The following is a 576,716-nucleotide window of genomic DNA, read 5'->3' on the forward strand; positions in this document are numbered from 1 at the left end:
GGTCTCTAAGCCCTCTCTTGTTGGTAGCTCAAATTCCATTAAAAGGTAGCTGGCAAAATTCCTTACCATTTTTCTCCCTTTTTTTTTGGTAGAGGGAGGGAAAGAATCACTATATTGCTTTTATAAACGTGTGACATGGAGACTTCCAGTTTGGAAAATAAGGCCAACTGGATATGTCCTGCTAATGAAAGAGTTGTTAGTACCTTGCTAGGCCCCCAGAAACACCTTCCTCCCTCCTTTCAAACAGACCAGCCCTTAGAAAATACAAGCAAAACCAGCAGAGTGGGCGGTGGTAGGGTACCCGACTAAGACTGCGAGGGCATCATTTAAGTTGCATTCTATGTAAATGGCACCTCCTGGAGTTATGCAATGGAGTCGCCCTGTGCGCACTCCAGAAAGGCTGTCCCCCACACAAACGACTGCCTCTGAGTTGTCTACCACAGGGGCCGTCTTTGAAGGAAAGCATCCTTGTGTAGGCCCAGAGGTTTTCTACTGACTAAATCAACCAAAATTTAACACATGATCACAGATCATGCAAAGAAACACTGGCTTTTAGTCTTAGCATTCAGCAACATGTTCACACTTCTTTGATGTCCTCTGTACACAGTACCCTATATATGGAAAAGTAGCTCTGAGGATATTACACTAAATAGCCTGAAAACCACATTTCCTAAATGCCCTCACCATCTGGCTTCTGGCTAGGTCCTGTCAAATGGAAAAAAACAGATGAGAAGTGGGGGAGACACCACTTCTCTCCTCAGCATAGGTTCTGGCAATGGCAGGCACCTGCAGATGGCCACAGGCCACCCCAACAGTGGGAGCACGGTGAGTATGTGGGGAACGCTCATCTCCCAGATGGTCCAGCAAACCTGCAGTTTCAAAGGGCCTGTGGACTCCCCGCTCCTGGAGAGTCTGTGGGCGTGCAGGCTGGGCTTCCTGAAGAGTCGTGGCAGTAACTGGGGGCAGGGGGGCTGCAGCATCAGCAGTGTTGTATTCCTGGGGTCTGGGAAACACCGCCTAACCTTTGCTCCTCCAGCCTTAGGAGAAAGTGTGGCTTCCGACAGTCACTAACCACTCGGTAACATCCTTTCCTTTTTCATCTCCCAAGCCATCCACTTGTCTAGCACATTTCTTATATTAAAATCCCTCTGTTTCAAATATCTAGCACTGTTTTTTTTTTCTACCTAGACAACGTTTTTCAATCATGAATAAGAGTAATAAAAAATAGCAAGCAACATATTTAGACCCTCTGAGGTTTTAGATCTTGGAAAGATCAGCTACATAATATAGAAGGGCAAGGTATGAAATGTTTGAAGAAAAAATGTCATCCCCCAAATAGTAAGTTGAAAAAAAGTATTAATATGACCTGATTAGATTTGGAAAACAAACAAAATATAACTTTTAGAAATGAAAAATAAATTGGTGTAGTAAAAAATTCATCAATAAGCTAAATATAAAACTAGAAAAAAGCCAAAGAGAATTGATGAACGGAAAAGTAGCTCTGAGGATATTACACTAAAAGCAACACAGAGGCAAGAAGATGGAAAATAATGCAAGGGAGAAAAGCCATTCGATCATCTCTATACATTAAGGAAACAAAATTCCATACTCATTCATGAAAAAAAGAAAAAGTAGGACTAAAAGAGAACACCCTTAACCTAATTAAGGTAAATGTGAAAAACAGACACAAGGACCAAAAATCCCAACCCTACCCTAATGATTTTAAGGATGGAAATACTGAAGAATTCCCTGTATTATCTCACAAGAATAATAAGCATGCCACTATCACGCTTTTATTCCACATGGAACTGAAGGTTAGAAAGGAGAAAATGAAACTGTCATTATTTCTATGTGATATGACTGTTTACTTAAAGGACAAAATATCTGCCAAAAATTTACTCAAAATAATGACAGTTGCTCATTGTGGCTGAGTATATGATCAACATGCAAAAATTGATTATATTTCTAGAAATATGAATAAACAATTAGAAGAATTAATGTAAATAAACCTACTTACAGTAGCTGCAAAAAGTATAAAGTATCTGGGAATAAATGTAAAAAGAGATATGCAAGGTCAGACCACAGAAGTTTTGAATATTTTCCTGAGAGACATAAAAGAATACCTAAATCAATTAAAAAAATATCCCATGTTCATGGATTGATATACTTAATATTGAAAAGAAGTCAGTTGTCCACAGTTGATTTATAAATACATCACAAACACAGTTAAAATCTTAATACCATTATGTATTTATTTTTTGTGGAAATGGGCAAGCTGATTCTAAAATTCATATGGAAGAGTAAAAAATTAAGAATTGTCAAAACACCTTTGCAGAAGGAAGGAGGACTTTCTCTATCAAGAATGAATATAAAGCTAAAGTAATTGAGATGGTGTAGTATATGAACAGACATGGGAAAATTGACCAATGGAATGGAATAGAAGAGCCAAAAACAATAGCACAAATACAGGGAAGTTTGATACCTTGACAGTGATGCTTTTGTACATTAGTGGGGAATGGAGGAACTATTTAATAAGCAGAACAAATGTTTATTTATAAGGAAAAAAACAAAATTGTTTACCTGTTGCTGATCATACTAAAATAAACTCCAAAAATAAACCAAACAGTAAAAATACCCCCCCAGATCTCTAGAATGATTAGAATGCAAATTTCAAAAGCAAAACTTTAAGACGTATGTGAAACACGCATGAATTTCTTCCTTATCTGAAGCTAGAAAAAAATTTCTTAAACATGGCGTATGAAAAGGTCACTGTTAAAGAACATATTGATTAAGTTGTCTGCATTAAAATAAAGAACTTCTAGCATCAAAGGAGACCATAAAGAGAGAGAAAAGGCAGGGTGCTAGCTGAGAAAAGCTATTCGCTACACATAAAGATAATATTTCCTTGGGGGTTGAAAAATGAACAAACAACTCAATAGGAAAGTAGGCAAAAGACATAAATCAGTATTGTATAGAAATGGAAACATGCATGGTCAACAAACATTCAGAGGCAGACAATATTAATAATCAGGGAATTAGAAATCATGATCACAGGGAAGTCTCATTTTACACCTATTCACTTAGAAAAATGTAAGAAATGTGACGGTACTAAATACAGGAGAGGATCTAAATTCTTACACAATGCCGGTGGGAGAATAAATTGGTATAACCACATAATAATCACCTAATGAAATCCTAAAATATAAAGCAAACATTAACAGAACAACAAACAGGAATAAATCCACAATCATAACAAGAGTTTTTAATCTCTTAGTAATTGAAGAACAAGTGGACAGAATTAAACTACAGATTTGAACAAAATTATTGACAAAGTTGATGTGTGTTTCTATCTAACAACTACAAATTATGCATTCTTTTAAAGCACAGATAAATTATTTTCAAAACATCTGGCCCATAAAACAGTCTCAAATTTTTTTCAATGAATCAAAGTAATATAGAAGGTATTTTCTGGTTACAATGAAACTAAGTGAAAATTCTTAACTAAAAAATATTGGTATTTTTAGAAACTAGGAATTCTAAATACCCATGAGTCAAAGAAAAAAAAAAGAAAATCAGAAATATTTAGTACTGAACATTAATGCAAATCAAAACTAGTAGTCTGTAGGTTAAGCAGACTTAGAATTTATTTATAGCTTTAAATGCTTGTATTGTAAAATAGGAAAACCTACTGATTAATGAGTAATGCATCTATTTTATGAAATTTTAAAGAATAGCAAAATAACCCGCTATATTAGAAAGAACTAATATAGAGGAAAAAATTAATGGCATTAAAAATATATTGAGAGTTTCTAAAAAGCCAAGATTTAGTCCTTTAATAAAATTGATAAAAATATGGCAAGGTTAATCAAAAGAAAACCAGAGAGTAAAAAAGTATGCAAAATCAGGATGGGACTGTAAATAAAACTATGATTGGTACAGACAGAGAAGATATTATGAACAATTCTCTGCCAAAAAATTTGAAAATTTCAGTGAAATGGACAAATTCTTAGAAAACCGCATCTTTTGAATACTGACATTAAAAAGAAAGACTTGATCAATGACTATTAAAAGCATTAGTTAAAAAGCGACCCAGCCCTAGATGATAGTCAGTCTCCCAAACATACAAGGAGAAAGTAATCAGTCTCACACAAGGTGGTCCAAAGGAGAAAAGGACTATTCCCTGGTTCATTTTATTGGTTTCACGTAATCTTGATATAAATTCTGATTAGAACAGATTATTATAATGGTTAAAATAACTTGTTAATATAGATTCTAAATATTAGTAATGTGTAGGAAGGACAATCCATCATGGTCTCATTGATTCATCCCTGGAATGCAAGGTTGATTTGCATTAAACAAATCAATTAAATTTGCCACCTTAGGAAAACAAATGAGAAATAGCACGTGATTATTTTAATTTTTACAGAAACATAAAAATTCAACATCTATCCATGAATTATGACTAAAGATAGGATTATGTGTGTGTATAATTTTAAAAATATATGCATAAATGATTAGAATTAATAGAATTTAGGAAGCTCCTGGTTATAAAATGGATATATAAAAACCAATTATAAAGTTTACTTATGATGAAATCTAAAAAAATTAATGAACAAGCAAATGAAAGAGAAACAGACTCATAGATACAGAGAACAAACCATACGGGAGGCAGGTGGGGGACAGGTGAGCCAGGTGAAGGGGATAAAGAGGTACAAACTTCCGATTACAAACTAAAAAATGTCACAGGGCTGAAAAATACAACATAGGGAGTATACTCAATAATATTATAATTACTTTGTATGGTGACAGATAGTAACTACGCCTATTGTGGTAAGCATTTCATAATTTATGTAATTGTTGAATCACTATGTTGTACACCTGCAACTGATATAATAGTGTATATAAATTATATTCATTAAAAAACCAATTGTATCCTTCTATACTATAAAGGATGCTAAAACAATTGTTCATTAATATGGAAAAATTAACATTGGACTTAGAGCTCATATTATAGATATGAAATGAATCCCTAGATTAAAGACCTCACAAAAAAGAAAGAATGATACATTTTTAGAAGATAAACAGGAAAAAAGAAAACATCTTAGTTTTAGAAAGGGAAGGGATTTCTTAAACAAAAGCATTAACCACAAAGGAAAGGAATGATAATTCTAATTACATAAAAATTAAGAATCCCCATTCATCAAACTATATCATAAAGACAGTGAAAAGAAATGTCTACATTCAGGAAGATAACATCTATACCACGTGTAACTATCAAAATCTAGCATACAGAATATATTTTCCATATTCTGAGAAATCAGTAAGAAAACATTTGTCAGCCCAGTAGAAATGGGCAAAAGACATGCACAGGCTCATCACGTAAGACTCCAAACTGCCAGTTAACACATGGAAAGGTGCTTAACTTCACCAATAATCAGGGAAATGCAAATCGCAGTGAGGTGGTGTCATCACAAACCCACTAGATCAGAAAAATTAATTCTGGAAATGTGAAGTGTAGGAGGGGTTGCAGAGCCAGGGGACCCCCCTCTCCTGCACTAGCTGGGGGAGTACAGGTTGATAGAACCACCTCTGGAGTACAGTTTTGCTGGACCTCATGAACACCTTAAATGTGCACATGTACCTGCAACGGGCAATTTCACTCTTGTCTCTACTTGGGAGAAGCTTACACGGGTGTGCACCAGAATGTACAGGCAAGAATGTTTCTAACAGTGCTTGTGCAGAATATCACCAAACTAGAAACAAACCACGGGTTCATTAATAGCAGACTGAATGAACAAACTGTGGTGTACACACACGGTGGATTATACCATATTTGTTATTTTAAAGTAAAAACTGGTACTATTTGCTTGACTTTAACAGACAGAAAAGAAGGCTAAATAAAAGTTACAGGGTTGATTTTGTATTCGGTCTATTTAACTAACAGATAATGGAGGGAATCTCTTCACTAGATAGCTCGCTAAGCTGGCACCAGTGTAAAGTCCCCTTCAGAGGCTTCGAGAAGTAACCAGACACTGGCCCGCTGGTTGCCTAAGGAAGAAGGAAGGAGTGGCGCTGTCCTCTGAGGCCGTGGGTGCCCGTCAGGTTGAAGGGGAGAGCAAAGCTTAAAGCCACACTGTGGGACCAGGATCCAAGAAACGGAAGCCTATCAGATCTGAGAGGTCCAAAGGCAGACGTCAAAGTTACAGTGTGTGACCCAGAGTTTGGGGCAGGGAGATCAGAGCTGATGTGGGTCACGAACTGTGGAACGAGAAAGGATACAGAGAGGGGCCAGGGGGCCTTGGAGAAGGTCCTCAGTGAGTGATTACTGTTCTCGTACTTAGGATATTCACAGTGAGCCGTTACCTGTGGTTTATTTAAAGGCCAGCAAGGCAGCAGGACGTGGGTGGTTCCACAGAGCATCAACACTCAGGGGAAAACACTAGTGAGCGTGCTGACTGCAGGGTAATGTAAGGAAGCCTCCACTTCTATATACAAACAGCATTTGGTAGTCTGCCAGGAGGGAATCTCCCGAGCAGTCACCCAGAGCCTCAGGACGTCTCTGCAGTCAGCACTTTTCAAGAGCTGGGTGCTGTCCAGGGAGGCTTCTGGATTTACACTGGTGTCTTCGCTTCCCAGTGTTGCCCTCTCCGTGCTTGCTGTCCACTGGGCTCAATGACACCAACTCTGGCTGCTCCCAGGACCACTTTTCACAGCTTAGAGTGGGCATGGGCTCAAACTAAAACTTTCAGAGTAAATGTAGCTCACTTATCCTCCCTCAACAGCCCAGCTATGGAGACCAACCAAGCTTATCCCTCAAAATACACAAACTTCTTTTTTTTAGATGGAAGCCTGAGGATTTGGAGTCCGTTGGATAAAGAATTAAGCGAAGTCTTCATACTCCCCCCACTTCTGGGTAAGATACTCTGCCATCCGGGCGGCTGGCAGTCACTGTGAGCTAAGGGCTTCTTGAGGTCCCCGGCACCCCTCTGCCAGCCCCCTGTCAAGCCAATGTCACGAAGAGGTGTGCAGGACAGACCAGAGTGTCACGATTTCACCTGAGCTGGGAAACTCTGGGGTAACAGTTGCAGATTCCTGGAAGGCTGAGCACAATGCTTTGGGGTCCTTTTCTCTTGTCTCTCGCATCAGAAACAGACCAACTGCTCACTGGCTCCTGTACTTGGCAGTCAGACTAATTCCTAACTGTCGCAGCTCTAAAATCTGCTCATCAGAATTGTGGGGCCCCTCCTGATGGTTTATCTTCTCAAGGCAGCCCCGGTTTCGCAGGCAAGCCCCCAGCCCCCTTCATTGATTCACAGGCTCCGGTTCACACTAGCCCCGAAGTTCGCTGCGCTGCCCTCTGCTGGCCTGACTCAGATTCGGCAGCTCTGCGTCCACTCCGAGCGGGAGGGGCCCCTGCAGTTAAGTACTAGGCTTCGGATGTGAGCTTCACCCTAGATCAACTGCATGACCAGCTCCCATGGCCCTTGGGTCCCTTTGTTATCTGGTGAAATTTCCAGCTCATAGAGAACTCGAAAATGTTTATGCTATAGTACAGTTTCTGCAGATGGTGCGTGAGGCTCCCAGAAAGAGAGATGTCCTTCCTTAATTCTGCTCACCTGAGCATTGCTTAATCGTTCCAGGGACACTGTGTTCTAAGTCCAAATCCTGAAGCTTACTCTACTTTCTAAGCCACTGGCTGTCTCTTGGTCCTTGAGTATGTTGTCCAATACTTCCCCTAGATCGTTAAGGTAGAGTTAGATATCCCTTCCCTGAGGTGCTGCACCCTAGAAGTTCGCAGTGATGCCGTTTGCGTCCCATCCATTCTGAGCAAGACCATGAAAACACATGTGCATACCGACTAAAATGTTGAGCACTCATTCTATGTGCACAACCCAGGACTTCATCTGCCTCTTCTGCTCTAGAAAGAATGTACAAATATTAAAAATATATTATCTACTACGAGGCCTCTCGCATCACAATACAGTACAAACCCAAGATGTGTTATTGGGAATTAGCCTGGAAACATGGCAGACACAGTTCATGTCCTCATGGAGGCCAGGTTCTGGAGGGGGGGACCAGCGCAGCAGGACCTGCAGGACAGGGTGCTGTGGGAGCCAGGTGTCACCTAATGCAATCCCGGAGAGACAGAGAAGGGATCCCCCAGGTAGGAGTCACCCAGCTGCAAGGGGCAGAATGAGTAGGAATCAACCGGCTACAGATGAGGAGCTAGCAGGTGACGTGGGGGGGCAGGTGAAGAAAGGAGCTTGTCAAGGAAATTCTGAGAGCCGGAGGAGAGAGACACCTTCCAGGAGAAGTGGGAGATCAGCGTGGCTGGAGGGCACAGAACAGAGGGGAGTGAGGGGAGACGCAGCAGAAGAGAACTGGCCGAGTCACGCAGGCCTCCTATATGCATTGTTGACAGGGAACGAGGAGAGTTGTGAGCCAGTTTCAGAGTCAACAGTAGTGTGTGGCTCAGATGTGTCATGGATGGGACTGAAAGGCAGTAATAGTCAGGCCTTGCTGCTGCAACAGAGTTCGTAAAATTCAGTGACTTAGGGAACAAGAAGTTCATTCCTTTCTCACTTTACAAGACCTGGTGGCTTCAAGTCAGCAGCTGGGGGTAGAAAAGGGGAAGGTGAGCGCCGGTAGTCGCAGGGACTCAGGCTGGCTGCAGCGATGCCCTGTTAACACGGTGTCACCCCCACAGGCAGCTGGGAAGGGAAAAGGGGCCTGGGAGTGGGTGGTGTCTGTGGGCCAGGCCTGAAAGTTGCACATTGTGCTTCTCCTCACATCCCATCGAGCAGACACATCCCCTGCAAACTGCAGGGATCCCAGAAAACGGAGCCGATCTATTCACCAGGGAGGAGAGGATTTGGGGGAACAGCGGGCCGTCTCTGCACAGTAATGGAGGGAAGAGCTGGCAGACTCTGGAGCAGAATCCTTGCTCGCACTTTCCCCACAGAGCCTTTGTCTATTGTCTCCGATAATCTCTGAGTCCTTGTCTTCCTGCGGTTTCTGACACCCACCTGCAGATGCAATAGACCCCCTTGGATTATTTATCTCAGCTGCAGCCACCGGGTTTTCCTCGAGGACGTTGTATACTTTGATCAGTCTCCCCTGACTCTCAGCACGGGGGGCTGTTTGCTGGTCCAGCTCAGCCTGTGTGAAGGTAAGAGTCCAACCCTGCTGGTCAGTTGGGGCAACCAGAAGGGCCGGGTGGTGAATCAGTAGGTGGCCCCCTGGGTCAGCAAGACGCCAGTCCCAAAGCAGCGCGCACATAACACGCTCAGAACAAACCCTCGGCTCACTTGACCAATTTCCTTAAGACTCAGCTTTCAAAAGGAGTAACCACACCTGGACTGACCAGTGATTGTTAAAAAACAGGGATGTCAACACGCTCTGAACTGAGTGCCAAGAAAAATACGTTGTGTGCGTGGGCTTGTGACGCTGCGCTCAGCAGGGACGACCCAGTTCGGCGTGTCTGGGGCCGAAGGTGCTGGGAGCTGTTCTCCTCGCGGCTTCTCTTGCGGGGTTTTAGGAAGAGGTGTGTGTGTGTGTTGTTTCAGAGGGAGTTGGAGTGACTCCTTTCATAACCGCTGATTAGTCCTGTTTGCCATTAGGACATCCCAGGGCGTCCGTCAGAGGCCTCATTGTTCGCTTATTTCCTTCTTTCGCCTGGAGCCTTCCTTTCACCCAGCAACGTCTTCTGGGTCCTTTTTCATAACACACTGAGGTGTGGGTGGAAGTGGTAAAATAAGGATTTGGAGATAACTTTCCTCATCGAGAGTTTAAAACTGACATTCATCCAAGACGCGGAGGGATGGGAAATGTGTTGATGAAGATCGTGTTTTTATTTATGTTCCAGATATTTCAAAACCAGGTATCTGTGCTTGTGATTCATGCACAGACCTCCCCTGGTGTGATAAACAAACAGGCGCTGCCTAGAAAAAGGAAGCCTGCATGATAGGCTTTTTGGGCCTCTCTTCATTTATTATACAGGCGTCATGGAAATGCAGGTAAAGAATTGGCTTTCCTTAAAGCCGATTTAGGTATTATCATGTATAAGAAGTTAGTATTTTGATATTGTCTGAAAACATGACATAGTCATTATTAAACACTGGAGAGTCACATATGAGATTCAGTGAGCCGTCTGCACATAAGGGTAGTTTTGTTTGCCTTTCATCAGTAATGCTCATCTCTTATTCTGCTCACCTTCTTTTTTAACCTTTCCCTAAAACATATCTTCCAAGAAGCCCTCCTTCAGTGCCCTCCACCTGACTCATAGAGTTTCTTTATACTTTGCAATTGTACGCCTCATGTGGCGAGGCCCTGGGTCCGTCCAAATAGGCCAGGTTATGTTGACGTAACCGATAAGCCCAAATCTCGACGGCATAAATCAACAAAAGTGTGTTTGCCTCTCATGCTTTATGTCCAGGGGGGATGGGTGAGGAGCTCCGCTCATGAGTAGATATTCAGGGACCCAATCCAGACCTACAGAGGCTCCATCCTAACATATGTTGCATGATTATCATGTTAGGGTGAAAAGAATGTAGAGAAACAAACGGCTTTTGAAGCTTCTGTGCAAATGGGAGGTCGCTCCTCATATTCAACTGGCCAAAGAAGTCACATGGCCACACTTATCTGCAAATCAATAAGAAACAAAAGATAGGTTAAACGAACAAACACTGCCTTCTATTTGAAATTCTTACAGTTTTAAAGCACTTTCCCAGAGATCTCAGGGAGGTAGGATGGGTAGGTTAGTAAATATTCTCATTTGACATGCAAGGAGATCAAGGCCTAGAGAGACGAGTCATTTATTTTAAGGTCAAACATCTTTCCTTTAGATTGGGTTATGATGCCAGGTTTCTTTTTTTTTCTTCTTAATTAATTATCTACAGTTTTTCAATGTATTTGTGAATTTTGAGTTAACAAGTGCAGTACCGTGGTGCTGAGTAACAGAAACCAAACATGAGAGCATCTGAGAGAACTACAAGTCCCTTCAGGGCTCCCTGCTCCACTAATTCTAGGAGTTGCAGGGGCTATTTACTGTGTGCTGGTAAATACGGTCAGCCAGGCGCCCCGTGCTCCTCTGTGCTCGCCCTACTCTCCGGGCGATCGTCTGCGTTAAGGGCTTGATGCCTCTGCTAAGGAACTATGCTCTTCCCTAGAGGATGGTGCCTGCGACCTGGGTTGAGGCCTGGGGAGCTGTCTCCTTTCATTCAGGAAGCCAGCGCCCACAGTGTGAAGAGCGCCTTTAGGTTTTACTCCCTCTTTGGTTTCAGCTCTTGCTCTTTCAGACCCAAACATGAGCGCGTGGCCACTCCGCGACATGCCTCAGTGGGTACATGGGCTCCCGCGTGCCCTGGCGGGTCAGCCCAGTGGGCCCGGCTCTCCTCTCCCATGAAGATGACCTCTTTTCCAGAAGGTCCTTCCATCACTCATGTAAAGGACACCTGGCCAGCCCACTCTACCTGTTTTGCAGATACGCCCACACTTGTCTGAATGTCACAGCAGTGGACCAACTTGCTACAATGTTTTTGGAGAGGCATAGACTTCTTTCTCTATAGTGGAAAAAAAAATTACTAGTTAATATAATGGATTGAAGTACATCAATATTTCATGATGTGTGCCAGGAGCACCATGCATTTCAGGTGCTCACCACCTAAACAATGAGAATAACGGGTACAGGAAAAACCCCACCCAACTCCAAGGCCCTAACCTAGTCTGGGTCTGTCCTTTCAGTGCCCTTGGGAAAGTCACTCAGCTCTGCTCTGTTTTTTTACTCATAAAACGAAGGAAGTAATATGGATGGATTTCTAAGAAGTTTTGAACTATGGAAATTTCTGATTTGTGGAGAAGAGATTTATTATTTGCCATTATTGTCAGTAGGTGGCAGCAAACACCCACTCTTCAGCGAGAGAAGCACTGCGCGCTAGCTGCCTTTGATTTAGCTTCAGAATTGCGGAAAACATTTAATTTTATTTTAAACATTATGAGAAAAATGAAAGCTCCACATTTAAAGACTGTGTATGCAGTAAAATGAATAGAAAATACGTACAGTATATGCAGTAAAATGAATAGAAAAGTAGGACTTTTTTAATGAGTATGTTTTGTAAACAAATGCATTTAGTACTTGTTTTCCAGTCATTCTGAATGTGGCCACGGCTGAAGGTCTCAGGACACCAAAACTGCCATATAAAACGATATTCAGAGCCATATTTTTAATCCTTACTTGTGAATTAGACAGGCAAGGATGGACTAATAATGAGAAAAGCAGTTTGCTTTTACATGTTGTATAATTTGACATTTTTGCATTAAGTGAGTTGGAAAAAAGTTAAAATAAAAGTCATTTCTCAGTGAAATGAATCCCAAAGAACTAGTAAAAAATTGTAAAGCCTTATTCATTTATTACATTTTGCTGATTTTAAGGGTTCAAAGTGAATGGGGCTGATTATGGAATTTTGACATTCTTACTATCCACTAGTTTTGCTGCAATCAGCTAAAACACTAATTTAAAAATTACACATGGAAAATTTATTAAAATGTCAATACAAATGTATTTATGCTACATGAATCCCTTTTGTTTAGCATTAATGAAACTGATATATGGAACTGAGTAAAATGCTATGGAAAAGACTTGCAGACAGGAGCTATATTGGGGTTAGTCTTCCAAAGGACTTCACCATTTTAACAATGTGAGCATTTAGGTAGTATGTTACTCTTTGAGTATTAAAGAGAGGGTATGCAAACTATAGTTTTGAGCTCTCCTGGAATAACAGCTTTGTACATTCAACTGCCTCCTTGACATCTCTTCTTCGACTTTGTATGGGCAAAGGAGAACTTTATGTGAACCTTTAACTTCAAGTGACTTAGATAATCAGGTCCCCTGAGTAGAAGGTTTAATTACATTATTTATTGGCAGTGTCTGAATCTTTATAAAATCCTTTGTGCTAAAAAAAACCCCTTAGTTTACATCAGTTATCACCAAATCCAGATTATAAAGCAACCAATAAACGAGGAAGTCAAGAGAATAGAAGGTATAATTCTTATTGGTCGATCCAGAGTACAGGATTCATACAAAATTCTGAAAAATACTCCTAACTTTTGTTGAAGTACATTCTTCTCTGATGAGTCACACATTCCTATTTTACAGCGGAAGAGATTTAATGGTGAAACGATAGGCACAAAGCTCCATAATCTCCGGACTTCACATTGTTATTTTTGTACTTAAATTAGTGCTTACTCTGACCTCCTTCTTCTGGAGAGGATCTAACCGTATGTCCGCAGTGGCACGACCCACTGAGGTCCCCACTAGCTACACGGGCTACTTAAATGTAAATTGAATACAGTTACAATTTAGTTCCTCAGTTACACTAGCCACATTTTAAGGGCTCAATAGCCACATCCGGCTAGTGGCTAGCAGATTGGACAGCACAGATATAGTGCATTTCCATCATTCCAAGAAATTCTACTGGATGGCACTGGTCTAGCATTGGAACACCGTGGGCCTCTACATGCTCAGGCGTTTTGTCTCCTGTGTAGAATGCCCACATTTTAACTGGGAGAATATAAAATGCACATTGGAAGGAAATGACACATTTGCTTTGAAATCGCTCTCCTCAACCAATGATTCCTCTTTGTGCAGTGAAGTTGATGTTAATTATTGCTTGGGGTGTGTCACAAGAAATAGAATATCATGATGTCTTGAAAGAAATGCCTCTTTATGGGGCCTTTTTCTAAGGTGACTTTGCAGTACGTGACACAGGAGAGTTTTTTCTCTTCTGTTTAGAAGAAGGGGCCCATTATGATCTGCTCTAGCCATACTGGACAGTCGTGCCCCCAAAAGGAAAGTCAGGCAACAGTAAAATAGGCCACCCTTTTACCCATTTCATCCTGGACTGTCTTGGCTGCCTCTTCTAAAGAAATGCAGGCACAGGACATTTAGTCATAGTGGACTGTGATATCTGGTTCCTGATTGATGAGTAGATCTTGTCAATGTGATCATTTATTCTATTTTAGAATAGTTGTGCTGAATCAGCCAACCTGAAAGAGCTCTTTATTCTGCTTTAGGGCCAGGGATGAGGAAATATGTTAAATTGAAGTGCTTTTCCCACTGAAAATAGCTACTACATCATTTTGTGTTGGCATGATATTCTAGAACAGGTGAAAGTAACCCAGAGGGAAGCTCTCGGGGGGGGGATGAGCACATTTCTGCTGGATGGATGGCCAAACAGTTCTAATATTTCTGACGTAGGGCATGGCAGCACATCCACACGGCATCTTTGGAACCAACACTTGATACTGTGAATTTTTCATGATGCCTAACAGCGATAGGCTTCATTTAAAATTTGTTTGAAATGTTACAGAATAAACAATGATCCCAACAATTTGAAGTTATCACCTCTCCTCTTAGTATCCAGAATACTGGGTTGGGAGCCAAGGAGCCTGACTTATCTTTGCTCTTGAGCTGAAGTATTAGAAAATCTAGTATTTAAAAAAATATCATTAAATCTAGTAACCTTGCCTACGGACCAGGATGTCCGTCCTCTTTTGTTTGGGAAAGAAGCAGAGGTTTAGAAACCTTGCTTGACATGCAGAATTATGAAGAGATATCAGAACATACGTCCTGTGTGTATTTTTTATAATAATAAACTTATCAAACCATCACTATCTAACAGAGTGTTATCTACATGTTGAAAAAGATAGATAGCACAGAGCTTTCGCTATCCTAAAAGTAAAGGAAATATAAACACCTAGACTTGTTCTTACTTTAAATGCCAACTCTGATGCATGCCTGGCTTAGTGTTTATCCTAAACTGGACAGTCATGTGGGACCATACTAGCTGTACAATGGACAATCTGCACGACCATAAATGATTAGAACCACAGAAGGCTTCAACTAAGGCATGTTAGTTACATCATCAGAGATCTCCACTCACTCAGAAAAGTGCCAGAGAGTAAAGAAGAAAGTTCTTTCACTGAAGCTAGTGTCTACATCCCTTTGGGGTCACTGAGGTAGGGCATATGTGAAAAGTATGGTACGTACTTTCTCTCTCTGGGATGTTCCTGGATGTAAGTTGAAAACTTGCTCAGACTTTGATCCAGTGGAAGTCTGGATATATCTGTGCTGATATGCCAGGGATATAGAGCAGCTTGAAAGCAAAGAATCAAGAAATAGCAATGATTTTGTTAAGTATAAAGGAGGGCACCGTACCTGTAGGTTCTCCTTTTGCAGTGTCAGTTACCTGGGGTTGCCTGCGGTCTGGAAGCAGGTGAGCTTTCTTCCCACCCAGTGCCAAGAAATCACTAGTAGCCTGATGCTAAGTCACGATGCCTATGTCATTCACCTCACTTCATCTTATCACATAGACATTTTATTATCTCATATCATCTCCAGAAGGAGGAGGATGGGTCCAGGCAGACCTCACAGATATTGTGTGTTTGGTTCCAAGGAACCCCAATAAAGTGAATATTGCAATAAAGTAAGTCGAATGGAGTTTTTGTTTCCCAGTGCATATAAAGTTATGTCTACACTATTCTGTAGTCTATCAAGTGTGTGATAACATTATGTCCAAAAATGCAATGCACATAGTTTAATTTAAAAATACCTTATTGCTAAAAAAAAAGCTAAACATCACCTGAACTTTCAGGAAGTCATAATGTTTTTGCTGGAGGAGGGTCTTGCCCTGGTGTTAATTGCTGCTGACTGATCGGGGTGGGGGTTGCTGACGGTTGGGGCGGCCGTGGCAGTTTCTTAAAATAAGGCAACAATGAAGTTTGCCACATTGATTGATTCTTCCTGTCACGAATGGTTTCTCGTAGCACAGGATGCTGTTTGATAGCGTTTTACACACGGAACTTCTTTCAAAATTGGACTCAGTCGTCTCAAAATTCTGCCACTGCTTTATCAACTAAGTTTATGTAACATTCTAAATCTGTTATTGTCATTTTAACAATCTTCACAACACCTCCACCAGGAGTAGCTTCCATCTCAAGAAACCACTTTTTTCTTTGCTCATCCACAGGAAGCAACTCCTCATCCAGTCAGGTTTTATCATGAGATGCAGCAATTCGGTCACAGCTTCAGGCTCCATGTCTAATTCTAGCTCTCTTGCTGTTTCCACCACATCTGCAGTAACTGCCTCCACTAAAGTCTTGAGCCCCTCAGTCATCCATGAGGCTTGGAATCAGCTTCTTCCAAACTCCTGTTAATCTTGATATTTTGACCCCTTCCCATGATCCATGACTGTTCTTAATGGCATCGAGAATGGTGAATCCCTTCCAGAAGGTTTTCAATTTATTTCATCCAGAGGCGTCAGAGGAATCACTATCTATGGCAGCTATAGTCTTATGAAACGTGTTTCTTAAATAAAAGTCAAAATCACTCCTTCATCCATGGTCTGCAGGATGGATGCTGTGCTGAAGGCATGAAAACAACATGAATCTCATTGTCCCTCTCCATCAGAGCTCTTGGGTGACCAGGTACATTGTCAATGAGAAGAATATTTTGAAAGGAATCTTTATTTCTAAGCAGTAGATCTGAACAATGGGCTTCAACTATTCGGCAAGCCATGCTGTAAGCAGGTGTGCAGTCATCCAGTCATCCAGCTGTTCCATTTAGAGAGCACAGGCAGAGCAGATTTTGCATAATTCTTAAGGCCCTAGGATTTTTGGAATGGTCAGTGAGCACTGGATTCAGCTTAAGGTCAGCAGCTGCATTAGTCCCTACCTAGGAAGTGAATCAGCTTGTTAGGCTTTGAAGCTTTGAAGTCAGGCATTGACTTCTCCTCTCTAACTATGAAAGCCCTAGACGGCATCTTCTTCCTCACTTTGTCAGCATTGAAAATCTGTTCTTTAGTGTAACTACCTTCACTAATGATCTGAGCTAGACCTTCTGGGTAACTTGCTGCAGCTTCTCCGTCAGTAGTTGTTGTTGCTTCACTGCACTTCTCTATTATGGGGATGGCTTCTTTTCTTAAACCTCATGAACCAACCTCCACTGGTTTCATACTTTTCTTCTGCAGCCTCCTCACCTGCCTCAGCCTACATGGATTTGAAGAGAGTTATGGTCTTGCTCTAGATTAGGCTTTGGATTAAGGGAACGTTAACATGTTATATGACCATGGTACATCTGTCACAACAAATGAGTCAATTACATGAAGTCCATACTTTCATCAGATTTCCTTAATTTTTAACCCAATGTCTTTTTCTGTTCCAGGGAGGAAGTTTGTGTTTGTCTGGTTTCTCCACTGTAAAGTTACTCTTTTTTCCCCTTTCCACTCTGTAGTCTTTGGAAGAAAATCACTTTTTATGTGTGCAGCCCACATGTAAGGGATGGGAAGATTTCATTCATCTTCAAGTCACTATAAATTGAATTTTAGAGAAAAATCTCCTCAGTGTTGAGCCATGGTTCTGAGATTATTTGGTAAGTGTAGCAGCAAACAGAGTTGTAAGTTCACACTTACAAAACTGCTGAGGGTGAAAGGGAAGGGCTATGACTTGTCCTTTGTTAATGGCTTTTCTCCCTTCTCTTGATGGGCGTTGTTCTTACTCTCAAGAAATGCAAACCAATACCATTCCCTGCCTCCTTCCCCCCAAGCTCTAGGGAAAATAATCTCTTATTTTAAAGGTGGAGGAAAACATGCTTCTTTTAAATTGCTTTAGCAAAGGACTGGGGAGATCTGGTTCAATGGCAATTTTCTGAATTCTAGCTATGTGAATCTTAATTATTTACATTAAACAGTGTCTGTGCTTGAGCACTTTTGAAACTTCCTTTTGTTTCTACCTTTTTACAAACAACAAATTGCTTAAGTGTGAATGTTCATATGCAAACATTTTCAGCCTATTGTTTTATCTTGGTTTTTAAATTAAAGAAGTAACATGTGCTTTTTAATAATAAAAAGTTAAAACAATCCAGAAGTATATAGAATATAAAAGTCCTTCTGGACTCTGCATATGGTAGAATTTACTCTATTATTAAATGTTGAATTCTTTTTGGCTTTTAATCAAAGATCTTGGTATTGCTTTATTAAACAAACTCTGCTATAACCCAGTATACAGAAATTAAAAGAGGAAAAAAATCTGTTTCAAATTTTTGGCTTGTTCTGTTTATTTGTTACTATTTAAGCAAATATTATTGAACACCAATTATATGCTGGGTGCTAGCATGTATGTGGGGATATAAATTATGCAAAAGCAAATTATCTGTTCTTAAAAGAACTTACAGTCAAGAGAGAAGGGTAGATGTTTATAAATAACAAAAAGCAAACAAATGTGTCCATGCAAGCACATTTGTCAGACACAGAACTTTGAAAAGCTAAATTCTGCTTTGTTAATAAGATTATGCCCTACTCACAGTATATTTATAAGTTTTATTAGTATTGAATTTGGAACAATATTAAAAGCTCTTGAGCTACTTTGAAAAATTAGTGAGAACTGATTCTGTTTAACAATATAAGACACTTTCACTATTTTTTTGGGGCTGCGTGTGGTAATTCTTTTTTTTTCCTTTTCAAGATGATGAAAAAAGGTTTTTTCCCTCACTAATCATGCACACAGGGAGGATACTGAATCTAACAACCTAATCTTTCCAAGCATATTGGGTATGCCACACTTAAAACCTCTGATGATGAGAGAATGTCTATAGAACAATTTTGATGCTTAAGCTAAGCTCCTAACATTCCCTTGTCTATAATAATACAAGAAAATGTACCCCTGGCAACGATCACTCATTCACTAAACATGAATAAATTTTATTGTAAATTATCTGTGATTAAATCAGTTTTGAAGTATTACATCAGGAAATTCTAAAAGACCAAACCAAAAAAAAAAAAAAAGAACCCATAGAATTCATGTCCACCTACTTATAAATCCTTTCCACATATACAAATCATTTCATGATTATAGTTTTTTATAATCACAGACTCTTACATTACTTTTACTTTATGTTTCATAAATATTTTTCCATGTCCACCTATCACACTTATTATTTTCATGTTTGCCTAATAGTCATAGCATTGATATTTTATTACTTGATTAGCCTCTATTGTTTCAAATTTAGATCCTTTTCAGTTCTGGATAGTATATGTAATGTTTCTTTATTTAGAGATATTTTCCAGTAAAACAATTTTATCCTCTTGATTAATTCCTTAAGACATGTCTCCAAAAACAGGATATGGTATTGTCTGGTGTTTGCAATACATTGTCAGGTTGTTCTCCAAAAGATATGCTACCTAGTCACAAAATAGAATGACAAATGGGAAAAACTCTTTTGCTGAAGTCCTGTTAGGACTATAATGTTGGTATCCCTTTAGTGCTGGGCAGAAACACTCAGATTTATTTCTTATTTTACTCATATATGTTGGACTTCTCTGAAACTCTCTCTTTACTACTGTGAGACACATGATATCCACTCGCTTCATGGCCCAAACATCGGGACTGTGTTCACAGAGGGCAAAAACCGAGTGCAGGCCGCTGAGGAACCATCATGGAGACTAGCCCTGTTACACTCTCCACTGCTCTTCGTCTTTCTTCTTTCTAAGTTAGATTCTCAGGGTACATGTCAAAAGGAAACAAAATTGCTATATTGAAGAAGTATCTCTTGTTCATTGTTCACTGCAGCATTATTTACAATAGCCAAGACATAGAAATAACCTAGGTGTCCATCAGCAGATGAATGGAATACAAAAATGTGGCATATACACAACGGAATACTATTCAGCCCTAAAAAAGAAGGAAATCTTGCCATTTGTGACAACATGGATGGATCTTGAGGGTATTATGCTGAAATGAAATGAGACAGATAAAGACAAATACTATATGATCTCACTTATATGTGAAAACTAAAAGGAGGAGCAGAGAGGGGAAGGAGGAGAAGAAAAAAGAAGTAAAACCAGACTCATAGACAAAGAGGTCAGAGTTTTGGTTACCAAAGGCAGGTTCTGGGGTGGGGGGGGAGAATTGGATGAAGGTGGTCAAAAGGCAGAACGTTCCAGTTATGAGATAAGTAAGTACTGGAAACATAATGTACGACATGATGACTAGAGTTAGCACTGAGGTACAGTATATTTAAAAGCTGCTAAGAGAATAGGTCTTAAAAGGTCTCATCACAAGGAAAGAGAGATTTTCTTAAATTAATGAATCTATATGAGATGACGGGTGTGAACTGAACTTACTGTGGAGATCAAGTTGCAAACTACATAAGCCAAGCCATTCTGCTGGGCACCTTACAGGGCTTATGTCAGTTACAGAGCAATAAAACCAAAAGAAAAATATATAAATGAATTGGACTCTCCACTGTTGAAACTGGAACAGGACCAGCACAGGTGAAAGTCGAAGAGTGAGACCAAAGGGCTCTCAAAGCTGCCCCAAAGGGCCACAGACTCCCTGAAAGTGGCCTGTGGTTTGTTGGTTTTCTACAGGGGAGATGAGACAATGGTGCCATCCTCCAGTCCTTTCATGGGGGAGCCTCTCCCCCATGATCTCCCTCGGTCTTGGGGGGGCACATCTATGGCCATGTGCGTCACTCATAAAGAGACTCAAACTAACACAACGGGAAAGAAGTTCCAGAATACACTGTGAGCAAAACAAATTGATTCGAAAGGATAAGCAACATGAGATCAGATTGCCCTAGGACATTCCATTGCTAATAAATACAAGGAGGCGCCCTTTTTAGATGCAGCTTTTTAAAGAGAGCTCTAGCGTGAGTCCGTGAGGTCCCGCAGTCTGAACTTTAACAATTATATGAAATAAAGGGCAAAGAAGAGGTTATCAATAATAAAAATTTATCAATGGGAATGTGTTCTCTACCTTTCAGGGTGTCTTCAGCCGTTCAAATGGCACCATTGTCCCCTCAGATGGAGCTGGCAGGCAACCCCCCCCGGGGAATCTTTGTTGCCTTCCTTGAAAAACATTTAAAACAAACAAGCCCCTTTCTCTTCCCATAGACAGTACAAGCAATATTAATGGTTATCTACCTGTGATAAGCACAACAGTCTCATTTTACCTGGCTTGAAAGGGTCATCTGTGCTGTCAAGCCCAATTAACTTGTCTTTCTCTTGCATAAAGAAGGAAGGTTACCGAAAGGCCACATTTTGCCCTATATCTTGGCTGCTGTGGTACAATGGCTTGATCAAAGGCCATCAAAGCATCAGGCCAATAAAGGCAGACCCTGCTTTTTTCAGATACTGGCATCGTGCCACACATGGAAAGCCTGTGACTTTTTACTGAAAGGCTCAGGCGCCAAGTCAGGATTTTATACAGACACGGCCTCCCCAGGCCATTTCCCAATTTTGTCGCAGGATTATAAATGATTGTGGCATATTTTAAATGTTTATGGTTAATCAACTAATGCTCTTTATACAAAAGCAATGCAATGTAATTGAGCTTTTCATAAGATAATTACAGATCTATACAAAATATTTAAAGTACACTATAGGTAAGATGCCTGTAAGGGGATAGAAGCCTAAATTTGAATGATGAGCATCTTCTTCCCCAAGGACTTCCTTTTGGGGAAAATAACCAAAAGCCCACATTTGTAGGCCTGGTTGAACGGGAAGCCTGAGTAGTTGCGAGTTAAGTGTCCCATTGGTACCACCCGAGACAGGCCCTCTACGTGCCGAGCAGGTCGCAAAACTCAAATTGCTCGTCTGGTTCACAGAGCCTATGTCAGTGCTAAAAATCCACTGGGCACTCAAATTTCTGTCGGTACATTCGGTTCTGTTTCACAGATTTCTAATGATAGATGGAAATAAATAAAAAAGTCACTTACGTGTTCTCCAGTTTCTAGGAAAGCTTGACTCTAAGTCGCCCTAGATGTTTAGTTGTGTACGCAATGCCCGAGTGATACTTGCTTCCTTGAATGGCTCATTCTGATGTTCACACATTTGAATTTTTGAAGCAAAATTAAATGGGACTGGGATTATTTGATCCGGACAAAAGGGGGAACTTGGCAATGCTCTCAGAGGTCCCGTATGCACGGGGTTCTCCGGTAATGGTGCTTTTGAAAGAACAAACACACATGTGAATGCGCATGCACATGCCCTCCCTCACATGCACTTACACACACATTGTTTGAGTCCAGATTAGATGCCACAGGGCATTACTATTAGTGCAAATCTGGCCAAAATACATGCCATATTCTCCAGATTTAGGCTGGCAAACCTAGCAGGGATGAACATTGATAAGGGTCTTTAAGTATCTAAACATCTTCTGTATAAAGTTGAGAACCAGGTTTTTTACATTTCCACTAAGGATCTAAAAGAATAAGTGGATTTAAACTAGATTAGGAGCAGGAATATATTCTAGACAGGAAAACTGTTAATCTTCGGAATATATTACCTAGAAAATGTATGGCATTACATCCTTCAATGGAATGAAGATTTTCAAAATAAGCAAGATAATTTTCTTTGATGTGAATAGTTTGATTCTTACTCTGGTACAAAAGAGGGACAAATGAAGAAAAACTAAGGTCTCTCAGGACTTTAAAAGTCTCATAATGTATGGCTTAAAAATTAAGTGTAACTTCCCTGAAATATCTGTAATATGCATGTTTTTTGACTAATTCTTTCTGACGTTCCCAACTCAACTGAATAGACTGAGTCATGGCCTGAATTCTAGAAGTTCAACTGAGTGAATCTCTCTCCTTTAGATAAGATCAGAGCTGGAGTTTCTGTTGTCTTGAGGCATTTTGGAAATGAACACGTTCTATACTTAGGAAGGAGGCAAAGCCAACCAGGGATGAACTTGAGGTTATCATGATCCCCTTTAGCTGCAGCAAGGAAATGCTCTACAGGACTTTACCCAGAAGCTCTTGCATTCCTTGGAGCGTGAGCAGATGGTCCTTCTGAGCAGGGGGAGCCCTTAGTGCACAAAATCAAGACAAAGCACAAAATAGCGGGTGCAGAAGCTAAACATAGGACATACTGCCTTCATTCCCTGTCTTCTTCCCTTGCCTCTCTCCAAGTTAGTAGACAGAACTGCTGTTCTAGATAAGTGCTGTCTCTGAGGTATTCCCTGTTTGGTAGCCTTAATAATTTTAGTAGCTATTTTTGGATAAAAGAGGCTGATAACTAATCAACGGAACTTTGAGCAAATGGTTTTGAGAATGTCTTTTGGCACCACTGTCTATTCTGGTGGACAGAACTGTGGTCCCCCAAAGATGCCCGCATCCTAAGCCTCGTAACCTGAGAATATACTACCTTACATGCAGAGGGAAATTCAGATTGCTTGTGAAATTGAAGTTGCTAATCTCTGACCTTAAAATACAGTGATTGCCTGGATTAACCAGCTGGGCCCAGTGTAGTCCCGAGGGTCCTTATAAATAAAGAGGAGGGCAGTGGAGAGGCTGGGGTGGTATGAGAATGAATGGATCCACTTTTGCTGGCTTTGGAGAGAGGCAGAGGACCTGGAGCCGAGGGATGCGGGCAGCGTCGGAAAGCTGGAAAGGGCAAGGGAATGGGCTCTGCTCTAGAGACTTCAGAAGGGAATGCCGCCCGGCCAAACCTTGATTTTAGACCAGTGAGACCCGCGATGGACTTCCAGCCTACAGAACTGTAAACTAATCAAATTGGCATTGTTTCAAGCCACTAAAGTTTGTGATAAATTGTTACTGCAGCCGTAGAGAACTAACACACCTACCCTTTAATTCCCAGTGGCATCCTCTCACCACACTAAGCAGTCTGTTGGAGGGTGAAAATCAGACGCATGATTGTTTTAGTAGCCTGTGCGCACGTACCATGCACCTGCGGCGAGGCGGACTATTTATGCTCCAGTCTTCCTTCCGAACTAGAGACGCCGATCCACCTTTCAGCAAAGCGCACTTGCTGCCCCCACCTCACCCCCAGCAGCCCTCCTCACGGGCCCCTACATTCAGGGTTTCTTTTTCTTGTCATCTGAGCGCACATGCTGGAAGGTTTTCATACGCATGCCATGTGTTGCTGGGAGGACCCTGGGTTAGGCACCTGTCCCTGTATGGGTGCAATGCCTCCAATGATATTCTTTTATTGCTAATTCAGGATTGGGCACACAGTGAGTGGTGAGTTGTATAGAAAGAGCCATTCTAATTCAAACAAACAGCAAGTCCTACATAACAAATACCCCAAATCCGCACCCCAAGACAGAAGGTAAATGACAGGTTAGGTCCGGTAAGCAGCTGGCTTGCTTTCCTATCCTATTAGTTTTTTGTGCATGTCCCATTTAGTTTCATTGAACTCACTAATATTCAACAGTGAGAACTAATAGTTATCTCTGTAGAAAGAATAGTGTTATTCTTTAGTTTTCCTTCCTGTCAATCCTGAGTGACTATGAGAATATCGTGCTTTAAGACAAGGAACTTGTGGCCACAGCATAAGAATGTTTTTCAATCATGGCATGTGCTTGGGAAATAAGATTCTTTGAGATGTGAGTTAGGAATACCCCGACCTGCCCTTTATTCCTACTAAGTGCTGTGTGTTGTAAGTCTCTTCAGCATTTTTGGTGCTATAATAGCTAAGGTTTATTATTATGTGTTTACATGGATTATTATATTTAATCTTCCCATGTTACAGATTCGAAAATAAAGCACAAAGAGACGAAGGAAATTACTCTAGACCATAAAGTTGGTACTTGATGAAGCCAGGATTTAAATGCAGGTTTCTGGGATGTCATAGCCCCAGTTCTTAACCAGAACTTGATCCCCTCACAAAGGATGTCCTTTCGTTGAGAAGAGACAAGCTTGCATGCAATGATCCTGCACAGTGTACCTGCACACAGGCAGGTCCATTTACACCAGGAATGCTCCGAAATTTCTTCCGCGCCTACCCAAACCCTACTCAGAGCCCACCTCATCCCACCTCCTTCCCCAGACCTTTGTCCTTACCTCTCCACACAGGTCGGTGGGAATCAAGGGCTCACTGGACATCCTTTGCAACAGTCAGCACAGGGCTTTGCATGCAGGAGGCGGCTGTAGAGCAGTGGAAGTCCCCCCCCCCCCCCCCCCCCCCTGGTCTGGGTCTCAGAGAGCGGGAGTCAATCTCTGCTTTCCTACCTGCTGGCAGGGTGGTCCGAGATGCAGTGACCTCATCTGTAAAGAAAAAGAAAAAAGAAAAGAAAAATAAGTCATACTCATGTCATAGATTTGTTATCAAGATAAAATGAGCTACTGTTTATAAAAGTGCTTTGTAAATTAAAGCACCATTGAAATATGGGGATAATAGGATTAGGTCAATTAAATTTCATACTGCGTTTCTTGAACTTGTCCTGAGACTGCTGAGCTGCATCCAGTCTCGTACACGAGCACAGAGTGGACGCGTGCATTGAGGAAGGCCGCGCGATCAGGAGTGCACACCCTGGCAAAGAGAAGGCTCAAGGGAGTCTTCAAAACAAACTCCAAGTGATTGTTCAATAGACTTTTGTGAGCAACTCCACAGTCTCTGGCCTCAAATTAGAGCAAAAAGGGATTTGGTCCAGACATAAGGAAATGCTTCGTGAATATAAAGACTGTGAAACCTAGTATTAAGGGCAATTGTGGAGACAAATAACAGCCACAAATAAGTTACTGCATGCTGCCAAATTGACCAAGGAGAAAAGGAAACATGTTTATTTTTCAAAATGTGGATGTTCTGAAGCAATTAAATATCTTCCCTCACTAAACTGACATAGTTTTGGTCTTGAGGGCAGTATAAAATTAAATTCTTTAGCAGAGGTTTAAAATATAAGAGATGGCATCTCTACTGGGGAAGAACAGAAAACAAAATGAAAAACTATTAAAAATAGAACTATTCCAGATTACATATTTGTGGGAGTGCTATAAAAAAATTTCTGCAAAGATAGTAGAATCTCTAAGAAAGCCTCTCGATGAAATTAAAAGCATCGCATATGTATATGATCTCCCTTCTCTTTTCCCCTCGGACTCCTGCACAGTCACTCTCTATATATGACCAGCCACCACTACCATGCTTAAACTGGGGGCACAACAGCTTCCTGGGCATAGCAAGAGGTAGGCATCTTGCAGGCAGAGGGGCCTTACACCTCTGTGGATATGGCACAGAACAGGTGGAGACCCGGATGTCTTTGCAGGCATGGCTTCACAGGTGAGCTCTACCTTGTACGTCTCTTTCAAAAGGATGGGACCATTTCTGTGACGACTGAATACTGACGGCCAGTGTAACCCGAGCCCAGTTAAAGGTCACTGACCGTGCTCCGTGCTCCACAATAAGCTTATCAGGGCCATCTCTTGAAATAATAGCCACTTCCGATCCCCTCCGTCTTCTTCACTCTTTGCCTTGCTCCCCACATCCCCCGCCAGAGCCCACCCTTCCCTCTTGGGCATGTATCCTTCAGCAAGATTCTCTCTTTCCCGCTGCTGTCACAAAGCCCTCAATGTCCTCTGTGGAGTATCTCCATCTAACCTCGAGTCAAAGGCCATTCTTGCTTCAGGAAGAAAGAAAACCCTCTAAATTAAACGCTTCCCTTAAAAAGGGGAAGGCTTCGGTTTTAAACGAAATACTAAATTAATATACATTGGAGAGAATTTTTTGACCTAGCAGTGTCATTTCACAATTTCCTTAGAGAATCAGGGAACTCACAGTGTTATTATGTGGGTCTGTCAGGCAGGCAACAACATTCTTTTGCATTTTCTGGGTAATTGACTCAAGACTCAGTTTTCCTAAAATACAGAAATAGATAATTCAACCAACGCTCGTAGTGACTCTGCCAAAATGATTACCAGAATAGATCCATGCCATCGCTGCTTCGGGTCTCAGGATGTTGCAATCACTTATGACCCGGAGAAGCTGCCTTCCAAGTTCCAAGATCAGTAGTTACGTGGAATTTAAAACGATCAGTCTTTTATTGTAGCAAAACGTAACTAGTTGATTGCCAAAGATAAGCTTATTTGTGCAGAGAATTGTCAAAATCTCAAGGTGAGCATTACATCGGTGTTTTCCATGGCTGGGTGTCCTTAGGTGCCGGTTGAGCGTTTCTCCCACAGTAATTTGTCTGCAGTTTTTTGGCCGGTTTCTTTGCAGAGTCTACAATGTTGATGCACAATAGGGGCTTGGGGTGGATGACACAAACCCTGTGCTCAGCGGGTAGGACCTGCTCTGCGAACACTGAAGCTGGGTGCTAACTGTTGCCTACAAAGCCTGCATCCCCTAGTCCCACCGCCCCTCTCTACCCATGTCTCCACTGACGTCCCTGCTGCCTGGTTATACTCCGGCCACAGCAGCTCCTTCCTGGTTCCTACATTCACCAAGCAAGGCCCGGCTCCCAGCCTTTGTCCTTGATGCAGGACACCCGCCTGCCTCGCACTCCCAGATACAGACCTACAGGGCTCTCTCCGCACTCAATTCACAGCTCCTCAGAGAGCCTGCCCCCCGTCCTATCTGAGTGCATGGCTGTCACCCACCGTCTTCTCTCCTTGCTTTAATTTTCTTTTCTTTTTTTTTTTTTCCCTGGATACTTATTTTTTATTGAAGGGTAGTTGACACACAGTATTACATTAGTTTCAGGTGTACAACACAGTGATTCAACATTTATATACATGATAATTCTAGGTACCAGCTATCACCCTACCAAGCTGTTACAATATTTTGACTATACTCCTTATGCTATACATTACATCCCGGTTACTTATTTATTTTACAATTGGAAGTGTGTACTTTTTTTTTTTTTTTTGTGAGGGCATCTCTCATATTTATTGATCAAATGGTTGTTAACAACAATAAAATTCTGTATAGGGGGGGTCAATGCTCAATGCACAATCATTAATCCACCCCAAGCCTAATTTTCATCAGTCTCCAATCTTCTGAAGCATAACGAACAAGTTTTTACATGGAGAACAAATTCTTACATAGTGAGTAAGTTACATGGTGAACAGTGCAAGGGCAGTCATCACAGAAACTTTCGGTTTTGTTCATGCATTATGAACTATAAACAGTCAGTTCAAATATGAATATTCATTTGATTTTTATACTTGATTTATATGTGGATACCACATTTCTCTATTATTATTATTTTTAATAAAATGCTGAAGTGGTAGGTAGATACAAGATAAAGGTAGAAAACATAGTTTAGTGTTGTAAAGAGAGCAAATGTAGATGATCAGGTGTGTGCCTGTAGACTATGTGTTAATCCAAGCTGGACAAGGGCAATAAAACATCCACGTATGCAGAAGATTTCTCTCAGAACAGGGGGGGTGAGGTTCTAAGCCTCACCTCTGTTGATCCCCAATTTCTCACCTGATGGCCCCCCTGCGACTGTGCCTGTCTTAGGTTGTTCCTCCCTTGAGGAATCTTACCCGTCTCTGGCTAACCAGTCATCTTCCGGGGCCATACAGGGAAATGTGAAGTTGGTAAGTGAGAGAGAAGCCTTATTGTTTGAAAAGGTTACCTTTTTACTTCTTTGCATATTTATGCCCTGTGGCTTCTATGCCCAGCATTTGTCTTGAGGTGTCTTTACCACTTGGAAGAATTATGATACTCGGTAAATTCGACATGTGGCACGAATTCTATTTAAGGGTTGTAATTAGGTAGGAAGAAGAAAAGCTATAGAAGTAGCAGGTGGAAGAAAACATGGGAAGATTGATTATTTCTTTGACATATCTTCTTGTAGAGTAACTTCAGCATGGATAGGTTTTAAACCTCTAATTAAACTGTGCGCACACATTAACATAATAGGAGTACAGTTATGTAACCAAAGCATACCTGTAATTACCAGCCATCTCCAGTGAAACCAAGAAAACCAGTTAGGCACCTTAGGCATTTGTGAAAACTTATCTATGATATAGTGGATATTGTCCAACTGAACTGGAACAGTCTGAGAGAAATCAGACAAATTAAAACAACCCATTCCTGGGAACTGTTCACATTCCATGTGTTCTTTTAACAGTAGATAGTCTGTAGTTGTAAGATTTTGGAGCGCTACAATTTGCACTTCTCCTAATTCTTGGTTGAGTTCCAACAGTATAGATCCAGTCAAATTTGTTGTTTTACTGTATGCACAGGCCAGCTTAGATATCTCCTTCCTCATTCCCATGGCAAGTCCAGGAACTGGTGGGATGAGTGCATCTACAGCTGTAGCAGTGCGTGGATCTTTGTTGGGGTTTTTTTGCTGATCATCTTCTGGCATGAGTCTTCCCGAGAGTGCTGATGTTGGAAGTTCTTTTTCATATCGTATCTTAGTTCATTTTCGGGGTAGCCAAATTAGGCTTTAATTTTCTTTATGCACTTTACAGATGTTGTTTTATTCATAGCCTTGTCCTTAGTGCCTTGCACAGTATCTAGCACGTGGCTGGTACTCAGTAAACACCACTAAACTAATGGATGGACAGATGGCTGTTCGGCCTAAAGGGGAGACTGGGCAGATGCTCAGGCAACTACAGTGCAGTTGCTTCTAGAAGCCCCCTCCTGTCCTCCCATGTCCCCCTTGATTCCCACTCTCCCTACCCCTGAAACTCCCCACTCCCCCACTCATCCAGCCTCATGTGCTTCCTCTGAAGCTGTGGGACCTCCTTCTGCCACTAGCTTTATTTATTCTCTCCCCCGACCCACACCCCCAGCAACCCCATGGATGGAAAACAGTGGTTTTCTTGGCCAGAGCCCATTTAAAGATAGCAGAAAAGTTTCTTTCCCAGAGTGATTCAAATGTAAGCCAGGCACCCATCTTTATAAACTTTCCACCTAAACGGGTTGTATGTTTTGGGAATATATAGGTCAAATTCAAACTTAATTCCCTCCTTTTTGCTACGTTCTTGTCTGAGTAAATTTAAGCTGGAATCCAGCTGTGACGACACTTGGAAGATTTTCTCCATGAGAGTTTTTGAAACATCCCCAAGGCTTGAGTAGGGTCAGTAGCATTCGTTCAGGACACGTGGCCTCTATGATTCCTGAGAAAGAAGGGTCAGAGAGCTAGTGAGCACATATTAAGTGCCTGCCATACCCCACTCACTGGCCTGGAGATTTAGAATGTCCCTTAGGCCTTGCACAGGGTTCCTACTTGTCACACATGATTGAGAAGGCAGTCTGAACCCCAGGAGTCTTTGAGCCTCTATCTCTGGTTCTTCGGGCACCTCAAGAGCACCAGAAACATGCATGCTGTCTCTTGAATGACTAAGCATATCAGGTAGTGTGGCACCTGAGCTGCTGTAATAAGGACTCCATAAACCACATCACCCTAAATAAAAGTTCTTTGTATTTCATGCAACAGCCAAAAGGTGTTCCAATACAGCCCTGCATGGTCACCTAGGAACCACTGTTCCATGAGGCTTCCAGGAACAAGCTTGTGGGTTGGTTCCGATGTTAACCTATGTATCCATATCTAGAGCCAAGGCAGTTGGTCTAATTGTTGCCATTTCCAAGCCAGAAAGAAGAAAAGAGTAAATGTAGGCTAAGAACTTTCACCTTTAAGGAAAAGGTTGAAGAACTACAAATGCACCTTTTTCTTACATCCCATTGATGAGAATTTAGTCCCAGGGTCATACCTGCAAAAGAGGTTGGGAAACATAGTCTCCAGCTGCAGGGGGCAGGGGAGTAGGTGGGCCAAGAGCCCAGATAAACTTGGAGGGAGTTCTATTGTTTCCAGGGGGTGGTCAGCAGTATTTAACCAAACTAAGCTATTAACTGGCTGAATTTTAGGCCTGCGGAATAAGTCCTCTGGGTGATGTGATGAACACTTGCATGGTTTTGCCTGAATAGAACCTTTTGAATAACTTTCCTGAGTTTGGAGAATTCACCACTTTGTGACTGCAGCCTCCCCATGGGTAAGGGTGCCAACCTGTGTCTCCAGCACCTGTAGGCAAGACCCAGGAGTGCACCCCAGCCTCCCATGACCCGGGACACTCTCCGGACCTCAGTGCAGAGGCAGGCAGCCTGAGGAGCTCTGCGGGGTCCATTGGCTGGTGTGGCGGCAGAGCCATTTGACTGGGGGACAGACAGCAGGGGTACTGCGTCTGGCGTCAGTTACTTAAGCGTGGAAAACTCGGAAAAGGAAGTCTGGCTGCTCAGGGCCGATGAAAAGAGTTTCTGTCTTAAGTTTTGACCTGGTTTGGGTCTCTTTGGATTTGGACCTTGTAGTCGGAGCACAAACAGATGCAGCGGGTTTATTATTGCCCTCAGGTTCTTCCTAGAGGTCAGGGTTCTAACTCGGGATAGAGATCTTGGTTGGCGTCTGTCGGCTGTGCCTCGGTAGTGATGGTTTTTGTGAGATACAAGCTCTACTCGTATTGCAGTCATCGTGGACGGTGAGTCAGTTCTGGACTTGAAGTGAGGTTTATTCTTTTCAGAGATTAAGGCAGTAGTTTCTCAACATATGTAAAAAAAAAAAAAAGTCTTGGTTGATTAGAGGGCTGCACTGAATTGTGTTCTTCGTCAGAGAGCCCTGCTTCTGCTGCTATTTCCTGTGTCAGACTTCCTCCCTCCCCTCAGCTCCGCACTCATGCCAGGGCTGCTTCTCAGCCTTTGCCACCTGCACCTCTTGCCCCCCAGTGCCGACTGGAAGAATGTGAAAGATAACTTAAAACATATGACCTGCGGGGGAGAAAACTAAGGTCTCTCATTATGTTCCATCTTGTTCCACTTACACATGCCCCATCGTAGTCTAGGGCTGCTGCTCCCCCTGAGGGTCCTGTAGGGCTTGGTCGTGGGCAGGCACAGAGCTGGACCCAGCTTCTGGGCAAGAGGAACCCAGTGGGCAGCCGACAGACACCAGCTGAACCGAACCGTGTGGGCCTGGCGTGCTCCCCCGCTGAAGCACTGACCGCTCAGGGACTGTTTGTTTGCAGCAGCCAGAAACCTAGGTGACTGGCTAAAGCCAACCAGGGAGATGCACGGGAAGGCACGTGGATTTATGAGGGAAGGCAGGAGAGCGGACACTGGGCAGGGGTGAAGGGGAAGCGCGCCCGAGCGTGCTCAGTCCTCTCATGCCTGAAAATGTGCTCTGTTCCTCTCTCTTTCTCATTCTGTCTGCTTTTTCCATACTGACTTTTAAAATTTCTAGTGCACATGACAGAAAACAGCATTCACAACCCCACATGGACTATCCCTCGCCTGCTGGCAGCCGCTGTCCCCACACAGGCAACGTCCAGGCACTGGCTTCCTGTCAAGCATCAGACAGACATCCTTGTCAAGCAAAGGGCTTTCCCACTGCCCTGGGATGTTGCTTCCCATTCTTTCTAATGCAGAGCTCCGGGCAGCCTTTACCAGCTGCTTAAACACGCCCAGCCTGTTCTAATCCTCTTTCACCGGACACTTCTCCAAGCATTTTCAGGTAGTGACAGGGTCTTCTCTGAGTATGTTGCTCTAAAGCCCAGTATCTCTAGTTTCTTGAGTTACATGACACGTTCGGAATCTGTCTTACTCTCCTGGTAAGGAGGGAGTTGCCTCAAAAGCTTGTTTGACTTACAGAAATCCAATGCTAGCTGTGCTGCACCAAACAACAATGAAAGTCTTGGGGTGGGGGAACCCCTTCATCCTCCTTTCCCAGTCATACTTGTCACCCCCCACTAGGGTCCTTAGCGAACCTGGAAAAGAGAACACAAAGAAAACACACAGGGAAACAGAAAGAGTTTATCTTTTGGTTTTTGAATGTTGCATGACCCAGGTGCTTGGCAATACAGCACTGATTTAAGGAATTTCAAACAATGAAGTTGACCACGCGTGGTTTGTGGTGTGGTGAGTTCCCACTAGAACTTGCACCTCACCGACAAGGAGACTTCACTCCGTTCTCTTCCAAAGGCGATCCTATGGGGCCTTCCTCCACTTTGGGAATGGTCTCTGGAGCTGGAAGCAGGGCTCACCAGGTGGGCTCAGCCGGCCGCAGAAAAAGGCAGCTCCAGAGGTGTGATTTTACTACCGTTTACAAGGGAAATCAAGAAAAAGGAGGGCGCGGTCCCGAGACGACACTCGGGAGATGTTAGACCCTTACAACCTCCGTGGCTGCCGCGGTGGGACCAGCCCTTGGGGCCATCTGTCTTAGACACGTGGTATTAATGATCAGCTCAATTTCGGAGATGGGAAGAAAAATACCTTCAGGTTTTAATACAGGGAAATGGGCACTTGGGAAATCCCTGGAGATCACCCCTGAAATGACTGAGCTCCCTCAACAAACGGCCACGACTTCACTACCTTCTCCCGCACCCATCCCTCCTCCTGACAGCTTTGCTTGTCAGTAGGAAAAAAAAAAAATCAAAATCACAGATCTCTACTAACATTTGTAGAGAAAAAAGAGCAGACAGACACAAAATTTCAATCACTAACAGCGAATGGGCAAGGTCCAGGGAGGCATAACCCTGATGGTTGGGTTTTACCTCCTGAGCTGATATGGGAATTTTGTGTTCTGGGTCCAAAAGACACAGACACTGAATCACTCTCTTCACTTATGAGCCTCTTTAATATGAGACACTATGGTTTGATGTAACCACCCTGCCAATTCAGTGTATCATTTTAAGAATGATAAAAAACCATTTTAAAAAGCAGAGATAAAATAAAAATATTCTTTGTGAATAGGGAGGAGAAACAAAGAAAGAATTATTTAGCTCCATTATAGTACAGAAATTTCCAAACCAGCAACACTGGTGGCCTTTAAAGTGAAGCTAAGAGAACTTCAAGATAATGACCCTGACTTGAGGCTGGAAGGAACCCACAACATCCTTCTACATGGGGACTTAGAGAGCACCAGATGCGTGTAGACTCATGGGATCTGAAGCTGAAAACTGACTCAGATATAAGAAATGGTACAAAATGAAATAGACCGAATCTTAAATGATAACCGAAATTTCTCTACATGTAAGGTACAAATTGCTATGATTTTAGTATCAAGGCCTATGTGCCAGTACAGTTTCCCTACAGGCACCTTCTCCTCCACGGCTTGACTGCAGTCCCAGGCAAATAGTTACTGTTGTTTTGGTTGATAGACTCTATTGGAAGTGCCATCCCCTTGAGGAGATTCAGGTGGGAACAGGCGTGGGCAGGGAGGGAATCAGGTGCGTGTGGAAATGTGCCACCCTGTCCTGGTCTTGCTTCGTCCACTAAGAAGCAAGTGACCGTGACAGGGCCGAGACCTGGGGGGTCCGCCCCACACCCCATCTGTCTGCTGCATGGGTATCTACTCTTCTCAGAGTGGTTTTCTTCTGACAGTTACAGCAGCGGAATCAACACTTATTTTTTTTTTCAAAATGACTCAGAGCTTTATGTTCTGTTGCTTTAGGGTAATACCTATGACACATATTAGGACAAGATGGTGCAGGGCTAGAAAGAGTCGACGTGACAAGCAGCACCCGCTTTGGGGAGTAACATCTGAATGCTGTGACTCTTCAAGTCTGATGACTCAGCCACCCAAATCCTACATGATGTCCCTGTCGTCATGTTCCTGGAATCATCTGACATTGCCCCTGATACTGTATTATTAGATGAGAGAGGTAATAAAAGTTTTATGACAAAAGTCTTGGTGTCTAGAGAGTCCCTGTGCTGGAATCATGAGATAAAGTTGTGATTAATTCTAAGCATGGATAGCACTGTTATGAACGGCACGTATCTATTGAGACTTACAGAATGAAGCCAGACTTGCAGGTTGAGACTTATCTATGGAAGCCAAGTACTTCCCTACTGGCCGATGTGGGACAACTTTCCCATTTTACCACAGAAACTGATGCACGGAGGGGGTAAGTAATTTGTCCAAGGTCACTGAGCGGTGGTATCTTCAGAATTTAAATCCCAGCCTTTGAGATCAGATTCCTTCCAGGAATTTCTGTTAATGTTACTGTTATTAGTCTGGCCACCCAGCCTCAAAATGTTAGATCTGGGAGAGATCTAGAAGTTTCAGAGCAACACATTCATTGTAGGAATGAGGAAACTGAAGACAAGAGAACATTGAATGACTGTCCCGAGGACCCAAACCTGCATCGTGGCAAAACCAGGCTGACACCAGTGTTGTTTGTTCTGTTCCACACATCGGCTCTTCTCTGCCCATCAGTCCTTACTGCTACTGAGTCACTGAGTCTTATCTACTTCCTTCCTGGTTTTTCTGATCTCATGGCATAATTGCTATAGAGAAAAATAAAGCAGGAAATGGTGATAGAGCCCAGACAGGAGGACCACCTTTTTGAATGTGCCCACCTGCCACCTCAGACAGACCTAGTTTTCATCTTACTTAGGCTACAAGCATTTTCCAGAGGACACACCAGCAAGCCATGAGCCCACCTTTTCCCTGACCTGTCCCCTCAAAAACCCACCAAAAAACCTGGCCATACAAAGCCTCTTAACTGGTCACAGATGCCTTCTTTGTTCTGCTCGCCAGAACAGAGAGGTCCCTCTCAGGTGTAGCAATAAACCTGCTTGGACTGTTGAGTTTGCGTCCCTCCTTTTCCTTTTAAATGGGTATTAGGAGATGCTTGGGCAACTTGAGAAGAAATTGCCTGGGAAAAATTCACTGAAAGTGTGTTTTTGGGTATAGAAGGAGATGAAAGAGAGGGCATAAAAATATGAAAGAGAAAAGCATTTCAGGCAGCAGAAAGTGAGAAAGTCTGGATACACCGGCTGGAGACTCTAAGAAATCGAGTGGCTGAAGTGGACTGAGGAAGAGAAATGAAGTGAGAGATGAGGTTAGAGAGGTGGGAGTGGGATGCAGATTTTTCAGGTCCCTGGAAGCAGTGCATGATGTCTAACTCTGAGTGAGACGGGACGCACTGGAGGTTTTGAGCGGCTGAGTGACACGGTCTGACTCACATTGTAAAAGGATCACTTTGGTTGCTGTATTGAGGATAGACTGTAGGGAAGTAGACAGACCAGTTAGGAAGCTACTGCCGCAGTCCAAGCAAGAGATGATGGATGATGGCCTGGACAAGGGTGGCAACGGGGAGGAGTGACAAACGGCCATATTGTGAACATATTTTAAAGGTAAAGCTGACACTATTTCCTGATTGACTGGATGTGTAGTGGGAGAGAAAAAAAAAAAAAGAGTTAAGGGTGACTAAGTCTTTTGGCCTGAGTAACTGGAAGTACAGAGTTGAGTCTATGAAAAGAAGAGAGAAATTTGTTGTGGTAAGAGGGAGAAGGGCAGGAGTTCACTTTAGACATGTCAAAATGGAGATGCCACATAGAGAAGACAAGGAGTGACTCTACAGCATCTTACTACACTGACGGACAGTGACTATAATGGGGTGGGGGTGGGGGCTTGGTGATGGGGGGAATCTAGTCACCACAATGTTGCTCATGTAATTGTATATTAATGATACCAAAAAAAAAAGAAAGCTAAAAAAAAAATGGAGATACCAGTTGTTGAGTAAGAAGATATGAGTTTGGAGGAGAGAGCGGGACTAGAAATGCACATGTGAGGTCAACAGCAGAAAGTGGATGGTTTTTAAAATCACAATACTGAATGATACCAGGTGTGTGGAGAACAGGAGAGGTCTATGGACGAAGCTATGAGACATCATAACATTTAGATATTGTGAAAATGTGGATGAGCCAGTGAAGGGGACTAGAGGAGGGGCTAGGGTAATGGAGGCAGCCCGCGAGGGCGTGTATCCTGGAAATCAAGTAAATGACTCTGAGAGCAGGAAGGATCAGTTACACCAAATGCCACTGACGGTCCCCATGAAGTAAGGACTGGGAATTGGCCTTTGGATTTATTGACAGGCTGGTCATCAGCGATTGCACAAATGATTTAGTGAAGTGATTGGGAGCAAAATCCTTGGCTGGCAGCAAAGCCCTTATTCGAGTCAATTTTTAAAACAATAGGAGAAAAGGAAACCGGACAACCTTTATGGGTTATTTTGTTATGAATGACCAAGTGATTGAAATGTCAAAGTGATTAGATGGAAAAGTAGAATTAGAGGAAGGTAGTTTTTACCATGGGAGAGTCTTTCTTCCTGTCATGGGAATGATCTAGTAGAGAGGGAAAGATGGTCAAAGTGGAGGAGAGAGGTGCTGAAGCCACAGAGAATGGAATCATGCCCAAAAATGGCATTAACAGGGGACACAGGCAGTTTATCCAGAAGGAAAGACAGAGTAGATGGCCCCAGATGTGGGCAGATGGAAGGTGAGGAGCTTGCGGAGATTGTCTCCTAATGGCTTCTATTTTAAGAGTGACAGAAGGGGCGAACGTCGTAAGCTGAGAGTAAGGATGGAGGATGAGATACTGACTTTGAAAGATACAAGGCAAAAATAGGCAAGGCAGAGGTGGTGTAGGCCAGTGAGTGAACGCGCTAGGGGCGTGCAGTACTGTTACTCCGGAGCACTAAGAGCCCACTTGAAATTTGGGGTTTGATTTAAAATGAGACCAGTCAACAGGGTCATGTGTTTATCTCCAGCCTCATTCATATTTGGGAATGTACCTATGCACAAGGGAAGAACTGTATGCAATTGGAATTCAGGTGCTTTTGTTATCTTTGCTGCATAACAGATCCCCAAGCCTAGTAGTCTTTACCACTATTTCATTATTTCTCATCAGACTGGGGCTCCTCTGCCTCCAGGGTTACCAGTCAGGACTGCAGTGACACGGTGGGCTCGACTGGGCTGACATGTCCACAACAGCTTAGTCACATGCCTGTATCTTGGGAGGTTGGCTGAAGGTCTGGGCTTCACTGGGATGCCAGGATGGCTGGGCTTCCGTGCAGTCTCATGGCCTTTTCCATTCCACCAGCATGTCCAGACTTACTATGTGGCAGCTCAAGGCTCCAAAAGTAAAAATAAAAAACAGAGGCTGCCAATGCTCCTCAAGTCTGAGACCTGGAACTGGCACAGCAGCCCCACCGGCTCACTGAGGGAGAAGATTAGAAGAAGGTGTGGCACACTGAGAGCTACCTTTGGGGACCAGCCCCCAGAACCTCTGCTGCGGCTTTCCCTGAGTCACGTCTCTTCCATATGAAGAACACATTCACTCGCTTCCCAGGCCTCAAAACTTTCATCGCATGAGAGCGTCATGCTTAGGATTTGAAGTCTAGGATATTGTCAGTGGGTGTAGAAGAGGCCCCTTGGGCACATCTCCTCTTGATCTGAAGATGAGTGAAGTAAAGAGACAGTATCTGATCCCCTCTGCCACTCCCCCAAATTCTCAACCTGTAATAGCAAGGCCGGAACAGGAGAACGAGAGGCTCCCATTTAAGGTGGGGGTAGGGCAGGAAGCATATAAGAGTGGCTGGTCCAAGTTCAGCACTCCTGAAATCTGCAGGGCACATACCACCCACTTCCCCTACTTCAGGGGCAAAGAACAGACATTTGGTAGGGCAGAAATTTGTTTTTTCTGGGACTATTTCTCCTTGGATCTTGGTTTTCTTCTCTGGGTTCTTGATCTGCATAGAAAACATACTTCTTTTTCCATAAGGCATGGGCCATGTTTGCATCTGAATAGCATTCTTAGCCTTATTCTTGTCTGTTAGAAGTTGGGGCCCATAAGTCTATTTTCCTTTTTGACTATTTCTGTCCTTTTTAGTCCAAGTTAATATAATTCCTTTAAAAACTTTGTGGGTTTCTGTGTATCAAATTATAATCTACTCCATTAAACTAAAGCCTTATTCTGCTTGGAAATCTCCTGAGCCAGACCCACCCTTCATTAAGTACCCTCTCTATCTATTGTGACAACATTTTTCCAGTTAATTGGCTGGTACTTAACCCAGGACTCCTATTTCCAGCCTCTGAACAGTGACTTCTTCACTGCCCTTCCAGTCTTCATTCCTAGTCTTGCTGAGGCTCCTCTGCCTTCTGTCTGGTCCCACAGGCAATCCCACCAATTTCAGGCTTCTATTATATCAACTCAGAGCTTGTAGAAACCAATACCTATTTGTCTATTGATGCACTACAAATAGCTCCAACACTTAATGTTTTAAAGCAATTGCAATGTATCATTTATCAAAAGTATGTGGGTTGACCGTGATGTTCTTTTCTATCATGTGGTGTCGACTGGGGCTACAGTCAGATGGGGCTCAACTGAGCTAGTCATTTGGCAGAGACAGCTCAAAGCCTGGCATCGCTTCCCCGTATGGCCTCTTCATGTAGTATATCGTGGGCTTTCTTTAGCAAGGTAGCTAAATTTCTACATAGTCACTTAGGGCTCCCTAAATTGCAAATATAGACCCACCAAGCCTTCCTAAGTCCTAGCCCTAGACTGGCACAGAGTTACTTCCACTGAATTCTGGTTGGTTCCAGTGAGCAGTAAGGCTCAATAGGGGAGGGGACTACAAAAGGGCAGGATACTGGTTTTTTTAATCCATTCAGTCATTCTCTCTCTTTTAATTGGACAATTTAATCCATTTACATTTAAAGTAATCATTCATAGGAAAGGATATATTATCGACATTTTGTTAGTTGTTTTCTAGTTGTTTTGTAGTCCATTGTTCCTTGCCTCTTATCCTGCTGTCTTTTATGTGTTTTGAGGCCTTTTGAGATCAGGATGCTTTGACTTGTCATGTTCTTTTGTGTAATTACTAAGGAATTTTTCCTTGTGGTTACCATAAAGCTTATATAAAATTTCTTAAACTTATAATACCTTATTTTAAACTGATAATTGAACATCAATTGAATTTATAAACTTTACACTTTTACTTCTCCTTCCCCTTACATTTTAGGTTATTGCTGTTACAATTTACATGTTTTTTGTAATTTGTAAATAACAACAGGTTATTGTAGTTATGGTTATTTTTGCTACATTTTTTTTGAATTTTAAACTAGAGGAGTAAGTGAATTATGTACCACTATCACCATACTGCAGAATCTAACTATGATTATATATTTACCATTACCAGTGAGATTTACACTAGCTTTTTATGCTTTTATGATGTTAATTAGCACTCTTAACTTCTACTCACAGAACTCCCTTTAGCATTTCTCGTAAGGCAGGTCTGGTGGTAATGAACTCTCTCAGCTTTTGTTTGTTCAGCAAAGTCTTTACCCCTCCTTTGTTTCTGAAGCCTAACCAGGTACAGAAGTCTTGTCAGTTACTTTTTTTCACTATTTTAAATATGTCATCCCAGTCTCTTCTGGCCTTAATAGTTTCTGTTGAGAAACTGCCCATAGTCTTATGAGGACTCCCTCGTAGGTAACTTCTCTCTTTTCTCTTCCTGCTCTTAAAATTCTTTAACTTTGTCTTTTGACAATTTAATTATAGTGCGTTTTTGTGTAGCCCTATTTTGGTCCAATCTATTTGGAATCCTCTGTGCTCATGGATCTGATATCCATTTCTTTCCCCAGGTTTGGGAAATTTTCAGCCATTATTGCTTTAAATATACTTCCTGTCCTTTTCTCTTTCTCTTCTCCTTCTGGAATTCCCATAATGCAAATATTGTTTCTGTTCATTGTGTCCCACGATTCTCGTAGGCTTTCTGCACTCTTTTCTTTTTGCTCCTCTGCCTGGGTAATTTCCAGTGTCTTATCCTCCAGGTTGCTTATTCTCTCTTCCATGTGGTTAAATCTAGTTTTGAAACTCTCTATTGAATCTTCTGTCCAGTCATCATATTTTTCAACTCTAGCATTTTTATTATGGTTGCTATTTCATTGTCATACTTCTTGTTTAATTCTGGCATTGTTTTCCTAATTGTGTTGAGTTGTTGTGTTTTCTTGTAGCTCACTCAGCTCCCTCCCAATGACTGTCCTGAATTCTTTGTCTGACATTTCACAGACCTCCCATTTCTTCGGGTCAGTTATTAGTTCCCTTTAGTGGTGTTCTTAGCTGGATTTTCACGATCCTGATCCCTTATACAGGCATCTGCACATCACATTTGAGTAACTGGGCTTCTCTCTCAGACTTTACAGGTCAGAGGTAGTTCTTCACCAGTTAACTCAGTTTGGGTTCCTGTGCATATCTGCTGCTGGGCAGGTGGGGTCTGCTATTATGGTCAGTTTAGGGGAGAGAGGCAACTGTTTGAGCTCTGAAGATGGGGCTGAGGAGGTGCGCCACTGCTTGAGAACAGCTGGGTAGACTGCCGGCTTGGTTCCCCCCCAAGGGAGCCTGTAGGAGGCGCTCCACAGTTTCCTGGTCTCCCTGGTCAGACTTAGGTGATTGGGGTGGGGTGACTACATTCAGCTGTAGACGGGGGATAAATTAGCTTCCACTGGCAAGACAGTGAGACAGGACCCTATGCCTGTATGGCTCATTGTCTGGAGACCCAAGTCAGGCCTGAGTGGGCACTGAATTCCCTGGTCAGATTAGGCCACCAGTTTTGCTCCGCAGACAGGGGAAGCCGTGGGCTGAGCTCTCTGTTCAAGGTTTCCTCTTCACAGAACCGCTGAATAGGCTATGCAGCTTCCCTTGTGCCCTGGTTAGGTTCCCTGGTTGGCAAGCTGAAGGCTGCATCAGCGGTGAGGGGGCTACAGACCTGATTCCCTCCCTGGGCACAGTGAGAAAAGCAGCCCTAAAGCCCATAAAGCTCTTTGTCATCTTAAATAAAACCTGGTTTCCCATTTCCCTAACTGGCCAGGGCCACTGGCTTTGCTCTGCAGACCATCAGCTCTGCCCACCCACCTCTTGGCTCAGGTGCTGCTGGGTACAAGGCTCCCAGTTGTCCTTCTCCTGGTCAGGTGGGGCTGTGATTCAGCTCCTTGTCTGGGCGTGGGCAAACTGGGCTCCAGAGCTGGCAAAACTTGGTTGAGGAGCCGAACCAGGCAGATCTGCTCCCCACCAGGTGCCCTAGAGCATGCCCTCGCCTTGGTTCTGCAGATGAACAAAGACCCTGGCTGGGCTTGCTACTCCGGCACTGCTGGCATGAACCCAGCCTGCCCATCCATGTGCTGGGTGCTGCAAGCCTCTCCCACCTTCTCTGTCAGTCAGATTCCCAGTGGTTGAGCCCCACAGATTCCCTGCAATATCTGTGCTGCAAGATCAGAGTAGAGCAACTACTTAGCAACTTAGTCACCCCATTGCAGGTTTTCTTTTCCCTGTGTAGGAGTGGGAGGCTCTGGGGAGCCCTCTCCATGCGGTGCTGCCCAGGCCTGGGGGCAGGGCAACGCAGCCAGCGTGTGGCAGCTTCTCTCACCCTTTTAATGTGGTGTCTTGGTCTGAGGTGTAGGAGGTGCCTCAGCCTTACCCCCATGTTCTAGGATTCTCTCAGTGGTGTCTTGTTCTTGAATAGTTGTTGCTTTTTGTGATGGCGAGTGACGTCAGGAATGACCTATGTCACCATCTTGATGACATCACTTCTTATGCCAAAAACTTTTGTAGCATTAGTGTACCCCATAATTTGTAGATTTCTCCAACTGAATCACAAACTGGTTGGGGCAAAAGACCCTGTTTTTTTCTTTTTTTAAACTTTCTTGCCTTGACGCTAGGTATAATACTATGCCGATAGTAGATGGTTGACAAATAAGTGCTGAATGAATGACTAATATATTGGAGGCTTGGAACCATTCTTAGCCATGGAAGACAGTGTTAGGAGAGGATGGCTGGATACTTTCACACATGCAATTTCATTTAGTTATCACCATTACTCTATGGCAGAGGTATTATAATATCATTACCTTTAACATAAGCAGAAACTGAAGCTTTGAGAAAATAATGCCTGACTTTGCATGGCTGGAATAGTCATGATTGAAGTTCATAGCTGTTTGTTTCTAAGGTCTTTGCCCTTCCCACCACTCTGAACTGCTGCTGTGTGAGGGCTATTTATCCTGCACAGGTAGTAGAAAACCAACTTTGACTAGCTAGGGCTAAAAGAGATTTTATTGGAAGAATCACAAAATAATAGGAAGGTCTTCAGAAACAAGGGTTTTTCTGGGAACATCAGCCCAGGAACTGGGGAGAGGAGACGGCCAGGCTAGGCTGCCTCTGCTCAGACTCCATTCTGTCCCCCTGAACAGAGCTTCGCTCTGTGTCTGTGAGGAGGGAGGGCTGAGGGGGCAAAGCAAGATGTTCACTAGCAGCCCCAGACTCAGATCCTCCCTCCTGTGTGACTGGGCAGTCCCCGTGTATGTATTAGCTCTTGAAACAGCATTTGTCAGCAGATTTAATGTGCATCCCACTAAATCTCTCTTAGAGAAAGAAAAGCAAACAGTCACATGGTTCTAGAGTGCAGCATGTTGAAGAGGTGCACGGCTGGCCTGGCTGGTAAGTGGTCAGCATTGTACCCTGAAAGAAGACAGAGGGGAAGGCCTCTCACATCCTCTTTACCTTCATCCAACACCACTCACATCTATTGCCAAATCTCTGTGGTCACCCTAATCATTATTCTGCTATTGCTGATTGATAGGTGTCCAGAAGGTATACATTTATTATTTTTAATTATCTGACATGGTATTAATAGACAACAAGGTTCTCAATGCTTTAAGGATAATACTGATGATATTCTTATTTGTTATAGGTGGCCTTTCCCTCTCAAGCTGATTAAATCAGTTATCGGTACTAGAAAACCATGACTGGACCAACATTCCTGCACGCCAGCATTTTCTAGTCCTTTAAGGCAGTGTCTGCATGTAGGGTGATTGCCGTGGTTTTTCCATTTCTTTCCTTTTCTTTTTTTTTGCCATGGGTCTCCTTGTTCAAATAAAAATGTATACAGTTTCAGTACATGTAAAACAGACAAAAGCAAGCCTTTTGCTTTTTTCTGAAGGACTTCAGAATAGGACACAGCACTCCTGGGTTCTTCCCCTGCAAATGCTTCTCCTTGGTGGCCTCAGAGGAAGTCGCTCAGGATAGACTTGAACACTCCTGGGGGGAAGTGGGGGGACCCTGCCCTGGAAGCCAGAAGACCTGTGTGGTAGATCTGGCTCTGCTAGTAATTAGTTATGCAACCCTCAGCAAGATATCTAACCTCTCTTTTTCTACTGATGAGATGGAGATACTACTACATGTCCATCCCAAGTTCTGGGGGGCAGTTGGGACCCAAGGGCATGGTGCATACAAAGTGCTTCACAAATGGTAAAGATCAGTATAAACACGTACAATGCCTCACTGCACTTATACGTCAGTAAATATTTGTTGATGTAGACAGAACTGTGTAAGTCAGGAAACAGAAAGAGATAACCAACAGGGCCCATTTAAAAAACACTGTGTGGCTGTCCATGGTTTTGAGAGAATACACATAGGAGTATTGAAACAGAAAAGCTTTTCAGTGTATATATAAATAGAACAATGTCAATATTTTTAACTGTCTAGTGTTAGCAAGGTGACCGACCATTAGTTAGGTGCTTGGTCCTAGAAACACCCTAAGACAAGTCTATGGAGGAAAAGAGGGAGGGGAGTCCAGAGCATGAAGGTAAATTTGTGAGCAGTGATGATAAATGCCACGAGCTCATGGAAAAAGATCACTTGAATTAATTGGCATCACCATTCCTCACAGGCTGTTGATGGCTCCGGGAACAGGGTGTAAATCCCATGAAATGCAAAGCGGGGCCGCAAAGTGTCCGTCTATTTGAATCTGCTGTTCAGAAAGGAAATGAGCGGCGCTGTTCAAATGTTGTCTTTCCACTTGCCAAGAACAACGATCAGACCCACACTTCCATGAATTAACCTGTGAAATGAATAAATCTTCTCTTCAACAGTTTCATGTCATTGGTTCAAATGGTGTAACATTTCTTACATAAAGAACTTAAGGAGAGTAAACCCATTAGGGAAAGCAGGGAAATTTATTACACTCCAGGGCTGTGCTTTTAAACAGACCTCGACTGTATTAGCGCACAAAATGGCCTTGTGTTGAAGGCTGGTCAATTCCAGATCGGCCACAGGCATGGTAGGAACCACACTGTGCATGTATTTATCCACCTCTCTTGGCAGTAGGAACCGTACTGCTCTGTGACCGAATCTCATCCAAGGCCTAGGAACCTGGTCCCAGGAGATTAGTGGGAAAAGATATGTTCCCCAGGTCAGTCATTACAATTTAATTGTAATTTATTTTTCCAGTAAAATGGGCACTTTCTTAATATCTACAACTGTACAAAAATAAAATCTGTAGCTGACACACCATTTGTGAAATGGTTCCTGAGAACACCATTTACAAGTTATATTTTTCCTTCAAATGTGCCGTTTCTTTCTTCTTCTGCTCTAGGGGCTGAAGAGTCCACTCCACCTTTTCCACAAATATCAGCGACTTGGTGGGAAGCTGTTTATGTTTCTCCTGAAGCACATTAATGCTTCCAGCCAACAAGAGTGGCTTTTCAGACTCGGAATGCAAGGCCAGAAGGAGCCAGCCAGGACTCTCCAGGAAATAACAAATGCTCTTTTACCTCAGGCTGTTTTTGAGAAAGGATTTTCTTTTTTTTCTTTCAGGGCCTGTTTACCTACACAGTGATATTCACCCCTAACCCTACTTCAGGGAGAATAAAAAGGGCTCAGGGATGCTTTAAAGTGGAGCAATTGGAAAGTTAAACACCTTCAAATGTAGAAGTGCTAGATAGGGTGGGTTAAGGCTTTTCACGTCAGAATAGATCAAGACGTATTTTCTCACAGCCCCCTTTATTGGGAGATGATTTTAAAATAAATTTAAACATGTAAATGAAAATAAATTATTTTTATCATCAACATTCTGGAATATTCAGGCCACAGCTTCAAAAATCTGTGCCCAGTGCCAAGAAAGCCCCAGCTTTTAGGCAGGTGTCAACTTTGATCTCCAGGAAACAACGGATCTCTTAAGTTCTTCCGCTACCTTAGCATTGAGGAATGCTGAATTAATACAGGGCGGCCTCATCCTGTGGACTATGGCAGTAGTCAAGCAAAACTGGACACAGACTGGTCATTCTAGAAAATTTAGTCCAGTCCTGGCTGGACAGGCAATGCTTTCCATAGCAGCTCAATCTTTACGAATCCACGCTGCACCCCAGCATCTAGAAAACAATTCCTCTTGCCTTCCTTTATTTTTTTAGAACAGCCTTGAGTTCTTTCCTCTATCTTCTTAAATCCTAGGGTGTGTTTTCCACCGATTTCAATACTGACAACAGTTTTTTCTTAAAATCTAGAAGCTATTCAGAAAACTCACAGACTAACGAAACCAGCAAGTTGCTAAAACTCAGAGCAATCAGAGAAGCAACATGATCTTTCCAAGGAAATGCAACTCATTTTGCTAAATTATTGGAAAAGCCTACACATCTGGACTAAGCCAGGTCACTGCTTTTTCCATTGAATTCATCCAGTCTATAAGGTGATTTGTAGATATGTAAAACTGCAGTGTTTCTCTGTAAGTTCAGACTTTTTCCCCATGTGTATCTATCCACTTTCTGGACTCCTCTTTCCAGTTAGGGACCATAACTCATTCATCTTTTCATATTCTGCATCCTCTGTGTTGCCTGACACAAAGTGGGTCCTCAGGAAGGCTGGGCACGCCTCCCAGTTACCATTTAATCCTTCTCTAACTGGCTGAATGAGCCTGGGCTTCCCAATGGAAAGCTCCTCAAGGGAATAAACTATACCCTAGTATTTTGAAGAGATTACAGTTCTGAACAGTATGAGCACGTGCAGACTTTAAAAAAAAAACAACTGAAAGCACAGAACAATGTCAGAATATCAACCCCATTTTCTGAAGAAGTACTGTGGTAGGCTGAATAATGACTCCCCACATATGCCCACGTCCTAATCCCTGGAACCTGTACATGTTGCTTTATATGGCAACAGGAACTTTGCAGATGAGATTGAGGTAAGGCTCTTGATTTGGGGAGCGAATCCTGGGTTATCGCTAGTCAGAAGAGTCCTCGGGGAGGGATGCAGGAGGTGTTGGTGCCAGGGGAGAAGGTGATGTGCCCATGAAATGGGGCAGGGGGCGGCGTGATTTGAAACTGGAGGGATGGGACAGAAGCCAAGCAGTGCCTGGGCCATGAGAACCTTGAAAGGCTAGGAAACAGCTTCTGCCTTCAGAGCCTCCCGAGGGTACCAGCCCATCCAGCACCTTGACTTGAGCTGAGTAAGATGCTTTGCCCCTCTGGCCTCCAGACCTCTGAGAGGATACATCCGTGCTGTTTTCAGCTACTAACTTTGTGGCACTGTTACTGCAGAGTCCTAGGAGACTGATAAGTACCAGGAAGGCAATTTCTGCAAACTGGAAAAAGGAAAACACACAGCCTCCACAGATACGTTAAATGATAGAATTGGACATCCTTTTTTCCAATTTCCAACTTTGAAATATTATCCTGACTATCTGACCTCAAGGTGCAGGATAGGACGTAGGAGAGACAGTAGATGTTTGTCTGTGACATTTTTAAAGATCTCTAGGAATGACTGCATTTTATTTTATTTGGTTTTTTCAGACTAGCGGAAGATAAAATATTGCTAGGCTTGCATTCATTTGAAAAGCATCTGATTTGTTTTTGGGTTTTGCTCAAAGAAGAAAAGAACTGAGCTACAGAAAAGACAGCTTCACCTGCCATCTTCCTGACATAGGTTTGAATCTGAAGATACAAGTAGTAGCAACCAAGCAAAACAATCCAATAAACAGAGGGGTTTGGAGACAAATACCTAGTTTTCTTTGAGCGAATTCACTTCTGCTGTGGTCTAACCCTGACCTCAATTCTACTTTTTGATCCCAGATTCTGTGTGTGTGTGTGTGTGTGTGTGTGTGTGTGTGTGTGTGTGAGAGTGAGTGTGCACACGCATTGTTCATCTGAACTAAGCTTACCCTTGGCTTATGAAACATGAATTGGAGAGCTGTTCTCAAAATGAGCTCCCTCCTGGAGAATTTCCCAAAGCTTGGCCGGCTTTAATTACTTAACCAAGACGTTTTCAATGAACTGTTTTGAACCTGGCATTCACAATGCACTTGCCTCGTACTGAGCGATGGCTTTATGACAGGAAGCTTTGTAAGCTGGACCACGCGGGGAATGCGGCTTGAATAGAATATGGCTGCCTGTGGACTTAAGAATGCCACATGGCACACCTGTGTTCCCTTAGCTGCCCCCGTCTGCCCCCCAACTCCTGTTCATTGCCCATGTAGTTCAAGGTGTCAAACTTAATTCACAGAGCTCTGCATCAATAGCCTCATTTTGGGATCCTTCTCAGGCTCTGGCTACGCTAGAAACCTCTTCTTGGGTCGTGTAAGGCTCAAAGGTGTGCAGATTGTGCATTCAAACAATATCTAAGGATGGAACTGTGTTCAGGCAACAGCTCCCAAACCGTCTGAGTGAAATCTCTGGATTCCTTAAACAGCCCATTTTGGTTTTAATGGAATCTACCATCTTCACAAGCAGAAGCCAAATCAAAGGACCAAATGGATCTGAACACAATTCCTCTTTCCGGTGGAGACTCCTAAAGTTTCTACCCATTTGCTTAGCGTCTTTAAGCAAATCGGCAGTGTTGGCTTGTCTGCCACACTGCCAACCGTCCTGTAGAGATGAATCACTTTTCGGTTTAGAAGCCACTCCGCCCCCAGTTTTGTGGGAGGGTCTTCAGGGCGGAGCACATTAGCCAGACTCCAGTTTCATTCCTTCAGTTGCAGTGATTCGTTCAGGGGCCACCGTCTGATCTAAGACGCACCAATCAGTCATTTTGGGGCTTTTGCTGGGAATGCTGGGACACAGGTGTTTGCTCGTTCACACAGATTTGAACCTAGGAGAATGCAGTCCTCTAACGGGCTGTTAGTGACCTCGGAATGGAGCCCAGGCTGAACAATGGGGCTGAGAATGGTGAGCGGAATCTGACTCCTGCTGACACTGTCTGAATGGTGAATCAGGCCTTTCTGGGTCAGTTCTGTCACATAAGCCCCTAAACTCCCTTTTTGGCTTTAGTGATTTGAATTGGGTTTCTGTCACTCACAAGTGAGGGAATGATAATTGTTATGCTGAACGCATTCCAATGATACTGGAAGTTGAGGTACTGTTTGATTCTGATGGTTTAACGATGTCTACGGAGGTGTGGTGCTGGTGTTGACTGGCTACGGAGTCCTTGAATTTAAGCATTTCCTAAGAACTCTCAGAAATTAGGGAGGTGGGATCTTTGCTATTGTTACCATACCTAAAAATACAAAAGCCACTTACTTGTCCCTGAAACCCCTTTCTTAATTCACATAAATATACATAGTTGGCCTCTGGGAAAATAATGGTGTTTGATCCTGTTTGTGTAAGCAAACCCCATTTCTTCCATCAGATATAATGGGTATGCAAGTATTGGATACATTCCTGCTACAAACTTCAAGGAGAAAGTAAAAATACATTCATATCTACCCATGGGCACTTCTGGTGAGATTAACATATACTGTTTAGACAAATGGTGAGTTTTTAGAATGGAGTTAGCCAGAATTTTAATCTATTTTCTTAATGACTATTTCCTATTGAATGCTAGATTAACTTTAGTTTTTAGCAACAGAGGTATGACCTGAAAGTTTTTGTATTCTCCTCATAAGGATGTGAAAGTTTGACCATTTAAATTTATCTTTAATCCAGAGGTACATTTTGAATTTGGAAACAGTCTTTATAGAGAGCATCAGATTCAGAGGAGGTCCGTAGGGGGTGCCTAATTCAACATGCTTGGTACCCTTATGAAAAGGGGAAACTGGGACATGAGACAGCACAGAGGGACGACTCTGTGAAACCATGGAAAGAAGATGGCCCTGTGCGTGGAGTGATGCCTCAACAACAGAAAAAGTGTCAAGGGGTGCTGGCAAACACCAGAAGTCAGAAAACTCAGGGAAAGAACCTTGCTCAGATCTCTGCGAGAGCAAGCATGGTACAGAGGACACCTTGATTCCAGCTTCCAGAACTGTATTTCTGCTGTTTGGGGCCACTTAACTTTTGTGTTTTGTTATTCCTAGAAAATGAACACAGAAACTACTGGCACATGGACTTTGCAATTGTTTACTGGCTCTCAAATGAAAAATTGATACTATTTAGTCACAACTTTTTATTTTGCCTCCAGAAATTGGAGGAGGAACCCTTCAATAGAAAATTCCTGCTTGGTTAGTCCCCACAAGATTTCTTTTCAATATGTTTGAAAGGACACGGAATAGAGTTCTAATGACTATTTTTTCTTTTTTAGAAACAATATTCACAGTTATAATATGTGGCCTATAAAAAATAATGGGACTGGTTTCATAAGACCAACTTTAGCCCAATATATATTTAAATGGTTCTCAAAGTATAAGAAAGGTTTTAGTAAGAGAAAACCATTTTAGGCAATCCCTCATATCACAGTAGACATAGAGCCTAGTTTTGAGTTTGCAGAAAAGTATAGAATTTTATGTTTCAGTAGAAATTAAATTAAATTACATTATATTAATGGCTGAAAATTTCCTACTAGACAAATGCCCACAACTACTCAAATTACACGTGCCTAGTCCAAACATCTCAGTAAGAAGAAATTTCAGATGGGTTCAAAATAATAAACACCATGGAATTTAAATGGAGATTTGGCATGTTTTTGAGATAAGTGTGAATGCCTTTTTATATATGTATGTACATGCACACCTTTCTTTTCTCTACTTTTAATGTAACTCTACTTTAATGATGAAATAATACAGACATGAGATGATTTTTCTTCTTTCTTTTCTCTCATTCTTTCCTTTAGAGCATTTATGTTACTTTGTATTGATACCAATGTTAACATTTTGGTATCTGTCTCAAGGGTATTGCAAATACACATCAATACATTTTTAACAAAAAATATGTGGATACTAACGGCATGGTCCTTTGAAAACAGGTATAAGGAATAAAGAACATGTAGCCAAAATTCTAGAATTAGAACCTGCTTCACAAAACATAACCCATATTTCTATCTGTTGTGGGCTGGACAGACTTACCAGACCCCAGATATGTTTATTTATGGAGATGCAATTTGCCTTTTCTGTATTTGTGTTTTTGTTGATGCCTTGCTTAAACCAACTCTATATTTTCTTTGTATGTCTGAGTTGATTTGCTAAAAGTTATCTACTGACAAAAAAAATACAGCTAAAACTCAAATTTCTCAAGTCTTGAGACTTGCTCAGAGTCAGCTTTTATTTTCTTTCAAGAAAGTCAATTTCTTAAAAAATTGTCACCAACTCAACCCTGATCTGTAAGTCGGAAAAGTTATCAGTTACTAAAAAAAGTTGAAATATTCCCAAGGTCTACACTCCTGCCCCAGAAAAATTAAGAATATTTCACTTAGCACATTTAGTCATTGTGAAAAATCAACGAGAAAAACCATAGTGGAATTACTTGGAAATGCATATAAGATTAAACAGTCATTAGAAAGGAATTAATTAGGCTAAAGAAGACAATGAAAAGAAAATATTTGCATGGTCTCATTATCTTACTATCAATCATCTCTTTTGTACATTTCCATGGTTACTTTAAATATGTCAGGCCACTTCTTCAGTCAGTCCCCTTCATTATGATCCAGTCCTCTGATTCTATCAGAACGTGCTAAAATAGGAATATGAGGTTATGCTAAATGCATACCAGGAGGTAGAGTAATTTGAAATGTATTCCAAAATCAATTAGAAATCAGTTTGGGTAGTCAGTGGAGGTGGGAACATAATCACAGGCCAGTGGGAATTCACCGTGTATGTGCTCATGGACTTGTGCTTCCGTACATGTTGGTAGAATTTTGTGAAATGAGGGGAAAGTCCTCCCATTTGCTGGCTGCTTCTGCGTCCTTTTATGGCTGGATATTCAACTGACATCACAGGTCACAGTAGACGGGAGATGATGTCATGTAGTGAGGTCTAGACCTGTAGCTAAAGCAAGCTCTCCTGCGGGGGTATGGCTCGCCTCCAGAACCCCTCTCCTGAGCGGACCTTGTTATTTTCACCTGCATGTCGCAACCTATAATGGGCTTACGAGGAGAATATGAACTTAATGGAAATACAGATTTTTCTTTTTCTTTTCTTCCCTTTCTCCTTCCTTCCTTCCTCCTCCCCCTTTTCTTTTGGTTTGTTTTTTGTATGAACGTGCATATATGTATGTAATTCTCTGGATTGCCCAGGCTCCACACTGCACCTTCACCAGGCTTGAGGAAATCCTAAGGCTTAGAACAGAGGGAATGTAAGTGGCCTCCTTTTATTTCTGGGCTGCTTGCCTTCTTGAGAAAGCCTGCAAAACCTCTTTCTCTGAGGGCTTGCACATAACTCCTTTGCAATGCCTGGCAGGTTTGCTTTTATCCAGGAGGTCTTGTGAGGTGTGTATCTGACTCTGACACCCCTAAGTCAGAGAAATGGCCTCCTTTGCACTAACCCTTACTTTGCTAACACATATTTTTGAAAGCTTCTCCCCTTTTCTTCCTTTTTGGGTGTGACAAACATGCTGCGATGGCTTTAGCCCTGCCAATCTGTCTGGGGAAGGAGTGCTGGAAAATTTACATTTAACAGCCCCTCCAAGAGCTCTTGGTGATGTGGGAAAAGGCAGCTGGCTCAAGTCCAAGTCTAGGGTTTCACTGCACAGGCAGGAAGGTCACTGAGGTCCCAAGGGGAAGGAAAAAAGAATACTATACTCTGTATATCTGGCAAGAGAAACATTACAAATTCAGATGTAATATTTAAAATGCTTCCTTCTTAATTTCCAAGTAACTGCTTTTAGTAGCCAGTGACCTCCCAGTGGTTAATATTATTAGCTTAAGCCATTTTGCTTTAGTTTAGACAAAAACCTCTAAGTGGCCTACTTTCATTTTCGTCTGGTTGAACAGTTTGTGGTTATAATATTTAAAATAAACTTTTAAAATGATCTTGTTAAGGGGGTAAGGGAGTAAAAAAAAAAAAGAACCCCATCACACCTCAATTTTTTGAAACCTTTTTCCTAAAGACCTCTGCCTAATTGTTCCAATAAGAACACAAAAACTTCTAGTAATTATACGTGTCTTATAGTCTCAGAAGCCTCAGAAAGCCAAAAAGAAACGTAGGCAAGTTTTTGTATTACTTCTTAAATTGGCTACTCATTCTGTTTTTCATGAATTTTAAAACACAGTTACGCCTGCCGGAGGTGGAAAGAACAGAGGGTGTGACTTACCAGCTCAGAAGGAAAATCTTAGTGTCATGGGACTACATGCCAACTGACAACGGATTACTTACAGACGATGTGCAGTCCCTAGTTATAGTTATTGCCGAAACCCCCCTGGTCCGATGGGGTCTGGCTGGGAGGTGAAGGCGAGGACAGACAGATTAATAGAAGAACTTTTCTTCACAACTCAGTCATTTGTTAAATAAAATCTATGGGAAAGCTGATGCCATAAAAGAGTTAGATAACATCACCATGGTGTTATCACCCTAGTTATCCTTGAACTCTAGAGTCTTAATGATGTTCAAATAAGTGGTATTTAAACAAACCCCTTCTCAAACTAAAATGAAGGACTGGAGAGTTTATTTAATGACCACCACAAACGTTAAGTAAGTAGTATAAAAATTCTGCTTTCTTGACTTAGCTTTGATAACAAGGAATGTGCTAAGTTAAACATTCCCCCTCCCATCACCCCATTTTCCACAGTTGAATCTATTGAGAAAATGATTGCTACTGCTTTTGAATTTTTGAGCATAAACCATGTTTGGTGCCTACAGAAGAAAGCTGGCTAATGGACATCAGTTGTCTCAGAAACTGCTCAAGGCCGGCATGCATGCTATGGTGAGGTTTGAGGAGGGCACCCCTCTGCCATCTACCAGTGCCAAACGCAAAAGGAAACTTCTTGTGATTTTCTGTCCAGAGCCACCGCATGAGAAACAAGAAGGAATCCAATCTGCTATGTGATACAGTGAAATGTTCTGAACTCTGAGGGGGTATCCGTTAAAATGTGACAGCTTTTGTCTATGTGCAAATTCCTGTGTGGTTATGATCCTTCTTCTTCTTCTGGGTTATGGACCCCTTTGAGAATTGGTAAAGCTAGAAAATTCAGAAAAAGATGCACACACACACACTCACAGAAGCTGCATATCTTGTTCAGGGAGTCCTGTAAGTCCATGGACCCCCCCCCACTGCACACAGACTGCACTCTTGATTGATGAGTTCATCTTGCATTTTTATAACCTCTCCAGGCTGCCTGCGTTTTATTGGTACCTTTTGGTAAGGCCAAAACTCCTTTAAAAACTGCCCCCACACAAAAATAAGATTCCTTGAAATGGAGGAATAAGAAAACTGGAAACAAGCCCCACAGATTCAATGCCTTTAAGAAAATCTGTACCATCGCTCTTCCAGGTGTCAATCTTTCCATTCTTAATTAGTGAGGTTCTAGGCCTTTCCTTCCCTTCTGCTGCGTCCACCTGCTCTTCTGCTGTTCCCCTCCCCTGCCCCAAGGACACAGTCTTGACTGTTCTGTTCCGGGTCTGACACCGTCGTGGGCTGTCTGCTCATTTAATTTGTGAAACCAGGGCTCTTTCCTCCAATTCATGCCATTTTGTGTCAGAGTCTCCCTTTCTTTTGAAGAAAGCCTTCAAGAAGAATAAGTTCTGAACTCAAAAATATTTTCCTTTCCCAAAGTAGCTATAGACACAGCGCACTGACTCATTTCAAATGTAAGAGATTGTACATGTTTTCATCAGCACCAGTTCGCCCTTTCCTCCGTGAAAGACTAAGTAGGAGCCAGTTTCACACACCCCTCCCCTTTGAGCGCCTCCTCCTTATCTCCACACCCCAAAAAGGGCAGCATCTGTAAGATCCTACTGGCCTGTAACCTGTGGGAGGCCATAGATCAAACTGTACGTGTTTGAGGGCTTAAGGGGAGCTTTGTGAAACTGTTTCTGGGACAACTCATTTTATCTGTCAGAAGGATGTTGTTGTACACACTTGATTCCCTTCAGCCTGGTTCTCTGGCCTAGCCGGCTGGGGAGCACTGGTCTCCGGAGTACAGACAGGAGGGAAGCAGGTGTGGCACCTGCTTTCCCGGTCTGGCACCACCATCCACTCAGCACCCCCCCCACCCCATTTCAATGGTTTTTTTTAAAGTGCAGTTTTCCAGTTTTCCGCTAGTTGGCGCTCTATACAAAGGAAAGAGGAGGAAGGGGCTCCTTAGGCGTGACCTACTAACAGAACATTTTATATGTTATCCCTGAACTATTTTCTGAGTCTCTGGGAATAATGGTCTCTCGCTCATTTTAGTTTGGTCCCAATATGCCCATCATGAGGTGGTATTATATTGTCGGATCGGCTGTGTTCGTTTTGCTCACCTGAACTTAGAGACGTCTAAACCCAGTTTCTTACTCTTGGTATGATTTGCACGGATCCGGTTCACCCAATGCATAGTTACTACAAGACGTGACATCAGAAAGCACACGGAACATCGGTACCTAAATAGCAAGGTCTTCTTCTCTGTAAGTTTTTCCCTAACGGTGTAGCATCTTTGAAACCTCATGGCCCCAACTCGGGCACAAATTAGACTTTGATGAGTGTGGTTTGATTACTGCCTCTGCCTAAGGAACAGGGTCTGGACGAGACTAGCCAGGGTCAGTTCGCCCAGAAACCAGGGGGGAAACTGTCTTGGTCCTGAAAGCGTTCAGTCTCCCTCTCTTGGCTTTACTCACTTGGTGTCAGGTTGAAAGATTACCCTGGGGAGTCACGTGTAATCAAGGTCTCCTAGTGCTCTGCTGACACTTGCGTTTTGTTCTAGGTTTGTTTATCCTGTCTCTCCCCACCTCCCCGGAGATCCTCTGGCAAATCTGATAAACAATGCCTTGCTCTTGCTCAAGGCAGAAAGTCCGATGCATACAATGGGAGGCCAGACTTGGCTGAAATGCAGGCTGCAGGTGTTCTCGGCCTGGTGGTCATCTAAACCAGATGCTGAAAGCTGAAGCACCTGCTTGCCTCCTGTCTGTACTCGGGAGACCGGTGCTCCCCAGCCGGCTAGGCCAGAGAACCAGGCTGAAGGGAATCAAGTGTGTACAACAACATCCTTCTGAGAGATCAAATGAGTTGTCCCAGAAACAGTTTCACAAAGTTCCCCTTAAGCCCTCAAACACATACAGTTTGATCTGTTGTCCCACGCCCTTTCCCGGTCTGACACCACCATCCACTCAGCACACACACCCTCGACAGCAGTCTACTAAAAGCAGGCACTCGGCAGCAACTTAATTTTTCTCTGGATTATATTATCTGGAAAGACAAGACCCGTCATGGACAGGAGGGTGATGATTTTTATGATCCTGATAACAATGAGACGGCTGCCGAAAGCCTTTGCCCGGCCTCAGATTTTTATGAATGTTTCTATAGGTGCCATAAATCTCCAAACAATCCAGAAAGAACGTTAAATCTTCTCTCTTGAATGTTGAACATTAAATAAGGGATCAGGGAGAAATTGGTCTCTGTGGGGAGGTGGCTATGCTATAAGCACTGGCTGCCAGACAGTTTGTGCTGCTGGTATTCTTATTAAGCTGGTTCTAAGTTACATTATTTCAGTTCTAAATATTAGTAATAAATTGACAGCAGGTATGTGCATGTGTATTCAAGCCCTAACTAGGAAACCTGTATGACTCAAGTTCTGTTCTGCTTTTAATGTTTTTATTTCCAATTTCAATGTTACTATTTGTCACAAACCTCCTTTCCAGGACAGAGTCAACACCTTGCATTTACATGGAGGGATCTATTTCCTCTGTATTCCCTAAGAGTCAACTGAGAAAGGTTTCGCCTTGGGAATTGAAGTCCTGACCCCGATCCACTCTAGAGGCTGCCATGCAAACACACAGTGAGGGGCGCATCCCAGGCCCGTGTCCTCATGGACATCCAGGCAAAACAGGGCTCTTGTCTATGAGCTTCTGCTCATGTCGCCGCGTCAGGAAGCCCTGCGAATCTGTCCCCTGCAGCTCTGTGAAGCACGGACAGGTTTTCACTGCCAAGTGCTCAGACCAAGGCTATCCTGGAGAGAATAATTTCTGAAATGAAGGATCTGGGGTGGGTTTGTGGGTATGCGAGGGAAAGAGGAGTGGGAGGGTGCCAGAAGAGGGACAAACAAAACAAACTAGTGGGGTTGACTTGAGGTGAGGAATATGTGGTATTTGGTGAAAATTCTTTGAAATAAACCAAAGGGCTCATAGTATATTTCCAAACAGAAAAAAAAAAAAAAGGGGACGACACCTCTTCATCTCATGCCCACATTCTTCTCTGCCAAAGCCTCATTAGAAGAGGCACCGAGACCCTCCCAGGGAGAGAGCGGGTGGCTCGGCGAGGGGGGACGTGATAGATGCTCTGACCTGCGCACGTGCGGTGTGGGGGGGCCTGGAATCCCCTCGGGGGTAATAATGCGGTGGAGGGAGGTGAATATGGGAGCGGAGATTGCAGCCTAAGATAAGCGAACTATCTTTTTTTTAAGATCCCTGGAACTGTTTTCACTTATCTGCACGACTGTTTCTTTTGGTGCCTCTTAATTTGTCCTTGAAGTTCTGTATCTAATCATTAGCTGAGCAACCAATAATTCTCCCTCAGTCCCCACCCCCTTTTACAACCAACTTTAATCTTTCGAGTCAGTGAAAAACATGCTTCCCCTATCATAACTAGTTTAACAAAAATTCTCTTTCAAGTTTAGATTGCTCAGATACAATGGCTTTTCTGCAGCTTCATGCTGGAGAAAGGAATTTACATTAGAAAAGGGAGATTGATGATAGCATTGAATTTCCATTTGAATACGGAGAGTTAATAACATGCATATGTTTTTTTATTATTATTATTTTAAGGTTTAAGCTACGCCATAGGCAAAAGGAAAGCTGGAAACTGCGGGGCTGGCAGGACTCAATGAATCATTTAATCTGCATTTCATTCACAAACAGCAGCTCATTCCGAGGGAAAGGACCGGTGCGTTTCCCCAGATCGGAACTGGAGTAAGTGCCAGGATTTCCTGATTTGTTTACATTTCTCAAAAACCTTTTTTGCCCGGACTGGGACCAAATTAGACTTCCTTTCCCACTTCTGGCTCCGTCCAAGCTATTCTTGCTCAAGGTGATCTCTCCCCTTTCCCTGTATTTTTCCTCGTGGGAGTCTCAGCTGGGCCCTTTTGTCTCACAAAAACGCTACGCGGCAGTGAAAGACGCTGGGGGAGAATAATGGTCATCCTGACAACAATGAGCCCTGGTGGTCAGCTTTTCCTGGACTCAGCATGGCTCCCCCGACCATTAAGTCTAAAATCTCCAGTGCTGTTTCTCACCGAGGCTTGGAGAGGATTCTGAGAGGCCAGGGTGGGGTGTGTCAAGTGACCTTGCCAATCCCTTGTGCCCTGAAAGCAGAGCTCCAGGTCTCCTCCATTCATGTAAACCCTGCTGATGAGACTTGTCATTCAGGTGGCGAAATCTCAAATCCAAGTCTGGGTCACAAATGTTTCCTCAGTGGCTCAACTGCCAGGCCCCTTGCTGGCCTGGGGCCCCTGTGCCACCCCGTCCTCCTCTCTGCCTGCCTGGTTTCGCTTTCAGCATCCTGACCATCTATAATTGTCACAAAGGCTTGTTTTGAAAATTTACTCTAAGTTCATTTGTTTATAAATATTTGGCAATCGGGATAAGCTCCTTCTCCCAACAAGGGAAATGCAGGCTGTGGTCAGGGGCCAACATGCATGTAGAAAAGGCAACCAGATAACCAGATCTTGTTGGGGGCCCACAGACAAAAATAAGTCATCAGAGACACACAAAAGCCATTTGAGGGAGAGGTGACAGGTTCACTAAAAAAAGAGGTGTGACTGGTTTATGGCCCATTTTCTCTCTTGCTCCTGAGGCTGAAGGTCCCTTTTGATTTCACTAGTTAAGTCATCTGTTTCGAAGCATGTCTGCCGTTCTGATCCTGGGGATCATCATGAAAACTGGCTGGAACAACCCCATCCCCCTTTGTTGGACACCTCTCCCCGACTTGGGGTCCCCGGAGCAGCCAGCGTCATCTGTCCTTCCTGCTTTGCTAGAAAGTCAAGCCCAACTCTCAGTAGAGAAGCAGATACCTTTATGTGCACTGGGCTACGGCTCTAAATATTAGTGCCACCCTGGGGCTCCCAGGGTTATTTGTATCGTAACAGAAGAAGAAATTGAAAGAAAAAGAATGAGTCTCTAATGTGTGTGTGGAATTTATGACATCAGTGGAGGTCTTCCAAGTGATCCTGAAATCACTTCATATTGAGGATAGAGTATGTTTAAAATATGAGTCCAGTCAGGCACATGTGGTTATTTACATCCCTAGGTGTTCCTACAGAGACATACACACACGGAGACATGGTTTGTCCCAAAGATGCCAGCCATACTGCTGTTTGGACTGATGAATGAGCAAGACAGAGTCTTTCCTGAACCATATACAAAATAGCTGCGTCACGAATCAAGGCCATATTTAGCTATTCTGAAATGTCCTTCCCCAGCTTTCATTCACTCGCTCAAATGCCAGTCAAGCGCCCACCTTTGGAAAGCCAGGATAGACCTGCTTCCACAATCTCCTGCACAGTAAGGCTGAACCAATGGCCATGTTTTTATTATATTCTGAACCTACATCAAGATTCACCTAGTGGATAATGTACAAAAGGAGAGTTCAAATAAATACCAGCACATGTAGGGACATCAAAAGAATAAATTTTTTCCCCCTGTTGGCTTCAGAGACAGTACTGGAGGCATAAATGTTACAAAAGAAACAGGTTTAATGTTTTGATGACTAGAAGGGTCCTTCAGATCCTGCTTTGGATTATCTCCCACAAAGTGTAAGGGGAGGACAAATTCCAAACTCATAGTGTCTTCACCAGGGTTTAGAGAAAGACATCAAGTAAGTTATGACACAAGGTCCACTATGAAATGTATTTTCTAAGGGAACCCTTGACACACAAACATGTGTGATGAGAAGGAAAAAAACAGACTTAAGACAATGCTAATAGAACACCTAAAATTTGTTGAAATCACATGAACAAAGATGTCAGTTACATGGTGGAATATGATCTATTTTGTATCGTGTACGTAGGTGCTGCAAATACCAGGATTTTCTACTATGTTTCATGCAATGTGTAATGTTATTCATTCCAGGTCTTCATTTCAAGAGAAGACCAGATGCTGGCAGCTTATGTGAAGGGGCTTTCCTGACATAGATGAATCCAGTAAGGATTTTAGTTTGAGTCAAAGGCCACTGGCTAATCTGGAGGGATGCTTTCGACCCCAGCTTGCAGTGCTCCAAAGCCAACCCGTGGTTCTTTTGGGCTTGTCTCCAGTGCTACCCTAGACTCCTGCAAAGAGGAAACACAGATGGGCCCACAGCAGCCCTTGGGTCCCAGGTACGGAAGTGTGTGCACTGGCTGGGCCTTAGGACTGTCAGAAGCCTGAGCGGACCTGTGCCAGGCGCTCCTCGGGAGGAGTGTGAGCCCCCATGGACCCCACCCTCTCCGCGGACCTTTGCTGTCATGCCAAAGCTGCGCCAGCCCCTCTGGGGGCTCTCAGTGCTGAAAGGCTACAAAGGTGCACATTTTGTAGGCCCTGATTTCTGTCTTCTCCACATCATGTTCTTAAGTCAATAGCTACAAAGCTATTGTATGTTGAATAAGAGGTGAAAGTAGAGTAGCTTCCAATCCTAGAAACAAATAGTCTCTTGCAATAATTGCCACGCTTACAGGACTTCCGACATGTACGTGGTGGGTGAGCGGGTGAGAGTAGATTCCGGTTGTACGTCAATGACGTCGTGGTTTTTTAAGAGTTCTGGTGTGTTTGGAACCTGCTTAGTCTCCACGAGGGCTCGGGTGTCTTCACCGAGCCATGAGCTGAGTTCTCCTCGGCTTGCAGGGAGCTGCTGTAGACGGGTCTGCCGCCTTTCAGAGCCACAGAGGAGGCTTAGAGGGGAGTTAATGCCTGAAGCCCCCATTTCTGGGTAGTTTGGGGCAGTAGGAGGCGAGCAGCGTGTCCAGGCATATGTGCAGCCGTCGGGTGGGGGCGTGAGGGCCACACAGAGAGAGCTGGCAGAGCCGCAAAGCGCTTCCTATAGGTCTTGGTGCCATCTGCATTTTCCTCCTTCATTCTGCAGCCAGAAGCTGTGTGGGGCTGCATGCAACGTTGGGGTCAGCGTGGGGGTGTCTGCAACCCTGGGAAGCAGGTAACGGGGCTCTGAGACCCACTGCAGAAAACCGGAAAGCAGTGCTGACGTGAGCAGCGTGGAGGTTCGGCTCTCCTGACCAATGTCCCCACTCACACTTGGCAGATAGTGCAAAAACCTCTGTTTCAGAGGAGGCAAAGCTGGGACACACGGGCAGGGTGTGATCACTCAAGTCCACTTTGTGGTCCACGGGCAAAACAAAGAGGAAATCACCTAATTTCTGACTGTGAGACCCGAAAGGCCGGCACATTTTTTGAGCCGCGGCAGAACTGTCTTTTTCCTTTGCTGCACCTCTTCCCACCACTTAAGCTTGACACCATGAGCCACCCCGGAGAGAAAGGGACCTTGGCTGGGACGAAGTCCGCACCCACCACGCCCGCCGCCTCGGGCCGTCTTGCTATCTCTCTGTGGAGTGTGGCTTAGCACCACATGATGCTGAGATATGATAACCTGAACTCTTACTGCTTTGGGAAAGACTACTGAGCAAACAATGCTTGCTGGAAGAGCTCTGCTGATTACAGAAAGGTGTTATCTTGGAAGAGGATGGAAAATAACCCAGAGCCAAGAGCTGTTTTGGATGGCTGAAGTGAATTCAGAAATAGATGAGGATCTGCCCACGGCTTAAGAAAGTCCTCAAAGACTTGACAACCGTCAAGGTTGCACTTCTTAGCAGTTTATCACCTCCTTTTTGTTTTCTGCTTCATCAGCTATATAACCCTGCAAGTTTCATTATTAGGGTTTCCTGCTACATTCTTAGTTTTTGGTTACAGATTGACTAGGGACTGCCAGGAGGTCTGACTTACTGATGTTTGCTGGCAGATTATCCTTGTAAAAGTTGCAATTGGGAGGGTCCATTTTTAAAGGTAATGGAGAATGGCCATTGAGATAAATCCCACAGTCTCACTGCTTGCGAAGGTTCAACAACTACGAACAAAACAGAAAGATGGCCTCACTTTACACAAACCTTCCTGTTTAAAATAAAATAATTGTAGATTAATGATACCAAAATAAAATTCATAATAAAAAAAAATAACAAAGCAAACAACAAACAAACCAAAAAATTAGACACCCCATGGGTGACTTTACCAAGCTGAAGAGTTGGGACTTTGCCCAAGTCCGGGACTGGTAACTGACTCTAGTACTGGGATTCGTCTTCCCTTTTCTGTATTGAATGGAGCTCCCTTTTTGAAAGCTTATGATTTATTGTCTAAAATTGGAACCGGGACAGATTCAAAGCAGGATGAAAGGAAGCTCCAAAACAATACAGGGCTTTTTCAATGGTGAGAATTCGGTGCACCTGAGTTCGTTACGCTGTGGCGAGGCACAGGGCCTGATAGAGTGGCAGCGTGCTTATGGGGTGTTGTTTTGCATCTCAGTCTAAGGAGGTGGCCTCCTTTAGCAGAATGAACATTGATGGGAACTTTTTTCCTTTCTGTTGAAAATATTCTACCATTTCCCAGGGATTAAGAGATATCGAGGTTGAGCAAGCTCTGTTCACAAATGAAAATAGCAACACAAGTTCGAGTCTTCTGTACAAAACTCGAGGGATCCTTATTGAGTGTTTACTGTGTACCAGGTCCTAAGCAACACGCGTCACAGGCATTAGTTCAGTTGATCTTCTAGGAACTGTTATAATTCCTTTCTCGCAGATAAAGAAACAGAGGTTAAGGGACCTGCTTAAAATCACATGACTAGTGAGTGGTAAAGTCAAGATTTGAACCTGGGCATCTCTGTCCGCTGCCATACTATTAAGCACTTAGTGATAATGCTGCTGGACAAAAGTAAATTGCCAAGATTAAAGGGGGTTAGGTTTTGAGGACCTAGGGGGAATTGGTGTTTGATCCGAAGAAGCCCAGCATGTTTAGCTTTCTAGATGAATCCTGGTATCATTCTGCTAGGTTGGGTTCTGCTGCATTCTTGCTACACAGCTGATATTCCCAAGTCTATGCAGTTTTATTCTCCGCCTGCCTCTTTCTGAAAATGACTGTAGCCTACATGCACATATATCTTCATTCAAGGCTTCCACAGAGCTCCAGTCTCATTTCAGCCATGCCCTAAATATCACCTCTGAATTTCAGTCCTTCATGCACCTTAAACATCTCCACGGAACTTTCCAGCCCCTTGCTAAATGAACTGTCCACTTTGCCTTCCCTGTCTTTGTCATGGTGTCATGCAGTCACTCACACTCTGAAGCTCAGGGTGAGCTTTATTTCCCTCTTCCCTGTCTGTCCCCTGCCTCAACCCCTGCCCCAAGTACACAGTGAGTCATCAAGCCCTGTGATTCACTTTGCCATATCCGTCCCTTTGCATCCCTATTGCAATGAACCACATTTCTAAAACCAGATTTGGGGATGCATTCCAGCTCATCTGCCCACGTTCAGGGTCCCTGCCTTCAGCACAGCCACTAGATTAAAGCTGAGAGTCAATTCCTTCAACAACAGCTTTTCTGTGTTGGCTGATGTGCACTGCTCCAAGCTGGAGACACATGGACTCTCCGCCTTGTTCCTGCTTGGTCCTTCTGTGTGAAATAGCCACCTTACCTCTCCCCCTCGCCAGTATGTCGGCCTTCACTTGCCACCAAGTTCTCCGGCCTCTACTGGTGGGTGAGGTTGCAGGACACACCCCCGCCTCTCCCCGCTTGGCCTGAGGCAGAAGGGATTCAAGGAGCTCCAGCCCAACTGGAGGACCATAGCAGCAAGTCTCTTTGTGGTGATTTAGCCTGTTCATCTTCTTTAGTTTCTGCTTTGACTCTAACATTCACCTTACACTTCAGTCTTAGCCCTTGAATTTATGCCACATTCTTGTTCTCTAAGCCCCTCTTGGGAACCTTCTACTTCCGACATCTCACTCAGTGTGCCCTTGATACAATCCTACCCCTAAATGTCACCCCTGTGAGGCTTGGCAGTTTCTGAAAGCCTGCCTGCCTCTCAGGAAACCAGAATATTGTGGGTCTTTCATTCAGTGATTAATAAATGTGTCTTGAAGCCCTTCCATGTGCCAGAGGCTAGCCACACAACATATGGAAAGAAAGACAATTTCCTATCCTTGTGATGCTCACTTTCTGGGCCAAATGATTAAATACAAGAAGCAAGATAATTTTGGAGAGTGAGAAAGACTATGAAGACGATTATATGGGCAGCTGAGATGAAGGAAGGTGAGGGCAGAGGCTGGTTTAGATGAGATACTCAAGGGAAGAATCTCGGGTGAGACGTGAATGACGCGAAGGAACCAGCGGTACGCAAAACCAGGGACTGTGTTCAAGCAGAGGGAACTGCAGATGGAAGATCTTACTGCGGCCTCAGCCTGGAATGTTCCAGAAACAGAACAGGGTCAACAGATCAGCAAAAAGGAGGCGGGGTGGGAAGAAAGGAAGTTGGCAGGGGCCGGCGCACAGGGGCCACGTTGCCATGTTCCTGACAAGCAGTTTTGTTGGATTTTCTCCAGCTGTTAGCGGACTGGCTCTCTGGATTCTTGCACAGACTGACATTCCCCTTAGCCCCCTCCAGTCTGGTCTGTGCCCCTCCTGGCCCCTAGACGTGCCCCACTTCGATGGCAGGGTCATTCAGTGGGTGATGCCTGGCCGGCACATCCAGAGTGAGATGGGGCCCACCCAACTTCTACCTGTCCTGCAGAGCCCACCTCCCTTACCAGTTTTTTCAGGATGTTTTCCTAAATGATTCTGGCTGGAAAAAAATCCCTTCCCAGTAGCTGGCCTTGGTCTGAGCCATGTGTCAGCTTCCCTCACATGCCAGCCATGCCGCGGTGTCACCTTCCCTTCCAGAATGTACGCCTTTGAAAGGAGGGACTGTGTCTGGGACAGGTTAAATAGCCTGATGTCTTGCTCTCAGTAGCCATGTGATAATAACTGAGTTTTGGGTAATAAACTCTCTGTGACACTCTCTAACTATTGTCATAAGGATTAAGACTATTTGCAAAGCACCTGGAATGGTACTGGCACATAGTAGGTTCTAAATACATCATGGTGCTATGATGATTATCATAGTTGTGTGACTTCTTTATGTTTAAATGATGCTGCTGGATAGAAGGATTCCTGAAACGTTTTCTAGTTTAAAACTTGATCATGACTGGGATGAACACCCTGAAAAATCTCAGGAAGAGGCAGAGACAAGAGTCTCAGACTCCGCCCCCCAGTGGGAAGGCTCGTAGGCATTGCAGATGTTTTTATAACATTGGTGGTAATGCACAATAGACTCTCTTCAATAAGGCAGCAATTGTGCACTTACTCTCAGTACTATTTCAGACATTGTGGGTGTAAAACTAGTGACAATACCTTTTTGAAATATGGCCTGCTGTGGCAAGCGCTGTCAAGGATGTGGACAAACAGAAATTCTCATATACTTCTGGTGGGTCTGTACATCAGTACAGCCTCTTGGAGAATGATTACAAAAATGTAAGAAAGTAAAAGATGAACATATTATATGATCCCGCAGTTCTGTCCCTAGAGAAACTTTAGCACTGTGAGCAAAGAATATTCATGAGAAATTTTCATAACCAAATTTGAAGCAACTTGAGTTTCTGTGACCAGAAGGGAGAGAGAAATTATAGTATATTCATATGCGACCATGAAGATAAGTGAGCTACATATACAAATATTAATATGGATAAATCTCACAACATGATGTTCAGTGAAAAGACAAATTGCGTAATCAAAATACGGTATGATACCTTTGAACTGAAGTTAAAGCTTGCAGTCTGTAGGTATGGATGGGATCATACAATGTAAAAGTATAGCAACATGCATGGGAAACAGCAAATTCAGAACAGGGGTTAACTCTAGGAGGGAAGGAGGAAGGAGAGGTGGGTATGTGAGGGGCTTCAACTGAATGTGGAATGGCTTTTTTTCCTTAAAAATTATTTGACAGAAATAGAGAAAAATGTTAAGATTTGACAAATCTGGGTACATATATCCACGCTGATTAATTAGTCTATTCTTTTTGTATACTTGTAATAATTAACAGAAAAAGAAAATATAACTATTAAAATATACATGTAAGTAGTTGGATTTGAAAGAAAACAGATAATTTAGGCTACTAGTAAAGTGGCTACCTAAAGCCTGAGTCTTATGCTTGTCTTTGCAGTCACATAAAAAAAATACCTGGATTAGGTATGAGACTTATCAATAATTACAGTGAATAATAACAAAGATAATTAAGATGACACATTTTGAAAAGTATTACTCTCACATCCTGAAAGTGTAAAGCATTATTTTCCTTTAGACAGATTTTATCTTAGCAAATGGCCATTTAAGTACTTAATTATTGCCTTTCACTTTTTAAAAAATATTTCACATACTTATTTTATCTTCCCATCTGAACAGAACCAGGACCCTGATCATTCAATTGTTGGGGTTCTGCTTGTCAATAGCATGCTGCTTTCTGCTTTCCTACTAAATAAATGCTTTTTGAGGGGATGAATAAATAATCATAATTTTAATGCATCAATTTCCCTTGTATTTGAAATATCAGCATTCCACTGAGCACAGGAGAATTATTTCCCCACTAAAGAGTTTGGTTTTTCTCTAGGGGGTAGGACATGGCGGTATTCTTTCCCCAACGGGCAGGTATCACCCTTTGCAAAGCACTCCAACAAGCCTAGCAGCCAAAGTGATCGTTTAGTCTCTGGACACGCACAGTGTAGTTCCTTCTGGAGAAGGCAGCTGGCTCGCAGGCCCCTGCCCTGCACAGAGGGAGCAGTTCCTGCCTTGCTGTCTGGCGTCACCCACTCTCATCCAGAAAACACATACCTGGCCCCACCTCTGTTCTGGGTGATTGACACCTGTATTTCTCAAAGGCAAAAGTCAGACTTTAACAGTCAGCACGGAATACTCATTGAACTCTCGATGATGGCAGGGAAAATGAGAGGATACAGGCAAATTCTCATAGCAATGTAGATGAAAGCAATCTTTATTTTTCTCTAATTCTGAGCCTGGCTTTGAGGTTCTCTAGTTCCACCAGATATAAAGCCAAGCCTTTGTAGTGTGCTTTAGTTTTTTGGGTGTTTTTTTTTTTCTTCCTGCTTTTTTGTTTTTTTGATGTGAGCTGGCATCTCTCATGAAAAGATAAAGGCATCAATTAACTACACTACCGAACCCCAAGGATAAAAGCTATTGTGAACAGGAGTTAGGCACGCACATGGTATCAACTAAGGGCCTGGAAACAGACTGCTGCCAAAGAAAACAGATGCCTGTCTCTTTCAAGGAGCCCAAATTATGTGTATATTAGCAATTGCTAATCTCCTGATTGACTGCACAGTGATGGTATTGATGAGCTAATTTGAGTTGAGTGCAACCGTCACATTAGTGTTGTCACAATAAAATATTTAAAGAAAGATGCAGCCAAGCACGAACAAACAGCAGCAGCGCCACGATAGCTAAAGAGCTGTCCTCAAAGCGAGGAGGATTCATGGAATCCAGAAGCGATAAAAGGTCAGGCGGGCTCCGCTCCTGCCCTTCGCTATAACGGCAAAAGTCCAGATGTGGGTAGGAGAGGAATTCCCCCCGCATAACAATGAGTAATAATGACTAACTCACAATCATAGGATGCATGAGACAATGATGAATTGTATATTTCAAGCCTATAGAAGACAATCAAAATGGTTACTTTCTTCCTCGTGGAAACACACTAGTAAAATTGGGACCAAAAGAAAATTCCACTTGAGGTTTTACACACTGTTTTTCCTGTTTTCCGGACATGGTTATAAATAAGAAAAAGGGCAGATGTTCAGATTATCTTCTGTGTCACATGACTGTGTTTCATCCTTGTATTAGGTTGGTCTTATTGTCCCTTTTATGTTTTTAACCTCCACGGCACATGCTGTCCTCGGGAGCTTCAGATTCTTTCTTCATCTTTCTGTCTCTTTTTCTGCCCTCCCTTCTTCCCCGTCCTTCCACATTTCTCCTTTCTTAGGATTATTGGGACAAGAGGGAGAGGAAAGCTATGCACAGACCACGAGCCAGAATCAAGAGTAGCAGGAAGAAGTAAAGAGTGTATCTAGAAAAGAGAATGGATCTGTCTTAGCAAAGCCCCGTGGACTCTGTGCCCTCAGGGCCAGTTCAGTCCTTGTTTCCATTCACACCAAGGGGGTATAGCCAGAGACAGGGCCACTTGAAGGTTAAATAACTCCAGCATGACCAGGCTGGTCACGAGAATGTGGAAAATAGTTCTCAAGTGTGTCTAGGAGTTCAGGTTCACTTTTGGGAAGCAGAGGGCCCCGTTTCGTAATTAATGCCTGATACGAATACAAGCTTATGCTCAAGCTTTGACTTGCTGCAGAGCTGGGCTCCCTGTTGCGCCTTCCCAAGGACTGGAGGTGTGAACACACAAAGTGGTGTGTTGGCTGGGTGAGGGGCTGCAGCGTTGTCTGAACTGTAGCGGGCTTGGCTGTGTTTTTCTTGTCTTCGTTTCAGTTCCTCTGGCAGAGCTCTATTGACCTACATGTTTGACTCCAACTTCTTTTTAGTTTTTAAACGGAATCTCCTTCCTCTCCCGAGGGTCTTATGAGATTTGGTTCTTACTAATGGTCATAGAGGATGATTTCCAAGTCCCTGGTCTTCCCTGCCCAGGGGTTCAAGGCTGTGAATACAAGATACCAAACACCTAGATGTTTCCAGATTTGAATGTTGGTCTGCCTGATGCCAAACATCTGGATAGTTGAAAACATCAGGATGTTTGGCATCAAGCAGATGAAGCATCTGGATGACTGCTTGAGTTTTTCACTTTTTAACTGGATGTTTGGTGTCATGTAGACATAAGCCGAGGCTCTGACTTCATCTTGTAACAGCTCCCAAGCTGCCAGGCTGGCTCCAGATTCCTTTTATTGCAACTGACATTTTTACAAGAAAACTGCATTCTGTGGGATGCCTGTTGCTCTGATGCTCAGAAACAGATTCATTACTCAGAAAAAAACAGCCCAAACCAACTCCCAAAGGCCACATGCTTGAGCAAGGGACTGAAGATGCTGGGGTATCTCAGAATCACCGCTGTCTTTGTGAGCAAAATCACAGCATAACTTGAGTAAGAGGAGGTGGCTGGTGGGAGAAGAAGGTCTCCAGAATGGTAAAGGTGCCTGATCCAGCCCTCCAGCCCTCAGTGTGGTTCACTCCCATCTCAGATAAGAGATAGTTTCCATGCTGGCAAAGAGAGTGTTTCCTTGCCATTAATCCTTAGATTAGTGACAAATGACCAAACATTCAATCACATACACCAGTGGTTCCACAAATGAAATAGTGGAGGTAGTTTAGAAAATGTCATTTTCTCCAGAAGTTTTGAAAATCAGATGCTCAACTGTACTGAGTTTGAAAAAGTTGCACAATCGAAATGAGGGCTTATGCACTTTCCTACTTTGGAACAATTGTGCTAATGATGAGAGCAAACTCCCAGTGGCTATTGGCTGACCACCTCCTCTGGGCCTGCCTGTCAGGAGCTGCCTGACTTCACCCCTTTCTCACTGCTGCTCCTGCCAAGTGTACTTGTTACCTTCTCCGATGAGCTCATACCTGCCTCCTCTCTGTGCAGAGCACTGCCCAAGGGCACAGAAGGACCCCTGGCCTTAGAGAGCTGTTGGAAAAGGTTCAAGCGCCACTCCCTCTATGCCTGATATGAAGACCATTGCCTGGATCTTCCTCCGTGACACCTCAATCTTTGGCCTGGGTTTTAGTCTCCATTTGAGTCCCTCATCACTTATTTTTCAGTCTCGGAGACTAGAATCTTTATCTCTGGGCTCCAATCTCCCTGACTCTCGATGGTGTTATTAGCTATTGGAGTGACAGGGTTCGCTGTTTCTTGCCTGCCTTAACAGCAACCACTTGCTGAGAACAGGATCTAGCATTGAGCTGACATTTTTTGTATACTGCCTTGTTAAATCTTCACATGAGGTTGACAGGATAAACTGCTCCTTCGGAGTAGAAACCGAAGATCAGAGCAACTTAACGACTTGCACAAGCTCACAAGGTAGAAACTAACATTAACAGGGCACATCTCAAACCCAGGACGGGCCCTCAGCCCAGACCCGTGACCACTATTCACTGCTGCGGTCAGCTGTCTTCCAGACTCGACTCCTTGCTTGCCTGGCCCACAGTACATCTCTACCTTGACGTGACTTGGAAAGAAGTAAAGGCCTTAGTGACTTTAAAGGCTTCGCTTGACTTCTCCTTACTTTACCTATGCCTGAATCCACTCATTCCTTTACTGGGCGACCCAGCTTGAGTGCCCGCTCTGTGGCAAGCACTGTGCTCTGTGCTCAGAATGAAATGATGAGCAAGAGAAGCCTTGGGCTCTGTCCCCATGCACAGACCTGCTTAGTGCCTCGTGGGGAAGAGAGACTAGTAAAAGAATAATTTCCATGCGGGGCAGTAAGTACAAGGACACAAGCGCTGTTTCAAGTACCTAGAGGCTAAAGGAGCTGTCCCGAGCCCTCTGGTCTTTCCTGCCCCTTGGTCCCACTCGGCCCCCCTTTTCTCTCCCTGGTTCAGCTGACACTGGGTCCTCGGAGGCCCCTCCCAGCAGACACGTTCCTGCCCTGAACTGAGGCAGATAAAGGACGACAGGTCAGCTGCTGCAAGGCTACCATTTGGGGGAGCTCAGAATTGAGTTCTGCTCCCCAGATGTGGAACTCACTGGGTCGGGCAGGATTCCCAGGTTCCTACAGATCCCTGTGGCCCCCTTTGCAGCCTGGCCAGTGTGGGCTCTGGGGTGGTAAGTATGAGCCATCTTGGTGACAGCGTTTTCATCAGAGGTTCATGGAGTCTACAAGGGTTTAGCTGCAAGTCCCCAATTTTTGGCTAAGTTACCTTCTGCAGTATTGTCTATGTGTTCAATAGGATTGGGGCCACAGTATTCCCTCACCCCAGGACAGGGGGACCTATAACCTATTGGTCACATGACTTCTGGCTTGGACTGTCGCTCGGAGTCTCTTTCTGCCATGTTGCCTCCTGGGTGGGTCCCCCTCGATGCCAAGGGTCACCTAAATCTTGTGAGTTTGCTGCATGTAAATCTACATGGAGCTCGGACCACTGAGCAGCTCCATCCAGAATCACTCACTGTAGCCTGGTCAATTTACCCTTGACTTTGTGCAGTAGTGGTAATTTTCTTGGAAACACAGAGACCAAAAGGAAATGTAATCTCTCTCAGAACAGTGATCATATGAACAAGTAAATGCTTAACAAATATTTGTTGGATAAATTGAAACAAAGTCAACACACCAACTGGTGCCAGCACTCAAGTAGCACAGATCCTCACACGTGTTGGTCACTTAATAACCATTTGCTGATTGGAATTTGTTTGAATTGAACTACAATCTATCAGGAGAGATAAGATTTATATTTAACAATTAAAGAGCAATAAAAAACAGCACACCCTTGTTTCTATCAACTGCCTTGTGGATAAAAGAGATAGTCCTAGGGATCAGAGTTGTCAGCAAAATACTTACACAATTTATGGGAGATGACAGATGACAGACTTGAGATGGACTTTGGGCTGTAGGCGCATTTCACGTTTCTCCAAATGAGTTTTTTAAATGCTTCGATAGTAGATACATCACTCTCATTTCACAAATTAAAGACGGCTGAGAGGTTATTTAAAGTATATTCATATATGAAACGATCATTTTGTTCTGATATGGCAAATATTGATTGCCTACCATGGACTACATTTTATTGCTAAAATCAGGCATATGGAATGGATAAGAATGACCTGGTGTCTCCTTTGGGGCTATAAATGAGAAATTAAAAACGAATGCAGTAAATTCTAACAAAGAGTTGTGTGACAAGTGCTAAAGGAACTCAGAATGAATATTGCCTGCCTTTCTGGCTGTGGCAGGGGCGAGAAGACATCTGTGAGGAAGTACGGGGGGCTCTGGGTCTTGAAAGATGACCTTTAGCTCACTGTACTGGGGAGGGAAAGAATCAGGTGCCGGCTTGTACTGGGAGTGAACACGGCATGCACTGACGCTGGACGAAGAGTTAGAATAGGTGGAGAAGTCCCTCCAGCACCTTGCCAAGGTGTCTAAAGGGGGCCTGTGCACTGGGTGCTGGCTGACCCTTCTAGACTATGGGTTCCCGAGCGTTGTCTCTCCACCTGTCTCCTCTCCATCTCAGCAACAGACTTGCATGGTGCCTGCTTAGCTCTTACTGCCCAGGCGCATTCTCATCCAGGACCAGCTCTAGCAGAGTCCAGAAGTGGGATGGCGGTCCCTGTCAGCTCTCCACAAGGATGCCTGCCACCTCAGGCCATCTCCAGGAATCTCTCCCCGTGGGTGGGTCCTGCCTTTGTTTTCATACAGGAAATCTAAAGAAAGGGTGTCCAGGATCCTCTCATAAAGTCAGAATAATCGGCTTTGCACATTCTTAGTGTGTGGAAAAATTCAGAGCACTTTTCTGCATAGAAGGGACGGAACAGAGGATGGTTCTCCCCATCGTGGTGCTTCTCTCTGTTATCTCTGGCCCCTGGCGGCAGAAGCATTTATTTTTAAAGAAGGATCAAAGCCAAGCATGTCAGCTATACTTCATATTCTACAGACTTGCAAATGTGATTCTTTTCTCCAAAGAGTAGGCAATGCCACTTTCCATTTTGGTTGGGTGACAGTTTTTAGGTACTTTCTTTTAGAAGTCAGAGTGACCCAACAAAATTCACTAAACCTTGGAGAGGACCATCCTTCTGGCCCCCTGACAATGAACTCCAAGAACCCCAGGCGCTTTCTTCTATTCTGGGAGGAGGTTCTAGTTTGGAGATTTGCATGGCCCATTAAATCATCTCTGCATCCTGCTGAGCCTTCCTTCTAATAGCCCAGGCCCTCGGCTTGAGCACGAAGCAGATGGCATCCCTGCGAGGGAGAAGAGAGCCCAGACGAAGCCCAGCGCATCAGGGCCCCACCCCTCCGCAGCGCTTTACAGGCAGTGGTACCGACTATGGACCAAGTCAGGATTTCTGCTTCACTCTCTGCAGACCGGGCCGGGCTGCGTGGTTCACGAGGCCTGACCCGGTGTCAACTGAGTTCACAAGACAGTGCTTTCCCCTAACGCACATTTTTTAAAAGAAAAATACACTTTTTCCTTTTATATTAACTCAAATGTTCTAATCTTCCCTAAAATATTGATTTTTAACTTCACATCTTCTGACTTAGATGGTGCAGCCCGATTTCTAGTCTCCCGTGGTTTCTTACCTGGTGCTTCTCAAACTTTAGTGCATGTGAGTTCTGGGGACTTTGTTAAAGAGCAACTTCTGACTTAGGAGATTGGGGAAGAGCCATGGTTCTGACTTTCTGACAAGTGCTCAGGCGGGTGGCACAACTGCCATCCAGGGATTGTAGTGGGGGTGGCATGATGAAAGAATATCCAGCTCCGTCTACGTACCAGGCACGGGGAGAAGAGGACAGAGACGTACTTTCTATTCTTATAACCAGTGAACTAGCCCAAATAGTTAATTAGTAAAACCTGATTCTGTTCTTGATTGAGAATTGCAAGTGACCTAAAGTTGGACTCTTTCATCCAGTTTTATCTATAGATTGTTGATTGACTTATAATCTAACTTCCATACAATCTGTATGACTTATCAGGAAGGTCTCCTAACTTTCCAGGAAATATCGAGTAGTCATTATTACCTCTGATTTCACAAGACTTGTTCTCCCTTTCTGGCTAATGCAACACAGAATGATTTAAGGTGAGCGCTTCCCAGTCTCTTTCATCTCATGACATGATAGAAAGCAGAGCGTTGGCGTGTGACCCCCGCGGGGGCAGCCTGCCTCTGTGGAGGCTGCTGGCCACTGGAAAGCCACGGGCTCGGGGGCTGCCCTGTGTAGATAGAATCCCTAGCATGACAGTAACCCATACACGCAGCCCCTGACAGGCAAACTGTTCCTTGCTATAGAGCCCCAGCTTCAGGAATTCTCTCTAAAATATAAATGCCCCAGGGAGGGTGACCCCGAATCACCATTAGCTAAGAGTCGGTGGGCATGATTGAAAGCCAGCCGAGTAAAGGAGGAACTGGGTGTGACCGAGACCTGCCAGGGGGACACCGGAGGGAGCGACAGAAGGCAGGCAGGGGAAAGGGTGGGGGAGAGGCCCCAAGGGCGAGCTCACCTTCTTCAGACCTTGCCAAAGACCAGCCTGTTTCAGCCCTGGTCACACTTGCTCCAAGCATTTCCCCTGCTCCCAGCACACGTTGTTAATTTACATGAAGACCAAGTAAATTAAAGTGGTAAGAAACATGGGCAGGTCTTTGCATAGACTTCCCTCAGTGCATGGCAATGACTTTAAATAAAAAATTCTTTTGAAATGTTTCTATGATAAGGATTTAGCACCTGAGCCTACGTGGAAGGATAATCCCCTACTACAACATGTGTTTTCTTCTGTGTAGACCAGTCAACACACATTTTCTCTAAGGGGCCAGAGAGTAAATATTTTAAGCTCTGAGGTCCAGATAATATCTGTAGCAACTTTTTAATTGCTGTAGCATCCGGAGACAGTGCATGACAATGACACATGGATGTGGTCCAGTAAGATCTTACTTATAAAATCAGGTGGTGGGCTGGACTTGGCTCATAGGCTGTAGTCTGTATCCCTTGTTACAGACAAGACCTTTCATGCTCCCTAATCAAAAGCAAAAGTTGAATGTGGAAAAGAAGAGAGTATATCATCTATTTGCAGGGCATGGGGGACAGTCACAGAGGTGTAAGGACAGATTCTTCCCGAGCATCAGGTGCTGAACACAGATACCCACCCAGGGCTTCTGGAAAGTGGTAGTAGGCTTGGCAAACCGCCCAGGACTAGGATGTAAGTGGGAAAATTAAGACAACTCAAGTGTTCTATGAAATGATCCTTCTAGGTCAACTTGGCAGATAGATTTGAAACTCCACTATTTTGCATAAGTTTGGGGTGTTTTTTTTTTTTTAAGAAGTTGTTCACCAGCCCTTTGCCATGGCATGTGTCACACATGAGGAGACACTGAAAGCAGCCGTCTGCGGAAACACTGCACTACTGGTACAGGTTGGGTTTTCATGATGTATTAAAATTTTTCTTTGACCACATACCAATTCATCTCTCTCTTTTGGCTGGTGAGCCTATTCTAATTTGGATGTCTGTGGTTTATGAAGTGGGACCATCTAACAGTTTAAAATGCAGTCTCTGAGTTTCTCGAAAGAGGCCAGATACGGACTCTAAATTATAATGATCTCAAAACAACAGATAGATAAGTGAACTTTTTAGGATTGTAAAATATGCACGAGTGCATTTATTGTACATACTAGTCAAATATGCACATATTTAGAAGTCAACTCTTTCTTCCTGTGTGGCCCTACCTACATTTACTATCAAACTGCATTTTAAATGTAAATTAAAGGTATCTGAATAAAAGCGCTTTCATGTTAACTGAAACAATTTACTCCACTCAATTATGTTTCCATTTTTGTTTTGTTTTCATGGGAAGCGAAATCCCCGTCACCAGATAGAACAGTAGGAAAGACTAGGATTTGTTGTCCATAATAAGTGTGTTGTTCACATTATGCCTTTTAACATTTATCCTAAATCAACCCTTTAATCTAGGAGTCTTTGATCCTAGTTCCCTTCTAGACTCTTCAATACCAGAACTTCCCCCTGAGTTATTCTTGTGTAAATTGATATCATGGATGCTACAAGGTAATAAAGGAACAATGCCACATCTAGTGTTTATAACAATGGGGATTATTAACTTAATTGCCTTATCCTTTTGAAATACCTGAAGAAGAATTACAACCTTTGGGACACCAGCAACAGTCAGCTAATCTGTTTCTTAAATTATAACCGCGAAGTTTCCCGAGGGCAGCCTACATAGTCTGCCTTATTACAACCACTATTGGGGCATTTAGCAGAATGTTCTGTCATGGAATCTCAAGGCAGAGTGCTGATTTTAGAAGGTTCGAGTTTCCTTAAAAGTAAACTTTCAACATTAAATTTGGGGACCAGTGTGGAAGTGTTAACTTTTTCTCTTGCCAAGCGAGGACAATAACAATCTTTTGTGCAGCCTCTCCATTGCTTCAAAAAAGGAAGGGCATTTGAACAGCAAAATAGGAAGCAGGAAACAATTTCAAACTGAAGGACAGATCTCTACGAAAAAACTCACCACACTGTTTTTATTTTTATGAAGATTGGAAAGCCAATACATAAATGATAAAGACATAAAATGGTGTCTTCAGATTCCCTCTGAAGACAAGGACTTAGGGAATCTTAAAGTCTTAAATAGAATCAGAAGGGTTTATTTTTTGTGTTCAGATTAAGTCATTTGGAACAATTCCTTTAAAATAAGTGAAGTGAAAAGAGTGAAGGGTTTAAGAACTTAAAAAAATCTCCTCAAGCACAGTAATTCTGTAGGACATGTTCCTTCAATAGGATAAGAACTTCTGAGAACCTCATTCCTGGAATTGCAGTTAGGGTATATCTATCTCAATGTTTTCTAGACTTTTCAGGTGGTCAAATGAAACCAGTATTCAAGAGAGCTACTAATGTGGTGATTTTAACTGCTAGTGTTAACAACCACCGTATAAAGTACTGAATGCTGGCAGTCCTGTACAAAGCAATCTTCCCTGGTAAATCTATTTTTAAAACATCTTAGATGGAAAATTACCATACCCCACATCACAATAAAATCGCAGAAGATGTTTTCCGCTCCTTTCCTATCCAGTTCTCATTTCCTGTCCATTTGCCTCAGGGGTATAAGCCAAGCAGCATTTCAAAAGCTTTTGGAAAACCAGAAGCTGTGTGTGTGTGTGTGTGTGTGTGTGTGTGCTGGGGAGGCAGATGGGCAGTAAAGTCAAAACAACTGAAAACAGTCCCTTTTTTGGTATTTCGCCTATCTCTTCCAGAGATTCAGACACACACATGCTCTGCCTTTGCCAGTTTCCCTGTGATAGGCGGAGCTGGATTGGTAATGTGCTGTGGTGAGGGAGTCTGGTGGAAGGGTTCACCAGGGGAACATACATGGTTCGGAGGACACCAAAGCTATCTTATCACAGGGTCATCAATAAAGCTGCTATAAATATCAACGCTTATTCTAAGACACAGTAAACATCCTGAAGGATACTAACCGGGACCTGGGCTGGGCATGCTCTAAGGAGTCAAGACCCTTTGGAGTTGGAGGGTCAGGCTGAGACAGCCCCACAGAGCGGAGCTGGGGAGTTGACATGGTGGCGAGCAGCCGTGCGGAGAGTCACGTCTCCACGTGCAGACAGGCTCATGCGGAGGGAGAAGGGATCATTAAAAAGTGAAATTCCTGATTGTGAGATTCTACAGCAATACAGGAAATTGACATTAGGATCTGTGGTTTCCTGCAAATGGGAAATCTAAGAGTATATGAAAAAAAAAGCCACATGTTTCAGCTACCATTGCAGATGTTACTCACAAAGATTTCTCACTCTGTGTCAGGGGCAAACGTATGTAGGATGAAAGAGGAAGTCAGAGAATAGTAACTCCAGAGAACAGGAAGAGGGTGTGTGTAAAATATTCCCTTAGAACATGGATAGTAACCTGGGAGGAGGAATGGGGCTGGTCAACAAATTAAAGAAAGAAGAAAAATGAAAAGCATAGCTCAGGTTTACTGAGGAATGATTCTGTTTCAGGCACTGTGAGAAGAGCTCTATTCAGTTACCAAAATCTGTGCTTCTGCAAGAGGACAGGGTGGACCAACAAAGACATCCATCTGTCGCTGCGTGTTGTTCCCACCTGGGAAATTGACTGTCTTCATGATGCATTCCAGTTGACTAATAGCAATAGATTGTTCTCTGGTTATTAGAAAGAATGAGATCTAAATGCTGAAAAAGGATAAACAACATACTGATAAATATTTTGAAATGATCTAGATTTGGAAAGTCCTAACACATTGCCAAACTTTCAACATTTTCCTCGCCACAGAATGACTCCTCTGAGAACAAATTGCTGACTTCAAAGTGCACCGAGGAAGTTCAGTGGATGGAAAGAATTTGGCCAGCAATGGGGTGAATCAAATCTAGAGTTTTTCTTTCTATCACTGGTCCGTGTATGTGGGCGTATGCACGCGCATGTGTGTGGATGTAAGGCACATGAATAGTTCTACAAAATTTAACTTACTCTCTGAAGGATTTCTCAAAGTCAAACATTCACTGCAGGGTGGTAAGGTACCTCTGGGTTGCTTCCTACCTGGGCTACTCCTAGACATTATTAATGATAGACACCAGTAGTTCCCAAATCTAGCAGGGCCTCAGAATCATATAGGGAACCTTGAAAGTAAATAGTCCTAAGTCCTACTGGTCCCACTAAGTCAGGCTCTCCAGGATATAGACTTTGCATGCAAGTGTGTATGTATACATGTATTCATACAAGTGACATTGACACCAGTTTGGGTATACTCTTATATTTGATGCAAGTTGGCAGTGAATCTTGTGAGTCATTCATCTAAACAGCTCAGCTGACACTCAGGGGAAGTGGCTGTTAACTTGTTCCTATTGAAGCCACTCCCTTAAATAACAGCACATCTGGGCAGACCCCTCACGGGCTTTAACTTTAGTGGAGGAACCTCTCCACACTGCCACACGAGACCCCACTTTGCCTCTCCAAGAGCATCATGAAAGTTCAAAGTTCCATTGTGAAATCCTAAGAGAACCTGGCCAATCTAACTTTGAAGTTGCCTGGCTGACGGGACTAATCCCCCCAAATGGATTTAGGGAACATGCTTTACTATCTGTCCTCAGGAAGATGCCCATGTGGGTTCCAAACAAGCAATGCAGACCTGGAAAATCTCCCAGATGCCCCATGAGATGTTATAAATAAGCTCTTAGCCCCATTGATTCTTCCTCTCTTACTTCTCTGCTTACACAGCATCTTGGTTTCAGGACCGTGCCCACGGTAAGCTCAGCTCCCCAGGCCCTCAGAGCTCTCGCCGGACGGAGCGGCGCACCCGAGACGAGGCACCACACCACCCGCTGGCAGTCCTGAGGCCGGCTGCATGGACCGGTCAGGCCGTTGAGTCTCCCCGGAGGACAGCCAACTTCAACTGCTAATTTTCCTTTCTTGAAAATCATTTGAGTGAATCAGCTCCCACCCGCATCTCAGACGGGGTGCTCGGTAACTTAGCAAACTTGAGAAAGGCATTTTTCAGGGTCTCGGCATTCATTCCTTTCCTGGAAAGACAGAGAAATTTGCTCTTATTCTCATCCCCTCACGAGTCAAAAATGCTTTGCTATTGGCCAGGGCAGTTCCAGAGACACAGCCTTTCCACGTCCTGTTCCAAGCCTCTCTTTCCTTTAGGGTCTCAACAGTTACGGAAGTTGGGGAGAATGAACACATTACTGCGTCTATTCATTGAGTACGTTATCTGATCAGTTCACCCCAACCTTTCTCATTGCTCTGTGGAGGCACTTTGAGGGGTACCAGGTGAGCCACTGAGAGGACGCATTACATGTAATTTCTAATGGGAAGTAGACAGTGATGAGGAGCACAAAGGATCAGATACAAAGATGGCCATGAGAGCATTGTGGTGAGAGCTTATGGAAGAGAAGGCTGTACGTGGGAAGGTCCCTACCCGCTCTCCCCAGCCCTAAGGTATGCAGTGTGACATAACTCCTGAAACACCTTCAGCTCTGGCGTCTCAGAGTCTCTGTTAAAATGTCAGCATTCTTTGGGGGAGGCGGGTTGAGGCTAGCTTTTCAGCAGAACACCTCAGATCACCGGGGGGAGTGTGTGGAATGAAGATTCCCGGTGAACCGCAGAGATCCAGATCCACAGTTGTGCGCTGAGGCCCTCCTGTCATCCCCAGGCACATGTGCAAAATTCTTCCGGGAGTTAGGCCGGTATCTCCCCATTGGGACAGTCAACTCTTTAAGGGTCAGAACCTTCCAGATGGATTTTATGTCCCTCACAACTCCTACATCACAAGAAGACAAAAAGAAAGGGAGAGTTGGGCACCTAACAGCACCCGGTTTTATGGCATTTATCTCACCTCCAGCCAGTTTGCAGATGTGGAGACGCACTGAGGAAAAGATCAAGCGACTGATGGAGGCCGTAGGTGGTGAGTGGTAGGGACCTGGCTGTGGACTCCTCACACGGCACAATGGTTACTCAGTATCTGCTGAGGGGAACTGAGTCCCTGACGACGCAGCACCTCCTGAGCACCAGTCAAGTCCCCAGCTACGTTAGTGGCTTCCTCAGCTCCTCTGCACCTATGTGTTGGTATCATGAGCTCCAGCAAAGAACGTGGCACTTTGGCACCTTTCCCAGGACCAGGAGCCCAGAGCTGCAGTACGTGGGAGCCCCAAAGTCTTGCCACCCCTTGGCTGCCATCTCGATTCTATAATCCTAACAATGGTTGGGGAGAAGGGCAGTGTGTTATTGGCTAACAGCCTTTTTCTGGCCCTACTCTTTGAGACAGAGGAAGGGAAAAGCCACCTTCTGCAGTTCCACTGCGTTCTTCTCGAAGTTGCCTTGCTTTGTGATGGTTGCACGAGCAGAGCTCACCACCAAACTGAGCCCACCAGGGAAGCCACAGTCCTAACGCGAGTAATCGAGGTGACTGAGAAGTCCGCACCGATAGCCACAGTAGAGTTTTCTGCAGTACATATCTATAAAGTAGTTTTCTCTTAAGATATTAAACATTGCTTTTAGCTGGCAGTATAGCACAGAGAAGACAAGTAGTGACTCTACAGCATCTTAGTACGCTGATGGACAGTGACCACAATGGGGTGGACAGGGGTTACTTGATAATATGGGTGAATGTTGTAACCACAGCGTTGCTCATGTGAAACCTTCATCAGATTGTATATCAATGATACCCTAATTAAAACAAATTACTTTTAGCTTTCATTTGATGCCATTTGCGTGAGTTGGAGATTTTAATAAAATCTACAAATCAATTGCAGTAGAGGGAATATGAATTGAATATTAGGAGGCTAAGTGGACTAATGTCTACATGGAAAGGTGTGACTTGAGGTATTTTGATGAGAATTTGTCTATCAATTAAAATCCTTCTTCTCATTAAGTATTTTCTGCACTCTTGAGATAAAAAAATGTTTATAAACTTAATTTCCCGTTCATGGTTCAAAGCCTTTATCTCGATCATTCGGGACTTTGGCTTTTCCTTTTCAACGCAGTGAATCACTGGTTTCCTGTCGTCCCGCTCGCTAGGGTCTGGTTTTCCCATTGACAGCCTGCCACATGGTCTCAGCATCCAGAATGAGCCTGAGAGTGGTCCGGGGCTGAGACGGCGGCTCCCTGAATTGTTTGGGTCTACGGGAGATGGCCACTGGCAAACAAAACAACCTCCCGGAGGAAAAGCCACCAGATCCTTCTGTATTTGGACAGCCCAGATGTTATTTACAGCCTTGTTTATGAGTATTTTCTTGACCCCGCTGGCTAGGAGCCACACACGTTGTCATTTCAGAGCACACACGTCCTGTCACATGGTGACTGTGTGCCCTGAACAAGTAAACAGGCTGGGAGACTATTATAAGGGTAGAAAAATCTTTGAACATAACATTGGGCTCCGCCTGCTCTACTTCTAAAAAAGACTGAGGAAAGCATAGAGGAAGAGAAACGAAAGCTGTTTTATTTTTAGGCTTTCAAATATCCATAATGAACGCAGCCATTTTGAAACTCCTACTATGCGCAAGGTGCCATGAATACAGAAATTGGATAGTTCGTGGGCCTCAAGGTCCTCAAGCTCCCCTTCTAGTGAGAGGGAGTCATTAATAAACACAGTGAGCCACATGCAGCCTGAGGGGGCTGTTGCTGCAGCACTTGGGGGGCTACAAATATTCATTCCCGAGTTATTTATAGTACGAGAATGCAGGGAATATCACAGCCCCCAAATTAAGAGAAGGAATAACAAAATTAAAGCCTGTCCCTACAGTGGAGGGCTGCATTGCCCTGTTTACTCTGGGAACTGTGGGGTGCCTCCCAGCCAAACCTCCTCCCCAAACCCCCATCCCCCGTGGCCGTGTCCATTCAGTCTGACCCGTCTCCCACTGTCCCCATCACAGCCCTGACCTCTCCACCTGCCGTCACCAGCCGGGGTCCTCTGCACACCTTGCTCAGATCGTAGGCTCTGAACATTCGTATTCCACCTGAAACCAGAATATTCCCTGAGGCTGTGCATCCCCCTGGGCCCCCTTTGGCGGGGGGGCTGTTATGTTCTTGTGCCCCAGTTGCACCAGCACCTTCCTTCTCCCTCAAAATTTCCAGTTCTTTTCATGCTTAACAGCCCAGAAGGAACCAGGCAGCACCCGTCCTCACAGAGGTAATTAGATTACAATCTGGTCCTTCTTCCTCCGTCGCTAAGTCTGGCAGCACATGACTTACTCCCTTTCCCCCGGCACCTTCCGCGGGGACCTCACCTCCGCCACAGGTGACCACGCTGACGTGCCTTCCCACAGCTCCCTGGCCTCCTCGGTTCTGATGCTCTTTTCTGTTATCACACCTCCGCCAACCGCTTCCGTGGCTGTGCCCTAGAAGTTAGCAATTACTACACTACCTCTAAAATTTCAAGCTTCTGCTCTCTGTTCCACCTCTCCTGCTTTTCCAGCTCACTCACTGCAGCACCCTTGCTCCATTTCTTCCACCACGTCGGGCCCACCAGTCCACCAACCCTCCCATTTTTCTGTGCATATTACCCACTCCACGTCTCCCGCTGTCCCAATACCTCTTTCCCTCCTTGACTCCAGGGCCGTTGCTATGATCACCTCTTTGCACGTGCCCTCGGCCCCTGGAGGGAGTTGAATATTATCTTCCAAAAATTCATGTCCACTCAGAACCTTAGAATATGACCTTATTTGGAAATGGGGTCTTTGCAGGTTTAATTTGTTAAAATGAGGACATACTAGATGAGGGTGTGTCCCAAACCCAATGGCTGGGTTTCCTTATACAAAGAAGAGAACATGCAGAGACAGACACAGGGAAGAGGCCATGTGGAGACGGGGGTAGAGGATGGAATCCTATTGCCTAGAAAAGCCAAGGATTTGCCAGAAACCACCGGCAGCTGGAGAGAAGCCTGGGGCAGCTGCATCCTCAGCCCCCCCAGAAGGGATCGTCCCTCTGACACCTGATCTCAGACTTCTGGCCTCCTGAACTGGCAGAGGATTTCCTTGCTGTTTTATGCCACCAGGTTTATGGTAACTTTTTAAGGTGGCCCCTGGAAACTATACAAACGTCTCTCCTTCCATTACACTCACAGAGCAAAAATCCCAACACGGATTAATCGTAGTTCTCTATTTTCTCTCAGCGGGATTCAGGTAAGAAAACTCACAATGTACTAACTGCCCTCCCTTCATAAGTTTGATGACAGATCTTACAGTCTGTTGACATTTCCTGGTAATCCAACTACATTTTCTATGTATTCCTTTTTTTATTCTCTGCGGGCAAATATTTCACACTCTTTTCCCTTGCAAGCTGCTGGCTCTGTCTGCTATCACACTGAGAAGGTAGCGGTGATGAGAAATGATTAGTTCTTCCTGCCACCAAAGCCATGAAGCTACCTCTGCACTTGTTCACTTATTTGTCTATTTCTCTTCCTGTTTTACTCATTTAATACACAAGGACTCATGAAATGGATGCCATATACCAGGCAATGCTACACATTTTGAGGATAGCGAATGAAGCCCCTTCCCTTTTGCGGATTCTGTTCTTGGGTAAAAGACAAACAATAAATCAATAAACACATATTCAATATAATATTAGACATGAAGTGTGTGATGAAGGGAAGCAAAGGAGATTGAGAGCCTTACTATGACCCGGAGGTAGGGTATAATTTTAGGGAGGATGTTCAGGGAAGAAAGACATCGCCGATGAGGTCTGAGCAGAGATGTGAATAAAGGGAGGGAGGGTAAACTGTCGGTGCTTCTTTCTAAGCTGAACACCTTGTACTCTGGATTCCATTGGGCTTGGAAACGTTTTTCCTATGGCTTTCACCCACATCCCTCTTGCATTATTACTGTCTCTTGACTGGTTCAAGCCCATCAAAATACAAAGTGTATGTAATATTTGCCATCTTGTAGCAAATGCTCTTGGAATGCACATCTCCAGTTTTCTCCCCTTTATTATAAAACTCCCCCAAAGAGTCTCAGTATGAACTGCCTCACCTCAAATCACTCCAGTCATGTTTTCATTGCCACCAGCAACTTCCACTGGCTGAATGCAAAGGTCAGTGCTTGCACCTCATTTTACTGAACATCTAAGCAACATTCAAAGCAGTGGATCACAAACCCTCTCTGAAAAATCATTTTCTAGGGTGGAGTTCTCAGATACCCCAATCTCCCTATTTTCCTCTACCCTCACAGGATTCTCATGCTCAGTTTCTAAATGCCTAAATTTTGGAGCATCCTAGGGTTTAATCCTCAGAATTCTTTGCCTCTGTATCTACGCTCCTGTGTCAGTGTCTCACTGCTTAAAATTCTGTCCATGTGCTGCTGACCCAGATTTCATCTGCAGGCCCTCAGAGCTCCAGACCCGTGAGTAGTCAATTTCCTAGTCAACATTTCCGCTAATAGACACACGTAATGTGTGCAAAACCAAACCTGATTTCTTCACCTAACAGTTCAGTGGCTCTTCTCCATCCCATTTACTTCAAGTTGCTCAGCCCAAAATGTTAGCTATTTATCCTGAGCTCCTTTATTTCTTTCTGTATCCAAACCTGTGACATTATTTTCAGGCCCCCAGCCCAAACCACCATCGTCTCTCTCTCTGGGGGTGGCAATGAGCTTCCTCAGTGGCTTTCCATCAGTATAAGTGGCCTCCTTCCAGTGTGCCTTCCCCATATATTATCCAGAGTGGTCTTATTAAAATATGAACCCAGCTCTGTCATCCTCCTGTACAAAATGCTGCAGGGACTTTCCATTTATATGTGGAATCAAATCCGAAGTCCATCCATGGCTCATGAGGCCCTACGTGATCTGGCGCCTACTGGGCTCTCCGACTTATTTTTCATTGCTCTGTTCCAACCATCCTCAGCTTCCCGAAGGCTCCCCCCAGGCCAAGCGTGCTTCTAAGACAAGGTCTTGTACTTTCTCTGCTTGGGAGCTTTTTCTTCTCTGTTGCCCACGTGGCTTACTCTGTCATTTCGTTTAGGATTTTGTTAAAATTAGTTCCTCCTCAGAGAGGCCTTATCTGGCCATATTATTTCAAATAGCACTGCATCTATATCTTATCCAATCATTTTTATCGACTAACCTGTTTTATTTTTCTTTGTGGCATTTATTAATATCTGATATTATAAATCGTATTTATTCACTTACTGGTTTGTTATTGGCCTATATTATGAGAATATTTTTCAAAGCTAGGGAGTTTGTGTTTTTCACTATTTTAACTCTAGAATCCAGAACATGGTAGCCACTAGATAAATACTGGTTTGATTAAATGAGTAAAAATTATTTTATGAAAAATTGAAGTGCATAAAGAAAATTAACAAAATTTTATTATTATTAATCATTGAATAGATTACAGGCAGTTGGCTAAGTGCTTTACCTATCTGATCTCTTTAATCTGTATATCAACCTGAGAGCTATGAGTATTACAGTCCCATTTAACAGATGGACAAAGTAGAGTTAAAAAAACCTGCCTAAGATCATATAGTAGTAGGTCAAAGAGCTGGGATTCTATCCTAGATTTGTCAGTTCCAAAGTCCCAAGATATAAAATCTCAATCATGTACATATTTATTCATATTTATAGAATAACATTGTTATTTATAGATTAAAAAAAGGGCTGGTGATACTTCTCATAGATACAGAATGCAGATGCTTCATTGAGCTGGCCCACAATTAAGGACTTCACTGAGCACATGAGAGAAAAGAAACCAAGAACTCTGAGAAATAAACAAATGTTGAAAGTGGGCTCCAACCTGCACATTCTGACTGACCTGGGGGTCTTGCATATCTGCTCTGGCTACTGTGGGGGCTTCAGTGGGTGAAAGATAAAGCTCAGAGCTTCACCAAGGTGGGGAATCCTTGCATGAAGCTGAGAGTATCTCCAATGGCTATATTCCCTCTAAAAGGGTGAATAAGAAATAAATCCCACTGTACGGGAGAGGTACAAAATAACTTGCTGTCTAGCCTTTCATTCTAGGAAGGATGAAAAATATTCTGAGAATATGAATGAATATTATGAATACATAATCAAATATTCTGAGAATATGAAATATTATGAATACATAATCAGTTGTGAAAAGATTGTTAGAATCGACACTTTTACACTGAGAATTTTGTAGCACTTCCAGATAACTGGCAACAGTAGACACAAATCTATAGAACTGGATGTTCAATCCAACCCTCAGAGGACTTTTACAGGACAAATTTTAAGTAGGATGAGCAACTTGCAGTCACAAATCACAAAACACGTTAAGAAATAACAGAGAATTTGAAAGAACAGATATTGGCGACAGGCTCTAAAAGACTTAACCAGCTTGATTTGTCTGATGCTGAATATAAAGTTAATTTAATATATTTGAGGAAATAAAAGAGAAACTGGAAATATGAAAAGAGAACATGCAGAATTAAAAAAAAAAACCCAATACCATGTCTAGAAATCAAAAAGATAATGCTAGAGAATAAATTTTGGTTGATCACTTCATGAGCAGATGGAATACAATTGAGTAGAAAATTACTGAGCTGGAAGATGGAACTGAGTTAATAGAACTGCTGAAGTGAACCGCTGGGTCAGCACGCATTAGAGGGGGTGACAGGGCATTCTAGAAGACTGTATGGGGCTGAGGATGCCAGATCTCAAGTGGCCCCAGCAGCAGGCTAGGCATGGAAGAGGCCATCAAGACAAATGCTTTCCAGATGATAATAGCTATAAAAGCAGCAGATAACCAGCAGCATTCACCAAAGGACCAGCACGAGATGAGGGTGTCCCCTCCCCTAATTCTCCAAGGACACATCAGCCACACATCTTCCTCCATACACTCAGACACCCCCTTAAGGGGCAACGGGTTCTCTGAGGGATCAAATCTGTCTATCAAAATGAGATACTGTTATTGAATTGTTAAAAAAACGGCATATGAATATGAAATTAGATTAACATTGAATTTTTATCTAAAAAAGTAGTTCATATTGTAAAACTATATTAATTTATATAAAATTATAGAGCTATGTTTCCTCAGTACACTTGAATATATGTCATCACTATGTTTGTAAGATCTTTTAACTGGCTAAAATCCTATTTAGTTACGTTCAAGTCTTGTTGGTCTCATTCCTTGTAAATGTATAATATAGACTGAAAGACAGAACTAAAGATGTAGAGGAAATTATTTTATCACAAGTTTCACTGTTTCAGTGCATGTGACTAATGCAAGTTTTATGCAACATTTAGATCATCTGTTAAGTACTAAGTTGTTTGATTCTTTGTGCCTGGTCCAGAGACCTGGCTTCAGTCAACCTTTTAAGTAATTCTGCAAGTTGGGTAAGGGGAGAAGAGTACCAGAACGGAAGAATGCTTCTCATTTCTGCTTATGTGGAAAACTCCTGGCACCTAGACATCAGAGAACAGAGGGCATTTGGGATGGGCATGCGGTTAGGGTTGAGACATCTGGGCAGCCCCAAGAATGCCCTGGTCATTGTATCCTCTGTCTCAGAGAAATGATTTTGTATGGATGAAGGCACAGCTGATTGCGTGGTGAAAAGAGGAGTCTTTGCATCCCAAATCTGCACCCACAGTAGGTGTTAGAAGGCCAGCAAACGTCTAAAGAGATGCAGACCTGGAGATGCCAAGACACTGTCCATTTCGCTGACGCACTGAGGCTGCCAGTCTTGCTGTCATGACAGCTCCAATGGCTAAGGGCTGATTAAAATATGACTTCTTCCAAAAGAAAACCTCTTTATTCCTAGCAGCAGAGGGATAGGAGGCGAGGAGAAGGAGTTTTCCTTCTGGCATGGATTCAATGGCTGTGTGCGGAGTAGGGAGGAGAGAGCAGATGAGAGTGTGTCATTTAGCTCATCTAGTTCATGCAGCTCCCATTCTTGAGTCAGGAGAACTGCTTACAGAGGAACTTCAGGACCAGCAGGTCAGAATCTCCCAGACTCCACCTGAGAGGCATGGTGGGTGTTGCTAAATCCAGCCTCTCTCCTGCAGTAGAAATCTGCTCCTGGTGCCGTGCCCTCTGCCCCGTAGGACTTACCCTCCTCCAGCCTGCTATGACGGGGAGCCCATTCCTCAGCAGGGAATGTGTTCTTTTCTGGACCAAGGGAGCCTCTGGCTTGACTCATGTGATTTGTGTCTAGTTTGGCCTCCTGGGATCTCTCAGAGGAAGTTTCTTCCTCATCCAAAGAGCATTCTGTAGTGTTTTCCCTATGTGCCACTGTTATCTCTGTTCACTTTTACTATAACCTGTCCAAGTTGTGTTGGTTTGGGATTTCATTTGCACTCTATGAAAAGTCTGTCTAAAAAAATGTCACCCCTTTTTAAAACCTCTCTCTAAAAATAATTTCTAAAATAATGTCCAAAGCATTGAAAATGTGCCAAAAATATTTATAATAAAACTTACTCTGCTTCAAGGCAAACTTAATGTTAGATTTGCCATAAGCTCTAAGAAGTGAATGAACAAAATAATTAGAATCCCAAATGACTGAAACTTAGGTGATATAGCTGGAGACAAGAAAGACGAAGTCCTTCTTCCTTTAGGAAGAGGTCTGACGATCATTTCTTACCTCCTTGTAGTTAATGACTAAGTCTATTCAATTTTTAAAAATAGTTCTAAACATCTTTCTCCCTCTGTACTCCTATCATCACTCTTAGTTAAGATTTCACCTGTTGCCTGCATTCTTCTGAAATTAAAAGAAAGCAGAGGGAAAGAGGCCAGTTTTGGGAGGTTAACTGTGTGATACACAGCTTGTCAGATGGGACATAGGAATGAATAAGGGAGAGTCCTTGCCCTAAAAGAGCTCATAGTGAAGGGGAGACAGACAGGCAAGCAAGTAATTATAATACAGTGTCCTTAGGACAATAATAGCAACGATTTGACACATAGCATTAGTGTTGAGGAAGGAGTGCTCAGCTTCCGGGTAAGGGTGCTGGAGAATCCTTCCAGAAGTCACTTCTGAGCTGTCAGGGAAGGGAGCAGAGCGAGGCATTCCAGGAAGAAAAAACAGCAGATGCCAGCCTGCTGTGGCTGACCTGGCCCCTGCCTACCTGCTCCATTCTCCACCTCACATTCAGGGGCTCAGGCGCTGTCAAGATGTTTATGGCTTCCCCATACTTTCCACGCGGTTTTATGCCTTTCTACTTTTCTAGAAAGGGGGGTACTGTTCCCTTCATTTCCTACCTTTATCCTGTAAGTGATGATAGCTAGAGGAGATTTTCGAGCAAAGGAGAAACATGATCAAATTTTTTGTTTTAGAAATATTATTTTTGTGGCTCTGTTGAGGCTGAATCAAAGAAGAATAAGACTGTTGTTGGAGAAACCAGTGATAATGCCACTGCAAGAGTTAAGCCTGTAACTAAGGCGGCTGCAGTAGACAGGAGGACAGGATGGATATGAGGTGTTAAAAAGGTGGGCTCACAAGTACTTGACAACTTACTGGGTGGGATGAGGAGGGAGAAGAAGCAACAAGATGGAGTCAGAGGAAGCTCTGCTGCCCCTGAGGTTTCTGCCCAAGACACTGGCCGTTTGGCATTGCCACCAGCCAAAGCAGGGAATGTGGGAGGAAAAACACCTGTGGGGAAAGATTACTTCCATCTTGGATATAGGTGTCATGTGGGTAGAGATGACAGCAAGTAGCTAGATTTGAAGCTAGGTCTCAGGAAAGCCGTCTGGGTTAGGGACTTACATGGAGATGCACCATCAAATAGAAGATAGTGAAAACAAAGGGCATGCATTTAAAAAGTGGAGAAAGTGTGGGTGAAACTCATGGCTGATTTCTAAGGGGAGTGACTCACTGGGGCCACTGCCATAGTAGAGTCTTTTCTTGGAGTAGTCCGCAGGACAGAAAGCCAAAATAAATTGGACGGCAAGTTCTCCAACCTGAGGTGGCTGAGAATGATCCATCCAGAACAGGGCATAGCCCCTCTCAGACTAGGGCTCTTAAGCACTCACCATTCTGAAAATAGGGTTATCTGCATGCAAGAACCTTCCTGGGTGTGCATCTCAGAATACGATCTGTAGTTTAGTGAATAAGGTACTTTCCTCACTAAGCAGTTACAGTAAGACTTGCAAACTTAAGAAAGATAGCAAGTTAAATTATTTTGAAATGAAGAAAGGTTTCAGTGAAGAGAAGAATAATAATCTTCACAATCTGATAAAAGAAATACACAAGAAGGTCTGTATTTCTCCAGCTACTATCGTAGATTGGACAACACTGACCTGCCAACACAATGCACGTTGATGGAATTGGCAGGTAGAGAATATCTTAGAATAGTGATGAAAGACCATTCAGTGACTACGTGCAATCAATGTCTCTCTTGAACTCACTCAGCAACACTTATTCTGACGAGCACATAGTCAAGATTTAACACATTCTTGTTAATCAATGACTTAATTGCCTACCCAGCAATCTTCTAGCCTTCCTTTGTATTTCCAAGTAAACTCACCTTCTAGAAAATGTTGACCATTGGACTTGGATATATAAATATTGTCAGGGATAGTCCTCCTAAGTATCTGGCACATAGTAAGTGCTCAATAAATATTGAGGGAGGAAAGAAAGGATAGAAAGAAGGGGAGGAAAGAGAAGGATGGATTGAAAGGCTAAATTAAGATCATACACATTTGCTCTCAAGACTAGCCAGTGTAAGTGGTATGTTCAACAACAGCGATTTTTTGAAATTTTGGCTGTATCTGAATCACTTGCAAAGCTTAAAAACAGAGAGACCAACAAGGCTCCACCCCAAGCCCACTGATTCACAATGTCAGAGGTGACATCAGGCTGTATATAAATTTTTATATCTCTGCTCATGATTGATTCTGTTGCACAACCTGAGTTGAGAATTGCTATCTTCAGATGTGATAGATCCTGGATACATTAAGTAGTGAAGTTCCAGGCCTGTAGAATTGAAAGGTCATATTTTGAAACTACAGTATCTTTACCAACATGTAGGTCAGTGGGAAGCTCTCCTAATTAACTTCCTGAGACTGGTCTTGACTGCAGTGAAGTCATGATTGCACCTTACTCACAATACAAAACCTTCCTAGTAAATGGAGGTAGAGATCTGGATTGATTCTTAACTATAATGTGTGAGGAATTACTGATCACATCAAGTTTAACTCTCCTTCTCCCGCAATGCTAGTCTGGAAAAGGTTCTTATGTTCCTGATACTGTTTTTTTTCTTAAGCTTTCAGCTCCTCTGTCACTATGTGGACAAACGAAGTGGCTAAACACATTTCATATAAAACCTTCAACACCCTAATAACTGTCCTTAAAGTTGTAACTACTTGAATGTATTTTAATATCCCTGATGATCAATCCTCATGTTTAGGTTTTATTTTGAGTTTTACAAGGAAAAAAAAATCCTAGCCCCAAAAATCCTAGCCCCTTCACCTGGCTTAGGTATCTAATTCAAATAAACTTTTCCAACTCCAATTCAAAACTCTCATTGCCCATGAGGCAGGGCGATGGTCAGGGACCCCTGAACCAGACATGGCTCTGGCTGAGGAAGAAGACCTTCTATTATCACACTTTCCTTTTGGGGCTATTTGCTCCACTTAAGACATGACTTCACCATTTTGGAGAGTTTGATAAGGGCAGGGGGTGGGGGAGAAGTAGGAACATCCGGATCTATGCCAATGACTGCCTAAAACAGTTTCTTGTACCTTTGAGTACCAAGCTTTCTCCAACAGCTGAGACTAGTTTGAGGCACATATCTTTTCCCCTTCTGAAAATTTTCACTTTTACTTTCTAATGAATTCATATAAATGGATTTGCTCAGTGTTTTTTAAAAAAATAAGGTTTTACTGACACAAATACCAGAAAATGTTTTTCTTTTCCTAGATTTGTTTCCTTTTTATGGCAATAGTCCTGTCTAGATACAAGAATGCAATCAATGGTTTTATGATAGAAAATCAGCCAACTCGAAATCCTTCCTTAATTCCCAATGTACACGATGCTTTCATTTACTGCCATTGTTGATTCTTCCAAATGCAGGCTATCTTTTCGACGGGAAAACATTGGGTTTGGTTTGAACTGACTGTTCACAAGTGTCACGGGAATTGGGGTTGGAAGGGGAGAAGGGGGGAGGCTTCTTAGTTCATCGTGAGAAGCATGAAATTGTGTCCGACAGGCAGGACAGGCTCAGAGATAACCAGCTCTGAGAACAACCTTCCAGAGAACAGTGGTTCATAACCCGCAGGGAAAGCACCCCTGACGCCTCAACAGCCAGCCGGCCTCAGAACCACACACACTGATGCATGGGGAGACCCACAGCGAATGTCGCCCTGCTCTCTGACGGGGTGCTCCACATCTGAAAATACACATCTCATCTAGGCAGGAAGTATTACACATTATTAAGCAACCTGGAAGTTGAAAAGGCAGTTTTCAGGAAATACTTGTAATATAACAAATTAAAACTTCTCAAGTATTTCCTACATATTTGTCTTTTGTGATGAGTTGATGCTTACAAATAATTCAGATTCCTGGGCATAGTTGATAATGATCATAAGACAAATTCATAAGAAGAAAGATAGTTATCGCTATAGAGTCATATTCATGAGCTTATTATACTCTTTACACAGACACATGCACACTCCTTTACTATTAAGAGGGGTGATCAATAGTTATTGAATAGCTCCTCTATTTAATTTAAGACTTTCCTTCAAAGTTTGAGTTAGTGGTGGATCCGTTATTGTTCCAGTACAGAATCAGATGGCATATTAAAAAAATGTTCAACTGAAACCAGTTTAAAGAAAGGATTATTTATAGTTACATGATCAAGATTAAAGAAACCAACAAGGAATGGTGAAGCACCAAGAAATTAGAAACAGCAGGAAGCTAGTAGCACCACTGGGCCTGAATGAACATAGAGGACAAGCAACCAAAATGTGGGTCCCTGGAGACCCGGGAGAAGGCCCCCAGGAGGGGCCGTGGTTCTAGAGAAAGTTGGCGAGGCAGAGAAGGAGCAGGATGGGAACAGGAAGGTCACCCATCTCTCTCTTCCCAACCGACTGACCTGCAGCTGACGCCTTCCACTGGCCCAACCCACTGGGAAGCAAAAGAGCAAAGAACTTGATGACACAGCCCTAATATTTAGCCCTTTACGACCCAGAGCAAAGTGGAGAATAGATTTGAGGAGGTAAATGGAGAATAACCACTTCAAGGGGAAAGCAAACATCTGCAGAAGAGTCAACTAATGATACAATGCAGTGAATTGCAAGAATCAAACCTAGAGAGGACAATAAATGTGGACACAGCCTATTTGGCCTAAGAAGCATGGGCTTTGGAGGTTGGCAGGCATTCCTTCAACCATCCACTGTGTACCCTGACCTTGTCAAGTTACTGAACCTCTCTGTGCTTCAACTTCACTCAGATGCAAATAACAGTGCCGACTCTAGAGAGTAGAGGTAACATACATACATCTTTGGGCTTGGTACCTGGCGCATCGTAAGCATGCAACCAGTACTAATTGCTATCATCATCAGTAGAGGGGTTTAGTAGAAGGGCTTACCAGTGGCTATGGGGTGAGAGAAGGATGGGTAGAACTGGAACGGTCGAAGGAATTCTGGAAAGATTTAGTGGGGAGAGATGGCACGAACAGATTAGGGCGCAGGAATTCGCAGAGCACGTTTGCAGGCTGTGTCAGGAACACTAAGAGTCAGATTGGGAATATGAAGAAGAAGGGGATGGCTCCGGGATCGAGTCCCTAGACTACCAGGTCAAAAGTTTAGCCTTTATCTTGTGCATTGTGGGAAGCAACCTAAAAAATTTAAAGTAAATGACAAGGAGGACATGAAATCATTTTTCCAAAGAAGACATACAAATAGTCAACAGGCACATGGAAAGTTGCTCCCCATCGCTAATCATCAGGGAAATGCAAATCAAAACCACAATGAGATACCACCTCACACCTGTCAGAATGGCCACCATCCAAAAGACAAGAAATAACAAGTGTTGGTAAGGATGTGGAGAAAAGGAAACCCTCCTACACTATTACTGGGAATGTAAGTTGGTGCAGCCACTATGGAAAGCAGTAGGGAGGTTCCTCAAAAAGTTGAAAATATAAATACTGTATGACCCAATAATTCCACTTCTAGGAATTTACCCAAAGAAAACAAAATCTCTGATTTGAAAAGATATACGCACCTCTGTATTTATGTCACATTATTTACAATAGCCAAGATACGGAAGCACCTAAAGTGTCCATCAATCGATGAATGAATGAAGAAGAAGATGTGGTTCATAAACACAGTGGAATATTAGTCAGCCATAAAAAGAAAGGAATCCTGCCATCTGGGACAACATGGATGGATTTAGAGGGGATTATGCTCAGTGAAATAAACCAGGCAGAGAAAGACAAGTATCAAATGATTTCACTTACTGTGGAATCTAAAAACAAAACAAAACAGAACAAAATGAACACAATAGCAGTAGATCACAGACACTGAGAAGAGACTGGTGGTTACCAGGGGGGAGGAGTTGGATGGGTGAATGACATATGTGAAGGGGATAAAGAGACACAAAATCTCAGTCTTAATATTAATTGGTCATGGGGATGAAAGTCCATCACAAAGAATACAGTCAACAGTTCTGCAACATCTTTTGATGTTGACAGACAGTAACTACAGTAGTTGAGGTGAGGATTTAATAATAATGTATATAATTGTTGGATCACTATGTTGTATACTTGAAACCAATATGATATTGTATGCAATAATGCTTCAACTAAAAAAGAACAACAAAAAACAAAGTAATTGACAAGGCAGGAGTAGTGTTTTCAGAATGTGATGTAAAGGTGTGTGTTTATAATAGGTGTTTATAATGTGGCAGGATTTAGGATCAACTTAGGGGAACTAGTCGGGTTTAACAGTGAATTATCAAATTCTTTGAAAAACATGGGGAAAATTAATGTAAGTAAATCACTGATTAATGTCTATAGGTTATTATAAGCAGAACACCCATGTACCCTCCTAACAGTCACCGCTACCTTGGCATTTTCCGAGTCTTGGATCTTGCTTCCATTAAAATTTCCATCTGCTTCTGCATTCAGGATTCTAGTCTTAGAAATATTTGACTATTATTTTCTTACAAATTAAACATTTTAAATAGAATAGTTATTCCTTGGTTCATAGAATAAAAAGAAACAAGGGCTTTTAATGATAAAAGCATAAAATTTTTCAGTACTTAATGATTTTTCCAGTTGCTGTGTTTCACAGGTCTTAATGCATCTAATCTTCATAACAATCTTATGAAGAAATTCCGTTACCACTCCCATTTTACAGATGAGAAAATTAAGGTCCAATGCATTAAAATAACTTCAATAACCCAATCTGTAAGAACAGTAGAATCCAGGTTTACACACAGGTATCTGTGCTGTGTTTCTCAGAGCGCCCAGCTTCAATCATGAAAGTTTAATCTCAAAGACATCGTTTTGTCTTGAGCTACATTGTATTTCATCTCTCTATTGTACTTATCATTCATTACATTTTCAAAGCTCTTTACTGTTTACAAAGTTTCCATCCATGATCATATCTGATCCTCACCAGGTTGAAATTAACTTAATTGGTTAACTAATTTGTTCATGGTCTCCAACTAGCAGGTGGCACAGCTGGGACTCAGATTGCAGGTCTTCAAACTCCGATTTCTGTATTATGTCCACTAGACAAAAGAGCTTAAGAGCAGAAAACTTCCTCCATTGGCCTGGAGGACATTGGGGCCCTTACTAAACTCACCCAGCAAGCCTTAATTGATAGTCAACAAAGACTGTCTTTACTGAACACTGAAATGTCTCTAATAACAAAGGCTGCCCTCCTTAAGAGGATTGCCTCGGACATTATTGCTCCTCACAAGGAGGCTCCTGTGCCATTATCCAAACAGAATGTGTGTGTTCACACCTGATAAGTCTGCTATTAAATCACATAAAAATACAAGTGGATACCCTGAGCCATCTGACCCTCAGCCAGGGGACTTCATAAATCAATGGTTTGGATCACGGAGCTCTTAGTAAAGAAAGCATCATCAATTCTGAGAATCATTGCTTTGTGTTTTCACTTGCACGTGCCTGTAGCACCTGCCTCCAGTGCAGCCAGATAGCCACCAAAGAATCCAATTCTATGCTAGTAGAACCCCTTGCTGACCGCTCAGGACACACTGCTAAGGGGGGGCATGTGAGACCACACAAACTGGTCACGAGAGATGGAGTAGTAGAGGAAGTCACTGAGGGGACATGTCATTGAGGGGACGTTGCTGCCGCTGACCTGAGGGCTGGACCTGCCCCTGTCCCTGTCTTTGGAATACACGTTCCATTTTCCTTCCCTGTGCTGGAAGCTGCCCCAAGGGCATAGCCCTGAGATAGTAAAGTGGTGTTCAGACCATCTGGATGGTCTTTGTGACTGAACCCAGTGAAAGCCTCCATATAAACTTTCAAGATTTGGTGGACAAATATGGAGATCTACTCATCTTGTGCCCAACACAAGCCTCATAAATTCCTTTGCTTCTTAAACCTTCTGCCTGCCAATCTGTAGCTCTCTGCGTCTTTCTTTGGTCTCTCCTTGCCCTCCATATACGGGGACCGGTTTATAAACCGACAGATGGAGGGGACTAAACCTCAAGGCTCAGAGACCACGCAAGTAGCTTCTGGCAATAGTCAAGAGAGAAAGCATTGCATGGAGATGTACAGGATGTGTGGGTGGAGAGAGGGATTCCAGAGTGAGCAGGAGCTGGAGTGATCAGGGCTTTGGGACTGTAGATGCAAGAATAAGGGAAGGAAAAGGATGTCTAGAATGATCTGTAAGTTTCTGCCTTGAGCAATGGTTGAATTCAGTGGAAGCAGGAAATACAGTGATGGGTCAAGGGAAGAGTCAAGTGGGAATGTTGAGCTGCGTTCTGCACATCCTGGGTTTGAGGTGGCTGTTGAAAATCTAAGTGGAGAGGTCATAGGAAGTTAGACTAATGTGTCTGGAGGCAGAAAGTAGTCAGGGTGGTGACAGAGGTTTAGACGTCAGCAACATGTGATTGGTGCTTAACAATGGCAATAGTCCCATATATTAGTTGATGACTTGAGTTAGGCATTAGTTTTTCTGAACATACCAAATGTATTATTGTCTGATGTAATCATCACAAAAATATTTCATGGAGGACATTTTCCCCATTTTATGGGAGAGGAAACTGAGCTTCAAGAGTTTATGGAAGTCATGAGGATGGGAATAGGGAGATTATGTAGAAAAAATGAGAGGATAAGAGAGCAGATGGGTGCCAGAGGTGGAGGAGAGGGATGGGAAAAATGGGGGGAGGTGGTCAAAGGTACAAACTGAATTACTCATATTTCCCATTTGTCTGTAGTGCACAGGCCTGCCATTGTGCAACCACACTTGAAGAAAGTGGGTCGTGACACAAACTGAGGGGAAAAGTGAATTTAGAGGAAATGACAGTGCTTACTTAGCTAGGGAAACGCACTTCTAATTAATATAAAAGATTTCGTGGAAGAGGTGGGATTTCAGGAAGTGTATGATAATTCACATTTCACCCTATGAATCACTGCGCCTGACTTGCACACGATTTGCATGCAAACAGTATACCAGCTTTAAAAAAACAAAACAAAACATGACGCCCATCTGTCATTTCCTCAGGGCATTGAAGTCAGCCACTCCGGTTTCCACAGCGTTCATTCAAACACATTATCTAGATTATAATGTTACAACGATAGAGCGGATGAAACAAAATATTTCTTGTCAAATACAAACATTTAAATTTTAATGTTCGCTAAGTCTCTGTTGAACAGTGTAACAGTTTCCCCTGTCCTTTATTTAGTACAGAAAACACAGTTTAGATGGAATATATTATCACGGGAAATATTATCCGTTAAAATGACCAAGATGGTTAGCTTTTCTTGAACCCACTGCCTTTCCTCTCAACTGCTAACTATTTACAATCTAGAGAAAAATGTACAGTATGCATTTAACTTTACTACTACGAATAAAATAGATTTTTATTGTTCATGTAGAGTCAAAACTAGTTATGTTCACTTTTTACCATAACCAGTTTGACATCTGATTTTTTAATTTTCAATTACTTGTTTTGGGCATTAACTGGACACAGTTTACAGAAGTTTCCTATATTAAATTAGAAGGAAAAAACAGAACTCAAAATATAACCCAAACCAATGAAGCACCTGAATGCTTTTTTTGACTCACACTTAACCATTCTGTGATTATAAAATTCTTACATATATATTATACATATAATATATGTAAATGTAGCTACAGATATGGCTATATATTTTCTTCCTATGGCAATATAAAATTAGTTTGAGCATTATATGATATAAAATATTAAGCATAACAGTAATAGGAGCAATTATAATCATTGTTATAATTATTTTTATCCTCATTATTATATTTTCTTAAATGAAGGCTTCCTTTTAGCAAATGCCTTTTGCAGATGAGAAAACTCAAAATTCACTACTAGGATAATGCTTATGTTTCTTGGTTCATTGTAATAATCTGTTGGTTTTAACTGAAATGTTGACATCATCATCTTCAATAATGTACTTAAGTTTCACAAGAATGAGTGAATTTCATTCTTTGGCATCTTCTGGCAGGAACTGACTCAATATATTCATACTTAATTGCTGTAATCTTGGCAAAGGATCTTTCTTAAAATTAAGAACTTATTATTCTCCATAATGTATCTATACCAGGACATTGATTATTAACAAGTTAGACGTCTTATGACTTTCATCCTTCTTGGTCATTAGACTCAAACAACAGATTCAAATATAATGAACAACAAATCCACTAGGTTAATGCAAAATCACTTAAGTATATAAATCTTACATTTTTTATTTCAGAATCTTTAAGAGGACCATTTTTCTATTTTAATTGACTGTGCTACCTAACTTCTCAGCAAGTTGGTGACAGAATTATTATTATGAGCTGAATTAACTATAAATCTTAGTTTCTTGGGCAAATTTTCTACTTGGATACATTGGCTGAAGCATTGGGTGAGAATGACTCTAGAGTTTTCCAAGGAGTTAAAATTCCAAGAAAAAAAGGCCATGGAAGGGCCCTGCAGATGACATTTGAAGGCAGTAACATTAGCCATGTTCTCTCCAGAGTGACATGTGATTATCAGTTTCAGACTGCAGTAAAGTAGGCTTAAGATCATTCCAATTTCTCAAAAATATTCAACCCCAAAGGGCTGTTCTGAAGAACTGGCAATGGCCAGATCTACTGAGCACGAAGGGTAGGGTGTGGTGCTCTAGACCATCAAAAGCCAGCTCTTCCTGGGAAAGTCACCTAGAGTTAAAACGAAAGGAAGTAAACCATGTCACGACTTGAACGCACTCATCAGGGTGTCCAAGGAGGAAGCATTTGGCTTCCAGACAACTGGGTGAGACTGGCCCTCTGGGCCGACTACCTAAGTGGTTTCTCTGACGGGCTTCCCACCCACACACGTGTCAATCCTTTTTAAAAACAAATATTAGTGCCAACATACTTTTGGAAGAAAAATAATTCTCAACATTTGCTCCCATCAAGTTCTATTTTCTCTTAAGTAATTGTGAAAAGATGGAATATCTCCATATTTGGTAATAATATATGGTGGCAGAAATAACATTACATGATTGTTCATTGATGAGCTGATGTTATTCTGAACTAATTTTAGATGACTGGCGTGGTAATGAAAGAAAAATAATTACACAGTTACACAAAACTGAAGATTCTGAATTCATAAATTGCCACACTTAAACACTCTCCTGCTGATGACTCTGATAAAGTGGTAACACAACACAGAAAAAGATCCTAAAAATCAAGCACGCAAGGGCATGTTTTCCAAAGAAAAATGAGCAAATAAGTTCAGTATCATGCAAACACATGAGAGAGAAGAACATAATAGTTCAAAAATTATGCATTTTTAACCTAAAGAATGGTGGGCTCACTGGAATACTGAAATTTTACTCCTGAACCTGCAAATGAGAACATTTTTTACAATGGACAGAAATGTATTTCAAATAATGCAGATCTTTGTTCATTCATACCATGTGGCATACATATGTTGAATGAATGGTTACCCGAGCTAACCAGCCTCATTCTTTTCCACCTATCCACCTAATTCACAGGTAAGATTATCAGCCCTTGGGCAATTCTTTTCGAATACCCCCGATTTGGTTAACTGCACTGTCTACTGACTTTAATGTATACTCTTCCTCTGTCTGTATTGTGGTTATAAATTTATTTGCCTGCTTCAGCTCTAGACTGCAAGTTAACTCAGGACAGTGATTTATACTCGTGATCACTTTCTAGCCCCCAAGAGCAAGCCTGGCCCATGGAGGGTCCTCAGAACATGTAAGTGCATGAATTCTTAAATGATAAAGTTGGGTGTTACCAGCTGTATTGAACTTTTTTAAGATTAATAATATTTAAATGATTTTAAATACTGAAAAGTCAGAATAAAAAAATGACATGATGCTATTTTTTTTCAAAAGCTTGAAATACTAGCAATGCAAGAAAGGTGTACCCACATACTTTGGAAGGTACTTTATCTGATCCCCAAAATTGTCCTAGTGTGAACTCATGACCTTGGAAGTCATATAGATTTGCCATGGGGTATCCAGAAAGAAGATTTGCTTTGAATGGCTGTTTTAATCTATGAAGGGAGAAGGATTTTGCCATGAAAATAAGAAAGTGCACAATTAGATAATACTAGTCTGGGCAAAATATTCACTGGGGGTGTGTTCAAATCAGAATATTGAAAAGTCTGCTTTTTCATTATTACTAAAGCTTCCAAAATAATTATAAATGGAAAACATGTTATGAAATGATGCAGAATTACACCACTTTGATTTGGGGTGGGGGGCAGTCTCATTCACTGAATATAAGGTCAGACTTAGAGGCAAACAGTTGTGGGTTCAAATCCCAACTGCATGCTTTAGCTGCTTGAATGTATAAAAGGTATTGCATTTTTTAATTTAATTCTTAAATTACTTCATCTGTAAAGAGGGAAACATAATTCCTATCTTGCATAGTAAAAACCCCACAAAAACAAAAAGCAAAAAAAAAAAAGATATGTAGTCTCGACATGTAATATACCTTCAACAAATATTATTTATGATTATTTTACCTCAGCCCACTTGTCCTGTTAATTATCATTAATAAGCACGTATTTTAAATCCTCTCTTTTGGATCTCAGTGTGAGAAGTATAGTTAAATGACACACATTTGATTGGAAGGATTGTCATAAGACAAAGTTAACAGGGTACCCTATCCACAGAAACTCATATTAATAAATAGTAACACGGGAAAATATTTTTCAAACTCAAAGCATAGAAGCTGAAATTTGGCAACAAAAAAATCCAGAAATCCAGGGAAGAGACCAAGTTGTCATTATGGGTTTATTTACTATTCATTCCTTTTCTGGGAACATGGGTAACTTTTCATTACAAATGAAAGGAAAGCCACACTTAACAGGGCTGTTCAAGCTCATTAAAAAGGGCAGACCTGAGCCTGCACACCACGTAACCGAGATAACGTGTATCAGAACCTCCCTAGACATCGAAGTTTCTATCTGGTAACTACTTGTCTTGTCCATCCTGTTGGGAACCCTGCCCACTTGGTTTTAACCAGCGATCCCTGGATTTTTTTTTTTCTTATTTTACCTAACGGATAGACATATTGCTACCTCCTTTTTCTTTGTTTTCTGTTTTTTTTGGGGGTTTTGTTTGGTGATGTTTTGGTTTTTGGTGGTTCTGAATCTTGGCTCACAAATGTGCTATGGTACATATATATATATAAAACCTTTGGCATATCTCAGGCACGTGAAGACACACACAGAGGTCACGTCTAAAGGTCACGCTAAGATCCTCGGGAAGATCAAACTCAGGATTGTAAAGTCTGATGGCAGAGGAGCCCCTCTGCTGGGTGGCAGCTCCAGCCCGGACTTGGGAACCCACGGGGACATGATGAAAGTCACCGAATTCGACAAAACGATAATGAAAGTGCCAACGACTTCACATGCGAGTTTACTGTTGAAGACATTTTCATGCCCACTATTGCATTTCCTCTTCCCCATCACCCACTGAGACAGGGAGAACAGGGTTAGTCCCCCCACATTTTCTAGGTGAGGTTTTATGCTCTGTCCAAGTGACGTCTGTAAAACTCCAGAGACAAGAAATTTAGCCTGAACCCCTCATGAGATAGGTCTGGAGTCCTTTCCCATGATAATCAGTAGTTTCCAGAGTGTGTTTCACCAAATTTTAGCTTCATGTGATGCTATAGGGTAAAGAGTTCCATTGTCAAAGGAAAACCATTGTAATTAATGAAAATTCAACTGTTTACTGTGTTCCCTTAATATGGCAATATCTGTTGTCAATAGAAAAAAAGAAGGAAAACGTACCATATTCCCTACACCTTTTTGACCAGGATAACCTACATCAAGTCAGACAGGTGCATACATTTAGGGAAAACTGCCTTATACCATAATTAGTGAAGAGCACGGATATCTTAGAAGATGTTTAATAGTTCAAAATTCTAACTTAGCTCCTGGCTGTCGCCTCAGCAGCCATCTGCCATATTGCACCCAAACCCCCTGAAAACTGCGAGGGATGAGGTGCTGGTCCAGGTGTCTTGAGAAGTTCAGACTTTCACAGACAGAGGCCCAAGAAAATGGAGAAATTTGTTTCAGTTTTTAAGAGATAATAATTTGGAGAAAATAATCAACAGTTTTGACCATCTGCTTCATTTAAAAAGCTGTCTTGCTTTCGACTTTAGTACAGAAGTTAAAATAAGCCATCCCTTATGTTTTTGTGTTGCATTGAATCTGGGAAGCTTTTGGGGCATTTTGGAAAAGGGGGATGGATGTCACCATGTGGAAATAATAGTGTCTTTGGAAAAAAAAAACTAAAGGGCTATTATTCTGTCATATGCACTCATTCCCAGGGGACCTATACAGGGGAAATAAAAAAGAAAACCTTCCCACCATTGGTGAAACAAATGAAAGATCCTGTTTTCACTGGCTTACAAAATAATCCCCCAGATATTTAGCAACAGTATTTTTATTTCCCTCTTGTCAGATGCTCCACGGGGATAAAGGACTGAATTTACAAGTGGAAAATAGCTGTATATACAATTTCAGCCATCCACATTGAAAACTAGTAGCATCCCATGTTTTTAATTCATAGCATTGCTGACATTCACATGAACTCAAACGGGATTAATGCCCGTAGATGCGCTATCACCTCAGTCCAGTCAGGACTGTCAGATAGAGAAACGGCTGTGCAGACAGAGGCAGGAGATAGATGCTTACCATTTTTACCTAGGATAACTCGAATGCATAGCTGGTGTAAAGGGCCATGAATATAAGGATTTACCCACATCCAGAAAGACGAGGATCCACCTAAATGAGTATGAATCCCCCTAATGGTAGGGCTAGGAGCAATTTCAGGTGTCTCACTGGGTAACACACACACACACACACACACATATGTATATATATGATATTTGTCACCCTCAAAGGTAGTTTGGACTGAAACATAAATTCCTTTCTAAACCATTAGCTAAGTTCGTGGATGACAGATCCATCATGCACTGCTGACACATCGGGATACCTGTGGTCCATCTAGAATCTTCTGAGGTCGAGATGATGGTGGGAAGGCACTTCTCATAAAACATCTCTGGTCCACCATGGAAGTGATTTTGTTATTTCTGAATTTTAATGCTCTTATTTGAAGGAGATTATTTTTTGGTTCATTTTCAATTAGCAGGTTATACAGCCTGAGTTTTGCTAAATTCTGGGTTACCCAGGGCCCTCCTCCTCTCTGTACACACACTGGGTAGGAGACGGTTACTCAAGTTCCTGCAGACAGGTGACCTCAGCCAAGGAGCCGTAACTCAGCTCCTTACTCATCAGACTAGGACTGAAGAGAACAAGGTGGGACAGGTACGTTCTCCCTACCTTCCCACGGACCGGCACGAGAGCTTGCAGGAGCAGTTTGTTTGACATGAACCTGCTTATTTACTGATTTTAGCCTAATTCTCAAGAACACTTCCTAGTGACTAAAGACACCGGAAGCTTGGAACAGAAACCATGAATTCATAGAAGAACAGAGAGGCAGCATGAGTTATTTTTCTCTTGGAAGACATCTGAGTTGCTTTAGATGATCTGTTTTCTCAAAAACGTTGGCATCTGCCTTAGACCAACTTGATCACGATGAGTAAGAGTCATTCTTGTTTTGGTTACAGTGCACTTGGAACGGTAAATCCCAGCTTTTAAGATGGAAACCACCACGGTAATACACGTGAGTGGTACCTCTCATGCGACCGCTTGCTTTGTGTCTCCTGCCCTTGAAGGCCAGTCTGGGAAAGGGGAAGGCGATTGTTCACTCCCCAGGTCTATTTATATCCAGCTATTGAAAGTTAGAGGCTTTCTCCGGGGCTTGGCCTCTTTAATTGAAGCGCAAAACACAATTCCTATGAAGATGCCTCTTGAAGAAAGGAAGCCGCATCACATCCTGTGAGCCAGTGTGCATTTTCCACTCATGCCCGTTTACATGTCTCAGTTCCTGAATGCAAGAATGGGGTGTCAGAAGCGGAGCATTTCCAGGATTTGGGATGGGGTGAATCCTGTGAGCACTGTCTCATGACTTGAGAAAATTGATCTATTCTGAGAAACTCATAGTTATTTATCCCTCTAGTAATTACTCATTTCTAATTCGAGAGAGTCATTCGGGAGGCAAGACTCTTTCTGCAGTGATTCATTCCTTTCATGGGGATAAAGTGCACTACTGGATGGAGCACAATGAGTTGCATCATTTCACACTGCAAATGGGAGCAATATGAGATATTAAGGAATGGGCATTTTCCAAAGACTACTTCTGCTTTCGGTCAATAGCAGGACTAACTTTAAGGCTGTTCTTTTTTTCTGAAGTACCTCCAGTTCTAATGTCACGTGCAAGAGGCTCTCAGAAATGGAACCAGGACAGAAAACATGTGGTAAAACCTCCTGTTTCTAATCCCACAGAGGACCCTTCAGGGGTGGTCCTTTGAGGCTGGCCTTTGTACAGAGTGTGGGAACAGGGCTTGGGGACAGGGAGTGTCCTAAAGTGAGGAAGCTCAGACCGTCGGTGCGCATGTGCACACATGCCACACGGTGACCAGGCAGAACCCAAACCCTCCATGGGCAGAGGTGAAGAGAGCTCAGTGAGAAGGGGACTAAGTCTGAGAGGGGGCATGTCAGCGGGTATGTGAAATCAGACAGCAGAATGATCGGAAACTAGATGACAGATAGATGTAGAACAACCACCAGAGAGCATGAAGGAAAATATGGAGATGTCAAAGTAAACACAAAGGTGTAGAATTAGTAGAAGACAATGCCTTCAGCGGGTACAGTTTATTTTCCTAGAGCTCAATGCACTTTGTACACCCTTGTGGTTATTGGAAGAAACCTCTGGGAGTTAATGCTCAGAATTATTATATTCCTTCTATAACCAATAGCAACTCACTTTGATTTAGGAAGAAGAAATCTTTTGGGGGTGTTAGTGGCTGGATGGATGTTAAGAGATAAAGGTTTTTGTCCTGGTCTTATCATTAGATAAATCATCTGCCTTTCTGGCCCTCAGTTTTCCCATCTATAAAATGCAAGTTCCTTCCATTGCTGAGATAATCAGCATAAAGCCACTATTTTTAAAGAGCACTTTTGATCTTTGCTCATATAAAAATGAATGTCCGCTCATTCTTCTGATTCACTTGAACGTTTCCTTTGGAAGATAACTCCAAAAGATTTCTGTTTTGAAAAAAGCAGGGCTCTGTTTTAAAAGACTTCAAATCGAAGTAAACAGAAGTACAAGGATTTGGGGTCCCAAAATTGGCATTGTTGCTGTCATCTGATGCTTTAGTTATCTGTTCCTAAAATTTTGCACTTACAGCTAATTACTTTGCATTTGTGTATTTCTTGCTGCTCATTAAAGATAATTTGTTATCTCTTGAGTTACAGAAGGAAGCAGTGAAGGAATTACTGAAGATCTTAGGACATCTGCTGTTAGAATTTTATATGCCAGCATCGTTCTATCAGTTGCAGGCTAGAGCATTAAAACAAGCTGACAGTGTTTCTTTCGGGGTGTGTGCATGGGTAGGTGTTGCTTACCCCCAAACATAAATACACAGGTCTGTACACTCACCAACCTTTCTCTCCTTTGCTAAAGGCAGAGCCTCATGCAAGTCAACGCTTCTTGCTTCTTCCTCCTCACCTCTAACTCGTCACCCTGCCTGCAAGCTGACTGCCGATCGCGTCCTGCCCCCGAAGCTCCGCTTGCCAGGGTTACCCAGTGGACACCCATCACTCACGCTGCAGCAGTTAATACTCTCCACCATGTTTTCCCTCCTGAAATTCTCCCTACCTGAAGACCCCATGCCACTAATTGCTGCTACTTTTTATTTTCTCTACTTCTTGGTCACCTGTCAGGGGTGCTCTCTGCCCAGCCCTCACAACGTCTGTGCCTCGCAGGCCTGTGTCCGCGGCTCTTTCTTCCTCACACACTCCTGCTGGGTGACTTCGCTCACACGACTTTTTATCTCAAGTCTACGTCTCTTCTCTGAAGCTCCAGGCCAGTGTTTCTGCTTCTGGAATTCTCCACCCATAGGCATCTTACATGCAAATATTCAAAATCCAACATTTCCCCTCCAACCCTTCCCTTCCCGCAATTTCTGTCTCAATAAGTGCGCCACAATCCACCCCGCCATCCAGCTTAGTGTGGAAGCATTTTCTCAGCCCTCACTTATGACCAGGTACCCAGCCCGCCCTTTTCTGTTCCCATTGTCCAGGTTCAGAATTTGGCCATTTCTCACTTGAATTACTGCAAAGGTCTCTTATTTGTATCTCTGACTCTAGTCTTTTCTTCCTGTGATCAATTCTCTACCACGCAACCAGAAAGATTTTTCTAAGGAAAAAAAAGTCATCTTACACTGTCATTCCACTCCTCCATTCCCGTGACTTGAAAGCTTTCTGCTTGACTTCACGTTACAATCTAAACTCTTTGCACTGATTATCTAATACTTCGCTGCCTCTCTCTTCTCTGTGTCTTCTGCTTGTCTTTCCACATGTACTCTCTGCTCTGCCCATCTGTATTCATGCTCTTCCAACAGCTGTTCTACGAATGTTCTTTACTGACTGTGAAGTGTCTCTCCTCCCTTGCCTGGCAGGGTGTCCTGGGATTGCCACCTCTCTGGGGCCCCTCCTGACAGCGAATGGCTGAAGGGGAGCCTGGGGCTTCTGCTTCTCACCCTAGTGCTCCCAGAAGTTCTGAAAAAAGAGAAAATCAGTATTTGAACTAGAATCTAGTTTTTCAATTTCAACTCGCTTGTACAAATTCTAAATGGCTACGCCATTAAGGCATGCTTTATTTCCTCTTCTGCTCTTCATTTTATTATATACTTCCATCTTTGTTTTTCTGATAGAAACTAAATTTCCATTTATTCCCATGTCAGATTCCTAACAAACATAAATTGCCTCCTTCGATGATCCTCTACAAATTATTTGAGAAGATCCCAACCAGCAATCATGAATCATTCAGACATTTTTCTTTACTAGTCTGATCACAGTATAAAAACTTAACTGCTTACTAACAAACTAAGGAAAAGACAAATTATAAATTGTCTATAAAATGAAAGTCCATATGTAGATTTTTTTCTTCCAAGAAAGTATTTAAAATTCTTCTGCCCTGTTTGGTAACTAACATTGCTCCTCAATTTATTTTATGGGTAATGAATAATAGTTACACACTTGATTGTTTCTGCTCATTTATTTCCCTGTCTCCCCATTTCTCCATGAGCTCCACAAGGGAGAGGCCCTTCCTATCTTTTTGACATTGTATCTCCAGCACCAAAGCTTATCCATACCTGGCTCTTAACAGTTTTAACAAATGTTGAAAGACTTCATTTTTGTTTTATGTCCTGTCTTTTAAAAAAAGCTTGTTTTTTATACACATTAATGCCAAAGTTTATCTGCCAAAGATGAGAGAGAATGTCACACAAGGTCACAAAAAATTTACTGAGCTAACTGTTCATCATGAAATGGCCCAAATGAGCTTTTCTTTTCCTCACCAATTCCTTGGCATTCTAAGCTTGACTCTTATACACAATTGAAAGTTTTGTAGTTCAAAGTAAGTTTTTGGTCAGCGACAGCCAGTCCACTAAATGACTCTGGGATGAGTTTAGTACTGACTAATTTTGGCAAGTATCTCTGTGGGAAATGAGAAACAACCAAGTAGATTTTCATTTCTAAGTCAGGGAAACAAAGAAAACTTTTCAAGAATGACTCCACCTATACCAACACGAACATTGGGTTCAGAAGTATCCATCAACCCAAATAGATTTTCAACAGTAAGCTTTCCCAGGATTATAAAATATGTTTTCTTTCTGCAGTTTCTTCATTAGTGACCACTCAACAGGAAGTCAGTCATGCCACATCAAGGGATGTCCATAATGGACTCAATATTCTCCATTTAATATCATTTAAGCAAGCCATTGTCTTCACATTTATGGTTGATAAAAAAGAAAAGAGTCTTTTTAAACTATGTGCATCTGGGTAGGAGAGAAGAGTATAAACCCAGAATTACAAAAAGTGACATTTTTTTTCCTGATTCAGCAGAAGAAAAGCCAGACTCTTCAAGTCCTGTTTTCCCTGAGTGGGACCCTAGACTCCAAGTCCTGATCCAGACATGGGTATTGCAGAAACAGAACAAGATATCCTGCTAAGGTGGAAATGCCTGGAATGGTCAAAACATATTCCATCTTTCTGGGAAATGTCACTCTGTTTGGCAACAAAGCTGGAATGACTTCCCAACCAAGATGTTGTCCGTCAAGAAAAACATGGACTTTCCAGTTTCCCAAATGCAGGGAGAAAACAAGTGAAATGACTTTATAAAAACAAATCCAGTGAAAAGGGGCTCTGTGAACGATAAACATTTATTTTATTCTGTGTGTTTAATACGGAAGAAGAACACATGGAAAGTTGACCAAACATGGTCAGTATTGGTCTCTTGTAGAGTCCCCAAATCTTGGGCTGAGAATTCTCCGACTAAAAATGTTCTATTCTTTTCCCAAATGGGTTAACAGTACGCAGAGAAAAAAAGTGAAAGCAAACAAATAGTATAAAAACAAGTACGCTCTATGTGCAACTTATGTGAGCAGTCCCTTTTCCCTAATTCTGTTGTCTAAATGCTGCCCAATCTCAAAAGCCACCTTCTCTTCCACTCAACTAGATGTCACCTTGAGACCTTTCACTCTCAGAGGTCCTTACTGTCATGTTTGCATTTTTACTTTGAGCTCTGTGCAGACCCCCTTACTTACCCCAGCAATATCTAGTGTGATTCCTTATCAGTGGAATCCAATGGAACTTAGAGTCACTTTTTAAAATTTGAGCATTTGGTCATACAGTAACTGCTACAAATCATGCTAAACTGCTATAAATAATGAAACCTATTGAACATAGAAACATTCAATGATATGATTAAAGTGATTTACATCGATGAAGATAATGAACATGAAAACAACATTTTTTTGTCTCTTGCCGGCTCCTAGCGTCCGTAACAAGCACTTCTGCCGGTGATCTGCTCGGCTGGTGTGTCCTGTTGAATGGTGAGGGTCACTTTTATACCTTGTGATTCTTGTATAGGTGTTTCCCCCCTACATCTGGGGCTCTCCTTATGCCAGTCCTCTGCTGTCATTCCCCTGTGGACATTTCATTCACACCCTCATTTTTCATTTGGTTTGTTCTCTGATTCCAAGTACCCAAGGATTCCTGTCCCTTAATTCAGTGGTAAATAAGAGCAAAAGACACTGGGGCCCTTACATGATAGGGGGTGGCGGGGGCTGTTTGCTTATTGTTCTGAAATAAGAGACACAGTTCAGTGATGATGTCACAGGGAGAGGGAAACAGAGACGATTCAAGAGAATGAACCCTGGATCCACAGGTTCTGATTTAAGAAGAGCCAGCATTATCAAGAGGCTTGTGGTTGGAAGAAGGGTCCTGTCCTATGCCTTCAGCTATGACACTTGCTGGAGTCCTAGCTGGAGAAGAAGGGACTGAATGAAGCCCAGGCACTGGAGCAGGTACGAGAGGAAGAGCCTGCCAGCAGTGGGACCTTTGCCTACGAAGGGCTGCCAAGAAATCCCGAGTGCAGTGGCTAAGGGGTAAACGTAGTTCTGAGGCAGGCTAGACGCAACGACTGAAAAACCAATTAGCCATTAGGAAGGGTAAAGCTGCAGGACCCTTCGAGTGGGGGCTGTGCCTACCTCCCAGCAGTGACGAGTCAGATTCAAGGCGTCTTTCTGTGCTCCAGGGAGTCCCCCAAACGGCAGGGGACTGAAGGTTCAGAGATCTTTAGTCACAACAGAGGACTGGGGTCAAATTAGGAACCAGAACACAAGTCCAACCACACAAAAGAAGGGACAGGGGCTAGAAGATGAGTGAGGGAATTAGGACCCAGTGCACACGGGACTCGTCGGATGCTGGCCCCAACCCCTCAGGGCAGATGGAGCTTCGAATTTGGTCTTCTTTCCAGCTAACGCTCAAGGCTATGATGACAGGACCTTTCGTACTTTGCATGACTTGACCAGGCAGGCGTCAGCACAGGGAAGGACGATGGGAATTCGGTGTGGGCTCCTCTCGTCCCCAGGAGCCTCCCGTCCCTGGTCAAGGGCAGTATAAGCCCAATCCCACCCCTGGTGTGGCTGCCACAGAGAAGCCCTCCCAGACGCCCCCACCGAGGGCACTGCCGAAGGGCAGCACCGCCACCATCAACACCGTTTTTATGTCCTTCAGGGTCAGTAGTACCCTCATCCCAGGAGTCTGATGAGAACCCCTGGGCTCCCTTAAAATGACATGCTCCTGAGGGATGCACATTGTCTTTAAAGCATTTTCACCCCAAAATTAGACACAGTATTTTTAAACAGCATGTAACTGGAGGCAGGTCAAAATCCCGTGACTGATGTTTAAAGTTGGTTCAAGAGCTTTCTGCTGGAGACGGAACACTGGTCTCAAACGGCCTCAATAAGAAAGAGAACTGATGCCCACCCCCCCCCCGGGGGAGAGCTGCCGGGTCCAGCGGCGCAGAAATACCCCCGAGGCACGGGGGTCCTTCCCTTCCTTCTGCAGCTGCCTTCCCTCGAGGCAGGCCTGCCATACGTGCCGGGCAGCAGGCATCCGTACTTACGCACAGGAGGAAAGAGACCCTCTTCGCCTCAGCATTCCCAGAAAACGTCTGGGGCTTCCCCACGACTGGACCACCTTCTGGGACTTGCCCACCCAGGAAGCGCTCACTCCGTTGACTGGCTGAGCAGAGGTCCTGTGCTCCCCCTGGATCCAGGGGTGAGGTGGGTTTTCTCAGAACCATGTGAATCCTAACATGGAAACTGGAGCTTTTGAGAAGGGGGAAGGGAAAAACAGGTGCTGAAATAGATTAATGAGGGCCGTAAGGTGCAAACAAGAAACTAATTCTAGTTCAGAGAAGGAGCTGATTAGAAGGACATTCCTGCAATGAACGAACCAGAAGGCCTGGGAAACCAGGTTGGATTAAAGAGCGTGTATCAGTTTGCTAGACCCCCAGACCCGGGCGCTTAAGCAAAGGAAGTGTCACAGTCTGTCCCAGCTCTCCCCAGCTTCTGGGGGTCGGCTGGCCATCTTTGGAGCTCCTCGGCTGGCAGACACAGCACCCTGACCTCTGCGTTCATCTCCACACGCATTCTCCCGAGGTGGGCCTCTGTGTCCAAGTTTCCCCTTTTTTGAGTGCAGTTACATTGAATTAGGGCCCAGCAGGATGACCTCATCTGAATCTGATGATTTCCAAAGGTTGTGTTTGAAAATAAGGTCCATTCACAGGTGCTGCGGGTTAGGACTTCAACATTTTGGGGCGTAGACACTCCTTCCTGTGGAGGGCACAATGAAATCCATGGAAGTGTATGAATCAACTCACAGCGAGGCAACCATGTGCCCACGTACCACCTGGGGCATCTTAGCCACCGGGTGCCCGATGCCCTAGTGGCCCACAAAGCTGTCCCTGCGGCACGTTACTGCGTCCTGCCAGCTCCTTGGCATCAGGGTGTGGGAGAGGGGGATCTGGCTCCTCCTGCCCCTCTCCGCCCCCAAGTTCCACTGAACACAGGGAAGTCTGTGCAGGAACACCGGGAAGCCAAGAATGCAGGCTATCCCCTACGGGTGGCGACCCACAGCCCACCCTGCAGCGAAGGGAGGCTCATCCCTCCTCCTGGGTAAGGACAGGGCTGGGGACAGGGGTGGACTGCCTGCTGATTCCTATAAAGACAAAGAAGGAGCAGGTGTGGCAGGCCAGCAAAGCCAGGGACAAACTTCACCTGGTCTGCATTTGTCCTTGAGGTGACCCACTTTACCCGCCTCTGCCTGTGCATGAACAGAAACTGCTTGGTGGCTCTCTTGTCCTGGGCAGGGCACACGAGCAGAGCTAGTCAGAGCTGTCCCCGTCCATGCACAGTGGCAAACACATGGGGCATCTCAGCCCCAACCCAATGCCCACCCATTGCTTTTGAAACAATATGAAGATGCCTGTGCATCTGAGATAAGCTTGCCCAGCGATAGGCTAATGTTTATGTCCTAATATGACTATGATTCACTCCCCTGTGATCACTCTTTATACGTCTGCTTCCCTTATGAGCTTGTAACTTTCTGGAGGTTAGCGGATGTCTCATTTACTGTAGTATTTCCAGTGCCTAGGATGGCACCATACTGTCGATGCCCAGCAAACGTCAGATGAATTAGCCAAAGGATAATGACCAAACATTGTGCAAGTTGATTTTTTGAGTCACTCTCAGGACAGAGGCAAGAGATGTTCTTAAACAATTTAAAAAAGCTCTCAAACTCAGAAGAAAATGCCCTCAGAGCAGTTCCGCTGTGATGCACGAGTGTGCCTTATTTTTGTCACAGCGTGACCCAGTGAAACTCCGGGAAACAGAGAGAGTGGGGCGCCCGCCTCCTCCCCCAGAAGTGCCTGGCCGTGTGTGTGTCTGATGCAGGCTTATCAGGCAACCGCTGTGCCTTCTCCAGTGAGAGACCTGGAGACTAGTGCAGATTTGGCCACAGCAGATTTTGCTAATTTACAACTTCAACGGAGAACTCGCCAATTTACACCTTTCTAAAGTGACCTTAGACTATTTGCATTACATCTGTTTCAGATTGTTTCTTGTTGGTTATGTTTTTTTTACTCATATCCTGGAAATCGAATGCAGACGGTCTCCGACTTCTGATGATTCAACTTCTGATTCTTTGACTTTACGACGGTGTGAGAGTGATACACACTCAGTAGAAACCACACTTCGAATTTTGAGTTCGGATCTTCTCTTGGGCCAGCGATATGCAGTATGACTCTCTCCCTTGATGCTGGGCACCCAGCGGTGCCAGCTCCCAGCCAGCCACACGGTCACGAGGGGAAAGGGCGGACATACTGGCCACCCTTCTGCCCCACACAGCCATCCTGTTTTCACTTTCAGTACAGGATTCAACAAACTACAGGAGACAGTCAACGTCTTACTATAAAATAGGCTTTGTGTGAGATGATGTTGCCCAACCATAGGCTAGTGTGTAGGTGCTCTGAGCACATTTAAGATAGGCTAGGCTAAGCCAAACTGTTCAATAGTTGAGGTGTATTACATTGTTTCCAACTTAACAGTATTTTCAGTGTAAGATGGGTTTACTGGGACGTACCCCATCATAAATAGAGGAAGATCTGTAAATATATATATATATAACATTTTAAATCTGAACTGAGAAGAGAATTTGAAATGTTTTAGCCTGGGTTATATAGTCAACTCTGAAAATGAATTAGCTCAGACTTTTGAATTTGATTTCCCTCATAGTTCTAGAGGCAAACAAGAATCAATGTCAACAAAAATCTGCCTTATTTGTATAATACATGGTTGAACTTAGTGAGAAAAAACATGCTTTTTAAATTAAATTTCCTTTGAAAAACAAAGGCTTACGTTGAGGGGAAAATGTTTTGGAAACTTGATGTTTCAAAAAACAAAACCTGAAGGAAAATGAAAATGGTTTTAGGGCCTTCTGAAAAATCCCTGATATTGCCCAACTCCCCCTTCTCCCATTTTCACTAGGAACTGGTCTAAACGTGACGTGCTTGCCTTCCCAACATGAAAACGTAAATGTTGATTACTCTTTTCATTATTATGTCAATACCTCTCCTCTATCTTTGCTTATAATTTTCAATTAAAATGCACATCAATTGATATTGCAAATAAAATAAATGTCAGACATTTCCTTCTCAGCGTAGAGCACATGCATTTGAACAGCTCATAACAATCAGAAGAATACCAACTGAACACATCCACCATCTCACCCTGTTCATCTCAATTTCTTTCAAACTTGAACACAAAATACCTAACTGAGCTACAATTTCTTATAAACTGTGTTTTAAAATATTTAACAAGCATGTTATTGAATGCTGACCATACATATGGCACTCTGCTAGGTTCATGTCCCAAAAGGAAGACTTTTAGAAGATACGCCTTTACATCTCTGGTGCATAAAGTTTGTCTGTATCTTACTTCAGACCCAGCTCCTAGGCTTCTAGAATAATTTTCTATTTTGTTTTTCTGAAGGTGCTTTGTTTCCCTTATATAGTATCTGTGATTATTTTCCTATTCTAAAAAGCCTCCATTCATATCAGACTCACTGCATGAATGTTCTGCCTATGCTTCTATGGCAGCCTTTCATCTACGAACCGATCAGCAGCCTCACTAGTTTATAGTAAAAACAAGAATCACATTCTTATTGCCTCCTGATGGTCTGGGGAGAGGTAGTCAACTCAAATGCCTTTACTGGCCAGGAGTAACAGACAATATGAAATAAAAAAATAATAGGATGCAGAAGGCCTTTGGCCAACTGGGAAATAGATGTTCTGCCTAAAGACATTCAGATTCATGTAAGAACGTGATGCCAACCAGACAGCATAGCTGTTGAGTATTTTTTTGGTCTGTGGATTTTGATTTTCTTCCTTAGCATTTTGAACAATGTTAAATAAAGACAGTATAGATCTCTCCCCTTTAAATCTCAGGTATAAAGATTTGTGGTTTGTTATCACTCTTGACTGTGGTCAAAATAAGCACCTTAAAATGTTTTCTGATGAGAGTGCTGTTAATTAAAATAATAAAAATACTAATCGCTGAAACCCAGTTTTCATTACCAGACTGACGTATGAGAGCCACACAGCACACTCTGCTCCCAGGCGCTCTCATGGCTGAATTGTTCTTTTCTTTTCCTATTAAGAATTGCTTGAGAGCTCTTGAGGGCATGTGACGTGCTTGCCTTCCCAACAATAAACATATATTAGACGCAGTGTTTGCTTCCTATAGCGTTGACTCTAAATTCAGCCCAACACTCTTCAAACTGGTGTCCCCCAAATTCAGAGGGAATGCTCAACTTACCACCTCAGTGAAGGAGCCGAGCTTGAAAGAATAATGGGGACAACGTATAATAATAAAGGACAACTGCCACTTCAAACAAATCCTACAAATACAATTTAGGACAGATACAGAACAGGAAGAGAAAATAAAGACTGACTAATTGCCAGGGAACAAGGGTGTGCCCTAAAGCCGCGAATCTGGAAATTATTAATTCCTTTTTTCTTCCTCTCACCTCCCCAAAGGTTCAGTGCATACACTGATGTCTGGAGTAAAATCTACACAAGATGCATTTTCCCCCACAGCATCTGGTTCTCTGGGAACTCAACTGCCTGCTTCTTGCTGCCTTTAACCTTTTTGTCTGAAGTATGTTCTGGCAGCCAAAGATGTGTCTGAATTACTTTGTGTTTTCAGGAATCCCACTTTCTCTTCACTCATAAAATCTGCAACCTAGTGCGGGTATGTTTGAAATATGTTCCCTGAGTCCATACGTTTTGGGGCTTTCCACTTTAGATCCACCCACATTTCAGTTCTCATCCCACCCAGAGACTGAGGTTTCCTTTGTCAGTGGTCTGTAGTTAAAACCACAAACCCTCTGGCGATCAGTGAAATCATGTCTTTTTTGTCCTAGCCTGACGAATGAGGTAGCTATTAGATCTCTGTTCTTTTGTGAAAAGAATACAAAATGAAGTGCAGATAAAAAGGAAAATCCATACTGTTTTTAAGAGCAAAAGTACTCAGTTTGAAAAATACTTTAGATTTATTACACTATTGTTGATATCAATCTAGAGGCTTTGTTATATTAAAAACGTCTTTTAAAAAAGCAACCATTTTAAGAAGAATACGAAGAGCCTAAAGTGTGTATCTCTGAAACAAACTCCTTCCTTTGCTAAACTAGATCCAAATATTAAATAATGTGAATAAGGTAAAACCACAATCAGTGGCCTTCCTCCTCTAAACAGAGGTGACTTCTCAAAACGGCATGGCCTAGCTACACATTTCTAGGGCTAAGGATCACGTGGAAGATCGTGAGACACAATGATGGAAGTTTTCCAAAGAATGATTTCTAAACCTTTGTAGCAACAATTTCTATATTTCGGTTCCAGCCTGTGGGAGGTTATGAATGTTTCGGTATATCTTTTTTTCATTCTCAAACGGTCCACGCCGTTTTTTCAAAATATTTATAAAGTGATCTTGTAACAACAGAAGTGCCCGGGTCTACCAATTTCACACTGATCAATATGTAAACTTGGATATTTAATTACCCTTTATGACTCTTCTAATTACAAAATACTTTTTTAAACATTTACGGAAACTGTATATAAAGTCGTATCATATGTTCTTAGAAGGAGAAGATGATCTGCTTATTATACACATTCACTTTCCCAGTAAGACACTGTGAATAGGTAGATATTTGAATGGCGTCTGTTGTATAAATATCAAGCTAAAATTGACCTTTGAAAGGCTGGTATGTAAACACCTACCTGTGCAAGGTAAACAACTACACTGACACAAAAAGAAAGACTTTTCTCTCTCAAAGCATTTGAACAGAACAGGAAATAATGCTCTATTAAAATGTTTAACAATACTTTCCATATTTGATGATCAGACTGAGAATCTTCAAGCATCAGTTTTACTCAGTCATTTGTATGAAATTATTAGAATAAAGCAGCAGTTTAGGCTTAACTTCATTATAACTGCTTATCTAGCCCCTTTACTTATCATATTTGAACCTCATGCATATGAAGAAACTTAGGCTCAAAAAATTTAAGGGATGCCCTTCAAGGTCACTGAGAAGAATAGGCAGCAATGGGACCGAAATCTCTATGGTTCTGATGGGAAAACCCGTAGGCTGGACATCGGAACAGTGGTTTCTGCGACCCCCAGAAAGAGAGAGATGCACAGATATTCATATTGGAATACTGGTTTAACAAAATAGTGCCTATCTTTATTACATATAAATCACTTCTATTTTAATATCGTGTGTGTGTGTGTGTTAAAGCTCGTTATGAGCCATGTCTAAGCCAATTGCACAACCAATGGACCCCAGTTCACAAACGGCTATGAACCACACTTGGAGAAGCTGTAGCCCAGGGCCCCCTGTTGCAGGACTGTCTCATGCACCCTGCACTTTGCATGGGGCTCCATGCCCAGAAGGGCCCTTGTTTTAATGCCCTGATGTCATCTTGAAATTCCTAATAATTTTATCTCTGAACCTGTGTTTTCGAGGCGAAGTCCAATGGGACAACGGAGTCTGAGCTTGAGCAGAGACGTGTCTGCTGTTTCTTTCACCGTTCAGACACAGCATTGGCGAGATCCCCGCGGGCAGAATTCGGGTGGCCTCACAACCTGTGGAATTCAGTGGGACTCAAAGGGAGGGCAAGGTAGGTCCGCTATGTCTGAGACTGAGTGGGGGCGCTGACGGCCTCAGAGGCCGTGCTTTGCATTCAACCTGAGCTTTCTTCAGATGAGAAACAGAGCAAAGACATTCTAAGAGACACAGATTACCAAGCAGCCTTATCCTATCCTTTCTTACTTGTATTACTTCCCTGTATTAGCCAATCACTTACGCTGAAAATGACCCACAGAGAGAAGGAAAGACAGGGCTTCCCAGAGTGGCTTTTCCTTTCAATCCCTCCTTAATCATCAGGGAGGCAAAGATAGGGAGCATTGGGAGAAAGTGTGTGTGTGTGTGTGTGTGTGTGTGTGTGTGTGTGTGTGTGTGTGTGTGAAGAAATGTGATAAAAACAGTTGATTATGTTCTTGCAGCATTTCTGATGTTCTGGCAAGAATGAAATATGTATATGTATATACATGTGTTAGTTATGAAATACAAATTGTGTAATTTTGGTAATTCTGCATGTGAGTCAGAAGCTATTATATTTTTATTTAAAACTGTCATTGCACAGAATAAAGATGAATGATAAAATTCATGCAATTTAAATTTAATTTAAATTGTCTTTTCCTAGAATGACATTAGATGGCAAATTCAAAACCATAACAAGTAGAGAGAGAGACCACCAAACAAAGAGAAAAGCTTTGTCGTCGTTTTAACCGCATGGCTTCTTTTCCTGGCTTTTGAATGTGGGTATGGCATTTTCATTTTGCTCCACGCCCTGCAAACTATGGAGTGGGATGAATCAGGTTGAATGGTGGTCCCCAAAATTGTGTGTCCATGTCCCAATCTCTGAAACCTATGAACATCACCATATGTGGCAAAACAGTAAATATGACCTCACATGGCAAAAGATGTGGTTAAGTCAAAGTCCATCTGGCCTCCCAACAGGACTGGTATTGGCAAGATTGCCATGATGTGGAGGTACACTGGGATGATGTGGCCACAAGGCAAGGAATGCCCGGGGCCCCCAGAAGCTGGAAGACGCACAGAACAGCCCCTCTAGAACCTGAACCTCTGGATGGAACGCAGCCCTGCAGACCACCTTGATTTCAGACAATTTTTGCCTCCCAAACTGTGAGAGAAAAAGTTTCCATTGTTCTGAGCCTCTTAGTTTGTGATCGGTTGTTACAGAGCCTTAGACACTAACCCTATGGCTGTTTCACTGAAGGCCTTTTCTCAAATAAGACACGCAGACCTAGTTCTGGAAAACCTTGTCCATAACACCAGCCCGTGGAAATCTCTCCCTTCTCTAGATGTGGTCGCACTTCACCGTCCCTTGAGGAATGGCAGTTTCTGATCATTTGACATAGTTTTGTCCCCTTCTCTCAGCTCTGGGCTCTAAACTCCCTGGGATAGATGACAGTCTCTCAGTGCCACACCCTCCAGACGGTCCCACACAGTGCTGGTTACAAGGAAAGTTCTCAGGGGATTCCTGTTGATCAGCCACAGGCTTGAAATATGAATGAGGTTTTATGTTAATTTTTTTCTATTTAACATTTAGTGAATGTATGCAAGGGAATTAATTTGACATGAATAGAAAAACCTTTAGCATTGAATCTCAGGCAAATATATTTTAACAAAGATGGTTGCCGTACAGAAGCCTTAAAGTGATTTTAACCCAAAAAGTGTGACGACCTTCCTTTCACAGCTGAACAAGGCAAGTTCCAGGGGCAGGCGCACCAAGGGCTTTCTTCTGCTACATCAGAGATTGGGGCTCCGACTGCACGTGGTGGGGTTTAAGGCTAATAGGGGACACATTTGGGACAAGGGCTCTTCTATGTCCTTTGAATCAAAATTGGAATGGAGCAGCCGACCCCACAGAGGCGGCACGCGAGTCCTGTTGGAGGGCACATGGGCCCCAACTTCAGCCTTCCCTGTGTGGAATTCAGTTGTTTTTTTCTTTAATTTTAGAAGATGGTCTAACTTAGGTTTAGTTCAGCAAATAGGCACTGACTGTCTTCTCCAGGAGGAGCCCTTATTCATCAGCTGGGGGGGTTCACACAAATGAGTAGAACACAGCTCCTGTCCCGAAGGGCTGACTTTCCAGGAGGGCCAAGTAATTACATAAATAACTTCAGTCTGGTAACTAAGGCTTTATGATACATGCACACACACACACACACACACACACACACACACACACACACACACACACACACACACACATACCCCAAAGCCATGCCAAGGAAGAAAGTAATTCTGAGAGGAACGACTGGGGATGGGTTCATTACAGATTGTGATATTTGGACTGCATCTCAAAAAACGGGAATTTTGTCACTAGCCAAACAATTTTCAAAGGAGGATATTGTAGGTAGACACCTTGAACAAGCCAGGAGAATGTAAGCTTCGTGGTCTCGGCTAGGCTCTTGCTAGTATGTTGATAATGTTTCTGGAGGCTGTGCGTGTGGGCAGGGATGTGACTTGAAAACGTGATTGAACTCAGTCATTCAGATTGAGTTTTGTGCACACATACATTTTTATGTCTCTTGGGTAAATGCTTAGGAGTGGGACTGCTGGGTAGCAGGGCAAGGATATATTTAACTTTGTAGAAATTGCCAAACCTTTTTCCAAAGTGACAATCACTTTGCATTCCCATGTTAAACATGGGGCTAGGATAACTTTATCCCATAGGAGGTGAGAAACTTTACAGGTTTTTGAGCAAAGGAAACATGTTGGCCAAGCTTGGTGTCGTGGCAATGAGGTGTGGATTGAAGAGATAAGGGTTTAGCTGTAGCAGGAGCTATTACGAATGTCCAAGGAGGGGAGATTATGACTCCACAGATATGGTGAGCAGTTTGGGAAATATAAGGGAAGATGAAGAGTTGTTTAGGGGATGATTAAAAAGCAGTATCAACAGGACTTAATGACTGATAAGAACTGAGCACAGAAGGGAGCTAAGCTCAGTAAGAGTGGCCTGGGAGCAGCGAGGTTTGAATCATGTGGGAAACACAGGAGAAGGTGCAGCTCTGGGAAGAAATTCTCCAGAAAAGCGTGGGTTGTAGCACATGGTGATTTTGAATTGCCAACAGATATTTTGCCCTGGAGCTCAGGACATACAACCTTTGGAGCTGCCAATGTGGGGACTGTGCTTAAAGCCACAAAAGAAGATGAGAGCCCAGGAAAAACATACAGAATGAGAGGAAAGAGGAGAGCTTTTTGGTGGTAGAAAATTCCCTCACTTCCTTGAGCTACAATGTTCTTGAAATTCAGAGAAAAAAAAAAGTTTCTCTTACATTTATTAAAGTATGTTTCTACAGTAAAATCCACCCTTTTCAAAGTGAACAGTCCTGTGAGTTTTGATAAATACGTGCAGTTGTGTAATCATCACCAGAATCGGGATCTACGGCATTGCCATCTCTCTCCGAAAGCTCCTGCGGGCGCCTTAGCAGTTACTCTCCCCCCACAGCCCAGGCCCTGGGCAGCAACTAGTCCATTTCCAATCCTGTATTTTTGTTTTTCCAGAATGTCCTATAGGTGGAATCATATAGTATGTAGCGTTTTGGGTTCGGCTTCCTTTACCAGCATAATGTACTAGAGATTCACCCAGGTTGTTACGAGAATCACTAGCTTATTCTTTTTACTGCCACGGAGCATCCTGTCGTGTGGCTGTACCGCCGTTTACCTATCGCCTCCCACGTGGGGTGTGCTTGGGGTGTCCGCGGTTCTCGTTGCTTGTGAATAAAGCCGCTATGAACACGTGCATACAGATCTTTGTGGAAACCGTAGTTTTCATTTCTCTTGGGTGGATACTAAGGAGAGGGGGTGCTGGGTATGGCAGGCATATATTTAAGTTGATTAAAAAAACCTGCCAAACTGTTCTCCAGAGGGTCCACATCCTTTTGCACTGCCATCCGCAGTGGACAGGACTTCGATTGCCTTGCATTCCTGCCGGCACTTGGGGCAGTCGCTGTAATTATCCGCTGGGTGTGGGTGGTGTCTCACGGCAGCCAGTTTTTTGTGTGTGTATTGGAAGATATGTACTCCGCTGAGAAAAGGGTCCATAACTCTATCAGGGTCTCAGGGATCCGTGAACCTGAAGGTGAAGAGTCCCCAAACAACAAGTTTGGGGAATGAAGAGGAGTCAGAAAAACACACACTGCGACAGGAGCCGAGGTCTAGAATGCGGGGTCTGCCAGCCCCGGGGGAGAAGCAAGCCCGCAGTGTGAGCTCAGGGAAGATTCCGGGTGATCTTTGAGAAACGATTTCGGTGGAGTGGAAGAGGTGAGAGGTTAAAAGAAATTGGAGCCTGCTGGATGGAGGTGGAACATACAGAGCATTCCTCGCAGTACCTAATAAGGGGAAATCCAAGCTAATCCCTGTCTCTGGAAAAATCACTTACAGGGAGTCCCAGAGGAGGTAATTCTGATGCTTGTGAGCAATGCGACTGGTAATCACATTACCTATTTTTTCTAAATGTGGTTCATTAATGTTCACTCGACTTTACTGGCATTTACTTAAAGGTTTCCTGAGTAGCAAATTCACTTTACCACTAACTTGGCTGAAAGGAGCTTTCGGGAGCCGTAGCCTGATGCTGTGGCCGTAAGAGGACACGTCCCAGGGGCTCACTGCACGCGCGGGCGTGCGGCCAGGAATGTCCCACGGCAGCTGGCACGTGCCAGCTCCACAGCGCTCGCCCCGCCGCGGACTGGGTGCCGTGCACGACCCCGGCCAGTCTCCCTGGGCAGCTCCCCCGACGCAGACAAGATGATGGCATTGAAAGGAGGAGGCGGTCCGCATCCACCCCCCACTTGTCTCTGCTCGGATTTCAAGAAAAGTGGAAGGGGAGCAGACGAATTAGGTAAAACTCAGACACGTGCATGCAGAGAACAGTTTTCTTAGTTGTGAGGTAAAATTCACACATGAGAAGATCCACTCCTGAATCTTCGGCTCTCCGCTGTTTGAACACCGTGAAGAAACGAGGCAGCAGAGAACCCTAAGTCGCCCCCGTCTTACCATTTCCCCTCGGCCTCTCCCGCTCTCACACGCGCACACCCACACCCCGCCTGCACCTTTGACCCGCTCTGGCTCAGCATTCAGTCCTGTGGTGTTTTTGCTGGGATTGGGGCCAGGCAGCTGCATGGCACCAGGGCTGTGTGGCTCCCCTGCCTGGTTCATCTCTAAGGGGCCTAGAATACCGGTATCACGTTCGTGCCATCAGAGGGCCAAAGACCTTGTCTGATGCCGGCTTCCTCCCTTGTCCTAGGTGCTAGATTCGTAGCTCTGCTTGAATTCTTTGCACATTAGTGCAATACCCTAGAACAGAGCAATTACAGATCTATGAAAAAAGCATAGGATGTGGACCTTTGAAGAGATGGCTTTGGGACACAGTCTCTCACACACTAGCTGTGTGACTATAAGCAAGTTATTAATTCTTCGTTTCATGATTTTCATCAATAAGACGGAAACAATGAGCTCGTAATTCATACCTCATCTTGTCTTGGCCATTCAAACAACAGCATGAAAGTTTCTGTGACCTCCAGCAGGTTCCACAGCTACCGAGCATCGCTCTTATCACCCCACAGACCAGAGGCCAGCACGTCCCCGCAGCACGCCAGGGGACCTGTCGGGCCACCTCTGACAGTCTTGGTCTCACTCTGCCCCCTCTTCCCTGGGAGCTGCCATCAGAACGGCTCTTGGCTGGGAAGTCTGTGCCCTACTCCTCCTGGCCATGCCCTCCTTCCATCTGCTGGAATCAGACTTTAACTTGTATTTAAAGCTGTACATACAAACATAGACACCCCTAAAGCAGATGAGTTACCGTATCTGCTGGGCTCTGTAGCTCTCTCTTTTCTTTCCTTCACTATTACTGCAAGTGAGGATAATCTTTTCAAAGGAACCCATTCCCTGCATTGTCCACTACTCCTGTCCCCATAGCATTAAATCCAGTCAATCGGCAGGATACCCTAGAATGGGGAATTTAGAGACGCATCAGTGCTGGTGACCCCTGGGGCTATGAGGAGGTGAACTGTGGACCCAGCTGTCTGATGCAGTTGAGGGAGATGGTGCTTCCTGAGCTGGGTGTTTTGCCCGACACCATTACTCCACCAACATTCTCAGCCCCTGCTCCTTCGTTTCCTGATAATGTTCCACCGAGGTTTACTTGATATTGAATAAGGCTTAAAAAAAAAGCTTATGTGAAGGGAAGCCCTTATCATTCCCAGAGTTTTAAACAAAGCATTGCAGAATCAGAATGAGAGAAACAGAAAACTTGCAAGGTGCATGACAGATAAGATAACTTAGCTTATGAGAAGCAAGGACCTAAGATAATGTCCACGTGAAGCATGGTTTTCCTTGCAGAATTACGGCTACAAACTGCCCTTTGCCTGAAGAATATATCCCACTCATACTAATAATGCAAATGGTATGCTTGGGCCAAGGACACATGTGGACCTTTAGGATTTCAAAACTAGGTGAAGACTTTGAAATAGTAGTGAGCAGCTGGTCAATGTTTTGATCATCACATGACTGAGTTAAAGATGATGACCTCTTCTTCTTTCAAAGTTCCCTTAAAGAAATTGCTATTTTTGCCTTTCACTAGACAAAATAAGGTAAGTTTTCTTTCTTTTAAACCATGATTTAATAAGCCTTATTTCTATGCACAGAGTCCTAGTAGATAAAAGGCATTGGTAAATATTACTTGAGTAAAATAACATATTACATTGGCTTTATAAGTGCCAGGAAGGTCTGTTGCCTGACACTGACTCGTCAACTTGGCCTTCTCCCCAGCTTTTCATTTAGAGGAAGGATTCTTGTGCTAATCACAAATAATTCCTGGGCCAACTTCCCTCCAACCCCAAGTGGAGGGAAAAGAATGAATAGATCCCCAAAAGGAGGCCCAGAGAGGTGCTGGCTTTGACTGCTCTCAAATCTTTAACAATTTTCTTTTTTCCATTTTACCTGCTTGTAAAGTCTCCAAATTGCTCTGGGATTAGATTATTCTGAGGTCAGCCTAGAACCTGGCAGCTGGGGGCTTTAGAGATGTACTGTCCAAGTCCTGCATGCACGGAAGGCACACATGACCCCAGAGAGGTCAGAGAGTCGGCCTTTCTTTGGTTATCTATATCGGGAAGATGTCTGTTTTGGATATTGGGTGACCGTTTGATCAAAATGGTGATTTACTCTATCTGCTCATACTTACTTCCCAGGAAAATGGTGCCCGGGGTTTTCAACTTCACAGCTGAACTGTCCTGGGGCGACTGCATCTGTGAGTCCAGCTTTCTTTAAAGGCTGCTTGCTGCATGGTGGTCATTGCGCAGCTAATTTATGGGCATTCCCCCTGCCCTGAAGGGCGAAGCCCCTCTGGTATTGCCAGGAAACAACAGGCTATACTGATTGATTGATTGGATGAAAAATTAATAAACATCATTGTAGAACCTGCTTTCTTAGAAGCAAAGTATCTTTGGGGAGAGAATTTAGATCAGAAAATACTATGTATCAGCAATGAAGAGAAATATTACAGGTCATCCATTTTCATCTGTGCTTGACTTTATAGGATTAGTTTTACTGAATAAGCCCAAAGCACTGTTCAAAGCTCAGCTGAATTGTCTTTTAAAAATGAGCAGGGAGTATATAATGTGGGGAATTTGTTTCTGAAAAGGGGTGATTCATGAGTACACATAGACATAGAGCTATGACATGGTTAATACCCATGCCAACTACAATTTGGAGCAGTCACTTATGGTATGATTCATGGCTGCTAAATAGAAGCAACAACTTCACTTTTAAAACCATTAGGCCAATGATAAGATCTTTAAGAATCTCATCCAAAGCACCATGCCTTGACTATTGAGTCTCTTAACATTTGGGGAGATAACCTCTTGACTTTTTCTGCAATTCGCCCTGTCTGGTGAACCTGGACCTTGGCAGAAAAAGATAACACCTTCTCTCCTCTGGACTTTGACAAATGACAAGTTCTGAGTCTACCGGAACCACTTTATGCTTATCCAGAGAAATCTAAGATTCAGCATGTTCGTTTTAGTTAAATCATTCACTTTCTAATTTTTGCTTAACCTTTGACATAGCATTTGTTATACAGCCACAGATTCTTGGCAGTTTTAGCAAACATTATGGCATTATTAATAAAGTTAAAATTGATAATGATTTTAACCTCATGTAGGTTTGTGAAATTCGGCGATAATGAATATAAGCTACTTTGCGATCTGGGGGCAGAGGGGGACAGTTTTCACGTGTGAAGTTCATATTAAACACACTAGGTAACTGGGGCGGCATATGTGAGTAAACAGGGTTCCTACAGTCACACTGACCATCATTCAAATCCCCAAACTGCCCTTTTCTGGCTGTGTTTTCTTTTTGACAAATTATTCAGCTTTATTAAATTCCATTTGCTTATTGAAGGGGGGTCAAAATACCTATTTCATAGAGCTGTTGTGATGATCAATGAGATATGCGTAAAAAAGTACGCATTGTGCTTGATACATAGTGAGTGCTCAGTACAAGCTGCTCTTTCAGTCTCTCCGTGTTGAGTTCACCAAAAGGACTTCAGTGATCAGACATTCATGACTATATGGCTTCAACTATACACTGATAGTGGGATATAAAATGCAAGAACAGCGTAAGAATAAAGCCCAGATCTCCACGTTTTACAGTGGGTGAATTATTTATGTTAGCATGATTGCAGAAACTTACAATCATGCCTTGGAAGCAAAAGTTTCATATCACCTTAGAAGGAGACTTTTTCTGGAAGCACATGTTTCTACTGCTGAGCAAGTCTTAGCCAACCTTTCCTGTCTCTTCAAATAGCTGGGGAAGTATGCTTTATAATCTCTTCTACCCCAACAAACCTATAATCAGCAGGAGAAATTTCAGCAATATAGACAAATGTTGAAGCATTACACTGTACAACTGAAACTAACAGAATGTTATATGTCAATTATAGCTCAGCCAGAAAGAAAACAATGAAAGCTCAAATAGATGGATGAGCCTGAATTTTATCTGCTATAAGCTGATGTATTAATGTCTATTTCAAGCTTAAAAAGTATATGAAGCAGAACAGAAATCTGAATTAGAAACTAAATGGAGATAGAAGAAAGAAATAAAAACACAAGTAGGAAAAGGCAGCCAAAGTCACCAACTGAGCACAAAGCAAGTCTCACAGCTGCCCCCTGTCGCCCCTCCAAGTGTCAGGTCGTCCACCCTGGGCTCCTCCCGCCTCTGACGGTTCTTTCTCTGGGTCTCTGAGGCCTGCACGCCCTCTCAGCAATGGGTATTGCCCAGCGCCCACTCTCTTTATTTAGTTTATGTCTTCTTGTTCGTACTCTTAACCTTAAGATTGCCACAGGCAACGCTTGTTAAGTGGGTTGTTGCATAGTCCTTGCACAAGGGACATGTGTTTAGATTCACACAAGTATTTTTGATAGTCATCAGTATCTTGACTATTATGATCTCTGCTGGTCACCTGGAAATTTCCGTGGGAGGTGTAGGTTCTGGTTAAGAGCATGGGCTTTGGAACCAGACTCATTGTGAAAGTCGGTTGTGCTGTTGTGTTTCTTCCGCAAGTGATGCAAACGTTCCTTTTTGGATTTGGGGGGTGACGTCTGCAGACAGGCTACAAGGATCAAACGGTGTGAGGGGTTCTTAACCTTTTGTGCCGTGGACCTATGTGACACTCCAGGGAACCCCTTGGAGGACCTTCTCAGAATAATACATTTTAAATACATAAGAGACCAAATACTATAGGCAAACCAGTTGCAGGCATCCAGTTATACAGATATTAAAAAAAAAAACAAATTTGTGATTAATAATCAATGCATTAAATAAGAACTAAAGGTAGGTCTAATACCAACAGGAACTTTAAAGTTTGTGAAATAGAAATGTTACTTTGAGTAGCTGTCACAACTGTGATAAAATACAAAAACATCTGTGATTTCCATTAATGACAAAGGTAATATTTCCAGTGTTTGCTTGCTTGCATCTATATTTGAAATATTAAGTTCCAATTAAAGGTTAGCAAAAGTAAATATGTAAGCTTTTTTCATCCAGGTTCAAAGATACAAAGGTAACTTGTGAAACTATTTCAGTTCTTCAGTATATGAGTTTGTTCATTTTTTCCTAAGAAGGTATATATTAACTTTGTGGGTTTTTAAAAGCGTAGACTATTTGGAATTACATGTTTGACTGTTTTTTTTAGTTCTTCCCAGCATTTGTTGACAAAGACAAATGAACACATTTGGGGGTTATTCTGAGATTTATGATGCTTCTTAACATACATCTTTATCCTCTTAATTGTAAAAGATCTGTTTTGTCTGTGATTTACTCATTCCTAATGATTCATTTAGACCTGGAAAATCTCTCCTGTGTTGCCAAGAAGTTTTGTCTTATTAATTTGGAGGAATCCCATGACCTCGCTGCAATTAGGCATCACATGTTATTTAGAAACATACTCTATAAAAGGTTTCTCAACCACTTCCGCATGAGTATCTAGTACAGTCACAGAAGTAACACGTCACGCGGCACTACGCAGCTCCTGGACAGAAAGAATGGAGGCGAGGGGGCATTTCAGTTCCTTAATACAAATGCCAAGTTCTTGAGACAAAGTATTTTCATCCAGGGTTCCTTCCCTGCAGCCCCCTCAGATGGTAACATCGGCGCAGAGGGCTTCCCTCTCTCTTGTCCGTCACAGCATCCCTAGCCCCCAGCTCTGTGCCTGGCAGAGAGGAGATACCCCGCAAATGTTCGCTGAAGGAAAGAATGAAGAGATGAAGAAACGAAGTAATAGAAGCCTCCTCAGCTGTGCTCCTCTCCTCTGGCAGGTGAAAGAGGAGAGTCAGTGGGCTGTGACTGTGGTTTTGTTTGCCCCCCTCATTCCAGAGTTAACTTAGCACCCTCAGAAATACTGTCAATTCAACAAAATTGTAATTAAACAAGAGGGAACTGATTTAGTGAGCAACTGAAAAAAAAATATTGCTTTGGAAGATCGTGCATTCTGTGAAAATGGGTTAATCAAATTAAGCGTGGAGATAAGATTGCTGGAAGTTTGAGTTAAGAAAACCCCTGATATTTGCAGCATTATCTAGCTCTTTAGAGGCATCTGATTATATTATTAAAAATTAGCAGTCTGTTACAGAAAATAAACTCACAAGAAAATACTAAAAACATGCAGCACAGACTAGGTACTTGAAAATAATATGTTCATTAGATTCACTAATCTGGTAAGTAAAAAATAATGCCACTTGGTTGTTTGGATTTTTGTTTTTTTAAATTTATGACAAAACTTGGGCATCTTTTCCACATGTTTATTAGCTGTGTATTTCTTTTACTCTGAGATATCTCCCTTATTAAAACTATAGCTGTCCATGTTTTTAATTGATTAGAGCTCAACCTCTCATCCTAAACATTGATAATATTTTCCCCAGTTTAACATTTGTCTTTTGGCATTGTTTGTGTGTATGTTTGCCAAGTCAGTGATGAGTATTATTCCATATTTTGAAGGGTCTTTCCAATGCATTATTATAAAAATATTTAGCTTTGTTATTTTATAGTTTAATTTTTTGATATTCGCATCTTCATTTCATCTAATTTGGGGATAAAGAATATGTAGAGATCTAGCTTCATTATTGCCCAAATGACTATCTAGATGTCCCAAATCTTTTTGTTGTCAACCTGTTTCTTTCCCCCACTGATTGGAAAGCCCAACTTTTTCAAAGTTACTGTCATAAACGTGATTATTTCTGACCTCTTTCCATTGTGCTCTCTCTATTGTTGCAAACCACAATTACAGTTGGTTAATCCACACTGCTCAATTCTTTCCAGAATAATCTTTGCTATTCTTGCATGTTTATTTTTCAGACAAGCTTTATAGTCATTTTGCAAGCCCCCCTGAACTTGTGATTTTGACTGGGTCTCAGGAGCATTTAACCCAATGCCAGACACATAGTAAGCCCTCTGTACGTGTGAAATATAATTGTAATTTTAATAATAGTTATGATTACCACAAACATAATGATAGATATGAAGATGATTAACATCTTTGTAATATTGAGTTTTCTCATCCAGGATAAAATTTGGATAATTTCCATTTTTTTAAACTTTAGAAAAATATTTCAACCTGAGTTTGATTTTTGTTTTTTGGGCGACTCACTGCCTTTTCTTGCAACAACTATTTTACACCTTCCTCATCCTCCTCAAATCTCCTTTTCCATTATGCATACTTTCGTAGAGAAAATCAGTTATCATCTGGCTAGACCTCTTGCTCAGATTTGCATCCTTTCTCCCTTCTTCTTCCCAGCTATGAATAATCCTCATGTAATGACCACAAAGCCCTCTTGACTTTAGATGTCATTTGTATACCAAAGAATTAAAACTTTCATCCCTCGCTCATACGTCTTTATCTGTGTTCCAGGTGGGAACCATTGCTTGACTATGTGAAATTCCCACGTGGAGGTCTCTCTGGCATCTTGTCTTGGATTTAAAAGTGAACCAAATCGTCACCTACCCCACTTCAGATCTGCACTTCCTCTAATCTGCGCCACCTGGGAATGTGGCTTCTCCATCCACTCTATTGCCCACATGGACAATCTCCGTGGCAACATCTCACATTCCAGTCATTACCAAATCAGTCCAGCACTTCAATCCGTTCGTTCACTTATCCCCATTTTCACGGCCCCCACCCCATTCTAGCACCCCATCACCAACCTGGATTCCTACAACAGCTTCCTTTTTTCTTCATATTGATTGATGAGTATCCTTTCCAACCAAGTTGTTCTCCACCTAAAAGTCAGAATAATAGTTTAGAATATAAATTTGAAATGATTACTGCCTTTTAGTGCCTTTTAGCATGTTAGAGGCTTCCCATTCATTTTGTAATAAAGTTACCATAATCCCAAGGTCCAGTATGACCTGTTTTCAAACTATTTCTTCAGCATTATCTTCTTTCAACCTCCCTTATAACCACTTTCCTCTGCTGAGACTCACTTCCTCAAAAGGTGGCAATTCTTTCTCTTCCCTTTTGTATAGAGAGTTCCAGTTCATTCTTAGGCTTCATGTTAAATGTCACATCCTCAGGGAGGCCTTTCTTGACCCATGAGTACAGACTAGCTTCCACTGTTGTATGAGCATAATTATGGCGCCCAATGCTGTCTGTGTGGCTGCACTAGTCACCACACAACTCTTCGCTTATTTCCCTATGAGCAATTTCTATTACTAGATTGTATTCTACATAGAGTCAGGGGCTATGCAACTTTTAAACCCTTTTTACTCTAAGATAACAGTAGAGTCACATGCCATTGTTAAAAAAAATAGGAGCGATCCTGTGTACACTTCATGCAGTTCCTAACAATAGCAGCAACTTGGGTACCACGGGACACATCACAGCCAGGGAACTGGCACCAATAGAACCTGCCAACCTGCTCAAAGTTTCCAGTTTTACATGTGCTCATCTCTGTAGGTGTGCACTTTGTTCTGTGGCATTTAGCCACATGCAGATTTTAATCACATTTAGACCACCACTGCAGTCAAGATACAGAATAATTACAAGGATTTCTCATGCTACCCTTTTATAGCCTCAGTCACCTCCCCTTCTCTGATTTTTTTAAATTGCAGTATCTCTGACTTCAGACAGAACTTGGTATTTAGTGGATATTTAAATGATATTTGTTAATTAAATAAAATTAATACATTTATAATTTATTAAAGCTGGAATTCAGTAAAAGAACAATTTACCAGAACCAAAAAGGATGTAGCCCAGAAATTCATGGGAGGATAATCTATCAAAATAAATGTTCTATTACAATATTTCTTAAAAGTGAATAGACCAAAAAATTTTTAGTTCTGTGTAAATTTCAAAACAAGCTTTTTTTTCTAAAGTATAGAACTATTCTTAATATGATAAAGGAACACTTTAGAATAGAACAAAGTATTAATTTCATGGTAAAACATGTTAGTCCTTTTGAATAGGAATGTTTGCTGTCACCATTATTATTCTGCTATTTTAGAATCTGGTCAATAAGATATAAAACATAAGGAAAAAACTTGATATGAAGAGGTTGCCAATGTCCTCCAGACAAAAATTACCCAGAACACACGTGTTGTTAATTTGTGTTAATCAGTCATTGCAGGGAGAGAGAAGGCTGCCTGGGGAATGAAGCCACTGGGGAACTGTGAGGTGGCTCAGTGATAAGGCGTTAGAGAGAACTTCTTCTGCTTGCGTTAATTCGGCTTGCGTTAAAGGAATTTGGGGGAAGGCTTTAGGAAACGGGGCTCATCGCCGGTCAGGATGCTCCATGAAGTGGGGATAACACTGTGATCGGGTATCACAATAAATACATCTTTTCTAGGAGTATGGCAGACTAGATCAAGGTTAAAGCTGTAACTGGTAAAAATGCAACAAGTCATACATATTAGTCAAGATACAGATACATTTGGTAACTTGTGGCTTGGACATCCTTCATGTTTTGTCTGTGCTCAGACGTGATTACACAGTGGTCTTGTTTTTGTCTGAGTCCGTGATGATCACAGCATAGCCTTGTCCGGTGTTGATGTTTTGTGAAACTGTGTCCATTTAATGGAAGAACACCAAGTCCTGGACGATAGTACCAGGCCATCTCCTGGATGGCAGGGATGGCTTTTCTTTTCCTCAAAACAATTATCATTATTTGCAAGCCACATCAAAATATGGACACAAACCATTGTAATAAGTTGATATGATCAAGAATCTATTAGTAATATTTGCGTAGAAGACAAAGATAAGCTATTTATATATGCATATATATCTCCACAATTGGTTACTTTAAAATAATGAAAAATAGATACCTTTCATAATAAAAAACATATAGACTGGGATTAAATTTAGTGAGCTATGGTAAGGAATTGTAGATAGGGAAAAAAATCAAATTTGTACCCAGACAAGATGAGTCAAACAGTTAGAAATGTTCTTAGTAAATATGGCACATTTCCTTTTGTATATTTTGTAATACCCCAACAAATGCTTTCCTCTTCTCAGTGTGTCAGAATGCCTATTATGAAAAGAAAGCTGTAATTCCAAGAGTTCTTTTACTAGGAAAGAGTTTAAAATATTTTTAGGGTCTAGTCACCAAATTGAAAGGAATAAGAAGCTGGTGAAAAGCTGCAAATCTTTGTGACCATGTATTTTCTAAGAAGCCAATTCTAAGGTTAACTTAGGAATTCACCTTCTGCAAGGAGAAAGTCTGCCATGGGGACTGGCATAGGAAATAAACAAAGCAACTGACTTATTATGTTGTCAAACCACAATATGTTAATATAGGGAAAACGTTTTTAATTTATTAATCAAGATACAAGTAAAAGTAGGTAAAGTGAGGAATGACCCAAAAATACACAACTATTTTGCCAAATAATATTTTTCCCTTGTTCTGAGGGGTGGTGGTTGTGGAGAAATGAGCACAATTATGGAAATCAGAGAGATCTGGCTATAAACTCCTTCTCTTCAATTTGCTAGATATGGGGCATTGGACAAGTTATTTAACTTCTCTGAGTCTCAATTTCTTCATTTGGAACACAGCACACACCCAACACATGGTACTTTTAAAATGATGAAATGAGAAAACATGTTAAAAATAAGAAACTACCTTAGCACCTGACACAGAGCAGGTGTCAGAAAATAAAGTGCTGGTGTCCTACAGATAGCCTTTCCCGTCTTCTCCTGAGAATAACTTAGCAGAGGAATTTAGCTTACCATTCTGGACAACTATGTGATGTGCAACATCACGAACCCGATGCTTAACTGGATGCAGTACAAGTCCCGTGATGGGTGGGGGGCTTACTGTTTGTCTCGCCCGAGGGGTAGGGCCCCTGGGGAAGTTCACTCTGGATTCCGGGAGGCCAAATAACCACAACAGAATGTTGGGAGTAAAACGGTTTATACCAAGCCTTTTTCTCACGGTGGCAGGTCAAGCGTGGGAATCACGTGAGTCTCCAGCAAGTGCAGAAACCGTCTCTGCCTTCAGGCAGAGCTCGGGCGGCGCTCTTTATACAGTAACACTGACAATAGTGGCTCATGGCCCATGGGCGTGGGAGCAGTAGCCTGGCAGCAGGCCAGTGACATCATCAAGTAGATTGGGGTCAGGTGAGGATCCTGGCCACAGGTCCTTCCATTTTCCCTACATGTTGTAATCTCAAAAAATTTAACAAGGCATTCAATCACCTTACAGGGAGTCTGACAACCACTTCCACTGTGTGTTCAGGGGTTTCCCGCAACCGGCAGCCAGTTCTCTGACACCAGCCAGGTGTCTTACAGTTCAACTGGATTCTGCCTCTATCTACCTGGAGAAAGCATCAGGTCCCACAAGTAAAGGGCTTGGTCCCACAAGACTTCTCCCTTTCCCCATCCTTCAGATGCCAGTCACAAGCCCTGTACTTCTGAATGACTGGCTATAAATCAGAGGTTCCCCACGACCTCCTCCTTGGGTTCAGTTAATTTGCTAGAGCAGCTCACAAAACTCAGAAAAACATTTTACTGACTAGATTACAGGTCTCTTATAATCGCTTATAAAAGGCTGTAATTTGGCAACAGGCAGTTGCAGGAAATGCACAGGGCAAGGGTTGGGAAGGGCACGGAGGTTCTGTGCCCTGTTGGGGTGTGCCACTCTCCCAGCACCTCCAAGCGTTCACCACCCCAGAAGCTCCCTGAAACCCCTCCACACTGGGTTTTACGGAGGCTGCCTTACACAGCCATGACTGATTATATCATTGGCCACTGGCGAATGACTCAACCCCTGGGGGCTCCCCTCCCCAGAGGTGGGAGTGAGAGCGAGAGCTCCAGCCCTCTCATCAAATGGTTGGTGCTCCTGGCAACCAGCCTCCATCCTCAGGTGTTTTACCAAAGTCACTTCATTGCATAAACCCAGTTTTGGTGAAAGGGGCTTGTTATGGATAAGACACCCATTTCCCCTTAAGACTCTGAAGAGTTTTCAGGAACTGAGGACGAGAGACCAAATATTATAATAAAAGATGCTCGTATTGCTCTTATTGCCCAGGAAATTCCTGGGGTTTTGGGAGCTGTGAGCAGGAACCATGCATGAAGATCAAATATATATTTCTTATAAATCACAATATCACACACCTTTTCTGAAGTTCTTTAATGTCACTCCATGCTAAGACTTTCTGCTCCTCATGGTGGAAAGATACCTTTCTACTTCCAGCCCACTAGCAGCACCAATGAAATTCCAGTTGAGATCACAGGTGGTGTAAAATTAACCCCCTGGTGTTTCTTCATTGACTTGCTGGAGCAGAAATGTGACTCTAACGCTTTCTACCTGGCTCTCATTGAAGACCTGATCAAACACCACCAGAGAACTGTCTCCCTTGATTTTCTTGTGAAACTAAAAAACCTTCCCTCAAGCCCTGGATTTTCTGAGATGGTTTCAAAGCATATTTCCTTCAGGGGTGGCTGCTACAATGCACCCCTCCTCCACAACAGGTTGGGATTTGCCCGAGGCTGTGAAACATTCTATGCAAGGCAGACAGGTAGCTGTCCCTCAGGCCCCCTGACTCTGGTCCTGTTCTCTCTCTCGGGACTTGCTGCCCGCCCTGGGTAACACTGTCTGGGGCTCAGTTATCTCTCTGGAGACTTTCCTTACCTCTGCGCTTCTCTAAAGCTGAACACCAGAGACATTTACAAACTTGACTAGGCATGAACTTGGAGCGACCAAGCGCAGGTCTCTTGAGAGCCAAATCATTATTTAATCAAGTTGGTGGATGTGGAAGAAAAGGGCAAAACCACTTAAATACAGATGGTAAGAGTCCCTGACTTCACCTCTACTTGTGAGAAATAATCACTCTTCACAGTGACACATACAGTAAGTCAGAAGATTGCCATTTACTGCTCTTGCTTTTAGCATATTCCTCATCATTATATATGGCATCTATCAGCAAAACATTAGATTTCATTGACAGATAGGTTATAAATTCATCCTGGAAAAAAGTAAAACTCCTTTTCTGGCATGGGTACATGATAGATGAGTATACACAACTTAGCTCAGTCTCGATTATAATATGCAGTATCTTACAACTTTTTTGTGTTTTCATATTACTACACTATGTTTTACTGTTAAAAAAAGCCTTTGATGCATATATTTTTTCCTATTCTATATTTCTTAGTTGAGAATGTTTTAAACTGAGGAACTGTTTTTTGTCTATTTCTTTTAAAAATTTTGCTCTTTTTTCTTTGGAAATACTAAATACTTATTGAAAAAAAATATACAGGAGGAAAAGGATTTTTTGTTTCAAAATCTGAATGGGGTAAGATCATAACTAATTGGCCTATATGAATATTAAGGCTCTTCAGTCCTAAAAAAGTCTTTACTATTAATATAGGATTGCTATCTCTGCAGTTCCTCTGCTAAGCACTTTGTAGATATCTCAATTTATCTTCACATCACCCTAACAAGGTGGATATTATTTTACCTATTTTTTAAATATAAGATTCACCTAAGACTCAAAAAAAAAGTGAAATAAATTTCTCTAAATTACACTAGTTAGTGACAAAGGACTGTCATTTTAACATAATGGGACATGAACTTTGTTTCCTTCTAGAATGTGGTAGGTAATAGTTTTGCCAAGTTCACATAACTAACAAGTTAATCAACTAAACATAGGTAGCACATAAAAATCTCACATATTGAGGTGTGCAAGAACAGCATATTCTCTATGGATTACAACACTTTATTTCTGACTCCAAACCCTGTTATGTTCAATCCTTCTAACACCCTCATCCTCCTCATCCCCAGAGCCCCCAAGTAGACATCTCACACTGTCCGGGGACTTAGCATGATACCCTTATTATAGGGGGTTTTGTAGGGTTGTCCCTGGTCAGGCAGCCTAGGTGCATCTTTGTATCCATTCCCTTTTGAGGGTTTGCCCCCTCCTGAGAATTGCTGCCTCGCAGGCAGGACCTCTGTCCACACTACTCCTGGATCCCCAGAAATCTCTCTCTGTTCTCCACATCATCATTTTATTTTTTAATGGGGGCCAAGGAATGGGGGCCTGGCAATCACCTGCTCTCCCCACGTCTACCTGGGAATCCCATTCTTCACTTGCCACACTGCACTTTCTCCACTCACCTAAGGGTTTAGGCCTTGGGAAAACAGAGCCACAGTGGCAGATGCTCTACTCCTGCTTCACATGTGGCCTCAGCCCTTCGCTGGGCAACAAAGATTGGAGGCATCTGCCTTCTTGAATTAGAGAAAATGAGGGGCAGGGGAAATACAAGGGAAAATATAAGTTAATAACTCAAAATATAATCAAAACCCACAAATGATTAGGAAGTATGAGAACTGTCTTAAGTTTGAAGGGCTATGGGAATGGGGTGGACGGTGCCAAGTAAATAAAATGAATTGTCCCTGTCCCTAGGAGCTTGCAATATATTACTAACTGGAATAAAAGAGAATGAAGCAAAACTAATACCTATGAAATGGTCAGAGAACGTCAAATTATGCAATAGGAATTCAGAAAATCACATAGAAAGAACTGAAATAACAGAACCATCAAAGTATTTTAATAATACCTACTGCCAAATTAGATATGTCAGTGGAATCCAAAGAGTTTTACTAAGCATCTACTATATACTAAGCACTCTACCTGGCACCAGGAATACAGAAAGGGAGCATAATTTTATCCACCAAGTCAGAGGTGGGAGGCTAAAGATGAGGAGTAAAGGAGGAAGGACATTGGAAAACACTTTTTTAAAGGATGTGATTTTGAGCTGGGTATTAAACAGTAGAATTTTGCAGTAGAATCATGACTAGAGAGAACAAAGGCAATGATAGACTGATCCTGTTTCAAGCTCTTCCTTTCCCTGCAAGCTTGGGAATGAGTTTTTTTAGCGTAAGCAAGCAGCATGAGTGAAGAGAAGGGAATTTTTCATCAGATACACCTTGAAAATTACATGTATACTCTCTTCACTTGAGATGAACCTGTTTTCCCATTTGTGTTTTTCTTAAATCAAATGTTAAATTCTGGCCTCAATTATAGAATCTGAGGCTCTTGATTACAAAACAAAATAAAAGGAGAGATTTCCCTTCCATTCACCTTCTCTTATTCCATAGCTGCTTCCTTGGCTTCAGACTACAGATGGACAGTCGATGGTTTCCATGGAAACCATGGAAAGTGGATTCTAAGGGAGTAACACTGCAGATTGAGAAAAAAAAAACACTAAGGGATTAAACAAATGGCTAGTTCTGGTTATGTCTGGTTTTTAATATGTAATTGTTAATATTCAGGTGACTTGGAAAAAATTCACAAGGAATGGTGCATATCAGGTGCTAAACTCTATTACACACCTCACACTCAGCTGGGGTCTTTGCTTTGTTCTCTTTCTTCCTGCCCCTCAGAGCCCAAGGCAAGCAATCAAGGCTTCTAGACGCCACGGGATGAGTCAAGATATGGCAGCCCAGACGCTCTAAGCACGGGCTGTGTCGCACACAGACACACAGGCATCCAAGAACCCGCAGCCCTCTGGTTTCGTGGCTCCTGCCTTCTTAACCAACCCCACAGCGTGTACACAGGGTTCATCCGCAATGCAAATAGTCGCCCTGAAACACCTTGGGGCGCATGGCCGGCAGAAATGCCTGTCAAGCTGTGATTCACTGGGCAAGAGGAAGGCCTCGGAGGGCAGCCAGCCCGAGTGTGGCCCAGGGAAAAACCACCGGCTCTTACAGGAAGCCGTCTAATTACGTTACTGTAATCCTCAGGCTTGCATGTTTCAGCCACCTCAACACGAACTCACAGACTTCACCGATTATGTAATTACGGAAAACTTCACAACAAACATGAAGTTCCCTTCTGGAGGCCACATTGAGGACCCGGGATGTGCATGTGAGCATGGGAGGGAAGCACACGGCTCGCAGAGGGAAGAGCAAAGAGATTTATTGAACTTAAAAGGCCTCGGTTTAAAAGGGGCCTCCACCAGACCTCCCTTTTCGGGTGCATATTTTTTGCACCTGCGACTGTTTGTGGGCTGGAAAGCAAGAGCCCTCCCCTCTCCCCCGAGAGACCACGCTTTAATGCCTTGGCCCCAAATGTGTCATTTTCCAGCCAGGCGGGGAGAAATCAAAAGAAACCAAGTTTTTAGAACTTTGCTGTTAAAGAAAATAATAGTTCTGAAAGGATTGGAGCCACATTTTCAGGTTAGATGCAGTTGTTAGAGATACGTCAGAAGGGAAACCATCCCTCTTCACTTTCTTTCCTGACTTGCCGAGCCCTTCATTTTGCTGGGTTCTGTGGGACATCTGCAGCACCCATTTCAGGGGAGGGCTGCGGAGAGTTTTCGACTCTGCAACATGCAACTGTGCTCAGACCACACCGTTCAAAGTCTAGATGCCAAATGGGCCACAGAGAAGACGCCACATAAATTATTTCTATTAAAATGAACCTTTGATACCAGAAGTGAACGGTGGAATCTTCATTACGATGCTCACGAAGGATGTGCTGACAAATGCTCTTGCTTTAGATGGTGTTCTGGATGGGGCCTGGGGGAATGCTGGAACCAAAACTTGATTTTGACTGCTGATCCACTTCCTCCCCCCCCCAACCACCCGCTTCCTATGTTGAGATGAAAGTTAGAGTAGAAAGCCTCTTGTCAACCCTTATGAACTGTTTTATTCAAAGCAGCACCTCTGGATTTTTGTAAGACTGGCCAAGGTTTGCCCGATTATTTCTTCTTCTATCCAGAGAATCAAAAGTTTAAAATCAGGGATCACAACTGGAGCAAAGTGTTATGTTCATTGGAGGTAGAATGCAGCGCTAAAGAGAGGGAAGATACTACAAAGCCCTCACTCGCTATATACACTAGCACAAGGATGCCCTTGACTGACCAGATTAATAGAGTAGCAGGTGAGAATCAGATATGCTTCGTTTACTTTGCTTTAATTTGGAAGTAACCGAGGGCTTCTATGTGGTGTATTCCTTGGTGAACACTGAGAATACAGGGGCTTCTCATATTATCTTATGAAATACTAGTGTGCCATGTGGTCAGATAGCTGGAGATTGTAAAAAGTAACTATATTTAATCTCCTCAATGAGTGGGAACTAATTGTTGTCTCAGAGAGAATGATCTTTTTCCTTCACATTCTATGGGTCGATAAAATATTAACATTTTTGAAGTAGGTAGGCTTGGAATTCCTGGTTCGTGTAAAGCAAAGCCTGTGGTATACTTTGGTTCAGCCGTCTCATGGGGAAAATGAGGGAAGAAGGTATAAGTGGCCTGTTATCACCAGTTACTGAGTTATGCTTAGAGAGATGTACTGACAGTATGGTTCAAGGGGAGAGATGGGAAGTTGGAGTATCAAGATTACAGGCTGAGGGATAGGGGACAATAGAAAGAAGAAAGAAGAGATGAGAGAAACTCAACATGAAATAGTAAATTACACTGAGCTACTCTGTGGGAAAAGTGAGAGGTTTCACTTAAATATATGCTAATCTGACCTCACTGGAGTCAGAATAAACAGTTAGGAAGCCTGCCTAGAAAATGCTGAGAGGAGTCTTAGATCCTAAGAGAGCAAGGGTCAGCATTCTGGGAGGCTTCTTATCTGCACACTGTGTTGCCCAAGAAAGTCTTATTTTAGGCTTCTGCTCTCAAATAAATGAATATCTCCTTGGATGGGCTCATTTCCATGGGAAGGAAAGGATCAGGTGGAAATTCAGTGCCAAGGGTCCACTGAGATGATTAACCTGGAGGGAAATTTTTTGGAGGACCAGATATCCTTAGGAGTTGTCGATTCATGTTCGGAGATCTCCGCATTCCATCACCACATTAGTTTCAGATATTCAGATTTAGGTGCCTGTGGGGAGTTTCATCTGGTAGTGGAATCCGGACACATCTTTTCACTTTGCAAAGCCTCTTCTGTGATTGAATTTTGTCCCCCTTGACTTATACAAATGGTACAGACTGAGAAAAAGGGCAGTGCATGAAAACTGGGTGCCTCCAAAACAGTTTAGTTATGGTTCCATTTGGAGGAACACAAAAGAATTTTTTCTTTTCTATTTTATTTTTCTTGACTCCTTGAAGAAAATAAAACTAAGCACTTCACACTCATTTAGTATTGCCTACTTCAGCATTTCAGTATTTTTAAATACCCCTCTGGTCCACACTGGCAGGCCTTTCTTTGCATGAGAGGGAGGGTTCCTGGTGGGGCTCGCCAGGCACAAGCCCTGGGTCACCCAGCAGCTGCACCAAGGACTCTGGGGGTCCCAGAGCACCAGCAAATTCTCCAAGTACATGAGGCTGAAGAAGAACTTAGAGCTGTTCCACTTCCCCCTGGACAAATGGAGCGCCCCAGAGGCCCGCAGTTTGTTCACTGTCACTCCCGAGCACGGAAAGGAGAGCCGTGCAAAAGAAATGGTGCTAAAGATATGCCAGGAGGAGCAATCTCTTCTTTGCATGATTGCAGACACCATGGACCTGGGTTTGAACTGTGCTCTTCCGTGTTTGGGTCATTTCTTTCTCCCTTTATTCCGGCACTAAAGGGCTGTGTGGTTTTAGGATTCAAGTTTTTATTTTCGAAGGACGGCTGGGCATCCTCCAGCCTTGTGCAGGACAGGGAACCCTTACCACAGCATGTCCCTCTGAAGAAGAGCCTGACTTTGGACACTCTCTGTCATACCCCGGAGGCTACTTGCAGCCCACATACCAGATTATCTGTGTGCCAATGGGAAATTCCACTAGCCACTTCCTGAAAACAGACTTTCTACTCTGCGGCTGTAGAGGAAAGCTGCACAGTGCCCAGACAACTCTCTCTTACTACCCACAGCGGTGGAGAAACACGTAAACCTCTTTGCCCGGCATAATCCCCGACTCCTCATCCTAACCTAGCCCCTGCCTGCATTATGGATTTTTTAGGGTTTCCCCTGATTTACAAAGTCAACTTGAGAATTCCCCCTAATATTACCAGTAAGCCCAGGCAAAACAAAACGTAAGTCATTGTGGATACACAGTTGCGGTTTTGTCAATTTGTCCACAGTATTTACAGGCTGGCCAGTGTGTGTAGGGAGGGCCTGCTGGGAAGGACTTTCTGGAGATTGAAGAACTGCCACCAGCACCAACAGATCCAACACCCGCTTGTGGGACTCAGAACACCCAAGGGGGGGAAACCAGCACAGGTGGCCGAAAGCAGTCATCTGAACTCTAATGCACATCGTCTGATGTTCCGGTCTGATACAACGCCTATAGGACAGGAGGAATCTCCTGTAAGGCAGGCCACAGTAATGTTTTAACTCACCACACATCAGTGTATATTCCAGAATGTAAGACTTCCATGAAACGTCCTTTCGATCCAACTACGCACAGATCAACATAAAAAGAAAAATAAACACCTAAGACTTGGTGTTACGTTTATTTGTCACCAAAGCTAAGTTCTTAAGAACTTTGTATACTAGATATATGTATTTTAAAAAGATGATCGTTCCTGGTCATATTAATAAAAACATACTTGACGGGATACTTAAATTATATTAGCTTGTCATCGTCATGTTTTTGAATCAGAAAGAATGTTAATGAACTAAATCTGAAGAGAAGGTAAGGAAGCAGCCTCAAAAGGCCGGGCCCGGGCAGGCTGGGGGTGGGGCAACGCCAGCAGACAGAGGCAGCGGGAGGACCTGCAGGAGGGAAGCTCAGGCGAGCAAGATAAAGGAGAGAAAGTTCTGGAGCTTGCCAGGGGGAATGGCATATTGAAACCTAAGAACTTTCCTCTGAGGAAAGAGTCTTTTCAAACATAGCTGTCTTGGAGAAAATCCAAATTGCCCTCTCTCAATGATTCACCAGAATTTTATGGTTACGTATTTACCACTTGAGGAAAATAAATAAGAGTTCTGTTGGAATTCCAAGGAAGGGTGCTGTTCGGATGAGTCCGGAGCCCCATCGGCCCACCCGCCTTGACATCGGTCCTAGTCTGAGGAGGGGGCACCTGAAGAGTTTGAGGTGGGCTCATCACTGAGGCTCTGGTAAGGTTCACCCAGCCACGACCTGGACTCCCTGTTCCCGTGCATGGGCTTCTGCCTCCTGAGTCCCGGCCCTCACCCACGGGTCCCTGACCAAGGTGCTGAATCTGAGCCCCGCCTGCACCCTGTGGCTCCCACGGATTCTCCAGGCTTGGAAGGTGCCTTCCCAGAAAGAAGAGAAACGCCCCCATCTGTTTCTAACCATGCACTGGCTTCTGCTTCCCCAAACGTCTATGCACCCTCTAGATGGCCCTTTTGGCATCTACTTATCACAGGTCTCATTTGAACATTCACCTTGTAGCAGGCATCATGTTGAGCAACTCAAATGCATTATCTCACTTAACCTTCTTGGCAAGACCTTGATTCGGGTTATTATTCACGTTTTACAGAAGTAGAGGCCGTGGCTTTGAGAGGTTCACTTGTCAGGAAGTGGTGCAGCTGGGATTCAGACACAGGTCTGTCTTATTTCTAAATGTCCTGCCTGTGTGAAGGACGGTCTACTCAACAGTGGGGTCTGTCTTCCCTCACTGGAGGACAGTTGTATATTCTAGATCTTTCTCCCTGCCTGTGTGTTATGAAATACTATGGGCTCCTTTAGACTTCCCAGTGCATTTTATAAATAAATGTGCTTTTGCTCATCAACTACATTCTCCATTTTTTCTATTAATGCTGCTACAATCATATTCTAAGTGACACTTCAGAATCGAGTCAGGAGTAAGCATGTTAGGAGATGCACAAACGAGATCCCAGAGCATCCCTTTCTCGTGACGTCTAACAGTCCGTGAAAAGGCATCGTAAAAGGAAACAGGTAGCAGACCTCTGAGAGGAAGTTCTCTGAGATTGTTTATGTGATGACAAAGAAGTCAGGGAAACCTGGTGTTGTTGTGATTCTCTTCATCTTTTTAGGATCAGAAGTGGTTTTAGAAAGAAAGACACTCCGAAAGGAAGATGGACTTCCAGGGGGGTGTGACTCATAAGGACGAATATGAAAGAGAGGAGAAAACAACTTATCAGATGGGCAATGGGCTTTTATTGGAAGCATCTGGAGCCATGGAAGAATACAGAGAGGTGGAAGCTAGAAGGGAACCAAGAAGATATAAGAGGTTCCTGGCTTGGGCAGGGTGCGCGGGTGGGGTGGGGCAGCAGAGAGCGGAGGAAGTGAGAGGGCGAGGGCACAAACACAGGAGCGTTTGTGCATAAAGCAGAGAAGCAAACACCCTGCTTTCAGCATCATTAACAAAAATGAAAATAGATTTATCTAATGCGCTCTTCCCAGTTACTTAAAGAGCTTCCAAAGCTTTCCGTGTACGCCATACACTAGCCGGGAGGAAACCTTCTCTCCTCTGATGGGCAAAACAGTAGCAGAAGGGTCTCCTTCTCACACAGGGATGGCTTCCAGAAAGAGACGTGAAAAGTGTGTTTCCTAAAAGAGCGCCCAAAGGTTTATTTTTTGTGAGCTTGGCTATTACCAATAAGCCTCCAAGAGACTAAAGAAAACAAATCCAAGCAGAGGAAGGGAATCGGCTTCCTCGTGCAGCCCCCTCCTCGCCGTCTCCACAGAGAGTGGTCTTGCGTGTGTGGCTTCCTGAGGTTCCACTCATCCGTCCTTGAAGAAAAATCTGCGAAGACTTGTCCTCTGCCTCCGAGGAAATGCCTGTATCAGAAATCTCTGTTTATAATACCAAGTACCTGAGAAAATGCCGTCGGGTGCTCTTCAACTCAGCATTCTTGTACAAGTTTATCCTGGTGAAATCCTTGGCATTTTCCTCAGGCCTTTTTTTTTTTTTTTGCCTTCCTGCCAAATGTTAATTGGTACCTGTTCCTGTAAGTCTTGAGTTCCCTTTTCCCAGCTGTAGAGATCGGCCTTAAGGGCACTTATTTTGCTTCACAGTCTTTTCCCCAAAATTGCATTCTGGTTCCCAGCTCCGCACTACCACCTGCTCCCCGTTAGATTCTTCCTCTCTCTCTCTAGCAACTTCCACTCTCCAGAACTGACCTGTGTATTAGTTACTTAAAGGTTCGCAAAGTACATCAGGCACAATATGTGCCTGACCCTCTACGGTACCGCGGAGGGCCATCTGGCTCATCCCCGGAAAGGAGCTCAGACACACACACTCTTTTCCAAGCATTAGGGTATTTGCATTTTCATTGCTTTTTATGTAGCAACCTAGGCCTGGGCAATAGCATGGTGGGGGAGAAAAAGCATTGACTTGATGCCCGAGACATCAAATTTTCAATCTTCGTGTCCTCCTTTTCTTTTATTCCTCACTGAATTTGGGCAAGTGCCCTAACTTCTTCTTTCTTTCTCTCTGAACTGCGAGTGGTGGTGGAGCTGTAGAGATTAAATGCGATAAAGCATTCGGTTGGTTGGCACGTAGGAGGTGTTTAAATACATTCGTTGGCTAAAAGAATGAACGAATAAATTAATGAGAGGGAGGGCAGAAGAAGGAAAAGGAGGCCTTACGGCTTTAATATATCCACCGTGCGGGCTTTATGGCATGAGTCTCCCAGTTTAGTCCAGGAAACAGATACTTGGGCACAAAGCTACCCAGCAATGCCATCAGTGCTGATGAGGGAGGGCCAGGCAGGGGCCTCTGCAGCGCCTAACCCAGCCTTACAAGGGAGGAGAGTACGGGAAGAGCCCGTGCCTTCCCCTCCTAGAAGAGCTGCGTCTTTGGCATGGCAGCTTTGGTGCCTCTTGGACAAGGATCACTCACCAATGTATTAAAATTTCATGTAAGATGGGATGCAAAGATTCCACGCTGCATATCACACCACAGAAGTTCGGTCACCTTGGGTGGTGACTTGGTGAGGTGCTGGATCCCTGACCACATTAAGTGTGTCTAAGGAAATATCCACACTTTGTTTTCAGAGACCACAGAAGATGCTTTTTGGAGCCCTGATGTGCAATCCACATAGAAGTCTGGGGCACAGGAAAATAGAATATGCTCCTGGTTCTATATCCTACCCTTTGTATCATTAGTGAAGGCAAAGCCCCAGATCCCACGTTCCTTAGTTTTGTAGACACCAAATGGCACCAGAATCATCTCAGTGCTATTGAGAACGGGTTAATGATGAGAGGTACGAATACTTCTGGACACATCTCCAGAGCCAGCCAGTTCCTACAGGTAGATTGGGTCCTAATCCTGACAGAGCTATTGTGACCACAATACAATAAAAAAGCTTGCTTTTCTATGGGTTTTTACATGATACATTTTCCCATTTTAAAATAAAGATTTTTTTCTCCTAAATGAAAGTTCGAAAGTGCTAGCACTGACCCCACAAAACAAATCTTTTGCTTTAATAATCTAGAAGCACTTTCTGCCGGTAGACATTCCCTCTGCATTTAGAGAACAGCCCTGTGATGTAGGTCAGCACTGTTCTCCTTTTACAGATGAGACAACTGAGGCATGGAAATAGCATACAATTTGCTTAAACTTTTGCAGCAGCTTAAGGGAAGATCTGGGAATCTAGTCCACAGAGCCTGCATTTTTAGGTCTGTTGCTTAGTCACGAGACATAATAAATCTCGAGAATGAACAAGATCGTCAAAAATGTTCTCTTAGTGGAATCAGGGGTTCCGGTCCCAGCAGGTGAAATATGATAAACTGCAGGGACGAACATAAGCCAACTTGGACCAAAAAAACCACATTTGAGAGTAGTGGAGTCTCATTCTCGGCTTCGAATATCATTCAAGAGTTGGAAAATTACACGCGATGACTGTACTGCCCTTGGCCACTCGTCAGTAACGTCTACGCTATTCAAACATTCTTATGCAAACTCCATTTCTGGAAGTTATGAAGGGAATTTTTGTTCAGCAGAATGTTCTTATAAAAGTTGTCTGCTATTAAACTCTAGACACAATTCCAAGGAATCTCTTACTAGAAAGCAACGCATTATTCCAACATGAATCACAGGCTCAAATGACTCTTTCCCCAGGACGTTAGAACTGACTGCTGTACTCAACCAAGAACCAGGACATTCTGCTCTGTCTGTGATTGAGATGCCCACTGAACAACAGGATAACCAATCCAGATTTGGCGTGAGTTTGTCTCATGTAAAAAGAAACCCAGTGGAATGCGGTGAGGGCAACTTCCCATTCAAAAGACTACAAATTAGATAGAATGTGCATAGGGGACATTAATGACCACATGCCTACATCACGTGTAGAATCGATCAAACGTTTCTGGAACATTTGGCCTTTTTCCATCTGGATGTCAGGTGCAATAAAAATTCCAATATAGAAGGAGGAAGTCACGCCAGAATCAAGGCTTGAGAGAATGAATCTTTTCGTGTATGAAGGTAGATCATGACCATCATATGTCTAGACTTGTGAAGTGCCCAGATGCCCACGGCGCTGTGACAGGCAGAGGGCACATCAGGGATATACTTTTAGTGCCAGTCTCACTCTAAGCATGATTTTTAACAAGGACTCTTGTGAAAGAAGGAAATCAGAGGGAGACTACTTTTTTCATGATAACACCTAACATTCAAACAGCGCTCCGTTCCTTGAAAGTAGTTTTACACATTCATTCCCTTACAAAAACCGAGGGCAATAGTCTGAAAGGCATTGTCATCATCTCCACTTTTAAAATAAGGAACCCAAAATCCAGATGAAGCTAAGGCATTTGCCTAAGTTCAAATAATAAGTTAGAGGCAGATCTCAGACCAAAATCCCGATTTGTTCTTTGTTTTTTTTCATGTTGGTAGTTTTCACTGAAATTTTTAATCCTACTATACATTTTTCTTTATGTATTTTTAAATATTTTAATGTTTCCTGGTCTCCAACAGGAAATACTTGGCAGACCCTCTGTGTGAAAACCTCTGCCGTGTTTCCGTCATGGATTCACAGAATATTTATTTCATCGATTCACAAGGTAAAGCATTTTTGCTGTTGAAACATCAAGTGTCTATTGATTTGTTTTTGTTCTGTAAGTTAGAAAAAATACAGAAAGCTACAGTAAATAATAGAATAAATATGAGTATACCCTACGTACCACTGACCAATAGTGACATGTTCTGGTTTTACTTCATGGGTAAACGTGAAGTGGACAGATCTCCTCCATTATTCATCTTTTGTACACTTGAATAACAAAAAAACCCAAATTTCTTGACCCAGAAGCTGAAGAGTGTGAGATCTCACAGCCCAGGTGGAGACAGAAAGCCCCTTCTCATTCCTGCGGGAAAAGCCCTGACAGGAAAAGCTTGGGTTACCAGTAAGCCCTTCCCCTAAGGATCCTATAACCAGCCGACCCCAAACAAAATGCTGCTGGTCTTTCCTGAGGCCACTGTTGAGCCATTATTTCCTGTGTGTTTTTAGAACCTTTCTTCTAAAGTTTTAGGCGGCACCTTGGTCCATACTCAGGTGCACAAGGGGTTATTTGAGTAATTATTTCTTTAAATTTATTCGTTTATTTGTTTAGTGGCTCCCAGTGAAAGGGAAAAGGGAAAGGCCTTGGGCAAAAAGAGTGGCTGCAGCTGTTATCTGTGCAGAGGAGAAAACCAATGGGCTGCTTCTCACTGTCTGTTGAGTTCCTCAGATCAGCTGTTCTGAAGGGTGACAGGCTGGGTTAGCATGTTGAGAAACTTAGAGGAAGACTGAGGTAATGCAAGACTTTAGGGGCTTTTTGTTGTTGTTGTGGAAGATGAATGCCACTTTATAGTCAAGTCCTGTAATGTATCTGGCATGTGAACTGATGAATGACTCAGGTGTTGTTGGGAAAGTGAACCAACTTGCCTGATGATACAGTTTTCTGTGTGTGTGTGTGTGTGTGTGTGTGTGTGTTCTTTCTGGCAATGCCTCCCTTTAACTAATCTCATATTTTAAATCATGGCATCTTTTTAAGCTGGCAAATTCAGTTTCAAATTATTTACACCTATCCACTCATTTTTTTTCATTTTACTCATGTGGCGGAAGCAACAGAGACACAAATGGAAACAAAAACTTTGTTAGGGACTTTGGAATCCAAATGACAAATCAGAAAACTGCAGAGGAGCTATTACTGAAAATCTGTACTTTGGGAGAGATTGATGTTTAAAAGCATCAAGTACTGAAAATTAAGAGATATTGATAGAGGTGCTATGCTTTATTAACATAAAATATTATTAATATAAATAACACACATATCTAGCTATAAAATTATATCCAATTTGTGATAATTCTGCTATCAGTGGAATGCACAGTGTTTCTCTGATTTTTGTCTTCTGGAAGGAACGAACTCTGTGGAGAGACCAGAAAGCAAGGCAAAGCAGCAAGGAATGTATTGGGTTAAAGAGAAAAGTACGCTCTCAAGAAAGGTGGGGAGCAGGTATCTGGAAGCCAGAAGGAGCCCCGCTGTTAGGGTTTAGGGTGGCTTTGAGTTTTCCTTAGGGTGTCAGGAGGTTCCGCCCTGCGGCTCAGGTCCTTTGATTGACAGGCTGATTGGCACCTCGAGGATGTAGCCAGGCACATCCTCAGGGCACAGGCACCTTACCTCTAAGTACCTAAGCAAAGCCCAGTGGGGCCCAAACCACAATGTCATCAGGTTTAGATGTTGTTTTAACAAGGTGGGGTTACAGCAGGACAAGGTCTTGGGGTCTTGCGCGTGCCCTGTAATCAGGGGCCTCTGTGGTCCTGCCCCAGGTGTCCCCGACTGTCTGGGCCTCCTGAGAAGCTAGTGTCCTTGGCTGTGGAACCGGGAACCACGGAGGGCTCAGGGGGTGCCAGGGAGGGGTCTTCCTCAGGCTGGGCGGGCCCTGTCTCCTGCTCACCTCTGACTAACTGCCAGTTCTAACAGTTCTTTATGTGAATATTTTTTATTTCCTTATATAATTCTTTTTTTTTGTCCTTCTAATTGGGCTTCATTTTCTTCCCCCCATTTGTGCAATTCACTTCAATGTGTTAATATTAAATCAGAGATGAATTTCTGGGCTCTGGAGTGCAAAATCTTCATTTCAGTGTATATGTCTAAAGCTGGAGCCAGTGCCTCCTGGACGGACAGCTGGGAAAGAGGGACCCACGCCTACCTGGCATCCCTATCAAAGCCCTGGAGTATTTTTTCATTGTGGCTCTTATTGTTGTATACATTTTCTCATTGGTCTTTTCTTACGGTAACGTGCATTTCCATGTCTTCCAAAGTCTTCTGGAATTTCCATTCCGTGTCCCCTGGACCTCAAGGGTCCTCACCCCTCTCTGTGCTTGTCTCCATCCTTTTGAGATGTTATTTACCAACTCATCATTGGGTGAAGCGCCGTGAGGTGCCGACCGTGAAAAGCTCTAAGTGCATCTCACACCGCTGCTCTCAAGCCCCGTAGGTCAAAGGTGGAAAGACTATTGTCAGTAAAAACACTTGGAAAAATTCTGGAGAGGACTGGCTCTTCTAAGAGCGAACAGCGGTTAACATGCCCAGATAGTCTTTTGCTTCTTCACTTGGAAAAGAGAATCTATGACATCCTCCAAAATACCAAGTAGCCTTAAATGGATAATGCTGCTCTTGTTGATATCAACCCTCAACCCCTAGACATTTAACCGTCACATTTTACAGACAGCAACGTACCCTGAAAGTCTGATCTTTTTTCATACAATTTAAAAGGTGTCTCTAATGCCTATGTTCTCAAAACCTCATTAACAGCACAAATGCTATCCTTAGTACTGTTCATACTTTGGTTCCTGATTCTTGTCCCACTGGGCACACTTGATTTTATTCATATGCTTGTTATTTGGCCTGCTACAAGCACTCACATGATACTGTCAGTAACTTGGCGCTGGATAACCGGCTTGTTTTCCGAGTACCAATTACTCTTCCCAGCTTGCATCTTGTGTGGCCTTGGCAGACATCAGCTCCCAGCACCTAGAAGGCACTTCCTTCTCCAGAGTAACTTCATGGAAACAATGACTGTCTTGCAACTGGCTGAGGTTGGGATGAACTCCTCCTCTGTCTGCATTGCAAAATAAGTGAAGACTACGGGCCCAGGCAGGTTTTCTGTATCCTTGGATTGATGTCTTTGCCTCTCTTCAGAGCTCTTTCTGTAAAATAGCCAGACTGCGTCTAAATTTAGCAATGTGATATGGTACAAACAGGCTCTCATGGGTGCTGTGTCATCGAGGGGATTTCAGGATTGTCTAATTGGTCTGCCTTTCTGAATCTGATGCAATGTCCCATTGGTCTGTACTCAGGAATCTGGGTGGGAAGTGAAAGTTCAGACAAGCCTGCCTAGACCATCTTCGCCATGCAAGGGCTTGCTGCTGTGTGCCAGTCCGAGACCCAGATTTAGGCCAATTCAAAGTGAAAACCTTCACATGACTGCTCTGCAAGTCTGAAAGCAAGCTGAAATTCAATCTGCTTGCTGCATCTTGCTGAGTCCCCTAAGATAGCAAAAGTTTCAGGGTCCAAGGCCAAGCTGGAAGGTTCAAGACAGCCCCTCAGACGATATAAATATCCTTTCTCAGTGGTATGGCTGTGCAAAGGTAGCACAGACTAAGGTCCAGTGGCCCACACAGGATCTACATTTCTACTGCTGGACTGCACCTCATCCTGGCCTTTCCCCAGGACACCCCTGTAGAACCAGCTCCAAACCGAACCCCGAAGAGCTGCATGTAATCCTCTCTGATTTAGGGCTTTAAGGGACGAAAGAGAATGGCAGGAATTTGGAAAAACTAGTACTGGGTGAATGTGTATGCTTGATAAATAAATAAATTAATTTCAGTTGGAATAGGTATTCATTCTTCACTCTAATAATCTATAAGTTGTTTTTATCACTTAAACAAAGAAGAATTAGCTGAAGTTTTCTGGCACAGAGCACATCACATTTTTCTTATTTAAAAATATCTTTTTCTTCTGATTATCAACTCCTGTTCACTGAAAAAAGAGTCAAGTCTACAGAAATGTGCAACATAGAAAATGAGGGTACTCCCCCTTCGGCACATCCCCGGGGGGGTAACTCCCCATAGATCTGTGCTTTATAGACTCAATTTTTTCCCGACTGGTATTCACTCATTCTTTCTATTTATAATTAATTCTTACAAGAATGGACTCTTGCCTGATACACTTATAAATTGCTTTGTCATTTAACAATATGCTTCTCTCTGTTTATAAAGAGACACTTTGATGCATTCTTTGGTTTTTAAAACTAGATTTCTTTAGTTATAAGAAACACCCAGAATAAAAGCAAAGAATACAGAAAGATATATATTGAAAACAAAAATGTTTCCCTTTGTCCTGCCTCCCACAATTTGACTCTAGTCCTTGGAATGTTCTTAAAGTAGATATGAGTGTATGCACATGTACTCCGTTCACTCCTATGCAGTTTTTGGGAATTGCACCATATAGTTCTATGTCTCTGGTTTAAGGTTAGTACTAGAATGTCCTTTCAGTTAGAACAAAGGGCTTTGAACTGGAAGGTGCCAGAGCCCCCTCCGGGAATTCTTGAGAGACATCTGTCTGGTTCACTGGTACATGAACTTAGCCTGGCACATTGTTAGTGCTCCATTCACAGAAACCCTGGGGTCTTCTGCTCCAGTCAGAAAACCTCTGGGAGAAAAAGTACCTGGTGGTTCCAAATGCTCAACAGACCCCACTGGGATTTGCTTCAATAGACTCTATTAGGATCTCCATGTGGGATTCCTCTTACAGCATCAGGCTGCATCCTAAACCCGGGTCTGGGTGTAGGGATGCTCTGGTGCTCCAGAAGTAATAGGGAAGTGTGTGCACCTGGCTGGAGACGGGCCCGAAGGAGTCAGCAGAATTTGTGCTGAAATTGTCCCTCATGTCCAGCAATCTGTGAAATATACCCAATCTTCTTGGGAGGAGAAAACAAACTTAACTTTGATAGCAAAAGTGGATCCCTGGTGATCAGTAGGATTATTGAGAATCTTAGTAAGATGCTTAGTGGATTATTTTTAGTAAATTTCAAAATTATTCATGTGTGTGTGTAGGCTGAAGTAGCTAAGTAATAATATTAAATAAAGTGCATATTTGAACTCTTAGGCATCTTATAATTTCTCTAATATAGTCACTCTGTAGTATGTCCTCCACAAATATGTCTGCTTTTTAATTCTTCAGCGCTAGGAAAATAAAGTGATTCTTGTCATAGAATTTGAGCATCATCTCAGGCTTAAAAATGTCAAGTCGTTCTTTTATTTTAGAATAATAAAAATAAAACCAATATATGGTAGCTTCGAATAAGAGAGAAAACCTATCTATTCGAGAGATTTCAAAGGTCAGCACATCCCAGAAAGGCTCTAACATATAACAGACATTTATTATGCATTGACTTTGGGACATTAAAATGTTACCCCTAGGATTTGTAGCTTTTGCAAAATGTGTACAGTTTTGTGGGAAACTTTCCTCATCCCAAAGGATAGGGAGAATAGAAAGGAAAGCACTTATTAGGGCTTACTTTCAAATGTTCTAGAAGTGTTAAAGTCAGGATGACTGCTGTCTAGCTGCTATAGGCAGTTGGTACATAAATCAGAAGGAATTGGCCGTATTGAGCCCCAGTATGGAGAAGCTCACATAAATTGGCAACTGATCATTCCCTCTCCTTTCTTTCTGTATAAACTGTTCACAGAAAATTATGTGAAAGAGTGTCTGAGAATAGTGACACACTGATCCTCAGTAATTAGAAAATGTAATTGTAGGAACAGATTTCATAGAGGGCCTTCAATCTGATTAAAATCTGTAAATCACAGTCCCCTGTAGGTATCATTTGGACGTCAGAGCTCTGGCTGGGACCAAAGTCTCCCACCCCTGTGGAGCAGCCGGAGGGTAATGGCTGGTCCCCCAGGGGAGCCCTTACCTTCTGCTCTGGCCAGGTCTTACTAACTGCGTTCAGTCGTTTCCAGAGAGTTTGGGGCAGTCTCACCCCATCTGCTGTGCTAAGTATTTGCCCCCTGAATTTTAAAGACATCTGCCTTTCATAACGCACAACCAACCCTCTGCTTCTGATCCCTTTGCACAGAGAGTTGCAGAGCCTCAGCCGAAGTGGCGGCTGGCTGCTCCTGGCTGTGAACGGGCTCCCTCTGTTGAAGACTGAAAACCTATGTGGCAGATGGCATGAGTCCTATTTAATGGTGCTAACTTCCCCTCCACCAAAGCACTGCTAGCATGCAGAAGGGCTAACAGAGTAAGCCTGGGAATGATTTGCTCACAGCCCCTTGGCATGAGGGGTGCCCATGTCTTTTTTCGACTTGCATAACATAAAATAAGTGGCAAATATGATTTCAAAGATGCGAAGACAGCAGGTTAAGTGTTCTTGGTCCTGCTGACCATGTACGGAGAATCCAATGGACGAATGTAAGAATGGGCATGATGAAATTTGGTGGTTGCCGGCAGGCACGGATCCGTGTCATTCTGCAAACTATGACTCCAGTCCTGCCCCACTTCTTACTCACCCTATCACTGCCCTGCCCTGGGCCTTCACAATCCCCCACCTGGGTCATGTCTGCAGCCCCCGACTTGATCCTCAGATTCCAGGAGTTTAATTCTCCTCCAGACCTCTGTTGTATCATGATCCACTTCTCACCTACGTCTAGGATGTCATTCCGCTCTGTATGACCTTCCGAAATTTTTCCATCACCTGCAGAATAAAGTGCACCTGAGACTCCCAGAGCCTGCCTGCTGCTCCAGGCTGTGCCTCACGTGTCTACACCTCGTGCTGGATATTCTGTGGACCTGCGGACGTTCCTCACACTCTGTCCTCCTCCATGCCTCTGTGCCTTTGCCGTGCGGCCCTCTCTCCCTGAGATGTTCTCCCGGTTCTCTGAACCAGGCTCACTACTCTTCATTCATTAAGGCTCCGCTCACACAAGGACCTTCTCCAGAGAGCCTACCCTGGCCCACCATCCCTCAGGGAGGACGAGGGATGCAGCACCTGAGGCCTTCCTCCTTCTGCAAGGCCAGCCCTCACTACTGACCCTGTGTAACCCATTCATTTAGTTACATGTCTTGCGGCCTGTGAGATGCTTGCGTACAAAAAGCTGTGACTTAGTCATTGCTGTGTGCTTACCCGAAGTATGGCACATGTCTCTCGTATAACTGGTGTCCTGTAAATGTCTGATGAATGAATGAATGAGGCTGGATAGGCAAAATGAGGAATAAAAAGTGTTTGTATTTTTATAAAAGTTTTGTAAGGATCATAACAGGGCGTATAAGGTTTACAGTGGGTTTTATGTAAGGTTATATAAGGTTTATGAGATGCATATACATTTTTAAATAAGCAGAATAATTTAAAAAAAATAACTTTTAGAGCTGAAAGAGCCTCTAGAGGTCATTTAGTCCAAAACTTTTCTTTTAGAAATGGCAAACAGAAGCTCAGAGAAGAAGACCTGTCCTGTCCAAGGCCCCACAGTAAGGCAGTAACCTGTGAACAGATCCATATAAGAGTATTTGTGGGGTCTACTGTACTCATTGAGGTCTGTATTCAATATGCTCTAATATTTATGTTCAAAAATCAATATCATGCTTCACTAATGGTACATTTAGCTCTATAGATGTCCACATTTAAGAGTAATAGGAAATGTCTAATATTGCAAAATGTTCCTTAGCCACTATCTGCAACTATGGTGCCTGGCGCACTCACCCCTGAGTATGGCTGAGACCCCTACCCGGAGCCTGAAAAGGAGCAAGAAAATGCGAGCTCAGCACTGCTAGGAAGTGATCTTTGCATCTGCAGTCTGAAGGGAAGGACTCACCAAGTTACTTGATCTGTGTTTGTCTTTTTCTACTCCTAAGCATTCCTGCGACCCAGGACTTCCCACCTCCCGAAGGAGTGAGTGCCCATGTCAGATGTCAGCCCTTAGGATCATCTAAGGTATAAAGGTCTCCGGGGAAAGGCCCAGAAACTGGGAATTTGCAGTCCTGGATTGTTTTCTTAAATCTACTAATTACCTACTGGGTAACTTTGAGAAAACACAACCTGTTAATGGTTAGCTGTTACAGTTTCTCTACCCATAAAAAAGGCTGTAAATTATCTACACCCTTGTCGAAGCACTGGGAGAATAAATGCTCCAGTGAAAGGTATTGCATATTTGTAACACGGTTTTACAAAGTTTGATGCTGTTCTGACCTCCACATAAAGAGTGGGTGTGAGGTCAGGCTCACATAGACAGAGTCTCCAAAATGACTAGTCTTAGATACAGTAGTTTTCTTTGAGCTACTCAAAAGAAGAGTGTTTTCTAAGTCCAATCTACTTTTCTGGAGCAAATCAATTAAGTTTTTGTGGAACATGCACCTATCATGTTCAAGGGCTCCACTGCGAGAACAAGACCGTTGCCTGGGAGCCCCATTCGTGTTGTTTATACCCCATGTGCTGTTACCTGGCCCATTCTGGCCTGCTGGCGACTCCTGCTTCTCTTTGGCTGGATATAAGCCAGCCAGCCAGCCAGAATCTTCTGCCTTCTGGTGCCACAGTTAAGCCGGTCTGAGTCCTTGTGTCTCCTCCGACTCTCTGTGATCCAGATTAATGATGTATCAAGTAACTCCAAGACCCTGAGACACATGTGGTTACAAGCAGATATTTCTTGATTAAGGATCAGGGACCAACTTCACAAGCTTGATTAAGGATGTGTGCTGAAGCCAAGACCACCTAATCCTGCCTTGAAAGGCTATGGGATCCCTGCGGCATGGCTGGGGGTCACCTTCCCTCACAGGGAGTTCATGGTTCAGAAGCAGAGAGACCAGCCCCCTCCCACCTACAAACGGTGCTCAGCTGGCCTCTGGGGATTCAAAGAGTCTGGAACCAGAGACAGAGCATAGTTGGGGTGTGCACTCTGAAGTCCTCAGACTTCTTGAGGTTCTACATTGAAAAACTGATGGCAAGCAATGAGAGACTCAGAATGCTGCCTGGGAGGCAGACGGCTTATTTGTATTTCCCTGTTTCCACGGTAAGAAGGTTCTTCACCCTGAGAGAACCACGATTCCAGGAGTGTGCGTTTTCCATTCTGAACGAGCCCATCAAGCCAGAGCCTTCCACCATCGTCACCTCTTAAAACCTGCCTCAGCCCGCGATGGTTACCCAAATAAATATTTGTTAAACAAACAAATAAACAATGACTCTCCCTTTGGTACTTATTCAGTTAAAAACCTGACGCTCCACTTACAAGAACTTCAGAAGGATTTTCCCATCCTAAAGTTCCCAGAAATCCAAACGGACAAAATATTTCCATTAAAAATTTTAAATTTCAGAAGAATGCGGTGACCACAGTTTACATTTTCCCTCCTATTTTCCTCAAGGCCTGCGTTGCTCATTTAAATGCAATTTGCTGTGCGTTGGGGTCACTAACTTGAGTTGGATGCACTTACAGTAACTTAGCTCTGTGGAAACCCCAGATCTGTGGCTGGGGTCTGGCAGAGAGGCCCAGGATTGGTGGCTGTCGGGGGCCACTCCAGTTGAGCGCCAGGCAGAGAGGGTCGGCCTCCCTGAGCCTCTAGCCTCCCCAGTTTGGTTAGCATGGACTCGGTCAGCAGCACATGAGACAAGCCGGGAGGCCGGTCAAGATGACTAGGAAGGTTATAAACCAGAAAACTTCCGCCTTGGTATTTGAAAACCACATGGTATTTTACAACATTCCTGTCTGTTAACTGCTGGGAAGGGCACTCTCTACCTTATTGCCTTTTGCATAATGGAACCAATCTTTCCCCTCAGAGGCCCCCGTGTTGCTTTGATCAAGTTCAAAAGACGAGGGAAATGATGACTAAGGACCCTGGGAACCAGACTGGAGAATCTCACAGACGTACTCAAGGGTTTTTTGGGGATTGTTGTTTGTTTTCTTTTACTGACGCATCATCTTGGTAAACAATTCCTATAGTCTGTGCACTTATCAAATTCCTTACCCAAATATTTGCTATTTATAAAATAATCAAGGAAACAGACTTGTGTTTATTATTCCCAAATCAGCAGCAGTCTGATGAATTAAAAACAGTCTTACTTTTCCCCCTTTCCTCTCCCTTACCAGCCTCTTGTAAAAGTGCCAACATTATACACCCAACTCTCTCTTTAAATAGTAAAAAGGAAAAATAAAAGTGACCTTGGTGAACCGCCCGTCGCCTCTGCCCAGGTTAGACGTCGGGCTAACCGCCACCCCCCTCCGCATCCGAGGTACATGTTTGGAACCGAGCGGGCTGGGAAGGGGACACTGTGCACGTCTGTTTCCGGTTCACAGGGGCCTCCGCGTCACCGCATAGTTTGGACGTCTGACTAGTTTCCTGACTTTGAGAGTCTCCCACTTTTAAACATGAAGGGTCGGCCCTGGAGAGGAAAGGACAGACACGCACATGTCTGCCTCTGTCTGCAGCAGCCGTGCCTCCCGGGCCGGGCCCGCCCCCCTCCCCGGGCCGGATGTAGGGAGCTGGTCTCGGTGCGGTGCCCAGAGGCGGGGTGAGGGCGGCCGTGTCCGCAGGGCCGAGCAGCAGCCGACACTTGCAGCTCTGAAACCCCTTGGACGGCTGCTTCCCATCTATTAGGCGGTTCTATTTCTAATCGACATGTGTGAAGAGAGGCTTTGTGAGTCGCACGCATCTAAACGTTTCTTTCCAAAAGAGACAAACTTGCTAAATCACCACGGGGAGGGAGCCAAGCATTGCAACGAACTCTTTTGTTTTAAAATAACTAGTTATCCGTTAGCAAACTAAAACTCCAGGTTTACAAACACTTCCACCTTGCAAAGAGTTGGCACAAAGCTCAACATAGTACGCTGACACACTGAGGCCCTCTTTAAAGCCACCCTGCTCCTGAGGGGGCCTCAGTATTTCCCTATTTTCCTGAGTGCATTTCGATTACTAAGTGGGATAGCGAGTCTCACCCACGTCTAGAGCTCTTTTACTATCTGCTTCCGTTCCTTTATACATTGCTGGCTGCATGAAGAACAGACTTCTGCTTGGCCAAGGGGAGGCTGGTGGTTGCTAACTCCCGAGGGGGCTGGGTGACAGTCGGTGTGATTTGGTTACAGAAGGCCAAAGCATCTGGCCTCCCGGAGGCCACGGGGGTGGTGAGGTGGGGGGTGGAACGCCAGCAATGAAGGCAGGCTGGCAGTTTGTAGAAAACGGTGCATTACATATTCATAAGTCAGTATTTCATATGCATGAATAAAAACTTCATAATAATTTCATATATGTATATTTAAAATCTCGGTAAATAATTTCATTATACCTAGAGGAATCTTGGAGGCAGTTATCGCATAACATAAGAGAGGCCAGGGTAGATCCCTGGCAGCAATGTGCCTTCAGCTGTCAGTCACAGGAGTCCCACCAATGGGAGTCCAGAGAAGAGTGGGAGGGGAAAAGCTCTTGTTTTTATTTCCGGCATTGTCAAACAAGAGGGGGAGGCTAGCCCCTTAGGATTCGATTTAAGGCTCGCCCAAATTACTTTCTCTCAGGAGATTTTGCTTTGAACCACGTTTAGGCACTGAACTAGTTCCTTCTTGCTGGAAGAACATTATTGTATTGTCTGAAACAGAGTATGCTTCCTTCTAGAATGCCAGCGGAAAACCCCAGTGATGCCTCCTCCCACTAAACTATTAGGATTTCTCCTTCCCGTAAAGGCAAAAGAACATGCAAACATTACTAACTAGCTGCGTAGGAGTGTTTTGTGAATTGAAAAGTTACATTTTTTATGTTAAAATTTCTACTCCTGTAAGCTTTAAGAGGGCAGAGACCATGCTGTCCATCTTTGAGTCCCTACATTATCCAGTATTTTTTATGCACATACTTGGAGATGAATAATAATTTTTTTAAGTGAAGGGATTTGCATTTTTCATACAGAACTTTGGCCAAGCAAAGGCCCATAAGATCTGTAAACATGATAGGGAAGCGATGCGGACTCTTGTCTAGCGGTCTGGTAAGAATATCTAGATTGATGATTGGTTTTACTGTTCACTCTCTGTTTTAAATGAAGGGAAGGAGGAATGTGGATAGTTGATAATAACATAGAATTCAAACAGAACTCATCTGACTTTGGGCTTTGATTTGGGTAAAACATATACCTCAGTAGTGCTCATGATCCTTTTCTACCTGTCCTAACCCCAAACTCTGTCAGTTCATCAGGTCCTAGCTGGGAGAAGCACCCAGGAGAAGGTTCCAGATGTCCAAAGAAGATAATCTGGAAAAAGAGCAGGGGTAAAGAAGTTGCCTGAATGGAAGACGCAGGACTCATAGCTGAGGCTTCTCTCTGCCACTTTATCAGCTTAAATGTATATTTCAGAGCTAGAATAATTTTGAGTAAATTCCCTAGCTGACTTGAATGTGTGCACATTTGATCCCAGGCATTTGAACTTGACACAATTCAGCAATTTTTGAAATTTGTATTCCAGTGATTCAAATAAATTAATAGTGTCATTTACTTATTTGATGTGTTTTTAAATGGGTCCTTTGAGAAACTGCTCCTGTGTATCAATACTAAAATGAAAACACTGGCTAAAATCATAAAAGCAGGAAAATTAATTTCAGGGCATTTTAAGCACCCCCTGCTTCCTGGGCTCACAGGGCTTCAGAAGTTGAGAATTGCTCTCTGATGTCACTGTTCCCTGAAAGCTGATCCATTCAATTCCATATGGTGGACATCTTTGAGTCACATACTGCTTACATTTTTCAGGGCCTCTGAAAAAGAATTTCCCCCTTTTAATCCTCAAAACCAAATTCAAATGAATTGTTTTATCCACCTGCAACTTCCTCTGAGGAATCTAACTCTTTGATTCAGTACATAATATCCTCATATTCCACAAACCCCAAACAATTGTATTTTAGTTTTAAGTCATTATTACTGTCACTGTTTCTGAGCTGGTAAAATGGAAAATTTTTTTGTGTGTGTGATGCATCATGGAGATATCACACAAATACAAGCCAGGAAATTTCTCACTTCTTTAGTGTTTTTACCACATGCTACAGATTTGCTAATTCAATAGAGTTTCAACATGGTTCCATAGACTGAAAGTCCAGAAACTTTTGGCTTCTAAAAGCCTCTTCAAGGAGAAAACTATTTATCTGATGAACAATAAAGACCATACAGAGGAATGGAGTATGGACCCCATGGTGTGTGGTTTGTACCTTAGATAGATGCCCCTGGTAGCAAGAACCTAAAAGAAGAGACTGTGTAATATAGAATTGCTGATGGCTCAAGAAGCACCCTCACAGTGCCTAAGAGTGGGTAACAACAAATGGTTGTTGGGCAGACCTCTCCTGGACTCCGTCTCTTCCGTGTTCAGCTTAAACCCCCATATTCTACTGTTGCATTGCTTCAACCAAACTTTGGGAGAAAACTATTACTAACTATACACCAACATATTAGAAAAACTAGGAGAAATGGATAAATTCCTAGGAAATCTTCCCCGAAATCTTCCAATCTTGCAGGAGTGAATCATAAAGAAACAGAAAATCTGAACAGAATGATTACTAGTAATAAAATTAGATCAGTAATCAAAAAACTCCCAACAAACAAAAGTCGCGAACCAGATGGTTTCACAGGTGAATTCTACCAAACATTTACAGGAGAATAATACTTATATTCCTCAAATTATTCCAAAAAATCTAAGAGGAAGGAATGCTTCCAAACTCATTTTATGGGTCCAGCATTACCATGACACCAAAACCAGACAAAGACACTACAATAAAAGAAAATGGCAGGGTACTATCTCTGATGAACATAAATGCAAAAATCCTCAACAAATTATTATCAAATCAAATTAATACATGTGGGGTAAAGAGAAGTTTTCACCCAGTTTCCAGAATTTCCCCCCTGGCCTTGGTCAATTTATATACCAATGGATGTTTCAGAGGCTCCAGTTGATCTGAGGCAAGGGGTGGAGAGAAAACAGCCATTCTCTCCTCCCCTCCGTTCCTGGTACCTAATTGGTCTGGTGCTTGCCAGTCACTAAGGACCCACCCACAGTGTTCCTGCCAGAAGAGGCAGGCATGGAGGCAGAGCATGAGCCACGGCCAGAGGGGACAGAAGGAGCAGGGCCTGGCTAGCAAACTTAGTCAAGCTGTGATTAATAGAAACTCTTTCTAACCTACCCTTCCCCTGGTCCACCTTCAGTTTCCAGAGAATTTTCTCTGGGAGGAGAACCCCCTTACTCCTGGAGCTACAATACATTAAAAAGGTCACACATCATTAACAAGTGGGATTTATTCCAGATATGCAAGGATGGTTTGATATATGCAAATCAATCAATGTGATACACCATATCAACAAGGATAAAAATTATGTGATCATCTCAATAAATGCAGAATAAACATCTGGCAAAATTCAATATCCATTTTTGATCAAGCTCTCAATAAAATGGACATAGGAGGAATGTATCTCAACATAATAAAGGCCATATATAACAAACTCACAGTTAACATACTCAGTGATAAAAAGGTAAAGATTTTCCTCTAAAATCAGAAACAAGACAGGGATACTCACTCTTACCACATTCATTCAACAGAGTATTGGAAATCCAAACCATAGTAATTAGGCAGGAAAAAAGAAATAAATATACTCCAAAGTGGAAAGAAATAAGTAAAACTGTCACTATTTGCAGATGACATGATATTATATGTAGAAAACCCTAAAGACTCCATCAAAAACTATTAGAATCAATAAATGAATTCAGTAATGTTGCAGGATACGAATGTTATATACAGAAATCTGTTGCATTTCTATAAATTAACTCTCAGAAAGAGAGATTTAAAAAAAAATCCCATTTACAATTGCATCAGAAAGAATAAAATACCCAGGAAAACATTTAACCAAGGAGGTAAAAACACCTGTATGCTGAAAATATAAGACATTGATGAAAGAAATTGAAAATGACACAGATAAATGAAAGGGTGTACTGTGTTCATGGACTGGAAGAACTAACATTGTTAAAATACTCATACTTCCCAAGGGAATTTACATATTGAATGTGATCTTTACCAAAATACCAATTGCATTTTTCACAGACCTAGAACAAATGATCATAAAATTTGTATGGAACTGCAAAAGACCTCAAGTATCCAAAGAAATCTTGAGAAAGAACAAAGCTGGAGGTATGATGCTTCGGATTATACTACATATTTATAGTAATCAAAAACTTATGGTACTGGCAAAAAAACAAACATGGAGATCAATGGAACAGAATAGAGACCCCAGAAATAAACTCATACTTACATGGTAACTTAATCTACAGCAAAGAAGGCAAGAATATACAATGAAGAAAAGATCATTTATTCAAAAAAAAGACAGTGCTGGGAAAACTGGACAGCTACATGCAAAAGAATAAAGCAGGACTATATATGCCTTATACAGAAATAAACTGAACAAGGATTAGACTTGAACATATGACCTGAAACCATAAAACTCCAAGAAGAAACCTAAATAGTAAGCTTGCTGACATCAGTGTTAGTGATATTTTGGGGGTATTTGTCTCCTTGTATGATTTAGGATGAGGCAAAGAAAACAAAAGCAAAAATAACCAAACGGTACTATATCAAACTACAAAGCTTTTGCACAGTGAAGGAAACCATCAAGAAAATGAAAAGGCAACCTACTGAATGGGAGAAGAGAGTCATAAATGATATATCTGATGAGGAGTTAACGCCCAAAGTACATAAAGAACTCATACAGCTCAATAAAAAAAAACCTTACAAAAAAAATGGGCAGAGGGCCTTAATAGATATTCTTCCAAAGACATACAGATGACCACCAGGCACAAGAAAAGATGCCCTACATCACTAACCATAAGGGAAATTCAAATAAAAACCACAATGAGATATCACCTTATACTTGTCAGAATGGTTCTTATCAAAAAAATAAGAAATAACAAGTGTGGTGAGCATGTGAAGGAAAGGGAGGCCTTGTGCGATGTTGGTGGAAATGTAAACTGGTGTTGCCACTATGGAAAACAGTATGGAGGCTCCTCAAAAAGCTAGAAATTAAATTATCATATGATCCAGCAATCCCACTGCTTGGTATTTAGCTGAAGAAAATGGAAACACTAATTCAAAAAAGACTTTTGTACCCATCTGTTCACTACAGCATTATTTACAATAGCTAAGATACGGAAGTAACCTAAGTGTCCATTGAAAGATGAATGGATAAAAATGTGGTTATATACACACAATGGCATATTGCTTAGCCAAAAGAAAGTACTAGGTACCTATTTGTGCCCAGCATTACTCTAATGCCATCTCTGACAGCATGGATGGACCTAGAGGGAATTATGCAAAGTGATGTAAGTCAAACAGAGAAAGACAAATACCATATAATTTCACCTATATGTGGAATCTAAAAAAAACAAACATACAAAATAGAAACAGACTCATCGATGCAAAGAACAAACTTATGTTTGCATAGGGGAAGTTTGTGGGAGGATGGACAAAATCGGTGAAGGAGATTAAGAGGTACAATCTTCCAGGTATAAAACAACTAAGCATGGGGAATATAGTTAATATTGAAACAACTTTGCATAGTGACAGATAGTCACTAGACTTACTGTAATGACCATTTTATAATGCATTTGCACATTGAATCACTGATGTACACCTGAAACCAATACAATATTGTATGTCAATTATTCTTTAATAAAAAATAAAAATAAATAAATATTAATTGTGCACTAGGCATGGTTTAAATGTCTTAAGAGCCAGAAAGGATTAAAATCTTCTAAATGTTTCTGGTTCTCAAAGAGTTTATAGCAAACGTGGGGGCAAAAATTTTAATCATAATCAAGCTGTATAAAAAGAAAATATTTCAATAACAGATCTAAATAAAGAGATGGCAGCTCCCTGAATGTTGTCCATGGTTGACTGCTAAGTATTTTCTACAAGCAGGCCGTGCTCCTTGACCTCAAAGAGGGCAAGCTAGGGAAGGCACCTTTCAGGATAGGCAGATGCAGTGAGGCCTCAGGGAAGGCCACAAACCCACCTGGCTGTCTCCAGACTGTGCGGCCAGGCAGACCCCAGTCAGCTCCACCTGGGATGGCCTGGAACAAGTTCCTTTCTGTTCTGAATCCGTCTTCTCAGAAGCAGACAGAGACAATAAACGTCTCCCTTTAAGGGGTTGTGAAGAGTAGATGAGCTCTGTGTAAGTCAATTCTTGCTATTGTGTCTCACACGTATCATTTATTATTATGCTTGATGTGTCTTTTAGTTTATTGTCTGTTTCCTCCACTCAAATATGAGTTCCTCAAGGGTAGGGACCTGGTGCTGTCCCATCTTTAGACCCATAGTGTCTGTTACTGCCTGGCACATAATAAGGCATCTAGTACGTATTTGGTGAGTGACTAAATCAACAAATAATGAATCTAACATATAAAAGTACACCAGCTAATATTTTTCAACCCTGTCTTTTTTTTGTATTTCTTCTTATCCCTCTCCCTTTTCTTCAAACTTGGGGCAACAGTTGCTGTTCCAAGCAGCCAGCTAAGTTCCAAAGAGGAGGGTCATTTGATGTGTTAAAGTCGACCCTACGAGTTGAGGCTATTAGAACTTGCATTATCTGCCTTGAGAAGAGTAGACAGTACCATGGGGAGAAAGCCCGCCTTCCTATCTCTCCCCTTCCGTCGGCTCCTCCCCACTGGCTCTGGTCACAGCTGTGCCCCTTGTGTGCAGCTCACCCATCAGTGTATGAAAATAAAGAACAGAGACAAATCGGGGGGAGGAAACAAATGTTTTTCCATGCAGATCTTCCAAGTCCCATGGAGAGAGGGCTGCAACGTAACCTGGCCTTTCTCTAACCCATCTTTAAGTCCTGGAAGAGTTAATGAGCCAAGGCATGCCAAGCCAAGCATGACGGTAGAAAATGTTGTATTTGCCATGATACTCGGTCAAGCAGGAACGGGCTTCTGCTGTGAGAGTGCTTGCCTGGTGCAAAAGTCCCTGTCGCCGCCACCAGAGACAAACTTATTTTGACCTAATTTTCTGTTTCATTATGATTCTGTAAACTAAAATTAAATTCGGTTTGTTTTAAGAACACTGACCAGGGTTCGCATCACCAGTGGGAGGGAGAGGATCGACACTCAATGTTTTATCATCTTGTGCTGGTGTGTAACCAGCTAGAGAGTCTCATTAAAATCTTATTTGCAGGAAATGGACTCATTTACAGTTCCCCACTCGGTAGTGTGTTTGCTAATAGCGTCGAGGGAGGTAAAGTGAGTCACGGGAGGCCAACCCTGGATCAAGTAAGTGTCCTCTCTGACTGCGGATTGGCTGACACCTCACTGTGTTCTTCGTGTGTGACACAAACCTCTGGTCCACGTACACTCTAACCTCTTAGATAAAATCCTCTCCCCAGACCTGCAAAACCCACAATTGCCCAAGAAAAGCCAGAATTACCGAATGTTTTCCTTTCTTCTGACTTAAAATGCACGTCATCAACCACGTAAAGGAAAAGGACAAAGTACGAAGTATTCTCTGGGGTTTCTCACCCCTTCTGAGATACTCTCGCAATAAGTTCTCAGCTTAAAAATGGATTCATCCTGGAATTTTAATGTCCCTGTGTGAGCGTTTCCAGAGATTCTAAAAATGAAGTCCAAAAATCTCAGGCATATCTTGTGAAGAGGTTTTCAAAGACTTCAGTATTTTTGCTTTTCATGTGAAAAATATCTTAGACTATGCATATGGACTTTATAAAAAAAACTGTATCATGTATACTTTAGTCAGTAAGAAACAGAATTCACCCCAGAAGTTTGCGGTGAATATGGTTTCATAAATGATCGCTTACAGAGGGGTGGGCAGGTTAAAGGAACAAACAGGAGTGTTGAGGCACATAGAGGCCAGCAGCAGTGGGGACCTGTCACCACCCTATGGTCCCAAGGCAAGACAGGGAGACAGTGCTGCCTGAAGCACATGGAGCTGAGGGGATGCCACAGTGCCCGCCAAAGACCCCTGTCAGAAGGCAGGGAGCCGGGAAGAAATGCTGTGACCGCTCTCTCCTTCCGGCCTCTGACCTCTTGCTGAGGCTGCTCATTGGCCAGACTCACCCGGAAGGCAGTGACAGGGGAGACTGGGTGATGCAGCCCTAGGGGTCAGTCACCCAGGACATGAGGGAAGATGGAGAAGCATGGAGGATTAATCTACGGGGGCAACGGGGCATAGCGCTTCAGAGGCCCTGACTTTGCTCAATCCTGCTGTTTTTACCAGTATTTATGATAAATTTGCAGCTCTGTATCCTGACTTACTGTCAACCCTGATCCCCTTTGAGACTCTGTGACCTGTAGTTATATTCCACACCCCAAAACAGAATTTCCCTCTGTGCGATGCTAACTTTTCTCCACCGGGATTCATCCTGATGTCTGTGTCAACTAAATACATTTGAAATTATGAAAACTGTGAAGACCCTTCTTCACCCTTATGAATCTTTAAACTCAGAATCTTTCGGCTTGGCACAGTTTCATTTCTCCAAGGATATTAAAAGTTTTACTTTTGTTATCTCATAGATCTTTACTATCTCTGATGAGTAGGCATCTTGATATAGGACCTCGTACAGGGGCACAGGAAAGCAGACGCTTAATAAATGCTTGCTGGTGGGATGATCACCGTCAGATGCCTCTTTGCAGATAGGAGAGCTTATACTGGAAAGTTAAGCAATTTAGCTAATATCTCACAGTGCACAGATAGGAACAGAGCCAAGCCAGAGGCTGACCTTGAATACGCTGCCTCCAAACAGAGGTTTTGCTAAGCAGGGCGAGAATTTGAACAAGGGTTTATTTTCTTCCTGTACTTTGACCCAATCTTAAGAATAGTTGAGAAATTCCGGGCATGGTTTTTCAACTGATTTTTTTCCCCAGGTTGTTGAAGAAATGTATGCCCTGTCATTTTGTCTCAATCATTAAACAAGAAATATTCTTGCTACAGGAACAAAAAGCTAAGTTATATACTAGAACTGAACTATTATGGTTTCTTGGTATTACTTCTGAGACAGGGAAAAGGAAATATAAAGGGGAGATAAACCCTGAGAATTGCGTGTGAAATCAGTTCCAGCCAACTCTTCCTTATTAATGAGAATAAAGGAATGTCCTCAAAAAGTAAACGTGCATTTAAGACCTCCACGGTTGTTATAAATCCATCTTCAACCAAACCTTCCACTACGTCCTAAAGTTCTAAACGCTAGCTTTTCTAGGATGGCCCTGTTTTCCTGACCTTCCCACGGAGGAGTCAGATAAAGAATAAAGAAACAGAGGGGCCGAGATTCATTGCAAGCATGATAAGCTCTTTGCTGAATAACATAATATCAGGTAGCTTAAATTGTATACATAAGGCAAGTCATTCGTCAGTATGGAGACCTGTGGGCGTAAGGCTGTACTCTCGGAAGCCTATGTCACACCTTATTGCAGAGGATGTGTTGCCAGCCTGCTTGATTTATAGATGGCTCCTTATCCCCAGCCTCATGGTGGCTTCATGTGACATTACAATGGACACTAACAGAGGGCTTGTATGTTCTCAAAATCACATCTATTTTAAATCAGTGATAACTAGTTTCTAAATAACGTATGTTTTTCATTTAAGCATTGCCCTCGGCTCCTTCTCCTTTATGTCATACCCACAAAGGAATCCTGTTTCCTATATAACTCTTGACTATGACCTTCTTTTCTCACTATCCTCTCCACTTAGTCCAGGCTATGACCTCATTTCTCATTTGACCATTATCAACCAGATTCTTAGTTAGTTTTCCTCCATCCCCTCTTCTCCCCTCTGCCCCCCACACACTGCAAACATCATTACTTAAAAACACAAATATGTTCAAATCAATTGCTGGCTTAAAATACTTCAGAGGTTGCCTGTTGCCCTGAAATACTTCTTAGCATCATCTCTTCATGTCTGTCTCTCGAGCTTTTCCCTTCACTGTTCCCTAACTCATACTCCCCATTTTCAGCAAAACAAACTCCAAACTCAAGGCCCTTTATAATCTGACCACAGACTCTTTTTCAGCTTCATCTCCTACCACTCCCTTCTTTGCTGTCTATATCCAGGCATACACGTGCCTGGCAAATGCTTTCTCCCAAGACTCAGCTCAAATGACAGGTCTCCTGACACCACCAGCCAAGTCATGCTTCCCTACATCATCCTTGCAAGACACACACGCCTGAATTATTGCACGGCCCACGCTGAGTAGAGTGTGTCTCAGCGGAGTATGTGTGCTTGTGTCAGTCTCCTCTTGGACAATAAGGTCAGACTCTGGCCTGTGTAGATGTCTGTCTCCTCATCTAGCATGAGCGCTGCTTTTATACCTGGAGAAAGAAGAAAGGAGGTTCTGTACTTCAGAGACCCAGCCTGTTCTCTTTCCGCAGTCCTGCCTGAGGCGCGAGGTCTGCAGGACCAGCGAGATGTGCCTGCCTGGATTCCACCTCTACCTGATCCCGAGCTCCCTGCTTCTAGACCACGCTCTGCTTACCCAGATGCCAGCAATTCCCTGTCCTGATGGTCTGGGCCTCCCTTGGGGGCATGCCCAGGTCTTTTTTCTTGATCTGTCCTCCAGAGAAGGGATGAAGCAAATGCGTGCTCACTCTTAGATCCAAGGAGTGCCAAGGCGGGCTATTTGCAGAAGCTTATGGACAAAGCTTGTGTACACAGGTGAGACTGTCCACAGGTGTGCATGCAAGGTGCCCAGTGATGCCAGTAACGCAGGCTAGAGCAGGACAAGGAGGAGAAGGCACATAGGCTGAGATCTGGGGCCTGGGACCTCAAGGATTTAGAGTGTTCTAAAGTTGAACGTAATTATGAATGCATATCTATCATGGTGGGAGGATGAATCATGTTCTGCTATTTGCAACCTTGAAATATTTAGACACAGGTCAAAGAAGCTTCCATTTGTGTTCCAGCCTGGACCTCTGCAAATTCTAGGGGGCTGGTCTTGTCTAACACTGAGCAGAGCATGTAAAGATGCTTAGTGAATGACTGCGGATTGGCTCACAGAAAAAAGGTGGGGAATAATCAAGACTCAAGGGATAAACTCTGCAGGGTTTCCTTAAGAGGAAATAATAGGAGATTTTAATTCTAAGTGAATTGCCAAACTGTCTAATATACTTCCTAAAAGCGCTTATATTCAAAGGACCAAACTTAAACATTTTTGCTAGGAAGATGTTATTGACCAAACTAATGGCCAGTGTTTTACACCTCGCTATGGTTTCTGGTATTCTTTGTGTTTCCAAAACACAACGCTAATCTACAAAGAACTCCCTCGATGTGTTAAGAATGAAGTCACAGAAAACATTAGTCAGGTAGCAAACTCAACTGTGAAGGCTTTACTCCATCCAGAGAGGAAGAATTCATAAAGACAAGCAAGAAAATTTCTTGGAACCAGCATTTCAGGTCTCTTTAGTTCAAATGACCCCTTCATCTTTCACAAGCAGAAAAAAATCATTAGGTAGGGAGGAGGAACATTGGTCTTCCAGGTGGCACCTGAGAACTAAGACCCTGCTTGCCACAGATAGGATGATTTCAATGGACCTAGGTGTTTCAAAACTTTTCTCAGGTACGAGAATCAATGGCTCACCATATTGAGTAACTTCTTATCACTTATTTCTCTTCTAAAGATAATACTTTTACTGTCACATAAATGTGTGCTGCTAATAAATGTAAAAACATTTCAGGTTAAAATATGTATTGCATATACTTACGTGTGTCTGCATGTACATATGTATAGAAATAGACATAATCTATTTAATCTGGAAAATCAACTAGAAAACATCTACCGAGTGACTTCTCTATCTCCACATTTGCCACATTATGCTAAGCATAGGTGATAAAAAGACAAGGTCTTAAAACAACAATTAGATACCATTACACAACTGTTAGAACAGACAAAATCTGGAAGGGATGCTGAAAACACCAAATGTTAGAGAAAATACAGAGCCATCTGTACATTTCTCTCTATAGTTCTATCAGTTTTGCTGCATATATTTTTTGAGGTTATTTTAGAATTATTAAATCTTCTCAGTGAGTTGAAAAAAGTAATAAACAGGAAAAAGGAATTTAAACATTTTGCAGTTGATCGAGAATATGGTGTCTGTTAGCTCAGAATGATTTTGTCCCGTGGTTTTTTATATAATTGGTGAAATGTAAGTCGGCACCACTTTTGCTTAGCCCACATATTTTTGGTGCTATATGTATTTAATTGTATCCTATTTGTGTTATATATATTTAAGCACACATATAGTTAATCTTTTACTTGATCATAGGCAAGTAACAGGAAAGAACTGATGTACCTATTTTAATAATTTCCTCCCTACCTCCCTCCCCACCAGACAGGCTGGTACTGGGCCCTGGGTCTTTGGTTGGCTGAGTTCAAAGACATCCTCATTCTCAGTGAAATGATCTTTGACATAATTAAGGATTTATATGGTTCTGTAGGAGGAGGTTGTAAGTTTAGAGAGAGAGGAGCTGAGACTAAATTAAGTTACTCTGCTAAGAGAGGGAAAGAGATTCCAGGCGATCTCAGGCCTGGGCATGGCGTGTTGACCCTTCCCAGAAAGGGGCAGAGGGAACAGATCTGTGGGAGTGGTGGACACGGAGGGCTTTCTCAAGGCACGTGCTGAGCCACAGGCAGTGTGGCACGTTCCCCTCTGCTCCTCCACTGGGTCTTTGATGGCGCCTATGTGGATCATCAATGCTTTCATTGTGGAGGGGCTGGAGCGGCAGGACAGGGGATGGCTGTACGGTTCAAAGCAAAGAACTGTTGGATTTCTTTTTTGCCAGTTTATCTATGCCCTCACTAAATAAAGATGATATTTAAAGATGATCGGTTTGAGGAGCAGCTGGTCGTCGTCCTGCCTGGGGCACTGACTTCTCCGAAAGGTCTGATCTCTGGTGAAGGAACCCAGTCGGGCAGCCGGCCACTGGCAGGGTTGGGGGGACTCACACCAGGCTCGTGACGACGCTCCTGTGTGCTGGGAGCGGCACTGACCCTGGAGAGCAGAGAGTCAGGGCTCAGCTCTGCCGTTTATTAGAGTTCAACTCGGTATAATTGGGTCTAAATTAGCATCTCTGGGTCTATTCCCTCCTCTGTGAAATGTGAATAATCAAACCCTTTCAGACCACTTCATAGGTCAATTTTAAGATAAGAAAATAAATAAGAAAATACGGTGTAGCCCATACAGAGCTTTCAGTATTTGGGACTGCAAACCCCATAGAAATACCTGAATAATCACAAGCATACTTGGCCCAAATGAAAGGTCCTGGGTTCAGGATAAACTGATGATACTAAAGAGTATTAGTCACTTGGTAAATGCCCAAATGACCAGAATGTAAAAAACAAAACAAAATGAAAGGAAACCTCAAATGAATGAATCCAAGCAATTATGCCTCTTGTGTTAATCATCAGTAGCAAAGTTTAGTCATGTGACTTCTTAAATCATTTAATAATTTCGTATTGACTCAGTTGGGTTCCTGGAAATAGGGTGGGAAGAAAAAAGTTGGGACCGAAGAGAGTATTTGGCTGGAAGTTCACTGGGCAGTACAATTTCTCCTCATAATGATGAGAATTCTGGAAGTCAGTTTGAACATTTCAGAGGGCTGGTGCTTCAGTGAAAGCCTTCTTGATTTACGGCATGTTTAAGGTGAGAAGGATCTGAGTTGGGTGTCCTGAGCAGGTGACAGGGGGTCCTCAGTATCCCTCCCATCCTGGTACGTACAGACACAGTACAGCCTCTTTTGACCATAAAGGCCATGGCTTCAATGTTTCCTTTCTATTTTATAAGATTTTCCAGGTACACAAAATAAAAGAGCACTTTCCTCAATCTAGTATTTATTCCCCAAAATAGAAGCGAGTGCCCTCATGCGTGTGGCTTTTTTTCTCAGACAAGAGAGTCTATTGAGTCAGACTAATAATTAGATTAGCAATTGTCTTCCTTCATCAGCCAATGAAATAAAAACAATGAAGCAGCAAGCAGTATGGAGAAACTTCATGCAACCTTGTAAGTTCTGGAAGTTGTGTCTTAGGTACCCTTATCCTTATAGCTCGGGAGATGCTAGTGCCAGGAAAGTCTACATTAATGTCTCCCCTATGCATATGTTCCTATAACAGACAATTTCAGATTTTGGAAAAATTGTGCTTGTCTTAAAACATACGAAAGATAGATGAATCAGCTGTGGTCTCACTCCTGGGGATTGTGTTTGTCGTAAGAAAGAATTCATGTTGCACCATCTTCAGCTTCGGTTACAGTTTACATTGGACACTTCAACTTCCATGCCTAGCAGATTTTGTGACATTTTCACTAACTTCCTAATCGAGCCAAGGCTGAACTATCAGTCATTGATCTGGACGGCCTTTAAGGACTAGAAGATAAATCTCATCAACATGCTTGCAAAGCAGCGCAGCGCGGCCACGGAGGCCACGCCCACGCGCACGTGCCCTGGGAGAGCTGGGGCGTCCTCCGCCTCTCGCAGCCCCTGCGGGGCCCATACAGAGCTGGAGAATGTAAAATGTCAACGAATGCTGAATTGAACTGAAAAAAGATCGCCAAGATTAGATAAAAGTCAAAGCAACCCACGAGAGGCAGGGTGTTAGAGGAATACCCAAGACAGAAACCAAACCACTCTTCAAAAGGTGACACAGGGGACACCAATCAGAAGGCAATCCCACCGAGTCCACTCAGACAAGTCCCTTGTCCCGTTGACTGCCCTACCTATCGGTTCTTCCAAGGCTGCTACCGACCTTGACCGACCACCAAGCTCCAACCTGCCCTTTAAGACCTGCCTGGAAATCACCTCCCCTAGGAAGGCTTTCTTGATCTCCCCAAAATGAATTGTTTCCTTCCCAGGGGAGTTTGTGCTCCCCTCTTTGTCCCCAGCTTTGTCTCAGCAGTTATTGAATGTTTCTGGCTTACATATCTGTCTCTTCCCTCCTCCCCTTCACACCCAGATTATAACCTTCTAGAAGATGTTACATTGTTTTTCATGTCATCTATGATTACCATATGCATCCAGTCCTGAACCCAGACCTTGGCCCACAGGAAGCGCTCAGTAAGTGCTCAGTGAACATGCCCAGTGTGGCTACCATTTGTGGTTCCCACTAGAGGCATCAAAATGCAAAAGGGGCTTCTTGACTGCCTTCCTGAACCCCAGGAGAGTGACAGCTATTTCTCAGAGACAACAAAAGAAGTTCGTTGGATACAGAAGGAGCACCCTACATAAAGATTATTCTTCTATCTTTGAAGCCACAGCCCCGCACACTTAAGGGTTCACATTCCTCTAGGACAAATGAAATCAATAGACATTCATGATAGAAAAGTTATTTCAAAAGATCGGCTTTCCCTGCTTCCCGACGGGACCCCATGAGGGATCACTGTCCATGCTGCTTACTCAAGGGCCTGGTTTAAGCTGGTTTTAAAGTAACTACCACAGGGTCCTTTTGATTCCCTAAGATGGCTATCCCCTGGGTTGGTAGACTTCTAGGGATCTCTTGTATAAATAAATGGTTTGTGACACTGAACCATGCTGGCCCGCTTTGGTAATTCTCTGTGTGCAGCTTAACTGAAACATAGCTGGGCACAGAACATGTTTATACAAACTAACTAGTTTATACAAACTAATCCTACTAGATCATCATGACCTGCAATTACCCTGCTATTCCCAGCATGTACTTGGCTTGTGCCAAATGAGGCAGTAGTTTCATAATGAAAGAAGAACTTTCCATCAAAGAGACAGGTTGGCCCCCTGCACTCCTTTCCTGTGTCCTGAGAGGCCCACATCTCCCCACGCCTCGCATTCCTAATGAAACGCTGGGGCCACCAACCTCTGCAGGACTGCTGCCCTGAACTTGAAAGAAAGCTTCTCTATGTTACCAGTTGGGTCAGACTTGGAGACTGAGGTGGAGGCCTGCCTGGCCTTCCAGTGGAGACCCATTTTACTTAAGTGGGATTTTGCGGTCTAAGGAGTTTAACTTCACGCAAGCTGACTGTAGTCACCAAATAGTTCACTTATCACGAATTAGTGAAATGATACTCCTACAAGCTTGCAGAGTCATACTGTGAGATCAGAGAAAGTGTTAAAACATTCTACAATTGGAATCGGATGGGCCCTCAACTGCATTTTTCCTCAAATACCTCTTCTAAATGTTAAACAGCCTGAAGATTCTGGGGGGATATGAATCCATGTGTTTCTAATTTATTTACACTCATACTATTAAAATCCTGTATTATAAAGCTAGCTGGTGTTCAAGAAACCAGTCAAACTCTTAAGTAATCTTCGTAAAGTCTTTCTTCTTAACAACAGGAAGATGTGTTTTGCCAAAAGAAAATGAGCTAAAACACTAGGAAGTCTGGGTTTGATTCAAAACTAACCCGGGAGGCTTAAAAGTGCTGTAAATTTGATGAGTGAAATGGGTTCAGTTTCCAGACTACATACCCAATGCCAAGCTGATGTTTGGTGCACACATACTCAGCTCACACGTGGTACACAAGGCTAGCATTCGGAAAGTCAGAGCCAGTTGGCAGGTTGGGTTGGAACAGGGTGCTAATGGGGTCAAGATTCTAGGCCCTGTCTTCCTGAGGATGGGGAGCCACTTTCCTTAAGCCAACCACTTGACAGTAATGAGCTCGGTGGCCTTGGGCTACTCTGATTCAGTCTAATTTAACAAGCTTATTGAGGCCTACAAAGGGCCGGCACTGTGCTCAGCACCGGGGCTACTCCCAGGGCTACGATGGGTCCCTGTGCTGAAGGAGATCACAGTCCACCAGGAGTAACAGACAGGTCAGTGTCCCAGGGCAGCAGTGCAACACGAGAAAGAGGTAGGACTTGCCAGTCCTCGGGGGTCACGGAACAGGATTCTCCTCACCCTCCAAGACTCAGCACAGTCATTACACTCCTCTGTGCAGATTTCCCTCGGCAAACATAGCTGTTCCTTTCTCTATAGTCCCAATGTATTTGGAATGGAGCTCCATCAAGGGCACTCAGGAAAACTTAGTGAGCAGATGGTATAGATTAGACAGGATGATAAACAGGGTTGGAGAGAAGAGCTAACAGACAAAGGAACAGGGGCAGAGGGATTTGAAGTGGGGGGCAGTGGATGGAAGCAGGGGTTGGGGCTGGAGAGGTAGAAAAATCGCTTATGGCTCTTGAAGATGTTACATGTCCTACAGAAAAGTTTTAGATTTCATTTCTGAGCTTAGGGGGTTGTTATCAAGGATTTTAAGAGGAACTGAAGTTTTATTTGAGAAACACTGGCTTGGATGGGAGAGACATGAGCCCGGAACATGGGCAGGGAAACCACTGACACTCTAGGCAAGAACCAAGCATGGTTTTAACTTGAGCCATCGTGGGAAAGATGATGCAGTGGGAGCAGCTCCAAGAGATGCTAGAAGGGAAAGTCAGTAAGACCTGAAGGCCATGGGGGCAGGAAAGGGAGAAATCCTACATGATCCCAGGCTTTCCTTTGGGAGATGAGATGGATGGTGGTGCCACCAGTTAGCATGAGCAACGTGGGAGGAGGGCCAGGACCAAGCAGGGCAAAGAGGAAGAAGTTCTATTCCAGAAGTCATGGATTTCAGGTGTGACTGGACATTTGTGGGGCAAATGAGAGATGAGCTGTTTCTTTGAATAACAGATACACTGTTTCTTCATGAGCTTGGGGAACTGAAATATAGGTAAACGATGAGATAAAGCTAGAGATGGAGACAGGTACCCAGGTAGGGAGGTAGAGTGAGAAGACCGCAGAATGAAACAGGAAGACACTCAGGGTCGATGCCGACTTCAGAGAGATGGGCAGGGAGAGGTGATCCAAGAAGAATTCAGAGAGGTGGAAGGTGAACCGTGAGAGGGTGGCGTCCAGGAAGAGGAAGGGGGAGGCCGGGAGGGGCCAGTCCTGTCCAACGCCCTATGACGACCAGGACAGGAATAGACGGAGATGGTTCCTCTGAATTTATCTGGAGATAATGAACAACTTTACCAAAAACAGGGATGAGAAGCAAAGACCAGTGTTCAGAGGAATGAGGGAGTAGATGGGAGGAGGGAACTATGCCTGTCGTTCAAAAGCTGGGGGACAATGGAAAGGGGGCCCAGGAGGCCAGCGCCAGGGCAGCGCTGGGAGGCCTTCCTGTGCGTGGGACGGGCAAGACTGAGAAATGGTGTGAGGCTGAAGATGGGAAGCCCCTCAGGAAGGAAGGAGCAAATGCAATGTCCACTGGACGAAGGAAGAAGACCAAGGCGGGGACTGGCCTGGACAAGAGGCCCGACACATTACCCTCCATGAGTAAGTTCTTTCTCAGCTTTTGGAATAAAGTATTTATGTTTTCATGCTGAAAACTTTCATTCCATTCTTCATCTAAAAAAATCTTCCCCTGTCCCCTTAAACACATCCTTGAATTTTGTCTTTTGATGTGAGACCAACCCTTGGTGAAACGATCCAGAATTGGGAGGCACGGGTGTGGTAGAGCGAGAGGAGATTTGTGGCAAGATACACGTGGGCGTCCCAGCTCTGCTCCTTATGTATTAGTTACCCCTGGGGGCCTTGTTTCTTCATCTTTATTCAACCAACACAACAGGGCTTCTGGAGGGTCACAGGAGAGCAGCTCCGTGAAAGCTCTTGGTAAACTAGTGCAAGACAATGTCAGCCCCTGACCCTCTGCTGCCCTAGTGTGCCTCAGCAAGCCATCCAGATACTGTAGGGCCTCCTTTACATCTATTTTACATCCTTCCTGGAGCTTCTCACCCTTTGGGAATGAAGGCACATTCCTCTGTGGGTCTTGTGTCGAATTTCTTCAGACCCATCCCTCTTTAGCAGCTATTACAATGAAACTCATCTGCTTAGCTAATTCGCACTATAGCGGTGATGACTGATAGTACTACTGTCAATGATTACTCCTCCCAAAGGCATTTGCAGTTCAGTATGGCATGAATCTCTAGCCCAGGAATGGCAGGGTATCAGGTAATATGTTAGGCAGGCCATCACACTGTGAATTAAACAGAGTTCAGTCTTGGTATATTTAAGATGACTAACGTTTTCCATAATAGATGGGAAACTGAAGGTGAATGTTCCTTCGTCACATGCGTATTTACTGTTTGTTTTTACCCCAGCCCTTCCCAAAAAGGACTTGGGTCAGCTTACAGTAGACTACGTATGGATGAAGAGTTTAAAAAAATCAAAACAGAACATCAAGATTTTTGAAAGGAAAAATATATAGAAAATGTCTCGAATGTAATAGCTAATACATATATATATATATATGTATTTTTTTCTTTCCTCTGAAGAAAAGCAGCATTTAATTCGAAGAGTGACAGGCAGCCCTGGCCCTTGACGTAGTCATTCCATAGACATGATCCCTCTGAGTACAGGCGTGTTGAGTTCTGGGGGATCCAGGCAGAAGCTGAGGAACGCTGAGCTATAAAGGGGCCCTCGCGCTGTATCTCAGGAATTTGCCTTCATTCATTCAGTGCTTAGTAAAGACTGCAAAGTTCATGGTCAGTGCTGGCAGGAAGCCACAAAGGTCTCCAGGCATAATTGCAGGGTGGTGAAGAGCAAACTGAGAGAAGCAAATTCTCCTTGTCACATGCGCGTGCACACACACACACACACACACACACACACACACACACACACACACACCCCAATGCTACAAATTTGACTTCGAGCTTCCTGATCACCTGGGCAAAAAGAAAACAAGATAACTCAATTCTGCATTGGGAATCGTAGCTGCTCACCATGTCTATTCCTTTCTAAAAATGATGTTTCCCATTTTCCTTGTCATGAGACTAACTTTAAGCCAATGGGAAATAAGTGGAAGTGATAGGGGCAACTCACAAGTCATACCCGTTAGTGTGTGAGGCAGGATGCAGATGTAATGGCAGAGACAGGGGCAATTACTTGGAACCCAGTGAGGCTGTGTACTCAGGACGGCAAAGCCTCTGTCCGAGCCCTGGTCTGTTGGCCGCTGGGCTAGGACTTTGCTCCGGCAGTTTTGGGTCTTTTCATTCTATCAGCTTAGATTAAACCCTAACAGTACAGAAGGGGGTGTCTGCAAGTGGAATCCTGGAGTGAAAACAGAAACCTTAGGGTGAGGACAATGCCTTCATGGTCAACCAACAGGCGCTGAGGACAAAGAAATCTATAAAGCTGCTGCCCCGTCCTATCACGGTAAACATTGGCTGTAACTACTGTCAGTGACAGATAACTGGTGAGTGGCAATTTTAGCAAAGCCTCAGAAGACAGCTTCACTCAGGTGACAGCTAGTTAGAGTGGAAACAGATCTCTGCTCAAGGAAACTCTCTCTTGCCTGCAGCCTGCAATCAAAATTGAATACAAGTCTGGTAATTCAAAGATTAGAAAAATACAACTGCTTTTGTAGCACCAAATACACTGAGCGATGAGACTGTAACCTCAAGCCTTCCTTAGGGCTGAATGGGGAGTGCTCCCTGTCACACAGTAGGGCCACTGACAAGGTAAAGGCTGAGGCTGTTGCCTTCTCACTCAAACCTACTGCCTCAGAAGGCCCCTAGGGGGTCTCCAGCAATTGAGAGAGGGAGGTTTGCTGAGCATGGAGACCATGGAAAGCAAGAACGGAATCTCCTGGCCAAGAGGTGTGAATAGATGAGCTCTTCGGCAGCAGTTCCTGGTGTCTGGAGCTGACAGGAAGCAAGCAGGCCATAATTCTACTCGGTTTTAAGGGAATTGTATTGCCAAAGAAACCACAAGCCTGGCCTGCAAAAGCCTGTGGCTATCTGAACCTTCAAATAATCCCTAGCCTGCTAAACCTTCACCAGCAGGCAATGCATTATGCCCGGTTCATATGTGGCCATGAAGGATAGAGACAGGAAACCTTCCCAAAGTGCCAGAGAGGACAATACACAGGGGCGTGGCTCCCGGCATCCGGGCCTAACCAAGGGGCCCCTGTACCGTCAGGGCATGGGGCCCACAGCTCCTGTCCAGTGGGGTGAACAGGACAGTCACTATGGCCCAGTGACTGCTGGGTGTTCTTCCTCTGTCACTGTTCTGAATGGGAGCTGTTATTGCGGTTATGCACAAAAAGATGGTCATAAAGCTTTGTTTATTGTGGTATTTGGGGAGGAAGGTGGGGCTGAAGATAACTTGTCTCTGAATTTCAAGGTCACCAGATCACAGGAGTTAGATCTAGACTTGATGGAGAGGATTCTGGACTTGCAGCCTGATGGAGAAGGTGTGGGAAGAAGGGTACACATGGGTATTTGGGGTGGCTAGAGGGGCAAAGTCCGGCAGAGACTCGGCTTGTCCACCAATATCTACGCCTCCTTTCCTCTTTAATGGTCAAGTTCTTCTCAACCTCCCTCACAGCCAGGCAAGGCCATCAGACTGCTTCCTGGCTGGTAGGAAATGAGTTCAAATAAGCCACTTCTGGGTTCCCCTACCCTTTGTCCCTTAGAGCAATGGCTCTGAACTCAGACGGAAGCTGTGTGTTGACGATGGGAGAGCCTCCTGCTAGCTCTGGACACCGGTCTATGGAGTCATATACAAAATGATAATACGCTTCCCTCCCGTTTACGCTCCTGCATTTTGGGACATCTTTATCATGGCAGCTAGGCTAACACACTCTACTTATCAGAAAGGACAAAAGTCCACCGGTTTCATAAGAAGAGGCTTTTTGTTTGCCCTGGCTTTCAACCCCAAAAGAAAATTATAGCCTTACTTTGAGTGTCCCATGGACAATACCCTTGACAATACTTATACAAAATCAGAAACAGTTTGCACAGGGATGTCCTCTGCTCTCTCACCTTCTTAAAGTGTTAAAACCAAAAGCCCTCTTTTGAAGAGCAGCTCAGTGAAGGCAGTTCTTGAAGAGCTCCCACCGGAGGGCTTCAAACAGGGGGTTTCCTGGGAGCGGGTGTGGCGAACAAACTTGAGTCAGAGACAGAGCTGCAAACCTCCGGGAGCAGCAGGACACGAGGGCGTCCCAGCCGGGGTCACCTAAAAGCACCCCAGCGAACTCCAGCAGTAAGGATGCCCGTCTCGAGGGTGTGGATTTTGTTTCTTGGCAGGTTTGCGAAGTAGACAAAGAGGTAGGCATTTGATCGGGAAATCAGAGAAGCAGGACTAGTATTTTCCAGAGCATTAAATCTTGTCCTGTCTTTACCTGAAGGAGACTAAGGAGCCTCTGGCCTGCCAGGAGTTTGGGCAGGATGGGTTCAAGCCCAGGTACCAAGTCTGCCTTCTGCTGCAGACGTCCTGTGTGCAGACACATCACACTACTCCATGGACCCCCGAGCAGCTCAGGAAGTGAGCCCTGTGCCTCTTCCAGCTCTTCAAAATTAACCTCAGTACCAGGGCCGTGACGGGGACAACAAAAAATTCACCTTGAAACCCTGGGCTTTGCCATTTGACTCCCCCAAAGAAACCTTCACGAGCCCTCTCTTTGTTCCACTGTCACGCAAAAGCTATTTTCTACTCTGGAATTCAGAGCCTATTTCATAGCAAAATAACATAAAACACATTTTAATCTAGCTTCTTGATTATTTTATAAAACTGCTGGTTTCTAAGCTGGATTATTTTAACATTAATTGAGAAAAACTGACTAGCATCCTCTGTTCACAGGCACATATAAGCCTCTAGCTCAATGCCATAGAAGGACGCAGCTGATCAGGAACTGGAATATTTTCAAAACAAACGTTACTAGGACAACCACTTTACCCACAAAATCTTCTGCAACATTTCTGTGGATTTTCAACCCCATAGCCAAACAGAGACCTTCTAGGTATCTCAACATGTAGGCAAGTTGTATGGGGCTATTTGGATTTATGCAATTTAAGTATACAGATTACCTGCCAATATTATATGCCAATTTGGAATCAGCATACTATTCAGCCACATTTTTGGCTGTATATTTATCTGACTATTAGCTTCTTTGGGCCACCAAAAGCCTTATGGAAAAAAAATAAAAACGTGATTCAAGGATAGAGCTTAAAATCTGAAGTAGCAGAAAATAGAGGCTGCTTTCCAATGTTCAGTCATCTAGAAGCTCGGTAATAAATTGCCAGCAGTGACAATGAGGGTCTAAAGGGTGTATATTTTGTGATACTTTGGAGGTCTACGGAGTAGATGGAGGGCTGACTTTCTATCAGGAAACCAGAGAAACTCATAAGCATAATATCACTGCCACGGATGTTCTTTGCTTCCTATTTATTGCCTAGGAAACCTAAACACTGTTCTTGGTTCATGTTAACTGAGAAAAGCTGGATACAGAACTATACACATAGCATTTGTGTGTGTGTGTGTGTGTGTGTGTGTGTGTGTGTGTGTGTGTGTGTGTGTGCGCGTGTGTGGATTTGGAGGGGGAGAGTGAGGGTGATTTTTATTGTTTTCTAGTACATGTCTGTACTTGTGAAAGAAACACAGATTGCTTACATATTCAGAGAAACACTTCAAGAACTATCCCCCTCTAATCTGCCAGAATTATATGACTGAGGGATTGGGCTGATAGCACCGGCTGGGCCAGTTTTAACACCTTTAAAAGTGTGACAATCAGACATTACATGCTACTTGATATAGGGCAACAGGACGCACACGCATCTGTCCAGGAGACAGTCTAGCTACCTTCCTCCCCCTCAAAAAAACTAAGAACCAATCAAGCCTCCAGATCTAATTTGCCTGTATGTACACAAAATACAGGGGTTAAGGAAACCAGTTAAAAGACATTACTAGGAAGCCACCCACCAAATGCAGAATGTGGGGTTATTCTACATGATAAGCATCTGATGTCTTCAACAGAAGAAAAAAATGGCATTAAAAAAAGAAAGAATAATGTTAGCGTTGACAGGGACATATGAGAGCTAATAATCAAATACAATTTGTGGATCTTGTTTAGGACCTGATTCAAATCAACCAACCATGAAAAGACATTTTTTTTAAGTAATTGGGAAAATATGAATATCAGGTATAAATTGGATCTCTATTTAGACATTAATATGAAATGTTGATTGAGAAAGAAAAAAATGCTAAAGAAAATAACTGTTGACGTATATAACTGTGTGCCTGATTAAAGTGTCCTTCAAGAGGAAGGGTGAAATAAAGATATTTTCAGCCCGACAACCTCTCTCTCCCAAGTGCTTCATGGCATTAGGTGAAAATTAAGAGCATGAGAGGATTAAATATAGTTTCCTTTTACATCAATTTACATCCTATATCATCATCGGTGATAAAATCTGGCAGTTTCTGTCCTGCTGTAATTCTTGCAGAGGAATTAAAACCCAAGTTCTGTAACAGCTATCAACAACTATTGATGTAAAATGCAGAAAGCCCCTCACAATGATGACTGATATTCCAAACACCAAGGGGAACAGCACAGATAGATATGATAATAAAATGACAAAGCTGAAACCAGATGCATGTTATTTTCTTCAAGATGAAAGAATATAATTTTTGTTAATATATCAATATGCCTGAGTTCCTTAAAAAAGAGTTTGGATGAAGAGATGTAAATGCACCTTTGTGATGAGAATACTACCTTGGATCTCAGAATTCTGTAACCTGTTCCCTGTGGATGGACAGGGATTCCTGGGAAGCAGTTGGAAAGTTAGTCCCACAATGGCAAAGATTTTTATGTTGTCCAATGATGTGTCCTAGGCATCTAGAGCAGAGACTGGCATATAGTAAGAGCTCAGTATTCTGGGGTTGGGTTTTTTTAGTGTGCACCATATATAGGGCACAGAAAAAGAGAGGCCGTGAACTCCAGCCCAAGGCTTCCAGCCATCTCAGCAAAGACGTTATTGGAAGAAGAATCACTGAAGTTTGCTCTGTGCTTGGGTGTGCGACCTGCTCTGTAGCGCCTCTAGGGTAAGAAACATGGGAATGTGGTGGAAGGAAGTGATATAAAAATTAGAGCCTTGTGGATTAATTGACTTGCTGGGTAAAAACTCTAGGCTGCCATACCAGTATCTTATTCTCCCTTTTGGAGATGAGGTCGAGGACTATCGGAGAAGGTTCTCAACTCAGTCCATGTTCAGGATTTCTTTATAGGAGGTTGAGGTTCTTGGTCAGTAACTAGAGTGGTATGATTCCTGTTTGGGTAGAAATATGGAGACGGTGAGCAGCTCAAGTTGAATAATGACTATACACTATTTTGAATCAATAACCCAAATAGGAACACCTATCTCTGTTCTACAAAAATCTGTGTCTTAACTAGCATTGTACCCATGGTCATAAAGGAAGGGAATATTTACATATGTGCTTTGATTAACATCATATGCACATTCAGCCTACATCTGCAGTCCATCCAAGTCTATTCATTTATATTGAGATCTGCAGATTTCACAGGGAAATGCACAGATAGAGTAGATCTCTTCTTAAAGGGTACCATCATACCCAGTAAATTCAACTTGGGAAGCTTGGTATGAGATTCCTAGGGGCTTTGGGGGAGATCTGATTCTGGACATGACTCAGAACCCCAACAGTACCATTACTGGCTTATCCCTGATACTTAACAATTTTAAGGTTCTCCTGATTTGTGAATCATTTCAAGCATGTTGGAAAACAACCAGCACGGACTTGTTCAACATAAACCCTCTCTTTCCTATTAGTGTGAAGGCTTTTGTATAAACATCACAGCCCTAACAATGGCTGTAAATGCCATTAATTTTCACATGTATTTAACAGCTGAGTTGGTACTCATTTATAAGCGAAAAGGCCCTTTCTAGCCTGGTACACCCCAGATAATTCTACCTGGCTTCTCCCTCGCTTGTGCCAAAAGGAGTTTTCATTTTAATGGGTGTGGGATAAAAAGATGAGGGAAGCGCCCTTCTGCAGTTCTTGGAATGTTTTGTCATTAAATTTCCATGAATGTCTTGATTGTACATCATGTTAATAGTCTGCTCTGAATTAGGAAGAAATTTTATTTCATAACACTTGTCACCAAAGACAAGTACATCTCACCACCCATCCATAACATGTATAAACATATGAAAAATCAAATCCAGGTGTACAGTTAAACCCGAGATCCTTAGATGGAACAGGTTAGACTGGTAGAAGGAAATTTTATAGGGCTTTGATACTTGTACTTTGAAAAGTGTAAATAAGAGCCTGTCACTTGCCATTCCAGTAAAAAATGGATTATAGATAAATTTGTAAGAGTAGTCAAGAAACTTTTAACAACTAAGAATAAAGTTGGGTAAGACAAAACATGTCTTATCAGACATCAAAACATATTCTAAGGCTATGGTAATTAAATGCATATAAGTGCTCAGGGACAAAACAATAAACCAATTGAATGGAGAGCTCAGAGGCATATAGAAAAAGAATATATAATTTGAGAAAAATAAAATTAACACATCAATTATATAAATTATGGCCCCCCACAAAGGTGTGGATTTGCAAAAACCCAAAACTCTACATCAGTGTATCTGCCCTCAGTAGTTCCTCACTGTACACTCAAGTGTTATTCAAAGATGAATTTCCTGAAAATGTCTGTTTATTAGAAACAATATTAGGAGCACCAGTAACAATAGCATAGTACTGGGGGCCAATGCAGATTCTTTTGATTAGTGATTTACAATTGAGGGCTTGGAGCCTTCCAAGCAATGAAACCCACATAATATATCATTTAAGCTGTGACACTGGAGAATAAAAAGGGCATTACTAATAATTTTGCTCAGAGAACACACACAATTCTGGACCATAGTGGGAAAATCAGGACATAGAGTCACCCTACCCACAGCTGTATAATTCTAGGGACTTCACGTTAATTCTAAAGTCCTTGAGAGCATTAAAATTTCCAAAGTTGTCCCAAAGCTAGGGGTCCAAACCTAGTTGTGGGTGAATCCATACATCCTATTTTGGCCCAGAGCATACGGAAATATTTATTCCAGAATCACGTTTCCTCCCCTCCATGCCCCACCATCTGAAAATTCTTTCCGTTTTGGGTTCCGATCTACAGGAATCAGAAACTGGAGTGCATTTCTCAGGTAGAAGGATGAACTCTTGACACCCTTGCAGTCTTCCCAAAATGACGGGAAAACCAACATTTTCAGGAACCAATCCATTCCGCCATGACTTGAGCTAACCTGGTCAACAAGATAGTTATAAACTAAATATTCTGTATATGTCAAATGGTATCATTTTCAGGCTGAGAAGTTTCAAAGCTGGTAAGATGCCTGGAAGCATAATGAGGAAGGGGAGGGTGTGGAGAGGGAATCAACATTTCCTGAGCGTACAGAACATGCTAAGCAATTGGTTTGATGCATTATAAAGACTGTCTTAGGTCAGTCATCCCAGAAGCTCTAGGAGATGGGTGCTTTAAGCTCATTTTTAAGATAGAAATACTAAGCCTCAAAGATGGTGTTTAATTTGCCTAATACCGTACAGCCAGTAAGAGCCATCGAATGGAACATTTGTTAACCCACTTGCTTTCTCACGCCACCCGAGTTCCCTCATTTCACTACTGGCTTCGAATCCTACTCAGCATTCCAAGTGATAATGATGGAAACTGTGTGGAAGACACAAGCTTTGGAGGTGCAGCGATGGACAAGAAGGTGCTAAATTTCCCTGCCCTGGGAGAGCAAAAACACCATCAGATGGTTATTTAAAAGAGAGCAACTACTTAAAGAAAGACTTGTAACATTTAGCTTTATTTCCCAGAATACTATTGGGCCAATCTGGGAGTTTTCTACACTACCAACAAACTTTGTTCTACCACGGTTTTGGCATGTGTTCCGAGTTCTCAGAAATCATCAATTTTCTGTTCACTCCTTAGGGTCTCTGTCACCGTGGTGGTGAGTCCTGTGCTTAAAAAGCCCACCCTCCCCCAGTGTCGGATGTGTTTACATGTGACCACATCGGTGGCTTTGATTCTCGGTTTCCTGTACATCTGGCTGAAGAATGGCCGGATGGAAAGTTGGGGGGTGGGGTACAGTTGTGCACCATACCATAACACACAGTGGTTGCAGCGGCTGGGTTACGTACCAGACTATCACACTGCATTTGAAAGATCACTTCACAGTCTGTTATCACGCCACCTATGTTGGATTTGGGGTACCCGCAAGTCAAGGGTCAGGCAGATAAATTCCTGTGCTTTTTATCTGGTCGGTCATCATCTCTGCTTCTGATAGTTCATCTCTGCTTTTGGTCCATTTTTCTCTCTTTCCCTCTTTTTTTTCTCTCTCTAAATTAGGCTAGGTCTCGTAAGAGGTATACTGAACTTCAAATAAATGCTTAGTTAGAAACTCAAGAAAATATGCACACAGTTCATCTGGGTTTTTAGGAAATCACCACCCCACCTGCCCAAATAATGGACAATTAGAAAGCAACTTGAGAAAAACTGCTTTGAAAAGCATATAGGTTTGACTTTCTGCTGTGAGTATGCCTATATTTAAATAACAGGATTATCCATTGTGGTCAAAAATTACAATAAGCAGGATACTTGACAAGCCAGGATCATGGAGTCATAGGATTGCATCATTGTTCATTAGAGAAAACAATGCCCCTTATGCTGCTGTGACTGTATAGAACTACACTGTCATTTATTCCAGGCACAGGCACAAATGTGGAACAAACGAATGAGTTGGGCTGTCAGCTGAATTTCCACGGGCTACATTTACAGCTGAGAATTGCAGCTTTACTGGACGGTGCCAAAACATTCTTACTTTATAAGAGCATTAGTGACAGTTCACTTGGATAATCCTATTTGTTTTCATTGATTTTAATGAGGTAGTTTGGGATGGTGATCTGCAGTGGAAAACTTGGGAACGGGTGACAGCCCGGTTTGAGATGCCTCTTGAATTGCAAAGCAGTTAGGAGCTCAATGCTTAGGAGCACAGTGGTTCTCCAGCACAGTATACTTCACTCTAAAAACAGTGAGGCTGAAGTGCCAATTTTAAGAACCTAGGACTTTATTACCTTTAAAAACTTTCCTGCATAGATGAGTGGATAATAAGGACTAATTTGCTGCATTTTTGTGGCCTGTTTCCACATGTTTGTGTTTCCCAATAATGCTTTCTTTATGGAAAAGAGTATGCTTGGGCACAACACATTTTTTTCCATGCAGTGATCATATGTCTATGATTCACTAAATCCTTCAATGTACACACACAGTCTGTAGTGGTGCAGATGGCTAACGGGCATGGAGATTTGCCAAACCTTAAGGTCTCCCAGCTTATAAAAGGGGTTTCTAACACTGAGAACTTCAATTATGTCACTTAAACCCACCAACAACTTCCCCTTACTTAATGCTATGTATCTTTCAGATCTCTTCTTTCTATAATATCTGATTCCTGGAGTGAAAAGAACCCATCTGAACATTTTAGTTTTTCATGGAGACTTAGAATGAGAAAATGGAGATTCTGTAAGTCTCCTTTACCAAATAAAAATGAAAAGACTTTTCCCATTCCATCTTATTCAAAGGCTAACTCAGCTAGTATGTAGACTCCTCACGTACCTCTCTCTTGAACCTGGGATAAGAACACATACTAAAGCCCGGTCTTTTAGGGCCAGGGAATAAATAAGCAACCAGATATTCCCACCCAAAGAGCACCACTCTCAGCTGGCTCTAGGTACATCTTGCAAGATCCAGTCAACATCCAAGTGAGAGCTGTGAGGTAAAGGAACGACTCTCATTTTATCAGTCTGGGACCAGTCAAGAGACAAATTAAGCCCATGGAGAGAATTTAATGTAAAGAATACAAAGAATTATCTACTAGGTACTGATTTATTGAACATGCACAGGGAAGCCCTGAGTTATCATGGTAATAGAATAGTTACTACCTGTAGGGCTCAGAGAGCAAAAGGAAGTGATGGGAATTATTAAAACAAGAAGCTTAGAGTGTCAGATCTGCTCAGCTTTCAGAGAGGGTGCACTGCTCTCATGATGCTGGGCCTCAGGCCTTGGAGGGGAGGCCCCAGGAGGGCAGACAGCCCTGCCAGGGGGAGCTGGTGAACCTAAGGCCCGGGGACGGGCCTGCGGGTTCGGCCCAGAGCTCTGAGGAGGTGCTGCCTTCTGAGACAGCGTCTTTGAGAGGCTGCCATGAGACGGGTGCTGCATGTTTTGGAAAAACTGCAAACTGGTATCAACTGTTGCCACATGAACGAACCACTACCGCGTGGGGGTAAGAAGTGTTGCTGGGTGATACTGGAAGGCACAGCCTGCAAAGCCAGCCTCAGGGGAAGCAGGAAGGAAAAGAAGCTACCTCGTCCTGCAGGCAGGCAGTTTCACTCTAGCATCCCCTGTAGGCAGCCCTCACAGGGACCTGGGAGCAGCAGAGAGATTAAAGGTGTTTGCAGAGCTCCCGCATCCCCGTGCGAAGTGTAGAAGGATGGGTTTGATGCGGAGAGGCAGCAGCTTGATAATGAGAGACAAGAGATGTATGCGTTCAAAGAACATTGACCAGGAATGAAAGAACACCAGCAACTCCAAGTGACCTTCTCACAAGGGATCTTCCACTTGACTTTGTGTATTTTCCACTCACCCACTGCTGATTCCTCTGGCTATAAGAACATTTTATGGGTAAAACTTGAAGCAGGACTTTTCTTTCTAACTTTGATGTCTTAGTTCATCAGAACCAGAGTGGAACCGACTGGAGAAGGTCTTTTATAGAGGTTATCCAGATGACGTTTACTTCAGAGAATTGTTTACCATTCTGAGAAAGGACTTCTTTGAAAGTCTATTTTTATTTCCAGAGAAAAAGAAATGGTTTACCGTGGAGGGCTGACTTATGAGCAGAGGCAGTGTGCACCATGCCCTCGATGGGGGAATGCCTGGGGAGGGGCTGCTTCCTGCCCTCCCTCCTGAGCGTGGGGCAGGACTCGTAACACACACAGTTGCCCCTTTCAAAATCTCTAGTCTTCCCAACTGGCTTTCCTGTCAATTCTGAGTTGATTCAGATAAACAGGATGAGAAAAGCCATTCGCTTTTCTTATTTTTTAAGTTGCATTTTTTTGAACTGTAGAACTCAACCCATTACCCGTATCGATTATTCGTAAGTGTAGAGAGACCAGCATGTGTCTTCTAATAGAAAAGCAGGACACCAGGGAGATTTTGATGGTCACAGGGACTGTAGCTGCTCAAATGAGTATCTGATTCATGTAAAGAATGATCAGCCAGCTGCCCCTTGGTTTGAGGAGAGTGCCTGGCAAATGCCGGGAAGCTGGCTGATGTTCCCGCCCCTTGCAAGGAGCGCTGTCTCCCAGTCAGTCTGCTGCCTGGCCAGGGGAGAGCCATGCAAGCAGCCCTGGACATAACAGTCTCCCTCAGTACTTGCTGGAGCTTCTGCACCGGAAGGAGGCCCTTGGTGCAGAGCAGGTACGGTTTCTGACCGGCAAGGGTGCTCCCAGGAGCTCCTCACAGGCACTGGGCGAGAATTACTTAGGTCTCAGTCTACACGCTGAATCTGATTTGGAACAAAGTTCTTAAAAGGAAAATGACACCAGGTGTCGTAAACACTGCTTCATTCAGCAAAATAGTTGAAACAGAACCCTGGGCCAGATGTATTTGCATGCAAAAGAAAACTGGGCATGGAAAATTTCAAATTGAGAATATTTGCAGGTTAGATAAGTAACTCCTCGGAGTGTAAGAGTGACAAAAACCAGGAGGCCAGTCCTGTGCTAATGTGACAACATGAGCCCTGTTCTATCGACTTCGGGATGGAGGAGTGTTTGAGATTGTTTATTTCAGCTCCCACAAAACTCTATGCCCTCCCTATTAGAAGTGGTCCAAATTGCATATTTATGCATGCACAGACACTAGGCTCCCCCTAAAGTCTGGAGAGTTCAGATTACCAGTCATCCCCAAGAATAAACGCAGGACAAACTACAGAGTCCGTTATTGAATCAGAGGCCCTCTGTACTCCTGTTGTCTGTATGGCACCTGGAGAGAGCACAAAACACTCAAGTCCTAGGTCACATCTCAGAAATGGGGCGAGGTCCCCCAGGCTTCATATTCAAAGAGCCCCCAGAGGATGCCTCACACCACCCCCTGCCAGACAAGAGAGGGACTTTGTGAGACTCATTCTCGGGGGTATGGAGGCCATTTGAATTCTGTTAACGACCTGGACAGTAGGAGGCAGACCAATAGTCCAACTGAGGGCCCTGAGAGGCTACCTCAGGCCAAATGCATTAATAAACTAAGAGACGTGTGAGCAACCTTCCCACCAACATCAACCACACCAAAGGAAAGCCTAAGCCGGGCTTCTCATAACTGGTTCTTGTTCCGACACAAGAGTGAGAAGAATCATCTGCTGCGGCCAACGGTTACTATCGCTCTCCTCTGTAGAAAGCCACTGTCGTCGAAGGCCTTACTAAGGGTCTCCACTAAAGAACAAAAAAACATGGGTAAGACTGGTTTCCTCTCAAGTTATGACTCAGCTTCGGTCACCACACTTCCACTTGGGCCTATTAGCATTCGGTGGTCAGAATGTCATTCTTCTTAATCGGCTGCTCTGGCAAACAACAGCTTCGCTGCCTTTCAGTCATACAGAAAGCCACAAGAATATTTCCTTTTGACTCTCTTCTCTCCACATCAGACCCACAAGTCAAGCTCACGCTGAGATCTATCTTCTCACAATCTACTAGAAAGTGGTCTGCCTCGACTTGCTTACCCTGCTAAAGTGAGAAGCAAGCAATAAACAGCCGCAAGTGCATTATAAACAGAGGGCGCTGGTCACTGGGCCTGCTCATAGCATAACTGAAATGAAGGAGAACATTCTACTCCAGTTTGTTCAAGTTGGGGGCCATACCCCTGGTGCAACTAATGCCTTTCTTCTCAACACCAGGGGAAGAGATGGGGACCCGCGACAAAACTTGGGCGGATCCTCATGGCAGCTCCCCGACTCCCAGACTTGCGGGGTGGGTCAGAGAAACAAAAAAACTACTGTTTTCTTTTCTCCATTTTTCTTGGAGATCAAAAAACAACAGTAGGTTCTGAAGACCCACTCTTTACAGATTATCTCTGTGCTCATGCACACATTAGGAATTTCATGACGTTACCCGACTCTGAGGTTCTATTAGTGTTGTTAATATTATTTATGATTATATTAATATAAAAGTAACAGTTAAGATTTGTTGTGCCAAGTAGGATGATAAGCATACTAAACATTTTATCTTTTGAAAGCTCACAACGGCCAGATGAATCAGATACTAATATTATCCCCAGTTAAAGTCAGGGGCCCAAGGCATGAAGAGGTGAGCTTGTTGGAGACCAGGCTGCTAAACAACGGCAGAGCCAGGTTCAGCCCTAGGCCCCGTGGCCCCAAAGCCCATTCTGTCATCCACTTCAGGTCACGTTCCTCCCCCTTGAAAACACAGAACTGCTTAATCTCCAAGAGACAAAGAAAAATGATTGTTACCTCTGCCACTGTTTGGTTTCTCAGATGGTGCATCTTGGGGTTATATTTAACCCCTTGTCCCTTTGCTCCAGCAGATTCTTTGCCCCTTGGGAAGGGTCCCTCCTATAAAGATATAGGAATCTCGCCTCCGGATTCCTATAAAACTTAATATTTATACTACTTACGTGGCATTTATGCTTTACTTTATACTATTAGTTTTATTTGAGAATAATCCATCTTCAGGCTGACATTATGTCCCATTTTTTCATTGATTGCTTACAATCCTTGAAGCCAAGATCCACGTATTGAAACATTTTCACATCTCCACACACACCAAGTTCATGCATTCAAGAAATGGCCACTGAGAGCTGAGCTGAGAAAGCTGATTGCAGATTGGAATTTGAAACAGGCCCGGTGGGTAGGGAAAGAAGCTAGTCTGTCTTCTCATAGGCCGTTAGTACTGCACAACACATGTAAGAATGAAAGCTAAGAGCCTCTTCAGGGGCAGAAAACAATCCTTTGAGCCCTCAATTCCTGGCCTCTCATGTCCTAGCCTCTCACATGGCCACCCAGAAAAACGAAATTTATAACTAAAAGTATGTAGAGTGTCAGACTCTGAAAAATGGCAGCAACTTTTACTTGCCAGTTTCACTTACCTTCACACCTGTGGTTTTGAAGGTGTCATATTTCCTCTGAAGTCTTTCTGCAAAGCTTTATCCCCCCATTTTTCCGCCCTGCCAGTCATCCCTGTCAACAGTGACAATCTCCTTGTCAAACAGAAGTCACTTGAGCTATCGGTTTTCATCAGCGTTTAGGTTGGGATAATCCTGGCTTCCTACACAACCATTTTCCTTCTAGGAATTGCTGGTTCCTTTCTCTTTAGGGTTTCTAAAACTTCTCGAACTAAAGCCCCCTGCCCAGATGATTTCTCATGGGTTTCTGAAGATCTTCAGCTAAAAAGATTCGGTAAAACTTCATTTTCTAGTTTGTACTATGAGGAAGTTTGGCATATTGCTTTCACTTTTTCAAACTATGCATGGCACCTTAGAGACCTTATTATTCCCAAGAAAGGGGTACCTTCCCTGAGATAACTGTTTAAATGACTTTTTGCTTGAATAAGATCTGCTTCTTTACCACTTCCATTTCTTACCTAGAGTCCATCCTTTGATGGCCTGAGCTAAGCAAAAAAACCTTCTACCCACTTCAGAATCTTGTAATCTGGTTTTTCATTCATATTGTTAAATTCACTAACCTAGAGGAAAGCTATAGACAGTAAACGTAACTATCTAGCTTGTGTGTTAATTTGGCACACAGCTAAACCAATAAGTAAACTCCCAAGCCTACCTTACTCCTGTCCTTCCACGTCTCACTTTTCAATGCACCAGTTCTTTGTCCTCAACCTCAATGTTTTAGAGAGGCTGAGTTTTAGGAAGGAATAAGTGGCTCTTCATTTTCCCATGAAGCTGAGCTGAGCCTAAGCCTACTGTCTTCTTGTCTCCTAATACCCACTCTTTTACCATCACTGTTCACCCTTCTCTTTCTGTTCCCATTTTCCACCCATTTACTGAGAATGAGCTGTAACCACAGAATTATCTCCACAAAAAAGAGAAAGCACTAGGTAAGAAGTAACAGGATGCAGCCCCACAGGTGACTTAGAACAATACAAAGAAGCTCAAAAGCAGACACCTCTTCCCTTGGGGTTCAGTCTTCACTTGACCAAAATTAATGCAAAAGGACCAGGTGATTGGAGTGGCCAGATGTGTGGCCTCATGTGTTTTCATGGAACAAGTGCCAGGGATGCCCGCATCAAAGTGTTAAGTTCTTAATATTGCCTTTCTTTTTTATCTTCTGATTCCTTGAAATCAGCTAATGGCAAAGCAGTTCAATCTTCCTCTTTAAAGCATAGAACATTCACTCCTAAGAGTTAGAACATACATTTTCAAGTCCTGCATTAGCAAGATACCATCCATGTAACCTTTGGCAAATTATTTAGGCCACCCTCCCAAATATCAATTTTCTCATATATAAAATACATATTTTGCCCCAAACTATCCCACAGGGATGAACTAATATATAAAAATACTGTATAAACTTTAAAGCTCTACATGTACATAAACTCTATGTAATATCACTATTCCATTTGTATTTTCCTATTATTAGCTCTTCATTTCCTGCCATTTCTCAAATCCACTTTTTTTATATGCCAATAATTATTCTCTGGAATATTAAAAAAACTTCCTTTTATAATCAGAACTCCATTTCTAGTCCTCTGAAAAATAAAATTGAACAACCCCTCCCACTCTTTCTTCAACTACTTCTGGATAAATATTCAGGCATTTTTGTCTTTCAGTTTTTTCAATAATGAGCTAGTTTTCTTTTGAGAATTTCTTAAAACATTCTGGGCCCACAAAAAATAGGTTGAAATCTCTTTAGACCTGACTCAGGGAAAACTGAAGTTCTCAATAACAATCATATTACAATGTCAAAATATCAACATCTACAGATCTCAAGAAACATAAATACTGTCATCTCAGCTGTTGCTTCTATATTATTATCCTCATTTTTAGAGCTAAAAACTTTAGACTTAAGTAGTTTGCAAAAGTCATACACAAGGTTAGGGGTTCAAGATGATAGGAAGGCCCTGAACTCACCTCTTTCCATGGACACAATACATTTACAGCTCATATGGGATATTTTACTCTGAAAAGGACCTGAGAATTAGACAAATAGTGCCTCCACAAAAAAAAAAAAAAAAAAAAAAGGAAAGAGCTACATTGAGAAGAGGAGAAAGGGCAGAGACACGGCCTCTCCTGGGACCCCACTCCAGATACAGTGACCCCACAATTGGGAGGCATCCAGAAAAATAGGGAATACTCCCCTGAGGAGTGAGGTGATTGTGCCCCACATCAGGCAGCCCAAACCCCCAAAAGTTTGGGGTCAACACCAAAAAGATCAGCTCCATAAAAGTCTGGTTTGGAAAAGCAATGGGGATTGAGACCAGGAGAATAATAGAACTATAGGGAATGGAGAGTCCACTGCTAAAGGATCAAGTACAAACCACCTTGCCCTGTGATCCAGCACAAAAGCAACAGATTGGAAAATACCTAGACCATTAACAAGGGAAACGCACTTACTAATTTTATAGTGACTGTTGGAGAGGCAGGAATCTGTAGGGACTTTATCTGGGGATAGGAATGATGGCAGATGCCATTTTTGCAATCTCATCCTAACTTGTTGGTGACAGAGCCAGTGGGTGCCATTTTTGGCACCCTCCCTCTAGCCTGCCAGCACCAGAGGTGTGCTCTGCCTGCTCTGTGTCATAACTGGGCTGGGTGAATGCCTCATTCCTCACCTACCTTGCAAAACACCCCAGGCCCAGTCAAGTGTCAAACCACAAGGGAAGACAGAAAGAGAAGAAAAGAACAGAGAGAAACTACAGAACAGCCATGAAACAATTAACAAAATGGCAGTAAGTACATACCTATCAATAATAACTTTAAATGTAAATGGACTATATTCTCCAATCAAAAGATAGGTGACTGAATGGATAATAAAAATCATGACCCTTCTATATGCTGCCTACAAGAGACTCACTTCAGTCCTAAAAGCACTCACAGACTGAAAGTGAAGGATGGAAAAATATGTGTCAGGCAATGGAAACAAAAAGAAAGGCAGGGACGCAATACTTATATGAGACAAAATATACTGTAAAACAGAGAATATAACAAAAGACAAAGAAGAAGCTTACATAATGACAAAAGAGTCACTCCAATAAGAGGACATACCATTTGTAAACACATATATCAAACATAGGGACACCTAAATATATAAAGGAACTATTAATGGATATAAAGGGAAAAATAGACAGCAATACAATAATAGTAGGGGACTTTAATACACCACTTACATTGTGGATAGATCATCCAGATAGAAAACCAATGAGGAAACACTGGCATTAAACAACACTTTAGACCAGCTGGACTTAACAGATAGTTGTAAAATATTCCATTCTGAAACAGCAGAATACATTCTTTTCAAGTGTACATGGAACATTTTCCAGGATAGATCCTATGTTAAGCCACAAAACAAATCTCAATAAAATTTTAAAAAACTGAAATCATGTCAAGCATTTTTTCCATCCACAATGGTATGAAACTAGAAATTAATTACAAGAAGAAAACTGGAAAAAGTACAAACATGTGGCAATTAAACAACATGCTACTAAACAACCAATGGGTTAATGAAGAAATCAAAGAGGAAAGAAAAATTTACCATAAGACAAATGAAACAGAAACACAACATTCCAAAACAGCAGTTGAGATGCAGCAAAAGCTGCTCTAAGAGGGAATTCATAGAGAGACAAACCTACATCAAAATACAAGAAAAATTTGAAATAATCTAACTTTAAACACAAAGGACCTAAAAAAAAGAAAAAAAGAAAAACAAAGCTTAATGTTAGTAGAATGAAGGAAATAATAAATATCAGAATGGAAACAGAAACAAAAAGAAAAAGAAAAGATCAGTGAAACTAAGAGTGGATTCTTTGAAAAGATTGGAAAAATCATTAAACCATAGCTAGACTAATCTAGAAAGAAAGGAAGAGAACCCAAATAAATAATATCGGAAATGAAAGAGGAGAAATTACAACCAATGTCACAGAACTATAATGGATCATAAAGGAAAACTATAAGTAGTTATATGCCAACAATTTAGAAATGGATAAATTCTTAGAAAATACAGTCTTCCAAGACTGAATCAGGAAGAAATAGAAAACCTGAATGGACCAATTACTAGTAATAAAACTGATTCAGCAAGCAAAAACCTCCCAAGAAACAAAAATTCCAGAACCAGATGCTTTCACAGGCAAATTCTACCAAACATTTAAAGTAAAGTTAATACCATCCTCCTCAAATTATTCCAAAAAAATGAAAAGGAAGGAATGCTTCCAAATTCATTCTATGAGTACAACATTACACAGATACCAAAACCAGACAAAGACACCACAAAAAAGGAAAATTACAGGGTAAAATTACAGATGTAAACATCTTCAACAAATTATCACCAAATTGAATTCAACAATACTTTAAAAAGATTGTACACCATGACAAAGTGGGACTTATTCCAGGGATGCAAGGATGACTTAACATCTACAAATCAAATAACATGATATATCACATTAATAAAACAAAGGATAAAAATTTTAAAAATCATCTCAATAGATGCAGAAGCATTTGACAAAACTCAACATTTGTTTATGAAAAAAACTTTCCACAAAATGAGTATGGAGGGAAAATAGCTCAACAAAATAAAGGTCATATGTGACAAACCCACAGCTATCATAGTCAATGGTGAAAAGCTGAAACTTTTCCTCTAAGATCAGCAACCAAACAAGGGTGCCCACTCTCACCATTTTTATTCAACATAGTATAAGAAGTTCAAGCCACAGCAATTAGTCAAGAAAAATAAATAAAAGACATCCAAGTTAAAGGAAGAAGTAACACTGTCACTATTTGCAGGTGACATGATACTAAATATAGTAAATCCTAAAGACTCCACCAAAAAGCTTCTAGATATAGTAAACAAATTCAGTAAGTGGCAGGATACAAAAGGTAATATACAGAAATCTGTGTGTTTCTATACACTAATAACAAAAATATCAGAAAAAGAAATTAAGAAAATAATTGCATTTATAATTGCTTCAAAAAGGATAAAATACCAAGGAAAAAATTAATTGAGGAATTAAAAGGCCTGTACTATGAAAAAATGTAAGACATTGATGAATGAAACTGAAGATGACAAAATAAATATAAAGATATACCATGCTCATGGATTTGAAGAGTTAATATTGTTGAAATGTCCTTACTGCACAAAGCAATTTACAGATTTGACGTAATCCCTATAAAAATACCAATCCTAAAATTTGTAGAGAATAACAAAAGACCCCAAACAGCCAAAGCAATCTTGAGAAAGAACAAAGCTGGTGGTATTTTCTCCTAGATTTCAAATTATAGAACAAAGTTATAGCAATAAAAAACAGACATAGGTCAATGGAATAGAAGATATGGTTAATTAATCTTCAACAAAGGAGACAAGAACATGCAATGGGGAAAAGACAACCTCTTCAATAAATGGTGTTGAGAAAACCGGACAGCTACATATCAAAGAATGAAACTGGACCACTTTCTTATATCATATATAAAAATAAACTCAAAATGTATTAAAGACTTGAACATAAGACCTGAAACCATAAAATTCCCAGAAGAAAACCTTAGAGAGTAAGCTCTTTAACATCAGCCTTGCAAAATATTTTGGATTTGTCTCCCTAGGCAAAGGCAACAAAAGCAAAATAAACAAATGACATCATATCAAACTAAAAGCCTTTTGCACAGCAAGGGAAACCAACAACAAAGTGAAGAGGCAACCTACTGAATGGGAGAACATACTTGAAAATGATACATCTCATAAAGGATTGATATACAAAATATATAAAGAACTCATACAACTCAATACCAGAAAAACCACACAACCCTATTAAAACATGGGGAAAGGACCTGAGGGGACATTTTTGCAAAGAAGTCATACACTTGGCAACAGGCACCTAAAAACATGCTCAACATCACTAATCACCAGGGAAATGCCAATGAAGACCAAAATGAGGTTTCAACTCACATTTGCCAGAATGGCTATTATCAAAAAGGCTAGAAATAACAAATTCTGGCAAAGATGTGGAGAAATGGGAACCTTTGTGCACTGCTGGTAGAAAAATAAATTGGTGCAGCTACTAGGGAAAACAGTATGGAAATTCCTCAGAAAATTGAAAATAGAACTATTGTGTAATCCAGCAAGCCATTCCTCAGCATTTATCCAAAGAAAATGGAAACACTACTTTGAAAAAATATATACACCCTTATGTTTATTGCAGTATTATTTACAGTAGCTAAGACATGGAAACAACCTGTGTCCATCAGTAGATGAATGGATAAGGAAGATCTGGTATATTTATCACACACACACATACTCACTCACACAGTGGAATATTACTTAGCCATGAAAAGGAGGGAAATCTTGCCACTTGCAACAACATGGATGACCTAGAGGGTATTTTTCCAGATGAAGTAAGTCAGACAGAGAAAGACAGATACTATATGATTTCACTTATATGTAGAATCTAAAATAAAACAAACAAAAGAGACATAGACTCATAAATAGAGAGAAGAAAATGGTGGTTGCCGTAGAGAAGGAGATGTGGGGATTGGGCAGAAGGCATGAAGGGGATAAAAAGGTACAAATGTCCACATATAAAATAAGTAAGTCAAGGGGATGAAAGTACATAGGGAATATAATCAATAATGTTGTAATAACTTTGGTGACAGATGGTAACCACACTTACTGTGGTGAGCATTTTATAATGTGTATAATTGTCAAATCATGATGTGACACACCTGAAGCAAATATAATATTGTTTATTAACTGTATTTCAATTTTAAAAGATCTCCCAGAAAATACAACACAAAATAAATGGAAAAATGGTGATGCTTTGGTTAAAAGTGGGAAAGGGACTTGAGTTTGGAAAAGCAAAACTGGAGTGAGCAAGACAGTGTGCCAGAACTCATTACTCTCAGTTAAAATTCTCATGAAGAGCTTAAAACTCACAGTGCATCTTTCTCATCATTTACTGGTATACCAGTTCAGTAGAATACCCATTCTCGAATCAGTAAGAATAGATGTTACTATCTCAAACTTATTGTTATCTTCCACAAATATTTAATAAAATGATTAAGACAAATAAGACTCACCTAATGCTGAAATAGACAATGTGTATAACCCAAACCACTTAACTTTATTAAGAGAAAAGAATCCAGACAACATAATCGAAGGCTTAGCCTCTTCCTGAACTCAATTAATAATTGCAGCATTATGTAGATCCAGTTCCATTCAGGACCGACCCCAAGATAAAACCATAAATCAACTCTAGCATCAACACCTGTTAACAATGAGGACTTGTTTGCTAGTTGATGCCCAGCTTTTTAAAGGGGTGGAGACAGTAGTAACCAACCTTTAAAGAACTCACAAAGAAAGTCTTGGAGTAGGCAAAAGGTTCAGAAAGTGAGATGAATTGTGGTACAATTACAACAGAGGGTAAAAACTGAGGATTTGAAACAGCCAGGCAAAAACTTCTCTTGTAAACTGAGTTGTTCTTTTAAATATAAGAGCATTAGGCTTTAATTGGGGATACAAAGCTCTCCTGAATAGATGAGAATTTTAGCATCAATGTCTTACCTGATGAGCCAACTACTTATGCTAGTCGTACAGAAATATTGATTCATTTTATGATCAGACCACACTGAATATCAACTACAGGAAACTGCCTTGGCATGAGTAAAGAAAAGTGGGGAATTTTCATAAAACACAAATCATAAGGTGAAACCATGTTTCCTTCTGTGAGACAAGGAAGAAACTACTGTGTCAAGTTCAGGAAGAAAAGAACTGGAGGAAGCAGTGATTCAGCCCCTGAATGTACACAGTGATTGTGCAAACAAGATTTCGCCTCTTGGCTTCCATTCATTCGACCGAAGGAAAGAGAGATCCGTGAGCCAAGGTGCTTTTTTAAAAGTAAAAATAAAAGGAGGGAGAAAACATTTTATTGATAAAAATAAAAGGGGGGAGTACAGGGAGGAGTATGCCTTTTATTGAAAGCAATCCTGAAAGCACCTGAATCACAATTTATATGCTTTAATTACTTTGAATTAGAAAACAGATCCTTCATGGCCCATTATTTCTGACAGTTCTTCTCTTACTATGAGAGTGACCTTCGGAGACTTGGTTGAGCTGAGAGTGATGTTCTGAAAAGCTTTTCCTTATAAATGTGTGTTCTTTCTGAGACAACATAATGATACCTAGATAAATAGTTCAACACATGTGAGGGCATTTTGAGTAGTCACATATTGCCTAAATGATCGCTTAACATCTAGGTGACTTGCTTTTCTTCCTGTGAGCATTACTCATAAGGTATTAATTCTCACATCCTCTTTGAGAGGAAGGTAAGTATTATTAGTCACTGGGTCTAAAGTTATCTTCACCGATTCATTCTTCAAAAATAAGATGCTGGGAGAGTGAATAGACCAGAAGTCAACAATAGCAGCAAGAAGTCATTTAAGAATTCTTGGTTCTCCTTTGTTCAGAAATGAGAAGGGAGAAAAAAAGCTGAGTAGGAAGAATCCAGAAAAGATGAAAGTCTAATTAAGAAAAGACAGGATAAGAAAGTGAGGAAAATTGAGAATTAATAGATTTGTTTCAGTGGTAAGTAAAATCTGTTGTAAATTCTGTTGTTGTTCTACATCTTGGATGCTGACTGGCAATTTAGGTTAGTTCCTGAAGGGAAATGCTTTTAGAGGAACTCAGGCTATGATACTGTCTGATGAAAACTTGATGTCCTAAACATAGAGAAAATTTCCTCTTACATTATTTAAGTTTTACACTATTAAATCCAGCTTCAATACCTGGATACCTATACCAAACACAAAACAAAAAAACAAAGAAACCTTGATATGCAGGATTACTTGTTTTAGAGATTATCCTTTTCTAGCAGTCAAAACAGAAGATATGCATCACCCAGTCAGCTGGGACCTGTAGTGACGCCCATCCTTCTCTCCACACAGCCATACCTGAGGGTACAGAGCATCCCCACCAGGAACAGAGGTTCCCGTGGCCCTGGGCCACCAGGGAGTGTGGGCAGAAAGGTGGAGTTTGGCTCAGTGAAGTGGCAGCATTTAGGCCAAACACATTCTGGTGCTGTGCAGGTAAAAGTGAGAATGCAGTACTCACTCAGTGCCCTCCAGGACAGCCAACTGACCCGGCTCGGAGGAGAGCCCATTCTACCCCACAGAAATGTGATCAGCTTCTCACCTCCAGAATAGTGTCTCTCCCTTCAGCTCCCACTATGGGCATGTGCCTGGGACACTGGCACTGAGGGCAGGGGTGTTGATACGTACGTGGCTGACGACACCCCTGAGCAGAGGGGCCCAGGGGGGAGCCTTAGAGCCCCGCTGAGGGAGGGGGGTTGGGAGGTGATCACAACATGGACAGAGCAGAGGCTTTGTCTGCACGGAGATCCCCTGACCACATCAGGGGCCGCTCAACTTGATTGATTAATAACAAGAACCAAGCAACAGCATCATAAGGCCAGTTTCCACTCATGTTTTCTAGGATGAGCTTTGTAAGCCTTCCTCTGTGGCTCTACCAATACAGACAGCACTCTATTTTTAAAAGAGATACAACCACAAACCATAAAATGTACCTTTTTAAAGTGTACAATTGACTGGGGTTTTAGAAGTTTATTCACAAGGTTATGAAGTTGTCATTATCTGATCCCACATCTTCATCAACCCGTAGAGAGGTCTCATGCCATGAGCAGTCATCCCCTGTCCCTCCTGGCCTTCTGTCCCTGGCCACCACAGGCCAACGTCCTGTGCCTATGGCTACGCCGATCCCGGGCATTCCATGTGCATCGAATCTTACAGTACATGTGGCATTTTGTGTCTGGCTTTTTCCACTTGGCATGTTTTCAAGCCTCACCCATGTTGTGACATGTAGCAGCAATCCATTCCATTTTGTTGTGAATAATATTCTATTGTATGGAATCGCCACGTTCTGTTTATACTTTCATCAGTTGACGGGCTTGGGTTGCCCCCACTTCTTGGCTGTTATGTATAATGTTGCAATGAACATTGGTGTACAAACATTTTTGTGAATAGATGTTTTCAATCTTGTTGGGTATATTGTTAGGAGTGGATTTGTAGGGTCCTATGGTAATCCTACGATTTAAAGTTGTGAAGAAATGCCAAATCTTTTCTAAAATGGCTGCAATATTTTACATCTTCATCAGCAATATGTGAAGGTGGTTCCAACACTTGCTGTTTTCTACTTCTTTGATTATAGCTACTCTACTGATGTGAAGCGGTATCTCACTATGGTTTTAATTTGCATTTCCCTAACGATACTGAGAATCATTTCATGTGCTCACTGGGCATTTTTTTACTTTGGAGAAATATCTCTTCAAATGCTTAGCCCATTTTTAAATTGGGTTTATTAAATACAAGAGTTCTGTATATATTCCAGATAATAAATACTTGTCAGATACTTCATTTCATTGCATTTTGCTTTATTGCACTTTGAAGATAGTGTGTTTTTTACAAATTGAAGGTGTGTGACAACCCTGTGCTGACTGAGTCTAATGCATTTTTCCAACAGCAATTACTCACTTCAGTATAGTCATTGTTACTCTGTAGATATACAATTTTTGAATATCGATTTTGTATCCTGCAAACTTGCTAAATAAATGTATTTGCTTTCACAGTTTTTTAGTGAATTCTTAAGACTTCAGTCTTCCTATATTCATGATCATGGCACCTACAAACAAATAGTTTTACATTTTCCCAACCTAGATGCTTTTATTTCATCTTCTTGCCTCATTGCCCTGGCTAGAACCTTCAGTATTCAATACAAGTGGTGAGATTGGACATATTCTCTACGAAAAGTGTATAATTAAATATAAAGTTAGCTGTGGGTTTTTCATAGATGTTACCATGAGCAAGTTCATTTCTATTCCTAGTCACTGAGTGTTTCCATCATGAAGGTTTGTTGAGTTTCTTCAAGTGCTTTTTCCTTGTCTGTTGAGATGATCATACGTTTTTATCCGTATTCAGTTGATGTGGTGTATTACATGAATTGAGGTTTGGATACCAAACAAACCTTGCATTTCTGGAAATGCAAACAAAACTGAATTGGTTATTGTATTAGTTGCTCAGGCTGCCATAAGAACTTACCATGGACTGGGTGGCTTAAACAACACAATTTTTTCATGGTCCTGAGATCAGGGGCAGGCACAGTCAGGTTCTGGTGAGGTTTCTCTCCCTGGCTTGCAGATGGCCACCGTCCTGCTGTGTCCTTCTAGGAAGGAGAGCGAGGGAGAGTGATTCATTTCTCTCCTTTCACATTTTGCCATAAACAGTCAGAGGGAACCAAGCCACTCCTTTAACATTTTGCTTAGAAATCTCCTCAGCCTGTTGTCCGTTCATCACTCTCAAGGTCTCCCTTCCGTAAAACATTAGAGCACAGTTCAGCTAAGTTCTTTGCCACTTTATAACAAGAATCACATTTCTTCCAGTTTCTAATAACATGTTCTTCATTTCCATCTGAGACCTCACCAGAATCACCTGCAACATCCATACGTTCATCATGCACCTTGAAGCTTTCGCTCTCCACCACGACCGAGTTCCAAAGCCATTCCCACACTTTCATGTACTTGTGAGAGCAGTGCTTAACTGGGTCCCACAGTTTGTCCTCGTTAGCCCAGACTGCCATGACAAGATGTCGCAGACTCAGAGCTTAAACAAAAGAAATGTATTTTCTTACAGTTCTGGAGCCTGGAAGTCCAAGAGCCAGGCTCATGCTGAGAGTGGTTAAGACAGGGAAGGCTCTGTGACAGGTCTGGCTGCTGTCCAAGCTGCTCTGCCACTAAGGTCCCATGATTCAGGAGACCCAGTGGTGCCCAGAGAGTCCTCCATAGATAACTGCTGTCCTTTTGATAAGCAGCACTTGGTTGGTTACTAGTTGAGTCCTCATGCTTAACCATGGGCCACAAAGTTACCATGTGACCTGAGCTGCTTGTGATGTACTAGGTGTCACCTGACCCACTGAGCCATAAATGGGAGCACGACCATCGAAGTGGTGCAAATATGCTCGGGCCTCAGTAGCCTTTGAAGGCATAAGTCAGCTGCACATAGAAGTGGCCCAAATGCCCATGGCTCCCACTCCTGCAGCACAACCTTCTCTCTCCCAGCCTACACCCAGGGCCTCACGGGAGTTCCCTATCATCAGCTAGCAAGAGGCAGAGGATTAGGCCTGGTTTACAGGTTGTTCTGTGTAGATGAAGGTCCCACTGAAGAGCAGAGAGCTATAGTGCTGTCGCTATATGGTGGAAGGACAATGGTGGAAGGAAATAGTCTGGGGGGAGGGAGGCAGGGTAGGACCCATGCTCACCTTGCCTGGAAGGAGAAAGGGCCAAACAAGTAATTTTATCCTCACTCATGGGTTGTGGCCAAAACAAACAAGTATAGCTGAAAAACATGAAATAAGATGGCATAGGTAACTCCTAATAAAACTGTGATTATAACAAATGTAAATGGCTTAAACTTGGCTAATCAAAAGACAGTAAGACCTCAAGTTGAAAAAATAAATGATAATCAATACAATCTTGACTCTTACAGAGAGAAAAGAAAATGATGCATAAAAGTGGAAAGTAAAGGGACAGGAAAGATATGCCCATTTCATACCTATTGGACTTGGAAAAATAGAAAAGTCTGACAAAACCAAATGAAGAGAAAAATGTAAAGCAATAAGAATGGTTATGCAAAAGCTTAGGAATATAAGCTAATATAAATATTTTGGAGAGAAATTTGCAATATCTTCTAAAGTTCCTGGGACCTAGCAATCCCGCTTGGTGATATTGTCAAGGTAAATACTGCTAGCTGCTTGTGATGGACTGAATTGTGTCCCGCCTCAGATTTCATAGTTTGAAGTACCTCTGAATGCAATTGTATTTGGAGATGGTCCTTTAAATAAGAACTTTAGGTGAAGTGAGTCTGTATAGATGGCCCTAATCGAATCTGATTGATGTCCTTATAAGGAAAGGAAATATGAACACATATACTCAGAGACACTGGGGATCACATGCAGAGAAAAGGCCGTGTGAAGACGCAGCAAGAAGGTGGGCATCTCCAAGCCAAGGAGAAAGGCCCCAGGAGAAACCAATCTTGTGCCAACACCTTGATCTCAAAAACTAGCAGACTCCAAAACCAAAGGAAAGTTAAATTCTGTGGTTTAAGTGAGCCAGTCTATGGTATGATGTTATAGCAGCCGTAGCAAACTGATACGTAGTATAAAAACAATGTCCGAATATTAGTTGCTGAACAGAAATGTCTTCTGTGTTCACATAAATCTCAATCTAGTATTCAGGGAGGGCTTTCCCTCTAGGAATTCCAGGTCCTAAGGTGTTGCCACCTGGCGGCAGTACCACCACCCAGGCCCAAGTTCTTCCCTGCATCCCCTACATCTGACCAGAAAGCAGAGAAGAGAGACGTACACGGGAGCACCTCCCACGGGAAGTTTTCCTGAACCAGAACTAGAAGCATCATGTATCACTTCTACCCACATTCTCCTGGCCAGAAGCGAGCTGCCAGGCACCCAGCTAACAACTGTAACAGAGACCAGGAGTTTAGTCCAGCCACACAGTGTCCAGGGGAAAAGGAAATAGGAATTGTTTAGCACATGGCAGTCTCCGCCATTAGTTAGGTAACCGAGAGAAGGGCCCACATATATAAACAAAGAGTGGAGGTGTGAAAGGATGTTCAAGGCAGCATTATCTGAAATAGCAAATGTCCAGAAAAACCTACCTGTCCAATAACATAAAACTGATTAAAAAAACAGACTTCTTTAAAAGATCTCAAATGCATAACCATAAGGCAAAAACTTAATGGATTTAACTCCATTAAAACACAAATGGTGTCATCAAGAGAAAGTCATAGACTGAGAGATGTTGTTTGCAACATCTAAACTTAAGGACATACTTGAGATCAAAAGAAGGCCCTATTAATTATTAAACCAGGTAAATGGGCATAAATCTGGTATACAGTTCCCTTACTAAAAACCAACAAGGTATTCCTCACTAGAATACCTACACAGCCCCTACAAATCAATAAGAAAATATTGTCAGGAACCCCAATAGGAAATGTGGGTGGTGGAGATGGAGGAAGCACTGTCAGTTCACAGAAAGGAAAACAGAATGACTAGTGAGTATAGAAAACGTTGCTCAACTGACATAGTAATGAGATAAATGCAAAAGACACAATTTTGTGCACCCATCAGATCTGCAAAAATCACAAAGCTAGAACATCTCAACGTTGATTAGGATGCTGGGAAAGAGAACCTTCATGCACTTCTGGTGCGTGTATAAATTAGGAATGCCATTCTGAAGAGCCACGTGGCAGCACTTTATCAAGTTACCATATGATGCAGTAATTCCACTTCTGGGTATATGCTGTACGTGGACGTATGTGAGGACGGTCACGACAGTAAGGGTTGGAGGCAACCTAGGTGTTCATCACCAAGGGATGGTGTGATCAAGTATGATGGATGCGTACCACGGGAAGACCACAAAATAGAAGCAATGAACCTCACTAGATGATATATCTATCTTAAAAACCTAATGCGGAGTTTTAAAAGTAAATTAAAGGATGAAATTGATAGTACAAAACCATTCGTGCAACTTAGACACACATACTTACACAAAATACTCTTACAGTTTGTATGCATATGTAAAGATGCCTAAGTACTTTAGAGAAGCTGCCTGTGGAGGGGGAAATAAGAAATAAATCATGGTGTGCAGAGGCCCTGATTGGACTAATGAGGATAATGGGTCTTGAACTAGTAAGATAATTGGCTCAGAAACCTATACCCCAGACTCCTCCCCCAAAACCTTAAATAAAGGGGGGGGGGGGCGGTGGGTCCGGCAAGCAGGCAGGAAGACAGATTGGCTAAAAGGTGGGAAAAAAGTGTAAGAGTCCCTCAAATTTTAGTCAACTCTTGCTAATTGGGATGGTTTGAAAACTTAAGAACAAAATAAACAGAACACTGTTCTACAACCCCACTGGGTTTTCAGGGTGTGAGAAGCTTTGTGGGGTTTGGGGTGAGCTTTCCTTTTTATTGAGAAATACATGGAATGGTTTGAAATGTTAAGCTTGGTTTGCGCCAGCGACTCCCTACACTGTAACTGAACCACAGGATCAGAGGTGTGTTTGCCCTGTTCAATGTGCTTTGTGTTCACCTTTTGTTGCTGCTGAATCCTCTGACAAGCAGCTGGGAGAGGGGAAATTTCCATGTATTTTCCTGCACTAACTTAGGCAAGTCTGTTTTCAAACCATCCCAATGGTTGTATGCACTGTTAGTCAAAAAGCATCACCCTGCCCGCCATGCCTATTTGACTGCAGTTACCCATGTTTGCGGGAGATTCTCAAGGAGACGAGAGGTATTTAGGATCTGTGGTCCGCTGAGATACAAAATCACAAAGCAGCCACAGAAATGAGTCAGCCTATTAAATTAGGCCGTAACTCCAGTTAACTAGAGCAGTCAGCTTCCATAGTCGCGAGATGCACATCGCCGTTAACGTGCTCCATCCCTTCTGTAGCCTCGCAACACCCAGGGCCACATTCCCTCCACAAAGTTTCCTAAATGAATGTTCTTTAACTGCTAAACACCCCCCCCCTCACCCCCACACACCTGAATCTCAAGTCTACACAAATAGTATAATGTTCTTGGAGTTCTAAATTGCTGAGAAAATTAGTTATGTATTTTCTTGGGTAGGAAACAGTCTTGTGGAGGTTAACACCTGACCAACACTTTGAGTGGTGCGAACTACTGCACTGCGACCGATGGCAGAACGAACCCAAAGGCAGTCATTTTAAAGGGCAGTCATGATGTTAAAAAGAAAGAAAAAAGCAGACTTGTGAATGGCAAGAGAAAATGCAAAACTATCAGGACCAAATGATTTAACATATCACAAGTAGGAAGGGCCAGTGAGACGCAACCATGAAAGCAGCAACTTGAACCACCAGCTTGTTTTAAGATGCTCTCTGGCTCCGTTTACCGGTCTGTCTCCTATCGTATTTCTGTGCTGCCCCTTATAGTAAGACCCTCCGAAGAATTGCCTCTCCTCATTGTCTTGAGATCCCCATTCCCCATTCTCTCTTGCAAACACTAACATCAAACTTTTGTTCTCACCACTCCATGAAATTGCTCTTAGCAAAGTCGTTAATGAGTTCCACGTTGCCAAATTAAATAGGCAACGCAGAGTCCTCTCCTTAAATGACTTCTCAGCAGCGTTTGTTGGCTTCTCTTCTTGAAACTGCTTTTAACTATTTTTTAAATGTCTATTTCCAGATACTTTTAGACTCACACAGAAGTTGTGAAAATAGTTCAGAGGGTTCCTGTGTATGCTTCAACCCAGCGTTCTCCAATAATAGCACCTTTCAGAACCATAGCGCAGTTACGTTCAAAACTCTTCAAAACTGCTCCCGTCTTTAAACTCTTTCCTCGCTTGCTTTCCGTTATCTCATCCTCCGTGTTTCCCTTCTCAGCCTCTTACGTGGATTCTCCTCCTCTTCCCTATCTCTAAATGTTGGTTTTAGAAACCAGGGCTCTTCTCTTTTTAATCTAAACTCACATCTCCCGTGACCTCGTCCTACAGCTTTAGGGGGTGTGTATATGAAGAAATTTCCAGATCATTATTTCCAGCCGTGAACCCTCCATTGAATTCCTAGCTTTATGTCAAACTGCCTCAGCCTCCCCACCTTGGCATCTTGTGGGTGTCTCACTTTCACGTGCCGTAACTGAGCTCATTCAAGCCCTGTCATGTAACACTGCTCCCACGTCCCCCTTCTCAGTAAATGGTCCCGTCATTCAGCCATGCACGCAATAATGGTCGCAGTATTCAGCCATAGACTGAATCCTGGAATCGTCCTGGACTATTTTACTCTTTCTTTCACATAACTACATTCAATTGAATGTAGCTTTGAAATCCCTATACCTGAACAGTGCTCACCACCTCTTATCTCTACCATCCTAAACCAGACCACCTTCATCTCTCTCCCAGGTTATTGCAATAGACCCCTAAATGGTCTCAAGTCTTCCACATATGTTGCCGAAGGCTTATTCTTCACCTGGCAGTCAAGAGATTCTTTTTCGTTGTTGTTATTCTTGTTTTTTAAAAAACTTATAGTTGATATGCAATCTTATATTGGTATCAAAATACAACACAATCATTCAACAATAACCCATAATATTAACTCTTCACCCCCGCTAGTGCAGTTACTATCCGTCAGCATAGGAAGATGTTACAAAATCACTATGTTCTCCATGCTGCACTTCCATCCCTGTGACCAACTTATATTATGATTGAGAATTTTTGCACCCTTTTATCCCCCTCACCCTCTCCACTCACTCACCCCAGACCAGACCTTCTGCCATGGTAACTACCAGTCACTCCTCAGTGTCTATGGGTCTACTGCTAATTTGTTCATTTTGTTTTGTTTTGTTTTGTTTTGTTTTTAGATTCCATAAATAAGCGAAATCATGTGGTATTTGTCTTTCTCCACTTGGCTTATTGCACTTAGCATAATACCCTCTGAGTCCATCCATGTTGTCCCAAATGGCAGGGTTTCCTTCTTTTTTATGGCTGAATAATATTCTGCTGTGTATATGTACCACCTCTTCTTTATCCATTCATCTATTTATGGACTCTTGGTTGCTTTCATATCTTGGCTATTGTAAATAATATGGCAATAAACATGGGGGTGGATATATCTTTTCAAATCAGGGATTTTGTTTTCTTTGGGTAAACTCCTAGAAGTAGAATAAGTGGGTTGTATGATATTTCTACTTTCAGTTTTTTGAGGAAGCTCCATACTGCTTTCCACAGTGGCTGCACCAGTTTACATTCCCATCAACAGCATAGGAGGGTTCCTTTTTCTCCACATCCTCACTGACACTTGTTATTTTTTGTCTTTTGGATAGTGGCCATTCTAACTGGTGTGAGGTGATATTTCATGTGGTTTTGATTAGGGATGTGGAGCATCTTTTCATGTGCCTGTTGGCCATCTGCATTTCTTCTTTGGAGAAATGTCTGTCCAGGTCCTCCACCCATTTTTCAATTGGGTTATTTGTTTTTTGGTGTTGAAGCATATGAGTTCTTTATATATTTTGAATGTTAACCCCTTATCAGATAAATTATTTATGAATATATTCTCCCATATTGTAGGATACCTTTTTGTTCTGCTGATGGTGTCCTTTGCTGTACAGTAGCCTTTTAGTTTGATGAAGTCCCACTTGTTTATTTTTTATTTTGTTTCCCTTGCCCAAGGAGATGCATCCAGGAAAAACTTGCTCATGCTTATGTTCAAGAGATTTTTGCCTGTTTTCTTCTAAGAGTTTTGTGGTTTCATGTCTTACATTCAGGTCTTTGATCCATTTCAAGTTTACTTTTGTGTATGGAGTTAGAGAGCAATCCAGTTTCATTCCCTTGCATGTAGCTGTCCAGTTTTCCCAGCACCAGTTATTGAAGAGGCTATCTTTTCCCCATTTTATATTCACGGCTCCTTTGTCATTTATTAATTGAGCATACATGCATGGGTTTATACCTGGGTTCTCTACTCTGTTCCATTAATCCATGGGTCTGTTCTTGTGCCAGTACCATACTGTTTTGGTTACTGTAGCTCTGGGGTATAGCTTGAAGTCAGGAAGTGTAATACCCCCAGCTTTGTTGTTCTTTCTCAGGTCAGCTTTGGCTGCTTAGGGTCTTTTGTGGTTTCATACAAACTGTAGGATTATTTGTTTTAGTTCATTGAAAAATGCCATTGGTATTTTGATAGGGATGGCACTGAATCTGTAAATTGCTTTGGGCAGGATGGCCATTTTGACATTATTAATTCTTCCTATCTGTGAGCATGGGATAGCTTTTCACTTATATGTGTCTTCTTTCTTTCATGAGTATCTTATAGTTTTCAGAGTACAGGTTTTTCACCTTCTAGGTTAGGTTTACTTCTAGGTGTTTTATTCTTTTCAATGCAATTGTAAGTAGAATTGTTTTCCTGATTTCTCTTTCTGCTAGTTTATTGTTAGTATATAGGAATGCAACAGATTTCTGTATTCATTATATATATCCTGTAACTTTGCTGTGGAGATTTTAGGGTTTTCCATATATATGTCATCTGCACATAGTCATAGTTTAACTTCTTCCTTACAAAAGTGCATGCCTTTTATCTCTCTATCTTGTCTGACTGCTGTGGCTAAGACGTCCAGTACTATGTTGAATGAAAGTGTTGGGCGTGAACATCCTTGTCTTCTTCCTGATCTTACTGGAAAAGCTTTTGGCTTTTCACCATTGAGTATGACGTTAGCTGTGGGTTTATCTCATACAGCCTTCATTATGTTGAGGTGCGTACCATCCTCTATAACTATTTTTTTCAAAGTTATTATCACAAATCATATTGAATTTTACCAAATGCTTTTTCAGCATCTGTTGAGATGATCATAGGTGGTTTTTATCCTTTTTTTTTTGTTAATGTGGTGTATCATGTTGATTGATTTATGAATATTGCACCATCCTTGCTTCTCTAGTATAAATCCCACTTGGTCATGATGGATGATCCTTTTGATGTATTTTTGGATTTGTTTGCTCATATTTTGTTAAGAATTTTGCATCTATGTTCATCAGGAATATTGGTCTATAATTTCCTTTTTTTTAGTATCTTAGTCTGGTTTTGGTATTAGAGTGATGCTGTCCTCATAAAATGAGTTTGGAAGTATTCCATCCTCTTCTGTGTTTTGGAATATTTTAAGAAGAATGGGTATTAGTTCTCTTTAAATGTTCTGTAGCATTCAGCTGTGAAGCTGTCTAGTCATGGAGTTTGGGTTGTTGGGAGCTTTTTGATTCTTAATTCAATTTTGTTACTGCCAATTGGTCTGTTCAGATTTTCTATTCTTCCTGGGTCAATCTTGGAAGGCTGTATTTTTCTAGGAATTTGTCCATTTCTTCTAGGTTGCCTGATCTACTGGCATATAATTTTTCATAGAATCCTCTAATACTTTTTTGTATTTCTGTGGTATCTATTGTGACTATTTGTTTTTCATTTCTGATTTTGTTTACACTCTTTTTTTTCTTGATAAATTTGGCTAGGGTTTCATCTATTTTATCTTCTCAAAGAAAAATCACTTGGTTTCATTAATTTTTTCTGTTGTTTTGTTCTCTACTTTATTTCTACTCTTATCTTTATTATTCCCTCCATCTGGTAAGTTTGGGTTTCATTTGTTTTTCTTTCTCTAATTTCTTTAATTGTGAGTTTAGACTGTTTATTTGGGATTATTCTTGTTTCTTGAAGTAGGCCCATATTGCTATGCACTTCCTTCTTAGAACCACTTTTGTGGCATTCCACAAATTTTGGACTATTGTATTATTTTTTCATTTGTTTATATGTATTGCTTGATTTCTGTTTTGATTTGTTCATTTATCCATTCATTATTTAGAAGAATGTTGGTTAGCCTCCATCTGTTTGTGGGCTTTTTTGTTTTCCCTCTGTAATTTATTTCTAGTTTCATACCATTGTGATCTAAGAAGCTGCTTGATACAATTTTAATCTTTTTGAATTTATTGAGCCTCTTTATGTGGCTTGTGTGATCTATTAATGTAAGTGGTGTGTTAAAGTCTCCTAATATGAATGAGTTGCAGTGTATTTCCCCCTTTAATTCTGTTAGTTTTGTTTTATATATTTAGGTGCTCCTATGTTAGGTGAATAGATATTTATAATGGTTATATCCTCTTGTTGGACTGATCCCTTTATCATTATGGAATGGCCTTCTTTGTCTCTTGTCACTTTCTTTGTCTTGAAGTGCATTTTGTCTGATATAATTACTGCTACTCTTGTTTGCTTCTTCCTATTACTTGCATGGAATATCTTTATCCATCCCTTCACTTTCAATCTATGTACGTCTTTGGGGCTGAAATGAGTCTCTTGCATGCAGCATATAGATGTGTCTTGTCTTTTTAGCCATTCTGCCATCCTATGTCTTTTGATTGGCGTATTCAGTCCATTTAAAGTAATTATTGATAGGTATATATTTATTGCCATTTTATTAATTGTTTTCTGGTTATTTTTGTAGTTCCTCTCTGTTCTGCTCTTCCTCTCTTATACTCTTCTCTTGTTATTTGATAGTTTTCCTTAGTGTTGTGACTGGATTTCTCTTTCTTAACTCTTTGTGTATCTATTATAGGCTTTAGGTTTGTGGCTACCATAAGGTTCATGGATAGCTTCCTAACTATGCAATAGTCTATATTAAGTTGATGATTGCTCTGTTTCAAACACAATCTAAAAGTACTTCTTTTTTATTCTTCTTCCTCCTCCACACTTTATGCTTTAGATTTCATCACCTGCAGTTTTTGTGTATCCCTTAGCTGATTTTGTGTTTCATAGGTGGTTTTAGTACTTCTGCTTTATTTCATTTTGTTTTAATTTCATACTTACTTGATAAGTGATTGGTCTACTACCTTTACTGTGGGCTTATTTTCACTGGTGAGAACTATTTAGGCTTAAAAACATTTCCATCTACAGAAGTTCCTTTAACATATCCTATAATTCTGGTTTAGTAATTCTGGTTGTAAATTCCTTCAGCCTTTGTTTATCTGGGAAATTTTTAACCACTCTTTCAAATTTGAATGATAGTCTTGCTGGATAGAGGGTTCTTGGTTGAAGGTCCTTCCATTTCAGTACATTAAATATTTCCTGCCACTCCCTTCTGGTCTTTAAAGTTTCTACTGAGAAATCTGCTGATAGTCTGGTGGGGTTTCCCTTATAAGTAATCTTTTTTCTCTCTATGGCTGCTTTAAATAACCTCTCCTTATCCTTAATCTTAGTCATTTTAATTATTACATGTCTTGGTTTTGTTCTCCTGAGATTCCTTTTGTCAGGGGCTCTCTGCACTTCTGGGACCTGGGTGTCTATTTCCTTCCCCACAGATAAATTTTCAGCAATTATCTCTTCAAAAAGACTTTCTACCCCTTTGCATCTCTCTTCTCCTTCTGGTACCCCTGTTATGTGAATATTGTCTCAACTGGAGTTGTCACACAGCTCTCTTAGCACTCAGTCATTTTTAGAGATTCTTTTTTTCCTCGGTTCTTCAGCTTCATTGTTTTCCTGTTCTCTAATTTCCATGTCACTGATTATCTCCTCTACTTGCAGCACCACCTCTCTTTTCCCACCAACTCTCCAAATGCACTTGCTTCCATAGCTTGTACAGCCTCTTGGCTATTATCAGAATATGCTGGCATGTTTGCATTTGCGGGCACTTGCTCTTAGGCATCTCTCTCTGCCAGGAATGTATTCAGCTATTCCCATTCAGGATTCTGCTCATTTCCTCAGAGAAACCTTCTCTGAACACCCTATCTGAGGCAATATCCCTCTCCCATAGCTCTAACCCTATGTAGGCTTGTTGTTTTTCATGAGAATCTGACATCTGGCTAGTTGGTTGGTTGGTTGTCTGTTTTTCTGCCTCCCACACTAGAATATAAAATCCAGGAAAACCAGGATTTTGTCTGATTTGGTTCACTACTGATTCTCTGTGTGACATATGGTAGCCATTCAATAAATAGTTGTTGAATAAATAAATAAGCAAAGGAACAGTAAAGGACTGTATATAGAATGCTCTCAGAGAACATAAAATATACAAATATTGTCAAAGGTGAGGTTTGAAATCCAATATAGAAATGTAAGATTTTTACAAAGACTAATCGAAATTTCTGTCACTTATGATGAAATGACTTTGTCTTTGGCTGTCTCTGCCCTATTGCACAGCAAATGTGATTAATTATAAATAGTTATCCATACCAGTGTCAAATATTACAGATGTAAAACCATCTTAATTGGTTTACCTCAAATGACTTGCAGGCAACTTCAAATGACATATGAGGTCCACCAATTCCTTACTATGTAAACTAAAGAAACATGGCAAATGGTTTAGTTTAGTCCATATAACCTCCCTTTTGGGTCACTGCTTTCACAATAAATACTCAGTCAAGCAATAAAGGTGCGACAGTTTTAAAATATAGGCTTGGTTAGCTTAATGATATTATATTTTCTTCTTTTATTTTAAAGATATGCACGTGTGAATTATATGTATAGACTCCATTCTTACTATCCGTATTTCTCATTCTCCCTGAGGCAGTGTTCTATCCTTAAATATTCCTTAAAGATAAAAGTGAATGACAGGCATATCCGAAACCAAAATATAATCTCCCTGCCCTCTCATTTTCTATTTGCTAAATCAGCATATCATGTCACAACCTCCAAGAAAGTGGGCCTAAATTATAATAGAATAATGGGGCAAAAATGGACTGAGTTCTCTGTGTCAATATTCTATGCAGAAGGTAACAGATCAATAACATTTACAGATACTCAACGACAGCAAATGTAGTCCTACTATCTCACAGGCAGAAAGTATAAAGGATGCAGACAAATAGCTTTTAACAGGCAAGCCCTCAAGGAATAGATTTTCCAAGAACCCTTTTTGAGGATACTGTCAGAGATAAATTACAGCCGACAAAAGGGTAACCAGGGAATCTGTGATGGTTGGACAAGAAGCAAAAATTTAATATATTTAACTAGTATAATATAGAATGTAAATGTTTTGGCAAAAATACAAATGATAAAAAATAATCATGAGAGGAAACATTGCTATATAGGTAATCAGTGGAAAGGAAAATACCTACCTTCCTGAAAAACTATATATACATACATGAAGAAAAAGTAACTATATAGTTAGATTTAATTGCAAAAAAAATAAAAAGCATATCATAGTATGCCAGAACTAAGATAAAATTTATCTGTCATAATGGTAACTATACATGGGCTTAATAAACCTATAGCAAAAGTTAGGGTCTAACTAAGCTGTTACATCAAAGAGAATCCAAAACTGAGTGGTTTAAATAAAGTAAAATCGCTCTTTCTTGTAAAACAGTCAGAAATGGGCATTCCTGTATTGCAGAGAAACTATTCCATCCAGGAACTCAAGTTCTGTGTACCTTGTAGGGTATTTGTAGTCTGTTGTCCTTACCAGCATTATCTGTGCTGGTTCATCAGCCTTATAACCCAAAAAGGAGGACAAGAGTAGGCCAGCAAGTGGCTTCCTCCTTCTAAATGAAGCGACACAATTTCCTTCCAGTCATACTTAGTCACATATCCAAGTTTAACTACAAGATAAATTACAAATAGGGGTGGAATTGCATTCTGGTATTTCTTAGAAAATTCATGTTTTTCTGAATCCTAATCCCAAGAAAACTTGTCAAGAAATCAGGAAAAAGGGAGGAAATGCAAAATTTTCTTATAGAAATCAAAATCTTACAGTAATAGGGACATTACTGATTTGAAATAATCCACTGACATCACATTGAAAGCAGTAGCAGGAAATAGAGTTGAAGGTTTTGGTAGACATTTCCAGGGAACCAGGAAGCACAGGGGAAAAGCAGTCGCAGTCTAACCAGTCAGTCTTGTTTCTAGCTGTTGCTGTGTTGTGGAGAGGAGAGACGTGGAGACAGATAGAGACAGAGAGCGCTCTGGGTATCTACAGAGAGTTCCTCTTAAGTCTTCATCTGGGTAATGATTGACACATGCGTGGAGAAAACTATTTAAGGTGGGAGAGAGAATCACCCAGAAGGACTGGAGGGAACATTCCTTGGAGCTCACACAAGACCAAGATTAGTTTCTTTTCTCACTATCCAGAGTGGGAAACCTCATAATTCAAGGGGCATTGGGCACAGTCTTCACAAGGCTATTGTTTTAGTATTGGAGAAAAGTTAGACCTAAAATAAATGCTGCTCAGGCACTGTCCAGCAAAGCTTAAAAACAAGATGCCCAAAATATTCAAATTCTTTCCAGGTAATTAAACCATGTCCCAGAAGAAAGCTCAAGAATATTTGTACAAATACAAAAAATATGAAGCAAATAACAAAGTAAATTAATAATGTCTAACACCTGATCAATAATGCCAGGCATACAGACAAGCAGAAAAATGTGATGTATAGTGAGGAGAAAAATAAATCAGCTGAAACTGACACAGAAATGATACAGGTAATACAATTAGTAGACAAGAACATTAAATTAGTTATTAGAAATTATTCATTTTGTTGAAGAAGTTAGAGAAAAGATTGAGAATGTTAAGCAGAAACATGGAAGACATGAAAGAGACCAAATCAAAATTCTAGAAATGGAAAACATATTTCTAAGATAAAAAATATTTTGGATGGATGTGATTAACAGCAGATTAGACACCACAGAAAAAAAAAGAATCATGAACTTGAGGATATAACAACTTGAATAAATAATGGTTGAACTTTCCCAAACTTGAAAAACTATAAACCCACTGATCCAAGAACCCCACATACAAGAAACATGAATAAAGCTGCAAAAGACATCATAATCAAATTGCTTAAAACAAGTGATAAAGAGAAAAATCTTAAATGCAGGCAGAAAGAAGAGAAAAACTGTCTTCTTACAAGAAACAATGCAAACCAGAAGATAGTAGAGCAATATCTTTTAAGTACTGAAAGAAAAATGTCAGTCTAGAATTCTAAACCCAGAAAAACATTTTTCCAAAAAAAATGTGAAAGAAAGACTTTTTTCCACAGGTATACAAATGCAGAAAAAATTCTTCACAAGAAGATAATGTACTTCAAGAAATGTTAGAAGAAAGTGATTTAGGCAGAAAGAAAATGATTAAAGATGGGAATTAAACTCTACCTTAAAAAAATGGTACTGGCAACAGCATCCATGTGGTTAAACATAAAATATTTTTGTTCATTACTTAAGTCTCTTGGAAAAATAATTGTTTAAAGCAAGATACCAATATGAAGGTTTATGACAGCATACTCTAAATGTTTCTGCACCTAAGAAGTTTCAAAATACATGAAGCAAAAACTGATAGGGCTTCAATAAGAAAAAGAGAGATCTACAATCACAGCCAAAGATTTCCCCTGGCCCTTCTCTCAATAATCGGTTGAACAAACCAACAGAAAATTTGTATTAATATAGAAGCACTGTTAACCAAACTGACCTGATTGACGTTGTAGAACACTTTAACTACTAACAGCAGAACACACTTTTTAAGTGCAAGCATAGTATTTAGTAAAATAGACCATATTCTGGACCATAAAACAAATCATTTAAAAGGATTTGAATGATACAAATTATGTTTCCTGACTACTATGGGATTGAATTAGAAATCAATAAAAGAAAGATATCTGAAATATTCCCAACTATTTAGAATCTAAATAGAACATTCATACAAGTAGTTCACTAGGGATTCAATGGGACCAAAGAAATGCCAGTGTAATGTTCTTGAGGTGAAAGGGTTATACCCAACTTTATTCCCACAGTGGCAGGTCAGTCACTAGAATCCTGTCTACTCAGAGCAAGTCTGTATGCAGCAAGCCCGTCTCAGCCTCTGCTCTGCTCTCCTGCAGCCTTGCAGCCGTGCCACCGTGTCGCCCAGAGCACTGGGCGGAGCTCTTTATATAGAGTCAGTAACAACGTATTGCCCACACGTGTGCAGTGAGCCAGCCGACCAGGGCCAGGGGAGAGTCCTGGCCACAGGAACCTTCACTTTATTCACAGTGGCACTGACGCTAGCCAGTTTTCAGCTGGTGGCCTGCAGCCACGTGAGACCTATACATGTCATCTAGGCAGCAATGGCAAATTGGCCCTAAATGGATTTGCCTTCTTCTGATGAGAACTTTGGAAATGGCACAGTGACCTTGGACTTAGATGTTTCTTCTCATTTCCACTTTTCTTGAAAAGATGTGTGCAATAAATCTTATTCCCCAAAATTTTATTATAAGTTTGAAGTTCTTAAAAACTGTAAGTCATCAATATAATAGTATAAATATCCTTCTTGGGAAAAGTGAGCCTTTTGCTTTCATCATGATAGAGATCCAGGAGTTTTTACATCATGTGATAAAATGAAAGATTCAAAACATTTCAGAATCACTGGGTGAGGCCCTGGAGTTTCCTGGATGGTTAGGAGATTTCAAGATTAATTATAATTAAAATGTACATTGCTTTTTCCTATCATGAAAACAATGGCAAAAACTTGCCACCAAAGCAAAGACCTTTGCTTTGCCCTCTGGGGAACCGGTGGGTCCAGCCATAGGGGTGAGCTGGCATCCTAAGGAGAAACAGGGAATATGTTGGACCAAAATAGAGGCCGTATCAGTCACCAAGTGCCTTTGTTTACTCTGACCCAGTGCCTAGGTTCCTCATCTCCGTGTTTTGCTTTGACTTAACTCTGAGGCAAGAAAAACATCTCCTAAAGAGGTCAGACTCACAAGGCGAGGGCAGCTTGGAATCTGGGAGTTTCCGGCTCCCCGTGAAAACACTGGGACAACATGCCACAGGTGTGCATCACAGCAGCACAAAGGAAAACGCGGCCTTGCAAGCGTGTGGGAGGGAAGCAACCAAGGGAGGCAGCGTGGTTATGCTCCAGAAAGAACACAGACTTTCTTCTTTCTTGAAAGATACCTGTGACTTCTCTCAGACCTAAACTCTAAGAGCTCTGAAAAGGTCTTACACGCGGATACCTTGTCTCAGTCATTGGTGTGGACCACTGAAAAGCAGAAGGAGCTCACTGCATTCTCCTGCTCTTCATACTGCTTCAAAGTCCTGGGCACCTTACCCTGAATGGGCAAGTGACAAAGACACCATCTGAGTTTAACCACAGGAACCTCTGTCACAGTCACATAAAAAGACAATGAGAAAGGTCATGAAATCAAAGTGTGTTCCTGACTTTGATGTGGGCTGGGCTGCCTGGCGCCTGTGAGCACCAACTTCTTGGTACAATTCACGACCTGTGACCATCAGTGGCCACTGATCCTTCTCTACCCAGGTTGGCTCATTTGCAGGTGCAAGGTATTTAGGTCCAACTTAAAATGTGTACATCTCTACTCATATTCTGTGGGCATGACCACTACCCCAAAACCACCCTAAAATAAATAATTCAGGGAGACGTTTGAATGCTTATATCTCACTCAACCTAATATATTCAACTCAACCTATACATTTGCCTGATGTTTTATTTCCATACAGAACAGGACTCGCCTTTGAGAGCCCCCCTGGCAGGACCATTGGCTGGCTGGTTTCCAGATTTGTATGGCATCAATACAATGCCCAACACAGCTGCCTGGCATCCTCAGCTAAAGCTACTATGGCTTTTGGGAGGGAGAGGGTACAGATTTTTCCTGCTCTACGTCAAATGAAAGTTCAGAGAATATTTACTTCTATTACATAAACTAGAAGACAGAAAAAAAAAAAACCTTACAGTTTGAATGAAAATCTGCAACTGAAATTAACCTTGTTAAAATCAGAGTCTCAGTTAAAGTCAGCATTTATTAAATAATATTTTTCTAAGATTAGAACAGAACTACTTGATTACTATTCTATAACAATTTCTCATGGATACATAGGCATATTGAACCTGTCTCAAAACTTCCTTCTGTACAGTCTCGAGGATAGAAAAGGAGAAAGGAGGCATGGTTAGAACTAAAAGGGGCCAGAGGACTGAGTCTCGGCCAGAACACAAGACCCCGTCACTGCAAGTGGCCAGGCTGAGCCCGGACAGTGACTCAGCTCCCTCAATGACAAATAAGATAGATTTTTTTTAAAATAGGAAAGATACCACACTTTCAGAACCCAATTTCAGAACACAGAGTCTAAAGAAGGATTTTAATCTAAGGATTTTATGAATCGATTTATGTATAAAGTTGCATCAAGCTAAAGAAATTCAGTTACATTTACTATCTATTTAACAATTCTTCCCTCCTGTGAAGGATAAAGTTTTTCAAAAAGAGGCCTTAGAGTTGACCTTGCTAGGAGCAGCAGACCACAGAGAAAGGAGTGTGGGATTTGGAGCGAGACCTATTTAGGTTCAGGTCTTGGCTCTAACAGTCACCAGCTGTGTGACCATGAGTAAGATCGTTAATCGCCTTGGGCCCTGGTGTCTTCATCCGGAGAACGAAGACAGTCAACCGTCTTACTGGGTCACCGTAAATAATAAGGGTGCAATACACATAAGCAAAGCTTCCAGCCCCGTATCTGGTACATAAGGCCTCAAAAATGTCTGTCACTCTCCTGCTTCTCTCTACATTTTTCTCTCTGCCAATTACATAAAGCCCTTAGTCCTTTCACAAGTTTCCACAAAGCTACAGTTGATGAGATGTGCATCAATTATTGCCTGAGGAAAATGCCAGAAGCCACAGGCCTTCTGACCAACAGATGAGAACAGGGGCTCTGATACTCCAGCTGATCATGAAGAAATTCATTTCTGTCTTCCTTGATTACAGGAGCCCTCCTTGGCCTCCTCCTCTGCTGCTGACCCACATCAACTAAACCTTGAACCTCCCTCCGATCCTCTCGGGCATTTGGGTGACCAAAAAACACTGAAACTTCTTAATGTCAAGTACAACTTCTTTGAGTTTCAGTCTTGAGAACAAATCGACATTTATGGAGTAATCTGCCTAAGAAGAATCACTATTAGTCCTGGACTAAACAGTCCTTTCCAGAACCCCAACACTAACAAAAACGATACTGTGGAGTGTTCCCCCACAAACCCTGGAAACGAACAACTTCCACTTATAATTTCAAACAAGTACATTCTTGAATGAAGTACAGTTTAATGAAGTATGATTCAAATTCTTGAAGTCTTGAGTTAAATGCCATCCTTGGAAAGCTTTTCGGAGACTACCTTTGAAAGTCAAGTGGGCGGTGTTAATTGTCAAGTGGTTGATAAAAATTAAATGAATATTTTACATATTTTTACATGAGAAGCAATAAAATGTCACGTTCCTGGGAATTTAATGTCTTTAGGAATGCACTTATATCTGATATATTCGAGGACTGCTTGTAGGGTAAATTTTAAGAACGGTGCAGAATAGTGTGCTCTCTGTTGAACTTTTCTAATGCAAAAGCACCGAGTTTTTTGCCAAAATACCTTCAAAATACAGAGAATTTAGTAAGATTATAATAATTCTTGACTTTCTATAACCCCAAGGTATATATTGTCATAGAGATGGTTGTGTGATTTTTGCATTATGGACCCTTATTTTCCGTGGAACAAGAGGAACAACTTCCCTATGGAAAAGTCACATAAGAACTCAAAAACAGAAGCTTATCTGTGAGGGTTTTGATTGGGGAACTGGTCACTATTCACTTTTTGAGGTTTTTGAAAAGTCCCTTCTGGACTCCTTACTTCCACAAAAGATGAAGAGTAGTCAGCACGTGAACTGGGAGGTACACAACCTTGTATTTTTCCAATTAGCACATATTAATCTCATTTAGACATCACCAACAGCTGGAATGCAGTATATGCATATGTTGTACACACAACACACACAAGGTATATATACATATATATGCAATTCATATACATAGCCACGGCTTAACTGGCATTTTTCTCTTTAACATACTTTAATATGTTGTTTAGTTATTCCTTAATTCCTTAATTGGACGTCATTTACCAAGTTCCTTGTGATACCATTGCTTAACAACATCCAGGAACAGAAGATGCAGCAGGCTTTGCTTCTTGAAGCCATGCAAGTAAAACTGGGTATTTTTAATTGATTCAAATTGTACTGAGAAGTGAGCAGGTTTGGAAATAACCTTATCGTCCATCCCAAGAGCCAGTCCTAAGCAGATGGACAGATAGGCCGCCTTCCTTAGAAATCCTGTGCTCAATTAGAATGCTTCTCAAATTGCTCTCCTGGGGAGGGGCACATAAATCACCCAACTTGTGCGCTTACAGGGGCCACGCACACCCCACGTCACGAGAACATCTCCGTTGGGAGACCCTTGTGGAGTTTCCACCCCACTGCCTGGAAATCAGCAACCCGGAGCTCCCTTCTGCACACTTGTCGGAAAGTCAGAGGAAATCTTATCAACCTCACACAACTATTGAGGGGGCCATGAGTCAACTGGAAAACATACATGGCATTTTCTCAAGTTGTTTCTTTCCATTGCTGCAAAATTGCATGTCTTTTCATTTGAATTTCCTCTTAACAAAAGAAGGGCACCACTTTGACAATCATTTACAAGAGGGCCTCAAGGCAGGGTGGAGTACAGTTCATTAGGAATTAAATTCCTAATCAACACCTTGATGGGCAGATGTGGTCCATAAAATTCAGGGCTAGTTATTTGTTGCTACTTTATACCTAGCTGAACTCTTGAGCCCCCTGAAACCAGGAAAGGGCTGTAGGGAGCATGGGGCCCTGTAGGGGAGTCCTCCTCTAATTACAGGAGGAGGTTTCCTTGGCCATTTCTTTGGGCATATGAGAGTGATTGCTCAATAGAAACTAGGCCTATGTTGCATGTCACACATAACATGTACTTAGTAAGTCAGTGTAGTTGATTCAAAGAATTATGTGTAAACAATAACAATAAAAAAAAGATGCCCGTGGCAGATTCAAAAGGAAATTCTGTTTCCAGTTTATTCTTTTATTGAGCTCTGAGTAAAGTACATGATGGGATTCTGAAACCCTTTTCTCTCTCTTCTCTCTCTCTCCAGCTAATGCTGTTTTCAGACTCTGAGCTGCCAATGTACCATGAGAAATCCACTCACTGACATGACAGAAAAGGCAGTTGTAGAGCAGAAATGGTATGGTCTGTTGCAATAAATTACAGGTTTCCTTTTCACGTCGGGCACAAGAGGCGGCCCTCGTGCAATTAGCTACAGCTGGTTAAAGAAAGAAACTGCACATCTGTGGACAGATCAGACTGAGAACCAACTCTGATTTTCTGGCATGTATCACTATAGAACAGAAGAGAGACCTGATTTTTGTTCCTGAGCAAAGGCCATTTTTAAAACTTGTACTTCCCCCTTCTGAATCACCAAGACGGCGTACCATTTGGGGAAACAAATCTACAGTCACATTTTTTCCATTAAGGTCACTGGTTATGACAAAGAGTTCAGTGTCTTCCACTTGTCATCTTAAGCCTAACAAAATCTTTTTTCATAGTATCTTAGCCTAATGCGACTCTTAAGTACACAATCATCACTGGTATGCTAGAGTCCTTGCCGAATGACGATCTGACATGTTTTATGTCTTTCTGTTATTGTTGAATGATAATTTTCATCATAGAACTTATTTCAGAAAAACTAAATGTGCTGGGACTCTCAAGGACTATTCTAATTGCGTGTGTATATGGCACTAGATCATAAATATATTAATAACATTCATGTCACTCTATTATATAGGGGATGTAAGAATACCTTAGTGTATGTACCAAATGAATAGCTTGTCTCTAAGAGACAATCTAAGAAAACACTGGTTATTCTCAGTTCAAGGGAGGCATTGATATAAGTCTATAGATGCATATGCATTTTAATGATTCACGTCTTCATTGTCCATGTAAGACTGTACATTCTTGAATTTTCTGCATGCTATATTTTTCTGCAAATATGGTATGAAATTTCATACATGCTATATTTTTCTGCAAATATGGTCACCCCAAGGAAGCCTGAGGTTTCTTTCCCAGACCTATGATTTTAAGATAATGCAATTTTTTAATAATTTCAGTATTTGAAAATACCTGTGTTCTTACCAATCCCAGTTGAGGGAAGTTACTTTATAAATGAAAAAGACTAAAAGTCAAGAAATTAAGACAACAGGATTAAAACTGTCCACATTTATCTTCTGGAACTTTTGGGGGCCCCCATGAAGTTATTAATGCCTCATTTAGACACATTCAAATCTTAAGAAAGTAAGAAGCGATTTCGCCCTGGTGTCTGTTCCTTTGTTTAGCACAGAAAAATCGTAATAGAAATCAGATGTAATTGTTGATCCCGCCCCCGCCCCCCAACACACACACACACACACACACACACACACACACACATACACACATTCAAATTGGCTTTTTGTTTTACAGAGAAGCAGTAAAGCTCCTGCTGTTTAAAAAGGGGAAAAAAAGAGAAAAAAATAACTTGATGGTCCAGCTGAAGATCACAGGGCATTTTTTTTTTTGAGATGTCTCCAAAGCATTTGCGTGAAGATTTATTTTGAAAGCTGTGCTTAAAAGGAAAAAGCCATTTGCCAGTTTCCCTCCCTTGTGTCACAACCAACCTTACTGTACTATCAGAACAAAGAAAACAATTTCAGTGTTTTTGTTCATTAGGTTTAAGACAGACATATGTAGGGTGAACACTCCGTAAACAGCAAATTAATATTACATGTTTGGGAAGGAACAACAGAAGAGTATGTGCCCAGACAACAATTATCTGTCATCTCAAAACCTGCAATTTACTTGAAAAGGGGCAGTTTCCTTGTACTGGACTTCCAGGCTTCTTGTGTAAGGAGCACCTTAAGGGTGAATGGAAACAGGTTGTGGGAAGAAAAAATCGCGAGATCTGCAGGCAAACATTTGCAAAATTGTGAGAAGGAGCAATATTTTCTTTGAAACTTTTCAAACTACTTCTTTTCTTTCCCCCTCCAGAGAGACAAATTTCACTCTTGAGAAAGCAGCAGACTGGAGAGATCCCCAAGTGCCAAAAAATTATATTCAACTGGTATTGATCCAGTGAAAACCACCTGCCAATAAAAGCAAAATCACCGTGGAGTGAAAATAAGGAAAATTCAAACATAAATCATTATAGGGACGTACTGGGAATCGTGGCATTTGAACTTTGAGAGGAAATAACCAATTCGTTATGCCTGCTGACATTTCGGGCTGAGGACAAAACATTAGAATCTGCATTAATGCCTACGAAATGCACTGGTAAGATAAAGGTTCCATCCTTCCTTTCGTTTTGGAATCTGAAAATAATGAAAATTCTCTTTTGGCCAATTTTAAGCATCATTTAGTGAAAGAAAGGTAATAAATTATGAAATTGTTGAATAAACACTACCTGACAGTCACACCAATTACAAAGAAAGGAAACTGCCTTAATGCACATCTTTTATTTATACCTGGAGAAAAACAACACAGAGCTTCTTGGTAATATTATTTGAATTACTTTGAAGGTATTTTGATAGTGCTTAAATGACGCAAACTGACAGATTTGAAAAGATGATTATGTCCTTTTAAAGAACCCCTAAGGACAACCTTAGGATGGAAGCGCTCACACCTCTCTCCACAAGTGCCTCATTCACGAGCATTACATTTGTTTATGCAACAAAATGCACGGAGGGCTTACTATTGCCAGCCTCTCTTCCGGACCATGTTAGCAACAAGGCAGGAAGACAAATACCCCTGCTCATGAAGTTTATACTCTACCCTTACACGTAAGTAAATCATGTGTTATGCTAGTGGGTGATGTGATCTGAAAAAGGAAATGCAGAACAGGGCCCAGGAAACGGGGAGTGTGCCGGCAGGATATTTAAATAGGGTGACTGGGGAAAGCCTCATTGAAGAAAATGACACCTGAGCCCAGAGCTGAAGGGGAGGGGGCTGACATGTGCAGAGCCCAGCTTCTCAGCCTCAGGACCGCAGACGGCATGGGCTGCGTGCTTCCTGGTGGTGGGGCTGAGCTGTGCGCCGCGGGGTTAGCAGCCCCCCTGGCCTCCACCCACTAGACGCCAGTAGTGCACACCCCAACCCCAGCGAGAATGCCTAAAAATATCTCCAGCCATTGTCAAAAGTCCTTTGGAAGGAAAAAAAAAAGCAACACTGAAGTCAAGGTGTGGCTATAGGGGAGCAAAGGGGAGGAGGGGAGTTGGGGCTGAGCTCAGAGAGATGAGAGCAGTGACCCTCTGGGGCTCCAAAGGGCAGCAGAGACCCTCTGTCTTTTCCTCTGCATGAAACGGGAAGCCACTGGGAAGCTTTAAAAAGGCCGCTCCGGCTGCTGTGCAGACACACACTAAGGGGAGTGGGTGGGCGTGCACAGAAGCAGGAAGTGTTATTACCAGTGGAGACCAGAAAACTGGAACGGGGCTCCTCTGGGACTTTGCTCCTGCGTCTGTCACAGCAGGGACCACGTTCGATTGCCATCTTTCTGATGTCTTGTGTGTCACCCCAACCGGAACTTGAGCTGTTCAAGGTCATGAACCAGAGTTTATCTACGTCTGTAGTCCCAATGCCCATCACCTAACAGACAGCAAATGCCACCTGTATGAATGAGTAAATAAAAGGCTGATTACAAAGAAGCTGAACTTCGAGGTATGTATTTGCAGGACAGCATTAGACACACAAATCAGTCTCAGGAAGGCAGAAACCATGTCTCGGGTCGCTCTCCTCCCCCACCCCACAGACCTACTGCAGGGGAGGACCGCGTTCTAGGAAACCAGTGGGACCTGAGATGGAATCCCAGCCCTTCCGCTGACTAGCGACATGTATTTGGACAAATTACCACGTGACAGGGCAGATTACTTGAGAGGCAGATTAGTTCCTGGGTAAACCTTCAGCAAAGCAACAGCTACGTGTTCAGAATTTCACAGTCAGAAAATCTGAAAATCCAAAAGCGTTTATGGTTTCAGCTTTGGTGACACGATCTGGGGAGTGGCAGTTCCTGTGTGTCTCAGCCTGGCCTTGAAATGGCACCGATTAGGTCCTTGGGACCCAGCGGAGACAACGGGCTCATCCTTGCCACCGTGGGGCTTCCTGCTCAGTGGGGAAGGCAGACTCTAAGCACATTATTACATAGACAGTTATTTATTTGTGGTGGTGCTAAGTGTTGGGAAGGCAAATGATGATATGTTGTACACGCAGAATCCAGCCAGATTTTACTTGGGGGGCGGTGGCGGGGTCTTTTCTGTGGAAGGCCCATTTAAGCTGAAACAGAATCATGAGCTGGGGTGAGGAGGTGCTGTGCAGAGCTGGAGGGGGGTTAACCGGAGAATGAGGCAGTTTGGGAAGAGAATTAGGGAAGAGGAGCACCCCACGCTTGAAGCACTTCGCGATCTAGTGAGGATCCGGGCTTCCGCACGTCTCCAGCAATAGAATGAGTATAATCCCCATAGCTGGTACTCGGTTTATGTCTGATGGATGAATGAATTCTTGGGGATACACTTCACCCGATTCCTACATTCCCACCTATCCCCTAAAATGACAAAGTGAACCCCCTGGCAAGCCCCAGGTACCCAAGGAACCCAGGCTGCTGGCTGGTCAGCATTCAAGTGGCCACTCTGTCATTCATCTAAGCTTTTCTGAATCGCTCTTCAAAGCACAGGCACAGGACAGCATTGTGTTGTACATAAGATTCATCTTCCATCCGTCAGTTGGCCCTAGATGACTGATCTTTCCTAGTGTATGTTGTATCTAGGTGCCTGGTAGATGGGATGGCTACTGTTGTTCTTACGAAATCACAGCCAGTGTCTGGTTTGGTGCTGCTTTTAATGAAGCCTACAGACTAGAAGTCTTCTTCAAAGCTTTACATTTTTTCTCTTTAGCTCAGAGAAAACTAAATAAGAGGGGTACTTGGCTTCTGTTTAAAGAATCATTAGAGATAAGTGAACTCAACCAAATGAGGAAAGTAAGACAGGAAGACCTATCCCAGAGGTCATGTCTTCATCCCCTGGTACTTTCAGAGAACCCCCCGTGGCTCAGGTACTCATGTTACCTCTGTCATAAAATGGGATCTTTACTGCAACCTGGCATGTAAAGTTCCAGCTCAGCGGCAAGTTTAATTTGCCCCACACCCACACCCACCACCCCAACTGCATTTGCAAAGTGGTCCTTTTTGAAAACCATTCATATATTAGAACAAGCGAGACAAGACCGGCAGAGCCCATCCTAATTCATTGTTCTGTTACAGTCACTTCAGTATGTCAAGAAAAAAAGAGGCTGGCAAAGAATTTGCCCAACTCATCATAAGTTTCTTTCATCACTTCTATAATTTTGAAAATGAAATTGCCAAAATATTAGGAGTTTATTAATTGCTACAATTCTTACAAGTTTCACACATTCTATTTATGTCATCAGAAAGACTTCAGACATCCCTCTTACTCCAGATAACCAACTAAACTGTGCATATTCACAAACTGTCAACTTTTCCATATTTCTCTAAAATTTTTTAAATCTAGTTTAGTCAATGCAGACTCTGGGGGGAAAACGTGGCATTTTATATCACAGAACAAGCTGAAATTAAATGGCAAATCTGAAAAATGCAGCCATAGCATATTGTGCATTCAATCTGTACTGACTGAGTGTGAATGATGTGCCTACCTCTGTAGAGTAGTACAAAAACAATCAACATACTATCCTAGTTTCGGGAGCTCTAACTGCAGAGAGATGACTTACAAACATGGTACACAGCATTATGACTCTTAATTCTCTGCTGAGGATGACTAGTTAGAAGAGACAGGTGTTCCTCTGGGTCCTGCCCATCTTAACCTGTAAGATGCACTACAGTTGACCCCTGATGCCAGCTGGCCAACTGGCCCGGCTGGTATCACACCCCTCAGTGGCGGAAGTCATCCAGATGTGCTCGCCTGGTGTGTTTCAACAGCTCTGGCCACAAGGCACTGCTGATAAAGAGCAGATTCCAGCCCCTTCTCCTCCTTCTCATCAAGCAGTCTTTACAGAATACCACAAGGAGAAGTGATAGAGGCTCTCCAGACCCAAAGGGGTTGAAGGAGCAAATGAAAAGCCCCAGATCAGTTACCTAAAGGTGTTTCATGTCAGTGACTCTGCTCAGGAAGTGGAAGCACAAGTAGGCGTCGGAGATATTTCAAAACTCTCTGGGGAGACAGCAGGGTGCTGTGCCCTGACCATCATCTCTGAAAGAACCCTAAATCTGTGTTTCTGGGGCTGCATTTCAACACGCCCCTAGAAACCTCTGCACAACAAAATTTTTCACCCAGCTTAGAAACTCATTCCTGCCAGTAAGAGTCTCTTATTATATAACAGCACCTACTTCACTTAGAGAGAAAACTATAAAGATTCTGAAAATGAATGAAAAAAGCAAAGATGGCCTTGGGAAACTGGTACAGAATAGCGCTCATTACAGCACATTCTTTAAACTGTAAGTTGGGATCCTTTAGTTGTGGGTGAAATAAATTTGGTGAAACCAAATACTTAAAAAAAAAAAAAGAAAGAAAGAAAACAAATAGGACAGGAGAAAAAAAAGAAGAGAGAAAATATCCTGTCAGAGGATACCTCATAATAGTATTACTTATAAAACTTTAGTTTCTGTTTTGATTATGTACGTGTATAATGTGCCAAATCATGTCTTACTCTGGGCCATGAAGAAAAACATTGGGAAAATACTGTTATCATACCATTGCTTCAAGATCCTCATCACACTAAATTCCTAAAAAAAAACCGACCAAGCTGCCATTGGTCTGACACCTGCCCGTGGTCATATCCCAGCTCTTAGCCACGGCAGTGGCTATAGGATGCCATTTACTCCATGTAATGGAACAAGAGGACACCCTCAGCTAAAGAGGCAGCCAAACCCCAGCCAACGTCCCCAGCCAGATCACCTGGCAATACTGTGGACACTCATTTTTGCTTCTTTTGAAGAGGAGGTATTTATGTACATACTCACGGAAGAGGTTCTGCACTGTACCTTGGCTTCATGATAGTATTATAACAATAACTATCATGGTCTGAGCGCTTACTGTATGCTTTATATATATTATCTCATCTAATTTTTCACATTAATCCTAGAAGGAAGTGTCTAATATTATTCCCATTTTCAGATGGCAAAATTGAGATTCGGAAGGTCAGGTAATTTGCTCAAGGTCATGGTAGCAGAGCCCACACTCAAAATTCAAGTCTGTTTGGGACAATACTGTCGCCATTCATTGTGTTGTTCATAAAGAATAGGCCATTTGCTACGTGGACACTTCTTTTCTTTGGCCAGTTAATTCTGGAATCAAACATTAATCGGTGTCTTCTTTATCTTTTACTACCATTTAAAATTCTTTTGCTAAATTTGCACGCTGAAGGCAACAGAAAATTTTCAGGAAGCTAAGCCTCAATTCATTGATGGGTGGACTTGATTAATATACTTCATACTATCTGTAGGCTATACTCATCTGAATAAAACTCATCTACTATGACTAGAAAAAATAATTTGGCTTATGAAGCAAAACAACAAGTCTTTAAAATCTGTTATTTTATTGCTACTCTGCATTAATTCTTTAAATAGATAAGTCTATAGCACATTTATTAATAATAATCTTTTCTTTAGATCCAAAGTTAACAACCATGACTGTCTCTTTTAAACTTCCCTTTATACCTTGAATCTTATGCCTTATTATTTATTCTTCCTAGTTTTTCCTCATTTTAAAAAGATTCCTTAAAATTCTGCATTTGTTTTGTAGGTATTTGGGGATCTGGTTTACTTTACAACAATGAAGCAGACAGAATCCCCTGCAGGCAACTCATTGAGAACTGGGAGGTCCTAGTGGCACAATTAAACTGGCAACAATCAATAGAAATAGAAAAGAAGAGGAAAATAAACAATAATGAAAACATTCTGTAAACAAAAATAGAATAATAATTAAAAGATGCAAACTATTGTCTTGCCCCATTAACTGTATTTTAATTTTCAATAGATTGTTAAAGACTATAAAAAGACTTTGCCCTTTACAATTTTATGGTATTCCTTGCTAAGTTGATAACACTGAATGGCAGGTATTTTCACCAAGAAGGAATGGGCAAAGAGTAAAATATTGTTATAGGATATGAATAAAAGCCTTTCTATGATCATTCTGGTACGGCCCATCATTAGTCATGGTACACATGCTTACATGTACACATATGACATATGCTGATAAGGCAGAAGAGGAGGAGGATGCAAGCCTACTGAGTGTCATGTAACAGACACTTTGCAAAGCTCTTAGCGTGAATTATCTGATTTAATTCTCATAACAAATCTAGTACTTAGGTAATTGTAGTATGCCCCTATTTTAACTGGGACCTAGAGAGTGAAGAAGAAAATTTTGCCCATGATCACACAGCTAATAATGGGAGGAACCAGAATTTGAATCCACAGAGACTCCCCAGCCTGTTGTCTGAACCACTGGGGTTCAACAAGAGTGTCCCAAACCCAGGACAAGGTGAGCAGAAGCAGCAGCCACTAGCAGGCTCTGCCCTTCACCAACTGTTGCTAGATCTGTGTCAGTGGTTGCCTGTATTCATTTTATGGCTACTCTGATTTCAAAAGTGTTAAAAAGGTGAGGGGGGAAAAATGTGTGCCTTATACTCTTCCCAAGAGTTTTTGCTGCAAAGGGAGGGAGAAACAAGCCCAGTTGGAAGAAAAAGTGTGGCCAAGAGAAAGCTTAAAATTGCAAGAAAGAACAGCGTGCGTGTAATGCTTATGGAATGATTTAGTGGAAGGGAAATACTGAATGATGTAAGAGAGACAATGGAGATTTTCTGGAATGATAATCCTTTGAGTGAGTAAGAGGAAATTTGGGGGAACAAATTTGGGGTACCAAAAGTGGGGGAATAGGTTTGAGGGGAGCACAGTGAATTTCATGGCAGTGATAGGCAAGAGGCTGAGTTTATGATGCAGCTCGCAGGTATATGTATAGACATGTTGACAGGAGTCTGTGGGAACTCTTTTATATCTGAGAAAATTGAAACAATCAATAAATTTCCATGAGTGGGTAATTTTTTTTTAACTTAGAAATGCTTACTTAAAGTATTTTCAGGTGAAACAACATGTCTAGTATTGCTTTAAAATGCTCCAGAAAAAATTAAAAAGTGCTTCTCAGAGTTCATGAAACAGGTCATGATAATACCAGCTGACATTTATTGAGTCAACTCCATGAGCCACTGTATTAAGTGCTTGACAACTGAGAGGATTCCTAGCCCTCCGGACTCTGTTTCTTTAAGGGACAAAGGGTAGATTTCTAGCACAGACACAATTTGAGATGAAGCCTTAACAGGAAAAAAGTCTTCCAGTTGGCATAAAACTAGAAATGAATTGTAAAGGCGAATCAGGTAGTGGGCGAACCAGGGAAAGAGGGGCCCCCCTGAAAGGGTTTGACAAAACAGAAATGTCAGCAAAGCTGTGTATTAGCTGCCATAACAAATTACCACAAATTGGGTGACTGAAACAACATAGATGCACCATCTTACAGATCTGGAGGCAAGAGGCCAGAAATTCAGGGCTGAACATGGGTGGTTCCTTCTAAGGGCTGTGAGAGAGAATCTGTTCTCGGTCTTTCTCCTTGGCTTGTAGATGACTTCTGTCTATGTCCTTGGCTTCTCTCCCTCTCTCATCACAGTGTCTTCCCTCTACATGTGCCTCTGTGTCCAAATTTACCCTTTTATGAGGATACGAGTCCTGTTGGTTTAGAGCCAGCCTAACAACCTCACTTTAATTTGACTGCATCCGTAAAGGTAAAAACCTAATGGTCACATCCTGAGGTACTGAGGTTTAGGACTTCAACATACAGGAGGGTTTTCTTGAAGGGATCCAGGGGATGCCCACCGCAGCAGCACCCAGCTTCCTCGAGAAGCCCTCCGTCACTAGAGCCCTGGAACCGCATGGGTGCAAGGCGGCCTCCGCAGATCGCCTCACCCACCGCCCAAGCTGTGGCATCTTTGACTCCCACCATCATCTGCTGACAGTGTCCCTTTGTCCAGCGGGACAGCTGTGCACCCACAGGAACCACGCCCATCTGTGCGCAAATGCCTGGAGCCGCCTCGTCTAAACAATCTACACAGAGAGTCCTCTGGGACCTCTCCCCACAGATTCGGCCACCGCACCGGGTCGTCAGGCCCTGGTTGTACGGCAGTGTGGCGGCAGCACCAATGGAAACTCCTCCCATTACTAATGTGGTACCTGCAGAGCAGTAGCTAGCAAAGCCATCAGCGGTGGGGACGGGCTGAAATCCATTCTTGGAATATGTCATGTGCAAGAAGGAGAGATTTTTATTACATATGTCCTCATCTATAAGGGTTTTCTTCTTTACATGTTTGTGTCTAGCTTTAATAGAGGTTAAATAAAAAGTCTGAGAGTCTGCCTTCTATTTCTGACTTCATTCTAAATGTTCAATGCACTTATTAAATCCAAGGTATGAAAATGATACCGAACACAAGGATAGAATTACCAAAAATGCAGGCTGCTTTCTGATTTTATAGGGGGAAATGTCAGTAATCATCCCACATCATATAAAATTATAAATGCCCTATAATAACACGTAATAATATATAATGACAAGTAATATTCAGTGTTATGATTTTCTCCATGATTTCTAAGGTCATGGCCGGAAAACTCAAAAAGGAAGTTCAAGTGTAATTTGCTTCCCCTCTTCCAGTAACACTATTAGGTCCACTTTGAACACAAATTGGTGTTCAAACCAAGTTAATACAAGTCTTAAAGGGCAGGAAGTGAGTGGAGTGGAGAAAGTATCTGAAAATCAGTTGTATTTAAGAATCATTTCATCACTGCAGTGATGACTCTGATGTATTGATTTCTACCTAGGAGGGAGGGAGGTTCAGAAGCCCTGCCAACTATTTTCAGAGGCATCAGTGCTGCTGTGGCCAAAAAGATGCACAAAATGTTGGGCATCCATAGATTGTATATTCAAATAAAAGAGAAAATATCATCATTGCTTTGTGCTAGAGTAGCTATGTTACCTACCTTAATACAGATGAAACAGTATGAGAGATCTAAAGAAGTGAAATCTAAGTTATGAAACTGCAGCAGTTTCCAAATTAAGATACAGTAAAAGAATTAGAAATCTTGAATTTGGCAGATAAAGCCAAAGAGGGAATATGATTAAAATCTCTAAAATAATAAATAGAAAATGTAACCATTGTAGAAAATGGAACTTACTGTCTCTCCCACCTGACACAAAAAATTACTGGCCACAACCAAAAGGAATGTTATTTACAGTTTCTAGTATTATGTTCATCATAAGACATCCTCTGAAAGTAACTCTTGGTTCCCTAAATACAGTCATTCCTTATTCTAAGATTTGCATGGAACCACAAAAGACCCCAGATAGCCTAAGCCATCTTGAGAAAGAATAAAGTTGAAGGCATCACATTCCTTGATTTCAAACTGTATTACACAGCTATAGTAATCAAAACAGTATGATTCTGGCACAAAAACTGACACATAGATCAATGGAATAGAACAGAAAACCCAGAAATAAACCCACACTTACATGGTCTACAATGTTAAGAAGCAATTAATATATAACAAAGGAGGCAAGAAAATACAATGGACAAAAGACCATCTCTTCAATAAAGAGAAAACTGGACAACTGGAAAACTGCACAGCCCCATGCAAAAGAAAGGAACTGAACCACTATCTTACCCCATATACAAAAATTAACTCAAAATGGATTTAAGACTTGCACAGAAGACCTGATACCATAAAACTCCTAGAAGAAAACAGAGGAGGTAAATTGGTTAACAACAGGAGTCAGCAGGAATCCTTGGCAATGACTTTTTGGATTTGACACTAAAAGCAAAGACAACAAATGCATAAATACACAAGTGGCCCTACATCAAACCAAACAGCTTCTAAACAGCAAAGGACACCATCAACAAGATGAGATGGGAGACACCTAACAAATGGGAGAAAATATTTATAAATCACATTTTTGATAATGGGCTAATATCCAAAATATATAAATAACTCATATAACTCAATAGCAAAAAAAAATAAAAAATCCAGCTCAACATGGACAGCAGATCTGAATAGATATTTTTCAAAAAAGTAGCATAGCTAACAAGCCAATGGTAGAGATGAAATGGAATTTAAATAAAAATTAACAAACCCAAAAGGAGTCAGGGAAAGAGGGAAAAACCAGAACAAAAAGGAGATGGGACAAATAGAAACAAAATGGCAATATGTTGAACTTAAATCCAGTGATATTGATAATTGCATTGAATATCATTGTTTAAACAATCCCCAGTTAAAAGAAAGTTATTTTTAGGTTAGAAAAAGGAGTAAGACCCCACTATATGCCCTCTATAAGACATATAAATATTAAAACACAGTTAAATTGAAAGTTAGTGGATGGAAGAAGATACACTATGAAAATACTAACTAAAAGAAGGCTGGGTGGCTATATTAATTCCCTACAAAGTACATTTTAGAGCAAGGAATTATACCAGGGATGAAGAAGTTAATTTCACAATGACAGAAAATTCATCAAAAGAACATAGCAGTACTAAATGTATATGCACCTAATAAGAGAGCTTCAAAATACAAAAACAATCTTATATGAAACAAAACTGACATAACTGAGAAAATAAATAAATAAATCCACTATTACAGTTGGAGAGTTCAACATCTCTCTCTCAGTAGTTGAGAGAACAAGTACACAGAAAATCAATATAAATAGAGAAAATATGTACCACATTACCAAAATTTTGATATAATTGACATTTATAAAACATTACCAAAAATGGAAGAATACATATTCTTTTCAAGTACATAGAGAACATTTACCAAGAAAGCACATATTCTAGATCAGCAGTCTCATAAGACTAAAAAATCTGAAATCATAAAAAGTATGGTCTTTGACCACAGTGATATTATATTTGAAAGCAATAACAGATATCTGTATGGAAATTCACAGATCCTTAGAAATCAACACATTTCAAATAACCCATGGGTCAAAAAAGAATTCACAAAGGATAATGGAGAATAACTGAGGTTAATGAAAAGAAATCACAAAATTTTGGGATGCAATGAATCCAGGGATTAAAAGTAAATTTAAATCATTAGTTGTTCATATTAGAAAAGAACAAATATTTCAAATAGATGATCTGTCCACATTAAGAAACCAGAAAGAATAAATAAAGCACCAAGTTCACAATAGAAAAGAAGAAATAAAGGTAAACAGAAAATCAACAATATAGAAAACAGTAGAACAATAGAGAAAATCAGTGAAAACAAAAGCTGGTTCTTTGAGATTATTTTTAAAAATTGATACGCCTCTAGCCCAGGTATTGGTAAACTATGACCAATGGACCCAGTCTGTCACCAGATTTTGTATAGTCAGCAAGATATAAACAGTTTTTAAATTTTTAAAAGATGTTAAAGGAGAACAGGAGGATGAGGTGGAGGGTGGTGATGAGGATAGCAAGGAGGGGAAAGAAGCCTAAAATAATTATTATCTGACATCTTAGAGAGGAAAGTTCACCAACCCCTGATCTAGCCACATGGACCAGGAAAAAAGAGAGAAGACACAAATTACTAATAACAGGAATGAAAGAGAAGCTATCACTACAGATCCATAGACATTAAGTAGATAATTGGGAATATTATAAACATCCTATGCCAATAAATTCAACAATTTAGAATAAACTTAAAATTCCTTAAAAAGTATAAATGATTAAAGCTTACTCGAAAAAGAAATAAATCATCTGAATATCTATTAGGGACACTGAATTTGTAGCTAAAAATATCTTCCCATGAAGAGAACTTCATGTCCAGCTCCAATATTTAATTCTACCAAATATTTAATGTAGAAATAATACTAATTCTATATAAACTCCCAGAAAATTTAGAGTATGGAATAATGTCCAACTCATTTATAATTCATTACCCTGATCCAATACTTAAGATATAATAAGAATTAAAACCCCCACAGAATATCCAAGTGTTGTTCATTTAAAAAATTCAAGGTTTGTCTAATAGGTGAGACCCTATTAATGTAAATTCAGCAAATTAGCAGACAAGAATGAAGGATCATGAGAGGGGGATTTGGGGAGTTGTTGTCAATGGTTGTAAAGTCATAGTTATACAAGATGAGTAAATTCCAGAGATCTGCTGTACAACATGGTACCTAAAAGATGCTCCACATCGCTAATCATCAGGGAAATGCAAATTAAAACCACAATGAGATATCACCTCACACCAGTTAGGATGGCCAGCATCCAAAAGACAAATAACAACAAATGTTGGCGAGGCTGTGGAGAAAGGGGAACCCTCCTACACTGCTGGTGGGAATGTAAATTAGTTCAACCATTGTGGAAAGCAGTATGGAGGTTCCTCAAAAAACTCAAAATAGACATACCATTTGACCCAGGAATTCCACTCCTAGGAATTTACCCTAAGAATGCAGGAGACCAGTTTCAAACAGACAATATGCACTCCTTCCAAATTTTTTGTCCAACATTTTCTAGCCTGTTCCTCTTGAGCATTTAAACAATTAAAGTAAATGAAAGATGAAGAAATCAACCACACAAGAATGGAAAAGATTGACTAAATGTAGCAGGCAAGTGTCTGATCGTGTACAACACCGAGTTAGCCCCTTTTGCAGAAGAGGATTTTAGTAGAAGGACACAAGGTAGTCAAAGTACCAAGTTTGAAAGAAGATAGCAATTGCGGCAGGTCTAAAGATCCAGGCAGTGGGAATCAATGAAAAAATTTCTTTAGAGTGTCAATTAATTCAAGATTCAAAGTCCCAAGGAGCGTGTGATTGGCTTAGCTCCAGCCACAGGTCCACCCCTTGCTTAGGAGAGGACAGAAAACTTTGATTGGCATTTGCACCAAAGGAGAGGGTAAGAAAATCAATATGTTGTTACCAAAAGAATGAAAAAGGACTGGTAGGTGGAAAAACAAAAAAACCCGTGCCACCCTGTGAATTCATGTTAAAGGTAGCAACTATCACTTATTGAGTACATAACGGAAAATGTGAGAACAATGAGCCTCAGAGGGCTTTAAGGAACTTGTCTAAGGTCATAGAGCTAATAACTGGCAGAGAAGAGAGTTGGCACCAGAGCTTTCTAAATCCAAAGTTCAGTTTCTCACTTAATACATCATATTGCTTCCTGCTCATCTTTTTCATAATCTTCCCTATTACCGACACTCTGTAAAGCAGATATACCTCCAATCACCAACAAATAAGTCAGAGGTCAAAAGAGAGCCCCGTGATCGTCTTCCACTACTGGTACTGGGACCAAGACAAGACTGCAAGTTCACGTTCCTTGACGGCACAGATCAGGTTCACAGGGGCCCCAGATGCGGAGGACCTGGGGAGGGCAATCTAGGGGCTAACGTCGCGTGCAATGGGCATGGTTTGGTTTTGATGGTTTTGGAATAAAGGATGATTGGGAACAACACGTTCAGCATCAGAATTTCCTTATTTTCCCCAAAATCTTGAAGAGCAACTTGAAATACCACACTAAGCAACTCTACAGAATAATTTAAAAAGGAAGAATGTGAGGCAGTGTCTCTGTAGATACTGTCCTGTGCAACCAGACTGACTCTTGTGGGTAAGGGACATGCCCCACTTCTGCTTCTTTGTATCTACTTCAAACAATAGGCATTTAATTATGTGGATGAAAGCAAATATAATGATAGAGTGATGACTCTGGCTTTGCTAGTTTTAGATCAAGGGTAAACCTCCCATTCTCATGGCCTATAATCTTAAAGATTCAGATTCTATGGGGCCAAATCAAGAGTCCTGGAAATTGAGAAAAAAAAAAAAGAGGGGAAAGCATTATGTACATGGAACCGAGAAATATTATAGTGTCTGTGAACTTCATTAGGAGGTTTAATTAGCATTAGAAGGACTGGGGAAAGGAAAAGTTATCCGGTCCAATTTAATGGTTAGATCACAGCACTTTGGAATTAGCCAGACCTGGGTTAATTCAAATTAACAGCTCAAATTGCAGCTCAGCTACCTACTAGCTGCATGACCTTTGACCTTTGTAAAGAACTCTTCAGACTTTAATTCCTTTGCCAGCAAGTATAAGGTCTGTCAAATTTATAGAGAAGATTAAATGAGATTTTAAGTGCAGAGTCCTTGGCTTGGTCTTTACCACTAGTGAGCCTCAGCAATGATTAGTCATTACTTGAATACTTTGATACATGTCTTTTTACTCCCACTACGATTATGTGCCTGGAGGCTGGGGCTGGGCTGGGCCTGATTTTAAAGTTAATGAGTAATATTAGAGGCTCTAGACTAAAATGCTGATACATAATAACATCATAATTTCTGAAAAGACTTCACAGTATGATTGATATCAGTCATTTTACACCAAATACACTTATTACTGTCATTGAAAATTATGTCCTAAAAATTTCTCATTTTTAAAATTTGAGTGATTTTATGGCAATAGAATTCAATAAACTTTTATTAATCATCTTCTCTGTGCTAAGCACTGTACTAGGAACTAGAAATATATACAGATCTGAAACTCAGTCTTGCCTTTAACTTGCTTGGAACCTAGCCATAACAACAAACTGCAAAGAGCAGGAAAAACTGCTAAAAATTAGGAGAAATTTACCTTTTAGCCCAATTATGCAGAGATTAATAAAGTGAAAGAAGAGATAAATGGTATAAAAAACAGTCCCAGGAAAATTTTTATATATTTTATAATATATGACAAATATACAGGTTAAGTTCCAGAAGAAAAGAAAACAAATGGACAAAAAGCTAGCATGAAAATCTACAGAAGAATTTTGACCTTAACCATTTAGAGATTCAGAATTTAGATCCTTAGATTTAAAAAGTTTCTGAAGTATGAGGGAAAATAAATGAAATGACTTAACTGGGTCAACATTTTGAATTTCAAAGAGAAAAAACAATCCCACAAGCCTAACCTAGGGAAATAAACAAAAACAGTTTCCTAGGAAAGGAAAATTTCCCAGTTATGGTTGACTTCATTTGACTTACAACAGTAAGCCCCCAAATTCTGTACCCATCCTATTGCTCCTAAGCTATAAAAATAACAGAAAGACTATTCTTGGGCATATAAGGATAAAAAAAGACCAGAAATCATTATCCTTTCTGACATATGTTTTGTCACCTATTTCACACCACCCCCACCTTCCCTCTCTGGTAACCAACAGTTTGCTTCCTCTATGAGTCTGTTTCTGTTCTTTGTTCATTTGTTTTGTTTTTTAGATTCTACATATAAGTGAAATAATACAGCATTTGTCTTTCTCTGACTTGTTTCACTGAGCATAATACCCTCTAGGTCCATCCATGTTGCTGCAAAAGGTAAGATTTCACCCTTTTTACGGCTAACATTCCCCTCATCCATTCATTTATTGATAGACACTTAGGTTGCTTCTAAATCTTGGCTATTGGAAATAATGCTGCAATGAACATAGGGATGCAAATATCTTTTGGGATTGTTGTTTTTGTTTTCTTTGGATAAATACCCCGAAGTGGAGTCGCTGGATCCTCTGGTGGTTCTATTTCTCATTTCTTAAGAAACCTCCGAGCTGTTTTTCATAGTGACTACACCAATTCACATTCCCACCAGCAGTGCATACAGGTTCCCTGTTCTCCGCATTCTCACCAAGTCTTGTTACATTTTGCCTTTTTGATAACAGCCAATCTGACAAGTTTGAGGTCTTGACTAGAAAGCATTTATCCTTTCTGATATTTTTAATTGAAAGTACATATCAGCTGACCTAGAGATAAATAAAAAGAACAACCCCCAAAATTATTTATCATACTTAATGTGAAAGTCAAGAGTAAACTTTTAAATACAAATAATGTAAAGATCATTACAGCCTAATAAAAATAAGGGCAGTAAATCAATTGAACAGGAAGAAAGTGGATATCAAAGAAAGCTAAATTTTCAGTTTGTACAGGGACATTAATAGTTTTATATAAAAGGCCTAGAAAGACATTAAATATTAGTAGATGATAAGCTATCATCTCAAACCATTGAAGGAAAAGTGAATTACCCAACTTCTGCTTAAGACTACCATCTAATTATATGGGAAAATATAAAATTAAATCACTCAACATACAAGACACTGAAATGAACCACGGATGGATTAAAAAGTGAAATGTAAAAAATTACATCATAAAGTATAATATATCATAGTTTATCATATACCATAAATCATAAATAATAATAGAATAAATTAAAGTGACTAACTGGTGTTCGGAAAGAAAAACTTCAGTGTGTGACATCAAAGAAAGAAACAAATGAAAATACTGATAACTGTGAGTATAAAAAATTTCTTCTGTGCTTAAACACCATATACACACATGAAAGACAATAAATAGTGGGAAAATATCTTCAGAGGAAATGACAGAGGTTAAAAGATTTAATATATGGAAATCTTATAAATCAGTGAGCAAAATGAAATAACTAAAAAGACCTCTCACAAAGGGTTTATTCTAGCAATTGACAAAAAGAAGAAATATAAGCACTTAGTAAATATTGAAAAAGTTTCCAATCTGATAATATTGAAAAGCGAGGTAAATAAAAGTAAATAAAAGCTGACATGTTCAAAGTGAAAACAATAAGTAAGGAAATTTTAATGTTTATTCAAAAAACTCAGGACACAAAACAGATACTCAGCAAACATGCTGAATGTCTTTTTCTACCACCTTTTATTTTTTAAAGTCTTTTCCATAAACAAGTATAGTTTGACACTATGGGGACATTAAAATCAGAATATTGCCTCATTATTTTATTCTTATGGGTGGCAGCTTCTATTCTTTGGTTCTCCTTAACAAGCAAAACACATAATCATTTTAGATACCTTAAAATGTGACTCATTGTAATTCCATCATAAGCAAAACTATACACTCTCAAAAGTCAGTATAATTAGAAAATTAGATTGTGTGTGTAAGTTACAGCATCCCTGTTAGTTGTGTGTGTGTGTGTTTTCCTTTAAAAAAATTCATTTGGTAAAGACAACTCAGAATATTTTGCATATATTTGAATTTCCCTTTTCAGGAAGAAAAAGGAAAAAATGTTCCCCACCCCCTCATTCCTGTAAGCCCCCCAGGCCACGGTTGCAAAATTTGAAGAAACTTACTATTGCCGGTTAGGATTAATCAACAGCCAGATTAATTAATTCCTCCCTTGAAGGCTCCCAGGAGCTCTAGCCTGGCCTCAGGTCTTGGCCACCTGGAGGACCCTGGGAAGGCAGGGTCATGACCAAGACCAACCGAGTGAGCAGAGGTGGTCTGAAGTAGGCTCAGAGTGACCTGGTCCCGTGGATTGCTTGAAAGTAAGTAGGTTTCCCTGAGACTCCTGTAAATGTAAGATCATCTGAATCTAGTGTATGCAGGACCCACTTATTTCTAGATTCAAAACGCAGAGGATCGGATGGATTTAGATTGCCTTTAGAAAGTGAAAGGGAGAGTTGCAGGTCACAGCAAACATTAGCTTTTGAACCAGCAGGGATGAAATCAGGGGGAAAAGAACAGGTTCCGTGGAAGGCAGGTAAAATTCTATTATGCAAATCTGTGAATCTGACACATCATTTCACAAGACGGTAATTTTATGATAATAGAAATATTCTGGAAATAATGTTCACAGTCTTATGGACCAATGCCAGGAATAAATTATAAATTAGGGAAACAGAGTTGACGGGAAAGGGAAGAGTCACCTCCAGACAGCTTTCGCATTTTGTTTTTCCTAATGCCAACCCCAAATGTTTTCATGGGGTGTGTGTGCAGTTTTGCTTGGTGGTTCTTTGGGATGACTTTTTTTTATTATTATTATATTTCCTTGTGGGATTGGTTAGAATGTTTGATGTGGGAAAGGAAAAAGAAAGTTGAAAAGTTCTTACTATTTAATGGCAGGACAAAAGGTCTGTTAAATTCTATGTTGCAATAAGTTTTTCAGTCTTTCTCCCCGGTGCCAACTGCCAACAATCAGTTAACTTTATTATACAGACCAGCAGGCGCATGGAGGGAAACTAATAAAAATATTTGTTGAGTTTATTATGGAGAAAATGCTCCAATTACTTTCCAGAGTACTGTTATCAGGCCAATGTCCGTCAGGTCACATGAACAGCTTTAGTCTAAAGAATATTTTCTTTTAAAGGAATTTATTGTCATGGAGCTTTATCTATCTGAGAAAGCATAGATTTATCAGTGAAGACTATAAGATGATGAAGCTTGTGACTTGTTATCCAGAAGAAATCATTGAAGAGATGGCTTCAAATGTTTTCAGATAGTGAGGTTAGTTTCAATAGAATAAAGGAAAATGTACAGATCACCTATTTGTAAGCATTTCAAAGTTTTCAATTACTCAAAACTATCTAAATCTTAGAAGGAAAAACAATTTTAAGACCTTGGCTAATTTTATTAAATATTCAGTTTTATAAAACATCTTTTGTATATGATATATGAGAGACACACACACACACATACACTCTAATGGCTACTGTTTGGAATTTAAGAATGTAGAAAATGATTCTACAAATTATCTACCAAATAGTAGGATCAACGGTTCTGATTTCTTTTCAATTGAGTCTTTTATTTGTTCTTTTCTTTTTGTCAATATTGCTGCTACCTGCTCAGAAACCACAATTCACCTCCGTGGCAGTCATTTCAATGATGGAGAAGGACTAACAGTGACACAGAAGTCAATCCCAGGAGAATTTTCTCACCATCCCTCAGGGGTGTATTCTTCTTCTCTGAGGTGATAAACCCAATAGAATTGTTCCCCAGATCTACCCACTGGCCTTAATCAGTGGTTATAATACTTTTCACATAATAATTATTATGAATTTGACATGTTTTGATCTTTGATGTACAGTGGCAACTGAACATAAATACCCAATTCTTAGAAATCAAAGATACCAACATACTTTAATAGGGACCCTATTTCACCTGCAGAAAGGGAGAATTTCTCGTTTTCTGTGGGACTTCTGAGGCACCGTTCTCGTGGGTTAGCCACTAGAGGGCATCACGATGCTGTACACTTACAAAAATACGTGGGATATTGATTACTCTTGAATTGATTACTATTCCAAAACCTGTTCTTCATGATCAGAGTTCTCATTTAAATGGACAAAAATGGAGTTGTTAAAAAAGCCCATTTGTCTTCCCTTAAATCTGCATCAAGAACATTTGGCAGAATTGCAGACAGAGATTAAAGCTCCGTTACCACCAAATCTACTGGATCACGAAGTAATCCTCCCTGCCCCCCCACACACACAACCTCCCCCCTAGCAACACCCTGCACCACAGGGGAGAGTTGTTACAGTCAAGCACCTACACGGCCACACATTATGGCCCCAAGCCCGTAGCTTACAGTATGGCTCACGCTTGGTGAAACTATGGGTGTGACAAACGGAGAATGGCACGCATCCACCACTGTAGCATCAGACAGAATAGTTTTACTGCTCTGAAAATCCTCTGTGCTCTGCCTACTCATCTCTCCTCTGTAAATTCCAACCCCTAACCCCAGGCAACCATTGATCTTTTACGGTCATAGTTTTGCCTCTTCCAGAAGGTTATATATTTGGAATCAGACAGTATGTGGCCTCTTCAGATTGGCTTCTTTTGCTTAGTAATATGCATTTCAGTTTCCTGCATGTCTTTTCATGGCTTGACAGCTCATTTCTTTTTAATGCTGGACAATATTCCACTGTCTGGATGGACCCCAGTTTATGTGTCCATCCCCCTACTAAAGGGCAACCTTGGTTGCTTCCAAATTTTGTCAGTTATGAATAAAGCTCTGATAGACATTGGTATGCAGGTTTTTCAGTAGACATACATGTTTGAATCAGTTGGGTACTTTGGTTTGTTTTCTAGCCAATCTGCCATTTTTGAGCAATGCTTCCTTAGAGTAGCTGATGTGTGGCCATGTGGGCTCCGTTGACTCCAAGAGAATCATGTGATGTCAGATCTGGAAGGAAATTTGGTCAGCTAATCCAACCGCTCCTTCATACTTCAGGAAACTGAGGCACACACATGGGAACTAGTTGTATTCTATTCCTTTTAAAAGTCCAATCTTCCTGAGTTGCATTTTTTGTTTGTTTTGCTTTGAGATGTTTTTCAAACGCAGCCACACTAGTTTTTGAAGGACTAGAACAATTTAAGATCCCTTGACCATAGTGACTAGAAGCTAAAATCTTCAATATTACTATTAGCTTTTTTTAGGGGGAAAAAAAACCATATAAACATGAAAAAATACAGCAAATAATTTTTTTAAAAGGCCAAGCTTGGAGTGGGAATGCGCATGGAGAATAAACACTGTCGGGACAGTGAGAGTTTGGGTTACAACGTCCCAAGTTGGTGGTTTTACTTCCAGGCCACCGCAGGCAATGCTCGTCTTGCTGACTGCCCCAGTGACCACCACCTACCGCCTCCCAACAGCCCCCCAGCAGGGCACTGGCCTGCAGGCTGGAGGAAAGAGCCACAGCTGTGTGACCACATGCTAACTGAGACCCCTCCTGTTATTTCCTTTCAGCTGAGGTCCCAAAACTGAGAGTCACAGGTGACAACTCTTGCTCCTTCTAAAGAGAGGGGTTGAACCATCTCTGCAGAGCTGGCCAAGGAAATGGACCTGACCTCAGTCTGATCAGAAGAGGATGAGAGTCCAGCTTCCTTTGAAAGGCACTGTCGGAGGAAAGGGTGGTGTTTCCCTCAGTTCAGAACAAGTGACGAGGTCTTTTACAAGAACCGTCTGCGAGCAGTGTGGGTTTTGCCTGAGGGGACATTGACATCTTATGCTGCTCATGCACCTCCCATCCCTTCCCCATATCCTCTCTCAGCAGAGATCCGGGTCAGAGCCTGCTTGCTTGCAGAGTTCTTGGGGAAACTTGGCCTACATTTCCTGGAATGTGGAGACTGGTGTCTGATTCTTCCCCGGAAGAATCTAAAGAGTATGAAAGGTCTGTGTGGGTGTCCTGGCAGCTGTGGAAGCTGGGCCGGCGTGGTAAGCAGTCCGCCAGAGGAGCAGCCCCTGCTCTAAGGACGGTCAGGTCAGAGGTCCTCTGGGGAGGAGGGGAGAAGTCTCGTCTAGAACCTGCAAGAGCACCTGCATCAGTCCACACAGGAGCTCACGCAATCTCAGGAGGAGCCGAAGGAGCAAGCGCCCTGGAGTGATTCACGGAATGCTCCAGAACTGACCCTCAAGGGGGGCTGCACCTCTGAGGCCACCCCTCGAGCTAGACGTGAAAGCCACATCCGCCACCACTCCTCCGTATACAGGGAAGTGGAGGCGGACACAGGAACACAGCTGCAGAAAGGCCGCATGTCCACTCTCTCGTTTGTCAGAAACCATAGCCCAAAGCCTCAGGAAGAGGCCCCCACGTCATTCCCGACTTCCACATCTCCTGGTGAGCAGACCCAATGCACAGAAACAAGGTCGCATCTGGTAACCTACCTGCAAGGGGATCTGGCGAGTAGCTTTCATCCTCCCATCCTCTCCTCCTGGAAATAACGTAGGAGGAGGCTGAGAACCAACAGGGGTAGCCAGGCCAGCACCCCCTGAGAGAGAGGATCCGTAACCGGGCTCCTGTTACACAGAGAACCTCGTTGCCAGATCACAACAGCACGGCTAAGTAAGATATTTTTCCTTTTACCCCCCCTCACCTCCCTCTCCTTCTTCTCTAGCCTGGCGGAGCCAGAAGTAGAACACGGCTGGGAGTAGTGGGCAGGTGGAGAGCCGGTAAGGAGGCCACGTCCACTTCTTGCATTGCAGGCTTCTGAGACTGTTGGACCTGCACGATGCGCAGGGGGAAACGCTTTGAATCGTTATGAAATCAGAGTTTTGATATTAGACAAAGTCAAAGATTTTAATTGCTGAAACCATGACTAGTCATTAATAGCAGAAGGTGGAGGTGATATTTAGTATGTTCACCAGCTAGAACAGGATGGGCACTGACCAGTCAGAATGCACGCCAGTCCTGGGTAACTGGTGTAACTGTGTTAGGCACTGGCCAGGCTGGACATTAGCCCAGATTGGAAGTGCCCTGAACTTAAGAGGGATCTCCCAAAAATACTGTTTAGAGGAAGGAGGAAAGGACGGATACGAAAGATAGGTTTCAGTGTGAGGAAAAGTGCATTGCTGTTTCCTGCTTGGCCCATACAACGTTCAGCTCATTCAATCAACTCATCACCATAGATTTTTCACTTGGGTTAATCCCAACAATCACTTTATTACTCTAGCAGTCAGTCACTCATGGCTGGAATTTAACAAAGAGGTAGACTTTCCTTTTTTAATTCTGAGTTGAAGAGCTGGGTCACTCTGTGTTCCCTGGGCTCATCTGCCGGGTAACTCACTCCTCTGTCAGTCCTTCCGTGTGAACAGCCCAGTCATACCTGAGATTTCACTAGGCAGACTTCCCATGGACCTCCAGCACATGTTCCCACAGGTAACAATTCCTCCTTACAACCATTCTGCGAAGCCTGGCATTTTAATGTATTAATCTCTGGCAGAATATCACTAAAGACCATTCCTTTTGAAATCTTCAAGGCATTTTTTCTTTGGCTGTATAAAAATGTGGCTTATTTTTTAAGTGAGGGTCATGTAGCAGTATATTAAAAGGCAATATGTTCTCAAAAGCTTCAAATCGATTAAGCAAAGCAGGTAAGTTTGCTGTGGAAGATGGCCAATCCCATTTGTTATTTTAAACCTTCACTGAATTAAAGGACATTATCTCAGCAAAATATTGGATGTGGGGGTTCTCCTTGTGGCTGTGTTATTTCTGTACTACCAGATCCCAATGATTTTTAGATGTTTATGAATATGGCTCACTTTGCAAAACTAGTGTATTCTGTAGTATCATTGGTCCAAACTGAACCTATTCTCTGCTTAAAGGGATGCATTGCAATCCATATCATAGGGAGCCACGTGCAGAGACAGCGTCATGATGGTGGCCATCTACCTGTGGCTGTTCCACAAACATTGCTATTGGATGGCAAGAAGGGAGAGGCACAAGATTCCTGTGTTAAGGCGTGCTGAAAGCACCTGGTTTTGAGATCGGTTTCAAATAGATCTTCCAAAATTAGCTTTTAGAAAGGTCTTTAAAATAATGCTGTTTGCTTTGGCCTCCCTCTGTACCTATGGCCTTACCTCCAGCAAAACACATTTCGGCTCATTGTGAAGGCAAGTCTATATTGTATGGTTCTTATTTTGTTTAAAGTTGTTCTCTGTTTTGAGCCACAAAACCAAAGACTTGGTTGCTTCTTTTGCCATTATGTTGGCTTTCTTCTAAACTCTGACCCCACCTTTCAGTTTGTTTATTTTATTAAACCGTGTATGGTTATGCTAGCCAGCATTTCCTATCAGACAGAATATCCCAAAAGAAATACCAGAGAGCAAGCAAGCATCAGTATTCATGGGGACAAATGAGATGACAACCAAAACGCACCTTCAAGTTGATCCAACTTAAATCATGATTCCACTATGGAGGCTACTTAAAGGAAAGAAAAAACCCATTCTCATTCTTATTCAGTATAAGCAAGGGTTTCCTGGTTTACATCAAACTTACACATGAGATCTCATTTGGCAAGCAGGGTGCGTATGGGGGCTCCAAAGTCATGGCCACCTATACCAGCTCACGCATAATTATGCCCCATCATGGGGTTCATTAGACCTTAATTCTTGCCTTGTGCTTACTGTCAGAACAGACAAGCTCCCATTGTTTCATTTGCTTCTGAGTAGAAATAAGAGACTCAGGTGTGGAAGCCAGGAACGAGATTTCCCTCTCAGAAACAATGAGGTTCTTGCCCGAAGCAAGATGTTTGAAATCTGCCACATAAAACTTCTCTTTCTGTTCCCAAATAGGCTTCATATGCCAGTGAAGAGGGAAGTGGAGCCCTGTTAAAATTAAAGACAGTTTTGCCTTTCAACACAACAGATGAGGAGCTGACTCATCCCAGACACCCTAACCAGTCTCTCTCTCCTCTTACTCTTTTTCCCTCAGAAAACCTGGCTTTGAATTGGATTTTCCATCGTGAGAATTACACAACTGCACCCAGGAACGACAACTCATGGCTTCTCTGATCCTACAGACAGACAGGTGGACTGGAGATAAGAAGTGAGAAGTCTAAAGAGGCGAGGGTAGCAAAATGGCTGGAATCCAACAGGGATGTGGCTTCAAGAGGTCAAGGCCACGGCATCACAACCCTTAGATGCAAGGCCCATGACGCCACCATGGGAAGTGAGTGGTGCGCGGGGGCCCAGACCCTCGCTGTCTCCCAGAGACATGCCCAGAACCCGGGTCTTTATTCCGTCATGCGTGCGAGGTCATTTGTGAGAGCTGTGCCCACACAGCCATCAGATGGTAACAATTTTCAGTCACTTCCAACATGAGATGGTTTTGAGCTTTAATATGCAACCAACCTAATTATGACTGCAAACACTTTGTTAAGCAAACAAACTTCAAACTCTTTTTAAAAAACCGCTCTTCTCTGGTCATTTTGTCTTCTACAAAGGCTTTAAAAATAAAACTGTGTGGGGAACTAGGGAATCCAGGGATGAAAAAAAAAACTGCACAAAATTAAATGGTTTTAATGTAATCACCACTTGAGTTCTGAGTGTCTGATTGTTTTCTTTACAATCAAAACCTAGAAAATACAACATCTTATGTTCCATTTCTACTCTTTAACCATTCAACTTTTACCCCAGATTTACAGATAGTATTTTTAAAGAAGAGAAATAGGCATTTTTAATTTGTTCTCAAATTTTCCTTTGTTAACTAACCTCCTCTCTTCTGATTCTGAAATGTCCAAGTCATTTGAGCTTTTCTCTATTCTTGTCTCCCACACCCGCCTTTTGGATTTTCTCACAGTGACTTCTTTTCACCTTTCTTAGTCATTTTTCAAGAACTGGGAGCATTACACAGCAAATGGAAATCCCCAGAAATCCCCTTTTCAGGACAAAACCAGGGAGCGTGGCAGGTTTGCAGTGAGGAGATGATGGGAGTGGTGGACCCTGAAACAAGTCGCCTGTGAAGACTGTAACGTCTGCACTTCCGGAGTCTACAGCTGTCTGTGTTCCTCCCTGTGTTTATGCCACGGTCTCCCAAAGCTCATTTCCCTGCTCTTCTCTCTGCCTACCTGTCATCTTCCTTGAGAGCTTTCCTTCATTCTGCTTCAGAGAACAGTCAGGGCATAGAGAATAACCTCTGCTTCCCACCTGCATCGTTCAGTAAGTTCCTAAAACACGGAGCTCTCTTTGCAAAAGGGGAACATTGCTAAGAACAATAAACTTCAGAAGAAACTCTATCCCTGACCCCATTTGAGAATCATGTAAGGAAATAACTAAACCCCATGTTCCATCAATATTCTGTCTCTTTCTGGTTTTCATGCCCAAAAAAGAAATTGCTTCACCCCTTTGTGATAGTGGGAACAGGCTGAAGTAAAAATATTTTCAATGATCAACACGTGAGAGGACCACTGTCTCCCAGGAGAGCCCATCTGTGCTCAGTGCATCGAACCGCAATTTGGCGACAAATGTAGTTTGTTACCTACTGACCGCTGTCCCTCCCTATCTGGGTGATAGCTTCTGGCAGCCTCCACGAGGCCAGGAAACTCGTGTTCTCACAATACCGATGTTTGCTATATAGAAGATCTTAATAAATATTTGATGGAGTGAAAGAATAAATGTTCATAACCAGCATTTTTTTCTAGAGCTCTCCAGATTCTACAAATAACTCTCATTAAATAAGAAGGACTCTGGTTCAAGCGCTGCTTACATACTAATTCTGTCCCTGTTTGAGATGCAGCCTCTGAACTTGCTCGGCTCCATTGCAGCTAGACAGATCTACTTGAACTGCTTAGGGGCCTCGCTTTAGTTTTGGGGGGTTTTTTCTTTCTCTGCATTCCCATTTGCCACTACCACCTGGTTACATCCCCAGTCATCTCCGAGGTCATGGCCGAGTATGTTAAGTTTCATCCACACATGAAAATACTGTGAAAACCAATCAGGAAACAGAAATAAAAGGAGGAGCTTATCAAATTTCTTTTCAGCTCTGTAGCTTGACTTACTTAAGGCCCATAGGATGTGAGCATGTGCTGATTTGACTGTTTTGTTTGTCTAGATCAATTATGTTTTCCTGTATTTATTTGATGCAAAAATATTTTCCACATGAAGTGGTAATTTTGAGTGATACTCTAATAAAGCAAAGTTGGCCACGCACATCCTGAATGTTATTGCTAGTATCTCTTCTTTTTAAAAAAGTTTATTTTTAATTAGTTTCATGACCCATCAAATAGCCATTTCCATAAATGAACCCTATGCTACATGTCCCTACCAACTACCAGCCATTTCATTCAAAATTAACAGTCAAGAAAAATCTCCCAAAAACCCAACTAAAACTCCTCAAACATACCAAACAACACTTAGTAATTTTTTTTTTTTCCAGAACGGAAAACTAATTTTTCTTTGGGTTCTATGAATGGTTACTTTCAAATGATGTATTCCTCTCCAAGATTCTCCTCGAGCTGAAATGACGCTCCTTAATGCCCACAACCTTGGAATCACTGGATAAAGTCAAATCCCCTAAACAGATTTTAATGCAACCATGCAAAGGAAAAAAGAATAAAAGAAGCAAGAGAGAAGAATATTCTTCTTAGAGAGAGACCAATAAGCTCCCCATCCCGACTTAGGCTTTTCCAGGAATTGAACATAGCCTCAAGCACAGCCTTACAGCTCAACTTAGACAAGCCCCAAGTTCTGACTGTTTCTATAGAATTTCTTTTTAATCAGAGGGGAAGCCTCTTGTCCTCAGCCTGCTTCTTTGTCGAGAGGGTAGACATTTCCTAATGTGCTCTCAGCCCATTTTGGTTGGCGGGGGCCGGAGTGTCAGGGTTCCTTGGGCTGAGGCTGTGAAGAAGAGGGATTCCCTTCCTTCCTAACGGAGGCAATGTTGGCCAGACAATGGTAGACACATTCTTCCCTCCTGCTCCCCAGTAATGAGCGTGGAAAAGAACTGCTTCACAGGAGCCTCCCACCTAAGGCCTGTCTGGAGGTAGAGTCCTGGGTGGAGAAATCCCCTGGGCATTAAAAAAAATCCACTAGGTTTTCAGAATCTATTAAGTGGAGCCCTGTGTTAAGAATTACCTGCGGCTACCTAACTGCACCTGTCTGGGTTTCCTATCCTCACACACCTGTATCTGGGGAGTAGTCAGTGCCTCATGCTTAACCATGGGACTCTCCCCCAAGTGGGGGGCCTTGTGCTTTTGTCCCCCTTTAGGGAGAGGGAACTGGGGTCTAATTTTGGGATTAACTAGAGCATCTTCGTCAAGTTAAACTGGCTTGTTTCCCCTGTCCCGCCTGAGCTCCAGGTACCCCAAATTGACTTTCACCAGACCCTAAATTGTACCATTTAGGACACTTTCTGATCTTTCATAATTCTTTACATCTTCTTTTTCTGGTCTCATCTTCTTTCATGGTCAGTTTAAACCATGACCCTGGGTCACAATGAACATCCGTATCCAGTCAAGCCAAATACTAGAGTTTTAACAGCCCTGTGGGCCCCCCGTAACAGGTCTCGTAGACCCTGGATCTCCAGAAGCAGGCGTGTGTTCTTGATTCTTCCCCCCACAAAGACCCTTTGCTGCCCAGGTGTATCGACCAACCTCCTCCACTAAGATGGGGTCCTAATACCAGGCACCGCCCCCATCTTCAGAGCATCACAATATTTTACTCCCAAGTAATCGCTCTGATCATTCAGTGTGCATTTCTAAAACTAAGAAGAATGCTCAAGTGGACTTACCTGTCAACTTCTCTCAACCTGAAACCTCTGTACATAGAACAAAGATAGTGGTAGCTATTTTGACCACCTCATAAGCTGGTAAAGGCCACATGAGATGGTAGGGAAAACAAACCACAATAAATCCTAAAGCATATCTGAGGTATAAACTCCCGTTATAGAGTAAGAGTCAACAAACTTTCTCTGTGGACCAGAGAGTAAATATTTTAGTCTTCGTTAGCCAGGAGGCAAATCAAGGATATTATGTAGATAATTACACAGGAGTGCCTCCTTATCCGTGGTTTCCCTTCCTGTGGTTTCTGTTATCCACACGTCAACCACGGTCTGGAAGCTGATGATCCTCCTGACATCCCATCAGAAGGCCAGGAGTTGCCTTACACTAAGTCACAATGACTATGCCATTAGCCTCACTTCATCTCATCACGTAGGCATTCTATCATCTCGTATCATCCCAAGAAGGGTGAGGACAGTAGAGTGAGATATCTTGAGAGAGAAAGGGGCCATATTTAAAGAGCTTTCATTTCAGTATGTTGCTGTAATTGTTCTCTTTTATTACTTTGTTATTGCTGTTAATCCCTTAGTGGGCCCAATTTACAAATTCAACTTTATCATAGGCATGTGTATTTAGGGAAAACATGGTACTATAGGACTGCTACTACTCCCAGTTTCAGGCATCCACTGGGGTTTTAGAACTTTATCCCCTGTGGATAAAGAGAAAACTACTTTACAGCAAGAGTGAAGACATAGTTCCTCAATTTGGGAGTAAACTTCAAAATGCAATCATAATTGAATACAAGTTTTTATAACACAGGTCGACTAAGAAGAAGAATGAAATTCTTTTATGGGGAGGGGCTAACATTTCCTTGACTGGGGTTTAAAATGAGCATTTCCTGTCATCAAAAGCGAGTGCTAATATTATCTGGTAATGCTGATCTGCAATAAGATTTCATGCATTTCATCTTTGAAAGTGTCTTTTCACAAGTACCAGCGACCCACGTGGCACCCAAAACACTGCCGGTTTATGAGCACGCCACTGTAATCCCCAGCGCACGGAGGGGGGTGGAGCGATGAGAATGCCGCTAGGGCTGCCCAGCTCCTGAGCTTTGCAGTCGGAGCACAAAAGCCAAGTCTCAGATAATACTTAGAAAAACACGTGGCTGTGTTCCAATGAAACTTTATTAATGGGCACTGATGTTGGAAGTTCGTGTCATTTTCACTTTTTCAATGAAATATTATTCTATTCATTTTTAAAGACATTTAAAAATGTAAAAACCACTCTCAGGCTATACAAAAACAAGCAGTGGGCCTGATCTGGGGGTAGGACTGCCTTTTGCCAATTCCTGTTTTTGAGGATTCTTCAGCTGGAAAAAAAATGAATCCTCATGTGATCACTCCTCCCTGACTGAGATAATTCCTTCATTTTAATTTCCACCAACACTTCCCCCATTAATAACTTATGTTCCCTTATTGATAGAGTATATGTACTTGACTCCTAAATGGAGTGTACATTCTATAAACTACTTCTTAGGAGTGGGGGAAGGCCAGTGACTTTGTTTTGTTTCTTCTATGTCACCCAACGTCCAAAGCAATGTTTGTTGTAAAGTGATTTATGTAAAACCGAACCTTCTAAAAATCTGTCCCAGGGCCCTCCCCCAACCATACCCATTATCTGCGCCCAGTGCCAGCCATCCCTCTTCCAGAAAGCCTTCTCCAGCCACCCCAGTCCATCCCGATGTCTGTCTTCCCTGCTTGCCCATAATCCATGACCACATAATTTACCATTTAACCCTTGATGAGCTCTCACATTATTTTTGACTCCCCAGTAAGACCAAAACTACTTCAGGAAAGGAACTGATGTTGTCCTTGCTTTTCTTTCCTTGAAACTCATACCTGGCACAATCAGGGGCTGTGGGTTCCCCGGCAGGCAGAATCGGGTGCTCCCCTGGCACTCCTTGAGGGATCAGGCTGGGTGGCTGTCCACCCACCTCTCTGGCCCAGAGCCCTCTGCCAAGGCCTGACCACACTCGATCAACCAGGGTGCCATCCCTGTGGGCACAGTAACGCCAGGGCTCAGCAAAGGGGCCTGGGCCCCTCCACCCCAGCCACGGCTGGACGCCAGAAACCAGCACCTACCTCAAAACTGGTAAATCAGAAAAAAACACTAATTACTGAAAGATCTTCAGCACAAAGTTTTAGGGAATGTTGACCAAGTACATTCCCCGATTTGTAACCTTTATAGATACATGAGTTTCTAAGTAAAGGGAAAGTCTCTGTCCCCCATTCCACTGCAGTCTGATCACCTGACTTGACATTTTCTTTCTTGGAGGAGATTGCAGTAATTAGTACAAAAACTTGAAAATTAAAAGCATGGCCCTTGATATTAACATGAGCTCCACAGCAGTAACCAATATTCTGAAGCTAGTAGAAGGAAGAGCTTAAAGGGCCCAACCGGTATGTTTTCGTTTTTGCCGGCTGACAGTGCGAGATGAATAAAACACTCCAAGATGTGGCAAGAAACAGCGCTATCGCCCCACCTTGGGTGGGGGAACCACTTGGCAAGGGCCCCATCTTGCCACACCCAAGGTGTGACCGAACCCGAGTATCGCCACACCTACTGAGTGTGATGGCTCAGTGAAAACCAAACCCTCCCAAGGAGGAGAGAGAGCTCAATAGGGGTGCCTCAGGAGGTGATACTAGAAGGTGCTGTGGTGCCAGGAGGATTTTCAGGGCGGTGGCAGGGCCCACTCCTCTGCAGGGGCAGAGCACGCGTGCCAGGATTCCTCGTGACTCCCACAGCCTGTGTGGCAGGTGGGCTGGGACTGGTGTCTTCTCTATTTATCAGCCTCTGCAGAGGACATTTCCCAAGTTACTCCATCTTCAAAACACTATAAGCGTTTGGAGATTGAGCTGAAAACTTAATTAGCATTATACAAACTCTGGGCTTCTGGTATTCCTAGTAAATTTAGGGAGCTGCCAAACAATCCTGCCAAGTTTTCGTGAGCCTGGGAAGGCCTGGAAACGCTAATCCAAGAAAGCGGCTGGCTGGGACAAGTACTAGTTCTTTCGTGGACTGAAAAGGGGAGGTGGGCTTCCTTCTGTGGGGGAACAATTAGGCCCTAAGGATGTCAGCTTTGGGAAAAGCTCCAGATGGAACCGGCCAGGGTTGAGAATAGTCTACAAGACCGCAGAAATGTGGGAGGAGGGCACAAAGGATCAAATGTAAATTTTCATCTGCAATAGGGGCCACCTTCTGTGGGTGAGAGTAAATACCTAAGGGGCTCAAAGAAATCAGGGCCAAGGTTGAAGGATGTCACAGTCATACATTATCTTCCTTGTGGAAACCTTTGACTTTCACACAGGCTTCATTTTATTTGTGGCTTATATGTACTTCTTCAAGAATGGCACCTGACCTCTTTCTTTTTTCTCTGCCTCATTTCCTAGAAGACTGACCAGCCGTCCTGAAGAATCTGTTTTTGCCAGAAGTATTTTCAAGGGTCCTACATACTCAGTATTAACAGGTTTTCAGGAGAGAGAGGAATAGAAAATCGAAGCAAACATACCGAGCATTCTGTATTGCCAGGTTCTGTGCTAATGTATTGTGCATTCATTATCTCATTTCCTTGAAAAAATATATTTTTTGATAATTTTAGAATTGATAAAGGTCAGAAAAGTTGTAAATCTCAAAGCCTAAAGAGTAAATGAGTAACGGAGAGAGTCAATTATCAAATTATCAGAAGGGAGGGCCCTTTCACTCACATCTGGCGAGACAGAGGAATCAACCCCCCCGACCCCGTCTTGATCAGCATGTAGGCAGATGGTGGCACCAGTGGGGGTCTCAATCCACTCTTGAAACAACAGTTATTCAGATTCTCTGCCTCTTCCCCTCCTGACCACGTGCCACCCCTACTGGGTCATTAACATGGAGGGGCAGTCATCTTTTGCCCTTTCTGAGGAACCCACGCCTTGACTTCAATTTCCACTGAATGTGTACTGCTGATTGGCTATTCTTACAGCTTTCAACCATTCATGTATTCAGCCACGGTTTACTGAGCGCCTGCTTTGTACCAGATATTGGGCGACACACTGTGCAGCCAAGGAACAACCAGTGAGCTCGAGAAGTCTGCTGTCCGGTCCCTTCTCCCCAGGGGGCAGGAGGCGGGGACACCGGGAGAGCCGCAGGGTGGGGCTCAGGGGGCTGCTGCAGGCAGGGGGTATTCACACTCCAGCACACGCGTCCAGTGAGACCCCCACCCCCGCTCTCCAGCAGGAGCAGGAAGACGGTGATTCCTGGAGAACCAGTGCCAGCAGTCAGGTGGAAGGGTCTTTGACGTGGGACAGCACCCTGCTTCGCGAGGTGATGCGCGGAAAAGGCTAATGAGAGCAACGGCTTCCACCTAGGAATGGAGGAGGGCGTGGAGGACCGGGCGAGTCCAGGATACCTGGCACACAAGGACTTCTACCGGGCACAGATTCCTCCGTGAGCAGCGAGGGAGCTCTCAGGGAGGCTCTTCGTGGCACTGAGGCAGTTCAGAGGCTCAGGAAAGGAGAGAGAGGCCAGGGGAACCGTTAACCGCGCTGAACAGGAGCCCAGAATGTAGGCAGACGATGAAGGATTCCAGAATCAAATCCTGACACCACTGCCTCCCTGGACAAGGAACTTCAGCTCTGTGGACCTCGGTGTCCTTGTGTGTGTGATAGGAATGATGCTCTTGTTGTGAGGATGAAATGAAATGATGGCTATAAAGACCCTGGCACATTCTAGATGGACAGTAAGCAGTAGCTGCTCCCATTATTCTTAAGGGCGGTAGGATAAGTGCTACAACGGAAAACAGCCCTCACCAAGGACAGCTTGACTTCTACCCTGGACACGTCTAGGGAGGTTTCACTTGTGTGCAGCCCTGAAAAACGAGAAGTTCTCTGAGTGGTCACGGAGGGAAGCCAGAAGGAACCACACGGGTGAAACATGTCTACTGCCTGTGTGCGGCTGGGGCAGAGGACAGGGTACACGAGGGGGCAGGGGTGAGAGAGGAGATGGGGCCAGAGCAACGGGCCAAGGCAGGAGGAGACCAGTGCCAGGCACAGGAGCTACACCTTCCCTGGACCAGAAGATGATAGAGCATTTTAAGCTGGTAATAACAGCTAACATTTATGCAGCCAGCACTCAGTTAGAATTTCCTATGTGCCAGACACTATTTTGAGCACATTACATGTAGTAACTCACTTAATCCCCACATAACCCTTTAAGCCAACTACTAAGAAAACCAAGGCACAGAGAGTTAATAAACTGGCCAAGGGCATATCAGACTAAAGGGCCTCAGATGTGCATTTAAATGAAAAAGGCTGACAGGAAGAAGTTTGGAGAGAAGGCAGATGAGAAAAGAGAAGTCACTATGAATAAGTGAGAAGGGACAATCCAAGCAGGAGAGGAAGGTGCCTGGACCAGGGCAGAGGCAGGGGAACGGAGAGGAGACGCGGAAGAGTGAGATCTAGAGTGTAGGGAGCCCAGGGGCCAGCTGGCTATGCAGACAAGTCATCCCTCTGGGAAAAACTCTTGTGGATTCAATTGGTCTGTTTTCCTCTTGGAGCTATTTCTATAACATTGTCCCTTTCCAAAGGGATGGCTTTACAAGAATGACAGCTTGAACCATCACCAATATCCATTCGCCTCTCCCTTCGCCCCAAGTCTCAACATTCAAGGTATTAGGACTTAAAAAAAAAAACACAAGTTGGTGTTTTAGTTTTCACCTTGAAACGAGGCATTTACTCTTCATCTAACAATAGACATGTTGTTTCTGTCTTCTAGGAGTTTCGCTTTGATGTGTCATGAACTCTAGGGGAGAGTTATCACTGCGGGAGTGCGGGATAAACAGCAGGTGTGGCTGGGGCTTTAGGCGACGTGCCAGGCCTCCTATTAGATTTTTAGGGATAGGAAAGATGAGTATTTCAAAGGCTTTGGTTTTCAGAAATCAAAGACAGTTTCCAAAAGAAACCCAGCCCTTCAGAGTGAAGCTGTTTCACAGAGCTGCCCCTCACCGTCCTAACCGTCGTGACTAGGAAGCTGAAACTAACACCAGCTTCTTTGCATCACCTGGGGGAAGCAGGTGGGCGGCAGATGCCCTGCCTGAACACCTGGGGAGGCTGCAGGCAGCTCTGGGTTCGAACATCCCTTTTAGAACCTTGCGAATTCAACTGTGTCCTAGACACAAGTAAGCAGATGATCTGCCATAGCCCGCTCGGGGGCCGGAGGAGATAGCGGCGACCGTCTCTCACATCCACACTATTTCTGCATCCTCACACAGTGGTCTCACTGAAATAATCATGTGCCCATTCTTGTGCCCACTGAGCAGCTAGGAGGTCTGAGGAGGGCTGTCCTGCTCCAGGGGACAGCACGATGGATGCAGAGGGGGGCGGGCCTGCCTGTAAACTTAGTGTCTTCGCTACCACGACATGATGGAGGCGATTGCGGTGCCTTTGGTTTCTCTAGCTGCAGAGTTCTCTCTTTCTGAGGATAGAAACTTCTCATTCCTGGGGGGACCCTCCTCCCCTACTTAGGAATGGACAGGTAGTCTAGGATGTCCCCTCCCTTTAGTTAAAGGACAGACAGTGGATGCAAGCTGGCCCCCCTTCCTGGCCCTCCCCAGTCCTTCCCCATCTTTCTCCTCTAGGAAAGATGCCCTCTTCCTGCTGAGGTCATGAGGCTGGCAGGCCTCTGGACGCCAGGTTCATGCACGGCAGTGACTTTCAAAGAGATGGGGCCACAGGTGAATCACATTTCATCCTCCGATTCCAGCCATGTTCAAAATCAGCCCTACCCGAGGACTGTTTGGTTACATTAGCTAATAAATCACTTTTATCACATAAACTCATTTAAGGCTTTTGTCTTGGTGTTTCTGTTTTTTGTTTGCTCGCTGGCCCCCAAGAGTGCAGACCAAAGGATGCCCGACAGAAGTAGTGAGTTCAACATGAGCGGCTGGGAGAAGACCTCCCGGACACACCCCTGTGCCCACCCTCACTTTTCCCTTCCAGACCCGCCCCCTGTGGTGGTTCACCCACGCTGTGCGTAGCCTGCGGTCCCCGGTTGCTTCGGGGAGCTCTGATGTGGTCCTTCCTATAACCAGAAGTTTCTTCTTTCCTCCATCTTACATTCTCAAAAAGTGTGCCTTGGAACAAGTTGGGGGCCGGGATGTGAGTCCCTGGGAGCCCGTTAGCTCTGGAAGGTGGGAGGTGGAAGGGAAGTCGGTGCTCTGGTGGGCTGTGCCCTGCGGTATTCATGGGATCAGAGGGAAAGGGCGAGTCCCGTTCCTCTTACTCGTTTGCACACTTCCTGATGGCGTTCAGGACACCTAGTCAATACAGTAGCATCCTTCCCAAGATCTCCAGGTGCTCAGGAAGGCCCACGGGGATTTGCCTATTGGAGCCTTATGTCCAGAGCTCTCACCCACACCCCTAGCATGAAGACCATGGCAAATGCTGTGCCCCTTCATGTCAGGGCCGAAGTGAGGCTGACACAGTGGTGGGACCTGACTATGTTTGCTTTTCCTACTTCTACCAAATATACAGTGTTTTAAAAGCAATGCCTTATGTAAACACAATAACAAAACCTAATATGTACATAATGGCGCTGCAAGAACACTATGCCCCATTTCCCTGCTACAGCTGAAGGACGGCCTCTTTGGCAATGCTAAATTCTGAGAAAACTGTAGCTATTTTGAGGCATACATTCCAGGCCTCCAAACCTAAACAAATAGATTTGACTTCTTTAAATAATGGCATATATGAGGTTCGAACCAAAGCTTTCTCGTCACCCCTCAAGAACACGCACACCACGATGGGGGCCTTGCACACTGGTGAGTGTGCGATCTGATTGGCATGATCTGGCCTCAGGAACATTTCTGACATATTGTTGTTTGTTTTACTCAGGATTAGCCGAAATTTTCTGTGGGTGTTTTACGTCACTGGAATAGAAAGCACTGAAAAATTGTACCCGTCTGGTTGATATTTCTGGAAAGAGAACTCTAAATTATTAGAAGAAGGGGAGAAGTGGGGGTGGGGGTGCCCAGGAAAGAAAAGAATGAGTGAGCACGAAGAAAGCCCCATCAGGAAAGTCCCACATGGACAAAAGAATCGATGGCGGATGGGATTTCTTGCTGGCAGTAGCGCTCAGTTCTGCTAGACAGGGAAATAAAAGTCCTCATTGTCTCAGAGAGGGTGAGAGAAAGCATGGACCTCATCTCTGTGTCTACTGATTGGCGGAACTCGGCACCGGCAAACAACAGTGAGAGTTCTTACCGAGCAGTAGAATTTCCCTTTCAGTAAACTACACATCTGTCTATGACCAGATGGAAGGGGCTAGTGGGTTTCATCTGGAAACATTTGGTATGAAGTTTGAGATTTTTCAGATAGTCCAAAGAAGTGTAACAGTCACAGAAATAATCTCTAGCCCCACGTCTTTTTTTAAGATACCAGAAAAAACTAATCTTGCAACAGAAAATTGTGCAAAGGCTGTGAATATACAGTTTACAAAAAAGGACATGCAAATGCCAAGACTCAACAAGGAAAAACAAAAACAAAACAAACCCTGACCTCATTTATAGCCAAAGAGATATATAAGCCCCTATTTCTAATCTATTAAATGAACAAAAGATTGTTTATGTGATATGCTCATCTTTGACAGGATGTCAGGAGACAGAGACCCTTGTAAACAAATGCAATTAATATGACCATTAGGAAAAGTAACTTGCCAGTATTTTTTTTGAAAGCTGTGCCCTTGACCCCCATAAGCCTACTTCTAGGAATTTACCCTAAGGGATATTATGCGAAGCACATAAATATTTACCTTCATAGTAGCACTGTTTTAATGTTGAAAAACGGGAACCAACTCAAAATGTCTAACAAGAGAAGAGTTAAATAATTAAAGTTTATTCACATAACCAAATATCATTAAAATGTTTAAAAGCATTTAAAAAAATGTTTAGGCTAATGGAAAAATGTTTAGTGAAATATTAAGAAGAAAAATCCAATTCCAGAGTTGTATTTAAGTATGATCTCACATATCATTTATAGAATATATACATATATTAAATGCTACATAAACTACTAGTATTATATAGCACATATTATATAGTAAAATAAATATAGTATATATTATCTATAGAAAATATTTATATACAGAAAAATATGGGAGAAAATAAAATTTGCTCATGACAGTGGTCACTGAGTGCTGAACTATAAATTGTTTTGCTTTATATATATATATTTTAATTATCTGCAGATTTTTAAGTACTTGAGAAACCAAAAAAAAAAAAAGAAGAAGCACACCCTTTATGTCCTAAGGAACATTTCTGAGATAGTCAAATAGCCAGCCTGTTGTATATAAATGGACAAAGAATTTTACTCTTCAATAGTTTATTGACAGACACATATTAAACACATATCACCCAAAAGATTTTCATCTCTTTATACTTAATAGTACAAAAGTATGAGAAGCAGATAAGTTATAGATATATAAAAAGAAACATAGAAACTCTCTGGAATTAGACAATAGTGAAAGTTCACAGTACCAAAAACATAGAGTATGGTTGTATGAACACTATATTTAACTCTGAGCTTCTTAGAAGTCAAGCCAAATGAGGGAACATAATGGGTTACGCAGTTCTAACTATCTGATGAAATTAGCACACACAAGTTTATCTGGAAAGACAGACTTCTTTTTCCTACTGACTTCTAACAGAAATTTGCTGTGTGTTTCTTCAATGTAAGAAATGATGCATGGCAATTATGGTTAACACACATAATGTAGGTGACTCACGGGGAAGGCAGTATAGCACAAAGAAGACAAGTAATGACTCTATAGCATCTTACTATGCTGACGGACAGTGACTACAATGGGGTGTAGGGGGGGATTTGATAATATGAGTGAATGTTGCAACCACAATGTTGCTCATGTGAAACTTTCATAAGATTGTGTATCAATGATACCTTAATTTAAAGAAAAGAAAGAAATGTTGAATAGCAAAGTAGACATTGATCTTTGATAGAAGTCAAGGACATCATATCAAAATAAAGCTCAGTGAATACTTCTAAAAGAGTCAAGCTAATAAAGCATTGGTATGCTGCTTTCTGGTGAGCTAGCTTGATGTAGGAATACAAAAGAATCCAGAAAGGATTCAAACTGGCTGCCAAAGCCTGAATTTGGTGCACAAGGTGTTTTATAAAAATTTCAATTCACTGCCAACATTCAAAAACCAGATTTTACATAAAAATCCAGCCTTGGAGTTTCTTTAAAAGGCTGAAATGTTTGGCAAACTAAATCATAGCCATTGGATGACCTTGAGCAGCCATCAACTCTTGGGAAGGGTCCTTTGTGTATATGATGTCAGTTAGAAAGTTCGTTTGCCATGCTGGCCTGGCCCCTGGAGACTTGTGCATGTGTGAGCCCAGCTCTAGAAGAATGAACAGATAGCATACCCTTTGGACTGTATCTCTCAAATATAAATCGTTTCATGTTGACTAAATCTCGATAGCAGCCAATTTAACATTGAGCTCTCAGATGGTACATTAAAAGGCAACATAATTGATTCCATGAATCAGAAAAAGTTCAAGAAATAGCATGCTTGGAGCTGTGATCTGATAGAGTCAGGCACCAGCAAAGCAATTGTCTTAAAGAAGTCATGTGTTTACGTCTGACGGGCTTTGGAATGCCTGCTTCCTCTGAAGACCAAGGGGGCTGGCACACAGTCCAGCAAGCCCCACTTCTCCCTCAACATTATTTACTCCTTTTCCCCCTTTCTCCTGCCTCACTGCTCTGACTCTTCCCAGCACTGTCATGAGGCATTTGTCTGAGTTTTCCCAGGAACGGTTTCCCAACTTTGCACTGGCCCATGTGCACTCTCCCCAGTTCCCCCGCCCTGCCCCCCACACACAGTGATTCATGCTATAACTTTGTAACTTTGTGAAGAGCCAAATGGGAATTCAGAGTTCAACTTGTGGCACAGAACTGAGAGGTGTTAGCTAATCCATACAGAGGCTGAGCTATACAAAAATTACCCTGACCTTCTTAGCCGAAATCATACCCCACCGAGCTGAGAGGTCCCCAGCACATTGGTCTGCTGGCCCATCTGCAGTGATAGCAAGGAAGAGAAGTTTAGAAGTTTTCTTTAGTCAAGCCAGCTGTGGCAAAGAGCGCTGGCTGCATGGTTGATAGCCACCCCTTGTATTCTTTCTTGCTCATGCTTTTGTGGGTCAGAAATTTGAGAAGAGCTCAGCTGAGAATTGCTTGCTTAGAGTTTCTCATGCAGATGTAGGCAGATGTTGGCTGGGCCTGCCGTCATCTGAAGACTGGACACTCAAGACAGCTCATTCTTGTGGCTGGAGTTGATGTTGGCTGTTGGCTAAGAGCTCAGACTATTTATTGATCAGAGGTGCTACATATGCCCTCTCCAGCCTGGTGGTCTCAGACTGTCGGACTTCTTTTATGGAGGCTGTCCTCCGAGTGAGCACCCCCAAAAAAACCAGGCAGAAGATGAATGGTCTTTTATCTCCAAGCTTCAGAAGTCACACAGCACACCTCTACCATGTTGTGGGTTGGAACAGCCCCAAACATGCCCTGATTGAAGCAGGTAGAATGTAAGCTTCACTTCTCCCTGAGACATGGGTCACAGGATTTACAGGGAAGGTTTAAATCTGCAAATGGTCATGCAGAAGTACATTCTACTCTTCAAAGGCAGGTCTGCATTCGTAAGATCACATGCTGTCCAAGTGCCTGGTCATTCACATGCAAGAAGACTCCATCCGGAATTTGTAGTTTTATGAGAGATGTAGTTGTGGAAGCTTCCGTAATCTGCAGCCTCATTTTCCCCAGCATTTTCTCTTCACTGTGGAGAAGGCTGGTTCCTTCTCCAGCAGCCCCGGGTTTCTCTCCTCTTATATCTATTTTCTCTCTCTCTTCTCTCCCTCCCCATCTCTCATTTTCTCTCTTTGTTCCTACCACAACTGGACCTTTTTGCTCTACATCTCCATGTACACACAAATTACTCCAGAACCAGCCACCCCAGCATTGCTGTGACTTTACCCAACTGAGACGAAGCACATTCTCAGTTACAAATCCCTGCACCCAAGAATATTATTGATCTGAAAGAAAAGACATAGTTATGCTCAACCACGGAGCAGACTCTTGGAGAAAGGACATGGAAATTTAGGAAAGCTAATCTATTATATTGGACTAGCAGAAACAGTCTATTATATGTAAGTCGCATTCGAACAGCACAAAAGAGCTCTCCAAAATCAGATCTCCTGCACTGGTTTTCTCTTGCCTTCCACAGAGCTGCTTGCTCTGCAGGGCGTCCTGCATCCTGCCCTCTGCACCCACATGCGAGATCTCCAGAGACAATAATGCTATAGGTCCCTGTTCCCTTTATTGGCAGAGGTTACTGGTTCCTGTCACAAGCTCCCAATTCTGATTTACCAGAACACAGCATTTCTGGTCATGTAAGACTAATTGCAAACATCACTTACTCCAGAAAAATAATTGCAAACAAATGGTCAGACTGATGGCTGGACTCAGATATTCCCGAACTTAAGTTACAGTCATGCTTTCTAGGGCCCACCCTCCTTGTGTGCACCCTTCCGCTATAGGCCGGGCACAGGTTCTCCATTGTGGCAAAATCCCCATTTGCCATTTCCTTAAATATTGATGTTTGTATTTCTTTTTAAAGAACAATAAGGAAGATAAGGATGAATCTAGCCTGTGTAACTTCAACACTTCCAGCATAACTGTGCCCTCAGCATGTAGAGCTAGGTCACTTAGTCATGGAAGTTCATAGGATTTAGGAGCTTGATTTTATGTGTACTGTATAGATAGTTGAGAAATTCTCAAATGAATCTCTTTACTGCTTCCCCCAAATAGAAAATGTTGACACAGGTCATCCTCAGTTATGAACAGAAAAGATGGTGCAGTAACAGTGGCTGTGCCCCAAGTCAAGGTACACATGCTTTCTGACGGGCCTGGGGAGGGTGCTGGCCATCAGGAACAAGAACTTAGACAGATCCACCATGCCTGCTTCCTTCCTGATGAGGAGAGAAAGAGACCACAGCAGAATGCTGAGGATTTCAAAGCAGTGAAATACAGTCGTTCTGGAATCTTGAAGCATGTAGTACACAGCTCAGAGTGATGGAGACTCTACTAAAGCTCACAAAAAATAGCATCAAATACTGCAAGAAAGTAAAGACCAACCCCCTTTCCAGTAATTTTAACAACATGGGACTTTTTACGTTCTAAGAATCTGCAGATTGTCAGCTGCTAAGACTCAAATTCACAAAGGCAATAAAGCATCCTATGCAAAACAAGACCCAAAGAGTCTCTGGGACAAGGACAGGGTATTTAATCCAATGATTAATTTATAAATACTTGCGAGACCACTCAGCAAGCCAGTACTGAAGCATCTCAGCAGAGATTAGGAACATTTATTTTCTTAACCAGATTTTAAGTCATTGTGCCCTAGTGGAATACCTTTCAGCCAGGGGACTCAAACTGTTTATTTGCTGTAATTTGGAGGCGGCATTTGCCAGGGCTGGTGCGTCCCTTCTGCACCTTCCCCACTTGGCTTCCAGGGCAATCCCCCCTTTAGGTCTCCACCCACCTCCCCAGCCAGCCCTTCTCAAGCTCCTTTGCTGTCCCTCCTAGAACTCAGTCCTCAGGGCCCTGGTCTTCTATCCATATTCACACCTTCAGGGATATGGTCTAGTCCCATGGCTCTATACACTGTCCTTAGCTAATGGCTCCCAATTTTTATATTTCCAACATTGACAATGTGCCCACTGTCTAGACTTCACATGTCTGTTTCCCAACTAGACATTCCATCTGGTCATCTAATAGAAGCCCCAGACGTGACATGTACACCCCTGAACCTGTGATTCCCACTCCAGCCCCCACATGAAGCAAAGCCTTCATCTCCTTCAGTCTTCCTCAGCTCAGCAATTAATGGTTTTATCACCCTCTTTCCAGTTCCCTGGCCCAAAGCAACTTCAATCGGTCCTTGACTTCAGTCTTTTTAGTACGTCTCATAGCTAATCCTTCAGCAAATCCTGAAGGCTCATCTCCCAAATACACTCAGCACCCAGCCACTTCTCACCTCTTAGCGGTATAACTCGAATCTTTGCCCCAACATCCTCTCCTCTCACCATAGGCACAGGGAACTGTTTAAAATATGTCACAGCAGTCCTATGATCAAAAACTTTGGAGGTGCCCCATTTCACTGAGAGGGAACGACCTGGCCTTGGCTACCTCTGCAAAATTGGTCTCCTCCCAGCATCCCTGCTCGCTTGGTGGTCTCAGCTGGGCCATTGCAATAGCCTCCTGTTTCTCTGCTTCAATTTTGCCCCCTCTCCCCTCAGTCCTGCTCTGATCTCACTGGTCTGCCTTCTATTCCTCAGATACTCTAAGCCCATCCTTTGCTATAAGGCCTTTTGCATCTGTTCTTCCCTCTGCCTAGGAAACTCTGAGGTCAGATAACCCATTTGACTTGTACCCACTCCTCTTTAGGTCTTTGCTCAGACATCACCTAACCAGAGGGACCTTCCTTGACCATCCTAAATAAAAAAGCAGTCCCTGCCCAATCACTGTCTGTCATCTTAACCCACTTTTTCTTCTTAGCACCTCAGAACACTAGACATGTGCTAAGTGTTTATTTGTTCATTTGTTTATTTTCCATCCGCCCCTACAGGAATGTAAGCTCCATGAAGAAAAGGACTTAATTTTCATCACTGGTTTGGTCCCCATACATAAAACAGTACCTGGCCAACAGCAAATGCTCAGTAAATATTTGCTGAATGAATGAAAACACAAATGAATGAATGAATTGGCTTTCCACTCAATGCACAATTTAGTGTAGGCAACAAAAGTTTTTGAAAGTTAAAGGAGTAAGTCAGACTTGCTTGAATTTTTTAAAAATGAGAGTAAAAAAATCGATGAAATTACTTAATTGTCCAGATGATGCAATTAGAAGCGGATTTTTCCATTGCTGACATTTCCAATCAAAGAATCATTCCTCTGACTAAAACCTACCATAGGGCTGAGTCACATGGGACAGGCTACTGGGCCAGTTTTTCTCCTGTGTGACCTGAATGACTCCAAGTGCCAATGACAATGTTGGCTTTATGTCCCAGGAACTCTAGTTAGAAGTCTGGAATCAACTGTAGACTTCATTCAAGCACATCTTGCTCCACTTGGTTAACTTGAACTGGCTCATTCCTTGAACAAGATTTCTGCTGTATCTTTTGTCATCTACTTGCTGTGTGACGAATTTGAATGTTAACATTTTTAAGTGAAAACACTTTGATGATAAACAAAAGCATTTGAAGACATTCAAATGTCTGGATGTGATATTTTTTTAGGGGAAAAAAAGGCAACCTGAGATTTGCTAATCGTAAACTAAATATACATGCATTTAATTGAGTGCCAGGAGTCCAAACCTATTATTGAAGCATAAGAACATCTTACCAAATGCTACATTTGTGGCATGCTGTTTGAATTTGTGTCCCATATATTAACAAAAAATATGCTAAGTTCCTAAGGCAGAAAAGTGTCCTCTCCTCTGCCATCCCAGCTACACAGAATGACATGAACAGTGACGAGGCACCTAAGCTGATAAAGAAGGTGTTACGGGTCTTATTATTATTTATTATCATTACTATTATTTGTTTTGGAAAAATAGTTTCACTTCAATGTTTTCAGTAGGCTTTGCTTTCACAACCAATTTAAAAATCCATATTGGTATTAAATGACCAGACATAAGTCTTTTGGACAAAAGAGTCAAAGATGTCATAATTCTAAAGATTCTCAAGGAAACAAAAAGAGAACAAAGGGAGAAAATGGCTTATGCTATTATAACCGTAATAATGGTAAAGCAAAAAATAAATGGTAAAGTAAAGGAAAAAAAAGGCCTGGATTGCCTTGAAGGAGTGGAGGTGGGGCACTTGGGAAATTCAGGTAAACTTTCTAGGGAAGTTTCTTTAATTTCTCCCAACCTGAGATATTGGCTTTCTTTCCACTTCCTGGAACATTTGCTTTTAGATGTATAAAAATTAGACTATGCTGGCAACAGGGAACCAAGAAATGGACCCAGTAATGTAGAGTGCAATATTAAGTCGCTCAACAATATTGTAAGAATTGTAGCCTCCAATATGATCATTTAAAAGGGTAACATCTAACCCCCTCAGTCCCCTGGGCAGATCTGAAGTTCCCAGTAGGTCAAGTCAATTAATTTTTTTATTCATATGTGGCATCACCGAAACATTTCACAATCTCTCTCCTGCATAGTCATAGAATATTAATTGAAAGGCTCACTAATTCTAAGCCTATTCAATCAGCAAGGAGGAATTGATCAGCTACAGTGTGTTGGACACTTGGAGATTTAAGGACATAATCCAAACACCTCCCAGAGCTCCAAGTCTGGTGGATAAAACCCTTATTAGAGTGCTGCTAGGATCAGGGAAAGAAGCTGGAAAGAGGGGGACACAGAACTCTGCATGTGGCTTTACAGGGAGAAGGTACGGCCAGGTCAGGGAAGGCTTCCCAGGAGACTAACTCTTAAATCTTAAGGAATGAGTAGGAGGTGACCTGACAATAAGGATCTAGAAGTGGAGGAGGGAGATGAAACAGGGAAGATCATCTGGAATGTACCATCCAGTGCTGTAGCCACCAGCCACTTGTGGATATGTTAATTGAAAATCAGTAAAATATAAACTGTAATTACTTAGTCACACTAGCTGCATTTTAAGTGCTCAATATCTATGTGTAGTTAGTGTTTACCATATTGAACATCCTCCCAGAAAGTTCTATTTGGTGAGCACTGGCTCTGAACAAAAAGAAGAGTTGAAAGCACAGAGACCTCAGAGCAGATGTTGGTGGGAATAATTGCTAAGTACAGCCAGAGGGCGGGCTGTCCAGAGAGGACACCCAATGACGCAGGAGCACAGCCTGGCGCGGACAGACCATAGCGTTCCGTGACCATAGATATCACAAAATGTAGGAGGATTTGAGTCCTAGAACGTTCTGCCTTTCATTACCAACCAGTCACTGCAGCACCGGTGAGCTGCAGGGCAAGCCATTTGAACAAGCATCCTTAGTTTACCAACTGTGTTTATGGAACCATATGTCTTCCGGTAATGATGGCAACTTCCCACATCATGAAATCATTATTTTTCTTTGAAAAAGGGAGACCGATTTTTTTATTTGGGCATCTTATCCCTGTTCCTATTTTTTATATATTAAAAAAAATCTGTGTAACATGTTGCACATACAAAAACTGGGTTTTTATAGTTTCTTGGGTCTACAACACACAGACTTTGGTAGAGCCAAGCTCTGGCTTTTGGTTTCAGGAACATATGATGATGCCATTACGAATTCAAGAATGATTATAGTGAAGATGCCTCCGACCCCACCAAGCACCTTTCCTCAATTACAGACCAAAATGAGACTTTAAAAATAATATAGATACACTTAGAAATATGTAGGATTACATTAATCATTTAGGATTCCCTCTCCTGCAACACTTGGCTTTCGTAGCAGATCATATAAGGGCACAAAGGGACTGGGGTCCAACATCCTTCACTAGGACATGTGGCCTTGGCTCAGTCCCCTAACCTCTTCAGCCTGCTTCTTTATCTGTAATAGGGGGTTAAAAGTGCCCCTTCTGAGATGTGGAAGAGCCTAAGGAAGTTAATATACATAGAGCACTTAGCACATAGGCTCATTCTGTGTGTTCACTGCAGAAGGTAGGGAGAATGGGGGGAGCTGTTCACCAGGCCATTTACATGTACCACAAAGCTACAGGTGTGTTCTAACACTTCTGGTAATGTTTTCTGAATGAGTTTTAAGACTCTTTAACTGAACATGCTTATCAAATATGATGAAATAACAAAATCACAAAGAAATAGTAAGTAACACGCATTGATGCCAGACACAACCACCCAGTACCTTGGGATTTCTTGAAATGGATAATTCATCATGGAGGTTCCCGAACTTTTCTCATTCTTGGTATGCTTAGTGATGCAGTGATTTATTTTACAGAGAGCTACACCAAGATGTATGCCTAACATTTTTATTTATTAAGTAGTTAGGGCCAAATAACATATAATGATTCATGCAGACATTACTGTGTTTCCCAAGGAAATTTAAAATAAGCCACAGTGCCCCTGTGACTCCACTGCAGTGCCCCAGGGACACGGCTTGGGAGCCGTGGGTGTAGGATTTCACACTGTCCAAAGCACTTTGACAGCTCTCAGCCCACTTATGTTCACCACAAACACCGTGAGACCCTGTGTAGATGAGAACACTGAGACTCCACAAGAGGCAGCAAGATTTCATACTGAAGAAGGTGCAAATCAAGACACATGTTTATTGGATTCTGACCCAAGCAGTCTTTCTCCTGATCTGTATGCTATTTCTTACTCCACTCAGAAAGTCAATAGCACCTTTTATTCATCTTCATTGCTTTCTAGTATCATTCCCCACAAAACTTGGTAAACTGAGATTTGCAAAAAATAGTTCCATGACAGAATGAGTCTTTTCAAATTTATGTTCTAATTCCTCAACTAGACAAAGCACTCTTCCAAAATATGTTTATAATACATAAACCTCTACCCACCCCCCCAAAAAAAAGAAAGAAAAAAAGAAAATTGCATGCTTCAGAATAAAGCAAGGTACAAGGTTTCAGAGGAAATAGTAGAAAAGTTATCATGCAAATTACAGAATGAAAATAATAATAATAATGATAGCTTTGAAGGATTAATGTGCACCAGGCACTTTACAAAATGATTTACAAAAATTAAACCTTTTCATCTTCTGCATCTGTGGATGTTTTGTTGCCCTGGTCTAGCTTGGATTAATACTTAGTCTACAGGCACACACCTGATCATCTACATTTGCCCTCTTACAGCACTAAACTATGTTTTCTACCTTTATCTTGCATCTACCTACCACTTCAGCATTTTATTAAACATAATAATAATAATAATAATAATAATAATAAGGGAGAAATGTGGGATTCACATATAAATCAAGTATAAAAATCAAACAAATAATCATAATTGACCTGATTGTTTATAGTTCATGATGCGTGATCAAAACCGAAAGTTTCTGTGATGACTGCCCTTGCACTGTTCACCATGTAAGAACTTATTCACTATGTAAGAATTTGTTCACCATGTTAGAACTTGTTCGTTATGCTTCAGAAGATTGGAGACTGTTGAGAATTAGGCTTGGGGTGGATTAATGATTGTGCATTGAGTCCCCTATACAGAATTTCATTGTTGTTAACAACCATTTGATCAATAAATATGAGAGATGCCCTCTCAAAAAAAAAATGCAAAAAAAAAATGCAAACTTTAAATTTAAAAATTAAATAAGCATACCTCAAAAAAAAAATTAAACCTTTTCAATAATTCTGTGGTACAGATATGATTCCCATCCACATTTTTAAAGGTGAGAAATTTGAGGATCAGAAGTAACTTGACCAACATACAACTGAAAAAGATCTGGAGTTACCAAAACGATCTTGAAAAAGAAAACAAGTTGGAGGATACATACAACTTTTTTCAAGATTTACTATACAGTTACAGTAATCAAGGTATTTATCCCTCAAAAATGAAAACATACAGCCACACAAAGACAAATGTTTATAGCAGCTTTATTCATAATCACCAAAAAACCAGAAACAACCCAAGGTCCTTCAGCTTGTGAGTGGATAAATAAATTAATGCCATCCTGCAACAGGGTACTACTGAGCAGTAAAAAGGAATAAGTAACTGATGAAATAGTGTTTTGCCAAACTGTTTTTTGCCACACAGAACCAATTTTTACCCCTTATCTCCCTTAGAATCAGTCTTGCAAAGGCATCATGGCTGCCATGATACGTGTCATCATACTATTAATTGCAACTTGCATTTTTATAATCATATGCATTCCAGTCCTATTTTTACACAATAAGCCAGCCACCTACATATCTGATCACTGTTCTAGTCTCCAAGATGAATCCGGCAGATACACCCTCATCATCAGCAACATGTTCACAAACACTGAACTACTTGGCTGACTCTATCCCTGAGGTGTTGATTTTTGCCAGTTTCTATTTCAGAAGGTGAACTTATCTTAAAGGTGTCTTCAAATTCTCATGGAGTCTTACTATAGCCCCATAAACACTAAGGATGAGAAAGAAGAGTAAGACAAAGTCCCTACTACCTCCTATCTAATCAGGACACAGAATTCATGACTTTTCGTGGAAGAACCCCCTTTCAGGTCATTTTATTTTCTGTAAGCAAATTGATTTAATCATTTAATTAATATTATTTTAGTAGTATTGCATAAGACTAAATTTATATTCAGGGAGAAATTTCTTCATTCAATCATATGTCAATTTTTCATGAGGGCAATATAGAATATATGGCGCTATGTAATGTATGATTTATAATCCATGCGGCTCAGAACAATATAGCCTCTTATTATAAAATTATAATTATAAAATTGCAGTTCTCATTCTAATCCACTTGAGGTAGACGATGAATTACTTCAGTGGCACCTAATGAGCCACACACCCCTAGCACTCATGTCTTTGTGCATCGCCCTCCCACATCAACTCCAGGTGTGGCCACATGGGTGCAGAGGCTTGATAAGTGCTTGCAAACTGGGCCTTGTCTTCTTGGAGTCAAGAAGATGTTTGGGGGATGCTTCTTTTTTGGAACCCAGTCACCATGATGTTGGGAAACTCAAGAAGCTGCATAGAGAGACACAAGTGCCGAAGAACCCTCTCCCTGCCATCGTCAGTCCAGTCACGACAATGAACCAGATTTGACCGTGCAGACAACGCCTAGTGCTCTAACACAGCAGGTCTGAAATTTCCTGGTCTCAGGACCACTTCGCACTCTCAAAAATCAATCATGTCATAAGCGCTGCTCATATGAGTTCTATCTGGTGATATGCACTTTCCTAGGAATAAAAATGAAGAACTTAAAAATGTATTTATTGATTCACTAACAATAAACCATTATACATTAATATTAATAACATCGTTTATTAATATTTTACATGTTATATTAATAGCAACTGTATTTCCAAAAAATTAACTTAGGAGGAGATAGGATTGTTTCACACTTTTTATAAATCTCTTTAAAGTCTGGCTTAATAGAAGATGGCAAGATTCTCATATCCACTTATTCATTCAGGTTTTTGGTGCTATCATCTGTCGGGTAGCTTTTGGAAAACTCTACCATATACTCATGGCAGAATGAGAGTGAAAGAAGCAGATAATATCTAAGCATTGCCTACACCCCAGATTTATGCCTTGGTCTTTCATTGTCTGATTCCCTGTTTCACTTCCAGTGATCGCCACAGGGCCAGGGAGAGCTCCTCTCCACCACAGGACCCACTCAAACTTCTTCACGCCTCAAAGGCTAGATCGAACACGACCCCAGCTCGGAAAGAGGAAGTATTCATGCCTCTATCCCAAACTAAGGCCTCTCTCTCTGAGGTGTCATCTTGGGCCTCAGTATTGAGCCTTCCTCAGATGACTGGCAGTGGACATGTCCATTCCCCTTACAATAACTGTCACCCTCACCCCCAAAGGTGGGTTCTGGCCCTGAAGCCTGGTGCAGATATTCACTGAGCAACTGACACCAGTATATCACCCAAAGCCTGATCTACAGCCTTTACCACAATCACCTTGTTAAATACCCATAGAGATAAATAATGACAGCATTGACAAGGGCCAAATTCATGATACAGACAATTTATTCTGTGCTATCAGACAATAGTGATGGGAGGGATAGAGTAATATATTAGTGCTTTGTGTGACATTAAAGGAACTTAGTGGATCCTGACCAGCATCTGTGTAAAAAAATGAATAGAGTTCAACAGAACGGAACAGACCAGAGTACACCCTGTGCCCGGGTTTATAATGGGTTCTGCCATTTCCCAGCACTGACTTTGGGGAAATTGCTTAAACTTCTGATCACTCATCTGTGAAGTGAGTATAACTTAGAATTGTGAGGATTCAGTGGGTTAGTATTTTAAAGGTACTTAGTACAGTGTTTGGGACATATTTAGCATTATAAGTATTTGTTACATGTAATGTACAAAGTGTGTGTGTGTGTATTGGATTATGATAAAAGCTTTGGAAAAACTCAAAGCTAGGGGAAGTGAGACCTAAATTTCACTTCAGTGGACAGATAGGATATGGCCACACAAAAGGAATGCGTGTGTTGGACGGGTGGGGGAGTTCTAGGGTCCAGAGCATGGAGTGTACAGGTCAGGGTTTAAGTCTCTCCTTCCACGGTCTCGGGAACTATCAAGAGAGGGGGAGAAAGTTGTTTATCCTTATGTAATTCAAATCCCCTTTATCAGGACCCAGATGTTTTAAAAATGATGCCAAGCTGTGATAAAACAGATGTACACGCAGGAAACGCAGCACAGCGAGCAAGGAAGACTGTTGGGTAATTCAGTTTGTTAACAACAAGTACTGGGTAGTAACCATTTGCAGATGATCGTTAAAATACATCCCCGACAGTCATTTCTTATGGTAGGCACTGTTTTCCAAGTTCCATCTCTAAAAAACTCTGAAAGCCTCATATCCAATCGGGCTGAAAGCGAGTTATTGTAACTATAATATTATAGTTATTATAACTAGTTAAATAAACTAGTTATTTAATTTCAGTGGACAGATAGGATGTGGCCACACAAAAGGAATGTGTGTGTTGGAGGGTGGGGGAGTTCTCGGGTGCAGAGCATGGAGGGTACAGAGTTAAATAAACGAGTTATTTAACTCTAAGCTGACACAAGGAGGGGGGGCCGGTAGGGTGTGAAGGTCCTCTCAGAGGGCGCTGCGATGTCCACCTGCCTGCCCAGCCATCTGGATGACGGTAAGATCGTTCTGGCTTGGTTAGTTCTAACTTAGATCACCGGACAGAATTTTAAACCCCACAATCTTGAGATGAACACTCATGGGATGACCCCTTATTTGTGATATAAAAACCACCCAAAGCCACCTAACCTGTTACTGAACAGGAGCAAGACTGGGAGGTAATAAAGGTGGAGTCCGCTTCTGCTCCACTGCACTTCGTCTCGGTGTCAGTGAAAGATGCGTTCATGTGAGTCAGTCCAAAAACAAACCTGCAGATTCTGTACTGGCAATGCCACATGACTCACAGTGGGACCTGAAAGAACCTGAGAGGATATCACCGAACAGGCTGTCTTGAGGTAGGGAAGGTATTATTATAATCCCCACTTTATAAATGAACCAATGAAACCAGAAGAGATTGACTTGGCTCATAAAACTAATAAAGGGAGAGGGAAATTGGTTCCCATAGCCGAGGACCCCGGCGTGTTCCTGGCGCTGTATTGCTCAGGGTTTTCCCCACCTTCGTTTCTATTTTTCAGGAATATAGTATGTGCTACAAGTCACGTATCAGCTGTGTAAATAGGTGCCCGAACTGAAAGAGACATGTGTCCATTGCCCGTAGGGCTGCATTGCCCAAACTACAGTCCCCGTGACTGACTCCGGTTGGTGTGATGTGGGTACCCACTCACTGCACATTCCATGTAAGCTGAACAGTAACAGAAAATGCTTCCTTCAGACTTCCTGGTGATTCAGGGAGTGGGCATCCACCGAAGTCAAGGTCAGGGAAGACGGACAGCCGGTCTGTCAACATTGTACTTCGCGGAGTGTCAGTCGTGAGTTTTTCATGGAGAAGCGAGTTGTTTTTGTTTTAGTTTCCTTTAATAACGTATTTGCATGCAGTTAGGAAGGGGTGTGCCTATTCAGATCCAGGGCTACCACACCAGGAAGGACAGCACTGAAGTGAAACCCTTGAGGCAATGACCTTAAGCACAGGTAGTTGCCACAACATCTATTATTAGGATCGGTGAGGTACAGTCAGAAATGATGTTGCAAAATGGCAGGTTGGAAAGCCAGTTTCCCCTGACCCAGTGCAAAGGCATGCTATAAACACAGGCATGAACGAGCAATCTTAGCAGCACCCACAGCCAGGAGAAAAATCAGAGGAGGTTTCCACAACAAAGGAAGTATTGTCCTCCTGTGGTCACCCTTAAATTCATCCTTTGTTGAAGAAGACGCTTGGCCTCCACCACGGAACTGCGGTGTCCCACCCAGCATTCTTCTCAAGGGCCAAGCGATGGAATAAACTGGTTCATAGTGAATTGTTCCTTCTAACTGGGGATCCCACATCTTTAGTTCAATAGCTAGGAGTTCTCCAAAGAACAATGAGGCAGAGTAGGCCAAGCTGACAGCTGGTCAGGCAGATGTGGGCAGCGCCAAAGCTCCCCCAGAGCCCACGGGCCCCCATTTCTTCATCCCGACGGTGGCCTCCCCATGCGGGCCCTTCGTGATGATTATCGCTATACACACACATACCGCCCTCCCACGAGACTTCTTCCCTTTACAAATTATGGAAGCCAAAACCAGTTTGCTAAGGGAAATTGCAAGCTTGCAGGAAAACACATTATGGTTGTATAACAGGCATGGATGGTGCCAGACAAACGTCTGGGTTCATGTAAAGTCAGAGGGGGAATTATACTAACAGGGACAAGAGGGAATCCGTGTAAACCCTCCTGCTGGGGAAGCCTCCATCATCCTCTGACCCCACAAACGCTCTCTCCCCGCCCACCCCACCCCCAGGTGGGACATTAATCATCTCTGCCCTGTCATCAAGGTGTGCCTGGGCCGACTTCTGCCTTCTTGGTACCAAAGTCCACGCAACTGAAAAACATTTACTAATTCAGCAATATCTACTGAGCATGTCTTAAGTTCTTTGGCAGAATGAGATGTGATATAAAAGCCCTCATAATTCAGTACATTCAAACGACATTCAGGGCCCTGGGGCTACGGAAGGTAAGTAGGACGTGACCCCAGGTTTCCAAGGACTCCCAGTTTCGGGAGGGGCCTGAAAGGGACGCAGACAGCACAGGGTCAGCACTCCACCAGAGGCAGCCACGGGTGTGTAGAAGCCACAAGAAATGCCCCACTCAGCCGGCACACGTTTGCGCTATTTCTCCTGCCTGTTTCCAGACTGGCAGAAGTCCTCAAGAAGAGCATGTTGCCCTCAGAGGGTGGTCACCCCACATTCCCGCATCTGCTCTGCTAAGAGGGAAAGAAAATTATTATAGGCGGAGTTCTGAGTGATATGATTTGGTATTAAGTTCAGTTAAGCTGGTAAAGCCCGTTTGTGAAAGAGCTTCCTGTTGCCTCCAGCTCATGATGAAGAAATGAAATAATTCATCACCACAGCTACCTTGCCTGAAAGAAAGTGGCTCACACAATAATATGTCTTATTTTTCCTGTTTTGGGGTGTGGTTCGTTGACTTTCCCTTGGTTAAGGGACTTTTGGCTCTGGGTGCATAAGGTTAAGTGCAATTGCAAGGTTGAAAGGACCCAGCCAGGAAGTATTTGTGATTTGAAAGAGACAAAAAAAAAAAGATCCCTTGATGTTACAAAATGATACAAAACAAAACAACACACACACACACAGGCACACGCACAAACCTTGGTAAAAACATTTTTAGCTCGTGGGCTTGAATTTTAAATCCTATAATTATCTTTTAGAATATCTTCCTAGGAAGTCTTTTTCCAGTGCTTTCTCGTTGATATATGTTGTATACAACAATTACAATTCAAGACGATGGGCGCTGCTCCGCCTCCCCACCCCCTCTCTGATCTAGAATTCTCCACTGCAAACAAAGCCCTGTGAATATAGAAATGTTCTTCCATTCTCCTCTTAGGCTTTGGTCCTCCAGATCTTTCCATTCTAAATAGATAAAGGTTTATAAACCCTGCAAAGTGGTTTCCTTCTAATGGTTTCCCCTCTGTTTAGAACAATGAAAAACTCAGCACTTTCCTTCTCCAGTGGATTTTAATAAATTGATCAAAAAACTAAATCTGAAAATTAGCTTCAAATTTAAACCTGAATGTAAAAATTCAAAGGACAGTACCTGTGGTTTTAAATGATGTGCACACGTTCAAGAAGGACCCAGAGAAGACGGACTTGAGAGGGAAGGAGAGGCCCGCTCCTCCACCTGTCCTTCCTCCCAGTCCTGTGTCCGTGAAATCCACTGGAACTCTTTTTTGAAAAAAAAAATCAATTAATTACAGATGATGGAATTATTGATAGGAGCAATTAGAAAATAATGACTACCAGTCCTTTTCCAATTAGGGCAGGTGAAGAGGAAAGACAGAGAGTGGGAATCCCTCAGGTTTGTCACTACTGACTCGCGACAGTCGCTTCATGCACTCTCAGTTTTTCACCTTTTGCCAAAAAAAAAAAAAAAAAAAAAAGTTTTTCCTTTCTCTCTTTTTAAAGGGAAAAGAAAGGAACTAATTTACGGGAAGTTGGTGAGGAATTAGAAAATAATAACAGCTAATACCTTGTGTAGGGCTTACTCTGTGCCAGTCACTTGTCTGAGCACTTTATACTCTTTAATTCACTTACTTTGCACAAGCCTATGAAGTTGAGAGGATTATTAAGCACATTTTGTAGGTGAGGAAATGAGGCACAGAGAGGTTTAGTTCGCTTGCCAGGGACACACAGCGAGTAAGCTTGTGTTTGAACTAAGGCAGAGTGATTCCAGAGTGGCTTTGTTTGTTAATCATTGGGTAGCAACACTTGTTCACACATTAACCCCCGTTTCACAAGCATTTGTTGAGCTGCATGTGCCCAGTAGGATGAAGGGAGAAATGAGCCGTATTGGATCATCAGAGGAAGTTAAAATAGGACATGGTTGAGGCTAGAAGCACCACTGATTCAAGGGGAAAGGGGCTGGTCACAGGTTGAGTTTTCCATTTAAATAGCCTGGAAACAATATCATTTGGAATATGCAGGGAAATCTGGAGGCAGACCCTCCACGATCTTTCTTCCGCAGAGCTGGAGAAGAGCATGCAGCCCCTCAGATGCTCCTCGGGGAATTAGCTATGGTCAGGAGGCGTTCCCCACTCCAAGCTCCCTCCTGCACTCCTTCAGCCCGTGTGCTGGGAGGCCCGAGCTCGACGGCTCCCGCCCTGACTTGAGCTTTGGCTGTTAGACAGTTTCTTCCAGAGAAGCATCCACCTCGGATCCTGTGCTGTGCCCCTCGGCTTCTCTTTTCACCCTGTTTTTCCTGTATCTGTCCGGGGAACACATATTGTTCTTCTGCATTCATAGAACCACAGGCATCAGCCTCGGAACAAGCCTGGGTGATGGTCTAGTCGGGGGTTCTTGACCTGGGCTTGGAGTTACTGAAAAGGACCGTTTGTCCAGATTGGGGAAGGGAGAGAGCAGCAGGAGATTCTTACATTGTTCAAAAGAAGGTATGAATTTTTAAAAAGGCTTAGAATCAATATCCCGGTTAACTCCTTCGTTGCATACCCAGGAGGCTGAATCCCCATCAGGGTGAGATGACTTTTGGGGGTCAGGTCATCGAGTTAGTTGAAGCCAATGGGAAACTAGAACCCAGACCTGGCACCCTGGGAGTCTCGCTGCAGCTCTAAGCCCGAGATCTGAAGAGCAGCCCTGGACTCTCACCCCCACGGACTCCTGCTCAGACCGCCTCTCGGACTCTTCCAGAGGCAGACACAGCTGAGTGTTTTCACAGACCTCTATTTTCAACTCTTGCTCCCTTAGCCCATAAATCACCCTTTGGCGGGTGAAAAGACCAGAAGTTGCTGGTTTTACCTTCCCCGCACGCCTCTTCTGTACTCTGTTCCTGTCCCACCTCTAGAAAGATCTGTGCACTTATCTTTCTCCTGGATTCTTCCCTTCACTGTCCTCTCCACTTCTGTTTATTACTATTAATTTTCGCAACCTGCTCTTGTGCTCTCAGCCTGGCAGCGGCCACCGCTTCTCCCCAGCCAGCCTCTCATGGCCCACCTTTGGGGTTTGGTCCCACATCTCTGTGTCCACTTGTCCACCAGGTAGCAGGAAGCCTGTGAGCTACTGCAGCATCGCCACTGTGGTCCACGAAGACCACGCGAGCTACGTTCTGCACCCAGCCAGTCAGCGTACCCGACCTCCATGCACAACAACAGTGCTTTATCTGATCACCCACCCCCCAGACGCATACTTTACTATCCCAGATAAATCCATATCTAACTATCCTGATTCCTTCTCTACAGAGATGGTCAGCCATAAAGTCACCTCCAAGTGCACGACTGCACTGGAAACAAGATGATAATAAGTACTCTTTACTGAGCACTTGCTCTGTGGCAGGAATCTTGGTACATCCTTGGCATATATTATCACAAAGTTTATAAGAAATCCGTGAGAAGTAATTATTCTCACCATGTTGCAGATAAGAAAGCTGAGCTGTTTTAGTAATTTGTCATCTGTCTCACAGTTATTAAATGCTGAAGTTGGAGCTGAACCCCAGGTCAGCCATGGACACTGTCCAAGCTCTCTACACCCCAGCATCCTGTTCTTCGGACCAATTTTGAAAGTCATTCTAATTTCAGGCATTTTGCTGGAGAACCTCCAGGAGCACTAACGTGTCCCAGCAGCTTTGATATGAGGCTCTGCTCGATTGGTCTCTAAAGGGTGTCTGTTTGCATGTCTTGCTCTTCTCGCCCTGCTGCTCTTCCTGACCTGAGAGGTTCGCCTTTTCCCTCGCTCACTTGGACCTCCCTTCTCCCCTCCACGCATCTGCAGAAGAAGTAATTAAACCGGACAGAGAACAAGAAACGTCCCCCTCCGCACTTGCTCTCCTCTCTCTAGCTGCTCACATTTTGCTTTCTCCACCTGCGGGGTCGTCCCAAACCTGTCTCTCCCCCTTCAAGTCTGAAAGGCAGGCTCCTCAGGTGCTTCAGTGAAAAATTAGCTCCTGGGCCCATCGGGCAGTCGTTCTGGCTCTTGCTACCAGCTGCTTTACATTCTATCATCAAATAATGTGTGCCGGGCAATTTCCTTTGTAATTAAATCGCTCCCCTTTCTCCCAGGCCACTGACAACTTAGTCTGAATCTTGCTGCATCAGCGTGGTGGCGGGGCCAGGGGTGGGGACAGTAGTTTTCAAGCAGGAAAGCGGGCTGAGGCTCTGCAGAAAGCCACAAAGCTTGTCCAGCAGAGAGCGTGGACCTGAATTTCAAACTGAGGCAGAATATGGTGTTTCTTAGAGTCTAATAGTCCATCCACTGCACCAGAGGTTCTCAGACTTGCTCCAGAATTGGAACTGAGATGGTTTTCCACTGAAATAGGATCATGGCAGTCTTCCAATCTAACAGATAACGGGTAGACTTTTATCGTTTTATGTTTCTTCCACAAAATTTTCTAAACCTTTGAAGTTACTTCCTACTACTTATCCAAACAAAATAAATAATTCATAAAACATTATCAAAAAATATATAAATACATCCAAGTATTTTATATATATTTTGTTTCAGTATTTTGCAAACATACATACACAAATGAAACTACAGTTTCTGCTAATAAAATTATGACTCCCTAAAATGGAATTTATTACACTGACATTTCATGATTTTCCCATGGGAGTCCCTGGTCTGAATTTCCTTAAGGAGGGATGGTCGGCCACGGAGTTTTCTTTTTCGCTAGAACAAGTCGAAATGCAGGATCAGCCTCGGGCAGTTTGGGTCAGAGCTCCCGCCTTGGCGGCCACGGACACTGCAGTGTCGGCTGTGTCACTGGGGAGGTAGGGAGCCGAGGGCGGAAGGACGCACCCAGGAGGAGCCGAGGGCGGGGGAGAGGCCAGGGCTGCCCGCGGGCACACTGCACAGCTTCCATCTGCAGCGAGCTTTCTCGTTACCCTTCGCCTGATGTCTGATCCTTCTCTTTCCTCCCACAATGCTCCTCCAGACGATGATCGGATTCAGCTGTCACTCCCTGCAATGCTGCGGTAGAGGTGCCATACTGCTGTGACAGGCCTCCGGTCCCAACCCCTCAGTTGAGGGGCCCACACTTTGGCCATTACAACTTGGAACCTCTTACGCACTTTCTATGATGCCAACACCTTTGGAATAAACGTGGGGAGAAAATAACAGTTGTCTGACCATCCATAGAAGCTTGGTTGGCTATTTTACAAATGCATCACTTTAATGAGCTCAGAGATTTCAAAAACATTCGCAAAATAACTCCTTCATCCTGCGGGGAACAGTGAGAAGGCAAAAGGCACCAAGAAATGCCCCTTGCCCAGGCTCCCCTGCCTGGCAGAAGTATTAAACTCCATAGCAAACATACTCGATAGCAAACCGTCTCTTCCTCTGGGTGTATGAAGAACGAGAAAGGTCACCGACTGATTTCAGTAGTGAAACTTCTGCTCGGGGAAGGCCAGACGTGCAGTGCGGTGGGCAGTGCGCAGACAGGCAGGAAGCAGTGTGTCACAGGGCGACTTGTCCGTCACAAAGCTGGAGGTGGTAGCCACTTGCCTTGATGGGCATTAAGCTCCCAACCAAATCAACAAGTTCTTGACATTTTGCAGCAGGGCCTACGAAGGCTGCTCCCTTTTCTATACAACAGACGTGGGCAGCATAAGGCTATTTTCAGCGTAACTGAAGAGCAAGTTTCCAAGAGCAGCCACAGGCAGACAGAGAAACAAAGCCTGGCCACTCCGCTGGGCACAGAATTGCTCGGTGTGAGGTGCACGCTCTATTTCCCACTCTGGTTCTGTTTTAGCTGATCTGGTTTTAGGGGCCAGAGCCTTCGATTTTCATAAACCAGCCCCGCTGGCTGGAATGGGCAGCCAGGGCTGAGAACCACCCGCCCAGCAGCCCCAGTCTTTCGGATGACTTGCTCAAAGCCTCACTCGGAAGTATGGTGGCCCCTTTAAGAACAAAGCAAAGGAGCCTCTTTTCACTCATTTGGTGCCAGAGACCATGTCCTCAATACCTCATTTTATGCACAAGCTCTCAATACAGGAAATGGCGCAGGTCCTAAGGATGAGGAGGCCTGCTTCTCAAGAAGCCCAGACACAACCGCTCACTCACTGAGCTGGGGCACATTATGGGACACAAAGAGCCTTCAGCTCACAGACTCAAAGTGAGAAAGCCCATGGCTCCCAGGCAAGGGGCTTCACTTCTCTAGTCTCAGCAACTTCTGTAAAATAGAGTGCTGAGCTCACTAGACAATCCCTGAAGTCCTTCTAGCTCTAAAAATGTGCGCGTTCATGGTATTTCAGTCAGCTTACCTGATCATCTCAATCTGCACTGACCTGTTCTTTCCACCTACAAAATAAAAATGAAACGCATCACCTCCAGGAGGTCTGACGTGTAAATTCTTAAATGCCAAAGGATTTTTTAAGTCTCTTTGTAGCTGAATTTCGTCTCAAATGGATGAGTTCAAGCAAATCACATGTGGTCACGGCTTACACTGGAGGAAGGGGATGTGAGACCCGTCCTGCTTTGATGCGCCTTTGAAGGACCTGTTCTGAGGAAGGAACACGGGGCTGGGCACACTTCATTTTTGTCTCAGAGCCCTGAGTATGCTGTGTTGGTCCTGATTCCTGAAAGAACCTGCTGAGCTCTCCTGGTGCAATTCTCTCAAGAAATTGCTAAAGAATGTGGACTTCCTATGGCAGATTTCAAGGTCTGGGCTTCCCTGCATACTTGATTCAGGTGCAAATCTGACCACACCTGCCATCTGTCACCAGGTAGGTGAGGGACACGATCAAGTAGTACCAAAAGCCCTCGAAATTTCAAATTTGCAAAAGTGAAACCGGCAGTTTGCCATCCTGTCTCTGCACAAGGATTTCCTTTTCTAATTTCTTTTGTAGAAAGAGTAATTCACTTTATTACTACCATTGCTTCTCTGACTACCTCTAGGCAAATCATCAATAATCAGATCTATCACTTAACTGTACTTACAGTGTGTGAACTTTAACATCTTAAAAAACTCACGATAGACAAGCACATATATGTGTATTTATATGTGTGTGTGTGTGTGTACAGGTATCCCCCACTTTTGGAAGTTCTTGTTATGCTACTTCATTTTTATGAAAAATCTACACCAGTACCTATTTTCACTAACCGAAAGAAATCTGAAAAGGTTTTTCACTTTTACAATAAAAGGCAAAAAGCTCAAACAGTGTTGGGTGTGTGCTCTGCAGAGAGCCACTGCACGGCAGCCTGCACCCTGAGCAGCAAGAGCCCCCCCACCGGCTCCTTCCCCAGGAACCACCTCAGCCTGGCAGCCTCAGGGCACCATAGCTTTGAACTCTGTCTCTGAGCATCTGTGCTTTTTCTCAATTTATTTTGTGCCACATTTAGCAAGGTGTATCCTAAGGTATCAGAAAAACCTAAGAGAGGTTATTTTGGGGAATACTAAAATATTTTCTATATAAATGAATGGTAATTGATTCATCATTTTCTACCATTTTGGCTCATGAAAGGTTTCATAGGAATGCCCTAATTTCTGATAGTGTGGGAAACCTGTATAATTTTAAGCATGAACACACACAAAATATACCATCCTCATCATTGAAATCAACACCAGCCATTCATCTTATTGAATACGTATCACAATCTCTGCCCTCAAGAGGCTTGCAATATAACAAACGGGGATTCTAGGGGGAATACAGAATACTTGTAAAAAATATATGGATAATCATGGACAGTATAAACTGCTGGTTCTCAAAGTGTGGTCCAGGGACATCTAGAGGCCCCTGAGACTCTCAGGGACTCCACCACAGTGAAACTATTCCTCTAATAATACTAAGACGCTATTTGCTTTTTCACTCACATTTCTTATGAGTGTACCAGGGAGTTTTCTAGAAGTTACATGATCTGTGATATGACAGCAAATTGAATGCAGAAGCAGATAAGGAATCCAACTTTCCTTTAAGCCAAAAATTAAAGAGAATGTCAAATAATAATGTAAAAAAATCAGTAATATTAATATGTAAAGAGTTTATCACTGTTATTTTCAATTAATAAAAATTTTTTAAATTTCTCAGTTTTAATTTCTAAAATGTAAATATAGATAAATACAATCCACATAAACAAAAGCTTTTGGGGGCCCTGTGCAATTACCAGGGTGAAGGGTCCTGAGAGAAACAGGTTTGAGACTTGCTGGCCTAGACTAAGTTCCTTTGCCTGGGGAATTCTTTCTCCCCGCCTCTCTACGCTTCCAGGTTTTATCTATTTGACCAAGATTGAAGGCCACCCTCCCATGAGGCCTCTCCTGTTCCTCTCCCCCTTCCTCAGCCACACAGGAATGGCCTAACAATTATTCAGATACCTTGTATGTACAGAATACTGTCCTAGAAGTTTTCACATATACTAGATGCTACTTCTCACTCATGGGATGTTTTCTCACAGGGTATCTTACTTTGTAAAATATAGGCTATCATCTCTGTTAAATTATAAGCTCCTTGCAAGATCTATGCCTACTTTATCTTTGTGTCTTAAAAATTGATGTGAATAATGAATGCCTAATGACTCGGTAGTGACTTGGATATGAACTGCATAGGAATTCAGAGGAAACGCCTACCCTAGGGATATTTAATAAAGAAAGTGAGATTTCAGGTAGAGCTTAAAGATGAGAGGGCTTCCGTTAATAGCATGGAAGGAAGAAGGCATTTCAAATGTGGGACTAACACGATCTAGGGCACGGAATTAGCAACTCTCAAGGGGCACTCAAAAAACAGTAGGATAGTTAATGCTAAAACTGGTGTTATTAAGAATCCTATGAGGAGATGTAGAGGAGCAGACAGAGAAGGGAGTTTGGACTGCTCGATAGCTTTCTTTATAGACTTAATTTGAAGAAATGATCACACAAGAGCCTTCTGCTTTCCTGACAATGAGGCGGAAGTATTAACATATTGTAGCTCATTTCCTAACATGAAAACTCAGCATTTAAGGTAAAACTAAGACAGAATGCAGGAGGGGGGCACAGTCAATGAAAATCACTCCCTACGTAGGCCAGGCCAAACCTGATCATATTAAAAGACTCAATGTTCAGCTACCAAATGCACAACATACTTCCCTGAAAATAACAAAAGTTCAAATTTTGAGATGTTTATGGGTTTTTTTTAAGTCGTATTTCTATTTTGGAAAAAAATGATTAAAATAAGGTCACTAGGTCTCATAAAAACAGCATCTCACTGTTTTTCTAAAAACCTGTTCTCACTAAATAAGTATTTGAAACAAACATTTTAAGCATTTCAAAGTAATTTTTTCTACTAAGTACCTCTTCTTTATGAACAAGAATAATATTTTCCCAACAGATACGCTATAGTTCCCATCCCCACTCAACACCCTGCAGAAATTTTCAAACATTTTGAAGATTCAAAATATTTTAAACTGGTTAAATATTTGAGACTATATAACCAATTTTATAAGGTGATAAAGTTTAATTAACATGTAATTTGCTTTAAGTATATTTCTAATGCATTACCAATTGGCAAAAAACAAAACAACACCAAAGCAAACAAATAAAAAAAAAACCAGAAAGTAAAGACAGCTGACACCCCATCTCAGGGAATAGATTGGGAAGTTAGAGGCAGAGCCTTGACCTCAGTAGCAGGAAGTGGGAGATAGCATATGCATATCACACACGTATCCCTCCTCCTGGGATCCGTTGTCCAGGCCACCAATCTGCTGAGTGTGTTTGCTTTGTGTTTTGATAATGTAACAATAACAACAAAAGATGAGAGAGGATGGCTTAGGTGAAAGGTGACACCTGATGGAACTATATGAATATTTTCTACCAGTAGCTAAATAACAGAGTGGTGGAACTGTGAGTTTTCTTCAGCATAGTTTAGACACTGAGAATAGCCAACACATACCTAACAGCTAGGCGAAGTATTTCCTCTACATTGTCATTCATTATTTTCTCATAACCAGGTCATCAATACTAATGTTTATTTATTTAAATGATTATTTAGTAAAATAATACTATTTTATTAAAGGCCACAGACAAAAATAAGCTTTATAAAAGCATTTGTACTGTTATCCCATCAATGGACAAGAATTTTTCTATGAGTTTCCAGAAAGTTCCTAATTGTTATTTAAGTGCCATCCATATTCGATAGGCAAACATTTACCATTTCTTAAACTGAGCATTTGGAAGCTCTTTGTAGATGAAATAAACCTGGCCTCTCTACACTGGTTTAAACTAAACCCCTGTTTTAGTTTATGTGCCCACAAACCCCCAATACACACACCCCATGACACACACAGGCAGCAGAGGCAAAGTGGAAAAACCATGGATTTAGGCGCAGAAACTCCAGGAGTCAGTTATGAGTCTGTTTACCTAAATATATGATGCAAATGAAGTCATTTAATTTTCCTCAACTCCAATTTCCTTTTTTTATAAACTGGTTATAATAATCGCCTCTTTGCCTACCTCTGCAAGTCATGGTAATACCCCAGAAAGATGACATATAGGAAAATGTTTTGTACAAAAGGTAAAATTTTCACAAAATATTTAAATATATTTCTTATGCTTTAAGGGCTCAGTTTCAATAAGAGCTATCTTTGTTAGGCAAAAGTTGAGTTATGAAACTAAAAGTACAACTTTCCATATGATGTGGAGTTTCCTGTTCTGTGTTTTACAGGGCCATGTCCCAGATGGGCGACTATTTATTACCATATGACCAACTCCAGCTTCGATTACAGTTATTAGGACATGAAAATATTGACAGAGCTGAGATCCCTGTTGTGAAATATGAGGACCATGAAAATCTAAAAATGTCATGGGGCATCGTTCTTCACTCATGGGTTTTAACAGCTAAGGAGGTCGTGGATAATTTCAACAAAATGATTGCAGTTGGAAACAGAAGGTTAAACATTACCTTACTGATGAATTTACCAACTAGACTTCCCTGCCGGTACTACGAGGTCACGCTGAGATCTGAGCGCTGATGCACCGTGGCTCTGACCCAAGGCCAGTGAGAAGGAAGCCAGTCCTCCTTCCAGGGCACCACCCCTGTGTGCTGCTGGGCCCCATTCCAGGGGCCTGCCTGCCCCACCGTCCAGGCCTGGTACCTCTGTGATTGCCCAGAGCCTGGGGCGGGACCTCCATCCTGAACCTTCCCTCATTCGCAGTCCAGGCTTCAGACTTGCCTTCACTCCCAAAGGGTTTCTCATTGGCTCTTAAATTCCTGCTCTGGGCACAGGATTTCTGCGCCTCATACAAATGATCACCTTACCTGACCAACTGAGTCCAAGGGTCTCACACTAAAATGACTACAGGGACAAGACTGAAAGGTAAATGGTAAAAGGGACCAGCTGGGGTCTGTCGGCCTGGAGGGTACCTGGATCGCGGGAGCACGATTCCACGGAACCAGTGACCTCTGAGCTATCGCTAGCTGTAAGCTTCCAGAAATACGGGGGCCATGTGGCCAGAAACTATCAGAAAAAAAACCCAGAAATCTGGACCATTAATTAAAATCTTGACTTTATACATATTGGCGAGTGAATCAAAGTATTTTCTGAGTTTTTAAAAAATATGTTTTAAACTCTAAGTAGACAAAACAAAGCATACCAACAGGCCACATTCAGCCCACAGGCAGCAACCTTTCCACCTCTAATTTAATAGATGCAAAAGGGAGAATGATAAGGGAGGGTCTCCTCCCCATAAAGAGTCGTCCTTGTCCTGCCAGCCAACATACGTGCATCACAGGGACAGCCTTTCGATCCCCTATTTCTCTTTGTTGGTTATCAAAACGAGTTGGTTATTGTGAGTATTTCACTAGACTGGAGGTTGGGTCCTCACGGCGGCCCTGCCCTGCCCTACGGACACTGTATCATCACACGGACGATGCATCGCTCCTCCCCCGGCGTTCTGATAGGCTCGAGTCTCTGCCGGAAGGGGAAGGGTGTAACCAGAGGGCAGGACACACGTAAGTCGACAAGCCTAACGCCCAGGTGAGGAAGTCATAGGTCATTTAGCAAGTGATTAGCAACTAGAGAAGTAAGAGCAGAGTTCATCATTTCCTGTTACTCTAAAACACGGTCACTCATTCAGAGAATCACAGAAGACTTACCCTAGATGGGACTTGGAGATCATCTTGGCCTGTCTTTTCATTTTTCAGATGCAAAGATCAATGCCCAGAGGCGTCCACACCCAACTACCTTACCCCCACATGCATGTACAGTCCAAGAGAAATTCGCTGGAGAAAATGGGTGCCCTGCACCCAGGCTCCTCCATGTAGGTATAGACTTGGCTGTGTGCTGCATAAATGTCAGGCCACCACTTCTCAGAAGTGGAGAAGGTCAAGAGATGTTATCAGTGGTCAGTATATTACTCTATCGCTGACTCTAATACCAACACCCAATAATTGTCTCCATTTCAATCAGGAAACAGGTCAAGAGTGACAGATGTACCGGTGTTACCCAACAGACCTCTGGAAAGCATTGCCCTACTATTGGTGACTTTTGAAAGCCAAAATATGACTCAACCAAAAAAAAAAAAAAAAGCTTTGATTGAATTACCTTGCAGAAACCACCTACACAACCAATGGGCTTGTGAATTGCAAATGGGTTCTCAACGAGTCTGGAAGCAGGCCGTGATGGGCTTTCTCTAAAGAGAGCCAGTCAGTCTCCACAGCCATGGAGAAAACAAGGTGTAAAGTTCATAGAAAAGCACAAGAGGCCCGTCGTCTGGCAGGTCTGCTGCTGCTGGCGAAGGAGCCCTGCTTACGTAATGGGGAACAGGCTCACCACACGGGGCCCCGAGAGCGGCTTCCAGCGAAAGTGGCGTGTACTGCACGGTGGCCGTCGCCCGCAGGAACTAACTGGTTTCAACAGTCATGTCCTGCTTTGCCAGCATAATGTTTGACTAGGAGGATTTCTAGAACTTTCATTATTATTCCAGGAAAACAAAGGATTATTGATCAGGTGGGTACTGATCCCTGCACTTAACTGACGGAGAGTCCAGGGCGGGCATTTGTTCTTTCTGGACCCCTTCCGAGGTAACTCCCTGCAAAGCATCACAACTGGGATGCTGTGGCTCAGCCCCCTGAAATCACAGGGAGAGGTAACAAGGGAGGGAGAGGGTCCAGCTCTGGGAGGGAGCCATCTTTTAGCCTGGGCTGTTGATTTTGAGGAGACGGAGGATCCGTCTCCCATTTCAGAAATCTAAGTTTTGACCTTAAGTTGCGTCACCCCAGAATATTGTGCCTTTTTTTTTTTAACCATCATGGGGCCGTGTTCTGCATTATGAACAATTTCCAAGCATGACTTCAACTGGAAACTTTATTAGCTCATTCAGGCATGATCTGTGTCATTTAATAAAATGCTGCTTCAATATAGTGAATTAATGTGCTTTCAGAGGCACACTGTGTCTAACATACAGAAGAGTTGTTCATTTTACCCACAAAGAACTTGCCTATTACCTCTTATCCCATGCTCACAAGGGGGGTAGCAAGTACTCAGGTCAAGTTTGGAGAGAGAAAAAAAGCGTGGCATATGCCCTATGTAATAAAATCCTTCACATTTGTGTAGTAGGAGTTTAAGAAGTATTTTCCTATAATTACCATAATCCTCACAACCTTTCTCCTTTTACGGATGAAGCACCAGGGTTTGGAGGGTGTTAAAACTTGCGCAAAGGCCCCTTGCTTCTAAAATGCTTGGGTCAGAACCTGACAGGGCCCCCAGGTCCACTGCTTCTGCAAACACATGCCCCTCCCGCCCCAGATCTACTTCCCCAAGTAAAGAAGGAAGCCAGGCTCTCTCCATCCGGGACTCATCTCTAACGACGAGATGAACACCTTCGTGCCCTTTTCCACTGCAAGATCTTCCCTGCCCTGCACTTCTGGTAAAATCATCATGACCACGAGCATAAGGGCCGCACCTGCCTTGTCCCTGCTTTCTCCCTAAACCACTTGCTTATTGTGATGGAAGTTTGTGAAAGGAAGGAAGGGAGAGAATAAGGGAGGAAACGAGGAAAAGATGGGAGAGAGAAGAGAAGAAGGGAAGGAGGGGGGATCCTTACAAAACTCATCTTCTCTCATTACCACAGCAGCTAACCAAGCATACGTCTTTTTAAGCACTTACTATGTGCTTGGATTCTGCTAGGATATAAGGACATAGGATATAAAGGATCCCACTGCCAGGAAAATTATAATATGGCAGAAAGATAACAACATTGATCAACTGGAGAAAATGCCTGACTGCCAGAGTGGGGGCGTTCAGAGGCAGGAGTGCAGGGAGTCAGCAGAAGCCTGCAGGCCAGGGGCCCTGGGGGGCTGAGCCGCCCTGAGACCTTCCTTGGGGGAGAAAGGAGCCTCCCTGGGGCCCAGGCTGGTCCAGGGGGGCCCAATTCCCGTGACTGGCATGATTTCTGTGCTGTACGTGTGACAGGCTGAGAACACCGCCAGGTGACCCTGGCTGCTCTGGGGGCCTGGAGTGACTCCGAGAGCCGCTGCTGGAATGTCAAAGGGATTTCTCAGCGAGGAAACAGTCTCTGCCTTGGTGTTTATGATCAACAGCTTAGACAAACAAGTTTAGAGAGCAAACAAGCCGGCAGAGAGCCCTGGGCCCCTGCCTGCCGACTCTGCCCCGGGCACTGTGGGCGCACATCAGGGCTTCCACTGCCTCTGGGGAGTGTGTGACTCTCACTTCACCCCTGCTCTTTGCTCGGCCTTTCACTCCAGGGGAAGTTGACCAACACTGACACAAACCCAACACACCCATGATAAGATATCTTAAAACTACTAATAATAATTCAGGTGATGGATCTGTCATTTCCACATAGAAATATTGCAAAAATCCTTATCCAAGTCACTCTATGTAATTCCCACTGGGCAGATGGGCACGCACAGCTTGAAACTTAAAATGACAATCTTCATCAGAGGAAAGGTTGTTTTCACCATTCCGATTGAAGTCATTTTTTAAAAAATAGGGTTTATTTTCTTGCTAGTAAAATGTATAAATTTATAACCACCTAATATTTTGGCCTTAATTGTCTCATGAGTCTAATGCTTAAGAAAGAGGGGAGAGGAGTGATTTCTATCCCTTGCCTTTCAGCTCTGAGATTCGATGAATCTGAACCCTTTCTGTCCCTGAAATAGGAAACAGCCCTAAAAGGCATGTCGTGTCCTTTCAAGGAACATTCAGGACCCTGACTTTTTGACTGACCAGTGAAGGAACGTTAACCTGTTCCTCAGGACCCTCTCAAAAAGAAGACCTCCATCTCTCCCTTAACTGAGATTCATCAAAGACCTAGAGATTTAGAGATGCTCCTACCAGATTATTGTAGCAGCATTTGTTTTCCTGAAGTATTATCAAGTCATTTTTGTCCTAAAAAATTCATCAAATCATTCTGTAGCCAAATGTTCAAAATATTGGCAAAAAAGAGCCCCGATCTTTGAACCAGAAGACCTAGATCTTAGCCCTGGCTTTACTACTTGCTACTGAGGCCTCGAAACTTTTCTCTCTTAGAAAGTAGATGGCTGAACAAACAATGCCCTCCATGACTAGCTCGTGCATTTGCCCGAGGGACACAGGAGAAAACTGGTGTAAAAGTGCTTCATAAAATTCAACAGAATTTTTGTTTGTTCTACAAATGAAAGGGATCGCATTTTTTCATTGTGAACTACGGCTGGTGCGATTGGAGGAGGCGGGGCCTGGAAGTTCATGCCTTTAGCAAAGAAAGCCTTGTTTTTACTATCATCATTACTGAGAGGACAGAGAGAATTCAATGTTAACAATCACAAGAAAGCTCATGAGAGGCAGCTCCGCCCTTCCAGGATTATTACACTTTATGACGAGACATGTAAGCAGACAAGTAGAGCACCTCCTCTCCTGAAGTAAACAGGTGATGGAGACATAACTCATCCCTTCCTCGGTGTCAGATGCAACTGCCACTAAGAACACCACCCACATCCGGATGATGACAGCACTTAAGGGTCAGCGGCACCTCCCTGTGAAGAGCAGTCACACAGAGACCTGGCCTCTCATGGTAAATGTCTACCTAAGGATCTTGGCCGGCCTCAGAGACCTCCAGAAAAGCTGAACGTCAACGTCCATTTGCCCTTCCAGGCCCCATAGGAACTCTTCCAGGCAGAGAGGAATACCTCTCTTACCTGGGCTGGCATCTCCTGCAATAGCACGGGGTGGTCACCAGTCCAAAACAGCTGGGTTACTCTTGACTTACATCTTTCAGGGCAGAGCTTTTCCTGAAAATACTGAAGTTCAGATGTTTACAATTACAGGCAATGAGGCTCAAAGAGCCAGCCGCATGGATCACTTGTGTTTTATTTTTGGTTTTGTTTTCATTAGATGCAACCCTGAGCTGAGCCATGAGCCTTCCAGGGAGTTGCACAACCTCAGCTTTTAGAGACTGTGTTTCATGGTCACGGAAAGAAAATAATAATAATTGGATTTAATAGGTTTTCACAATCATACTATCTACTAAACCTTCCAAGATCATTACTCACTTAATTGTAAGCCCCAAGGAAAGATCATGGGGTAGGGGCTACATCAGGCAGTCATAACAATAAAAAAGCAAATTCTTCACCATTGATTTGAAATCTAAATATAATAGCTAAAGTCATGTTAAGTGTTCTGATTAAAGCTCCTTAGGTTTGAAATAACTGCACTCCTTTGATAATGCCATTACAAAATGGTTACTTATGTTATATAAGCTTATATACTTATACATAAAGACGTATTTACGTGCACCTAAAACATTATATAGGCCTAAGTGACAAACTATAAGCTTCCAGCTTTGGGTGAGAGGCTTTTGCTCTGTTACACCGTAACTGCAGTGTAACTACAACTAGGGTCGAGGTCCGTTCAAATGCGCCAGCACATCAGAGCGGAGAGCAGGCAGCAGGCTCACAGTACCGCGCAAGGGTGCTTCTGCCCTGTAGGAAGTGAATTCTTTGCTTAGCTCTAGGGGACCCCAACAGGGCATTCAGGTTATAAGAAGCTTTAATTAGCTGTTCTGCAAATGAGGGCATTCTTCAGTCTCCAAAAGATGTTTTCCATCTTGACAGTCTAAAGGAAAATCTTGAACAAAAGACTTAACTCTAAATCTGGTTCTTATTCTCTCCGTTCCTTCTGCGGGATTAAAGCAAAACAAAAGCACTTTCTTTTTCCACCCTCCTCGGAGTGGACCGTGATGGACTCCCCGGTCCCGTTCCGGGCCAAGGCACCAGATCCGCGCTGCTTCCGCTAAGGTTTTACTTCAAGCTGCAGGTCCTTCTTTCCGGTCACCCCCAACGCTCCAGGCTCGCCCTGTCCCACAGCCTCCCGCAGAGATCTTGGTTTGTTGTTGAGAAGGGCTCGGCGTGAGGATGCAGCCACTGCATTCAGAGGGCCACCGGCTTGGGACCCCGGGAGGACTGCGGCCTGAGCCACCCGGCAACAGCCTGGCCGGCAGCGGCACACAGGACATGGAGGACAGTCACGCCATGGCGTTGCAAACACTAGCCATCTCTCTAGGCCCCAAAGAACCCCAGGAACCAAGGCTGGGAAGAACTTTCCTGATCTCGGCGTGGCACCTTTCCTTAGGCCCACCCAGAGCCCAGCAAGCAGAGTCCCAGACTTGGGGCTCCTCTGAGGGGACCTGCTATGGTAGATCAATGAGGGAAAAGACAAAGCACATCTTTTTTAAAAAAATTCCAGTCTTTCTATAAGCTGCTGAAGGACAAAGAAAAATCATATATGCTCCTGATAAGCCATTTCTTTCAGAGGTATGTGGAAAGGAAGGAGACAGAATTGTAATAAAATTAAAACCTTATTTATTCTATAAAATGTTAGAAATCCATTTTACATTAGGAATTCCTTAATGAGGTGGTCAAAACAAACATGATGTGATTAAAGGACTATTCTGATTTTCCGGGAAGGCTGGTGTCTGGGTTCTGGAAGAACAGGGAAGAGCAGAGCAGCAGGTCCTGTGCATCCCACCCCCGCGGTCCCTCCGGTGGCACCGGGCGGCCAGGGTTCGCCCCCATCGTCTCCTCCTTGCCCCACGCTGCCCCTGCCCTCCTCCAGCCAATGGCCAATACCTGCACAGCTCACTTTCTTTGTCTGTTTTCCAAAAGCAACTCACTCTTCTTGGGGTGTCTTCCCAAGTATCATTTCAGGTATCATTCTTGACCCTAAGCTTGCTGTGCAGTGTCTGGGCACTGGTGTACCAATAACAGAGCCTCACCCAAGACCCCTTGTCAGGAACATGTGCCCCAGGGCTGACACAGGCTGAGCTTGGCAGGTATACCCTCTAGAGGCTCCAAACCTCCGGGGGTCTGAGAATTACTCCATCCTGCCGAGGCCCCTCTAGGAGGGGGAGGTCCTCCAACCCCATACCCGCCGCCCTCATCATCTACATGCACATGAAATGTTTCAAAACTATTTGCCTTCTAAGCACCTAGGCAGGATAGAAAACTTACTTAAATAATGTTGGCCTCCAGTCCAACAACATCTACTGAAAACCTACCCTTTAAAGCACTGTGCTACATGCTAAGGATACAGAGACGAAGAGACAGTGGTGGTGGGTGTTAACGATAGTCGTTAAGGTGCTGTTCTGACTCCATGATCACTAGTGAACTTTGGGTTTTATAGGGGCTCTCAGACACTTTGACGTACCCGATCTCATTTGATCTGCACAATAATCTTGTTGGGTAGGGTTGGTTCATCTTGTAGATGAAGAAACTGAGGTTCAGAGGTGCTGAGCGATTCCACCCCAAATCACATAGCAAGTAAGTGCCAGAATTAGGACTCAAACTTAAAAGTATTTCTCCAAGAACCGTCTGGTAGTAACACAGCAAAAAAAACTAGTCTTGAACACCTGCTACATGTAAGACCAGCCCCCGCCTCTGGGAAGAAGACAGCAATACAAAGGTGAGCATGATGTTGACCTCACCCGAAGGACCTCAGCGAAGTGCAGAAGAGTCACTGGATGTGAACGAATTCAAGCATTAATGAATCAGGAGAAAGGGAAAGAGGAAGTGCTGCGTGGTGGCTGGAACCTGGAAGATGCAGGCCGCACCTGGGCATGACGCCCGGGAGGGGCTGTCCTCACGCTCCGCCCCCAGTACCCTCAGCCCAGGAAGCAAGGGGCAGCAGCACGGCTTTGCATGCAGATTTTCTTACCACAGAGGACGTGTGCTGCCCAGGGGACACAAACATGGTGATTCCTAGGAATTATCTCCCAAATTAATAAGCTGAAGAGTATTTTATTTGAACAACAACCCAAAAGTGTTTAATGTGGTAACTGTACACGAGTCCTCAAGACCCTTACAACTTTCAGAGAACCGATAAAGCTAAGTGTTTTAACTACAAAGCTAAAAGCTTTGCACCATTATGACTATTTGTGAAATTTTACATAAAATGATCAGCAGGTCTCTGTTTGTAGCTCTGAAATGTCACAGTCGTGTCGCAGGACAAACCCAGAGGACAAGGGAAACGTCAGTGAGAGTTAGCATCAGCCACAGTGGCTGAGAAAGAGTTACTCGTGGCCAGTAGCCACGACTGGTGGTAAAAGAAACTCCGGCCACGTCAAGTACTCCTTACACAGCGATACCAGGAGAGCTGTTGTGCCAGGGAGATGGTCTAAACGTGTTTCCTTGTGTGGTGCTAAACTGTGCTGCCTCTGTACACAATCAGTGCTTTCTTGGCATAGGAGTATTATTCCTGTGACAACTCAGTCGTGCTGTTCGCTGCTTGGAAGACCACGCAGGAACTGGAGCTCCCCACCAGCCGCGCGCGCTCGTCCAGTTCACCCCAGCGTCTCCAGGCTGCAAGCCCGAGAGGGGAAGCCGCCGGCCGCACCTGGCGCCGGCCGACAGCAGTGCCGTGAAAAGGCACCTGGGGGCAGGTGCACAGATGCTCTGCCCCCCGAGGGAGAGGCTGGCACCTAGATCCTGGGAGACTCAAGAGAGGGCGCAGAGGGAGGAGAGAGAGAAGACTAAGGGCAGGGAGCGGGAGAGGGGAGAACGTGACGGCCTGTGTTTGAAGCCTTCTTACCCTTGGGCAGCAGAAGGGAATGAATTCCTGATGCGGTTAGTTACCCTGTTCTACGACATATACTAGATCTTTGAGTAAAGAACGGTGCCTACCAGCTTCTCTGTCTAGAGGTCTAAAAGGGGGTCGGCTCCCTTTGTGGGTTATCAGGAGTATCATCACTAGTTTAAGTCTTTTTTAAGCTACCCCCAAATTTAATACATTTTATTTTTGGTACATTTATTTTTTGCTGAAGTTAACCACAGTTACTTGCTGTTGCTTGCCGCCAGAGGATCCTAGCTACTCCCTAATCTTTCCAAAGGGCACTTCTAAACCTACCGACATCAGCAACTACGTCCTCCCCTCCTGTTACAGTGAAAGAATACTGCCCCTCTCCAGCCGAAAAGCCACCCCTTGGGCGGGTTCCAGATCCCCCTGCATCCACACTTTTAGGGACTCCACTCTTAGATTATTTTCTCTTCTGCATCGTCAGTCTCTCCCTGCCTGCTGGACCGTTCTCGAAAGCCTATAAACAGACTCTGCTAGCAACAGGTTAAAAGCCCTCACTTGCTCCTACGTCCCCTACCATCACCAGCCCTTCTCTTGACTCCATTGCATGCTGCTCTGGGGCAGGGGGCCCCACAGCCATGCTGCTTCTATCTCCTCCCTTCCCAATTTCTGTTCAACTCAGTTTTGTCTGGATTCGACCCCCAGCATGCCACTGACCCTGCGCCCATCTCTGCCAGGCCAGTGCTGGCAACACCCGTCGTAGATTTTCTTGGTCTTGTTTACTAAGCTTTTTGGTAGCTTTGGGCCAGTTGCCCACGCACTCCGTCCCGAAGGCTCTTCTTGACTCATCAGTAGGCCGCTCTTGCTGAAAGCAGGTGAAAGGGCAGCAGCTGGAGTGGTGGCATCGGAGGAGCCGGGAAGCCCAAAGGAGGAAGGACCAAGGGACAGTGGCACAGAACAGCAAGCCCCACGGAACCACATACTATTTCTGGAGGGACCTGTGCTGATTTCAAAGCTCTGCCCATCTTAAAACTGGAGGGTGGTAAATTCCCCTAAGAACAGGAGGATAACAGTGGCCTGGTGAAGGAGACAGTGAACATCTGCTGTTGATCACATTTCCCCTCCTAGGTTATGAGCATTTTGAAGAAGGAACGAGGTGGCATTCTTCTTTAAATCTTACAGTGCTAAATTAATTCCTGAACTCCTAGTTTTTAGCAAATTCCTGTTGATTCATTGTTGAATTGACCCATCGTAGTACTGCTGAATCTCTTTGTGACCTCCACCAATTCAGCCCATCACTAAAGCCCAAGTTCAAGTCACTTGAAGTTAACGTTTTATAAAGTAGCAATGCTAGAACATAGCAGGCTCTCTGCCTTCTTTCAGACATACCCGGCCTGTCATATCTACATGTACCTTTTTAAGAAAAAGGACAAGGAAAGAATCTTTTGATTGAGTTACACCCAGATGTTGGGTAAGAATATATTAGAAGATAAAATAGCCAAGCAAATTAAGAGGTAATGAGGCTAAGAAAAGAAGCCAATTGAGTTTTAAAAACTCTCCTTTTATATAAAATGGGAGGGTGGCTTTCCACTTCACTCTTGAAATCACTTTTATTTTCCTTGCCATAACAAATTGATAGACTTCAGATAAATATTTGGCTAAGTTAACCCTCTGGGTAGCTTTTTCAAGGGCTGTCTATTCAAGAAGAGGCCATGCATCTCGACTCCCAACACAGACCACTGTGAACCACAGGCAAAAGCAGGTTAGAATGCTAGAGATCTGAATTCTCTTATTCTTTGAAAAGCACCACCCTTGGGCCACCTAGTCACCTCACAGAAAACCACTCTTTTCTTGGTCTAATGAGTGTGTAGGTGTCTCTACCAACAGACAGACTGGGCAATGTTTGCCATTGTGCTTAAAAATTTTGCAGAACAACATGATGCATGCTAGACATGAAGACAACGCAGAGTGAGGTGGTGGGGTAATTCCTCTGTGTCAGTCTCATGATGGATGTTGATGCATTTCCCGGGAATTGGTGGCATAAGACGAAAATGTGCAATGAAATGGAGGTGTTTCTTTTCAGGATTGAAGCCAAGTCTCAAAAACTCATGGATGAGGAGCAATTTCCCAGGGTCTCCCTAGTCCTGCATCCTTTCTATTACTTGGATATTGGTTTACCTTCTTAATTTGGAAGGGCAGGGAGGTGGGAGTGAGGGGGCTCCCTTGGAGGGCTAGGATGATGCATAATTGTATCCTCCACCGACAAGCATGTGACACGGCACCCCGCACAGAACTGGGACTCAAAGAGAAACTGCTTTAAAATTTGAAACCAAGGAAAAGTGATGAACAACATAGACGCCTCAAAAGCTGGATGCAGAAGAATTATATGAAAATGCAGAGTTTAAGGAAAATTTACCAAGGGAGCGAGTGAGATCAGACTGCAGGGTGGGGAAGGCGGGAGCCAGGCAGGCTGGCAGGGAAGAGGCCGTCAGTGACCGTGTCCTGGGGCGACGCAGGCCCAAGTTTGGGAACGGACAGGAGTGGGGAAGCAAAGAGAAGTTCGGGGGGCGGAGACATCAGCAGAACTTGATTATCAGGCATGATGGGGAGGGGACAGTCGAGGATAAAGGTAAGGGAAACATTAGAGATGACATCAAAATTTTAAGCTGGAATGACCGTGAGACAAGCGCGCGGAGGAGAAACAGGGAACTTGGAGGGGGACCTGGTTTTGCGGGGGGCTGATGATGAGCTTAGTGAGAGTCTGTTGAATATGAGACGATGGGAAGACTTTGGAGTGAAAACGACCAGCAGGCAGTCAGATATGGGAATAAAGCTTGAGCAAGGGGCAGGGCGTGAGCTGTAAACCTGAGTCATCAGCCCCGTGTGCTTGCAGCCATGAGAACGGGGACAATCTCTGTGCACTGTGCTGCCGGGAAGAAGACTGACAGGCCAAGGATGGAGCCTTGAGTAATAGGGGGCCCGGGGAGGCACAAGAGGCAGATGGGAAACCTGAGAATTGGAAAGTTAGCAGGGAAACGTGGAGCGTATAATGCTGGAAATATGAGAGGATAAAAAATTTCCAGGAAGAGGTGAGTGGAAAAAGTGCTGCAGGCTGCAGAAGGGATAGTGAGCATGAGCTTCAAAGGAAGGACGCTGGATGTGATGGGCACTGGGTGACTTCCAGGTGCCAATTTGGGCAAAGAGGTGGGGATGGAGATTAGATTTCAGGGAGTTCAAGAGAGTTTAGGGAAAGAGGAAACAGAATGTGAGCCATACATTCGAGACAATGTCAGTGAAAAAGAGAATCGCGGCTAGAGAAGACAAAAACATACAATTTGTGGGGAGCTTCTTAGAAAACCTTTTATCGTACTTGCTAAATGAAGTACTTCATTCCTAAATGTCCTGCCGACACGGAAACTAGAAGTTCAGATGGACTTTGTGGTCCTTGATGTGCAGCTTAATCCTCCTTCCGGCATCACACTTAGAAAGGTCACGGTCCCCTTCTCATGCCAAGAGTCACAGTTCTCAGAATCTGGGCTTCCAGACAGAATCAGACTGAAACCTGCCACAAATGGGCAGTGCGGACCTTTAATGGTATCAAGGCTGGGTGGTAACCATTGCCCACAGCTGCCCTCCCCACCCAAAAAATGCTCTTATTTGGGCATTTCATCTCTGGTGTTTACAATGCACCTTTTGTGTAAGAGGAACTTCATGTTCATGTTCTTGTTTATCCTTTAACTAGCCTCGCTATACTACGGGCTTTTAAAAAATGACTAATTCCTTCATTCCTGAGTGATCAGTCCTACAGTGGTTTCAACATAGTCCCTGGGAAGGCTGAGAAAACCTAAAAAGCCTACCGCTGGGGCAGTGCCATGGAAGAACACACTGACCAATGTCTTCATTTTTCACACAAGCCCGCAGTCATCTAAGGCTACCCTGTCTCCTGCTACCCTGCCCCATACCTTGTGCCAAAACATAAACACTCTATGCCTTTCCAAGGTATGACGTGTGAATGTAGAATATGCATGTATTTTGGAAGTATTTAATGCAATTTCAAATCTGGCACCTATGACGTTACTTGACACTAATCCAAATTTAGGTTTGAATGCAGAATATAAACTTCCCTAAGTTTCATTTTGAAAATAAAACCAGTTTTCCTTAAACTTGAGAACAGTAAAAGCAGATGCCTTCGGGTAAAGAAATAGAATATACCCATGATTTTGATATGGGGATTTGAAAAGAAAAGCTATTAGATTCTAACAGATGCACAGAAAAGTGCACGGGTTCAGAGGCTAATGAGTTTTCATCAAACGAACACACCCATCATGTAACCAGCGCCCAGAGGAGAAAATGACCAGCCCCTCAGAAGCTCCTCTCGTGGCTGTTCCCAGTCACCATCTCCCTGCCCAGGAAACCAGTGGCCTAACTTCTAAAATCAGCATTAGTTCTACCTGTTTTTAAGTTAGCTCTAGAAATAGAGTTATAATGTATATATTCTTTTGTGTCTGACTTATTGTGCTCAACATTCTGTTTGCAAAGTTTATGTATGTTGAGGTTTGTAACAGTTTGTTCATTGTATAAATACATGGCAATTTATTTATCCATTCCTCTGCTGATGGATATTTGAGTTGTTTGCATTAGGGGACGATTGCAAATAGCACTGCTGGGAACATCCCCGTACACATCTCTTGATGCCCGTGCACTTTCCTTTCTGGGTATAAGCGTGGGAGTGGAATTGACTAGCCACACAGCATGCATTCAGCCAGTTCCCAAGGACAGTGCCCGTTTTCCAAGGCGTACTTGGGTCCTAATTGCTCCATAGGACACTGTACTCGGTCTTGTCCAGTGTTCTCAAGTTTTCTCTGCTTTGTTTTTGTCATGCTGATGGGTTTGACACATAAACTTCTCTGCGGAGACCACTGTGTTGGAAACAACAGCAAATCACTCTTAGCCTTCAGTGAACATTACTGATGTCGAGAGTTCCCCCATTGTAAGAATTTACTATTCTGAAAATGACTTTTCCTAATATCTGAAACTTATGCTTAAATTGAATGGGGATTTTACTGGGTCTTTAGTTTAAAAGTCATACAATCCATAAAGATAAACTAAAGTGCTATATAGTCCCTCAACTCTGCTTTCAGAATGTCTTAAAAAAGAAATAAAAGATAGGAAGAGAGTGGGGAAGACAGGTAGACAGACACTGATGAGTCTCACTAGCCAAAGTGATCGCATGAACATAACTGTTTTCAACAACCAAAAAGGAACAGGTTCTACAGGAAAATCTTTGATTGACTCTTAATTCCCTTATAACTATTTACTCTTTGGGGATGACCATGCTAAAAAACAATACACACACACACACACACACACACACACACACACACACACACACACACGTCCTTATTTATATACATGTAAAATAATAAATGAAAATCAAGAAGTAGAACACTGACATCTGGAAGAGGTTATATTCCAGACCGCTTGATTCGGATGTTGGCTGGTGGAAATGCCCCTAAAGTGCGGGTGATCTTCAGAATTGTCACTTGAACTAACCACACACAACTCCTTGAAAGCAGCCCCAAAAGTTTTATGAGAAAAGGCAAAGGGAAAAGAAACAAGGCGTCTGTTACTGTGTCCTTCACCTGCCTCCCCACCCAGTGTAGACAGCCCTCAGAAAGCAGTTCCAAAGCCAGTTCCCTAAAAGGACCTCCAAGTCCCAGTTGCTATACCTCCTTGAGCTCCAGAAGGGAAGGTCAGTCTCCACCCCAGATACCCGAGCAGGTGGGTTCCCTCCTCAGTGCCCCCAGGGTGTGCTGTGGGCACCCCATCATAGCATCAGAGTTTGTCCAGTGCCAGACCCTTGGTGAACCTGTGAGTTTCCCTAAAAGGCTGTGAGGCTCAGAAGGGTGGCGCCCAGGTCTCACTCACCTTTGCAGTTGCTCAGAATCACAGCACTTCGCAGGCCCAGAGCAATGCCCAAGAGACTTTCCTCACTGGAACTGCCCCCCAACCCAGCCCTGTTCCTAACCAGAGTGTGGAGAGACCCCTAAGTTAGAGAAAGTAGGTGTTGTTTCCTACAGTGTGGAACCATTTAGAGCATATTTCTACCATTTTGGGTACCCCACCCTCCCAGGGCCCCCCACCACCCAACACACACCCTTTCCTCCCTCTCATATTCTCCCTCTCTTACAAATATGCAGAAGCTTTGCAAAATCACTTTCCTTTCACTGACTAATCACAATCTGGCTAGCTTTGCCCCATTAAGAAGGAAAGCACAGCTGGAAGGGGTGTGGGGAGAAAGCCCAAAGCCAAGGGAAGGAGCAGTGACATCCCCCCCATCAGCTGCTGGGGCTGCGCGGCCCCCATCTGTGGAGTCTCACTTCCTCGGGTGCAGCAGGTGGTCGCTTAGCTTCCTTCATTATTACAAACATGCATGTCTCCACGACTCCTCAGAAGGAGGGAGCCCCGGCGCCCTCCTCCCAGGATCCCCCAGGGCACTGTCAAAGCCTGAGCGAGCTGTTCTCTCAGAAAGCAAGTTGGTTACATCCAAGATCAGTTTATTAAATAAAAACGTGGTGAGAGTGCTTCCTGCCTGTTTTGGCAACAAGACTTGGAAATAGGAACTCAACAAGTGGGCTTGCAGAGTTCCAAACTCACTCTCCCTCTCCAAACCAAGCTTGCTTTGCTAATCGGATGAGGGAAAGGAGACCCTTCCAGCAAGAACAGGGGCCGTACAGCAGACGCCCAGCCGGTAAAGAGGTTTGAAAGAGCTCAGCATTTTCTCCAATTCTATAGCCCAAGAGCCCTAATTTTCTAAATTACTTTTTGCCAGATTGCTGCCCATGAGAGCAGATGAGGTCTTGGCTTTCTCTTAATCCTGAGCAGGTTGAATCTTAAGAAATCGAAGTAGATTTTCTCCTAGGAGCTGTCTGATCCGTGATGAAGTCTGTGGCAACCCCATGTGTGAGCCTGTTTGCCTTTTCTCCAAAAGCAGAGACAAAGGAAGTCCCTCTGGGTGGCAAGAGACAATTATTGAAGGTGTTTTTTCAGGTGTAAAGTAAAAACCTGGATGTGGGCACTGATAGAATGTCGATTAAACAAACAAACAAACAATCAATAAGGTTGGTTCCCTTCCCAAAAAAAGTCTGGGTCTAAAGTATGCATGGATGTTTTAACAATACCTGGAGGGAATTGCAATGCACCTACTCTTTGGGAAGAATAAAAGAGAAACTTAACTCTAGCTTCCAAGACCAGGAGAGTGGCTCTGATTGGAACATGACTGTATTTTTTCTTTTTCCTCTGTCTCTCTCTCTCTTTCTTTAAATTCCAGGCTAAGTGTGGCCAAGCGCCAGATGTTCAGAGTGGTCAACTGCTGGAGTTCTCTGAAAAAGCTGTTCAGCCAGTTGCACTTGGGTGGTGGCCATCTCTTCTGCTGCAGCTCCCCTCCCCATAATGTTAATTTTTTTTTCAAGGTTAAAGTTCAACCCCCGCTAAAGCTGCATCCAGAGAGTGGGAGTAAAATGTCTGGCCACAGAGCAGAGGGAGGTGGGGAGGTGACTTTCTCTGTAGTCGTGTGTCCTAGATTTTCTGAAATGATTACATTCTGAGGACTCATTGGCAGCTCACACTTTCAAGTCTGAATGCTGACTCACGTCCTCCCCTTCAGGGCAGCGGAAAGGAAGGGTGGGGTTGGAGGATCTGGGGCTGCGAACGGGCAGAGGCTTGGCGGGGAGCAGAGAGAGGGAGTGAGGACACCAGCAGGACCCCTCTATGAAGACCAGCCTTCCGATTTCCTTCAAGACTTGAAATTTCATCAAAGGGTTTGCAGAAGTTGCCCAGATGACCCTTTCTGGTCCTTTTCAGCCCAGTCCTTTTCCTTCTTTCCTTTTGAGATCTCTGGAACTCACACGGTTAATCAAGGAGAAGGGAAAATATCAAAAGGCTATTTTTGCCTTGTCTGCAAGGATAGGTAAAATGAGTCAAATAAATTGACGGGGAAAAAAATCCCCTAAAACTCAGGCTGATCCAGAAGAGAATCTTTGCTGAGACTTAAAAGTGTCATTTCCTCCAACGGCTCACGTGTGTTCATGAACACTTGGGTCGTTCCTGCTGCTCGCCATCCACAGGGTCTCTGAGTGGCCTAATCTTTCAAACAGCCAGCAATTTGATGGTGTCATTTTTTGGGCTATTAATAAGAAACACACATACACTCTGTCCTAGCCTCGGGGACTGTTGGAGTTTTACCATCAGGAAACCCATCTATGGTAGGCCCAGAAAGCAACATACTTCTGAGGGCCCAGGACAAGTTTAAAACCAGCATTTTATGATACATTTCTGGTATCGACAGATGCGTCTTCCACAGAATTGAGGGCAAGTCACTTTGGGTGATTATACTCAGTTCATCTTTTTGGGAACACTGATTTATTTGTTCAACACATATTTATTCACCCTGATGGGACCTGAAGCACATCATCACAAACACTCACACACATCCGCACACCGATGTACGTGTTTAAAGCACATGGTGTAGTGAAGGAAGTCCCCAGGACGCAGTGACAGGACTGAAGGATGAGGTGGGGTCAGCTGTGTGAAGGAAGAAATGATCGGCTCTACTGGCTGGGGTCAAGTGCTCAGACAGGACACCCCTCATGTCCCTCAAGCATCATCAGCTTACAGCAGGTGTTTAATTGTACGGCTCTAAGCTTCACCCTTACTCACTATATTTGGTCAGGGTGCACTGGCTGTATTAATTGTCCAGTTGCTACTGCTCAGAGATGCAGAAATGCCCTCCTCCACTCACCCCCTGGCCAGTGACTGAAGGGGTTGTGGGTCCCCAGCACGTCTGGAGGCTTCAAGACCCTGCTTGGGTACCTCCACTGGTTCTTGTTCTCAGGCGTGAGTGCTAGAGCTTTCTTGGTGGTGAAGTATTTCTGGAATGATCCCTGCTCTTAGAACTGGGGATGGGGGGTGGAGAAGGAGGATGTGGCATGAGAAATGTGAGCTCAGTTGACTTAGAGACAGCCTGCCTGAGGGAAACAGCTAGGATTTTGACAGTACCACCCCCTTTATCAGTCTCATTACTGCTGTCAATATTATCTCCCTGCCCCAAATCCTGGAACAGAATGGTAGAGAAATTAAACAGACGTGGTTCATGTTTTTTAAGGTTACAGACCTAAAATATACAGGTAGACTGTGTGCAAAAAGCGGCACTGGGTGTGAAGAGGTTTCAGCATTTGTATTATTTCCACAAGCGTGATTTCGGAAAAGGACAGTTGTATCAAAGTGGACGCCCCACACCTCAGAGCCCTACCTGGCATTTCTTTATCTGTGCTAACTCAGCCAAACAGGAAAACTCCCAATTGTAGGAATAGGGAGAAGCGGGAATAGAAAAAGATCAATTTTTAACTATATTTTTCCTATACAAACATAAAACATATTTGCAGGTTCCATATTAAAATATAACTATTCATATGATAGAAAAAGACATCTTAAAGTTTAGGGACTCAAGATGTCATTCAGAGTGAAATTCTGAAGATCTCTAAGAACTTAATCACTAATAAATCATCTGTGGCTGGTCACTGTGGAACTAAAGTTCAGTTTTTCTGATTTCAAGAAGCTCTTTCCCGTCACCACTGTTTCCTTCTGCTCCGGCTCCTGGCTGAAGGCTTCGCTGTCCGTCTACACCCAGGGAGAGCTGCGTCACCTGCCGGTCCTGTCCCCGCTCCGCTGCCCCTCCTCCTCCTTCCTAATGGAAAGGAAAACATCTCCTTCCCTTCCTGTGGCCTAGCTGAGCCCCATTCCTGCCTACTTTCTCAGCAAGGAGAAAAAAAACAAAGACAGTGAACCACCAGATCGTGACCCCAAGGTGAATTCTTCCTGACAGCATCTTTCTGATCAGAAGAAAACGAACTCTCCTCTACAACCCATCTCTCCAGCTTTGTGGAAACTTTAGGTCTTCAAGAGCAGAGTGCATTGTATGGAGCTGAGAGTAAGTCCCCCGCGAGCAGCAAGAACAGACGGCTGGCGGGCCCTGGCATCACTGTCAGTAGCCCTCTGCCGCTCCCCATTTTATGTAGTTAAAAAAAAAAGCATGTGCTTTGCCTGCACCAGTCCCACTTCTCTCTCCTCTCTTCTGCCTAGACCTCGACCCACTGACGGTTTCACTCAATTCAGTGACTTCAGTTCACTTCAATTCAACTCATATTATTAGGTCGGAGGAAGCCTGTGAAAGTGCTTTGTAACAGGTAAGGTGTCTGGCAGGTAAAAGTTGTTATTACCAAGTACTCGTCACATGCGGCTCTCTTTGCTGCAGTGTAGGTGGGTGCGGTGAGGGCAAGAATGGTGAAAAGCTTTGACCCTGACATTCTAAGAGCCTGGAGCCTAATAAAGGAGACGGAAGATGCTTAAGGAAAAGGTGATATGGAAGCAAGAATGATAGACCACGGACCATCGAAGCAGTCCCCCAAACCATTCAAATGGACCTTGGAAGGCTCGTGAGACTTCTAGCAGAGATGCTAAGGGTGTTGAAAAGCATGATACATGATAAACCCTCCTGCTCAGGGGCCCCCAAGACATGAAAGAAGTGATCCTCAGGTCAGCGGTAACCCTGAGAGAGAAGGGTGAACAAGGATTCTGGCTATTTAGCCATATCCTCAATCCTCCATGATGCTGAATGTAAGAATTAAGTGTCCAAGTTTCATGTCGGTTTTGAGAGTTGTCAAGTTACACCCGCGGTCCCGAGGCCCTTGAGTAAATGTGGCAGAAATTCACCTGTGCACAGAAAGGAGCCAAGTCCCCTTCAGTCTAGCTGAGGACTTGGGGGACCCAGGGGTTTCAGTGAGCCATGCAGAATAGCCCGAAAGTAGGGGTAGGAGGTGCCATTCTTTTCTATCCGGAGCGCAAACACTCTCTTACAAAGAAAGGTGCATTTAGAAGGAATGCGGTCCTCATACATCACCCATGATTAGCTTTTGGGCAACTTTCATGGACAGGAAGGCTTCCATTCAGGGGCAGACAATCCACCTGATTACCATGTGGGTCGCAGGTCATTCCCTGAGGCTGGGAACAATGCCTCTGCGATGTGAGGAGGAGACTCCATCAGCCACCTCAGGTGTGCAGTGAAGCGTTTGAAGAGCCATTGAAAGTGTTGTTTACTCTCCTTGGGATTTTTTTTTTTTTGATGGAGGTAGATAACATGAAGCCTTTTACTAGATTTGTATCTGGGAGATCCTTTGTTTTTCTGTTTGGGGTTTTTACCAGGTCTGTATTCAAAGATCAATACAAAACACTTACTTTCTGCCCTGGAAGATGCTGTCAGCTGTATGTATGCGGAGTGCTTCTAAAACAGCCTCCCCTCTCCCAGACCAGCAGCCTCTTCAGTTTGGCTACCCCAGGATGTTTGCCTCTGACTTTGCCATCAGGGTTCAGACCTTGTCAACCTTTTACCAGCACTGAACACACAAAGCCGTGTTCCCTTAAAAGGACACTGGGCTCTCCCCAGGGCGTTTCAAAGATTTTTTTTTTCTCCCTTTTACATTTGGAAAATTGCAGAGAAGAAAATTGAGACAATTTTGTCAGCTGCAATTTTCCTAAGGCAGAGATCCATATTCAAAGATGAGAGCAAGAGGAAATGTTGGCCCAGACATTAAAGAGGAAAGAAGAAAAGAGAAGGGAAGTAGAGGGAGGGGAGAGGATAGACTTAGAATTGCTGCAAGTTTTAGCCTTTCCGAGGGAAAGTAATGACAGAAATGTGATCAGATTAGCAGATTATAATCTCCTAAAACTATATGTCCTTTTTTTTTCCTTTCACACTCATCCAGAATCACTACTTCTTTCATGAGGTTGAAAAACTGAGTATTTCTAACATATATCCCCATGGAGTGATTGACAATGGAAGCCAGAAGGGAAAACCATTCTCCAAGTGTCACTCAAACAAAACTGGAAACCAAGTTGTGTGGGAGATCTAGCAAATGAAACGATTCTCCAGAACAAGTCAGAGAGAGGGAGTTAGAGCCCAGCAATTCTAAAACTCTTCCAGATCCAAGCAATTCAGTGTGTTTCGTTAGCTGGTCCCTGCTGAAATTAGACCTGCAAGAAGGAACCAATCAGACGGACGGTACAATCAGACATCAACAGGCGGTGATTCCGTGCCAACAGACCTTACAGAGAGGGAATGTTCACCACTGCTCTAGGGGTGGGGTGGGAGGAGATAAAAAGAGAAACCTTTCTGGCATCCACCCACACAGAAACATTTTCTAGTTCTTACCATGGAAATCCTAACTTAGAGGAAAGAAACAGAGCCTTGGGGAGTTCCATCCTAAAGCCTTCCTAAAAGGGAAATGCCCAGGAGCACACCCAGAGAGGAAGAGACTGGAGAACAGATTCGTGGGGAATCCAGACACCAGATGTGTCTGAACAGGCCGCACTCAGGCACCAAGGAGGGAGGCAGATGGGTTCTCACCCACGCGGCCCGGCCGTCCTGGCCACTCCCAGCTCATGGTCCACTTGTCCACCCTCAGCAGAGCCCCAGGTCTGTTGAGATGCCGCGCCGGTGCACCATCCCTGCTTAAAACTCCCCAATTCCCCTCAGCTTCCCAGGCATCCTCAACAGTCTCCCTGCTTAAAAATCTCAATTGATCCCTCCGGGGCAGGATCCAGGCTATGCTGAAGCCAAATTCCTTTACCCCAGCATAAATCCTCAACTTTCTCTTTCTAAAGTCTCAGGAAACAGAGTTTTGGATGGGGCAACCTGGAGGGACTGTGGGTGAACTTTCCTCGTATGCAATTTTTCCACATTTCTTTTTCCTTCAAAGAGGAGAATTCATGAAAGCATTTGCACTGGAGTCAGCATCCGGTCCTTTCCTTCTGCAAACACCGCCACATCCACCTCAGGCAGACAGACCACTGATCACAAGGGGATGTGGACTTGGGAGTACACTCTTAGAACACCCTGCTGATTCAGTAATGTGGTGCTTTCTCAGGCCCCAGGTGCTCTAAGGTAAAGTGCAGAGACTGGAAAAGAAACCACAAAATATGTATTTCTTCCCTGTGCCAGGACTGCCCTGGGTCTGTGTGTGGTTGGGACTATGCAAACATCTCATCTACGTGTTCCTGTGCAGATGGAGGTGAACAATTCTTGCCATGCAGCTCATAATGATTTTTAAAAAGGGGGTGTTCTCAATGAAAGGCACTGGCAAAGAAAAAAATATTTTTTTTTGCAGAGAGGACTTGGAATAGAATGCAGAAAGCCCTGAGTTCCAGGCTCAACTGTGCATCTAACCAGCTATCACATAATTTTTCTGGATACAATGATTTTGTCAGAAGCAGGAATGGTGTGAATGAACAGGTTTCTAAGGCTCCTTCCACAATTAAAAGTTTAGGACCCATTTTCTTCCTAGGAATATTCAGTTATCCAGTTATCCAGAGCCACTCAAACTGACCTTCCCCTGCTGCCCGGCCGCCTACAGCCCTGGCTGTACCAACTGCCCAGCCAAGAGGGGCAACCAGCCTCCAAGAGCTGAGATCTGGCTCTGTCACAAAACCACATTAGGCTGCCTCTCCGTTTTGTTGACTGCATCTCTTCTTCTCTGTTACTACAGATCACTCAGAGTTAACCTCTAGCTGATGCAGCCAAAAGTCAGCTGGCAGATGTGCATCCTGGGACGTCTGCCGCACGTGCAACAACAGGGCACTAGAGCGTCAAAGAACCTTAGAAACAACCAAGATGAGTGGCCTCCAGAGACTCAAGGGGATGCGCAAGAAGATCCATTTAAAAGCAGGAGAAGTATTAAATCATCTGTTTTTATTTATCGTATCCCTGTTAAACTTCTATTTTAGGCTGTGTCTTATAATGCATAGAGTATATTAGACACAGATTCATATTATTCATAAATTAGTATAGAGCTATTGAAGCATGCATACAAAATGTTGTTGTTATTTACAGGTGCGTGTGATCAAAAAGTTTAAAGATCCAACCCAGTTCCATCCACCATCTATTTTTGTCAAGTTTTACTGGAACACAGCTACACCCACTTGTTTATACAGCATCTGTGGCTGTTGCCAAATCACAACTACTTCAATAGTTGCAGCAGGGATCCTAAAACATTTACTATCAGGTCCTGTACAGAAAAAATTCACTGACCCTTGATCCAGACTAACAACCTCATTTTTACAGATGAAGAAACTGAAGCCTGGAGCTGTTGACTAAACAGGCAAAGTAGAACTGGAACCACATTTTCTTCAAAACATTGTTCAGCTAACGCTGTGGCACAATGTTACACCATCTCCCCATACCTTGTGTTCTTTCAAATCTTATCCTAACTAACTCCCCGGGCTGGGCTGCACCAGCGTCCCTTATGCCACAGGGGCAGCCTGACCCCGAGCAGCGATGCTACTCCACAGCTCTACTGTTTAGCCCAAACAGAAGGTTGCCTATTTTTTTCCTTTTCATTACATACTCTAATTAGTACACTATATTTTTTTAAATAGCTGGAAATGCAGTAACCAATAACATGTTTGCTTATTTGGAATATCTCCCAGAAGTGTTAGTACTGGTAAGAGAATGAAACGCAGCCAGAACTCTGCAACTATGGACTCTCCAGGGGATCACGCGCTGCCCACCCAGCATCCACTTCTTCAAGCGTGTGAATTTGACTACGTCAAGTCACTACGATGAGAAAGTGCCGCTGTGCAAGGGTGTCCTCAGAAAGGGGTGCGGGTCTGGGACTGAGTTCTGTGATGGAATTACTTAAGGCAGTGGCTCTCTACGGGTGGCTCAGCACCAGGACCAGCATCATATGGGAACTTGTTAGAAATGCCACGTCATAGGTCCCACCCCAAAACTACGGAATTAGAAACCCTGGGGTGGGCTACTTTAACAAGTCCTCCTGTTGCTTCAGATGCTTGAGTTTGAAAACCACTGAATCTGGCACCACAACAAAGGCCTGGGGACCAGCCTAGGGCCACAGCACTCCCAGAAGTCTCAGTGCTGCCCACCTGCACTTTGCACCTTTGCACCTGCAGAAGTTCCAGGGAAAGGTACTGTCTCCCTGCTGCCAATCCAGGGCGCCTTACCCCATTACGGTCAGTCTGCACTGCTGGCTCGCTGCATTTGTACAATTTTACTAAGGACCTCCTAATTACAAATGTCTACATAGAAATGGATTCCAATACTATGGAATTTGCAGTCTGATGAAGGCTGATAGATTCTTCATTATAAAAAATCACATACAAACAAATCTCAAAGTGCAGGGCAAGCACTCGGAGGAACAGGAACAAGTTGCTGCGTGAATGTACGGTACTGTGGAGGCACGTAAATGGGAGACCTGGGGATGCTTCCATGAAGAACTCATATTCGAGCTACTCTGTCTGCAGGACAAGCTATGCAACAGGAGAAAGTGTTTGCCACTGACAGGAAAAAGTATGTGCAAAAATCCAATAGCAGAAGAACCCGATGAAGAACTGAAAGCCGACTGGCGGGGCCAGAGCCCAGAGGGAGGGTGCGTGTGGCCTAAGAGGAAGCGAGGGAAGCAAGACGTGCCCGCGCTAGAGATTTGGTCCATTGTTCTGACAGTGAGGTCACCAGCTGCTGGGTGGAAGCCTGTGAGCAAACTAGAACGGGGTGGTCGTTGTAGGTGTCTAGGCCAAACATTAAAGCAGGTGAGCCTAGGAAGAGGTGGGGAGAAGTTTTTGGAAGACTTTGGAAGCTGTTTAAGCAATAATAATAGAGAAGAATCGGTGGCGTGGAATGTGAGAAAGAGAAAGTTGTCAAGGAAGACTCCTTAGTTTCTGGTAGAGGAAACCAGAGTGCTTCTCGCAGATATAAAGAACATTGAAAGACAAGCAGGAAGGGTGGGGTTGGGGGAGGTCTGAGAAATCAGTAAGGTCTGTTTTGATGACCCTGCTTGGGGTTCCTTGGTATTTGCGAGTGGTAAGGTCAGGTAGGCAAGAATAAAGGTGTTCTGGAGAGCAGAGGAAAGACACCTGGACGTATAGAACTGACATTCATAGGCATACAGATTGTAATTAAAGCTACAGACTCAGATGAAATTGGTGAGAAAAGAAGAGGGTCTGACAAAGAAAGACAAATACTATTTGATCTCACTTATAAGTGGAATATTAAAAATTAAATTTTATATGATTAGTAGTGAGGGGCTGATGTGTGGGAGAAATGGGGAGATGTTGGTCAAAGGTACGAACGTGCAGTTATAAGATGAGTGATTTCTGGAGATCTAATGTACAGCGTGGTGACTACCACTATCAATACTGTATTGTATATTTCAAAGCTGCCAAGACAGTAGATCTTAAATGTTCTCACTACATAAATACATACACACAAGAAAAGTAATTATATGAGGAAATGGGTAAGTTAACTAACCTTACTGTGGTAATCTTTTTGCAATATATGTATATCATATCATCACATTGTACACCTTAGACTTATAGTTATATGACATATAGTTATATGTCAACTATATCTCAACAAAGCTGGGAGTGGGGGGAAGATGATCTGAAACAAACTCTTCAGGAAATACCCGTAGTCAAATATAGAAGGGAGAGCTTCCTCTCAGAGAGGACTAAGAAGGAAGACTAGAGAGGCTGTGGATCACAAGAGAACAAGGGATCACAAAAGCCAGTGAAAGAAAGAAGAGAAAGAAAAGGTGGTCAAGATCTCTACTCCCAGGATAGAACTCCAGGAAGAGTCAGCATTTTGTAAGAGATGTGGCAGTGGGCAGCAATTTTGGCAAGGGGTGCTGAAGCTAGAAAAGTCATCAGCATTTTATTTGGAAAAATTAAATAATTCTACCTTAGTAGACTTTATCTCTCAATTTGCGAGATACCGATCTTTCCTAAGAATTGATGCAGTCATTTAAATCCAGTCAGATTAACAGTGACAGTGGACCAAATGTTCTCTAAACAAGTGGCCTGCAGAGGTCTCCCCTAGGCTCTTGTCCCAAAGTCTCCATCAAGTCTCAGATTTCTGAACAGCAGCGGAAAGCTCCCTTCTTGGTGCTGGCTAACGCAAGAAACATAAATGTCTTAGCTCTACAACCATGTCATAAGAAAAAAGCATCATGTCATATCAAATCTGTAACATCCTTAGGCAAGGCTTAATACAACACAGGCATGTATAGATAATGGAAATCATGGAAAAGGAATAATTGGCATAATAGATAAGTTACTGCTTTGGATTTACAAAGCTCCTTTCAAAAACAGCTTCTAAAACTCCCTATCTGGTATATTGAGTATTCCCTTGTGTCAAATGTAGTCTATTTCCAAGAGACCGACACAGGCCGTGGTCAGATAGGTCTAGGAAATCTGCCAGGCAAGTACTGTGTCTTACTCTTCTTTGTGTTCCCCACTAGTGCAAACTAAAGTCAGAATATGGGCATATGTTAGAGGGAGAGGGTAGTCATTGACTGACAAGGGATATGGGGGAGTGGTGTATACACACAAAAAGCAATTGAGCTCCACACTTAGGATTTGTGTGCTTTACTATGTATATGTCATACTTCACTAAAAATAAAATAAACATGTACATACATATTGGTTGATTTCAAAATGTTTATCCTGAGTTGTCTGACCTGAGCTATCACCAGTCATACTAAGCCATTAACTTCATTGTAACTTTATTTTGTATAATTCTCTTGGCAGGAATGGGCAGGGAGTGGGGGCACGGTTGGCTCTAGAGGCCTGAACCTCTAACTCACATTTCTATACTAGGGAAGTAAGGTACATCAGTCATATTTAACCATAATAGAAATTCAGTGTAGTAATTATTATCATTCTCACTTCACAGGTGAAGAAACTGAGACTCAAAGAGGTTAAATAGTTTGCTAGATGTATCTGAGTCTAGAGCCAGTAATATTTTCAATGAACCTAACATGCAGCCAGGAAGCAAAATGGCCAAATGGAAAACTCCTTCAATATCCTCACATTTCAAGGTTGGGAGACAAGAAAGACCTGTTAAGGGGTAAGGCAAAAAAGGTAAAAGACCCAAACCATGGAAACAAAGCTTACATATTATGGAAGTTTGGTGAAATTGTTACACCTGGTGTATTATTACGTAAGTAAAGCATGTAGAAAGAAGACACAAATAAATAATTTTAAAGATGGCTGTAAGTCAGTATAATTTTTAGCCACTTTTGAACCTGAAGATGACAGCCAAATTAGAAATGTCTTACTTCTAGACAAATTTTCTCCAGATGTTTTAAAATATATAGTATTATACAATTTTTCTGAAACAAGTGTGTTACATCATTAATTTGTTTACTTGCTTACCTTCTTAAAAGGGTTTCCTTGGGTCTGGCTACTTGCTGGACTCTCTCCTAGGTTGTAATAGTTGATATCTTTTATTTTTTAGGTAGATGGTCATATAATCCAGAAATAATGACAATGACAATTCAGCCATTTTCTTTCCAATCTTTATGCCTCTATCATTTTTCTTGACTTATTACATTGGTTAGAACTTCTAGTTCAACATTAAATACTAGTAGTGATCATAGGTATCATTTTCTTTAGTAGGGATGCTTCCGATTTCACATTTGTGTTCTCCTTTCTTATATCCCAATTTCTCTCTCACATTTCTCTTCTTTCTTTGCTTTCACTGTATTCATGTCTACCTTACAAGAAAATATTGAAACAAAAATAATGAATCAAGTTTCTGATCCTTTCCCTTTAGATCCACTTCTAAAGAGAGGTGGGGTTGGGTGGGAATGCTGGAGGCCCCACAGGCTCCGCCCACCATGAAAGTGTCACAGAAGCAGAGACAGCGCCTGGCTTCAGATAAGTGATCTGGGCATGGGTTCATCCTCTTATTACCATGTGCAGAGTCAAAGGCATTTGCATATGGACTACAGTTTGTCCTGTACTTGAACAATGGACAGAAGAAGAAACCTGATACTAAAGAGATGTTTCCTATCTTATGAAACCTGCCATTAGGAATTAAGACAACTTGTTTTTAGCCTTTATCTTTCAGGTTGGTTGTTGATAATAAGTAATTTTTCTGCTCCACAAAAACAATATGAATACCCTGTTAAAGGATTCAAAAAATCAGCAGCATCTCCTTCACTGAGGCAGGGTATTTTTTATCACCTCTCACTTCTGACCACCCCCCTCCTTAAATCTCTCCTTTGGCAGAATGCAGAGATTGACAGATATGCTTTAGCCTACACACGAATCCAAGTCTCATGGAAAGAACAGAAATGACCTCTTACAATTTTATCAATTGATATCTATAAATACATTTAAAATATTCAAAATATGTGTATCTGTATGAGGAAACTGGGTATAAGTATGGTATAATTTTTATACACATATACATTTATTAAATGATTTTCTTGATGCTGCTGAGATCCGTTGTGTACATGCAGAGACTGTACCATCCAGGAAATGGTGGGCTTGACTAATTCCAAACAGAATCTGAGTGCCAGGTCTATGGGGTCCTCCTGGGAAACTGTGCAGCTAGGGATCAGACATCACCACAGACACACATCTGCCAATATTAAAAAACAATAACAAAAAGCCTCCCTTTCTGAAAATTACTATTGCATTGCATTACTGTGAAGATACCATTGAGAGACATCACGTTTGCAGACAGCATTCCCATCCCACACTCCCGCTCCTCCCGTCCCAGCCTCTCCGTCCTTCACCAGCGTGCACACCGGGAAAGGCCATCAGACACAGACAAGGCACGCAGAGACGAGAACTTCACTAGACATAGACATAGAAGCACATTTTTGACACCTTAGACTGAGAAAGGGGAAAAGGGGGAAGAAAAATCAAACTATGCCTCTGAGACTAAGAATACAAAAATAATAAAAGGAACAAATGAAGCATTTTATACAAAAGAAACATCAGTAGAGAGCGAGAGAGTGTTATTCCATCAGCAAGTGGCAAAATGAAGATGCAAATTTCATGGGGATCCCGGAGAGGCATTTTCTAAGACAAGGTTTGGTCCCCGATGACTTCTCACTAGCAGTATTTTCTTTCTGATTCATGACTTTGCTTCTGTAGTAACAGTCATGGCCAAACTATCTAAGATTACCACTTAGAAAAGAATTAGAACTCCCCTTTGTCTAAACTATTTCCTCATCCTAGGAACTTTTAAAAGCTAAAACTTCAGCCAGCTGAATTTTTATATAACTCTTATGTATATATTATGGCCAGTGGAATGGAGCTCTTTACAGATTTAAAACTCTGTTGTCAGGAGTAAATTTTATTTTTATAAATCCCCTTCCATCTGTTCCCTGAGATACGTATTTCCACCAGGAATAAACGCTCAAACCACGTCCAGGTATGTCATTCTAGATGTAGAAGATCTAGTGCCTGGAGAAATCAGTCTACCCAAGACATCTATAGAACATTGGTAAGAGGTCTTTCTTCTGGGTTCAGGTCCTTACCTTGTGAATTCACTATCAAACTGGCCACATCCAGCCTATAGAATGTTTGGTGTAGCCCACAAATAATAAAATAAAATGGCTCACATTTGTAAACAGGAAAAATCAAAAGAAGTACATTTCTGTAACAGATAAATATAACTTTGGGTCACAAATTATATGGCATTCAAATCTGGATGGCCTTAAATAGAGTTTCATCAGAACATAGCCTCACTCATTCTCTGTCCTGTCATCTATGACTGCTTTCAAGGTACAATGGCCAAGCTGATTAGCCCTGACAAAGGTCGTATGAGCTGAAAAGCCTAAAATATTTACTCCTCTGACCCTTTGCAGAGAAGGTTTGCCAACCCCTGCACTATGTAAAAGGTGGTCATCACCATTCTATAATTTGAAAGCTTCAGATTTCATAACGTACTCAGTATAATTCAGATGCAGTATCATTACAAAGGACAAAAGCAACCATTTATACTGGATTTTATAGGTCAATCCTTATTTTAAATGTTTGCCATGCTGTCTATATATCATATTCTAATGTCTAAGTAATGCAGATATTTAAACTTTCAAACTATATCTCCAGATTCCCTCTTGCTTCTAGAAAGAGACAAAATTCTTAACCAAAGCAGCTGCCCTGATTTGGGCTGGAAACATGTTCACTGAGACTTCTGTGCTCCTTATAATTAGGTTTATAATAACCTGAAGTTATACAGCAGTCCCCACTTATCCACATGGGGTACATTCTAAGCCCCCCAACGGATGCCTGAAACTGCATGTAGTACTGAACCCTGTGTATACCACGTTTGTTTCTATACCTATATACCTACAATAAAATGTAATTTATAAATTAGGCACAGAGATTAACAACTATAATAATAAAATAGAACAATTATAATAATCTACTGTAATAAAAGTTATGTGAATGTGATCTCCATGCCCCCCAAAATATCCTATTTTACTGAATTCACCTTTCTCGTGATTACGTGAGGTGATAAAATGCCTGTGTGATGAGATGAAGTGAAGTGAGTGGCGTGGGTACCATGCCCTAGTGTTAGGCTCTTATTGACCTTGTGACCCTGCATCAGAAGGAGGATCACCTGCTTCTGGACCATGGTTGGACACAGGTAACTTACACCTGGAAATGCAAAACTGCAGGTAAGGGGGGACTGCTGTAGTCTGATAGAAACACAACCGAAGTAGGTTACTGAGAAGCAGAAACCCACCAGCACTGTCAGGAAAATAGCCAATTACCTCAGCTTGTCCCCTTAACCATTTCTCAGGTGACATGGAAGAAATCTATTCCGTCTACCAACAAATGCTCTTCACTAAATTTCCTTTCAAAGAGTTGACACATCTACAGCTCCTAAAATATTTATTTGTAAGTAGTTGTTAAATATTTTCAGATTTATTTGGGGGTGTGGGAGGCTGGGAAATGAGAGCCTGCTACAGAGATGAATCTAGAATGTAAAATAGCAGCCACAAAGCCAAGAAGTCTCATTCGATCTGAACAGAGGCCTGGAGGCTTTGCAAAATAGGACTGGCATTTCTGAAGCAACACCCTGAAATGTTTAGAGGTTCATAATATAAACCATCACCATCACCCCCAGTATGTTTCTCAGAAGAGGCAGTGGAAGGAGGGAACAGGACAACTGGGGGACTTCATTATCCCATTGTTTAATTTTTTATTATTGCAGTAAAATTCATATATAACATTATATTAGTTTCAGGTGTACAATATACCAATTATGTGTTCAATGTTTTACTACTAATTTTACCGCTAATTTTTCTCAGATATCTAAAATAATTCAAAGGGAATGGCCAAACAGGGAAGAGGCGTACTTAGACCTCAGAAGGCGAGAGTTTATACTAGCCTCAGAATTCCCTGGGCAGCCCGTCCACCCTGCAGGGGTGGGCCACGCCTGACTAGTGAAAGGCAGGCACCCGGCGCAAGGAGCTTACGTGCTTGCTTGAGGGTCCAGACAAACCTTCCCCCGACAATCATTTCCAAGCGAAACTATGATGGTACAATATAAAACAAAGGAAAAAATCGCAATAATGCAGGAGTTTGAGGAGACCCAAATGTACTTTTTCTAGAAAGTACTCCGTTGCTTTTGCTAATGAGGCAAATAGCTCTGCTCCAGAAATTATAGCAAGTTGGGGACTGAAGCAGAAACGTCTGTCCCTTCCTCATAATCTGCAGAAAAGGTAAGCGAAAGAGACAAGTTCTACACCAAACGGAGTCATTGGACCTAAAGGCGTCTGTGACTATTTTCAAGTCACAATGGCCAAGCTGATTAGCCCTGACAGAGATCGTATGAGCTGAAAAGCCTAAAATCTTAAGCATCAGGAGAGTGTCGAGGAAGGCTGGACACGACAGCTCGCTGTGGGGCGCTGGGGGGAAAGCTGAGCAGGGGAGACCCACAGGAAACCGTCCACAGCGTGAGACAGATTGAAACTGACAAGACTTCTCTGAAAACACACCGCAGAATTGGCCAAGAACGCCTCACAGAGGCTTCTGACTTACGCATTTTTTTGTGTGTGGCCAAGAGGGAAATGTAAGGACCAGAGCGATAAAAGAATGTGTGTGACTGGATGTCCTGAGGGGACGCCTCCTCGCGAGTGCAGCCACCCCTTCTGTGCAGGGACTCACCTCTGTCCAGGCCAGTTTTCAGACACTTCACCCCATTGTCATAATAATCAAAAGCACCCATTTAAGTGGGATCTTCCCAAGGGTTTATGGTCTGTGGTCTTGGAAAAAAAGCCCAAGAACAGCCCCTGTAAGGACAGACTGTTTGGGTCCCGTATGCCTTTACAGCTGGGGATGGAGCAGGGTGCCCGGGCCTCCCACACTGTGTCCACCTCCAATCCCGGCCTAGGACACGGAGGGTGAACATACGGGCAAGCCCCTCTGACATATGCGTACCAGGCTGAATTTTCACCACTGGAAAGGCCAACATTTCTGAAAGCACCAGAGGTCCTTTGGCAAGTCCCTGTTTTAATATGTATTTCTGGACTTACAAGTTAACTTAGGCTTCGTACACTTAATAATTCTCTGGGTTTTATAAACCTAGTTGCCTCTGTCGCTGTTTCTACACCCTTAGGTGCCGTCAAAGTCTCTCTCTTTTTTTTTTTTTAATGTGAGCCCTCATTCAAACTGACTTCAGAGCTATAATTTAAGGAACAGACAGAGTCACTGATCTCAGCTGGCTGCCTTTGTCCTGGTTGGTGTACTTCCTTCTTTTCTAAAGGGAATTTTCTTTGAAGAAAAAAAATTGCTTTTAGATTACTTGTTACAGAACTTTTCTTGAAAGGGAGTTTTCTTGGGAAATCATAGGAATCCATTGCTGAGTTCTCATAGAGCAAAAATTCTACTCTGCGATACATGGATTGAATATTCACACAGGATCTGGAGAAAATCATTTGTATGGAGTTTGTTTTTAAGACACTTTTACCGAAAAAAAAATATCTATATATATATATAGATATGTATTTTAATAAAATTTATTTGGGAGTCTACCACTACTTAGCCATGGAAGCTCTCTGGGCCTCCACAGTTTCCTACCATGAAATAGATAATGAAATTAGATAATGTAATTATATTCTATCATTTTGACAATAAACATAAAATGAAAAGTGTTTTAACTGCTAAGATTAAAAATAAGATGTGCTCTCCCAAGACAATTAACAACCCCAATTTATGAGCCAAGAAAATAAGAAGCAATACAAACATTATAAGGCATTTTACCAGAGGAGTCTTTTTCATAGCTGTTCATTCAGGTTGTCTCAAACTGTGATCCAACTCACAAAATTGATCAGATTCACAAAAAACTTACAAATGTGATCATTCTGGAGCCCTTACACTGCCTGAATAGGCCACCTTCATATATACCCTGATCAGTATGTCAGAACGTGTCAGATACACTGAGGTTCTAGGCATTTCACAAACATCATCCAATTTAATCTTTGAAACTTGGCATTTACAGAGAAGAAAACCGAGGGTCGACTAGATGACGTGCTTGAACCCCACTGCGTCTGTCTGACACAAATATTTACACTAATTCTGTGCCCTGAGACTTTGGTTTCAATGAGTCCTTATTTTGCCACAAAAAGAAATCTGGTCAAGTATATTCGCTCCTTTAAAATAGATTTTGAGTTAAGTTCCTTTTTTCCTCCATTCCCTCCCCCAACTCCTTTCAATTTTAATGTGTTTTTTTTTTTTCTTCTTTTGTGGCTGGGTTTGATTTTAAACAAACTTCTTAGGAAAACCGTGTTCACGTGAGACTGGAGGACCAAAGAGCTTCCTAACTGGAAGAGGCGGGTCCTATTTGAGGGTGTGGAGCTTTGGCAAGGGGAAGCAGCCCACCTCAGTGAGTCCCGAGAAGGGAGTTCTGACACACACGTGTGCCCGGTGGCGATGTACCTCCGTACGGCACTCTCTGTAGTTCACGCCAACTGTTATAAATGTTGTTTTCTTTTCTAAGTGAAATGATAAAGGGACTTCGCTTGCCCTCTAGCTCACTTACTGGCCATCAGTGATCACCAGAAGATTTAATGTCATCTATGTGAGGATGACATGGAGGAGAACAGCCCTTCCAGAAGGTCATTCTGAGATTGTTGCCTTCCCAGTTCCAGGCCTGTAAGCAAATCAGGACCTGCCCAATACTGGCCTCAAATGTCAGTATTTTTCCTGCATGCATAGCTCTTGGCCCTGAAGCTCTGGCTTGAGAACAAAGGACACTGGTGCCAAAGCTTTGGGAAGATTGCCTCTTTTTTCTCATTCTTACCTTTTTTTTCTCCCCTGCCATTCATAGAGTAATAGGAGCTTTGAGAGCTCTCTAATACAAACCTGATATTTGAAGGGAGAAACTGGCAGAATGTGATTTATTTGGATGGGATTTCTTTTAATCTGATTTTTCCTATTGAATAGTCTGTATTTCTGATGGAGAAACATGTTGGAAATCCCCAGAGTCAGCATGTTGATGGCTTCATTAATTCTACGTCTTTTCCAGCACATGGACAGGTATTGCCTCCTATCCCCAGAGGGTGACATGTGTACCACATCCTTTCATCACTGACACAACCCAGGTGTCTTCGGATGGATGGTTCACACTGACGCATCCTCTTGTCTGCAAATTATTTTCAAGGCTGTAAACTCTCCTGCTTACTTCACTGACATAAACATGCTCTCCTCACCCTGACCCACCCGAGCAGAAGAAAAGCCTGTTCAGAACATGGCCCTCTCTGCCCCAGAGAAAGCATGAGCCTCAAGGTTTGAAACTGGCACCATTTTGTAAAATGCGGCCCTGACATTACTCCAAAAGTCATGATGTCTTGGAAACCAGGTGTGCAGTCAAAAATAACCGCTTTCATTTCTATAACACGTAAGAGTCAACAACACTCATTTACATGCATTATTTCATTTGGTTCTAACAATAATCCTGTGAGGTAAGCAGGAAAAAACTATACTGCTGTTTTTCAGAGAAGGAAACCAAGATTCAAACAGTATTATCATTTTAAAACAATAGGAACGAGAATGGCCCAGGGCATTTGGTGCACAAGGTGATTTCACTTGCATTAGGCAATTGCACTGACAACATTGCCAGACAAATACCATTATTCCAGGATTTCAGATGGAGAAACAGGTGAAGAAAGGTAACCTGTATTAGGATTTCTGCTAACAAGTATCTCTACAGAGCTTTGGGCAGAACGCAGCCCGGGGGTCACTGTCCCTCTTCGTGGGCGGCTGTGTGGACAGGCCAGGCCAGAGCTTGCTGACACCCGTTCTGCTTGGGGGCTCTCACTCCACCCCTTTCCTCCCACTCACTCCTGGGCCCACTGGGGAGCTTCTACCGGCTGTGGAGAACGACTCAATTAGACATATTTTGATTGATAATTTGAATAAAAGTCACACAAATAACATTACTGAAATTTTGGAAAATAGAAAAAGAAAAAACCACCAGTAAGTCCCATGACCCTAACTAAAACCTTAGCTAGCAGCAGGGTAAGTTTCCTCTAGGGTGTGTTTTTTTTTTCTTTTCTTTTTCTCAATGCATCTGCTTATTTCCTGTTTGTAATGATAAGATAAATTTGTACACATTTTAATTGTGCATTTTTCAGCCAATAGTTGTACCCTGACACATGTACCTTGTCACTACAGTATTCTGTTTAATGGCCAGTAATTCTATATTAATTTAACATGACCCTATTGTTGGGCACTTACACTATTTCTGCTGTTTCATGGGGGTAGCTCTCCCCTTATTTTGGGTCGCCCCTTAGGATAGAGTCCCAGAAGTGGGAGCACATTTTCCTAGCTCTTAGTAGTGCCAAAGTATTTGTCCTGATTTTAAACTGCCACCAATAAGAAATACAAGCCACTTTATTAAGATAATTACTGAATTTTAATGTTTGCTCTTTTATTTCTCATTACTTTATTATTCAAATTTGTATATGCTTAGAACATTTCAACATTTTATTTTCATATTTTTTCTGTGAATGATCTGCTCATAACAATTAGACTTTGACAGTATCATTTCACTGTATATTTAAAACTGTTATTAGTTCCTGGAGCATGAAAAAAAGTATAATCAGGGAAAACAGTGACTTCTGAAGTCATGGTTAAATGATTTGGAAGTCCTTCCCCTGGTGTACCTCTTATTTAAGATAGATTCATGCATTTTAAAAGTGAAGCCCAGTTAAAATCACATCAATGTCCATAATGATCCTAAAGTAACACATCTGTCCCATCTTTACACTTGACTGCTAGCACAGAAAGGGTAAAGGGGTTATATCATGGGTCAAACCCAGGCCCTACCTACCAACTGGGTTAGCTTATTGTTGGCAAATCAAGTTAATATGCCAAGCCTGTCTTCATTTGTAAGAAGGAGTAACACAAATCCTTATAGAGGTTCGTTGGGAGGTTTGGGGAGGCAGGTTTATATATATATATATATTAAAATTCAAGAAATTATCAGTTTTAGCTTAGTTTCGAAACACAACTAAAAGAGCTAAGAATTCCTAGTAAGGTAACACATGACACCAGACGTACCAACACAGACAGAACCTTCTCATGTTCTAATCATGGAGGACACCAAGCTGAGACATAGAAGGAATAGGCATTTTTTTCCTTCTATGTTGGAAGTTCAATATTACTAAGAGACTGTAAAATCTACCAGCCCTTATCACAACTACCCAACAGAGACTGAAGGCCCTGGACGCCTGTGGTTCCAAATGGTAAATGTTTCTCCTTAATGCTAGACTCCTGTGGGAGCAGAGACTGTAGGCTCCAGGCCCTACTGCAGCGCACGACACAGTAGACACTCAGTAGCTGCATGTTTACTCAATACAGAAATACTTATTTCAGAGTAACTAAAAGTCACCGACTCCTGCCTCAGCCTGGATAAACAGGCCGACTGGAGGAACTCACTCAGTTTGCTGAAGACATCTGTTTGAGGACGAGTGGGAGTTAAATGACCTAATTTACCAGTGTAAAAAAAAAAAAGACAAATTTAAGCACCAAACATAGGCAGTCTTCTTAACAACAGCATTAAAGGGTCCCCATCCAGCACGTGGGCCCCTCAAAACATAGAAATGCAAAGCACAAGAGGGCCCAGCTTAAGTTTGAAATCCCATCACAATACCCTTTGGATTCTCTTCAAGAAGAAATCCACTGAACTTCAATTCATCAGAACAGCCAAAGGTTTTCATTTGAAAGGAAGAGGACTTGCTGAAACAAAAATGTGTGTACCAAGGACAGTGAAAGGATCTAGTCCACTGACATGTTCAAACATTTTAAGGAAAGTCATTATCTCAAGCACATGTCAAGATGAAGAGGAGGGGGTGTAATGAATTACAGAATAGCCGGTGTTTATGCCTGAGAGGTCCCTGGGCCGTTCTGTACGTTCTGGAAATTGTTTATGTGCACAAGTCCTGTGATCACGGGGCTATGATTAGTGGAGGCTGACAGTGTGACAGCAGAGGAAGGAATGAATCACCCCTGCTCCATATTATAGGAGAAAACCAGCGAGATCAGCTCTGACTTAGAGATGGACTTCTTTTTCCACATTCTGCCTAAGTTCTGGGGGCTTGGTGCTATAACTCGGGGAAAGAGGGGGAAGATAGATGAGGAATAAATTTCACCTTTTGGGAAAATTCTACTTTTTCCTATAACTCTCATCATTCAGAAAATTATAATTTCTTCATTTGTATTTAACGACAAATAACCGCCCACTTTTTCCATGTTGAGTCATTAGTTTTTTTTAATTGAGCTCCCCCAAGGGCCCAACACTGCGTTTCTGAAATGGTTCTATCAAAAGGAATATGTTCATTTCTCTTTGCTCTGTGCGTTCTCTGCATCAAGAACCATAATAGGAATGCTACCAGTCAAGGGAAGGCAAATAAAATATGGTGACTTTCCCAAATATTTAAGGATTATCCACCAATGAATATGACTGGATGATTGAATCACAATGCATGTGTCACAGCATTAGAGACATTTTGTTATCATCTGCAAATGGTAGAAAGAGGTAGCCAGAAAAAGGTCTTTCCTGAAAACAGGTAGAGAGGTCCATCTTTGGCATCTTCTGTCTGCCTTTAGCTACAAAAAGAGAATACGAATTTCATTTGAAGTAACTACAGGAAAATGTGGTGATAGGCGAAACCGCCTAAATCAGTCACAAGATGCTAGTTTGCTTCAAGTATTGACATTATTTGATCTTCTTAAAAGACTTTGTAGCTCTGAATCCCTTGAATTTGCTCTGTCTGACCCTTTATCTCAAGGTTCTAGCGAGGCATAGCCATGTCTATTTGAGAGGCGTTCTTGAGCAAAAGTCGACACACTCACCCCACGGACACCAGTGGAGTTGGGAACACAGCCTCCCTTCAGCTTGCTGTAGGTCTTCACCTATTTGAGTCTGAAAAGTGGACACGTGTCTAACAAATGCATGATATACTGGGGAAGACCAGTTGGCTGTAGGTAACCAAGAAGAGAACACCCTCAGAATGACATGAGGTGGGACATTTCAAGAGAGTCGATGTCATCTGGTGTCTTTCCAGTGATTTTCTCAGAAGAAATCTGTCTGTGATCACTAACATAGAGGCCGAAAAAATCCCTGGGGTTAGATGAGGGCCTTTATCCACAGCTGAAACAGATGAGGCCTTCTGGCAAAACCCCAAAGTATTGTGTTTCCTGTCTTCTCAAAGTCCTGACCTCCAGTATTTAAGGAACCAATAACATGTTCTCATTTCTTGAGTTATTTTTCTCATGCAACCCATGGCAGCTGTTTGCCAGCTCAGCATTCAGACTGATTTGTTGCAGAAAATAGGGTTAATATGTGCTTACCGAGGCCTAAAGATTAGCATAAGGTCTAAATACATGTTATATGCAACCAAATAAGATGTATAATACTTTCACCAGTTATGTACATCGTCAAGTTATAACCTTGAGATTCAGAACATTTAATTTCTAGATGTGTCTCATTTCTCATTTGCTGCTCTGTTTTATTTTTCTTTTTTCCCTTGGAACATAGGATGACAAAATACTCTGATAATGATTTAAATTGTTAAAAAAAAAAAACTTCCTGAAAAGAAATACGATTTCTGTATCAGCTACGTACAACTAGTTAGAAATACTTTTCTTCTGTATCTGTAACAACCATGGGATTCACATTTAGCTCAGCAATCTTGCATGCTTATTTTGAGGACTGGAAACTTCTGCCCAGAAAATGGAAAGAAAGGAATACCTGTGCTGTGTTCATTTCTTCCAATACTAAAATTTTGCAAGTGCTCAACCTACATATATCATGTTATTATCTGACCTCGCTTGAAAAAAAATATTAGTGGTCTTTATTCAGGTACTAGGAGGAAAAGCTGATATGTGATTGTCCCATTGACAACTAAAATCCACTGGGAACCACACTTGACTTCCTTAAAAAAATAATTTCCAGGAACTCTGTCAAAGGAAAGAACTAGAAAGCTTTCCAAACCATAGCCACACATTGTTCCCTTGTCCTGTTTGCGCCACAAGTTGATGGTGGGAAAAAATAGTGAGCCGTGGCAATATTTGCTCCAGTTTAAGCCTCCTCAGATATTAGAGTTCGGGTCCAACTTAAGTATTTTGGTGCTGATTGTATATATCCTTGACCAAATGCAACTTCCCCTTTTCTAAGAAGGGAAAGGTTGGAGCAGTACAGTAAAAAAAGAATCCCAAGGCTTCTTGGATATCAAAGAGTGCTCACAAAACCACATTGTGAGGAGTTAAGTGTAAATGAATCAGAAACTTATGGCTTACATTTCCCTGACAACACACATGGATTTAAAAAAGAAATAAATGAAAAAAATGTCCTCAACACAATATATTTGGTATATTGCCCACCAGTGTTTAAAAGGAAATAATTCAAAACTTGCAGCAGATCAAAAAAAGGACTTGCCTGGGAGTGGTCTGAGAACACTGGCATGGAGCTCAGCTGTCCCTAGCCAAGGTGACCACTACCTTCAGGGACTCACCCCCTGTGACCCCAACTAATTTTAGCACAAAAGCACACACTTTTTTAAAACTTAAGATGGTAAACAGTTCCTTCATTGTTTAACCTTTGTTTTTTAAAGACTGAAAGCTGAAAGAAAACAATAGCAACGGACAAAGTAAAATACGTTATTCTCTACCTTAAAAAACTCTAAGTCTCCAATTCCTTTTCTATACATTTTTTCTGAACATACTGACTCACATTCGGCATGATCAAAATAGAACTACTTATCTTTCCTTCTCCTGAATGGAGATGATTATTTCTGTCTGTACAATATCAATATATATGTTACCAGTACCCATTTTTATGTTGTAGTCTTAGACTCTAGGGTGTGAGAGTTAATTAATAAGAAAACAGAAGACAGGAATCATTTGGCCAATGGGATTTTAGAGAATTTTGGCACATGGCAGCTCTCATGCCATGATAATATACCCTCAACTATGAAAAAACTTTACCTATAGAGCAGCACCATCCAACACGTATATAATATGAGCCATATATGTAACTAACTTTATATTTCCCACAACATATTAATAAAATTAAAAATAAATAGCCAAAATTAATTTTAATAGTATATTTTGTTAGCTCAGTAGCTACATATGACTAATGACTATTATATTGAACAATGTAGTTTTAAAATCTTTCACAAAGATTTTACAATCCACAAAATGACAATTTCCTAATGGCTTCCCATCATTTGCATCCTCTTTGATTCAGTACCTTTACTACTCTCATTCAGTTGATTGGAAGGCAGGTAGTGGTTGCAGGGACAGGTCAGCAACAACGCAGAAAGGGAAGATATCAGGAAGAGAGGATGAGTGCTGAATTACAGCCCTTTGTTGTGATGCATCTTTGATCAGGAAAATCTCAAATGCATGTGACAGACATGTTTCCAGGAGTTACCAGGGTTCTGTGGCTCTCAGATCTCTATTCTAAGATCTGGAGAACATTTGTTTGATAAAGATTTAGTTCGATTAGTTGGGAAGGGAAGCCTTGATGAAGCCTCTGACCATTCAAGGTCATTTTGCTGGGAGGTGTTCATCAGGGCACCAATTCCTTTTTTTTTATAATATAATTTTTAATAATAATAGGATTGGAAGGAAGGCAAAAGGTTCAGTGTTTTCTGCTTGCTTCATAGTTATTGCTTCTTCCATTAAACTTCATGTGGTTATTAATAAATATCCTATCATGATATTAAAAAAAAATAACTCATGTATTCATTTTTTTCCAAAAAATATTTATTGAGCACCTACTATGTGCCAGGCACTGTTCTGGGCTCAAGGGATTACAGCACATATGGCAGAAGAGGCTCTGTATTTATGGAATTTACCATAACAGGAAATCTTCCCTGTCTTGTTACTATTGGGAAGCAATTTTTTTAGCTATTGTCAGAATCTTGGATTTAAAAGTCTGGATGACTAACTTTGTATACGTCCTGAACATCTGGGGAAGAGGGAGGGATAAAAGGTCCCCGAGGCCCCAGGTGGACAGGCAGGCCTCAGGCTTCACTGGGTCGGCTTCCTAGCCAAGAGGCTGTCGACAAAATAATGTCAGCAGATCTGATACGCAGAGGGGTCGCTGTTATAAAAGGAAGCTCGGTGCTTCTCGAGGGTTTTGATTTAATCAGCTATAAATGATACAGCCGTACCTACCAGAGCACAGATCGTTGACCAAATATAAATCAGTTCACCAGGGCAAGTACACAGACAGCATTTTTTTTTTTATTTCCAGCTCAAAAAGAAGCGCTCTGAGAACAGGAGGAGAGCTCATAGCGCCTAAGGAGCAGCTGCAGGTGTTGACCAGCATTTAGACGCCCTGGGCTACATGGGCGCTACATTCCTGCCGGATGTTGAGGTGGAGCTCCGAAATTCGTCCACAGCTTGTGTCTTAAACCACTTCCACCAACCCCGCAGCACTGCTGTTGCAAGCTCTTACCTCCTGACCCCTCATCTCCCTGCTCGTATGGCTATCCTAATGGCTACACAGCCTCCTACCCAAACAGGGAGCCCCCTCCTGCACCCCCAGCATCCTGCCTCTCAGCCTCTTTCATCTCAGGCTTGGCGTTGCTTCACTATTATATCCCCAGTGCCTACTCCGGTGCCTGACTCACAGTGAGTAACACGCTTTCTGTTGGATGGATGGATGGCTCCCCTGGGAAAATTCCCGACCTGAGCCTCCTGGTCTGTCTGACATTCATGCTTCCGTGTTGACTCTAGAAAACCCCTGCCAGATTGTGCCTATCAGTAAATCCCTGATAAAAGTCAACACAAGTGGGCTTTACTGTCAAGGAGACCAGAGTTCAAATTCAGGTTCTCCTGTTTATTATTTCTGTTACCTTGGCCAATTATATCTCTGGGCCTCGGGGCCTCATATTATGCCTGTGTCTCCGGCTGCTGGGGAGGGCATGAGATGAGTTCCATGCAGCAGCAGGCACGTGCTCGCCTCTCCCTCTCCACCCAGTCTTTTTCTAACATGAATGCAAGCCGGCCAGCAGGAGATAAAAACAACCAACCATGTACAATTAAATACTACTTAAGAATTCCTGAGGAAGAGGTCTGGGAACAGCAGAAAGAAAAGCTAGGTCTTGAGAAAACTGTCGTCGATACGTTCTTGAGAACAGCTGTGCCTGAGGAGAGTAGCCAGGCCGCTACAAGGGACCTGGAGAAATGGGGACAGGGTTGGTCCTCAAAGGTATTAAAATAGGTTAGGGAGCCCTGGTGAGATCGGTGACCCGCTGGGATGTGGCAACAAGCATTAAAATCTCTGTATATAGATTTTTAATCCAAAAAGAAAAGCTTTTTATAAATTAAGCTTTACCAATATTTAATATATAGTGTGGCACTGACCACCTCATCGTACGTCAAGAGGGCAAGACCTCAGTGTCAAGAGGGAAGCAGTCCCAGAGACAGGATCCCCTGGTGATCAGTGGGGCTGGGGGGCTTACAATGTTCTGCAGCTCCCATGTGCCCTATTAGGTGGGCTTACAGCTCAGACTTTAACTCAACCAGCCTTCTCAAAACAGGTGGCCCAGAAAGTTTCCGTTAAAGAAACCATGGATTGAAGATGATGCTAATAATAGGAGGGTCAGCTAACAAGAAACTTCTACTAAACACTTCTACTAAAAATAAGAGCTCTTCATCATTTACATGTAAGATAAAGAAAACATAATGATCTCATCAGAACTGACATATTAAATCACACTTGCTCTCATCAAAATTGTTATTAACAATATTTATCTCAGCCAGAGCAAAAAAGGTCTTCTGCATGATTGAAATACATAAAATTAAAATTATGCTTACACATTGTTTGTTGCAGTCATAACTCATGCCTTCAAAAGTTTTACACATTACATACGCTTTATATAATATACAGTGTGGTGTAACAGAATGTGCAGATGTTTCATCTGTAAAGAAGCAGGTATATACTAGCAGCATAGGCGCAGAATCATTTACTGACAGGGATTTCCCCTGCGAGGTCGGGACACCCTGCCCAAGACAGCAGCCTGTGCATGTACACACCGCAGGAAATCACCTGGGTGCAATGCACGGAGCCTCGCCAGGCTGAGTCGGTGTGGGCCAAGCCCGGTCTGGGGCCCCAGAGACCACCAACAGGCAGCCCCTGCTGGCTGGGGCCCTGGAGCATCCCTGTGGTCAGCAGCCAGGAAGGGGGCCAATGCAGGAGGGCAAGCGCTCAGGAAGACCCAAACATGAGCGGATATTTATGGCCCTGTTTGTACCCCTGCCTTGTGGAGAATGTTTCAAGGAAGAAGTTGAAAGAAAAATGGATTTGGGTTTTTGAACAAGGAGGAAACTTTGGATTGCAGCAAGTGGTGTGGGAGAAGGCAAGGGCTAGGATAGGAAGATAAGAACACAGGACAAATCCTGGTGAGATGCGATGACTCAGCCAGGGCAGAGGGCAAGAATGAAGTGGACGACGACTCCAGCCGGCGAAAACAAGGGCTCCTTGGGGCCGGGATTGTTCTCAGTTTGAGACCCAGCGATTAACAATGACATGCTCAACCCTGGCAGAAAGGAACGCAGGAAGAGGAGGGGTGGTGCTCAGGATTCAGCCGGACAGAGGGTACAGAGCAGGCAGGGGCCATTCTGGAAGTCGGCTGAGCCCTCGGACGGGGGGCCTCCGTCCGGAGGGAGGGCTGCCGGGAGACCCAGGCCCCAGTGAATCAGAGTGGAAAGAGGATGATGTTTCTGCTCCGTCGGCCTCCCCCTCTTTGTCTTCTCCTCAAGGGGCCTGGGCATTCTTAGGAATGGGCTAACAGGGGGCCAGCCTAAGCAAGGACGAGAAGGGACGTGGACGTGTTTGCTGCGGAGAAGAAGAAGGATGAGAAAAGGGAAGGAGTAAAAATTAAGAAGAGAAAGTGAAGGAGCTGACCACAGACACTGGAAAAATACAAAATCACATTTAAAATAACAACATTTAAAAACAAAGGATGATGAAAATAACGGGGCTGAGGAGTAGAGTTGCATGAAAACAGATTATGAATAAATCATCCAGAATTAGACTTCGTGGTAAAGTCCAATTTTATATGAGCCTACAGAAGAAAGATATCTTGCACCGCATCAGGGGCCCAACCGTTCGTGTTGGGAATGATAGGACTGCATCCCTGACTTGCTCCCCAGAAGGCCATCAGCAAGCTCTAGAGCGAGGGGCAGCACCCCAGCCTCCCAGCATCGAGGCCAGGGCTGTCTCCCTACTCCTTGTTATTCAAATATCTGGCTGTATTCCCCAAACCTGTGCATTTGAATCACAGGGACCTTGGCACTGCCAGGTTGTTGAGCTCATAAATGCACGGTACACCATGAGAATGAAGGAAAGGAATTGATAATAAGGGTGGAGGAAGAGATAGTAAATGGTTGGGAACATGAAAACCAACACCAAGAGAAGCTCAATACGAGCAACGTCTGTTTGCCTAACACTTCCTCACGGATGACAAGTGACGGCAGGTAAACGCGGACGCAGGTGCTGTCATGCCCTCGCGCACCTTGCCAGGAGCAGACACGTCGGTTGCTGCCCTGCTCGGAGGACGGAAGCTTTTCCTCTTGTCACCAACCACAGTTCTTGGAATGAGCACAGCATCTACTTAAAATCTGGGGGGGAAATGGGCTAGTTAGGTTTGGAACTGAGCTTATATATTACTTGCAGAATTTTTCATTCAAGGAGTTACATAATGAGTCTGACAGCCCTATCACACCATTGATGACAGATAAACTGGATTTTTAAAGTCCTAAAGGCACGGAGGACAAGAAGGCAAGAAGAACAACTATTGCCTCTTAAGAAAAAACAAAAAACCTCCACAGAGCTTCATTTTCTAACTATCTTATGTTGAACTTGTCATTAAATGCTAAGCAAACACAAAATGGTGACAAGATGGCTTTGGTGCCCAAGCTTTCCTTAGAGCTGCTCATTTTTCTTTTACTAGGATCAAATAAAATGTGCATGAGCAGTATGTGCAAATTTCCCTTCTCTTTAGCTAACATGGGAAACTATATAGCTCTTAGATGAAACAGTGGATTTTTCTCTAATTTTTGTATCGCAATATCTCACAAAGGTTAACCAGATAAGAGTAACGTGAAAAGAAAAAGAAGTGAGGGCCACACACCATATGTGAAGAAAGTGCCCCTCAGGTGCCCGCTGAGGTCCCAAGATGGACATTTAGGATTCTCGCACTGCCTCTGGGTCACCAATACCCCAGTGAGGGACAGACACCACCACAGGTGGCACCTGCTGTCCATGCTGAGGAGACCGCCCCCCACTCAGGCCTCCTTCGGTCCTGTGACTGCATCACCAGGGCTACCACAGGCTTAGCATCTCTCTAACAATTGCTTTTCTCCCCTTTTAATTTCAAAGAGAAGGTAGCTCTCAGCCTCTGGATCTTCTGCAGGTATCTTAGTCCAGGTGGCCATATAAACATACCATAAGCTGGGTGGGGAAACCACAGGAATGTGTGTCTGACTTGGGAGGTGCCCGGTCAAGAGCCAGCAGATGAAGTGTCTGGCGACGGCTCGCGTCCTAGGCTTGCAGACGGCCGCCTTCCCGCCCTGCCCTGACGTGGCCCTCCCTGGTGCGTGCATGCTGGGACGGAGCTTTCCTGGTCCTTCCTCTTCTTACAAGACCACTCTCATGACTCATGAGAACCTAATTACCTCCCAAAGGGCCCACCTCCAAATACCATCACCGTGGGCTTTTGGGCGTCCATACGCGAATTTTGGGAGGACGCAAGCATTCAGTCTGTAAGAGCAGGCAATATTTACTAGCTTAGATTTAATAAGCTTTTTTTTTCTTTTTACTATAGTTGTTTTTGCAGTTACCTTGTATTTCTAGCAAGTAATCATTTCCATTTACAGTAGTGACCAAGTAGTTACTTCGGAAATACATTTGTGAAACAGTGAACTAACTTAGAGAAAAATACTAAGTAAAATGTAATACGAGGGTACAAAGATAAGGCAGAAATCATGAAGGTGACAGAAAAATGACTGGTTGTCCTAGAAAGCAATGCGACGAAGTCACTCTTAGCTTGGGTGGCCTGCATGGAGAAAACCACAGAAACTTATGGCCCTTGCCTGCTCCAGGGCAGTTTGTAGCCTCCAGGGCACACGTCCCTCGGGTGTAGGAAAACATAAGACCATTATTATGACCAATTTGGCAAAATTCAGATACCTGGGGGATTTGAAATGGATCTAGAAAATTGCTCCAGGTGTCAGGAAAACACTTGTTTTCAGCAAATTCTTTTCACTAGGCTAGATTTCAAGTTGGTTTGGAGAAGAGAAAAATATTTCAGAATGGATGATGGAGGAGTAGAGAGAAGTTGGCTACGACGCTGCCCTGCGGAAGCATCCCTGTAACAACCAGGAGAGAGATGTTCCCCCTGAGAACCAAAGGCCGCTTTCTTTCTCGCTGTCGCAGCGGGAGGGGGCTGAGTCCTGCATCTCGGCACGTCGGTCCCTTCCCGCCTGTGACTGAGGAATCAGGCCGATTGCACTTTGTGGCTCCATAATCTTAACTCACGGTTCCTAGGCCAGCTTTGCCAGAGAGGAGATTTGAAGTTGCAGAAGGCTTCCCACTGCCCTCCTCCCAGGAGTGGCGCGTGTCATTGCTGCTCATGGCCCACCGGCCAGAAGTGGCCGGGAAATGTTGTATCCCGTGAGCCCAGGAAGGAGAGGAAGACACGGTATGGGGGAATATCCAGATGGTCTAAGGGTATCGGAGCACCTCCTCGAACTAGAGTGTGAATTAGCTAGAGAGTCAGTGCAGAAGGTAGCAAATGTAACCGAGAACATGAAATAAGAAACCTGTATTTTCTCAGAAATACTCTGCCAGAAGTTCTTTGTCCCTCATCAGAAGTGCCTAATTACCCTTTAATATCCTAGTAGCCAGAGCCACATATGAGGGCAAGTGTCTCCTGGGCAAAACCTCCCACCGTTATCAACAACTTCTCCCTGGTTAAAGAGAAACTCAGTTAAAAAAAAAAAAAAAAAAAGCTGGCGAGTGGTTTCCAAGAATAACAAAACTATTTGCTCTCCAGATAACTTGTTGATAACTCTGCTTGAAATCAGAGGCTGGGTCAATTAGTTGGCGATGATTCTCCACCACTTCATTATCAGTGGATCTTCACAATTCTGTTCCATAAACTCCCTACCTTTCTACAATGAATGTGTCTGTCCCCAAGGACTCCCTGTGCTCACTTATAAAGCTTTCATCTCGCCCAGAAGCCTGCAGGATCCCCTGGACCTGGAGGTTCGGTCTATCGGGGAAAGCCCCGTGTGCTGCGAGGCCGGAGCGTGGGGCCTGGGCTCACCCGCCACGGGGAGGGGCTGCACTGGCCATACTGCAGTTTCCACTGGATTCTCCCACTGCAGCCGTTTCTTGGGAACCTGGAGGGATGAAGCATTCCAGCAAAAAGACCCCTGCCGTCTTTCTTCACTCTTCCCTCTGGCTTGGCTTGAGCAGTTATGAAGGATGGAGAGTGCGTCAAGTCCTGAGTTTACCAGGCCTGTCTAAACTGTGCATGACTCCAGGGGACGTTTAATAGGACACCCTGAGGATTCGGGCAGGTTCTAAATCCCACACAGAGGACAATACAGAGAAGTTCACTTGTACAGAAACGCCCAATCCTTTATGGAAGGCCCGTGATTTGAAATCCTGGGGCAGGTGGTGGAGAGGATCACCTTCTACTTCAGCCACTCCACACTTCCTTTTCTATGCAGTGACAGCTAAATGACAATACTACTCAGTTAAAAAGGTGGTTGGCAGGATTCAGTGAGATCATGTCCAAAAGCAGCAGGACAGGGCACAAGCATTATAAGCTCTTCGTAGGACCAGTTTGAGATGGAGAATATTCCAGGGCTACAGGGCACAATATAGGGATTGTGCAGATGATGTGGGATTTTTCCTTTGTTCCCTTTAGTCCTGTCCCCCTTTATCACCTGATTCATACTGACTGCTCTTAATATTTGGTCATTTCATTAAGATTAGTGAGAAGACTATACTGCTCCAAAATTCAGAGAAACAAATGGGAAAAAGGAGTGAATAAAATTGGGCTCAACGTAAGGAGGAAGAATGAGGAATTTTACGACCCAACCCTTTTAGACTCCAGCTTCCTTGTATGCTGCCATCTTCTCCCTCTCATAAAGAGGACTCCATTGTAGCACATCATGGCAGTGTTGGAATGTAAGTAAAACAGGATGCAGAGACCACGATCATGTTTGCACATGACCTGAAATGAAGCCTGTTTGACCTATGTTCTTCAGAGGAAAAAAAAGAATATTGCATCAAATGAAATGTGCTGGGACCTAGACCTTTAATTATATGGCTTCACTGTCCTGCAGGAGGCCACCACTAATTTAAACTTGTCTAGCTATTGCCTACACAAGTAATGCTTGCAAGAGCACAGAACAACCCCAAACTGGGCCGGGATGACCAAAGTCTGTGCCATTTAATGCCTCCAAATAGCTAAACCAAAACATAAATCACCTTACTTCCATCCCGTGGGACTGCCACGTAAACTATGAGGTAAACATCAGTGATGCGGACTGTAAGCTCTCTATAACACATTCTTCTAACTCGCAATCCACCCCAGTTACTCCCCTCTGATGCCATTTCTTCATTATTGACCCTAAGGAGAAGCTTGTTCAGAGTGCACGATTCATTCAGAAATTTCCAGCAAGAATTGTATGATGATAATACCCTAACTTGTTTAACAAGCAAGTTTTTTGCTGTATGTGTTTACAAAGCCTTGTTTGTAATTTTTGGTGCCCCAGGCAGAAAGAAGTTATGACTCCTGACAAAGAGCAATGACCTAGCATTTAACCCAGTGGCACAAAATCTGTTCTGATGTTTTATGATCATTTCATTCTTCCAATAGAAGTAATCACTTGGAAGCTAATGCTGGTTCATTGCAGAAATTTTGGAGAACGTGATAAGGAGACAAAGGACTCACAATCTCATTGCCCAATCACAGTCAACATTTCGGGGTGTTTCCTCCATTTATACACATTGCCCTGAATATCTAAAACCTTTGCGTACCCCTCTTTACTGCTAAGGTGTGAGTCATCAGCCCTAACAATCATTAAAAAATCACCTGTGAAGATCATTTTTGCTGCTTTGTTCCTTCTCACTGAAGGCCATGCTATTATTTACTTATCCATTCTTAAAGCTGGACATTCAGGTTGTTTCCAGGTTTTCTGCTCTTACAGGCAATGGTGTTCTAAATATCTTTATGTACACATTTCTACCAGCGTTTTAAATTACTTCCTTAGGACATACTACCAGACAGCAAATTATTAAGGCATACCATAGGGACATCTTAGGGTGTTTGCTCTAACATGCAGCAGGCACACAGGGCCACTCTTTTTTTCTTTTTAGCTGACCAGTTATGCTTGGTTGTTCTTAATCCTGGGGGAAAAAATAATACATTTTAAATTAAGTTTGCATCTCATCTGAAATGAGATGATCAATATATAAGATTGGGCTTAGATTGTTCTTTAGCAGCAAGCACTACTTACTTATATATTATATATTTAACTGATATGGTTTCCAATTAGGGCTCCAGCTAATTATAAGTCTGAGCATGAAGGTGGGATTAAGGGCTGAAGCAGATCAGGTTCAGGGATGGGAGTAGGACCGGCAAACAGGCAAGCAGGAACGCCAAATTCTGTTTATCCCTATAAAGCATTCCAGCGCCTGCCCCACTTGGTAAAATATCACCCACCTAGACCCTGATATGCAGGATGTGCTGACAGAGGGACAAAAGGGGAAAAGCAAGCCTCCTCTCTCCAGGTAGAGAAGTGCCCCTCGGCCAGGAAGCATGGCTGGGCCCTGTGGGTCTTCTGCCTGTGGGCCTCCAAGCTTCCAGAGAATCCCTCCTATTCACAGCTTCTTTTCCGCTGGAGGAGAGAGGGTGCTCCTAGTTTGCAATGCCTACAACTCTAGTTGAAGGACACCCGCACAACTCCCCCCTCTGCCCACAGAACCCCCACCCTTCTGTATGAAACACATGAGGAAGCAATCGGGTGCAACTGTAAATGTTCAAAGAGGTCCTATGCAAGTTTAATGGGTTGGCCAGGCCTATGGGACAACAGTAACCTCTTCCTTTGGGATTCTCTAAACTCACCTCTTAGGAATGCTTTTGAATGAGAGACAGCTCGTTCACTCCTTTCTTTCATCCATCCATCCATTTCTTAATATGTTCTTTTGTTTAAAAAATATTTATTGAATCCTTTCTACCAGCATGGGGTAACTACTGCGCTAGGCAGGGAGAACTCAACAGCAAACACCGTGGAAAGCCCCACCTCCACAGACTCTGGTCTCATCAAAGACACAAGCAGTTAAACAAGCAGTGATGCCACAGAGGGCATGCAGTGTCATGGCAGCACTAGGGAGGTGCAGACGCTTCTGGGGAAAGAGATGCTAAGTAGGCAAATCCAGAATGGAAGTGACCCGGGTAGGGCTGCAGGGTAGCAAGAGAGGCAGGGAGAAAATGGCCTAGGCAGGGGAGGAGGGGCGTGCTCTAGGAGGGCAGTGGTGGCCACTGCCCACCAGACCTGGCTGGACCTCTTCAACCCTCTTTACAATCAGAAAGTGACAGGGCAGCAGAGCAGGACGGGGGGGTCCACAGGCTTTGTGCACAAGCCTGCACCAACCAGGTGCTGGGGGCTTTCTCAGCAAACTTTCCTTTGGGGACTCAATACATACATATTCCCATGTATAAATATGTGTGTTCTAGATAATGTCAACACAGACACAGATGCAATAACGGCCTTCAGGTTTAAAGAGAAAACTTTTGACATTGTTACTCACCCTCTATAAATTTGGCCGAAGTCAATATTTGAACCGCATTAAATAAATAGTCAGGGTTAGGAGAAAGAGGCAGCTAGCTGCTTTCAGAACTGCCTCCCAGCTGAGAAGATACACTTCCCTACTGAACTGCTTTAAGGAAGAGGGGCAGATCCCATTATTCATGAGCTCTGAGTCAGTTCGTGAACAAAGATGAATACTGAACACGGGAAATTATGCTGAAAATTAAATGGCTGCTGTACAGTAGCCACAGGCGGGAGCCCTCTGCAATCAGCGGGGATAGTCCCCGGATACGAAAAGGTCCTGTCAAGGCCAAAGCGTGGTGTGATCACACCTTTATCATATTACCTTAAGCTCCTGAGACTGCAAAATCCTACTGCTTTGTGTCTTTCCCTCCACCCTGGGAACTGAACCACATTAATGGATGTCAGAACAGTCCGCGTGTTTTTTTCCTACCAAATCTGCTAAGAGGAGAAGGTTCCTGTTGCTAATTGCAGGGGATCTCCCACTCTTTGTTTTAAGGAAAGTTTAAACAAAACGATCACCCACTCTGAGGCTTTAAACAAAGTTCAAACAGAACAAAGTTCTCTTGCCAAGGTCTAAGGCACATTTCCTCTGTCCAGATGGCTTCCTCAGGCAGGCTGACATAAGAACTGAGCCGCTCAGCGCCGCTGCCTTTTAATGCTGCTGCCTGATTGTTGCTAACGATCCCCAGCTGTCCCGCCGTGCTGGTTCCCTAACCCCTCTCCGCGGGCCACATCTGCCTGCCACGCCAAGGGGACAGGGAGATGTTGACAACGGGCTTCCCCCACAGCAACCCAGGTGGGATCCTGGGCCGTGGGACATTGCAGTGTGGGCAGGGTTAGAAATTCGTTTCCACAAGAACCTTCAGGAAAACGAGGATAATTTTTTTATATCAGGTAAATAAACCTGATGATGGGAAATGCCACTAACTGTGGCAAACCCACCAACAACCCAAGAATGTGGCAATTATTTGGCGGGTCACTTTCCCCGCTGACTAACCCACACATTGACCTGGGCAGCAGCCCAGACTGGAGTGGTAGCCAAGAGGATTCTGAGAGTCCTGGCAACGTGCGCCCACTCCCTCTCCTGCCCCCCAACCCAGGCGTGCATTCTGCTCAAGCGCATCACGCGTAAGGCACACCCGAGTTCGATCTACACCGGATACAAGCAGATCACGTACACTTCCTGTATTGATTGAACGCTTCCCCTTTGTTTTCTGTGTCTGGCAGACTTTGAGCTGATGTCAGTCGGTGTGCCCACGAGTCTTGATCCCGAAGCCTGCAGGAGGTCCGTCAGTTCAGACATTACAAAGTACTTCCTGGTGCTGTCGCCGCATGAGGCGCACTGCAGCTCTGGTAGTTAGATTCACTCCATCTATGTTTGTCTAAGTTCCCTTTTTATGCTCAGTATCCTTCCTTCCCCTGATCCTTTTTTTTTTTTTTTCAGGGAAGGAGGCAGATTATCTTAACCTTAAATACAAATTTAAGAGTCTGACTTGGCAGAATTTTTGTTTATGTGCTTGTTTCTTTGTTTTAGCCCATGTTAGGACATTATCACATTTTCTTTTTTTCATTCAAAATACTAGAAAAGAAGTTCAGCTGGAAATCTCACGGCAAGAGGCTCATACGTGGCACAGAATGGTCTAGTGGCAAGAGGACATCCGGACGTGGACCGAGATTCTGTTCCTCCCATGACTTATCCTCTGGCACTGCCCGCATTTGGTGGCTTGAGTCTTTGCTTTATTACCCATGGAACTAGAGGACGCGCTCTGACTTAGGGGGTTCGTATGGGGCTTACAGATAATATATGTGAAGCTGCCAGCTCAGTGCCTGGGGCCTGATGGTCACGTGGGAGCTGTTATCACATGTTGAAGCTCTTTACATTTAGCTGAAACATGAGCCAGTTTCTTCCCAGTATGTGGCCACTGATAAAAAAGAGTAGATGGCTTGGTTAACAATCAAACTACCAATAGATACAAAGTGGCCCTTGACCAGGGTCTGCTCACACAGTGGGAACCCCCCCAGTGCCTCCAACCACCCTTCAAGTTTTCTGTGCCTCAGGACAGGCCGCCTGACCTCAACTTCACACCTACTTCTGGTTACAATTTAAACTATCAACCAGGCTGGTGACAGTAGGATAACACCTTCCAAACTCGAGCAAAGCTTTGACCACCGCCCCATACACCTACGGCCAAGAGCTTACCTGGCAACAGGTGCAGACCATACATATCATCCTGCCCAGGAAAGGCCATAAGGTGAGGCTTCCCAATAATACCCCAATTTTGTATTGACTTTTGCCCCCTTCTCCTAACAAAAACTCACTGCAAATGAGGTAGAGACTTGACTGTCTTCTAGATCTTTGGTATAATGTTCTCAACCAGTCTGTCCTACCCTTGGTCCCTAGAGTGACAGCAATTAGAAGCAAGATGCAAGCTCATCCAAGGCCTTCAACAGTTACAGATTCTAAAACGGCTTTCTGACCAAGTTGAGAGCAATGTGGAAGCAGAAAACCTTACTTTCTCCCATTGTCCCAGTGTGGGGAAAATGGAAGGGCCTATGGCCAGGATCCTCACCTGACCCTAAACTACTTGCTGATGTCACTGGCCTGCTGCTAGGCTACTGCATCCACACCCATAGGCAATGGGCTATTACTGACCCAGTCACTAGATAAAGAGCCCTGCCCAGGGCTCTGAGTGGGGGCAGACACGGAGGAGGATTATGGACCCGCAGACTGCGGGATGAGTTGTGATTCTGGTACTCTACCTACCACCGTGAGAATAGAGCCCGGTATGAACCCTTTTACCCCAAGAATGTTCTGTTGTCATTTCTCAGTCTCAGCAAATCCATAGTGAACTTGCCCAGGGCTGAAACCCTCAGACAAGACACCCAGGAAACACAAGATAAGCTCTTTGGAGCCTCCTAGTCAATGATAAAGTGATGAAATATGTCTTACATTAGAGGCAAGGCTAAAGAAGTCTTTTTTCCTACTAGAAAGAATTCTGGATGACCGTTCCCTGAGTGCCATCAGGCTGAAAGAAAGGAGCAAGCAAAGGAAGTTTAAAAGCTGCTCATTCTTCATACAACACAACATCCCCTACATACATGGCCATGATCATATATGTTCTGGATTTCACTAGTTTGTATTTCCCAGACTTCTTTCAAGTTCTCAACATCACTCATCTTTAAAGAGGATTATGATGAAGCTTGACTTAAAGGTAAAGCAGAATTATTACTGGTCCCTTCTCCCAACTCTGAGCTTCCGTCTCCAGGGGACCCAGAAGTTTCCATGCATCTGCTGGGTCCCGAGAAATCTGCATCCTTCTTAAAACAACAACAATGTGGCATTAAGTTTTTTGTGAATATAAATAACACATTTGTAATGACGAACCAACAATAGTAATAAGTCCTATAACACAAAATAAAACAACAGCAGCTGCAGCCTGGAACAGGTGCTGAGGAACCATGACCCAGAAATCAGAAACAGCCTTTGTGCCGAATCAAGGAAATGAAGGCCCACTGGGCACTGCCTGAGAAACCCCCTTGGACCTCTGTGACTTAGCCAGCAGGAACCCCGCCCCTCTGAACAACAACAAGCACAAAATCAAAGACAGATGGTAGTATGAAGATGTTTTGATCCATTTTCCCTTCCAGCTCGGCCGGCTGCACTGGGTGGCATATCCTTGCAGGACCAGGCCCTTTGCAGGTTCTGGCACCATCACTGGTTTCAGCTGCTGCCCCAGAGCACACCAACCTGCAGGTCCTTTGCTGACATGCTTCCAGGGACCTGGCTTAGTCTGAGGTATCCAACCTCGGGTCTGGTGTCCACGCAGCCAGGTCAGCACAACAGGGCGGGGAGTCTGCAGGGTGATGTCCAATCCAAGGTTACAGAGACCAGAAGGTCATAGCAATAGACGTAAGAAGACAACCATGTTCTCTCCTGACAGGTTGTGGGAGGGTGAGGTGAAGGAGGGGGTGCCTCATTGGGTCAAACGTGGCCAGAAAGCTCAATGAGAATCGGCAAAGGCTGGGAACAAAGGCCGCTGCGGACCTCAAGCTGTGGCTCAGCACAAAGCATGAGCAAAAGGATATTACTTTTTCATTTTTACGTATTTATTAAAATCTTTAAAGGAAACCATAAAAACAGATGGATTACAGATGAATTTGGTGTCATCAACTTTAGCAAAGAAGAAAAAAAAAGAACTGATCGTGTAACAGGGACAAATAATAAACATGACTAAACCCTTTGACAACATCACATTTTAAAGCCATTTATTTTCCCCATGTTGAGCTATTAAATAAGCAAATCATCTTGTAATCAATTCTTTCAGTAATTTCTTGGAAAAAAGATTGGGTAAACGTACTCACAGGCAAGAAACTGACATGCTTCCTGGCAAGTCTGAAAGCCTGTTTTTGCCTGCAGAGTAACACAAGGGGGGGGTCACAAGAGCAGCCAGTGAGGCCGGCTTCTGGAGGGACAGGCACAACGCAGATAGACCCGATGACGCAGAGGCGTGTGGACCTGGGCTGGGCATGTGAGGACAAACGAGACATTCCAGACCCGGACCAAACAAGAAAAGCAGACATTTCCCCATGGATAGTAGAACTGAGAGTTGTGACACAGCAAGTTTCCTACTTCTATCCTGCACCCTGCGGCTCTGATGGTCATTTGAATCATGGGGACAATACACTGAGTTTTGGGCCTGTGAGCGATTCCCTTCCTATCAAGAAAGTGGAGCTGATAGTCTGATGGCAACACTTGCGAGCAGCTCTGCTGAAATCACTCCATACTGGAGACTGTCTGCCCCTGCTGGCAGGTGTCAGGATACAGTGGGAAGAGTTAGAGAGAAGAGAGAGGAGGGGGGAGGGGCAGAGAGGGCTTGTTCCTAATCAGTGCTACGCAGCATCCAATTCTGGTCCAAAAACCAGAAAATCCTCCTTAAAAATAACATCTTCACTTAAACCCTATTTCCCCATCCCTCTTCCTTTTCTTTCCCTCACTGCCTTTCTCTTCTCTCTTTTCCTCAGGTATCACCCAGTGGGCTTGAAATGGCTCAAAAGGAATCCAGAAAACAAAATTTTAACATATGCATTATGTTAGAAATTCAGAGGCAGGGACAGCGTATATCAGAAAAGCAAGTTGAGCCATATGGAAATTGAGAGGCATGCATGCAGACTGAAGATCTCACAATTACACAAATGGAGCTCTGGATTTTTCTATGAAATCCTTGATAGACGAAGTGAGGAAGGAAATCTACCTGCATGTATTTCATTCTTCATGTCAGGACTAGGAAAAACGGGAAACTAATTATAAGCCTGTAAGTGTGCCTGACTGGCTATATTCTTCATTGATACTGTGGTATCCCATCTGCCAAATAAGAACAATACTTGTTCCATATTTTATAGTAACAGATGTAGTTTGAAGTAGTGAGCTATTTATACAGATAACTTGTCTTATGAAATCAGTGGTAAATATCTCTCACGGTGGTTTGGAATAAAAAAGCACAACCCGGATATCAAATACATATAATTACATGTTCACGTAGCCTACTTACAAAGTAAAGATCGGATTCTACCTCACTAAAACCTGGGCCCGTGTGGTTGCTACAGGAGTTTCTTCTTTGTTTGTTCTGCTAAAATTATTTGACAGAGTAGGGCTGCAACTCCATCCAATAACTCTGGCTGACTACGAGACAAATTACAGTGAATATGGGACACATTACTGATTTTACATTTTGAGAAGACTGTAAGTAGCTACTAGAGAAAATAACTATCCATTCCAGGTTCCTATCCTAAAATTTTTCTGTATTGTAAGAAGAAATTTTCTGGTAGTAGCAATAAAAAACAAATAAACAAAACTCTCCTGTGGTTTATTTGTATATCAATCCTATCCAGAAGAGAAAATTTCAACGAAGAATTACCAAACCTGAAAAAAATATCAATGGGAAAGGTAATAGAAGTTAAAAGATAGTTTAACTTTAAAATTGGCTGTAATAGAAAACTACCAAAATCTGCTACAGTTTCTATACACTTTAGGGAATTACTATTGAGAAAAAAAATAGGAAAAACTTTTATGATCAAAATTGCAAGAAACAATAATCAAATGCACAAAAAAACTGAACCATCTACATAGCTGTACCAATCAACAGTAAACCCACTCATTCATGAATATGAATTTGCAACCATGAGTTACCAAATATCTGTAGAAAACAAATAACAGAAAGAGAAGGACTGAGATAAACAAAACACAAAATTGACCCCAGAAGAAGAAGAAATAGTTCAAAGAACTGAAGAAAACCTTTTAAAACAGTGATCTGGCAATCTCAGAAATAGTTAATGTAAGGTCCACTTAAAGGTCAATACAAAAGGAGTTATCAGAGACTATGAGAGCGCTCCACAAAATAGCGATGTAATTGTCAACACAAAATATGTAGAAACTACATAGGAAATTGGGCGGCGCAAAAACCACATTGGTGGCTGAAATTGTCGAGTTCAGAGGTTAATCCAGCACAAATGAAAAGAGAGAGGAATAGGAGAGAAAAGATCATCAGTGGGAGAATACTTCTACGAGCCCCTTTCCAGTGTAAAGGAAAGACTTTAAAAGTAACTAACATATAATCAAAAGAAATAATAAACTTTTACCAAGCTGGGGCAATCACACATTCTAAGAATGAAAGGCCTTCTAGGTGAGGGACAGGATGAATGAAAACAGACTCACACCTGGACACAACATTGTGAGGTTTCAAAATTCCTTAGATAAAAAGAAAATTCAAGTGGGTCCCAAAGAAAATAATTCGACTACCACAGGGATTGAGAATCGGACTGACAGCAGACTTGCCATCACCACACTAAGTGCTAGGAGAACACAGAAAGCCTTCAAACTGCTAAGGGAAATTTGCTTGAATCTAAAATGTACTCTACCAAATTTCCAATAAGGGCCAATAAAGGCATTTTTAAACATGCGAGAACTAAGAAATCTTACCAAGAATCCAATATGAATATATTATTTGAGGAAGTATAACAGCAACACCAAAAAATATTTTCAAAAGAATGAGAATGATAAGAATTTTTAAAAAGTAGCATCTGAATATGAACAAGAAGGAGTAAAAGAGGCTGAAAATAATTAAAAGAGAAGCCAGTGGACCTTGACACCCAGCACTATTCTGAGCAAGATTTTCAGTGCACAGGATTATCTTTCCTCCAAAATGAGCCTAGTCACATGACTTAGTTCTTGCTTTTGGTGGGGGAGCATAAATTTTTAGAAGTCTTTAGAGCAATAACAGGAGAGTTTAATTTTATTAAAGGAAAAAATGTAAATGACATAAACCTTGACAATTTAGAAATGATAAAAATCAGAAGTTGAAGCAGGAAAGGGAAGTGAGAGGTAGTAAAATGTTCTTCATTCCTCATGGGGGATGTAATATGCATTCAAAAATGATAAAGCAGGAAAGAAACTTTAAGTGTAACTATGTTAGGTGATGAATAATGACTGTTCTCGATCAAAATGGCCAAATGAGAACACACATCTCTTTCCTCTCCAAATGCACAAAAACATAAAGGAAATTGAAAAGGTGTAAGCCCATAATATCAGAGAACTGGAGACCCATCAGAACATGAAGGATTTCCAAAAGCTTCTGAAAATGGATGGAGAAGTAGTGATAAATTAAAAGAAAATGAAGAGTTTAAATAGAGTAAATTGAATTAAGTTAAATTAAAATGGAATGATCTACCTAGAATTTGTGGGGAGAGAGTCACCGTGGGGGACGGAGCAACGAGCCCCAGGTGTGCAGAGGGCAGGGCTGAGGGAAACGGCGAACACAGGAACCTCATTGAGGGTCTTCATCTGGGAGTTACCCACCATGCCCCCACATTCCAGCCACTCCTGTAGCCAGACTGATAGCCAGCCACACATTAGCCTCAGGCTCTCCCCACAAAATTGTAGGATTCTTTGCTGAAAAAATTAAATGAACTTTCTGAAGAGGGAAGGTAACATAGTCTGATATTTGGGGGACATGTAGGGTGAAAGGCAGCTCCCCACCCTTTCTTTCTAAAGCAGACAAGCCCCTCAATCCACAGAACTGCCAAACAGCCTCCCTCTACAGCCCTCTTTATCCTCAAACCTAATATGAATGATAGAATACATGGGCGATTGAAGCACAATTGCAGGATAAAAGAAAGAGCAAGATAAACTCTTGAAAAACTGATGCCAGAGGAAAGAGAAAATTCAAACAGATTGCAACTTAAATGCACTTTCATAAGTATTCTCAGATTTTAATTTTTTATTGAAGTATTAAACACATACAGAAAAATGAACAGATCATGAGTGTACTGCCCAATGTAACATCACTAAGTGAATACATCTATTAACTACCACCGAGATCCCCCAGACTTTTTTTAACAGTATGTTACCAGAACCTCAGAAGCCCCTTTCATGCTCGCTTCTAATCACTACTCCCTCTCTTCTCCACAAAGAAAGCTGACTTCCAACACCATAGACCTGTCTGTTTGAATTCTACATAAATGGAAGCATGCAGTCTGTATGTTTCTGGATTCTTGAACTCCACATTGTGTTCATGAGATCCAGCCACAAGTCTAGGAAGAAGACTTGATGGTCCTACCCTTGTGGAGCTTACTTAACAGCAAAACTATCAGATAAACAACAGTAGGGTTTTTGTGCCGCAGAGGAACTAGATAGCTCCTTTAGGCTACGTGAGCAGAAAGCCTCTCTGAGAAAGAGACATTTAAGCTGGAATGGGCCAAGAAAGAGCTAGTCATGATAAGGACAGATAAGGATAAGGAGTATTTAGTACACAATATATAAAATGCTCCTCTCTCATTCTCTCTCCTGCCACACACACACACACACACACACACACACAAAAATAAGAAAAAGACAGTCAAAACAATATAAGAACTGGGCAAGAGAATGGAATAGTCATTGCACAAAAGAAGACAGCCAATATATCTGATACCTAAATATCCAGTCAACATTAGTAATCAATAAAATTAGTAATTTTAGCTACCAGAAAGGCTAACACAAAAACCCCACAGAACTGATTCTACCAAGAGTTGGGAAGGATGCAAACCGACTAGAAAAGAATTCTCACATGCTGCTGGCAGGAGTGTGAATCGGCACAACCGCTTTGGAATACCGTTTGCCATTATCTTCTGAAACTGGACTTCAGCACACCCTGTAACCCAGAAATTTATTTCTATATATCCAACAGAAATTTGTCATATGTGCAAATACATTTTAAGGAAATGTTTACAGTAGCGCAGTTTGTACAAGACAGAAACTGGAAACAACCAAATGAGCAGCAACAGGAGAAAGAGTGGAGGCCTGTCACACCGTGAGATTCTAGACGGCAACAGGAAGGAACGGATCCCTGCTACACCTGTCGCAACAAGAAAGCCTACTTCCAGAATGAATCCCTTCCGTGTTCTTCCTGGACCTGAGAACTTAGCCTCCCACCCTCAGCTAAACTGGGAGCACCTGCCCCCTGCTCTGCGCATCCCGGCTGTGGGTCACAAGGAAGCCACACAGACATCCCTTTCTTCCCCTTGCACGCTCGCTAACAGCTGGTAAGGTCTTGTGTGAGTGTGTGTAGGTGTGTAAAATAATCGCTTTATTAACATTTCTTCAATAAGATAGGAAATTTTTTTCTTACATAACGTTTCTTTTTTATTGGAAGAAGTGACTCCTGGTTACTAGGGGGAGGGGCTGGAGTGGGTGGGTGGAGAGGATGGAGAGGATAAAGCGGCACAAAAATTCTCAGTTATAACATAAGTTGGTCATGGGGATGGTAGCACAGCTTGGAGAACATAGTCAACGATTCTGTACCATCTTCCTGTGCTGACAGATAGTAACCGCACTAGTGGGGGTGAGGATGTAATAATATGGGGAACTGCTGAACCACTGTGGTGTGTACTTGAAGCCATGTAAGATTGTATATCTGCTGGTAGGGTCTTCCCACTCCTGTTCCTCAGTTTTCTGCCTGGTGACACTGACATTAAGCAGTCGAGGGGGTGGTCAGCATGAGGAGAGCCTGTGGACTTCACCCCTGTTTTCCCAGCACCTGACAGAATGCCTGACACAGGGAAGGCATGCCATCAATGTCCGTTGACCCAAGAATGAGTGTTGAGTCATTGTCCCTATGAGATCCTGTTTGGCATCTACTGAAATCTAACTGCTTGAGGAAATGCACTGTCTGTATAAGGGGTTTTTAGTAGTCTTCCAGGTAGTCTTAATTGGCATTGACCATGTAGAGTTGCTAATTGTGTACCCCCCCACACCTCAATTTTTTTTACTCTCAGCTATCTTTTAAAATTTAGATATAGGATGAGCAACTTGCTTTCCTAGGTAAGGATCAATTAAATCAGGTTTCACTTGGTTTGCAGTTATGGATGGAAACTTCCCACAGCTCCGTTTGGGAGGGTGTCTCAGACCCTTAAACTCAGAAAATGTAGCCAAGGATTTAAAGAAATCCTTATTCCCACAGGACTTTCTTATTTCCTAAATTTTGTCCTTACTTTTTTGTGTAGGGCAGACTAAGAGTAAGACATATTGAGAAACTAAATAAGTTTAAAGAAAGAAATAGACCAGGAAATCGAACTGTAGACTTAAATGAAACAAGCTAATTAACAAACTAATGGCATGGCACACTGGCCCTTGGGTTAGATGATAATTTGCTCATAGAGCTCTAAAAATAATATCCACCAGCTACTATATATTAGAAAAGTATTAAGTGCCAGGCAGTGCGTTATCCCTTACCTAGATAAAGGTAGGAGACATTGACTTTATCAGGATTCTAGATCAAGCCTGGAAGAATTCAGTTCACATTATCTAGAATAGTTTAATTCAACAGTGGGTGCTCTGATGTGAACTAAAATCTGAATGACTGGTTTCCCCTTGTCCTTGCTAAAATTACTTCACCATGAAATTGGCTGTTGGCAAGTCCTGAAACTCTGAGGAGAATCACAGGTGACACAAGGACGAATGTAAGATTCAATGCCTGTCTTCAAGTTGCTCACCATCCTGAGTGGGAAAGACGAAGACAGATCAGTTTGGTCCAGATGCTGAGGACTATAAGAGGCATGGCATTGTGGGAGCCTGGGTTTATCCAAGGCTGGGATATCTAATGTGAGTTCCTGAAGAAGGAACAGGAGTCCTGAAGGGCGACTCCCTCCAGGCAGAGGGGCCAGCACATGCCACGGACTCGCTGTGGGAAAGAGCCTCGTGCACTAGGGGAACTGAAAGCAACTCAGTATTGGCTAGAGCACAGAGCATGCACGGGTCCGGCAAGACTCGACGTTGAGAAGCACGCACAGGCCAGACCAGGAAACCTTGGGAAGCCAAGCTTGGCAGTTTGGGATTCATCCTGTGGACCAGGGGGAGTCACTGAAGAATTTAAAGCCAGGGAGTGATTGATTAGATTTATGTTTAGAAAAATCACTTTAGACAAGTGAGACTGGGTGTAGGGGCGGGTCGTAGTTGTAAGGAGACTGTGGTGATGGTGATGGTATCATAAGCCAAATTAGAAGCAATAGGAATGAAGAAAATAAAATAAGAAAATCAAGAGAAGAGGGAAACAAGAAGACATTAAAGATGACTCCTAGGTTTCTAAATGACTATTCCAGAAGTGAATACTGCACTTTGCAGTAAATAATCAAGGAAACTTCCCACCCAAGAAAGACACATCATTTGTATTTCAAGACTCTGAATTCTATTAATTACAATTATGGTTACCAGTACCCATGAGGGGGGCCTGACCACAGTTTAAGAAGAGGCTCTACACTCTAGTTTCTTGTAGCAGAGGAATTTACCGGCTTCCTAGTTCATTTTGTCCAAGGATAAAGAGGAGCTGAAAGGCAGTTAACCAGAGGCTCCAAATGATTACAGACAAGGGAAAGAAAAGTAGATGTTGGTCAATCTGAAGAGCAGAGCTTCCTGGCAAAGAAGCAAAGGGAAATTTGAATAGCAGAATGGAATGATTAGTGTTAATGGGGTGCCACCCAGAGAGGCACCATGGATGGGCAAAGACCCCCAGTTGGGTGTGGGTTCAGGGAAGGTTATCAGACAAAGGCGAGGACAGGATGAAAATGCAGAACCTATACTTTTAGTAAGTTGGCTCAGAAACATCTCAGGTATGACCAGAACTGATTCCTGTTTGCCGTTAGCAAATTGAGCACAAAACCCTTGGAGATCCTCTTCAACCAGCTTCCAGAATGTGCTGCTCTTCTGAGTATGGCTACAGCTCTTACCCTACGGGGCTGTTTTACAGACTGGTTTTATGACTGGTTACGAACTCCAAGCGAATGCTGAATCACAGGGACGTGTTCTAAGGAAAAGCACCAACCAGCCAACTAACACGTGGCACTGTTTATAAGCCTTCTACCTCATGCCCACTTCTCCGCCTGGTACAATGGGCTAGACCAAGGGAAGCCACAAGTCTCCTTTTGCCTACAAGTGGTGCCCTGGGGTCTGGAGAGGTTCTCCAGTTGGGCTTTAAAAATACGACAAGGTTGAAAAAGTATTCTTAGGGGTCCTCAGGTTCTCTACAAGAAGTTTTTTTATTTGGGGCTTCTACAAATATATGTTGAATTAATTTCATGACCTCCTTACAATTCAGTGCCGCCCTGGAATGTCTGTGCTGACTTGGTTTCCGGCTCACACTCACACTGGAGGCAAGCAGCGCTTCGTTCTCATGAGCTTCTGAGGAGTGGGAAGGGAAAACAGGACAAGCAGGCGACAGCAGCGATTCTCCGGGCGGAGGGCTCCTAAGGGCGTCGGCAGCGCTGGGACACCCAGGGAACAGGTGTAGGAAGTGACGAAGCAGGGAACATTGCAAATGCTAAGGTCACACTAAGGTAATGCTAAGAAGACAGGAAGAAAGAGGTGCATGCGCTTTGATAAATGTCAAGACACACCTATTTTGGTCAGAAATGCCCCAGGGGAGGACTCGGGGGACCCAGACAAGTAGGAGGAAAAGGGAAGAACACAGAGAGGTGGCTTCCGAGCCCTGGCGAGAAGCATCAGAGACGATTGTAAGGAAGGAGAGAGGAAGCTGGAGGTGCGGGGGTGGGGGGTGCCGGGGCTGAGAGAGGAAGCGCTCGGAGGCCGTAAATACATGGAAGAACTGCCTTAAAGTCCTTCAGGGAGGGAGAACTCAGCTTGATTCTTTGTTCTCCTGAGCTTCTGCATTCTTAGGGATTTTGTTGTGCTGTGCATTCCATACCTAGATCTGAGTTACTTTCCTATAATAAGTTCTTAAGACCGAGGAGACCTTTATTTTTTAGGCTAGAAAACTTATGTGATTTGCCAGGTTCTGCTTGTAGACGAGGAAAAGCATTGACCTTGGCATTCCCAGGCCAACACTAAACGTGTTCATATGCTCGCTAAGGCTTAACCTGAGCATCTGTTCTGTGCTAGCTGCTCGGATACCGGGGAGAACTTAAGCGGCGCAGGCCGTGGCCCCTGCAGCTCTCTGCTGTCTGCTAATCTAGAAGACGGTCAACACAGCTGCACCATGGCTCAGGGATAAAGGCTCAGCCCCCTCCCAACAATGCACTTATTTTTTAAATAAAAAGAATAAAGTGATGCCAATGTACTCAGAAGTTGGTTCTCTAGTACCTCCCTATGCAAAGGGTGGCTCCTAGCCCGGCAGCAGCAGCTTGTTAGAAAGGCAGAATCCAGGGCCCACCCCAGACCTGCTGAACCACAGTGCGCATATTCCCATTCCCTAGAGACCCACACACACACACACACACACACACACATCAACATCCAAGAAGCGTGCTTCTTGTAAACTTTTTTAAGAGAAATGACTGCCTTTTATCCATGAAGATAAACCTGCACATCTTTCTTTTGTATTATTTAGAAATGATAACTTGACTGGTCATAATTTCTCTGGATGAATACCATTTCGATGGGTCTTGGGCTGGCCAAGAAAAGCGTGTCTGGTTAATAGTCTAAAAATAAATTCTCAAGTTCCCTTTATAACTTCTGCATTTCTCATACTTAGTTTTTAACTTTTACTTCCAAATGGCCTATTGAAGGGAAAAAAAGTTTTGATTGCTGTTAATTTTCTTGAAAACTTCATGAAACTTTTAACCCTGGAACTCACATATTTAGAATATTTATTAAGGTTTTAAAAAATGACAATAATCATAAATCAGATTACTTGGCAATAAAACCTCACCATTAGAATCTTTAAAAATTAAAAATGCAATGATCCCAAGTTTTCTCCCAATTATATTAAAGATAATGCATTCCCTATTACCACCTACTAAGATCATCAAGGGAATTAATGAGAGAACTTTATATAGATATATGTTCATGTGTGTTTGTGTGGGGTGTGTATGTGTGTGTACAGAGAGAGGGAGGGAGAGGGGAGAGAGAGGAAGCTGTGTTTGCCAAACAACATTAAATAAAACTATCTCAGGACTCTCCTGTTGCACATTCAAACAAGGAAAGAATTGTTTGGAAAACATTTTGCCAGTTCCAATCAATCCCCTCACTACTTCACTATCCCACACTTCTGCCCAGGACTTTCCTGCCACTTGCCGGTCCCCTAGCAGCCCTTCTCTTCCCACCGGCTCTCTAAGTCACTGATGACCCAAGGGGCTTTTACTTCTTCTTTCCTGGACTTCCACCAACACTCCCGAACAGCATCACCTTCTAACACACTGCCATACATTCCACCTTGTCTTCACTGCTGCTAAAACTATGTGCTCTAAAAGGCAGAACTTAAATTACAGACACAAGAGAAGTCTGAGCACATAATAGATGCCCAATAAATATACTCATGGAGAACTCTACTCACGCAGAATGAACAAGGATAAAGAACATCTTCGTGTTACCTAATTTAACTAAAGCTGAAACTGATCAGAACTAAGATTCACAGTGGACACCTGGCCTAAGATTGAGAAATTTAGGGGGTTCACAGTATCTGGTCACCCTTTTTTTTTGTTCAATTTCCCCTTCGAATTAGCTAAACAACTAAAACAATTTAGAAAAGGTTCTTTTCAAAGTGTTCCAACCCACAAATCTTATCGGTATTAGTAACAACCTTATGAGCACAAACAAATGGGAGCTATAAATAAGAGGAACACAGTCTAATAAGATTTCACAGGCACATGTTGATCTCTAAGAAGAGCTAGCTCAACCCGAAACTTTGTCTACACATGACTCCAGGGTTGACCCCCAAAAACCCCAAAATTTAAAAATTTCCCATCCTCTGTTGCCTTTCTGATAGTTTATGTATCTTATGTTACATCTTCAAAGTCCACTAAAAGTCCCATCTCTTCCACTTTTACAGAAAACCCACACCCACCACCACAAACTGCAATTAAAATGAGATTTTAAACTACATCAGAGTATTTGTTCTTATTAAAGCTTTGTATTTATGTCTTATCTCCCAACTAGATTTTTAAAAAACTTTTTGATATATCTATACAGAGCGAGGCACATAAGCACACAAGAAAAATTTGCTGATCAAGTAGAACAATTCTAGATATAATGACTTTAAAAAAAGGATATTTGCTCAAATGTAGTAGGGTAGGAAGTTTTAAAAGGGTATTAAAGTCCTGAACAAAGGTGGAAAACTGAGAAATGGTGGATTAAAATAATGAATTACTTCATCTCAGAAACGTTTGTCACCATGGATTTTTCTGAAGTTCATCAGGCATCAGTTTAAGATGCACTTGCTTATGAACAAGCCATCTTCTGTGTTGAAACATCAGCTCTAAGAGGCAAATGACCTCTACTTGCAGAGCAGACCCAGAGAGTCTAATACATTCAGCTCAGAGTTACACTTTCCCAAAAATCAATGTCAGATCCTTTAATGCTGGCCAGTCCTCATAAACCATAAAATGTTAAAAAAAAAAAAAAGCCATCAGTCTATCAAACATGATGGGAGAATTGTTAAAGTTCCTGGAATAAATGTCATTCTGAGTATATATATTTTTCTTGTTCTATGGGAAAACAGCACAAGGCCCAATTTTACTAGAAAACTGTAACGTTCCAAATTTCATCATAGTCAACTCATCCGGAGCACACACAGTGCCATGCACCTCACCCACCACTTCCACTCCCCAGTTCCCAGTGACAAAGGGAAAAAAAAAGAACTTCTTCACCCAAGTTCTGCTGACGTCAATGGGGTGTTTGCGTGCAAAGACAGACTTGTGGATGGATTGAAGACAGGGTGTTGTAACTCTTCTTAAGGACTGGATTATTCAAAGAAACCTCATTTCTAAAGGGAAGTGTCAGAAAATCCAGAACTCTATTTCAAGGAAAAAGCAGCAAGTAAATGTACTTCAAAGTATGTTCTTAAACTGAAAGTTTAAATTCATAGCTTGGCAATGTCCTAAGCCTTGGAGTAATAAATCATGGCACAGTTGACCCTTGGACAATGTTGGAGTTAGGGGTACATGCCCCCAACACCCTGCACAGTCATAAATCCATGTATAACATTTGACTCCCCAAAACTTTACCTAGAGTCCATAGTGTTGATCAGAAGCCTTAACTATTACATAGTCAATTAACACATTTTGTATGTTATGTGTATTATATGCTGTATTCTTACAATAATAAAGCTAGGAAAAAAATGTTTTTTTAAAGTGTCACATATTTTTCCAATATATGTATATATTTATTTATTGGAAAAAATCTGTGTGTAAGTGGGCCGACGCAGTTCTGACCCACGCTGTCAACTGTAATCACACCACCTTATGGGGCAAAAAGGTAAGAAAAAAAAGTGTAAGTAAGAATAAAATCATAAGGATCATAAAGATCCATGAGCCCTGTTGGGGAATTTTTTTTCCCCTTTATTTCTTATGCCAAATACCATCTATGAATCTAAACTTCTCAAAGAGTTTTCTAAATAATCAGAATGTTAGTGCTGGACATTCAGTTATCTACAAAGAGCCACTTGCTCAAAACAATAAATTAGTATTTATTAAGAAATAAAAATGTCACATGTTGGACTTTGTGCTAAATGATAAGACCATAAGGGTTTTAAGAAACTGAATGAAAGAGAGATATTCTCACTCTCAAATATTTACATTCTGCTAAGAGAGACAGGTAAACATCTGCCTTCTTGTTAATGTAATGAACATTTGCTAAAGGCCTGATATGTAGTATGAAATAACTGAATAAAGCTTTAAACATCAGTTGTTCAAAGAGGACAGTGAAGAGTGCAGTAACCCAGGGGCGTTCCAGGAAGTGTGAACAGAGGTGAGTGGGTATCTGGGGGCAGGGCTGAGCTGGCCCCAAGGAAACATTTTATCTGACCCATCTTTAGGACTGTTTATTTCCTGCATTATAGACAACAGACTGGGAAAACATCTCCCTTGACTTGAAACTCTGTTTACAAAGCTGGGTCAACTGTAAGTTCAAAGAGCATATTTCTTTTTCAATTTCTGTATGAAAAGGAATCTTTTCATTCCAGGAAAGACAGTGCTACTCAAATGAATCACAAAATCATTGCTTTGACACACTTCAGGTTTGTGGCTGTTGAAAACAACTTTCAAATAGAAAATGCTGTCTAATTGTTAAGTAGCTTGTTCCTCTCAGTCTTTTTCAAGTGCAGGGTACAGATCAGCTGACAAGCTATTTCAATTCATTTCAGTTCCATAAACCATGTGTAAAGATCTATTCTCAGGGCTGAAGTGACACAAAAAAATGAAGACAGAGTCTCGGCCCCCATTTCTCCAGTGGACGCCCTTAGGCATAGCACCACGCCAGAGCCCCCAGGCAGCAGGGACAGAACTCAGCTCATCTGGTTAGCTTAGGCTCACCACTGACTTTTTTCACATATTAAAAATGCCATTGGAGAGGGATGTTGATAATGGGGGATGCTATGCATGTGTGGGGGCAGAGTATAGGGGAAATCTCTACCTTCAGCTCAATTTTGCCATCAACCTAAAGCTGCTCTAAAAAAATTAGATGTATTTTTTAAATGCCATTAGATGAGCTAAGTGTTTTATTCAGCATTTGAATTCCACAACTTTTGTCTTAAAGGATCAACCCATCTATACAAAGTATTATCTTCTTCTCTGAACCCTCAGAGCACTTCTAGAAGTCTCTGCATTCACATTCTCCGCCCTTCCTGATGGTTATTCTCTGGTAAGTGATTAGTTTGTATGTTTGCTGTCTAGCACCTCCAACAGAATGCAAGCTGCCTGAGGGCAGGGGCTGTGTTTTCCTCATCATCATGGACCCAGAGCTTAGCACAGGGCCTGGTACTGAGCAAGTACTCAGTTGAGAGTTAACCACTGCCTGGCAAAGGGAATGAATCGATGAAGGACAATTCACAGACCCACCCTTTTAGACTCTATGCTCTCCAAGGATAAAGTGCATGTCTAATTATTCTCTGTAATCTGCACGTACACAATAGGGATCCAGTAGATGTGTGTTACATCAGTGAATCAGATCGCAGCATTTTAGAGTCGGTCTAACCAAATGCAGACAGATGTCCCTCGGGCAGCCCCGTGCGGATGGTCACTCAGCCTGTCCGGGATGGTTCCAGTGATGGGGCTCGGTATTTGCACTACAATTTCTACCCTCAGGTTAGCATAACAAATAAAAAGGAATTGACTGTATCATTATCCAAATATGGTAGCATTCAAATAAGTTCAAAGGCATTATCCTTGCCTCCCTAAGGATGCCATTTTTCTGCAGAGTATCTTGGCTGAGCCCAAACTGATGACCCCTCTGGGCGTCCATTTATATGAGTAGATAACCTAAGGCAGGATCCTTCACAACACTGCATGCCCCTCGGAATCATCTGTGAACCTTGGACAAACACAATGCCTGATTCTACTTCAGACCCACTGCATCAACGTACCTGGAGGAGGGGACTGGGCACGTGTACTTACCTACCCAGGGCTGAGAAATGCTGAAATGACATTTCAATTTCAGGTCCGAGAAAGATTTTTGTGGCAGGGATGCTTAAATCTCCAGTGGGCAATAAGAGAGATTTGAACACATTTCCCTGCCTGGCTCCATGGATGGTTTGGGCTTCCACAAGGACAGCAGTCAGATGCAGAGGTGGAAAAGCTCAAGAACTTGGGACACTGTGGGCAACGCAGCTCCAGGGCCCAGGGGCAGTGTGAGACACAGAGGAAGCCAGCGCGCTGACGCAGCTCAGAGTTCTCAGCGAGGTCAGCGGTCACCCTTAGGCAGCAGCAGGGGCTGGGGCCGGGGAGTGGGGACAGCCAGCAGTCACAAGGGGGCTGTGGTTGGCAGACCCACTCGAGCACATGGCAGACACCCTGCTGGGGACTTCCAGGGGCTAAGGAGGAGAGGAACTCTGCAGGGAGAGGCAGTCGTTCATTCAAAACATACTTATTGAGGACGGAGCTTCTGGGTTAGCAGAGAGCGGGAACAGACAGAATCAAGCTAGGAAATGTGAGTTTGTGGTGCTCCTGACGACTACACTCAAGGCATTGAGAATATAATTTTAATACTTAATATAAAACTAGATACACACAAAAAGATACGAGTAGGTATTTCTTTTCCTGCCCTTTTGCTTAAAGAAAAGGGAAATCTTCTTTGGCCTTCTCTGTTTATCCCAAAGGTATACTGCCTCAGCACACACTGGCAGTTTCTCTGGGACCCAGGCATTTCATACACCAAGCCATCCTTGTCTCAATTCCCACTTTGCCCCACAGCCTCTGGGAGAACCACAAGTGGCACACAGCCTCCCCTTTGTTCTAGCTGCAGCTGTCCGCAGGCACGAGCTCTCCGGAGCCCAGGGTAACGGTCCTGCCCATAACTGCGCGCAAGAAGCCATGAAAGGAAAACAGGCCACCACATGAACACGGTGCTCTCTAATTACGAGGTCCCCCTGCGGGAGGAAGGCCAGCAGACAGGCAGACACATTCCAATTACCCTGATACACCTTGTAAACATCACATATTTTTATTCCGAGATTAAAGAGAACCCATGTCCTCACAACACTCCTGAGACGACCCTGCATCTCAGGGCCGTTGCCAGGACTGCTGGGGAAACAGGATTTCCTTTGGTTAAAATAGACTTTCACAAAAATAACAGCCTCCAATCTGGAGGTGGTCAAATGTGACTTCCACGGCAGGCTGTCCAACATCTCAATCACAAATCTCAAAGAGCCTTCAGAAAGGGCGGGGTTCATCCACTCCAAGGAAACTGGTTGTTTGTGTGTTTTTCTAGTTTTTGTCCTCACCATCCAGAGGCCGTGGGCAGTGGGTTCTGTTGGTGGTAGTGGGTGTTGAGGCTTAAATCTGGGTGCTGCGTGGTTACCCACCTTCACTCAAGGTCAGCTTTTCAACACTGAACTAAGTTAGCCACATTCCCTCAACCAAGTTGTCTGGAGACCAGTGGCCTTAACATGTCCGGTGAATTTCCTACATAACTGGTTCCAAGCTAATCTGAGGAGAGAAGGTGAGGGGCCTTTGGGGGTGGGTCACCAAAATAGGCCAAAAAGAAAAGTGCTTAAGCCCCCTGATCCTCTATCACAGGTAAATGTTAGGGCAAATACATCAACTCCCAAAGGAGTAGGTTTTCCACTTGCCCCAGTAAAACTCAGCTCATATAAATGAGAACTCAGTGCAGACCTTCCACGTGGCGGTGGCAGCTGTTTGTGGATGGCCTAGCAGCTGCGGGCTAACGGGTCTTGAAATGGGCATCGCAGCCTCTACCTTGGAGAGGTCAGGACTCAGGGAGGACGGACAGGGAGCCCTTGCCCACTGACCGCCTGCGGCGGGGACAGTCATTTGTATCTCTCACATTAATTTGAGTTTTGCGCGTCATCCCTCAAAGTGAATATTAATGCTGCAAACGGGGGGATATTACACCGTACAGTTTCCTCTACAAAAACACAGTCCCTTGTGTCAGAGAGATGACTGATGGAGGAATCCACCAGCAGTGACTCTCCCACCTCAGCGGCACTTGAGACAAGGCTCCAAGATGCTGGGGGACTACGTGAATGGCTCTAAAGGCAGGAGGACGGCAAGGGGGTTCTGAGGAAAGACAAACCTGTCCGTGTCCCCCTGCCCCATTCCAGAGTGAGGCGACCATCAGGGAGGCAGTGAGCAAGGGACAGCCACGAAGGGCACTGCGTGGAGACAGCGGGGACAGAAGACAAGGTCCCTTGCTTCCGCGCTGCACGGCTGAGTCAGGCCCCGCTCCGCGGCGGACGGCGCCCTAAGCTCGTCGACGCCTGGGAAGCCGCAGCGGTCAGTGGCTCGCTCACCCTGTAAGCACCCTGACTAGGTCAGCAGCCATGTAAGGGTCACAGCAGTGAGTCTGGGGGGGGTGGCTATGAGCTGGAAAAGCCCTCAGGCTCAAGCTGCCTACAGTCTGGGACAGCAGCTAGACAAGTAACACATACAAAAATAAGACCCTTCCAAGCTCATCCTAACACGGACGTGGAGAGCATACCGAGCCCAGAGGAGAAAGAGGCTCCCCTTGACCCGGGTGAGAGCAGTGCGGTCAGGGAGAGGGGGCAGGTTATCTAGGCTTTGCTCCCAGGAGCCAGACCTTAAAGAGCGAACGGAAACTCAGCCAGGGAGAATGAGAAAAATAAAATTCTAAACAGATGGAGCGATCAGTGGAATGGTGCGGGCGGGGGACGCGGTAGAGAGCACTCAGGGGGCACCGGGGCCCGTGGGGTGGCTAACAGGGCTGAAGATGGGGCAGGAAGCCAGGCCCTGGGGCCCTTGAGCACCGGGCTGGAGAATCTCAACTCCACCCCGTGCTCTTGGGGAGCTGCAGGAAGTTGAGGACAACAGAGCCACTTAATCGGCAGTGGGTTTTAGGAAGATCTGTCCAGTTGGTGGGGAGAGAGGCTAGATTAGCGGGGAAGCCAGACGGGAAGCAGGGAGACCGAATGGAAGGTCCTTGGCCCGTCCAGGGTACAGCGGCGGGGGCTTGCTCTAGGGCAGTGACCGTGGCAGTGGCGAAAACGAGAGAAGTCGGAGCTCAGCTTAGGAGGCTGAATCATGATGGGATTTAAAGGAGGAGGAACTGCAGGCCGAATGACTCCTAGCTTCCTGGGTGCTGGGAAGGGAACACGGGGAGCAGTTTTGCAGAGTGCACGCTGGATGATGAGTTGAGACAGGAATATTTTGGGTTTTAGGTCCCCACTGTTCATTCAAGTTTAAAATATAGGAGAGGTCAATGATGAATACATGTACCAGAGAATTCTCTCTTCCAAAATTGGGCAGAGCCTCAGCACTGAGGCAGGCCAAACTTATTTTTTAATTAGAAAAGAGTTTAGTGGAAAAGTACGATTGGAATGAGAATTCCAAAGGATTATTAAAGACAGGGAGATTGTCCTGTAATGGGGGTGGTAAATTTCTGCTCAGATTGACTGTATTTGACTTTAAATATCCAATGCTTACTAGGCCATAAAAATCTGTTGAACTTCCAGTTAAAAAAAATTTGTTTTTCCCTTTTTCTTAAACTTGGTGTGGAAATCACCACATTAAAAGTGACAAGTGACTTCATTTCCAAGTCTAACTTTGTTTCTACTTTTCTTAAAAACTGAAAGTGACAGGTCGGAGCAGGAGTGAATGAACATTTTAAGGACTGCCTTCTTTGATGCAATCAAGTCCCTATCAAACTTCTTTTGCTAGAATTACTAATATGTTATGAAGACTCCTATTTCTTTAAATAGAAAATAAAGTCCACTTTCCCATAACTTAGATCAGAAAGTCTGCTGCTTGTTTGCTGGGTTGTTTGTTTTTTTTTTATAGTTGCAGCTTAAATTCAGAATTATTTTTACGAGTCAAGGAAGATGTAGATCCTTTTGCAAGAAGCGGAACTTTCACAATGAGTGAAAACCGAGTGTGCTGAAATGAGGGGCTGGTGAGAAGGTGTCGCCACAGCGACACGAAGGGAAGTGAAGCTCCCAGCCTACACGCTGGACCCACACATGCCTCCAGTCCCATGGGTGCTCTTCATGGGTTCCATCCAATTCCTAAAGCAGGTACCACAATAAAGAGCAAAATGCCTATCTTTGCTCTAATATTGAAACCAGCTGTGTTTATTCCTCTCTGACCACATCTCTTTCCTCCTCCCATAGTAGTTCACGCACACAAAATGTTTTCAGGCCCGACAAGCAGGCTCTCAACCTGCTAGTGCCTGTAATTTCTTAACAGCGTAAGCCTTTTAGCAAGTAGGTTGTTTTCAAAAACTGCAAGAACCCAGGGGAAGCCATGGTGATATATAAAAGGATGTCTTTCTTTTAGAAGAAGAAACTTCAAAGCAATCCCTGACATGCCAGAATTCACTGCTTTTCCAGTAAATATTATCTGTTTTGGCCAGAGAATGCTAGGTTTTTTTTGATAAGTTCAAAGATGAAGATCCTGTGTTTGGCATAGCTTTTCTTCTATTTGTATTCTAAGCTGGAAAACGTCATTGGTTGGGTATGTACAGCATTACAAGCTGGTCAGTCAGAATGAAAGGAACCAGAGTTCCCTGTGGCTTTGCTGACCCTGCCGCGAGGACCCAGCCGCGGGTACACTGGCAGGTCCAGGGGCAGGTGCTTGGCAGTGGACCTGGGACACAGTGGCGGAGGGAAGTCGGAATGTACAAGGCGTGCTCACTGCACATTTATGGGACAGGCAACATTGTAAAAAGGGAGTTAAAGGATCTGATATATACCTTTTAAGGACACAAGAAGTACTATAAAATAATTGCTATTAATTACGAGTAATTTGTATATATGTGAGAAATTTGCATGTGTTAAAGAATTTATATTAAGGAATTAAAGGGTATGTGTATCTGTGTGTGTGTGGTTTTTTGGCTTTTTATGTGTTTTTTGTTTTCTGGTTTAATCAATTTGTGTCCTCAACCCTCATTCATAAGATGTCCTTTCTGGCTCCAGCCTGGACTCCAACCCACTGTCTTTCACACACTCACCACAATCTTTCTCGTAAGCTTCACCAACAGCTCAGTTGGACTATTCCTGAGTTTTCTGCTGACACAAATCACCTTTCATTCTGTTCAGTGGAGAATCAACTCCAGCAAAGCCCACGAACATCCTCGGAGGCCGTGGGACCAGGAAGAGACGGTCACACTGTCCATCAGTTAGAGCTGCCCGCTGCGCGGCCTCTGAGCCCTTTATCTCCCCATGAGCATATCAAGCATTATCGTACAAGCTCTTCTTCACCACACGCAAAATAAAATATCAGTGGGTCTGACAGAAAGGAATTCATAAGCCAGCCAAGTCCAAGACAGCAAAAAGCAGTGTCTTGAAGAACAAAATTGGGGTTGGGGGAGGAAAGATAGACAGAACAAGAATGCTGGCTGCAATGATTGAGATTTAACTGAATTGAGAACAGATGAGACGTCAGAACCACGGGCACTCTAGTCCCACTTTTGCCACTGACTCATTGGGCGGCCAGTCCTTTCTTCTTTGCCCCAATCTCTCTGTGGTATAATTTCAAATTATCTGCCCATCTATCCGGGATATACAAAGTCATCCATTTTGTAAATTCAAATCTACATTTGTACCAAGTTTTTTATTTGGTCAGTGGGAAATGCAGCATTTTTCAAATATCTACTCCTTAGGAGACAAATGAAGTCTCCAGTCTTCCTAGTGTCCAAGGCACAGGGTCCCTGGGGCAATCCTGCCTAGCCGTAAGCCCTTAAAGCCTGACGAATGAGTTTTTCTTTCAGTGAAAGTTTGGCCAGATGAAATCTCACAGTGCCGCGGGGGGTTCCTAGTTTAGTCTTCAGAAACACAGCTTCTATCAGTTGAGCCGGTGGGGACTGTGCTCCAGGCAGTGGGCTCATGCTGTCCAAACCCATCTGAGAGCGATTCACCGAGCCGAACACACCTGGTTTGGGAATGGGGTCCCCCGGTCCGCGGAGGTGTCCCTTTCCTGGTGGGGTTAGCCATCTGGTAGACCCACTATGGGCCATCTCCTCAGTGAGCCCCCCTTCGGATCAGAAGCCAGTCACCGTCAAGGGAAGGCTCCTGCTAGAAATTCCCAGGGCTCCTCTCCTCCGAGGGAGGTTTCTCTCCCAAGCGCCCAGGCCGGCTGCCCTGAAATAGAACACATCCTGTCTAAACACTTCTTACTCGCTGGCTTGCCTCTCCCTGGCCCTCTCCACAGCACTTCCTCCTATTATTGCAGCCCAACAATTACTCAGATTGAAATGCAGCCGAGTAGTTCGTGGCCTTCTCAACACGCTGCATCCAGACTTCTGCTCGGCACCTCCAAACACCGCTGGCAGCATTTTAACAGATACTTTCCTAAGGCAATTCTCCCATGTTCTGTTGATCCTTTCCAGCTCCTGCTTCACAGAACAGGTTTTCCCCGAAGTTTGAGAGTATGTTTTCTGAGCCTGCAGCTGCCACAAGGGACTGACTGTACAGACGTGCCCCGTGGGTGTCTGTGAAGGGGTTAGGCTATCATTAGCTTTATCTCAGAGAGTCCATGATCAGCTGATTTAAGGTCTATACACTTGTTAAAATGTATGTACTCCCTGGTCCCCACACCAAACCGACACATTAGAATCTCTTTTGGTAAGATCCAAGAATCTGTGTTTTTCTACTTTCCTAGGTTTTTGTTTTGTTTTGCCTTTTGTTTTCGTAGCTAGAGTCCTAACTCTGTTATTACTTAGGGACATACACAGGAAGTCATTAAACCTCTCTGAGCCTTAGTTTTCGTATCTGTAAAATGTCTATAGTACCTGCCCCTTAGGATTTTTGTACAGAATAGGCGAGATAAAACAAGGGAACTACCTGGCACAAAACAGGCACCTTAGAAATGACAGCCTTCAGCAACAGTGAAGAAACAGTAATGCAAGTGAGAGTGGCCGTGTGTCCAAAGCAGAAAAGAACCCAAGGGGGACCCAGCACAGCAGTGGGCAAAGCACGGAGGTCAGACGGGGCTGAAGGCGCTCAGAGATTCAGCCATACAAAAGGAGATCGTGCCACTGTGGCGACACAGCAGACCTGGAGGACATCATACAAGTGAAAGAAGCCAGACACGGAAAGACACGCAGCACGAGATCTCACTTATATGTGGAATCCAGAGAAAGGAGTGGAATGGTAGTTATAGGAGGGTGGCAGGGTGGGGAAGGAAGAGGAGATATTGATCAATATTGATAAAAGCTATAAACTTTCCTTCATGTGGAAGTTGACTGATGAGCATTAAGAATCAAAGAGTAGAATAAAGCTATTACCCATATCCAGCGCTGTAGTTTGTTTTTAGTTACAAATGTTTGGAATTTCTTTCCCGAGAGCATCCTCAGCAGGTGTGTTCATGTCACCTGCCCACTGCACCTCAGTGCCACCGGGCCCGGGGTTGCTGGGGAAGGGACACGCCCAGTGGCTACTAACCCAACACCCGGAATCTGATAGAAAAGGTACTCACGGCCTTGTCCCACAACGTCCTTGAAGCTCAACCTAAAACGTTAAATAAATCAGCTCCGGAGACCTAACGTACAGCATGGGGACTATAGTAATAATAATAATACGTCATAAACCTGAAATTGGCTACAAGAGCAGATCGCAAGCATCCTCATCGTACACAGAGGAAAAGTCAATGATGGGAGGTAACGAAATGTTCATTAGCTTGATTGTGGTGATCATTTTACGACATATACAAATATCAAAACAGCACGTTGTACAGCTTAAATAGAACTTTTGTCAGAAATAAATAAAATTAATACCAAACCCACAAAAAGAAGCAGACAGCCAAGCCTTGGCTTCCCAGCTGGGATTCCCCAGCGGGTCAGGCCCTCCCAGACCCAGTGAGGCACGGCGGTGCGGGCCCTCTCCAAAGACAGGGACCGAGGACAGAGACTGGGCCCGAAGCCCAGGAGCGGAGCCCCGCGGAGGGCAGGGCCGGGAGCCCCGCCACGTCCTACCACTAGGCCCGCAGCTGGTTTCACTCAGCCAAAAGCCTGACGCTGGGAGGGCAGCAGCTTCCAAACGGGTCCAGGGAGGGAGTCCCTGGAGCCCCCGAAAGGGCAGGGGACACACGAGGCGCCTGGTCTGGCGAGGAAGGGTGGGAATGAGTGGGGGACAGACAGGGAGTGCACACTGTGTGCTGGGGGGACGCAAAGGTCTTTTCCTTCCCCTGTGCGTTCAGCCTGAAAGCATTTCTGTGTTAGCTTCTTCCTCCTTCTCCATGTCTGGGGAAAGACGGTCAGAAGCCACACCAGTGTGTTCTCTAGGGGAACACGGGGAAGTGGCCGGAGGGCGAGCAGGGTGACACACCGGGGGATGGGCTGGAGGGGCGAGGCCGGCGGCAGAGGGGACGCGGACCGCTGGGTGAATGCCACGTGGGGTTGCGTGGGGATGGGACGGCGAGAGGCTCCCTGAAATTCGGAAGGACTAGAGCACAGGGCAGAGAATAAAAATCAAAACTAAAAAAGAAAAAAGAAGATGCTGTGAACTGTGTACCAGGGACACCTGAGATGCCCTGGGAGCTGGCCCAGCAGCCGGTGTGCGGGGAGAAGGGGCCGCCACGCTCCCCTCGCCACTTCATGCCAGCTCTCACCCCTGCAACCTGTGGGATGCAGGCGACGCCCCCCACGGCCCTCCCTTGGTGAGGTGGGCATCCCAGCCTTCCAACAGTGCGAGACCCAATGCCAGGGCCAAGGGCACGCAGGGATAAACAGTCCCAGACTCCAGGCCAGTTCAGGTCAGTGACGGGGCAGAGGGCGCAGGCGACCGCAGGGGCCCGGCTCCCACATGGACCACACACACCAAGCGGGGGCAATATGAGCATCCGCAGCTTTGCCCACTGAGTGGCAGAGGCCCAGGTATCTCCTGCCCTGCCAAGCTCAGCTCAGAAACAGAGCAGCTCAAATCCTCAGAGAGAGACAGGGAGGCTGCTGGGAGGGACAAAGAGGGCATGTCCCCAGCACCTGGGGCTCCGGTGGGCCGACCTCGTGGGGGTCCGTCCCCGCCCACAGGGGCTCTCCGGAGTCGGGCAGGGGGCTGGATGTGAGAAGAAGAATGGGATATTTGTTGAGCCATACCAGTGGCAGGGGACTGCGGTTGCTTTAGTTATTTATTTACTTTTATTAAGGTATCACTGATACACTCTTATGAAGGTTTCACATGGAAAACATTGTGGTTACTACATTCACCCATATTATCAAGTCCTCACCACATACCCCATTGCAGTCGCTGTCCATCAGCATAGTAAGATGACACAGTCACTACTTGTCTTCTCCGTGCTATACTGCCTTCCCTGTGACCCCCTCACACCATATGTACCAATCATAATACCCCTCAATCCCCTTCTCCCTCCCTCCCCACCCGCCCGCCCCCCATCCCCATCTTTGGTAACCACTAGTCCCTTCTTGGAGTCTGTGAGTCTGCCGCTGTTTTGTTCCTTCAGTTTTGCTTTGTTGTTATACTCCACAAATGAGTGACATCATTTGGTACTTGTCTTTCTCCGCCTGGCTTATTTCACTGAGCATAATACCCTCTAGCTCCATCCATGTTGTTGCAAATGGTAGGATTTGTTTTCTTCTTATGGCTGAATAGTATACCATTATGTATATGTACCACATCTTCTTTATCCATTCATCTACTGACGGGCACTTAGGTTGCCTCCGTATCTTGGCTACTGTAAGAAGTGACTGCAGTTGCTTTATATACGCCATCTCCTTGAATTCTACAATAACTGCACCAGCTCTGACAGCTGAGGTTCTTGAGCTTCTCCTAAGGGGCTCACTCATGATGGGGCTTTTATTTGAACACCTGCATGTCTAATTGTAAAGCCTGGGCTGTTCCCACATCACCAGTCAGCATGAACCAGACACTACAGAGTAACGCAGAAGCAGGCCCCACGTGTGCCACAGACAAAGCCAAGCAGTATCTGAGATCTACGTCAGAACCATCTTGGTGGGTGGTGGGTGGTGGAATGAGTGGGAGGAGAGCTGAAACACCGCGGGCCGTGTGGCCACAACGGCCGCGGCTGGAGGAGAACTGCAGGTTCAATGTGTTCTCCTCGCTATTTCTGTATATGTTTGCAATTTTCCATAAAACAAAACAAACTCGTTGAGATGTGCCGTATGAACAATCGCGTTAACACACCATTTCCCCTGACCTTACCAGTAACTAAACACATGCTCTTTGGCTTTGTGCTTCCTTTGGTTATAAAACTGAGCGTTCCACTTAGCAAAGAACTCTCACATTTTTCTAGAAATTTGCTTCTGTGTTGGGTAAGCACACTTTTGAGGCATAGCTCAAGAGAAGACAACATTCTCAGGAATGGCTTGTTATGTAAAAAGAGGAAACTTTTCTCATTATAATATTAAGAAAAAAACAGAATTTAAAACCACATTAGAATCATAAAATGGAATTTATTTAAACGCATGTATAGAAGAAGGAAATGCACTAAACACAATGGAATTAGTTTTCTGAGTTGTACTAACCTGACATTGAACAGGCATTTGTTTTAAAAGAAAAATATTTTAAAGAAAGTTGGGGGGGTGGTTTTAATGGACTTTAGGGGCACAAAACTGGATTAAACTCTTTGGTCTGTCCCTCTGTTGTCATTAAGTCTAGCAGCACTTTTTCAATCAGTACTGAAGCTACTATTCATTCAGCAGCTAACATGTGCCAGGTAATACATAGGTTACCACTCATCTTTACAACAATCCTGCGAATTAGATGTTTTCAATTCCCGTTTCACACTGATTTTGAACTCAGACCTGCCACTTCTGAAGCCTGTCTCACTCCACCACCCTGTCCCACCTGCCTCCTCAGCTCTTACATTCTAGAGCAGAGAAGCGGATCCCTGGAAAACTAGAACGGGCGGTTTACACCTCCAGCTGTGGCTTGAGTTTCCCCGACCCTGTCACGGCCCCTACTGCCCAGCCGTCCGGGTCTGGCCAGGATGGGGTTGACTAATCACCATCTGGTCAAGGAGCCAGACTAGCCTGTTCTTCCTTCCCTTGAGCTGACACACTATAATCCCAACACCCTGTGCTATGGACTGATTGCTTCTGATTTATACTCTAATATAACCAGTCCCTCAAGATAATATTCAAATCAACTTATGTATGATTTAGTTATGAGCCTTGGAAGGGAGAATTCTTTTCATAAAATGCTATGATTAAGGGGGACATGGGCCGAGATCGCCTTTCCTTCCCTCTGACAGCAGAGTTCATGACCTGGTGGCCACGGTGACATGCAGAGGGAGAGAGGTGCCCCTAAGGGGACTGGGGGCAGACACGGAAGCCAGGAGACAGTTGGGAACCTGGGTCAGATGACGAGGAGAAGAGGTTCCAGAGAACTTTCTCAATGGGCTACTGGGACTGGCAGCCTCTTGAGTTAAGAGGGCAAGTTGGCCTGTTCATAACAGGCCACAAAGAGGCTGATCGAGTCGTGAAGCCAGGTCTGGAAATGTTCAGGCTCTGGGTCGTTGTGAGAGCCTTGCTTTCTCTCTATTCTCTACCCTCAGGGCGACTGCGAGGCCTCAGGCAAACCTGAGTTATTTTCCTGTGACCCACAGAGCACCTGCCACATGGCAGGAAGGCTTCGTGTTCTGTGAAGTGTGTTGAGCAACTCAATAAAACACATTGTACACACAGCTCTGTTTTACAACAAATTCCCCCAGCAATGGTCAAATCATTTCCCCTGGTAACTAATGCTGCCCACCACACCCCAGTTCCCCCGGGGGGGTTAACCACTGTGGTGGCACAGCTGTGCGTTCGCGGCGCAGCTCTCAGACCCAAGTGTCCCACCACCCGGCACTCGGCTCCAGCTGTTTCCCAGGCAGGAGGAGACTTGGATGTTGAATTCTTGGTCTCTTCTTTGTTCTATTCAAATTACAACCACCCGAAGTACGTCTACCCTTCACAGCCTCCACGGCTATAACACGAAGAGGGAGGGATCAGACTTGGAAGAAAAAGAAATTTAAAAAGCCCAGGAAAGTATTTGGGACACTTTCTTCATGAAAAGCACTGGAGACCTAAGAGGTGGTGTATCTTACAGAAGAAATCATCTGCCCTGAGAAGTGAGAGTAAGCCAGACCTGAGTGGGATAGATGTTAATTCCTAAAAAACATTATTGCTAGAGAAACTGAGGCCCTGTCTCTGAGAGTGGGAGAGGAGGGAGAGCTCAGCAACTCCAAAGCACAGTAACTCACTGGTCGCTGCTAAGTGACGTGGTCAGCCGCTCTGACCTCAGTGGCATGGCTGCTGACCTCAGTTAGCCACAGCCACCGCACGCCCTTTGTAGTTTACCCAGGTAGCAGGAGGACTTCCATCCACTTCGAGCACCTGGATTTGACTTTCTCTCTTTATATTTGGCTGAATTCTGTGCACTAACCCTAAAGTCTACAGCGCCTTCAGATAATCAAAGGAAAAGAAAATATTGGAACCTCAGGAATTTGCAGAGAATTCCTGTTTTAAGATATTTTTGCCAAAAAAAAAAAGGTGTTGCTTACTCTAGTTTTAAGGAGCAGGACATTTTATAGAACAGCTACAATGACTTGAAGGATTAGGCATCAGCTATTGGTTCAATTTTATATTTTAAAGATTCTAAAATGACTAGCCATGCAGATAATTAGTAGCCCTCTACCAAGTTAATGCACCTTTGTGTGTATGTGGTTTTGGTTTGTGTGGGTTTTCTGTTTTTGTGTTTTGGTTGTTTTTTTAGCACAAAGGGAAAATGGTGGGGGAAATACATATTGTATTTTATCAAACCCCAAATGTACAAAATAGTTTAAGAGCTGCTAACGCAACTGCAGCTGGGTTCATTGAAGCCTAATTCAAATGCCAGTAACACAGGACCCTGCCCAGAAGTGCTGACTATCCCTGGGCAGAAACCATGGCTGTTTTGCTGTACAATATTAATAACAACAATAGGCAGAAAATTACCATAAATGTTTTGAATGAAGCCCCCCAACCTCTATTTCAAGGTTTACAAAAATCTATGATTTTCCAGGCAGTGATAACCACAGAGCAACTAGACTTAATTACAGAATAAGAAACCAGAAACCATCACATGGCTTAGACCACTCGACTCCTAAATCACTATGATTCAGTCCTTCATTCATTGTTCTAGCAATGCACTAGAAACCAGGGATACAAAAGCCTAATAAGGGTATGATCCATGATCTCATGAAGGCCAAAGTCAAGGGGGTTAATACACTAAAAATGTTGGACTTACATCTTAGAGTTTCTAAATCACAAAAAGCTGGTGGAGAAATGAATGATAAATTAATTCCAGATAGAAAAAGAGAGAGAAAGGGAGTTATGTGTAACTTCCTTTGCTGAGTGCTATAAGAAGATAGTTCAGGAGTAGAGATCACACTATCACTCAAAAGTATATTGTGCCCCAATATTCCCAGCATTATACTAGTAGCAATTAAAATAACAATTATTGCTAGAGAAGAAATAAAGTCGAACACTTAATTAGTCCCTACTATATGCCACACAATATTCTAAGCACTTTATATACCTTAACTGGTTTAATCCTCAAACAACCCCATGAAGTATGTCTCCATTCTATGGATGAAGAAACTCAGAGAATAGTAACTCTCCAAGCTCCAAGGTAATAAGTGATGAAGCCAGGATTTGGACCAAAGCAAAATGACTTTAGAGATAATTCTCAACTCATTATATCACTTCCTATAAAAATAGTTACATGGAAGAGGAGGGAGCCATACGTAAACACTGCACTCCAGTTGCTAAATTTGTTTCTAATGGGGATACAGGTTAACAATTCTGAAACTGTTTTACATTTAGCATCACAGTTGAACAAATAATGGAATGGACAGGTGCAAGCCAGGTTTCCTAGTCTTGGAGAGGGAGTTACAGATAAGCAAGAAAGCCAGGCTAGAATGAACCCTGTGGGGCTGGTTAATAGTCAGACATCGATATATACTCATGGTGAATTGAATGTACATATATGTATATGCAGATGGACAGATACAGAAATAATTATAGATATGTATTTATATGGCTAACATACAACACATATATTCCCAGCTCTGTCTGCTGACACACAGGGCCTGGAAGGAATGAGACCCCAGGAGCAATGAGCACACCCAGCACCAAGATCCTGGTTTCTAAATACCATTCTCCAATAAAAGGAACCAGGGAGAAATGGCTTTTTCTAGGACTGGGCCATGGAAGATACAAGATATACCTAGAGCATCTTGTAGCACCAAAAAACAGAGAAGTGCTTAAAAAGATAAAAGGATGGGACATGTCAAAGGGGCACAGAACCAACCTGAAAGAGCTCCCAATGGCCAAAGCTGGGACAATTTAAGCAACAAAATAAGTAACAACTAATAGGATTATAACCCAAAATATAAAGTACAATCCATACTGATAAGAGCAAATGATTTAATAAGTAAAGAGATGGGTAAAAAGAGACAAATATTCCTTACAGAAGAATTCCAAATAACATGTGCAGATACTGTTCATCCCACAGGGTAGAGCTTATGCCTTCCAACCCCCATGCTTGGGGACAGACTAAACTTAGTGACTCGCTACCAAAGATGCACCAGGGAATTGGAAAAACAGTGACTTCACAGTGGAGAAACTTGCCTTGTAAACACCACCTTAGTTTAGCAATGAAGGTCAGCACCGTCAGGCGATGCTGGGTACCCTGTCCTGTCATGTGAAGGAAGGACACCCCACCTCAGTGGTGTTCTTTCTAAATACCCACAACCCCAGTCTAACCATTAGAAAACATCAGACAAATCCAGACTTGGGGGCTGGGGAGTAGCATTCTAAGGATACCCAGCCAGCACTCCTCAGGACAGTCGAGGTCATGGAAAACAAGGAAAGACAGAGAAACTGTCACAGACCAGAGGAGACATGATGAGTAAATGCACTGTGGTGCCCTAGGTAGGATCCTGGAACAGAGAAAGGGCATTAATGGAAAAAACTGGCAAAAGGCAAATAATGTCTGGAGTTCAGCTAGTATAAACCCATGTCGGTTTCATCTTTTTGACAAAGGTACCCTGGTAATATAAGATGGTGACATTAGGAGAACTGGGTGAGGGATGTGTGGGAACTCTCTGTGCTGTCTTTGCAACTTTTCTGTAAATCTTAAATCATTCCAAAATTTAAAAATTTATTTAAGAAAGTATGTTTTAGAGCAGACATCTATGCACAGTAAAAGAACAGCTGTGTATCAGGAAAGGAAAGGAAAGAAAGCTAGAAATAAGAGCCTGGCAGTGTTCTGCCGCTGATGTTACCTTTCTGCTACCCAGAACTACTGATAGGACTGATGCTCCTTGATTCTTCACAAGGCACTTTGGGGGGAACACGGCACCCATCCAGGCTCACTCATCCCCAGATACTCACCGGGCACACGCATGTGCTAGGTGGCACTAAACTGGTACACGCTTGTGCCCAGGCACTAAAGATGCTTCCTCCCACCAAAGAGCATCCAATCTCATTGGAGAGAAAAGCCAGCAGAAAATAAACACAGCACCTAAGACCTCCCCAAGAGGTGGTTTCAAGACGGTAAGGGCACACCTGCGACGAGCATCCGACCAACTCAATGCTAAGCGCTGCGTGACACAGACGCCTCCTCGGAGAGCCCAGGGCCCTCATAGAACCCTGGTGGGGCTCATAAACACCAACCTTCCTCTGACAGCTTGGAGCACATTCAGGAAATACAAATTCAGTCATGCCACCTCTTCCTAAAATCTCTCAAAGGTTTTTCCATTACTGTTAGGATCAACACAAAACTCCTTCCCACGTATGAGGTCCAGTTTCATGTGTCAGCTTGGCTGGGCTATAGTACCCCGCAATTACTCACTAATCTAGGTGTTGCTGTGAAGACAATTTTTAGATGTGCTTAACAACCACAGTCAGTCAACTTGAAGAGATTACCTTGATAACACAGCGGCTCTCATCCAATCGCTGGAAGGCCTCAAGAGCAAAAACCAAAGTTTCCTAGAAGAGAAGAAATTCTTTCTCAGAAAAGAAATTCTCTCTCAATATTGCGGCACCCGTTCCTGCCTGAATTTCTAGCCTGCCTGCCAGCTGCCCTGAAGACTTCAGACTTGCCAGCCCTCTTACCATATAGAGGGTTATATTATATAGGATTTTACATACACACACACACATGTATATGATTATTTATATGTAGGATGCATTATGTATGTAATGGGGTTTACATTATATATCCTGTTGGTTCTGCACGTGTGTGTGGGTATACACATACGCCTGTATGTGTCCGTGTGTCCGTGTGTGTGTGTGTGTGTGTGTGTGTGTGTGTGTGTACCCTACTATCCCATGTCTCTAGAGAAGGGACCCATGATGGCCGGTGCCCAGGCTCCACACAGTCGCCCACTCTGCACCCATTCCTCCCCACTGTCTCCTCCCTCACTCTGGCCCTCTCTCACCCTGCGTCCCTCCAGAACCCCCTGCCCTTCCATCCACAGGCTGTCCTCTCTGCTTGGATCACTCTCCCTTCCTCTCCTGATTAGCACCTACTCATATCCCAGCTCTTAGCTCAACTGTTCTCGCTCGGGGGAGCTGCCCCGGCCCCCCAGTGCTTTAAAGCACCTCGCTCCTCTCCTGCTGTCTTCCTTACACGTAAAATCCACAAAGGCAGGAACTAGGTCTGGTCTTGCTCATTTTCTGTAACTGTACCCCCTAGCACAGGGCTTGGAACAGAAGAGGCTCTCGGTGAGTATGTGTTTAGTGAATGTCAACACAGACATTATCAGAGCGGAAAGCTGTCCTCCCCTGTGGCCACAGCCTCTGAGGTTCTGGCTGGTAGAATCCAGCGGCCCAGTCCTCTTGACGACTCAAGAAGCTGAAACTCAAGGTCAAAAAAAAAGGGGAACTCAGAACTCAGGGAGGTAGTCAAAGCAGGCAGAAGGAGGGGGCTTTACTTACGACAGACAGAAATGTCCCTGCAGATGGGGTGGAGGTGGTCAGTGCGGCTGCAGCCTCACAGTGACACCGACTTCTCCAAAAATGCCACCTGCCTTTTAACGCAAACTGTTTATGTATTGACATTACCCACTTATTAGCAGCTGCCAAATGTTGAAACTCTCAGAAGTACCTTTTTTAAGTCTTAAAAAGAAATACCAACTCTAGCCAATTACAGAACAGAAAAAGGAAAAAATATGATCTTACCTCATTTCTCTTTATTAAAAAAAAGGCTCAAACTTAAAAAACATTAAACCCTGGCTGACTTTTGATAAGTATAAGCAAGTGATCATTACATTTCTTCATCAGGCTGTTTTTACTCTGAGTTACCCACTCTGGAAAAGCTGGCAAAGGTCCCAACACACCAAGCCCCCGGGTCATGTCCCCAAAGGCTGTAGCTATAGAAGATTTCTCGATTCCCATGTGTGGCAATTTCAAAGCATACCTGCATGTTCACTGATATCCTTCAAGTGACAGGTGGGGTCTACAGCCCCTGCCTTTGAATCCATGCAGTTTATGACACTTAACACCCAATGCAATGTGTTGAAACTGCCGCTGTGTGACTTGGGAGGCCTGGTCAGGGTGACATGGTGTCATCTGGCTCACAGGGACACTCACCATGGGAGCCCTGGGCCAGCAGGGGAAGGTCTGACTCTCTGGAGGCTGCCACACTGTCCAGAAGCCAAGCCACGCAGGGAGGCCACAAGAAGGGGCTCCGGTCAGCCGTCCTAGACCTCAAGCCCTCCTCGCTGCGATGCCAAGTGCGTGAGTGCACACGTACCCAGATGATTCTAGTCTAGTCCTCAGCTGTTTAGTCAGCCCAGACTTCGAATCTTCTCAAGCAGAGGCTCAGACGAGCCACCCCCACTGTGCCTGTTCCAAATTCCTGCCCCCAAAGCATGTCTGAAGCAGGGACAGCCTTACACCACTGTGTTTGGAGAGGTGCTTGCTATGTAGCAACAGGAACCAGACAGTATAGAAAAATGGGAATTATTTCATTGTATATCAATGATACTTCAATTTTTAAAAAAAGGAAAATGAGAGTTGTTTCTTAGACATCAAAGCAAGTGTCTAATTTTTCTCCACAGGGTCAACACCCATCAACAGCTTTTACCTCTGACAAATCTCTCAATTATAAATAAACAAATAAAAGCAGGCCTAAGTGTTTCATGAAAGGAGTGGATTCCAAACAGCTTTACCTACTCAGAAAAAAAATCGTTTTCGGGAAAAGGGGTGTTCAATTGGCGTTTGATGAATGAATAAAGGAACAGCCCAAAGAGACAGGAAATGTTCAGGTGAGGATACAGCAGAAGGCAAATGATCATTCCCAAGATCAAAGGCAACCTTAGCTCTGCAGTTCAAAAAAATTCAGTCCTGCAGAAATCTCTAGGGCCTATCCTTGTGCTCATAACAGTTTTTATCAACATCCAATCACATGCAAAGGACATATACTTGTATATACCACATATACGGACCCAACACTGAGCTGGATAACAAATACATTTGATGGCAGAAAGAATCAAAATTATTTTGACAAGTTGGAATAATGAAGCAATGAGTGGCTGGAGTAAATTTAACCCAGAGGGCAGCCGCAGAAATTGTGCAAGGATCTCAAAGTCTTTTGGAGACGGTGTTGGGCTCATACTGAATAGGAAGCTATGGGATGCTTTAGACTAGGGCAGCATTACGAGGAAACACAGTGTTTTTGAAGATTAATTTGACATCTCTTTATGTGACAGAGTCAAGGGAGAACAAACAGGAGGAGGAAGAGCCACTTAGTCCTTAGGAAGTGACCATCGTCCCCCAATGATGGAAGCATATGGATCTGGGCTGGGCCGACCTCACTGAGAGGAAATGAGGGACAGATGTGATCTGCCAGCCTGACCAGGAAGACGGGCCGCTACCCGGGCATCAAGAATACAGGTAAAAATAAAAGAGTCAAAGAAAACTGAGAGGCTGTAAGAGGTCAGGAGAGCTGCTGGAATCAGAAAAAATGGAAGGGGAAGTATTCTTGGAAAAGAGGGAGAAAAGTTCAGTCAGAATCTATGGACTCCAAGTGCTACCAAGACATTTAGGTAAAAATAGCTGGTGTAATCGAAGACCTCAGATGAAGGTTTAGAGGCAAAGACAGACCTAGAGAAGTAGATCTGGAAACTGCTGGTCTGGAGGTTATACCTAAAGCCATGACTGGATTCCCCTATTGTTACCGGGTTAGACCATGTTAGATCTTTGGTCTTCGTTATAGCTCAGGATGAACTATTCTGAAAATATACTCCATCTTTTCCATGCAGTGCATGGCGTAATTAAGTCGACCACACCACAGCCACCTTACTGATAATTGAGTAACTAAGAAAAAAAAGTGTGAATTTCCAAGAGTACCTGCATTCCTTTTGTCTCTCAGTGTATTTTGAACTACTCCTCCCGCTCGTCTCAACTGATAGGAGTGGCCACAGAAACGAAGACGCATTTTTAATGCTTTTAAAGAATACCTGGATAGGCCACTTGTTCCCTATCACTGTCCGCTTGAATAAACCGCAAGAACACCGAGAACTTTTGTAGAGCCAGAAAGAGTCCAAGAATGTGCAGCTGGAGGCATCATCTGTGCATGCCTAATTCTAGCCAAAACATCTCCCCAGAGTGCCCAGCTGTAGAGAGAGAGAGAAAAGGAGAAGACAGACAGCAATTCAGTCGGGGAAGTCGGTAGTGGCTAAAGATTCAAGGCGGCCACAGAGCATATTGCAGTTGGAGACCCAGAGCGTGGCTGCCACCACAACATTTGGGTGACTTACAATTGCAAAGTGCACATCTGCCCGTGGCCGACTGTCTGAAAGCACGCTTGGCGTCAGAGGCACCGTGAAATACAGTGACCTGAAAATGGAATGAGATAAGGAGAGGAAAATATGTAAGGAATCTAATTGATTTCACTGAGAAAGAGACAAGTTGAAAGAAAGTATAGGATGGAGTCTCCTTAAATAAATTATGACTCAGCAAGTGCCATTTTTTTCTGTCTAAGAAAATAATTACAGGAAAGCAATGTTTCCTGAAAAGCGTTTCTGACAATGACCCCGTTTGGAATAGTGACAGAGCTTTCTGGCAGACAAAGGGTAAGATGGCATGACTTCCAGAGACAACCTGGCCTGATCTCAGTCAGGTATGCAACTGAGGCATTACGATCATGCACTTCTAGAAAGCGCTGAAACCCACTTTGCTTGGCCTCTGTGACGTCTATCATATTCCATGTGCTGACTTACTGCCGCTTGCCTGCCCGTCCGTTAGTCACATTCACACATTTCTCCTCCTCTGCCTGCTTCTTATCACTGGAGCTCCTTGGGTTCTAAGCCCGCCTTCTTCCCACTGACTCTCCTTAAGGAATCTCTTCTGTTCCCTTAGCTTTTGCGTCACTCATGTGTTGATGACTGTCAAATACTTATCCTCACCCAGACCGCCTGTCTAAGTTCAGACCTGGACAGCAACAGCATGCTGGGTATCTCCTCTTGGGCATTTTACAAACTCCACTTATCTAAAACTGTAATCATGACTTCCTCCCAGAGACCCGGGCCTCCTCTACTATTTCTCATCAGTAAATGGCACCTCCATTGATTTGTTACCCAGGGTAGCTACCTACGAGTCCTCATTTGAATGATCTTTTCCTGGTTCCTTACTTCGGCCACACACCAGTGTCCCAAATCAGTCTGCTGTTCTCCAACCTCATTTCCATTATCTTAGGTCAGGGGACCACTGTGTTTTGTTTCATTATCACATAGCCTTCTGACTTGTCTTCCCATCTGTGGCCTTGACTTTACTTCACCCCCAGCCCATTCTCAAGCATGAGTTCTGAAACAAAGCCAACCATCTCACTTCTTTGGCCTAAAACTCTTCAGTTTCGGATCCAAATGTATTGATATGATTTGCATAATTTGGCCCATCTCACTGTCTTACCCCTTTCGTTTGTCTCCCTGAGAGCTCTACAGTCCGGCCATGCTGTTTCTTTCTAGTTTCTAAAATCCACCCAACAAGTTCTCCCTCAACTATAGACTTTTGTATATCTACCTGGCAATCTCTTCTCCTTTTCTTTGCCAGATAATGACTACTCATCCTTCAGGTCCCAGTTTAAACAAAACTTCCCCTAACAAGCCTCCCCTTACCAGGCCAGTCTGGGTTAGGTGGCCTGTAATGAACTCCCAAACACCCTGTACTTTTTCCCATGAAATCACACTGCACTGTTGATGCTGATTTTTATGTCTTTATCTTCCACTAGACCTCGAGTTCCAGGAGGTCAGGAAATCATGTCTGTTTTGGAGGCAGTCATGTGTCCAGCACGCAGCCCAGTATTATATGTTAAATGATTAAATAATTACATGAATATATGATATATAGACTCTGATCAGCAGGGCAACTCTGCTAGGTCTTCATCCAATAATGTCCCCTCAGAAAAATTAGAAAGATATCCAAAGTTTTTGTTGTCTCAGATGAATCCAGCAGCCTCTCCAAGAACATTTCCCGCCCGACACAGGGCCAGTAGGAGCCTGCCGAGCGATCCACAGCTGCAGCTCACTGCAAATCTCTTACTACTCCAAGCACAAAATAATCTCTTCACTTCAAACAAAGGACATCAAGAAATAAATTTCTGTTGGTGTCAGGAGCCTCGGGAGGCAGCATGTAAAACAGAACCCTCTGGGAAGGACTCAGTCTTCCTAGAGGAGACGTGTTGGGCTGGTCCTTAAATCAGTGGTTTCAAAACTTAAGCTTATATCAGAGTGACCAGGAGGACTTGTCAAAGCACAGATGTCTAGGGCTGAACCCCCAAGTTTCTGATTCAGTAGGTCTAGGATGAGGCCAGACAATTTGCATTTCTAACAAGCTTCCAGGTGACACTGATGATCTGGGGACCACAACCTTGTGAACCACTGCACTAAACATTTGAGTCACCCCTTAGTCATACAAACATGAAAGGAGTGGGCTCCCTCTGCGCTGGGGGAGGAGGAGCCACCCTCCCTAAACTCCTAGGGAGGAAGCACCCACCTCTGGGCAGGTCATGGGGAAACTTGCACAGGGAATAAAGAACCTCTGGGAAACAAATCAGAAAATTAAAACTCCAATCCCGTCTGTACTGAGGTTGAAAGTTATTCAATCACTCCCTAGTTCTCAGTCTTTACGATTCAGGCAAGGTGGGCTTCACCCCCAGACACAGGACAAGGGCCCAAATATAGGTACAGTCATCCTGGGCCGCACCCGACCCACAGTGATGGTTCAGAGACAGCGGGACACCAGTTGGACTAACAAGAGTCAGCACTGGTCCACCATGGAAATTGTGGGGGCAGGGACCCTCTTTTCTTCACCTGGGAGGGGCAAACTGATGGGAGGAGGTAAGTCTGAGGCTTCTGGTGGCCACGACCCCCAGAGGGGAGAGTATGGCAGAGAAGGACCCCAACATGTAAGAAAATGTAGCCAAGAGATGAGAGAGACATGCTTCTGAGCATCCTCTGAATTCCTCAGGCCCTGAAGTTAAAATTGAACTTAGAGTTTCGGTCACCTGCAACCAAAAGAGTCTTGACTGATGGAATTCTCTCAGCAAACCTAAGCATTGCTCTAGTCTAGGATATTTAAGTAACCAGCGACTCTAGAGGTTTCTCTCAAAACAAAACTGCAGGGCCTACAACTCTGGGATGCCACTGAGTAAAAGTGTTCCTGTCTTGTCATTTCTTTAGCATATAACTTAGCCTCCTCCCGGCTTGCTTGCCTTCTTTCTCGCCTCTGTAGCTCCCAGCCTATAAGAAGTATGCTCCTTATAACAGGGTTTTTTTAAATTGTCATGCAAGGTAGCTGACTCACAGGTGCTCAACTAAGTGTTTGCAAACAGCCTTTAAAGGAAAAATAACCAGTTTGAATCTAATTAGTCTGCATGCAAATAGAATGAAAGAAGAAAAGGAGAGGCGACAAGGGAAACAAAGTCCCCTACAAGTATTACTGGGCTAAAACAGGTGATAACCCACAAAGGCGAGCTCCCAAAGGCAGGTCAGCCTTCCCTCCATTCCAGAGTATTTCTGCCTCCATCCCAGCTCCCACTAGATGCTTCATGGGTTGTTTTTTATCTTTGAAAAAGCCGTTATAGAGAAGGGGGTGCCAGAGAATGACAGCTGAGATGGTGACTCCCACGTAAGTCAGCTTCCTGTTCCCCAAATCAGTTTCCAGAAACTGCCACATCATGCAGTGAGAAGCTCCTGGCTCCCCAGTCAAAGCAAAGTCTCAGAGGCCTCGGGCACAGACAGCAGCAACCCTCTTACGGTGACTTGCAATGATAAATGAATGGCCCCCGGCCAGAGAGCTCCCAAGCCCTGAAAAGAATGACTGCGTGGGAAGCATACCCAGCTCAGGGTTCAGCACGCACATCTTCGTACTGACATGCAGTCGTCGCCTTCCAAGAGGTCAATCAGAATGACTGGGCACAGCTGCGGTCACGGACTCTCCATCCAAACCCCCAGACCCGAGAGATGGCCCATCTCTCTGACATCAAGAGACCTGCCAGAGAAGAAAAACAGAAACAGCCCAGAAGGGGCTGCCTCTCAAATCCTTGTGGATGTCATGAGATGAGCAGGCCTCCTCTGTGTCGGCCTCAGAGACTTCCTTTACAATTGTTCCTGAGCTGGCTCAAGGGGTAGGCAGCGGGGTTCACTGCAACAAAAACCTCACTCAAACATCCAAAACAGCTGGTGGAAACTGTGACTGGGTCAGAGGAGCTGACTTCTCCAGCTGAGTCAGAACAAGTGTGAGCTCTTCAAACAGGCACGAGATCAGAAACAAAATTAGGTGTTTATTGCGTGCTGTCTCTCTCGATGCCTTTTTTTCTCCCTTGCAAGACATGCATGTCCTCCTTTGCTTCATCCTGACAAGAAATAAAATCGTTCATGACTTAAGAATTGACATTTGGGGAAATTCATTTGAAAACAAGGGTTTTATTCCTAATTGTAAAAGTACCGTATGTGTTTTTAGAGGAAATTTAGAAAAGGCAGAAAAAGTACAAATACATGTCACAAGTAATCCCCACTGATACTGTTTCCATTTTATGCTTTTCTGACTTTGGTTTTCATACACATAATTTCAGTACATTAAGACCATCTCCCCATGTCAATGATACATTCTTCCACATTTTATGTCTGAATAAATTTAGCTAACACCAATTGCACACATTAAGGACAGTTCTAATTTCATGCTATTATAAACAGTGCTATGAAGAACATCCTTGTTGATAAATCTTTGCCTGCGTACGTAGTTAGGAAATTCCCTTTCTCTTTCAGGGCACTGAACCTCAGGATATTAAACCGATGGTAACTGGCACTGAAGGGGTACAGCACCTTTCCCCCTGAGAGATGCAGTCTGCTGTCTCCTTTTGCAGATTTTCAAACCAGTCAGATAACTACTGCTAGAACTCCAGGAGTTTTCTCATCCCATAGAAACTTTGCTTGCAGTCAGGTTAATGGTCTCTTCAGTTTGTAATGCAGAACCATTAAAATTACTGTTTTTTCAATGTATGGCAAGAAATGAAAGCAAATAAAATCCATATTAGGAAAGATTGCTGATCTCGTTAGGAAAGAGAACATATAGAAGTAACGGGTAATGACAACAAAGCGAGTCAAGCTGATTAGACTGGGCGGCTCGAGACCTTTACCTTCCAGAAAAACTATCAAATCTAGATCATTTGTAGCAGCTTTTACAACCACAGGAAGCCAAATTTTCCACTTTCTTGTTTTTCCTCTTTTCTAATTCAAAGAGTGAAATGAAACATTTGTAAGGAGAAGACTCGTAAGTGGCATTATAATCTCACATTCTAGATTTACTGCCCTTGTGAACAGCTATCGCTTCTGTATTGGCACCCGCCAGGCAGTCACTCACTACCGGGGGATGAATCACTCCCCGTGAAGAGTCTTACCAGAATTTGGATCACAGGGATGTTTCCCTTCCGCCAATGCTGGTAAAATTTAGAAAACCCATTACCGTGAAAGCCTGCAGTGGCTGCAAAGGGTGCCTCTTAGTTACTGCACCCTGTGACCTCTGAAAGCGGTGTAAGCAACTTCACACACATCCACAACCCCTGCCAGTTTCCCTTAAAAGTCTCCTTCTCCTCATCACCACTGACTGGAATTAAAAACAGTTGGTCAAACTCCACTAATCGACAGCTGCTCGCAATTAGATGAAGCATTGAGAGCCATTCTCTTAACTACCTTCCCAGCTGCCTAACCATTCAACATGAGCAACACACCGTGACAATTTGCCAGAATGTTTAACTTATCTCCATCTCTAGTGGTTTCTATACCTTCCTTATTTTCTTCAGTCTTCCCACACACTGTCGGAGTCTTCTAGTTCCTCTTGTTAAATTAGGGGTATGCAGAGGAGGGATTCGTTCAAACCAGGTCAAGGCGCTGTGTGCTAAGATGGAAAATTCTACCCAGGCAACTATTGGAGGGCAGAGTAGATCTTGATGCTTCTCAAAGAAAAAAGATGTCTTTTCTTCCTTTCTCTTTTTTTCAATTTATTTTTATTTTTCTCTTGGAGGCTGGTGAGGAAAAACAAAGTTACTGGGTTTTTGGCAAGCTTTAGTTCTCATAACGTGTTCACATTAATTTTAGAGCAGGAAGAAAAGGTACAGATCACTTTATTGATTTCCTTTTTTTTTTTTTTTCCTTTACAAACTAGGCATTAAGAGTCGAGGTGTTTTTCCCAGGGTCACAGAATTTGGATCACAGAGATGGTTTCCCTCCCACCAATGCTGGTAAAATTTAGAAAACCCGTTATCGTGAAAGCCTGCAGTGGCTGCAAAGGGCGCCTCTTAGTTACTGCACCCTGTGACCTCTCAGGCCCCAGTTCTCAGCCTGGATACCCGAGCTCCCTGCCCTCAAGGGCAAACCTTCCCCTCCCCAGAAGGAGGCAGAGGCCAGGGCGACGGCCCACTTGCCCTGTCCAGGCGTCAGAGCTGCGGTCGCCCAGGCTTCCCCAGCCAGTAACCCATCGTAGAGCTTCACGTGGAAAGAAAAACAGACGTGATATGGCTTCTCCTTTGCAACCGGTTTCCTCGCTACCCCACCCCGCAGTCCACCCCCACCTAAAAAAGACCTTCCACCCACTTAACCACATCCAGTGTTTTTTCTCCATATCAACCTCCCTGATGTTTCTGCCCATCCTACACTCACTTGGCCAGTGTTGTGGTACAGGCGGCAGGAGAGGATGAGGAGGATACTGGAGGAAGGGAAGAGACAAGAACTGAGAGATGGAGAAGGGGCCACACCCGCTCCAAACTCAAGAGGCAGGACAAGAGCCGAGACAGGAATGGGGCGCCTCACACCCAGACCCCATGCTTACGGCCCTGGCTGCACCCTTCCCCTCTCTTCCTGAGGCTGATCCCCTTGCCTTCAGAACCTCTCCCACCAACCCAGTTTCAGTCGGGGAGTTGACGGTGCCCTGAGAACATCAAGTCAGTTTCTCCTTAAACTCATGGTTCCTGGATCCCAACCACAGAGAATTTTCCTTACATAGTTTTCTGCCTCAGTCTCTTTGCTGATTATTTTATCATGCTTCACTCTACTACATATATAGATACAATATATACCTGCTATATACATATATATATATATGCACATACATATGTCCCTGCTACATGTACAGGTATATAGATTAGAGAGAGAGAGAGAAAATTTTTAAGTTTTCCTGTGACCATAATGTTCTGAGTCTTAAAAATGTTATTCCAGCTCTTTCCCCTCTTGCAACGTGGCAGGTGAAAAAGCCAAGAAGCCGGATGCTGAGGAAGAGAGACCTGAAGCCGAGAAGGCAGGTGCTGAGGGTGAAGTTAAGAAGGGGACCCTCAAGGCCAAAGTGCCTAAGGGGAAAGCCCGGTGCAGCCGAGAGCCCCCCTGAGTCACAGGAACTGGCGGAGACTCCCAACCGCTACGTGTCCCAGGAAGGCCGGTCCAAGCGGACTACTCAGCAGCCAAGCCCAGGACAGATAAGAAACAGAAGCAGGTTCTTGCTACCGGGTGGCAACAGACGGGTGCTGCCCGAGTGTTTAAACGTTGCAAAATGGCCCCATGCTGTCCTGAAGATGCGCCTCAGAAGCTCTTGAGCCACAGCAAAAGCCCCTCCATCAGCAGGTGAGAAAACGGCGGGCCAGCATCCCTCCCAGAACCATCCTGACCACCCTCGCCGGGCAGCACAGAGACAGCAGGCCGGGCTTCCTGAAGCAGGGGAGCCGCCGCTGCCCCCCAGTGACCCGACTCTGACCTTCAGCGGCCTTCCTCTGGGTGGAACATGCCAGAAATCTGTCATCGCCACCTCCACCAAGACTGTCACCAGGGGTGGGAGACCCCACAGCACCTCACTGAGGCCTCCTTCAAGAAGCTGCAGGGGCCCAGCCCCCAGGAAGGTGAGATCTTCGACAAAGAGAAATGCAGGCCCCCAGGACAGTGCACGGCGGATCAGAGAGCCCCGGACTTGCAAATTCTGCCAAAAATCAAAGCCATCCCTCAACTCTGTTCTGTATTTTCCCTCACAAATGGACTTTATGCTCACAAATTGGTGTTTTAAATATCTTACAAAGAACATAATTAAATAACTTATACAGTTCCAAAAAATATATGTTATTCTGGCTGGTGTTAGCATTACATTTGTTACAAGTACACAGCAGGTCAACGTAAGTGTATTATAAGTTATTGAATATATAAAGTGTAATGGAAATGAACCTCCTAATTCAATTCAATGACCCTGGTTTCTTAATCCAATACATTTATCTATGATTTGATATCACTTAGTGGCAGTTTTCAGAGTCACTTCTTTTCCCAATTTTTCATTTTCATAGAGGTAAATACACGGAAAGTGCTTGCTTTATCCATCTAAATAAATAGAGGAAATGAAAGTTTTGTTATAGTGATGACATTAAATTCTAAGGTGTCCTTCCTATTTATATACCAGCATGACAAAGTGATCCGTCATCAAAAATTATTTCTAATGTCCTACCTGCTGACAGCTTAGGTAGGGTCCCCTACAGTTTTGTTGAAAACCAGGGACTAGATACCAACTGCCTTGAGAATAGATGTTGCTTTTATCTCATGACAAGAGTCATTCACTCTTTCAATATAAAAGTCAAGATTTTGAATGAGTCCTTGTTATGCACCCCAAGTGACTTTGCACCCTAGGACAAGACACTCCAGCGAAGAATCACTGAGAAGTAAGCATGCCTTTATGAAGATGATTCTCTTAGAACTGCGTGTGCCTGCACACCCACAGAAAGTCTTCGTGTACCCCAGGAATATGCACATCCCGACTTGAGTATCACTGGACTGGAGACTTGCATGATCCAGCCACCTCCCACTTTCCAGTCTTGTTTCAGATTCTCCCCCCTCCAAGCTTTCAGTTCTTCGGGGTCATCGAGCTCATCGCCCTGCTGCCTGAACATCACTTTTTTGGAGGTGCCTTTGGGACCATCCAACATGAAATCAGTTCCCAGTTCTTATCTCTTACACTCTCTGCTCTTCTCCTCCCTGATACTCATCACAATTTGCCATCATATATTTATTTGAAGGTATTTAAACAGCGTCTCAGGCGGTCCCCTACCAGCATCTTTAGCATCAACTGAACTTGTTAGAAATGCAAACTCCAGCCCCTACCCCATACCTGCTGAATAAGAAACTCTGAAGCAATCTGTGTTTTATTAAGTCTTCTAGAAGTTTCTGAGGCCACTGAAGTTTGAGAACCACTTTACTGAATGTTAATCTCCATGAAGGCAGAGAGATTAAGTCCGGTTTTTTCATCATTATATACCCAGGACTTTGCCTGGTGGCCAGCATGGAAGAAATGCTCCGTAAATACATATTGTTGAATAAACTCAAATAAGACAAAAGCTTGCCCACAGATAAGAAATACATTTATACAGTGACCTGTTATATACATGGAATATAGGCATATGTGATGAAAGGTTCACAAAGTAATACCCTTACTACATACCATGTGCTCCAAATGTTCTCCATCTTATTCTATTTGGGGTTTTTTTTTGTTTCTGTTGGAGGATTTTTTGCTGATAAGAGGACCACTAAATTTATTTCACATTCCATTAATGGGTCTTACGTGCAGTTTGAAAACCCCTAGTCGTTCAGGGCTTTTCATCTGGATCTCTCCTCCCCACTCATGTCCTCATGCCTAAATCCTACTGAATCTTTAAGGCCCGCCTCTCAGAGTGGATTTCTCTGAAATGAAGGTAATCTTCCCTGCTCTGAATTCCCACATTTTCCCTGTGCCCAGCTTATGACTTTTCTTACTTTTTCCTTTTAATACAGTGTTTATGGGATATCACATTCCCTATTAAAGTGAATCCTTCAGAGCAGAATTCATATGCACTTCGTTCTGGACTCCTCGCAGCATCCAGCGTTTAACCTCGCGTGAGAATTCCTGGGTAAACTAGACATTCAAGGAGAGAATTTCATTTACGGCACTGCGGAGAGGTATTCCTGAAAGAGGCACCAACGTGCGGCTGGGAGAGGGAGGGCAGGTGAGGGTAAGGGAACCGAACGGGCCGGGGGCCAAGCCGGAGAGGCGCAGGGCACAGCCCGGCCACGCCTGGTGGGCGCTGGTCTGGGGACGCAGAGGGGCCTGATGGCAGAGGGCCTTAAACGACCCAGGCTTTATTCTACAGGGAGGGACAGAGGAACCGTCACAGGTCTGCTGCTGCTTTTCTGTTTGAAGAAATGATCACGATAGTGGCAAGGTGTAGGAGACCCAGGAGGGAGGCTGCGAACATGCCGCGGCTCAGACCTCCCGCTGCAGGCTGCGCAGTCACCAGCCACCCCTGCCCCTGCAGGCCCACCCCCCACAGGCAGTCTGGGGCGTGTTTCCACAGCTGATGACTGGGGGCACCAGCACCAACCCGCGCCTGTGGGACCTAGGACCCCGCCGCCTTCGGCCAAGGACACCCCACCCACCCAGCCACAGTCTGAGCATCGCGGTCTGCGCCTTTCCTCCAGTCAGGCCCGCACTGCCGTGCGCAGGCCCTCCCAGGGCTCCTGCCCCCTCGCCTTACTCCGTGCCAGGCATCTCTCCCAATCGGTCCCTGTCTAACCCTGTCTTGGCATCTGCTTCTCTGAGGATGGGGGCCAAGTGCGAGAAGCAGATAAGATCAGAAAGGAGGTTGAGGCAAAGAGGAAGACGGGCATGCTTGCCTATTAAGATACACGTATGCCTGAAAACAACACATGTGTGTTCAGTAATGTACACATACCAACATCGAAAACACAACTGACACGCTCCCTGAAATTTCAAAACTGAAGGAAGGAATCGTTCACCTAGGAAGCCGCTGTGTGGGGAAGAATGCAGATCTCTCTTCAAACTGTACTTCTGAAACTGACAGATTTTCAAACTGACAAATCCAACAGGGGTCAGATAACACAAGGCAGACGTACACAGAACAGGAGACAGCAGGCTGACCAGAGCGCCCCCGCCATATCACATGCTCCCGGAGGAGCTCAGACCACAAAATACAAGCATGTGTCAACACTTTCACCTTCCACTTTCTCAATATTGCTGATTGGGCCAAGTTTCATTTCACTTACTGGGCCACTTTCCATGCTGGGGAGAAGGATTGAGGAAGGGCGGAAGAAAGAGTTAGGATTCAAGTTTCATATCTGCTAAAGTAAACTGATGTTGCTTTACTGCTGGGTTTCAAGAGGAAAGCTTCCCTAAATCAGCCAACAGTTTCTCAGAGGACCAGTTAGGCCACAAGTAGGCAAATGTTTTCTGTAAAGGGCCAGACAGTAAATATTTTTGCCTTTATGGGTCACACGGTCTCTACTGCAACTGCTCAACTTTACTGTCACAGCACGAAAGAAGCCATCCGCAGCACAGAAACCAATGTGTGGCTGCACAGCAATAAAGCTTTATTTACAAAAACAGACAGTGGGCCGTATTTGGCCCATGGACCATCATTTATCAACTCCTGATAGAGAACACTAGGAATTCTCCCCCAAAAAGACTGCCTTCTGGTTTGGATATGGACACTCCCCATGCCTTCTAATTTTTTTTTTATCTACTTAATACAAAAAGTATACGATGAACATCTAATTGAAAATGATCATTTATATTAAACAGCATTGTTCATAAAGAAAATGGCCAAGAAACAAGCTCCCACCTGGAGGAAAAAAAGCCACACTAGTCACCAGACGTCAACCTGAAATTACTTTCATCTACTAGACCAAAGGTTCCCCACGTGCGGTCCTTAGACCAACAGCATGAGGAGCACAAGGGAAGCTGTTAAAAGTTAAAATGCCAGAGCCCTGACCCAGACCTACTGAATGACAACACACAGGAGCAGAAACACGTTTTCTCACAAGCCCTCCAAGTGATTCTCATGCAAGCTCAAGCTTGAGAAGCACCGAGTTAGGCTGTGTCTGAACCTGCCGGTGCCTCAAATCCTCCAGTAGTGACATGGGAGTATAAAGTCTTGTTGTCTCTCCCTATCACTAAAGCCACAAAGAGATTGCCAAGATGGAGCTTATAGACACCTGACGTGGTTCACTTACCTGAAACCTGATGGTGCGTAAGTCAAAATATACATTTTCTTTTTTCATCCTTTCCTTGAGTTTGGATCATGTGCCTTTAGAAGGAAAGATCATTTCATTCTAAGCCAAGTATGTACTCATAAAGATTTTCATCACCTTGATTTGTTGAATGACCAATAGAGTCCTCAGGACTGCAGCAATAAGGTACATAATTGGTAAAGTGGATCAGGACCCAACCAGGCCAGAGCCAAGACTTGTAAATCTGTATGCAATTAGGCAATACCCAAACTACACCCAAGGACCGATTCACAACGCTAACTTACATGGGAACCAAGGAGAACCCTGGAGAAGATCTCAAGTCCTATATGGCTGGGAATCAGATACCAGAGACACATCTGGGTGGAACAGAAGCCAGATTTCCAGTGTCCTCCTCCCCTATATGCACATACACACCAAAATAAAATTAACCATCACGGAAAGTAATCTGGCAAACCAGACATGACCATGAAGAATGCCCTTTGGAGCCTGAGTACCTGAACAGTCAGGTTCTGGGTTCAGCACAGCAACTGGCACAGGAAACATTCCCCCCAGCTCTTCCAGAGGCACCGAATACCCTAGGGAGACACAGGGGCTGGGCTCACTGGGTTTGTGCATGAAAAAGCAGACCCACTAAGTTCTACAATGTTCCATGGGTTCAAGCAATACTCCTGAGGCATGACGTTCTTCCTACTTTGCAAGAGACTGCACTTTTGAAAAAAGAAATATGAGGATCCCCAGCACTGGAGTCAGACAGGGAATGCACAGCCCAGCCGGCTGCCGCTTTACGGTCAGGAATGCCACAACAGCGCATGCTGGGGGCTGCCTCAACACCTGGGGACGTCTGTGCAAAATCCTAGAGTTCCCAAGCCAGCCATCAGCAAGACGCAGTAAGATCCCGGCAATCACATTCGTGTAGTTGTGCTGTACCCCTAAGATGGTGAGGTTGGGGAATGTGTCCAGTACCCTTGTGCCCTGTCGGTATCAGATGCTCTCTGCCTCCCCTTCCATTTATTCCAACAATCATTTTAGTGACTGGTTTTGCATAGATTTCAACTAGCCTCACGCAGGTGCACCCCAAGGGTCCTCTGCTCAAGCAAGCCTCGGGCCTCCTGCTCTAAGGCTTCTCTGTGCAGACTGGGGAGAAGAGCAGTTAATAGCCATGGAGTAAGGTTGTGACCGGTGCGCAGGAACAATTAATGAATGCTTCCATCTTCTTCCCCCCCGCAGCTGTCCAGTGGAAAGTTCTGAGACCCATTTCATTCGGCTCCTCAGGCCGACCTGGGGGTCACGTGACCAGCTGGCCGCAGCTATGGTTGACTCTGTATTGCACAATTGTTTGGACCTTCCTCCTTCCCTGTTTTGCAGCCCTGTCCGTCACTCCTGATCTCACTCCCCATGAATATTTGCACTTAAGCCTTTTGGTTCAGGCCCTGCTTTCTGAGAAATCCAGGCTAAGGCAGGAATGTTTAGGTTTCATATGTCTTAGAAACAATAACACATTTGTGGTCAATATAGGACTTGTACATTTTTCAAGACAAACAAATGGTACTATTTTCTATGATTTACATATAGTGTAATAATTCCATTACATGCCTCTAGCAAAGATATAATAATCCCCATCATTTCCTTAGATTCCTAATCTTGCATTTCCAACATACAAAGAACTCCAGCTTTTTTTTTTAAGCTAAATGTATCCACATGCCAGGACTCTAAGAATGCATTAAACAGTACTCTAGCGATCTGAAGCAGCAATATCAAGCAAGTTGTGAAACAGACTTTAGGTGATGAGAAGAAATACAAGCAGAAGGAACACACAAAAACTATGATGTCTTAGTTTCAGCAAAGAGAATGAACAATTAAAGACTTACTTTCTGCAGCCATAATGATAAATTATCATTCTCTAAAACCTAGGGGTGGAGGGAATGTCTTAACTCTTATTTAATTTCCCATCCTATTTTGTAGCTCCCTGTACCACCCCAACTTCCCACTAAGGACTTTGCTTCTCTGAACTGTGGGGCTGTTGCTTTACTCTATTTTCTGTTTCACATTTTGGTATGATGCTCCAAAGGTCATTTAGATTGCAGACAAAATTCAGAGAGAATACTTTAATTAAGGGGAAGAAAAAAAAGTAAATGCAGCTAAGATTTTCAAAACAATCTACAGGCTAAAACATTTTCATTCTTGATGTTAAAAACCAAATTCTTGGAGTATGAAGGGCTGAGGATAGGGAGATATTACCATTTCAGATACTCTTTGATCTTCCAGTCCCAAATAAAAAAGGATGGTGGTATGGACTAATTCTTCTACCTTTGGTAGCCATTTTAATTTTTTAGACACAAACATAAAAATGACCTTCCCTCTTCATCGTACACGGCATATGGACCACCTCACAGATCTCCTCAAACATCCCTAAAGATGCTGGGAACCCCATATCACCAACATTTAACCCTCTCCCACCTCTGCCCAACACCTCCCTAGGTGTGAATCATTTATACTTCCAGAAAACAAAGCTGCTTATTTAAATACAAAACCTTTCAGCACTATCAAAAATACTTCTCAAGATTTTCATCATCACTAGGCCAAATCCTCAACGCGTGTAGCTCTCAGAGACTGTATTCCTAAGGACAGTGCAGGCTAGTCATCTGGTCCTTTGGCTTTGAAACCGCTGCATTTTGATGACATAATGTTTGATCACAGTGATGTGATCACCCCATAGACAAGTACCACCTTGATATGATTTCAGTATAAGGATCAATTAGTTGACTGTGTAAACGATTTTGTTGAATTCAAATTAAATGTGAACTTATTCGAACTCACCTGATGTGCCACCCCACAAGTGTCTCTAACAGTAAACCGAGACCCACACACCTGTGCTAGGGAAGGAAATTTCAGCTCATTTGATTTTTCCCAGCAAAATAAAGTGGCTGAAATACATAAGCCGCCTAAGGGGGAATATTTAGGCGGCTTATGTATTTCAGCCACTTTATTTTGCTGGGAAAAATCAAATGAGCTGAAATATATATATATATATATTGAAAAATATATTGAAAAATATATATATATTGAAAAATCAAATGAGCTGAAATATATATATATATAATGGTGTATTTCTCTGCCTCTCAAATGTGGCTATGTTCTGGCTAATAAAATGTAAACATTATAAATACATTTTTCCTAAATTCACCTATAAATACAAGGAGATTCCTATAGAATTCCTTCAGTATTTTTTTTCCTGGAGTAAGACAAGTTGATTATAAAGTTATTGGTTCTTCTAGGGTAGGTCATTAAAAGAAGACTTTAACCCCTCCTTCTATGGTTACAAAGTGAGATGGCTGGAGCTCTAGTGGCATCTCAGGTCATGTGAGATCTTGCACACGAATGCCACATGCTAGGATGGTAGACCAGAAAGACAGAAAGAGCTTAAGCCACTGATGAAGTTAGACTTACCATGCTAACATTGAATTCCTACCTTCAGCCTTCTTTCACCAAAGAAAGCAGACACTTTTTATACCCCTTAAGCTACTCTATTTTCTTGTTAACTTTAGCTGAACCTAGTCCCACCTGATGCAATATAGCATCAGCCAAATGGCTAGATGGTATCATCCATGATTCAAAATGAGTCCAACACTTACTGTGTCTGCAACTCATTTTGAAATGCATACCTGCAAAATAATAATAAGATAGACTGATAAATGGATAAAGGAATGGCTCGAGGTGGATAGCTTTATGATCAAATAAATATATCAAAACACTAATAATAGAATAGAGAGGGGGGTATATGGATATTCACTATACAATTCCTTCCTCATTTCATAATAAAATAATGAAAACCCTATTCACAAGCCATCAGCACTGTTTATTATGTTTTGCAAAGCTATTCCTAGAATGAGTTTGTAGCTTCTTTTCTCTCACTAAAAGGGTCCCTTCCCTTCCTGTTCTATAAACACTACCATGGGCTTAAAGTCTTAAAAATTAGAACTGGAAGTACTGCCAATGGGACAAACTGGGTGCAAGTAAAACTTTTAAAGGCTGTATAAACAGAAATCCATCTGGAAAGATGTTTTCTCCATCAGCACAGTAAAAGCAAAATAGACTTTCCTGATATAGATGTACTTGTTTGACTCTCTGCAAATCCCACTGCATACAAGAGGCATCTTGCTCTTTAATTTCAAAGTAACTTTCACCCATAAAATGAGGCTAGAATGTCAGAATTTAACTGAGCTGACCTCAGCATTACGCAATCTCATTTGCTTCCCCTGCAAGATTCCCTTTTCCTTCCTTGTGAATGCGGGGCACTTCCAAAGAGATATGATTTCAGTTAGTCTTCTGATCAACTTGAAGCATTTCTGTTAAGAAACGAACAATTGCGGTGTTGGCTCTTTTCCCATGAGCATGTATTCTAAGCAAAACAAGATTAGAAATGACTGCTGAGCAATTACTGGCAAGAATGCTAAAATTTGCAGAAGCCTGCCTGCAAACTGCCAATACAGAAGAAAAAGTATTTTCCTATTCCACAAAATGCAGTAAGAATGTGAATTGGGGTTCCTAAAAACAATGCCATAACACTGATTTGGAGTATTGTGTCTACCAAGGAATTGCTGGAACTAAAATGCCTTCAGAAAATGGTGCTAATTTAATTCCAGAGAATCTAACTCTGAACTCAACCAACAGTATTTACCAAGAGTATTTACTGAACACATTCATTGAAGGACTGTGGGACCAAAAATTGAGCTAACTGAAGAACATGGATTCCCATTAGAATCCTGTAGAGTCCCTTGTTTATAACTTACTGAAAAGTTCTGTTTCTGAATCAACATTTTCCAAATTCGACATCATCTCCGAAAGAATGCTCTTACAAAGCCTGGAGAAAACATCCTCAGCTGTGTTTAAATTATTCAAGGATGAAAAAGAACACAATTTACATACATATTTAATTCAGGTAGAAAATCACCCGCTGTATATGGAGTTCTATAGTATAGTCCTCTGGGAGAGAGATAAAGGGTGGAGAATGCCAGACATCATAGACATTATCAGTATTGGAAAAGTGCTAAGCATTTTACATGTATTGTCTCCCCTGATCCTCACAAAATCCTATAAGACAGATATTGTTATTTCCCCCCATTTTGTAGATGAAGAAACAGAGGCTTAGAAGTTCACCCAAGGTTGCCTACCAGTAAGCAGTGGAACCAGCAGTGGAACCCCACTCTGCCTGACACCGGAGTCTGATTTGTTTTTTTGGTATCATTAATCTACAATTACATGAAGAACATTATGTTTACTAGGCTCCCCCCTTCACCAAGTCTCCCCCACATACCCCATTACAGTCACTGTCCATCTGTGTAGTAAGATGCTGTAGAATCACTACTTGTCTTCTCTGTGTTGCGCAGCCCTCCCTGTGCCCCCCCAACACCATACATGCTAATTGTAAGGCCCCCCTTTCTTTCCCCCCACTTATCCCTCCCTTCCCACCTGTCCTCCCCAGTCCCTTTCCCTTTGGTAACTGTTAGTCCATTCTTGGGTTCTGTGATTCTGCTGCTGTTTTGTTCCTTCAGTTTTCTTTTGTTCTTCTACTCCACAGATGAGTGAAATCATTTGGGACTTGTCTTTCTCCGCTTGGCTTATTTCACTGAGCATAATACCCTCTAGCTCCATCCATGTTGTTGCAAATGGTAGGATTGGGAATATTGTTGCTTGCTTACATTTTTTGTCCTTCATTTCTTCTGTTGTATTTCTTCTGGTAAATTGAACAAAGAGAGGCAGTGGGGGGAGCAAGTACTTACATCATAATCAGTTGATTAATTATAAGTCACCTCTTCCTCCCTTCCATTTTTTCCAAATATTTATTGAACACCTACTGTGTGCCAGACCCCATCATTTATATTTCTACTATTGAATAAATCCAGCTTAATTCACTTTTATTAATAAAGAGGGAAAATTACTTTAACTGTCAACACAGACTAAGACCATGAGACACTAAGCTGAAAGCAGGAAATGAAAGTCAGAAAATAAAGACTATTGATGTTAAAGAATCAGATGAATGAACCAAATCAGATGTTCAGCTTAAGTTAAAATTCCACTTTCCCTGACCTTCACCATGGAAGATTATGCCACCACTGTCATTGTCGCTGATATTAAGGTTCAGAAAGGAGCTGATGCCACCTGAGAAAGGCCTTTTGTGGGAAGAAAAATAGAAAAAGGAAAGTGGGCAGGAAGATGAGAACCAACGGGAGTCGTGAGGAGAACTGAGAAGACCTCATTTTCACTCTGCTCATGGTCTGTTGGCTTTGTGAGTTATGGGAAAAGGGTCAAAACCTTGTCCATCTCCACAGCACTTGGCACTTGACCAGGAATGTAGTAGGCACTCAATAAAAAAGAAACGGTAGAATAGATAAATGAATTAATTAATAAGTCAGAAAATGACAAAGAAACAGGGACATTATCATCTCTATTTGACATAATAGGCTCTTATCTGGAAAATGGTGAGGTCTCCATAGCCTACGTATATACCTACATCCAGAAATCTCTGACAGCCTAGAAATTCTAGGAGGAATCCACATCTCACAGTAACCACAATAAAAATCAGAGTAATCTGTGATTTTAATATAAGATACATCATAGATAAGAGATGTAGAAAGGCGGTACATGGAGAGAGTTACTTCCTCACTTCTAAACCGGTTTGGTTTCATAAAGAGATTCAGTCGCTCTCAAGATTTGTCACATTCATGAGGGAACTTTCCTTTTGGGAAGATCACCTTTTTGGTTTCTGTGAAATGACCCCATTGACCACTGTCTTCCAAGCATCCTGAATCAAGAAATGATTGCGAAACGTGGGGAACTTACTGTTTACCTCAAATCACAAGGTCCCGAAACCCTAACCAACAGCCACTGGTAGTAAGTCTGATCAAGGGTAATGGGAAAAGCAAATGTGCTGGTCAGTTTTCCTCACTGATGTCACCCTTTCTCTCCTCACCTCCCCCCAAGGGGGTTTTGTATAAAGGTGCCATGGTATGTCAGTATAAAACAATACTTTAATAGAACATGTCAAAATGACAATATATTTTAGTAGACAAGTTTATTCCAGCCCTTTTGAGTCCCTTGGTTCGTATTTGCTCCCCATCTTTACAACAATCCTCAGAAACCTTTAAGAGTAATTACTCTGGAGACAGTCTGTTCACAACCAGAGGGAAGTTAAGACATGAGCCGAAGGAGCAGAAGAGTGAGGCTCGAGGGAAGTCAGAAGGGGCGTCCGGAAGGTTCTGCAGAACAGAGGGACCTGGCACGGAACACGGAACACAGAAGGACAGGAGAGCCAGAGGAGGCAGGCAGACACACTGCGTGCACTGTCAGAGTGATGCACACACAGGTGACAGCGACGCCGGCCAGCCCTGTGGCCACGGAGACGTCCAGAGAGGACTGAATTAAACACACTCTAGACTGTGTGTCCCGGCGCCTCGTGTTTCTGGCACTACCATGCACAAACACATTTTTGTTGAATAAATGGAATGAAGAACGAAAAGAAGAGGAAGATGAGAAGTGACAGGTGGATGACAGGACGGCTCTGAGTATTTACTCCCAAGAGTGGGAGAAGGGGAAGCTCCTGGGGCAAGGTGGCGGAGCACCCCCCTGGTCGGGGGGCGCGGGGACCGTGCGACCTCCCAGTGGAGGCGCCCTGGGGGCCGTCAGCAGCACGGAGTTCATGACTGGACCAGAACTGGAGGTGAGATCGCATGGCGGGCGGGCAAGGGGGACCACAGAGAGACACCGAGGACAAGGAGCAGAGTTTCAGGGCCACAGGAAAAGGAACTAAAAGGGGGGCTGAGAAGAAACAGTTAAAAAAAGGAGAAGAAAAACAAGAAAATGTAGTTTCATGACTATGGTGAAGGTTTCAAGGAATTGTTTGTGGTGTAACGAAAAGGCCTCGGGCCTGGGGCAGAGGGAGGCCGGACCTGGGCCCGGCTCTGCCAGGCGCTCCTCCGTGACCTGGGCGAGGGTCCGAGCCCATGTGGGCCTCCGGGCCGAAACCAGCAGGTGGCCTCCGGGGTCTGTGCCGGAGCTCGGGACCCCTGAGATCTGAGGACTGCGGCTTTCAGAAATCGGGAAGGAGGGGATGAGGAATAGAGTGGTGATTAATCCCCGAGAGAAAATGCCTCGGTAAGGGCAGAAGCCAGCAGGCCAGGACCAAGAAGAAAAGGGTAGACGGGGCTTCAAGACTTTGCAGGCGAACACAAGGGCCCCAGAAAGCAGCAAGGCCAAAGGGAAGTCTTGTTTTGATGACAAGAGGGACCAGAGCTTATTGAAGCCAAGGAGGGGAGGAGATTAAAGGTGAAAATTTGAGACAAGATCTTAGGAAAGATGGGTAAGAATGGCATCCACAGTGCAAGGAGATAAAAATGAAAGAATATTTTTTCCATCCGAGGTACTGAGGAGAATGTGTTGGAGAATTCAAAGGACTCTGCTATCTAAGTGTTACGGAGGCAAAAATTAAAGAACAGAGGCTTTACCTAGAACTGGCACTCTTTGCGACAAGGAGGAGAACCATTGTGTTAGTTATTTATTGCAGCATTATAAGATACCCCTAAATCTGTGGTTTAAACAAATGTTTACTAACTCACATAGTTGATAAGGGGCAGGAATCAAAAATACCTCAGCTCAGTGGTCCTGGATTAGTGTCTGTCACACGTCATGTAGTCATGACATCTGCCTGGGCTGCAACCATCTGAAGGTTTGACTAGGGCTGGAAAATCCACTTCCAAGACAGCTAACTCACATGGCTGCTGGTGGAGGCCTTAGTTCCTTGTCACATGTGTCTTTCCTCATGCCATGGCAGCTGGCTCCCCGCCCCCCAGATCAAGTGACCCAAAAAAGTAACCAAACTGGAAGTGTGATGTCTTATGACCTCGTCTCTGAAGTGGCACGGTCCCCTCCACTGTATTCTGTTCATTAGAAAGGATTTACTAAGTCCAGCTCACTGTCAAGGGAAGGGAAACGAGGCTCCCCCTTGAAGATAGGAGTATAATATAATTTAAAAACAAATTTTTAAACCACCACCATCTTCAAAGACCGTGTGGATTAGGAAGAGGATTGCCAGTTGAAAAAAAAAAAATAGGTGTGAAATATCCACTGTGGGATATCCTAGGGGTTACTGAGAGTAAAACATTACCCAAAAGGTTATACCAATGCTACACCAATTAACAAAGACCTTTCACAAACAGAAGAAATGATGATATGGATTTATACCAGTCAGACCAGTTCACAAAGGGGAGAAGATTAGTGTTATCAGATAGAGCAAAAAGCTTTAAAAATAACCCACTGAGGAACCCGTCTGACATACTTGACCTCCATGGGGTCAGAGAGGAGACCCTGATGCACGCACGAAGCCGGGCATGGGGCTATGCTCACTGCAGTGGTCAGTGAGCTCCAGTTTGAGCCCCCATCCAAGTGGGTAGGAAAGCTCCTGTATGATTGACCTGAGTGCTCTTGGTTCCACTGAATTAATCATCCCCTGAAGGCTCTGGAGAGCAAGAGTCGTGGGGTTGCTACTGCTGTTCTCAGCGTAGTAGCCCCAGTGTCAGCACATTCGGAGAGAGAAAAGCATAGAGAACACAGACCTCCTTTTGATGAAAACATGATGGATGGGCAGATTGATAAAACTGTTGAAATGGAGAAGCTAAATACATTATTTCCCTTTATGCAATGTTTTAGATTTTAATGGGACAAGAGTGAATTCATCGATGTGACAAAGTAGTGAGAAGACCCCAAAGCAGAGGTGAAAAGACTCACATTCCTGGTGAACTCATTTCTTCTTGACCTTGGAAATGCTGGAAGGATCGTGTAATGCACAGCGTCGAAGCCAAATATGCATTCTGAGATAGGAGACAATTGGCAGATGTAATAAGGGTACTATTATGTTGAATAATGAGCAAAATTATTTGCTAGATTCTTTAGGAATATTTTTTAATCGAATGATTTATTCACATTTATTTTCTTCCACCTGTCACTGCTCTTTAGCAATAACTATACACAATAGATAAGACTCAATTAATATACTATCTTAATCTAATTACTTACAAGGCTATCTACGTAAACAAGAAAGTCAGAAAAGCAGCTAAATTCTTTCTAATTACAGATAGTCCACCTGTGCATTTTTAAACATATGAGATATTATTTCTCCCTCCTCATACTGTACCATCATTAGCATATATTTAATTTTTGAACATCTGTTGTAAATGAATTGGATATTGTACTAGAACTAAAGAGAACACGAATGCATTTGCGTAAATAAAATAGAAATAACTGTTTGGGGAATAGCTGAAAAAATTGTCCAGATCCATTTTCATTATGGCTATAAATTCTCTACACATTTCAGTGTATAATGTAGAACAAACAACATTAAGTTAAATAAGATTAAAAGCAAATGAGATGTTGCTTATTTTAGTATTAACTTTACTGTAACCTTATTCTAACTTAATATTATACTCATGCTTGATATTTATTATACACATGGAACTGTATATTGTATCATATAATGAAATATGAAATATATACAAAATGGGAACCATATAGGGTGGTATAAATATCAACATGTCAAATGCTCTTAAGAACAAAATGCATGTTTTGCTCTGGACTGTAATAGAAAAAGATTCAAATGATTCTTTACATTTATACAAATCAACTTCAATCATTTCTAAACACTAAGAAATGAAATGTTCTGTTCTTTTGAGTGGAAGGGGTAAATAGTTAAAACTTTAAAAACTTAGATAAAAATTAACCTGGATGATTCTAGGTGATTTCTCAAAGTGTCAAATGGTAAAATAGAAAGAAAGAGAAAGGAAAGGAAAAGATGGAAGGAAGGAAGGAAGGAAGGAAAGAGAAAGAAAATTATCTGCTCACCTATGAACAAGAAGAGACTGTCAGTTGTGGTCGTTTTCATAAGTGGGCAATGATTTAATTGCACTTCTCAAATATCAGATTCTAACCAAAAAAGCAGGGTGCCTCATGCCCAACTGCAGAATAAACCCCAAATCCATTCTGAAGAATCCTTCCCATTCAACAAGGTGATGAGTGATCCCAAGACTTTAGATCCGGCCCTACTCACAGACAGCTAGGGAGAAATTGCCCGTGCCATGGGGTTAGTATCTACAGTTGCCCTGGAGGGGAGGAGAGGACTACGGGCAGTGGTGTGTTGGAGCCAGCAGCATGGGACCTCAAGGGCCGACTGCACAGATCTCTTCCCAGCCGTGTTCAGTGATGTCATGCTAGTAGCCATGGTGGTAATATTTACACTACAGAAATGAGAAAGTGCTACAAATTAGGGCTTTTAATCCAGAGACTGAGTTATTAAATATTTATGGGCATACCACTGACTGCTCACAAGTCAGCTTATCTCTACAGAAAAACTAGTGATCACTATTCATACCACAGTTCCCCAAATTAGTGATCCTGGGAAGAGTATCTCTTCTTTAACCCCAAATTTCCAGGTGAAATTGATTCGCTTTTGGAAAGTTATCCATTTGTCCAAGTGATCAACTGTGCTGACCCCAGTGTCAAAGTCCATAAAATCTCACTGGATTCAAATTCCTGAGTCCTAAGCAGCAGAAAGGCAGAAAAGTACAAGATATAATCCCCAATATTCTCTCTCCCACACAGTAGCTAGAATCACTTTACTCCTTTGACATTTATTGACGTGAATTCCTCATACAGTAGCACTCAGACACAACGGGAAAGAGAAGTATGTAGCATTCGGTGCAAAAAGAGGAAGAGGCACTAATAAGCAACGCAGGGACTCGGGCTACGCCAGCTCATCAGTCATCCCTAAAGACTGTCCCAGATAATTCACTGAGGCACACGGTCTGGTTGTTTTCCATTTCGTTTCCGTAAGTCAGCGCTAACAGTAAAGATGCCCGTGCTGGGTAGCTTCCACCTCCCCTCCCGACGTGCTCCCCACCTCTCTTCACCCTGTCCTGCGCCCCAGGAACCGCATCAATAAGGGCCCCTGTCACCTGGCTCCTAGGGGCGGAAAGAGGGGGGAGAGGGCTGTCAGAGCCTCCCCTCCACCAAAGATCACAGCTCCTGCCAGGCAGCGCCTTCTAAAAGCTCCCCCTCGCAGTCCCACCGCCCATCCATCCACTGCCCCCTCACGCCTCAAGTGGTAGTGGTGCCTGCCTGTGACACCCTGCACTCGGCATTACCCCGGCACTCTGCCGAGACGGATTCGATCGTCCCTTTATTAGATTCCCTTCCTATTACTCAGTCTGCAGGTGCCACTGACTTCCTGCTGGGACTCTGACTAATATAACAGTGTCGGAAAATCCAGAAAAATACACTGACCACCACCAGGTTGTCGCCTCCCTCGACACCTCTAATACCCTCCGCATGACTCCGTGCTGCAGGAGACATGCTTCCAGACCCTTTGAAAATGCCAGACCAACAACCCTCAAGAGCCCCCCTCGCACACACAGCCCCGTGTTAGGCACTGGGTCCCATGCTATTTACAAGAGAATCAAAGTGGTCAAATCTTTATTTTTCCAAGGTGAACTTCTTTTGGAGTCTGATCTATTTCTTCCATAGAGCTGTAAAAATGTACATGGACACATCAATTTTGATATTATGTCCCATCTCAAACTTCTATAATTAAAGTACAGGATAGTATGGACTAAATTCTCCAATCCAAAGACATAGAGTGGCTGAATGGATTTTTTTTTAAAGGATCTATCTATATGCTGCCTACGAAAGATTCATTTCAGATGTAAGGATACACGCAGACCGCAGGGGAAGGGATGGAAAAGCCTGTGCCATGCAAATGAGCCATCATTACATCAATAACGAGAGAGGGCTCAGTCCAGCAAGAGGGTATAACATGTGCAGATATTTATACACACAACATGGGGGCATCTAAATATATAAAACAAATATTAACAGGCCTAAAGGGAGAAATAGACGGCAATACGATAATAGTAGGGGACTTTCAATACCTTTACTTTTACATCCATGGATAGATCATCCAGACAGATAACCAATAAGGAAACCTCAGTCCTGAGCGACACATCAAAGTACCAGATAGTTACTTAAAGGAGAATAACAGCACCCTCACTCCTCTGTAGCAACAGCATGAACAGGAACGAACAGGTAACCAAGAGCACATCAGCCTCCAAAATGTCAAACACCGAAGCCTGAGTTCAAAGGCAGAACTGTGCCTACCTCACTATTCGCACACAGAACCATCTTTGAAGACTGAATAAGAGCTGGTATTTCGTTGTTGCTGTTCATTATGGTTGTTTGGGGGTTTTTTTGGTATCATTAATATACACTTACATGAGCAACATCGTGGTTACTAGATTCCCCCATTATCAAGTCCCCCCCACATATCCTATTACAGTCACTGTCCATCAGCATAGTAAGATGCTGTAGAGTCACTACTTGTCTTCTCTGTGCTATACTGACTTCCCCATGACCTACCTATACTATGTGCACTAATTATTATGCCCCTTAATCCCCTTATCCCTCCCTTCCCACCCATCCTCCCCAGTCCCTTTCCCTTTGGTAACTGTTAGTCCATTCTTGGGTTCAGTGCTTCTGCTGCTGTTTTGTTCCTTCAGTTTTGCTTCGTTCTTATACTCCACATATGAGTGAAATCATTTGATACTTGTCTTTCTCCGCCTGGCTTATTTCACTGAGCATAATACCCTCCAGCTCCATCCATGTTGTTGCAATGGTAGGACTTGTTTTATTTTTATGGCTGAATAGTATTCCATTGTGTATATGTACCACGTCTTCTTTATCCATTCATCTACTGATGGACACTTAGGTTGTTTCCATATCTTGGCTATTGTAAATAGTGCTGCGATACACATAGGGGTGCATCTGTCTTTTTGATTCTGGGATCTTGTTTTCTTCAGGTGAATTACTAGGAATGGAATTCCTGGGTCAAATGGAATTTCTTTTTTTATTTTTTTGAGGAACCTCCATACTGCTTTCCACAATGATTGAACTAATTTACATTCCCACCGACAGTGTAGGAGGGTTCCCCTTTCTCTACATCCTTGAAAGGACAGTTTTAAAGAAGGAAAAAACCTTCAATTTTCCTGTAAAATTTTTTTTTCCCCCATTTAAATCTTCAAGGTTACCCACCTGCCCTTGGGAGTTGAAGGGAGGGGTGTGTTGGTTTGTATGCCTTGTGCTCTGGACAGAATGTCTTCCTGGCCTCAAACTTTGTGCTCCCCACAGCCTGCAGGGTCCTCAAGCTCACACACTTCCAGAAGCCCCTATGGTCTTGGCTTGATAAAGTCTTTGCAGTGCCAAAGCCACAGAGCATTTATTCTTGTAGTTCCTTATAAGTGGCAAGGCAAAAACAATGATTTCAGTGAATTTCTTACCTACATTCTCTTTTGGGATATTTCAGGTATGCAACAATTAATAGAAGTTTCCCAGGATGTTCTAATTATAAACTTCTTCCCAAGGATGTGGAAGGAAATGATCTATTTCGCAGAAGAGCATTTTATAAACTCAGATTTCAAATTGAGCTGAAAATGAGTACAATTACTTCATCTACTCCTTTCGTCGGCCTTGGAACACCAGTGTATCAAATCAATACTTCAAATAATGGCTCGTCAGCCACTTCCTTCAGTGGCCAGTTTTAGTTTAAGGTTGTAAATTCACAAAAACTACCAACCTTAGTATTCTGGCTTCCTAAGAAGATGACCATACTTAGTCCCATCTCCTCCTTTTTAACTCTCCAAAAAGCTAAATACCCTGTTTTATTGTCACCCCAAGTCTAAGGATTGGGGTATTATTTGGAATATTAGTTTGCTAGGACTGCGATAATGAGGGACCGCAAACTGGGTGGCTTAAACAACAGGAATTTATTTTCTCAAAGGTCTAGGTACTAAAATTCCAAGATGAAAGGCTGCTTCCTTCTGAGGGCTTTGAGGGAAGAATCTAGTCCGGGATCTGCCCTGTGTCTTCACATCGTTTTCTCTCTGTATATGTCTGGGTCCTCTTCTCACAAGAGCATCAGTCGTGTGGGATTGGGCCCCACCCTAATGATGTCATTTTAATTTAATTACCTCTGTAAAGACCCTGTCTCCAAATCTGATCACATTCTGAAAGACTAGGTGTGAGGACTTCAACATATGAATACTGGAGAAACAATAACTAATTCAGCCCATAACAATCAATGTTTGAACCATAATCAATGTGCTGCTGCATTCACATCAACCTGCTGATACTTGGAGTAGAAAATCAAAATAACACACCTGTTTCTGACAGATGAAGCCCCTGACATTTCAAAACCTGTAGCTAATCCTGCCCCAAAATGTACTGATTGAAGACTTTTAATCATGGTTTTGCTTTGTTTTCAAAAAAGAAAAGAAAGGAGGATAAAAACAGCTGATTAAGAAAGCTTACATTTTAAAACCAGCCCACCTAACAGAACCTTGGGTCCTTGTCCCTAGAAATTCCCTTCTCAATTCCCTCATTCTACCACTTACGACTCTCTCTGGGTGCTGGCCTGCCTGTCTGCCTCTGATTTAAAAAAAAAAATTATTGTTTTTCACTCTTTGCAACATGTATTGTTGTGGTTTTCTTTCTGTATATTCCCCAGGGTGATTTCTCCCAGTTGGGTTCTCCTTCCTGGGTTTTTCTCGCCCGTGGCTTTAGATGATGTCTGGATGGGCAGGTGTTGCTGGAGAGAACAAGATCAGAGCAATATAGTCAACACACACCAGCAACAGAAAATGAGCCTGCTTTCCTGCCATCTCTCAACTTAGAAAAAAAAGGTTTCTGCTAATGCAAGAAACATTTATTACTACTTCCTCATCCCCTCCAGTTCCAACCAGTACAAAATGCATTTTTGAAAAGTTGACCAAATTGGAGCTCAATGTGTGTGCATGAATTGAATGAGCATCCTTACCTATGCATTTATTTTATACAACTAGTTGGCTAGTGATTCAGCAGCAGAACTTAATGATTCAACCACTGACTAGTTCATGAGCTCTTAAAGAAGTCACTCCATATCTGTGCCTCAGATTTCTTATCAATAAAATTAGTGAAATCATCCAAGACACTTATTTTACAGGCCTATCTGTGAGAAAAGAAAGATAAGATATATTTTAGGAAAAGAACAAGCTATTTTCAGCTTACAAATGGGCTCTATCCCAAAACAGACATTGATAAGTCAATTACTCTGAACCTGAAACACATTTTCCCAGAGCAACAATGTAACAAAGGGTGGATGGGTCTGTAGGCTCCCCAAGGGGCCAGTGGGGAAGGCCTGTGTACCCCAAACACAGGTGACCTGCAGAACGAATGACGCTAAAATACAATCAGCGCCCTTTCGCTATTCATGGGACAGTGAGTCTATGTGCCAGTGAGGGAAGGGCTCTCAGGAATCCTCTGTCCCCGGGATAAAGGGCAACTCCCGTATACACAGACCTGAAGTACAAGTGTCTCTGCACCTCCTACGCATTCAACTCTGCAAGAAAATCTACAAGGGACAGAAGAAGGGGTCTATAAGCCTACAAGGAGGAGCTTCTCAGACATGGAGGAAAACAAGAAACTCAGCAGACTCGAGGGGAAGAAAGGGAGGGAACTGGAATAAAGGGGATCAGGAGGGATGGGCAGTGGGGAACGGGACCTGGAACCACTGGTGCAGAGTATGAGAAGCAGATCGGGCTAGGTGTGCTGGTACGGGGCGCACCTGTGCACAAAGCTCTCGAAACCAGATTTACTGCCAAGCCGGTAAATGAGCAGGCCAGCGTTTTTGGGGTTTTTTTTTCCTTATTTAATAGATAGCTTGGGCGCCTAGAGTATTCCTGAGCCAATGCAAATGGCGCGGTGACAGGCAGTCATCTAGATGAATGACGGTCCCATGGCACTGGAGGAAAAGCACCTGCTTAGGGTTGTCCAGGGTGTGACATAACCCGCAGCCTCATCAGAGCTCTTGGGGATGAAGGGCCAGACCCGGGAACAACCGCAGAGCCCGGCACAGAAGTTGGATGCCAGAAAAAGACACTATACCTGATTGAAATACAGTTGCGTTATATTGTAAAGGAAGTTAAATGTCCATCAGTAGGACAGATACCACACAGCTTTTAAAAAAGTAAAGACTCTGTAGGGGTTGATATAAAAATATTTTTCATTAAAAAAAATACATATATGAATATATATAAAGTGATAAAGGCAAGAGACCAAATAGTATGTGTTTTAAAAACCAGTAACATCGTCTTACATAAATATATATCCCTGATATATATACACAGATTTCCAAAAGGGTGTCAGCCGCCATCAGCTCTGAGGAATGGGAATAGGAGCCGATGCTAAAAGATGAGACACAAACTTAACCGCTTTAGCCTTCTGTGCTGTTTAAATTTTATCACAAGCAAGAATGATTCGTTTTCATTTTTTTATTATGATAAAATAGACATATCAAAATACTTACCATTTTACCCATTTTTAAGTGTACAGTCCAGTGGCATTAGTACGCTCACATCGTGTGCAACCATCCCCACCACACATCTGCACAACTTCTCTCCTCTTCCCAGACGGAAGCTCTTTACCCATTAAAATATAACACGGCATCCAACCTTCCCCCAGAGTGACTTATGACTTGAGGAACTAACGTAAAGAAACTCCACACGAAACATCCATACTAAATTAACCGTGCTGCCTTTAGAAGTGATAAACATGCTTAATCACTTATGATAGATATGATTTGATCATAACTCCATGCTGCAAAATCAGACTAACAAGCAGGTCTTGTAAGTTCTGTTGAAATAATAACCGGACTCTGTTTCCGAAACAGGAAATTCCATGACACAGTATCAGGTTGAGTGTTCATCTGTGTACTATTAATGTATGCAATTTATTGATCATCCTCGATGGGTTTTTTTCCACCTCCTAGCTGTGCAGACTCCAATTGTTGCTACACCCATGCATTTGAGACTGAAACGCGACAAAACAGGAGTATCAGACTGTCAATACATCCCGCACGCTTCACTCACCCTTCCCAGATCCTTTCTCCCCTTCCCTCTTTCTCATCACATGCCAGCAGTGAGTCCATCGATTAAGGAAAGCTATTACACAGATGTGTGTCAGTGTGCTCTGAAGGGAGAGCCGGCATGACGCATCCCACATGGGTACAGGTGTCACCTGAGAGTGGAGGGCCAGCCAGGCAGGAGCAGGCAAGCTGGGTGGGTGCGAGACAGGTAGGAGGCATGACGGGGGAGGGCCCGGGGAGGCCCAGATGGCAGGGGCACTGCCGGGGGCATCTGGGACCCAGGTCTGGGGGCAGCACTGTTTCCGAGCTGGTCCAGGACGTACCAGGATCAGCTGAGGGTCAAGGGAATGGGGAAGGCAAAGCCTGGCACCCAGGGGCTGTGTGCACTAGCGGTGCCTGGCACGGGTTATCTGGTTCCTTCTGATCCACAATATATTACGGCGGCAGTCTCACTACACAGGGAAGAATATGATCTAAGTGTTCTCAAGATGCTTTCGTTTTCATTTGTCTGCTAGATACAGAGTAAAAGGAAATTGATTTACGACTGCTCCATTTATAAGGATAAAACCATCTGCCTGAGAATTTCCACCCATCTAGTTATTCCCCAAGAGGACACCTAAAGAAAAGAATGAGGTGGCGATGACACCAGCCACCGTGGAAGCAGATCATGAACAGTGGATCATGAACTGAAGAATTCTGCAGCACCTAAGACAAGCAAGCAAGGTGACAGGGGTGTGGCCTCAGGGAAGTATGTCCAGAGTGAGATTACAATGGAGCACGTTGAAACCTAAATACTTTACTGGGAAAGTCTCCAGAAAGATCAACACAGCAGAAGGAAAATTGTCAGCAGAGAATCTGGAAAAACAGTAACAAAAATAATAACAATAGCTAATCACTTATTGAGTGTAGTACTATGTGCCGAGCGTTCTTCTAAGTGTCCAGGATATATTAACTAAGTAACCGTTACAATACCCTATCATTCTCCCCGTTTACAGATTAGGAAGTGAGGCAGGTATCGGGGAGGCTGCGAGGATGCTCTTGTATTGTAGCACCACGCCCAAGAGAAAAGCCCTGCATTACTGAGAGCACATTTTCTGCTCATTCAAGAGGTACAATCCATAGCTGGGCAGGGACAGTCAGTCCGTGGGATTCACCACAGCCACCATGACGTGTCCAGGAGACCACCCGCCTTCCTTCGCTCTGACCCAGTTCTTTCCTGGATATTATCTGAATAGAAATTCTGCCTCCCTGGGGCCCTGATTAATGAGCACAGTACCCTGGTCACCAGAAAAGAATCTCCACCAGCACAAATAAGTTAACATTGCCGCTTCTCCATCAGTCTCGTGAGTTTCATGAACCTAAGCTGGCCCCAAAAAGCCTTCAGAGATGAAACGACTTTTGAACTTCCAAGCTGAGGAACGGGGCCACGCTGGCCTTATCTCAGAAGACCTTGGCCAGGATGTCATCATTTTCTGGGCCATCTACAGTAGTGAAACATTCCAATTAATTTGCCCGATTTAGTATTTGTAGAGCTCTGTTCTTTCTTTGTACACAGTTGTGACCCACCCCAAACCTGCCCTTTCTCTAATCTTTGCAGCAACGAGTCTGTTTCTTCCCAGATACTTGCATGTTCAGCGCCGATCGTGGAAGGAAGCCTGGTCCTGGGGTAAGAGAAAAGTCGCAGAGGACTGTGTTCAAGCCTTAGATGAACAACACATAAAGGAGACGGTGGTCATGCAAAGAGTAATAGACAAAGGCATATCCTGCAACTTCTGTTTTGAGTGTTTAGATCTTAGGTTCAGCACCAGGTTTGAAGAGCTTGTATTAACTGAAGATAATCAACAAAGATGGATAGAGCGTGCCTCCATGTCCCAAGCCACACGCTGGGCTCTAGGGACACAAAGGCAAACTAAACCTCAGATCTCACGTTCTGTGGACTGCAACAAGCTCACATCCTACAGAGAAGTTATTTCTGTTTCCTTGCCCCGCAAGACTAGGAAGACAGTAGTACCCAATTCCATAAATTATCCTTGAATTGACTTAAATTTTGGTAATTTCAGGTCAGTGAGATAACTGAAGAGTTTTGAGGTGTACTCAATCACCTGATTCTCAAATGCATAATTTCTGTGGTTTTTTCCTACCAAGTTCCAATTCAGACAAGTGTTTGTGGATGCATTTTCACACATACCTGTCCCTCCTGTCTCTGTTGAATGACACAGCCTGAAACTTATTTTTTTTCAGAGGATACTAAATAGGGTACTCTATTAGTTTTCAGCATAGTTTTATTGATCATCTACTGGGAAGCAGGTACTACCTTGAGACCCATTCAAAATAATAATGCCCGTAATGCTAAGGGCATACATTTTGGTGTCTAGAATTTGTGCCCTTAGTCCCATTTCCACCAATTAGCAGCTCTGTGAAGGTCTCACTTCTATTTTCTCATTTGTAAAATGAATATGATCTTAACAATACCTACCCTGAACTAGCTTCATGAGAGTACCATAGGAATTAGGGTAAATTAGTTATATTTGAAGACAACATTGTTAACAGCATCTTGAAAAAAGCACAGATAAATAACAGGCAGCCTTCCACATTTTTTGGTAGCACAAAGCAAGTAGGGGGCATCCTACAGCTTATCAGGAGCTGAGGCGTCGAGAACTTGCAACCTGCTACCCTACTTCTTTGCAACGTGCTCGTCCCCGAAAAGTCTTTGTTAGAAACATAGATGCTCTTGTGGCTGCTGGGACTGTGTCATCAGAAAATGTGCTTCAAGATATCCAATTGCTGAGGAAATTTATGAAGAATCAACACCTGGAAATCTTAGCAAACTATAATTTGAATGAAAATGCTCAAACTTGGGTGCATTAGAAAGCACACCCTCCCCACCAGGGCCACACTGGGACTCCTGTGAGCCCCGGACACCTCTGCCTTTTTAAGTGTGCTCTTTCTTCCATAAAAAAAAAAAAACATTAAAATCATATTTTATGACTAGATTGGTAGCAAGATGAATATTATCCAGGCAGGATGCATTATTATATGTTCATTATTATTATAGTATTTGTTTCTTTTCAAAGAAACTAAAACATTTTCATGAGCCCTCAAAGTACAGTGGGCTCTAGACACTGGGTCTGCTGTGTGGAATGAACAAGTCATTTCTGCCCACCAGGGCCAATGTCCATCATCAGACCCTGCCACCTCTCCTATCATACCTCATCCTCCCACTCAGCCCCTCATTCACTATTCCAGCCCACCTGGCTCTCCCTCTAGCCCTCAGACATCCCCAGCATCCCACCCCATTGCCTGAACCCTGGGATTGTCTGGCCTGGGATATTCTTCTTGAGATCTTTGCAAGTCACTCAGGTCTCAGCAGGAATGTCACCACCTCGGAGAAGCCCTCGCTAATCACCCTGGCCATCCCAACTGCTCCCGACCCCAGGACCCTGCTGTAGTTTCTCTGTGGTGCTCACAGCAATCTGAAAAGTCTCATTTCTTTATTTCTTTTTAGCATCTTATGCCAACATGATACAAAGGATATAAGTTACATGAGGGCAGGGGCTTTGTCTGCCCCGTTCATCGTCCTCTCCATAGTGCCTGGTAGGCTCTCAGTAAACACGGAACAAATGAGTGAGTAGATAGGCTGCAGAGATTTCTCAGCTCACTCAGAGAATGTGGAAGCAAATCAGACAGTGCCCGCTGTTTTGTCCTTCCTTATTCATAAACCCCAGGCCAGACCAGGACCAGCCCCCTGAGGAGCGGGGGTCCAGCATCACAAGGAAGGGAGGGAAAAGAAGGCAAACAGTCCTGAACATACAACCAGACGCGACTCACCCGAGAGAGCAGACCTCCTCCCCGCTGAGCTCCCAGACGCCCTTGACAAAGTCTCAGCGACGATTCGTCAGATACCTGCTCTGGGTCAGCCACCATCTAAGAACTGGATGGATTTCTGTCCTCCAAGGATACGTGGAAAAGGCAACTAAATCAAAAGCTGAAGACCAGAAAGCACCTTGAAAGCACATATTCCTCTCCCTGCTCTCGGGCAGGACCTGGGACATAGTCAAAAATTCAGAGAAAAGTGGTTTTAGGCACTGCGTTTGCTGTGCACCGGCAGGCCTCTTCTGGTCACAACACTTCTATTATCTTTTGAGGAACTATTTCTCCCCCCATTGTATATAAATTTGATGGGCTTCTCATCAAGGTCCCCAGCCCTCTTCCCTGAGAGGAGAGGTGTGGGACCCAAACAGAACTGATGAGATTTTCCCCCAAGGCTTGAATTTTTTGGGTGGGGGGAAAGGGGGAACCCTTGATTATAGTGGCACCTTCACGAAACATGTTAGTTCCCACTGCCGAGAACCCCAGAAGGGCCCCAGCATCCTTCTCTTTCTGAGCCTGGCTCTCCAGTGTTGCCCCATCCTGTGAGTCTCCTGTAAACGACTCTCCTGTTTAAGGAAGCCAGCGTCCTTCCTGTGAGGGCCCCTGACGACTGCCCCGGGGAGGGGCTGGCCTGGCGTCCTCAGACCGGCCCTCCGAGGCAGCGAATCCAAGTGGCCGGCTTCTCCGGGCCTCAGCCTCCAGGACCCCAAAAGGAGAGAATTCCTACTCTCTGGGCATCCCAAATTAAAGGGGCGTTAAAACAAACTGGTGAATTCACTGGTCTGTGTGTCAAGCAGGTGTTCCAAAAAGCAGACGCTGAGACAGAGTTAGGAGTCCAAGTGGTTTCTCTGAGGTTAGCACCCCGCAAGATAAAAGGGGGAAGAAGAGGGGCCGGGCGGGGCGTCTTCAGACCACAGTGTGTGATCCTGTCATAACCGGATGATGACAGGCACCTATATATGCATAACAAACCAAGGAATCTCTTGGGGGAAAGGAATCCACACCCCAATATTTTCCCTTTTGAGTTTCAAAATTATTAGTACTCTTTCTATGAGTGGTTATAGTCTCAGCTGGACACCAAAGGGGAACCGACCCCAGGGCGGGGGCCTCCGGACACTGCCCCAGGCTCACTACTAGGCCTGCGCGTGTTTGAGACCAGGGTGGTCATCGCACTGCTTGCAGAAGCCCTGCCTAAGCCACCTGGGCTCAGTCTCTATTCCCAGGGCCCTGATTGGATGAACAGTCTAGATATTATCAAATAAACGAGTTTAAATTTTTTTTTTTTTTGAAAAAACTCATTCCAGATCTAACTCCTTTCAAGTTCTACCCTCAGATGTGCATAGACAACTGGTTGAAGTTAAAGGGAGATGAAATAAATTACAAGACTGAAAAACATACACTTTAACATAAATGGGGGGAAAAAAAGTTTTCAAAAGATTAAAATTAGTTTCCACCCATTTAAGTCTTATCTGTTTATTTGCTGTCAATAAAATGATTACATTTATCTCTAAAAGAAGCAAAGGTCCTGGGCAGGAAGAGGGAGTGTGAAGGATTCGTCCCTTTTGTATCAGAACCACACATCAAGAGGAAAAACACTCAATGACAACTGACTGCATCTTTTAAAAATATGATCTGTAGAGCAACAAAATAAGGGGGTAGGTGCTAGGGAGGGGGGGGATTCCCTTTCCTTCCCAAACTGGCCTCGTGTTGACACTAGGAAGGTTAACATTTGATTCTAAGTGACCTTAGAACCCACTTATTTGTCGTCTTGGAAACAATAAGGTAACAGTTTTCAAAATAACTGAACAACATAAACAAACAGTTGCTTTGACTTAATCTACTATCGATGGACTGCTGCCATGAAGTCGCCTCCAGGACATTTTCAAAAAGGTGTTACTCGTTTTTTGTTATTTTAATCTCCTGACAGTGTGAAAGGCCCTGCCTGAAAATGGGCTGGTGTGTGAATGGAAGCCGTCATTCACACTAATGGGGTCCTTCAACTTGCTCCCCCTGTCCTTCCAGCTGCCCTAGAGCTGAAATGTGAGGCTTCTTAAACCCAGGGATGCGTGAAAGAATGTCATCACCCTTCCCAGGCACTCAAGGAGGGCTTCTTCCTAGTACATTTCTTCAGGTTTTCATCAAAGACAACTAAAATCACTGAAATAAAGCACTCAGTTTCTAAGCACCTGAAAAGTGCTGACATACATGCACCTCAAAAGAATAGGGTGTTTAATCCTCTTCCCCATGTCCCCACGTCCTCACCGTTCGTGGTGTATCGACACAACCCATCTTTTATTCAAAGTGCTATTCTCACTTTGTTTTTCTTCCCCCTGGCCCCCTGCCAAATCTGAATCACATCCAAAGCCGAACCAACAGGCAAGATGCTCAACATTTGTACTTATGAACTATTATTTCTCAAATCTGGAAATTTTAAAGTTTTCATGAGTTTTCCCTGAAGAAGAAAAATTCGCCATAACCACAGACAGGTTTCATAATCACCCCAAGGAAATGACAGGCTCTTCTTGGGAACAATGCCTTTTGCTTTCTGAAATTTGAGGTGAGCAATTTCATTTATTTTTCATCAAACCACAAAAATGGGTGATGTCATTCTTATGCCGCAGGAACTGGTACTCTACACTCTATGAAGGGAGGTATGGTCTCATTTCCAGCAAAATTATTGTTACCAGCTGAGATGCTGCTTCTCCCAGGATCGTGTCTTAGGCGATGAAGAATGAAGCCAGCGGACCGAAGTACAGAGCAACAAGCAAAGGTTTTAATAAGGAGTGAAAAGCACACTTATTTCTCTAGACGCCCAGGATGTAACTTCTTGTCTCTCACACTGAATTATCTAGATGCTCAGGATGTAGCCCCTTGTTTCTCACACCGAATTATCTAGATGTCAAGGATGTGGCTCTTTGTTTACTGTGAGGCCTTGATCTTATTTCCCTCCTGCCTTCCTCTTACTGGGGCCACAAATTCTAAGGCTGCTTAGGTCCCGCAATTCCTGCCTCTCTCGTAGTAGGTAGACTATCAGTGAGAAATGAGAGGAAAGGGTGAAATCTACATCACAGCAATTGCTTATACAGAAACACACATATTCCCACGTTTTTTTCCTTCCCATATTTTCTTCCTAAAAATATTAAGGGAATATTTGCGGGTTTTTTCTTTGTATCATTTCCCCTTAGCATTAAGCTCATTATTTAGATGGGTACCACACAAGGGTGCTCTGCTTTCTGAACATAAATTTCCACCTCTTCAGCTGCATTTGTAACAGGGCTTGGGTCCACAGAAATATCATGGGCAATTGAACCAGTAGTATATTAAAATACCTGCTTAAAGGTCCTCTGGGTATTTTTTTTTAAACAGATGAGACTTTTAAAAACTTAGAGACATTATAGTTCAGCCAGACACCTCCTCAACATGTATATAAAGAACATGAGCACCAAAATGTTGAGCTGATTTTTCCCAAAATCACACAACTACTTAGAAGCACAATGGAAATAGGAACCTATACTGTCTGCATCCATCTATCCTTAATGTATAATTATAATGGTGGTTAAGAAATTTATATTTATAAAGTGGAATTTAAGCTAGATTTTTATATTCAAAGAAATGTTCAATGACTATTTTCCATTTTTTAAATCCTATCCTCTTTTATCTTCATTTTGTCTATAAAGCTATCCAGATCTATCGTCACCTTTACTGCAGAGCAAATAAATTTGGGGAAATAAACTGTAACTGCAATATGCTGAAGTGGTGTCAGACTCAAAGAAGAATCTGAAAGGAAGGGTTATTGAATACTGGATCGACCAGAAGCCAGGAAAGCATTAAAAATTATAGACCCCTCAAAGTTGTGGGGTTCAACTCTCCACCACTTGCACCTGTAGACTTGCTTCCAAAAAGTGGAGTGTATGAAGGTGAAAAGTAATTTTACAGTGAAGAAATGTAGGAAACTCCACCTCGGCCGTGTTATCAAGGTTAACGTCATGTTGATAGCATGTAACCTTGATCTGATATAATTAATGACAACGGCACTTCACCTCTGTGGTCTTTCTCCCCAAAATTCATAACCCCTGTGTAACCATGAGGAAAACATGAGAAACCCAAACTGATAGACATTCTACAAAATCATGCAATAACATTCTTCAAAACTGTCCGGGTCACTGGTGCAAATTCTTTCCCAATGCATATGGAATATTTACCAAAATTGACCATGTGCTAGATCACAAAGCAAGTCTCCACAAATTCAAAGGATTGAAATCATAGTGTATGTTCTCCTACTACACTGGAATTAAATCAGAAAGCAATAATGAGATTACTAGAAATTTTGCAAATATTTTAAAATATCAGTACATGTCTAAAATATCCAATGGTCAAAGAAAAACCATAATGGAAATTTTCAAAAGTTTTGAACTAATGATAATGAAATATGACATTCTAAGCTATAGGATATAGCTAAAAGTCATACTTAGAGATGAATATATGTAAATAAATACATAAGAAAAGGTTGCAAATCAACAATTTAGGTATCAATGTTAAGGAATTAAGGGAAAAAAACAGCAATTTAAACCCAAAAAAAGTAGAAAGAATAAAGACAAAAGCAGAGATTAATGAAACAGGAAACATATAATAGAGAGGATTAGAAAAAAGCAAATTTGGTTCTTTGTAAAGGATATAAAATTGCAAGACCATGGCAAAGAAAAAAAGAGAGAGAGAGAGAACAAGAGATGACACAAATTACCAGTGTCTGGTTTGAAAAAGGAGATATGCTGTATGTCTTACAGACACGTAGGATAGAAAGAGGATACTACAAAGAATTATATGCCAATTAATGTAAAATTTTTAATTAAATGAAATAATTTCCTAGAAAGAACTTTATTAAAACTAACACAGAAGAAATAACAAAACCAAATAGTCCTTCTTATATTAAACAAACTTAACCTGAAGCTAGCCTCATACATTCTAAGCATGTTAAGAGAGAATAATAATTCCTTCACAAAAAGCTTCTAGAGAATAGAAAGGGAGAGAACACTTCTTAGCCAGTGTTATAAGGCTAATATAATCTTGATACAAAAATGGGATGGTAATACTGCAAGAAAAGAAAATCACAGTCAAATCTATCATAAGCATAAGAGCAAAACATCTTAAATAAAGTATTACCGAATTGAATCCAACAATGTATAAAGGGACAATGAAGTGGTATTTAAGTACATGAAGAAGAGGCATTTCCAAAAAAGTCACCACCCATTCAACATTTTAAAACAAAATGAAATAAGCACCCTGTATATTAGGAACAAGGACAATTTCCTTTATCTGATAGAAGTTACCTACAAAAATTCTCTACAGACATCACACTTAATGGTGAAATGTTGAACACTGCCCTTGAGACTAGTAATGAAAGGATTCCAGTTATCACACTTGTACTTAACACCGTATTTGAGGTCCCAGACAGCTCAGCGAGGAAGGAAAACGAAGTGAAATAAAGGATATAAGGATTTATGTACCTATAATAAATACTTATGTACAAAAGTCCAAATGAACCAACAGGTAAACTATTAGAATTAAGAAATGAGTTTAAGCAAGGTCACTGGATGAGGTGTAAACAAAATCAACTGTATTTCCAAATAAACAATAGTAATAGAACCAAAGAAAAAAATTCTTGAAATAAACCTATCAAAAGATATGTAAGACCTCTAGGTGAAAAACTACAACCCTTTGAGAGAAGTTTTAAAAGGCCTAAATAAATGAAGTGATATGCCATGTTAATGAGCTAGAAAACAATATTGTAAAAATGTTGGTTGCACCTATGCAGATCTAAATAGTCGGTGCAATCCTACTCAGACTCTAGCAGGGGCTTTGGTTTGCTTTTCTCCCAACGGAAAGCATATGGATACATTTCCATACGTAGAAATGTAAAGGATCACGAACAGCCAAGGCAACCTTGAGCAAGAACTTACTCCATCAGATATACGACGTGATGTAAAGCTACAGGAGTTGCAAAATTGGAGAACAAGCTCACTGAAGAAAGAAGGTGGGTAGTTGTGAAGGTCTAGGCGAGGGGGATGACCCTTCATTCTAGGCAGCTTCTGTTGGAAGGGGGAACCTAATTTTCCCCTGACAGATGTCTCCACAGGAAGGAGCTAACATCCCTGCCTTCTTTCCTTGCCCTCAACCAACCGCTTCCCAAGGAGGAGGAGGCGCTCCCTTGGTCAGCAAGTCTGAGAGAAGCTGCTGAGCCTGCAGCACGCAGACCGTTCTCTCCCCGGGTGCCGGGAGGCTCAGAGGACACAGCCTGACAAGCTACGCTCCCCAACAGGCAGGCTCCCCGAGGCTGCAGACGGGGAGACTAAGAAGGGCATGAGGCAAAACTATGCTTGAGTTTTTTGAGTTTTCTTCGGAATGGAAACAGTGGCAGAATGAGAAAATGAAAGGACTGGCTAAAATACCTGGAAGAAGAGAAAAAATTACCTAAGGAAAAGAGTGAAGTCTTGAAGACCAGCTCAGTAGAATGGACATATAGAGAAGGGAAAAGAAGAGGCGCTCAGGCCTAATGGCTCTTTGAAAGGAAATTCAAAACAAGGTGAGATCACAAAGACTCCTGGAGCCTAATAGTCGAACAGGGGAAGGAAGGCAAGATTTTGGAGAACAGACTGGAAAATCGCCTTCACAGGCGTCACAGTTCAGGAAAGTATTGGAAAATATTCTCTTCAAGCTTCAGATAGAGGGTCCATTCTAAGAACACATGAGTAATGACTCTAAATATTATGACATCTACACCAAAAGACTGCATACAAATTGGGCATATCTGACAGGAAAAGTTCAGGAATAACAGAATAAAATAATAAAAAAACGATTGGGCAACTTTCAGGGTAATGTAATTATTGCAGATGAGTACATAGGTTCTGTCTACACATTAGGACACATGCTGACAAAATTCGTGGAGTCGGGACTCTGAGGGCAGGCATAGCAACCATGGGACATAATAAAGGGACACGAGAATAACCGTGTAGATTATGTCCAGACCTGGATTAGATATTAGTCTGCTGGCTGGGATCATGTAATCCAGGAATGTAAAGTAGAAAAAATGTGTTTGAACAATTGTGCTTCTTACAGACCCAATACTCACTAATTTTATACCTCTTACTATAGAGATAACACAAGAAATAATCTAGACTGTTAAAGGTATGTGTAAGAAAAACAATGATCTGATCCATAATTCATTGAAAAAGCAAAAGGAAGGGACAATAGCGCAGAGCACAGAGATAGCCAATCAGTGTTAGAGAAGAAAAGGGACCCCATTAAAAAGCAGAAAGCGGGTTAGGGAGATGTTAGTGGAAGTAAGGACTTCAAAAATTCTCTCCCCAGTGAAAGCAATGAGAAAACTGGCAAAAACAGAATCACTTCTGTGGTTAAATTCATTCCTAAATTTTTTATTTTTTTTGGTGTTACTCTACGTGGACTTGTTTCCTTAATTTCGTTTTCAGGTTGTTCGTTGCTAGGGTATAGAGATGCAACTGATACCTGTATACTGAGCTTGAATCCTGCAACCTTGCTGAACTAATTTATGAGCTCTAGTAGTTAATAAATTTTTTGTAGATTGATGCCTTTGGATCCTTCGGATTATGAAATCTGCAAATAAAGGTAGATTTACTTCTTCCTTTCAAGTCTAAATTCCATTTATTTCTATTGCTTGCCCAGTGGCCCTGGCTGGGACCTCCAGCACAATGTTGAATAGCAGTGGCAAAAAACTGACATCCTTTTCTTTTTTCTGATCTTAGGCAGAAAGTCTTCAGTCTTTAACCATTTTGTATGATGTTAGCTGTGGGTCATTTGAAGGTTGATGAAGTTCCCTTCTATCCATAGTTCGTTGAGTGTTTTCATCATGAATGGTGTTGGACGTTGTCAAATACTTCCACTGTATCTATTGAGATGATCATGTGGTTTTTGTCATTAACCTCCATTAATCTGTCATAGTATATTGCTTGAACTAGTAATGAAAAGTCTTCTCATAAATAAAATGCCAGGACCAGATGGCTTCAATGGTGAATTCTTCCCCATGTGTAAAGAGCTATCACCAATCTGTCACAAACTCTTCCCAAAACAGAACAAAAGGGAACACCTTGCAAATCATTCTGTATGGTTACATTACCTCATATCAAAAGTAATCACAAGAAAACTACAGACCAAACCCCTTATGAATATAGATGCAAAAATCCTCAACAAAATACTAAAAACTGAGTTTGTTAGTATAAAAACATAAAAATGATTATGCACCATGACCAAATGAAGTGTATCTGAGGAATGTGAAGTAGATTCAACATATGAAAATCAATCAATTTACCTCTGAACAGTAGATTTTTCTCAACTGAGTTTATTTCATGGGTCATGAAATAATAGCTGGCATCAAAGAACAGAGATCCTGGCAAGACTGAAAACTAGAAGAATTTTTTCCACTGAGTCTCTGCCACGGCCTTTAGCGAAACTGGGTCCTGGGCTCTGGGAACATCAGAATTTGCCTTTTAAAAAGGTCCCAGGTGATTCATTGCATATAAAAGTCTGAGAAGCGCTGTTCCCAAGGAGAACATGAGAATGCCACTTTCATCCCCAAAACCCTCCAAAAAGCCAGCGTTTTGATTTCTGATGCTGTTGATTTTTTCTTATAACCATGTTTCTAGCATAAATTAGTAATTTATCTATAAAAACTAGTAAAAATATTTTTAGGGGTATCAAAAGATTATAGTGTTTATTTTAATCCTTTCAGAAGAGTTATTTCTTCAAGGTGTCCTTTACTATGTATCATACAAATGAAGTTCAATATACGCTACCTGGAATTATTACTTGTTCATGTTGATCTGTCACCCCCTAAATTATAAAACCCCTGAAGGTCAGGGACTAGTTTTATCTCTCTTCGCAGCTCCACATCAGCCTATACTCTGATTTTTATGAGTAGCTGTTAATGATTGTAAAGACAAGGCAATCCCTTGCATCTTTTGACTTAAACAATTAGCCCTTGTATGCAAAAAGTTAGAGTCAAGTGTATTTCTCAATTTCATTGTGGAAAAAAACCAAAACCAAAATGCTTATTAAAGTCAATGTAGATAAAAATCTGTCATTTCCTTTTGCCCTACCAACCCCATTACCGTACCAGGGTAAGAGATAAGATAGTCTGATCACATCTAAGGCCAGGCTTGTCACTACCCAGGGCTTCTTCAAACTGTTAGCAGATTAAGTCCATGATTGTTTTGCTTCCTAATAGCATACTTTACGAGTCATATATTTTCTAAATTTTAGACATGTTTTCTGTTATGGCACAAGCTCGTAAAGATAAACAGCAACACTGCAGTCTTCATTCGTGCCTTACCAAGTGCTGATGTTTCTACAGCCTGAACTATGAGTATTCAAGATCGATTTATTTAATTTTTCAACATGTGAATTCCCTTCATTCTTTTGGTTTCTCTTTCTACTGAATTTCCTATTAGGAGAACAGATCGGCCTTCTAAGTAACGCATTTACACACTATGACGTGGCCTTTGTCATGTCACCTCTTAGCAGCTTTTCCATCTCAAAGGGGATCAACATTTCCTGGATATTCTCTCGGGTGGCTCTGCATTTGGGTACAATAGAGGGATTTTTTTTTTTTTAAGACTTCCTTCTGCCTGAAACCCTATGTTCCATAGTCTTCCCTAGGAGAGGCTGGGTACTAAATGGCTTTTTTTCAAAGTGTTTTTCTGAACACTCCTACAAACTACAAATTTATTTGTATTTCTTGATAACCTACTCAGCTACTCCACTGTCTCTGGCCAACCCATTTGTAACAACCCATTTGCAAAAACGTAAGGTGTCATAGAATGCTATCGATTTCTCTCTCTCCTTTTTTATATGTTGATGCTCCTAGCGTAACACACACACACACACACACACACACACACATCACAATATAATATAAGCTCATCTTAGCAATACACCATAGACAAGTCAGGGCTGGATTCAGTATCACAGTGCTTCTCCCCTCCCCACCCTGCCCTTTCTTTGGTAATAAAAATAATGAAATGACCTCTTGATTAGGTTAGGAAATGTGTCCTTATGCAGGGGATTTTCAAACATCCTAAGATTGCAGGAGCCATGGCCATTATAATTCAGGCCACAGAAGTCAAAAGAACAATCCAGAAATCTGGATTGTTGGGCACAGATCCAGAGACCTTGTAACCCCAGCTACTCTTCTCTCTTCTTAACTGCAACCGCCGTACCTCAGATTTGGGTGACTTACGTGCACTGCTACATGAAATTTCTCACTGCCCTATATTGCTCCCTAATGATTTTGTGTGACACATGCTCATGCACCCTATACACGCCACTTGAGGGGAATTACTCACACTTTCACTCTGCTCCTTAGCACTCAACAAAGTAGTGCTGACCACCATCCTGGACCCCTTACACAAACCTGTGCACCTAACACAACCTGATACAACACGTTGTTGATTGATCCATTGATCTGCTTTTATTCTTTCACTAGTAAATAACGTCTGTATCCATTCAGGGAATGTAAAATTGAGGTTCAAGGTCATTACCTAGATAATTAAAGCAAACGTCCACCATTTTCTCCAGCCTCCATGTCCCTCCCAAGATTGAAACTTGCAAAATCAGCAGATTGGACGTTGCCAACATGAATCCACACACAGTCACTGGAGTTCCTCAGCCCTCTGTCAAAGCACTTTGTTTAAAAGTAGCCAAAAATAGCACAGAGCTTTTCGTTCACAATTGGGAATTAACTTTACAGCAAAATTCAAGCTTTAGTTCCTGTTCGATAATCTGTATTGCATTTCATTACAGAAGCTAAACTGAATGTAAATTAAAGTATATGGACGCTCCTTGGCCAGTCAGATCTGAGAGACTACCACTGCATTCTTGGAGTTCAGGAATAGAAGTAATGATATCCTACATCATTAGTCATCTTCAAAGACTAGGAGGTCTTCACACCTTTCTCTCAGTTTCCCCTTACCAGAACCAAAAAGGGATCCTATAAATGTCATGCTGTAAATGATAAATCACATTTTTATGGACTTGGAAGTTAATTTTGCTTAGAAGCATTTTTATGGACTTTGGAAGCTAAGAATTAAAGCAGCTAGGTTTGTAAGATCAAAAACTTTTCCTTCCAGGGAGTTCCATTTGCTCTTTGTTCCAGGATATTCACCATTGGTTTCAGTTTCCTCTCGGTATTTTTTTTTTTTTTTTTTACTGCTAGGAGGTATAAACTGCAAACAATATCCTTAGTGAAGGCGGCTTCTCAGCCAGCCTATCAATTGAAAGAGAATTTTTGTTGTTATGTACAGGAAACAGCAAAGCAATATTGGAAAGCCCTCCCCACTGGCCACTGCCCTTTCTGTCTTGCTGATGAGCCTATGATTTTGTTCAGATGTTCACATTCCTCCTAAAGACATGAGAAAGGCTGGCGCAGGCCCAAGGGGTGATTCTGGCTGGGCTATGGCAGTAATGAGTGATGAGATGAGGAAGGGGCATGTGACCTGGGTCTGGTTAATGAGACCATTTCTGACCCTATTTGTTGTCCCTCAAAGGGACTGTGAAACTACAGTGGCATCTTGCTACTACACAGGAAGCCAGGGCACTTTGACAAAAACGGCAGAATAGAAACATGGAACCTGGATCTCTAGGGACACTACTGAGCTACTGAATTAACCAACTCCGAAACTGCCCTAACTTGGAACTTTCTCTACAGTAAAATAATAAATTGCTCATCTTTAAGCCAGTTGCATTAGGAGTTTTGGCTATTTGTGCCTGAAAACTAATACGCTCCCTTCTATCTCATGCTGTGATGGAGTTAGGAGAAATTCAGAATGTAGAGAGATTTTCTTGATGTTTCAATACACAAGTAGGAGCAGAAACGGAAAAGATGGACACAACACCTGAGCGTGAGAACTCCATTCATGTACCAACAGTCTCACTTCCCCTCAGGGTTCCTTCTGTTACAGAAGGGTCAGGCCCTGGCATTCTGCTGTAAGGATATGGGGATTAACATACTACAAACGCACTCTCACAGACCAGTGGGCGGCACAGGCTGTCTACCAAAACGTTTACCTCAATATGATTGAAGAATACACACACACACACACACACACACACACACACACACACACACACACACACCTACATGCCTTCTGCCACAGAAGCCTGAGTAGCACCTAATTTAACCTGGGCAGGGTTCCAGAAGGAACTGGTTTTCAAGCTGTGAGATATTTCCCTTTATTTATCTAAACACTTCACATTCCTGAAGTCACTTATTACAGAGTTGATCTAAGTGACCCCTGGGGCTGATCTGGAAAAAACAATCAGCCTTAGCCAGACCCAGGCAGAGGAAGGGACCGTACAAGAAGGGAACAGTGCACAGGGCACAGAAGCCAGAGGGAGCCCAGCTGGGGGACCAGCAGGAGCCGAGGGGCAGGATCAAGGCCCACGTAGGCGAGCTGCAGCCCAGGGCCCCGGGGAAACAGACACGGGCCAGACAGCGAAGGTCTTTATCCCAGTGAGAGTTCAGACTATGGGAGGATTGCAAGGGGCAGAAAAATGATCCTTTCTGTTTTTTAAAGAAAACCACCCTGGGGAGGCGGGGGCGGAAGATGGCGTGAGTAGAGCAGCGGAAATCTCCTCCCAAAACAGCATATATCTATGAAAATATAACAAAGACAACCCTTCCTAGAATAAAGACCAGAGGACACAGGACAATATCCAGACCACATCCGCACCTGAGAGAACCCAGCGCCTCGCGAAGGGGGTAAGATACAAGCCCCGGCCCCGCGGGAGCCGAGCGCCCCTCCCGCCAGCTCCCGGCGGGAGAAGAGCAGGCAGAGCGGGAGGGAGACGGAGCCCAGGGCTGCCGAACACCCAGCCCCAGCCATCCGGGCCAGAGTGCAGGGCCCTCGATACTGGGAAAACAGGGCAGCAAGAACAGTGAGCAGGCACTGGAGGCTGGGCGACAGAGGACATAAGAAAAGCGCGCGACCATTTTTTTTTTTGCTTTTTTGCTGCTTTGTTTTGGCGAGCGCTTTTTGGAAGTCTTAAAGGGACAGGGACCCCAATATTAGGGAAACAGGGCAGAAAGACCGGTGAGCAGAGGCCTGAGGCTGGCACCGGAGAATAAAGAAAAACGAACGACCACCTTTTTTTTTTTAATTAAAAAAAATTTTTTTTTTTTTAATTAAAAAAAAAATTTTTTTTTTGTTTTTTTTGTGGTCGTTGTTTTGTTTTGGCGGGTGCTTTTTGGAAGTCTTAAAGGGGCAGGGCGGGCCACTTAATCCAGAGGTAGGGAATCCGGGATCTCTGGGCACCCTAACCCCTGGGCTGCAGGGAGCAGGGAGGCCCCTTACGGAGATAAATAGCCTCCCAGCAGCTCCTGCTCCAACGCGACTCCACCATTTTGGAGTAGCTGCCCGAGCCAGGCCACGCCCACAGCAATAGCGGAGATTAACTCCATAGCAGCCGGGCAGGAAGCAGAAACCCTGTCTGCGCGCAGCTGCGCAGCACAAGCCACTAGAGGTCGCTGTTCTCCCAGGAGAGGAGGGCCACAAACCAACAAGAAGGGAAGTCCTTCCAGCCGTCACTCGTCCCAGTTCTGCAGACTATTCCTATCACCATGAAAAGGCAAAGCTACAGGCAGACAAAGATCACAGAGACAACACCAGAGAAGGAGACAGACCTAACCAGTCTTCCTGACAAAGAATTCAAAATAAGAATCATAAACATGCTGACAGAGATGCAGAGAAATACGCAAGAAAAATGGGATGAAGTCCGGAAAGAGATCACAGATGCCAGAAAGGAGATCGCAGAAATGAAACAAACTCTGGAAGGGTTTATAAGCAGAATGGATAGAATGCAAGAGGCCATTGATGGAATTGAAATCAGAGAACAGGAACGCATAGAAGCTGACATAGAGAGAGACAAAAGGATCTCCAGGAATGAAACAATATTAAGAGAACTGTGTGACCAATCTAAAAGGAGCAATATCCGTATTATAGGGGTCCCAGAAGAAGAAGAGAGAGGCAAAGAGATGGAAAGTATCTTAGAAGAAATAATTGCTGAAAACTTCCCCACACTGGGGGAGGAAGTAATCAAACAGACCACGGAAATACACAGAACCCCCAACAGAAAGGATCCAAGAAGGGCAACACCAAGACACATAATAATTAAAATGGCAAAGATCAAGGACAAGGAAAGTGTTAAAGGCAGCTAGAGATAAAAAGGTCACCTATAAAGGGAAACCCATCAGGCTAACGTCAGATTTCTCAACAGAAACCCTACAGGCCAGAAGAGAATGGCATGATATATTTAATACAATGAAACAGAAGGGCCTTGAACCAAGGATACTGTATCCAGCACGACTATCATTCAAATATGACGGTGGGATTAAACAATTCCCAGACAAACAAAAGCTGAGGGAATTTGCTTTCCACAAACCACCTCTACAGAACATCTTACAGGGACTGCTCTAGATGGGAGCACTCCTAGAAAGAGCACAGCACAAAACACCCAACATATGAAGAATCGAGGAGGAGGAACAAGAAGGGAGAGAAGAAAAGAATCTCCAGACAGTGTATATAACAGCTCAATAAGGGAGCTAAGTTAGGCAGTAAGATACTAAAGAGGCTAACCTTGAACCTTTGGTAACCACGAATTTAAAGCCTGCAATGGCAATAAGTACATATCTTTCAATAGTCACCCTAAATGTTAATGGGTTGAATGCACCAATCAAAAGACACAGAGTAACAGAATGGATAAAAAAGCAAGACCCATCTATATGCTGCTTACAAGAAACTCACCTCAAACCCAAAGACATGTACAGACTAAAAGTCAAGGGATGGAAAAACATATTTCAAGCAAACAACAGTGAGAAGAAAGCAGGGGTTGCAGTACTAATATCAGACAAAATAGACTTCAAAACAAAGAAAGTAACAAGAGATAAAGAAGGACACTACATAATGATAAAGGGCTCAGTCAAACAAGAGGATATAACCATTCTAAATATATATGCACCCAACACAGGAGCACCAGCATATGTGAAACAAATACTAACAGAACTAAAGGGGGATATAGACTGCAATGCATTCATTCTAGGAGACTTCAACACACCACTCACCCCAAAGGATAGATCCACTGGGCAGAAAATAAGTAAGGACACGGAAGCACTGAACAACACAGTAGAGCAGATGGACCTAATAGACATCTATAGAACTCTACATCCAAAAGCAGCGGGATATACATTCTTCTCAAGTGCACATGGAACATTCTCCAGAATAGACCACATACTAGGCCACAAAAAGAGCCTCAGAAAATTCCAAAAGATTGAAATCCTACCAACCAACTTTTCAGACCACAAAGGCATAAAACTAGAAATAAACTGTACAAAGAAAGCAAAGAGGCTCACGAACACATGGAGGCTTAACAACACGCTCCTAAATAATCAATGGATCAATGACCAAATCAAAATGGAGATCCAGCAATATATGGAAACAAATGACAACAACAACACTAAGCCCCAACTTCTGTGGGACACAGCAAAAGCAGTCTTAAGAGGAAAGTATATAGCAATCCAAGCATATTTAAAAAAGGAAGAGCAATCCCAAATGAATGGTCTAATGTCACAATTATCGAAATTGGAAAAAGAAGAACAGATGAGGCCTAAGGTCAGCAGAAGGACGGACATAATAAAGATCAGAGAAGAAATAAATAAAATTGAGAAGAATAAAACAATAGCAAAAATCAATGAAACCAAGAGCTGGTTCTTCGAGAAAATAAACAAAATAGATAAGCCTCTAGCCACACTTATTAAGAAGAAAAGAGAGTCAACACAAATCAACAGTATCAGAAACGAGAAAGGAAAAATCACGACGGACCCCACGGAAATGCAAAAAATTATTGGAGAATACTATGAAAACCTATATGCTAACAAGCTGGGAAACCTAGGAGAAATGGACAACTTCCTAGAAAAATATAACCTTCCAAGATTGACCCAGGAAGAAACAGAAAATCTAAACAGACCAATTACCAGCAACGAAATTGAAGAGGTAATCAAAAAACTACCAAAGAACAAAACCCCCGGGCCAGATGGATTTACCTCGGAATTTTATCAGACATACAGGGAAGACATAATACCCATTCTCCTTAAAGTTTTCCAAAAAATAGAGGAGGAGGGGATACTCCCAAACTCATTCTATGAAGCTAACATCACCCTAATACCAAAACCAGGCAAAGACCCCACCAAAAAAGAAAACTACAGACCAATATCCCTGATGAACGTAAATGCGAAAATACTCAACAAAATATTAGCAAACCGAATTCAAAAATACATCAAAAGGATCATACACCATGACCAAGTGGGATTCATCCCAGGGATGCAAGGATGGTACAACATTCGAAAGTCCATCAACATCATCCACCACATCAACAAAAAGAAAGACAAAAACCACATGATCATCTCCATAGATGCTGAAAAAGCATTTGACAAAGTTCAACATCCATTCATGTTAAAAACCCTCAGCAAAATGGGAATAGAGGGCAAGTACCTCAACATAATAAAGGCCATCTATGATAAACCCACAGCCAACATTATATTGAACAGCGAGAAGCTGAAAGCATTTCCTCTGAGATCGGGAACTAGACAGGGATGCCCACTCTCTCCACTGTTATTTAACATAGTACTGGAGGTCCTAGCCACGGCAATCAGACAAAATAAAGAAATACAAGGAATCCAGATTGGTAAAGAAGAAGTTAAACTGTCACTATTTGCAGATGACATGATACTGTACATAAAAAACCCTAAAGACTCCACCCCAAAACTACTAGAACTGATATCGGAATACAGCAAAGTTGCAGGATACAAAATCAACACACAGAAATCTGTGGCTTTCCTATATACTAACAATGAACCAACAGAAAGAGAAATCAGGAAAACAACTCCATTCACAATTGCATCAAAAAAAATAAAATACCTAGGAATAAACCTAACCAAAGAAGTGAAAGACTTATACTCTGAAAACTACAAGTCACTCTTAAGAGAAATTAAAGGGGACACTAACAGATGGAAACTCATCCCATGCTCGTGGCTAGGAAGAATTAATATCGTTAAAATGGCCATCCTGCCCAAAGCAATATACAGATTTGATGCAATCCCTATGAAACTACCAGCAACATTCTTCAATGAACTGGAACAAATAATTCAAAAATTCATATGGAAACACCAAAGACCCCGAATAGCCAAAGCAATCCTGAGAAAGAAGAATAAAGTAGGGGGATCTCACTCCCCAACTTCAAGCTCTACTATAAAGCCATAGTAATCAAGACAATTTGGTACTGGCACAAGAGCAGAGCCACAGACCAATGGAACAGACTAGAGAATCCAGACATTAACCCAGACATATATGGTCAATTAATATTTGATAAAGGAGCCATGGACATACAATGGCGAAATGACAGTCTCTTCAACAGGTGGTGCTGGCAAAACTGGACAGCTACATGTAGGAGAATGAAACTGGACCATTGTCTAACCCCATATACAAAAGTAAACTCAAAATGGATCAAAGACCTGAATGTAAGCCATGAAACCATTAAACTCTTGGAAGAAAACATAGGCAAAAACCTCTTAGACATAAACATGAGTGACCTCTTCTTGAACATATCTCCCCGGGCAAGGAAAACAACAGCAAAAATGAGTAAGTGGGACTATATTAAGCTGAAAAGCTTCTGTACAGCAAAAGACACCATCAATAGAACAAGAAGGATCCCTACAGTATGGGAGAATATATTTGAAAATGACACATCCGATAAAGGCTTGACGTCCAGAATATATAAGGAGCTCTCACGCCTCAACAAACAAAAAACAAATAACCCAATTAAAAAATGGGCAGAGGAACTGAACAGACAGTTCTCCAAAAAAGAAATACAGATGGCCAACAGACACATGAAAAGATGCTCCACATCGCTAATTATCAGAGAAATGCAAATTAAAACTACAATGAGGTATCACCTCACACCAGTAAGGATGGCTGCCATCCAAAAGACAAACAACAACAAATGTTGGCGAGGCTGTGGAGAAAGGGGAACCCTCCTACACTGCTGGTGGGAATGTAAATTAGTTCAACCATTGTGGAAAGCAGTATGGAGGTACATCAAAATGCTCAAAGCAGACTTACCATTTGACCCAGGAATTGCACTCCTAGGAATTTACCCTAAGAATGCAGCAATCAAGTTTGAGAAAGACAGATGCACCCCTATGTTTATTGCAGCACTATTTACAATAGCCAAGAATTGGAAGCAACCTAAATGTCCATCAATAGATGAATGGATAAAGAAGATGTGGTACATATACACAATGGAATACTACTCAGCTATAAGAAAAGGGCAAATCCAATCATTTGCAGCAACATGGATGGAGCTGGAGGGTATTATGCTCAGTGAAACAAGCCAAGTGGAGAAAGAGTAATACCAAATGATTTCACTTATCTGTGGAATATAAGAACAAAGGAAAAACGGAAGGAACAAAACAGCAGCAGAATCACAGAACTCAAGAATGGACTAACAGGTACCAAAGGGAAAGGGACTGGGGAGGATGGGTGGGTAGGGAGGGATAAGGGGGGGAGAAGTAGGGGGGTATTAAGATTAACATGCATGGGGGGGTAGGAGAAAAGGGAGGGCTGTACAACACAGAGAAGGCAAGTAGTGATTCTACAACATTTTGCTATGCTGATGGACAGTGACTGTAAAGGGGTTTATAGGGGAGACCTGGTATAGGGGAGAGCCTAGTAAACATAATATTCGTCATGTAAGTGTAGATTAGTGATAGCAAAAAAGAAAAAAAAAAAGGGCAGTTCCTGTGTGGTAACCTCCAACGAGTTCTACACAAGGGTATAAAGGGCATATAAAAGTGTAGGCAAAGGGTCTGTTTGTGTTTATACAGAGGATCAAAGCCTAATTGGGCTACCCCGAAAATGAACTAAGATACGATATGAAAAAGAACTTCCAACATCTGCACCCTCTGGAAGACTCATGCCAGAAGATGATCATCAAAAAACCCCAACAAAGATCCACGCACTGCTACAGCTGTAGATGCACTCATCCCACCAGTTTCTGGACCTGCCATGGGAATGAGGAAGGAGATATCTAAGCTGGCCTGTGCATACAGTAAAACAACAAAATTGGACTGGATCTATACTGTTGGAACCCAACCAAGAATTTGGAGAAGTGCAAATTGTAGCGCTCCAAAGTCTTACAACTACAAACTATTTATTGTTAAAAGAACATATGGCATGTGAACAGTCCCCAGGAATGGGTTGTTTTAATTTGTCTGATTTCTCTCAGACTGTTCAAGTTCATTTGGACAATATCCACCATATCATAGATAAGTTTTCCCAAATGCCTAAGGTGCCTAACTGGTTTTCTTGGTTTCACTGCAGATGGCTGGTAATTACAGATATGCTTTGGTTATGTAACTATACTCCTATTATGTTAATGTGTGTGTGCAATTTAAGTAGTAGCTTAAAACCTATACATGCTGAAGTTACTCTACAAGAAGATATATCAAAGAAATAATCAATCTTCCCATGTTTTCTTCCGCCTGCTACTTCTATAGCTTTTCTTCTTCCTTCCTAATTACAACCCTTAAATAGAATTCGTGCCTCATATCAAATTTACCGAGTATCATAATTCTTCCAAGTGGTAAAGATACCTCAAGACAAATGCTGGGCATAGAAGCCACAGGGCATAAATATGCAAAGAAGTAAAAAGCTAACTTTTTCAAACAATAAGGCTTCTCTCTCACTTACCAACTTCACATTTCCCTGTATGGCCCCGGAAGATGACTGGTTAGCCAGAGACGGGTAAGATTCCTCAAGGGAGGAACAACCTAAGACAGGCACAGTCGCAGGGGGGCCATCAGGTGAGAAATTGGGGATCAACAGAGGTGAGGCTTAGAACCTCACCCCCCCTGTTCTGAGAGAAATCTTCTGCATACGTGGATGTTTTATTGCCCTGGTCTAGCTTGGATTAACACATAGTCTACAGGCACACACCTGATCATCTACATGTGCTCTCTTACAACACTAAACTATGTTTTCTACCTTTATCTTGTATCTACCTACCACTTCAGCATTTTATTAAAAATAATAATAATAAAGAGAGAAATGTGGTATCCACATATAAATCAAGTATAAAAACCAAATGAGTATTCATATTTGAACTGACTGTTTAGAGTTCATAATGCATGAGCAAAACCGAAAGTTTCTGTGATGACTGCCCTTGTACTGTTCACTATGTAACTTATTCATTATGTAAGAATTTGTTCTACATGTAAAAACTTGTTTGTTATGCCTCAGAAGATTGGAGACTGACAAAAATTAGGCTTGGGGTGGAATAATGATTGTGCATTGAGCATTGACTCCCCTATACAGAATTTTATTGTCGTTAACAACCATTTGATCAATAAATATGAGAGATGCCCTCACAAAAAAAAAAAAAAAAAAAAAAGGACAGACTTCCAATGGTAAAATAAATTAGTAACCGGGATGTAATGTATAGCATAAGGAATATAGTCAAGATATTGTAACAGCCTGGTAGGGTGATAGCTGGAACCTAGAATTATGTATATAAATGTTCTACCACTGTGTTGTACACTTGAAACTCATGTAATGTAATACTGTGTGTCAACTACCCTTCAATAAAAAATAATTATTAAAAAAAAAAAAAAATAAGTCAGTTGTCTGGCATGTACATTTCATTTCAATAAACCTATTATAAAAATAAAAAAAAAAAAAAAAAAGAAAACCACCCTGACAGAAGGGATTATAACTTTGGAAAGGGGAGAGTGAGGAGACAGAGGGAGAAGGCTATGAAGTGCTGCAGAAATCCTCCCCGGGATGGCAAGGGCCTGAGCAAAGGCTGTGGCAACGGGGACAGAAAGAAAAGAGGGCGCGTGAGGATGATGAAAGAGAGTTGACCAAAGGCAGAGTGGATGGAAGAGGGGTCCGAGGTACTTCAAGGTGACCCCCAGAGGAATGGATCGGACTTAGGGCAGACAGCCAGGCCGAAACAGAGCCAGGACATTCCTGGAGAGAAGTGAGGCACGGCACAGACAGGACACATGGCCCTGCCCAGAGGCCAGGAGGGGAGCCTGGGTGTCAGAGGGGGAACAGTCCCTCCCCAGTCACCACTGCAGTCCTAATCCACCTGAACTGATTCATCTCAGAAAGTGTTCCCTGCAGCTGTGAGTAAACGACTGTCCGTGGATTCCTGTTCCTAACCCTTTTAACCCTCAAGTGACACAAGACCTCAGAGGCAGACAGAACTACATTGATTTTATTGCATGACACATGGATAAAACACAGTGTGATACGAGGGAACTTGAAGAATAAGCGGACACCTTTCTATACCTAGAAGTTTAAATAAACTCAGAATTAAAGAGACGTAGTTGAAAGTGATTTTCCTTTTTTAGTTTGGCTAGTTGGTATCACACTATGTAAAGGCAACTGTTAATTCACTTTACTGACATTTATTTATTCATGGATGTTGTATAGGAAAGAGGAAATACATACATACATAGATAGTTTTAAGGTACCCTCTGAGAGTGTCCTTAAAGCATTGATTTTGCCTATGAATAAGCTCAGAGGCCCATTTCTTACTGATGGGCATGGACAGAGGTCCCCTGTTGTTCACTATTTGCCGTGAAGATCCCCCTTTCTGTCTCTTTGTGCGACACTGTGGGACATTTGTACGCCAATGTAGCTAAGCTAGAACAATGCTCAGGATCCCCTCCCTGCATTTTCTTGGTTGGCATGTGCCCCAGAGTTGTTTTGCCCAAGGTTTGGGAGGCAGACGAGAACATCAGCCAGGCCTGCAGCTCCTCCAGCTCCTGCAGATCTCCTGCTTCAGCCCCTCTGCCCCCTGAGCCAGGTGCACGTGAAACTCTGAGACAAGGGGCACCAGCTTCTCCTGCAGGCCCCCCTCCAGTGTCAAATCTGAAAGCTTCGAGGTGGTGAGACCTGTGCAAGCTCCAGGCCGCCCTCCCCAGCCCCAGCCTGTCCCAGCTCTTTCCTGTTTCACAGCCATCATTCCTTTTCAATTGCCTGGCGTGCTGGCTCCAGGCTCCAGCACCAGACCCAGAAGCACAACCTCACATAAACTGTTTAAATCAACTTAAAAGAGTAAAGCCCTTATTCTGTATCACACCTAGTGGTTCAGCTTCTCTGGATCCAGCCCTGCCTGGGGCACTGGAGGTATGTTTCAGAGTCAGAGAAACCCTAAGCTGACCTTCCCTCCAGTCACCTCACTCCTTCCTGTTGCCCTTGGAGGTGCATAAGGGGAGTAGCTGTCTTATGCCTAGAAAAAAAAAAAAGAAAAGTTGGTCATACGTAAGATTGCCTCTTGCTTCTTCTGTTCACCTTTCCTCCTTCTTGAGGGTTCTGTCGACTCCTTGCTCAGAAATTAACTGACCCACAGAACATAAAGTGTCTTTCTTTCTTATAGAACTAAACATACTCTTACTATACACTCTAGCAATCACCCTCCTTGGTATTCACCTAAGGGTGTTGGACACTTATGTCCACAAAAACCTGCACATGGATGTGTATAGCAGCCTTATTCAAAACTGCCAAAATTTGGAAACAACCAAGACATCCTTCAATGGAGGAATGGATAAATAAACTGGAACATCCAGACATGGAGTAGCATTCAGTGCTAAAAAGAAATGTGCTATCAAGCCATGAAAAGATATGAAAGATATCTAAAAGGAAACTGATGTGCATATTACTAAGGGAGAGAAAGCAATTTGAAATGGCTGCATATTGTACAATTCCAACTATATGACTTTCTGGAAAGAGCAGAACTAAAGAGACGGTAAGAAGATCAGTGGTTGCTGAAGGTATGGTATTTTGGGGGGATGAAAGTCAAGATTTTTAGGGCAGTGAAACTACTGTGTATCACATTAAAGGATGGATACATGTCATGACACGTTTGTCCAAATCCATAGAATATATAAAACCAAGAGTGAACCCTGATGTAAACTGTGGATTTGGGGTAATAATGACATGTCAGTATAGGTTCATCCATTGTAGCCAATGACCCCCTCTGGTGAGGGATGCTGATAATGGGAGAAGGCTACACATGTGGGGGGGTAGGGAGCATATGGGAAATCTCTGTACCTTCCTCACCATTTGGCTGTGAACCTAAAACTGCTCTAAAATAATTGTCTTAATAAAAAATTTTTTTGATTTCTTCTTATCAAATGTCCACAAAGAAGGTAACTGCCTTATTTTTTGAGTCAAAGAAAATCCACTTCCTTGATTTGAAATATGAAACACGTATCATTTGAAAACAGTGAGTAATTCAACCTAACACCTCAGTAGGGTCTTCCCCTCTCTTGGGATTTCATCATTACTGAAACAGACAAGGCTTGAGAAGAAGAAAAAAAATGTAGTGATTTTTCTTTTAAGCGGAGAGTATACCTGAGACAGGCAATAAATTATGAGTAAAGATCCAACACATTTGCTTATCCAACTCGTGCCACTGCAAGAGGTACCGTGTGCGTGTCCCTCTCGAGAGGATGCCAACAGCCGGGCCCGTGAACGGCAGCGCAGCCAGCAGAGAATGTGACCGCGGAAGGGCGATCCCATCGTTTCCCACCTCGTCCCGACTCCAAGGAGCCGAAAGCCGGGTACTCGGAGGGAACGAAAGCACAAGCGGCAGAAGGATTTTCAGTCCGATCACTTCACCTGCCAAGCCCCGCACCTCTCCCTCAGCTGAAGGTGGATGAGGAATTGGGGAAGGAACAAGAAAAAGCATCCTTCATTGCTCTTCCCCTTGAGAGAGCAAGAACCTCTGGAGGAGTGGAATGCTTTTCTCTCTTCATCAAACTGGGGTTACAAAACAGACACAGGATATCATACAAACGTAGGGACACGAAGGCAAACTAAGGAGTAGACCAGACGGGCAGTCAGTTGTTATGGCACCTATCACTCCGTCTATTACATGCATTCCTTACGTAGCTCTGCACACGTCGTGGTACGTGACATGTCGCTGTATGTAAGTCTGCTTGTAGCGTGAAGGGTGAATGCACACATGCTGGTGCGGAAGTTCACCTCCGGCTAAATACTCAGATCCAGGGAAACAAGAGGCTCCAGACAACGCCAAGAACTCTTCTTTCCATTAGGATCACTGAGCAGCCCAAGAGCCGGCCAAAGGCGACCTAAATGTGCAGGGAATTTACTTTCCTACGTAACCCAAGTCCATAGGAAGATCCGTTTCAGCGTCCCAGCCCCAGAGCCTTCCCAGCTCCCCACCTCCCCTCGGGGTGTCAGCCAGGCCTTGTCATAACCCCAGTCACTTACAGCCTCACAGCCTCATGTCAGTCCCCTTGCCTGAAGGTTTGCCTCCTCTGAGCAGTAAGATGCCTCTCTCAGAAACTCCTTCCCACCTCCTTGCTGAGACCTAGGTCCTGGGCCCACCGCTGCGGCCTTCACAGCAGGGAGAATGAGGCCTGAGGGGTCCGTTCCGACCAGGCGGCGTCCCGCAGGGGGACCCCGGCACGGCCCAGGCTCCGGGTGAGCCGCTGTCGGCGCGCGCCCCGCTGCTGCTGCAGAGCCGAGGCCTGCTTCTGCTTCTGCGGGAGATCAAACACTTGCGCTCAGGTTCGAAATGGGCAGGCCCTGTGATTTTTATATAGTTCAGTACTTTTCAAGGAGCCATTGAAAAACCTGATGAACCAAAGGTTAGAAGGAATGAATCTTATCTGAAATATATTTATGCTGGTAGAGCTTATTCTAAATGAGCAACCTAGAACCTTTTACCAGGTAACAGTGCCCCCTAAATGTCTGTAAATAGGCAAAGATCAGCTGACTTCCTTGTTGTGAGAATTCTGTCATATGAACAAGTTCCAAAACACTGGGTGTTTAAAAGGCAGCCACCTCCTTTTCTCTACCCAGCACTATCCTTTCTGTTGGAAAACATAAACCCCCACCATCCCACGTTCCTGTGTGTCTCTGGTACACCTGCCAGCCACAGTACCCACTGCAGAGGTGGGCACGCAGTCCAGGCCTTGGTAATCAGGGTCTCCAGGCCCTGGCCACAGTATTAGACCATCAGTTAGACAGTTATCTGTAACCCAGGCAGGCACCAAAAAAAAAAAAAAAAGTCCTGCTCTGAGATTTATTAGATGAAAAACAAAGAGCAATCGTCACCTTCTTTTTTGGATCTTGCCATGTTTGGATCCTGGAGCCACAGGAGAAAACGTGGCCAAGAACACACTGAAAGAGGCAGATATGAGTGGCCAGGAGAGAGAGAGAGAGAGAGAGAGAGAGAGAGAATAGGAAATAAAAAGGTGCCTACAGCTGGCTGGAAGCTGTAAACTTCCCAGGATGATAATCACATAATTGGCCCCAATTTTCACCCCCTCCTTATAGCCACAACTTTTGCCATGAGACTTTGCAGCATCCCCCACTTCCATGGACGAGTGTATTTCCCCACTCCCTGACTTAGGGCTTGGCCAGGGGACCAACTTTGGCCAGTGGGATGATCAGACGTGACCCAAATAAGGGCTTTCCTGTGCCTCTGCCATCAAAAGAAGCACCTGCCTCTGTTCACCTGCTGTCCAAGGATGCTGGGGACACCGGAGCAGACCCACAGCTCTGTACCGCGGCTTCCCTAGCCTGAATCTGCTGATGCTCTCATTTCTATCTTTGTATACATTTGAAATTCTCTATAATAAAAAAACAAAATGTCACAAAACAAACAACAGCAAGAACAGCCCTTTGACATGGATGAGCACCGGAGCATCAGAGTGGGCGTCTGTGTCAGATTCAGATCTGCTCCTAAGTGGCCACTCTAAGGCTCTGGGCCTCTGCTTCTGGATTCATAAAGCAAAGACTTGCATTTGGACTTCTCAGGTGGCTTCCAATTCTTACATATTATGATTTCTGCTACTGTGAAATCCCCATCTCTGGTTCCTTCTCAGGAATCCTTTCCCACCTAAGTAAATGCACGCCAGACAGGAATTTCCTCTAACTCTCCCAAGGCTACTTTCTCTGAATACATGACTCGCATGTCTCACTTTCTATTCTGTCATGCAGAGAAAGCACCCAAACGAATTCCTGTATATCTAAATCATTCAACACTTGCTATGTTCCACATACATCTGCTTCTGTTGTATGTATGTGTCAGTGTTGCATGTCTGAGACTGTAAACTAGGACACTGTCGGCCCAGCATATGGGTGCTCACTTTAATCATGCTGATGACTTAGCACATTGTCAGCATGCAGCTAATGTATAATACCATAATGCTATCATGTAAATAGTGAACTTTCTAAGCAATCTGTTGCAGATGGCCGAACAGTTCACAGAAAGAATACAAAAACCTGTATTTTCTGCTTAATTTGCTTCTTTTCCTCCTGTCCAACATTACCAGTTGGCATTTGGTCGATCATATTTCCAGGGATCTTTATGTTTCATGCAAAATAGGCCTAATCCTCAAGGTTTCTCTTCTCCCTCACTAAATAAGAGTAGATGGGCCCCTTTCTTGTGTGAGGAATATAAACTCCAATTTCATCTTCTAGATAACTTCTAAAAACTGGGTAGTAGCCACGTGAAAGCTTATGTGGATTTCTGTCCTTTTTGGGCGGTGGGGGGGACCTGGAGTGATGGGTGGCTGTGCTTTTGAGTGTTTAGTAAATTCTGAGTCATCATATTTTGCTTATTTGTAAATTTTCCCTAATCCATCCTCTCAACTCCAGGGTGACCCCGTCCAAGGCTGTTAAACACTGCAGATAGCTGAATTTCATACCTGCTGAGGCAGCGCTGGCAAAACCTTTTCTTAAAAACATGTGACTGTAAATTTCCATCAGAGGTTTCAAAAAAACAGCTCCTTGCTGTTCTAAGTGACCTCACAGAAGTACGCTGCTCCAGCAGTGCCTTGCTTACTGAATTACACAGAAAGTCTTCAGCTTGCACCCCACACACTGGGCCAGGACAGTCGTAGTCCAACATTTCAGAGAGCTGTTATGAGGATTAAATGAGATAATAAACATAAAGTGTTTAACACAGTGTCTGGGAGTAGTAGGTACACAATATCATTCTTTGTAGCACTCCCTGCACCCCTTACAATCCCTAGAAAGAGTACATTTTCAATAACCATATGTTGGACAAACACATTGAATGACATATTGAGAAAGACAAGTTATTCAATATCTGTGAACAAACAGACCTTCTCCCTTAACAGGGTGATATAACTTGTTGAGGACTTTTACAGTGTGAAGTTGCAGAATGCCCCAACATAGAATTTTAAAATCAAGTCTGTCAATTTTGAAAATTTAACTGGGAAAAGTTGATAAAGGAAAGATCCATGTATCCAAATGAACCCAAGATGAATTTGAGATGTAATCATGTTTTATTTGCACAGGTCATTTAGCATAGAATCAAAGCACTCACTGCATATCTCATTAACCCTTACAACACCCCAAGGAGGCAGGTACATGTGGAAGATTATTCCTTTGCTACTGATGGGGAGAGAGCGTGAGGCCCAGGACAGTGAAGGGGCTTGTCGGAGACCACATCAAGTGAGTGAGTAATGGAGGGAGAAACGGAGCTAAATTCTAGTCTGTATCCTCAGGCACACTATTAGGGTTGACCAGGAGGCTGCCAAACATCTCAATTACTTTTTACTCTAAAATCCATTTAAAAATAAACCCTCCCTCATTTTAAAAATCAGCCCAGAGTACAAGATTCAATAACTAAGATAGAAAAAACACAAATCATCTGGATTTCTTGTTTGTTTTGTTTGAATGATTCCATATCAGTGGACAACATGTCTAGGAAAGAGAACTGAAGTAAACACTGGTTCAAAAACAAATGTCTGCCATATGCACCCCTATGTTTATCACAGCACTATTTACAATAGCCAAGAAATGAAAGCAACCTAAGTGTCCATCAGTGGATGGATGGATAAAGAAGATGTGGCACATATACACAATGGAATATTATTCAGCCATAAGAAAAAAACAAATCCTGCCATTTGCAACAACACAGATGGAGCTAGAGGGTATTATGCTCAGTGAAATAAGCCGGGCAGAGAAAGACAAGTTTCAAATGATTTCAGTCATCTGTGGAGTATAAGAAAAAAGAAAAAACAGAAGGAACAAAACAGCAGCAGAATCACAGAACCCAAGAATGGACTAACAGTTACCAAAGGGAAAGGGATTGGGGAGGATGGATAGGAAGGGAGGGATAAGGGGGGAAAGGGGGCATTACAATTAGCAAGTATAATGGGGGAGGGGGGAACAGGGGGAAGGCAGTATAACACAGAGAAGTGAAGTAGTGATTCTATAGCATCTTACTATGCTGATGGACAGTGACTGTAATGGGGTATGTGGTGGGAACTTGATAATAGGGGGAGTCTAGTAACCATAATGTTCATGTGATTGTACATTAATGATAGCAAAATAAAAAAATGAATAACAAATGTCTGCATAAGGCAAATCGCTATATTTTAGGGCAATTAATATGAACTCAAACTTGCAACTGAAAGCAGGGAGTCTTGATTCTGAGTTTCCGAACAGACCTGTAGAGGTTGAGCAGACTTCTTCACTGATTTTCCTACAATTCTATGTCGGGGTGGTGGGTAAACAAATTCTTTTTAATTGACTCATTAGAACAGGGTTTACCAGAATTTTCAGGTATTTTAATCTCCAAATTTTCCCAGAAACCCGCAGGATGACTCGTTATACCTTTAGTACCTCTTGCTGAAAATAAAGCGCACGACAAAATGACCAAAAGCTCCATGAATTCAGTGACATTGGATTTGTGTCTATCCCTCCACGTGCCTCCCTACGTTTAAACACTGGCTGCGAAGGCGCGGTGGGTGGACGGCTTCCCCAACCCAGGCAAGCAGCCCCGAGGCCGGGACGTCGCAAGGATGGAGAAAAGCAGGCCCACGGCATGAACCACTCCAGCTCCGAGTCATTTTTCTCGTTTTTCAGCGGACAACGATGAGAACGCGGCGCCCGCCCTGCCCTCTCCTCTCCCGCGCCGGCGCCGCGCATCCCCGCGGGGCTCCGGCCCGGGTGGCCCGGCGCTCTGTCCTCCGCCCGCGGTCAGGGGCAGCAGGGTGCTCGGTTCCCAGAGTCGTAGTTCCCAGGCACAGGTGTCCTTATCAACACGATCCCTCCCTCGGGGTCTTCCAAGGGCATCGCAGGGTGGCGGCACCCCTGCCTGGGGAAACCCGCACCCGCTCGGGGCCTTTGGTGGCTCCCCCACGTCTCGCTGGCCGCTGCTTATTTCTACGCGGAAGGCTCCAGCTGTTTGGGAACTGGCAGCGATTTGGGAGGGACAGCGGACGAGAAGAGGTTTGTCTGCTCAACCTCCGGGGCGGACCGATGCTCGCGAGCGCGGCCGGCGCGGGCCTCGGGCAGCTCGGCTGGGCCCGGCCGCGCTCGGCCGCGCGCAAGTTTTGAGCGCACGCTTCTAATCGCAGCCGCCTCCGGCCTTCTCTCCGCCCCCAGACCCGTCGGGGTCCAGGAGTTGCTGTGCCTGATGCTGCGCTCGGTCCTCCTCACCTTCTTCCCAAAGAAGTGGGGAAGGGACCCGGGCCCTGGATTCGGTCGTGTGGACTGTGCCCTCAGCTGCACCTTTTATCAGCTGCTGCCTGACCCTGAGCAAGTTCCTTAACCTCGCTGGTCTTACTTTCTCTGTTTGTGAAGCAGGAATTATAACAACAACCTCAGAGGGCTGCTGTGAGAATGATATGAGATGATGCATTTAAAGTGTTCTGGCACAAAGATTGTTCCATTAAGGTCAGGGGCTGCTTGGCCGAATTAAACAAGCTGAGTATGAGGGTTCATTCAACCAGGAACTTACTGACAGCAAAGCCCTGTCCTAGGAGCTAGAAAGAACACAGAGATTTTGTGTAACTCACAAACATTGCTGTCAGCTTGGAGTTTACATGGGTGGAAGAGGTGGGGGGAGTCACACAGCAAATACATGCTACAGACAGGTACACGGTCTGACCGTGAGAACAGGCAGTGGGGTGCAGTTGCCCTTTAATAGGGTGGGCAGTTGCACAAAGGAAGTGGAGGGCGGTCCCGTGGGAGAAGCTGGGCCAGCTAGAGAGAAGAGCAGGGTGGACCCACCGTCCAAGTTCCCTTACTAAAGCCTATCACCCCCTCTCCACTCTCTAACCCCTACCCCCCAACAAACATACCATCAGGTGAGCGCTCCCCTGGGAGATCTGCCCAAGAAGTGGGAAGGCTGGGTAGCTGAAGGGAAACCCAGTTCTAGCAGCACTTCCAGCCCATAATGTTTAAGTCAAGTGTCCCTTCCTCCATCCCACCCTGGACCCTGCAGCACATCCTTTCACACCTTCAAAATAATTTCCCTAATATAATCACAAAGGGGGATAACTCACATCCTGTCAAGGAATCTAATTTCCCCTTCCCTGTTCCACGGAAGACGAGGTGGACAGCAGGTGAGGACACTGATGCCCGGCCCGAGGCAAACCAAGAAAAACACGGCTCCACCCCTGCTCTCAGCAGCAGCAGTGCCCACACCCTTCCAGGGCACTATACAAATACCAGTACCAAAGAAACCATTTCAGCTGCTGTTACATTCTTATTTACATTGCACCTTTACAAATAAAGAAATGACGTCTAAAATATGGGTAAGGAACAAGGCATATGCATATGTACAAGTCTGGTCTGCACACATAAGATCTGTATATGTTGTGTGTGTGTATTATTTCATGTGTATTTACTTATTTAATATCACTGATAACCCTTGAGGCAGTATCTACATAATTTTAGATAAGAAAATTGAGTTTCCGAGAGTTAAATAACTTGCCCAAGGTCACAGAGCTAGTAAATAGTGGAGTTACTCCCTTCTTTATTGTTTTCATTTATTTTATATATGTGTGTGTGTGTAAATAAATATACACACAATTTACTGAGTGCCATCCATGTGCCTGGCACTGACCTAGCAATTAAAAAAAAAATCCCTCACCTCATATATATTACATTCTTGTGGAGAGAGAGAAGCAATAAGCAGGTGGGGGGAATAAATTTAGCACATGAGAAGTTAAGGATCATGGAGAAAAATAAAGCAGAGAAAAGGAGGGAAATGGGGTCGTGTTGTTAAATACGTAAGGGGCAGGGGAGGGGGCTAGCCCACCTAGCCACCTAGAAAGTGACATATGTGCAAAGAGCAGAAGGAAACTGCCCATGTGGGGAAAATGCTCCAGGCAGAGGAAACAGCAAGTGCGCAGACCCTAAGTTAGACTAACGGTGCGGCTGGAAGGGAGTGGGCTTGGGCAGGGAGAGACGAGGAGAAGGGGCCATTCAGGGGCGTGGACTCGGAAGGACTTAGGCTGCGGTCCTGAGTGATGGAGGGGGGCCCGGGGGTCCTGAGCTCCTCCAGGGAGCAGGACCACCAGCTGCTATGCTGAGAGTGCACTGTAAGGGGGGGGCAAGGGGGGAACACGGAGACCAGTTCAGAGGCCGTCTTAATAACCCAGGTGAGACATGAAGATGGCGCGGGGCCGAGCAGAGGCAGAGATCCTAAGGAACAGACAGATTCTGGAAGTACACAGGGGATAAAGATACAGCACTGAACAATAAGCTCCACTTGGAGTGTGGAAGGAAGAGGAGTCAGGGATATAGCTCCTCGGCTTTGGGCCTGAGCACCTCCTGCAAAGAAATGGCTTGCTCCTAATGGGAAGGGGAACGCTGTGGATGAAGCAGGTTTGGGGACCAAGCTTCAAACAAGTTCAATTTGAGGATCTTTTAGATAGATGTTCGGGGGGAGACAGATAGATGTCCGGCAGGCAGCACAATAAACAAAACTGCAGGTTGGAGTTTAGGGAAGAACTTCAGGCTGAAAAAGAAGTATTTTTCATTGGGAGGATTGCTGGGCTGTAGGCGCTGCTGACCGCTAGCCACGGCTCAGGGGGGCCCAGGAGGAGAGGACAGCGGGCTTCGGTTTCTCTCGTCCGCGGGACGGAAGCGCACAGCCTTGGCACTTGGGGGATCCCTGCGGCTGCTACAAAGCCTCTGCCAGGCCGCGATCCTTTCCACCCTGCAGCTGGGAGGACGCACGCGTTTGGGGCGCCCCACCCGGCATTAAACCGCCACAAGCTCCAGAGTCCTGGCCCCCGACAAGTCACTTAGTCCCTCTGCGGGTCGGCAGTCCCCCGCCCCCGTACTGAGCTCAGGGGGCGAGGGCAGCCTGGAAAAGCGCCTCTGGCTCCTTCCCGCTGCGCAGGGCTTTCTCCAGCATTTTACGTCCACTCCCTCCCCGCGTGTTCCTGTCTTGGCATGTGCTTCCCCAGCGCCACGCTGGCACACACACTCACACACGGGTTCAGGATGGACGCCCAGGTCAGGGGCAGGCGGCTCGTCCCCTTGGAGAGGGGACCCCGCACACCACTGGCAGTGCCCAGCCGCGCCGCCGTCGTTCTGCGCGGGGCCTGCAAAGGCCGCTGGTCCCGCCCCCGCCCCCCCACCTGCCCCGCGTGCGCTGCTCACCTGCGCGCGGAGGGCCTGCCTCCCGCCCGCCGCGCCCGCCGAGGACGCTCGCTCCCGGCTGCAGCAGCGGGGTGGCCGCGGGTCTTCCGCGCGAGCTGAGGCTGGAGGGCTCCGCGCCGAGGCTGCTCTGCTGCCTGCACGCGGGGGGCTCGCTCCCAGGGGAGGAAAAGGGCCGCGCGCCGGACGGAGAAGCTGCGGGACAACCGCGCACCCGCCGCGCCCTCGTAAACACACGCGGGAGAAGCGCCCTGGCTTCTAGCCCACGCGCTGACCCCAAAATACACAACACTTGGGGCTAATGCCGGACGTTTCAGCAGCACGCGCATACCTCCCCCGTCTCACCTGGGGCTTTGGGTAAAACCGGTGCCCGGCAGAAAGTGTGCGTGAGCTTAGTGATCCCTGCGGGGGGCGGGGGGGGACAAAAATATAACATCCAGTTAATGTCACACGGCTCGTTCGGGTGGTTGGCTTGTGTTTTTTCTCGGTAACAAGTGGACTACAGTTAATCAAGTGATCAAGTGAGTTTGGTGGATATGAAAGGACACAGACCTCCTGGCAAAGGAAAAATGCAATTAGAATGGAATCATTCCCTTGGGTTGTGCTGGCCTTTCCAAACCACCAACAAAAACGTAATTAGGGCAAAAATGTTTTGGAAGGAAGTTAGCAGAGACAGGGAAGGAAGGTTTCCTTAGACGGAATGATGACAGTTTTCTGTTTTGTTATTCTATTAACCAAGAAATTTCTACAGTATAAGCCAAAACTTTTGATGGCCTCAGAGAAGTACTTGTGCTGGGTTTTGGGGTTTTTTTGGGGGGACGAGGGGGGCAGGAATAGGCAAGGCAAGAACACCAAACACACTGCCCCAGGGACAGCAGCTCCACAACCTAAGTGGCCTGCTGGTGGTGTTCCTGTGCAGCAGTGGAGGATAACATATCTGTCTTATTTTATTTCACCAGATGGAGAAAAATGCAAGAATATTTGGGGGGAAAAACATTTCCTGTCTTTTTGTTCTTAACATAAAAAAGTACTTTATGGCTATTTTTTTTCCAGCATATTTTCTCCTCCTCTGGGGCACTTTTTAAAGCCTCAAAGCATATATTTGCCAGGAGTCTGGATTCTCACAATATTCCTAACTCTTTCTGCAACCAAGACTTGCTGGACCTGCTCCATTAGGGAAACTTGTGTTTTACAGGCTGTAGAGGAAAACTGCAATAGCTGAGCTTTTTTTTTTTTTAGGGAAAATTTTAAACTTAAAACACTTACTATTTATGGGCCATTGCTTTTTCTTTTATTACCCATTTAACCGTGTCTTTTCTTTGACGCTCATCCAGGGGAATTCTCATCATCCATGGCTAGATCAGAGAAGCCAAAAGGAAAGGTCTTCATCATCTCTAATCTCCATCTCTCACCTCCCTCCCAAGCAGTTTACAATAAAGAGAACTCACTCCCACATCCTGATCCCGGCTCTTCTTTGATCTTCGCCATCATTTGCTTATTAAAAACAACTGCTCTATCTTCACCACCACCAGTTTCAAGTTGTCTGAGTAACTATTATCCTTAAATTTTCAATTTTCGTAGTCAAGTCATGTATTAGAGTTACTATGGAAAATACGATATTCCCAATTGAAAAACAGGGGAAATCTGTAGGGAGCAATCTATTAGTTTTCCACCAGTTCGAAAGCACTAAAATGCTACTTTCTGAATATGGATCTCTGGTTTTCCAGCCTGGCTTTTTCTTGTGTCAGTCACACCACCTTTGATGGTTTCCTGGATTATTTTTCCACTGAACAGTAATTAAAGTGAGCAAATACTAAATTTCATTCCCATCAACAAAAGAAAAAAAAATGCATTCTGTAACAAGTTACCAAACTCTAGGCAATGAATGACTCAATATACCGCCGAATTCCAGTGGAACAAAATAATTTGAATAAACCCTCAGATTTCATAGTTTGGGAATTTATTAACTACTAAGACACACATTGCATTACTTCTTTACAAATGAATGGGCCAAACAGCTTATCAAATAAAAAATGCAAAATAAAGATTAAAAAGTGTATGTTTTAGGTTTTATACATAGAGGTTATAATCAAATCTGGGAGAGGGGCACTCACATTAGCCAAAGTTGAAAACAAATGAATAAAAGCAAGACTCTCTAGATTTTTATATAATAAGTAGTACCTTGTACAAGACTGTAGCAGATTCTTTCATCCACATGTATCTCCACTTTCTGAATTTCAGTGTCCCCCGAGGCCAATGGTACATTCCACTTGGAACCATCTTCCTCCAGGAAATATATTCTCATCCTACAGCTTTCTCCAGGCCAGGTGGCTGGGTCAGAGCTGCTGCTCAGGGTCCTCAGTGGAGCCTGCCCTTCCTCCATCAGAGCACTGGCTGCACATTACTGCCCTTGCTTATACAATTGTGAGTCTTCCCTGCTCTACTGCAGACTGCACAAGGGAAGGGACCACATCTATTTCAGTGTTATATTCCAAGTACCTGGCACACAATAGGCACTTACTTAAGTATTTAATGAACCAATAAATAGACAATACAATCGGTAAGTGGGTTTGTTTTTTTAAAGTCTTGGGAAGCCAAGTGCAAGAAACAAAACCAGAGATAAATTCCTTCCACCTTTCATTCAATCTGTGAGTGAAAAGAGTGCAGTGAGTGTAGCAATTGGCCAGACACCTGAGTCTGAAACCCAGCTTAGATACCTACCAGCTGTGTGACTTCAGATAAATGACTTAACTTTTCTGAACCTCATTTTCTCATCTGTAAAATAGGTATGGTAAAGCCAACCTTGTAGGGTTGCTTTGAGAATTTATAAACAGTTAAAACACTTGATCGCTTATAGGCAATCTATAAGCAAATATTACCATTCATTCAGTGAATGATTGCATGCCTGCCATGAGCACTGCGGATACAAAGACAAATACACCAAAACCCTTCCTCAAGACCTAAGTCTTGCAAGTAATATGGCAAATATAGTAACAATCAAAAGTAATTACGGGAGCAACTCAATTGGAGAGAGGGGTACAATCCAATCAGAAGAGAGCCTTTAATTAGAGACACAAGGTCTAAATCCTATGGCTTGTGGGGGTGACCACAAGTACTTATCAATGCATCCCATTCAATGCAAAGTAAGCCCCCAACTTACTACAGTGGCTGACAAGAACCTGTCCAAAAGCATGCTCACACACCCTGTTTTCTCTCTGACCTCATCTCCCCGATGTGCTAAGCCCACTCCCACCTTAGGGCTTTGCACTGGCTATTCCCTCTGCCTAGATTTTCTTCCTCTGTTTATCCACGTAGCTCACTGTCTTACTTGCTTTCATGTCTTTGCTCACTGGTCACCTTTTCAATAAAGCCAACCTTGCCTAGCCTACTCCTCCCCATCCTATTAAATGCGCTTATTTATGATGTTTATTATTTACCGGCACCACCCACCCCTCTTCCATATAAGCTCCATGAGGGCAAAGATCTGAGTTTTGTTCCCCATGCTATGCCAGGTGACTAGGACAGTGGCTGGCACATAGTAGTACTGAATGAATGAAGTGTGGCTGGAATGTGAAGTCAGGGCACAAAGTAGAGAGGGGTGAAGCTGGAGAGATGTACAGAGGCTTTGAATGCTGTGGTGAAGAGCTTAGATTTTTATCTGGTAAGTCAGAGGAAGCCATTAAAGGTGAGTGGCATGTTCAGATCGGCGTTTTAGATAAGTCACTCAGAGAAAGGATTTGAAGGGAATTAATGGCAGAGCCTTACAGTTAAGAGCCTACAGCAGCAAGTGAGCTGGAAACCAAGACAGGAAAGGCCTAAACTAGAACAGTAGGGATAAGAAAGGAAGGGAGGGGACATATCTGAGGCACAATTAGGAGGTTAAACCAGGTGAGACTTGACAACTGACTTAAAGTAAATTGAGAGAGAAAGAGAACACTTAAAAATGACTCTCAGGTTTGTAGTGTGGGTGACTGGGAGGTTGAACTAAGTGAGGTCTAGAACATGGAGAGGGGCAGGGAAGGTGATAAGTTCAGCTCCATAAATACCCATATATATAGTCTTCCCAGTGTTATTTGTGGAAGAGGAAATTTGGAGCTCAGGAGAGAGGTTTAGACAATAGCTATTCTTTCTACCAAGTGATAATTATATTAATTTTAAAGGGAAAACTTTCATTTTATATATTCAAATTTAATTCCAAAACATTAAAATACAACTGTTTCTTAATTAATTTAATTAATTTGTGTAACTGTATGTATACATATATATGTTTTTCCCCCAGATAACAAAAAGTGTGTCTTTTTTAAAATTATTTGATTTTTGCTCCAGATTTTACTTTTCAGTGGAGATTTTTAGTAAACTGCCCCAAGAAAATAATAATATTTTCCTCCAAAAGTTACCGTGTTTGGTTGTGGAAGTAACTAGTTGTATAATACAAAGAACATACCCTTTCATTTTGTAAAAGTATAAGGGGGAAGTTAGAGAAATTCAAAGGCAATATTATGTATTCAAAACAAATTTGAGGAAAGTTTCAAAATGGCATGTAATTAGTGGAAGTTACTATCAAAAACATGACTGAAGCCAATTGCTTTATGAGCTTTCCCTTCTCCCTAATCAAACCTCTATAAACACAAGGCATGTAAGAAGGGATAACACTACATTGTCACTTAAGATTGCAAGTAGTTAGACTGTTTCACTTCAATAACAATAATTTATTGAGCACTTACTTTGTGTCAAGCACTGTGCTAGGCAATTGTCTAAGCTTCCTCCTGCCCTTTGAGGGGAACCGATGATAAAACAACAAAACAGGGCTTAGCCAGTTGAGCAACTCCCTAAAGGAAACTTTGTTATCAAGTGATGAGATCTTTTAACAGAGGAAATTTGTTACTTCTTTCCATGATCCAGTTACCTGTTACCACTTACCACGACGGGTGGCACAGACTCCTGTATGTGAGCAGGCTGGTTCACAGGTTCTGCTCTACCCAGAACCTATCAGGCCAGGCCCTTGAAAATAAGTTATATCGTATCATCACTATTAGATAAATGAAAGAGCAAGCGATTGGGCTACCGGTTCATCTGAAAGCTGTAGCAATGTAACAGTCTCAGTATTCTGAAGTCCTTCGTCCGGCAAGCTTACCTAGGACAGGGAGAGAATGCTGCTAACCCAGCGGGCAGGCAGTCCCTCCCCGGGCTGATGGGCGGTAAGTGCCCAGGGCCGCACTGGACTGTCAGCCGGGCCTGAGCTTCACAGGCTGCACCTGGTGGGGGGATGGCACAGAGCTGTGTCCCCCCTACACGGTTCCGGGCTGATTCCTTAAGTCACCCGCGCCTTAGAGGTGAGACGGAAGCAGTCAGTTTGTTTTTTAAACAAGCCTTGCTTCCTAGGTTGCAAAGCAAGCTGGCGTCGGTGGCCCTGTACTCGCTCTAACCTAATAAAGCCCGTGGGCGAAGCACCGACGGCCTCCCACTTCTCCCTGGGGTCCAGGCCGCCCCTGCAGCTCGCAGAAGGGCCTGGGGACCAGCAAGGCCCCTTTAGTCCCGCGAGGCGGGAAGCACCCGCGTGCCACCGGCCCCCCCTGCCCGGGGAGCGGGCCCGGTCAGCCCCCTGCCACAAGCACGGCCAAGCCTTCTGTTTTCAGAATGCCTCCCGTGCGTTCTGGGCACCTCAACACCCACTGCCAAGAGGGGAGCCCGCGCGGACTCCGGGGAGCCGCCCAGGAGCAGAAAGTGAAAGTGGGCGCGGGGCCCGGCTGCAGCCGAGAGGCGCCAGCAGCGGGCGGGGGCGGGGCGCCGGGCGGCGCGCGTCACGTGGGGCTCGGCCGTCCAATCCGCGCGGAGACCCGGCCTGAGGAGCTCGTCTCCGTTAACGAAGGCTGTCACTCGGGCTGTTCCCGCCCGAACGCAGAGTGCAGAGGGCTTTGCGCCTCCTGCGGCCTCCGGTGCAGGCGTCGGGGTCGGACGTCCCTCGCTGGGGGCTCCTGGGCTCCTGGGCTCTGGGCGCAATCCCTTTCAGCCGCCGCTCCCCACTCAACGGGCGGGAAAGAGCATCTGCAGTTTGGTGTCGTCTCCAGGGCGGCCCAGGAAGGATCCGGGCCTCAGTTCCCTCGGGTTTGCTTGCTGGGGAGGGAGCTCCCCCGTACGCTCCCTGCTCCAAAGCAGAAGTGCAAAGTTAAGTGGCAGGGAGTGCGAAGCCTTTGGGCGCCGCCCTGCTACTCTGGGAGGCCCGCCACCTGCCCCGGTGTGACGCCGGGGACCCGTGAGCCCCTGCAACCCAGGGCAGGTAGAGGCAGGCGTCGGCCCTTTTATTTTCTACAGTATTTCAAATCACTGTAAATCTTTTCTCCACTGGAGTCATCAGCTTAATTCAGTGTCTCAAACAATGTTAAAAGAAGCGAAGTCTTAACCTCAAGTTCTACGCTTTCAAAGACTTACGGGAGGCTTCACTGTAGCTTCTCAGTTTTTACCCCCAATATCCACCGGGAAACAAAAGCAAGCTTTCCTAAACTCAGTAACAATAGGGAAACTGGTTTAATCCACCTCTGGGTAGGCAGCCCCCACCCCCGAAGCCCTCCTTCACACTCCAACCTGCCCCTAGGTATGTTTGTGTAACCAGAGACTGATTGTAGCCGCCTCGCCGCGTCTCCCCGGGAAAGCGTAGTTGGCATTCATTGCGGTGGCTTTTTAAAGTTACTCTAGGCGAGCAGAGAAGATGCCGCTCGGAAGGTAGCTGGGTCCGGCTCGACGTCTCCAGGAGCGGGCTGAGCTGCGCAGGTGTGCGGGTTGTGATCGCAATGAGGAGGGTGAGGTTGGACGGGCTTTAAAACGTTACGTTTGCGATTTTAAAACATCGATCAAAGAATCCAGGCTATGGTGGCAAAGAATACTTGGGCTGGGAGCTCAGTGCAGAGGCCGCCCCGGTTAGGGACAGTAGAAGACTGGTGCTCTGGGGCTCTGCTTTGCTCAGTCTGCAACCTGGGCCAGCGGGTGCGTACCTCTGGCATTAATTAGTAGGCATTTTAAAACGGGGCAGAAATAGGGACGTTAGGACTGATCACTGTTTGAGGGGTAGAATTCCGTGTCACCGACTTGCAGGGGAAATGAGACGCAGTCGGATACACCCTGCTTTTGGAATGTGAACTGTTTATATAATTTCCAAGATTTATGAAACGTGAAGGCGAGTGAGGATGCCCACGGTCGCGGGACAAGGGCAGGGGCATTCGTTCCTCTGCAGCCACGCAGAGCTGAGCCCAGTTTTCAAACGCGCTGGGACGGAGGCGAGGGCGGCGCGGCCCTGGGAGGCTCCGCGGGGCCGCCTCCGGGCGCGCTGCCCCCTCGGGGTCCTGGCTGCAGGAGCAGCGCCCGCAGTGAGTTCCGCTGCGCTCCGCCGGGGTGCAGCTAGCGGCTTCCGATTGGGCTGCACGAGTCTCTAAGTGGCGTAATGAAAGGGGGGGAAACTGCCGCGGCGCTTCCGTGGGAAGACGCGTGGGGCGGTGTGACCGCGGGGCCGGCGCCACAGCTCCGCGCCCCCCTCCGCGAGCGGGACCTCCTTTCTTTAAGGTCGCTCACCCCACTCCCCCAAATGGGGGAGGAGATGGCGATGAGCGAGGCGCGGTGTCCGCTCGGACGCCAGGACCTCAGGGATCCTGCCAGCGGGTCGAGGGGCCTCGCGGAGAGGTTCCGAATTCGCATTCGGCCGTGGGGCTCCGGGAGAAGGGCTTGCGGGCCCAGCGTGCGGAGAACCCCTCTGCCCGCCGCCCCCGGCCTCGGCCCCGCGCGTAACCTGCGAGCGCGGCGGAGCTCCCGGGGCCGATCGGGAGCGCCGGGGGCGGACCGGGCTGCGGTGCGGGGCTCGGCGACGGCGTGGGGGGAGGCGCTCCGCCGCGTCGGGCCCGGGCCGCCGGGGGGCGCGGGAGGCTCCGCAGGCCCGGGGGCGCCCGACGGCTGCGCACTGGCCGGCCTGGAGCGGAGCGCCCCCGCGGGAGATGCAGTGGGCGCCTTGTACCCCGGGCACGCCGCCCGGCTCCGGCCTCCTCCCCCGGCCCCAACAGCCCGAGCGGCGCGGGCCGGTCCGCCCCGCCCTCCTGCAGGCCTCCGCTCGGGGCCGAGGCGGGGGGCGGGCTCGGGGGGAAGGGGGCCTGGGCAGGTGGCGTCGGGGCGCCCGCCCGGCGACCGTCCTCCCGGGGCGCGGGGAACCGGCCGCCTCTGCTCCCGCCGCGCAGCTCTCCGGGGCACGGGCCCCTGGGGCTTTCGTTCTTTTTTCTCCTCTTTTTTTAGCGGAGTCTTTAAATAGTTTTATAGAGAGAAACGAAAAACAAAATTTCAAAACGGGAGGAGGCAACAGCAGGAAAAAGTACAACTCGGGGGGTGTCTCTGCTGAGCAGGCACTGCTGACGCCCCAGTGCGGGCAGGAAGGGCGCCCCAGGCAGGGGCAGGACTGCGTCCGAGAACCTCGGGCTGTATGGCTGTATACACCGTAGTAGGAAAGGCACAAGTAGGAAAACAGCAAAGGGCACAGTACGTCCATGATACAAACGATTTGAGACGCTCTGCTGTCAATGCAAGCTTGTGGAGAAAAAGCATTCGGTCCTTTTCACAGTATTACATCTTCCTTTGAATTGAACTTCTTTTTTCTTCGCCAGCCAACTAGATTTGGTTCCTTAGTTAGGAGGCTCAATGAAGTTTCTAACAGATGTAGTCAAGCCACAAGCTCTGATCCAAAATAATAAGCATAATTAATTTTAGCGAACAGCTTTAATTTATAAGGCCTGAAATTAAAATATGATGTTTTTAAAACCCTGTGGTACAAAAACGGGGAAACATATTTGTTCCAGAGTCTTGGACTGACACTGTTTCTTTGCTCTGTGTTGAAAAAGGCCTCAGTGGGATATGGTCGCTTCACTCCAATAATTCTTTATTCAAACTTGACTTCTTTTTGATCAAAAAGAGTCTTAGGAAATTCTACTTTAAAAATGTTTCCTGATTTTAGAAAGTCAGCAACACAAGGGTGAAATCCTTTGAATACTGCATGGTCCTGAACAGATCGCACAGATCTTTTTCTTACAATCACAGAGTTAGAAAGAATATGCTTAAGCAGCTATTCATCAAAAAGTAGTTTTTAAATATATGTAATTTAATCTGAGTATTACCAAACTTCTAGTACACTGAAATACAAACACAAAAGTCAAATTCTCTATAATAATTTGTCAGATAAATGTAGTAGTAATGGGTTCTGCTTGGTTAAGTGAAAATTAATGATCACTTGTAAATTGAATATGTAATATTAAGAGATTACTGAGATGTCCAAATATATCCAGTTCTTAATTCTTATATGCCTTTTAAACTCTCTTTGGTATGTGGATTTGTCATTGTAAATTATGTTTCCTAAATATTAGAAAGAAGTGTAAAGACATGTTTTCTATAGCATTCAGCACCATGCCTGACAAGAAAAGAAAAATCCTATTGTTTAGACTATATTTTAATGTATGATGTTTTGAAATCATTTGGTTTTGAACAAAATTCAGCCTCTGTGCACAAATAACTTACCCTTTAGTAGATCTTCTAGGCTACTTTAAATAAAAGTTTTTAAAAAGTATATGCCACGAGAGACTATTACAAAGTGAGGTTTGTATCTTCTTGGGAGTCCATAACCACTGGAATCTTTGGGTTCATAAGTACATTTCATTTTATAGCGATAACATCTCTAAGGGATACAAAGGGCTGATACTATCTTTTGTCAGGGGTGGGTGACTAGAATCCTGTGTTTCTAACACTAATTAAATGTTGTTTCTGCTAAATAGACCGTCTCCTGGTTGGAGTCACATCACCAAGATTCTGATTTGCCTCATTTAAGTAAATAAGAAAACAAATGCTGGCCTTGCAAACACTATTGCTTATTTCTCTGCTTTAAAAAATGACTTTGGATTCTTTCATTTATCTGCCCTGCACTGTATGCTTACCTATACACATACAGGCTGCTGCAGAGTTCTGAGCAGTAAAAAAATCTTCTTAATGGGCAATCTAATTTAAATGACAGACAGGTATTGTGCACATAGTATATAACAGGTGGGGTAAAAGTAGAAATCAGGAAACCCAAGACAGGAAGAAAAGTATTTACAGATAAAAATGCCACACAAATAGATGTAAGATACTAGGATGGATCGTGTTACTTTCACTGCAAATTTTTCATTAGCAGTATTTTAAATTTTGTGCTAAGTAACTTCTCCTAGCTGTCTGAATTGTTGATGAGTTTGTCATGTGTCATGGAAAGCCTGAACATGTGGGCCAGTTTGATGACCTTTTTAAAATCATTTATCTTGGTTTGTTCTCTTTTTTTAAATGCTAGGGTATTTATTTAATTGATAGTACCATTTTAATCCTTTCTAAACAAAATTACTTGCTTGTCCTTTTAAAGCTGATGACATTTCTCAATTGAACTTGATTAAGGGTCTCATTGTATTTGGGAAATTACCCAGTCTTGTCTCCTTCCTAATTGTTTAGAGGTGATGATACTGCATTTAGGGCTAAAGGTTCCCTAAGCACCGCTATAAATCCACTTATAACCTTTTTTAATAGAAACAGATTGAAGAGGTTGTCCTTAGAAAGCTTGTACTCTCCATATTTATAAAAGAAATTTTGAAGTATTTGAAAATTATAAGATAATTGGAGAATGCACAAACTACCGGAAAATCATTAGAGGAAGAAATCTCTAGGCTTTGAAATGGGTATTTGGGGAGAGCTTCTGAGTATGTTTTGTAAAAAGGAACCCTACCAACTACTCGAGTATTATTTTATTGTGCTAGTTAAGTATTTTGGTTTTGTTGCCCTTCAAAAATGTACCTTAATTCCCAGGAGATTTTCTTTTTCAAGATTTTAGCCCTGTTTACTGGTAACTTTTAAGTAGTTCTGTAAATAAAGTTGCTTGTGTAAGCAAGTGGAAGGCTTTGTACAAGCAGTCTTTCAACGGTTGCCTGAACAAAATAGTGTGGGTTTTTCCCCTTATGAAATTTTAAATATGGTTCTATGAATTCTAGTACAATCTGTGGATGATATATGCACAAAAGCATGTGTGTTTAAAATTACCATTGCAGAAGAAAAATATTTTGTTTTGTTTTGTTACTGGAACACTTTAAACTTTAGTAATGGTAAGGATCATTGGTTTAAAGAAAAAAATCATTGCATGCAATGTTTATTCACATCTGACAACTGACAGTGTTTTGTAACTAATTAGTAAAATGGTACTAAAATGGAATTAAAAAATAGACTGGTTGTTAGAGTTTAGAATATTCTATTAGGGAACCGTATGCTTTGGTCAGTCTCTATTTTACATTAGTATATGCAGTTGTAAAGTGCAAAGAATTTGAATATATGAACTATCACAGATGTAGTTTGCATCTGGTTGTGCGGTTTTTAACAAGTTTGCTTTTACACATTAAGGTTGCTGCTTCTCACAGCATTTCACACTTGAAATATCTTGTGAATTGTATTCTGAGTCCACCAAAGTGGAAGTCTGTGGCTGAGTATTAACCCTTTCAAAGTTTTTAAAAATTAAAGTGTGCTTTATAAGAGACAAGTGATACTTGAAAAAAATTTTTTAGAATGCATTATATTTGGTAATAAATATTTTCTATCTCTAACAAATTAATCTAAAAATGCAACATTTTGGTTGATAAGTTTAGATTGTTAATAAACTCATGAGTCAAGAGGGGATGCACTGTTTCCTTCTGTTCTTTTGCCAGTAAATTTTACTTTATTTAGAGTTTTACCTCTACTGAGAGTGCTTGTCTTAATCTCTTCATGAATCAGACTCAGGAGAGCCAATCAATCCACCTTGTTTAAAATAAAATGACATTAATTCCCAATTTTTCTCAGTACTTCATTCCTTCTTCTTACATCTTTTCTTTTTCAGCCCAAAGATTGTTAGTCAGCTCCTCAGAAGGAAACATTACCTTTTATGGTTCTGCAGAGGCAGAACCATAGGCAGGTAGTAACTATCTTCCCTTTTTGGGTTATTACACATCAACCTGGTTATGGTTTTGCATTGGGATTTTTAAAAAGATAATACACATGTACTTTTTTGTCCAAATTTAGTAGACACACTGTGATGAATTAGGACAGAATTTGTATAAACAAGTGACACGTAACGCTTGCATTGGGCTAGGGCAAAATACCAGCTTCTGGGAAGTTGCTGGTTAGTGTTTAGGTAGAGGACTGTATGTTGGAACCGGAAAGGCATTTGTGTCCCGAGTACATAACAGACCAAGTGCCCTTCCAGGCGCTTCCCCGTGTGGAACTTTTCTCCTTCTGGTCACTTGCCCCAGCTTGCTGATCCAAATACCAGCTGCTCCTGATGGTCCAGTGTAGACTTGATTCCTGGGAATTTTTTGTTCAGCCAGCAGCAGTCCGCCTGTAGACTTCTATTATTTCGTCGGCACTTCTGTACCGCTTGCCTTTCATTCATTCCTCGTGGGCTTGAGTGCCATAGTGTGATGGGCTTAAGTGTACCCAAGAAAGCCTTCCGGTGTCCTGTCCTCAAGTCATGTGTCACTGGCTCAGGGCCTCGAGGGCTGTAGAAATAGACTTGGACCCAAAGTTTACCACCAAGTTTATGCAGCTTTTGGAGTTAACGGCAGTCCCTTGGTTCCTCTATTGGGCAAATATGGGGATTTGATGTGAAATGGTATTTGAAATATTTTCCAGCTTAAACCCAAGAATCTCAGAATATTTTCAGAGCATTGTATTTTAATATACACTGTTCTTAAGGTAGGGTAAAATATTTGACCTTTCTCTAGTTATATATTTCAATGATATCAAAAAGTATAGAGAATGGTATGACAACATCTATCTCCAGTGGACATTCTGTCCCTGTCTCAGAGACACATCCAAGCCATCTTTGCTGTGGCTTTTCAAAATATGCATTTTTTTTAAATATTGAAGCCGCCCTTGTATACTCTTTCCATCTCTTTCCTCTCTCCCGAACCAAGGTTATTCCCATGCTTGGGTTTTAGACTTAATACATATGTATGTATTCACACTTTTATTTTGCTTATTTAAAAATCTTGTCATAAGTAACTTCACTATAATACATGTGTCCTTTTCAACTAAACTTTCTTTTTTTTAAGATTTTGTTTTGATTCATTCCATTATCAATGCTGTAGTATTTCCTTAATGGACCTACCATCATTAATTTATCTATTTTGTAGTATTTGCTATTTCAAGTGATGCTACAATGGAATCCTCACGTCTCCTCGTGCACAGGTTAGTTGTCTTTCTGGAAGACTATGTAGAAATGGAACTGTAGCATCATAGGCCATGCATAGTTCCAGCTTTGATAAATACCACGCAATTGCTCTCCCAAATGATTGCACCAATGTCTCTGTTACTAGCCGTCCCTGAGAGTTCCTGGTGCTAATCTGCTGTCACCAGTACTTGATAAAGTCAGACTTTCAAATGTTTTTGCACTTCCAGTAGGTATCAATTGTGACTTTTTGTTTTAAGTTATATTTCCCTAACTGCTAGTGAGACTGAGCATCTTTTCCACTGTCAAACATTTGGATTCCTCTTCTATGAATTGCTTCTTCTTACACTTCGCTTGTTTTTTATTTTGGGTGGGTGGTTTTTCTTATTTGGTTTATCATTCTTTTTCTGTTCTGTATTCAAATTCCATACAGGTTATGTTTGCTGTAAAAATATTTTCCATGCAGCTTAGCTAAGCATTGTTTGTGGTGTCTTTACCAATGCCTATTTTATTTTGTTTTTAATTGAGATAATCTACATATAACATTGTATTAGTTTTAAGTGTACAACATGATGACTTGACATACGTGTATACAGTGAGGTGATCACCACAGTGTGTCAACGTCCATCACTACACATAGTGACAAATGTTTTTTCTTGTGAGGAGAACTTTTAAGATTTACTCTTAACAACTGTATCATACAGTATTAACTATAGTCACTATGCTGCACATTACATCCCCAGGACTGACTGACTTTATAGCTGGAAGTTTTTACCTTCTGACCACCCATTTCACCCACTCCCCAACCCCCGCCTCTGACAACCACTGATTTCTTCTCTGTGTCTATGAGTTTGGGTGTTTTTCAATTCTACATGTAAGTGAGAGTTTTATTTTTACTATAGTGAAATATACTAATCTTTTCCTATAGAGTTTGTGCTTTGGTCTCTTATTTAAGAAATTCTTCCTTAGCCTGAAGTCATAGGTATATTTATAATTTCTTCCAAGTTTCATAGTTGTGCTTTGTCCTTAATCTACCCAAAATGTATTTTTATGTTTAGTCTGAGGTAGACATCTATTGTTACTCCTCAATGGATATGTAATTATCCAAACCCATCTATTAAATAGCCCCAACCTTCATACTTTTTAAAATGCCACCTCCATCCTCAGTAAGATTCACCCATACATCTGTCGGTCTCTTTTCTTTCCATTGGTCTATCCATGTACCACTACAGCGGAGTAAATTGTTTTACGTCTTGACCTCTGACACGGCGCGTTCCCCAACTGTATTGTTCAGAATTGTCTTGGTTATTCTTGGCCTTTTGTTCTTCCATATGGATGTTAGCATCAGTATAGAAACCTTTCACACAGTAGAAAAACCGATTATAAAAAATATTGTGGATGCTAATATCTACAAATAACTTTGGGTGGAAATTCAAGCTGGAAATAGTTAACTATTTTCCCTAGTTAATTTTTGGATCTTCATTGAAATGCATTATGTAGTTGATACTAAACTGACTTCAAATCTAAATACTGAATGCAGCTGTCCTGAGTTTTAGCGCATGAATAGAGTTAGAAAAGTTAATTTAGTTTAAAAAAAATCAGAGTTTGGCTAAGCTGAAGAGTAAAAAAAATGAGGGTTTTTTGTTCAGTAGCATTTGAATTGAGATGCAGAGGTAAGACCAGGTAATGGCTTTGTTCTCCCCTTTTGTCATTAAATAGAGATACAACAATGGCTGTTACTTGAGAGCTGCCCTTCTAACCTTTGCTGCTCTTAAAATGCCTTCAGGTCATCACAAGTTTCTTAGTGGTGTTTTAATTTTTTAATTTAATGTTTAACTTCAGAGAGAATTGCTTAGAAACATTTACCTTGTTGAGTTGTAGGGAAATGGTTAGATAGTGGTGTCTATTGGTGACAATAAGGGATTTCAACATGTTTATTTTGGGGGAGTGATTAAAAGTAGGGCTGGTAAAGTTTTATTTAATTGGAAATGTACTTTGAATTCTTTCCCCCTGAAGGCATCTAGAATTGGAAGTGAATTTTAGTATTCAAAAGTAGGAAGATCTCTAGCTCTGATTTTTAAAAATATATTCTACTTTACACAAACTTAGAAAATACTTTGGATTGTCTTCATTGAATAGAAATGTCATCATAATTGTTTTATCAATATTTCAAGGTTTTGTTTTTCCTCTCAGTTACCTCATTGCCTTTGTTCAGTGGAGGAAGAAATGATACTTTGAGCGTTCAATTCATTCCATCCTATACTTTGCCACGAATTGGCCCTAGATGCTTCTGTGTGTACCTGTAGAGAGCGCAGTTTCTTGCTCATGGACCTGATTTTTCCATTTCCCCGCTGTTTCCTGCTGTGAACTTCTCCTGGCAAGGTTCCTCAGCTGTTTGTGGCCAAGAGGGGGCAAACAGCAGCAGAGTCGCCCTTGTCAGGGGGCACCTTCAACCAGATCCCATATCATGGTGTGCGGGAGTTTTTACTTTCTTATAATGCAGTCGTTTAATGAGTGGTTATTTTTTGTTCTTTCTCTTTTTGTTAGTCAACTTATTCCAAGTTTAGTAAAGACTAAATATATATACCCAGCCAGAATTCCTTTACAGATACACATAGGAATGTAGAGCTGGGACTGAAGGCAGTTGCTCATTCGTTCATTCGCGTACACATGCACGTGCAGATCATGGATAGAGTGACCGTGTAATTGACTGCCCTTGCAGGACACTTTTGAGAGTGAAAGGGGGCACATTAGAAACAGGAAACACAAACGAGTGTTTTCCCTGGCAAGCCCATCAGGCTCTGACTGCCCTGTATCGTGCTTCCTACAGTCGGCACGTTTTTTTAGTGACCTGTTTAACTCATGGGAAATGAAGGGAAAGAGATGATCAGGAGGAAGGGGGAGATTTCTGTACAGGTTCTGCCCCTTTTAATATAAAACAAACACTCGGAGACCGCGGGTTTATGGGGTGCTAAGTGTGCCCCGGCTGTAATTCGCGGGCCTCATTGCATTCGCATGCCCTGTCCTGGTCCGACTTGTCTAGAAGCTGTGTCTCCACCTCGCTGCCTTATTATCCTTAGACGTTTTGGGGGAGAGATGTAATGAACATAAAACACTGTATTCATTTTAGGTGTACCTTAGGCATTTAAAAAATTGTCTTTATCTTCCGCATTTCTTTCATTTAGGACTAGTAACATACTTCTGGCCCTAGTCTCTGTTACTACTTTCCTTATTTTATAGTTAGATTAATTTGGTTCCCAGACCATTCTCTAGGCAGAAAGGCTTAGCCATTTCTCCTGAGCCCTTGAGAAGGCCTCCTAGGAGCCCAGGGGGCTTTTCCATTGCTGCCCAGTTGCGCACACCCTGGGGTCTGTAGGTGGGTTTCCTTTGGTGGGTGAAGGCGTCTGCAGGAGCACAGACCCACCTCAGGTCTGGGTTTCCCTGGCTCTTGGCCACAAGTGTACATGAGCTGCTTTGTGGGCCTGTATTTTAGTGTCGTGGCTTTGCAGTTCACCTCTCCCCTAAAGGGAGTGTGACGGTGAGTTAGTGTTTTCAGTGTACGTGGCGGAGGAAGGAGGTCCTTCCCGTGCGGGGCAGCCTGGGTGCTAGGCTGTGTGGACTGCTTTGCAAAGAGTCACTGTTTTCCTGGGTCATACCCCCGCCCCTTGTGAAAGCTGTACCTGAAAATACAAAATATGGGAGCGTGTGTTTGCTGATGGTCAGATCAAAGGTTCCCAGCGGCTGACCTGCCTGGAGAGGGAAGGGGCAGCCCGGCTCCCCCTCGCAGTAACCAAGGTTTTGATAGGCAACTAGGTAGAAAGCCACTGGGTATGGCCTTCCACAAGGGCTTCTGAGATGGAATGTGTGTATCTGTGTGGATGGGGTACATCTGAGCTGGTGGAGGTAGAAAAAAATCAGTGACATACTTGCTAACACAAATATTGAAACAGATTGCTCACCTTTCATCAGAGCCCCTTGCTTTAGAATCCCTGTTGTTGAGCAATAATGAATGTAACTGCGGACTAACATTGTTTGAAAGGCTGGTATTTTGTGGCAGCAAATGCAAGTGTAACCCAGGTAACTTCTTGACCCTTTGCAAATATTTACAGGTTGAAAGAAAATAGTTTGACCAAAGAGCCAAGTGATTCTGTAGTGGTTTACTTTCTGGTTTTCCTACAGTTCAGCAGATAACTTATCTGGAAAAAAGGGAAGGTTGTGCTTATGGGGGTGTAATAGATGATTCTAATCCTCATTCTTCTCTTTTAAGCATTATTATATTATTGCCTTGCTGTTTTTAAGCTTTTGGAAACACAAAATCTGAATGAATTTTTTTGAGGGAGGCTGCTTGATGGTGCTAACAGCATGAAACATGATGATGTTAAGGACATATAAAAGCGTTTTAAAAGATTTTGTATACTTTGGCAGTGTGATTAAAAATACATGGTGTGCATAAAACTACCTTTTAGGATAGTTTAGTTAAAAATGTGTCTTTATGAGCCTATCAAAACTACTATTGGACGTGATGTATTTGGGAGGAAAAAAAAAACAAGCTTCCCCAAATAAACGTTTTTATGGACACGCGAACTCTTGTTAGATTTCCTCTTCTGTTTTATGGTTCTTCTAATAATGTCGTAAGTTTACAACAGGGGTGACACCTTTAATTCTCCAGTCCCTTTGAGCACTTAAGTGGTGGCTAGAATCTTCTCAAGACTGAAAGAATGACACATTCAAGAAGTCTTTGACAGTGTTTAAACACCTCTTATCAAAACTTAATTTCCATGAATGATTGATTTTGGCACTTGATGGAAGGCTGAAGAATGTTCAATTACCCCATTTTCATGTGCTAATGAAGCCGAAAGTGACTTAAGGGGATTTCTTTACACTGTGGCAGCCTGTTTGGATATGCACATGACTTATTAGGTTTCTCTCCCAGGGTTTGTCTCTACTAAATTGTTGTCTTACTGAGTAACTGTGGCTAATCTGTCTGCTGGGCCACAGGCCTTGGCCTTCCTCTGTAGAGCAGACTGTAATTAGTGAAGTTGTCAGACCAGGTGTTTAGTTTCAAGAGAACTTATTTTGTACAAATCTTCAGGAAAATCGATGACATTCAGATTTTCTGTTTGTTCACAAACACTCCTCGGATATTACATCTTGAGTAAAATCAATGTGGAACACATTTTAAATGAAGAAAAGCAACTTTCAATTCCAAACCTTGGGTTTAAAAACTTGGCCATTAGATTCAGTCATTCACACTCTGTTCAGAATATTTATTAAAAGATTTAGTCAAAGCTTGGCTGGAAATAAAAAATGTAAGGATTCCCTGACCCCTTTTTTTGAAAAGGGATTGAATGAGGGAGAAGAAAAACTGCACTATGGAAAATGCTTAAGATTCTCCCCACCACAGTATATATACTGTTTGTGGATTTAAATCTTGATGATTATGGTATGTGTTCTTTCATGATCATCTTCAGTATAATTTTAGTATTTAAAAACCAGAAAACTTTAGCTTTACATATCCTTCTGGATTGAGATTCCCTCTGGGTTTATAATTTTAGATTCCAGAAAGATTATTTCTCTGGTTTCTGATGACAGTTGAGGCCTGGAGTAGCGCAGAGGCTGCTTAGTGACCCCAGGTGCTCTACTTGTAGCGTCTTACGTTTGCAACAACAATCCTCTCCCAGACTGCTTATCAGTCCCTCCCCACATGCTCCAGCTCCTTCTCATGAAGGTGTCTGACTCCGCGAGCGTGTGAAGTGTTGGATTCCTGGGCGGTCAGATCCGTGTTTAGATCGAGGCAGGCGTGCTGCGTGTAAACACTGAAGCCTCTCTGCGGATCTGTTCAGACTCTGCCAAGACCAATAATGTCTCTCTCTTTTTTCAGCCTTTTTTTTCCCCTCCCCTCTCTGGGTGGTAGGGGTGACCTCTCTACACAATTGAGTAGTTATTTGCTGACTCTTGGCATAAACCTCACCTTTGTAGGAAGTGGGAAGCATGTCAGAGGAAAGAAGCTTCTTTGCTTCCTCAAAGGACCTCTCTGCCTAATGAGCTTGCAATTATGAGAGTTTAATAAATTTGCCTTCTGGGTGAACCTAAACTCTGATTAACCTGAGGTTTAACATTCTCTTAAAAACTCATATAACTTCAGCTATCATTTTGCAGTCGGTTTGTCTTTGGAAGACACCTTCCCATTTCCTTTGCGCTCTCAGTAGTTACCCCTAACCCATCACCTCACCAGAGGATCCTCGGGGCTTGCTGAGTGGTACGTGCAATGGGCCACTCTCTTCTTTCCTGTTCTGCAAGGTGCAGGCTGTGTCCCCGTCTCAGTGCCCCCCTCCCCTGCCCTCTATCAGCAGTTGCTTGCCTTGCGGCCAGCTCAGGCACTGTGTCGTGGGAAGAGAGTGTTCATTTGAAGGAAGGACACTCCTCTTGCCTTCTGTGCTTTGACAGCAAAGCGTCCTCGCCTTCCCTGGGCCAGGGTGCATCTCGGAAAGTTAAAAATGCCCGAGGTTTCTTCTAACTCCCTGCTCGGTGGATGCTTCTGCCTCTTGCATGTGATCTGGAAGGTGTACTAACTGACGCTGATCCCCTGCATTCTGATTATTATCTGCAGTTTCCCCAGTGCTTGACTGGGGCTTAGTCAGTTAGATCTGACCTGCTTTCCTTCTCAGCGATTTCTCTCTCATTTTTTCTTAGTTTGCTTCATGACCATTTCACATGGTCTTTAAGAGTTGGTGAATCAAAAATCATTTGAAACAAAAGCAATTGTCATTTTGGTTACACTGCTATTTGAGCAGCCCATTCATGCAAAATTACCAACTGTTACAGCTTCTAAATTATATGTAAGTAAAAATGAGAGGGAGCTGGCAATTAAAAAGGTAGAGTCAAAGCTAATTTTCTTGGTACTTGCAAACTTTGTAATTTCTCAAGACTTTTAAACAAAGGACATAATATATACATTACCCACATTCTCTAGGCTTTTCCCTACTTTTTTTTTACCCCTGAAGATGTCCTCCTGTTCCTCCTGACTTGCAGGTTAGCAAATCAGGGCTTGCCTACCCATTCCTTTTGCATTGCATCCATCAGCCTTTGTTTTCCTAAAACTCAACTGCCAGGGACTCGAGCACCAGGCTCTCCCATGGCAATCTTCCTCCACAATGGTGGCTTAAGCTTCCTGTGCAGAGCTGGGGTACCCCCCTCCGGAAGCCTCCCTCCAACTGCCCTGGGTATCCACCTCTTCAAAACGTCCCACTTTTCTTTTGCCCCTAGTGTCCTCTTATTTATTTATTTGTTTGTTTGTTGTTGGTTTTACTTATTTTTTTTAAATTTCTTCTTATTGAAGTATCATTGATAAACAATATTATATCAGTTTCAATCTAGTGGGCTGCATGACATCAGTGAACACTTTTTAAATGTTTATTAAGTGCCTGGTACCAAGGACACAGACAAAATAAGTCAATCGATTCCTGGTTCCTAGCATTTCTTTCTTTCTGCTGAGTGGCAGACAGGGAGGGAAAGACCTTGATCAGGTAATACCGGAGCATCGGAGGATGTGGGGGTGCGTGGGGGGTAAGGGGGAAGTGCCCCTTTCCGATAGTAAAGGCAGAGACTGGAGATTGGCTCTGTGTTCATTCATCCCTGTTTCTCCAGGGCTCGGTCTGGGGCTTTGCTTACGGAGAGATGTGGTTACTGGCAGTCTCTCTGCCCTCTCGCTCGCCTGCCTTCTGCAAGTCCTCGCCTTCAGCTCTGCCTTTCACCAAGGTCCAGACTGACTCTGACCCTCTGCATACAGCTACGGCCGGTTCATGGCCGGCATCAGGTTTCCCTCCAGACGATCCCAGAAACTGAATGTCATTCCCTCAAGGCTGTGCCCCGATTCTGCCCCATGTCCGGGCTCCCCCTTCCAGCGGGCTGCCCCCCTCCTGCCCTATCCACTCTGTCTCCCCTAGAACACTGACTAGCCTGAGGGCTTTCACTACTTGGTTTGGCTTCTCGGCCTAAAGCAAATTCACTTTGGCAAAAGGTATCTGAAGCAGGGAAACTGGCCAAGTTCCAAATGAATGAAATATACTCGAAGTATATATGTGACAATTAGGTTTTAAAATGTTACACCCCTACGCTTCCGAATGGAGTCATCACAGTTCCTTTATAGCATAGAAAATATTAACATGGGTTTTTAAGACTGTTTTTATTTTCCTTCTGGTCCAAAGAACTGGATCACACTAAGATGAATGAAAAATTTAGAAAAGCTATAAATTTCCTTGAATAATTAGCACGCTTTAGGCCAAGCATTCCCTTCCCCCCAGTGATATGCTCTGTTTTGATTTTCCTCCCAAGTCTGCTCATTTCAAAAATTCACACATACTCAGAGCTGTAGTAAAGGAAGAAGAGGGTACAGAAAATATACATGCATAAATATGGAGGAAAGAAAGAACTCTACATGTCTGGGTGGTGAATCTAGAATTAACAAATCTGAATGAATGAGTCAGGAGAAAGGAGGAAAAAAAGCACCGGCAGTAGAGGGGCAGCTGATGGGCCGGGAGGACCAGAGGAGGCTCACAGTCCCTGCTGCAGGGGAGAGGCTGGGGTGGGGGGCAATCTTCTCTCAGCTGATGATCTGAGTCACCGCTGTGGCAGGTCAGAGTCAGCATAAGTGCGACAGGCCACTCGGAAAGCTACGGGGCCCCCAAATGTGCCCAGGCCCCTCTCTGTGGAATATGGTGAGGCTGGTTTGGGCCTTCTGCAACCTATTTCCGTTTGTTAGAATTAAGTCTCACAGCTCGGGATACACAGGAATCGGGCAGGGCACACTCCTTCAGGCGAGTTCCCAATCCTTCGTTTTTTTCCCTTAAGGAGCAGAAAGAACCCTATTGTCAAAGAAAACTTTACTCAGCATCTCAGTCAGTGAAATACATATGGGATCGCTTAATACTACAAATTAAATGCATAATAATATACATGTATTTTACATATTTAAATTGAAAGCATTTATTTATTATGAGATGAATGATTCAGCTCTTGTTGACGCTCACATATGAAATCTGTGGTTCCGGATAACAGTTACAGTCTTACGTCAGCCTGGGCATCCAATTTATTCCTACATATTGCTTTGTGTTCACCTTGTCAAATCAATCCAGTCCATGAAAGTATTGCCCAATGCCGTCCGAGGCATCTTAAGACTGGTTAATCTTGTTCTACCTATCATGAAGTTCTCTTTAAAAATTTTTCTTTTTTAAAAAAAATTTAAGGTCAAAAAAAGCGCCTAAAATGTACACGTGCTAAATTAGGGTTCTCTGTTGCATGCCACTGTGGACCTGTGTTGTCACACTTACCCTGTCCTGGCAGGGGTTCATTTTATTGCACAACCCTCTTTCGGCAGTGAAACTGTGTGGGGCAATGACCCCAGGGTTTTTCTGGGAACCTCATTTTGCCCAGCCTGGGGGCCTTGGAGGTCCATTCAGAAAGCCTTGCGTGCATGGGCTTGCTCACGCATGGGTGTTTTTAAAAAGACTCTTGCAAGGCAAGTAGCCTTCTAATCAGTAATGCACATCTGAGGAATTCAAGCAGAGCCACCGAGTAACAGCGGAAGCAGCCTGCAGAGCTCAGTTTGAAAACTTGCCCTGGTACCCCTGGCATCATTCATCCCCATCTTTACTGTCCTCTCTCAATTTCTTTTTGTCTTGGAGTAATTCTCTTCTGTCTGTTGTTTTGTATAGTTCTTCCATTTTAAAGAATGAAGTTGCCTTGTTACAGATGTTACCCCAAAATACACAGAAGGCTTGCCTTGGTCACTTTTCATAATAGATAATCCCAGAGGTTAGCCCTCTGACGCACCTCTGGGGCCTGATTTTGGCCTGGCCTGCAGAAGGAAAGTTGAGGCTACTTGAGGATGGCTTGGTGTTGACTGTAGTTATCAGAAACCTACAAAGGACCTCTGGCCCTTTATTTGTGAGACCTGAATTCTTCAGCCCCTCTCTAGACTAGTACACAGAGAACTGTGGGACTTGTTGGGTCATGCCTACCCAGGGTAGACGCAGGAGGGTGCTGTGGGAGTGGGGTCAGCCCTGTAGGTGTGAGGAAAGGCTGCTCTGTGCCCTTCTCCCTGACTGGCAGGGCCCAAGGGCACAGACTGGAGCCCCCTCACTCTCCCCCACCTTCACATGCCACCCTGGGCATTAGTTCCATCATGAAGGCCCCGCCCTCAGGACTTCATCTAGACCCAAGTGTCTCTCAAAGGCCCCATCTCCACGATTGCCTTACAAAGTATGCTTTTGGGTGGGGGGACAACATACTTCACAGCGGTGGGCCATGGGGTCTCTACCGTGACAACTCAACTCTGCCATTGGAGCAGGAACGCAACTGGGAAAAAAATGAGTAAATAAGCCAAAATGTGAATTTCCTGAATTTTCACGTGAAAATTTCTCATGACTTCTTTTTTCTTTGGATCTTTTTCCCCAATAATTTAAGGCTCAAAAGTCAATCCGTTTTTTTTAATTGAGGTATCCCCGATACGCAATCTTACATTGGTTTCAGGTGGCTCAGCAGTTCCCCGTATCAGCAAATCCTCCCCCCTCTAGGGCGGTTACTGTCCGTCCGCACAGGACGGTGTTACAGAATCACTGGCTGTATTCTCCATCCTGTGCTACCATCCCTGCGACCCACTTACATTATGATTGTGAGTATTTTTGTGCCCCTTTATCTCCCTCATCCACCCCACCGACCCCAACCCCTCCCCCATGGTGACCACCAGTCCCTTCTCGATGTCGGTGAATCTACTGCTATTTTGTTCACTTTGCAAAACTCAGGCTTCACATGCAAAATCAAGCAGAGTCTGCCAACCCTTGACCTGTGCAGCCCCTCTCGTCTGGCCCTTTCCGAAGTCTCTGACCTCCTCCCATCGCCCCCTTGTCTTCACCCAAGTCCAGCCTGGCTGCCCTCTGCCACACCTTCCCGGGCTTCTGGCCTTTCCCCCAGTCTCCCGGGGCCCTGGCCTCTCAACTTACCGGGTCCGCCCTTTCCTGCTGGTCCTGAGAGCCCTCTCCTTCCCCATCCTCTTATCCTGCTGTATTTCGCTATGTCATGGCTCTTGTCGCTGTCTAAATGTAATTATCTATTTATTAATTCTCTATTGTCCATCTTTCTAGCCTGAATGCTAACTCCCCAAGGACAAGGAATTTATTTTCCTGCCCTATTCGCTGTCTGTCCCCTGTGTCTGAAACCACTTCTGGCACACACAAAAAAATACTTGAATAAAAAATACTAACTAAATCAGTGACTTGAATAGTGCAAATGCTGAAGTGTTGCAGATATTTTAAATGTTTGAAACCAGAATATTTTCATATGTGTCATCTATGTTTACTATGTAATAGGTCTTCATCACATTTCTAAATTTTGGGTTTATCCTGAGAAGATAGAAAGTGTTGTGTTTTCATTAGACCCTTAAAGAGCAGCAGTTGGATTTCTGGGGACTGATCTTTCTCTCTCTCTCTCTCAGTAGCCCAAGTTGTAAATGACTGTGCCAGAGTAGTTTGAGAACATGACGGGCTGAGTTTTGCTTGTTCTGTCTTCCCTTTTGTGAGAGGTGGTCGAGAAGAGGAGGCCCAGGGATGAACAGCTTCATAGAGTTGCAGGCACAGTTCCCTGAGATTCACAGGGAATTTCCTTAAATTTAAAAGAACAGAGCCTTGCCCTTGGAGTCTGCCTAGTGGTAATCTAGAGGCCACCTCCAACCCCAGCCCCAAGTGGTCGCTTCTCTGGGACTGATAACTTAAAGGTGAGGAGCTTTCGTTTCTTCCTTTCTTTTACAAGGTGGTAATCTCTTAGCTGCCTATGGAAATAAGGCCGCTTTGAAAGAGGATCTTTACACATTGTAAACTTTTCCTCCAGGGCAAGTCCTCCATCCTTAATGCTGCTTGAAATTAAAATTTCTTTTTTCTCTCTTTCTCTTTGACTTTTGTTAACAAAGCAGAAAGTGAACTTCTCTGCACTTGTTCTAAAACACCTCTTGGGTAAAGCAAATGCATCTGTGTCCTTTACTCCTACAAATGTGTTAACATCATCAGTCTTGAGTTTAAACCTCAAACTCCTCAAAATTGAAATGAAAGCTAAGTGCTCAACAGTGAATACAAGATGCCACCTTTTGTGTCATTGTGTAAGAAAGGGGAAAAGATGAGAATATCTGTTTGTATTTGCCTCTGTTTGCTAACGAAGCACTTTAGAGACTGGAAGAATGCAGTAACAGTGGGTCAGATGGACAGGTGGAAATGCGAGGGGCTGGTGGGAAGGGTAAGGTCAGAGACGGGGCCAAGGATGAGACGCTCACTGTAGATCTTTCTGTATCACTCTGACTTTTGAACCATGTAGCATATTCTCTATCCAAAAATGTAAAATTAAAATAAACGTTTTCCAGATTCCTAGCTCCCATCTTATTTTGATCTTTGGCACTCACTCTTCTTGTGCTTTCTTTTTCTTTGCACCTCCCTCAAAAAAAAAAAAAGTAATTTTTTAAAAATGTGGTAAAATACATGCAACAGACATTTTAACCATTTTGCAGAATGTAATTCAGTAGCATTAAATGCATCAATGTTGCGCGGCCATCACCAAGACCCATTTCCAGAACTTTTTCATCATACCCAAAAGAAGCTTTGTACATATTAAAAAATAAATTCTTTCCCCTCACAGCCCCTGATAACCTGTATTACACTTTCGGCCTCAATGAATTTGGCCTCTTATAAGTGGGATCATACAGTATGTGTTCTTTTCTGTCTGCTTATTTCACTTAGCATAATGTCTTCAAGGTTCGTGCATGTCGTAGCCTGTATAAAATTTCATTCCTTTTTATGGCCAAATAATATTCCACTGTGTATGGGTCACATTTTGCTTCTCCATTCATCTGTTGATGGTCATTTAGGTTGTTTCAATCTTTTGGCTATTATGATTCATGCTGTTTTCTTAAGCCTGTTACATTCTTATGGTGAGCGATTACTTGCATTTTGTCTTTCTCCCCTTCTGACTGCAAACCCCGACTGAGGGTCATGCTTTATGTGTCCTGTGCATCTCTGGGTCCTGCCTTCCCAACACGAGTAGCATAGCAAGCAGGTATTTAGTTAGCACTTAAAAAATGTCTGTGTGTCAAATGACTAAATGATAAGTTGAAAATGACTTTTGAGCTTCTTTGTTAAAGGGCAAAAGAGAATTCAAAAGTTTTGTTCAGTTTTGCCAGATCCTGTTTCTTTGGAATTCGTTTTGAGTTAAAGCACATAACATGGCAGCCAGAAGGCAATAGTAATGAACGCCGGCTGATAGAAGCCACGCCTGCTCTGTGTGCGCCTGAGCGTGCGTGCATGACTCCACGGTGAACTGGCCAGAGAGGGTGACCTGTGCACCTCCGCCCTACTCCTGCCACAGGGCCCCACGTTAAGAATAAAACGACTAAGTTTAGACACAGGCAACGGGAAGCAGCGATGGGGTTTGAGGTTAGTTCACGCAGTTGCTTAGCCAGGGTGACCTCGGGCAGATGCCCCCTCATCTCTGATGGATGATGCGGCAGCTTTGACCGAGCTGAGCAGTCCCAGCACCAAGGCCAGCTGCCAGAGAGTTTCCCTTTTTGCAAAGGGACCCTGAAGGGATGTTGATTTAGGGGCAGCCCCTCACCGTTGACTCTGTCCGTCACAGTGACGGTGTGGAAGCAGGGGAAGATGAAAGGCAAGGCCCACTTTGGAATGAGAGATAAAGCCTGGTGGGCTGAGAAAGGGGGTGGGGTGGCAATGGGGAAGTCGTCTGTTATTTTGAGTATGTGCCTCCGGCTTGCAGAGAAATTACATCGAGCATGGCAGAACTGTGGAGCTGTAAAGAAATGTACTAGCCCAGTTTCTGGCTTCATTGGTGAGGAAGTCAGTGGTTGAGATGGCTTAGGGGTTTGTATGTGGCCTTATGACTCTGAGGCCGAGGTGGGCACATGCCATGTTCATCTGAATGGTCCAGCCTTTATGCAACAACTTGATTTTCCAGTGATGGCTACTCCTCAACAGAACACCATTTTTTGTTTTTTTTTTTACAAAGCTGGAACGAATAGACATTTGACTCAAGAAAAGCCAGTTTACTAGTAATGGAATGCATGGTTGTTAAAAAGAGTCTTGTTAACATATTAACTTATTGGGTCTTTTTTTTTAGAACAGATTTAGATTTACGGGACAATTAATGAGATAATACAGGGAATATCTCCTACTGTTAACATTTTACATTTGTGTGGTTCATTCATGAACTAATATTGATACATTCTGTTAACTAAAGTCCTTAGTCCCTTCACATCTCCTTAGTTTGGACCTAATCCCCTTTTTCCTGTTCTAGGATTCCAGATTCCACACGGCGTTTCATCGTCACGTCACGGCCTGTTCACTTTCTCAGACTTTCTTTTTCAGGACCTTGACAATTTTGAGGAGTGTGGGGCACAAGGTCCCTCAGTTAGGATTTGCCTGGTTTTTTTTTTCCATGATTAGACTGGAGCTTTGGGTTTTGGCAAGAAAGACCCCAGAGGTTAAGTGTTATTCCATCGCATTTCATCATACATATTATCGACCTGACTTATTATCACTGTCGACATTGACCTTGGTCGCCGGGCTGAGGGGGCGTCCGTCAGGTGTCCCCACGGTTCTCTCTCTTCCCCCACCTTCCTCACTGTACTCGTCGGAAAGAGGTCGTCGTGTACAGCCGACCCCAAGGCACTAACCAAACGAGGAGTCAGGTTCCATCTCTCTGAGCACAGTGTGTCTACATAAATTACTTGGTGTTCAGGGGGTTTATATTCTAAGAAAAGCTTCATCTTAGACATGTTATTTATTCACATAGATTTACCCAAGTGACATCTCAAAATGGCATGAATGACTGAAGTAGAGGTAGATGACAAGTGTGGAATTAGTCTAGCTTTAGATTTTCAAAAAAATGTTGGAACAGGCAATTTGACTAACTCGCATCTTCATCCCTCCGGGGCAGCAGTAAGCTAGCTAAAACGGAAAGGCGTGGCTGGAGGAGTAGATGTGAATATTCCACATCCATGCTGTTTCACTTTCCAGTTGGGTAAAAGGAGAACTTGGAGCAGGTCACCTGGGCCTTCCCAGCAGTCACACCTACATCCTCTTCCGGGTCAGCCCTTGCCCATTCCTTCCTGGCTTCACAGCCTCTGAGGGTTTTAATTTGATTGGAGTGGAACAGAGTTCTTATAAAAGGCCAGCTAGCATTCATAAGTTGAGTAAAGGTGTAGGCCATTCATAACAGTAGCTCATTAAAGATAGTTTTATTTGGCTTTTGATAATCGAAGAAAGCAAGTGTGCACACTCAATCAACTTGGCAAGAGTCTGTCATCTGATGCCAAGCGTGAACAGAACAGACTTCAGGCTTACTGACATCAGACTCTGATTACCTTTTTTTTCCTACTTTCTTCAAGTATTTCCAGTTTCCTATGTTTGGGTGGTTTCCCTTTCTGACCTCCTCCCCTACTCCCATTCGAATTTCAGCAAAAGATGCTGAGAATGGAGGAAAAGCCAGCACAGACTGTGTGAGCGTGTGCAGGGAAATGCACCCCTTCAGCAGTCTCCTTTCCTTCGAAATTTCCCCTGTAACTAAAACAACCCTCGAGCAGAGTAAGCCAGACAAGGTTGCTTTTCTCTGAGTTTACCTGAGAGGCTCTTACCCCTTTTCTTGGGGGCGAAAGGAGCTTTCTTGAATGGTTCATAGGAAAAGGTAATGAGGATCGTGCCATTAATTAAAATGCAAAAGAAACATTCCCATCGCTCCCCAAACTGAAATGTTTATTTCTTCAAGTGTGGGTCCACAGTCACGGGATTGTCACTAAGTAGGCGGAGGGTCTTGACAAAGTCATTTTATGCCTGTCAGTTTCCTTGTATCTAAAATGGGAGTTGAAGTATCAGCCCTCTGACCCAAAGACTGGGATAAGGATAATGTAAGACAAGAAAGAACAGAAGCATAAGGTGTCACGGAAGCATAATGTTTACAACGGGGCTAGTTGTGTAGCTTGCTCACTGATGACCTAAACAAGGAGAGAGGTACTGAATTTTGTTAGGGGACTATGGTTTTTTTTTTTATGAGTTCTTAATTATTTGTACTGCTTTTCCGTCTCTTTCTCACTGAAAGACTGACAGTTGCCCCTCTTATATTATTAATGTGGTTTCTTTCATCCTTTCTGATTTTCTGTTTTGGTGTTGGAAATGTGGTAATCAATTCATTAGTATTGTCTTTGGTGTAAAACTAAATGACCAGCAGTGGGAAATTGCCAGGATTTGTGAACACAAACCCTGTTGCCTTTTTCCTGGTTATTTTGTCTGTGACATACCGTGGACGTTACTCTATTCTCTTTCTTTTCCTCTAGTACGGTATATATTTTCTACAGTATTTGTATGACTCCGGCACTTTACTAAGACTGCCTTAGTGTTTAACAGTGGCTTAGATTTTAGTGATTCAAAGTAAGCTCTGATCAGCCCTCAGCTCTTCTAAGAAGCATTCCTTAAGTAGGCAAAGGAGGTCATTACTTTTTCTCATTGGCAGGAAGCTTGCTTATTAATTCCTTGTCTGCTCATCTCCATGGAGTAAACCGGATTCTTAACTCTTTGTTAGGGTAGGAGCCGCACTTAGAACAGGCCGGCTGCTCTTTGCAGGAAAGCTGGGGCTGTTACGAGTGGCACAGGCCTTATCGCTTGTGGCAAAGCCAAGACTGGCGCTGATGGAATCTGTGGGTCTCTGTCTCCAACCTGATTTTTTGCCACAGCTCAATTGTGACCTTACTTCTTCTCTGATAAAAGATCCAGAAAAATCAAGCCAAGTGCCTACAGGCCCGTTTAAATGTTTCGGAAGCCTGTTGGATTCCTTCTCTGCCTAGTGGACCACCTCGACCTGTGGAGCATAGTCTTGGGGCATCTCAGGATGGCCACACAGCCCCAAAATTAAATGCAATGATTTGTGTGCCTATGGTTATGACCGTATCTTTCTACAAAGTTTCAAGGACTTTTGGCCTCTTAAAAATTGGTATATACCAACGTATTATTGTTTTTACATTACGGATAATATCATCCCCCACTCCACCGAATTAGCACCATGTCCCATTCAGAGATTAAAATCCTTCAGACACCTCATTTTATTTCCACGATATGATTAACAATGACAGATTGCAGTTACAATGTTAAATTTGTCTTGGATTGATTGCTCTTCTATGAAAGGAAATGACTTTCTTGTGAGACAGACATGTGATATTTAACCATGTCATTATACTGTAAATTCAAACGATGACTTTCTGCATTCTTAATAATTTGTCCAGGGGAAGAAGTCACAGAAGAAGGTGTGGCACTTTTAAAATTTCACCAAATCGGAGTCATTATTTTTCAATCCACTAGAGTGCAAACAAAGGGATTCGCTTTTCCATGGGGTCAGGAAGAGTGTTCATACTGATTTTTATACAGAGCTGTACTAAACACTGTTCCAGGAAGTTATTTGCTGTGCTCCAGATAGAGAAATCCCTCTTTCTTCCTAGCTATTAGCTTTGTAGTTAGGACATGTGTTAATATACCCATGCTTGTAAAAAAGAAAAAAAGAAAGAAAAAAGGGAAAGCATTTTGTGCAGAGGAAGGGGGCTGAGATCTAGCACTTAGGAGTGAATTCCACAGGCTACACATGCATTTTTTCTCACCTCTGCAAGGTAGAGCATCTTTGACCTCTGTAAGAAATAAAAGAATATGTAAATGTAATTATTAAAAAATGTCATGTTGCATGTAGTTGAGATCTTTCTGAAACAAGCACACCACGTCTGAGCTATCTGGTAACATTGAAATATGTTATCAATCAACTTCTCTCACATTAAAAGGAGAAAAGAAGGGCTGAGGCACTGGAGATGGAGACCTTATGTTAAATTAAAAAAACACTAGAGGCCTAAATGTTAAAATGCAAAATTGTTATTGTGGTATTTAGCCTCTTGCACAGCTGTATCCTTGGTGTTGTTGAATTCATTAACTTTTATGCCATATGCTTGACGTCATCCATAGTACAAAATATCCAGAAGAACAAGAGGACAGAATTTGCCACAGACTGTACAATACACAACCTTCAGCTCACTGACATTCCTTGGGTTTAGCATGCCGGCAATTCTTTAAGCTTAAAAACATTCAGTTAGTATTTATGTCTCATAGCAGTGCAAGGATCACACTTCTTTTCTGAATGAAGTTGAAATGCAGATTTGGAAGATTCAAATCTTGAATCTGTCTCCTAGAAGAAACATTTCAGTATGAGACTAAGAGGCTGCTCAACACAGTCAGGCTTAATTGAGAGGCGAGATAGATGTAAAAGTAAATTCATTTCTTTCCTAAGAAAAAAAAGAAGAATGATCCATATCCTCCCATGACAAAGCCTTAAAGATGTAATAACATGATGTGATTGTGCACCTTCTACCATCAAGTAGGTGCTCCTTAGGGAGTTAACAAGTAGCTTGTGCGGTTTTCTCATAAAGTCAGTTGACCTTATAACATACTAAACTCAAGTCTGTCTGGTGTTTAGTCATGGAGACTAATAGCAATAAACATGACTAAAAGTTGGTATCTTACAATTCAGGGCACTCAGAAGTTTTGAAACAGACCACGCATTTCCTCAAGTAAGTGAAACACTATAAAGGCATTCTTTTATTTTTCTCTCATTTCTTTTTCCTGTATTTCCTTCAACCATCTTCTAGAAAATTCTGAAACTCCGTTAACAGAGGCACTGATGGTAGTATACTACTTCCCCTTAGGCGTGACATTAGGAAATAAGGAATCAGACAACTTCTTTGAAAGGAGGTTGTTTTCCTTTCATTACAATATAGTTTTCAATACGGGAGGAATCCTATTTGTGTACTTGATTCAAAGAGCGAAAACTGAGCAATGTATTTTTCTCCATTGCCGTGGAGGGAGGAGAGGGGTGTAGACTTCCTGCGGGTGGGTGACTAGTAAGCCAAAGGCGTGCTGAGCAGCGTCCGGCGGTCCAGCACCAGGTGGGTGTAACTAAAGTTCACTTCGTTCAGCCTGTGCAATGCAGGTTACCTTCCCCTCTTAGGGAGAGAGGTATTTGTGCGTGCAAAGGTGTGCGTGTGCAGCAGGGAGGCCGCAGACTGCAAATGGGTGCAGATCAGGAGAGTCACGGAGGAGAGGCCCCAACCAGGAGCTCTCCCGCTGTGGGAATCCATGGACCAGCGCAGCCGCAGACGGGAAACGGTGCGAAATCCGAATGAGTCACGGCACCGAGTTCCAGCAAATGGGAAAGAGAACGTGAGACGCGCTGTTTCCACCAGCCGTGTGTTTGAGCATTGCCTGCACGACCTCCCCTCTCCCCTGCCTCCGCCCCCGCCCCTCCCACCCTGCTGAAATTCAGATCCCCACCACCCACCTTCTTTTTCCACATGACGTCCTAGGTGATCTATTCAGATCTCATTAAACTGATTTACTGGGCCCGCTGGCTCTGCTCACCCTCAGTTTATTCCTACTTTGTTTAAAATTCGGGAAGTGCCGGGGGAGGGGCAGGACATGAATCGCTGCGCTGGTGCAGGCCGAGTGCCGGCTGATTTATGGCAAAGGTTATAAACGAAAAGTATTAAGTGTGCTTCATTCCATTTGGCAAAACCATCCTGCACAATGTCCACAGAAACCCCAAGAGTCCTGTTTTGTAGAAAGAAGGGGGGCGGGGTGGGGAACTCCACCAAAGATGTGCTCTTCTTCTTTTGAGCATTAATTAAGACTGTAAATCACAGGCCACATGAAACAACTGTATGCGACCAACGTGGCTGGTCCGGGAATTCGGCCGGGCTTGTGTGATGAGAGGGAGACCTACACCGCAGCATTAATGGGAGGGCAGACATCAAAGGGCGGCCTGGGCCCGAGGGAGAGGTCTGCCGCGGCACCGCGGGGCGAGCCGGGTCGTAAAGCACCGGCTGCACGGACATAGGTGGCCGGCCCCCGGGCGGGAGGGCAAGAGCCAGGCGCAGCGTGGAGCGGTCCTTGTTTTCCAAGCCTTAAGCGCGCCGCATAATGCTGAACCGTGTTGCTATTCTCCTGAAACAGTGGTTTGCTTTCACCATCTGGGGCATATCTTGCAATAACAAAAATACCTCTAACTCTGGGGACAGGACAGCCCTGCGTGTATTCCTGTTTCTTCTTCTGAAATGTCCTTCGGCTGCCTTGTTGACCATCCAGCATCTCTTACTGCTGGGTTTCAGGCCATCCAGACACGGGATACTTTGACTCATTCATTGGACACGATTCCCTGGAGCAGGTTTGCAAATAATGAATCTACCTACTTAATCATTTTCCTGGGTGCAAATCAGCTCCCAGCACCCACAGAGCTGAGAGAATGTTATTCTCCTTGGGGAGCTCCTCGGCCTTCTGCTTCCAGCCCAGAACACATTAAATACCTGTAAGAAATGTATTTTCTTTCGCCCTTCTAAGGCTGATTACATGGATTCCTTGCATTCAGAGAAAGTGTGGCTGATCCTTCATAGGCTTCCTTCGCCTAGCGGGGCTGGATTTCTGTTGATTTTTCCTCACATTGAGCTGGCCCAGTGCCTGTTGGTCCAATTGAGAGTATTTTTAATTTAAGCACAGCAATCCAAGACTAAGGTTAAGTCCAAATTCATGGCTATAGGATAGAATTTTAATGTTGGACCTTTGCTTCATGAGTGTAGTGCTCTAACTGAATTAAAGCAACTAGAGTTAAACGTGGGCTCTCGTTGAAAATACTCTCGTCTGTGCTTTGGGATAGGGAGCAGTGGAAAGCAACTTGAATATCCAGTAGCAAGGGTTTGGTTAAATGAATCAGAGTATGTTCAGGTAATGGAATACTGAAACACAGTACAGAAATACAGGCATTAATGATACAGAAATGTGTTCCCATCATATTATAGAGTTAAATAACTGACCCTATGTTTGATTCTGTTTTTCCACTTGATTGAGGCACAGCTGAAGTAAACAAAACGACAGGTACTTAAAGTATACAATTTGGTAAGTTGTGACATCTGCAGACACCTCTGAAACCTCTGAAACCATTACACAATCAGGATAATAAACATCCTCTCAGCCCCCCTCCAAAAAAGTTTCCTTGTGCCTCTTCATAATCCATAAATCTACCCTGTCTCTCTCTGTCTGAGGCAAACACTGATCTGCTTCCTGTCTCTGTAAAGTAGATTACATTTTCTAGAATTTTATGTAATGGAAGCATGCACTAGGGGCTCTTTTTTGGCTTTTTTCACTTGGCATAATCATCTTGAGATTCACTCGTCCTGTGGCATGTGCCAGGAGTTCAAGCATTTATGCTGTTACGTCTATTCCTTATGATGGTCGTCGTTCTGCTGCTGACTCCCTGGCAGTTTTGTTTCATGGTTTTTTGGAATCTCACCATAAGGATACTAAGCATATTCCGCCAGAGAAATAGACAAGCTTCTGATCTGCAGTCAGGTGTGTATTCAGGAACACTGAGCCCGCAGGATACAGGTTAGATCAGCCTGCTTTACACAGAGAAGCGGCAGACTGCCGCGGAAAGGGTTCTTAATCACTGAGAAAGCAGAACAGAAGCGAGGAGTTTGGCAAAAAATAACCCTGCTCAGGCTGTCTCTCCTTATCATTAAATGCAAGTGTATAATTTTACCCCTGATGTGTGTTTACTGAAGCATGATTGAAAGGATCCTTAAAAAGTTAAAATAAGCCATTTTGCAAAACGGTAGTACTAAATGGATCAGTCACAAATCTATTGTCCTATGATATTAGAAATAAGTATTTCTTACTGACTTCTCTGCCTTAATTAGTTAGCTAGTCCATAGCAGCCTAGCGAGATTGTGGTTAGCCTATTTCCCAAATGGCAATTAGGAAATGGTTTCATTTCCCAGTAAAGGGTTGCCTGTGAAATCCTTCTTGCCTGCCCACCCTGTGAAGTCATTTCCATCCTTCCTCCTCTGATGCCACTTACCAACTTTTTAATCTCCACTACTACTCCATCTGCAAAATGGAGGGAATGAAAGTATTTATCTCCCACGTATCTTCTGCAGCAAAGTTGAGCACTGTCTGGTCTCAGGGCAAAAATAACCCAGCTCACCTGTTAATAAGCTCTCTGGTTGGAGGAAGGGGTCAAGGTAGACCTTCAGGCTGTGTACTCCTTGTGGGGATGAGATGTGCTGTCCAAAGATCCTGTTTGGAACCTCAGGACTGAAAATTGTGTGTTTGGAGTCTGCTGAGGATTCTATCCAGATTTCCCCATGTCCCTCCATCCGGGTCTTACCTGCAGTTGGGCAGAGCCCAGAGCCCCTTCCCCGTGCTTCGGGCCTGCCTAGGCCAGCAGTCGCTCCCAACTCAGACTGGGGCTGAGAGGGGAGGGAAGCAGGGATCCTGCAAGTCATCACCTCCTGAAGATAACTTCCTGTCCGGAAGATAACTACCTACCTGACTTAGCTTCACAGAAATACATTTTTCTGCTGAATAAATTAGAAGTAAAACATCTTGAATCTACTTGCAATCCTGGGTAATTGAATCTGAATAGACCTTGATAGCTGTAAAGACGGGGTAGCTAGTTCTTGGAGTGCTATGCAAGGCCTGGGATTGCTTGTATATGTCCTGGTATCATTTGAATAGATGCTTAATTAAACAGGAAAAAGAACAAGAATGTTTCTTGCATTGAATTCTGTCTCTTCTCCCCGCAGGTCTCTTGAGCTGGCATTACTGTCAATGTCACTTTATGTATCTCTGGTTCTTTTCATTGTCATTGCTCATTTGAAAGAATCTTCTTGATAACTTTTAAAGTCTCCCCCAGGCCCTACCCCCAACAAGGATAGTTCTTCCATTGCTCAAAGCTTAGTTTTTCTGGCCAGGAGTAGAGCGAGTTAGTTGAGGACTGTTCTAAAACTTTAAAATAGCTGAAGCATATCTATGTCAAATAATGATTTTTTAAAAAGTCACTGCCTCAGGGATAACTGTTTATTATATGTTCTTTTTTTTCTATTCAAATGTTTTTTTCTGAGAATTAAAGCAATACATTCTAGCTGTAGAGACTTTGGAAATTACAGAAAAGTATACAGATGAAAAAAAGCTATCAGGTGCGGCTATAAAGGAAAAGCATGAGGGATTTTGTGTTTTGACATGATGGAAACATCCTCTATTCCTAATTGTGTGGTGGTGGTTATACGAACTTAGGTCTTCAAATTCATAGAACTATACATCTCCCCAAAAAGTCCACTTTACTGTATGATAATTGAAAAAAGTTAAAAAGAAAAAAACCATCTCTAATTTCTCAACCTAATGCTAATCATTTTAAGCATTTTGGTGTATTTCCTTCTAGTATTCTTTGAATATAATAACTACAGATTCATTTCTCTTTCACAAAATTGAATACATTTATGTATACTGATTTTAAATATCTTAAACATTTTTCGTACCATTGCATGTTCTTTTAAGACATTTTATATGGTTGGATAATATTCTATCATAAGCTTTGCCTAATTTATTTAACTTTTCTCTTATTGTAATACATTTCCCCACTAATACTTTAAAAATTGAGTGTATAACAGAAATTATTAATTTAAGAATAAGTACTTAACTTTTGCTCCTACTAGAATTGTCCATGGAAGAAAATCCAGCCTTCAGAATAAAAATCCTTTTGTTACTATGGGGCAGGAAGTTCTGTCCATTTCTGCATCCTCGGCTCATGTCACTCACCGAGCCACAACTGTGACACTTCAGTTCCCAGAAGTCACTGGGTGCTTCCTGATTCCATCCAGCCTTGCTTCCATCGGTCCTCTCCTTTCCTCACCAGTCCGCAAGGCTAGCATCCTTAAGCTTCACTTTAAATGCCTCACAGGGTGGTCTTCTACAACACCCAGTTCCCCTCCGTTCCCCCTTCGTCTTGAACAGGACCCTCTCCTCTCTTTCATTTCCTTAAATCACTTCCCATACTTGGTAATTATATTTTTATACTTACTTGCTGAATGTCAGTCTCTCCCACCGAAGGTTAAGCTTTCCTGAGGGTAAGGACCATGTCAGTTTTGCTGAGTGCTGTATACCCACTGCTCAGCACACTGCCTGGGACCTGATGGGTACTCGGTAAATCATCACTGGCTGCTTGACTGACTGAGCCGGAGCCGTCATGCCGTGGTAAGACAGAGGCCTAATGAGGACAAAGTATGTTTGGAGAGCTTGCAATCAGATTTTGAATTTTTGATCAAATTAAGTATAAGTGGCATTGAGATTGGTTAGTGACCATCAGTGTCTCTCAGTGTAATAAAGTGGGTTGAGATCCTCTTGTACTGCACTGGATCAAGTACTTTAAAACCTAAGGAAAGGCATTTTCTCAACATTCAGTTCTTTTCTGTGCTGATTTTGTGCCCCTGTTCCCTGACTCTCGCTCTGTCTCCCTCTTACACGCACATGCACGTGCATTTGCCCATGTGTATCAATACCTGTATTTTTTGTGTTAGTACTGGTTTTGAAATTCTCAACTGCTTTGGAAAACATAAGCTTCAAATTCTTTTTGCCCTCACCAACCACATTCCTTCTTTTTGTTCTTTCCTTTTTTGTTGTTACTTTCTTCCCCCCTATTTTACACCCCCCCCCCGAAATTCTGGTGCTAACACTCAGTGAGTTCGGCCATCAAGTGAGTTCGGCCTAATTGCATTTCTCTTCCTTTGAACCGTTTAGAAGATTTGAAAGTTGTACTGAGGGTTGCTTTCCCCCTCTCAAAATGGAAGAAAAGGCGAATACACAGACACCTTTAGAAACTTCACATTCACTTTAAAGTGACTAGAAAACTAAATGGCTAGCAATGTGAGATCCAAGTTAACCCTTAAAGATAATTGGGTACACTGAAAATGGCAAATATGGCATTAGAATGTATTGTTAAGTGTTTTTTAAAGAATTAATTATCTTTCTGGCAAGTCACTGTGGTTAGAAAATGTGATTCCTCAGCTGTCTACCCGGCCCCAGCCAACTGAGGAGCTACCCTGATGAAACACCAACGTGACTTTGCCAGAGCTCAGAGGGGGCTAGCAGCACAGATGCCTAGAAGAGGGGCTATTGCACAATTCGCAGCGGGGAGATAGGGGTGTCACTGGGATTCAAAACTTGGATTAAGGGTCACAAGTCCACACTTTTACAGCTTTCCTTAAGATATCTGGTTTAAAAAAATTAGTTTCATATAAGACTGTTTAAAAAGCAAATAAACTTCAGTTCGGTAGGCTTTTTTCCTGGTGTCTGAAACTATGCCCTCATTTACTGTGCCTTATTCAAAACAGCATATTTTAAAGCGATAACTATAGCACAGATGACCCAAAAGGCTAAATATATGTGCCATGCTAGTCTTTGTACAGTGTTCTGAGAAATCAGAAATCTCTTAGTGGCTGAAAATAGTTCAGAAATGTTTTCAGTAAAAACCTTGTTGACATTCAAGGTATTTTTATTCAAGAAACAATGGAGGGGCAAGACTAAATTTCCGTCCCTTGCCTCCTTCTAAAATGTGGTCAATAGAATAATTAACAGAGGTAAGAATCTATTTCTTTGTGCTGCGGTCTGATGAGGGAATGGGGGAAGACTTAGAAGGTAGATTTTTTTAGGCTCAAGCTAAATGTAGTGTTTACTAGGCAAAGTGTAAACAACACCGATGTTTGTGTTCTAGACAAGTGTTCTAAATAACCATCTCTTCTCCCCTCTCCAAGCTCACAACATAGATGCACAACCTGCTCCACACCTTCACGGGCAATTTTATTACAAAAAACATTCTCATGCCCAGTGCCACCAAACGTTTGATTTTTTTTATCTTGAGCAAGACAAAAAAACCCACTATTGTTAAAGAAAAGGAAAGTGTTGGGCCTGGTTGTAGCCGAAGCTGCTTTAGTACACATGCACACGCACGCGCACACACACGCAGAACCCTTGGTAGGATGCTAATCAGGCCTCTTCATAAGAAGCCCTAATTAATGTAATTAAAATCTGTCAGATCAAACTGATTAGCCTGATACTCCAGCCGGAGCAGAGGGGGTGGAGCACCGAGGGGGAGGGGGTGGTCCCTGCCCAGGTGGGGTTAGCTTTCAGAAGGAGGACAGGGCTGGTCTCCAGGCTGATGAAAGCAACTTGTCTTTCATTCCACGGAATAAGGGCAGTGGGCTCCTGGATGCAGATCTAGTTTCCTGCCTCTCTGGTTCCTGGCACGTTCTGAACCATTCAGGTGGGAGAAGCCTGTCCTTTCTGGGCTGCCACGGAAGGCAGGGGGCCAGGCTGCTTGTCTCCCCTCCCTGACAGCTAGAATACGGATGCCACGCTTCCATTCCCGGGCAGTCCCCTGCCGCAGTCTTTGGCCATGATCACTGACGCTCCGGCAGGAAGGAGACAAAGGCCATGTCATGTGATCGTCCCGCTAGGGCTGTTGACACAGGCCTCTTGCAGATCCACATTCTAGGGTTGGGAGGGCAGCAAGTGGCTCTGCAGAGGGAGAGCTCTTCTGCTCAGGGGCAGCCCTTTCAGAGTCCGGAGGAGAAGTCCAGGCCACTAGAGTGGAAAAGTAAGTATTTCATCACAATGTGAGAGAGTCTTACTTTAGCCAAATTAAGGAAGAATGAAAGACAAGTAAATTCAGGGTTAAGAAATTCTCTGAGCTTCTAATAGTGTCCTAAGAATATATTCTTTCCTATAGAGGGAAAACGACATCCTTCCTAATAACAGTTATTCTGAAGTTTCAAGTAAGATCATCGCAGACATTGTTTCAACTCTGTATTGATTAAGGAGTTTGAAAAGCAGGACTCGAGATTGGTCATTACCACGTGAAGTGACTAATATGATCTTTCCTGGTTTCTTAACAAACTAATAAACCCATAGGACCAAGTGTCCTGGGTTGGCATAATTCTTCAGGCACGTTGTATCTACTTTGATGTCCCTGAGAACACCTATATCAGAAATACCAGGAAAGGAGAAAAACCAACTAATGGAGATGAGGGAAGAAATTGGAATCTTAATTGGTTAACTTAATCGTAACTGCTATATGTAGTACACCCCTCAGTTTTAGTCACAGCTTAGCAACTTCTTCATTTATTTATGCAATTTCTTTAGTTTTAGAAGACAGTAAGAGTAGTTAATTTGGGTTTTATTGACATAGCACATGTAAAAAAATGTTCAGTGAAAGAGGTCTTCAGTGGAAATGCCTGTAGAGAGAAGACAGACAGGAATATTGGTGAGAAGATAAATTGAGAATTACATTATCTTCTTTGCACTGTGTGTGGTTCAGCCATCACACGAGAGTAGGGTGTAAAGAGGTAAGTGTTTGTCACAGGAAGTTGACTGGGGCTTTCCACGGGGAAAACGCGTATTAGGGTCACCACTGAAAGGCTCTCTTCTGTCCCCCGTATCCTCAGCTGCCTTCTGCTGCAGTCTCTCATGATGGTTGTACCACAGGTATAAGACTTGCATGAAAAAAATTTCCAGAGACTCCTACTAAACCTTTAAAAATGAATGAGAAAGTCATTTGTGGTAACTAAGTTAGGATCCAGGGGTTCGGAGCCCTGGAGAGTTGTTAGATTTTGCTGTTGGTTAGCCAAGTGAGAGCAAATCCCATTCCTCTCTGATCTGTGGTTTCTTCGGCTAAAATGCAGGACCGGCCATAAGAACGGCACGGTTCTAAAAGTCTGGGACCGTTTGATAAATACATTCAAAGTAGAATGATCGTCTTCCCTGTTAGCCGTAAAACTCCACATTTGGCACTTCTTCAGTGGCTTGGCCAGAAACCCTGAAGTGTGCTGGCAAGCAGGGAACGGGTGGCATGCCTTTGTTTATATTTGATCTTGTTTGAATGACTGGAGTTGGGAAAATACCCTCCCCCTTTTTGAGACTTCTAACAGCGTGGGCTCCTTATCTCCGAAAAACACCTCAGGAAGAGGCAATGTGCCAGTGGGCACGGGCGGGCCTCGGGCCTCAGAACCGACCGCACCGCAGTACCGTGATGTCAGCAGCTCAGCTCTGTCCACGCCCGTGCGGATCAGGCTAAGCCAAGCCTGTGTTTGACTTAGCCCCCTTCCCTGGCCGTTTCACAACTTTATGGCTCTTCTGGTTGCACTGATATCCTTGAAAAAGACAGCTTAGTTCAGCGCGTGAACCTGCAGTAAAGGGTGGTTACCTGGGCAGTGCAGGGTCTTATCGGGAGAGAAATGTGCTTTATGGAACACGGAGGGCCACGAAGGCAGGGGAAGGCTTTTCTCCCCGCCCTGGTGTTACTTTGGTCCTGCTTCGGAGTTAACCTTTTCCTTGCCTTAGTCTTTTAGAGCTCTTTTCTCTGAATGACTGCGCTGGGAAGCCTCTCCCTCACGTTTAGAGTAACTTAGAATAGAAGAAAACTTCTGGGGGCAGCAGAGTATGAGGAAGGGGTCAGGGCGTTGGCTGTAAGGACCCTGGTTCCAGAAAGCGGCCCTCAAGGCTGACCGGGCTCCCTGCAGAGCTCCCGTGGAGAAGAGCTTGGCACCTCGGGGGGTCTCTGACGTCCTCTTACCAGCAGCCCTCATTTCATATCTTACGTTATAGGGACGTGTGATCCAAGCACCACTTGAGTGAAGAAACCCCTGCCCGCACCTGCCAGCCCTTTGCCCCCACTGAGGCCCTGGCCCTCGCTTTCCTGCTGGCTGCCTCTCTTCTCCCCACCCTGGCCCCTTTCTCACAGGAGGGGGTCAGCGTCTGTTCTGGCCAAAATAACTTTTCCAGACATACTTCCCACAGTTCTGTGCAGTCCCTCGTGCTAGCCAGTGCGGGTGGAGAAAGGCTGTGCCCTGTCTTCACCTGCGCGGGGCTGCGGCTGCTCGGTGCCATCACCCCCACCCTGTTCTTCGAGGCTCAGCTCAGATGGCCCCGGCCCTGCTACCCTGCCCTGCGCTTTCCTCTCCCCACCCTGCACCTCTCACGTGTCACCTTTGCAGACTGCAGCCATCTGCACACGTGCGTGGTACTGCGCCCGGGAACGGTGTCACCGTCTACCCTGGCATCCCTCCCCGTACCTGGCCCCGTGTCTGTAAATAACTGTCCGCTGCGCGAATGCCTTGGGGAAAATGATGACTGTGCGTTTACCCTTCAGTGCGACTCAGCCCCTCCTTCACCTCATTCTCCACTTCTCTTTGTTTCTGATCTTTTATCCTGAGAACCCGAATTTAAGTGATCGGGAATTTCAAACACACGCCTGCCTTTCCCCTACACACTAATCTTTGTGCCGTTTTTTTTTAGTTCTCCTTTAAGTGCAAATGATCTGAAATTCCAAAGTGTTAAGACTTGGTATAGAGAGCAAGGCAGAAGATGATACTAAGTAAGGGGCTTGCCTCCTGGTCTCAGCTCTGATGCTGGGCGTTTGGAGAAGTCAGTAACCTTGCTGGGCCTCTGTTTCCACATCTGTATAATGAGGTGATCGGACTGCAAAGACAGTGGTTCTCAAACATGGACCTTGGACCCTCAATTTGCCTCCCCAGCCAGATTATCGCGTTTATCTATTTGTCTAGATTACTGGAAGACTTCAGTAGGCCGAACAGAAGAGAAGGTGGTAATAAGTGGTGGTTCCACTACTTAAGAAAAAAATACATGTTGGGATACTTTTATATTATACTACATGATTTCTAAAGTTCCACATAGAATTCTAAAAGTGTGTGATTTTGAGAACATGAGAAAAGCCTTATTAAAATTAAAATGAAAGCCTAGAAGAGAATTATTACATTTAGAGGGATTTGTTTTTAACCCGAGCTATTCATGGGACTTTAGGATATAAAGTGTTGAGGTTCCTTGCAAAAACAGGTGAGATTATTTCAGAATAATGTGTATTCTTGAACTGTCATTTTCCCTGGCATGTGGGGTTCTCTCCCTTCATCCAAGACAAAACTTCCCTTTCTACAGAAGGTTCTGTATGGACTTGCTAGTTTTGTGTGCTGGAAGTCTTACAGTTACACCTTCAAGAACTTGTTTTATAAGAGTCAGTACTTAAGGGAATTCGGCCATTCATCTGTTCTCTTTTCTTTCTTGAGATAAAAATGAAGGAAACCAATATACCCACGCCTCCGGTATTGAGAGAAACACCACTCAGAAGTTGCAAGTGAAGTAAGACATTTTAAAAAATCATGTCTTTAAAGAATTGTATACTTCTTGTACATATAATCCAGTGATAAGTTGTACTTGGGAGAAAATTTGTAAAAATAGATTGGAAGAGGTATCCTCATAAAATCTTTACCCCTGGCTGGCTGGCTTTGCTGCTTTCTTGTAGTGTTGTATCAGTTAAAACAACAAAAAAAATCCTTTCCAGAAAATCAGATTTGGTGCATCATAAGTCCACAATGTCATCCATTCAGTTTGTGTGTTTTTTTTTGCATCCAAAGCCTTTGTATTCAATGAAGAGAAACGGAGGAAAAATCAGAAATTCTTCTTGATTACATCAAGGGGTAAAAGCATGGTAACAAGAAATGTGACATGGGATCCAGCCCCGTTAATCGTTAACTCTTTGAGGGGGACCTGGCTCCTTCCACAAACATATCCGCAGAGGAATGGGGCTTCTTTGCAGACCCGGGCTTCTGGCCTGAGCATGAGGTCTGGGGAGGCCTCTGCCCCGGGCTTGAAGAGTGGACACCCAGCGGGAGGGCTTTCACTGTCTCTTCAAACAGGACGGGAAGGAATCATGTTTCTTCAATGGCTATTTTCACATAAAGAAGGAAGAGAAGGGGGACTGGTTCTCTAAACGCCTTTCAGATCCTAGGGTAGCTGACCTGGCTTTCTCAGCTGTTATTTTGCTTGTTTAACTGACCCGCTGTCTGAACAGGTGTGTGGTGTGGCGAAGGGTTGCTCAGGATAGCTGGCATAACTCTCTTTTCCAGGCAAGAAGTAGGCCACAGCATGGCTGGTCCAGGCAGAGTCTGAAGTCTGAGCCCTTGAAGGGGAAAAATGATGCTGAAAAACTGACTTTTCTTTATAGAAGGCAAACATTATTTTTGAAAAGGTGAGTGGGTGGCCTGTGAGGGTTGTCCTACCGTATTTGGAGAATGATGTCACCTTTATATTTTTTGGGTGACAAGTTTTTCTTTCTTTTTCCATATACATAAGTTGGATAATTAAGACTTACTTTAAAAAAAAGAAAAGTTAACACTATGCTGAAGGAAATAAGGAAGACCCCAAAGGAGAAATGCTGTATGGTCCCACTTATCTGAGGTGCCTGGAATAGCCCAGTTTATAGAGACGTCAGGTAGAACAGAGGTTACCAGGGACTGGCGGCGGGAAGGGCTGGGGAGCTGTTGAATCCCTTGGGGGTGATGGAGAAGTTCTGGAGGTGGATGGTGGGGATGGTTGCACAACAGTTTCGATGTGCTTATGCCATGGAACTGCACCCTTAAACATGGTTAATATGGCAAATTTTATGTATATTTGACCACATTTTTAAAAAATCAGCTGTTATAAATATTGCTCAAAGACATTTTCATTATAAGATATGCCAAAGGAAACCTGTACAATTTGGTCCAGGGACTTGGAGGTTATTGTGGTTAAGACATAGCAAATTGTTTGTTTTTAAGTGAACTGGGTATTTTGGCCATGTTTTTTATGCTGGAAGGTTTTCCACATCCTGTGTGTCGAAAGCACGGTCTTCTTGAATTTCTAGTCAACAGACACCCTCCTATCTATACATTCAGATTTAGCTGACAATTCTAAAAATAATTATTAACTTGATGTTCCTAATATACATTTGACCTCATCAGACTGTGGAGTAGTGACGTTATCCAGCATATTAAATTCAACAAATATTTTGGGTTCTTTGTTGGAAGACAAACTGTCTCTGGTGTGTTAGCAGTTGATGCCTTTGGTGGGATGGCAGATTTACACCCAAACACTGCTTAACTCAGTGCGTTTATAATTCAGATGACTTTAAAAATCCATAGTCACCATCCAGAGGCTACTAAAACTTAAAAGTTACAATACGTTATTATTTTCTACAACTTTACCCTTTAATTTAAAGTACTTTTTTAGAGTAAAAGTTTATTTTAATTACATTTGAGTTTTATGAGACATTTACTCTTTAATTATAATCGTTTTAAGCACCCTGGACCCAATTTCACTTCCTGCTTCCCCACATGACTTTATTTACCCCAGTTTTAGGAGCACAGTCAATGAGCCTTGCATGAGTGACCCCCTTCTTTCCTACCCTCCCTCTCTCCACAAAGAATACCACATAGTTTTGTCTGAATCCATAGTGTGAAAACATCTGTGAACCTGACAGAAGATCTCTTAATGAAAAGTAAAACTCGGTGAAAAATTAAAATACCAAAATTCGAATGACGCAGAAATGCTAAGTAATCTGTTTTGAGCAGCAGTCTCCCATTATATGTTTTTTCCCCTGCGTTTCATTTACTATTCAAAAAAGAGAAAACGCCATTGAGACCCAGACTATCAGTATATATATATATATGTGTAGATATATGATCCTATCATGTCCTGATGCTTTTAGATCTACTTTTCATCTGGACCCAAGGATGCTCACAAAAGTATTACAAATGCCGGCCCTCCAAAGAGGTGTGCTTGTCCTCTCTGGGACTTAGCTCTCCAGTAAAGGGGTGGAAGTTGAAATTGTGTTCCCTGAACTAAGAGAGGCTCCCTGAATAAAAGTGTCTTGGCTCATGTCCTTTTTTATGGTTTATGTTAGCAGTAGCACCGTGCCTCCCTCAAATGTTTACAACACTCTGGGTAGAAAGTTCATGCCTTCGAGCATCCTTAGCCCCTGGTTTACAGAGTGGTGAGGGAGTTTGAATGAGTGTCTAGAGTACAAAGGTTATGAACTACTTGTAACAACTTCCAGAATAAAAGCCCCTCTGGGGTTTCGCTGCAAAGCGTGGTCACTGGGTTAGTCTCCTGTTTTTCAAGGAGACTGAATTCTTGGATCATAGGTCATCTGCTTACAGGATCAGTCTGCCCGCTGCTTGGTGAAGTGGCTGACCCAGAGACTGCTGGTGTCTCGAGGCAGCTGTCATTATTTGATTGTGGCAGACAAATAGAGAACAAGAGAATCTAAAAGCTTTTGCATAAGCAGTTATGCATAAAGAACACTGAAGGAAAACGGACTGACCTATTTACAGTTGGGTTTTTACATGCTTTTTGACTTCAAGTAAATTATTTCCCTCCTGGTCTTCTTAAAAGAATTTTAAAATCTTTATGTGTATCCCTGGTTACACTTCTGCTCTAAATGGGAGATTAAATTGATCCCTTCTATCTGTCTGTCCCTCACTTAAAACTGACGAAATTGTGTGTGATTTGGCACTGGGGGGGAGGGCACGTTTCTTGGTGGTATTTGGTTTTCTTTCAAGATTTCCTTTCAAGACTTTGTCAAGTATTTAAAAGACCATTAGATGGAAAATAAGCATAGCTCTCCAACTGAAACAATAAATTCTGTCTGTTTTCTTATGTGCTTTACAAGCTAATATATGAAAGCCTTGAACACTTCAGCCTAACAAGATCAGTGTCAGATTAATATGTAAGCTTTGAGAAGATAAGGGCCATGTGCATTTTAACTTCTTCAAGTAGAAATAAGAATAGGGGCATACGGCTTAATCAGTTGCTTTGTGGTGATTGTAATGAATCATAGCTGGAGAAAGGAGCTTAATTTAATGCTTTTCAGACTTTTCTATGCCAAGAAAAGGCATACATTTGTTTTGTCCTTATGTGTTCCTTCAAACACACTACGTACTGATACTGGGACAAAGGGCACGTGTATTTTGAATTCACAGTGAAGATAGGGTTTTGACGTTTCCATACAGTTTTACTCAAGACATCACTACCTTGAATAATGGCACTTGGTTTATGCCCTTGGAGCAAAATATCCTGAAATGGCCCCTTGCTGCTCTGGGACTTGTGGCCTGGGTACAGCTAACTAGCGCTTCTCAGCGTGGCCTCTGAGCCAAGGAGGGAAACCTTTCACACGAAGCCCCAGTTTCCCGACAAGGAAAGGGTAGGACTCAGTTCCCCACACCCAACCCGCTCACCCTCCTCCGGGTGCTGGGATCTCGGCAGCAGGGGCTGTTCCGAGGATGACCCTTCCCACTGAGCACTTCTTGGTTCAAAACATGCTGTGGAATTTTGACCCTAAATTGCTCAACAATTAAAAATCACTGCCAGTTGACCCTTTCTATACTTTAGCAGGTAGGAAATCAGGCAGGGAGTCTTAAATACATATCTGATAATACTCTGCTTTCAGTTTGAGGGATCAAAACGACTTGGTTTTTAGAGTGTTTGGCCATTCTTTGAGTTCTGTCTGTGTGAGGAAAATGCTGTCGTTACACCATGAGGATACATACACCTCCTGCACTATTACACGTGTGAGACCTGATATTAATCTGGTGGGAGCCTCGTGTGGGACCAGCAGCCAGGATCACGGCTACAACTCGTTGTCTGCACACCTCTTACATTTGATTTACTTGCTAGAACATTTTAAATGGAAAATGTTCATCATCTGAGTGTCTGAAATCTTCAAAAAAAAAAAGAAGAATGGAATATGTGCCCCTTGGAAAGCCTGCAGATTAGAGTATCAGGACAGTGAATGCTTCAGGGACCCTGTGTCCCCCACCTTGCCAACACACGTATTTGTTGAGTGTCGCGAGACTTTGCTAATTAAACAATTCACAAAGTGTTTTCAGCAGAACTTGTGGATATTTCACCAAAGGAACAATTTATTGCTGCAGTTGAAAAAAAGTTCAGCGGTGTTTATTAACTGTCTTTCTGGCCATGTTTATGAAGAATCATGAGTGCAGCCCCTGGCCCCGGACTGGATCTTTAAAGGGTTCCTAGTCATTATTGGCACTTCAGTTGCCAATGGGTCTGCTAGAATTTCAAGGCACAACCTTCACTTTGCTGCGGCAGCACGTTTGAATGAAATCATAAGGCTCTTTTGACTGAAAGGCAAATAAAATTAAAACTGTTCTGCGGGGGAAGGGCCTGTGAGAGAGGGTCACCATGAAGAACAAAGAAATCAGATGCTTCACTCCAGGAAAAAAAACGCATTGTTTTTGATATAGAGGTAAAATCGAGGTATTTCAGATTAAAAGACAACCCTTTCAAGTTAAGAATTTCCATCTCATAATTCTTAACAGATGAGGCTACAGAGAGGTTAACATTTCATTAGTTAAACACAAACTTCCACCCCCAACTCCTTGTTGTTACAGCCCAGCAGGATTTAGGGCCTTGGCCTTCCCACCCCCATGTCCAGTCCTGAGCCCCCAGCAGCGAATGAGGAGGCTCGGGGAGTTTGGGCTGGGATTTCGGATCCCCAAGTGGACAGGCCCAGTTTCTGGTCTCCCGCCTTGCAGTCACCTCTCCTGTGCAGGTGACTTGACTTAAACTAATGGGCCATTCCTAAAGTGCACAGAGTAGGGATATTACTCTAGGCTTGACAGGAGTGGAAAAACTCTCACCAGATACCATAGCTAATCCACTCCAGTGTGTATGAATTTGCTTTGGCTTTAATCCCTCCAGCTCAATAGCCCGTTTTATCAGCCACACACGAACCGCTCACACACAGCCAATGAAGCTCCTGCAAAGGAAGTGGGTTTGAGTCTATTTGCCGTTTGTTGTGGCCAGTAAAGAAACTGCCTGTGCTTTTTAATTACAAGGGTGGGACCAGAATCTTCATAATTGCAATTTGAGCTATAATGTAAAGCATTTAAAGAAGAACAATTTTTTTAAAAAATTCACTTACAACCTCTCCCTTCGATCCCTATCCTTTCCTTTGAAGGACTTCTCATCTTACACTCCTTGCGTAACCCCTTCTCCAGAACATATTCAGTCTTCTCAGTTCAGAATAAGTGTTTGAAGCCATAGTACTTGGTATTTAGCTTTGAAGGTGCCCTGATGGGGAGAATGTGGGAGACCAGGCGTGCCCTTTGTTTTCAGAATGGGGATGCAGAAGGGTCCACAACATACCAATTCAGCAGTGCAAGTTTAGAATAGCCAGAAAGGGTTTATCAGAAATTGCAGACAGCTGCTTGTGCTAAGTAGGATTTAGCCTTAGAACTAGACAAGGAAATTTGTATTTCCTGTTTTAATTAGAAGGGACTTTCACAGCATAAGAATAAAAGGCATGGTTTGCCCCAAAGACACGCATCTGCTTTATATAAAAATAAATGCATTATAAGTGTGAGAAATTGCTTGAAGATGGCCATGATATTGAGAATATGCTGTGTATTTAGTTTATAGTCATCTGAGATTTTCTTTTCCAGTAAGGTTAAGAGCCTCAAGAATTTTTATGAGCGGTTTAGAGAAAAGCGTGTTCAAGCGCTCTTGTTAATGTTATATGTATTTGTACAGAAAGGTGAAAAGAAGCTTTTTACCTCACATGCCTGCCAAACATGTTCATACAAATGCAGCTTTCTCTTATAGACCTTGAGAGGGGGTAGTGGTCCTTGATTATTCGACTTTATATATCTCTATGCCAGTTCACTGGGTTTCGTAGGAAAGCATGTCAGAGAGCCATTAAAAATCACTTGGAGTGACAGGATTCCTACGAGAACCATAAATCATCTTTGAAAATGGTACTGGATGTAATAATCATTCAGTCCTCAGTCCCTGCTCTACTAAGATCTCAGTGTTCATTCCTACACCTCTCAACTCTAAGAAAGTGTGCCTTAAACCTTAAATATTCCATTTCATTTTTAAATATTCAAGTATACGTAAGTCAGAAAATGGAAAGGGTATATTCTGAAACTCATAGTTCAACTATAGCTCTTCAAAGTAAGGTAGAACATAATGCAAATTAATTTATAGTTTTCTTTTCTTGCTGCATACCAGTTCCTCCCAACTTTCCCATTTGGGCACAGGGGCACCTCCTGGTCATATAGGTTGACATTCTTGAAATGTTTTGTGGCTCTTCATCCCCTCAGCCCCTCCTCACATTACTTTTCAACAGATGCTTCTTGGAACAGCGTCAGAATAAGCGAACCTGGCCCCCGTTTGTCTCCACTTTAGCCTTATTGCACAGGAACGGGCCTGTTTCCCTCACTCTGCCTTCATAGTAACGTCAATAGTCCTTTTCAAGAAATGACTGTGATAACCAGTTCAACAAACCAGATTTAAGTTTATCGCATGCAGATTATCATCCATTTATTCAATCATTCTCTCATCCAACAAATATTCTTGAGTACCTACAAGTACCAAGCATTGTTCTAAGTGCTAAGGATAGAGGGGTAAAAAAAAAACCCAAAATGGAGACATTCTGTAATCCCAACGGGGATTACATTCTAGTGGGAGAGACAAATCAATCAATCAATGAATTGATTAATACAATTCCAGATATTGATAAGAGCTATCATGATAGTGGAACTAAAACAGGGTAAGGGTGTAGGGAATGATGAGATCAGGTGCTATTTTGGATGAAGGCAGACAGGAAAGGTTTCTCTGGGGAGGTGGCTTTTGAGTATGGACGAGGGACATGAGCGAGTGGTCCATGTGAGGTCTGGTGGGAGAATAACACAGATGCAAAGGTGAGAATGATCTTGTTTGTTAGAGAAAAAGACCATAAACACCAGTGTGGCTGGAGCTTGGAGAAGCAGGGGGAGAGTGAAAGGAGATGTGATTCAAGAGATGGATAGATAAACATCGAAGGTCGTGTATGTCGTGGTAAGTAGAAGTTTAATTTCATTCTGAGGATGATGCAAAGCCCTTGGCAGGTTTTATCACTGGAATGATGTGATCTGATTTATGCTTTAACAGGATCTCTGGATGTTGGGTTAAGAATAGATAACAGAGGACAAGAATGGCAAAAAAGAGCTAGCAGATTTCCAACAGTCCAGGCAATAGATGCTAGTGTCTTAGGATAGGATGATACTGGCAGAGAGGGCGAGATGTGGTTGGAGGATTTGAGATACACTTGGAAGGTAGCACCAATATGACTCGCTGATGAACTGGATGTTGGGGAAGGGGATAGAAAGAAATGGGGCATCATAAATGATTGATGGCTCCTAAATTTGATCTCAGTGAATGGACGTAACCATTCCCTGAGGTTGGAAGATGGGGAGAAGAGTAATCTTGGGAAGGGAAAGTCAATTTTATTTTGGATTGCTATGATGGAGATGTCTGTAAAATGTCCAAATAAAGAAGTCAAGTGGGGCGCTGGCTACAGAAGTGTGGGGCCCACGGGAGTGTTCCTAGGTAGGACCTGAACTTGGAGTTGACAGTGTGTACATGAGTATTGGAATCCAAGCCCTGGCTGCCACAGCTGAGCCTTTGTCACTCCACCTTTTAAGGGGGGAGATGAGGGTCCTCCAAAGGAGACTAGAAGCAGTGGCCCCGGAAGTCGGAGGAAAACAGGGGAGTGTAGTGCTCAGACGTCAAATGAAGAATTGTCTCAAGGACAGCATGGTTGTGTCAGATGCTGTGCAGAGATAAACAAGATGAGAACAGATGAGTGACAGTTCGTTTGGTGAGACGGATGTCACTGCCGAGTGTGTGGGCAGGGACACACTACTTCTTGTTTGCATTGAGGGTCTTAATAAGGAAGTTGAGGCTCAGACATTGAGTGATGGGCTAGAGGCTTTCAGCTAATTAGGGGCAGAGGTCTTCATGAATTTCAGGAGCCCTGTTGGACTTCAATGATATCCAACAGGCAAATGCAGCCCCGGCCTGTCCATGGTCAGTTTCTACACTAGAGAATGGACCTAGACTGTAGACCTGTCCAAGAAGTCTGGAAGGGAAGCTGACCGGCTTTAAAAGCACAGTTACAAGATATATTGAGGAGAGGATCTGGCCTGATATAAAAATAGCCATCCTGTACCACTTTACTTATTGGATTAGCACAGATAATAGCTAAAAAGTGCCAATATAGTCAAAGGTGGGGGAAAAATAGCTCTTGGTGAAGTTGTATGTGCATTCATAGTGTTGGAGAGCAAGTAGGATGTATCTATTTTAAAAAAAAAAAAAACCTCTTAACCTCCAATGTCTACATATCTTGTTTTTATAACTCAGGATATTTGTAAAGAAGTTCTTCATCGTTTCACATTTGGAACTAGCTATAGAATCTTAAAAATATGTTTTGCTATACATATTGGAAAATCTATATAACACGATGTATTTTTTATTCTTCTTCTTCAAGATACAAGTACCAACAGTAATTTTCTATGTCTTCATCCTGTGGAGTTCATTTTAAATCTATTTATTTATCTCCTCGTAGGGAAGGAAAACATGTAACCCCTTCCTTCATGAGGTTAACCCACAACAGGCAAATTCATACCTTGGAACTGATTTTTCCAGTGGTGTCTGTATACAGCAGAATAATCGGAGATGTATTTCCAGAACTCCAAAGGTTCCTGCACGCACAGGTGCTGATGGGAGTATAAAGAAGCAGCATCTTACCAAGTAATCATAGTTTAGTGCATGCAAAACACTTTGGCTGCTCCTGGCCATTACTAAAAGTGAAATAGCCTTGATTGGACTTGCCTGACAAGCATTTTTCTCGTAGAGAAGAAGTTAGGCATTGCTTTCAGAACTTTTCACGCCTCCCTTTGCTCCTCCCAACACACCCACCTTTTTAAATTGTAGGTTTTGACTAAGTCGTGGCTTGCTGGGCTCAGCTTGCAAGAGTTGGTTAATAGGAAGACGTCTGATGGTTAGGCCACATTGATTCTTCCCTGGATGCCCTGGGGAGGAATGGGGGGGCGCTGGGGCTGAAATGAAAAATCACTGCTGGCTTCTGTTTTTAGGAGCCAAAGGAAATGGCAGCCCCTCGCCCTCCACCCCCTCAAAAAGCCTAATGAAGATGGATGGATTCCCTACCCCGCAAAGGGCGAAGAGGATGCCCTCTGTCTGCAGTAAGAATGGCGGGGTGACTCTTAGGTCCCCGCAAATGCAGTCCTTTCTTTGTGATGTTTTTCTGGGGCTTTCTGACTGCGACCACTGCTCAGCTCTTATAACCTCTACCTCTAGGTCAGGCTGAGGTCAGTGTAAACTAACTCAACACCTCGTTTCCAGATCATTCTTCAAATGGCAAAAAATTACCAGGGGAAATGTTGTGCTTGGGTTTTCAAAAGCCGCCTCGGTTCACCAAGTATCAGCACTCCTGGAATGTTTGCATCTTGGCTGCAGAGCAAGTAACCTTGGCACCCACCAGTATGATCTAGAGTTGGTAGAATGTTCCTGGTATTAATCTATGTTCTGCTTATAAATGTCTCCCACCCCTGAGAAATGAGCAGTCACATTTTAAAGCAAGCACATGAATTCCTAGCATGTCAGGCATGAGTTTTCTCCTCGTTGTCAGGCATTTAAAACAGGTATGATTGCGTACTCTGTATGATACATTTTTTCTTCAAGGCATAATTTCATGTATAAAGATGACAAATCAATTTAGCCATTCGTGGTTCCTTGAACAATTTCTAAAAATTAGAGGGAAAAAATGAGAAAAATCATGAAAGAAAGGCAATATGATCAGTCCCCCAAATATTTATTGGTCAATGCTGGAAATCTCATTTTAAATTTGCTACATGCTGAATCAAATTCTTGATCAAGTCGTTTGTTAATCTGAGGTTATAAAGATGGAGTGCGGGTAACAGCTGAGGAAAGTCTAAAGCAGAAACGCTTTTCAGGAAGTTTTTTCACTGTGATTTGGTTAATTTTCCCTTTGTATGCTAGTCTTATTTAAAGTAAATTATCATTCCTCTCTGTAGAGGGTGGCTTGTAGGGGTTTAGCCTAATTCTGTTTACTTCTACATTTTAACACGGTGCAACACAGAGGGGAAGGAAGTTTTGAACTTAAAACTGTCTTAGCTCAAAACTCATTCACTTTGCAAAGGGTCGTAATGCCCTCGTGTTACGATTTTACCCCAAATCCAACATCTGGGATGGACCCAACTGCAAAAGGAAGTACACTTCTCACAGATGAAAGGGAGAAATCACGGTCCCAGCTAAAAATAGCATCGTATTTTCCACCAGTTAATGTCAGGTGGACGCAGGATGAAACAGTAGTTGTCCAGGAGAAAGAGACAGTAATTGAGTGTGACTATTTCTTTGGCAAGGCCGGCCCAGGTGCTGAAAGTGAGGTGCTGCCATTCAGATAAGGCCGAAAAGAAGCTTGCCTTCGTGTCTGTTTGGCTCTTCTGCAAAATGTCTGCAAAAACGTCTCTGGGCGTTGAGCCGTGGACAGACAAAAGCCAGGCCTGCTCTCAGGGTTTGAAGTGCGTTGCTCTCCCGGGTTCCCGGTGAGGTGCTCGGCCCGGAGAGAGGCTGGTGGGCTGTTCAAAAGCAGGTGGGCATTCTTGCAGCGGGTCCCAGTACAGAGAACTGCACAATGCTTGCCGGATGACTCGAGTCCAGTGTTTTGAGGAACATCTTAATGATTCTACTCTTGAGTGAAACTAGAGAAACAAAACCAGGCGAGATGGAGCGCCTGTCCTCGGAGCAGCAGGTGGTGCGGGTTTATCCTGGCCTCTGTGAGCAGGAAAACTGTCTTTCTAGTTTTCCTGGCTGTGTAAGTAGAAACTGGGTCCTGACGTTTCTCATGTCCGCGGAGCTGATTCTCCTTAGTGAGCAGGAAAGAATGCACATTAGGCAGACACCCCACAGATGTGGAATTAAAGCTAGCATAGCATTGACGAGGAAATGTTCTTCTGGGCCGGGGCCAGAGGGACAGCAGAGGGAAAGAGCCTTCGGTGCCTCACCGATCCAGGTGGGTTCCCAGCCAGGGCACTGAACTGCTCTCTGAATGCGGAGCAGTTGCTTAAATTTAACTAAGTCACTGCTTCCTCACTTGTGGAAGACAGCTGATGCTCCCTGAACACAGTCTAGCTGGTCCTCAGGGGGAGGTCAGCCAGCCACAGCTGCTGATCGTGTGGTTAGCCTTGTACAGGCTGCAGGGATGGCCAAGGACGCCCATCACATTTATTCTCGTCTCCAGAGCACCTGGAGGAAGTCTGTGGCTTTAAAGTCTTTTTGTCTATCTTGTATATTATTTTTTATCTACTGCGTATGGACCTGCCCCCACACAAATCACTCCACAAGAGCCAGCCCCCTAGAGGACAGTCCATTTTCTGAGAGTCCTGTAATTTAGCTCCTTTTACAATGCCTGGTGCTGTTAGTAAGCTGGAATGAATAGTCTTGAAGAAAAAGATCATAACCAACAGTCCAGTTTTTCTTACATCTATCGCTGGCATCCAGTAGCCTCAGGAATGTTCGGATTATTGTAGTTACATAGTAAGAGGGCTACTCTTGGGTTAGGCAAAGAGTTTTCCAAGTGTGTTTTTCATTACTGCTCAGAAGTTCATATGTGAGTAGGCTGCCTGCTCAATAATGCCTTGCCAATATTATAGAAAATGATTATAATGTCATCTGCAGTTTATCAGTTTATTTTAAATAAAAACTGGGTCAATAGGCCTTCAGATAAGAGGTTAAGATAAAGGAGATGGAGATTTCACTGCTCCCATAGATTGAGCCTGTAACTTCCAAAATTGGGGGCCACCTGGTAATCCTAATGGATTGACTTCCAAAATTCCTTGGAATTGCCTTGCTGGACGTGTCTGTCTAGGGCTTAGCCAGACCCCTGTAGCTAGATATTAGGGTTCACATACAGTAATTCCAATTCGTTCAGCTGTAAATGTAGGTCTGCTGCATTACTGTAACACTGAAAGGCAGCCTAGCGCATGTCCAGCCAAGCTGAGCCTGCCCTTCAGACATGTTTAGCAGAAAACCAAGGATTTTCAATTAGTTGGCTGAGAAGTCCTTGGAGAATCAGCCTCCCTGCCTAACCATGCTTTCTGCGCGCTCCTTCCAAACGGGGCAAATGAAGAGATTCTCTTCGTGGTCATTAATGGGAATGGGCGAGCTGTGGTGGGGGCTTTGTTCTTAAACGGGGGCTTTATCTTATCCCTGCTGGCTAAGCCCCTCCATGTGCCTCTCACCTGTCACATCTGCCGCACATTTAATTCATCACACAGGTGGAGAGGAGCTGGCCGATCCCTGGAAAGGCAGGGGGGCGGAGGGCTTGGTCAAGTCAGTCTTAGAACTTTACCATCAAAGATGATTACCAGATTCTGAAAAAAAAATTTTTTTAATAAAATTTTGATCAAGTAGGCAGTTTTGTGAAGAATTTTTTGCTTCATGATTTTCCTTCAGAGCAAGCTGGATTTTAGAATCCTAGCCTTTCTGAGCACAGGACAACAAAATCTGTTTAATTTTAGGAATCCAAATGTAAAATATGATAGATATTCAAAAAATAACATTCCTCTGCTCCTTCCCTAGTTTTTAACTTTTTTCTGATTATAAAAATAATATTTATTCTTAAAGATTTTTTTAAAATGCAGAAAAGAAAAAAATGAATATTTCTACCATCTAGTTATAATTGATTATCAGTATTTTGTGTATGTACTTCTATTTTTTTATCCTTTGGAAATACATACACATTTCCATCAGAAATCATTATAGTAATGTCATTGGTGAGTCCAAGTGTTTTCTGCATTTTTACATATTCTACAGTACTGTTATTTATTATAAAAATTAGGACATGCTTATTGTATAGCATTCTAACCATATGTGTGGAATTTATTAAGTACATCCTATGTACCAGGCTCTTTTCCAGATGTTTCTTGTATATTAACTAATCTAACCTTTAAAATCTCCCAGTGAAGTTAGTACAATTATTATCTCCATTTTGCTGATGAAGAATGTAAGAAATAGAGGAAGTAAATAAAGTCAGACAGCATGAAAATAGTAGAGACAGGATGACCTCAGTGCCAATTTTTTTAACCACTACCCCAAATGACCTCATAGAACTTGCTTTGTCAGTAATACATTTAACCTATTGTGTATCATTAATCACTTGGCTTGTTTCCAATTTTTCAATGTTATAAACAGTGTTGATAATCAATAACCTAGTGGGTAATTCTCTGGGTGCATCCACAATCACTTCCCTAGGATAAATTCCTACAAACATGATTTCTGTGTTCAAAAGTATGTGCGTTTGCTTCCTCAAAAAACTAAACATAGAATTACCATGTGACCTAGCAATGCTACTCACAGATATATACCCATAAGAAATGAAAACAGGGACATAAACAGATACTTGTATGCCAGTGTTCATAGCAGCATTATTCATTATACCCAAAAGATAGAAGCAACCCATGTGTCCATCAATGGATGAATAAACAAATTGGTATATCCATACATTGGAATATTAGTCAGCCATGAAAAGAATGATGTTCTGACATGTGCTGCACATGGGATGCACCCTGAAAATATTACAATAAGTGAAAGAAGCCAGATACAGAAAGACAAATATCATATTATTCCACTTACATAGGAACCTAGAATAGGAAAATTCGTAGACAAAAAGTAGAATAGAGTTTATCAGAGGCTGAGGGAAGGGAGGTGGGGGGGATTGGGGAGTTATAGTTTAATAGGTACAAAGTTCCTGTTTCAAGTGATGAAATGTTTTGGAAATAGTGGTGATGATTTACAGCAGTGCGAATGTACCTACTGCCACTGAATTGTACACTTCAAAATGATTTAAGTGGCAAATTTTATGTTATGTATATTTTACCACAGTTTTAAAATGTATGAGCAATTTGTCACATTGCTCTGAGTCAACATTTAGCCTATCTTCAACAACACTACTGGCTTAATAAATTTAAAGCAATTTCTATATAACTTATCCAAGTTATGTACAATTTATTTTGCATAGGTAAATATACTCACATGGTTCAAGGTTCAGAAGGTGTCCAATGAAAACTCTACACACATCCCAGCTACCCATTCTCTTTCCCGGAGGTAACAACTGTTTTCAGCTTCTTATTTAGCCTTCTACTGGTATATATGCAGGCATTATGTATATTTTCTGCTTTTCTTCTCACATAAATCTCATAAAGCATTCATTTAAATTTGTATTTATAGAAACTTCTCCTACTTGAACTCATGCACTTTTTAAGCACTAACAAATTTTCATTCTCTTCTCTATAGTCATACAATTGAATGTTATTAAACAGGCTGCTCCATGCTGGGGCTTTGGGGCCAGAGATGGTCATCCTTGCCTGGAAACATGGTGTAGTTTCAAGTAACATTTCCAACTCTAAATGGTAGATAGCCTCATGTCACCTCCTGCAAGCAGAAGACAGACAAGCATTTTCTTTCCCAGAATAGAGTAATTCACTCTATCCTCTTAGTTTGTTTTCTGGTCAAAATAGGCAATTTCTGTAGGAATTTGTGCTTGATGAATATTCTCTATTTGGGTGGAGGTTGTGGTATGCCCACCACCTTTGGCCATTGTTATGTTTACATAGACAGAGCCTTCTTCAAGGACAAGTGACTTCCCATTAGTCACCTATCTTTATACCTGCTGGGTGGGCTGCATAGGGCTGCAGAAAGCACACAGGGACATGGGGTAAAGACTTCATGTCTGGCACCACTAGCTGTCATCTTTGGCAGATAACTTAGTTTCTCGTATAAAATGAAGGAGGAGATGATCCATAGCGTCTCTTCCAGCATCTAAAGTCTGCCAGGAGTTTAGTAGCTTCGCACAGGGTCTAACCAATTAAAAAGCTTAACTCAGAACGTACAGTTTGAACCAATTCAGGAACTTGGTTATGTCTAATTCCCAATAGCATAAATGTTTAAAATCATCAGTTCCTCATAATGCGTAAGTGAAGATGCTAAAACTGCCTTAGGATGCAAAGCTCTTTTTCAAAATCAATGTTACCAAAAAATTATTACAGATTTAATGCAACTTCAAAGTGCTGTTATGAGGAAAAAAATCTTTAGAATTTAGGGAAAACATTAGAGGCTTTTTCTTTTTGCAGTGACAGATAGCTAGGATGTGCTTCCGTAATTATGTCAGTCACGGAAAGAACGCAAACTGGAATCTGAATGAAACACCCAGTTCATAAATGGAGGTCCTGCGGAATCGAAGGGAGTGGCATTAGTCTTCCTTAGTTTGACAGCCCTCTCCAGGACTCAGATACCATGGAGAAAGAGCGGCGAGCTTCCCAGATACTCTCAATGACGCGTGCCAAACACGTGGAAGGTAAACCCCCTAATTCAGTCCGTTCTTCCAGCATTCCCTGGCAGACAGCCAAGCTAAATATTTCTGCTGGATAAAAAATGCACTCGTGTGCTGCGCTGTGAACCGGCTGCCTGACTTCAGTGCGAGGGGTTGCCTCAGTGAGGAGACTGGGAAACAAGGAATTGGCTCCCAGCGCTCTGAGTATGTTATTTCACTTAAAAATGTTTCTCTAAGCTATTTATGGGCTGTGACGGGATTAATTTGTACTTAAAGAAGAAAAATTGGAAAATAGATCTAATGCAATTCTTCTTTCTCCTACCACCCTCCCCTTCAATTTGTTTTTAATGATTATTCTTTCAGATTTCCTAGGTGGCTATGATTTTCTTTCTGTTTTATGATTTTAGCTAAATCAGTGTTCAAGGCTGATTAGAGGCCCAACATATGGACCCGCGTGGGTATGTCAGATGAGGATTATAGCTAATTGTAATTTATGACATAGCTGCTGACTTGATTAAGACTAATTAGGGGACTAGAATTGGGAATCTATTCAGATATCCCCTTCTAATGGTCTTAGATGTTTTCCTTTTACACAAAAGACAGGACTTTTTAATAGTTGTAAAAACAAAGGGAGTCACATCATAGTACAGTTTTGCATCTTTCCTCTCTCATCAAGTGGCATATCATGAGCATTCTCTCATAGCAATTTTATTTAGAATCTTTTTAAATGGCCACATAATACCCATATCATGTGGCCATATAGTAAGCTATTGAGCAACTTCTGTCAATTTGAATATTCAAGCTATTTCCATTTTGTCATAATTTTATATAACATTGCAGTCAGTGTGCTTATATAACTGCTTTCATTATGCCCTTGCCACTATGCTCCCGTAAGTATAATCATTTGATCTTTTAGGGCTCTTGGCATATATTGCTAGACTTTTTTCGAGAATTTACACTAATAAAGCATAGTTTGTAAATATTTAGACATTTAGATTTAATGTAACATTTCAAGAGTTTCTCTTTTTTTTTTCTATGTAAATGTTGGCGGCATTGCTAATATTTGAGAAATCACCCTGCGCCATTGTTCTTTCATTTGTTCATTTGACAGACGCACTGGGCTCTGGCTGTGTGCTAGGCACCAAGCCATATCCAGAAGCACAGCTCTTGCTACTTTCAAATATTTATTCTTCACATAATCTTCTAGATGGTTTCTTTGAGCAATCACAATTCATAATGATACGTCTGAACCATCTACATTAGGAATGCATCTTGCTATCACCATTCATTCACATTTTAATTCAGGTAATGATCAGAATCCAGTTTGTTTAGAGCAGTGATCTAAAGGCCAACAAAAGGTGGTGAATGCGTGAAGATGGCAGTACCAGCCACTGGCAGGAGAATGTAGAATTCTGCGTTGATTTTCTGGTACTGGGCATCCCTCTGGTGTTCCCCCGTCCACAGTCTTGGCAATGGTTTCTTTCCTGGCCGCAGCGTTCATCTGTAACTGGCATAAGGGACACATTCTGTGACCATAGACCCACAAGCCTAAGTGGCCCCTGTAAGTACAGACGCATGTCCTTCGCCTCACTGCTCCAGGGCTTTGCAGATCTCAGAGGCAGCTTGTCTGTTACCCAAAGATCAACCCAAGCCACACATTCAGATAACGTTCATGTGAACATGCCACTAACACAGTACATGTTTTTTGCTGGGGGACGATCAGGGAAGAGAATATTAAGTGTAGATACCATGTAAGAGGTGGGCATCTGTTTAAATAAAGCAGTTGGGTCCAAATTCGGCAGCTCATTAGAATCACCTGAGCATCTTTAAAAATTAGTGGTGCTGGCTTATATGCCAGCATTCTTATTTAATTGGTGTGAGGTGCTACCTGGGCATCAGAATATCTTAAAGCTCCTTCTAGTACACAGACCAGTTCAGGGACCATGGAAGGCTTTCGTGGAGGGTATTTTAATGACATACCGTCAATGTGCTCCATTGGCACCTGCCCTCACCTGGAGTTTTACGTGCAAGTCTTGGACTCTGATCTGCACCTACTGTGAGGTAGAGCTCTCCTTCATACTTACGAGCTATTTCTTTGGCAGCAGGAAGGAGAGAAGCAGGAGTAAATTCACATTCTGAAAGGTAGCTAGAACTAACTTAATCTGGAAATTATTCTGCAGGCCTATTTGAGGAGTAATACATGGGTCTTAAGCAGGATGTCAGATCATAAGTGAGGTGGTTCTGGGAACTGTGACCTTCTCAGTCCACTGCACTCAGGTGCGAAAGCCAGCCAGCTGTGCCTCCCCTGCAGCTAAGATATTTCATTCCCTAAGCACACCTCTCCTCTTCTTTTATAGGACTGGGGTACTGATCCAGTGCAGGGAAGGAGAGGGGGGAGAAGCAGAGAGAGAAACTCTTCTTTCCCACAATTAGTCCCACAAAAAGTTACCCTTCTCTCTGTAACCCAGCTCTAATAGAAGTTAAGACCGGATAACCAGATCTCAGCGTGTCCCAGATGTGTGTGTGGCTTCTCCTGTCTGTGGTGCTGTCTGCGTGGGGGGGCCGCGGGACAGCCTTCCGACCGTTTATGTCGTGAGCTCTGAGTAAATAAGAACAGAAACGTGGTGGGATGGGTTCAGCTCTTCCCTGGAAAGGGGCTGGTTCCAATACTCCTCAACCCACACAGACTTCCAGGGCATGCTTTGAAGGGAACCTCATGCCAGCAGGCCTTTGAGCTTCCCCGGAAGACGTGGCCTGTTTCGTGTACAGATTTCACTCTGGTGGGCTGGGAAGGGGAAGTAAGTGGAGCTCAAGGGCAAAGCAGAAGAGCCGAGAACGGGCTGCTGATGGTTCTCTTCACCACAAGGCCACAGGCAGGAGTGGACGTCTCAGTTCCCAGTGGTAAATGAACGTGGGCCTGTGTGCATACGGATTGCTGTCCACCCAGGGCCTCTCCATTTCCCGGGGGTTACATATGTTAAGGGCAATGTTATCTCAAAACAGAGCATTCTATTTCTTCAATCTAAAAAATGGCTAAGCCATTTTATTGCCTGTCTTCTAGTCACCCGAACAGCATTAAGGAACTATTATTTTCATTTATTGTCTTCCTAGATAATAGCCAAGGCATATTGTTTGAAAATTATCTGTGAGTTTTGAGTTTGTGTGAGAAGAGAAAGGATTAAAACTTAGTAACAGACTTCGACAAAACTATGTGGTCCACAGTCAGTCACAGTGCGCGGGATCGTAGGCCCAGTGACCATCTGAGAACGGAAACCTGGCTTTAGAACGGACCCTGATGCAAGTCCCACTCCCTTGCCTGCATCCCTCAGGGCCAGATGTGACTTGGAATTCAGAATTTTTCATATTTTAGAGAGGTAATATCAATGCGTATACACTCAGCGAGGTGTTCTTATTCAAACATTCGTGTTTCTGCACGAAGCAATATAAATATCGAGGCTAACTGAGGCGAAGATAGCCTCTGGTCTGCAGGGATGGGAGCCAACCCGGGGTTTGGGGGCTGGAAGCGCAGGAGGAGGGTGTGATTCCGGGACAGCTCTGGCGGCTGTTGATGAAAATCGCAAAGGAGAGAAACTGGAGGAGCGCTGTAGTCTCTTAGCGATGAGAGCTGATGCACCATAATGCAAATAAGGAGTGAGATAACTTTCAGTTTTTAGAGCTTTTGGATTTGGGGATTGCACATCAGATACTGAGGGCCTATGGGAGTAATTAGTCAACCAAAGGAAAATTACTTTGTCTGGGTATCAGTTTCTTCCCCTGTGAAATTAAGAAGTTAGGTGCGATTTCTTCTAAGGATTGTAACTTTCCATGAACCGAACATTCCTGAACTTCAGACTCAGTAGTTCACAACATTTTGCATATTTGTTTATAGACTTTTAAAATATATATAATAGTTTTATACAGACTTATTTTTATATCAGTAATGTGTGTTTGTTGATTACACAAAACATGATATAATAGATGCACTTAAGAATATAGCAATTAAAATGGGAAGACATTCACAGTAGTGAGAAAAGTGGGTGATCTATAAGACACTGTTTATAATGTGACTCCATTTAAAAAATGATGATTGGAGAGACTCAAAAAACTACACCAAATGGTTAACAATGATTCTTTTCTTGGGGTTCACTTGGTGGTAAGGAATAATAAACCCATTCGAACCATCACAGTCAGAAGCCTTTTATTAAAGATTTCTGAGCAGGTCACACCTGATAATCAAATGGACATCTAAAGACACATGCGGTAAAGCGGCTGTGATATTTTAAGAAATATTCATTTCTTCTTTATTCACAGAAATTTTACCATGAACACTGATTTTTATGTATTAAAATAGAAGAGTCATTTATTTTCAAAAGTCAGTTTTTAAAAATTTCCAACTGCCAGCTGACTATGTCCTTTATCAGCATCGTTACTGATTCAATTGCCAAGTAGAAGCTTAAGAACCATCTTCTGGTTTGAGTCCTGCTCGTAACTATTTGCTCTTAAATTCAATGAACGCATTGCAAACAACTTTACATATGGAAAAAAGTGCATATTTTTGTATGATGCCTTCTTAACCAAGCGTAAGTTTTACAGTTTTGTGTTATATCCTTTACCTTTTAGATCAGAATGTTTATTTGATGGAGTCAATCTTTCAAGTTTACTAATTATTAAAAATCATTTTTCAGAGTTCAAAGGGAAATGTGGACAGAAAGAAAAAATTGTATCATATTTTAAAATCTCGGTTCATTGTTTGTTCTTTACATTATCAGCTGCTGCAAAACAATTTATTAAGCCAAGCGGGGTGACTTTGAAGAATTCAATTATTGGCCGATTACCTAGAAGTGCTCTTAACTAACTCCAGTAAACCAACTTGCTGTCGGTGTTTATATTCTCCGTGACATCTGCACAGCCCATTCCTGTTCACCCTCTTGCCCCTCCGGTTGGCTTCTTCTCGTATCCCTGAGAATTTGTGCATTGTATTTTCTGATTTGGATGCTTACCAAGAGTTGTTTGTGTTTGTTTCCAAACTTGAGGATACTCTCCGATTGCATTTAATAAGCAAGGATCCACCAAACTGGGAAAAAAAAAAAAAAAGGTCATTTTGACCATCATAACAAAAACTGGTTTATGTGACCAATCTCTCTTAAAATATCAGTATATCTCAGTTTAGAAATTTTCTCCAAAACCCAATTTTTATAAATTAAGCCATATTTTTAAAGGCAGGACAGTTTGCTATTTAAAGGAATCCTTCACTTGGCTTCCTTTCTAAAGCAAACAATTATCAAAAATCCTGATTTCCTATACGAAACTAGATTTCTGGAAGCTAAGTAATATTCTAGCCACACTTTTACCTCTGGCTCTGGCTTTTCACCGGTTCTATATATCTGGAGACAATGGGATTTTTATTTCCAGTGATTGTGTCATTCAGAATAAAGACATAATCAGTCCTAAGTAACAATGGCTTTCTGGGAAATCCAAGAGATAAAAAAAACTTTACATAGTCTTATATTAACCATTAATGTCCCTGGTTCTGATAAGCCTTTTCCTGGGCCCCAGAGGCGATTGTGTTTGTTTTCCTGTAGGATTATCCCAGTTTTAACACGCTGAGAACTTTATTACTGCCAGATGCTCATCAGGACCTTCTGGTGGAAAAGGAAACCATACTTTTAATTGAATGTAGACTTTCCATTTCAGGTAGAGTTGCAGACTCTTCTCTCTCCTTTATCATCATCTTCCAAAAGTCAAGGGAGTTGGTATAAGGTGATCATAAAAATCACTACAGGCAAAATCAAATTAAAGTATATCATATTCAAGTATGTGCTTGAAATCTTATATGGCCCTAGTATTGAATAATAAATGAAACAGGAATTTTGCTGCCTTTTTTTTTTTTTGGTGTTCAGAAAAAAGAATTTGCAGCAATAGTGACTGAAAAAATTAGACTTGAAATTGTAGTATTTTGTGTCAAAGGCATTCAAGAAATTGGATGGTGTTGATTGTGTTGCCATCAGTCTTCCATTTAAAAGTAAGAGCTATTTACTTATTAGGAAAAAATGAGGCATGTGTCTGAATCATTTAAAACTTTGGAACACTGGGAAAAGTAATCTAAATTAGATTCATTAGCTCTGAATCAGTATAATATGAAGAAGGCTTAGTAAAATGTAGCTGGAATGTAATTCTAGACATTATTAGACATTACATTAAATGTAATGGTATTATTTAAGACATGGAACTGTTGTCTTCCTGCACACAAATGGATTCTATGCAAAATGATGGCATAATTTATCTTTGTTTTAACTGCTTTGCTCCTCCTAAAACAATTTCGCAATCAGAATTATCAGCCCACTAAGGAGCAAGGAGTTTGTTAATTGCTCTTGTTAAACCTAATTACTGTGGGGTGGAGTGACTGCGTAGGGGAGGAAGGCCCGCAGACTGGCAGGGGGACATTCTAGGAGGATGTCCAGTGCTGAGATGGGCGCCTGGAAGGGAGTGGATAAAAACAGACCTCACAAGAACTGCGTAAATCACTTAGGCTTGTTGGAAAACTGGTGTTTATTTTCAGCAGGTGAATTTATTTTCAAACTCTATTGTCAGAGGAAGTTTCCTGCCTTCCCGCATAAACATACACATTTTTCTATTTGTGGCCTCTACCCCCGGAACATTTTAAGTCCTATGAACAGGGGCGGAGCAGCCACACACACTTTCTCTAGAAAAAAAAAAAAAACGGGCTCTCCAGGTCTCATGCAGTGCCTCCCCTACAGGTGTGGCCTGAGACCCATTTTTAATCGATTCCTTCAGCGCACGTTAACCAGCCGTCTAGCACACTCCGGGCACCGGGCTACGTGCCGGGTTCTTAGAAATGGCCTGAGATTGCTTCCCGGCCAGAAGGCAGCAGAGAGACAGACCCCCCTTCGGGGCATGGGTACACTAACAGCATGAGCCCCAAAGCGGCGCGCACGAGGAAACGGAGCCCAACACACAGCCGGGCACTGCTACCATTTCTTGCTACGCTTTGGCAAAATTTGTACTTCAAAAACTGGTATCAGAAACTGACTGCTGAGCTGGTCTCTGCTCGTGGAGACTTCCGAAATTAAACCTGTTTCAGAGAATGTCCCCAATCAGATGAATGGATGTGTAAGTTGATGCATAACAATGAAGAAAGAATGATTTCTCACAGTTTTCATTCCTAAAGGTATTTTTGGAAAACTTCTCCCCTAAGGAATGGAGGAACATTATCAAACTTTTCTTCTCTCTGGCAGAAACTTTTTGTTTATTTTAGTGCAAACTAGTTGTTAATGAAATAGAACTCAATAAGGAAATAAACCTTTGATTTGTTTACATATATTCTGGGTAGGACATCAAGATGAATTGGTGTCTCTTGTCTGATGAATGAAAAGCTTTGGGAGAGAATTGAGCTCCGCAGTGAGGTACCTGTGATTAGTCCTTTCTTGCTGGGTGAATGTGTTTACTTTCTTCCACTGGTATTTATACTAGTTAATGTGTTGCAGCAGATAAATCTACTTCCTGCGTCCATCTTTCAGCTTGTCCTCTTCTCTTTGGAGCTGACAAATGGCTTGAGTTTGACACAGTTTATCAGTTGAGCCCCTGCTGGGTGCTGCCAGCCTCTTGCTCAGAGGACTACAGAGAAAAAAGTGAGTTATCTGCAATATTTTGTTGCTAGTCCCTCTATCGAGAGGAGGGTGTCTATCGAGAGGAGGGTGCGTGGCTCGGGGACCGATTCAGATGTCTGAGGAGTTTTACTTCCTGTAGCACCCATGTTTTCAGCCCGAGATGGGCTCCTAAGCATTTCCTAGTAAGGTCGCTGTAAAGTTGCATCAAATGAGATACGATTTTCAACTTTACCAGAAGGGCAAAATTGAACCTATTTTGTGGCTGTACTTTTGCCAGGAAGTGAAAAACTACCGCCCAAAAAATGATGGCAGTCCGAGAGACTGCTCCTTTGCGCGGACACAGGACAGCTGGTCGGTGCCTTCTTCACTTTATGTCCGTGCTTCTGGGTTCACGTTCATTCACTTTGATGAAAAGTGATGCACGAGTTAAACAGCATGTGTGAAACCCGAGTGGGTCAGGCGACCTTAAGGTTAGCTTTTAACCTTTTTATTAGAAAATATTTTTTAAAATACTAAAGAGAATGGTACAATGCACCCTATGACCCAGTTCGACAGCTATGAACTCCATCCAGACCTGGGTCATTGCATGTGTACCCCAACCCCACCCAAATCCCAGATACCATATCATTTCATCTATAAATGTTTCAGTACATGTATCTGAGTGAAATATAAGGATTTCTTTTTAAAACAACCACCGACACATTATTGTTGATAGTTGGAATAACTTTTCATTCCAAAGCTGTCATTTTCTAAGGCCAGATTACCACACACTCTTGAGGCTACTGAGTGGGGAAGGGTTGAAAGAGATGGTTCTATAAAATATATTCCTTAGAGGCTAAAACTGAATTGCAACGGTAATTTGGCTCCTTTCCTATATTCTGGAAGGAGAGCCTGCCCCTGTGGGCAGGCACCAAGGTGGTATTTAAAGCTCTGTTGTAGAGATAGAATATATGCTTGGGGAGCTGATGAGACTGAATGCTTTGCTTTGAGTAGTTGGTGGTGGCAGTGTAATCAGTGAGCCATCAGCTGCCAATAGAATCACCGAGGCTTACACTCCACACACGTAAGCACACGCAGATCCGGCAGCTCACAGTGCCCCAGCAGTTGGAGCCTGTGTGCCCCTTGCCACTTGTTGAGCCTGATGCAAAGTGCGGTTTCATCCTTAGTGTGACCAAGAGCACGAATGCCTGTTACCCATCAGGAAACTGGGACCTCGGTTGGTGCTGGATGCAGCCTTCTGTCCCACAGACCCCTGGCCAACACCCTTCCTTCTCCTCCCTTCAAGCTGCAGGGAAGAGGGGAAAGTAGAAGGGGAACAGGGGTCCAGATGGAGAAAGAGTCCTGCAGAGATCCTGCAGGAAGTAGGTCAGGTATTTGGGGGATTACAGTGGCTCGCTTCATCCCTGCATGCAGGATCCAGGGGCAAGAACATACAATTAGGAGGAATTAGACCAGCAAGAAGTAGCTTGGATTTATCAGCTTTAATTGTCTATTGTCAGGACAGAGCCCTCCTCCGAGGATGGCGGTGGCAGTCTACATCCTAATACTTTTAATGGACCTCCATTGTGGGATTATCTCTCCTAAAGACAGCGCCTGCTCTTTTCAAAGGGGCTGCTGGGGAGCCAGTCTGAAAAACGCTGAGCTGTTGCCCTCCCTGGGATGGGCCCCATTCTAGGGAAATGCAGCGCTGCCCTTCCGTCCCCAGGGGTGCCCCTTAAGGGTGAAGAAGGCTATTGAACATTAACCCCTCTGCCCCTGCTTCCCGGGTGTACTTGAAGGAAACAATGGGCTGTAGATGGAACCAGATAAGCCATGGCTGGTGGCTTCAGAATCTCCCCACTATCTTCCTGTTATAAAAGGTTTCCTGGCTTATTCTTAGTCAACATTAGAGAGTTTTTCAAAAGATAAGGTGTCTGTTAAATGAGGTTTGTCATTGTTTGGCCTTCTCTTTCCTCGATCACCTGTCAACTCCTCAGGGAGAGAAGGGGGTGTTTAAGGGACCCGGCATCATCCTCCCAAACCCAGGCCCCAAATGGGTTGGTTTAATTTGGCTCACATCTCCACCAGTTCACCATTTAAATACCGCCCTCCCCCTCCATTCGGAGCCCGCCTGTGCCTTAGGCCCAGTAGGTGCTGACAGTAAGCAAGGACTCGGTGGGGGGCACCCGGGCCTCCCGGCTGGGTATCTGGACAGCCACACTCTGGTTTTGCCCTCCGCCTGAGCAGGGGCAGGTCTGCGGGCTGGCAGCTGCCGGGTTCACCGTTACACGTAAGAGGCAAGCATCAAAACGAGGGCCTGGAGAGATGAGCCTTCTGCTTCCTGACCTCTGGCCCTCAGTGTCCTCAGCGAGAAGACGAGCTGTTGGCTGCATCTCTGCTCCTCGGCTCAGATGCCCCTTGGAGCAGAACCAGAGAGCGGGCAGCGTCGTTCTGTCTTCAAACAAACGTGAAGGGCCTGGCCTCCCTTTTCTTGTCTCCTCTTCCCGCCTTCCGTGGGCAGTTCACGGTTTCCCTCTTAGCCTTTAATCTTAATTCTCTCTCCTCTCCCCTGACTCATCCTGGAACATACGAATCAAGCCTCTACAAGGGGTGAGGTCTCTGTGGTGCTTAGAACCCAGTGAGGGAAAGGTGGGCACCTCAGCCTTGTTCACCCTGTTCCGGCCTTACTGCTTTTGGTTCCTGTGACTCTCTCCTGCCCCCGGGACTTTGCACTTGCTGTTCCCACTTCCTGGACTATTCTAGACTTCACATGGTTTCGGTCCTTGTCCTGCACCTCCCAGCTGCAATATTAACCCTTCTGCATACTTCACCTGAGAGTCATTTCCTAGCAGATCACCCTGTCTTACTGTTTCATTGTCTTTCTCATTAAATAACATGACTCGCCCCCCCAAAAAATACAACCTTGAATCTTTCCTTAGACAGAATGAATTCATCAGCCCCATTTTTATTAAGTCATTCTTCCTTGGTCCTTTGCTTAATAGTCTGTGGTTCGGGGACGCACACTGCGGCAGACCTGACCGGGGGGCTCTCTGTCCTGGTCTCTGAGCGCAGCTCCGGCCGTACTGCCTCTACCAGCCTCCCAGCGGCTCTTCCCGCCGCTGTTCCAGCTCATCTTTTGTTTTTAAGTCGTGTCCCCTCTTTCATCTAACTCTAGTAAAAAACTCCTATCTACAACCTTTTTTTTAATTTCCAGCTGGGTCCACGCCTTTCAGTGTGGCTTCTGCACCCACTGAAGGTGACAAGCAACCATCTGCCCCTTGGTCTTCCTGCCTCCATGTGGAGGCCGCTCCTGCCTCTCCCTGGATGGAGAGAAGTAAGCGTACGCTGAGTTTCAGAACGTACACCTCCCAGCTGCTCCCTTTCTCCCTTATGGAGCCATATTTTTGCCTTCTGTTAGCTTAGTTATATTTAATGTAAAATTAGGAAATGTTTTCTGGGTTCAGAAATGATCTTCCTTCCCAAGTCTTTCCCTACAGCCTTTTCAGAAGTTTAAATCCCTCTCTCGTCTGAATATTCACTAGAATAAAAAATAAAAACCTAATTAGGAAGAAAAACAAATACTGAAAACCTACCTGTTTCCCCACATATCATATGGGATTGATTCGAATTGCTGGTGTTAAGTGGGTGGATATCAAACTCAGTGACTAATTTAAAAATATACAAATGATGCGATAAGAACACTTGTCTGAAGGGAGTGCTAAAAAGACACTTCGGTGCGATGATGCGCTGGTGGTTCTGTAAATACTGAGACCTTGGACCCTGTGTGGGCCTTATTTATCAGTTCCTCCCAGTGGCACTTACCCGATTGTTATTCCTCAGGAGTGGAGGGAGCCCAACTTCGGGGCTTCAGTTTCCTTCATCTTTGTTTCCCTCATTTAGGAAGTCAAAACACTGACCTCCATTCAGAACCTCCACAGGCCCTAGGATCACCACCCCGAGGTTTAGGCCCTGGAGATGTTTATCCAAAGTGCTGAATGGTGGTGTCGCCAGAAGGAAGGCTGGTGCTATTTTTAAATTGATGCAACACATCCCTGAAACATACCATGCACATATCATACGTATCGTACCGGTGACACACACTGCATGTAGCATAGCATGTGTCATGCATACATTCTCACTTACTCACACACACACACACTCGCTCTCCTTGTCCAGCTTTAAAAAGGGAAGGCAGCCAGAAAGCCAAGCCCAGGGAGTGGAGTTGGAAAGACTGTTAAAGTTTAAAAACCAAGTGTCCCTCTAGCTCTCAGCCTGGCTTAGAGACACGTGGGAGGGCTTCAAAGCCTCGGTGCCCCTCTTGTAGAGCTCAGGCTTGCAGTTGGTCCCCAAATGTTTACCAGCATGAAGATGCCTGACTTGCAGGAAGTGGGAAATGGGTGTGGGGGGTGAGGGAGGGCGGGTGGGTGGGGAGTGGGGAGGAGAGGGTGGGGGGGGTGTTCTCTTGATGTGGTTAGTCTGTCATTGACCTTGTTTGGGTAATGGCAGGAGTTGAATTAGAAAATGAAAATATGTTTCATCTTAGGCACATTTCATCCCATTTTTTTACTTTCTTTAGGAAAAAATAATTTCTTTTTCCCCAAATGGAGTCAGGTCTCCAGATTTGGCACTCAATCTGCCTTCATCCTACCACAGTCTTCTCCCCATGCCTGTGCTGCAATTCCCAGCTGCCCCCTCCCAAGGTCTAGGTCAGGCCTAGGAGCCCAGCAACCGCTGTGGTTCCATCAAAGGGAGTGAGTAGGTGGGGGTTTCTGGGAGCTGAGCTGTTGGGATCCTTCCTGGTTTGCTGCCACTGTGAACACTTAAGGAGAGAACTCTGCCTCAGAAATGTTGATTCATAAAGGCAACTGAGATTGCTTTCTCTCTTTTATTATTATTATTATTATTATTATTATTATTATTATTATTATTATTGGTGTTCTAAAAAGGAGGGAAATAATACATTGATAATAATGCACCAAGTTACTACTTAGAAAGGAGCATTTTGAGACTTAAGATACCAGACAGTGGCAGCCTTGGGTAGCTGTCTCTGCACAGCCAGACCAACGCCAGCATCTCCCTGCTTTGGGACCTTCTAGAAGGGGTGCGTAAAGTTCAGAAGGTTATCCCCTTGTGTCCCCCCTTAGCATTTTTTTCCTGGACAATACCTAATTATAAACATGCCTTCTCTTACGGGGCTCTTCTTCCTTTTTTGCATGTTTAATTTTAAATCACGCCATTGCCTGCCCTTGACTGCTATAATTGCATGGTTTGGTGTTTTTTGTAGTTTAGACAAGAAGCAAACATTTGAAGGATTTTACTGGCCAACACACTCTGTGTCTCAAAATTTACTTGCCTTAAAGTTCCATTCGTGGCCTTCGCCAGCTCAGCTGAGCACCTGGAACTAATTTTAGGGTGGCCCAGATAAGCCCCATACTGGTATTTGAAGTTTGCAAACTCCCTAGACTCAAACCCATCTCACCACCTCTGAAGGTGAGTGCAGGCTGATATTAATTAACAGTGAGTCTATTCACTGGCATCTTCCATTCTTGAGAGTAAATATTTGGCTTAAAACAGCCTCTTCCCACCTCCAAAATCCAGCTTTTCGCCTATCCCTTACTCGGTCGTGGTTGACTCACCAGCCCTTGCATGGTGTGTGTGGCCTAAGAACAGAGCCGGGTTCGAAAAGGGAAGTGAGATGCTCTTAAACATCTGCAGGCGAGACTGCCTGAGCAGCAGGCCAGCCTTGAGGATGACTACATTGTTTTCCTGTCCATTATGGCGCTGACTCAGCGTCAGTTAATAAACCCTCTCGTGTAGGCTGGGTTTCTCTTAATTATCATCTTGGAGCTTTCTGAGAACTCTTAGGAATTGTTCGTTCAGTTTTATACCCCCAGCACAGCTGCCGACGGAAAGTCCTGTTTCCTCTTGGTGCTAGCGTCCCCTCTGGCAGAGCGTGCAATGACAGGCCAGCAGGCGGGAACGTGGAGTGTGTTACTTATGTCCCCTAGAGGGAATTTAATTACTACAGACTGTGGAACAACTCTAGACACAAAAACCATTTCCTGCCAGATAATCTTTTGCCTCGCCCCCCAAAACAAATTCCAGAGAAGTTTCCTAAAAGAGAGAAAAGAAATGTCAGAGATAAGCAGGCACGTTTTAATGATTGAGCTGGGCTTTTGTTTTGCTTTTGTCTCTTCCTGTAAACAAATATTCAAATGTCCACTTCATTGTATGACTAAGGTTGGTATCATTAGGTTGGGACTGGGTGTGTGCAACGCGGGGGTGTGTGTGTTGGGGCGTGGGGGTGTGTGCACACGTGTGTTTAAAATGTTAGAAAAAAAAGACATCACAGCCTGAAGTTGAAAGAGAGATGATCTTAAAAACAACCACCTATATGAGGCAAGCAGGAAAAGTGGGAGACTTGTGTTTTCAGCGACCTAAACAGTAATTGTGATGGGATGCTTGCTATAAATGGACCCTTGGCGTCATTGTCTCTCTGAATGAGAGGATTCCTTGCTGAAGGCGCAGACCATTGAAGGAAGTAAAGCATCTGGTTTGTTTTGTAATGAGCAGCAGGAAAGTAAGGTCCACGCTCTTAATAATAAACAAACAGGACATTGTATGCCATCATCACAGGATGTCCTTCCTTCCACAGAGGACGGAGTGGGCCCGGAGGAAAAGCCGGTCGGGGCTCAGCGAGTCCCACCGATGACCGCCTCTGCTTTCCACTCGCAGAGATCAGGACAACATTCCCTTTAGCTGTGAAACCATTAGCGTCCTGTGCTTGGCTCAACTCTCCTCAGATGTCTGGCTGTGGGTTTGGGGAGGAGAAAAAAAGGCGAAGAAATTTTAATCTGAGGGACTAAAACTTTTCTCTATTCCCCCACTTACTAACCAGTGGAAGGAGGGGAGTTGCTCCTGCCAGATCTGAATGAAGTTAAGTCAGCAGGAGAAACGGGAGCTTATCAGTGTCGGTGGGGGACGTGCACGTGGTGGGTAAGGGCCGGAGGACCCCACGACCACGTTCCATGAATTAAGCGCCAGTTAATCCCACTCGCTTGTTCCCAGTGCCTCGGGTCTGCGCCGTGCGCGCCCTGGGGCCCCGGACCAGAGCCTCCGGGTGGTCGTCGGGTCTCCGTCCCCGCGGGGCAGGGGCGGCTCGCGCGAACGAGGAGGTGGGGCCAGGAGATTCCAAAGCAATGTTGAAATTCACGGGCGCGGGGAGGAAGCTCCGGCGGGCGGGGGGAGCCCGGGTCGGGCGGCGCGTCCGGCGCGTCCAGGTGTGGCCACGCCCCCGCCGGGGGAGGGAGCCGGCGAATGGGCGCCGCGGCGGGCCGGGCGCGGGCGGGGTGAGCGCGCCCGCGGGGCCGCGGGGACACTCGGCCGGCGGCGTCGCGGGGAGGCTGAGCAGCGCGCGGCACCTGTCGGCCGCCAGGCGGGACGCGGCGCCCGGCCGCACGCAGCGAGCAGCGCCGCCAGCCCCGCGGGGCCGCCAGGGATGCGCCCGGCGAGGACGTGAGCCGCGCTCGCCGCCGATGTGGGACGTCTGCTTGGAAAGGCGCTTGGGGACGACCTGGGTAAGGAACCGCATCGCGTTGCTAATTCCGAAATTGATATTTCTTTTTCTTTTCTATTTTTTGGCTAACGTAGTCGCAGCAGAAACCAGAACTGCCTCTGCTGTGGAGCGCTCGGAACTGTCAAACATTTAGAAGGTTTTTCCCGTATGAATCATTAACTCTTTCGGGTCTGGGCACAATTGTCAGTTCATTGAAATTTCAGCCGTGGCTCCTGCCCACCCCTCGTCGCACAGAGTGTGACTGTTCCGGGTCGGCGTGATTTTTTAAATTTTTGCTATATTTGAACGTTTTTCCGGCATCCGGAACGTGCATGTGGACAGTGAGTAAAAATTTGCGAGTCTACTCCCATCGTGGCGGAGGAAAGAAAATACGCTGGGCGCCGAAACCCCGAAAGAGCATCGCACCGGGGAAAGTGCAGGAATGCGAACGGCGCCTGGAAGGACGTCCGCGGCCCTGCGCCCGCGCCCCGAGGAGGGCCCGGCCTGCGTGGGCTCGCCGCCCGCCGCCCCACTCGCCCCCCGGCACGGCCCCGTGCGAGCGTCGCGGAAGCTGCACCTGGTGCCCCCTCTCGGGGAGGCGCGTTTCCTAAGCGTGAGGGAGCATTTCGGGAACACCCTGACCCACTTGCGAGCGGAGGCAAGGCTCGGCCCGCGGCGCCGTCGGTATGCGGTAGAACTTCGGTTACAGTAATCCGGAGCGCATCAGTGACTTCTGGGAATTCGTGCACTTTCAGATTTAACTGGAAAGTGCTATTTGTAGCCCTGAGCCCCTAAAGGAATTCTCTGCAGGGAATTCCGCCCGACGGTTGTCCGTTCTGTCTGTGCATTTCCAATTTGGCGTGCGATGCGCCGCAAGTCAGAGGAAACTGCGGGGAGGGCGCCCCCTTCGCCCACTTTCCCCCTCCCGTCCTGCGCTCCGGGCGGTTTCTGCAAAAGCTGCAGCCCAGGGATGCTGGCGGGGCGCAGCCCCTCGCGGCCTCCGGGGCGAGGATGAAAGCGCGGCCGGGTGGGGGGCGGGGGTTGTTTTGAAAGTTGTTTGGAGTTGGGAGCTGGTGGGAAAGTTCGGTCTTCCCCATTTGGAAAAGGCCGGCCGGTTCCGCTCCTGCACCACACGCGCTTTCCATTTTTAGCTTCATTCAGAGGCAGACAGACCTCCTTCCTCTTCCTCCCCTTGTTTGTGACACTTTCTGAGGCAGCTTTTCCACAGCGCCGAGGGTCTGGCGGCCATGACCCCAGGCGGTCTGGGACAGGGACCGGGCGCCCCCATTTTTTCTGCCGTGAGAGGTGAAGCCAGAGGGACTGCTCGGAGGGGGGCTCTTAATGTTTTCTTTTTCTTTCTTTTCCCCAGTGAGGGTGCCACACTTTTTTTTTTTTGTAACTCAGAGTAGCATTTTAAAACCTTGCTTCTTCCAGGCAGTCTTGTTTTAAACGGCTTTTTGGCTCTTACTCAGCTGTGCCCGGCACCCCGCATCTGCTCTTGAAGTCCCCGGACGACGGTGTTAGTCACAGCCTCCCGGAGGGAGCCGCGGGACAAAGGGGGTGAAAGGCCTTTCCCTTCTCTTCCAGGCGGCCCCGAAGTGTAGCCCCGGCGCTGCGAGGTCTCCGGAGCTGGCAGAGGGGACCCAGGGCACCATGAAAATGGACATGGAGGACGCGGATATGACTCTGTGGACAGAGGCTGAGTTTGAAGAGAAGTGTACGTACATTGTGAACGACCACCCCTGGGATTCGGGTGTGGACGGAGGGACTCCGGTTCAGGCAGAGGCATCCTTACCCCGGAATCTGCTTTTCAAGTACGCCGCCAACAGCAAAGAGGTAAGCCTCCGGCTTCTGGCTGAAGAAGATTGGCACCTGATGCCAAATCTCCAGACCTTGCCCTTCAGGCCTTGTGTATGTGTCTGTGACAATCTGTGAGTACCAGTGTTTAATTAGTCGCTTGATTCACTTCTTTCCTTGCTTTATCTTTTCCGAAGCCAGTCCCTTCTCATTTCCTCCGGCCCTCAACTGTTCCATACTACTTAGTAAACAGTTCAACCTTTGGGCAAGTTGACGGGTCTTGGGGGGAAGGCCGGATTCCAGCAGGGGTGGGCGAAATCGTCAAGAAAGCCACAGGCCACTCGGGTCTCGTGGTCCAGGTCCCCCGAGTTGTGCAATAGCTTTTGAGGGAGAAAACTTTTTTCTTCTAGAAAAGAAGTTTTTCGTGTTTTCTTGGGCCTTTCGTCCTTGGCTTTATTCTTTTTAACGAGCCATGTTTATTAGCTGGGTTTCTAAAATTATTCTCAAAACCTTGATGTGTTTATGAACTGAAGTGACCGTATACAACCAGAAGAGGGTCACGTAGAAGTGTCCTCTGACCAGATGACTGCAGAGCTAACCGCTGTTGGTCTGCAGCAGTCCCTTTGCTCTGGCGAAGCTGGCAGCCGATTCCTGGTTGGCCTCTGAAGTGGGTACACTCTTTGTTGTTTCAAAGGGGCTGAACACCCAAACTTGGCATGAGCAAAGGAATTGTGTTTACCCTTTTATATAACGATTATAGCGAGGTGTGATGCTTACTTAGCTGGAAAATAACTTGCAGGACCACTTTTTGTTTTGAGAATTCAGCTACTGCAGTTGCTCTTCCTAGTCATCTGCTGGGCTGAGTTGAACTAATGGGCCCCTCAACAGACTTCCCAGCACAACCATCCCCACCGGTCACTGTCAGCTCTATCAGCAAGTCGTGACAGGGGGATCCTACTGTGAGAATTCATAATTCAGTCCTGGGACTGCTCAGCACGGCCATGTCAGATCACTCTCTTTCTTCCCGGGGAGCAGCATTTGGAGGAGTTGGGAGCCTGCTTGGAGATAATTTGTCTTTTTCCTGTTTGTGTGTCTTGAGTTTGGTGTGTTTGGTAAGGGGGAGACACAGATGTCTAAAATTAAACAGTGACTCTGCTTTGAGTTTCATGAAAGCACAGTCTTTTCTCCCCACCCGCTGCTGGGAGGGTGGTGGCCGGTTTTACAAAAAACAAAATTTAAATTGTAGTTGTACGTGAACATCATCAAAAATTTAACCCCAGAGGTCAGCCTTAATTACACCTCTTTTGAAAATGACATTCTTCTCAATAGAAGGTCTCTTAATATGTGGCCCATGAACTCAGTGTGGGATTTGTTTGGGTATTTAAGGTTCGCCCCTGGCTTTAGAAAGTGCTGTGTGATCTTTCCTGTATCAGCTTTGTCCAAATACTGGTCTGTTCTCAGGGCTCGTTTGTGCTTTGCTGTCCTGTCCAGCCCATTGGGACTGAAACGAAGACCTGCATTCTGTGGGTCCCCTTTGCCTTTTAATTCTGTGATGTTTTTATCAGGTTCATAGATTCAGCTCTTAGATGAAGTGTTTCAATTCCCATCATTCCACTTAAAATTATAACTAAAGGAAGGAATGGCCTTAGATCATTAGTCCAAGGCTCAGAAAAGAGTCACTTACCCAAGTGTTACAGTTGAAGGCAGAGCCAGGGCTGGGACCGAGTTCTGACCACCCCAGCCGGGGCTTCTTGACTATGCGGCACGGGTTCCTCTTGGTGTCACTGTGGTTTTATTAATCACCTTAGCCTATTTCAGGCTGATCCTTTATTAAACTTGTTTGTTTTCTCTGAACATGTAACTCCCTATTACACTATGTTCAGCACCCAGAAAACATACAGTGCCTGTATTCCTAAAGAGGGTCTTTCAAAACTAACCTAGTAAGTGACTGGGGTCCTCTCTGTTTTCCCACAGTGTGTTCAGCTGAAATGCTTGCAGAGAATAGTGTATCTTCAGTCCCTAATCAGACAGGCAGTCGGAAAGCAGCGTTAGTGTGATACTGTCTTCCCCTGACTCTGGAAGCTGTACCTGTTTCTCCATCTCTTCCTCCTTCCTCTTTGCACTTTGGGAAAGGACAGCTCCTGAAGGTGGTGAAAGAGGCCTGTGTAATGGAGCCACTGCGCTCTGCTCCGGGAGCTGCGGACCAATTCTAGGACAGAAAGCCTCAGGACTGGGGAAATGTTTACATTATCATTATTCAGTTGGTCCTTGCAGTCTCATGAGTGTGGAAAGGAGAAAAAAGCCCTTCTACATGTAGTTTTTATCTGACTGACTTATCTTGCCCTTCTTTAAATGTTTTCATTTAAGTAGCAGAAGATGTTACATTATGTACTGTTCTGCTGACATACTGGGGAATTTTTTTTAGCAGGATCATTTTTCATTATGAATTTGTGCTATGTGTCAGCACCTTTTTTTGTTGTTGTTAGTTCTAAAACAAAACATACAAACCATATTTCTGACCTGGACCCTCATTTTTAGATTTGGTGTATAATCATTCTGTACCTTTAATGAGCCTGTTCTTACTTCCTATTTCCAGAACTCAAACCAAATATAGATGTACTATTCAAAACTTTTAAAACTTTTTCAACTGATGGGTTATTCTTTTAGGGGGATTTTCCCCTTGTCCTCCTGAAATAATCTGTGAATACTTGAGTACAGAAAGACCAATTTGAACACGTGTGTTTTAGAAGCAGTAGGTTGTACTGAGGTTTCTTGCACTCAAGAGGCACCGTGGCTCTGAAAGTGACCTCGAAAAGTCGAAAAGTGTGCTGATAAATGTGAGGGGGGTGAGCGGGGCTCACTCAGTGTCCATTTTGAATGAAATCAATTGTTACCTCAAGTCATCTATAAAAAGTATCTTGCCGTAACATGCAATTCCCTTTTTTCTCATACTGTATTTTATTCAGTTAACTATGTACCGAGGCATTACCGGGTTCCCTTTAATACAAAGATAACTAAGGAGGAAAACCTTCCATTTTAAAACATCTCCCTTTTTTAAAAAAGTGGGGTGAATTATAGGCCACAGACTTGGTCCACTACAGAATCCTAGTCATCTCTGTACAAATATCCTTACGTTCAAAGCAGACATTTAATTGGCTGAGTCATTATAGTGAGGGGATCTGGCGAGGGGAAGAAATAGCTAGTAGTTAAAATCTGAATAATGTGGGTGAGGCTGCCTGTACCCCATTTAGACCTGGATGTTTCTGCTTAAAACCCATAGTTGTGTGTGTGTGTGTTTGACTATTCCCTAAAGGAGAAATTTTCTTAAAAAAAAATCCTCCCTTGTTACCATCGTTCATTCAGACCCCACTCCACCCATTTTAGGTTGTGAAATTTTCATTTTGTAAAATGGAAAAGAAGCCCTGGTTTTTTTTTGTTTTGTTTTTTTGTCTGGAAGGCTCGGATGTCTGGGTGCGCTGTGTAACAGGCCGCCGACAGGTAGCTCTGCCCAGGGGACAGAGGGGCTGGTGCCACGCACAGTGCCAGGCAGAGAAGGAGCTCCTGGGCCCGAGAGGGGCGAGGTGCTGAGGCCTGTGGCCTGTGCGGAAAGCACACAGTCGCCATTGTAATTCTTTAGGACCCTGGTCAGTTCCAGGGAAGTTTGCTTCCTGAACTAGGTGAACACATTCTTAATTAGTCTTCTGAGCTCTGTGAAATTCAAGGCACACCCCAGGTTCCTCTGTATCATGGGCTTGCTCCAAGGGTAGAATGTTGTTGGCTAAGATTCACATCTGGATTCTTCCAGGGCCAGAAGGAGAACTATAGTGTGGACTTCCACTCCCCGTTAAAAACAATCTTGGCACTCCCATCCCCACTCCCACAGTTACCTCGCCAAGCGCTGTGATCTTAGGGTTGTAGTTCTTATGTCCTCTTTGAATAATGTCTTAGACATGGATTGAGATGAAGGTGCTTGCTGTGTATTAGAATGCTGGATTGGAAGTGGTTGTAGGTGGTATATAAGCTACATCATTCCTTCCAGCCTCAAAATTCTCTGATTTTGTGTTTATCTATATGTGTGGGTTTTTAGGTCCCCAGTAGCTCTGTGTATCATAGGAACTTAAAATCTTATGATTAGGTCTCATTTGTAAAGGTAAGCTAATATGGAGGCTCTGATTTGTTCAGGGTTTGAGGACTGTCATACCTCCCTTCCACTACAGATCCTTCTCTTTGTAGTTGTTCTCCCGTCTTGCTGGCAGAATTGCATTTGTAAGGTTGTAGTGACAAGAGCTACTTCGGAGACTGCCCCAGTGACTTGCCTGCCCTCAAATAGGTGCTGGGAGGTTTATGTCTTCTGCAAATTCCTTTATAGGAACAAAATTCTAGTTCCTGTATTTCTTTTTCCCGTAAGAAAATGTTGTGTGTTTTCTTCGTGTACAATTGATAGCTGAAAAAACCCAAAGGCCCCTTGGTTAAAACAATAGTAATTCAGAAGAAAAACCCTGACCTCAGTGTAATGCTGCTTGTTGGTAACTAAGCTCCGAGTCCTAGGTCAGTGTCTGCAGGAGACTATAATTTAAAACCAAGTTGATGAACCAGTTGAGTACCTTTCTTAACATGACTGCTTTAAAGTGGGGATGTTGAAAATATGAACTGCTAATTATTGGCTCACCAGCAAATGAGATTATTTGTTTTTCCTGTTTGTCATTTCCCTATTATGGAATAATCACTCAAATATGAATGCCCAAAGATTGGCGTGTCACAGAAGTCAATTCCATGAATTTTTCAAATTAATGAGGTTCACTAATGTATCACAAACAATGAGCCTATGAATAAACAAGTCTACATGAGGTTTAGTACATAACTTCTGTCTTAAGTCTGTCTGGGATCCTCCTGTCTTCAGCAAATGCAATCCTGACGGCCTGTTACTGAAAAGGGCAGATAGATGTAAATGAAGGCAGAGGAGGAGAATGAAGTGAACATCTGCTTTTTTCAGCTCCCTGCCAGAAATTCTTAAAGGACCAAAAATAACACTCAAACTCACCGACCTTGTTTCAACTTGTGTTAGGTGTAGGAAATTTTCTTTTTTTTTTTTTTTCTGTCTTTGCAGTCTGTCTTACGCTCCATTGGCTTGTATATTGAATACTAAATTATCCCCCAAAAAATCGTTAGCTGATAACAAATGAGAAAGACTGGCCTGTCACAACTACATAAGAGTGCTTGTTCCATAGCCATTTAAACAGAGGTTTAAATTCATGATGAGATTTAATGAGGTATCAGTGTGTATCATAGCCAAAATCTTACATTCAGCTGTGAACATTTATCAATTCATTCACTGGGCCTACCATTTCAGGGACAGAATTACCCAGGAGCCACCGGGGATAATAAAAACTGGAAATAAACAGTATTTCTTACCTCCCCTCTTGGTCCATTTCATTTCAGTAAGGTAATTAGTAGGTGGTTCTGGATAGGAAGAAAATAAAAATGGGAAAGTGAGCCCAATGTTGTCAAGGAGCTCCTTACAGAGTTCTTCTGTGATGAATTGCTTCCTGACTCCGAGTTTGTGAATTTTTTTTCTACCCCCTTAAAGAAATTTACGATCAAGAAGGAACTGGCAAAGTTAACATGTTTCTTTAGCAAGGCCCCACAAAGTCAAATGTGTGATGCAGCCAGTCTGAGAAGGTCACTTCCTCAGATCTCAGAACCCACAGCCCTCCTCGGTATAAATTCTGTTTCAAAGGAGGACTTTTGACCACTATTGAGTAGAAAATGCTAGAGAAGAACAAAGTTACTTGAGAGATCTTTCTTCTATTAAAGAGAACTTACAGGCTATAAAGGAAAAAAATAAAAACAAAACCCATCTGGAATGAAAAAAATATAATGTGTTTTGTTTCTGGTTCCTTAAGCCTTTGTGGAAAAACCAAAGAGCATTGTTTTGGTTTCTGAGGTTAAAACTATTTTATTCCCCCTCAAGCACACTGTGTTTAGTGTTTGAGGTAGAAGGAGAAATAGGAAACTAAAGGAGCAGGTTGAAATGGTCTAATCTTGACCGTCTAATTCTGCAATACGTGATTGTCATTTTGAAGCGGTAGTTACCCACACTGTAATAAAAAGTAATACAAATAGAGGACCCTCAGTGACCACAGAATAATCCTCTAGACTGTGTAATGCTTGATTGTTTGCTCTTAATCTGGGATTTTAAATATGGTCTTCCCCAAGGTAAGGCTCCTTTGTCATCACGGAGGTACGGATAGTGTCCGTTCTCTGTCACTGCTTGACAACTCAACCGAAATAAGAAGATTGCTTCATACTTTACAGTTGAATTAATTGTTTCATATGTTTACCCCCTTTAGGTAGTTGGAGTGGTGAGTAAAGAATACATACCAAAGGGAACCCGGTTTGGACCTCTGATAGGTGAAGTCTACACCAACGATACGGTTCCCAAGAACGCCAACAGGAAATACTTTTGGCGGGTAAGCAGGGAAAATTCTTCCAGACTCGTTAAGTATTAAGGGAAAAAACGGAGCTAGAATTGCCGGGTCACTTCCTTCCTCAGGCTGTCCTGGGACTCACTGCAGCTGCTCAGGGTCCCCAGGTTCACGCGGAGCTCTAGACAAACGGGATGACACTGGCTAGGTGTTTGGCCCTGGAAACCCAGCCGAGGTGGTTAGGGATGGAGATACGGATACGGACTATGCGTGAATCTTCATTTTTGCAACTCATGAGAGCTTTGTGATAAAAGGAAACAGTTTGCTGCCTGCTTCAGGGGGAAGGTCATTTGCATTTCTCTGCAAGGAAGTAGTAATGAGTCACCAAGCCTTAGATTTCACCCCTTCTTGATTTCTTGCTGAGTTAACTTTAATTGAATGGAAGAGTAATTGTAAATGAATTGTCTTGAAAAGAAATGGATGAAGGAAGGTGGAAGATGGCACTAGGGGGATGGAGACAGACCACAGGACTTGTCCTGTTTAAATGTATTGATACCTTAAAACTATTGGATTAGACAATATGTAGATACTCCCATAGCATAAGGAAAATGCTTACAGTTCTGTGAGATGATAAACTTTTCTAGAACATCCAGTCGAAAAGTCTGGCCAAAACAATTTCCTTTAGAATATCAGGGTTAGAAAGGCCCTCAAAGGTGAGCTAATTAGATGGAATTTTTGAGTAAAAGATGTTGAATTAGGAGTGGACAGAGAAAAATATCAGACTGCTGTCTATCTTCCTACAGCTCTTCTGGGTTATTCAGTTTCCTCAATTAGAAAACAAAGATATGCCTACTAAATGAAAAAGTCTCTTTTTTCTATACCCTTGCATAAAATGCTACTAGTGGGAAACTATTATTTCAGTTGTTGAAAGAAAGAGCTGCATGGTAACAACAAAAGTTGGATTATACTTACTTGGGCCAGTATTTACCTAGAATGCTTCTATCTTTTGGACAGGTATAGCTTTATAAAAGACTTATATCTGGGAAATCACTAAGAAGCTGTCACTAAGAAACAAGATCTTTCTTTATCCAAGAAGTTTTGCATTTTTAGAAATTTATTTTACTATTTTCTGAGCAAAAGAATTATACACAGAATTACGTGCCCACAGTTTTTATTTAATAATTACTCATGCTTAAAATATATTTACTACATGACTTATAATGGGCAAAAATGTAAGTGAGTACATTTTTGCCTTTATTGCCAATAAAGTCGTCTCAGAAGTGAGCCACAGAGGTATGTGGTTCTTTTGAGTCAAAGGTCTTAATTAAGACAGTCCAGTGTAAGTCTCATTAATGCACAGTCATTTTGGAAAAAAAGGCAAGAAAAACCTAAGAAACCCCCTCTCTGCTCCAGTTCTCTGGTTCATTAAAGATTCCTTCTAAAGTAACTGAAATGCTTTCCTCAGGAGGATTTATTTGAATGTGCCTTTCACATGCAAAGGATATTGTGGGAGATAACTTCCCACATGTTGTTAAAAGCATCCTGATTTTGCTGGCACGAGTAGGAACATCTGTTGTGAGGAAAGAAAAAGTTTCATGTCAATTACACAGTAAAGGAAAGTAGGGATGTTCAAGTTGAGAAACCAGTGACATTTCTTGTAACTGTACTATGAGTCAGCACGATTTTAATCTTCCTGCTAATATACAGAGATGTAGTGAGGTGATAGGGGGCAGTGTTCATTTGGCATATGCATTATTCTGCGTTTCTGTGTGTGTATGTGACTTCACAGCATCGACGTTTCTGTGCTTAAATGGGATACAGTAAATTGTAGTCCGTGGAAGGCTGACTGGAATCAACACGCCTTAGCTTTAGAAAGCAGTTTCCGCCCAGCAATGGAACCCCATGTTCCTGGAAGTTTGCACATCAGAGTAAACAAACTTGAAAACCCCTCTTGATAGCAGAATTCACCCAGCCTTGTTCCATTTTCTCTTAACAAAACACACCGCAAAAGCTCTCACAAGCTGCTTTGATGAAGCCACATGTATTTCCCCCTTCACAATTTACAGGAAGTTACTCTTAAAAGAAAGTGATTCTGGTGTTTACTGCCCGTGTTAAAGGGACAGAGTTCCTTTTTGTTTCTGATAACGACTGAGCAAAATGCAGAAACGATTTATAGGCTAACGTAGTATGTGATTAAGAACAAAGCAAGAACCTGCTGTCCGGTTAGAGGGCCATTGCTGCTGCGAGCAGGGTCCTGCTACTTGGAGACTACAGGTTGCAGGAAACCAGGTATTGATTGTACGTGTGTGAGGACATTTCTTACGTCTGAAGAAAAGGGGGGACATCTTAAGAAGGAGGAGAGGGAGAAACCTTCTGTGGAAGGAAGGGTAAGGCGTTTCAGTAAAAATGTGTATTTTAATTTTTCCTGCCCTTACCTCTGCCTTTTTACTGAGTGGTCTGAATGCATGTGTTAACCAGAAGCAGCATTACTGGAGGGCGAACTTGGGGTTCTTCGGTATGCTTTGCTTTTAAAGAACGACATAGTTTCTTCCTGTTCTTTTTCCAAAAACACACGCCTATGGCTCAGTGAGGTGAGTGTTTCAGCCGACCTCCCCACAGATAAGAGGGCTCCCTGTCCCCTCCTCGGGCTTGTAAGCAAAGCACAGGGCCAAACACGTCTATCGAGAGGAAAAGTGACTTCTCCTGACGTCTCAAGTAGGCTGTCAGATTCTGGCTTCCATCCCGGTGTTCACTTTGTTATGGCAGGTGAAGTTCACCTTTGCCCCACCCAGTGTTTCCACAAAAAGGCACAGTTCCAAGTATTCATATGAACAAGTGTTACTTCTGGACTCGGAGGCTTGGGGGTGGAGGATGTTTGCATAGTTTAAGCCTTGGGCGGGGGTGTAGGAAACAGGCAAGTACAGAGGCCGTAGAAAAAGCTGAGACTCAGTCTGACGTACGCAGTCGGCTTGGTCTTCTACCCAGTGACTCAAAGCACTAGAAGTCCGCAGAACCTACCTGAAGCTGGTAGTGTTGCCTGTGCGCCGTTCATGGCCGAGCCAAGCGCGGCAGTGCCGCTTGCACCCATCTGGGGCAGCTCCGTAAATGTAGTTTTGTGTTTCATTCTTCTGTTGTTTTTTCCTCCAAACACGAAAAGGCCATAAAACCGAAATGGAAAAGGTAACTGATAAGGCTCCCCTTACCTGTCTCCGCCCTTCCTCCTGCTGATTCAGGGCCACTCGGCCGCACTGACTCCATTCTTTCCCTATCCAGGCACTAGGGGACCAAAAATCGCAGGTGCTGCTGGCTGGGTTTATTCTTAAGAGCTTTCCATCCAGTCTGGGCTGACTTTTCTTTTACAGCCTGTCTTCTCTTTTGGACAGATTTATTCCAGAGGGGAACTTCACCACTTCATCGATGGCTTTAATGAGGAGAAAAGTAACTGGATGCGCTATGTGAATCCGGCGCACTGTGCTCGGGAGCAGAACCTGGCTGCGTGTCAGACCGGGATGAACATCTACTTCTACACCATTAAGCCCATCCCTGCCGACCAGGAGCTGCTGGTGTGGTATTGTCGGGACTTTGCAGAAAGGCTGCACTACCCTTATCCCGGAGAGCTGACAATGATGAATCTCAGTAAGTGGATTACAGAACAAAAAAATTTTAAAGGCCAGTAACGGCAGACCTGCCCCTGTGAACTAACAGCACATTGTTTAGTTAAGTGGCTTCATCTGTAGGCCAGATAGGTGGCTTGAACTGGGGACTAAGAAAAGGGGGAAAAAATTTGATTTTAGTCCCTCTTCCCTACGATGAAACTTGATCATTTAAAAAATTTTAAGAGCTACTTAGAGTGTGCAATGCAGAAAGTTACAGGAAGAAATACAAGTCCAGTTCTATCTGTCCAAAAGGGGGCAGGTGGGAGTCTGACAGGGTTTGGTCCTGACATGCCAAGTGTGCAACGTATGGCCCTCGTGTGTGGTAATTTGTTGGTGCTTGAAATTGTACACTGCAGTACTGTGGAGACTCAGTTTGGTTAGCAAGTTATGATCTGATGTGGAACCTGTAAGAGTGTTTCTAGAAAAACTTAGCAGCTATCATTTTTCAAATACCATTCAAAATGGATAAAGCTTTATATAAAGATTTGATAGCTGAGCTTCCTTACGGTAAAAACCTGATTATCAGATTTCCTGATCAGTATTATAATAGCCACCTATTACTTTATCTTAACCAGTTCTCAGCTTCTTAGATTTGTAAGTTGTTACCTTTTCGTGAGGTCGAAGTTGGTGTCATGACCTCTGCAAAGGGCTGCTTGTGCTAGTCTTTCTCAAGTGGTCTCTGCAAGCAATTTAAGAATCACTATGAAATTCCAAACTGTTGGGACCATGGTTGTGTGTTTTGGTTAGACCGCTAAGTTTTAAGGCAGTTTTTTAAAATTAGCTCCTTTTTGTTTAAAACTTTAGGCATCTAAATGCTGACATTTTTGCTCATTTTTTGTTTTGATATCATTTCAAACTTAAAGTAGCAAGAGTAGAACTGAGAAACCCCAGATGCCCTTTACCCCATCCCGCCAGAGTCATTGATAAGCTATGCCATTTATCTGAAGGCTCAATTGCTTTAATTCACATTTTCACCTTTGAAATGTTCAGAATAAATGTTACTTTTAACATAAACCAGCATTTTGGCTTAAGCTTAGGACCAATGAACAAACCAGTTCTCTGTACTGGTCAGGTTTGTGCCAACCACACAGGTATCTGGTGCTCATTGCACGCTGTCCACTTCACGTCACCCTCCCTGTGATCTCAAGACTGCATTGGAAGTTTTCTGAAAAGCTGGGGCTATTAAAGCTCCCCCACAGGATCACCTTTTAAATTTATGTTCATGGCGTGCGTGCTCACGCTGTGCACCCTTGAGCTGCAGGAAGAGGTGTGGGAATGTTTGGAAATAAACTGGCTTCCGACGAGTGGGGTGGGTATGATCAGGTCTGCCAAAGGGGTCGGTTCTCTCCCCTCCTCTCTCCTCACGGCCCCCAAGGGCCTCTGCCAGGAGCCATTCAGCCACTTGAGCATCCATGGTGCCAGGCGAGGCCCGGGGCTGGGTGGTAAAAAGCAACTTGCTTCCCAGCAGCACAGCTCATGGGACCATGGGCTGCTTCTTTCCGAGCTCCCCGCACACCAGGTCACTCCACTGGAGGGTCCCCCTGCACGCCTTGTGCTTAATCTCAGGCATTCAGAGAAAGACCTTGATTTTTTTTTTTTTAAAACAGTAACTCCATTTGAAGTGACCCACCCAGTGACTCTGCACTAACCATGAAAAAGCTTTTTCACATATGTCCCCTCACCCTCAGAAGTTCTCAAGGCCTTGCATTTTTATTTCCCAGCAAAAGGCTTTGCACAGTATTTTAAGATTCGAGTGCTTATTCTTTGTGTTCAGAAGCAACTTTTTCCTGTATACTGTGAAATGACCCCTGTCCCTCAAATACCCCTTTGTATTTATTCAGAATGTTGTCTAAGTGGTGGTTTCACATCTCAGGTGAGGAATGAGAGAGTTAGCAAGGCCCAGGCCCAGCAAGCCACCACTCCGGCTGCCAGTCTGGAAACCAGTTGTCCTGGGTGGGTGTGGCGACTGATGACTGGGGCTCTGATGGGGAAAATTCCCACTATTTCATCAGGCCTAATCGGTAGATTGTGTCTTCAAGCGACTTGGCCTGGGTTTCCACGCTGTAAGCACAACAGAGGTCTGGACCCAAATCTCCGTGAGGGCTTTAAATGGCGGTGACGCTTCAGTGGGGACAGTTTGAAGGACAAGTTCACGCAGCCTGAGCTGAGGAAAAATGAGCAACCAGCAATCACCAATTGGCATTTTTTAAAAAACAGAATAAAAGGAGTAGAAACTATTAAAGTTAACTCTTACCCCTCCCAACGTTTTTTTTTTTTTTTTTTGGTATTTTTTCTATCTATCTAAATAACCCATCTAGAAAACAGTTGACCAAATTATAGATTTCTGAATGTTAATCCACTTTCTCAGTTTCAGTTGAAAACAGACTGTGTTTTGCCTACTGCAGAACTTCTAGGTTCTTGTAGTCTTGGGCATTCTTATTATAGATCGAAAATGTGAGTCGGCATAATTAAGCCACTCAGAGCCTTCAGAGGGAGTTCACTCTTGAAATGACTCCTTCCGCCTACAGCCCTTTAAGATTTAAGACCAAAAACAGATCTTGATTTTTTCTTTTTCATGTTAACTCAAGCTGCTGAGTGGGAGAGTCAGAAATGACGCCCGCTCCCCTGATTACTCAGCTGCCGAGGGATGGTTTTTTTCACGTACCTCCATACCGGCTCCATGATTTCCTCCTCAGAACATCTTAGGGGAGCTAATGTCTCCCTCTGGATATTGTTTTTGGAAGAAGATACGAGCTGATTTTTACGAGGGCATAAGAGAGAGCAAACGTTTACTGTGGATGTACTGTGCGGGGCAGTGTGCTAACTGTTTTGCATAGAAAATAATAAATTCCAACCTTATTTGTTGGCCCGATCATTAGCTTTGCTTGAAGTGCGATCATCGAATTTTGAGGTGCTCGGTAGGAATGCCAGACCAGACATGAGGGGCAGTGCTACCAATGGACAGGAGCTTGTTGCTTATGGCTTGAATTTGGTGGATTTTAGGACCCAAGGAGTACTGAAACTCCTGGAAAAATTATGGAATTACGGCACTTGCATGTAATTTGCCACATGAAGGTCATGACAGTGAAGTTTCTGTATTTTCACTTTACCAGAGGGTGTTTTCTTTTTTTTAACATGGGCCTATGTAGATTCCTCCCAGTCATCCTTTTTTGCCTCCATAAAATTCCTTCCTCTGGCTGTGAGATGGTTGACCTATCAGTTTTCCGACTTAGTTGCCTCTCTTCCTTTACCATTTCAGCTTTAAAAAACAAAAGTGACAATTTGAACTTCCTGCCTGCTGGGCCTACTGAAAGGCTGATACTGGCCTGATAACGGGGTATTTATTTTGGTTTAGTGGCTGCAGAAATCCCTCTCCCTCAACAAGCTTTCCATCACTGCCCCCATCAGCATCTAGCCTGATAGTGTCTCGGCTTGTGTTTATTCTGGGGCTGCCGGCTCACCCGGGAGTAACTGATAACGGCCAGCAGGAGATAACATGCTCCGAGGGGCTCTGAGCCTGGAATCAAATCCCTCAAGCCTGTCAGCCTAGAGAATGGATTTGAGGAGTTCAGAATCTGGAGTTCCACAGAGTTCATTTCTACACCTATCAGATACCAAGCCTGCAGTTCTTTCCCAGTTAAATCAAACGGGCATTTTTTAAAGATGACGAATGATAACTTTTACAGAGGCTTCTCCTCATCACCCCAACCTGGCCTCTCCTGAGGCGAAGCCGAGAGCTGGCCTGCTGCTCACAGACCCCGAGGCTGATGCCGTGGGGCCCCTCCTGCGCCTGGGGCAATGTTGAGGCGGCGTAGACTGCCCGCTCTCCCAGAACCAGAGGCCCACCAAGCGGCCTGTTGTACTTCTGACTCCAGGGAAGGCCAAGCAGGGAGATTTTCCCTGCGGTCACTGGTGTTCTCCTGAAGGCATGGTCTGTTCTGGGGGTTTGGAGAGGCGGGGCTGGCAATGGCCAGGGCAATCTGGACGTGTCCTCATTGCTGCTGTTCCTAAACAGTATATTTACCGAGTAATAATAATGTGCCCTCTTTGGGGACAAATGCTTTCATCTCAGCCTGCCCCTCTTTGGTGTGCTAAGTAATTGAACTGGTCGGGAAGTGTGTGTTGTGGTTTGGCAGAGGCGACCGGCACGCCTTGTGATTCCAGGGGACAGCATGGCCGCGAGCCTGGTTAGACCAGACAAAGCCCTGGTGAAGATCTTGTGCTGTGCTGTCAGCAAATCGAGGGGCATGGGTGGCATGCACGTTGCTCATCTACTTCTTGGCACAGGCAGTTTGATCGGGGCGTTATCACAGCCAGAGTAAACCAAGAATCAGGGCAAAAATTGATGACTGCTTTTTACTTGAAATGAGTCTCAATCTTTCACATCTTATTCGCGGGGTGTGTGCTGACTTCCTTTACATACACTGTGAGCATCAGAATGACTTTAGCCTCTGACACCCCCACCCCAGTATTTTTCCACCCCATTTTAATGGGAGCCCTCCGGTTCTAGCATAAACAGCACTTTTCAAGTTTTTACGGGTGGAAACAGATAATCCCCACTGCGCCCCGCGCCCGGTGGGTGCTGCCCCCGTCCCCGTTCTGCTGAGGAGGAAGTGAGCCGGTGAGAACGGGGGGCGTGCAGGAGCCGGGGCCCCCCACCGGGGCCAGCTGGTGCCCAGGTTCTGTCAAGGCCAGAGCGACTGGCAACTCCACCTGGCTTCTTCCTTCACCTTCTGAGTGACCGGCCTTTCTTCTTCCTTTCAGCAAAAACGCAGAACCAGCCGAGGCGGCAGGGCGCAGAGGGACCCGGCCTCGGCCCCAGGGGCGCCCCAAGGAGAGAGCACAGCGTGAAGGAGATCCTGCGGCGGGACCCCAGCCCCTCCAAAGGGAAGGACTTCTACCGTTCGGACATGTCCCCCTTCGCCCCGGGAAAGGACACGGACCCCTTCGGGAGAAACGGGAGCCCCGACATGCCCTTCTACCCGCGGGTGGTGTACCCGCTCCGCCCGCTGCCCGACGACTTCCTGACAGCCCCCCTGGCCTACGGGGTGGAGAGGCCCCCCTACCGGCCGCGCTCGCCCGTGCCGTCCTCCGCCACGCCCAGCCCCTCGGCGCGGAGCAGCCCGGCGCGCAGCCTGCAGGGCTTCAGCCCCCGCAGCAGCCCGGGGACGGCCGGCTCGCCCCCAGGCCCCGGCCCCCAGGCCCCGCGCGATGCCTGCGCCGGCCTGGGTGCACCCTACGGAGCCGAGGGCCTGGGTGCCTACCCCGGCTTCCCCCCGGGCGCGCCCCTGCCGCCGGCCTTCGTCCCCCCCTACGGGGCGCACTACCCCAGGCTCCTGCTGCCCCCCTATGGCGTCAACTGCGGCGGCCTGGGCGTGGGCGGCGTGAACGGCGTCGGCAACCTGGGCCTCTTCCCGCGTCTGTACCCCGTGTACGGCGGCCTCCTGGGCAGCGGCGGCCTGCCGCACCCCGTGCTCGCCCCGGCGTCCCTGCCCAGCTCACTGCCATCCGACGGGGCCCGCAGGCTGCTGCAGCCCGAGCACCCCAGGGACGTGCTGGTGCCCGCGCCGCACAGCGCCTTTTCCCTCCCCGGCGCGGCCGCCAGCCTGAAGGACAAGGCCTGCAGCCCCACCAGCGGCTCCCCGACGGCGGGCACGGCCGCCACGGCAGAGCACGTGGTGCAGCCCAAAGCTACCTCGGCGGCCATGGCCGCCCCCGGTGGCGACGAAGCCATAAATCTCATTAAAAACAAAAGAAACATGACCGGCTACAAGACGCTCCCCTACCCGCTGAAGAAGCAGAACGGCAAGATTAAGTATGAATGCAACGTCTGCGCCAAGACGTTCGGCCAGCTCTCCAACCTGAAGGTAGGCCTGGCGTTCGGCCCGCTTCCCCCGGGTCGCTCAGGGCACGTGGGCAGCGCGAGCCTGGCGGGGACAGTCAGCGGGGGCTGCTTCGCTTTAGCCCCTTCCGGCTGGGTGGCTTTGGGCAAAGCGACGGCCCTCGGCCATCTTCTGAATGATAAAAACGTGGGGTTTGGGCCAGAAGATGAGTTTAAGGTCCCTGCTGGCCTGTGACTTTTGTTCCTTTAGTTCAAACACACAGCAGTCTGGGAACCCCGGGCCTTATTCTGTTTAGGGCTTCATCTTGAAGCTCCCCGTAAGCCGTCTGCGTCCTCGACGCCTGAGCCTGAGCGGGAACGTTCGGTCTTCCACTAACGCGTGTGGCTTCCTCCCAGGTCCACCTCCGAGTGCACAGTGGAGAGCGGCCTTTCAAGTGTCAGACGTGCAACAAGGGCTTTACTCAGCTCGCCCACCTGCAGAAACACTACCTGGTACACACGGGAGAGAAGCCGCACGAGTGCCAGGTGGGTGGGACTCGTGACTTCGGTAGGAAACGTCGAAGGGTGTGAGCCAGCGCGAGCACCCTGCCCCCCGTGCCTGCTGGCGAGCTGAGGTGGTGAAGCAGCCAGCTTCCGGGGGTGGGCGGCAGTGGGCAGACACGGCCGCTTTGCTCCGTGCCCCACTGGAGGCGTCTGGCCTCCCAGGCTGCTGGGTGTCGGCTCCTGTGCGTGCCCCTGCCTTTGGCGGCTCTTCCTAACCCTCTCGTCTCCCCGTCTGCTTTCTCTGCCCTCTGCCCCCCACGGCAGGTTTGCCACAAGCGGTTCAGCAGCACGAGCAACCTGAAGACGCACCTGCGGCTGCACTCGGGGGAGAAGCCCTACCAGTGCAAGGTGTGCCCCGCCAAGTTCACCCAGTTCGTGCACCTGAAACTCCACAAGCGCCTGCACACGCGGGAGCGGCCCCACAAGTGCGCCCACTGCCACAAGAGCTACATACACCTGTGCAGCCTCAAGGTCCACCTGAAGGGCCACTGTCCCGCGGCCCCAGCCCCCGGGCTGCCCGTGGACGACCTGACCCGCATCAATGAGGAGATCGAGAAGTTTGACCTCAGTGACAATGCCGACCGGCTGGAGGACGTGGAGGACAACATCGACGTGACCTCTGTGGTGGAGAAAGAAATTCTGGCTGTGGTCAGAAAAGAGAGAGAAGAAACTGGCCTGAAGGTGTCTTTGCAAAGAAACATGGGGAATGGCCTCTTCTCGGGGTGCGGCCTTTATGAGCCGTCGGACGCGCCGCTCATGAAGGTGGCTCCCAGCAACCCACTACCTCTGGGACCTGTAAAGGTCAAACAGGAAACAGTAGAATCAATGGATCCTTAAGATTTTCAGAAAGCAAGAAGTGTTTTGTTTTGTTTCTTAACTTACGACTTGTCAAGTCAGGGTGCCTGTAGTGAATGGCTCGTACAGAATCCCAGCTCTGCAAAGCCCTACCTGACTGCAGATGGCTTCCCCCCACCGCTTTGGAATTGAAGAAGGAACTCCAAAGTTACTGAAATCTCAGGGCATAAATGAGGCAAAGACAAAATATATATATATATATACTTATTTACACCATCTATATATTTGACCCTATGTATTTTGAGTATTTGTGGATATGTTTGCATAGCCTTCCCATTGCTAAGACTTGCCTAGCCATAATTATTTTTTCAATGATAATCCTTCATAATTTATTATACAATTTAGCATTCAAAAAGCAATAATTAAAAAAGTTTACAATGACTGGAAAAATTCCTTGTAATTTGAATATAAATGTTATATTTTTATCTTGTGGCCGTTCTTTGTAGATAATTTCAGCACATCTCTTTAAGTACCCAAGATGTAGTCAGCATATACATGACTTCGGTTGACCTCCCTCTATAATAATGGTTTGAACATGAGGCTTCGGTCTTGCCAAAGTTCCAACAGTTGATGTGTTAATTCATAGGGTCATATCATTTGAACGGCATCATATATAGCCTGGGGGTTTGTGTGGAATTACCCCGTGATAACCTAGGTAGAAAAAACAAGAAAAGGAATCTTGTATGTGTCTGTAGATCAGAATTTCTCCCCCTCGCCACAGATTTACCACAAAGGTGTGACAAGAAGGCTTTGCCAACGTGGCTCCTTCTCCAAAAAGCAGGGTCTCCGCACCCCCACTCATGTGACAGAGTGGCTGCATGACTCTTGCGATCCCACGTAGTATCTGAAAATGTGAAGAAGACATGATGCCATGTTTGAAGCCACCGTAAGACCTTCCCAAGGCATGGGGGGGTTGGTATGTGTGAGGTTTGGGGGCTTGAGTCTGGGTGTCGTTTTTGTTGTTGGTTTTTGTTGTTGTTACGTCAAAATTGCACAAACATGGTGCTCTACCAGGAAGGATTCGAGGTAGATAAGCGCAGGCCACACTTTAAAAACAAAAAACTGGAAAACGGGTATTTTTGTTGTCTTAGGGTAAGAGCAGGTAATGAACATTCCTATCCCCAACACATCAATTGTCTTTTTTTCTGTACAACTCCTGTTTTCCTCAGTATTTGTGTTTTTACATTTTACAGTTAATTTAATTGAAGATGAAAGGGCATTGCAAAGTTGTTCAACAACAATTACCTCATTGAGTACGTCCAGTCGTGCAGGAAATGATGACTTACCTAATATTTGCTACTCGAGAGGAGAGACGAAATGTGCTCGGGAAAGATAGAATGTGTGCCACTCTATCTTTTTACTCTGCTAAGCCCAAAGATTACATGTCAGCATTCAAGGTGTAACGAAGAATGATGTATATTTATAAATCTATTTATACCACTATACCATGTGTATATATAATATATTTATAACCACTTAAATTGTGAGCCAAGCCATGTAAAAGAACCTACTTTTCCTAAGGGCAGGAAAAAACACAAAAATCAAACCCTTTCTGAGCCTTTGCTTAACACTTGTGACCTCATAGGCACAGTGGTGAGCTTGGGTACCCCTTGCTCTTGTAAGACACCCTAAGACCTTGTTGCAAAGGTGGGGACTGCATAGAAACCAGGGAGAAAGAGATCCATCATTTTTACTATTAAGGACCCTGTCAGATGGCTTTATTTTTGGTTTGCCACATTATGATTATAGGGCCACACTCAAGTCACAAAAATAAGAATCCCGTTACTACTCCTTCTACAACTAACTTTTCTCTCCCTCCTCCTTAAATAACTGATGTATCACCAGTCAATCTGGTTTATATGTTCAGCATTTTGTTTTGAGGCAACCTGCAGGGAAGAGTAATGACACATTGAGAATGATCCAGGGAACCCTAAGAGCCTTACTGATCCGTTCTACACAGCAGGGAAACTGACAGCTTTCAGGTGTCAGTGTTCGGGGAGCACACAGCCCTTCCAGTAGGTAGAGCAAAGCATCACCCCGACACCGGTGCCAGATGCTCTACTCCCACATGCCCATTCGCTTTTTGCCTTTCTGTGCTTTCGCACACGTGGGGATTTCACCAGGCCCTGCACTATGGCTTGAGACCTGGATCTTCTTTGCTGTCTGGTTTTCCCCCTTAGGCCTCTTACATGTGAATGTTGAGCCCACAATCAACAGTGGTTTTATTATTTTTTTTCCTCTACTCAGAGTTAAAACTGACCAAAGTTACTGGCTTTTCACTTTGCTAGAACAACAAACTATCTTATGTTTACGTACTGGTTTACATTGTTATTTATGTGCAAATTGTCAAAATGTAAATTAAATATAAATGTTCATGCTTTACCAATGCTTGTCTAGTGTCTTGCGTGAAGGGCCAGTGAGCGGCATCTTAATTATACGGGAAGGGGGGCCCCGGAATGAATTTTGAACATGACACATTGCCTCTCTCCTGCACGGTCCCTGCCCCCAAAGGGAGGACTCCCCAATACCACCTCCATCGGGGACTACACTTGGGAGTGATCGGAAGCAAGTGCTCATCTAGTGTCCCGTAACTCAAAAGCGAAAGATTTTCTCTAAATACAAGCTATAAAAGTGTGCTCTAAGGAAAGCATTTTAAGCATTAGCCAGTAAGTGGGGAAGATTGGTTTATACTTTCTTTGGACTTTTTCATTTTACTTTGCTGGTGTGTATAGGGTGGTAGGAAAGCAAGGAAGACTTCGAACAATTCCAGAAGTGCCTTCTGAGCTGTGCCGGGGTGTGCGTGTGCAGACCCCACCTGCTCATGGGTGAGGGGCACTGGGGAAGCCCCCGGAAGCTTGGGGAAGGAGCAGTGCCCTGGCCCCTGCAGCCTGCAGATTTCCTTATTCCACAGGGCGTAAGGTGTTACGGGCTTCTGCATAAGCCTTCCTGCCATACAGCCCAGGGTATTTTTTTTTCCTTCACCTCTTAACTCAGGAAGTAGATTTGCCACTTGTTCATTTAAAATGAGTCTCAAGAAAGCTGTTTTACCAGCATCTGGACACTGTTACCGTGAAACTGAGGGATCGTGGTGTGGCCAGGCAATCCCAAGCTCACGTGGTGGGCATGGAGCTACTTGCTGGTCCTTTGATGCCCCAGAAACTAATCTATCTCCAGGCACAAATAGAGGCATAAGTCTGAGTCTCGTTTGGTAGATGTGAGTAGGAGATGCTTCTAGAAAATTATTAGTGCCCTCAGTGAGAAAACTGTAAAAGCCCTTTGCGCATGGTGTCATGCTTGCCACACCATCCACTACCGATGGTCCCACATCTATGTAACTGCATATTGAGGACATAATGCTCCTTACATTTTGGTACTCAAAGCTGCCTGGTTTTTTTTTAATGTTTCTTCTTCATATTCACTTAAACATCTGTACCAAGAATTTGAAACGCTGCCAACATGTAACTGGCGTTAAGAAAACCAGAGCCCTATTGTCATAAATGTGCCAAATGGTGCTCGTTGCACTACTAAATTCTACAGAACCATTGTAATAATTTTTCAAAACAAAGCCCAGTAAGATCCAGTGTGTAACAGTCACTACTGTAAATCAGTTTCTTACCTGGCAACGCATGTCTTTTTTTCTCAAGTGTTATATATTCTTGGAACATGTGGGGACTTCGCTGTTTAATGCAAAGATGATGCTCACTAGGAGCTCAAGTCTACCGGCCAACATTCGCACGATCGGTTGAGATTTCATGCAACTGCACTGGGCTAGGCAAGACCAAAGAAGTCCTCTTTCTCTGTCTTTCTTAATAAAAGCTTCAGGAATGATGCATTTGATTCCCCACCATAAGAGAACACTGTCTACAGGACTTGTTTCCATGGGAGTTGATGGGCACATATCTAGATTTTTTTTTCCCCTTGCGGGAGAGGAAACCAATTTAGGACCTTTAAGTTTGTGTAAGTCAGCCTTTTCGTGTGTGTGTGTGTGTGTGTGTGTGTGTGTGTGTGTGTGTGTGTGTGGCCTTCTTTAAAAAGATCATGAAAAGGCCAGAGCAGAGAAATGAAAGTAATTAGAGGCACATGGTACAGGAATATTAGTGTAAAACCAGGCCTCTAGGATCGTCTGGTCTAGAAAGGAAAACTGTGCCACAGAGGGCGGCAGCTAAGAAAATTCATGGGTAGGAGAGAAGGTAACAGAATATGATCATTGAAGCAATCCAGAAAACACCGTTTCCTTTATGAGACCATAGAGCTCTTTGTCCCTAACGTGTCCATTTCAGTATCAACTTCTGGCCAGAAGCAATCAGATCATGCTGAGTGCCAGCTCTCTTGACAGTCTACTTCTGCATATACAGCGGCTGCAAGAAATGTTTCAGGACTCACGCATAAGCCTCCCATCTTATCCTTTTCCAAGCTTTAAGTCCTCAGAACTCCCAAGTCCATTTGCTCACAGCGGCTCCTGAAATCAGGGAGAAAGGATTTCAGTCTCAATACAGCCTTAATTATGTCGTTTAGGCAAACATCACAGCAAGATTCCAAAATGTTATTTTTTAGCCTGATTTATTCCAATACTCTCCATGACCAGTTTCGCAGCAGACTGAACTAACACACCTCTCTTAGTTTGCTCTGCCTTCCGGGTGTGACAACTAATGGCCCAGAGCCGACCATGTAGATATCTGAAGCTTTTGTTTAGCATACATATGAACGTGGTCACCTTGTAGTTTTCTCCTACCCTCATCAAGAAAGAAAGAGGAAGTGACAGATGAGCGTCAAGAGGTAATTTTCGTAAGAAATTCTTCAGTGTGTTCATGGAAGGGGGCTGTTCTCATGGGATTTTGGCAAAGCCCCCCATCTCAGCTTATCTGAAGGATTCACCTGTGGATGACAGCAACCAGCTGCTCCCCATTGAGGGTGAGAAGCAGAGCGAAGGAGTGAAACAAATCCTAGCAGAAGGGACCCTGGTTTGATCACAGGGATGACACCTACCTTTAGGGTTTTTAGTACAGCGGGTTCCTTTCCTTGTGGGGAGGAATAGAAACGCCTTGGAGGGCTTAGAGAGGAATCAGCTTGTTTGAAAGCACAAGATGTACCAGATGCTCTGGGAAGCCCTTCCAGGTCTATAATTTCTATCAGCCTTAGAAATGATGGAGCACCTGGGGACAAGAGAGAACAAGGCTTTGGTAGAGAACCTAAGTTTTATCAATGTTCCTGAGGCCTCCTAGGAAACTAGATAGATAGATCTTTAGAGAGACAGATGGTAGAGAGATTGGTAAATTAGATAGATGATAGGTAGATATAGATGGAAGACAGATTTAGAGAGCTTATCTGATTCTGAGGAAAAGTCCATGATACCGTGACATGAAATGCGCTGTATATTTTGTAAAATATTTGAAAATACATTGCACATTTGAGCTCTTCCCAGGGATTCTGGAAGGGGATGGAAAGTGAAACAGGGCACCCCTACCCCCACCCCCAGCTCAGGGCACACTGCAAAGCAACCCCAGGCTAGAGCCCCTCAGGGCCACGGCCCCTCGAGAAGAGGAGGGACCGCCTCCGTCCTCCCATCAGCTTCCGGTGAGGACGTATCCCACCCACACAGGCAAAGGAGGGGGGACACGCCTTCATTCCCTTCCACTCCCTGCCTCCCCAGCTCAGTACAAGTGACCTGATGGTGCTTTGCCGTGACAGCAGCCAAGCAGGGTCACTAATGGGTGCTTTGACTCCTTCCCCGGCTCCCGAGCCTGAGGCTAAGAGTGCACCCATGGTGGGAAGTGAAATTTTGAGCCCTGTCTGTTAGAAGAGCAGTGCACCAGGGACCTAGATCCTTAGCTCCAGTCCAGGTCCAGCCCCAGCTAGTTGCATGCTCTCAAGGAAGTCGGGGCATGCGCTGGTGGAGCTGCTCCCAGGCCCTCCTCCACCCAGACAGAAGCGCTGCATCTCATCAGAGGGTAAGGTCCTGTCGTTTTCTCTCATTTCTTCTGGTTTGTCTTCCCCGGAACTCTGACTGCTGCCATTGACAGATATCTGTAATTCAGAGAGCAAATGTCAGAGACTATGGAAATGAAGGGCAGGCTTCTTTTAAAGCGTGGAAACAACTACTGTGGCTTCTTTTGGCAAAAGAGATAGGGCTTGCAAAGGTCCTGCAAATTTTTGTAAGGTCCATGAACTTTCCCCAGGAATTCATAGGCTCGTCTGAAAGGAATCAAGGCCCTTTGAATGGGAATCCTGGGTTGTGCTCAAATCAAACCTCTGCTAAAGTCAAGTATCAGGAATTCTAGGATGTTTGGTTTCGTGGGCTTGGGGAAGGGGTCTTCATTTTTTTTAGAGTAAATAAAGTAAAGAAGACTGGGAAAGATTCAAGTTTGTCACCCCAAAAAGGAGAGGGGACCAAACTGCTGGTAACTCAAAAAGACAGCGAGGATCCGCAGGGACACCCCGAGGAGACCTGGAGGAATCCCTCGGCGAGCAGAGCGATCTAGGCCTCAAAACCGTTTTAACGGTTCAAGGTTTAAAAAAGGCAATACAGACAAATGAAGCAGAGAGACAGGGGGAGAGAAGGAGAGGTTACGCCAACAACAGAAACCGTGAGTAGATAGATGTGAAAGGGGCTGAAAATAAGTGAAAAGTGAAAAACTGCTTTATGAATAAACCGTTAAAAGCTAGTGAGTGAAAAGGCAATTGAGCTTCCAGTTCTCAGTGAATCACAAGCTTGTGGAAGCGGAGGCTGGCCTGAGACGGGGCCCGGCGCTCCCCCTGCCCCGCGCGGCTGCAGAGCGGCTCCCAGGGGGCGGCCACCACTTTCTACTTGAGTGTCAGTTTCGCTGTGAGCAGCCTGTGTCACACACACACACGGGGGCCATTTTACCGCCTTGCACACAAAACATGACTCGGTCATCTCTCCAACCGGCTGACACCAGGAGGCAGGCGACACCCTCCGCAGGGCAAGTGCGACACAGCAGGCCCCGGAGTGAGGGCCAGGGGACGGAGAAGGGGGTGCTAGCGAGGCCGGAGCCTCAGCCTGCTCTGCTTTTTTCTGCAGAGCAGAACATGGTTTCACACTCCTTGTCGTTCCTGTTGGCGGGCTCCCGCCAGGCCCGGTGTCCTCCCGCACCTGTCTTCTGGGCCAAGGGGCACAGGGCACCTCAGGAGCACGTCTGGGCTCAGGGCTAGCAAATGAAATGACAGTCGTGCTGGCCTCTGCACCCTGCCTGCTGGGGAAGCCCTGGTCACCGTAGGAAGTGAACCAGTTCAGCCACTGTGCCGGCCTCGCACTGCCAGTCCCGGGAAGAGGTGTGAGGCAGGGATGCGACAGTGCCTCCCGGGGACAGGTCCAGTGTCGGGCCGAGGGGCAGGTACCCAGGGCACGGCATCCAGGGCTGCAGGGCTGCCCCCTCTAGTGCCCAGGGTGGAACACACTTCCTACCAAACAGCCTGCCATGTGGGCTCGACTCCCTCAAGAGAAAGGAGGTAGGAAGGGGTGGCCACAGTCGCCATGATCTGCCTGGGAGCACGTTCTCGGTTGGCGCCCGCCCTCCTCCCTGCCAGGCCCAGGGTGGGCAGGTGGCCCTGTCCTGGGGGCCGGGCTAAGCCAGCCCAGGGGAGCATTTGACCCCTGTCACCCACGAAGCAGCTGCCCATGCACAGCTGGCTGCACCATCAAAGAATGAGGTCCAATTTTAATGAATCTGTTTCATTTTTAATAACCAGGCTGAGAGTGTAGCTCTGTACACCTGGCCAGCGGGTCTGAGGTTTTCCTCAAAGCCCACACAGACCTCGGCACCCGCTCTTGCTGTCGCTGCAGGAGGTGCCTTGTGCCGGCAGGAGGTTTAAGGCAACATGTTTTCCTCCTGGAGTTTTTTCGTTCAGGAAGTAGGTTGGGCTGGGCTTTGAGTATGTCGGTCGGAGAAGGGGGAATATCAGGAGAGATGCCCAAGCCACCTGACTAGTTCCTCTTTGGCTTGGAAACTGAACCCCAGCTTCCTGACTCTGCTTCCCACAGTAGCAGATTGGACCAAGCCGCCGTGGGGGGCTGCAGGGGGGCCACAGGCATCCGGGATGTGTTTATCCTAGGGCAGGCTGGCAAAACAGCAGAGCTTTATAGCATTCAACTACTGCCTTTTGCCTTGTCAGGAGCTTGACTTTTAACTGGTCCTGTAGATAGTTCAGAAAAGAAAGGAGAAGAGAGAGAGTCTTGGAGAACCATGGCCTACTGTGACCCGCCCTAATTCTGAATCCATTCCACTTCAAACTCCACGCAACAGTTCGTGTCTCTGAAGCTGATCTCCTTCCAGATGACCCGGCTCCCAGCGTGCTCTGGGGGTGGCCAGTTCCCCTGCAAAAGGCCAGACTGAGGTGGCATTTCTGTGTGCATTCCCAGAAGGGTGGGTGTCAGGCTTCCATCGTTCTGTGACAGCCTCAGGCCGGCAGTGTTCCAAATAGGAAACTGAGCCACAGAGCTAACCCCACCCTGCCAGACCATGCCTCAGAGACTTGGCACCCACGGGTGAAGGGCACAGCCATCCTCAGATGGGAGGCATCGGGCAATTGCAAAAACTCAGATGCTCTTTGGATAAAGTGGCTTTAAGTTCATTCCACTTTAAAGCATGGAGAATGTATGTTTTCTACAAATGAGAGGAAATGCAGAAATGGATCCATTTTCTGCTTCAAGGGCACATTAGAAAAAACTTCTACTGCTTGAGTTTAAGGAGACATGTTCTGTTTTAAATACCCCCCTTACATAGTTAACCAGCGTACCTGAAGGCACACGTGAAAGATAAGAAAGGACAGTCCAGCCCCACTTTTTGTTCCCAGGCCGTGTAGCCCCAAGAGACACAATTCCTCCAAGAACTGTCTGAAGACTTTCAGTATGTACACCTGTTACGCAGTTTTGGCAACCAACAGAAGAAACACTCCCAAGATTTATAGTCCTATTGCTTCAAATCGGTAGTTTTTGACTTCTCGCGTATTGACCTACACGTGGATTCCAGACTGAAAATTATAGTATCTGAAGCAAACCGATCGGCCCAGCTTAGATAGCTTACAGCTGTGTCTTCCCTCCCATCATACATTCAGTATAATGACATACCGTTGTTCATCTGCAGCCTGAAGAACTATATGCTCTTAAAAGGATTGGCTGGGGGAAAAAAAGAGGAAAGAAAAGGAAGGAAGGAATCTTTTTAAAACCAGCTTTGTAATTTAGGAATGAGAGAAGCGTCTCTTCGATTCAGGTGGCAATCTTGCTCCCATCAGAGAAGTGAGTTTGAGAGGGACAGAGTGGAGGGCCTCTCCGTTTGCTGGGAGGGACTCTTGACCCAGGCCCTCGTGGGCTCTGCCGAGGGCCACTGGGCACTCAGTGGGCTTCCCAAAAGAGAGGCATGTATTTCTGAAAGGCAAGAAAAAAAAAAGGCAAGATCAAGCCTGTACTGAAGGTGCACAGACTTCCTTCCGTACTTGGGTTTTTCTCCCTTCTAAGGGGTGTTTAAAAGTTTTTCCTGTGCTTCTAACTAAGCAGAAACCACATCACGTCTTCTGTCTTCTTTGCTCACCGCTGGAGACCCTGGTGGTTAGAGAGGGAAAGTCCCTTTTGATGGTGCTTGTGGGGCTAGAAGCGTTGGGGGCCAGGCGGGCGGTGGGGAGGGGGCGGGGGGCATCGCGAGGGCTTCCTCTCCGGCCTCGACAGCGCACCCGCCCTGGCCGGACTCCCCGGGCCTCAGGGCAGCTAAGCCTATTTTTCTATGCTCTTGATCATCTTGGGGTGATGGGGGAAGAGGTCATTGAACAGAGACAGAGCGGTCACCTCAAGAGCCCGGTGGCCCCGGGAAGCCTGAGGCCTCTGTGCACCTGACTCCTTAGCACAGGTCCTGAAGGACCGGGGGGTTCGTGGGGCCAGGAGGGGCCTGTAGTTGGAGGGAGGTGTTTCAGGGCAGTGTCTGTGGTGACATTTCTTTTCTAATTACAGTAACAAAAAGCCACGTGACAGAGTGTACCACCCTGACGGTTTGGAAGTGTGCAGGCCAGCAGGGGTGACTGCCGCAGACTTGTTCCTGCAAAGCTGAGGGTCCACCTGCCGAGCAGGCCCCTCGGCCCCTGGGCCGGGACCCTTGGGGATCCTGCTACCCATCTCCAGAGCTGCTCTTGGGTCACATCCGTAAACCTGACTTCCGCACCAAGTCTTGTTTCGCATTCCGCCACCAGCCAGCTTGTTCGGGGGGGCAGTTGGGATGCACGCTGCCCGTGAGCATTCGTCGCACGCTGGGGATCGCATGACAAACCCCCGTGCTCAGCGCGGCGCCAGCGTCGGCCGGGTACGCGGGGTGTTATTTGCACCACCCAACCGGTCAGGAATGAAAATAACGATGGCCTCCTTCGGTGTTTACAAGCCTCCCGGGCGAGAGCGCGTGTCATTTGGAGCTACCGTCTTGTCTGCTCCCTCGGAGGAATGGCATGTCTTCGCGGCACCCCGGCGGCCGCGGGGGCACGAGGAGCGGAGCCCAGGCCTCCCTCCCGCCCCCCGAGGGGCTGCAGTCGTCTCCCCGGCAGCACAGCAAGCTGTGTGCGTTCCCATCGCGCTGCGCATGTCCTGGCACGAGTCACTCCCAAACAAACCCTCCCCACAGGTTGTCCTTGGAGCCAGAGTAGGAGGCGGCTGAGTACTCTCACCCGATCAGCACGATCCATTTGTCATTCCCTGAAAATAGAGTCGTCCCTCCGGTCGGGCCAGGTCCGCCCCCGGTGCGTGCGTGCTGCTGCACCTGGGGAGGAAGGCCGAGCACAGCCACATTCCAGGGGGAGTGGTTTCCCTGCACCCGGGCGGGCGGGTGGGGCTCTGCCTGCAGCCACCCTTGAAGGGTTGTTGCACAACAGTCACGGACTCTGGAATGTCTCTGGCATTTGCAGCGTGACTGTGTCACTCCATAAATGACACCACTGTCAAACTTCAAGGCTCAGAATGAGGTTGGCTTGTTTCTCAATAGACCATTTTCTCCCGCCCAGAACAAAGCTTCCAGGCTTTTACAATGGACTTCTTACTCGGAGACTCCTAGACGAATAGAAATTCAGGCCAAAGAAAACACAGGAATAGATGAGGGTCATGCAGGGGCCTGAGGACATCTGAGTGGCTTGGCCACAGCTGTCTGCAGATAAGAAGCCTTCTAGAAATCCACTGGGCTCTCTCAGAGGGATGCTGCGTCTCTTCTCACCCTTACCTTGACTTTTTTCCTTTGGTTCATTTCCTTCATGAGATAAAAGAGAGCAACAGATTAGGGTTCCAGGGAACGTATGATGCGTGAGTCATGTCTATGTTTTCTGTAGTATTCATTTTCAATGGCCTTATTCAAATACAAGAAAAAGAAAGTAAAAAATGTGCCTTAAAACTGATTTGGGTGCTTCTGTAATACAGTCATGAATCTGAAAGCATAATCATGAAAATAATGTCTTGCTCTGCATTTAAAATGTGTTATTATGGGCTGTCACAACCATTTTCTCATTTTTTCCTCACAATGTCCTCGGAGGCAGGTTCTGTCATCCCCATTTACATACAAGGAAATAGAGGCCCAGAGACATCAAATTAAGTTGGGTGGTGTAGGAAAGAAACTGACCCCGTTTGCATAAAAAGTCCCTCAAAACAGTAGCTGTTCTTAGTAAGTAACTTGCTCCATGTCACCCAGCTAGAACCTTCCTACACCATGGCTGAGAACTCCTCTCTCTGCTTTAACAGAGCAGCCTTAGTCCACAAAATACAAGGGATACGGTTTTAAACATTTTCCGGAACCTCCACTGCATTAGGTACTGACCGTAGAATCAGAGAGTTGGTTAAGGATTCCCCAAGTGTAATTTACATTGTCTTGTGTACTTCTGACCTGTTTCCCCAAAAAGTGCTTTAATAAATCCTCCTTCCTGTTCCTCTTACTTTTCAATCATTTTATCAGAAAGCTTGAGAACATGTGAATTCCAACATAGGAATCTTGAGTTTTGTGGGGTTCTTTTTGTCTCAAATTGTGGGGTTTTCCTTCCTAATCATGAAAGATAAATCCAGAATTTTTGCTTATACATTCACTCATTTGTTCATTCAATGAACATGTGTTACCTTCCAGGCCACGGGTGAGGTTCAGGTATGAATAAGACTAGGATCGTGCTCTCAAAAAGTGACTTGCCTCCAGAGAAAGCAAGCTGTGTATAATTTGACTGATGTTACTGGCCTCTTTTAAATGAATTAGTTGTATTATTATCTGCTAAAAGGGAGCAAATTGAATTAAAAGCACTAATTCCTAGCTTTCATTTTGTAGCTTTTAGTTGCATAGGTATTTGGGTATCTTCTGCATATCATTCATGTTTGGCTCAAAAAGATTAAGTAAGAATAGTGCACATTATGAGTATATTTGGATCTGGACATCTAATAGAAAATTCCATGCTCCACTTATATTTACATTAGCTCATTTGGTGCAATGCTGGGATAGAATATCAACAAAATTTACTGTTAAATCTGGCTAGCATGCAAGGAAAATTAAAACATTCTTGTTACAGATCAGTGACCATTTAGGAGTAGGTGGTTGGTTCCTTGAGATTGAACTACAGTGACATTTCTGTATAGGTCTTCAGAAATGTGTCTCTGGATAATATCATAAACAAAAAGAACTCTAGTTTTTTTTTTAAACATTATATAAAACCTGAGATGTCCAGGGTGTACCTTCAACCATCCATGCATCTTACAAGGATTCATAAAACCATGTCAGGTCATTCTTTTATTTCAAAAGAATGCACTCCCTGAACGACAGCAATACCTGGGGGTGGGGAGGAGGGTGTTCCCGTCAGCAGATGGGGAGAGAACCCTCCTGGGGGTGCAGCTGAGGGCACAGGGCATCAGGAGCCCAGGCTCCTCTGGTCTGGCCAGCCGGGTGACTTAGGTAAGAGCAGGAGCCTCTCTGGGTCTGTTTCCACATCTGTAAAATGCAGTCGTTAAACCAGATGACCTCCAATTCCATTTCTACAAATCAGTGAATGCAAAGCCTATTGGTCATCCTCATGAAGCTATATTGACCTTAAAAACCTCTGTGGACAGCTCACTGACGGCGCTCCCTGCTAGCCGCTCTGCCCAGCAGTGTTCCACTCAGGGCGGCAGAGAGCAGGGCGGTGCTGCCCTGTAGCTCTGGTCAGAGCCCTCTGCCCTGTGGGTCACGGCTGCAGGTGCCCAGTGGATGTACCTTCACCCATCCACGCATCGTACAAGGATTCATAAAACCATGTCAGGTCATTCTTTTATTTCAAAAGCATGCACTCCCTGAACGACAGCAAAACCTGGGGGTGGGGAGGAGGGTGTTCCCGTCAGCAGATGGGGAGGGAACCCTCCTGGGGGTGCAGTAGGACCCTCCTTCTGTTACGAAGGAGCTGCCAGCACCGTGGGGTGAGGCAGGAGCTTGAAATGTGGACCATTTATAACCACTCAGATTCCAGAACACTTTGCTCAAGCTGAGGAGTGCCACCCTCCATCCCGCCACCAGACCGCCCCCTCGGGTAATCACACTCCTCCAGCGGGACTTGCACTTCAGCGCTGCGCAGCGCCCGCACCTCCTGCTCCCTGGTGGTAGGTTCCCTGCGGTCGTCTTCCAACCCAGAAGCCTGATGACAAGCCTTTCCTGGTCGGGGTGCGCTGAAGGGTGAATTGGGGTATTTTTCCTAGTCCCATGGGTCTACTCTTTCAGGTCACTAAAGAGAGAAAAGAAAAAAGACAAAGGAAATAAACACCCAAGGCTCTGTCCAAGGGGAGGGCCAAGGAGACCCCGCTCAAGAGTACTGATGTTGACACAGGAGTCACTCTAGGTAACGAGGGGTCTTGGAAATCCTGGAAAAGTTTTGTACTGATTAGTACAACATTTACTTGTCTGGAAAACTATTTTTGTTTTCAGGAGCTAATAAGTCTTGAAACTACAAAGCTGTATAATCTTAAAGTTATGAGATGTCGACATAATTATTTTGAGACCAGCCAATCAGAGCACACGTTCGTCTGCCCAGGTCATAATGAGTGTTCGTTAAACATCATGATAAACACGCCTTCCTTGTTTGCCAACAAAAGGGCATTCTCTTCATGGGTCACTGGTGACAGCTGGTGCAGCCCGATTAAGGTCATCTGCCGGCTCCCTCCTTTTCCTGATTTATCCCAGAGCTGTCATAAAGCCAGAGTGCGATTTCCTCCTCCTGACTTTTCTTCCCTCTTCATCTCTTCCTTCCCCCCCTTCAGCTTCCTCTGGGCTGAACTAGATTTCCTCACGTGAGGAAATGTCTGCCTACCGACCAGTCGGGCGCTTCTCCACATCAGCGCAGCGCCACGTGGTGAGCTGGCGTTCCACCCCGACCGGGTGAGATTCCAGGAGCTGGAGACATCTGCCTGCCTCCCAGGATGACCAGTTTCTCCAGAGGAGTTGTTGACTCACCTTGCAGAGCTGGCCAATGGAACGATCTCTTCTACCTGTGCATGAAAACCCGGGGAAATAGTCTACTTTTGGAACATATTCTCAATATCTGCTTTTATTTACATCCATTTTATGTATTTACTTTGTGGTGTTTCCTGTGACTGACTGGTTGTGATTTTAAGCAAGTCACTTAACCTCCAAATTATCATTTCTTATCTCTAAAGTATCATTGAGATGATTTAGGAGCTTCAATTAATTCATCCGATGTTTATGAAACCCAGCAGTGCACCTGATGCCCTCTGTGTGCTCAGTAGCACAGCACGATGTCTCCTGTTTTCCAGGCATTGACAACATCGTTGACAAGACAGACATTTACACATGGAAAAAAAACTAACAGCGCCAGCAGTCCCACAATAATGCCCGTTAAGAAGATGTTGCATGTACACGGATATTCATGGCAGCATTGTGTTTTAATGAACAGGATTTTGGAAAACATCTAAAATGTCCATTAATAGAAGATGGGTGAAACAAATTATGATCATTTATACGATGGAATACTACACAACTATAAAAAACGATGGGGTGGTTCTACATTTACTTAAATGGAAGCATTCCAAAATACAACTTAAGAGAAAAAGGCAAGTGTGTGGTACTATATACTATGCTGCCATTTGTGGAAAGAAAAAGTAGGACTATGTACTCATTGAACATGATACACAAGAATCTGGAAAAAGGGAATGGCTCTAGGGGGGCTAAGAAACGGAGCAGGAGGAACACTAACTTTACCTTTAATATCCTCTTGCTTCTTCTGAATTTTTCACCATGTACATATACTATCAAAATTTTTAATAAAAAATAACATTTAGAATGTGTCCTAATCCTCTGGCCAGCCCTCAGCAGTGAGGGCTGGTAAACATTAAATAAGGGACAAATAGAGAACACGTTTCCGTAGAGATCTAAAAAATGGAGCGGATTCTCAGCAAGAGGTTTAGTAATAACTCTACTGGAAGTTCTACTGCTCTGTCCCCTTCAAGTCAGTTCCAGTCTGATACTTGTAGATGTCAGGCAAGACAGAAGGGGTTTCTACGACCTAACATGACCCTGGACTTGGGGCGGTAAGTCACCATGGCGACATGGTTATTCAAAAGGATGTGGACAGCACTGGGGTGGGGGGATTTGGGGAGCAAGCCAGACATGCCATGAGTGGAAGATTCTCCCTCCCCTGAGAACCTGTGCTGCCTCTGTCACACCCAGGGGTGTCCCCTGTCACCTGGACACGTGAGGCCGAGAAGAGGCCTGAGAGCTCTGGCTCCCATGTCAGGAGGGTCATGCCTTCTTGGCCCCAAGCTCTTCCTGGTGCACTCCCAGAGGGTATGGCAGTTTATCAGACTTTTATTACCATCGGTGACGGACGGCACCTCATAGACTGGCAGAATTGCAAAGCCAGGAGGGACTCTGGCCACGGGGAGCAGTGACACTCAGGCATCAGGCATCAGGTGCCAAGCTGGGGCAGCACTGTCGGTCTGCTGACTCCCAGCCCAGCACTCTTCTCACGACAGCACGTAGTGAAGCGCCCCTTGGGTTTTCAGAAGGGGCCATGCTGGGCCCTGATAAACATGTCTCTGAGACCACACGGTGAGGGCAAACAAGGTGGGCACAGGGCTTCCTGACGGCCGGCAGGCAGGGTGGGTGGAGGGACCGGGCGCTCACCCCCAAGCTGCAGAGAAGGTGGGCGGCCACCAGCCAGCACAAGCGCTCTTCAGGGCCCCCCACCCGCCCCATGGTGGATCTAGTCACCCTAGAAGTTTCAGCTCCAAAATTTCCTCCCCAAAAAAGAATCTTACATCAGTTTTTAATCACTGATGGGTTATCTAAAACCTCCCACAGTCTCGGGTCTGGAAGCCATACTATAGGAGTAAAGCAATAAAATCGACAACTTTTGTCCCTTTTTCCTGTAGGAAAAAATGAAGATAAAACTTCAGAAATTGAACTAACTTTAAAAGTGTAATAAGGTCCAAATGCCCTCCTCAGTTTGAGTCCATGTCTCTTTCTGCCATTCATGGGCATCCTTTGTCTACGGGACCGAGTCGATCAGAGCCCACCGGGCAGGCTGGCAAAGGTCCTCCTTGGCCCGGACTCCGACCTCTGACCCCGCTGCGTCTCACCCACCGAGAAAGGAGCTCTGACCCCTTTTACTTTCTGTTTACTAAAAGGAGTTTCCTCTTTTATTATGACTTCAGAAAATGTACTCTGGACTTGGAGTTTCCGAGGACAAGAGCCAGCTAATCTCCCTCCTGTCCATGAATCACTGCGTCTCCCCACCCGTTTCCACAGACACCTGAGCTGATTGTGTCTCTGCTAATGTGCTCCTGCTCTGCTTGGTGGGGCTCCCGCCACCCGGGCGGCCTGAGTCGGACAGGCCACCCTCCTTGTCCGCCTGCCTGATGGGCTGCAGTGTCTGCATGGAGCTGAACGCTGATGACAGGACGCCCCCGCTGTCTTGCTGTCCGGTTCTGATGGCCCAGCCGCTGAGCAACAGGACGGGCCTCGCTCCTGGTTAGAAGAGGGGGTCTTCCTGTGTCTTGGCTCGTCTTGGCTATTGCTCCGCTCTCACTGCGGGCGAGGCCCAGGGTCCCGGGTCTTCATGAATAAAAAGGTGTCAGCACCCAAGCTAATCATTATTCATTTCCAGCCATAGCTCAAGGGGTTTGCTGTCTGTCCTCAGAAATGACTCCACTAACACATGGGGTGGGGGCAGTTGCACCCCTGAATTAATCCTGCCTCATCTTCAGGCTTTGTCCTTTCATTTGCTGAAAAGGTGTTTAATTAACAACCCAGGACTGCATTCCCTTGCAGATGACTTTGCTTTTCATGAGATCATAAAATAAAAGGAAACGTCTGCCAAGCTCACGCCCCCAGTCCTTGTCCCTGGCCTGACCTTGACTACTTTCATTTCTGACTCCTCTCCCGCACTTCCCTGGATACACCCCTGAGTCTCCCAGAAGGGCAGTGAGCTCCCACCGGCGCCCAAGTCCCTGGCTGGCTCTGTTCCCACGGCCGTTTCCACTGTCCCCGCCTCTCTCTCTGTCTTTCCTCCATGTTTACGTGCCCGTTACTGGCCAATCATTGAGCCGCCATCAGTGTCCACGTTACACTTCCTTTTAGGCAACTGTCGTTTTACAGACAGACACAAGTAGTCACGAAGTACCACCTGGCTTTGTTTCATCTCCATTTTTCCTACCCCCACTTCTCTTTTTTTTTCTTTTTCCCTGAAGCAGCGAGAAGCACGGAAATTTTCTCTTTTTCCTGATTCAGAACCAGTCTTCCGTCCGGGCTCGTTCTTCTGCCTGCTTAAAATAAGAGGCGACGTTTACCAAATGCTTTACAAATCCCCACTCATAGAGCACCCGAGGACCGCTTGCTTGTTCCCATCGTACCGTGGAGATGGTCTGGCTTTTAAAATTGTGCTACCCTGCCTCTCATCACTTATGTGCTGGCTAATCACCTTTTGACCATTTAAAACACACACACACACACACACACACACACACACACACACACACACACACACACATGATCTTATATTTAAAAATAATTCTTCTGATGTATTTTGGATCCATGGATATTAATTCCTTCAATAAGTTGACATATCAAGTCTGAGCATTGTCTACTGTCATAAAGTCTGGTGTGTAAAACACTAAAATGTTGATAAATGAAAAACACTCAGAATATAACACAGAAATGTTACACATACCAAAGCCATATTAAGCTATTTTGATGGTAAGACCTTCTCCATTCAGAATACTAGCTTCTGACCCACCAGAAAGGGCTTCATAAATGTTCAATAGTTGGTTTATCAATTAGGCCCCTCAGTCAGAGTCATTTAGATTCCATGTACTCTTACTTTCTACAAAACTAAATGGGCCGAGGATCTTTCCAGTCCATGGACGATGAGGAGATTCCCTACAGAGGGAAATAAGCCGGAAAGCACACTCTAGAGAGGGTAGAAGAGGTGGGCAGCTGGTACCTGAATAGGTGGAAGGACTTTACAAAGGCGTAAATGTAAGATCATTCGGTGCAGGAGACAACAGCCGCGACCACAGCTTCCCTGACATGGAAAAATACAGTCACTGCTCCTCGCCACACACCCGAGTCACTGCACGGTGACGAAGAGGGTCATAACTCTTTCAAGGAGTTCCAACACATTATGGTTAAAGCTTTATTGCCTGAAGGATATCAGTTAACACCAAGATAGCAAAAATGACTCATTCCCCAAGATTTCTGGGTGGCTAAGTTTTACTCTATTTACATGCAAGTTATCCCAGAGATAAGCCACACTGTAACTATTAAATTGGTTTCTGATGACCATGATTTTATATCACCCAGTGACAAGTTCTCAGATTATGAAACGAGCATTAGCCTTGATTCACGAGTCTCTCAAGCATGGAAGCCTCTTTCAGGAGACCCTCGGTTTCCCCTCGTACAGGGTTCGTGGAGGAGTCTGGCAAGAGCTGGAGTCAGCCTGGGACTGTGGTTTGTTTTGCATGCACAGAAAGCCTGGTAATCTCTTTGGGAGGCCTGGACTGTGTACAAAGATCCCTCCCTTTTTGCATAATGGCATTTACTTCCTGGATTATAAAAACATTGTCTTACTAAAGAGAAAGGAACTGGATCTATGGTTTATTTTTGTGCAATGATTTAACTTAATTCCCCATATTGAAAATGAACCTGTCAGTTATGAACCGAGTACAGGAAATAGTGTATTTCAGAATCAACAGAATATTTGCTTTGACTCATTCACTCTTCCAATCTACACACAAAAGCCCAACATCATCCCCCTCCCCCCGTTTTTGACTAAAGAGCGCTTTTAAACTTTCTACTATGGAAATTTCCAATCATCCACCAAACTAGAGACAATAGCATAATGAACCTCCATATATCCATCATCTAGCTTCAACTGTCATCAGGATTTTGTTATTTAAAGAGTGTGCCTTAGCGTACCCACACGAAACTCCTTCTATTTGGATTCCCCAGCAGGCTGGACATATTTGGGGCTGGCATCTGGCGGAGCAGAGCGTCCAGGCACTCAGCCGGGAGGTGTGTCAGAAGGATGTCAAAGGCTCTTTGCCCCACGGATGATGAATGCCGTGATTCTTGGTGCCGATCTCATTCTCTAGTTCGGTTGTAAAATGCCCTCCTGTAGGGAATTCCTCAAATCTTGTTAATAGTTGGTTTTATCAGAGTACACTGGTTTTTATCAAATTATTTCTTTCAAGAAAAGAGGACTTGGGAGGCACAGTCTGTGGTCCCTGTATCCTGGGGATGGACAGGGCCTGAAACGCAGCAAGAGGACAGAATAGCATGAGGCAAGGGGAAGCCACACTCATGAAGCTGTCCACCGTCAGCCCTGGTAGCATTTCCTTCAAGAGGCTGCCCTTGAAAAAAACTTGTAATTCAAACACGTTTGTTACAATGATCAGGATTTGGGAGTGGCAGAAAGGATAAAGTAGAAGTCCTTTTATCATTAAAAAGATAGTTAAAAGAAAACAAATCCTAGCATTTGCAACAACATGGATGGAGCTAGAGGATATTATGCTCAGTGAAATAAGCCAGGCGGAGAAAGACAAGTACCAAATCATTTCACTCATATGTGGAGTGTAAGTACATAGGAAAAACTGAAGGAACAAAACAGCAGCAGAATCACAGAACCCAAGAATGGACTAACAGGTACCAAAGGGAAAGGGACTGGGGAGGATGGGTGGGAAGGGAGGGATAAGGGGGGGAAAATGAAAGGGGGTATTAGGATTAGCATGTATAGTGTGGGGGGGCACAGGGAGGGCTGTGCAACACAGAGAAGACAAGTGGTGATTTTACAGCATCTTACTACGCAGATGGACAGTAACTGTGAACGGGTATGTGGGGGGGACTTGGTGAAGGGGGGAGCCTAGTAAACATAATGTTCCTCATGTAATTGTAGATTAAAGATAACAAAAAACAAAAACAAAAACAAAAGATAGTTAAAATCCACACCATTTAAAAATACCTCTTAGTTAAGGTGACATGCCGCCCCAAGGTGCCAGCCGCCTGTGCCATGAGTGGCCGTGGCAGGCGGTCAGGTGCCCAAGGAGGGGGCTCTCTGGCTGTGGTCCTTCCTGTGAAACAGGAAAGCAGGGCTTGTTTTTGTTTTCTTTGCCTTGGTAAATGTGTCCCTCTCCCTGTGTTTTTGGATGTCCCTGAAGCAAGGACTGGACACGTGCTCAGAGCAGCCAGAGAGGAAAGAGCTTGAGTTCTTGGCTGTTATTCTTTGAGGTCCAATCCCGTAAGAACCTTTCTCATGGTCTGATGGAGGCCCGACTGAGGTCAGCCGGTAGAAAGGATTCTAGAATTCTGCCGCACACCCACCCACCCCTGGCCGTGAGAACCTGCCATGAGTGAGGAAGCATCTGAATTGGTGACCCAGACCTGGGTCAGCCTTGTTTGTGGGGAAGCGGGTCTGGGTAGAACCTGCAGCTGGGTATCAAATTGGGGGGAGCGATGGTGTGTGTTTGTGTGTGTCTGTGTGTGAGTGTGTGTGTCTGTGTGTCTGCGTGGGGAGGGGGCACGCGTGTGAGCTCGGAGGGCGCTGTGTCCCTGGCAGCCCTCACTACACCACGGTGCGGAGCAACCGGCTTCCCAGCACCCACCTGGAGGCCGGGAGGGGCCACCGTTTAAAATCAAGGGCCCACAGGAAGCGACAATACACCCCGACAGCTCTGCACCCAGCAGCAGGGCCAGAGTACACCTCTCGGGTTCAGCATCTGGGCCGAGTGGGGCTCCTGGGCCTTAAGATCTCACGGGAAGGGATGGCTCACAGGCAGGAAGGACAGGCAGATTCATGGGCTGGATGCAGGTTCAATTCTTATTAATTCTAATGTTTAAAGAGCTGTGATCATTTTGTAGCTACAACTGGTAAGGCAGAACATAGTGGTCACAAATACACGAAAAGGAAGTTTATTCATATGCTAATTATTGTGTCTATTGTAGATTTCTGAATTAGTGGTGGATTTTTGTTTCATCCTTATTCTTTTTTTGGTCTTTTAAGTCCACCTTTTCTACAATAAAAACGCACTGTTTCCTATTTAGTAAATCTAAAGACCAGAGGAGTTCTGGTTTTAACCCACCCCGGCATCCATCCTGCCGCAGTGCAGTCCGCCTCTCCCACCACGGCCGGCACAGCCTCCCCGGCTCCGGGGGTGAGGTGCGCCAGAGCGGCCCTCCGACCTGCAGCAGCGCTGACAGCCCCGGGGGGTTCGGGGAGACGGCCAGAGGAGGGGTTGGGGGGCAGACAAGCTTCGGGGAACCGGGAACGCAAAGCGCCACCTCCAGGGCACACGGGGAGGCACCACCGACGTGGAGAAGGAAGGGCAGGGATCTGGGGGAGCCCGGGGGGCTGCGCGCCCTCGGCAGCAGCTCCCTGGTGCGGGGGGCTCGCCCGGGGCCCGGGGCGCCTCGGCAGCCTGCAGATTCCTGAGTCTCACTCCAGACCAGGCTTGGGAGACTGGGGTGAGACACGGGAATTCCCGATGACGCGAGCCGGAAGGTGCCCTAAGGGCCTCTGTACAACCTGCTGCGGCCTGAGTTCAGCATGAAGAAGAAAATGCCAGTTGGGGTTTCACCACTTTAACTCACGCAGCACCGCGCCAGTAAGACACTCACTCCTCCTGGTTCCACAGAAACTCCCGTGGATTCGCATGACACATGCTGTGTGTGGCTGGGTGGCGGTGTCAGTCGGTTCCTGCTCCACGCGCTCCCTGGTGACCACCGGAGGGCGGGACACCATGACTTGGACAGGCATCACGCCCCGTAACCCCTGCCAGGGGACACGCTTCCGGCCAGGACACCTTCCGTGTAGCGTCTGAGCCATGCCCGGGAGAGGCCATCACGTCCCCTTCTGTCTTGCTGGGAAATGGAAAGTATCTTCTTGAACGTGTTGCACCTCCATGCAAGGGCTCCCTGAGTAGGAGCACCTGTCCAGTGTAGGGCCGACCTCGCAGGAAGGACGCTGCCCCTGAAGGCCGGGCCCGCAGCCCGCCTGGCTCCCGCCGCTCCTCCGGGCACTCAGGGGTCCTCACCCACGGGGCCAAAGCAGAAACCCCCCGAGTCCACGGCCTGGAGGCGCCCACGAGCGCCTGGTACTGTGTCAGCAGTAATCCCGGCCCGCGACCCGGAGCGCCCGCCGGCCAGCAGCACGTGCGTCCTCCGGGAGCGGCAAGACCGGCTCCCAGCGAGCAGCGCCCCCTCCAGGTGGACAGCGCAGTTACGCTTCTGCAGCCCCCATTCTTCTCCTTCGCAGCAGTTGGCAAGAAAACAATCGGTTGTATATTTATTTCCTCATCAGTTAGTCGCCTCCAGCGGGTAGGAGTGGCGTCTGTGAATCTCCAAAGTCCGGCGAAGTGCGAGACACAGCACAGCCTTCCATCCCTGTCTGTGGAGTGAGTGAATGACCCGTCGGCTGGGCTGCCCGTGGGTGCAGTGGGGGGACTCTGGACCTGCACAGAGTCTGTCTGCAAGGCAAGGCAGGCAAGCGGAGTCAGCGAGGCGGATGTGGTTGGAGGGGGAGTCTGCACACCCCCTGCCAGTGGGGTCGGTCCCAGGAGGGGAGCCCCCTCCTGGAACTCCTGCCTGACCCTCCCCAGGAATAGCCACCAAATCCTGAACCACAGGGGTGGGCTTGCCGCCACTTCTGCATTAGAAGGAGTAACACTGCTGGAACTGCTGCTGATGCACCCAAGAAATGGGGTTGCACAGACACGTTTACAGCCCTTTTTGTATCCACAGGTCAGTGCCTGTGCACGTCCACCTGGAGCTGAGGGAAGCAGCGCCTGGCAGGACGTCCCATCCCCGTTAACTCTTGCAGGACCTCAAAGAATCATTTAGTTCCTAGAAGAGCTAATTTTCCGAGCACACACTCCAGTGCCCTGATAACAGGTGCACCTCTCACTCTCCGGGACTATTTTAGCCGCTCTGGCTCCCCAGATGATCATCGTGACTATTATTAATAACAGGCCTGATAACAGCCACAGTAAAAAACATGTTTCTGGGGGGCCGCCACCCCACTAGCAGCGAAAGCCTCAGAGAACATGGGCCGCAGGGACTTGTAAATCAAGCAGTTAGAAGGGACTTTTCCACCCTAACCCCGTCTTCACCGTGTGGGTGGAAACCACCACTGGAGGGCTCGGCCTTACGGCTGTGTTCTGGAGCTTTCTCAGAAAGGCTAAGGTGGCACCGTGGTCGCGGGAGCCGCGTGGAGTCACGGCGATCGCCTCGCCCCAGGTCAGTGCGTTCCAACAGAAACAGAACGCAAGCCACACGTGCAATTTTCATTTTTCTACTAATCACCTTAAAAAATAAAAAAGAAATAGGTGAAGTGATTTTAATATTTCATTCAACCTAATAGATCCAAAACATAATTTCCACATTAATCAATATAAAAATTAGATATTTGAGGCTGTTGTTTTAGACCTAGAAAGCGGGTGTCCATTTTACACTTACAGCACCTCTCTCGGAACCAGCCACCTTGCAAGTGGGGCTAGAGGCTGCCGGAGGGCACAGCACAGGCCCAGCCCCTCTGGGAAGCTGCTGCCCGTGCCCTCCGCCGGGGACACTGCAGGCCAGCTCCAGGAGGAGGCCCCTGCAGGCACTGGCCCCGGGAAGTTAGTCTTGGGAAGCAAAGCACAGGAAAATGCCCGATGCCTGCCCCTCCTGGTGTCAGCTGAGCAGAATAACGCTTCTGGTAGAGAAGGGTCAGCAAGGAAAGGCAAGTCGGGGCAGAGGAGAAAGGAAAGGGGTAGAGCTCTTTACCGGCTCGCAGGCTGAGGCTGTGCCATCTAAGCCATGCTACGGAGGCACAGGGCCGTCTGGAAAGAGGTAACAGGCCCGGGCAGAACCCGGCAAGGCAGAGGACGTGAGGCAGGGCGAGGGCACGGGCTCTGCCGGAACTGCAGGGAGGCATTCTGACTTCCAGGCTCCCTTGAACGTGATCCCTCTCCTGGGGGCTCACCAGGCTTGCCAAGGGGCGGGGGAGCCGCGGACCGCCCAGGGGGAGTCTCAGCCGCGGCAGGGAAGGCACGCACTGACCCACTCGGGGGGAACCGCTCAGCGGATTCTAAGTGACTAAATGTGACAAAGAGCTGTGTAACCGAGCTCCCCCATTCTCTGAATCACTGTGAATCAGCTTCGGGCCTCTGAGTAACGCAGGGCAGGGGTGCCACATGCGGAACCGGGATCTTCCCCCCACGTCGCAGGTTCAGCCAGGCTCCGGACACGGGGAGGGGCCGCATCACGCCCACAGCCACAAGCTCTGCCTTCCGCAGCCTGGGAGGATTTTCCTGTCAAAGGCCACAAGTGTGAGGTGATGCTTTAAAATTATGCCTTTTACCATGAAAGTAGAGTTCCAGGGTCACAAGGCATTAGTCATGGGGTCAGAGAGACGTCAGGTCAAATGTCAGCCCAGAAACTGTCGAGAGCACACACAGTTCAGGCCTGGCAGGCATGACGCGTTTGCTCCCCGGTGCTGCTCTGGCCGTGGGCACCCTCTGGCCCCTCTCGTACGTTTAGGTAGCTGTCTGTTTTCAGGCCGATCTCTTAAAACATTCTGCATTTCTAGGCTTCAGGGCTGGGAAATGCCATGTGGCTGACTTCTCCGGCGCTCAAGGGAGACGCCCGGTCTGACAGCGCTGGGGCCCCGCACGGGCCCCCCGGGCCGTGTAGCCGGTACCCACTCCAGGCCAGGCTGCCCGGGGGCCGCAAGTATGGCCAACAGCCAGGAGGGACATGTGCTCACGCCCACCTCCCAGCTCATTCTGCTCCCATAGAGGAGACGGCCCACTGCTGGCCTTCGGAGCTCTCCCCCTGCTGGGAAGCTGGGCCCGACGTTCTGCCTTAACGGGCTCTCCCTGCATGCTAAGGACATACCTGTCTGAAAGCCTGCACACTAAGGACAGGTCGCTCCTAAGCAAACGTGGAAGATGAAGTCCACAGCTGGCTACCAGGGAGGGCAGCAGAAGGCTTGCTCCAGGGCGCCTGGCCGACCTGACAATTATTTTTTATGACACGGCACGCATTATGCTGTTGGTTTCATTTCTGGTTATTACCTTCTATTAAAAAGCATCTTGGCTAAGATAATTATGGGGTCATCTGATTCCCGCCTCAGGAATCTACTCTCAAATTTTCAGTGAACTATTGTTTTTCCTGGACATATTATTATTATTGTTCTTGTTATGACTGTGACTGTGTCAACTGCCTCTTGTCAAACAGCTCCTTTTATTAGCCATTGCTCACAGTCCCATTGCTCTGAGGTAAACAGATGTGGGGTGGTGCCGCATGGGGCACAGAGAGGCCAGCAGTGTGGAAGAGGCTCTCCTGGATGGAGGGCGAGCCCTTGGCCAGGGCCAGGGGTGCCCCAGGTAGTCCTCTCCTCCCCTCCCCAAGACCCTTGCTGGGACCCGTCTCGGGAACTGTGAGCAAATGAAGAACAGTATGTCCCAAGTGGTGTCAGCGCGCCCTGGTCCCATGCACTGGGCCAAACGCGTTGGAGTTTTGCCAGGGTCCCTGGGGCTCTTGGCTTGAGGGGCCTGTCTTGTGGGGACAGTCAAGGGCACACAGGGTGACCTGGACTGGCTGCATCTCAGATGGAGTCAGAGCTCAGAACTGTAATTCTGCCTCAATCCCGAATAGGAGCTAAGCCACTGTGGGTGGCTGCCACGTGGCTTTCCCACCAGGGCCTCACCTAACATGCCTCAGTCATATGGGTTATCTTTACCCCAAAACTTAGCATGTCCTGAATCCTTGCACATTCACAGAGCTGGAGTGCCAGTGGCATCTCTCAGTGACCAAAAGAAACTTCGAGTTATTTTTAAATAATTTAATTTTTCACTTACAGAATTATGTGCTATGGCAAAAAGCAAAAATGCAGACGCTTGTGAAGTAACAAGTAAAAATGTGCTCTGCACCCCCGTGTTCCCTCCCACTCCCCAGAAGCAACGCTGTCAGCAGTTTGATGTGTACCATCCTAGAGCTTTTTCTGTGCAACCAAGACATTCTTCTCTTGTGGTCGATACCTCTGACCCTGCCCGCCCGTCCTTCTAATATCCATTAGTCATCGACGCCCACTAATTTTTCCTTTGTGTTTTCTCACATCTGTCTAATCTTTCCATCCAAATTCCTGTTGACTTACGCTTAGAATATCAGTGTTCCATAGTGAAATGTGCAAGGCTTTGAAATTGAATGACTTGGTTCAAATCTTGGTTTCTTGGGCAAATGATTTACTTTCTTTGAGCTTCGGCTTCTTTACCTACCGTTTGAGGTTGATGAAAGTGAACGAAGCTGTAAAGTGCTAGGACATAATGTGCGCTAAATAAATGTTCACAATTAAATTCTCTTCTATGAAGCCTCAGGAAAACCCATTTCAGTTCCTTCCAAGTTATCTTGCATACCACGGGTAGATCAAACTTTCTTAAAACAATCCTTTTATTTTGATAGTCTCCACCTAAAAGCATGTAAACAGCTTCCTATTGTTTATAGTACAGGTGGTAAACTGTCTTTTTAACTTACACATCAATTCCAGTTGATTGGTAATGTCTGCTTGAGAGGCTGCCCCTGGGCCTGGAGGGAGAGAGTGCGGGGTTAGATTGGCCATGTCTGCTGTGGAGCAGAGGCAGGGAGCATCCCTGAGCTACAGAACAAAGCCCAGCCTCGCTCCATCTCCTCCACCTGCTCTAGGGTTCCATCCTTACAGGTGTCTCTCTCGCCCCAGACTGGTCTCCTGACCTGCCGCATGCAGCATAGATCTCCTGCCAGGGGAAATCTCCCCCACCTCCACCAGGTACAGCTGCAGCCGGCTTATGGCCGCCCAGGGCTGGAATGCTGTCTCACCAAAGAGGCCACGCACTCCTCATCACTGCCGTTTGTCTTCTTCACGGCACTTCACCTCTGTCTGAAGTGGTCTTGTCTCCCACGAGAACCTGAGTCCCTGAAGGCAGGGCCTGAGAGGCAAGGCTGTGGTCTGGGTGGTGTGTGCCCATTAAGGGCACGGCTTCCCCGGTGACTGATGCCGTCCTCCCCAGTGGACTGTGACTTCAGACCAGAGACTGCGTCTGATTTTTGTTGGTACCTACATGTAGTCCAGCCTGGCATAAAGAATGTGCTCGGTAAAACCCGGGTTGGCTGATCGCTTTGGCCTTTAGGGGGAATCTTACTAAGGCATCTGGGCCCATGAACTGCATCAGATTTGGTGCTTAGAAGCTGCAGGTTGTACCTTCTCACAGGCCACTTTTTCTGCACTCCTGCTGGTGATCTCACTCTGGACCTTCTCCTTGGTAGTTTTCACAAAATCACATATTGCCAAGGTTCCTGTTTCCCCAGGGACACCTGATGATGGGCTAGTTACCTGCGCCGTTTCCTTCTTGGGTCTGTGGTTTTCTACTTTCTGTCTTAGCATCAGGTGTCTGCAGGAATGGGAGCCACTAGAGGGCTTAGAATATTAAAATCCATCCTGCAGAGGAATAATGTGGTTCTCAGAGAATCCTGCAGAACAGAAATTCTGGGTAATATGGAGTGCTCGACCTTTTCTTGCTACTGTGGGCACATTTCAAAGGAGAAATGACGGAAGATAATTAAGTCCACTGTGTTTAAATATATTTTCGTTGGTCACTTTTCTACTTGCAGACATATTGCTTTAATTAAAGTTTTTTTCTTAAGCTTATTTGTGTCTGAGACCACATAATGTCAACAGTGAAGAGCACATTGTGAAGGAAAAAAAATGTTTTCATATCTGCCACCCCAACAACTGTTTTTACTTTTCCACGTTTCCTTGCAATCTTCCTACATGCGCATATTTTTTTACATAGCTGTAATCAAATTTGAGAAAGTTTGAAGATGAACATTTTACTGTTAAGGCCAATAGTAGTAAATATAAGAAAACATCAAATATGGTTAGTTTTTATAATAATAAGCTCATTTTTTTCCAAATGCCTAGGTTTTAACCTTGAGCAAAGTCCAAAGGTAGAAAATAGCATGGAAGAAAAAATGGCATCCTTGCTAGAGGAGACCCACACTTGCAGAAAGACATCTTCCTTGTTTCTTTTTTAGACAGGTTCCTATGGGGGGCACAAAAATACATCTTTCTTTGCCCCAATTCATTGGCCTCCATGGGCTTTGAATGCCTGCAAACTATATAGAGCCAGCCCTCATTATCTGCAGATTCCATACCTGTAAATCCATCCACTTGCTAAAATGTACTTGTCATCCCCAAATCAGTGCTTGTGGCCTTGCAGGAGTCCTTTGCAGACCTGAGTACATGCAGGGCTCAGCTGATCCACATGTCCCCAGTTGAGGCGGAAGGAGGCAGTGTGGTCTTCCTGTTTCGGCTCTCATACTACAAACAAGTGACTTTTTGCAGACTATTAATTCAGTGTTATTTGCGTCTTTGGGCTTTTTGTTAAGGTTTCACTGTTTAAAAATGGCCTCGAGTGTGGTCCTGACCAGCTACCTAGTGTCCTCAGGGCAAGGAAGCTGTCCTGTGCCTTACACAGGAAATACCCATTAGCCAAGCTTCATTCAGGCATGAATTACAGTGCTGTGCACGGAGCTCAGTGTTAATGAATCGACAAGATACATATTAAGTAAGATGTCTTTACACAGAAACACTCACCAGACAAAGGTACGTACTGATCAGCTGATGAAAATGTTGTGGCCAGAGCTCGCAGGAACCTGACTGTGTTTTCCCCATGGGCAATGGCGCTAAGCCAGAGTCCTGGCGAATTCAGTGCTGGGGAGGCCCTCTGGGACGCAGCTCTGCTGATAGTGAGAGCTGACTGCGTGACCTGTGTGCACACGGGCATTTTCTGAGATGGAGAGGATATGACTTTTATCAAGTTCTCAAGAGGACACTGAAAAGGCACAGCCATGGCTTCAGACCCTCTACTCTAAGGAAAATCATGCAGTTCTCTGGAAGCACCAGGGGAGTGGTGCCAGTGACTGGGGCCAGCCCTAAGGCCGCATCGGCTGCCCTCTGGATGCACGCTCTCCCCGAGGGAAATGAAAAGCAAAGGTCTTTCATCATCTTCACTGTAGTCACCTTCCTAAAATGCAGATCTGCTTCCTAAATTGCAAATTTTGGTACTCTATTGCTTAGGACCTTCTCGTAGTTTCCTCTTCAGAGAAAATAGGCTTTCTCTCTGTCTGCTTCTCCAGTACCATCTCCTTACAATTCCCACCTTCCTCCATAGTTGGGCTTCTTTCCACTGGCCTCCATGCCCATCGGAGGGGCACAGACAATGCCCTCGGCAGCCCTGAACGTAGAGCACTGCAATACTGTTTGCTCATTTCCCTCCAGGGGCGCAGGGCGAGCGCCTCACAGACCACACCGCGCTCCGTCTCGGTTGCTGTTTGTGACCCTAGTGCCCAGCATCATTCCTGGATATAGGTGTGGGCGATCAGTATTTACTCGTTGCTGAATTAGAGGAACTATAGATGGTAAACTGATTTCATCGAAGATGTAAAGACTTACAAGTAAATTAAGGAACAGTTAAGAATAAAATGTATCAGACTGAAAAATATGTAGTAAGTATTAGAAAAGAAAACAAAGGTCTTCTAGGCCAAGGAGACAAAGTCGTGTTTCAGACTTGTGTTTAGAGGGCAGGCCAAGCCAGCCTGGAGGAGCGGGATGTTTGAGAGCTCCAATCATCTGGAGATGTCTCTTTAGTAAAGAAAAACCAGTATGTAAAATATAATAACAGGTGCTGTTCACTGACTGCTCGTTAGGAGCTCATATTGCCACAGGTAACTCTAACCACCACCCCAGGAAGGAGGGAATGAGTAGCCCTAATTCACATGAGGAAACGGGGCCCCAAAGAGGCCAAGCCACTTGCCGGTTATGGCGGGAGGTGACGTGGCTACGGGGGAGGTGGGCTGAAACTGGAACCCTGCTCTGCAGGATTTCAGGGCCCACACTCCTAACCCCTAGGCTGACCTGCGGCCGCACAGGTGGGCAGCTGCCTGCTGCCCGGATGCTCCACCCAAGTCCTTTAGCGCTTAGAAGTCCCAGTGTGTTCAAGGTCTGATCCACTTTACCAAGCCCTGTCCCGCGTCCGCTTCCCAGAAGCCCATCGGCCGCGGAGCACGGAGGTGCGGCCCTGAACTGCAGAGGGGCAGCCGTTCTCGGGCTCTCCTGGCACACTGAAGCGGCAAGTTCTGGGAGTTTCTAAAAATAGGCGGCAAGTTCTAGGAGTTTCTAAAAATAGCATTCAGATTTCTGCTGTGCTAGAGAAGGGATTATTCTGACCTTTCACTACAAGGCCCACCTCCTGTGGGCGGTGATCTCAGCGCTTTGGGTGACATTCGGTCTCCCTCACATGTGGCCGGCAGGGCTGTGCTTACAGGAAGCCAGAGAGAGCCTCTAACCCCGTCATGTGCTCCTTAACTGCTTTTCATTCTCGTTCTCATCCACCCCTCCCTGCCCCCACCCCACTTGTGTCTTGAGTCCCTTCTGAACCCCCTCCCCCTGCTGGCGGCCACGGTTCCTGGGGAACAGGTGCAATGGGGAGGGCAAGGTGGCCGGGACACGAGGGCCTGACTGCCACCCCCCTGAGTCCGGGGAAGGCTTGCTATGCAGGCAAGTGCCCTTACCGGCCTCCCTGAGCTCACGGCCCACCCGTCACCCCGGGGCAGAGGGGGTCACCGTGCTGACGAGGTGGATGCGAGAGGGGGGCCATGTCCAGGGCAGCGTCCGCACTTCCTAACACAGGCTGCGTGCACGCGGGGCTGGGCAGCGGAGGCACAGAGGGGGCGGCGGGGCCCAGACACAGCAGCCCGGCCACAGCCTTCCAGACGCGTGCGGAGTGTTCTGGAAGGTCTCTTCTTCCAGCATCTGTGCCTCTATGGTTGCAGTTAGACCGATGAAAGGAGTGCCCATAAGTGGATTTTGTTCGAAGTGGAAATCGTGTTGAGGTGTTCAAATCACGGGCCGCTAAAGCCGTTCTGAACTGCTCTCTCCACCCACTGAGAGTGCCCGGCTTCCTCCGTCCTGAGCCCCGGGGTGACGGGCAGACACCCCCCGGATCCGGCTGGCTGGCAGCGAAGTGCGTCTGCACGCGTCCTTCTTGCACCCAGCGCACCATCCCCGCCAAGGACCCCCTGGCCCCTGTGCCAGGGTTACAAGCCATCTTGGAATATTTTCCACTTGCATTCAGCCCTGAGAGGGCTGATGGGATTAGAGGTTTTGATGGAATTTGATGGGATTCTGGTGTCTATGGCGGATTGAGCTATGTGGGTTCACTTACTGATCTTTTTCAATAAATACATTGAAAATTTTTTGAAGATCTGCAAATATTTGAAAAAATAATTTTTTTTCCTTTTCTCCAGCTTACCTTTTTGAAAGAACACAGTATAGAATAGATGTCACATACAAAATATGTGTTCATCAACGGCTCATGTTCAGGTCAACAGCGGCTACTGCTAGTTAGGGTTTCGGGATGACAAAACTTATGTGTGGCTTTTCACCTGTGCGGGGGTTGGGGGACAGTCAGCGGAGTTGTTCAAAAATCAAGAGGATCAGGAAGTCGGAGAGGATGGGCTTTGGAGGGCAGATGAGAAAATTCAAATCCCAGCTCTACCAAACAGCGGCCCGTGCCCGGGCACGCCTCCGCACCTCTGTGCCTTCGCTGCCTCGTCCGTAAAAGCGAGGTGCTCGGCCCCTGGGAGGGTCCAGTGAGAGCCTGGACAACACGCCCGACACCCTGCAAGTGCTCAGTCCCTGTGGGGTGGCTGGGATGTGTGATGGCTCCAGCTTTGAGAAGCTAATTTTCTGTCCCCACTTGGCCCTGTGAATTACACTGCCATCATGCCAGAAAACCTCACAGGGGGTGTTGGTTTCCCTGGGACATGCTGGCCGTCCTTTCCCCTGGACCCTGGGCCAGCTGCCTCCCACCGGGTCAGCCCTGCTGGTGGCATTCTCCCCTGGACAGCCTCTCCGTGGCTTCCCCGGACACCAGAATTCTTAGGGGTAAGGCATCTGCTCAAAAGCAACTGAAGGGCTCAGACCTGCTGGCAGTGGCCCCCCACCCGCCTCTGTGAGCAGGGCTGCGGCCCCACTGTGCGGGCAGCGATAACAGTGGCTCAGTGGGCTGCTCTGAACTGTGAAGGGGCAAGAAAGGCATAGCCCGGCCTGGCCCAGCCGCCTGCCTCCTGGCCCGGCCGCCTAGCCCTGCTCCAGGCCAGGCTGCACGCTTGCTGCACACTGGGACTTCGATGTACTTTGAAGCTGAAATTTTTAAAAACATAGCTACATAAGAAACTCACTACTTAGAAAAGAAATCCCACAGCGCTTTAGACCACAGCGCTAGGCCACAGAGCTTGGTCAAAAGAGTGCATGGGTGTGGCATTAGCTGGAGCTCCTGGTCACCAGGAGCCCTTGAAATGGTTTCTGAGGCAACAGATGCTGACATCAGAGCAGCAGCCCTGCCAGGAGAGCTGCCCCTGGGGCTGTAGGTTCAGATCGGCCACCCCCAGCCCCACCGCCCCACCTCGGAGGCTTGGATCTGGAACCACGTTGTAGATCTGTTTGAAATGCCTCTCTTTAAGAAACTAAAATGGGAGAAGATAATCATGCTGTGGTCTGAATGTTGGTGTGCCCCCCTAAATTCCTCATTTGAAACCCTAATGCCCAGTGGGATGGTATTAGGATGGCACGGGGAGGTGTTTAGGTCAGGAGGGTGCGACTCCACAGAGCTCCCCGGCCCCTTCCACCTGAGAAGGAGACAAGAAGTCTGCAAATGGGAGGGGGCCCTCCCTCCCCGGTGCTGGAACCCTGGTCTCCGACTTCCAGCCTCCAGAACCATGAGCAGCAAACGCCTGCTGTCGGTGAGCCTCCCACACTGCGGTGTTTTGTTATGCGGCTGCAGAGGCTGAGACGCCCAGCTGTGCCCAGAGCCTCGGGTAAGCCTCCTCCGCAAGGAGAGCTGAGTGTCCAGGAGACTCCATAGCAGAGTCAGCGTCCGGAGCAGCTCAGTTCTCCATGCTGGTAGATACGTCCCCATTTACACAAGTGTAACAGTCACTTGTTTTCTGACTGCTTCCAGCAGTTATTCCAGAAGGAAAATTTGGAAAAACACAATAAAAGTGCAAAGACCGTGAAGTCCCCAGGGTGGCCACTGCCCTGGAGGAGACCGGGCACTGCAGGCAGGCGGGTCCGAGGGGCAGGCGTGGCAGGCGAACAGCACGTCTCGCGCCTCCTTCCTAAACGGGCCCTGCCATCTTGGCAGAGCAGAGCGACCTCCCTGGAGGTGCTCTGGTCACCTGTGAAAGGAGGGGGTTAAACATGCATGGATTCTGAGGTCTCTCTGGCCTGGCGTTCTAGAGGATGTCCGATCCTAAGACCACAGGCCTCAGACAGGGTATGGACGTGGAGCACTGCTTAATGCCACCAGTGCCTGGGACTTCAGGCTGGAGACTGGGCAGAGACCAGGCACTCAGCGTGTTTGCTTGGCGTAGCCCCGGAAGCCCCTTTAACATGTCCTTGATCACCCTGCCAGGTCTCTGAGTCTCTAAATAGGAGGGCCCCGTGCAGCCTAGGGCTCGGGGCTGCTGGGGTGAACCCTGGCCCTGCCACCAGATTTTAGGTGCCCTAGAGCCTTATGCAAGGCTTCTAACATCCCTGGGCCTCAGGTTTCCCATCTGTAAAATGGGAAAATACTGTCTGCCTTTCCCAGGCAACGTGACTCTACTTTGGTGCCAACATGCATGGAAGCATTTAGAAAACACAACAGCCCTTAGAGACAAAGTAAAGGAGACAATGATCATGTGTGTGGGTGAGAGAGACAGTGGCTGTGCAAGGGAGTTGAGTCCAGCCACTAAGTGGCAAGGGGGCTGCCCTTTGCACTCCATCCTGGATTCAAACAGGGAGAGTTTAATCAACACAATCAAGAACTCAAACATCAGCAAACTTGCTAAACAGGTGAATGGGAAGTGGAGAGGCAGTTTCAGGCCCCGGCTTTCGGTAAATGCTCGCGTTACAGCCGCAAAGCAGGCAGTGCTTTGAGAGCAGGTGGGAGACGGGGAGAGGCTTCCTGGCCCCTGCCCTCCACCTCGGTTGGTCACTGACTCAGTGTGAAACGGCGCCTGCAGGAGGTGGGGGTTCTCATCCTAGTTCACAGATGAGCCTGTGGCCACAGTGGGGGCAGCGAGCTCAGTTCACGGCAAAGGATGACTAAACAGCCTCCTCATCATTAATAACAATAATACTTGGCATTTATCTAGTTCTTTGTGCTTTCAAAGTGCTTTACAATCATTAATTAGTGAACTAGCACTCACCAGAACTCACCAGCACTCACCGTCTGCCTGCTGTGCTGAGCAGACTTAAAAGCCTGGCAGGACCTGCCTGTGTGCCTGGGGCCTGCAGAGCTGGGGAAAGTGAGGGCTGGGCATGTGGGATGAAGAGTGTGTGGGGGTGGGGGGGAGGGGGCACTAGCATCCAGGACTACATTTGGCAGAAAGCAGTTACAGATGAGTGCAAACAGATATGGGTCTATTCCCTGACAAGGATGTCAAGCCCACAGGCAGGAGCATCACCAGCCCTTGAACAAGTGGCTTTGGTCCTGGGTGGGTGAGGATGGTGCCTCTCGGGGGCCTTAGGATTCCCTAGAGTCAGAATGTTCTGGCCCCTGAGCTCATACAGGAAGCAGGTGGCTGCCGTGCCCTGGACAGTAGGCTTCAGACCTTCTGTGGAACAGGGACTTCTGCTCTTCCGAATGTTCGCCTATCTGGGCGTGGTGTCGCTAAGCTCCAGGGCTCTGAGCAGGGCAAGACCCAAACCCGCCGGAACCACCTACCCAACTTGCACTGGGTGAGGGGGATGGACCCCCCTGCAGAGGGTGAAACACAGGGGGTCTCCCGGACACGCAAGGTGATGCTGGTGGGGGGGAAGCGGGAGGGGGAGATGGCCACGGGCGAGGCGAGGCGAGCGTTCTCTCCTTCACCTGCCTCCAGAACTTTAAAGGACGGTGGGAGGCATGCGACTGGGCGATAAGGACGAGGGGAAGTGGCAGAAGCCACAGTGCATGCAGTGAGGCCGACGTACTCGTTGCCAGCCACCTCCTGACGTGGAAATCTGATAACTGCTGTACTTAGAGAGTAGAAACCAAAGGCCTAAGCCAAAGAAGTGACCAGAAGAAACCGATTAGTCATCTTTCCTCATGGGTGATCACAACCCTTCTGAAGCTTCTCCACCTGCAACTTGCAATTTAGGGCCTAATGACAGGGCCAGCTCTCTTATTGATCTCCAGGCTTCTTAGTGAACAGCATGGCGGGCACACGGAGGCAGGGACGGGAGTGCGGCACCCGCTTCACAGCCCCGCTCTGCTGGAATGAGGCTCTCATAAGGCCTGTGGGTCTCTGCGATGCCCTGGGACCCCAAGCCGAAGGCCTGTGGCTGGCAGAGCCTTCTGGGCCAGTCCCCTGCCAGTGAAGTGCACATAATCTGCTGTTTAGCCTTGATTTATGGCCTTCCTCAGGCTGTATCTTGTCAGATCTCAGGAACTAAATAAGGCAAGGGCTTGCCTTCAACTTGGCTGGAAGTCCCAGAACTGATGATAATAATTAACACAGCTCCACTTCCACTTGCACTGTAAACAATAATTAATGCACACGGCAGTCTGGGGAGGCACCTAAGTTTGGATTACGAGCCTGACTTTGCAGACAGGGACACCGAGGCCGGGAGGTTAAGTGGCTGTTTCACGGCCAGGCAGGGACCTAGTATCTCCCTGGAATTAGAATTTGGGCTTCTCTGTCCCCTGCTCTAAGGCTTGCATCACACCTGTCTGTCAACAAAGACTTGAGGACAATGTCAAACTTACACACACCCTACAACGGGCAGTCCTCTGGGGAAACGATAGGTGTGGCGTGGTGCCGGCCTTCCGGCCCAGGCGAAGCCAATGACCTGCTGTGCAGACAGCCTGGGAGGCAGACCAGGACTGGCGGCGATGGGCAGGCGCGGTTGTCCCGACAGCTGCAGCTGATGTGAATGCCGTGGGCCTGCCGCACTTCCTTTCTTTGCCTCCTTCCCTTTCGTAGTGCGGCCTGAAGAGCTGACAGGGCCAGTTAGGGGCCTTAACCTGCTCTACACCCAAGACCTAAAGATGGAGCCGCCACACGGGAATGACCTGTCCTCGAGTTCACCTCGCCCAGCTGTCACTTGGGGTTTATAAAGCTTGCATTAACTGTTAAGGGCCTCAAATATTGCTTATACGATGAACAACAGCCTATTTGAACGAACCCACTCATATGTTCATATAGCTAATAACTGATACATTTTACACAGAATAAACAAAATAGAACTAACATGCCAACGATTTTTTTCCTGGAAGATGATGTCTCAGGTAGGTATTGAAAGGACAACCTTATGCTGGTCTCCTGTCATGACGGACTCCTTCCAAATGGGCTCAGGTGCAGAGCTCCAGGGATGGCTTGAGCTGCAGCTCAACTCCTGTGAGCAGAAGTCATCAGCAGCTGGGCCTCCCCCTTCCTCGGCCCACGCTGTCCCGTGTGGGGCCAGGTGGCCACTTGAGAGCCCTCCTTTACTGGCAGTGCAAGCAGAAGGCACTGGGTCAGCCGTGTCTGGCCCTCTGGACTCCATGGCCCCCTGTGAGGTCACTGTGACGGGTGGATGGGTCACCTATGTTGCCTAGGCCTACATCACACACTTGCTCATGGAGCCAGGGGATGGGGGTGGCCCATCACAGGCCACTAGGGTCAAGTATGCGAAAGGAGGGGCACCCCTAAGAGAAAACAGGTGTGCAAAAGACGGGAAAGGATGTAAGGTGGGTAAATGCAACAGATCTCTATCACCACAGGTGTAGAAATTAAAGTCACCATTTTACCATGTACACTAACAGAATGTTCTTCTAAATGCTATTTCCATTCCCACTCATAAAATCCTAGCCTGGCCCTCAAATACTACTGCTAAGTGAAAACAGTGCCTTGAGGAACTTGAAAGAAAGTGTGATTCTCCTTCTAGTGTGTCTCTGGTTCCTCTGGGTGTGTAAGAGTCATGGGCCTCAGGACCACACTCCAGGTCCGGGAGAGAGACAGGGCAGCAGACAGACAGTGAAGCCAACGAGAG

The 576,716-nt window shown here is 43.8% G+C and overlaps 1 protein-coding gene, 3 long non-coding RNA genes and 1 pseudogene across 7 annotated transcripts; 4 read left to right on the forward strand and 1 right to left on the reverse strand.

Annotated features, from left to right (window-relative positions):
- Positions 1–24,972: 24,972 nt before the first annotated feature.
- On the reverse strand, positions 24,973–383,683 carry LOC118921225 (uncharacterized). 2 transcript variants are annotated; one of them, XR_008992890.1, is made up of 4 exons: positions 383,034–383,683; positions 375,619–375,681; positions 130,340–130,414; positions 24,973–25,060 (listed from the first exon to the last, which is right to left on the reverse strand). It is a non-coding gene; the product is annotated as an uncharacterized LOC118921225 (long non-coding RNA). The 2 variants fall into 2 exon arrangements; XR_005028240.2 differs by lacking the exon at positions 24,973–25,060 and adding an exon at positions 49,829–51,624.
- On the forward strand, positions 35,748–44,508 carry LOC130679894 (uncharacterized). Of its 2 annotated transcripts, none has more exons than XR_008992892.1 (3): positions 35,748–35,867; positions 42,935–43,005; positions 44,237–44,508. It is a non-coding gene; the product is annotated as an uncharacterized LOC130679894 (long non-coding RNA). The 2 variants fall into 2 exon arrangements; XR_008992891.1 differs by lacking the exon at positions 44,237–44,508 and adding an exon at positions 43,259–44,209.
- LOC118921226 (uncharacterized) lies at positions 245,285–250,494 on the forward strand. Its single transcript, XR_005028241.2, has 2 exons — positions 245,285–247,532; positions 249,900–250,494. It is a non-coding gene; the product is annotated as an uncharacterized LOC118921226 (long non-coding RNA).
- A 3,053-nt stretch (positions 383,684–386,736) lies between the features above and the next one.
- LOC118921211 (60S ribosomal protein L6-like) lies at positions 386,737–387,240 on the forward strand (annotated as a pseudogene).
- Positions 387,241–519,833: 132,593 nt separating this feature from the next.
- PRDM1 (PR/SET domain 1) lies at positions 519,834–541,541 on the forward strand. 2 transcript variants are annotated; one of them, XM_036902871.2, is made up of 7 exons: positions 519,834–520,063; positions 521,629–521,877; positions 528,189–528,308; positions 531,647–531,899; positions 536,684–537,786; positions 538,158–538,286; positions 538,569–541,541. In XM_036902871.2, exons 1-7 carry the CDS (start codon positions 520,022–520,024, stop codon positions 539,139–539,141), a joined length of 2,469 nt encoding a protein of 822 aa, XP_036758766.2. In that variant the 5' UTR covers positions 519,834–520,021; the 3' UTR covers positions 539,142–541,541. The 2 variants fall into 2 exon arrangements, with proteins under 2 accessions (XP_036758766.2, XP_036758769.2); XM_036902874.2 differs by lacking the exons at positions 519,834–520,063; positions 521,629–521,877; positions 528,189–528,308 and adding an exon at positions 528,345–531,443.
- The last annotated feature ends 35,175 nt before the right edge of the window (positions 541,542–576,716 follow it).

This window comes from Manis pentadactyla, chromosome 12, assembly GCF_030020395.1.
Source record: "Manis pentadactyla isolate mManPen7 chromosome 12, mManPen7.hap1, whole genome shotgun sequence".
Taxonomy (NCBI): domain Eukaryota; kingdom Metazoa; phylum Chordata; class Mammalia; order Pholidota; family Manidae; genus Manis; species Manis pentadactyla.

Coding starts and splice junctions, on each gene's coding strand:
- PRDM1 (XM_036902871.2), top strand. CDS start 520,022: ATGTGGGACGTCTGCTTGGAAAGGCGCTTGGGGACGACCTGG. Junction 521,878..528,188: donor ACGCCGCCAACAGCAAAGAG/GTAAGCCTCCGG, acceptor TACCCCCTTTAG/GTAGTTGGAGTGGTGAGTAA. Junction 531,900..536,683: donor GCTGACAATGATGAATCTCA/GTAAGTGGATTA, acceptor TCTTCCTTTCAG/CAAAAACGCAGAACCAGCCG.